Source organism: Sminthopsis crassicaudata, chromosome 4 (assembly GCF_048593235.1).
Source record: "Sminthopsis crassicaudata isolate SCR6 chromosome 4, ASM4859323v1, whole genome shotgun sequence".
Classification (NCBI taxonomy): Eukaryota; Metazoa; Chordata; class Mammalia; order Dasyuromorphia; family Dasyuridae; genus Sminthopsis; species Sminthopsis crassicaudata.
The window spans coordinates 152733356-153185937 of NC_133620.1; the positions used below are offsets into that span (position 1 = coordinate 152733356).

Here is a 452582-nt window from a genome sequence, read left to right on the forward strand (position 1 = left end):
TACCAATATGATCTTATTGTCTACTGTTAGGTCAAAAATTCTTCACTGGAAGCCTTTGGTGTTGTGAATTAAAACAACTTCACTTGACAAAAAAAAAAAAAAAAAAAAAAAAAAAAAAAAGATTTCTCTTCTTCAAGATTGGCCTTTATGTTCATTTTAATTTCTCTCATAAAATAAATTTTAAGGCTGATGAGGTGGCAACTAAGATCTTGCCAGCAGATGGCAGCTGCTTAAAAACCAACTTCATGAAGTACCAATTGGAGCCACAACAAAAGATTGTTGTATGAAAAAATGCCCACTACCATATCCTGGCTATAGTCTCTTGAAGGTGACCTGACAGGATAATGGGGAGGTTGCATAGGATGTAGGTTTTTGCTTAAAGAGTAAACTAATCTACTGGTAAACAACAACATATGCTATGCCCCTGAAAATATTTTTTGTTCATTCATTTTTCAAATATGTCTGCCTCTTTGTGATTCATTTAGGATTTCTTGGCAGAGTTACTGGATTGGTTTGCCATTCCTTTTTCCAGCTCATTTTGCACATGAAGAAACTGAGGCACACAGGATTAAGCAGCTTGCTTGGGTTACACAGCTAGTAAGGGTCTGGGGCCAGATTTGAACTCAGGATGATGAGTATTTTTGCCCAGAACTCTATCCACTAAACCATCTAGTTTGTTCTTTTTCCCAGATGGACAGGGTAAGCTGTTTCTCAGTCTCATTAAGTCATGTTCAAGTTAATTTGAATGACAGCACTAAATTTGTCATTTGTCATTATGCTAAGGAAATAAGTTGGCAGTTCATAGCTTGATTCATTCTTTTCAGTATGCTAATGACTTACTGCACAACCATATTTGACTTCTATTTAGAGGAAATGGGTGAAAGATGAGCTGGGAAAATATGGGGAAAACGTACACATTGCATGAGTGTAGAGGATGAACAATATTAGAATTCAAAAGGTGTTGATTGTCTATGAGATATAGGAGCATATACACCCCATATAAGTGGAAATATAAGACAGTGCAGATAGATGAGAAGACAGAAGGTGTACAATCTAGACTAAACATTCATTGAATCTCTGGTATCTTTCAAAGTAAACAGTTCATGCTTCTATAATTTGTAAGTATTAATAACAGGTGATATATTTGTATTATACCATACCTCTAACATTTATATATAGATATAGATATATTACAAACAACCCTATGAGGAAAGTATCCCCATTTGAAAAATAAAAAAGCAGAAGCTGAGAAAGATCAAATAATTAGCATTTGGTCACCCAAGTTCCCAAAACAGTAGTTCAACATAAATGTCTTCCAACTTGGGTGGGAGTCAAAGGTAGTGCTCTCTTTACTTCAAGTAGTGCTTTCTTTCTACTCTAACAAACTGTTTGGAAATTTTTAAACAAAGACATAAAAAATGTACAGATAACTTGCACTGGAAATAGGCACCTTTCCCAGATATGAACTTTCAGATGCATAATATTATGCTTGAGGCAGAACCATGTATGCCACATTTATACACTAAGAAACAAACACCATACACACCTAGGCAGATGCAGATTTGAATACAAATTCCTCAGCTAATATGTAGCATTTATTGGACAACAGAATATTTCACATTTTTAAGTGACAATAATGAGGGAAAGGAAAGGGGGAACCCCATTTCTTGGAGTATAGATAGTAAGATAATCCCATGAGGTGCAATGTCCCCTGTAAATGAATTTACAGGCTCAAAAACCTAGATTGATAAAAAAAGGTTTATTGTAGGAATTTGGAAGTAAAGTTCAGTTAGAAAGACGCCAGGGCCAGAGGTGCCCGCTGGGCAGGTAGAAACCCTTACATGGCTGGAAGGATACCATGTGTTGGTGGGAGGTACTCCTGCAAAGAGAGCGCATTGGCTCATTTCTTTTATTCCTAGAAGATGATGAGCCATACCCCCCAAGATCTTGGCCGGCTTTTCAGTTAGTTCAGATCAGGTGAGGGCTGGGGGAAGCTGAGCTGATGGTGGGGCTGGGCCTGGATATCAAAAGGTGCTTTGACCAGGATTTGTGAATCAAGGTCAGCCATGGTTTGGGCAATTAGAAAGGAATCTTAAAGGAACCTCAACCCCCATCAACAACAGAAACTTGGGTTTGAATACAAAACTATATGACAGGGCACCCAACCAATTTGACAGATCAGGAAGTCCTCTACCTACTGAAAGTGTTTTGGAAGCAAGGGATAAGTTCATTGTGTATGAAATGGATACTGATCTCCAGAATCTGTGATAATTTAGTCTTAAACTGATTAATTTTCAAATAAGTATAAATTGTGTGCTAAAATGAATATTTGAGATATCTCATTCAACCCTTTTTTATGAATGAAAAAAGAAGCTCAGAGATCATATGCTAAATTATGTCACCATCTTGTTCAATTTGTATCCAGAAAGAACCACCTTCCACTATAGCAAATGTTATAAGAGAAACGATTATTAATAACCAATGATTTAGGGAGATTCAGATTTCCCCCTTTTTCTTTTATCATCATTTCAAGACCAGCCTCTGAAGGTTGAGCTAATTTTCTCCTTTCTCCAGACCCCATCAAGATGGAACAAAGGCGTGTTCCACTCAGGTTTGGGAGGGGATAATTTTTTAAAAAACAGATTGCTCAAGGCTAGGGGTAACTTAAGAAGGAAATGACATAATCAAAATACAAGTCCAACCTCTTATTGTAGTATTCATTCTCTTATTAATTGTTAACCAATCAGAATTGATTGCCATCCCAGGGAACACACCTCCTTTAAAAAATAAACATAAACCATGAGCCCACAAACATAATTGTCTTTGTTGTCTTTGTTTTGAGAGATAGAGAGATTGTCTTTGGCCAATTATCATCCTTTTATTGAAATGCTGGCATTATTAATAAAATAATTAAATTACCCAGAAATTATATTTCTCAAAGCTTTTTAAATGCCACACTCTGATTGAAGCCCTCCAGTGACAGAACCCAATACTTCCCAAGATATCCCATTCCATTTAGGAATACCTTAGTGGTTAAGTAAACTATTAGGGTTTAAGCTTAAATTTGCCTCATTAAAACTCCTACACATCACTTCTGTTTCAGTTCTCTAGGTTTAATTACTCTTCTCTATAATATTCCTTAAATAAGTTGAAGTTATCATGTTCACCTCTGAACCTTCTGTTCTACATGCTAAACTGCCACAGTTCCTCAACCAATCCTCTTATTTCATGGATTCAAATCAACTTCACCATTACGGTTTCTTTCTTCTGAACAATTTCCAGTTAATCAATATCCTTCCTAAACTGTAACACCCCAAACTGAACTCAATATTCTTGGTGTAGTCAAAGTATAAAGTATACAGGGAGTTCTATCATTTTCCTCCTGGAAGTTATGCCCCTCTTAATCTAGCCCAAAACTCATATATGAGTTTCTCTGGTTGCCATATCATATTACTGGTTCTAATTGAGCACATAGCTTTCTTAAACCCCTTGATCTTTTTCACATAAACAAAAATCATATCTTCCCCAAGTTGTACTTGTGAAATTGATGTTTGAACCCATTTGTAAAACTAATTGTATCCTAAATTAAATTTCATTTTATTAGAGTCAATCCAATGCTTTAGTTTATCAAAATCCTCTTGGATGTTATCTTTCTCATCCCATGCATTGGCTACCCATTCCAATATTGTGTTATTAAATGATCTGATGAGCATTCCCTCTATGCTTTTACCCAAATTAAAGAATAAAAATATTAAACAGCACAAATCTGTTTGTTTCTTCGAGTCTCCATCGAAAGGCTCTTTCCAAGGATCAATTAAGATAATATTTGCTTAGTACAGTGCCTGGCAGAGAGCAGGCACTTCAATGCTTTTTATCTTTTTTCTCCAGGTAGATTTCCAACCCTTAAAAACCATTCTTTGAATATTATTCAAACAGATCTGGATTCATCTCAAACTACTACCCACCAATCCATATTTTTTTTACCTCTTCCATGATAATAGAATGAGATAATTTATCTGCTGCTGCTATTACTACTCCTACTAAAATCTAGGCAAACTATATGGTCAGCATTTCCCTGATCAAGACAGGTAGGATATTAGGCTATTGGACCTGGAGGAAGATCTGAGTTCAGATCTGATTTAGACACATATTCTACGACTGGGCAAATCACTTAATCTATGTTTCAGTTTCCTCAACTGCAAAACTGGAATCACAACATTGTTTACTTGCTAGAGTTGTGAGTATCATATGACATAATTGTAAAGCAATGAGCACAGTGCCTGGCACATGATAAGCGCTTAATAAATACTTATTCCTTCCCTCTTAGAGGAACTGGGTGGTATAATGGATAGAGTCTGGAAAACTTATATTCCTCAGTTTAAATCTGATCTCCAACACTTATTAACTGTATGACTCTGGGAAAAACACTTAATTCTGTTTGCCTCAGTTTCCTCATCTGTAAAAATGAATTGAAGAGTTAATTACAAGCCATCTTTGCCAAGAAAACCTCAACATGATGAAAACAACTGAACAAAAATAACAAGAGCAATCTTTCCTTTTCTGTTTGTAATATTTGTGTGTGTGCATATATCTATGTATGTACTTATATGTGTATGTATGCAAACACATGTTTATACATGTTTCATATGTATTTATACACATATGAAATAGATTTATCTGTCATGACCCAATCTTGATGAAGTAATGCCAGCTCTTTTTGATCACTGCTTTCTTTTCTAATTATTCACTCAACATTTCTTTAATAAAGCATTCTAGAATCATGCCAGGAATTGATAAGCTCACTGGGCTATTTTATTTTCATTTACTTAGGAAAATTGAAAATTTCCTTCCATTGTTCTAACATTCTCTATGATCTTTCAAATACCACTAACACTGGCTCAGCAACTATATGAAAGAAAAAAATATTAAGTCCTTATTACATTCTAGATGATATTCAAAACACATGGATACAAATACAAAAGTATGAACAATTCCTGATCTCAACTACATATAATATTAATGTATTTATAAGTATGCATATATGGGAGATTCATATGTATGTATGCTCATATATGCATATGTGTATTCATATATAAATGCACAACTCCTTACATACATACACACTATCTCCTTAAGAAAATTATAATTTAGCCATAGTTATTGACATTTTTAGCTCATAAGGATCTCATCACAAGGTAGTAAAAAAGACATACAGAAATAAATTTGCATGTATGCTTGTAGTATATAACTAGAAACTAATGACATGCCACTAAAGAACAGAAGTTCAGGTTGACATTGAATCAATAACCAGCAACATTTATATAGGATTGGTTAACCAGATAAATCCATCTAACACTACTAGTATCCTATTCATAGAAATTTTATCAAATGCCTTCCTGAATTCAAGAGTTTATTATCATTATGCCATTCCTCTGACAACGTATAAATTACTTACTTCAACGACCTATGATTACATCTATATGGGCATTCCTTCATTAATAAAGGTTTTACTCCTCTATGATTTTGGCAAAGAAGTCTATCTGAAAAAGTCATCATTCTGTGACCAATTTGGTAGTGAGTGAAACTTTCTGACTATAGCTAGTCTGGTCCATGGACAAGAAATATAGAAATAATTAGTGGGATAGGGATTGGATCTGTGACTTCAAGGTAATGGAAACACCCTTACTTTCTCTTGACAATACCAGTGGAAGACTCAGGTTATCTAACTGTCATCAATCACTTTTGTCACATTCATCCTATTTACTTTTTTTATTCAAGATTTATCTGATGGCATTTTCCAGTTTGGTTCTTCTAGGTTCTTCATTTGTTACATGATTCATTCTGCTCATACCCTTTGCTCACCTCTATTGCCTTCTATTATGATATTCATTTTCAGTTCTTCAGAATACCCTAATTGAATGAAGTTTAATGCCTTCTCTGCAACTTAAAAGCATTAAAGTGTTGACTAGAGCACTAAGAAACTAAATGATTTCTGCGGGTCTAGAAAATCAAGATATTTCAGAGGTGGCACAAAACCAAGTTTTCCTGGTTCCCAAGCATTCATTCTCTCTGTCTCTTCTCTGTCTCTGTCTCTGTCTCTGTCTCTGTCTCTGTCTCTGTCTCTCTCTCTCTGTCTCTCTCTCTCTGTCTCTGTCTCTCTCTCTCTCTCTGTCTCTGTCTCTGTCTCTGTCTCTCTGTCTGACTCTCTCTCTCTCTCTCTCTCTCTCTCTCTCTCTCTCTCTCTCTCTCTCTCTCTCTCTCTCTCTCTCTCTTTCTGTCTCTTTTCCTTCCTCCCTCCTTCTTTACCTTTTTCCCTAGTTCCCCTCTCTCCAGAACTAGATTTAATCTATATTGTTACATTAAGCTATCACAAGCTGATCAAAAAGCAAAATTGCCATGAAACATGTCATAATTTCATGGCAAGCAAACTACTGGGATTTCCATCTTCTAGAGCCAAATAAACACAGTGATTTAAATCTAATGTGAGTGGGGAATGTGTTTCTTAGGCATTTAAAATTGTTTTATTTCTGCTATCTACCTTGGATTGTGTTTTTAGAAAATGCCAAGTCCCAATAACTCTTCCATACTCTATTCCAAGTTCCATTTAATTTAAAGCAACCCTCAATAAAAATCCTAAAGTCAAAACATTAAAAATGTGTTTTAGTGAAACTTTTTAAAAGAGAGAGATCATTGTAAGAGTAGGGAGAAAAGAAACATTTCAGTTAGTATTTGTTGAACACCATTTGAAAGAACGTTTTTTTTTTTTGAAAGAAAGCTATATTAAGCTTCCCATGATTTACCACCAAGCAGAAGCATACCCTTTATATTCAAAAAGTGCTCAATGAGAGTTTTTCCCCTATGATTTTATGTAACATAGAAGGTGAGACTACCATTGAGCTCGAAGTTTAATTAAGAGAAATCTGCATAGTTATACATATCCTTTCCAACTTACAGAGATTTCAATTATATTTTCACTCTAACAGCATCTAACACCGGGAGTGCTCTCAGTCCCTGTAGCCTCTCCCTTTGATTGACCAATTCCTCTCAGTTGAACTTCTTTTTTTAAGGAGGAAGCTGAAGCCAGATATTTTCTCTTCTCTTCAGGCTATAATCCTGACTTTTCCAGACTTTCCTGAATACCTTCAATTTTCTTTCCTCCCCACCTTTGAGCTCCCTTTAATGATATTGTTTTCCACCATTAGAATATAAGTTTATTGAAGGCAGGAACTTTCTTTCTGCTTGTATTTGTTATTATGCCATTCCTCTGGCAACGTATATACACTCCTTACTTCAAAGATCTATGATTACATCTATGTGGGTACTTATGTCACTTAGCACTTTGATTGACACAAAATAAGTCCTTAAGTAATATGTGTTGATTTGATTTGTTAAATATAAAATTAAAGGACAAGACACTTGAAGTAGTAGAATAAGCAAAGGATTTAGTATCAGGGTATTTGAGTTTGAATTGCATCTCTGAAGTCAATAAGCATTTTAAAGTATTTACTATGGATCAATTATTGTACTAGGTTCTTGAGATACAAATAAAAAAGCAAGAACAGCCCCTGTTTTCTAGAGCAGCTACTAGAGGAGACCACATATACCTAAATTGAACATTTTAAGATAGAGAATAGATACAAGGTAACTTGAATGAGGGAGATATTTGTGACTTTGGGCAAGTCATTTAATCTTTTTAGGTCTCATTTTCCAGTTCTCTAAAATAGAGAATTGAATTTGATGAGCTACCCTGTTGTCTTGATTTATATTAGCCACAGGACCTAGATGACTCTGGAGGGGAAAATGAGGCAGGTGCTCTTGCACAGCCCTCCCTCACTTAAGTCCAATTCACTTGGATGTCATGGCATCACCTCCCTGACACATGATCTTTTTTGAGAAAGAAAAACAAACAACAACCAATTGTAATCCTGATTCTAGGAATACTTGGACTGGATTCAAATTGTACTTCAGCTTCTTATTTATTGAAAAATGCACTAAAATTCAGAATCTTCATTTTACAGTTAGAAAAATAGGGAGAGTTAACATCATACAGAGAGTTGTTTGACAATTAAATAAAATAATTTATGAAAAGGAATTTTTAATTGCAACACATCATAAAATATCAACTATTTTTATTATTATTTTATTTTTATATTTTTGATCTTTTTCAGCTGGGTTAAGACATTATCCTGTTATTATCCTTACACATTTAACATTTTGCAAAACATTGCACACAAGTGAACAAAAAGTCTTTATTCTGTAACTGAATTAAAGTATTGGGATTTAAGTATATCCCTGTAGTCTCACTGAAATGTATCTTTGGGACAATTCCAGTAGTAAGCGGGTTAATGAGAATTTATGTATCTCATGTTCCCACTAGGGTTTGATTTCTCCCACTAGGCCTCTATATTTTATAAATTCTTCATTCCAAAGAGCTTGGAAATTATGAGTATTTGGTAGGGTGACATCTATCTAAAACGTACTTGAATTTTTATTAGTTAACGTTATGTTTAAGTAATTGTTGACAACAGTTCTATGATAATGCTACAACTCTTGCACAGCTTATTTGTTGAATTCACAAGAATATTTTGGGGTCAATATTTTTCATCATTTTGTCATCATCTCAGTTTACTGGCAAGGGGAGTAAGTACTGATGAATATTTCTAGCTTCTGAGCATATATTTCTACATATTTAGTAAGTGATCAAGTTTTGCAAACTGTAGTGACATTATTGGAAAGATTCTACCCTTTTCTCATATATTTTACTTTGATCATTAAATATAGGCTCCTTAAGTATAAACTTCTGATATGATTGTTGACAATAACTTGATCCTGAATCACTATCATAAATTCCTCTATTTCTATAAACAAATCCCTATAGACAATCCATTAATCTGATAATTCAATATTATTGGTCAAATTCATATAGATGTCACCCTTGCAGTGCCTTTTGATTCGTGCATTAGTCACTTCATAGACTATCTAGATCTAAAGCATTTTCAGTTGAATTTGAAAAATCCAGTACTAATTATGGTAATAAATGTGAAACAGTGGAAAAAGAATTATATTTAGAGTCAGAGAATCTGGGTTCAAATTTCAGGTTTGCTATTAACCTGTGTGATCAGATACTCTCTGAGATCTCTTCCAATTCTAGATATGTGAAACTATAAAAATACCTACTATTCATCTTTCCTATTACTTAGTGATATGTAATTCTTCCAAAAGAATTTCAGAAACTGCTTAATGTGTTTTTTATAAATGGTAAGACTATCTATCAACTTTCTTCCTAGTATCATTATTTTATAAGTTTGTTAATAATCATTATCTTCAGGAATCAATAGAAAAATGGCCATTCAAACAACTGAGTCATTTAGTCTCAGTGTTTAAATGTGATAAAAATAGCATTTAGTCTAGCCATAATGTTAAAAGAATACCAATTTCATCCTGATATAAAGAAAAAATCCATGACAATTAATGGGGTTCACAATAAAATAAGTCACCTCTCAAGATAATAGATTTTTTTTCTTACCAGAGATCTTCTCAAAAAAGTGAGCTTGAAACTTGTTATAGAGGGGATTATTATTCAGGATATCTGAAATCACTTCCCATGCTAAGAATCTGTGATCAGTATGAAACCATATGTTCATATAACTATATCCAGGCATATATAATATACATATAAGCATACATAAACATATGCATTGCTAAAAAATGGAAAATATATTGAAATACTGATATGTTTTGTGCTTCATTACCTGTAATAAGTATGATTTACTTGTAAGATTTTTAAAAAATATATTTTCTCCACTTCAAAAAGAAGCCTCAGAAAGGATTTTCCATGGTTTGCATCAGACACAAATGTGTTTGGAATACATTTTTAGCAGAAGCAACAAATGAAGAAAAAAAATTGAGAGGAGACTACAGACTATTATAAAATTGTGGCTGTTTCATTTAAAATTAATGTAGCATGTTGTATGCTTAAAGGAAGATCAAGACTTTTTATTCTTTTAATTATTGCTTTAGGTCTGAAAATGTGAAACAGATGATGAGTTCCCCCCCAAAAAAAAATCTTGAAGACAGTATGAAATCTTGTAGCCAGTGATTCAGAAGACCTTACTATTTCTTCATTGCATTTATTATTCATAAATTGTGGACTAAATAGCAATGTATAGCCAGCATGGATTAGTAGTTGGAAAATCAGCTTTCTAATCAGGAAAGTATGGATTTAAAATAATAGTTATAAAAAGCTTTGCAAATTCTAAGATGTTATGTAAAAGGTATTATTATGATCATCTTGCACAACTTAACATTTCAATGTCCTGGACAGCTCTTTACAATTCTAAGTTGTAAAGAAGGTGCCTATTTATAGTTCCCTCTGAAGCAATTAGATCATAACTTCTAGAATTTTTTTAAAAAGAAAATAAAAGGATTAATAATGAGTCTGATATTGAGATTGTGGATATAATCTTGACTGCAAGAGCCCACTGGGGAACATGATTGATCATACAAGCAAAACTTATTTTCCACTCATGCTTATCTTCCAACTTTGTCTAGAACTTCTTAATATGTTTCCTCAATAAGTATCAAGCTCTTAACTATCTAGAAATAAAGTAATGGGGAAGATATTAGTCACTCTCCTAATTAAACCAGGAATGATAATGAAATCAATTGGAAAGTAACTGAAGTGTGGTACATTAATGTAATAGAATATTTACTGTATGGTCTCTAATAACAAATGTAAAAAATAAGGAGAAGCTTACAAGAAGACATATGAACTGATGCAAAGTGAAGGAGAACCAGAAAAATAGTATCACACTCATTTCAATGTAAATGGAAAGAACAGCATAAAGTAACTGAGCTATGTAATTATGATGAATTAGGTTAGCTTTAAAAAGTAGTAGGAAAATGTAGCTAGAAGGAAGGAACAACAGGTAGAATTCTGTGTTTAGAGTCAGAAGTTGAAATCTAACCTCAGATCTTAGTTGTATGACCTGGAGCAAATCACTTAACTTTTATCTGTCTTAATTCTTCAACCATAAAATGGGGATCATTATAACACCTACTTTCTTTGATTGTTTTGAGGCTCAAATGAGATATTTTTATATATTGCTTGACACATATTAGGTAATTAATAAATGCTTTTATCCTTCCCCTTCTCTTCTTTTTTTTTTGATAAAAGTAGTGAATTATGAATGTACAGCACTGTGTGTAATATTAGGCTTAACATTCCTGAACTGTTTGTTTTGTTTTTATTTTTTGTCCTAAGGGAACATTTTGAGGACAAATGGGAGGGAATATTGGTAAATTAACATGATATATATATATATATATATATATATATACACACACACATATATATATACATATATATATATACATATATATATATATATATATATATAAAATTTGAAAAAGAAATTAGAATGTAGATAGGTAGTAGTTTCATACGGGATACAGTATGAAGGTCACAAGTGATAGGATTTGTCATAAATTAGATGTGTGAAATTAAGAACAGGGATGAATAAAATTTATTTAGGAGTTTGGGGATGTAATGTAATGTTTGCAGGGTTAAAATACCATTCTCCAGAGGAATAAAAAGCACTGCTTTCATCATCTTTGATCTAAAAAAAAATAATGTTAATAAAGATTAAATTACTTCTCACATGTTCACGTAGCTAGTATGAGAATTAACCCCAAAGCTCTCTAGCTTCCAACTTTATTGATTTTTGATGATTGTCTAAACTAAGATAGTTCCTATACAAATGAAAAGCAAAGATGAATTCAAGAGACCTAAGAAAAGGGAAAAAATTACAAGATATTGTTTCTATCCAATACTTTACCCAGCTACATTTCCAAATATGTGAGCAATTGTCTTTGGGTAACTAAAGCATCTATAAGTATACTAGTTGCTTATTTTTTATCTGAATATTGCATGAGACAAATCAAGAAGTTAAATTAAATTTCAGACATGGAAAGAATTTATATTTAGGTCATCTCAAGTTTAATTTATATTTATAGAAATAAGCAATAGTTTCTTCTTGGGGGAGGTGGTTCATGTTATTCATGTTATATTGGTAATGACAAATTATATCAATGCAAACCATCATTTTTGTTTTGAAATTTTCAGTGTCTTAAGGAGGTGATTCTATACATTTTTTCCATGAGCCATTTTTGAAATCAAAGGAAAAGAACCATCCAAGCATTTAGCAGAAAACAGAAATAGTTGTATGTGTGGGAGTGGGGAGAAATCACAATTCTCATGGGATGGTTATTGAACTGGAGTAAGAGTGAAAAATTCATGGAATTCAAACCAAATATATTTTATACGGAGACCCTTAGCCCAGAAATAAAGATAATTCTTCTATAATTGAAATAATTGTAAATTGTTTTTTAAAAAGATTCAAATGCTGATGTAGGAAAATAATATAAAGTCTCTCTTGAACTACATATTTAGTACAATGTAACATAAAATGTATTGATAGGAATGAACAATGAACTTGAGGTATCAAACACATTTGTCCATATATAAAGAAAAAGGAATTGTGGAATGGGAATCCATATAAATGTTAATTCAAATTGATGAAATAGTTAGTATCCAATCATTTTGGTAGAATGACTGTGAAGCTGAGAGATCAGAAGGATGGTCTATCCTAGTGAGACTGTTAAACCTACTGCTACATGAATGCAGGATTTTCAAATTATTTAACACTGTTAGGCTTATTTCTTCTTCCTGCCCCAACCATCTTATTGTTTATCTATGGGATAGACAAAAAAACAGTAAAATAGTATAAAATATTCATTTGTCATAAATCTGTAAGTCCTCTTTATTTGCTCACATTACTTCTTTTGTCGAATTAAATGCATTATTTATTTATTTTAACCTTATTTTAAAAAAAGTTTGAGTTCCAAATCCTTTCCTTTCTTTACTCTGGGAAGGTAAGAAATGTAATAACATCAATTATACATGTGAAATCATGCAAAACACATTTCCTTATTTACTAAGTCACAAAAAAGGAAAGAAAGGAAGGAAAGAAAGGAAGGAAAGAAAGGAAGGAAAGAAAGGAAAGAAAGGAAGGAAAGAAAGGAAGGAAAGAAAGGAAAGAAAGGAAAGAAAGGAAAGAAAGGAAAGAAAGGAAAGAAAGGAAAGAAAGAAAGGAAAGAAAGGAAAGAAAGGAAAGGAAGGAAGGAAGGAAGGAAGGAAGGAAGGAAGGAAGGAAGGAAGGAAGGAAGGAAGGAAGGAAGGAAGGAAGGAAGGAAGAAAGGAAGGAAGGAAGGAAGGAAGAAAGGAAGGAAGGAAGGAAGGAAGGAAGGAAGAAAGAAAGGAAGAAAGAAAGAAAGAAAGAAAGAAAGAAAGAAAGAAAGAAAGAAAGAAAGAAAGAAAGAAAGAAAGAAAGAAAGAAAGAAAGAAAGAAAGAAAGAAAGAAAGAAAGAAAGAAAGAAAGAAAGAAAGAAAGAAAGAAAGAAAGAAAGAAAGAAAGAAAGAAAGAAAGAAAGAAAGAAAGAAAGAGGAAGGAAGGAAGGAAGGAAGGAAGGAAGGAAGGAAGGAAGGAAGAAAGAAGGAAGGGAGGAAAGAAGAAAATCAACAATTATGCTTCAGTTTGCATTTAGAGTTTATCAGTTTTCCCTTTGGGCATGTGTAGAACTTTTCATCATGGGTCTTTGGTAATTGTCTTGGGTCATTGTATTGATCAGAATAACTACTAAGTCTTTCACAGTTATCAGGCTTACACTATTGCTGTGTACAATATTCTGGTTCTGCTCACTTTCTTTGCATCAATTAATGTAAAACTTTCCAGATTTTCTGAAACCATTCTGCTTGTCATTTTTTATAGCACAATAATATCTATCACAATCACATACTACAATTTACTAAGCCATTCCCCAATTTATGGTTATCCCTTTACTTTTCAATTTTTCACCACTACAAAAAGAGCTACTGTAAATATTTTTGCACAAATAGGTCCTTTTTTTCTTTCTTTGATTTCTTTGGAATAAAAACTTAGTAGTGGTGTTGCTGGATCAACAGTTTAATAGCCTTTTGGATATATTCTTCAGAATCTTTGGATCAGTTCAAAACTTCCCCAACAGTGCATTAATGTCCCATTCCCCCCCACCCCCCATTTTCCCTCCTTTCATTTCCTCTCTCTCTGTCACTTTCCTTTTCTGGGATGTTAGTGAATCTTATACATTGAGGGTAAATTCTCTTTGAATTTCTATCATCTAAAGTGATTTAGAATATTTTTCATGTAATGGAATATTATTGTTCTATAAAAAATTACAAGACAATGGTTATCCAGAAAGCTAGCTGAGCCCTAGGCAAGGAGATAGACCATGAAGGAGACAATAAGGAATTTGGACTTTATCACCTAGCTATTCTTGTGGTGATTACTCAGCTGAAATGAAGGTTGAGCCAAAGACCTCCAGAAAGCTAACCAGACTATTACAAATATCTTTTGAGAACCAATTTTCTATATATCTCACATAGCATATCTTTTACAGAGAAACTTGCTATAAGCTCTCCCCTGCCCAGTCAACATTCTTTTCTTATTTTACTACATTGATTTTGTTTGTTCAAAAGTTTATCAATTTTATGTAATCAAAATTTCTCATGTTACTTACTCTGTCTCTTGCTCTCTATTTTTGTCTCTTCCTTGACCAAAAGCTTTCCTTATCAAGAATTGTAAAAGATCTTCAAAGGAAGGTTAAATTCCACCTGATACTCCTCTCCACATGCATGATTTTAGTCCCTCATACCTTTTTACTAAAAAGTTTTCATTCATCATCAACCTCAGCTACTCACATTTTTTCCTTCATTCACATTTTCCAATCTGGAATCCTTTCCCATCTCCTTACTATTCTGATCCTGCCAGTGAAACTGTCTCACTGAAAATTTCATGTTTAAATTTGGGAATGGTTATGTGGAGATGACATAGGTCATGTGATCCCCAATTCTTTCACCTGAGAAATTCAAAGGAATAAATCTTGTTTAAGTGGTAAGGGTGATGTTCCTCATGGAAAATTATTAAGGAAAAAAAAGACTTATCTGATCCTTTTAATAAATCATAGCCTGGGTATATTTCTTGGAGGCCAATTGCCATTGTTCTAATAAATTGTTCTAAAACACTTTAACTATTGAAGGATAAATGTCCCTCCATGAAAAAAGTGTTCTAGCCTTTTAGTAAGTTAGTCTTAGTGATAATGATCATCCTTGGTGGTAATTCATGATAGCTTCCATGGTCTGATTGCTGCATAAGAATTTATAGTTGAATAATGAGCAAATAGTGTAGCTTTATCTACAGCCTCCCAAAGAGTATGAAGACATACTTTGCAGTTTCTTTTTTTTATGAATAGATGTCCCTATGTAGACTTTTCTCCCCTTAAATCACTTTTTTATCCAGGGATCCAAGACAAATACACAATTACAAATTCACTGACCTGTAGCTTACTTGGTTACTTAAACTTCCCCATATCAACATGTCATCCAGGATATTATTTAATCTGGCCTACCACCCTTATTTTTCTGTCTGCCCACATACAAACTAAGTTTTAAGTACTTCTCTATTTTCCCTTTCGTATTCTATTAGCAACTGATAGATCTGTGACGTGACCAGCAAAATCATAGAAAATAATTCCTTCCTTTATCCAATGTCTGAATGATAGTATTCTACAATAGTTAGCATACTCCAAACTTGAATTTACCTATAATCTCATGAGTCTTTTAATCTATATTATAAAATAATAAATAAAAATATAATTGATGAAGTTTCTCTTTTCTCACTCTTGTCAGAATTTCATTGCAATTAGTAAACCAATCTTCAAATTAATGGTAAATAAACCAAAATCTGGATGTTGAGCTTATAAAACTTATGGCAAGAAGACTTTTGGGATATTATATAATATGAGAAGGTAACTTTGAAGGAGATAAAAGTAGCATCTATTCTCAGGAATCTCATTAAAACTTAATGAATTAGTACACTGAGTTATTTGTCACATTATTAGCACATACAAAAAGTTTGAACTTCCAAATTCAACTTGTTTCTTAAACAAATTCAGTCAGGACTTTTGTGTTTGTAGATGTAACTGTTTTGTATTAACCCTGAGATCATTATTCTGTAAATACTGAATCTATGTGATAAACAATTTATTCTTCAGATAATTTATGGTAATAAAAAATCTGAGGCTTATGTAGCACTTTGTAGTTTACAAAGCATCATATATATTCAGAAAGGAGAATTAACTTGTCATTTAACTAGTAAATGACAGAGCCAGGATTCAAATCAAGTTTTTTCACTTCAACTGTACTATTCTTTCCTCTATACTATATTGATGTTGATTACCACCCTGAATTATTTGTTAGTATATTTTGGTAGTTTCTCTCATAATGTTTGCATAAGGCTTATGTTGCCAGAGGTAAAGCATTACAATAGGATATCTGAAGTAGTTCGCAAAGACTGCCATCAGAAATTATCACTGTTAGCATTCTATCCATATTGAACTTTGATGTGAACCATAACAGTATCTATAACTATATCAAAGTTGACATTTCATATTTCTCACAATAAAATGTGTAAGCTGGGTAACACAAGTATTATCATCCTTATTTTAAAGTTAAGGAAATAAGCAGATAGAAGTAGAAGATTATAGAATTATAGAAGAAAGAATTTGTGGCAAATAATAAATATAAGGATATTTATTTTATTCAAGCTATATTTCATTAAGAAATATGAGTCCATGAAGTCAGATCCAAGATGGCAGAGAGGAGATATGTCTTTATCTGAGCTTTCCCTGATGTCCCTGAGAACAAATATCAAATCAAATCTATGAACTGGTTTTGGAGTAACAGAACTAAGAAATATTTGGAGTGTAACAAATTTCCAGCAGAAGAAATTTTGGAAGAATTTTAGAAAAAGGTCTATTTCAATCAGGGCTGGAGGGAGGTGGCCGAGTGCAGACACAGGGCAGAGACCCAAGATGGTGTGAGTTCTGTGTGCTGGAGAATATAATGGGAGTAACCTACAGCAATGTTGGCTATGCTGTCCTGGTTGCAAGCCAGTAGATCAGCAGATTAGCTGTAAGATATCCAATACAAATATAAAAGGCAAATAATGAACCCCTGAACCCCAAAATAATGTACCTGATCACATCTACCCAGCATAGTAAAGTTAGTCAGCTCTGATACAGGGCAGCCACAGTTACCTGTAGAGGAACCTTGGGACAATTTTGTAAAGGGCTGAAACTCTGTGTTGGTGCACTGGAATCAGACAACCGAGCACTTAAGGTTAATTACCAATTGGACAATACTCTGTTAACATATGCTTGGAAAATGGCTCTTGTCACTATTCTGTACTGGCTTGATCTTTTGCTGTATACAGATAATTGTAGGAAGGATTAGGGGGTGGAGTAAGACAAACCAGAGTCATTTTGGCTGTGGATGAGAAGGACTTTTCCTGGCTCCAGCTGATTCTAAGGCCTCTGCTAATCCAGACTTCACACAATTTCTCCTTTGCCCTAAAAGCAGACTTCAACCTTTAAAAAAAATGAGCAAAAAAGCAAAAAGAACTCTGAGTATAGATAGTTTTTGTGGAGAAAGATCTCAAATCCTGAGGACATTAAAAGCAAATCATCTCCAGATGAAGCCACAAAGGTTGATATGAACTAGTTCCCATCTCACAAGGTACTCTTAGAAGAATTCAAATAGGTTCTTAAAAGAGAGTTAGAAGAAAAATGTGGGAAGGAAATGAAACCATGAAGGAGAATTTGGAAAAGGAAACAAATTATCTGAAGAAAACTCCTTACAAAATTGATTAAGTGAAATAGAAAAAGCATATAACTCCTTACAAAATAGGTTTGACAAAATAGAAAAAGAAAACAACTGGAAAAACAGAATTTGTGAAATGGAAAAAAATTTCATTGAACAAAACAACTCATTTAAAAATTCAATTGGCCAAATGGAAAAGAAACTAAAAAAAACTAACTGAAGAAAACAATTCACTAAAAATTAAAATGGGACAAATGGAAATGAAGGATTCAACAAGACATCAAGAAAAAGTCAAAAAAACTAAGAAAAGTGAAAAAATAGAAGAAAATGTAAAATACATCATTGGAAAAACAACTGACCAGGAAAATAGAACAAGAAGAGACAATCTAAAAATTATTGGACTTCCTGAAAACCATGATTAAAAAAAGAGCCTAGACTTCATCTTTCAGGAAATCATCAAGGAAAATTTGAGGGTAAAATAACCATTGAAAGAATTCATCAATCGCCTACTGGAAGAGATCTCAAAATGAAAATCCCAAGGAATATTGTAACTAAATTTCACAATGAGAGGACTAAGGATAAAATATTTCAAGCATCCATAAAGAAACAATTCAAATATTGAGGAGTCCCAATCAGAATTACCCAGGACCTAGCAGCTTCCATCTTAAAGGATTGAAGGGCCTAGAATCTGATATTCTAAAAGGCGAAAACAAATTTGGATTATAGACAAAAATCAATTATCCAGCAAAATTGAGCCTTGTTTTTCAGGGAAGAAGATGGATATTCAATGATGAATTTCATTTCATTTACTTCTGAGAAAAGACAAGAGCTGAACAGAAAATCTGATCTCCAAACATAGAATTCAAGAGATGCATAAAAAGATAAAAAGGAAAAAAAAACTCTTGAGAACGATATCTCTGTTATGGATATACTTAGAGGGTGCAGGTATAATTTGATTTTATTGTGATAATATAAAAAGGAAACTAGAATTGGAAAGGGGATTGAACTGGAAGAAGAGGAAAATGGAAGTAAAATGAGGTAAATTATATTTCATGAAGAAGCAAAGAAGACCTAATATAATTGATGGAATAAAGGGAGGAGAATGAACATTGTGGGAATCTTACTCTCATCAGATCTGGCTCAAAGAGAGAATATTAGGTATATTTGGCTTCACAAAGAAACTTCTCTCACCTTATAGAGAAGTGAGAGGGGAAAGAAAAAGGGAAGGCTAATAGAACAGAAACCAGAAATAGTAGGGGAAAGGTATAAGAGAGAAGGAGGGGCTGTAAAGGGGAAGAGCTGTTTGAGAGAGATTGTAGTTAGAAGCAAAATACTGGGGAGGAGGAAAAGGGGAAAAGGAAAGAGAAAAGCCTAACAGGAAAAATAAGATGTCAGGAAATACAGAATTAGTTTGTGAATGTGAATGGGATGGCCTCTTCCATAAAATGAAAGCAGATAGCAGACTGGATAAAAAGCCAGAATCCCATAATATGTTATTTACAAGAAACACATTTAAAGCAGAATGATACATATAGACTAACGGTAAAAGATTTGAGCAGAATCTATTTTACTTCAGTTGAAGTTAAAAATCAGAGGTAGAGATCCTGATCTCAGATCAAGCAAAAACAAAAATACATCTAATTAAAAGAGATAAGGAAAGAAACTATATATATATATATACATATATATATATGTATATAGTGCCATAGATAATGAAGTAATATCAATACTAAACATATATGCACCAAGTGGTATAACATCCAAATTCCTAGAGGAGAAGTTGAGAGCTGCAAGAAGCAAAATGGTGGAATTAAAAAAAACAAAAAAAAAGCTGATTATAGAAAGACCTGGAAAGATTTACGTGAACCAATGCTAAGTGAAACAAGCAGAATCAGGAATACATTGTATGCAATAAAATAAGAATGTATGATGATCATCTAGAAAGGCTTAGTTCTTCTCTGTGGTTCAGTGATCCAAAGCAGTCCCAATAGACTTGGGATAGAAAATGCCATCTGCATCCAGAAAAAGATCTAAGGAGATTGAATGTAAATCAACACATGTTATGCTCACTTCTTTTTTTCTGGGGGTTTTTTTTTATTTCTCCCATGGTTTTTCCCTTTTGCTCTGATTTTTCTCTCCTAACATGATTCATAAATCAATATGCATTAAAAATAAATAACTTACTATAATCAAAAAAGGAAAGAAACTAGCTCAAATAACTAAGAAAATATTTTCTGAGCATATAATGTAGGAAGAAGAATGCATGGTCAGGTAGAAATAGAAAAGATGATTGTCCTAGAGTTTTACAATGAAATAAATACCTTGTGAGAAAGAATATAATTCAACAGGTAAAAATGGTGCATCTTTAATGGAATAAGGAACTTTTGAGAATTCCTCATAAAAATGCCAGAGCTAGGTAGAAATTTTGAAAAACAATACAAGAGTCAATAGAAATCCAGGTAAAAACATTCATTTAAGCAACTGGAAAGGGTTAAATGGAAATGAAGTAATTAATTTGAATAGGAAATAACTAACAAGTTTCTTTTCAAAATTCTAATGTTTTCAAGGGAATCAAGTAAACAAAAGATTTTGTAATGGCTTTATTTTGTTTTATTAGTTTTAAGAAAAAAAGTGAGGAATCATGGGTGGAAGAAATAGACTAGAAAAGAAATGAAAAATAAGGGGTAGAACTTATAATTAATATTGCTGAAGGTTCATGGATAACTATTGTTTGTCCTTCTTTCTTGAAGAGGACCATGATATCTGGAAGGACATTCCATTATATAAAAGTGAATTAAATTTAAGTGAGAGAGGACTGGCAAGTCACCAGCTCCACTTTTTTCTCCAGAACCAACTGGATCCAGTGACAAGATATTGATCAGGATGACCGGAGGCTCCTGGATGCAGTGGGAGACTTTGGCCTTTTAAGGTTCATGGAAGAAGAGATAAGAAAGAGCAGACATAATATGAACCTTATGTTATCTGACTCAGACAAAGGATGATTGAAAGCACACATAGATTTTAGTATAGAGAGAAAGGAGAGGAGGTTTTTTTTTTTTTTTTATAATATTATCCCTTGTATTCATTTTTCCAAATTATCCCCCCTTCCCTCTACTCCCTCCCCCCATGACAGGCAATCCCTTACATTTTACATGTGTTACAATATAACCTAGATACAATACATGTGTGTAAATACCATTTTCCTGTTGCACATTAAGTATTAGATTCCGAAAGTATAAGTAACCTGGGCAGACAGACATTAGTGCTAACAATTTTTACATTCACTTCCCAGTGTTCCTTCTCTGGGTGTAGCTACCTCTGTCCATCATTGATCAACTGGAAGTGAGTTGGATCTTCTTTATGTTGAAGATTTCCACTTCCATCAGAATACATCCTCATACAGTATTGAAGTGTACAGCGATCTTCTGGTTCTGCTCATTTCACTCAGCATCAGTTGATGTAAGTCTCTCCAAGCCTCTCTGTATTCCTCCTGCTGGTCATTTCTTACAGAGCAATAATATTCCATAATCTTCATATACCATAATTTACCCAACTATTAGGAGAGGAGGTTTTAAGAAAAAGGGTGGAATTGGAGAGGGAAAAGTTAACAAGCAAAAATTTCTACTTTAAAGAGTGTTCACAAAGGAGGTGTTAAAAGAAAAGAAAGAAACTATTAAGAACCAATGACTAGGATCTGGGTTAGGGTAAAGGGAAAATTGTGATTGAATTAAAGCAGTTAGCTTTAATTAGGGATCCAAGTTTTGATAGAGACAGAAAAGATAGATGTTTAAAAAAATTTTAAAAGATGGGCTTTATTTCAAAATTTTTTAAAATGTTTTTTTCCAAATTTCTTCACTCTAGCATTTAACTCACCCATTGAAAAAGCAAGCAACATGATATCAATTATATATATATATACATATATATATATGAAGTCATACAAAACATATATCCTTTTTCAGAGTTGTTCATCAACCTTTGGATTTTTACCTGACACTCAACTCTCACCCGTGGTTCCAAAAGCTATAGGATGTATAGCAAGCATACTCTAATAAATCATCTCAGCAGATGAAGGTATGGAAGAGTAACCAACAGGCCTAAAACTCTCTGTAAGTTGGGTAACTATTCCAACCATATGAAGACTTTTCCCAGTAGGGGAAAAGTTCAGTAGACTGGGCAGATGAGAACAGTATGTTCCAACAGCAAGTAAGGCAGTTGAAGCAGATTCTGTGGATTGCTTAGAGTTTGGTCTGACTTCAAAGACACTAAGGATATCCAGCACATCCTGGGCCATTGCAGTTGCCTTGACTTGTCTTTCTGAACTTCAATGACTCTGGAACAGAGTGAAACTGACAAGTTTGTGCAACTCTGTCTCAAGTCAATTCACATGTGAGTTAAGATAACACTCCATGATTTCATTGATCCTCTTCAAAACAAAGAATAAACAACAATTTCTGTATTAGCAACGTTGCAGAAAAATAATAAAAGTAAAAAAAAAAAAAGAAAGTGAGAAAAATATGCTTCACTCTATACTGAGTTCATCAGTTCTCTTGAGTTGGATGATATTTTTCATTCTAAGTCCTTAGTGTCTTCAAAATACTGTTCTTGAGAAGTTCCCACTTATTCTTAATCTGATTTATTTTATATAAATTTAATCTATGGGATCCTATTTATCTTTAATTTGAAAGATTCGTATTCTTCCCAGATCTAAAGTACAAGTCATACTGTGATCCATCCCCCCATTTATCACTAACTATAAAAGATAATAGTCACTTTCCCCCAGAATTCCCATCACTTCCACTCCAGTAATAAATTCCTGTTGATGAGAATCAGATTCAGAACAGAGTATCCTTTTATTGGCTTCCCACCTTCTTAAAAGTGAAATGATTTATAAAAAAAAAAAGTGAGTTAGAAATAAAAAGACTTCAGCCATGATGGATAATATATTTTTCAGTAAAAGAAACTGAAAATGGCATTAAAAACATTTCAGAAGGAAATAGTGATCTGTCACAAGGTATGTAAAGTAATTAATAATTTAAATTAGAAAAAAATATGACAAATATAAAGATTGGATTAAAATCAATGAAGGAAAAGTAAAAAAAAAAAAGCATGTTTTCACTTTGGGGCTAGTCAATTTGGGAATTTTTCCATAAGAGCATAGATGTAGAACATCTTTATATGTCATTTATATGGCCTTTATGTGTCATTTAATTCAGCCCCTCAATTTGCAAATAAGAAAAACCAAAGCCAGGAGACCTTTATTAATTAGTCAAATATCATTCAATAAGTGACAGGGTCAGATAGAAATTTTTAATAAAATGGAAAGATCTATGAATAACTGAATGGCCCTTTTCAAAAAAAATGGGCAGAAATAACCAAATATTTTGTTAAATACAACAACAAAAATACTATATTGAAGAACTGAAGGCATTAAAATGAAAATAATAAATAGAAGAGAAAACTTAGAGAGACAACTTGAGAAATTGATCTCCTAAAAAAAGTGAAGAAACAATGAGCTCAAATTCCATATTTCAGGAAGTCCCAAAAGAAAACTTTATAGTTTACTCAAAAACAAACTCAAAATTCAGTTCACCCACAAATATCAACATGAACTTAGAGGTTCAGTGACCTCACCCCAACTCCCCCAAAACATTTTATACAGATCCAGGAAGAAGAAAATTTACATCTTAAAAAATGTCAATTGGTATCACATTAGTATTAAGCTAGAATTGAAAGTAGATGGGGATACAATATTTTGAAATGAAAAGAAATTATCCTATTACCTAAAATTATGTAGTAAAACTAAGCATTTCTTTTCATGAAGAAAGATATTTTTTAAACCCACCTAAAGTCTTCCAGACATTCCTGAGGTTGAAGACAGATTTAGCTCTGGGCATTGATATGTATTGACCACAAAATTAAACCTTAACAAAGCAAAGTGACATTTAAACAATGGATAAATGTGGAGTCTTTAGAGTCTGTAAGCAGCAAAACTAGGTAATCTCTTTGACTTCAAGTCTCAGCTTGAAGAAGGACCATAAAAGAAATTATTAGTGGGAATCAATTGGCAAAACCCCAAAGAAAATGAAAAGTAAATAAATATCTGAAGAATCATGAAGGAAAAAGAAGAGAAGAATTGTTTTACCTTGAGATTATGCATCAGAGATGAAGTCCAAGCTAAAAAAAAAAAAAAAAAAAAAGATTTAAGTGAGGAGTAAAGTAGGTAATTATTAAAGCAAATATATTTGCAATAGGAAGGAAGAGGGAGTCTTTAAAAGACTTATCTCAATAAAACTAATCACCTGTGCTTAGGGAGGGAAGTTGAGTGTGTGTGTGTTTTCAAAATACAATCACCCTTGCAAAACCTTGTGTTTCAAATTTTTCTCCCTTCCTTCTCCACCCCCTTCTCTGGAAAGCAAATAATCCAACATAGATTAAATGTGTGCAGTTCTTCTAAACATATTTCCATATTTATCATGCTACACAAGAAAAAACTGATCAAATTGGCCTGAACATCTCATTGTTGAAAAGAGGCAAGTTCTTTACAATTGATCATCACATAATCTTCTTGTTGCTATGTACAATGTTCTCTTGATTTTAGTCATTTCACTTAGCATCAGTTCATGCAAGTCTCTCTGTCTTTCTGAAATGTAATCATAATTTTTGATAAAGTAAAAGTATAAATGCAAAATATGAACAGATTAATAATGGGGAAACTATATCATAGAGATAGTATAGACAATATATATTGCCTAGTGTTAAATATATATGTGCACCAAATGTCATGACTTTTAACTCTTTTTTTTTGTTAGATAAAATGCAAAAAGACAAAGAAGGAAAACATTAATAGATTTTTAATCTCTAAACTAGATAAGTCCATCAGAAAGATAAATAATAAATAAAGAATAAGTGGAATGTTCAGAGAGAAAAAAATCCCTGAATTTAAGAACTGGAAATGTTAAACAGTTTACTTTCTTGTCAATGAAAAACTGTCAAAATTAATTATACCATAGAGGCCAGCTTTTTACATTGGGGGTCACAAAATTATGATTTATTATCAGTAAATATTTGATTTTTATACTTATTTCATATTCCTTTATATCTGAACAAATAAACATTTCTGAGGCAAAAAGGTGTTGCAAATGGAAAAAAAAGTTTAAAAACAGTTCTTGTAGATCATAAAAACTCATGAATTTTTAAATATTTAAAATTTCCTTAAAAGACAATAACACAGCAAAGCAGTAATTTGTAGGGAAAATAAATATAAGCAAAGGAAAGAGGCAGGAGGTTAAAAATGTTTTAAAAAATAACGATTGGGTCAAGGATTAAATCATAGAAGCTATAAAAACTATGTAATAAAATTAATAAATAGAGATCTATCTTAAAAGCAATAAAATTAATAGATCATTAGACCATTATACAGAGGAAACCCAATTACCAAAATTAAAAGAGAAAAATAGATGATTATAATAAATGGAGAGTAAATGAAGAAAATTATAAAATGATTATACATAATTATTTGGTAATAAAATTGTGAATTTAAATAAATGACTATGAAAATTTTAAATATCAAATGGACAAAACATGAAACAGAATAAATGAAATTGAAATAAGAATAAATCAGTAGTCATAAGAACCAAATATTAGAAACTGATTCATAAGTATATTGTATCAGAGATTTAAATAACAAATAATTATTTATAGTGAACATTTTTCAAAAATATAGAAATTAATAATTCTAACTAGTTCTGGCATCCTAGAGATAAAACGGGACAAAAGAACTACAGAACATTATTGGTAAAGTATATTGATGCAAAAAGATTATTTTAAAATTGCCAAATTTATCATAACAAAGTATTTAAATTTCTCCATTATTAACATAATATTTTTAAAATATTATTTATTAATATTTTTAAAATAAATGCAAGAATATTTGGATGGTTGATACCATTGATAATAATATTAGAAAAAATACAATTGGCACAATACATAATTATAATAAGGAAAACAAAATATGTTTGCATTTGTGGATGAAAAAGTGAGTTTTTGGCAAAATAAGATATTCACTTGTGAGAAAACCATAGAAGTGGTAATAAGTATTATATGTATGAAGCGGGGTAGGAACTTCTAAACACAGTTGCACTTGGAGTCTTTTATGTGAGAGTATTGTTGCTATTCCTTTTCTTCCACCTTCCCAAATTGAACTGCTGTCTTTTCCTAAATGCAGTCTTCTACTTCCCCACTTCAATTCAATTTGAATTTATTAAGCATCTATTTCATACTAGGGACTTTTCTAAATGGTAGGGATATAAAGATTAAAAACAAAACAGTCTTTGCTCTCAAAGAGCTTATATTCTACTGAGAAAAAAAGCATATATGCTCACATTTTCATAAAATATATTTTTAAAAAGCAATTTTTTTCAGGATTGGCAATAATAATTAGAACAATCAGGAAAATTTCTTGCAAGAAGTGACAATTAAATTGAAGTTAGGAAAGAGTAAGGAGAGCCAAAAGGTAGAAGTGATTAGGGAGAGCACTTCAGACAGCTGGGATGGCCCATATAAAAGGAGAGAGAAGACATATGGAACATCCTGTATGGATCAGTTTGTGGGAGATAGGGGAAATGTTATGAAAGCTGGATAAATCTAGAGAAATAGATAGAACTAATAATCACTTTGTAAAAGACTGGATTTACCAATATTGTGAAGGATTTTATGTGGTCGAAGTAATGTCATAAGACCTTACCCAATGCAAATTATACACATTTCCCCTTAAATATATATTGAAATCATATTTCAAAACAGACCCAAGAGACTAAGGCTTGAATCATTGATGTAGCTTTCTGATAGTCTAAGTTTAAAAACTAGCACATATGAATTCATTGGTTCCTCTTATAGGTTTCTGACCAATAAAACAATAGGTTCAATAGAGAGTCAAGGAAGCTGCATCCAACAACTTTTATACATCAAAACAATTAATCAAATTAATCAAATAAAGTCAATTAATTAAAAGGAAATAATAAAACATTAAATAATCTGATTTCTAGTTGGAAGAATTATTAGACACTTTCCAAGTTGGGGGGGGAGGTAAATAGTTTCCATTCCCTGAAATTAGAAAAGGAGGTATCCCACTCTTCTGGAAGTATCTGTGAATAATCAAGAAACCATAATTGATTGATAAATTGTAGGGCCAGTTTTCAGATAAAACATAGATTACTTGAGATGTACAACTGTGAGAAAATGCTTTGCATTAATGTTTGAATCTGATTCACATCTACAGTATGTGAACACACATACTATATATGGCTAATACCCTTATACTTATAAGTCCTAAAGTTCTATTTAAATATTAGATGATGTGATTTATTATAATTTTGTACTATAAAAAGCAAAAAAAAAAAAACAGATATAAGTTTTGCCTTTTTTTCTTTAAAGTCTTCAAGAAGGAGAATAGTCACAATGCACTGGAGTCAAATTTCTTCCCCATAATAGGATGAGTTTGTGTCACAAACAGCTTTATGTTTTACCTTAGGTTGCAGCTTGTAGAGTTGGGACGCTGGCATCCAGGCTCATAGTAACAAGAATAGCACATAGGATTGTTACTTTTCAGATAAATCGTTATTTCCAATAGATTGGAGCACAATCATAATGACACTACACTATACTGTGTGTATGTGTGTGTGTGTGTGTGTGTTTGTGTAGCAAAAAATCCATATTAATTAGAGGGGAAATAACAGTACCTCTTTTTCTAACTCCATATCAATTCAGATGGCTTTTAATATTTTGGGGTGGACATGTGCAAAAATCTTTGGGGCAACCCTTTTTGTAGTGACAAAAAAACTGGAAATCGATGGCTGCCCATCAGTTGGAGAATGGCTGATTAAGTTGTGATATATGAATGTTATGAAATATTATTGTTTTGTAAGAAACTTCCAATGGGATGATTTCAGAGAGGCCTGGAAAAACTTACATGAACTGATGCTAAGTGAAATGATCAGAACCAGGAGATCATTGTACATGGCAACAAGAAGATTATATGATGATCAATTGTTATGGAGATGGCTCTTTTTCAACAATGAGGTGATTCAGGCCAGTTCCAATGATCTTGTGATGAAGAGACATCTGCAACCAGAGAGAGGATTGTAGGAACTGAGGGTAGATCATAACATAGCATTTTTACTCTTTTTGTAAATATGTATACATATATTGGATTGAACACATATTTTTACTATGTTTAACATATATCGTATTACTTGTTATCTAGTGGAGGGAGTGAGGGGAATGAGGGAAATTTGGAACACAAGGTTTTGCAAGGGTTAATGTTGAAAAATTATCCATGCATATCTTTTGAAAATTAAAAATCTTTAATAAAAAAAATAAAATTTTGGGGTGAGAGTGATGGAAATTAATTGGAAAGTTTACAAAACTACCTGATAAGTTAAAGGGATGTGTGAGAGAAAGCCAAACTCTGTAGTGTAACTCATAAGAAATGCTCATTTCCAATGAAAATTGCTACTCTTTGTTATTGGAAGAATATATTTTGCAAGTCACAGAATGGATAATTGTGTTTTATAAATAGCAGTGAAATTAGAGGAGACAAGGAGGAGGTGCCTGCAGTGGAAGCTGAAGTTGACAATGGTCTTTGAAGAAGTAAAATTTCTTTAATCTTGAAATGAAATAAAAAACAATCCTCCCTTTATTCTCTCTCAGACAGCTGCTAATACTTACGTAGTTTCTATATATGTGTAATTGGAAAAAATATTTTGACAGGGAATATTCTAAAGCAGTTGCATGTGCAAATTGAGGAGGTTGGAATAGTTAAATCTCTATGGTCTCTTTCAGCTCTAACATGCTATGAATCTATAACTATGTATTTGGCCAGAAGTTTTAACATCTGAATTGGTTTGGCCAAAAATGGTTCTTAAGATGAGAGAAAAACAATTAACTAAGGGAAACCAAGAAATGAAATGTAAAAGGAATTGGAATTGCCCAACCTAAAGAGATGTTTAAAATTAATTCAATCAACAAACATTTATTAAATATCCATTATGTGACAAACTAGGTTCTACTTTCATTCTTTGTATTATGAAACAATTCCTATTCTGAAGGATCTTGTATTTTTTCAAGAAAGACAACATGAACATATAAATGCAAAAAATAAGTAACTCCAGTTCCTTGTTTTAAAAAAAAGATATACAAGTAATGGAGAATAGTACAGGAAGGAGGTCATTTGTTACTGGGGGAATCAGGACAAACTTTTTGTAAAAGATAATGCTTAAGCTGCATCTTGAAGGAAAAAAAAAAGGACTCTTTAAGGTAGATATTAAGAGAGAGTTCATTCCTAGAATGATGGATGATAATTTTAAAGGAAATGAGGAATGGAACACTTTGTGTGAGGGACAGAGAGAGAGTGCCTGTCTGCCTGGTCCGTCTGCAAAACGAATAATAATGAGGCTAGAAAGACATGTTGAGAGAAAGTTATGGGAAAATGTTAGGATAGGTCAGAAAATTCCAAGGTCTCCAGATTTCTCCCACAAACAAGACAAAACTACCTTAGAGCAAACATAAAATGATTGAAAACAAACAGTTGTGGGGTCGGGGGTAGAACAAGTAGTCCTCCAGGGACAATGGGAGAAGATCTGAAAAAAGAAAGATACCTCCAGGCTAGTTCTGCTGAAACTACAAGTGGTGAGCCCTGGGATTAGCTGGGTTGTGAGGTAGTCTCAGCCCCAACCACTTCCCGACTGTGGTGAATCAGGTGTCTGAGTCAGGAAAACTGAGGGAACCTCTGCTGATAAGGATAGCTCTGCTATGAATATGCAGCCTTGGTGAGAAGGAACTAGCATATGCCTAGTGAGGACATAAACCAGGGAAACTAATAGCTGTGGGCACTTACAAGAAAGTTTTGGGTTCCAGGATAGAGGGGAGAACTGATGGAAGGACAGAAGCACATATATACCCCCCACCACAGGACTAGAGTGGATTATAGTAACAAGATCTTATTTAAAAAAAAATTTTTTTAAATGAGTAGGAGAGGGAGAAAGGGAGAAAGAATGCAATAAAGCAAAGTTATTATGGGAACGAGGAAGAACATAATTCATCTTCAGAAGATAATATTGAAATTTTAAAAAAAAAGCTTCTCCTGCCTCAAGAACTAATATTAAATGGTTACCTGCCTAAAAAGTTTTTCATAGAAAAACTCTAAAAAGACTTTTAAAATGAAATGAGAGAGATTGGGAGAAAATTACCAAAAAAAAAAAAGCCCAATCCAAGACAAACAAGAAGATTCTGAAAAGAAAATTAACCAACTAGAAAAAGGAAATGCAGAGTCTCAAGGTAGAAAATTGTTAGGATTACTAGGTGAGAACTCAGGTTGTCTGGACAGTGACAAGGTGAGAATTCAGGTTGTCTGGACAATTACAAGGTGAGAACTCAGGTTGATTTGATAGAAGGAGCAAGCTCATTGGCTGAAGTGGTTCTTCCCAGAAGCCCTTGCATTATCCCACGCCCATTCTCTGGAAGGATAAAAGAGGACTGCACTCCAGAAATAGAAGAAGTCTCTGCATTACATCAGCCCTGACGGGGCTCTCTGCAGGAAGGGAAGTCACTTCTAAGGACAAGAGTTAACAGCAACTGCCTGGACACAACGGTTCACTACAGGAAGAAGAATCTGTCCAAGAGATTTGAGTTGACACAGCAGATCTCTTCCCAGAGAGCGATCAGGCAGCTTCTGGAGACGACAGCTCGCTACAGAAAATATATGCAAATTAGGCAAGGGGGAGGCAGTGAAGTTATAAGAAACCAAAAAAAATATTTTAAATGAAAACAATAAAAGAAAATAAGACATTTCATAAGAAAAGCAAGATATTTGAAGACTAAATGAAAAAAACAAGAATAATTAAATCAACTGAAAGCTATGACCAAAAACAAGAATTTTGATACAATAACACAAGAAACAAAGAAAACTGTCCTGAAGTGTTAGAAAAGGGAAAGCAGAAATAAAAAAAAAAAACATAGATAATCACCTGAAAGAGATTTTATGAGGAAAACCTACAGGAATATCATTACTAATTTCAAAAGCTCAGATTAAAGACAAAATTTTTGTAAGCAACAACAACAATAACAACAAACCCCTCCAAAACAATTCAGCCATGCTGGAGCCACAATTAGTATTACACAAAACTGCAAGTTTTGAAATAATATATGTTGAAGATCAAAAGGACTAGGATTGTGATTGAAAATATTATATCCAGCAAAATTAACCATTAATACTGAACAAAAAGAAATAGATATGTGATGAATCATCAGACTTTCAGGATTCTGTTGCAAAAAAACAAACAAACAAACAAAAAATCTCTGATCTTCATTTAAAAAAATGATGTATAGAAGCCAAGACAAATAGATGGTAAACTTCAAAGATTAATTTCAAGGACATATAAGAACAAACTCTTTATGCTATATATGTAGAGATATAACTCATGTATCTAAGTTTGTCATTAGTTACTGGGTAGGTCAAAAGACAGGTTGGGGTAGAGCTAAGTGTGTTGTGATTTTAAAAAGCAAATATGTGTAGGAAAAGGTAAAAAGAAAAACTATATTTTATGAATGAGTTGTGAGAATTGATATAGAGGAATTAGATAAGGGAGGAGGAATGATAATTCTGAAATATATATGTATGTATGTATATATATAATATATGTATATATATATGTAAGTATATGTACATATAACATTATATATATATATATATATATATATATATATATATATATATATATATAGGCATTGCAATACTCTAAAGTGATAGAGGGTGAGGGTCAGAACTAAGGTGTTACTGTGAGAAGGGAAGGAGTCAGATAAAAGAGATCTTTAGAAGTAGAAATGAAAATATATGGTATTAAGCTGAAAGAATAGGAGAGTTATGATGATTGGGAGAATTGAGAAAGTACTTTGAAGGGGAAAAGATAATGTTTGGGCATGTTCAGTTTGAGATTTCTTTAGCACATGCATTTGAAATGTCCAATAGGCTATTAGTGATATTTAGTCTCTCAACTTATCTTCAGTTCAGGCAAAGATCAAGTAAGAGACTAGAAATTAAATATATACTGTACTTTTGGAGTCATCTGCATGCATAACATGTGGGAGATGATGAGGTTATCGAATGAGAAAGAGTATAAAGAGAGAAGAAAAACTAGCCTAGAAAAGAACCTTGGAAAATGTCCAGAATTAAGGGATATAAATGGATGATGACAAAAGAGAAGAGCTTCAGAAGAGAGTTGTGTCCCAGAAATCCAAAAAGAAAAGAGTATTCTAGGAGAAAGGTATTATTCAACATTGACAAATGAAGTAGAGGAGTCAAGAAGAATGAGGACTGAGAAGATCATAACATTTGACATTTAAAAGATTACTGACAACTTTAGAAAGACCATTTTCAGTTGAGTAGGCCAGATAACAGTACAATCAGAGGAATTCAGAAAGAGCTGAATGACCATGTTCAAAGAATGTTTGATATTCCATGTTAGTGATTAAGAAAAGAGTGAGAAGAAAGGAAGTGGCAGTACTAATTGTAGACAACCTACTCAAAGATTTTAATCAAGAAAGGAAAATGATTTAGGAAGAATGTGCTAGTAGGTATGAAAAAAGTAAGTGAGGGCAACTATAAACACACCACAAATATATATACACACATACATATAAAATTCTGACTGCTTTTTCTTTATTCATTTCTCATGTTTTAGTTTCTTTAGTTTAGGTGGGAGAGTAAATGATATTTTATTTTCTCTTTGGATTTCTTGATGGTTGTTTGATCTTGTGCAAATTAAGGTTTTTATAGGAATAAAAAATGTGGTAATTGAGTAGTCTATATCCATTTAGGCAATCATTATGGCCAGAAGTCAAATACATTTTTTTTTCTTTTCTCAGTGTGCTTATCTTGATCTACCAAGTGTTGGGCTTTCTGGACTTTTTTCTCTTTGCACTTCAAATTAATTTTGCAGCAAGACTCTTAGGCATGCTGTATCATCTGATTACACACAAGGGAAAAGTTTTGGTAGCAATTAACTTCTGCTATATTGATATGTTAAGTTCATAAATTTCATTTGCTGCCACAGACAAATGAAACAAAGAAAGCAATTTGAAATTTCCTTCATCTGGCTCTCATAAGTAGTACATTTTTCTCAAACAATTCCAGTGTCATATTCTATTAGCCATTATATAAAATTACAAAGGAAATAAAAGTCATGTCCATAAGGATTTCATTCATTCATCCATTCATTCATCTATTTAATAACTCTAAGAAGCAAACTACTTTTTAAATTAATGCTTTTTATTTTCAAAACATATGCATAGATAATTTTTCTACATTAATCCTTGCAAAAACCTTGGGTTCCAAATTGTGCCCCTTTCCCCCCACCTCCTCCCCTGGATGGCAAGTAATCCAACATATGTTAAGCTTGGAACATTCAAACAAGCATGTAGATTGTACTGTCAGGAAAGCAAAGCCCTTGGGAAGCAGGGGGAAAACAGCAATCTCTTCTCTCAAGGAGCATCCAGTTTATGGGAGCTGGATGGGAACTTTGATGTGAAGCTTTCCACCTGTATGATCATAGGCAAATAGATTCCCTTCTCTGGGTCTCAGTTTCTCCATCAGCAAAATGGGGAACATAATAATGACTATAGTATCTAGCTCATAGGATTGTTAATAGATCAGTAACAATAATGATGATGATGTTATAAACATTTTTAAGGTTAGCAAAGTTTTTTACAAAGATTGCATTTCATCCTCACAACAATCCTGTAAGAAAGGTTCTTTATTATCACCATTTTACAGATAAGGAAATCAAAACAAATAAAGAGGTAATGATTTATTCTGTATCAAATAGCTAGTAATTGTCTGAGGCCAAATTTGAACTTGGGTTTTCTTATTCCCAGGTCTATTGCTCTGTCCATTAAGTAACTAAGAGCTTATTTAATTCTTTAAGAGGAATGTAAGGTGTTTTGTAAACCCACAAGCATTATATAAATGTAAGCTATTTTTATTAGTAAGTAATTCATAAAAGCTTGACTCACTTCTTCCCTCCCTCTATCCTCCTTTCCCTGTCTCCCGACCCTTCCCCTTCTTTCTCTCTTTTTTTCTTTTTTAAACATATTAAAATATATATGTTTAAATCCAATATATATAGTATACATAAATATGTATACACCTTTATACAATTATCATACCACACAAGAAAAATCAGATGAAAAAGGGAAAAAATGAGAAAGAAGACAAAATGCAATCAAACAAACAAACAAAAAAAACCATTGAAAATGCTGAGTGGTTCATATGAAAGAGTGTTCCAAATCACTACTGATCAGAGAAATGCAAATTAAGACAACTCTGAGATACCACTACACACCTGTCAGATTGGCTAAGATGACAGGAACAAATAATGATGAATGTTGGAGGGGATGTGGAAAAACTGGGACACTAATACATTGCTGGTGGAGTTGTGAAAGAATCCAGCCATTCTGGAGAGCAATCTGGAATTATGCCCAGAAAGTTATCAAACTGTGCATACCCTTTGATCCAGCATTGCTGCTATTGGGCTTATATCCCAAAGAAATACTGAGGAGGGGAAAGGGACCTGTATGTGCCAAAATGTTTGTGGCAGCTCTTTTCATAGTGGCTAGAAACTGGAAGATGAATGGATGTCCATCAATCAGAGAATGGTTGGGTAGATTATGGTGTATGAAGGTTATGGAGTGTTGTTGCTCTGTAAGAAATGACCAGCAGGAGGAATACAGAGAGGCTTGGAGAGACTTACATCAACTGATGCTGAGTGAAATGAGCAGAACCAGAAGATCACTGTACACTTCAACAACAATACTGTAAGAGGATGTATTCTGATGGAAGTGGAAATCTTCAACATAAAGAAGATCCAACTCACTTCCAGTTGATCAATGATGCACGGAAGCAACTACCACCAGAGAAGGAACACTGGGAAGTGAATGTAAATTGTTAGCACTACTGTCTATCTACCCAGGTTCCTTACACCTTCAGAATCTAATACTTAATGTGCAACAAGAAAATGGGATTTACACACATATATTATATCTAGGTTATATTGTAACACATGTAAAATGTATGGGATTGCCTGTCATCTAGGGGAGGGAGTAGAGAGAGGGAGGGGATAATCTGGAAAAATGAATACAAGGGATAATGTTATAAAAAAATTACTCATGCATATATACTGTCAAAAATTTATAATTAAATAAAAAAAAAGAAAGAAAATGCTGAGTGGTGATCCACACTCAGTTCCCACAGTCCTCTCTTTGGGTGTAGAAGACTTTCTTCTTTACAAGATCATTGGAACTGGCCTTCATCATCAAATTGTTGAAAAGAACCATGTCCATAAGAATTGATCTTTGTATAATCTTGTTGCCGTGTACAATGGTCTTCTGGTTCTGCTCATTTCACTCAGCATCAGCTCATATAACTCCAGGCCTCTTTACAATCATCTTGCTGATCATTTCTTATAGAATAATAATATTCCATAACATTCATATACCATAACTTATTCAGCCATTCTCCAACTAATGGGCATCCATTCAGTTTCCAGTTTCTAAGCAAACTACTTTTACAAGAGAAATGATAGCTAATTCTCTAATTTAAGAATTGATAATCTAATATATATGTATATATATATATCTAATATTCTTATTTTTATTACTTGATATATCCAATGATATACTACTGCAAATAATACTAATTCTTCCACTCTACGAAAAAAAAACTAGTTATCTTACTTTGTATAATATTACAAATTCTAAAGAATTTTAAACTTATATACATGAATTGTTCATTTTTTTCTTTGAAGTCTTTATTTTAGAGAGATGTTGTGGTATAACTGAATGAATGCTTTGCTTGGAATTAGGAGGAACCTAAATTCAAATTCCCTAGGATCCTTGCTAGCTGTGTAAACTTGAGAAAGTAACAATCTCCAAGATTTCAGTGTTCTTGTTTGTAAAATGGGGTTGAATAATCCCAGTGAAGCCTTACTTCACAGGGTTGTTGAAAGGATCAAGCAATGTGCTATATATTAAAAATTATTTGTAACACTTAAAACCTTGCTTAAATATCAATTATTATTATATATAGATAATTGTAAAAGGACAGGAACAACTCTAGGCAAAATCCTGGAGTCAGTGAAGTTTGTCTGTCACTTATTCATTCCTTTAACATATAGTTCTTTGGACTACTTGGTGATGCTGTGGATAAGTAAGTGGGTAAGACTCATCTTCTTAAGTTCAAATCTGGCCCAAATGCTTACTAACTGTGTGATCCTAGGCAGTCACTTAACCCTGTTTGCTTGACTTTCCTCCTCTGTAAAATGATCTGAAGAAGGAAAGGACAAACCACTCTAGTGTCTTTGCCAAGAAAACTTTAAATGGGATCATGAAAAATCAGACATGAAACAGAAAAAAAGAAAAAAGCCACACACAAAAAACATGACAATGCTATGCTTTGGTTTGTAACCAGACTCCATAATTCTTTCTCCATATGTGTATAACATTTTCCATCATGAGTCTTTTGGAATTGTCTTAGATCCTTGTATTGCAGAGAAGAGATAAGTCAATCATAGTTGATCATTGTACAATATTGCTGTTACAGTACACAATGTTCTCTTGGTTCTGAAATTTCATCATCAATTCACATAAATATTTCCAGATTTTTCTGAAAATCACCTACTTGTCATTTCTTATGGCACAATAATATTTTATTATATTCATACATAACTACTTGTGCAACCATTCCCCAACTGATAGGCATTCCTCAATTTCCAGTTCTTTATGACCACAAGAAAAGTCTTATAAATAATGTTGTACACATTGCTCCTTTTAAAGACCTTTTAAGGTATTGTTGGATCAAAGGTTATATAGTTTAGTTGTCCTTTGCACATAGTTCCAAATTGTTTTCCAGAATGGTTGGATCAGTTCGCAACTTCATCAACAATGCAATTAAGTATCCCAATCTTCCTATATCTTTGTCATCATGGATCATTTACCTTTTCTGTCATATTGGTCAATTTGATAGGTGTGAGGTGGTACCTCAAAGTCAGTGATGATTGAGCATTTTATGACATAAATACCTTTAATTTCTTCATCTGAAAACTGCCTACTCATATCCTTTGACCAATGAGAAATGAGGCATTTATTAGAAACACTTTGCTGTAAAAATTGTTTCCCTTTTTTCTGATTTCTCTTGGTTGCATTGGTGTTGTTTGTGTAAACCTTTTTAATTTAATGTATTTGAAATTATCCACTTTTCATTTTATAATATCCCCTATCTCTTTTTGGTCATAAATTTTTCCCTTCACCATAAATCTGACTATTGCTCTCTTAATCTGGTTATGGTATCACCTATTATGTCTAAATCATATATGCATTTTGGCCTTATCTTGGTAAAGAGCATGAGATGTTGGTCTATGCCTTGTGTATGCCATACTGTTTTCAAGTTTTCCCAGTGTCTTTTAACAAATTATGAGTTTTTAGTATTAGAATATAGTATTTGGGTTTATCAAACAATAGATTAGTGTAATCATTTACTACTGTAAGTTATCACACTGTGCATACCTTTTGATCCAGCAGTGTTACTACTGGGCTTATATCCCAAAGAGATCTTAAAGAAGGGAAAGGGACCAGTATGTACAAGAATGTTTGTGGCAGCACTCTTTGTTTTCCAGAAACTGGAAACTGAGTGGATGCCCATCAATTGAATAATTATGGTATATGAATATTATGGAATATTATTGTTCTATAAGAAACGATAACAGGATGATTTAAGAAAGGCCTGATGCTGAGTGAAATGAGCAGGACAGGAGATCATTATATATTTCAACAACAATACTATATGATGATCAATTCTGATGGACGTGGCCATCTTCAACAATGAGATGAACCAAATCAGTTCCAATAGAGCAGTAATGAACTAAACCAGGTATGCCCAGCTAAAGAACTCTGGGAGATGACTATGAACCACTACATAGAATTCCCAATACCCCTATTTTTGTCTGCCTGCATTTTTGATTTTCTTCACAGGCTAATTGTACACTATTTCAAAGTCCAATTCGTTTTGTACAGCAAAATAACTGTTTGGATATGTATACATATATTGCATTTAATTTATATTTTAACATATGTAACATATATTGTTCAACCTTCCATCTGGGAGAGGGGGTGGGGGGAATGAGGGGAAAAATTGGAACAAAAGGTTTAAAGCAATTGTCAGTGCTATAAAATTACCCATGCATATATCTTGTAAATAAAAAGCTATAAAAAAATCCTACTTAAAAAAATCATTTACTACTGTGTGTTGTGCACCTAATCTATTCTGCTAATCCTCCACTCTATTTCTTAGCCAGTACCAGATGTTTTCCGTGACTTATGCTTTATAATTTTAGATCTATTACACTTAGGCCACCTTCCTTTGCATTTTTTCATTAATTCCCTTGATATTCTTCACTTTTTCTTCTTCAAGATGAATTATGTTATTTTTTTCTCCCTCTAAAAATAATTTTGTCGTAGTTTGATTAATATGGCACTGAATCAGTAAATTAATTTGGTGGAACTGTCATTTTTATTATATTAGCTCAGTATACCCATGAGCAATTAATATTTTTCAATTGTTTAGATATGATTTCATTTGTGAAGAGTGATTTGCAATTGTGTTCATGTAGTTCCTAAATTGTCTTGTTAAGTAGACTCCAAAATATTGTATATTGTCTATAATTATTTTAAAATAAAATTTTCTTTCTACATTTTATTGCTGAGCTTTGTTGGTAATTTATCACAATGCTGGTGTTTTATGTGGGTTTATTTTATATACTGAAACTTTGCTAAAATTGTTAATTATTTCTAGTAGTTTTTAAGTTTATTCTCTAATATGTCACCATATCATTTGCAAAGAGTAATAGTTTTGTTTCCTCATTGCCTGCTCTTCCTCTTTCAATTTCCTTTTCTTTTCTTATTGCTAAAACTACTAGAAATGTCTAGTGCAATATTGAATAATAGTGGTGATAATGGGCATTCTTTTTACCCCTGATCATATTGGGAATGCTTCTAGTTTATCCCTATTACATATAATATTTGGTGATAGTTTTAAATAGATGTTACTTATCAGTTTAAGAAAAACTACATTTATTCCTATGTTCCTTAGTGTTTTTAATTAGTAAAGCATTTTATAAAGTGCTTTTTCTTCATTTCTTATAATGAGATAACCATGAGATGTTAGTTTTGTTATTGATATGTTCAATTATATTGATAGTTTTCCTGACAGTAAATTAGTTCTTCATTCACAGTATAAACTCAACTTGATCTATATTATCTTGATAATAAATTGCTGTAACCTTTTTGCTAACATTTTATTTTAAAAATTTGATCTATATTCTTAGGAAAATAGGTCTATAATTTTGGTTCCTCCTGGTTTAAGTGTCAGCACCATATTTGTATAATAAAAAATTTTTGTCAGAACTCCATCTTTACCTGTTTTTCTAAATAGTTTATATAATGTGGAATTGTTTTTTAAATTTTTGGTAAAATTTGCTTGAAAATCCATCTGGCACTGAAGATTGTTTTTTCCTTAGGAAATTCATTGATGGCTTGCTCAATGACTTTTTTCATTTGACCTGTTCTATTTTTAAAGGTGCTTTTTTTTTTTTTTTTTTTTCTTCAGTCGATGTTTTCCCATTTGGAAAGCTCTATTTTTTAGGAGTTGTGTTCTTCAATCAATTTTTATGCTTCCTTTTCCAAGCTGTTAATTCATTTATCATAATTCTCTTGTATAATTCTAATTTCTTTCCCATCTTTACTTTTATCTCTTTTACTTGATTTTTTAAATCCTTTCTGAGCTTTTTCAAAAGTACTTTTTTGGCCTGAGGCCAGTTCATATTCTTCACATGCTCTTCTGTGTTTGTGTTTTGATCTTTCTTGGTGCCTTAGTAACTTTCTATGGCCAGAACACTTTGTTTTTTCCATTTTCTAAATGGAAAACTCTCCTCCTGGGATATTGGGGGCACTATTACAAGTTTCTTTCACTCGAGACCAAGGGGCCTGATAACTTGCTTTCTGCACTGGGGCTTCTGGGGATGATGGCTTGCCTACTATACTATGGTGGCCTAACATACTCTTTTCTGTTGTGTTCTGAGTTCAGGAGCTGGCAGTTTGTCTATTGTGCTAGGACTGGAAGCATCAGAGGTGTCTTGTTGTGACACTAGCCTGCTGAGCCAGGGCCTCAGTTGTACTGTGATTAAGCAAATCACTTGTGCTGTGATTAAGAGCCTTTCACTGTCTTTCACTGACTTGCCTAAATATCGCAACACTGAGCTGCCCTCCCCTTTTACTCAGTGAGATAGACCTTTCCTAAAGTTAACTTGGTTTAGAAAATTCTTTCACTCCATCATTTTGAGAATTCTTCTATTCCACTTTTCTTTTATAGGCTTGATTTAATGTTGTTACCAAAGAAAACTGGGGAAAGGTCAGACAACTTCCTGGCTTCCCACTACTACCTTGGTTCCACCTCATAATAAATATTTCTTTTGATTTTGTCGTCTTTATATATAAATGAGACCTTTCAATAGACTTAATGAGTTTGTATTCTGAGTATTTCCCTTACATTTCAAATAAAAAATTGTCTTGACTATCAATTGTATCTGGAAACCTTGGAAAAAATCATTTCACTTTCTTGGGGCTCAGATTTTTCATCTGTTAATTGAGAATGTTGTATGGGGTGATCCCCAAAGGCTCCTTTAACTCGAAATCCTATCATTCCATAGATCTGTACTGTCTACTTTTCTTTTTCTTTCTTTATAGAATAATGAAATCAGTTGCCAAGATCTCTGAACTTCAGGGAATCAATAATATTTGAGAAATGATCATTACCCTTAAAAAATTCTCAATCTCATAGGATAGATTAGATATTATTGAGTTATAGTTATTTTCAATAACATAAATTTTGACAATGACTTTTATATAAAGAAGGCAGAAAAAATTATGAAAATTGGAAATATGGTGTCATTAATAAATGAAAGATGTTAGAATTATAAAACCTCTTCCCATTTAAATAAACTTTGAAAATGATTTGTCAACATTTTTTTTTACAAAATTTTAACTATTACAAAATATTTACCATTATGAATAGCCAAAAGACTTGAGAAAATAGATCAGTCAACAAATACTTAATCTGATAGCCAATTGGTAAGACATTATAGACTAGCACTGGTGTAAAATATAACCCTATTTGCCAGATATATATATATATATACATATATGTATATGTATATATATATAATGACAAAGAAGTAGTTGTGTATCACAAAATAACAAAGATTAGTAGAGCAAAAAGTGAGCCTTCAGAAAACTTGGCCTAAGATCCAAATAAGTCAAATCTTCCCAAGAATATTTATAGATGAAAATTAAGCATGGAAAATATCAAGATAGAAAATTAAATGTATTTACACCCAATCTTAGGATCAATGGCTATGGATCCAACAACATACCTGCATTCTACCATTTCAGCAGACAATTAGCATATGAGTCAAAAGATGAAATTGGCAAAAATTGGACCTTCTCAAGGAAATACAGAAGACATTTGCATTGAACATGAAACAATTTATAAAAACCTTAATTGTTAGTATTGCTTAAAAAGGGAAGATATCAAAATGATGAGGAAAAAATTAGTAGCTTACACATTTACAAATATACACAATAAGAAAGAAAAAAGACAGTAGATTCCACTACTCATACTTAAGTCTTTTCATTTGCATGAAATTCTTATAAGAATTGTCCATATATATCAAGGCTATCTTTTTAGAATATTAAAAAGGAAGAGTTGGTTATCAGAGATTGTTTTCCAGGGCACACCCTATCTTAATAGTCACATGACTGACTGAAAAAAATGTTGAGAACATAATATTTTGCAGTGTATATTGCTTGTTGATTACCCAATAAATAGGCAGACAAATACAAATAAATAAATTAGTAAATAAAATCACCAATATTTGACTTGATAAAGCAAATTTTACCATTAAAAGTTTTCTTCCAACAGGGTGCTCTCCTACCTATCTAAAAATCATGAAAAATCTTGAGCAAAGCAATCCTAGAAACAACTATATTCAAGACCTCTGAGTATCAATATTATGTACGGCAGAGATTTATATCTAAAAGAAATATGAGCAGTGTTGTGGAGGGTAGTCTGTGTAAAGTCTGAATGGAAGACTATAAATGAGGAAACCAGAGCATCTAGTAGCTCTTAAATATGATGAATAACATGATGATGATTTCATTAAGCCCCAAGGTTCTATAGAACCTTGTTTCAGTGAGTTAATAATCATTGGAAAGTTTGACCCAACAATTCACACAGGAAAAAATAAGCTGTAAAACATAATAAATAGTACACACATACACACACACACACACACACACACACACACACACAGAGAGAGAGAGAGAGAGAGAGAGAGAGAGAGAGAGAGAGAGAGAGATACACAAACACACAAACAAAACAGACAAACACATGAAATTATGGTGAGGGGAGAAGATTGAAAGGAAGGGAAGAAAAAAGTTGGAAAAAACTTTAGAGTTCTGGAGTCTGGATTTCAGCATAATGAGTGATAAGTGGCAAAATTACACACACACATTTGGTATAGGGCTACACTACACTCCATAAAAATATAGATGGAGGAAAGGAAAGGGAGAGTGTTTGAAAGGGAAAGGAGTACAGGTGAGGGAGAATTCACAAGCAAAAAAAAATTCAAAGTAAAACACAAATAAGAATTTAAAAGGCAATGGAGAAATAAATAAAAACGTGTTCAGATTCTGAGTAAGGGGAAAATAGAAAGAATGGTACAAAAATAGATTGTTTCAATTATAGATCAATCACAAATGGTCAGTGAACTATTTAAATTTTACTACCTTCTTTGTAAAAAGGGGGGAAAGAAAGAACAAGAGGATGGAAGTAAGTATTCAATTAACAATCATAACTGTGAACATGGATAGGATGAACTCACTTGTAAAACAGAATATAGTGGAATGGATTAGAAAGCAAAATCCACCAATATGTTTACCAAAAAAAAAAACAAAAAAAAAACATATTTGAAACAAAAAAAGAGTTATACAGTTAAAATAAATACTCTGAAACATTAATAATTAGGGGGATGCAAATTAAAGCAATGCTGACTTTCTTTCTCACATTCATCAAATTCATATAGATGACAAACCAAAAAAATACAGTTGTTGGAGGGATTTGGGGGAAATAAGCATATTAATGCACAATTGATAGAGTATGATGAATTGGAACAACTTTTCTGGAAAACAATTTCAAATCATGTCCCCCAAATTATTAATTTTACATACTCTTTTGACCTAGTAATACCTTATGCATATATCTCCAAAGAAATCAAATAAAGAGGAAAAAGACTCATATGCATAAAAATATTTATAATAGTGGCTCTCTTTATTATAACAAGGAATTAAAAGCTAAGGGTATATGTGTGCATACATATGTGTACATATAAAAACACATTATAAAAACAACTTTGAAAAACTTAGAATTTTGATAAATACAATAATCCAGCACAATTACATAGGATTGATGATGAAGCATGCCATGCACTTCTTGACAAAGAGGAGATGGTTTCATGTTATAGAATTGGGCAGACATTTTCAGACACAGCCAATGGGCTATCTTATTTTCCTTGACTATTCATTATTCTAGGTTATCATCCTTATACTCCATATTTATTGTGATTGTGCCTAATCATCTATATGTTGTTAATTAGTATGCACATTCCTCAAAGGCTGAGACTATTTTTGTGTTTTTGCTTTCCTTGTATATCTATAGTCACTGACAAATTGTAAACACTTAATAAAGGTTAATTGATTCATTGATTGCAAGTCCTGACTCCAGAAGAAATTTTATCAACCCTCTTGAAGTCCTCTAGATCTGTCTAGATTTCTCTAAATTCTCAAACTAATGAGGGTAGCTAGAATACATGAGTTTTAAATTTGTTATGTAGTAGAAGCATGGGACTGTGTGGATTACTGTGTCTTAAATTCCACTCTCAATTTCTGAGGCAGCTAGATGGAGCAGTACATACAACAAAAGACACGAAGTCATGAAGATCTGAGTTGAAATTTAGCCTCAGATACTGCTACTGAAGGCAGTGGACAAGACATCTAAATTTCTTTATGCCTCAGTTTCCTGTGAATAATAGCACCTATTATGATTTAGGCCAGTTTGAATGGACTGGTGATGGAGAGAGCCATCTGTACCCAAAGAGAGAACTGTGGGGACTAAATGTGAATCACAACATATTATTTTCACATTTTTTTTGTTGTTGCTTGCTTGCTCTTTGTTTTATTTCTCATTTTTCCCTTTTGATCTGATTTTTCTTGTATAGCATAATCATTGTGGAAATGTGTATAAAAGAATTGCACATGTTTTAGATATATTGGATTACTTGTCATCTGAGGGAGGGGATGGAAAAAGGAGAAAAAAATCTGGAACAGAAGATTTTACAAGGGTGAATGTTGAAAACTATGCATATATTTTGAAAATAAAAAGCTTTTAAAAATAATAGCACCTATCTCAAAGGGTTGTTACTTTAATAAAGTGAGATAATACATGAAATAAAATGCTTTGTAAATCTTAAAATGCTATATAAATTATTAAAGCAATCAATGAATCAGTTAAACAATAGGTATCTATAATGAAGCAAGCACTATGCTAACAGTACAATAATAGAAATGAAATAAACCCTGTCCTCAAGGAGCTTACTTTCTTAAAGGCAGGCATGATGCATATATAAAATATGTATATAATAAATAAACATTAGGCTATTGTTTGTTTTATAAGGGGCAACCTTAGCAGTTTTGGGAGGGGGTAATTAGGAAAGATTTCATGAAGAAGGTGATGTCCTAATCCAAATAGGATTTCTTTTTTCTTGTTGAACTTCTCTGTATTTGCCACAATATTTCGCACACAAAATGCAATCCAAGAAAAAAAGCTAAATTCAATGAAACAAGGCATATTCATTGAGCTTTTTCTACGTCCACAGAGCAACATGCTAGGTATCAGGACACAAATTAGGGTTGATTAATACATTTGGCATAAGAATACTCCAAAGTAAAACAATCTGGTCTGTCAAGAGCACAACTTCAGACTGTTCTTTGATTTATAGTTTACAAAGTAGTTGCTACATGAGTACCCCTCCCCACCTGTGGCTGACATTCTGACCATCTGGAATTCCTCTCCTTCCTCCATGGAATGTTTCTGCTCATCATATGGAAATGCTGGTGTCTGTGTCTTGATTCCTTCCACCCCACTTAGTAGATGTCTCTTTAGGTTTTAGTTTTTCAGAATAGACATTTGGGATTTTTTAACTAAGTGAAATCACTGTTACACCCACTCAAACTTGCCAACATGTTTAGAAAGAGAAAAGCATTCATATTTAGTGCTTTGGTCCTTAATAGGGGAACCATATTGTTTCTGGGAAATGTGCTTTCCAGAAGCATCTGACATATTTTTCAATACATTTGGCCAGAAGCTTGTATAATTTGAGAAGAAGAAAGAAGAAGATTCATTATTAAAGAGGATCAAAGTTATTTCCAAATCTAAATATTTTGACTCAAATCAATATTGGCTATTTATTAAGCTTCTTTGATCAGGCTCTAGAATATAAAGGCAAAAATGAGGTATTCCTTTGTCCCTAAAGTACATGGTAAAATATAGGTACAATATATATTCAGAATGAATATGAATATAAGATAATTTAGGGAGGGAGATATACACAAGCAGTGAAATGGAATGGAGATGAGAGACAGAACATCAAATGCATGGAATAGCAATATCTGAATCCCAGAGTAAGCGAAGAAGAATAATACGTAGAAAGACTGGAAAAGAAGAAAGAGACCAATTTGTGAAGAGTTTTATATGCCAAAAAGAAAAATTCTTATTTGATCCTAAAGGAACCAATGGATTTTATTTAATAGGTGAGTGACAGAATCTGTTTTATGTGTTAGGAAAATTGCTTTGGTGGCAGTAAATAGGATGAAATGGAGAGAGAGGAGGTAGAGGCAAGGATACCAGTGGGAGAACAATGAAGTAGTCTAGGTAATAAGACTGGATAAAGGTGTGGATCATGTGAGAGAGATTGAAAAGACATATTATAGAATGATGTGGCAGTAGAAATAGCAAAATCTGGCAACCAATTTTATAAATAGGTTTAGTAAAAATAAGAAACATAGGAGGATAATGAGATTGAAATTTGGGTGCCTAGAAGAATGATGATTCATTAACAGTAAGAGGGAAATTTGAAAGTGAGGTGAGTTGGGAGGGTGGAGGAGATGAGTTCTGTTTTGTATATAATGAATTTGAGATGCCTGCTGAAGAACCAGTTAGAAATGTCTAATAAAAAGTCATGTGAGACTTTTTTTAAATTAAAGTGTTTTATTTTCAAAACATATGCATGAGTTAAAACATTTATCCCCATACCTATGTTACCAGAAGGCATCTTTAAGCAAATCCCATTGCTTACATTTGGAGTCAAATGCCTGACCTGAATATTTAACTTTCTCATTCTGTGCCCTGGGTATAAGACTCAACTGGCTATTTGAATATCAGTATAGTTGATACTGATTAACCTGTTTCTCTTAATGTTGAGGATCAAGTGTGTCACTATGTCACAGTCTTTATTTCTCATCAATTTAGTTAGTCATCCTCAGGTGAATATGATAGCATCATCCAGGTGCTTGAATCTATCATGCCCCTATAATAGTTAAAACAAATAAAACCTGAAACAGTTATATATTTTTAATATTACATATAGGAGTGAAATACTTAAATACTATTGCTATCTTTTTTTCCCCATCCCTCTAGTTTCCTTCTCTTGATTCCAAATATTCTATTTTTGGCTTCCCATTTTAGACTTCATTATTGAATAAATGGATAAGATTAATTTTTACATTACTAATCTGTCATTGGAAAAGGTCATCTCTAATAAAGGTTTATTATTTTCATATAAAAATAAGGATGGATAATTTTTCAATACTGACTCTTACAAAATCTTGTGTTCCAAATTTTCCTCCCCTCCCCACCCCCTCTCCTAGATGGCAAGTGAACAAATATATGTTAAATATGTTAAAGTATATGTTAAATTCTATATGTGTATACATATTTATACAATAATCTTGCTGAACAAGAAAAATAAAATCAAAAAGAAAAAAAAAGAGAAAGCAAACAAAATGCAAGCTAAGAACAAAAAGAAATGAAAATGCTATGTTGTGGTATGCACTCAGTTTCCACAGTCCTCTCTCTGGGTGCAGATGGCTCTCTTCATCACAAGATTGTTAGAACTAGCCTCAATCATTTCATTATTGGAAAGAGTCACGTCCACCAGAATTGATCATCATATAATCTTCTTGTTGCCATGTATAATGATCTTCTGATTGTGCTCATTTCACTTAGCATTAGTTCATATAAGTCTCTCCAGGCTTCTCTAAAATCATCTTGCTGATCATTTCATATAGAACAATAATATTCCATTACATTCATATACCATAACTTAGTTATTCTCTAACTAATGGGCATCCACTTAGTTTCCAGTTTCTTGCCACTACAAAAAGAGCTGCACTAATATTTTTTGCACACATGGATCCCTTTCTCTCCCTTAAGAACTCTTTGGGATATAAACCCAATAGAAACACTGCTGGATCAAAGAGTATGCACATTTTGTAAGACATTTGGCAATAGTTCCAAATTTCTCTCCAGAATGGCTGGATCAGTTCACAATTCCACAATTCCATGTATTAGTGTCCCAATTTTTCCTACATTCCCTCCAACATTTATCATTATCTTTTCCTGTCATCTTAGCCAATATGAGAGGTATATAGTGGTATCTCAGACTTGTCTTAATTTGCATTTCTCTGATCAATAGTGATTTAGAGCACGTTTTCATATGACTAGAAATGACTTTAATTTCTTCATCTGAAAATTGCCTGTTCATGTCCTTTGACCATTTATCAGTTGGAGAATGGCTTGAATTCTTATAAATTTGAGTCAGCTCTCTATATACTTTAGAAATGAGGCTTTTAGCAGAATCCTTAAATGTAAAAAAAAATTTCCCTATTTATTGTTTCCCTTCTAATCTTATCTGTATTAGTTTTATTTGTACAAAAACTTTTTAACTTAAAATAATCAAAATGATCTATTTTGTGATCAATGATGAGTTCCAGTTCTTTGGTCACAAATTCTTCACAGATCTAAGCAGTAAACTATTTTATGTTCTTCTAATTTGCTTGTAATATCACTGTTTATGTCTAAGTCATGGACCCATCTCAACCTTATCTTGGTATATGGTATTAAGTGTGGGTCAATGCCTAGTTTCTGCCATATTAGTTTCCAAATATTTTAGATGTTTTTGTCAGACAGTTCTTATCCCAAAACCTGGGGTCTTTGGGTTTGTCAAACACTAGATTGTAAAGGGCTAGAACTGAGCAATGCACTTGGATAATGAAGCACATGAGACTAATTGCCAATTGGACAGTTCCCTATTAACTTGTTTGAAGGTTGATCCTCCCCCGCTGTTCTGTGTTGACTAGATTGGTGGGACAAAGAGAGAGAAGCCCACATCAACTCCACCTTCAGGGACAGAGGGAAGAGGAGGAGTGGGAGGGGCAGTGATATCATCAGCACCTCCCCCCCCAGAAATCACCAACCCCTATAACTAGATTACAAAAAGGGCTTATTGAAGCCATTGAAAATGGAAAAGAAATAGATAATGATTTCAAACTTCAAATTTTTCCCGTGATTCAACAGCATAATTCTGCAGGCCAAGAAAGCAAAAGATATGCTCCTTTTAATATGGATGTCCTTAAAGGCCTGAAAAAAGCTTGCACTCTCTTTGGGGCTACATCAGATTATGTTAAGATGTTAATACACAATTTGGCTTATGAAATCTTAACTCCTAGTGACTGGAAAATCATTGCAAAGGTGTGCTTAGAACCTAGACAAAACTTGTTGTGGTTTTCTGAATATAGTGAGCTCTGTAGGATTTAAGGCCAACAAAATAGTCAAAGTGGAGTTAGTACTTCAATCACCTGTGACCTACTGACAGGTGTAGGTTCTTATGCAGATGCTTCAGTACAGACTAATTACTCCATAACAGCATTTGAGCAAATTGCTGCTGCTGCTAACAAAGCATGGGCTTCTCTCCCCAGTAAAAACTACAAGGGTGAGACCTTCACAAAAATTGTACAAGGATCAAATGAACCTTTTGCTGATTTTGTGGCACGTTTGCAGACAGCTGTCACACAGACTAATGGTGAAAATGAAGTAACAGACGCTTTGGTGAGGCAACTTGCTAGAGACAATGCCAATGAGGTTTGTAGAAGGATTATACTAGGACTACGTAAGGATGCTCCTTTAGAGGAGATCATAAGACGCTGTGCTGTGCCACAGTGGGCACAAATACCTTTTAGAGCCAGGTTATGGTGCAGAATTCCCAAGATCCCAACATGAGAAGACAGGGTCCCTTTTGGCAAGGGACTTCCAGAGAGACTCGTCAATGCTTTCAATGTGGTAAAGTAGGCCATCTGAAAGCTTAACGTTGGCATAGAGACAGAGTGAGAAAACAGGGTGGGAGAACAAGACCCAAAACCCCATGTTCAAAATGCAACAGAGGAATCCATTGGGCCTCAGAGTGTAGACTGATTCAGGGAAACAGGATGAGGGGCCCAGCTCCAGGGCCCCAGGCAAAAAACACTTGGGGCATGATGGCAGTTGATGCCACACCCAGAGAATCCTTAGAAGTCCAATACCCAGACATGACCAATCAGCCCGGAAGCAACATGATAGGAGAAAGGGACTACAATTAGGGAGGATAGAGTTGTATGCAGCTGGGACAATTGAGATACCCCCTGGAGAGGTGAAATCTGTTCCTCTCCAACCTATGGATCCCTTGCCTCCAGGCACAGTAGGCTTGACCATTTCACCTCATGAGAGTACTTACAAAACAGTGTTCATTCATACACTGATGTGGGAAACTGGGGAATGTGTAGATAATATCCCAGTCACTAACACAGGTAGACAATGTGTGACTTATCAACCAGGGGAAGTAGTAGCATGGGGTTTATTGACCACTAATAAGCAATCTGGTGACAGTCACCCATTTTCTGACTCCAAGCAACAAAACCCAGGAATATACTGGACAGCAGCTGTGACAGCTGACCAACCTATGCTCACCATCTATATAAATGGCATACTATTAGAAGGACTGATGGACACAGGTGCAGATCGCACAGTCATTAGAGGTGCCAACTAGCCCAGTCACTGGCCAAAGAGTAAGGCAGACACCTACATGTCTGTGGTAGGAGGATCAATAGCAGCTGAAGTTAGTGCTACCCCTTTAAGATGGATATTTGAAGGTGAAACAGGAATTTTTACTCCTTTTATAGTTGAAAAAATCCCCATCAATCTGTGAGGAAGAGACATTTTACAACAATTAGGGTTAAAAATGAGTACTTCGGTTTTTTAGGCAGGGCTGCAGTTGAAGGCCTGCCAACACTTTCACCTTGTTCCTATCCAATGGAAAACTGATACACCAATGTGGATAGAACAGTGGCTCTTAGGTAGCGATAAAATTCAGGCCTTAATAGATATAGTACAGGAACAACTTGACCAAGGACACTTACAACCTTCTCTAAGTCCTTGGAATTCCCCAGTATTTGTTGTAAAAAAGAAATGTGGAAAATGGAGGATGTTGACTGATTTAAGATAGGTAAATGAACAGATGGAAACTATGGGAACTCTTCAACCTGGACTTCCATCTCCTGCTCAGTTGCCTAGAGAATGGCCTCTGTGGGTTATAGACATTAAGGATTGTTTCTATTCTATCCCTCTAGATAAGGAGGATATGAAAAGATTTGCCTTTTCAGTGCCCAGCGTTAACTTAGCTGAGCCTTATAAAAGATATGAATGGACAATTTTGCCACAGGGAATGAAAAACAGCCCTACTATGTGTCAAATGTATGTTGCTTCTGCTCTTACTCCAGTGAGAAAAGCATTTCCAAAAGTAATGTTATTATATTACATGGATGATATATTGGGATGTGCACCTGAGGAACAAGTGTTAGAAGCATGTCTACAAAAAACCATGGAAACACTAAGGAATTATAAATTGCACATAGCTTCAGAAAAGATTCAAATACATGCTCCTTTTCAATATTTAGGATATGAAGTATATCCTAAGGTGTTTATAGTACAAAAACTCTCCTTAAGAACGGAGAAGCTAAACACCTTAAATGACTTCCAGAAATTGATAGGAGATATCCAATGGATGCATCCCATGTTGGGCTTGACTACCTGTCAATTGCAACCATTATATGACATTTTAAGGGGAGACAGTGCTTTAAATTCACTATGCCAACTTACAAAAGAAGCTCAAGAGGCTTTGAGACAAGTTGAACTGGCTTTATCCAATGTGGTTGAAAGAGTCACTCAAAAACCTTTGGAAATATCAGTTTTTGCTACACAAGAGGCACCCACAGCAGTCCTTCATCAAGGAGACAGTGTGATAGAGTGGGTGAACCTCCAAGCACAACCAGAACAAAGACTTATTCCTTACCCAGTGCTTGTGGCTAGAATTTTATTAAAGGCCATTAAACAAGCAGTACAATTATCTGGGATAAGACCTGACAAGATATACACCTTTTATACTAACGCACAAGTTAATGTGTGCTGTGAAACCATCCCAGAGTGGCAAATTTTATTAGCCATGGCTCCAAATTTTACACACAGGTCTCCATTAAAGATAATCAGACTGTTACATAATTGGCGATGGATTCTTGAAGAAAAAGTTTCCAAAGTTCCTCTTAAAGGACCAACTATCTTTACAGATGCATCCAAACATAGTATTTGCACTGTATACTCTCGTGACTTAACTATAAAGAGAGTAATCAGAACTCCTATTCAGTCCACTCAGCAGAATGAATTGTATGCAATAATTCTAGCTCTTGCTTATTATCTGGGAAACATAAATATAATATTTGATTCGGCCTATTCAGTAGGTATGGTATAAAGAATTGCCACAGCCCAAATAAAATTTGTAGCCTCCAATATATATCAGCTCTTTAAGGAACTTCAAGAGCAAGTGAGAAAGCATCTAGGTAAGATTTATATTTTGCATGTTCACTCCCATAGTGGACTTCCAGGTCCTATTTTTGATAGTAATTCAAAGGCAGATAGCCTTCTAACCATGTGGCCAATACTCCTTTATTTCAAGAAGCACAAGAATCTCATTCTAAATATCATCAGGCTGCCCAAGCTTTATGTTTACAATTTGGAATAACAAGAGAAGAAGCTAAGAGCATAGTAAAAGCCTGTACAGCTTGCCTTCCTTTTCATGCTCCTACACTCCCTCCAGGGAAGAACCTTCATGGTTTGAGACCTAATGAAATTTGGCAAATGGATGTGACCCATTATAAATCTTTTGGTCATCTATCTTTTATGCACCTTGTGGTAGCCACCTTTTCAGGATTCACCTTTGCAATGCCAGCAGCAAAAGAGACAGCCTGAGTGGTCACTGAATTCTTTATACAAGCATTTGCAATTATGGGTGGGCCACAAGCAATAAAAACAGACAATGGACCTGCATATATGTCTAAACATTTTGCACACTTTTGTGCACAGTATAAGATTTTACATACCATGGTCATACCCTTTAATCCTCAAGGGCAGGCAATAGTAGAGAGATGAAACAGAGATATTAAGACACTCCTCCAAAAATAAAAGAAAGGAGGAGCCACGGGTAACCCTAGAGAACTTCTAAATTTAGTTCTCTATACCATTAATTTTTAAATTTTTGACAAAGATGCACTGGCTCCGGCAGACAGGTTTTATAACCCATTGGAAGGGCAACGTCCACTGTCTTTAGATAATTGCCAGGTGATGTGGAGAGACCCAGAAAGTGGTGAATGGAAGGGATCAGATAGGTTAACTGCTTGGGGGAGAGGGTTTGCTTATATTTCCACAGATGGAGAAGGAATCAGATGGGTGCCAACGAACCGTATTTGCCTTGTCCATTGGAGAGGGACGGAGTAGACCCTTGAAACAAAGGAGAAGACCCAAGAAACATCTGGTGGTTCTGTTGCTGACTGTGCCCATCACTGAAAGAACTTGGCAGTTATGTATTTGACTCATGGACATCAAAAACTGTTGGACTTGAAAATCCTCAGAAATCACTGGATTCTCTGAGACATCATAAGACTATTGTAGGACTTGAAAGTCTTCAGGAATCATTGGATTCTCTGAGGCATCATAAGACTGTTGCAGGACTTCAAAAACTTGTGGGGATAATTGGATTCCTTAACACATGAAACAATGGACAATAGATTGGTTTTGGACTATCTCTTGGTTGCTGAAGAAGGCATATGTGTGACTGATGTTTGCATACCCTCCTTCTTTAGGACTTCTGAAAATCTTTTACAAAACCCTGTTGATTTATATTTTTTGTTATATCACTACTTGCATGTACAATTTCTGTTTGTTACACAACATCGAGTCTGCACTGAAGACACAATGTGGGGAGAGTCATCACTAATAGCCTCTGAGTAATTGCTATGTGTTTGTGTAATAACTCCCATGCTGATGGGTTTGTGTATACTTGTCTCTAATAAGGCCCTTCAACCCAGAAACCCACTAGCAATCCCCACTTCTCTTTGGTGCTTTTCATCTTCCTTCCTGAGATGTGGGGGAGGGGGGGGCATGATCACCTCCTTTTTGGGATTTCCACCTCCCTGAAAAATCAGGGATGGCACGACCACTTGTGGTCTAAAACAAAAGAAAGCAGGAGATGTAAAGGACTAGAACTGAGCAATGAACTTGGATAATGAAGCACGTGAGACTAATTGCCAATTGGACAGTTCCCTATTAACTTGTTTGAAGGTTGACCCTCCCCAGCTGTTCTGTGCTGACTTGATTGGTGGGACAAAGAGGGAGAAGTGATGTATGTGGGAGGAGTAGGAGGAGGAAGAGGAAATTGAGATACTGACGCTGAATCAGTCTCTCCTGGCGTTTGAGGGAGGAATGTGTGTGTGTGTGAGTGAGATTGCTAGACCTAACCCCCTGACCTTGACCATAAAAGATCAAGAATAAAACGTTTAGTGATCCTGACTTCAGCTGATTTCTTGGAAGACAGAGTTCCAGCACTAGATTGCTATAGTCATTGACTATTTTGTCCTTGAACCTAACCAATTCCACTAATCAACTACTCTATTTCTTAGCAACCAAATGGTTTTGATGACTACTGCTTTATAATATAGTTTTAGTTCTGGCACAACTAGGCCACCTTCGTTTGATTTTTTTTTTCATTAATGCCCTTGGAATTCTTGAATTTTTGTTCTTCCAGATGAACTTTGTTATTATTTTTTCTAGCTCTGTAAAATAATTTCTTGGGAGTTTGATTGGAATGGCACTAAATAAGTATATTAATTTAGGTAGTATTGTCATTTTTATTATATTAGATCACCCTACCCATGAGCACTTGATATTTTCCCGATTAGATCTGACTGTATTTGTGTGGAAAGTATTTTGTAGTTATTTATGTTCATATAATTCCTGACTTTCCCTTGGTCGATAGACTCCCAAATATTTTATACTATCAGCAGTTACTTTAAATGGAATTTCTCTTTGTATCTCTTGTTACTAGACTTTGTTGGTAATATATAAAAAATGCTGGTGATTTCCTGCAATTTTGCTAAAATTGTGAATTATTTCTAGTAGTTTTTTAGTTGATTCTCTAGGATTCTCTAAGAATACTATCATATCATCTTCAAAGAGTGATAATTTGGTTTCCTCATTACCTACTCGATTCCTTTAATCTCTCTTTTTTTCTCTTATTGCCAAAGCTAACATTTTTAATACAATATTGAATAATAATGGTGATAGTGGGCAACCTTGTTTCACTCCTAATCTTACTGGGAATGGTTCTAGTCTGTCCTTATTACATATGATGCTTGCTGATGGTTTTAAATAGATGCTACTAATCATTTTAAGGAAAAAATCCATTTATTCCTATACTTTCTAGTGTTTTTAATAGGATCGGGTGTTGGATTTTATTAAATGCTTTTTCTGCATCTATTGAGATAATCATATGATTTTTGTTAGTTTGTTTATAGATATAGTCAATTATGCTAATAGTTTTCCTAATACTGAACCAGCCCTGAATTCCTGGTATAAATCCTATTTGGTCATAGTGTATTATCCTGGGAATGACTTTCTGTAATCTCTTTGTTGATATTATATTTAATATTTTTGCATCAATATTTATTATGGAAATTGGTCTACATTAATTTTCTTTCTCTGTTTTCACCCTCTAGTTTAGGTATCAGCACCATAACTGTGTCATAAAAGGAATTTGGTAGGAGTCCTTCTATCTACTTTTTCTAGTGGTTTAGATAGCATTGGAATTAATTGTTCTTTAAATGTTTATTCATGTGATTCTTTGATTAAGAAATTGTTGATAAATTTGGAAAGTCCAATTTCAGTTCAGTGATGAGAAAAGTCAGAGATTGTAGTGGGTTTAGAAGAGAATGAAATGTAAACAATAAATATGGATTGCTTTTTGTTTTAAAAAATAGTGAATATATGTTATGGGATAATTTTGCATGATTGATGTTCAGAATAGATTTTTTTATTAAAGCATTTTATTTTCAAAACATATGCATGAATAATTTTCAATCTTCACCCTTGTAAAACCTTGTGTTCCAATTTTTTTCCTCCCTTTCCTTCAACCCCTCCCTTAGACAGCAAGTAATCCAATATATGTTAAACATGTATAATTCTTCTATACATATTTCCACAATTAGCATGGCTACACAAAGGAAACAAAAGATAACAAAGAAAGAAGAAGAAACAAAAGAAAACAAAATGAAAGCAAACAACAAAAAGAGTGAAAATACTATGTTGCGATCCATACTCGGTACTCACAGTCCTCCCTCTGGGTGCAAATGACTTGCTTCATCACAAGACCATTGAAACTGGCCTAAATCATATCATTGTTGAAAAGAGCCATGTCCATCAGAATTGATTATAATATAATCTTTCAATATAGATCTTAATGAGGATAAAGGAAAATTATGTAAAAGCTGGCTTTAAGCTTACGGTCATAAGATCTTGGCAACTGGTTCCATTGCATCCTGGCAAATAGAGGGAAGAAAGAAAGAAAAATATCAGATTTTATATTCTTGGGCTCAAAGATCACTGAAAATAGCAACTGTAACCATGAAATTAAAAGATCCTTACACCTATGAATCTTGATATCATATTAAAAAGCAGAGACATCATCTTGCTGACAAAGATCCATACAAAGCTAAGCTTTTCCCAAGAGGAATGTATGTCTGTGAGAGCTGGACTATAAGGAGAGTATTATTAGGTGAGCTACTTAGCAGAGAGAAGCTATTGGAAGCTTGATGAAGGAAGAGAAATTTTGAAATATTCATTTTTTAAAGATTGGATAGAGGATCAATTAGGAAGGAATAAATAGACTGCCTTACTGCATTGAGTGCTCACTAGCATAAGTTAATATGGTTACAAGATTTTTCTTCAGTTCTATGTGATGGCTAGAAAGCAAAGGTGTAATGAAAATAGAGGGTACTGTGGAGGGAACTAGTTCACTAAGAGATCAGTGGGTAGGGAGGAGAATCTAGCCAAAGCAGTAATAATGGCCTGGCAATTTATTGAAAACATAGAGAAATTGCAGGTTTAGATATGTATATATGAAAGATAGGTTTTAGAGGAGTCCAGCAAGGGAAAGATAGAATGATAAATAAGCATCGTCAGATGAAAGAATTTCAGAGTTTTTTGATCATAGAAATTGAAGATTTTGCACAATGGTGCAAAAGTGTAAAAGCTCTTTGTATGTATTGAAGGAAATGTATTGAAGAAGATTTGGTCAGATTGAGGAAGTGAGAAATCAGGATACTTGAGGAAACTTCAACATACATATTAAAATCCTCTAGAATAAAAGCAGGAATTGGGATGAAGAGGAATACTGTGAACTAAGAATTAGATTGTTAGAGAAAGGAGAAACAATATTCTGGAGATTGAAATGTAACAGCCACAAGTATCTGGATAGGGTGATACATTTGTCTAAAGCCAATCTCAAAGAAAGAAAAGATTTTGAATGATGGTGGCAAAGGTAGATTCTAGTAATAGCAATTCTGACTTCCTCATCTTGACCAATAAGTTGAGGATATGGGGGTCAGATGACAAAAAGTCTAGCCAATTCTATAAATGGTAAACAGGGAGTGAATTCTTCGCACTCATGTATATTTTAACTTCTTTCTCTAGGACTAGAGTGACTGAGAATGTGAATACTGAAGAAAAGAAAGATCTGAGTTACTTAGTTTCTCCAAGTCCTCATTTGTAAAAGCTAGATGATAATATTTGAATTACTTACCTCACATGTTTTTTAGAGAGGGAAGCTTTATGAAAATCTTAAGATACTGATATAGTTGTGAATAATTTCACAACCAGAGGAAAGAAAGATAAAATTGGATCAGGTGGAAAAAACAAAACTACACTCCTTTGGTATCATAGTTTACATGCTTTCCTTTTTCTTCTACCACTCTCAACATTAAGGAACCATTGTAAATAATTCAGTACTTCTTTTGCCTGTCTCTGCTTGAAAAGGCATGGGCCATTTGTGATTAAAAGGTTAGTCAATCAGAACAATACATACATGTATATTGCAGAAACACAGAATGTGAGAGAAGCGGTCCAACTCATTCTGGTAATAATGAAGTATAAACATAAAAAAAGCAAAAGAAAAAAGTAAAATTGTACCAAGACTGACCTATAAAGAAGGAAGACAAAGGAAACTGTATTTCTGCAGTTCCTTTATATTCCAAGCCAACACTAACAACTGTCTGGCAAAGCAGGAGATGTGAGTCAAGCTACTCTCAACCAATGCCATGAAAATGCTATAAAAATTGGAAAAGAAGTACAAAATCACTAACTATGCAGACTGTATATAGTTATCCAAGAACATCAAGACAAAAGGCAGTATAGCACAATGAAGAGAATGCTGGGTGTGGTGTCAGTAAGACCCAGATTTAAATTCCACCTTTTGACATACAACTTCTCTAAAGAGACCTCAGATCTTTCCTATATTCATGAAACAAAGGAAAACAAATGAGAAGTCATTCAAGAATATTGAGAGAATAGTAGAGAAAAAACTTGAATAAAATAACATATGACAGCTAAAATTTGACAGTGCAATTAGTGCAAAATTAATTTGGAGAAGATTCAAGCAAATGCAATGTTATATTCCCACCAAAATACAACTTTCTTTATACTTTTGCCTGTTGAGCTAGCTAGATTGCAAAGCAGTCGACCAGATCACATCTGGGTCACCAATTAAACAGTAGTTGTAGGTGTTAACTGACTTAATAAGACAGCATTGTTATATTCTGGCCACAAAGATAATGTGATTTTGTTCTGTATTAAGATTTGTTCCATATTAAGGAATTACTTCCAGAAATTGTCATAATTTCCTTGTATCATGTTAGACCACATCTGGAGTATTTTGCTCATTTCTTAATATTATAGTATAAAAGGAACAGTAATAGGCTTGAGATCCTTTAGAAAAGAATAATGAGGATGGTATAAGGCCTTGATTACATACCATACAACTATCATTTGAAGATATCAGAAATGTTTAGCCTGAAGACGAAAAGATTAAGAGGGGAATAAATGTCCTCAAGTATTTGAAGAGCTCTCATGTGAAAGAAAAATTCAACTTTCTCGGTTAGATTCCAGAGAGGAGAATCATGAGTATTAGAGAGATACCTGTTACAATAAGACAATTTAAGGCTTGATGTCTGGGAATATTTCCTAACAATTAGAGCAATCTGAAAGTAGAACTGACTGCCTCAGAAAATACTGGGTTTACCTTCATTGAATTTCTTTAAACAGAATGTGGGTAACTATAAGAGCAAGGGTTCCTTCTGGAGAAAGGAATTGTTCTAATTAATTATTGACAATGCTTTAAAAAATTTAGAATTCTATAATTCTGTAATCTTAAATAAAGAGAAAAATTATCTATATTCATAATTATACAGTAAATTAGTATTTGAAGGTGAACAAAAAGGCTATTTCTGATAAAAATCGATATATGATTAAGAATCCAGTCTGTAAATAGTTATTTACTTGAAGACCATCAATGAAGGAGGAACTTACTGCTTTCCTAAGACAATCCATCTCATTTTTTTCACAGTTCTACTTGTTAGTTTCTTTTTTGCTTATTAAAAAAAAATCTAAATTTGCCTCTTAGCAATTTATACCAATGTCTCTGCTAAGGTCAAAAAGGGAAAAAAGTATAATTTCTTTTCTATGTAACAACTCTTAAAGTCCCTTAAAAATAGCTTTTATGACCTACCAAAGAGTTCTCTTCTACAGCTTATGCATTTTTAATTCCTTCACTTCATCTTCAATATCATGGTCTCAAGGTCTTTTACCAACTAGTCACTATATTGGGTGCTCAGCAGTTCTTCAGTGGCTTGTCTAAAATATAATACTCAGAATTAAATACAAGATTTTACAAAATAGTCTGAAAGGGCAAGGTACAGTGGGACTGATAATATTCTAAATACTGAGCCTTTATTATTGCAACCTAAGATCAAATTAATTGGTTTTGTTTTTATTTACCACATTATAACTGTTGACCTCTTGCATTTAAAGTCTTCCACAGATAACCTTCTGCCTAATGACACTTCCCACATCTTTTATTTTGTAGTAGATGTTTTGTTATTATTGTTTTGTTTTATTTTGAATATAGATGCAGAAACTTTTATTTATCCCAAATTAACTCTCATCCTATTAAATAGAATTCAGAATTTCAGTCTACCAAGACCATTTTAGATGCTGCCTTTATTATCCAATATATTAGCTATTTTTCTTAATTTTTATTATTTGTAAACTTTATAAGTATGTCATCAGTTCAGTTCATCAGTTAAACATATTAGAGCAGTGATTAGCCTTCAATTCTCAAGATTAATTGCTATTAAAATATTCTTATATGCCAAAGATATTCAAACACGTGTTAATATATTGAAGGTTTCTAATTAGAACAATATTATGTTAGAAGAATATTTACCTTGACATAATTTATAAATTTCTTGATTTTATTTGGATGTCCAATTTCTTGGGGATTTTATAACTTCCCCCCTCACAGCTTATGAATCCACATTTATTTTTATGAAACTTTCCATGATGTTGTTGGTCCAGTTCAAAAATGAAGGACAAATATGACTACTCATTTGCTCTCATCTCCTTCAGCCTCCTCCCTTCTCTGGTTGGAGGGCTGGAAAGTAGAGTATCAACTCTTTCCAATGCCTTCCTTTATAGAAATGGGCTTTTGATTCTCTTTTCTTTATCTGTTGCTCTTCTGAGCCCCATGAAATGAGGTCCCCTGATCTCTTTACCGCCTGTCCCCATTCTTTTATGTGTTGTCTCCCTCCATCAGATTATAAACTCCTTGAGAACAGGGACCATTCTTATTTTATTAGTATCCCTCGTACTCAGCATAGTGCCTGGCATATATTATTTTTCATTGGATTGAATGATGCTCTATACTCCACTCAGTCTTTGGGGAGAAAAAGGGGATTAGGGACATACTTTAACTCAGTTCCTATATAGCATGAGTCCCAACAAATTCAAAGTCCAAAGTGGCTTCATATCCCAGAACCATGGACTCTAAGGGGCTGCTGACAACATTTAATTTGAAATCCTAGTTTCAAAGTTACTATGTCTCAAGCTCTTCAACTTTAAGGACTCAACTTCTTTCACTTTGACCTGAAAAAGAAAAAGAGACATCAAAATCCCAATCTTTTTTTCTAGGAGCTATAGAATCTAAGGGAAAAGTGAAGAAGGCCCTTCCCCTAATCTCTCAGTTTTAGTGCGTGGTGGGAGGTTATGCTGTGGGGGAGCAATTCCGCCACTAGAAAGAGGAAGGAAACTGTTTCAATCTTGTAGTTTTAAAGATGCAAACAATTCTTTCTACATAGTCAGTAAAAAAAAAAAGCCTATGCCTACTAACATGGTTGGGGAATGTAGATTTTCTTCTCCCAGAAACTGGTCCCTGGGATCTTCCATAAGGACTGGGATCTAGGCATCTACCAAATCATAGTTATATTCATATGGCTTAACAATGATGAAGAATTTGAGTATCATTTATTGTTCTCTTTTTTAAATTTGAAACTTAAGAAAACAACTATAATTTTGTCATGTAGATTTTTTTTTAGTATAAGCCATTGGAGATGATTTTGAAAGAAAAATATTAAATTCTCCCCAGGAATTCAGAGATATTTCTACTCATCACAGGGAAGCAGTGACAGTGCAGGCAACCAGAACATATGTCATCATTATATATCATTCAGCCTTACAACAGAAATGACAAAGTGATAAAGTGGATAGAGTGCTGGACCTAGAGTCAGAAAGATTTGAGTTAAAATTCAACCTTAGATACTTACTGGCTGGGAAAATTACTTCTCTTCTACTCATCTCAGTTTCTCCAATTGTAAAACGAGAATAATAATAGCTCCAAAGGTTGTTGTGGGAATCAAATAACATAATATTTGTAAAAACACTTTTGAAAGCATTTGATATGTGATAGTTGCTTAATAAGTCATCTAAGCTACACAGTTGATAAAGCACTGGCACTGGAGTCATGAGGACTTGACTTCAAATCTGGCCCCAAACTCTCTTAACAGCTAAATGATCCTGGGCAAATTATTTAAGCCTGTTTGCCTCAGTTCCTCCTCTGTAAATGAACTGGAGAAGGAAATGGCAAGCTACTCTAGAATCTTTGCCAAGAAAACTCTAAATGAGGTCATGGACAGTTGGATACAACTAGAATGATTAAACCACAATAGGTGCTTAATAAATTATTTCCTTCTTTCACAACAGCCCTCTGATTCATAGCAATAAAAGATAAGTGTTAACCTTGTGTTAGAGGAGAAGCTCAGTCTCAGAAAGCTTAGGTCAATCAGAGGCACACATAGGACCCAATTCCTGATCACTTACTTGACTCTCAAACTTTTTCCTGCTACATTGCCTCATCTCTTCACGTTTGAATGTATTGATTTAGCTATGTTAGACAAGACAAAACTGCCTTTAATAGGACACTTCTGAACAAAGCATTTCAAGTCCCATTGCCAGGTAAATATAATTTTTTGTGTGATGGGAAAATTTATTCCACCAAATAAATAGTACTTCTAACAATTTTCTTTTAATGGAATCTTACTCTACTCTTATCAGAAAAAAAACATTTATTTTATCAGGGAATGGCTTGTCTCTTCTGACTCTCATATTCCATTCCATTTTAAGAAGTATTTATTAAACACTTTCTGTGTGCAGTGAGCTATGCTATAGTAGAAAAGAAGTATACATCAGACAGTGCCTAAACTAATGGATATTAAGGTTTTTTTCACTCTTAGAAATACAGGAGACATTAACATTTTTGTTATTATCATTACCTTACAAAGGAAACCAGAGAATAGTGTGAATAAGAAGAAAACAGGAAAGAAGACAAAATAATACTAGTACATAGATAGATACTGTCATTTTAAAAAAGATGAGCTACTAAATTTCAGTAAACATAGAGTATCTGGGTTTTCAAACAGTCTTAGTAAATTTTATAATATTATTTTATTCCACTTTAGACAAAATGGAAATATGTGATATGAAAAAGAGTACATTATAATTTCCTGAACAACTTATTAATTGCTAACAACGTGAAGAAATATTTTAAATAGCGTGGTTGGTCATATTATCAATTATTTGAATGAAAACATAGAAGATATGCTTATGAAATAGTTGGATGGCATGACTGTTGGATAATAGTCATAATTTAAAAGGTAGGCAACAGAATTAGACTCTGAAAAGACTTTGGTAGGCTAGAATATTAGAATGAATCTAACAAGATTAAATTTAATAAAGATGTGTAAAGTTCTGAACTCATTTTTAAAGAATTAGATGAATGAAGGAGACATGAATGAAAATGATTTATGAGGTTTAGTTGATTGCCAGCTCAATATGAGTTGTCATCTATCTGATATAATTACCACAAAAGCTAATGCAATTTAGGCCTATTTTTTGTTAGCAGAGAACTAGAAAGTGTCCATTGATTAGAGAATGGCTAAACAAATTGTGATACATGAATCTAATGATAGATAATTGGCACTTAATACATGCTTGTATATTGATTAATTACTGTGCTACAAGAAAAAAAATCAAGATGAATTTAGAAAAGCCTAGGAATACTTATTTGAACTGCAGAATGAAGTAAAATGGTAACCACAAATGGACAAAATACATAAAAATTTATAACAATATAAACAGAACAAAAAAATAAAAACACTGAATGCTAATTCTACCAATCAATTAATTGAACAATAAGAATCTATTAAGTACTTACATGTTCTAGGCATTGTATAAACCACTGAGGATTCAAAGACAGGAAAAACAAAGCCTGACCTCAAGAGATTTTCATTTTAATTAAGGAAAAAACATATATATAGAGAGACAAGACATATGCAAACCAAACATAAAGTAGCCTTGTGTTTGCCAGCATGGGGATGAAAGGAGGTGAGAACCAAGAAAAGCCTCCTACATAAAGTACTACTTAAGCTGAATCTTGAAGGAAATCAGGGAGTCTTAAGAGTCATCGGTGATTTAGGAGTGCAGTGTAGGTATGGGGCATAATAAAAGCACAGAGATGATAGATGCAGTATTTTATATACAGAACAGTAAGTAAACCAATAGAGCTAAATTGTTGAGGACACAGAGGGGAGCTGTAAGAATGTCATATGCCTATTCACATTGGGAATGGATTCAATAGGCAATGATACATATATATCATAAAGGATATAGCACCTTCCAAAATCTGTAAAGAAAAAAGGGGCGAGAGATGTGGAAGCAAAGAGTAAGGGAAGAAGACAAGAGAGGGGTCCTTGGATGGAGAGAGGTTAAGTAATAGCAAGGCAAGTTATAGAGCAAAATTTATTAAAGAATCAGCAGGCATAGGAAAGATACGTGTGTGTGTGAGTGTATGTGTGTTATATGATACACACATACATATATCACATACATATCACATATAAATATATCTTTTCTTAACTGTAGCTTACTTGGTGGGGAGGGGAGAATGAAATGGAGAAAAAAAAATAAAGTAAATAAAGTGCACAGCAGAGAACCAAAGAACAATTTCCAAACAAGTAAAGAAAAAATGGACATTCATGAATATAACTTCTTCTACTAATACTTTCTTGATCTGGTAATTTGTTGTTATATATTTTGAATCCTCCCTCATGTTCTGCTGGGCACCTGACAATGTTCTCTTTTGTTTTGTATTCCTTTTTTGTTTTTATTTTTTTTTCTTAGTCTATTTAAAAAATATATTACAAATATATTTTCCACTGAGTCAATTGGGGTTAAATGACTTCCCCAGGGTCACACAGATAGGAAGTGTTAAGTGTCTGAGGTCACATTTGAACTCAGGTCCTCCTGACTTCAGAGCTGATGCTCTATTCACTGTACTACCTAGCTGTCCCTATAAACATAATTTTACAACATCTGCAAATACTAAAGGAAAAATGGATTTTTCAGAAAGCAAAAGATAAAAGTGAAATAAAAACTGGAGATAAAAATTCAAGGAAGAATAAATACTTGTTTTATAGCTAAAAAAAAAAGAATATTATATTTAAAAAAGCATTAAACCAGGAATGTTGTGGTAGAGAAGAAAAGACTTAGGAGAGATGGTAGAAATCTTGAATGATTTAAAAGTCATATGGCAGAAGAATTCAATGTATTTAATGTCTCTCTAGGGAACAGAATTTAGACTCATGAATGCAAGTTCTAGGGAAGTAAATTTCAGCTTGACAAAAGAAGAAACTTCAATTAGAACTATTTGAAAACAAATTTTTTGAGATTTTGAGTAGTATTTTGTAACAATGAGTTATTTGAACAGAGGCTAGATAACCAATAATTCATAATGTAGGGCTGCATTAAGTAGAAGGCTAGACTACATCCTTTCAAACTCAAAAATTTATGATTCTATTAAGTTATATCACATTCTTAAGTCACATTCTCTGCATATATAAAGGGCTATCAAGATTTCTGGAGACTTATGGTACTCCCCACAGCAGCAACACCACCCCACTTGGCTTTTGCAACATCCCAAAGAACAATACCACACCCTTTCTATCAACACAACAGTACACTATAGATACAGTCTCACAAACATTCATTGAAAATATGGCAACAGAGGGGTTATTATTATTCTAAGCAATGTCAGCCCTAAATAGAGTTTCTACATGAATATATTTGGCAAGTGACCTAGACTTTCCTAGGGTATTTTTGTCCTGATGTGCTGACCATGATATTTTGCTTTTTAAAGAACATGAAATTCCTATAGGAATATTCTCTAAAGTATTTAAGAACAGAAATGAAGAACATGGTCACTGAAGGACCACAGGGACAGAAATTACCTGGAATTGGCTGAGAGGGTCTCCTTTGGTTTTCTCCATTGAGGCGTTAATCATAACAATAGTAAAGTACCTCTATACATACATATGCAAGTGTTAAATACATATGTCTATTATTAGGTGTGTATATATTATTCTGTACATATGTGCACTACAAATATGTATCATGCATGTACATATGTATGCATGTATATATGTGTACTCTAAGATCAAAATTGCTTTCCATACAACTCCGTGAGGTAAATTGTGTATTATTATTCCTGTTTTACAGACAATGAAATAGACTTGAAAGTGTTACTCATGATCATACTGCAAAGGTCAGAACCATAATTCAAACTCAACTTTTCCTGTTTTAATTTTAAAATCCTGTTTTAAAATATAGGTTGGAAGCAGAAGTATGATATGAGTGCACATACGTGTTAAAATGTATTAATATGTTAATATGGCACAGAAGTGATAAAATATAGGAAAGGTTTGGTTGGAAGGAAAACAAGGTAACAATCATATTGGAAGAGGCCAGAGAGCATGCACATCCAAGAAGGATGAGCCAGTAAGTAAATATTCTGTGCCTTAATTATTCCCAGGTCAGTATGAGGACACCAGAATAGAAAGGAAAAGTTACAGCAGTTGATGAGGATGATAACAGGTAACCTATAAAGGGTAATCCAAAAGTCTTACTGCAGTTTTAAGCTAATCAAGATGATACTTCAAAATTTGAAACTGAAAAATGACTTTTGGGATATCGTCTATACATTGTTTCATAAAATATGTTACTGGCAGCTAGGTGGCTCAGTGGATAGAGTGCCAGGCCTGAAGTTGTAAAGACCTGAATTCAAATTTGCTATGTGATCCTGGGCAAGGTATCTAATCTTTTTTGCTTCAGTTTTCTCATCTATAAAATGAGCTGCAAAAGAAAACGATAGACCATTCCAGTATCTTTGCCAAAAAAACTCAAACAGGGTAGGAAGAGTTGGACAGAGTGAAAAACAACTAGACAACAAAAAGCACATTGAATACTAGTTATTATATTCATATTTTATAGAAGAGGAAAAAGACTTAGAGACATGAGGTCACTTGGTTAGAATCCTGCAGCAAATAATTGTTGGAGGCAGAATTAAAACTCAGGTTTTTGATGATTCAGATCCAGGAGAGAGGAGGAGAAAAGAGACAAAAGATAAACTTCACCTGTTTTTCTATTTGACCTAAAACCAGCCTTGATTTAATTTTTCTGTAGCTTGTAATTTAGTTTTTGTTCTCTTCATTCTATTGCTATCATGATTCATAATTCAAAAGCCAGGAAAATATTCCTACCCCATTCTTCTCTTGGATCATGTATTTTTGAGACACACTTCAGAGGCAGCCTTAGGCAAGAGCACAGAAAAAAAGCTATCAGCATCAATATATTTTCAATTTGCATGTTAATGAAAGACAATGACCTAACTGAAAAATAGCATTGAAAATTGTACAGTCTTGATAATATATGTAATCTCTGCAAAACATTTTTGTCAATATGGCTCTTTGATCTAAAGCAAACATTTGGGGGAGGGAGGTGGTGAAGAAGGTATGTTTTTTAAACTGTGATTTAATTGGGAACTCCTGGAGAGGAAATTCCCTTCAACATTTCAAAACTCCACAAATGAATATTAAAGAACTGTTTGGCAGAGAGGGGGAAAGGGTTTGAGGGGAATGTGAAGGGAGAGAAGAGAAGGGAGGAAAGGGGAGAAATTGACCAAGTTGAGTGGGATTTGAACTGAATTCTTATTACTCCAAGTTCATTGTAGCATGATGACTTTTTATCAAAACCATAGTTTTACAAATGTTTTGATTTCAATTTTTTGCTCATATTTAATCTATATCAGATTACTTGCAGGTTGGGGAGGGGGGAGATAAAGAAGGGACGGAGAAAAATTTATAACACAATCTTACAAAAATGAATTTTGAAAATGATCTTTACATGTATTTGGACAAATAAAAACTATGGAAAGTTTAAAAATACTTATTGAATAGCTGTCAAATTTTATTAATATTTTATTTCCTTTGGAAAAGAAACTGATATAGCACTTGCAAAGTGTTATACATTTGTTATATTATTTGATCTGTGCAACAATCCTATAAGTCAAGTGCCATTATTATTCCTGTTTTATATATGAGGCGAAGAGACGTTAGATTAAATGCCCAAAATCAGCTAGTTAGTTCCTCAAGTATGCTTTTAATAATTTTCCTAGGGGATACAGTGGATATTTAATTTTAACATTTAATAGCTGTGTGATTCTAGGCAAGTAACTTAACCTTGTTTGTCTTCTCATCTGTAAAAAGAACTGGAGGAGGAAATGGCAAACCACTCCACTGTCTTGCTGAGAAATTAAATGTGATCATGAAGAGCTGGACAAGACTGAAACAATAAAATGATTTGAATTCAGATCTTCCTCACTCCAGTCAGTTCTGGATTCCTTCTTTCTGGTGGCTCTGATGGGATGTGGAGATGCAGAAGCTCCAAACCCCCAAAATATATGGGTATTAGCATTTGGCATAGGTGTTGCAAAGTGTCTCAAAAGAAACTGTAGGCTTAGACCTTTAAATCAAGAGGCAAAGATTTTATTATTACACCACTGATTGGCAGTCTAAGTTCAAAAAGGCAATTTTAGTTATTAAGAAGGGGAAAAACTCAGGCTAAGTTCTGCTGGAGAACTCTCAATTAACATGGAGAAAGATACCATAAATTGGGGCTAAATTCCTAAGGAATTAGCTATACCATAAGGTCCTAAAGCTATACCATAAAGTCCTAAAGAAGTTAGCAGGGGATTATGGCATTGATTAGTGAGCTATCATTAAAATGAGTTAGTGAAGAATTGGGATACCAGTGGACTCTTTAATAGGGGAAAAATGATCTCAAGGTTTGATATCATAGCTTGGCCTTCTGGTTGGATGCAATAGTTGTATGGTCATGATAATTTTGACAGTGCAAAGAATTCAAGACACACACTATCAGTGCTTTTTCCTACTTACTTTTCCTCCTATGTACAGTGGGATGATCAAAGCACCCTCCTCAGAGAGTTATGAAAATCAAATGACATAACATAAGTAAAGCACTTTGTAAGCTTTAAAGAACTATATAAATGTTAACTATTGTGATTATGTTGAAGATGGTGTTCTTAATTCCTGTTTTTCTTAGGACCCTCTTCTCAGTTGAGTTGATAAGCCTATGAAAAATTTTTGACTGACCAGCTTTAATATTATTTCTGAGCAACTTCAGCTTTAATATTATTTTCAAATTCTTCTTTGTAATATGATTGCCTTCTATGTTGACAATTGATAATTCTCCAAAATGTTTGTCAAGATAAAATTCTACTCAGATTGCTTACTGAGACAATGGTTTCTTCTAGTCAGTTGAATCAAAGAAAGTACATCTTTTGAATTTTAGGAATAACTCAGCCTATGATAACAATGGAAGAATAATGATCTCTGTAGTCGTTGAACCAGAGAGAATGCTAAAGAAAAAAGTGGAGCCAAGTTTAGGGCTCCAGAAAGTTTGCATAGTTGCACCTTAAAGCCATACATTTCTGGCAACCAAACTTGAAAGCTAAGAGACTATCCCATTTACTTGGGAAGATACAAACAAGAAATTAACTATAGATATGCCTCTGTTTTTAATGAAGACTTTGTAATCAGCTTTATGGGTGTGAATTGGTAATCCTGGAAATAGATAAAACAGCCCTTAGTTAATTGAACTTAAAAATGAACTAACAATTTATATAGCCATTAAATAGCATTCCAAATCAAGTTCTAATATGAAAAGGTGAAATTCAGATTAGCAACTTCCTACCCACGGTCATAGAGATGTGAATTTCTTTTTTCTTTCTTTCTTTTCCTTTTTTTTTTTTTTAAATCAAATATGTTCAAATAACTGGGCAGCTAGTTGGTGCAATAGATAGAGCATCAGAAAGATCTGAATTATGGCCTCAGATATTTACTAGCCATGTGACTCTGTTTACACTTAACCCTGTTTGTCTCAGTTTTCTCATTTTTAAAATGAGGTGGATAAAGAAATGGCAAACTACTCTAGTATCTTTGATAAGAAAATCTCAAATGGAGTCATGAAGAGTTGGACACAACTAAAATGATTAAGAAAAACATCCAAATAACTGCCTGGTATTATTTGGTTAATATATACTGTAAAATCTGTTGAATTATATTCCTAAAATTTCATTTTAATGCATAGCATCTAATCTTGTATTCACTCTTTCCATCACTTTTTCTAATAAAATATATTCATGTATTATCTGCTTACATACCCCTGGGTGGTTCCACAATAAAAACTAAATTTGAAAGGTCTGAGATAAGGACTATAAATAAATAAAATAACCCCTAACCAACTCTATAGTCCTGGGAAGTAATTTATTACCTTACCTGTATCTCAATTTACTCATCTGTGAGACAAGTAGGTTATATTAGATCAATAGATCAATACATTTTTTCTGAGAGACTTTTAAGGCCCTTTCCAATTCTAGCATCATATGTGTTTGCTATTTACCACTTTTTCCTCATCTTGAAAATCTGAAAAAAGTTCTCTTTGCCCTAATGCAGTAATAGTTTCTATTGACCTAGGATTTTTCTCCAGGATTTATTTCCCTGTGCTTTTTTGGCTACAGAACACCTACATTTCTCATTTTGACTTTACTTTCTACTTCTTTTCACAAGTTTCCATTGGATTAACCCTATCAAGAATTCTGCATTTGGCTCCCTAATTTTTTTTTATTATTCCCTTACCATTTCCTGATTTATTAAAAGCTTGTGGATGTGAAAGTGGTCTGATTCTCTGGAGAATATCAGAGTCATTCCTAGGTCGGAATGTTCCCTTTCTAGTTATACAGTCACACTTCTGAAAAACCACATCCCTATACTGAATTTCTGCATTTGACTTAAAATAACCCTGGCTACTCATAACACATGAAGACACAGAGACACTGACCCTACAAATTCATTCACTAAAACAACCTTCTTCCTCTGGGGTTTCATTTGTTGAAACATTTTGTCGGAAATGTTTTATTTTCTTCTTTGTTTATTTTATATTTCCAGAACATTCCTACTCTAATTTCCCATTATAACATAGAGGTGACCTTAAGTTCTCAAAGGCTATAGGACCAAAGCACAAGCTCTGGCAAGTTTTCTCAAGCTGAAAAGGAGCATTGAATCATAGAGATAGAACTAAAATCAAGCTCAATGATCATGTAGCCTACTCCTCTTATATCAACAATAAGAAAATTGAGGCTCAGGACAGTTTAAGTAATTTCTTAAGATCTCAATGGAAAGCCTAAGAGATAGGATTTAAAATCAGATGCTTTTGACTTCAATAGCAACACACTTTTCTTTGTACCTTTGTATCTTTCCAAAGATTTTTAAATACAAGGCCTAATGATAGACTGTCTAGAATCATCACTGCTAAATCAGCCAGAAACATATTTGTTACCCTAATGATTAATGAAATCTACCAAAATACAAAATGGCACTGAATTCTCTATGGCTTCCATAAGTTTCCTTGGTGATAAAGTAGAAAAAATACTGAGAATCACATATTTCTTAGACTGTCTGTATACAGTAATTTACTTCTTGATGTTCTTAACTTGCTATCTTTTCCCAATAATCAAGAAACTGACATACTAGGAAAACTGAACAACTCTTTATGTTTTTGTAAAGCCTCACGGGACATGCACCCACTTGCCATGAGCTACATAGTTGAGGGAATACTTTAAATAGTCATTTGCCTCCCTCTCTCTCCAATCAATTCTATTGATGCTGCAATGATGAGCATACTTCCACCTCTTTATATTAATTCCATTCCAATGTTTCTGAACATTGTTTTTTCTATTTTAAGTGAAATTTGTAATACTAAGAAATAATTTTTAAAAAGGCATTAACAATTAGATTTTTGATTAGCATAAGGCAAGGCAAGTCCAGTCAAGTCAAATCAATAAGCATTTAAGAGCTTCTTATATATTAGGCACTATGCTAGCCCTTGGATTACAAATATAAATAGAAAGAAAATAGTATCTACTCACAAGAAATTTAAGTTCCACCTGCCAAGACAAACCAGGGACTATATGAATACAATTACCAAACATTTTTCATTCAGCAGACTGAAGAGAAATAAAATAAACCTATTGAGTCATTGCTCTACAAATCCCTAATACCTGAAGATACTGAATAAAAGTAAGGTTATTTAAAAGACTAAAATGTTTTAGTATGTATATTTTATATGAAAACAGATTGAAAATTTGACCTGGCAGAGGAAAAAGGCAATTCTCTCAAACACTGCAGCAAAAATTCCATTTTAGTGTAATGTTCCATCCTTTCCATTTCCATACCTATGTTAATGTACAAAATTGATTAGGAGGAATTCAAGTTTGATAACTCTTGTCTATGTTTGAGAAAATAATATAGAAAATGTTAATAATACAGATTAAGCTTTAAAAGGTGTCCTGGTTTTTGGACAGTTGATTAATAAGCTGTCTGGCTTCCTTATAATGGCACTGCTTCTCTCTTCTTTTGTCTTGTACCCTTTACAATCTTGACTGTACTTATTGTCTTTTTCATGAAGGGAGAGTTAAAGTACTCCTTGCTCACAAATAATATTTCCAAACTATCATTAACACTCAAGGACTATTTCTTTGAGATCTAAACTATCCTAATTTATTATCCAATTAATATTTTAATGGCTTTTATCCACTTATACTATTGCCTTTTCCCCTAACACTCCACAGTATCTGACTCAATGATATTTTCTTCTCCCAAATTCCTGGCCTCAAATGGGGAAACTTCACAATATCTATGATTATTGTCTCAAATGTCCTAATATTCTAATTCTTCAATTCAATTTTCTCCAATAATTTTTCATTGACATATTTTGGTTTTGTATTACCTAATTTCTTCCATATTCTCTCCTTTCTTGATTTTCATGATATTACACTTTTATGGTTTTCCTCCTCTCTGTATGATCTCTTCTCAGTCTTCTTTGCTGGGCTCTTCATCATTGTCACACCAACCTACCCTGATTGGTACACAAGCCTCTGTTCTAGGCCCTTTTTTCATATTATACTATTTTACTTGAGTGATCTCACTGGCTACTAAGAGTCTTTTACTAACTATATGCAGACTGCCCAGAGATCTATTAATCTATCTATGTTTATCTAACTCTAATCATTTTTCTGAGCTCCAGATCATCTCCAACTGACTTTTGTACTTCTCAAAATGGTTGTTCTGAAGGCATCTTTAAGGCATTATATTCAAAACAAAATTATCTCTTCTGCTAAAACCTCTCTTCTTTGATATTTACCTATTACTATGAAATTTATTGCCATCCTCCCAAGCACACAAACTCCCAATTTCAGTGTCATCCTTGATTCATTACTCTTAATCACCCCATTTTAGTTTGTTGCCAAATAATGTCAATGTCTAGCTACATACTTGTTATAAACATATCTGGCTTTGTTTATTTTCTTAGCCACTCCACTAATTCAGATTCTTATCACTTCTCATCTATACTACTGTAATAGTTTTCTAACTAATCTCCCTGACTCAGCTCCTACTCCAATTCATCCTTCATCAAAGTGATTTTTCTTAAGTATACCTCTATGTGGATCCAACAATTTCCTAAGACTCTTTTTTACCTAGAGAATCAAATACATTGTCCTCTTTGCATTTAAATTTTTTCACAATCTAGTCCCTACCTACTTTTATTATTCCCTCACCTTTTCCTCCCCTCCATGATTTATGAGTTAGCTACAATGGCCTATATGTTGTTCTTCCTTCAAGGTACTCCAACTCCTGTTTTCAGGACTTTGCAATGGATATCCTCCATGCCTGGAATGCTTCCACTATTGTAGTTTAGTTTTCCTGGATTACTTTCAGACCAAATTCAAATCTCGCCTTCTATGGGAAGCCTTTCCTTAGGGCTTCATTCCTCTCCACCCCTACTTGCAAGTATTTTTCTCTCTGTGATCATCTATTTATTTAGATGTTGTCTCCTTCATTGGAATGTCCTCTAGGCCCCATATTCCAATCTTCAACAAAGGCAATGAACACAGAGCTCCAAACAGGTAGCAATTTATTAGTGAGACTAATGGTCCCTAAGCAACTAGATCCAACATATTTCTCATGGTTAAGGATTCCTCTGCTGGGATTCTGGCCCATTTTTATTGACACTGAGATGTTATTAAAAATAGAATGTAGTGGCACAATTAATGATGGATTAATTCCAAAAATGGGGAAATCTTGTGATTGGTCAAAAGAGATATTTATTAACCACCAGTGCTTCATCAGTCTTAGTCACTGAGACTCAGGCCTTTCCACTAGAATTATGAATATTAACTATGAAAGAACAGAGAGGCATAGAGAAACTGTTTTTTGAGCATTGTTTTTTGAGTACGATAGTACTAATGCAGTACCTCTCTATCTCTATTTATGTTTCATTTACAAAATATAAATCTATAAAATGCATATTTAGTTATATTATAACTCAATATAAGTGCTATATTCATCAATACATAGCATTGTTAATTAACTATTAAATAAATTATAAACTATGATATATAAAAATATATGAATATATTTTATATAATATTAATTGATTATTAATTCAATCTGATAGTTGCCCAGATTCTGACTCCAAGCAACAAAATACAGAAATATACTAGACAGCAGCTGTGACAGCTGACCGATCATGCTCACTATCTATATAAATGGCATATCATTAGAAGGATTGGTAGACACTGGTGCAGATTGTACAGTCATTAGAGGTGCCAACTGCCCCAGTCACTGGCCAAAAATTAAAGCAGACACATGTCTGGCGTAGGAGGATCAATAGCAGCTGAAGTTAGTGCTATCCCTTTGAGATGGATGTTTGAAGATGAAACAGGAGTTTTTACTCCTTTTATAGTTGAAAAAATTCCTACCAATCTGTGGGGAAGAGACATTTTACAATAATTAGGATTAAAAATGAGTACTTCGGTTTTTTAGGCAGAGCTACTGGTGAAAGGCCTGCCAACACTTTCACTTGTTCCTATCCAATGGAAAACTGATACACCAGTGTGGATAGACAGTGGTCCTTAGACAGCGATAACATTCAGTCCTTATTAGATATAGTACAGGAGCAACTTGACCAAGTCCACTTATAACCTTCTCTATGTCCTCGGAATTCCCCAGTATTTATTGTAAGAAAGAAATCTGGAAAATGGAGGATGTTGACTGATTTAAGAAAGATAAATGAACAGATGGAAACTATGGAAACTCTTCAACCTGGACTTCCATCTCCTACTCAGTTACCTAAAGAATGGCCTCTTTGCATCACAGATATTAAGGATTGTTTCTATTTTATCCCTCTAGATAAAGAGGATGTGAAAAGATTTGCCTTTTCAGTGCCCAGTGTTAACTTAGCTTACCTTATAAAAGACATGAATGGACAATTTTGCCACAGGGAATGAAAAACTTCCCTACTATGTGTCAAATGTATTTTGCTTCTGCTCTTACTCCAGTGAGAAAAGCATTTCCAAAAGTAATGTTATTACATTATATGGATGATATATTGGGATATGCACCTGAGGAACAAATGTTAGAAACATGTCTACAAAAGACCATGAAACACTAAGGAACTACAAATTGCACAAAGACATGCTCCTTTTCAATATTTAGGATATGAAGTATACCCTAAGGTGCTTATAGTACAAAAACTTTCCTTAAGAACAGAGAAGCTAAACACTTTAAATGACTTTCAGAAATTGATAAGAGATATCCAATCCAATGTGTCCGGTGTTAGGTTTGATTACCTATCAATTGCAACCATTATATGACATTTTAAGGGGAGACAGAGCTTTAAACTCACCACGCCAGCTTACAAAAAAAACTCAAGAGGCTTTAAGAGAAGTTGAACTGGCTTTATCCAATGTGATTGAAAGAGTCACTCAAAATCCTTTGGAAATATCACTTTTTGCTACACAAGAGGCACCCACAGCAGTCCTTTATCAAGGAGACAGTGTGATAGAGTGGGTGAACCTCCCAGCACAACCAGAACAAAGCCTTACTCCTTACCAAGTGCTTGTAGCTAGAATTTTATTAAAGGCCGTTAAGTGAGTAGTACAATTATCTAGGATAAGACCTGAGAAGATATACACCTTTTATGCCAATGCACAAATTAATGTATGCTGTGAAACCATCCCAGAGTACCAAATTTTATTAGCCATGGCTCCAAATTTTACCACATGGGTCTCCATAAAAGATAACCAGAGTATTAAATAATTGGCAATGGATTCTTGAAGAAAAGATTTCTAAAGTTGCTCTTAAAGGACCAACTGTCTTTACAGATGCATCCAAACATAATATTTGTGCTGTATATTCTCATGACTTAACTATAAAAACAAGTGGTCAGAACTCCTTTTCAGTCCACTCAGCAGAAAGAATTGTATGCAATCATTCTACCTCTTACTTATTATCCAGGAGATATAAATATAATATCTGATTCGGCCTATTCAGTAGCTATAGTACAAAGAATTGCCACAGCCTAGAAAAAATTTGTAGCCTTTAATATATATCAGCTCTTTAAGGAACTTCAAGAGCAAGTGAGAAAGCATCCAGGTAAGATTTATGTCTTTCATGTCCACTCTCATAATGGACTTCCAGCTCCTATTTTTGATGGTAATTCAAAGGCAGATAGCCTTCTAACCATGTGGCCAATCCTCCTTTTTTTCAAGAAGCCCAAGAATCTCATTTTAAATATCATCAGGCTGTTCAAGCTTTACATTTACAATGTGGAATAACAAGAGAGCAAGCTAGGAGCATAGTAAAAGCCTGTACAGCTTGCCTTCCTTTCCATGTTCCTACACTCCCTCCAGGGAAGAACCTTGTGGTTTGAGGCCTAATGAAATTTGGCAAATGGATGTGACCCATTATAAATCTTTTGGTCATTTTTGTCCATGTTGTGGTAGACACCTTTTCAGGATTCACTTTTGCAATACCATCAGCAAAAGAGACAGCCCAAGTGGTCATTGAATTACTTATACAAGCATTTGCAATTATGGATGTGCCAAAAACAATAAAAACAGATAATGGACTTGCATATACTTCTAAACATTTCTCACACTTTTGTGCACAGTATAAGATTTTACACACCACTGGCATACCTTTTAATCCTCAAAGACAGGCAATAGTATAGAGGAGAAACAGATATTAAGACACTCCTCCAAAAACAAAAGAAAGGGGGAGCCACAGGTAATCCTAGATAACTTCTAAATCTAGCTCTTTATACAATTAACTTTTTGATCTTTGACAAAGATGCACTGGCTCTGGCAGACAGGTTTTATGAAAGGAAGGGCAGTGTCCAGTGCGAGTAGCTCCACTATCTTTAGATAATCACCAGGTGATGTGGAGAGATCCAGAAAGTGGTGAATGCAAGGGACCAGATAGGTTAACTGCTTGGGGGAGAGGATTTGCTTGTATCTCCACAGATGGAGAAGGAATCAGATGGGTGCCAACGAGCCATATTTGCCTTGTCCATTGGAGAGAGATGGAGCAGACCCTTGAAACAAAGGAGAAGACCCAAGAAACATCGGGTGGTTCTGTCGCTGACTGTGCCCACCACTGAAAGAACATGGCAGTTATGGCATTTGACTCATGGACATCAAAAATTGTTGGACTTCAAAATCCTCAGGAATCATTGGATTTTCTAAGAAATGATAAAACTGTTTCAGGACTTCAAAATCTGCAGGAATCATTGGATTCCCTAACACGTAAAAAGACTGTTGCAGGACTTCAAAAACTTGTGGGGATCATTGGATTCCCTGACACATGAAGCAATGGGCAACAGATCGGTTTTGGACTATCTCTTAGCTGCTGAAGAAGGCGTATGTGTGACTGATGTTTACATACCCTCCTTCTAGGACTTCAGGAAATCTTTTAAAAGACCATGTTGATTTATGTTGTTTATTATATCACTACTTGCATGTACAATTCATGTTTGTTTATACCACATCATCTTTCTGAAAAATCAGGGGGATGTGGTCACCTCCTTTTCTGTGTTTTTGCCTCCTTTCCTGAGAAGTCAGGGATGGTGTGACCACCTGTGGTCTAAAACAAAAGAAAGCAGGAGATTTGAAAGGCTGAAACTCTTGAGTCAATGCACTGAGGTGGGACAATTGAGCACTTGAGGCTAATTACTGATTGGACAACATAAAAATAAATATGCTTGGAAAATTGCCCTTCCCACTATCCTGTGCTGGCCCAATTGTTTGGTGTATACAGAGTATTGTGGGAGGGACTAGGAGGTGCAGGGAGACTAGCCAGGATCACTTCTGGGAGAGAGCCGAGGAAGTGAGGTCACAGAGATCCTTCATGTCCACTGTCTTCACTTCTAGCTCTAAAGACCTAGAATGAAGATTTTTGGTTATCCTAATTCCATCTGATTCTAAGGTATCCAGGGTGCTAACGTGGTTGCCACAACAGAGCTAGGAAGTATTAAGTGTCTGAGATCAGATGTGAACTCAGGTCCTCCTGACTTCAGGGCTGGTATACTATCCATTGTGCCACTTAGCTGCTCCTTCTCTACCATATTCTTTAAGATCTCAGTATCATAGTCCTACTCTGATGAAACACTAGAGTAGGATTTTGTTGGAGTGAAATGTAAATATGCATAAAACCAGTTAATAAAAAAATTAATTGAAAATATGATTAGAGGAGGCAACCTATAGAAGCAAATAAAGGAGCTGACACTCTTGATTTCATTTTATACTCAAAAAAAGTTATTTTTAGGCCTCTCAACTTGTAATGTTCATGTTAAATATAAGCAAGTACAACACCATTAAGATAATTATAGCTTATGTATTCACATCTATTGCAAAGTATAAAAAAGTAGAGAAATTCTAAGAAGACACTAATTGGATCCTTCCAACTAAGTCAATATACACTTCAACATTCAGTGACTTCCAAGTGAATGTGGGCACAGAAGAGGATCATGAAAACTAATTATATATTGGAAAATAAAGTTGGGAATCAAGAAATGAAAACATCCAAAGTTTGTTGACTATTCTGAAGACTTACATGTACACCATGAATAATTATTTTTCCTAAAAAAGTCAGAAGGTGTTAACCATGGCAAGAGCTGAATAACATCATTAAAATGAAATTGACTAGATTTTAAAAGCCAAGAAACAGACATAAAGTCATTTCAGAAACAATGTGTACATTCATTTTATGCACTCATTTGAGCAAAGATCCAAGTAGAACATATAATGAAAATGTCTCAAGGAAAGAATAAAACAGAAAAACATTAGGGGGAACTTCTTCAAATTCTATTAACAGATGTGATTGTATTAATTTCAGACTATTGAAGGATAATGACAAATTCTGTTTTATAAAAATACTAAACTTAAAGAACATCAAGTCTCCCAAATTTAAACATATAGACTACAATTACAAAATTTACAAAATTACATAAAATTATAAATTCCTAATTATTAAATATTTAATTTAAATAAAATAACAAAATTTATCTTATGTGTCCTTTTGAACTTTTTTGGTCTGTGTGTTTTTTCTAGGTATTGCACTCATGGTCTAACAGGCAAGAAAAGGTCCTACTAAATTGGTCATAGTAGGAGATAGACAGAACTGTTAAAGGGTGTTCACTGAAGTTTGATCCAACTATGCTTGTATCTCTTATGCTGGTGTGTTAGACATGCTGCTTTTCTGTGGACAGAAGTTTAAGGAAGTTATTGGAGCTCTTTATGACCCAATTGTTTTTGTATCTAGGTCAGAGGGAAAAGCTGAAGTGAAACAAGAAGCACTAAGCCCTTCTACCCCAGAATTAGAAATGTTTACACTAACAGTTCTCAGTTTTAAAAAAATGAACTGACAAAGAATAAAGAACCCAAAAATAAAAATTTTATTATGGGAATAGGAAAGATGAGGGTTCATCTTCAAAGAACAGTAAAGTTAAAAAAAAAAAAGTCTTTTCCTCAAAGATTAAAATTAAATGGCTAACTAGCCTTCAAAAATCAAATGAGAAAAATTGAGGAAAAATGGGGAGGGGGAAGAACCACCCCAAAAAAGAAAGATTATAAGGGAAAAAATGTTAACTAGAAAAAGTGATACAGAGTTTTAAAGAAGAAAATAAAATTAGGATTGTGCAAGGGAAAGCCAGTGAAGCTATAAGAGTCCAAGAAGTAACAAAACAAAACAAAGAATGGAAAAAATATAACAGAATGTGAACACATTTCTAGAATCTATATCTAGATGTACATCTAGAGAACAGATCAAGAAGAGAAAATATAAGAATAATTGAAAGTTATGACCAAAAAAAGAACTTTGACACAATAATGCAAAAAATAAAGAAAATTTCCCTGCAGTGGTAGAATAAGAGGGGAAAGTAGAAATAGAAAAAAAAAAAAATTCTTCTGATCACTACCTCAAAGAAATCCTTCAAGAAAATTACATAGAAATATTATTGCCTACCTTCTGAATCCAATTCTTCCTGTGCAACAAGAAATTTGGTTCTACACACATATATTGTATCTAGAATATATTGTAATATATTTAACATGTATAAGACTGCCTGCCATCTGGGGGAGGGGGTTGGGGGAGGAAGGGAAAAAATCTGAACAGAAGTAAGTGCAAGAGATAATGTTATAAAAAATTACCCATGCATATGTACTGTCAAAAAAAGTTATAATTATAAAATAAAATAAAAATTAAATTAAAAAAAAGAAATATTATTGCCAAATTTTGAAACCCCCCCATCAAAGAGAAAATTTTACAAGAAACCAATATATACATATATATCTTGACAAGCAGTAGAACTACACTTGTGACCACGATATCATATCCAGCAAAATTAACTGTAATATTGAATTTTTTAAAGAAAGACATTCAATGAGCTTGCAGAATTTCAGGGTTTGTCTCAATTTTCAAATGAGGTGTAGAGGAAGATTAGACAAAGACATTAGAGAGGGGGGAAGGCTGGTAGTTCTGAAAAACACCTTATATTGGGGATAGGGTAAATAGGGAACAATACATACATACACACACACACACAAATATCATGAAGAATATATATATATATATATATATATATATATATATATATATATATATATGTATTCATACCCATTTACCCACCCACTCACAGACATATATATATATATATATATATATATATATATATATATATATATATATATATATATATATATATATATATATATATATATATATATATATATATATATATGGGGGTGGGTGGGTGTGGAGGTGTGGGTGTGTATGTATCCATGCTTGAGGGAAGTGGGGAAGGGGTGAAAGAAGAAAAAAAGAATAAAGTAAAAGTACATCACAGAGAACAAAAGAATAATCTACAGGGAAACAAAGAAAAGATAAAGTCATGAATGCAACTCTTCTATTATCATATATGCTTTCTTGAAATGGAAATTTATTGTTACATATTTTGAATCCTCCTTGATGTTCTGCTGGACACTTGACAATGTTTTGTTTTTTATTTTTATTTTTTTACTTTTTTTTTTCTATTTTGTTTTTTCTTATTTTGTATTTTGTTTTAAATGCATAAATTTTTTAGTCAGGCATTTATTAAACATCTACTATGTATCAGACACTATTAAATACAGGGGATATAAAGAAAAGAAAAGTACTGTTCCATCTCTGTTTTTTTTTTTCTACTTTCTTTTAAAAAAATAAAAAAATTAATTACAGCAACTTCCTTCATCCACTTATTTCATTTTTATTTAGGACATTTGAAATACTTTTTTGTTGTGAAAAATCTCTTAACTTTTAGATAATGAAATCTGCAAGGGCAATACTGAACAGTGGAAAAGGTTCTGATTTTGAGGTCAAGGAACCTGTTATGATCCTGATTTTATCCTTTGCTATCTGTTTGGTATTAACTGAGACATCTAATTTCTTGATCTAGGTGACTTTTAAGGTCTGTTGGAGCTCTAGATCTATACATTTATTCTATTTGTTGAATAAATAATTTTTTTTCTCCACAATAGCTAAATCATTGCATTTTCTTATCTTTTAAAATAAAAAAATATTAAATCATCCCAATTTGACTTTACTTGGTGTGAGATGGATTTAATATCATTTTCAGTATCTTGTTATTCAATTTTTTCCAAGTTTTTAATTAATATAAATTTAAAAAATTAAATTATGAATATTATTTCTGATATTTATTGATCTTGGATTTATCAAACAATAATGGAATTGTAGGCCTTTGATTACAATTTTGATCTATGATTCTCATTTTTGATAAGCACTGTTCAATGTACAAATGAAAATTGGACACTGCAAGTTATTGCTCCTTTTTTCCCTCATTTATACTTCACATTGATATTCTTATCTATTGGGGTAGCTAGGTGGTGCAGTAGATAGAGTACCAATCCTGAAATCAGGTGGACTGAGTTTAAATCTGGTCTCAGATACTTAATACTTCCCAACTGTCTGAGCCTGGGCAACTCACTTTACCCCAATTGCCTCAGGGGAAAAATATATTCTTGTCTATTTTTTAAAGTAAATATGTTATCACTTTGATCATAGAGCTTATTGGAAATGTGATTACTATGGCATTATATCTATAAATTGCTTTAGCTACCATTGCCATCTTTATCATCTTGACTTGTTATTGTTAAAATTATTCCAGTTACCTCTCTCTCTGAATATATGGCATATGTATATGTATGTATATATGTATATGATATATGTATATATATATGTACATATACAAATATAAGTATACATAAAGGTTGTTGTTCAGTTGTTTCAGTCATGTCTGATTCTTTGTGACCCCACTTGGAGATTTCTTAACCAAAACACTGGAATGGTTTGCCATTTCCTTCTCCAAGTCATTTTACAGATGAGAAAACTTAGGCAAACAATATTAAGTGATTTACCCAAGTCACACAACTAGTAAGTATTTAAAGCCAAATGTGAACTCAGATCTTCTTGATTCCAGATTTTGCACTGTGTCACCTAATAGATGACAGACAGACAAATAGGTCTATATAGTCTTCACAGATTAATGGCAAGTATTTAAAACATTTCATTGTCATTGAAAATTATATCATTTTCTTGATTAATTATCATCTAATTTTTGTAAATGCTCTATGGAAATTTTACCATCAAGTAAAGATTTCAGGATTTAGAAACAGAGTGCCTGGGTTCATTTGAATTTCTTTTACTGTTCTTCCCCTTGGTAAGTCATATAAGTTCTTTAGCATCCATTGAAGTCAGAAAGCTATGGTTTAAATCATTGATAAATTAAATTAAAACAATTATGAGGTTTTGTTTCACATTTAGCAAATTGGTAAATATGATGAAAGATGAAAATAGGGGGCAGCTAGGTGGTCCAATGGATAGAGCACCAGCTCTGAAGTCAGGAGGACCTGAGCTCAAATCTGGTCTCAGACACTTAAGACTTCCTAGCTGTGTGACCCTGGGCAAATCACTTAACTTCAATTGCCTTAGCCAAAAAAAAAAATGAAAATAGTTAATGTTGGAGTTGTTATAAAACCTACATGTTAATGTAATACTAGTAAAGTTGTGAATGTGTCCAAAACAATTTGGAATATTATGAAACATTTACTACATTGTTTGTACCCTTTGACTTAATGATCTTTATTGGTCATCTATTCCAGGGATGTTGAAGACAGAAAGGAATCATAAAAAAAAAAAAAAAAAAAAAAAAAAAAAAAAAAAAAAAAAACAAGACTTTCATAACAATTTTTTTTTTTTTTTTTTTTTTTTTTTTTTGTGGTAAGGAAAACTTTGTTACAAAGTAAGTGTCATTATCTGTGGAGGAAAATTAGGGATATTACATTGTAATGCTGGAAGAACTGAGGTAAGAGAGAGATTAGAGAGTTTTTAATATTTTATTTGAAAAGGAGAGATTGTGCTGGGGGCATGTTGCCCCCAGGGCTGATGTCTCAAATTATCCAGCAGTAAATGTGAGTTCTCAATGACATATATATGGCTCTAAGCTCTGGTAGATAGACAAAGGTGGGGGTGGGTGGTGGAGTCCAAACTCTGATAAGTGGGAATCTTCAAGAAGGGATCATAAATCCGGTTCTGATAGGTTGGGGGAAGGACAAATTCTTACAAACTAGGAGTAAAGGAGATAGTCTAACTAGAGCCAGGAAGTCTGAAGAGATAGAGGTAGACAATACTAATTAGATATCTGAGATAGACATCTGGAGTTTTATCTTTTGGAATGCCAGAATGGCTACAGCCCTAGTTATCTCATTCCTAATGAGCAGAAGGGGGAGGTGTTGTAACCAGGGAGATTTAGGCAGAACAATAAAAGGAACTGAGGCAGAATAGTTCAGGAAAACTGAGGTAGAACAATTTAGGGAAACCAAAGCAGGACAATTAGGGAAACTGAGGCAGGACAATAAAAAGGGAACTGTGGCACAACAACATAATAGAATGGTATTTTTGCCAAAATAAATAATGAACATAAAGGATTCAGAAATGAATAAATGAATGAGAAAAGAGTTTATTAAACACTGTGTTCCAAACACTGTTTCAGGCACTGAGAATACAAATAGAAAAGCAATACAATTTCTGTTTTTAAGGCACTCATGTCTTAATATGGGGGAGACAACCTAAATAGGAAATTTCAGCTGTTGAACATATGGAAAAGTCCAGTGATCGTTAGGGTGCAATAACAAGGCAAAATGATAGTGCACATTTCAATTGGAAGAAAAATAATTTGTTTCTGATGTCATTTAACAGAAACTTGGGGATAAAAATTTTCTGAGTTTTCACTTTCTGTGTTTGCTCTTGTTTTTCCTTTATTCTGGAGGAGGACCATGACATCAGGGTAATGATGTAAAGACAAGCAAATGAATTCCATCAAACTGAGGGTGGGCTGTGCAAAATAACCAGCCTGTTTGTTCTCCAGAACTATCAGGATCCAATGGCAAGATCAGAATATCTGGAGAAGGCCCTCTTTGCAATAGGAGACCTTGGCCTTGTTAAGGATCTGTCTTAATTTGACTGAAGCAACACACCTTCAGTAATTAAAGCTAGATAAGAATTGAAATAAAGAATGGTATCTTTTATGTAGTCAAAAAATAGATTTATGAGAGGAAGATCCACATGGTTTATGACCAAAAATTGGAAGCAGTGGAAACATATCTGCAGGGAAGTTGTCCGATATAGTATCCATAGGGACTTATTCTCTGGACAAAGGCTTGGGAGCAAGGTTAGTGATGTGGAGAGCATAGCTAAATCTAAGGGTTTGGGACAAGAGCTCCTCAGCTGTCACCACTTGAGGACAGATTACTTTTGTAGTTTGGCCCATGCTCCCTCCTCTTATTCCCCTTGGATGTATTGCAATCAAATATTTCTGTGAAAAATAAAGAGAAGAAGCAGGAAAACCAAAGATACAATGACAAAAAACAGCACTGAAAAGTGAATGAAATCTGATTCCAATTGCAATAATCAATCTTGTTTCAAGAAAACAGATGGCAAACAGATTGACCTCCCTTCTGCAGACAGGTAGAGGGATTACAGGTATACATTGTCAAATGTATTTGCTGTGTAATTTGGTTTTGTTTAAACATTTTTCTTCATTCCAAGTGAAAATTCACTGTGTGGAGATGAAAATATTAGAAAATGATTGTCTTATGAAAAGCAAAGGTGCTAATAAAACTTAAAGATATTTTGGAAAAAAAATAAAATGAGGAAGCCATTCTAAATTAGTTCAAAGTCACCTTCTAGTTTTGATTTTCTAAAATGCTAATGATTTTTATATGTCTTGATTAACTCTATTGGAAGGTCTTGGATATATTTATTTCATTTTTCCTTGACATTGCTAAAACTAGAATTTCTAAAATTATACCAAATGATGACAATTAGCTTATGCAGCTCTCTTTCAAAATTGGCAAAGCTTTGAATATTTCTGTATTATATGTATTTCTGGCTTTCAGTTTTAAATTGATGATTCTTATAATGTTAAGGAAAAAAGCATTTTTTAAAAGAAATTGATGTTATACTTTATCACAGGCATTTTCTGAATATATAATTTTGTATTTTTATTCATGTTATTTATTATACCTATTATTTCACTAGAAGTGGACAATACCAACATTAATAAAATGAATCATATTTGATTATAAGGAATAATTCATTTAATACTGCAGCTTTGTGGCCTCTGGTATTTTATTGACTATTTCTGCATTGATGAGCAAGAAAGATATTTCTTTGCCAGCTTTAGAAATCACAATAAGATTTGTCTCAGAAAATATTAAATAAACTATTATCTTTCTAGTTTTCAACAAATTTGCATAACACAGGTTGTTCCCTGATCCTTATTTATTTATAGGGAATAAACTTAAATGAAATAGTAAGTTTCAAAAATAAATATATATGTATAAGTATATATGTGTGTATGTGTGTATTTATATTCCCTCTCTTCAGTATTCCAATTTTTTGATATGATATTGCCCATGAAAAGAAACTTTGCTTCATCACAATGGTTAGTGTCTGCTTTGTTTTTATTTTTTTTAATCCTCTTTCCCTTTTTATTTCAGTGAAACTGTTTCTATTTTGTTATGGGTTTGGATGATTCTTAAAAATCTTGATTTTACTTTGCCTGTAAATAAATTCTGCAATATCTCTAATTGTCATTGATATGACTTCTTGAATAATGAAATAGTCACTGATATAACTTCTTAAATAATGAAATTTAACCATTTATGTATTTTTTCAAGGAATTTTTGTCCTGATGATAATCTATGGATTTGAACAATTACTATTTTGTCATCTATAATCAAAAGTTCTGTGCTATTTTATTTTTCTTGCAGTATAGAGTTCAAGTTTTATATCTTATCATATTTTTATTGGAGACCTACAGTCTGTGTTAGCCATGAGAATTTTGTTTTAAAGGTCAATTGTTTTGGTTTCTCTATAATTTATGTATTCTTTTAAAGAAGTGATCTTTTGCTTCTCTTCTGCCAAATTGTCATACTTTTTCAATTTTTGAGGTTCCAATCAGGCAGTGAATCACTCAATCAAAAATATTTATTATGTACCCATTACATGTTAGTCATTGTACTAAACAACAGTTTCTGCTCTCAAGGAGCTTACAATCTAATAGGAAAAACAAGCAAACCAATATGTATTAGCAGGCTACAAAAAAGGTAAGTAGAAAACACATGAGAGGGAAGGCACTGGGGTTAGTAAAGATTCCAAGTAGAAGATGTAACCAAAGTTGTTACTTAAAGGAAGCCAGTGAAGCCAATAAGTGGAGATGAAGAATGATAATATTACCGATATGGAGGACTGCAGAGAAAAAGCCCAGAGACAATACTTGGCATGTCTTATTCATGGAACAGCAAGTGGTACAGTGTCATTGGATCAAAGGGCACATGATGAGGAATTAGGTGTAAAAGGACTGATGCAGTAGGAGGGGGTTGAGTTCAAAATGGCTTTGAATGCCAGAGAATTTTTTTTTTTTTTGCTAGTAAGGCAATAGGGAACCTCTGAGGTTTCTCTAAGAGGAGAGTGACAATCTGTAATTCTCTTTCTTTGAGAGTCTTAAATACTTTGAAGAGATTTTCCCATTATTTGTGCTAAGTTGTCTTATTTACCTTAATTCTTTTGCCTTGAAAATTCACATTTCTGATCAAATTCTAATATTTTCTCTTAAAAGTCTTTTGCTGTTGCTGTTATTTGTTGTGAACTCTTTTTAAATTTCTTACTGAATTTCTTTGAATTTCAGCTGAATCCATTGTTTGGATGCTTCATTTTTCTCCTGCACAGACCCCCTAAGTTTGTGCTTCCTCCCATTGGAATGTGTGTGTGTGTGTGACTGGGGAGGGAAGGAGAGAGGTTTGGTGAGGTTTGATGAAGTTTAATATTATTCTTCATTCACAATAAATCTCATGGGAAGAGAACTGATTCCAAGTAAGTTTCTACCTGGATACAGGATATTCTGCCAACAATGCTGAGCTGCTACAACCTTTCTAGTCCAATTCTCATCAGCTCCCCTTAACACATGTAATTATTTTCCTCCAAATGGCTGGAAAATCACCCTACTTCTTCAATAGCCATAGCCATGAAAGCCTCAGGACACAACAGCAAAAGTTATCACCATCAAAATCATTGGAACTATCAAATGATTCAACATCAGAAATGAATGAGGGTTTATCAATGGAAATCAGTAAAAAAATAATAAAAATTCATGATTTTTGCCTACAGAAATGTCCTCAGGTGTTCTATGCTTTTCTATTTTCCTAGAGTTCAACTCTCCTTTGTATGTATGTATATATATTTATATTAGATTGTGAGCATCTTATTAGCAAAGATAGTCTTGTTTTTTTTTCCTGCTGTATCCATAGTTCTTAGTGCTCAGAACATAAGGACTTAAATTTATTTTTATATTCATTCATCAATTCAAAATTGTAGTTTGGGAACATGATATAGAAGATATAAGCTTCTTTTCCTCTTATTCTCTTAAGACTTCAGTTAGTGAAACGACTTCCCAAAGCTAAACATCCTTTTGAAAAACAAAAGACACTATATAAGAACAAGATGATTGAGCAATAATCCATTCTTAAGATGTCAGTAAAAATGGAGAGAAAAGTAATGAAATCTCTTTTTCTAACTCCATTTGGAAAGTAATTGTACACAGTAGGCTCATTTTGACTCCTTAAATAAGTCAAGGTTGTGAGATTTCAGGTTGTGAGATTTCTTTCATTATATACAAAATATAGCCAATCTTATTGCTTTCATATCTGTAGCGCTATTAACAAAAAAAAAAAATACTCTGGGGATATTGTAGAGGGAATTTTTACACAATCGTGGATTCTACTAAATAACTCCCTAGATCTTTTCTATCTCAGACTATCTGATTTCAAGACTTGAAATGTGAAATAAGAACAATCCACATAATTTTCTTGGATTATTGCATCATTGCTGCTTGCATTCACCTCATTCAATGAGGTTTGTGTATTTATGACCTACCTCTTCTAAAGCCTTCTAGGGGCTATTCATTTTTGATTGATCTCTTTTTTCTTGTAAAAAACATGTCCATTGCCAAGTCTCTCTCTTCCCTGTTAGAGAGAATTGATTTGTAGAGTTGGTCTGTAGTGTTTGAAAGACCAAATTTTCTAGCATATGAAGTCCTTCTGCACCTGGGCTAATGCATTATGAAAAGAATACAAATCCCAGCTCTGCTGATTTTTATTGCTATCACTATCACTTTTGATTCTGTAGCCACATTTAACCATCAAAGGTCAGATGGAAACAATTCACTTCCTACTGAAGTATTACACTTCTGTTAGTTTCCTGAGAATAAAGAAGTATCCCAAGTACTTCTACAGCCACATCTTCATAATTTTTCTTATCTCAAGCCTTATCAGACTGTTTTCTGGTTGTCAGTCTAAAGCCATATGCACAATACAAGAGCCTTTAACTCAATGCATACAATTACATGCTTTTTTATAATAATAATTAGTATTTATATAATGCTTTATAAATATTATGTCAGTTGATCCTAATAATCTTGTGGAAAAGGCACTATTATTATCTTGATTTTAAGTGAAGAAATTAAGACTGGCATTGGTTAAGTGACTTGCTCAATGCTGTACAACTAGTAAGTAGAATTTTAACTTCCTAAATTCCAAGACTAATACTCTATCCAATGTGCCACTGGCTATCTTTTCTCTTGCCCTATATAGGCCAGTTTTTGGCTAACTGGATTGTTTTGTTGTTTTAAGACTTTTTAGACCCACCCTAGAAGTTTGATTTTGAGATTCCAGATTGATCCATGTCTCATAGTGGTTGTAGAAGTAGTGGCTCAAAGAGCAATTGTTCCAGGAATTCAATACATTGATAACCTGTCAACATGAGCTATCTGCTTATAAAGAATTCCTTTATGTAGTAATTTACTATTACATAAGGTGGCCATTGCATTATTTTGGTCATACTACAAGCAGCACATCTAGGAAATGTTTATATGAAAGCTTGGCTAATCTTGGTGGCCTGGAATTGATTCTGATATTGAAAAAGCTACAAGAAGAATAGAATGTATTGTGCCATATAGCATAACTCAAAGGCACCCACTTTTTCATGGGAAGGTACTCAATTTTGTTGAGTCCAAATTAATATTTCAGGGCCATTCTAACTTCTGGGTTAGATTATACTCCTCACAAATGACTTGAAATGCTCTTGAATATATCGTAAACTTCAGTTACAACAATCAAAGCTACATAACAGCTATTAGTAACAAAATTATCAGAAGCTATCGTTTTTTCTCAGTACTCTATTGATTTAGTTAAGCAATTTGCATTTGTGAATAGGAAGCATATCCAATCTGTCATTATTATGCTTTCTAACTTAAAAGTACTTTGTGAAAAGTAGAATGCTACAAAGTTTATTGTGGGTGAAGGAAAAGGAGGTGGGGGGGTATAGGAAATAGCTTGTAAGGCTTTGTGATAAATGAGAGTGTATATATTAGCTTCTAAGTGTTCAATGATAGTATATTATGTATATGATTTAATTATAGATGTAGCGCTTCTGATTAGTAGGATGAATAGAGTACTAGGCCTAGAGTTAGGAATACTCACCTCCCTGAATACAAATCTGACCTAAAACACACATTAGCTATGTAATCCTGGGCAAGTAACTTAACCCTATTTGCCTTAGTTTCCTCATCAAATGAGCTGGGAATGAAAATAGCAAACCATTTCAGTATCTTTGCCAACAAAACCCAAATGAGATTACAAAGAGTTTGGACATAACTGAACAATGACAAACAATAATAATAGGTAACATGGAATAATGTATAGAAAGCTGATTTTGGAATGAAATAAAACAAATTTGAGTTCAAATTATACTGGATGAATGATCCTGAGTTAATGGGTTAACCTCTCACAGCTCTCAGGCAATCTTTGAGTGTCCTTTCTGCAAAGGGATTGATTGTCTTCAATGGGATTTCACCATATCAGAAATCATAGGTTTGTTTTCATTCCATATTAAGTTCATAAAGGAAGGTGAAATCATTTTTGCTTTTTGAAATTTATAAATCTTTGGCTTCTATATCAGATGTGTGAGCTACCACATTTGGGCACAGAAGAAATGGGAAGTTTCTAAATTTTTGTATCTAACTGAAGCCAATGGGAGAGAGGCAGAGATCCATAGTCTGAAATTTGGCACATTGAAACTCTTTTGCTGACCCTTCTTTATAATTAAAATTTCTTTTGAAGATGGTTTATTGTAGGTAGTTTTACTCTGACTATTCTTAGAACTCATTAGTTGTCATAAACTCTTGCCAGTTTGCAAAATCCTTTGTAACTTTTTCCACTATCAGGAATGCCTATTTGTAGTTTATTTTTAATAGACTCATTGCCTTTCCCCACTGGAAAACTTTTATAATGGAACTTGTAGCTACTTAATTACTTTTGGTTGTTGTTGTTTTCTGAGGTCTTTTGGGAATGATACATTGCTACATAACCTTTGTTTGGAATGGGATTATTTCCTTTATTCTTGCAAAGCTTTTTCTCAATCTACCCTATGATAAATTTCACCTCTACCTCTTATTGTTTCTGTGATTACCAAATCAAATGATAATTGAAATTAAAATAAATAAATGCATTTCCCCTTTGAAATGAAGTTTTTGCCTTCATTCAATTCTTCACTTCCACTATATCTCTGCAGCAGATTGTTATAAAAAGAAGTAAAACAAATTGAAACCATGAGGTCGTTCCTGGAAATTCATCCTTTTTTTTTTTTTTTTTTTTTTTTTTTTAAAGACCAAAAGGAACATTTTTCAGGGACATTTGATTTTTTTATATCAAAATTATGGATTTGTAATCACCACCTTTCTCCTCTCTTCAATCAAGTTTTAACTTCATCTTACCCAGAAAATATGGTAGATTTTAAAAATATAATAGAACAAATAAATAAAGTTTTTTTCAAAGTTTAAGAAAATTTTTTTGTAAAGAATCCAGCTGTCCCAGGATGAAAATCCCTTTGAATATGTGTTTCATAGCTCTTCCAAGAACTGGACCTTTTCTTCCTAATATTTTATATCTGTGGGAAGCTACAGATTTGATTTTTTTTCTATTGACCTGATATTTAAGAACTGAGAATGAATAATTTTACTTAGAATAATTTTAAAAAGACATTACCCATAAATGAAAGATTAACATAGAAAAATAGAAAATACTGGTATAATCATAATATTAAATTCTAACACTATTAACTTATAACTATTTAACAGGGCTTTGAGTTATACTTGGTTAATGGCACTAATGTGAGAGATTCCAGAGACCTCATATTGGGAAAAGATAATCTCTGTTCCCCTACCACTGTTGTGGGAGAAACCTTTTCTAAAATTAGCAGACTGGGAGAGTCTCTCTCTTTCTCTGTCTCTCTCTGTCTCTTTCTCTCTCTGTCTCTTGTCTGTCTCTTACTGTGGTGTCCAGTGGGGTGGATATCCTATATATTCATTAGTTGAGTAGGAAAAATGGCTATCCTTTTCCACATCCTTTGTATTCATGACCCAGAGAATGATATAATTAAATACTTTGCATTCATATCATTCCCACTTAATTTTTACTAATACAGTAAAACTACAGAGAAATTGTTCTATAGCAGAAAAGATAACTTGAAGTCACTTAAAAAAAAATAATTGAAAGACAATGACATGAACCAAATCAGTTCCATTTGTTCAATAATGAATAGAACCAGCTATACCCAGCAAAAGAACTCTAGGAAATGAGTATGAAATTCTACATAGCATTTCCAATCCCTCTATTGATTTCCTTCACAGGTTAAGTGTACATTATTTTAAAGTCCAATTCTTGTGCAGCAAAATAACTGTATGCATATGTAAATTGTATTTAACATGTATTTAACATATACTTTAACATATTTAATATGTACTGGTCTACCTGGGGGAGGGGGTTAGGGGAAGAAGGGGAAAAATTGGAACAAAAGGTCAATGCTGAAAAATTACCCATGCATATATCTTATAAATAAAAAGCTATAATAAAAAAAAAATCACCCAGAAGTCACAAAAAAAAGTTGAAAGTTATACCATTATAACAAAACCTTTGCTGTGGCAAATATATCTAAAGGGTCTATCTACTTAAAATTTATTAACAAGGAACTAGAATGAATCTTGAATGAAGATTTATAGGCACTAAGGGAAGGACACTTTATAGTTTTGAATGTATAATTAAAAAACATTAATAACCTACATTTTTTAAAAACTAAGGTTCTGTACTCTGCACAAGACTTTTGGACAATTTCTATATACATGTAAGCAGCTGCTATTTCTCTCTGGATTGTATCTCCAAAGAGCTTTTAAGACAAAGGGTTTTCTGAAAGGAAGTTTTGAAAATGATTTTCAAAAGATCTTTGCACCAGACACATGGGTGTATTATTTTAGCCAAGAGTTTTGAAAGATACACAGAAAGACAGGAAGACATAGCATCAAAAGGAGATTTTCCTCCCCTCACTATTCCTGTGCCTATACTACCAGACAGATATGAAGTAGACACTGACATGGGTATCACAGGCAAAGGGAAGAACTGGTCACAAGTTGGAGGCATCAAATAGTGGAGAAGAAATTAACTGACTATGCATCTTTTGTAGTGATCAATATAAACTAAACTCCCCATTAAAAATAAAAAAAAAAAACTTTATCAGATTGATTCTGTGTTAACTGGAATAATGACTTTTCTAATTTCCCACTTTTAGTATGTGGTGAAAAGAGTTAAAACAATTTTTATGCAAGAAAATATTCTGATTCTTTTGCTTTCTCTAGTAGTTCAGGAAAAATGAAAAAAAAAGGAGAAGAGGCTTGAAATATGAGAGGCTAAGGGAGGGAATGGTTTGGGCATGCAGCTGAAAAGTGATTAGAATGTTGTATAATATGATGCTAATGGTTATAGTGCTTCTGATTTATTAACTTGAAGTTAGAGTGACTGAAACCACATGCTGATCCTGGAAGGAAAAGGAGTAACTGGTTAGTGGTGTTTGAGTTGATGAACTGAATGATATTACTGGATCTAGAGCCTTAGATGTAATAGTGAGGGGAAGAATTACAAATGATGTGCAATAAAATTCCCCAAATCATGGAGTGGACAGAGGGAAACATAACCCTATAAATACTTTGCATAGGGACCTCTATTAATTTGTTAATAACCAACTTAATTTTAGTATTTTTTAACTATTTTGTTCTTTACTTGATTTATTTTTATCTGATATTAGCTTTATTTTAAAATTAATTTTTTTTCTTTTTTAAATAGTATTTTATTTTTCTGATTACATGTAAAAATAGTTTTCAACATTCATTTTTGTAAGCTTTTGAAAATCAAATTTTTTCTCCCTCCCTTCTTCATCTCTCCCTTTTCTAAGTCAGCAAACAATTTTATATATGTTATACATGCACAACCATTTTGAGCACATCAAAAGAAAAAAAAAAAAACCACAAGAATGGAAAAACAAACAATTAAAAAAGGGTAAAAAAAAGCATGCTTCAATCTGCATTCATCCTCCATAGTTCTTCCTCTGGGCACAGATGACATTTTTTCATCCCAAATCTATTGGAATTCTCTTGGATCAATGTTTTGCTGAGAACAACTAAGTCTATCATAGTTATTAATCATATAGTCTTGCTGTTACTGTGTAAAATGTTCTTCTGGTTCTTCTCACTTTACTCAGAATCATGTAAGTTTTTCAGACTTTTCTGAAGTCAGCCCTATAGAATAATATTATTCCACTACATTCACATACCATAAGTTATTCTGCCATTCTCCAAATGACAGATATCCACTCAATTTCCAGTTTCTTGCCACTACAAAAAGGGCTGCTACAAACATTTTTGCACATGTGAATCATTTTTCCTCTTTTATGATCTCTCTAGGATACAGACCCCAAAAGTGATAATTCTGGGTCAAAAGGTATGCACAGTTTTATAGCCTTTGGGGCATAAATTCTGATTGCTCTCCAAAAGATTTAGATCAGTTCATAAAACTTTCAACAATGCATTAGTATACGAATTTTCCTATATCCCTTCCAATAGTTATCATTTTTTTTGTCATCTTAGTCAATCTGATAGATATGAAGTGGTTTAAGTTGGTTTAATTTACATTTTTCTAATCAATTGTAATTTAGATAGATTGGATAGATTTAATTTCTTCTGAAAATTATCAGTTTTGATCATTTATCAATTGGGGAATGACTTATATTATTATAAATCTGACTCAATTCTCTGTATATTTCAGAAATGAGAATTTTATTAGGAACATTGGTCATTTTCCAGCTTTCTGCTTCCTTTCTAATCTTGATTGCATTGATTTTGTTTGTGCAAAACCTTTTTTAATTTAATGTAATCAAAATTATCCATTTTACATTTTATAATGTTCTCTAGTTCTTCCTTGGCTACAAATTTCTCTCTTCTGCCATACTATTTTTGAATAGCAATTTTTATCAAATAGTTATTCTTATCCCAGAAGTTAGAATCTTGATTATAAAACAGCACATTACTATAGTCATTAAATATTGTGTCTTGTTTACCTAACCTAGTCCATTGATCCACTAGCCAGTAACAAATGGTTTTGATGACTGCCCCACTTTATAATATAATTTTAGGTCTGGTATGGCTAAGCCTGTTTGCTTAGCATTTTTATTAGTTTCCTTGATATTCTTGACCTTTTGTTTTTTCAAACAAGTTTTGTTATTATTTCTCTAGATCTGCAAAACAATTTTTGGCAATTTCATTAGTATAGCATTGAATAAGTAGAATAATTTAGGTAGAATTGTCATTTTTATTACATTATCTTGTTCTACTCATGAGCAATTGATATTTTTCCAGTTGTTTAATTCCTGGGCTTCTCTTGGCAGGTAGACTTCCAAACAGTTATTTTAAATGGGATTTCTCTTTCTCTTTCTTGCTGCTGTTTTTTGTTTTTCTTCTCTTAGTGCTAAAGCTAGCATTTCTAATACAATATTAAAAATAGTGGTGATAATGAGTATCCTTGTTTTATCTCTGATCAGATTGATAATGCTTCTAGCTTATCCCCATTATATATATATAATATTTGCTGATGATTTCAGATAGATACAATTGTTATTTTAAGGAAAATTCCATTTATTCCTATGTTCTCCAGTGTTTTTATTAGAAATGGGTGCTATATTTTTTTCAAATGCTTTTTCTGTATCTATTGAGATAATCATATTATTTCTTTTAGTTCTGTTGTTGATATGGTCAAATATGCTAATAATTTTTGAGACACTGAAGCAGCCCTGTATTCCTGGTATAAATATCACTTTGTCATAGTATGTTATACTGGTGATGAATTACTGTAATCCCTTAGCTAATATTTTATTTAAGATTTTTGCTTCAATATCCATTAGGGAGATTGGTCTATAATTTTATTTCTATGTTTTGTCTCTTCCTGGTTTAGATATCAGTACCATATGTGTGTCATAAAAGGAGTTTTGTAGGACTCCTTCTTTACCTGTTTTTCCAAATAGTTTATATAGCATTGAAATTAATTGTTCTTTAAATGTTTGGCAGAATTCACTAACAGTATTTTTCCTATGAAGTTCATTGATGGCTTTTTCAATTTCTTTTTTTTAAATGGGTTTATTTAAATAGTTTATGTCCTCTATTATTAATCTGGACAATTTAAATTTTATATATATATTTATCCATTTCAATTAGATTGTCATAGTTATTGCCATACATTTGGGTGAAATAGCTTCTAATTATTTTTTAACTTTCACTTCATAGGTGGTAAGATCAACCTCATTTTTGATACTGGTAACTTGGTTTTCTTTTTTTCTTTTTCTAAACACATTAATGAAAGTTTTATTCATTTTATCAGTTTTTTCATAAAACTAATCCTTAGTTTTATTTATTAGTTCAACAGTTTTTTTACTTTCAGTTTGATCTCTTTTTTGATTTTCAGAATTTCTAATTTGTTATCTAATTGTGGGTTTTTAATTTATTATTTTTCTAGTTTTTTTTTTAGTTGCATGCCCAATTTATTGATTTTTCCCCCTATTTTATTCATGTAAGCATCTAGAGAGATAAAATTTCCCCTAAGAACTGCTTTGGATGGATCCAATAAATTTTGCTGAGATGTTTCATTCTTGTCCTTCTCTTGTATGAAATTACTTTCTTTTTATACGATTTGTTGTTTGGCCTTCCCATTCTTTAGGAAAAGATCATTTAGTTTCCAATGAAATTTTAGCCTATTTTTCCAGGCTCCTTTAATACATGTTACTTTTATTGCAAAATTATCTGTAAAGAATGGATTTAGTGTTTCTCCTTTTCTGCATTTGGTTGTGAGGTTTTTATGCCCTAATAAATGGTCAATTTTTGTATAAGTTCCCTGTATTGCTAAGAAAAGGAGATATTCTTTTCTATCCCCATTCAGTTTTCTATATAGGTCTATTATATCTATCTTTTCTAAAATTCTATTGACCTCTTTAATTTCTTTCTTGTTTATTTTATGATTAAATTTATATAGTTCTGAGAAAGGGAGGTTGAGATCCCACTTGGTGCATATTTATTTGGTTTTATTATTAATTCATTATCTATGGTACCCTTTAGCAAGATGTAATTTCTTTACTTATCTCTTTTAATTAAATCTATTTTTGCTTTTCCTTTGTCTATGATCAAAATTGCTACCCTTGCTTTTTTTTTTTAACTGCAAACTAAAGCATAGTACATTCTGCTCTAGTCTTTTACCTTTATTATGTGTGTATTTCTCTGTTTCAAATGTGCTTATTGTAAACAACATATTTTAGGATTCTGCTTTTAATTCACTCTGCTATCCACTTCTTTTTTTATAGGAGAGTTCATCCCTTTCACATTCACAGTTATAATTACCAGTTGTGTATTTCCTCCATCCTATTACAGGGGCCTCTGGTTGGAGGTGCTGCTTGCTCTCCCACTGTACTGGATTGGCCTGGCCTAATCCTGCCTGTTGAGCTGGGGTTCCAGGGCTCTTAGTTTCCTTGGATTGTGCTTGGATTGGAGGTCTCATAACTGCCCTGCTGAGCCAATGGTGCCTAATGGAAAGGCCTCTATTCCTGATTTATAGTTTGGCTAAGAACCTTCCACTTGATTCCTCACACCACACCTGCACTAGACTGTGTTCCCTTTTTGTTCAAGCGAGACAGACCTTTTCTGAAGTTTTTTTCAAGGTATCTTAAACTAGAAAATTTTTGTTTCACTTTGAATTTTTATGGGTGCTGTCACTCCAGAATCCATCTAAAGGTTAGATTTTGCATTGTTCCTGAGGGAAACTGGGAAGAGTTCAGGCAACTTCTTTACTTCTCTCTGGCTCTGCCCTTTAATATATTTATTTTAAACATTTTAAAAAATATATGAATTCTAAATTCTTCTTTTACCCATTGAGAAGACAAGTAAAATGATGTCAGTTATAAATTTGAAGTCATGTGAAAATATTCCCATAGTAGCATTAAAAAGGTAGAAACAAAGAATGTTTAAAAATATGCTTCAATTTGCAGTCTCCCTGGAGATGAATTACATTTTTCAGCATGAGTCCTTTAAATTTTCTTGGATCATTACATTGATCAAAATAGCTTAATCATTCACAGTTGATCATCATACAAGATTGCTATTCCTGAGTACAATATTCTGCTGGTTCTGCTCACTTGACTTTATATCACTCCATGTAAGTCCTTCCTAAGTTTTTCTGATACCATTCTATTGGTCATTTTACATAACACAATAACATTTCATTAGAAATGTATAACATATATATGAATGTTATGGAATATTATTGTTCGGTAAGAAATGACCAACAGGAGGAATACAGAGAGGCTTGGAGAGACTTACATCAATTGATGCTGAGTGAAATGAGCAGAACTAGGAGATCATTATACACTTTAACAATGATACTGTATGAGGATGTATTCTGATGGAAGTGGATATCTTCAACATAGAGAAGAGCTAATCCAATTCCAATTGATCAATGATGGACAGAATCAGCTACACCCAGAAAATGGGAAATGAGTGTAAACTGTGAGCATTTTGTTTGTTTGTTTTTTTGTTTTTCTTCCCAGATTATTTTTACCTTCCGAATACAATTCTTCCTTTGCAACAACAACAACAACAAAATTCTGTTCTGCACATATATATTGTACCTAGGATATACTATAAGATATTTAATATGTATGGGAATGCCTGCCATCTAGGGGAGGGGGTGGAGGGAAGGAGGGGAAAAATTCGGAACAGAAGGGAGTACAAGGGATAATGTAAAAAAAAAAAATTACCTATGCATATGTACTGTCAAAAAAATGTTATAATTATAATAATTAATTAAAAAAGAAAAAAAAGAAAGAAATGTATACCATAACTTGTTTAGCTTTTCCCCAATTCTTTTCCACCACAAAAAGAGCTTCCATAACTATTTTTGAGCACATATGTCCTTTTCCCTTTTCTTTTTTCAAAACTTTATTTTCAATAGTATTTTATTCTTTTAAATACATGTAAAAATAATTTTCAATATTCATTTTTTATATATTTTTTTAGTTCTATGTTCTCTCCCTTATTCCCACCCACAATTAAGAAACCAATTGTGAAGTTATGCAAAACATTTCCATAAAAGTCAAGTTGTGAAAAAAAATAGATTTCCCACCCTAATGAAAATAAAACACTCAAGAAAAATTAACTGGAGAGAGAGAGAGAGAGAGAGAGAGAGAGAGAGAGAGAGAGAGAGAGAGAGAGAGAGAGCTTCAAATTATATTCAGAGACAATCAATACCTTCTCTGGGTATGGATAGAATTTTTTCATCATAAGTCCTTCAGAGTAGTCATGGATGATTGTACTACTAGGAATAACAAAGTCATTCACAAATGGTTATCTCAGAACATTGCAATTACTTTGTATACAGTACAATTGACTTTGTTTGAGTTCATGGAGGACTTTCCAGGGTTTTTTTTTTCTTAAGAGCATTCTGTTCATCATCTCCCAAAGAATAATGATATTCCATCATAAACATACAGCACAGCTTATTGAGCTGTTTCCCAATTGATGGGCATCTTTTCAATTTCCAATTTTTCGTCCTGAGAAGAGGGTTGCTTTGAATGTTTTGTACATATAATCATTTTTTCCCCAATGTCTTTTATTATTCATGTCAAGTAGTGATATTATTAGGTCAAAGGATATACATGAATTTATAGCCCTTTGGACATAGATCATGCCCTTTGATCATTTAACAATTAAGGCATGGCTCTTATTTTTTTTTTATTATAAATTTGACTGTTTCCTCTGTTTAAGAAATGAGACCTTATCAGAGAAACCTGCTTTGAAATTCTCTTTACAATTACTATTACTAAATGTATTTACCCTCATTTATTCTCTCTCCTTTCATTCTAGCTCTCCTCAAAAATGTTTTGCTATTAACCAGGAGATCATTATACATGGCAACAAAAGACTACAGGACGATCAAGTCTGATGGACGTGGCTTTCTTCAACAATGAGATGATTCAAACTAGCTCCACTTGTTCAGTGATGAAGAGAGTCAGCAACACCCAAAGAGAGGATTGTGGGAACTGAGTGTGAACCACAACATAGCATTCTCACTCTCTCTGTTGTTGTTTGCTTGCATTTTGTTTTCTTTCTCAGTTTTTCTTTTTTTTCCTTCTTGATTTTATTTTTCTTGTGCAACAAGATAACTGTACATATATATGTATATATATGTCTGTACATATATACACATATATATATATTGGATCTAACATATATTTTCAAAATAATATTTAATATGTATTGGACTATCTGCCAACTAGGGGGGAAAGGGGAAAATTTAGAACAAAAGGTTTTGCAAGGATCAATATTGGAAAAATTAACCATACATATGCTTTGTAAATAAAAAGCTTTAATAAAAATAAATCAATTAATTAATTTAAAAATGGTTTGCTATTGACCATTCCCTCCCCCAATATGCCTTCTCTTTTCCATATCCTATTCCCCTCCTATTTTCCTACAGGTAACCTAAATTTCTATACTACCCATTGAGTATGTACATTATTTCCCTTTTAAGCCAATTTTGATGAGAGTAAAAACTTTCCCCTCTTCCCCTCCAATGTAAAAGATTTTTCTTGCCAGATTTTATGCATTTATACTATTCCACTTCTCCCTTTCCTTTTCTCCTAGTATATTCCTCTTTCATCCCTTAATATAATCATCTTAAAAAAAGATATTATCCCTTCATATTCAATTCACATCTATGCCCTCTGTCTATATATACTCCTTCTAACAGCCATAATAATAAGTTCTAATGGGATACAAGTATCTTCCTCCCATGTAGGAATATAAACAGATAAACCCTAATAAGTCCCTTACGATATCACTTTCCTGATTACCTCTTTTTGTTCTTCTGAGTTCTGTATTTGAAAATCAAAATTTCCATTCTTTTCATCGTAAATGTTTGAAAATTCTCTATTTCATTGAATGACCACCTTTTCCGCTGAAGGATTAAATTTAGTTTTGCTGGGTAGATGATTCTTGGTTGTAATCCTAGCTCCATTGCTCTCTGGAATATCATATTCTAAATTCTCTGGTCCTTTAATGCCAAAGCTGCGAAATCTTGTCTTATGCTGAATATGACTCCACTATACTTAAATTGTTTCTTTCTGAATGTTTGCAATATTTTCTTCTTGACCTGGAAATTCCAGAATTTGGCTATAATCTTCCTGGGAGTTTTCATTTTGGGATCTCTTTCAGGAGATGATCAGTAGATTCTTTCAGGTTCTATTTTACTTTCTGGTTCTAGAATATTAGAATAGGTTTCCTTGATAATTTCTTGAAAAATGATGTCCAGGGTCCTCTTTTGATCATGAATTTTAGGGAGACTAATAATTTTTAAATTATTTCTCCAGAATCTGTGTTCCAGGTGAGTTGTTTTGCAAATGAGATGTTTCATTTTTTCTGTTGTTTTTTTTTTCCATTTTTTTGTTTTACTTTTTTGTATCTTGATTTCTCAAAAGTCATTAGCTTCCATTTGTTCAATTCTATTTTTTAAAAAGAATTATTTTCCTCAGTGACCTTTTGTACCTTCCTTCCCACTTGGCCAATTTTGCTTTTTAAGGCATTCTTCTCCTCAGTAGTTTTTGCATTTCCTTTTGTACCACTCTCAACTGCTTTCTTAATTTCTCCTCTGTCTCTTTTACTTGATTTTTAAAATTCCTTTTGAGCTCTTCCATAGCCTGAATCCAATTCTTATTTTTCTTAGAGTCTTTGGATGTAGGAGCTTTGACTTTGTTATCATCTTCTGAGTATGTGTTTTGATCTTCCTGTCACCATAATAGCTTTGTAGTCAGAACTTTTTTTGTTATCTGCTCATTTTCCTAGTCTATTACTTGGCTTTTAACTTTTTGCTAAAGTAGGCCTCTGTTTCCAGAGTGGAGGGCACATTGACAGGAGTTTTGTGCAGCTATTTTCAGAGATCTTTTTAGGAATAAGACCATGAACACTCTTTTCTGCCCTGGAGCTTTTAGGTGTATCTCATCCCATTGTAGCTGTAAGATCTAATATGCTAAATCAACAGTTTTACTTTTCTGACACTCCAAACTGAAGTTGGGGTCCAGGGCTATACTGAGACTGCACACCAGATTCCACCCCATCCTCTTTACTGATTTTCTGAATACATCCTGGTATTCCTGGGCTGAAAGGTCCTAGAAGCCTTTAGCATTATTACTGATTCAGGGGTCCCACTTTGCTAATGCTGGGGTCTGGGCTGCAGCTAAGGTTAGGGCCAGGCTGGAGCCTTTTCTTTGAATTCTTTGGGATTGGTCATGTTGCATTGAGGGATTTGCACATCATGGAATGAGAAGTTCTTATTTCAAAATTTTAAATCTTTGAGTTTATCAAAAACTAGATTACTATAGCCATTTTCTATTTTTTTTTTAATCTAATCTATTCCACAGCTTCACCATTCTATTGCTTAGTACTAGATTATTTTCATTATTTTTGCTTTATAATATAGTTTAACATCTAGTACTATTATACTTCTTTCCCTTACACTTTTCCCTCATGGTTCATTTGAAATTGGTTCCCTTTGGGCATAGTTCCAAATTGTTATCCAGAATGTTTGAACCAGTTCACAATTCAACCGATATGTATGAGTGCACCTATTTTTCTACATCCCCTCCACCTCCTTTGATTTTTGCTTTTCTTTTAGTCAATCTAATGTGTGAGATGGTATCTCAGAGTTGTTTAACTTTACATTTTACATTACATTTTAATTGATACTGATTTAAAGCATTTTTATGCCACTATCCATAGCTTTGATTATTTTTTTCTGAAAACTGTCTTTTCATATCTTCTGACCATTGTTAATTGGAAAATGGCTCTTATTTTTGTAAATTCAGTTCAATTTCCTGTATATTTGAGAAATGAGGAATTTTTTTATTATAGTAAGCTTATTTATTTTTAATACACAGTATTTTATGAATCATGTTGGGAGAGAAAAATCAGAGCAAAAGGAAAAACCATGGGAGAGAGGAAAAGAAAAACAGGAAAAAAATGAACGTAGCATGTTGATTTACATTCAGTCTCCTTAGTTTTTTATTTTGTTTTGTTTTGTTTTTCTGGATGCAGATGGCATTTTCTGCCCAAAGTCCATTGAGATTGCTTTGAATCACTGAATAGCTGAGAAGAAACAAGACTTTCATAGTTGATCCTAGCATATTTTTGCTTTTATCATGTACAGTGTGTTCCTGGTTCTGCTTGTTTCACTCAATATCAGTGCATGTAAATATTTCCAATTTTCCCAATTGTTTAGATATCATATATTTTGAATGTGAGAAGTGCTTTATAATTGTGTTCATATAGTTCTTGGGTTTGTTTTGGCAGGTAGACCCCCAAGTATTTTATTTTTGTCTACCATAATTTTAAATTAAATTTTTCTTTCTATCTCTTGATGCTGGGCTTTATCAGTAATTTATAGAAATACTGATGATTTGTGTGTGGTTTTTGTATATCCTGTAACTTTGATAAAACTTTGAATTGTTTCCAGTAAGTTTTTGCATGATGTTCTCTAAGTATATCATCATATCATCTGCAAAGAGTAATAGTTTTATTTCCTCATTGCCTATTCTAATTCCTTTAATTTCTTTTTCTTTTCTTATTGCTAAAGCCAACATTTCTAGTATAATGTTGAATAATAATTGTGATAATGGGCATCTTTGTTTCACCCCGATTTTACTGGGAATGAGTCCAGGCTCTCTACATTACAATAATTTTGCTGTAAGTTTTAGATAGATACTGCTTATTATTTTAAGGAAAGCTCCTTTTACCCCTATGCTCTCTAGTGTTTTGTTTTTTTTTTAATAGGAATGTATAAGGGGCCTTTAAATGGGTGCCACAGCTCTCAACGTGGACGCATCAGAAATTATCAGGTTTTGAAAATATTTAATATTCAGAATTAAGATTCTGAAAGATCCGGTAGAAACGCCACTTAAGAGGGAAGACAGAGAAGCAATATGGACCCAGGTAAATCTGGGATCAGACTCAAGGACACAGCTGAACATAATGCTTATTATATAAAGAGGTTAAAGAACCAGATGGAAGATCTTTTAACAAAGATCACCACTGAAGAGCAGCAGGAAGCTAGTAATCAAGCTCCGAGAAGGCTATCCCTACACCCAGTAAATATAGCTCGGAGAGGGAGCAACCTAGAGCTAGTGCGTATGTATGACAGTATAGAGTATAAAATGCCACAGCAAGAGTTGCTGGAATTGCAGGTTAAACTACAGGTGGAGATAGAGAAAGAAGAAAAATCTAGGTTACTACAGATAGAACAGGAAGAGTTCAAACCAGTGGCTGAAACTAAGGAAGGAAATAAACGAACCACACGGACTTCAGTTGTAGAAATTCTTCTTAGCATTTTGTTGGTTTACCTCCTGCATTGTTGTTTTAAGGAATTTATCCTTTACTCTTCCATTGAGAAGAAGTTTAGTTCTTTTTATGTGCAAAGCTCAGGTTTGATTTTGAATCAGCCTTTGAGGGATTTTCCAATTCTTCTTCCCTCTGCCTCACCTTCTTGGGCCCCGGGAGAAGGGGGAGGAGGAAGAGGAAGGGAGATAATACTATCAGCACTGCCCATTAATCCATTTAAAACTCCTGTGTCTTCATTTCAAAGGACAGGAGTAGGCTTTATGCCCCAAGGCAAAAAGGAATTGTGGGGTATTGAGTATAATCAGAAAAATTTTAAAAATACAGTTCAGTTAATTTCTAAGAAACCTTACAGGGATAAGACCTTGCAGTTAGAGAGAGTGGAGTTTTATACTTTTAAAACTGCTAGGATCGTCTTTGGAGAGTTGGAACTCCTCTTTTCTTACCTCGTGGATTTTTCACTTCCACAGGTGGGCTTGATTTCCCAACCCCCTATGGGTACTTATAAAACAGTGTTTATGTTTAGAATGGGTTGGAAAATTGCTGTTTTAATCACTAGAATAAATAGACAGTGTGTGATCTTTGACCCAGGAGGAAAAGTAATATCAGATTTATTGATTCACAGTCCTGGAGTACAATTCGGTATCAGAAACTCAAACTTTGATTTTTAGGCAAAAGAATTCAGGGATATAGCCGATTGTTCTTTTTTCATAAAGTCATTACTGCACAGACTATCCCCAAGATCTTCTCTTCTAAACAAGAGAAGGGAATTTTGGGATATGTGATTGCTTACAATTTTTAAATTTTGATTTTACATTTTTAAACACTTTTGATTTTACATCTTCAAAGTATTTTGATTTTACATTTTAAAGTTATTTTGGTTTTACATTTTTAATCTATTTTGGTTTTACACTTTTAAATTATTTTGGTTTTACATTTTTAAATTCTTTGCCTTTTACCTTAGCAATGCACTTCGGGCATACACAGAAAGTGCAGCTAAGTGACAAACTGACTAACTTTTGTCTGACTTTTGATCTTTTTGACAACAACTTTGTTTCCACTGTGATGTGGAAAGGCCTGGATGGCATTTGGAAAGGCCCAAGTTGGGCCCCGGGGACATTCCTTCCTAGGTGCAGATCCAGCAGTAGAGTTCATCCCCACCAGAGACTTTTGTAACCTGGGGATCCAAGAGAAGGACCAGACAACAGTCCAGAGAGACCAGCCAGATGTCCGCAGCCCTTCAGACGTTGATGGCAGCGATGCCTCTCCTGACCGTGACACCAGAAACACCAGACACAGTTCCAGTGTTGCAGCTGAAATGGACTGTTTCGGGTGATATGCAATATAAAGACTGTAAATGGACAATGGGCCTGCTTGCTTCTCCCGTGGCTACTTGCCACATGGTGGCCTGGGGAGAGGCTTTGCCCTATGCTTTCTATTGAAGGACTATGCTTTTAAATTAGTGGGTGAAAAACCAACACACCCACCTGCCGTTGTTATTGAGACAATGTTACTGGACATGACTTTGCTTATGTGCACCTGTGAAACTAGAATTGCTCTAGGATTGTGAAAAGTGCAATAGAGAATTGTGATAAGCTAGAATTGTTCTAGGATTGTGAAAAGTGCAATAGAGAATTGTGATAAGCTAGAATTGTTCTAGGATTGTGAAAAGTGCAATAGAGAATTGTGATAAGCTAGAATTGTTCTAGGATTGTGACAAGTGCAATTGAGAATTGTGATAAGCTAGAATTGTTCTAGGATTGTGACAAGTGCAACAGAAAATTGTAAGAAACTAGAATTGGTCTAGAATTGTGATAAATGTAACTAGAATTGTGACAACCTACCTCACTGATATTTGTTAACTAGAATTGTGATGTTTTACCTTGTTGACTTCCCACCTCAGTGTTGGCATCCAACCTCTTTGGCATATTATCGAGTATAACTTTGAATGAGTTGAACACTTGGGCCACTGTTGAGCCTGGTTCTTATTGTCATACTTCTGTTTACTGATCTGCTGCTTTGTACCTCCTTGGGCATAACACTCTGTCATCTCATGGATCAAGTGAACTACAGCTGGTGCTAAAAGTTTAGCTTGGTGAGATGTGCGGTTCCCGCAAAACAAGAGAAAGGGAATTGTAAGGGGCCTTTAAATGGGTGCCACAGCGCATCGGGAGATTGAGGCCCGGAAGTAATTTCTGTGGATATTAGGACTGCCCTTGGGCGGGATCCTGGCCATATTGAGATAGCTTCGTAATGGGTGACTCTCTCGCTGATTGGCTGTGTGTGTGACCTCACAGGCCCTATATAAGCCCACTGCAGGCAGCAAGCGCCCTCTTTAATCTGGCGCTCTTCACCCTGGCTCCTTAGCCTGGGTGGCCAACCAAGATGGGTAGCCAAAAGAGGTAAGGGTTTTGGTAGTGAACACATGGGTCTTCTGACCAGGTGTTCACTCGGGAACCAACAAGTCAGGGTATCAAGTCAGGGCATTATGTGAGTAGGTATAATAAAGGCTTTTAAGATTACACGTGGCTGTTCTTGAGTGTGCTACTGGTTATTAAGCTATAGATTCAAGAGATTGTGGCCAGAGACCTTAGAAGGCCTCAGAGGAGGTGAGCCGGGTAGAGTTCACACTGCAAAGGACAGTGGTCAAAGGTGCTCTGGTGGGTCTAGGACAGACTAGTAATTGTAACTGCCAGGAGAGCACGTTACAGGAATGGGTGCTATATATTATTAAAAACTTTTTCTGCATCTAGTGACATTATCATATGAATTTAGTGATTTTGTTATTGATATGGTAAAATATGATAATAGTTTTCCTAATATTGAACCAGCCCTGCCTTCCTGGTTTAAATTCCACTTGGTCATAGTGTATTATCCTGCTGTTAAATTATTGTAATCTCTTTGCTAATATTGCTAATGTTTTATTTAAAAATTTTACATCAATATTAGGGAGATGTTCTGTAATTGTCTTTCTCTATTTTGATCCTTCCTGTTTAGGTATCAGTGCCATATTTGTGTCATAGAAGGACATAACTTTATTTTGACAGTACATATGCATGGGTAATTTTTTTTACAACATTATCCCTTGCACTCACTTCTGTTCTGATTTTTCCCTTCCTTCCCTCCACCACTTCCCCTAGATGGCAGGCAGTCTTATACATGTTAAATATGTCATAATATATCCTAGATACAATATATGTATGCAGAACCTAACAGTTCTCTTGTTGCATAGGAAGAATTGGATTCAGAAGGTTAAAAATAATCTGGGAAGAAAAACAAAAACATAAACAGTTTATACTCATTTCCCCGTGTTCCTTCTCTGGGTATAGCTGATTCTGTCCATCATTGATCAATTGGAACTGAATTAGATGTTTTCTTTGTCAAAGATATCCACTTCCATCAGAATACATCCTCATACAGTGTAAGGATGTGGTTCCCGCAAAACAAGAGAAGGAAATTGTAAGGGCCCTTTAAATGGGCGGCACCACAGTGCAACAGGAGATTGAGTTCTCCAGGAAGTATTCTCTGTGGATATTAGGACTGCTTTGTAGGTGGGATCTTGGCCATATTGAGATAGCTTTGTAATGGGTGACTCTCTCGCTGACTGGCTGTGTGTGTGACCTCACAGGCCCTTTATAAGCCCACTGCAGACAGCAGTTGCTCTCTTTAACCTGGCGCTCTTTAACCTGGCTCCCTAGCCTGGGTGGCCAAGCCGAGATGGATAGCCGATGGTAGTGAACACGTGGGTCTTCTGACCAGGTGTTCACTCGGGAACCAACAAGTCAGGGTATCAAGTCAGGGCATTATGTGAGTAGGTATAATAAAGGCTTTTAAGATTACACGTGGCTGTTCTTGAGCGTGCTACTGGTTATTAAGCTATAGATTCAAGAGATTGTGGCCAGAGACCTTAGAAGGCCTCAGAGGAGGTGAGCCGGGTAGAGTTCACACTGCAAAGGACAGTGGTCAAAGGTGCTCTGGTGGGTCTAGGACAGACTAGTAATTGTAACTGCCAGGAGAGCACGTTACAGGAATGGGTGCTATATATTATTAAAAACTTTTTCTGCATCTAGTGACATTATCATATGAATTTAGTGATTTTGTTATTGATATGGTAAAATATGATAATAGTTTTCCTAATATTGAACCAGCCCTGCCTTCCTGGTTTAAATTCCACTTGGTCATAGTGTATTATCCTGCTGTTAAATTATTGTAATCTCTTTGCTAATATTGCTAATGTTTTATTTAAAAATTTTACATCAATATTAGGGAGATGTTCTGTAATTGTCTTTCTCTATTTTGATCCTTCCTGTTTAGGTATCAGTGCCATATTTGTGTCATAGAAGGACATAACTTTATTTTGACAGTACATATGCATGGGTAATTTTTTTTACAACATTATCCCTTGCACTCACTTCTGTTCTGATTTTTCCCTTCCTTCCCTCCACCACTTCCCCTAGATGGCAGGCAGTCTTATACATGTTAAATATGTCATAATATATCCTAGATACAATATATGTATGCAGAACCTAACAGTTCTCTTGTTGCATAGGAAGAATTGGATTCAGAAGGTTAAAAATAATCTGGGAAGAAAAACAAAAACATAAACAGTTTATACTCATTTCCCCGTGTTCCTTCTCTGGGTATAGCTGATTCTGTCCATCATTGATCAATTGGAACTGAATTAGATGTTTTCTTTGTCAAAGATATCCACTTCCATCAGAATACATCCTCATACAGTGTAAGGATGTGGTTCCCGCAAAACAAGAGAAGGAAATTGTAAGGGCCCTTTAAATGGGCGGCACCACAGTGCAACAGGAGATTGAGTTCTCCAGGAAGTATTCTCTGTGGATATTAGGACTGCTTTGTAGGTGGGATCTTGGCCATATTGAGATAGCTTTGTAATGGGTGACTCTCTCGCTGACTGGCTGTGTGTGTGACCTCACAGGCCCTTTATAAGCCCACTGCAGACAGCAGTTGCTCTCTTTAACCTGGCGCTCTTTAACCTGGCTCCCTAGCCTGGGTGGCCAAGCCGAGATGGATAGCCGATGGTAGTGAACACGTGGGTCTTCTGACCAGGTGTTCACTAGGGAACCAAATCAGGGTATCAAGTCAGGACATTATGTGAGTAGGTATAATAAAGGCTTTTAAGATTACACATAGATGTTCTTGAGCATGCTACTGGTTATTAAACTATAGATTCAAGAGATCGTGGCCAGAGACCTTTGAAGGCCTCAGAGGAGGCGAGCCGGGTAGAGTTAACACTGCAAAGGTCAGTGGTCAAAGGTGCTCTGTTGGGCCTAGGACAGACTGGTAATTGTAACTGCCAAGAGGGCATGTTACAATACAGTATTGTTGTTGAAGTGTATAATGATCTCCTGGTTCTGCTCATTTCACTCAGCATCAGTTCATGTAAGTCTCTCCAATCCTCTCTGTATTCATCCTGCTGGTCATTTCTTACAGAACAATAATATTCTATAACATTCATAAACTACAATTTACCCAACCATTCATTTTCCAGTTTCTAGCCACCACAAAAAGGGCTGCCACAAACATTTTTGCACATGTGGGTCCCTTTCCCTCCTTTAAAATCTCTTTGGGATATAAACCCAGTAGAAACATTGCTGCATCAAAGGGTATGCAAAATTTGATAACTTTTTGGGCATAATTCCAGATTGCTCTCCAGAATGGTTGGATTTGTTCACAACTCCACCAACAATGCATCAGTGTCCCAGTTTTCCCACATCCCCTTCAACATTCATCATTATTTTTTCCTGTCATCTTAGCAATCTGACAGGTGTGTAGTGGTATCTCAGAGTAGTCTTAATTTGCATTGCTCTGATCAATAGTGATTTGGAACACTCTTTCATATGAGTGGAAATAGTTTTAATTTCATCATCTGAAAATTGTCTGTTCATATCCTTTGACCAAATGGAGAATGCTTGATTTCTTATAAATTAGAGTTAGTTTTCTATATATTTTGGAAATGAGGCCTTTATATGAACCGTTAACTGTAAAAATGTTTTCCCAGTTTGTTGCTTCCCTTCTAATCTTGTTTGCATTAGTTTTGTTTGTACAAAGGCTTTTTAATTTAATGTAATCAAAATTTTCTATTTTGTGATCAATAATGATCACTAGTTCTTCTTTGGTCACAAATTCCTTCCCCTTCCACAAGTCTGAGAGGTAAACTATCCTATGTTCCTCTAATTTATTCATGATCTCGTTCTTTATGCCTAAATCATGGACCCATTTTGATCTTATCTTGGTATATGGGGTTAAGTGTGGGTTCATGCCTAATTTCTGCCATACTAATTTCCAGTTTTCCCAGCAGTTTTTGTCAAATAATGAATTCTTATCCCCAAAGTTGGGATCTTTGGGTTTGTCAAACATTAGATTGCTATAATTATTGACTATTTTGTCCTAACCTATTCCACTGATCAACTCATATATCTCTTAGTCAATATCAAATGATTTTGGTGACTGCTGCTTTATAATATAGTTTTAGATCAGGTACAGCTAGGTCACCTTCATTTGATTTTTTTTTTTCATTAATTCCCTTGAAATTCTCAACCTTTTGTTCTTCCATATGAATTTTGTTGTTATTTTTTTAGGTCATTGAGACAGTTTCTTGGAAATGAATGGATGTCCATCAATTGGAGAATGGTTGGGTAAATTATGGTATATGAATGTTATGGAATATTATTGTTCTGTAAGAAATGACCAACAGGATGAATACAGAGAGGCTTGGAGAGACTTACATCAACTGATGCTGAGTGAAATGAGCAGAACTAGGAGATCATTATACACTTCAACAACAATACTATATGAGGATGTATTCTGATGGAAGTGGATATCTTCAACATAGAGAAGAGCTAATCCAATTCCACTTGATCCATCAGAATACATCCTCAATTACAGAACAATGATACTGTATGAGGATGTATTCTGATGGAAGTGGATATCTTCAACATAGAGAAGAGCTAATCCAATTCCAATTGATCAATGATGGACAGAATCAGCTACATCCAGAAAAGGAACACTGGGAAATAAGTGTAAACTGTTAGCATCTTTTGTTTTTCTCCCCAGGTTATTTATACCTTCCGAATCCAATTCTTTCTTTGCAACAACAATACCAACAACAAAATTCTATTCTGCACATATGTATTGTACCTAGGATATACTATAACATATTTAATATGTATGGGAATGTCTGCCATCTAGGGGAAGGGGTGGAGGGAAGGAGGGGAAAAATTCGGAAAAGAAATGAGTACAAGGGATAATGTCGTAAAAAAAATTACCTATGCATATATACTGTCAAAAAATGTTATAATTATAAAATTAATTTAAACAAAGATAATTTCTTGGAAGTCTGACTAGTATAACACTAAATAAATAGATTAGTTTAGGCAGTATTGTCATCTTTTCAATTTCTTTTTCTAAAATGCACTATTTAAGTAATTTATTTTCTCTTCTATTAATCTGGGCAATTTACATTTTTGTAAATATTCATCCATTTCAATTAGATTCTCAGACTTGCTGCCATAGAGTCATGCAAAATAGCACCTAATTATTGCTTAATTTCTTTTTCATTGGTAATAAAATTCACTTTTTATGCTGGTGATTTGATTTTTTTCTCTCCCTTTTTCTGATCAATTAACCAAATATTTATCTATTTTGTTATTTTTTTCATAAAACCAACTCTTAGTTTTATTTATTAGTTCAATAGTTTTCTTAGTTTCTATTTTATTAATCTCTCCTTTGAGTTTCAAAATTTCTAATTTGGTATTTAATTTGGGTTTTAATGTATTCTTTTTCTAGCTTTTTAAGTTGAATGCCTAATTCATTGAAAAATGAGGGTTTTATCAAAGAAAACTTGCAGAAAAATAAATTTTTTTTCTCAGCCTGCTGATTTCCTTTTAATTTTGATTGTGTTAGTTTTGTTTGTGCAAAATCTTTTTAATTTCATGTAGTAATAATTGACCATTTAACTCATGATCCTCTCTATATCTTCTTTGGTCATTAACTTTTCCTCTTATACACTTGATAGATAAATTTTTCCTCTGCTCCCCCTACTTTACTTCACTTTTTTATCTTAATTTAATATATGGTGTTAAATGTTGATCTCTATTTAGATTCTTCCAAGGTGGTTTCCAGTTTTGTTAGTTGTAAGGGTCCTAGAAAGGTCAGGAAAGCTCAATTGAGCTGTAAGTGTGCCAATGGTCTTTGAGGTTCCCAGATGTCATTGGAGGGACTTTTGTGTGTCCTTCCCTCCCTCCCTCTTTCTTTCTTTTTTCCTTCCTTCCTTTATATATTCCCTCCTTCCCTCTTTCTCTTTCTTTCTTTCTTTCTTTCTTTCTTCTCTTCTTTCTTTCTTTCTTTCTTTCTTTCTTTCTTTCTTTCTTTCTTTCTTTCTTTCTTTCTTTCTTTCTTTCTTTCTTTCTTTCTTTCTTTCTTTCTTTCTTTCTTTCTTCCTTCCTTCCTTCCTTCCTTCCCTTCCTTCCTTCCTTCCTTCCTTCCTTCCTTCCTTCCTTCCTTCTTCCTTCCTTCCTTCCTTCCTTCCTTCCTTCCTTCCTTCCTTCCTTCCTTCCTTCCTTCTTTCTTTCTTTCTTTCTTTCTTTCTTTCTTTCTTTCTTTCTTTCTTTCTTTCTTTCTTTCTTTCTTTCTTTCTTTCTTTCTTTCTTTCTTTCTTTCTTTCTTTCTTTCTTTCTTTCTTTCTTTCTTTCTTTCTTTCTTTCTTTCTTTCTTTTTTCCTTCCTTCCTACCTTTCTTTCTTTCTTTCTTTTTCCTTCCTTCCTTTCTTTCTTTCTCTTTCTTTCTTTTTTCTTTCTTTCTCTCTCTCTCTCTCTTTCTCTCTCTCTCTCTCTTCTTTTTCTTTCTTTCTTTCTTTCTTTCTTTCTTTCTTCTTTCTTTCTTTCTTTCTTTCTTTCTTTCTTTCTTTCTTTCTTTCTTTCTTTCTTTCTTTCTTTCTTTCTTTCTTTCTTTCTTTCTTTCTTTCTTTCTTTCTTTCTTTCTTTCTTTCTTTCTTTCTTTCTTTCCCTTATTAATTCAGTCAAGCCACTTTTTTATGGTCTCTCCTCTCTTCGAGTTTAGATTGGAAGGGAATTCATTCCTTACCTGACTAATCCTTGTGTCAGTATTGACACTGGAACAGTGATGAGATCCTTGATGAAGACTTCCATTCTATTACCCCTTTCATTTTTGTTTGCCTCCTGCATCAATTAGTCACACACACACACACACACACACACACACACACACACACACACACACACACACACACACTTATGTTTCCTCTTTTTTTGTTTACTTTGTCTTTAAATTATAAGTCCTCAAAAGCCAAAGCTATTTGGCCTGCTTTATTTCAATAAAGGGAGCAGCTAAAAGATACAACTGAGCCACTAAAAGTGCTCTCTGTATATGTGATTTCCTGTGGGATTATTTTCTTATTGAATCATGATGAACCTAGAAGCTAAGCCTGTGTTTATTTTAGACAGATATTAGGAACAAATTTTTCTTAACACTACACATTGTTTATTTTTAATAGTAGAATTTTCCTACAAGGGAAGGTCATATATTATTAATACCTTGCACTGCTTTTTGTTTATTTTTGAGATTTTTACTATGCAAATTTTAAATAATATTATCTATAGCTCTTCCTCTCAATTTAGTTAAATAAAAATGGCTTACACTGCTGGATAAAATCTATTCAAACAGGAGAAGAAAGAAAGGCAAATATTTCTGCTAAGGATCTGACATCAAAGATATTTAGAGAATTAAAACAAATAGATAATACTAAAAGGTATTCCTTAATGGTTAAGTGTCATGGACCAGAACTCTGAAACAAGGATTCTTACAAGGTGCTAACTCAGTGGAATTGATAAAGATAATAGTTGTCTAGTTTAGCATGGTGATTAATAGTTCTCTAAATTAAGTATGATTGATCTAATCCTACAGCAAATAATGGTTTCCTAGTGATATAATGATTGATTTATACTCAGTGTAGAGCATATAAGCTAGGAGCTTCAGTCAGATTCAGAGCTAGAGAAGACAAAAGGAATCCTGGCAGGAACTCAAGCTCTTGAAGATAAGGAGAGAGATTCATTTCCATCTTCATCTGCATTGTGGTGGTAGGCCTGTCCTCCTTAGCTTCTCCAATTAACCCAAAACTCTGGAAGGGCTCTAAGAAAGCTCACTGAAGCCCAAGGCAAGGAGATAAGACTTTGAAGAAGATAATAAAGGATTTGGCCTTTCACACCTGGCCATTCTTGTGGTGATTAATCTGCTGAAAGGAAAGCTGCCCCAAAGACCTCCAGAAAACTGAACTAAGAACATTACAGATAAGCTGTCAAAGGATATGAAAAGTTCCTCAAAGATGAGTAACCATATTCTTCACTTGCCCCTTTACTTTTAAGTCCCAGGTAAAATCTCACCTTCTATAAAAGGTTTTCCTGATCCTCCTTAACATTAGGCCTTCTCTCTATTGAATAACCCCCATTTATATAGTTGCTTGCATATTTTCTATAATATTATTCAATGAGTTTCTTGAAAGTAGGGACTTTTTCCCCCCCTTCCTCCATCTTTCTTTACATTCCTTTCTTTCTCTCTTTATCCTTCCAGTTTTCTCTCCCTCCCTTTTTTACTTAATGTTTTTTTTTTTCTTTTTGTTTTTCCCCCAGTTTAGTCCAATTTCTGACTCAGTGCATGTTTATTGACCTGGCTTAACTTGATGAATAAATGGGTGAATGAACAAATGACTATATCTATCAGTTCTAACCTGTGCCTTTCACACTTCAGGAGCTAAATATTTTGTCAGATTCATACATGCATCTACACTACTTTCTCCCCTCTTTCCTCCTCTTCTCCACCTCACCACTCATCTCTCCCTAAGATAAAACTTCATTGTTTTCTAGGTAAATTCATGTTCAAACTATTCTTATTTATTTTGGATGACAATGTACACAGGTCCAAATCAAATCCAGAGGAGGCATATGCACATATTGACGTCAATGGAAGATGTATCCAGTATAGAATTTGATCTGATACATCTTACTTCCTTTAGTAAAAACGATATTTCATTAGGGAAAAAAATAACATCCTGGAATTAAAATCTCAAGTATATATTTTGATTGAAATGGTTATGAATCTTAGAACAAATACCTATGAGCTTTCAAACTTTAGAGAGTTATTTAAATAAAGTATCCTGTGTCATTTCCTCACAACCTATGAATCTGCTTTTAAGAGAAAAGCAAGGAAGAAGCTTATAAAGACACAGAGCATAACAGTTTCCACATCTTTGAGAATCATTCAACTCACATTTGATATGCTTCTGTTTTCTATTTCCCTCAGATAATAACCACAGAAGGATAATACAAATTGCTTGGAACTATATTTAAACAGTATATGGAAATCTAATATGCTATATTTTATATGATATCCACTTAAAATAATAAGAATTATCTGGATGAAAAACATATATGATAAAGCACTAAAATGCTATATGTAAATGCAAGAAATTATTTTTATTGATGGGCAGCGTGCCATAATGAATGGAGTATTGACCTGGAGTTAGAAGAACTCCAGTACTTCTGACATATAATAGTTGTGTGATCATGAGCAAAACTCTCCCTCCCAAGGAATTATTGACTAAGGTAGAATTGGGGTGTGACCAGTGGAGAAAATTATTACATTTAGAATTTTCCTTATATCAATTGGGGAATGATTAAACAAACTGTGATATAGGAGAATGATTAAATAGTTTTGCACTATTAAAAAATGACAAGCAGGATAGGTTCAGAAAAAAAAACTGATATTTATAAAAATGAATACAAAGTAAAGTGAGCAGAACCAGCAGAACATTAAATATTAACAATATTGCAAGATGATCAATTGTGAATGACTTAGCTACTTTGAGCAATACAGTGATCCAAGAAAATTCTGAAGAATTTATGATGAAATATGCTATCCACTTTCAGTAAAAGAGCTGGTGGAGTCTGAATGAAAATCAAAGCATAGTTTTAAATTTTTCTTTATTTTTCTTGTTTTTTGTTTCTGTTTTCTTTTGAACATAGCAAGATGGAAAAATGTTTTTCATGACTTCACATGTATAATTTATGTCCAATTGCTTGCCTTCTTAAGGCTGGATAAAGAGAAGAGTAAATTTGAAAATTAAAAATTTCAAAAATTAATGCAAAAATTTTGTGCATAATTGATAAATATAAAAGAAAAAAATAGCTAGCATTAAAAAAATTACATTAGTATAAATAAATAAATTATGCACAGAAGAGTACTGGAGGAAGACCCCCCAAAAGACAACTTTGAAAGTCACATATTGAATTTGTTACATATTTAAAAGAAAAAGTAAGCTTTACATAATAGAGACTGACAGTTTTATGTACTAACTTCTTTTTCTGTTTTACTTGTATATGGAAATGATGATTTTGTTTGATGTTTATTAAGTTCAGAAAAAATTATGAAAGAAAAAAAATGCCTTGCTTGTAAAAACAACATTGATCTTTTATGCATGTATATGTTACTGTATAAGGTTTATCTTGATCTCTTCATGCTAAAAACAAACAAACAAAAAAAAAAACACAAAACCCCATGAAATCAAATTATTATAAAGGCATTTGTGTGCGTGTGTGTGTGTGTGTGTGTGTGTGTGTGTGTGTGTAAATAATTCTAGGACCAGCTTTTATTTAACTCTGCAAACTAAGGATGTTTTTTGCATTTTAAAATAAAGTTTTATTACATTTAACATAAAAAAACCATGCTTATTAGCTTCCTGCCTGAACAAAAATAGCCTGCCAACTTCATTTCAAATAGAATGAGGTGAAGTTGCTTGAAACTTGAGTTAAGGAAAATGCTTTCTGAAACAGTGAAATTTTACCACTCTGTTGAAGTTCTAGCTCTACCACTAATTACTTGATTAATTACTTAATGTCTGAATCAGTTTTATCAATTAAAAAGCAAGTTGTTATTTGAATGGTATTCTACACCTGTGACTTATCTTGTTTTGGGACCTGTGCTCTAATCAGCATAAGAAGCTCTCTGGTATCTGATTCTCCCTACCAATTAGGATCAATCACTAAACATTCATTATGTGCCCACTATGTATCAGGTACTGTAAGCATTGGGTACAAAGAAAGCCAAAAGACAATGTTCTGTTCTTAAGGAAATCAGTCTAATGAGGGAGGTAATATGTAAACAATTACATACAAACAAGTCATTGTCAGAATAAACTGAAAATAACCGAGACAAGGCCGTAGAATCAAATATTACAAAGAATTCCTTTAAATAGAAAGTAGAATTTTATCTAGAACTTGGAAAAAGCCAGGGAAGTTTGGAGTTGGAAATGAAGAGGGACAATATTTCAAGTGTGGGGGATAGCTAATGAAAATACCTACATCTAGGAGATAGTCTTGCCAGAGGAAACAGAAAGCCTCTGTCAATGAATTGCAGAGTATAAGAGGAGAATAAGGTTTAAGAAGACTAAAAAGGTGTGTGGGTATGGATAAGTGGGGGGTTGGTTAGAGGGGAATAGGTTATGAAGGACTTTGAAAACCAAACAAGGAAAATGATAGGAACCTTAGTGGTTTATTAAGTAGGGGACAACATGATCAAATCTGTGCTTTAGACCAATTTGATAGCTGAAGGATAGGCTAGAATGAGGAAAGACTTGTGACTAACAAGCCAAATGCAAATTATTACAATAGTCTAAGCTGAGGGCTGTGCCAGTGTAATGATAAGAACTGTTCCCTAATTTACAGTAATAAAGGGTTGCCTGGGATTCTGAAAGGTTAAGTGATTTGCCTAAAGGAAGGAATTTTGCTGATCCATTGAAGAGGGCAATTGTTTATTTTTTAAAAATCTTGACATCTTAGGTAAAGCATATTTTTCTCATGTGGAAGAAATAGCAAGAGGCTGAGACAAGTTTCATAGTTTCATAGAGATTTGCTGAACTTATACATGAATGAAAATGCATAATTGGTTTGAAGAATTACAATTTTACAAAGCTATTTAGGAATTTGTTTTTGCATAAAGCAAGACAACCTTTATATTATATGTAGTCTTGAAGTCAAGGTTGGTTCATTAAGAAGGTCATCATATTTGCATTTTGCAGAGGCTATTTCTGTAGTGTACCAGAACTAGTGGTTAAATCTAATGAAAACAAATCAAATTTATTGACTAATATTTTTTACAATGTGTATCTCTATGTTGACTTCATTAGAAGTTCCATTGTTAGAAAGACACAGCCATTCTTTTATAGAATGATTTTTCCAAAATAATTTTGGTACCTAACTTTATTTTTGCTGCTACTTGGTAGGTCAACAAATATTACCATTTAAAAATGAATTAATAACAAGAGCTATTAGTCCACAGATAAGTGATCAAAGGAATGAACAGTTTTTAAAAAAGCAATTAGAATTTGTCAATTACAAAATTAAAATATATTCCAAATCTCTAATGTAAAAGAAACATATATTAAAATAACTCCCCAGGATAGAGGAAATCATTTGGTAAAGATAAAGGAATTTCTAAACCTAAAAAAGAACTACTTAGTAGCACCAGCATTGACTGCATTTTGTTCATCCTCACAGATAAGATTTCTAAAATCTTGTCTTTCTAGCAAGGGGAAAGGATTTCCTGAGTTTTGCCAGCCTCTTCTACCCAAAAGGAAATCTTTTTTAGATTGTGTAAATCTTTTGGGAAAGAGGATATTTTTCTAACAAGCACAAATATGTGTCTCTTATGGGGAAATTCAAGGCCTTTTGGATAATACCATAAGGCTGGGTGATTGTATGGCCTTTGAGGACAGGTTAAATTGAAGATACTGTTCAAGAAGAGAAGAGGACATGATAGATATCTTCGAGGATTTGCAGGTCTGTCACATGGAAGATGGTTTAAAATATTTTGTCTGAACTCAGAAGGCTAAATTAGGAGAGGTAGTTGGAAGTTGGGAAGTCACATTTAATTTTTCGTGAGTAAAAACTTGTAAATCGTTAGACTATTCTCAAGTGAAATGTTTTGTTTTTTTTTTTCCCAGAAGCAGTGGGTTTCCTCTCATAGGAAGTCTTTAGGTAAAGATTGGATATCCATTTGTTGGGTATACTGTGGAGTGTATTATTTTTCAGGTAGTGGTTGTATTGGATGGTTGACTCTAAAATGATTCTGGAAACATTTAACATTCAAGTGAAAAATTTTCAAAATGAGTCAAAGGTTTTGTTCAACTTCATTTTGTGTTCAGGAGCTCATGAATGACTGTGAGACTTTAAAACATATGAAATATAGATCTGGCTATCTTTATAAACATGTTGAGATTAAGAAAATGTGGAAAGCAGATTTATCTACTAAATTAGACTCTACACAGTGGAAAGCTGGCAACACATGAGCTCTGGCATTGTCTTTTGTCTCTGGTCCAGATATCATACTTTATTATACACTGTATATTCTAGAGCCTGGTAAAACTAACATGTCTGTATTTCATTAGTCAGTGGGACTGGTTCTGTGAAAAACAATTGCATGGTTTAATGTACTTGTTTTCCAAATGCAAATTGGCTAGTTGTTTATAATTTTATAGCTTTTGGATTCAGGGTTTAGGCTTTCATCTTTGTGTAGTCAGCTGCACACATTTGACAGGCCTCTGGTGTGGAAAAGAAATCAGGTGGATGTCTTGCTAACCAGCATGCTAAGGGAAGCATATGCCAACTTTTCTCACAGTCCATGATGATCTAATCAAGATTGCTTACTTCACACCTCTGACTGTTCATGAAAACAGACATATCTTCTCCTACTTCCTTCTCCTTTGGGATTTTAAGACAAGATGAATTTGTTTTCTCAATAACTCACCATATAATGGACCAAAAAAAAAACCCCACCATAATACAGTAAGAAGAAATAGTTTCATGAAATGAAATCTCATTTTAAAAGTATATACATGTAACAGACACCTAATAAATGTGATGCTGTTTCCATTTAACAGTTAAGAAAATTGAGACAAATTAAATGACTGAATTATGATCATAGATCTAATTAGTTTTGGGATTCTGAATGGATACTGGGAACTATAATATGCTTATGTGTGACCTTACTACTGGGTCACTCCAACACTCAGAATGGAGAACAGCTCACCCATTTGGCACTAATATCCTTCTTGGGGCACACCTGCCTAACTTTTCTCAAAGGAATCCTCGCCTATGGCCCTAAAATAACATTTGGAAACTGCCTGATTCTGTTAGATAATTATGAAATAATAACTCTGATTACAAGGATTAAAATCACTCTTGCCTTGGCTCTAATATTCACATGAGTGGGACTTTATGTGTCAGTGTAATCCAAATTGGGAAATAGCTTAAGCCAGTAAAAATAAGAATGACTGAAAAAGAAAAGGAAGAAAGAAAGAGAGAAAAGAACTGTCGTTTGTATTCAGAAATATACTTGTGGTTGCTTTACTGGGAAATCTCCTGGAACATTTGGAATTAGTATGAAGAGAAACCATTTTCCATAAAGAGCTGTGCTCTACATTAGCTAAGTTTGATGGCTCTCTAGCTAAAAGAGAATGATCAGATGCTCTATTTTTCACTGCAGTTAGGTGAAACCTTGGATAAAGCACTGGAGTCAAGAAGACCTAAGTTAAAATGTGACCTCAAACACTTACAACTTGTGTGACCTTGGGTCAGTAACTTAACCCTGTTTGCCTCAGTTTTCTCATCAGTAAAATGAACTAGAGAAAGAAATGGAAAACCATTCCAGTATCTTTGCCAAGAAAAGCTCCAAATGGGATTACAGAGTTAGACCCAAGTGAAATTGAAGAGGATTGAAGGTACCTAAGAAGAGGTGAGGCAGGAATGGGTGAGGGTCAGCTGCCAAGGCCCATTAGCTGTGAAGGAATTTCGCTAAACCCAAAGGCTATAGTAAAAAGTTTATTGTTAAAGAAACACCCAGAGGGCTTCTCTTGGAGGCCATATCATTCTCAAGAGAGAAGTGATCTGCAAAGGGTCATTTTCTGCATGGGTCTAAAAGAATTCTCAAGTGAATATGAAATCTTGCCTGGAGTGACTTCCTTCAAGAAGGCTTATCTTGCTCCAGAGGATACAAGACCATTTGGGATTGTAGATCAAAGGAGACATTTTGTTGGTGATTTTACATAATTTTACAGGACTGACTCAGATCAAGCAGAGTTTTATTCTCATAAAAATGACTGAGCTGCAACAGTTGGATGCTGGATTTAAACTTTGCATATTTCACTTACTGCTTGTGTGACTTTCTCTGAACATCAATATATTAAATGAGAGAGTTGGACTCCATCATTTCTCAGATTTATTGTAACTCTGACATTAATGAGGGGAAAGGAAAGGGGGAACCCCATTTCTCGGCACATAGATAATCCCATGAGGCGCAGTGTCCCCCCTGTAAAATGAATTTACAGGCCCGAAAACCTAGATTGAGAAATAAAAGGTTTATTGTAGGAATTTGGAAGTAAAGTTCAGTTAGAAAGACACCAGGGCCTGAGGTGGCTGCTGGGCTGGCAGGGACCCTTACATGGCTGGAAGGATACCATGGGAAGGCTCCTGCAAAGAGGGCGTTCTGGCTCATTTCTTTTATACCTAGAAAATGATGGGCCCTAAATTCTTAGCGGGCTTTTCAGTTAGCTCAGATCAGGTGAGGGCTGGGGGAAGCTGAGCTGATAGTGAGGCTGGGCCTGGATATTCAAAGGGTGTCTTTGACCAGGATTTGTGAATCAAGGTCAGCCATGGGTTGGGCAATTAGAAAGGAATCTTAAAGGGACCTTAACCCCCATCAATATGCTATGAACATTGTGTCCTGGGGTGCCAAAGATAGGAGAAAGACCTTTACTGTTACCCAGGCTAAGTGTAGAGAACACAAAGAAAGGCAAGACAGGAACTCATAATCTAATGGGAAAATCATTCTTCCCAAAGAAGCTGATGGAGGAGGGGTAATGGTAAAAGAAGCATGATGAAATCCAAGGGAATGCAGGCAGAATGAGAAGGGTGCCCCCAGCATTCTTCTTAAAAGTATTCTTTCGTATCCACCTAGTCCAGTGGGGTTGGGAAGGCAGAGAACGGGGCTTTGAGCTCCAGAACTGATATCATCTTGAAGAATGATGAATTTCTTGAGACCATGATGTATTTCAGGAATGAAAACAATTGGGAAATGACATTTTTTTGGAATTTTTGTGCACTGAAAGGCCTAAAAGAAAACAGAAAGAAGAAGGTAAGTAGAAATTTCAATTTAAAAAAAAAGGGAAAAAAAAGTCATTCTATATTAAATATCATTTTGTTCCAAAGGGTAGCTCAAATGTTACTTTAATAAAAACTCACATTTATATCACACTTTAGGAATCACCAAATGTCCCAATGGTGGCCCCACCTTATGGAATGGCTCTTTGCCAAAACCTCTATTGAAGGAGAGAGTACTTAGCCTAGGCTTGGCTTCTTTTCTCACCAGGACTTCTCTCCACACCCTTTTCAGCTTCCTTTTGTTTGTTGTTTTTTTCCCATTAGTGTAAGTTCTTAGAGGGCAGGGAGAGTCTTTTTGTTTGTATTTGTATTCCTAGCACTTAGCTGGACTTTGGCTCTTAAGTAAGGAAACAGACTTCCAAGGATTAAATGACTTGCCAAAGATTGCACACCTAAGAAGTTTTGGGTTTGCAATTATGACACAGTTCTTCTCTTTGAAAATCTTGCGATCTCCACCAGGATGCCTCTTGTTTTCTGTGAAGTCTCCATTTCTATACTGCTCTCTCTCTCATACCAAGTGCTCTCTCTTCTGAATTTCCATAGTTTTATTTATTCATCTTTTCAATCATTTGTCCATTATCATATATTGATTTCTATTTGTTATCTTTCATGTGGTAAATTATGTGAATCCTAAAATCAGCTTATTTCTCTCCCTTTCTCAGAAAATGCTAATAAAAACTTTTCCTGGGAACTTAGTTTCCCAAACTGTCTTATTACCATAGTTAAGATAACCAGAAGGTGCCCAGACTGCCATGCTTAGCATAGATCCAGGGCCATTTCCAGTCACCTTGATCTATATCTTGCCATTGAACACAGATGGCTTTAGAGGAAAAAGTGAGGCAGGCAACCTTACACAGCCCTCCCCCACTTAAATCCAATTCACTTGCATGTTATAGCATCACCTTCCTAATATCATGGTCCTCTTGGAGAACAAAGGACAAGCAACAAGGTTGGAACCCAGGCTTTCAAAGACTGTCTTTCTTAGTATCTTCAAGGCAGTGTCAACATCTCAGCATCCTTGTTCCCACCTTTATTTCCTCTCCTTCCCTGAGAAATCCCCAAGATTATATTTCCCTTATGAAAGAAGTGCTTTTGATGAAGATCTTTGCTAAGTCTTTTTCAGGACTAAGCCTGGAATAAGGTACTCTATCTTCGTCTGTGAAGGAACATATAATACTGTTGTCAATTTGAATATTTTATATTCTACCAGTATGATCCATGAGAAGTATCAGCCTCACAAAAGTTGCTGAAAGTGGATTGCTAGTAAAAGTGAGTAGTAGGTTTAAAATCACTCTTGCCTTTAAGGTATCTTTCTCTTTACAATAGCTAATTCTGGTTAGTCTGCTAAACTCCTCTATGGATTTAGCCTGCTAGTCAATGGCATACTCACATTTCATGGCATTTTCCTTTAATGACTTCTTCCAACTCCTTTTCTTGGTAACCCTATTACTCTCCCAAATCTAGTTTGTATTTACAGCTCCTGGTGCCTATATTGTCTCTTCATTTTGTCTGTAACCTCTTCTAAATAAATTTACCTTTTGGCCAAGAGAAAGTAAATTTGTCACCAGTATTTCAAATTAGGAATTGCTATTTTGACCTCATAGGAACATGTTGTAAGCTGGAAGTGGGGAGGCCACTGAAATAATGCCCCTGAAGCATTTAGCTCAATATCTTGTATATACTAAGCAATCTATACACAGAGGAAGCAATCCTTGTTGTTCAGCTGTTTTTCAGTCTTTGTGACCTTTCTTGACAAAAAATACAGGAATAGTTTGCTACTACCTTCTCCAGCTCATTTTACAGATGACAAAACTAAGATAAACAGGGTTAAGTGACTTACCTAGGATCACACAGCTAGTAAGATTAGAACTCAGCAAGATGAATTTTCCTAACTCCAAACCTGGCACTTTATTGATACACTGTACCATCTAGCTGCTCCTGAGAAGCAATATGATATTGTAAATAGATTAATCTGTACACTGAAGTCTTAGGTTCAAATTTTAGTTCTTTAAGGATATTGCACTTATGTGACCTTATGCAAAAAATAAAAGCTAACATTGATATAGAGCAATTCTATGAGTCAGTACTACAAATAAAGAAACAGACCTAGATGGTAAATAGTGGTCCTATAATTAATAATGCTAGAATCAAGATGAATTCAGGTCTCTCCTGAATCTATGACTAACATACTTTCAATATATTCTGTTACCTTTCACTAATAATATCTTGTTTAATAGGTATAGTGATTTATGAATTTTAGATTTTAGAATTATGATTTTAGAAAACGTGGTATGGATTAGAAACATGGCTAACACTGCAGGACACTACAGACACTATAATGAAGTATATAAGGAGTTTTGGGGATTTGTAGTTCAGAGGCACAAGTATTAAGTCAGTCAATGACTGCATTGTGTCAACAATCAAGATACAAGGAAAGCAAAAACTCAAACTTCCTTGTATTCCTGAAAATTATTTAGATTAGTGAAGTATTTGAGCAAAAAAAAAAAAAAAAGTCATACAGGAATGTTTTAAAGGAGACACACACAGCCTTGAGAGCAAATTGAGAGGAAGGTTGTTTCAGAGACAAGATGCTTCCTCTCTGCTCTGAACATTTTTTCTGGCTGCTGGTGAGCATTCCCAGGCCTGGAATGCTCACCCTCCTCAACTCTGTCTCCTGAGATCCTGACTCCTTTTAAGTTTTAACTAAAATTGCATCTTTTACAGGAATCCTTTCCTAACTCCTCTCAATTCTAGTGCCTTTCTGGTATTGATTATTTTCTATGTATCCTGTATGTAGCTTGTTTGTATATACTTGTTTGAATGTTGTCTTTTCTATTGGATTGTGAACTCCTTGAAAGTAATAACGGTCTCTTATTTCCTTTTGTATCTCTAGTCTGTAAGGTAGGCAATTAAGAAATATTTATTGATTGATCAAATGATTGCTTTACATATAGTTATATAACTGATAGGTGCCAGATCAAATATTACAATCCAGATCTCTCCTGCTTTCAATTTTAGTTCTCTTTCTGGATACCATTGCAAACTTTAAGGGAAGGTGGAGTATCAGGGGATCTTTCCAAGTAGTACTACTAAAAAGACAGAATTGATAAATATTTTTGGTTATGTTTATTCATGTAGCTGGAGAATATATAGATAGAAGTTTATAAATATATTTATTTATTAATGCAGAATATATTCTTATACATTTATATTATATATTTATTCAATATATAATGTATTTATGATATATATTTATTTATTTTATATTAATATAAATTAATATATATTTATATTTTTTATGGGTAGGAGGTGGCAATTCATTAAAAGAAAATCACTTTTCTCAGCTTGCAAACTTTACACATGCAAAGAATTATTAAAACCTAATGTTTGGAGACTTAAGATTGAGTTTTGTCAGGTTATAAAATTATATAGCAAGATTTTGATATCTGAACATCATTATTTATTACAGATTCAGTATGATGCCCTCCCCCATTGTCCTGTCACATTGCAGACACAGTACACAGTGTGAAAGACAATTCAAACGGTAGTCCAATAGTAATGATTGTTGTTTATTCTGTTTGATGAGTTATGATCCCATTTGGAGTTTTCTTAGTAAAGATGCTAGAGTGGTTTGCCATTTCCTTTTCTTATTTTACAGATGAAAAAAATCAAGATAAACTGGCTAAGTGGCCTGCCCAGTGTTACACAGCTAGTAAGTGAAAGAGATAGATTTGAACTCATGAAGTTGAGCCTTTCTGACTTCAGGCCTAGCTTTCTATCCACCTAGCTGCCCCAAATTAAAAATAGATTATTTAGCATAAAATATAGCAGATGAGACCAGGCCACGAGTTTATGAGGTATTTGGAACAAAGACAATGTCTTTTTTTTTTTTTTTTTTTTTCCAAAGACAATGTCTTAAAGCTGACAAATCACATTTCAGATTTTGGATCCATGAGTAAGATGATTAGCAACAATCAATAAGTCTGCATTTATTGAGCACTTTGTCTGTCTTAGGAATCATGGAAGATGCATATAAGTAGAATATTCCACAGATGTCCTTGAAGACAATACAATCCCACAGAAGGGAAAGTGAAATATAAGAACCAGAAAAAAAAAAAACCCAAACCTTTAGAGATCATATCAGAGTTTTGATTTTGTATTCCAGAACCTAGAACATTACTTGGCATATAATAGATGCTTTAAAATATTTCTTTGATTAAATCTTTGCAACACCCTCATTTTATAGAAATTCTAGAGATATGATCACTTGCTCATGGTTAAATAGCCAGTTTATGGCAGACTTGGATTTTCTCAGTTCTTATGATTTGTCTAGTACTTTATGAGTGAACTCTAATGAACCCCACCAGTGAACTCCAAATTCCTAAACTCCAAAACAGGGAAAGGACTGTGTCAATGTATAATGGACTCACAAGAAATATAAGGAAAAGGATGCCCATTTATTCAACTTCCTCTTCTGAAGTTAAGCTGAATAAACATGACAAGAAAAAAAAAAATGAGAATTCTTCAGGTAGAGTATAAAGGTCTGATTTTAAATGACATAATGAAAACATCATGCTTTGATTTCCGCATGATTTCTCCCCACTAACAATCACATTACCAAGAAAACAGATTTCAGACTTGTTGGATAGAAGATTGTTTGTTCCTTAGTTCTTGATCTCCTATTTGTTCGAAGGAATTTACTTAATGTTTAGCATATTGATCAAAAATGCTTGAGGATATTATTCATTAAATAGAATGAATGACAGGATTTAAACTGTGAAAGCTTAGTGTGAAGTGTCTGACTCTGAAGGATTAAAAACCTACTGCTCACTTTTACTAGCAATCCACAAGATGTATGTATGTAGAAGGAACTCTGATTATAACAACCTTTGTGAAGTTGATGTTTCTTCTCATGGATCATACTGATAGAATATAAAATGTTCAAATTGGCAACAGTATTAAATATTCCTTTACAAGAGATAGATTATTTTAATAAAATTTCTTTTAACAAATTATGCTGCAAAGGAAGTTCAGATTTAAAATGATGAACTTCTTGTCAGTGTTATTTTGTTACTGATTATTTCAAACAGAAACACCTGTAAGGTTAACTGGCTTATGACTGGAGTTAAAATTTTATATCCTGTCTGATAAAACTGGGGTCCACTTGTAGTAGAACAATGATATGATTATGTTCGTGAAGATTAAAAACTTATAATCTTCAAATTAAGTATTTTATTTTCCCTAAATGTGGAAAGGTGGAAAATTTGAAGACACCACAAAATATCTAGTCACAAAATACTAAAGGAAACAATGCCACACTGTCCTAGTTAAATGTGTACTTTGCTCTATGGTACTTAATGCTACCTCAGGGTCCAGTTGTGATTAATCTCTTCCTTTTTATAGTTAAAGAAATAGGATTTAGGTGTATTACCCTGAGTCATTTAGCATCTGGTGGCAGAAGTCCAGGTCTCCTGTCTGTAGTGAAGGGATTATTTGATTACATAGCCTGCCTCTGATTTTGTACTCCATATTTTTTCAGAACTGATCTTAGCATTTTTGGGAAACAGAATATAAACTGAAACATGTTAGAGGCAACTGGTGGTGAAATGAACAGAATGCAATGCCTCTAGTTGGAAAGACCTGAGTGCAGACGGGCAATTTCTAAATTGTAACTTCCTCATTTTATGTAGAAGGGGAAATTTTTGTCACACCTTTCCAAACACATTACTAGAAATAGATTTAAGCATCCATTTTGATCTAAGAAACTACTGCACTCCCTCTCTCCACTGCTTTCTAATGGTGATTAGCTTGGCGAATTATGAGGTTATGTTTACTAAAATTGAAGGTTCTGTGAGAGAAAGGTGATATTCAAAACATCCTAGTGGATCTGTGGTCTCATTGACTTGAGTTCCCTCCTACAATGCAGAAAGCAGCCTATCCATGCTTACTAATGCTTGGAAATTCTTGTTTTTTCCTTCCATAAGTTCAGCACAGAGTGGTTGACTCAATGGCTGGAGGCCTTCCTTGCTTTCATCTGACCCTGCAAGGATATTAGTGAGGCATCTGGTTGTCCTCAGCCTTTCTTCTCTGTTCTATTAAATTATTCCTTGATGATGTTTTTTTACTCTTGTTCTTTTAAAATTCCTCATTAGTTTTACATTTCAGCTCATATCCATCTTTGCCCTCTGTGATATATTTATTTTTATTTAGTAGCAGCTATATTCTATGTCTTGCTGTCATCTAGAAAGACCCATAGGATATTGGTATTGAAAAGATAGGTCTTAACTTTCATGGGAAGTTTGAAATTGGTAAAGGAGCTTTGTATTTTAAAAAAAGGAATCCAGTTCCTCCTGTTCAAATCTGGGGAACTCACTGTCCTTCTATAATTTTAATTATAGAAAGACAACACACACACACATTCCATATATATATACATATATATGTATTATATACACATATACATATACACTATTGTATGTATGGATGTGTGTTTATCTATAGGTGCCCATTCAAATGTTGAACTATTGTGGGACTGAGGCAATACATTCCTCTTCTATGGTGTGAATGAAACCCTTATATTGTACAACTTCCTTATAGGGAGAAAGACTGATAAGAAACACAAGAATTACTTTCTTAGAAAGAAAATGACAATTCTTATATATTAAGACAGGGATGTTTATTGCCCACCCTATGAACTTCAATAAATAGCCATATATTCTAGCTAGTAAGCCAAGCAAGCAGTATTTATTACACATCTATGTGAGTATTATAGTCTTTGTACAGGTCAGAAAAGGCCTCAGTTCCCCAATGTTTAAGAACTCAATTACCAACCATAACCGTGGAATGAAAGTTTCTGGGCAATTAAAGATCAGCCTTTTCAGCATGTGCACTTTTATTTCAACCCTTTTGGGTGAGAAGTTTTCTAAAATCTTTACACAAATTCCTGTGAATAAGTAAAGTGTACAAACATAATTAACTTTTATTTGATAAATCTGTGTCATCAGTATAAATTACCATAGTGTACTAAAGATACAGATGGCACAGACCATTGGGTGTTCACTACACAAAATCACAGAATTTGAGAATTGCTCCAACCCATACCTGAAGGGTATTCCTATTATGTAACATGTAATTATCAAACATTAAGGGTTTATTGTGTTCAGAATACTATGTTAGGCATTAGATGAATATAAACTCTTTATACACAAATAATAATAATAGATTAAATTTAGTTTTGAATAATGGTTGAAACTGCCCTCTAAGTTTTCTTGCCCTGCATAAAGCGGGAGAGTGGTTGGGCTGATTCAGAGGGTTATTTTACAGGGAACATTTAGCAAATTAGATTAAGTGAAGCCTAATGGAAAGTTAAAATGAGATTGGTTTAAGGTGAACTGAATAGCAAAACACAGGTGTTTGTGCTAGGTAAGAGACAGAGTATCATTTTTGAGACTGTTTAATCCTCAATTGTAATAAAACTATTGTGCTATTTTTTTATGGTTGGGAAAAAAAGTACATTATAATCTGTGAGACAATTATATGAATAAGGGCCATCTTTGATCACCCTACATTACTCAAATATCCCAATGCTTTTGTGATCAATTTGGAAATTCCTTCTTAATAACCCATCTATGTCTGTGCATTGTGTCATTCTGATCCTTATCTTCCCATAAGTTTCCTACAGGGATCCACCCAATATGCTGGAGATCTTCTTCAGTTATTCCTTGATACTAATTTAACCAATATGCTCAGTATGTAGGGGATTGGCAGCATTTTTACAAATTGTGTTCTGAAAATCTGTAAGTTGCCTTAAGCTTATTTCATATACATAAGTGTAAATATTGTCACACTTGATGCTAGGGCCCTGCCATGGTATAGGCTGAGCCAAGTTTTCCCAAGATCTATGTAGGCTAAACTGGTTATTAAAAGGTAATATTCTTTCCTTGTGACTTGATTAAAAAGACTGGATAATGGGGCTTCCTCTTCATCAGAATATAAAAAAAACATAAGGAGCTCTAGCCCCTAAAGTTTTTGAATGAGAATTAGTATGGCCAACACTGGGAAGATATATGTTCTCATTGATTATTCTTCCTTTGATTTGTTTGTTTAGATAAAACGGACTCATTTTATTCTAACATCAAACCTAAATATGAGGGGGTAATTCTGAGTCAAGTCTGACAACTATATCAAGTTATCATCATCACCACTCATGTTCACAACTTTGGGAAGTAGTGTAGTAGTAGAGGATCTTCAGAGAGGGGTTGGTCTATACATCTAAGTTCTTTTCCAATTCAAAAAACGATGGTCTTTTAACCTGGAGTCTTCAGCTTTTCCCACATTCTGCATAGCTGATAAAAATAGTTCTAAAATTAATCCCATTGTCCATAGTTTAAGATCTCATTATCTGGATGGTTTCCTAATTTGTCTCCTTAGCTCTAATCTCTCCTTTAGCCAATCCATCTTCCAGTTTCTGAGAGTCTGTCGCACCTAAAGCACAGACAAGTTTGGTCATATCACTTCTCTACTCAATTTGCTCTGGTGGCTTCCTATTACTCTAGTGTAAGTTACAACCTGCTCTGTTTAGCATTTGAAGCCACCTTCACAACCTGTCACCATCTTACCTTTTCAGGGTTATGTTATGCAGTCCCTTTGTTGTCATTGCTATTCCTCATATGTAATACTTTATCTCTCATTTCTATGACTCTGAATAGGTCTTCTACCAAGTCTGGCATATATTCCTTGCTCCTCTCAACTTAGAATTTCAAGCTTTCTTAAAAGTTTAGTTCAGGAACCACTTCTTCACAAAACTTTTGACTGCTTCCCTAATTTGGCCCACATGTGTGTGTATATACATACACATTTTTGTTACATGTATTTAGTTATCCATCACTTCCTCCAAAAGAATGTAAGCTCCTTGAGGATAAGGACTGCTACTTTTGTCTTTGGATCCTGAGTACTTCAAACACACTATTTAATAAATGTTTGATTGATGTACTCCCTTTAATGATGCAGATAGTAACCTATGCATGTTTGCCTTTCCTGTGTGACTCTCATCCATGTACTCCTAGAAATATACAGGAGTCCATTGGATGTACTGGAGTCTTCCTTCTATTCTGAACATGTTGCATGGTTACCACTGGTTCATGTGAGCTATCCATTGATTTCTCTTGTTCTATATAACCAATTCATTTTTTTTTTCCTGGTTACAGATCTCACAGATGAGATCTGTGTAAGTCATTTGTAATGTGTTACAGACTAATGATTGTTATATGCTTCTGTAGTGTCCTTTGAATGATTTCTAACTTCAATTATTTGGAGACTGTCCCATAATTCATAACCATGCAATAATGGCACTGAAAATATAGATCTCTATTTCAAGGAGAAATTTGGTTTCATTAGGGAACTGCAATTTCTTCAGACTCTTTCCTCATATTTCGTTTTAGGCCCTATTTATTGTCTATTTTCCACATCTAACATATGTATTGATAAAAGTGTTATATGGTTTGTCTGTGCAAATACCTATAGGCATTTTTTATTCTTTTGGTATTTCATCTATGTCTTAAATAGACACACATCTTATTTAAGGCTCTGAAAAACCTATTTGTTCTGAAACATAAGAGATGGGGATGCTGGGTGAAAATCACAATTAAGTTTTCTACTATGCCTTGGAATAGTTTATTCTGAGGTACAAATGTATACTAAACAGACAAACCCTCTTAGTTTATAGATGGCTATCCAAACAAAGATAAGCATCAATTAAAAAAAAATAGATGTACTCATGAAAATACAATTGGTGGCTATTATTCAGATATGGTGTCAAATTAGCAGAACTTGTGAGATGAATAGGACTTATTAAATATATACATGCTAAATTTGTTCATTTGACAAATAAATCATATAACATGTTTTGTCACTTTGATTATATTGTTTGTATCTTCATCATCTCTCTCTCTCTTTTTTTTTGGGGGGTGGGGGGGCAAGGCAATTAGGGTTAAGCAACTTGCCCAAGGTCACACAGCTAGGAAGTCTGAAGTGTGTGAGGCTGGAGTTCAACTCAGGTCCTCCTGATTCCAGGTTGGTATTCTAGCCACTGTGCCATCTAGCCGTCCTTATTAAATCTCAACTGAAAATATCTTCTCTTAAACATATCTATTGCAATATGTGGTATAAAACAAACATTGGGCTCATTTAATAAGTTATGCTAGTTAAAAGAATCTTTTTTTTTTTTTATTTCTTACATAATATGGATGCAGGCATAACACATAACACCATAATCCCCAAAATAAAGTTTACACACTAAACAGTTCCAAACTCCAAAATCATAGTTATAAAATCTACAGGCTCCACTAGTAGTAGTTCAGTATCTTAATTGAAAGGGCCAAATTCTGAGACATTAACATTAATGCGTTTTCATTCTGAGGAAAATATAAAATTAAATTGCCTATGTGAAAGTCATTCTTATTTGTTCCAAAAGTCAACATATAAAACCAAGCAGTTTTGAAACCTGCATTGTTTAAATTAGACAAATATTCACTGAGCACTTATTGTGCTTGAGTCCTTTTTACCTTTTTACTCTATTTCCTGTCAAAAAAATTTACCTATCTTTAATTTAGTAGCATTTAATATGAACATAAACTGAGTTTTCAAAATGATCTTTCACTGATTATCTAACAATTTTTACCAAAAAATTCTTGAGGTAAAATTCAAATATGATCTAGAATTTTTTTTTTTGAATACTTTAAGTTAAATTTAAATTCAGATTAATATAGTAAAACAGCATTATGGCTGCACATAATCTGTAGATATTTTTCTTTTCTTTAATAATATATGTAAATTGAATTACTAAAGTTATTCCCAGTATAAATAGATTTTATTGAAATTTCTGTTTTCATTGTTTTCAACAGTCCCTTGTGCATTTTTCATTATCTTGCTAACACCAGCCCACTGGCCCCAAACACAACTGGTTCCATGAAGTAGGAAATAAAAGCTGGTTGAGGCTGCTGATGAAAGCTACAGCAGGAACCAGATACATAAACACAGGTTTTATTGTCGTATTCAATGGAACTGGAGCCTTTCTTATTATTGTGCTCCTGGTGGGCTGAAGATGGAGTAATGGATAGTTCTTTAGGCCAAAAATACATGAATGTTTTGGACAAAGGCTTCATTCTCTGCCTGTAGTCAGCAACTTGAGGGCTTTCTGTAGATTCTGCACAGCAGTGCTTACATCTTCATATTGTAAAGCACTGCCTGCATACTTGCAGTATTTCTGAGCTCTGGCAAAGTCCTCTGGTGTCAGACGGATATCCCCTGCAAAAAACGAGTAATTAAAGAATTAACAATCAACAAAAAGTGGATGCAAGCTACCCAATTAGGTTAAATCAATGTTTATTTCAGGTACTTAATGTAATATCACTTTCAAGTTATTTTATTTTCACTTCTATTTTAATGCAATTTCATTTATGACATTTGACAGAAATTTAAAGAATAAAGCTAAACATACGTTCATTGCATGATATAAATATAGAATAAAATTTCCTTTTCAGAAACAAGAAAAAAGCTTTTATACTCCAACAAGTTAACTGCAAGAGTGTTACATCCTGGATGAAATCAGGACAGTGGTTTCTGTGTTTATGCTGGAATCACTGAAGTCTTTTCATGGAATAATACACACAGACTAAAGCTTCAGCCTCCATTTGAACTAGAATACAATTCTATCACTCTAAACAAAAATAAAGGAATCCACTTCATATTAAAGTTTATGTTTTTTTTTTTAATGGAATTTTTCTCAATATGAACTATGTTACTGCTTTTTTTGAGGGAAAAACAAAGATTATAATGTTTACTCATATTTTTTTAAATCTAGGAATGATCATTCCATATTTATTTTTATTAATCTGTACAATTTTTAAAAGAGATCTATCAAGCATGAGCTAGCATTTCCAAAGTCTTATCAAACTGTTATGACTTTTGTGGCTATATTTTTGTGTATCTGAAATTACAGAGATTACAGTGTAGATTATAATGAGAAATGTTTTTTTTTTTTTCCTTTTCATGTATCTAAGGTCTCTAGATAACAACAGGACAATAAATGTTCACAACTCTAAAATCCTTGTACAACAACACAACAGATGATAATCTGTTTAGAAGAGTCTTTTCATTTCTTATAAGAATTTCCTGTATTTCAATAAGATTAAAAAAACTCTGGGGTGAGAATAAAGCTAATTTATAACACTATAGTAAGTTGCAATCAATTAAGGTTTTTTAAAAGTAAAAGTAGTAGAATTTTAAAATATGACAAATTATAAGACCTTCTAAAAGTTAAGTATTTAATGTTAAGTAGAACTTTTAAGTTTTTCAAAAGTAACTTTCCTGATTAACTCTTGAAATCAAAATGCCTTGGGGAAAAAGTTTGCTTAGATTACTATTTAGAGATTATTGATTGGAAAAAAAAATCTGTGTGTGTGTGAGAGAGACAGAGAAAGACAGAGAAAGAAAAGAATTTACTTTTTGTACAAAATGAAGAAAATACTAGGATAATGAAAAACAATAAGTTATAGTCAGATCGGTAACATATTTTAAAATATGAATTTTTAATTACTTTAAAGTTCTATTTATGATGAATTTTAGATCTGCCTGGTAATTACTGTGGAATGAAACAAACAAAAAACCCCAAATTCTATCATTAATTAATTTACCCCTGTGAAATAGGTGATTAATATTTATTTTCTTGATAATTTATGAAAATACTAATAAAAACAAAGGATCAAAGAAGGGTAAATTAATGAATCTTGATTAGTGGCAAATGAGAAGCTGTGGCAATTATATGTTTCATGTCATCGAAGTAGAAAGCAAATCCAGATATTCAGAACTTAAAGTGAAATTAAAGAAATAGAAAAGCCATTATGTCAAACAGTTGCACTTTTTTTATATGGGAAAACAAAATAACATGTCATTAGAAAAATAATAAAATCAAAACCTGATTTTTAAAAATAATTCAACTTTGCTCTTCAGTCAGCATCTATGAACCAATTATAGGAAAAAAATTTACAGACAATTTCTAGACAACTGAGTAAAATTTATAACAATATGAATCATTCTCCAACAGATAAATGTCAAGGATATGAATAGGCAACTTTCAGATCAAGAAATTAAAGCCAACTATCTCATATAAAAAATGCTTATTGCTTAGAGAAATGCAAATTAAAAACAATAAATAACTATTTCCTTCAACAGCTAGATCTTCATATAGTATGGACTCAACGTCCTTCACTATCCTAGTCATTAATCTGTTAAGTGATCACAGGGCTTCAGGTAGAGTCTGGCCAGTTTATAGGACTACAGATTTAGAGACAGAAGAGGCTTTTGAGGTTACAGATCCAAAATCCTTCATATTACAAGTGAGGCCGTTGAGGACCAGAGAGGTTAAGTCACAAAGAGTAAGCCCAGATTTTCAAGGGACAGTAGAGAGAGCACTGGCTCTAGAATCTAGTAAGTTAAGATCTACTGCTCAAGACTGTTGTTTATTTACTTGCATAGCCCTGGTTAAGTCACTTTACCTCCTTCTGGTATAGGTTATCTCCTCTACTCAAACAGCCACTAAACAAGTTAAGTCATAGACATTTCTTGAGTCTGTGCTTGTCTTCTCTTGCAGCTCCCATACAAAGCACTGTTCTGACCATTTCATCCTTTATTAAATAAATGCCAATTGCTCCCTATTACTATTTGGATATCTGCACAAAAATACCTGAAGCGTAAAGCTTGGAATAGCCCCTCTATTTAGGAAGCAGAGATAAAAGTTTAAAGTCAAGAAATAGGTTGGAAAATATATAAACAACAAGAAAAAAAAATTCTGACTAGACAATATGGTTTCAAAGAAGAAAAAAAATAAAGTTAAAAACTCCTGCATCCAAAGCCTCAAAGCAAAATATGGATTAATCTCAGACCATGAAAGAACTCAAAAAGAATTTTAAAATCAAGTAAAAGACATAGAGGAAAAATTGGGGGGAAAAAAGAGAGATGCAAAAACAAAACAAAACAAAAAAACATGAAAAAAGAATCAAAAGCTACCAAGCTTTACCTTTACCAAAAGGAGACATAAAAAATGTAGGAAAAACCAGTATCCTTTTGTTTTTGGTGAGGCAACTGAGGTTAAGTGACTTGCTCAGGGTCACATAGCTAGGAAGTATTGTGGTTGAGGTTGGATTTGAACTCATATCCTCTTGACTTCAGGGCTGGTGTTCTATTCACTGTGCCACCTAACTGCCCCCCAAAAAACCAGTATCTTAAAAAAAAAAACAACATAATAGCCAAATAGTAAAAGAGGCACAAAAATCCAATAAAGAGAAGAATGCCATCAAAAGCAGAATTGGTGAAATGGGAAAAGATATAAAAATTCACTGAAGAGAATTTATTAAAAAGTAGAAATGACCGAATGGAAAGGAAATACAAAAGCTCACTGAAGAAAATAAATTCCTTAAAAGTTAGAATTGACCAAATGGAAGATAATGATTTTTATGACATTAACAAACAAAACCAAAAAATGAAAAAAAAATAGAAGGAAATGTGAAACATTTCATTAGAAAACAACTTATTTGAAAAATAGATCTAAGAAATGATTTAAGAATTATTGGACTACCTGGAAGTCATGATTAAAAAAAAAAAAAAAAAAGCTTAGACATCATATTTCAACAAATTATCAAGGAAAAAAAAAATCCCTGATATTCCAGAACCAGAGGGGTAAAACAGAAATTGAAAGAATCCATCATTCAACTCCTGAAAGGGATCTCAAAATCAAAACTCCCCGGAATATTACAGCTAAATCCCAGATCACCCAGACCAAAGAGAAAAATATTGCAAACAGTCAAAAAGAAACAATTCAAAGATCATGGAGTCAAAGCCAAGATAACATAAGATTTGGCAGCTTTACATTAAAGAATCAGAGGACTTGGAATATAATAATCCAAAGGGCAAAAGAGCTAGGATTACAAATAAGAATCACCTACCCAATAAAAGTGAGCATAATCCTTTAGGAGAAAACATGAACATATACTTTTGAGAATGAACAACATAAAAAGGGAGAGAGAAGGAAAAAGAGAGAAATAAAGATGAAGGAGACAGAGAGAGGCCGAGATACAGAGGGATAAAAGATATGAACAAGCATTTTTCAAAGTCATCAAAGTTACCTATAGACATATGAACAAATGCTCTAAATCATTACTGAATGTAGCAAACTATAGTAGAAATGTAAATTCAAACAACTCAGAGCTATTATCTCACAACTGTCAGTCTGGCTAACATGACAGAAAAAGAAAATGACAAATGTTGGAAAATACATGGGAAAAGTAAAACACTAATCTACTATTCTGGACAGGAATTTGGAACTATAGCTAAAGAGCTATAAAACTGTACATACCCTTTAATCAAGCAATACAACTACTACCCAAAGAGGTAAAAGACAAAAAAAGAAAAAGAAAAAAAAAAAAAAAAAAAAAAAAAAAAGAAAAGAACCAATATGTGTAAAAATATTTATACAGCTCTTTTATGGTGGCAAGGAATTGGAAATCGAGAGGATGTCCATCAACTGAAGAATGGCTGAACAAGTTGTTTCATATGAGTGTTATGGAATATTATTATGCTTTAAGAAATGATGAGCAGAATGGAGGAAACAAGCAAGCAAACACATTTCAAAAAACTGGAAATGAGAAAAAATGTAGGCAAAACCTTACATCCTCTAGACTACTAGTCATGTTTTCAGCCCAGTCCCAAGCAGTCACTATCTGGGGTAAGCTTCTCCAATACCATTCAACCTCACTAACTGCTTGTATTGACAAACAATCTAGCAAGTCATGCTGGGAGACAGAGAGGAGTCAGTGTGTGCTAGGAGAATCAAACCACTGCCACCTCTTCTTTTCTTTAGATCCTGGAAAATGCCCAAGATCCTAAGCCCAAGAGCCAGGAGTATAACAATGCTTACCAGAATACCAGTCCTATTTCCAGCCCCGTTTCTGTAGCCCTCCTCACCCATGAAAGAAACATCTACAATATAACATAGCAACTAACTGCCCTTACAATCTTTACTTCTCCAGAAATTATAGCTAGTGAAAAGAAGGTTCTTGCCATTCAAATCCTCAGCATTGTCAAATGGTTCAACAATAGGAATGTATATGATCTTCTCAATGGAAATATGATTGAAGAGGATGCATCATCTATTTAACTGCTGAACTGTAAGAATGATGAAATAATTCCATCTGCCTTGTTTCTAAAGTCTCTTATATTATTATTATGTACACTATCAGAATTTTAGCTCATTGGAAAAAACTTATTTGAAAAATAGATCTAAGAAATGATTTTAAGAATTATTGGACTACCTGGGAGTCATGATTAAAAAAAAAAAAAAAAGCTTAGACATCATATTTCAATAAATTATCAAGGAAAAAAAAATACCTGATATTCCAGAACCAGAGGGGTAAAACAGTACTTAGTACTTAGCAAACAGTGACCACTTAATGTTTTTTTAAAAATTCATTCATATACTCGGGTCAAAAAAAAAATCATTCAGATGAACAAAAACACAAAGTAGTTTTAATGCAATAGACTCTTAGTACAATTAGTGTGAGATGCGAACTGATAAATGTTATGTGATATTAGAGTAAAAGGATAGGTCTAATGACCAGGATGAGAAAAAATAAAAATTTCATTGTATTTTTTCTTGGTTAGATTATATATGTAATAATGTAACTAGTCTCAGCAATCATATAATAGAAAGGTAAATGACAATCTGGAAAATGTCAAATGAAGGACATTATCAATAAGGCAATGTTTTCAAAGGTCTTAGAAAACCTCATAATTTTTATTTGAGTCAAATGGAAACTTACCCAAAAGACTATTTTACAGAAAATTCCCATAAGGTAAGCTTTTACATGGTGATCATAAGAAGTGGTATAAAGATACTCTCATGGTATCTCTGAAGAACTTTAGCAGTGACTGTGAGACATGGGGAACATTGACATAGGGCTGTCCATCATGAACACATTTGCTTATATCAAAGAAGGTGCTATATTCCATGAACAAAATGAAATCATAGAAGCATAATGGAAAGCTGAGCTGCAAAAATCCAGAGCCACCTCCATCCTAAATATCCTAATGATCCATCTAGGCTGGATCTATGGCTGTGCTTTCCAAACTCATACTGCACTAAAAAGCCATAGTAAAATATACCATACCCTGACCTCAACAGTGTGATATCATTAGTATTCTTTGAAAATGAAGTATGAACAACAATAATATTGGTTACACCTAACAATATTTACCACGCTAGAATTAAAACCTCTTGATATTATAATAAAAATACTTTTGACTTTGTGGACTCCCTGAAAGGGTCTCAATAGTGTTAAAGTACACTTTAACTCCTGTAATAAGAAGTCTACAAACTATTTCATATGAAAATTGACTCAAGAAATTGGGACTAGGAAAGTTAAGACTAGGGGAAAAAACTATTTTAGAATAGCATACTAAAGAGTTTTGAATATTTAACAAGATGTCACAAGTAAGAATTGATCTGAAGGTCAGACCTAGAATAAATATATGTGTGGAAATTACAGGGATGCATATTTTAAATGAATATAATGGAAATCTTATTATTATTGGGTAGTTTCAAACCCCATTTAGGGTTTGCTTGGCAAAGATATTGGAATGGTTTGCCATTTCTTTCTCCAGATCATTCTACATATGAGAAAACTGTGGCAAATGGTGATAAGTGCAAACTTGCTCAGGTTCACACAGCTACTGTGTTTGAACTCAAGTCTTCCTGATTCCAGGCTTGACAATCTATCAAGCTGCCCCCAATACATTCAACTATCTAAGAATGGAATATGTTTCTTGGGAGATAAGCAGTATTTTCTGTCACTGGAGCTTTTGAATAATAATTTAACTGGGAGATATTATATAGGAGTTCATGCTTGAGTAGAGGGTCCTATCATATGATCTCTGAGTTGATTTCCAACTTTTACTTTTATGATTTTTGGGACTATAGAAGGGATCAAATAAACCAGGCCTAATAGTAGAATGGAAACAAAAAGTCCCTAAACAAATAAATGTGAAGACAAACTTTCTTTGCTAATTTATCTTAATTTCTGTGCCTTCCCTCTGTTAATTATTTCCAATTTATCCTGTACAGAGCTTACTTTGTATAAATTTGTTTGCATATTGTCTTCCCTACTAAACTATAAGGTCCTTGGATCAGGAACTATCTTTTATTTCTTTTATAACCCACAGTATCTGGAACAAAACAGGTTCTAAACATAAATGTTTACTGGTTGATTAATAAATGGTTTAGTACAACCTCAGGCAATATCCAGCTTTCTCCTTTTTTTTTTTTTTTTTTTTAAACTTCCCCTACCCAGCTTCTAAGAGGTTCAAATGCCACTTAACTCTCAGTCTTTTGCTTCCTTTGCTTATCAGATTCGGATAAAACTTGGAAAGCTAGAATAAACAAACTAGAACTCCAAGCCTTTAATATTCACTAGCTAAGATTATAGTTTCTACCAGGAATGTACATTGCCTGGAGACCTTTATCACTTAACAGGAACAAAGAATGCATAGTGCAATCTATACTCTGGGGTTAGACTAATAGAATCAATTTCAAATAAACCTGTCCAGATGTTACATTGAGCCAAGTGACTCAGTTCTCACAGACTTAATGAAAATGTATAGGAGTGTGTGTGTGTGTGTGTGTGTGTGTGTGTGTGTGTGTGAGAGATGTGCTTAATAATGCAAATTACCTCCATCAAAAGGTTTGGTTTAGATGGCTTAGATTTAGCCAAATATTGATCTGAAAAATCGTTAAGTAGAATGTAAGAATAAAATAATAGTTTTTGTTACTTTCTGAAAAGATCATAAATAAGCCCCAAAACTCTTTCTTAATTTAGGTTCCACCTAAGAGGTGAAGAAACTTACTTAAACTGCATATGGATATACATAGTTTTGCAGCCTATAATTCCTACTATTGGGGGACCTGAGACTTTTGGCTGACTTGAGCTTGGGAACAAAAATGCATTCAATGCTCCCATGATCATCCTGTATTAGATATTGGAGATTCAGTGTCAAAAATAAATGAATAAGCTTCATGAAGCTAAGTAACTGATGAGGAACATTTTGCTAAGTTCTTTAAGATACATTTTTTTGATACTAATGAAAACATACTTGAAAAAAATCAGTAACAAAAAATCTTCACAAAACTTTGAAACTTTCAAGGAAAAAATAATTGTACCTAATGAATGTGTCCAAAGCTCGTTCTTTTCACATAATTCTGAAAATCTACTTTAGTCATATTAGGCAAAAGCAGTTTTCCCTATCTTGGATTTCTGCCAAATAGGTTGAATTGACAAGCAATTTCACTATATTTCCTGTTTGAATGGAAAAAACAAAATGCAAGTAACAGATATGGTCATTATCCAGTTAAATAATTAAAACATAAACAAGCTCCTTGGATAATTTTAAAATCCAAATTACATAATAATTTGTACTATATATAACATTCCTGGATTTCATCAGAATCTCATCATTTTTCAAAATCATATCAACCCTTAAACTCAGCCCTTCTTAGCATATTTTACTCCTTTTTCCCAGAGGGCCCTTAGGACAGATAGGGCATCATTTCTTATCCAAGTGTGCGGCTTTCCTTCCACCCCTTTTTCATCTTTTTAAATATTGTCTTTCTCATTAGAGAAATGAGTCTCCTTAAAGGCAGGGGCTGTCTTTTGCCCTTCTTTGAGTTCCTAGCATTTAATATAGTACCTGAAACATAGTTAAAGACTTAATAAAATGCTCACTGATTATTGACTAATAACTTTACAATTTTTATTTCACTTGAAACAATGTTTTTAAATATAGCATGTTGGCCATTTGTCACCAGGTGAACTCTTGAATGCAGATCCATGGCCCCCTTCTACTTGCTCTTTTTCTGCTGCCTTTTGTATGCTGCCAACTCCTTGAGTGAAGAGACTATATTTCATTTTCTTATTTGTATCTTCAGTACTTAGAATGGTGTCTAGCTCACAGCATGCATTTAATGAATGTTTATTGAATTGATGATACTGTGCTTTTAAAAAACATAATAAGGTTTCCTTCACTGAGATTCACAATGATTTTTTAAAAATAGGCTGACAGTTCATATAGGAAAAAAACGAAACTAAAAAAATGTCAATTGTACAGAATACAATAAGCAAGTGGATAGCCACTAAAGTGAGCCTAAATTTGTATAAAAGAAAGAGAGCAAACTAGATGGCATCTGAGAAATTATATGATATTTTTAAAAATCCAAAGCTAATTCCCAGTGCAAACTGCCTACTTTTTCAAACAAATAGTCTCATGATATTTTTTATAGTTGCAAATGTTGGGATACCACAATTTCTGAAGTATCAAAATCATAGATGACCCAAAGTACATTGAAAAGTTACACAAATATACTGCATTTTAAAATTCAAAATTGTAAAAAATGGTACAAAGGTTATCACTGAGGAAATGTATAATCAAAAAAGAAGATGGATCTCCTCTGATGAGAGGGAAATAACAGATGGACAGATCAAGTACATCATTGATATTTATAAAATATTAAAAAAAAAGATCAAGAGTGGCCTCTAGAAATTTAGATGAATCTTGAAGGAAAAAACAAGAACAATAATCACAAAGAAAGATAAGTCATATATGGACTATAACATGTAATGATGGAGAAATTGTTCATTTACTATTATCTTTAAAAATAAAGTGCAAAATAAAATAAATATCTCATAAAATACACCCAAATCAAATAAATACAGACTTACCTATCGACATAGTACTGAAAAGGGCTGGATCAACAGCTGGTATATTCTGTGGAGTGGGTTGGATGGTACTACCTGTTACACCTGCAAATCAGTAAAGTACAAATAGATATGAAAGTGTCAAACCCTTGATTATAAACTCAGAAAGCCTGCTAGAAATCACATAGATGTTTTTCTCCATTACTTGCTGGCCCATAATAGATTTTGATTTGATATATTTGATAAGGAAGGTATAAAAGGATAAAGTAAACTTTCAGAATTTATATGTATTTTTGATAGAAAGTTCCCAATGGTGTATTTTTTTTGGTCATATATATCTAATTATTCCAAACTGCTTTTTAATTATAACTGAAGATAGAAATAAAGTCCTCTTAATTTCTTGCCTGTACTGTTATCACTTTGCATTTACATGTTCCAAAGTACTCTCCGTTTTGTGAATAAACCTATCTCATTTATTTCATATACAGATGATCTTAGTAACTACCAATTTTGATTAATGGGAGGGTTAATTAGGGTTAAAAACATTCAAGGAAAAGAAAGGTAATCATTTCTCTGTGTAAATATAGTTCAAGCTACATTAAAAACAAAAGGAGCCTTCCCCTCCCAACACCAATAACATGATCAAATGAAATAATGTACATTGTACATTTGAGTATACATAAATGTAAACTATTATTAATGAAAACTATTAAAACTCTATTTCCTTTCAAAATACAGATTGCCATAAACCCCCATTACTGGATTAAATACCAATTTAGGATTGGATTGTGAAGCGAGAGGTGGCTGGTAGGAGGTAATAACTTGGTGACACAGAGGAACTAAGAAAATAGATTAAGGAGAGAATTCAAATTGGGCAATTTGCGAAAATATAGAAATGTCCCAGGAAAATAGTTTTAGATTCATGATTTCAGGTAGGATTGTTAAAATTCTAGAAAAATGGCTCCACATAGGTTGTGGCTAGAAGTTCTTGGCATATATTATATCATGAAACTTATCCAACTTTTAATGACATATAATCTAGAACAACATTTGAAGAATGATAAAGTTCAAGAAATGAAGACTGCAAGAAATTATGTGGCTTAATAACTTGAAGTTGATGGTCATATAAAGTAGATATTTGTATATATTCTTTAGAGATAACCTTCTACATACAGCCTTATCTATTACTTAACAACACTGTAAAAAAAAAAATTATATACATTTAAACTAAATCCCTCACTATTACTTAAGCCCATTAACATTTCCCTAAAAGGTTCATAAAGGTAACTCATTCTAGACTCCTTTGGTTTATGCTGATGAAACTTTGAAATCATCTTATTTTCTGAATGTTTACTGTAGGATAAAACTCAATGAGACAAAAGATCAGAAAGTTGCAGAACTTGATGAATATTTATGAGAAGTATGAAGAAAGAAAGATCCCAAAGATTCTTATTGACAAACTTGTTTCCCTTACAGTCATTTCAGGAGTTGTAAGATACAAAATGTTAAAATTTAACTATAATGGAAAACAAAATTATATTCATCTCAAAAATTTATTTTTTAAAAAACAAAATCACAAGGTAGTTAAGTTTCTTTGAACATTTTCAGGTTCTTATACTCTTGATAAAGTTTTTATTTAAATTAACATGAACATGAACATTGCATTTGTGTGTACATATAACACACACACACACATATACATATATAAACTTATAAACAGAATCTGTTATCATCACTTAGTAATCCAATCTAAAGAACTTTGGATTTGAAGTTGGAAGATCTGGAATTTGAGTCACAAGGTCGCGAATGTGAAGCTAGAAAGACCTGAGAGGTCCAGCCCAATTCACTCATTTTATGGATGAAGAAACTGGAACCCAGAAATATTAAATGATATGCAAGTGTCTAAGATGGAACTTGAATTCAGGTACTCCTAACTCACACTGCCTCTGCCTCTCTCAAATCTTTTTTTTTTTTTTAATTAATTTTATAATTATATATATTTGACAGTACATATGCATGGGTAATTTTTTTTTTTTTTTACACATTATCTCTTGTATTCACTTTTCCAAATTTTCCCCTCCCTCACTCTATTCCCTCCCCTAGATGACAGGCAATCCCATACATGTTAAATGTGTTACAGTATATCCTAGATACACTATATGTGTGTAAAACCAAATTTCTTGTTGCACAATAAGAATTGGATTCCGAAGGCATAAGTAACCTGGGTAGAAAGACAATAGTGCAAACAGTTTACACTCAATTCCGAGTGTTCCTTCTCTGGGTGTGGTTATTTCTGTCCATCATTGATCAACTGGAACTGAATTAGATTTTCTCTATGTTGAAGATATCCACTTCAATCAGAATATATCCTCATACAATATCATTGTTGAAGTGTATAGTGATCTCCTGGTTTTGCTCATTTCACTCAGCATCAGTTGATATAAGTCTCTCCAAACCTCTCTAAATTCATCCTGCTGGTCATTTCTTATAGAGCAATAATATTCCATAACATTCATATACCATAATTTACTTAACCATTCTCCAATTGATGGGCATCCATTCATTTTCCAGTTTCTAGCCACTACAAAAAGGGCTGCCACAAACATTTTGGCACATACAGGTCCCTTTCCCTTCTTTAATATTTCTTTGGGATATAAAAGCCCAGTAGTAGCACTGCTGGATCAAAGTGCATGCACAGTTTGATAACTTTTTGGGCATAGTTCCAAATTGCTCTCCAGAATGGCTGGATTCTTTTACAACTCCACCAACAATGCATCAGTGTCCCAGTTTTCCCACATCCCCTCCAACATTCATCATTACTTGTTCCTGTCATCTTAGCCAATCTGACAGGTGTGTAGTGGTATCTCAGAGTTGTTTTAATTTACATTTCTCTGATCAGTAGTGATTTGGAACTCTTTCATATGAGAGGAAATAGTTTCAATTTCATCATCTGAAAATTATCTGTTCATATCCTTTGACCATTTATCAATTGGAGAATAGTTTGATTTCTTATAAATTAGAGTCAGTTCTCAATATATTTTGGAAATGTGCCTCTCTCAAATCTTATTGATGTGGTTTGAATGGTCTTAATCTCTGGTGGTCTAGAATTTAGTGACAATAAGAGAGTTGTTAAGAATCCTCTTTAAATTGGCTGCAGGTTTTAGGAGAGAAAGAATTCACTTGTTCCCGAATTATTAGTTGCAAAATGAAAGTTTATTGTTAGATAGAAATCAGTTTACCAAGAGACTGACTTCTATAGTGGCAAATCTATTGGAAAATGGAGTTTTGTACTAAGAGAATGCTTTCTCAATGGACAGAAGGTCCTGGCAGCTAAGTGAGCTACTTACATCCATCTGCAAAGGCTTTGGTGGAGGGAAGCTATTATATTGGATATCTTTAGTGGGAGCTGGGACAGCCCAAGAAGATCAGACCAGGTGGGAGGGCTGGGACAGATCAGATCAGGATTCCTCAAATGAATGAGAATTTAGAATTTCTATGGGAGTTGATTCTCTTATCCTGAAAGGTTTGGGTTCTGTCTGGACTCTTGGAGGCCCGGGGGGGGGGGGGGGGGGGGGGAAGGGGGTCTTGATCAAAAGAGATACAATCTTAGAGTGATAATCTTTTTTTTTTTTTTTTTTTTTTTAAATAGTTTTTTATTTACAAGATATATGCATGGGTAATTTTTCAGCACTGACAATTGCAAAACCTTTTGCTCCAGTTTTCCCCTCCTTCCCCCCACCCCCTCCCCCAGATGGCAGGTAGACTAATACATGTTAAATATGTATACATATCCATAGTTATTGTGCCACACAAGAATCGGACTTTGAAATAATGTACAATTAACCTGTGAAGGAAATCAAAAATACAAGCGGACAAAAAACAGAGGGATTGAAAATGGTATGTAATGGTTCACACTCATTTCCCAGGATTCTTTCACTGGGTGTGGCTGGTTCTATTCATTATTGAACAAATGGAAGTGATTTGGCTCATCTTATGGTTGAAGAGAGGCATGTCCAACAGAATTATCATCATATAGGATTGTTGTTGAAGTATATAATGATCTCCTGGCCCTGCTCAGAGTGAAAATCTTAAAGGGAACAAGTTCCCCCTTCATTATGGGTGACTTTAGGTAGGTCACTTGCCCTCTCTTAGATTCAATTTCCTCATCTACAAATTATTGGATTTGATCCCACCTATAGATCCCTTCTAGCTCTAAGTCTATAATCTTATGGTTTTGTACTGTGTGAAAATGGCAAGCTACTAGTTGACATAATGCAACAAGTATTTGTTAGTAAACATCTATTATATGCAAGGCACAAAGAAATCCTGGTAATCAAGGGAACAAAGTTACTCTTTTCTAGTTTGTCAGAAGAAGTGTACTTTGCAGGGATTCCTCTTTCTTCAAAGGTATTAATATTATAAATGTTTTATAATTTCATCAGCAAGCAAACCACTTCCACTGATGAAGACTGCAACCTCCATTATATTTTAGCAGATAGTCTTCAAGAGTTATTGGGTCCAAAAAATTCATTATCCAAGGCCAACCTGGTGATGAGTTTCTCCAAATTTAGCAGGACTTAGTAGATAATATATATATGCATATCTATATGCAAACTTCAATATAGACTAAAGTAGTTAGAGAAAACTTCATAAAGTCAATGGAATTTGATCTGAGTCTTTAAAGAGCAGCATAATTTGAATAATCAAAATCATGGAATAGTTGTTTAATCTGGAAAGGATATGTTGTTGAGGAAGAGGGAAGGGAGAAACAACATAAGCAAAATAAGGATGGGGTACCTATGTTGAAGTCTTGACATAAAATTAAGGGAGTAGAGGAAATAAATCTGGATAAATTAGGTTGTGTCAGGAGTCAGAGGGTTCTGAAAAAGCTGGGCAGAAGTTTGTGAGTCATAATATAGTATGATAATTCTTAAAGACAGTAATAAACCTGACACTATTTTCATATGGGATGGTAATTTTATTTGTAATTTAAGAAAAAAACACTAATTACAGAAGTCATCTCAGTCATTTGTATTTGGACTTATCACTACAATCTTTCATAAATAGGATCAGAAGCAATTTGTTTCAAAAGAGAAGAAAATATGTCCTCTGTATTTTATATGCATTTACTGCTTTGAATACAGAAGGAAAATGCTTTATTTGTTTAAAAAGTCTATCTTTTCTCCCTGCCCCTTCTCTCCCTTTAACCCGGCTCTGCCTCCAACTTTGGTGTTAGAAGTAGAAATTGTAATAGCACATACTATTCTTTTCAGATATCTTAAGGATTTCCCTTTGATAAAAGTGCATCCTGAACCTTTATATGGGGAAAAACAAATCATTCTTAAAATTAGAAAGAGGGGAAACATCTGTTATATTTATAAAATTTTAAATGTTTCATATTTATATCAAGCAATTATGACCAACAATTCTTTAATATCTAAAATATAACTGAAAAGTTGAAGAGTAAGAGAAGGGATTAGTGTTTGAATAGAATAGAATTTAAAATCACCCACTCTCTTTAGAGGAAAATTACATTTTCATGTTTTGGTTTATAACTAAGTTTGGATCTTAAGTTCTGAAAAAAAGAGTTGAAACAAATATGTCACAAAAGTATTTCTCCCAAAATTAAAAAGTACCCATATAATTTTTCTAAAGAACTGAGTACACAAAGAAAGAAGACAAAGTCCACATAGCAGAAAACTGCTTAGGAATATTCAAATAAACTGGTTGCCAAATTATCTGATTTCTAAGAATCAGCTCTTTATATGCATTACATTTTTTCTGAGACAAGCATTTTGATTGTCACCTGCTCTGACACTTCTGGAGCTATCTAACTCCCACTCTCTAGTAAGAGATACGAGAATGAGTTACCACAGAAAGGAAAAGAAAAAAAAATAATCAAGAAAAATCCTAATCTAAGAACTCTTTAAATTTGCCCAATAATATCATTCTGATATTTTTCTTTTGGTTTACTCAAAATATTATCTACATATTCAATTGAAATCATTCTCTTCAGAATTTCCAATGATTTTTTAATTAATGATGATGATAAACTTTTCTCAATCCTTTTTGGACTTCATTGTTGATCACCTCTATTTTTGGATTCCCTTCAGGGGTTCTCAAACTACAACCAGCTGGACAGATGCGTCCTGCTGAGGACGTTTATGAGGCCCTCTGGGTTATGGCAAATGGGCTGAGGGGTGAGACAGTGAGTTTTTGTTTTTACTATAGTCCGGCCCTCCAACAGTCTGAGGGACAGTGAACTGGCCCCCTATTTAAAAAGTTTGAGGACCACTGCAGTATATGAACGACTGGTTCTTAGTGCCATTTCCTTGTTCTTCTTTTGTATCATCATCACTAACTATGGGGAGAAGGGGAGAAGGGGTTCTATCTTGAAATCTCTTCTTTTTTTTTCATTCTGTATTATCTCATTTAGTAATCTCATCAGCTTCTATGAGTTCAATGATCATCCCTATGTAGATGATTCCCAGATTTATATTTCTAGTCCTACCTCTCAAGTTCTGGTCCTGCATCATATACTGCCTTTCAGATAAGTCAACAATTTATTATTATTACTGTTATTTAATCCATCAAGTAAACATTTTTATTAAGCACTTACTTTAAGACAGACACTCTGTTACTACTGGGAACACAAAGACAATAAGGAACAAGCTTTTGTACTCAAGGACTTTACTTTCTATCAATCTAGGATGGCCTTGAAAGCTCTGCCAAGCATTTTAATACATTATCCTAACTAAATCACACATTGTGATTTAAGTAGAACAGGGTTCTCTGATATGAGCTCCTTTTATACTACAGCATACAAGGGCTTTTTCTGTAATTTGTAGTCGAGTTGCTTGGGATACTGACAAATTAAATGAAGGTTGCAAAGCCAATATTCTTCAGTGCTGTACTTAAACGTAGGTCTTCCTGACTCTGAGGCCAGCTCTCCAGCCTGACTTACCTCCATTTTACAGATGAAGTACCTCAGAGAGTCTAAGCAACTTGCTCAGGGCAGCAAGGCCAGACAGTGTCAGAAGAAGGGCTTGAACCCAGTTTTTGAGGCGTCTTATTTTTGGTATGATCCACTGGCTCCCATTACCAGGCTGCCTGTATTTTTAGGGATTTAGATCTTAAACAAGGGAAAACCTGTCCTTGGAACAAGAAAGAACTGCGCCCTCCCCAAACAAGATATGGGATGAGTTGTGCTATACCTGAAGTGAGGCTAAAGATGAGAAATATCTAGGCTTTGACAGTTGCCAGAAATCTTTCCCCCCTTGGTTTTTGGAAGTTCAAAAAGTTCAACAAATATAGGTTTCTGGGTACTTCAATTTATTAATAAAAGGGTCAGTGACACTCTCCAGTGCCAAAGGTGAATGAATTATTGGTGAATGAATTATTGTTGAGGACTCTGTTTATAAGTTCTTGAGTTTATATGCTCTTGGAAGAGTGGGTGTTCCTGAAATCAGCAATCAATTATGATTGGTTCACAATGAAAGAGAATGAACATTTCAATTCTAATGAGGTGGTGCTGTAACTTGATTATGTCATTTACTTCCAAATATTCTCTGGGAAATCTAGACACAGAATCTAGAACCACCTCTTGTTTCCCCCAGTCTGAATAGAACACAATTTAGATCAAATTCTTTGTAAGGTTGGATGGGGTATCAATATCTGGATTGAGGAGAATGTTAATGCTACCACTAATGTCAGTCCTATTCTAGAGGCTGAGCTTCAAGATGAGAACTTTAGAAAAAGCAGAAACTCTTTGTGTCTCCCCAAATCATTGGTTATTAATAATTATTTCTTTCATTGTATAACTTTCTGTAGGTCATTCTCTCTTTGATTCCCGCCTGTGCTTTCTATAGACCAAAGTCAAATGGTGTCTTCTTGCTTTCTATGGTTAATTTAATAACTGTGAACTCCTGTGATAAAAAATAGCTAGAAAAACCAGCAAAGTAATTAGGCATGTATGATATTTCTTTGGATGGGTGAGGGAAGCAACTTAGAAAGCCACATTAGCTTTTCATTTTTCTCTTAACTTCTATGTTTGAACTTCAAAATTTCTAGGAAGCTCTGATCTTTTCATCAGGAATGCTTGGAAGTACTCATTAAGTATTTCATTAAACCCCATCTCCCCCATCTCAAAAGATCACACTATTTTGCTGGTAAAGTTCTTGGCTTTAACCCAAACTTTCTGCTCCTTCTAAATGATGTGTGAATCTGACTTTCTTTCTGGTTGCCTGAAGTCTTTTTTCTGGACTGCGGAGTTCTGGATTTTGGCTCTAATGGTCTTGGGAGTATTTATATTGAGGCTCCTTTCAGGAGATGACTTTTGAATTTATGTATGTATTTTCACTTTCTTGAAATTTTTTAGTCACAGTGGTTAGGTTGTCTAATGAATATTAAATTTCTCTTTCTTAAAGCTGTTTTCCTGGTTAGTTCCCTTAAAAACTTTATTTTTTTTCATTTTACTTCCAGTATTTTGATTTCTCAGCATCATTGGCTTCTACTTTCAGGGAGTTTGTTGCCTAGGCAAGGTTTTGTACCTCTTTTGCCAAGATGGTTAATTCCTTTTCCAATTCTTTCTTCTCTAGAAGAAAGCTGTAAGCTCTAATCCCCCTCCCCAATTTCCTTTAGAGCTCTCATTTCATTTATTAAAAAAACAAAACAAAAACAAAAACCTCTTACTTTAGCTTTTTTAAGAATTTTAATTGACTTTGCATCTAAACTATGTTTTTCTCTGAGTATTTGCTTATAAATGTTTTGACTTCATTTTCTACTCCTGGGTTGTCTTGAAAGTCTCTATTACCATCACAACTTTTAATGGTGGGATTTTATTTTTTTATTATTGCTTATTCTTCCTGATTCTAGGCTCAAAATGGAGCCAGGCTCTGTATTCTTCTAGAGATAATGCAGGACTGGTCTTGCTGTAGCTTTTCTGAGATATCCCCATATGTCAACACAGGCTGGGAACTAGCAACCTTTCAATGATCCAAAGTGGTCTGATCAAAGATAAAGTCTGGCATTTACTTGTATCAGTGCACAGCAGGATGCTGACTTAAGCTAGAAAAATAGCTCACAGAGATTTTTTTTCCTTCTTGAATTTCCCAGGCAGGATTTGTCTTTTTTTTTTTTTTTTTTTTTTTTTTTTTTTTTTCTTCTCGATTTCTAGATTTTTCTAGATCTCTTTGAAGGAGTTTTTAATTGGAGGGAAAGGAAAGGAATCAAACAGGTGAAAGACAGAGCTCACTGTATTTTGTGCAAGCATTATAAGTGCTTACTATGTCTCAGGCATGGTGTTCAGAACTGGGAATACAAATGAAATAAAAATAGAGGGGTGTAGGTGATGGAGTGGAGGTGGCAGGAATAAAGAAAGGCTGGGAATTGAAAGTGTAGTAGTGTAGTTTGGAGAGAAATGAAAATATGACAGACTTGGATCTCCTTAAATCAAGTTTTTGAAAAGAACTTGTGAACTAGAGGGAGCAGACATAGGATGGGCTGAAGCCTAAGTCCAGAGCAACAGTGAACTTCCAGAATGAATGCGTTTCTGGAGCAAGGTAGAAAAACACTATGAAACTGAGGAGCATAACCTAGAAATGATTTTCTGTGAGCGCCTCAAATTTTATAAATTCCAGCAAACTTATATTCCATCCCAAACTTTATCCTCTGTCTATATATTACTACTGCAGAAAGCTCTTATATTTGTGTCTTCTGTGTCTTCCTTAACTTTTTAGCGATACATTGCTATCTCGTAACATAAACCTAGAGTGGACCTAATCTGCAGTTATGTGATATTCTTTGGTTTCTTTCAGCATGCTGCATGTGAATAGGAAGACAAATGCAAAAAATGGGAGTAGGATAAAGAAGCAAGGAACTCTGTAGAGTTGAATAGGTTCATTAAGGGGACAAGATGAGGAAGGGAGAAGAGCATGGCTGATGCAGGGATGATGGCTTGGAAAAGAATTGAGGGGTCAAGGGTTTGGAGGCCACAGGGACGACAGGGTTTAAAGGTTGTGATGTGGAAGAAGGGGGGGGAACAGATTGTGATGTAAAAATTAATTTCTGAGTCTATGAACATGAAAGTAGAGCTTTTGTAGATGATCAATAAATTGCTTTGTGACTCCTACTTCTCTCTTCAACTACCCAATCCGAAGAAAATTTTATTAGTCATCATACCATTACACAAATCTGCCCTTTTTTGAAGGAGTGGGGGAAAAGAGAGAACAAAGATTAGAAAGCAAACTTTTGTGTGGGCAAGTCTTTAAGAATATAAAGGGGTAATCTTTTCCAAATTTTTGGTTAAGAAGTAAAACAAAAAACAAAATTGTTTGAAGCTGAAATTCATTCCCTTCTCCCTCTAATTGTGCTACCTTTAATTGTGTCTGAGGCTTCTGCTCTTCATTTAACCAAGTACCATTCAAATTATATTTAATATTGAGCAACTGCACTCGAGACTAATTTTACTTACACTGTTGTTTTTTAGTCTATCAATGTTTCTAAAGACCTTAACTTTTTGGTGATTTATGGATATTTTATAATTAGGACACATGCCTACCTATTCTTTGTAAGACTCAATGTTATTTAATTTATAAATATTCTTAGTGCCATTTTTAATAAGCCTATTTTGAACTTATTCTGATTAATATAGTCTTAAAAACTCATTAGTAAACCAAAAATTTCATTATACATTTTTCTTACCCTTATTCTCTAACTTGTTTTTCTAAAACATTATGGATCACTAAGGAGCCATGTATCTTGTTCCTATTAAATACATTTGCTATAAATCCAAATCTAGCACCAAGAAAGGTAAAATATATAACTAAGCATAATAAGTGCAGAAATTATTACATTAAATATTTTCTTAATTATTATATTATTTATTATGCTATTATTAAAATATAAAAAGAAAACTCATGAAATAATATGATTAATGTTATAGAAGAAAACTGAATTCACTAAAGAATAATACATTTCTACACACACACACAGACACACATACACATACACACACTTACATGTTGAAAAACTCAAGATTATCAAAAAACCATAAGACAACACAGTTGGCACTAAGACGTGTATATATTTGCTACTCAAACATATACAAACTGGAATGAATATGCATTAAGTGATAGTCAATATGCAAAAAGACAAATTGGACTTATGGCATTAGTAAATAGCTGAAATAGTGACATTTTTAATAGAGAATTAAAACTTCGTAATGTATCTTCTTCACTTATCCTTTGCTTTAGTCTGTGAAGAATGGTTTTTCTCCTACCAAACCTAAACTTTCAACTTATGTTCTTGATCTCATCCCCACTTAATTTCTCTTATGATCAATCTTTTCCTTTCTCCTACTAGTTTCTTCTCTTCTGCCGAAAGTCCTCTTCCTTTTCAATATCTATCATTCATTGCATTGTCCTATTATAGACCTCTCCTTTCTTATGTCTGAGTATCCCTTAAAATTCTATCTCCACCCTCTTCTTCCTCTGAAATTTCTCCTGGTGATCTTATCTACCCCACTAGGTTCAATTTCTACTTGTAGGTAGGTGATACACAAATCTGTAAATCTAATGTTAATTTCTCTCCTATATTCCAGTACTGAATAAATGCATATGTTGAATGTTACCATATTGATTGATGATCTAACAAACTCAACATGTCTATAACTGAACATACATCGTTCTTTCTTCCTAAACTGATCCAACCTATAAATTTCCTTATTTCTGCCAAGGATACTAACATCCTCTTAGTCAATTTTTTTGAAATTTCAATGTCTTTAACAATTAATTCAGAATGCCTAACATTATAGTATATTCATTACACTGAAACTATAACGAACACAATTGAATCTTTTAGTTGGTCATAGAGGACTTCCTGTTTTTTATGATCATTCTTATTATTATCAATATTATCAATTACTGTATTTTTATAAAATCAGAAATGCCAAATAAGCAACTTTGTTTAGCAGCATCAGAGTTCATGACAAATATTTTAGATATTTTAAATTTCATACCTGTGCTATGAGGAACTTCTGCTGGTGTATTAGCAGGTGCATGAGCACCTGGAGGAATCTGTATTCCTGTATAGCTGCTTGATGGTATGTTGCTTGGGTCATATGCTGAAGATGACCTTTGAGGTGGGTGAATAGGTAGAGGAGAAGTCCCAGCTTCTTCATTTTCTTCACCTGTTATGAAATATAAATGTAAACAGAATAAACATTTAAAGATAGCAATAAAAAAATCTACTATATAAGTCAACTGTTTGCTTACAAATTATAAATAAATTATAATGATGGCAGCATGATATATCTGCTTCTCCATTCCATATAAGGCTGTAGAAAAAGACTGTTAAAACCCCATAGAAACCCAAAATAAGAAAGGCAGGTATACAGTATGGCACAAAGGAGATCTGGGACAATGGAACAAAGGTTCTGAGAGTCCTGGAAAGGAACGCTGGAACCCCATAGGGGGAAAAACCACTCAGGCAGATGGAGGAGATATAAATTAAAGGCTCTGGGAATAGTGGGAAGTGGGGACAAATTGTCTGGGATCCCCATGGCAAAACAAAGAGAAGGAGGACTAGTGAAGAAGAAAGCTAAACTTAAAAAGTGGAGATGGGCACATCCAAAGAGAGAGAGGAATATGAAGACTGAATATGCACCACATTCATAGTATTTTCACTTTTGTTATTTGTTTACTTGTTTTTATTTCCTCATTTTTCCCCTTTTGATCTGATTTTTATTGCAAGATGAATATGGAAATATGTTTAGAAGAACTGCACATAGTTAACCTATATTAGATTGCTTGTACTCTAGAGGCGGGAGGGAAAAAAAAATTTGGAACATCCAATTTCGCAAGGATGAATCTTGAGAACTATCTTTGCACGTATTTAGAAAAAAAAAAAAACACTTATTATAAAAAAATAAAATCAAAAGAGGGGATGGGGAGAAATAAGGGATGGGTAAAAGAGGTAGGAAAAGACAGATATGAGTCTTAGGCAAAACAAACTCCAATGTTGTGGGCAGATGGAATTAAGGGGTGAACTAAAAGATAAGAAAGAAAGAGTAAAAACATAGATGGGGAAGAGGAAGAGAAGGGGGAAAGTAGAAAAATGACTCATTTATAGATCACAAGTGTTAATTTAGGTGTATTGTCTATCTTTTACCATCTTTTTATTTATAAAGGTGGGGGTTGAGAGGGCAAAGGGAGAAAAATGCAAGAAGCAAGTATGAGGAGGAATACAGAGAGGCTTGGAGAGACTTACATCAACTGATGCTGAGTGAAACGAGTAGAACTAGGGAATCATTATACACTTCAACAATGATACTATATGAGGACGTATTCTGATGGAAGTGGATATCTTCAATCTAGAGAAGAGCTAATCCAATTCCAATTGATCAATGATGGACAGAATCAGCTACATCCAGAAAAGGAACACTGGGAAATGAGTGTAAACTGTGAGCATTGTTTTTTTGTTTTGTTTTGTTTTGTTTCTCTTCTCAGATTATTTTTACCTTCCGAATACAATCCTTCCTTTGCAACAACAACAACAACAAAATTCGGTTCTGCACATATACATTGTATCTAGGATATACTATAAGATATTTAATATGTATGGGAATGCCTGTCATCTAGGGGAGGGGGTGGAGGGAAGGAGGGGAAAAATTCGGAACAGAAGGGAGTATAAGGGATAATGTTGTAAAAAAAAAAAATTACCTATGCATATGTACTGTCAAAGAAAATATTATAATTATAAAAATTAAAAAAAAAAAAAAGAAGCAAGTATGGAGGGAAACTGGCAATTAACAATCAAAACTGAACATGATGAATAGGATTTCATCCACAAAAAATAAAAGGATAGTAGAATGGATTAGAAAGGATAAAGCAAGGACATACTGTTTACAAGAATATATTTTAAACATCTCACATGCAAGATATAAAATTTAGTGATTCAAATTTATCAGACTAATAAGCATTCCCCAATAGAGAAAAGATAAAAGGATTTATATGTAATCATGTAACTTTTTTTTTTTTTTTTTTTTTTCTGAGACCAGATTTGAACTCAGGTTCTCCTGACTTCAGGGCTGGTGTTCTATCCACTGTACCACCTAGCTTCCCAAAAGCCAATTTTCAAAAGAAGGAATCAAAACTATCAACAAGTATATGAAAAAAAATGCCATAAGGCACTATTAATCAGAGAAACATGAATTACAATTTCCTTATTTGGAAAGTGGGGATAATAACAATACCTACCTCCCAGACCATGAAGATAAAATTAAATAGTATTTGTAAAAAAATTTTTAAGCATAAAGTACTATATATATGTGAGTAATCTTGGGCAGAACAGTTTAAGTTAAATGTTTCTTAGTATTAGAACCCAGATTGAAAGGAGTTGAGAAATTAATGGGTGATGAAGAAGTAAAAGCAACAACTATACATGATGTTTTTTCTAGCACTTTGGCAATTAGAAAAGGAACAAGAAGAATATGATTGGAGGGCCAAATAAAAGTTTAAGGAGGTAACAGGCCTGAACATGTTTATAAGCAGAGAGGACCATTAGGAAGAGACTAAAAATGTGTGGGAAAATATGAATGTGATGACCCAAGGTCCTAAAAAAGATGGGAGAGATTATGATGAATTGGCAAAGATTTGGTTTAATCTAAGTATATATATTCATTTGTCATATACTAATCATCTGGTAATTTAAAAGTGTAAGACAAATTTTAATTAAGTTGGATTTTTAAAAATCAGGTAACATGGCTGAATGCCATTTTTGAATGATTTTCTGGTAGCAAAACAACCCCATAATTGTATATTGAAACTGGAAAAACAAAAACAAACAACACAGTTTACAAGCAAACACCATTCTCTGCTTTTAATAGAAAATGGTTCATGTCATGTATCCATAAAAGTAATTTTTAGAAATTCTGTTATTTTAAAAAGTTTTATTTAAAGTTACCAGTATTACTTAATAGCTATCTACTAAGCTAGAGAAGAATAATCACCAAAAGAACATAATCCTATGTGTGCCCATACTGTACTCGCTTGCTCACACTCTCATGCTCACCTGCTCTCTTTTTTTCACTCTTTTCTTCCTTCCTTCCCTCCTTCTCTCTTTTGCCCCTGCAAAAATTTCAATTTTTCTTCCTCTCATTTATCAATCACTTTTTTACAACTAATCATAATCAAATACATTTTTCTCTCATATTACCACATAGGCTAAAAGTTTATGATTTGCAAATATTTTTCTTAAAAAGCATCTAGTTATTTTTAAAAGACATAGAAGCACTGAGTCTATGAAGTTTGTCAACAGTTATTTTTAACCCCAACATGATTTTCTACACTGAGTTTCATTCCTCTTGCTCTCCTTTACCTCTGCTCCTAACACATGCTCTTGTTTCTGCTGCATGTTAATCAATTATTACTATTATTATTATTACTGGAGGTTCCAAGTACATAAAAAATTTTGCACAGGTCTTCTCCCATAGCATAAATATTTTTCTCACCTTACTTCCACCTTTGAAAATCCATAGTTATGATCAATGTTCTGCTCAAAATTATTTTCTGACTAATCTTTGCCTGATGTCCTTAAGTTATTCTTAGCTTTCTCCTTCCCATCCCCAAATTACGTTGTCCTGACCTTGTATATATTTTAAAATTACCTATGTAAATATAAAAATTATTTGCCCACAGCAAGCTCCATAAAGATAGGGATGGTCATTTTTGTCTTTACTTCTCTAAATCTGAAATATAAATATGTGCTTAATAAATGTTTGTTGGATTGAACTGAACTGGACTATCAACTCTATATTGGTATTTATTTGGATGACTTGGTGGTATCTGGCCAGCATCACTTTGGACAAGCATGCAATTAAAGATATAATTTTCTGAATAGCAAAATAAATTCAGGTAGTAACACTTTTTTTTCCCTCCAGAACATTTCCTTATACGAACCAGATACAAACTTCCAAAAAGTCTATTATTCCTAGAACTACAGTATACCATCTTCTATTCTTAAAAATAGATGAATTGTGTATAGCATTTCTATTTTTTACAGAATATATCAAATATATAAATCCATCCTTTAATACACATGTGATCACTCTCTGATTTGCATTTCAAGTACAATGAAGCCTTCAATCTTCAAGTACCTGGAAGTCAAGCATTTACTAAGGCCAGAAGTATTAGAGAGGGATTCTATAACTTATACTCTTAGAAAATTGTTGAGGGGTTAATTGACCTGTTCACAGTTACCCAGCCAGAAATTTGCCACCTGATGCAGGCCTTAAACTCAGTCAAAGGCTTGAAAAGCCAAGTTTTTTACCCACTTACATTATGCTGCTTCTTAAGGCCACAAGTAAATGATGAAAAGGCAGAACCCAAAGAGTAAAGACAAGGTCTTATTTATGCCTGATTTGAATGAACTATAGAGGCAAACTGGCATTATCCATGAAGGACAATGTGGTAATCAAAGTTTTTTTTTTTTTTTTTTTTTTTTTTTTTGAGGCTGGGGTTAAGTGACTTGCCCAGGGTCACACAGCTAGGAAGTGTTAAGTGTCTGAGACCAGATTCGAACTCCGGTCCTCCTGAATTCAAGGCTGGTGCTCTATCCACTGCGCCACCTAGCTGCCCCAATCAAAGTATTTTCTACTAGAAAATAGTTCCTGTGCCTGGAACAAAGGATGTACTTAGTTGTTAAAGCTTTCACTGAACTGAAAATAAATTTAAAACAAGTTAATTAAAAAAGTTCTTGTCTTTAAAACATGTTTTGAACCCAGTTCACAACTATACTGCATTTTGTAGCAAAACACACTTTAACCAGTTTGAAAATAAAAAGCAAACAATACAAAACAACCCCCTCCAAAAAAACAAAAAAGAAAAAACCCAAACCATACAAAGAAATCCAAAATCAGATTATTTTAGAATAAGGAATACAACAATGCAAATTGCTAAATGAATATATAGCATGACTGGGTATGCTTGGTAGTTTTAAAATCTATTTTATTTAAAATCTAAATACCAAAATAGATCTACAAATGTAATCATTTCTTTTAAAAAAATCACATCTTCAAATGTTTGGAAAAACTAAAATCTAAATTTAATATATATACATGTGCATGCGTGTACTGCTTCCTGCTCCTCCCCTATTTGATGTGTCAAATTTAACTGCATGGTTATAGATTAAAGGAATCAAACTTTTAAAATAGTCACATATTTATACATTATTAAGCATTAGATTAATAACTTTAATTTCAATTTGTAGCTTGTTCATGTCTTAAAAATCTGTTTCCTATTAGTATAATTCTAAATACTCTTTTTTAAACTGCACTATCTTATTAAATGAAATATATCATTTTAGCATCCTGAAGACCATAATGAGATTCATGGACAGAATTATACCCAGAATAGTTATATTACTAAGATGCTATCTAATATAGAGCATGATTTTGAAAGTGAAGGACATAAAATGCTGGAAAACTTGTCAATTTATAAAGTTACATAGAGCTAGTTTCATCCCATTTACAAATTGGCTTTTTTTCCTTTTGTTAGTGAAGGAATAAAATGAGTAAGCAGAAAGGAATGGAGAAAAATCCAGCAGTGTATTTTTAACAATGTTTTCTTTCTTTCAAAGAAGCAGAGTAGGAATTGTGATGAGTTCTTTTTCTAGAGTATTCGGCAATCAAAGTATTTGCATATAACCTTTGGCTCCAAAAGACTCTAAAATGTTATGGCCTGTGTATGCCATACATGGCATGATGGTAGCAACTTTATTCAGACAATATTCCATATTTTAACCACCAAATGTAAAAGAGTGCCTTATACTAGTTAATAAAATTGCATCAAAAAGAAAAAAAAAAACATATTGTGATAAAAAATCTCAAATTTAATTAATAAAACTTGTTCTTTAATTCATACCATATATTTAATAACAGTTTGGGGAAAATTCTTAATATTTCCCATGGATAGCTACCCAATATATGACCAAAAGCTAGGAAGAGGACAGGAGCTGATCTGTAATCTCACGGATACAGGGAACTTCCTTTATCAATGTAGGTCAATGACTAGAGGGCTGAGGCTAAGTTACATATACAGGGTTGCATTGCAAGAGTATGTCATAGGTAAGATTTGAACCCACTTCCTAGTTTCAAGGCCAGCTCTCTACATACTAGGCAAGAGTTACTTTATAAAATCCTAATGTCAACATATATTTTTCTATTTGGTTTAGCAATTTGGTGACTCAAGAAAATTATATAAGGATATATTTTCACATCCTGTGCCTAATTAGCACTTCATTATTTTTCAAATACTAAGCCAAACTATTTATAAAACATTGCTGCTGACATAAAGTTGTATAAATTCAGTGCAAAGTTGGACTAAGAGAATAATTAATAGGTGGTTTACAGAGTATACCTAACTGATCTGGCTTAGGATGATCAGGTTTAAAATAAACAAATTTATAAACGGAACAAATGATAACCAAAGTCTGGAGAGAACCATAGACCAGTGTGGGACATGACAGCTGAGTCCAATATAACACTTTAACAAGAAACTCCTCCAGAACAAAATTTCTTAAACTGTGGGTTGAAACCCCATATGAGGTGGTGTAACTGAATGTGGGAGTCATGCAATTATGATTTATTATTAATAAATGTCTGACTTGTATACCTATTTTATATATTTATATACTTGCAGTCATGTAAAAATTTCTTGGTGAAAAAGTCATGAGTGGAAAAAGTTTAAGTCCTGCTTTAGGACGTACTTGACAAATGTATATCAAGCTTTTTATTCTAAAATCTTCAAAGATGGTCTACTACTATTTGAAGTGGCTTATCTTATTTCTTTTACCTGTGGATAGGCATTAACTGAGACAACATTTTTCATTACATAAAGGCTAAATTTATCTTTTTGCAACTTTTGCTCATTACTTCTAAGCCTGCTCTTTGAGAGCAAATAATATATGGAGTTAGGAGACCTGAGTATACATCTCAGAATTGTAACTTTAGTACCTATGTAACTTTGTCAACCTATCTGGGCCTCAGTTTCCTTGTCTGTAAAATGAGAAGGCTATATTAGATTAGTTCAAAGGCTTCAACTAAATCTTAAATGCTGATTTCTATTTCTTTTCTCTTATGTTACCAATTTGACTGTACTTAGTCACAGCCTCAGTACTGGTTTTTTTTGTTTTTGTTTTTTTTTTTTTTGGTTAAGGTTCCTTGTATACTTATCTCTTTCTTTAGAGTTCATGATTTCTACCACCCATATCATTTTGTTTTGTCTTCTGGCCCTGACAAAGGATGTAAAACTAGAATGGGCTCTGAATAAACTCTAAATAAAATAGAGCTTGAATAACTTGAATTTTGTTGATTGATCTACTTAGAACAAAATAATACACACCATTACTTTCTTCGTCCATTCCAATAGGTCCAGCTTGTGGAGTTTCTCCATTTTTAAGACAGTTATGGATATAGGTTGCCTTCCATCTGGCATATTTTCTGTGTTTCATGTTCTGAAAAAATATAATTTAATATTTTAGAGTTATCACTACTTCATTTAAAAAATACTAGTTAGACAAGGAAGAAAACTATTTGCTATGCTGAAAATATATAATGTCTCAACTAAAGTACTGCTGAATTCAAATAAGTTCCCTAAACAGAGAATGTATGGTGCTTAGTTGAAAGGGGATGACAAATGGTTCCAGTTTAAGTAATCCTTCTATTGGGTTGGAAGATAAATATGCTAGTTTTGAAGGTTTTTTTTTTTTTTTTTTAATCAACCTCAATCTATATCTACCCTATTATGACAAGTACTTTACTCAGGGTGGGTCTATTCAAGGAATATTCATATATCCATTTGGATACAAATTTCCAGCAAAGGAAGGAGAAAACCTGAGTAAATGAAGTCATAAAATTTAACTAGACTAAGTGAAATTTAAATATTATTTCATTAAAACAACTCCCAACCTTACTATAGACAACAACAAAACACACACACAAAAACCAAAACTAACTCTCTTTAAATCTCTGTAGGAAAAAAAAAAAAGATACCAAAAAAAAATAGTCTATAGAACCGATTTTTTTGTGTTGTGTGACTTTCAAAATGTTTAATTTTTAATTTCATCATACAATTCTTAGATACCACAAAAGAGTTGCTACAAATATTTTTGTACAAATAGATCGTTTCCCCTTTTGATATCTTTGGGAAAGCAGTAGCATTGTCCAATCAAAAAGTATACTCGACTTTACAGCTCTTTGGGAATAATTCCAAATCACTCTCCAGAATGAATTAGCATATCTTTTAAAACTTCTTTTGCTAGTAGCAGTTTTTTTTTTTAATAGTCTAACCATATAGATTCATAAAATTATAGGATATTGGTCATAGAATGGATCTTGGAGATTACTGAGTCCAATTTCATTTGCAGATAGTAAACTAAACATTCTATTATTAGTGGCAGAGCCAAATCAGAAGTCAGATCTTCATTTCCCATCTAATGTTTATTTTATTTTAACATGTTGCCATCTAGTAACTTTTTTTTTTTAATTAAAGCCTTTTATTTACAGAGCATATGCATGGGTTATTTATCCAACACTGACCCTTGAATAACCTTTTGTTGCAAATTTTCCCCTTCTTCCCCCCCACCCCCTCCCCTATCTGGCAGATAGTCCAATACATGTTAATTATGTTGAAATACCATGTTATGTATATACATATTTATACAGTTATCCGGTTACATAAGAAAAATCAGATCAAGAAAGAAGAAAAAGAAAAACTGAGAAAAAACAATAACAAAAAAAAAAACAAACAAAATGCAAGCAAATAACAGCAGAGTGAAAATGTTATGTTAGATTTCACCCTCTGTTCCCATGGTTCTCTCTCTGGGTGTAGATGGTTCTCTTTATCACTGTACAATTGGAACTGGTTTAAATCATCTCAATCATCTAAGAGAGCCACGTCCATCAGAAATGATCATCATATAGTATTGTTGTTGCCGTGTATAATGATCTCCTGATTCTGCTCATTTCACTTTGCATCACTTCGTGTAAATCTCTCCAAGCCTCTTTATATTCATCCTCCTGATCATTTCTCATAGAACAACAGTATTCTATGGCATTTATATACAATAACTTATTCATCCATTCTCCTATTGATGGGCATCCACTTGGTATCCAGTTTCTTGCCACTACAAAGAGGGCTGACACAAACCTTTTTTTACATTTGGTCGCTTTATCTCTTTTAAGATCTCTTTGGGATATAATCCCAGTAGAAACACTGCTGGATCAAAGGATATGCACAGTTTGATTACTTTTTGAGCATAGTTCCAAATGGGTCTCCAGAATGGCTGGATCCATTCACAACTCCACCAACAATGTATCAGTGTCCCAGTTTTTCCCACACCCCCTCCAATATTTGTCATTATCTTTTAGTAATCTGACAGGTATGTAATGGTTTCTCAGAGTTATCTTAATTTGCATTTCAATGATCAACAGTGATTTGGAGCACCTTTTCATATGATTAGAAATAGTTTCAATTTCTTCATCTGAAAATTGTCCATTCATATCCTTTGACCATTTATCAATTGGAGAATGGTTTGAACTATTATAAATTTGAGTCAATTCTCTATATATTTTAGAAATAAGGTCTTTATCAGATCCTTTGGATGTAAAAATGTTGTTCATTGCTTCCCTTCTAATCTTGTCTGTATTAGTTTTGTTTGAACAAAAATTTTTTTTTAACTTAATATAATCAAAATTATAATCTTTAGTTCTTCTTTGGTCACAAATTCCTTCCTCCTCCACAAATGTGAGAGATGAACTATCCTATGTTCTTGTAATTTGTTTATAGAATCATTCATTATATCTAGATCATAAACCCATATTGACCTTATCTTATACAGTATTAGGTGTGGGTCTAAGCCTACTTTCTGCCATACTAGTTTCCAATTTTCCCAGCAGTTTTTGTTAGATAGTGAATTCTTATCCCAAAAGGTGGGGCTTTTTGGTTTGTCAAATACTAGATTGTTATAGTCAGGTGCTGTTTTGTTTGGTGAGCCTAACCTATTCCACTGATCAACCAGTCTATTTCTTAGACAGTACAAAATGGCTTTGATAATTGCTGCTTTAGTTTTAGATCTGATACAGCTAGGCCACGTTCATTTGCTTTTTTTCTTCATTAATTCCTTTGAAATTCTTGACCTTTTGTTCTTCCAGATGAATTTTATTATTTTTTCTAGTTCAGTAAAATAGATTCTTGAGAGTTTGATTGGTATAGCATTAAATAAATAGATTAGGTTAGGGAGTATTGTCATTTTTATTACATTTGCTCAACCTATCCAGAAGCACTTGATATTTTCACAAATGGTTAGATCTGAATTTATTTGTGTGGAAAGTATTTTGTAGTTTTTGTAGGTCCTGACTTTCCCTTGGCAGATTAATCCCCAAATATTTTATATTATTGACAGTTATTTTAAATGGAATTTCTGTTTGTATCTCTTGCTGTTGGATTTTGTTTGTGATGTACAAGAATGTTGATGATTTATGTGGGTTTATTTTGTATCCTGCAACTTTGCTAAAGTTGTGGATTTTTTCTAATAGCTTTTTAGTTGATTCTCTGGGGTTCTCTAAGTACACTATATCATCTGCAAAGAGTGATAATTTGGTTTCCTCATTATCTATACTGAACCATTTTCAGACAGAACTTTAGACTGTCACTAAGTTGAATGATATTGAGCAAGTCATTTCACTTTTATAAGGCCTCAGTTTTGTCATTTCTATGGGTTCCACTATAAATCTAAAAAGACATAACTGAAATGAGAAATACTCTCTCACCAATTACAATTATATTCTCTCTCAGAATATAAGATGAGCTAGTTTTCTTTTCAAATTTGCAACTGAATATGAGCACATAGTCTTGATTATCTGATATAAGTCCCAAGGAAACTTAAAACAGCAATCTATATAAAAACTATATTTAGTTTTGTTCCTTTTCATCCTAAAGTAGATCAGTATGAAAAATGAATCTATAGGCAAAAAGAAGCAATTCCTTTATCACTCAGAAGAACATAATGTTTAAGGATACTGATCTAGATACAGGATCTTATATGAAATAGCATCCTTTCTCTTATTTATGGGCTTCTTTCTTTTTATTTTAATTTCACTATTTTATTTGGTTCCCAATTACATGTAAAAACAATTTCAACACTCCTTTCCCTGCAAATTTTGAGTTTCAAATTCTCTCTCTTCCCATGAAAAGGTAAACAATTTGACACAAGTTATACATGTGCAGTCATGAAAAATACATTTCCATTTAAGTCATTCTGTGAAAGAAAACAAACAAAAAAAGAAAAAGTGAAGAAAAAGTATCTTTGCTCTTCAATCATGTTCCATCAGGTCTTTCTCTGGAGATAAACAGCACATTTCATCTAGTTTCAGATCACTGAACTGGTGAGAATAGCTAAGTTATTGCTCTTACTGGATACCATTCAATTTGCATTTCTCTAATCAATAATGATTTAGAACATTTTTATATGTTTATAGATATAGGTAGCCTTAATTATTTTGTCTGAAAACTACATAGATAAAATATTCAGACTAGAAAACTGCTAGGAAGTAGTTTAGTCTGATTGAATCACATAGTATATAAATGGTAATAGGAAATAATATTGGAAAGACAGGTTTTTCATCCTGTGAACAGCAGAATCAATTTAGTTCCCTAAGCAAGGGAGTGAAATATGGCCAGATTTGGGATTTAGGAGTTTTATTTTGGTAGCTATGTAGCAGGTGGTCTGGAGGGGAAATAAAACTTATAAGGAGGTCATGATAATAGTCTAGTTGAATAAGAGGAGACAAGGGCTTGAACTAGGATGGAAAGTATTTAAGGACAGAGAAGGGGATATGGGAAATGTTGTAGAGGTAAACTACAGAATGATTGGAGATAAAGTATGTGTGAGAGAAGGAAGAGTCCAGAAATTAAGATTGCAAGCCTAGGTGATTTGGAGATAGTGGTACCTTACTCTTAATCTAATGATGAAAAAAGTGTAAAAGTGATTACTTGATTTAGCTAAAAGAGTCCAAAAAGATATCAGTTTTGCTGGGAAGGCTTCAAGGGAGATGTAACAACAAGAATTAGTTCAAAGTAGTGGGGGAAAAGAAAAGTTCAATAGTAGAAGAAATAATAATTGTCTTCAAATATTTTTTTTAAAAATACCTTATGAAACAGAGGTCAAACTTGTTCTGCTTGGCTTCATCTGAATAATAGGAAATTGGAGATACATTTTTCAGTCAGGTAAAATTAACTATTTCTTGTCTAAAGTAGAATGACTCTGTTTTAGTAGAAGAGTGAGTTCTCCAAGGCAAGAAGTCTCCAAGTACAGCTTAAATGTTTCTTATTGAGGATGGATATATATATATATATATATATATATATATATATATATATATATATATATACACACACATATATATATATGAATACATGATCTCTTAAATTCCTTCAAATTATATATGATAATTCAATTAATTTCTGGGTCTATTAGTAACATTTTGAGATTCAATTAGTCACTAACTTTTTTTGGTAAACTACTCTCAGTTTTGCTATTTACAAATGGATTAGCTATCAAGACTATAAAGAAGGTAAAATATAACTAAAGAAATAACCAAGTTTTGAAAAATTAAGATTAGGAGCATTCTTTAGGCAAATATTTGACTGTAGTCATTGCCTAAATAATGGATCTTATGATTTGGAGCAAAAAGAGATCCTAGAGATAATCCCTCTAGTCTGGTAGTTATTAAGGTTTTGTTTCAGGTTCTCCCAGCACAACTTTTAAAAATTATTGAGGACCCCTAAGAGTTTAGGTCTTAGAGGGTACATATCTACTAAATTTCTATATTAAAAATTAAAAACCTTAGTATTAACATGAAAATAGTTTTGACCTCAAAGATCCCCCCCATCAAGAGGATCTTAGGGATCTCTGGAGCATATTTTGAGAACTGCTGTTATAGTGCAGGGTTTCTTAAACTTTTTCCATTTGTGACTCCTTTTTGAGTAAGAAATTTATGTGATCTCAAGTATGTAGTTACATAAAATAGATGTACAAATTACTAATCAAAAAATCATAATTTCATGATCCCCAACATGGGGTTGCAAAACACAATTTAAGAAGCTGGGTTCTAATACTTTAATTTTTACAAATCAAGAAACTAGGTCCAGAGAGATTAAATAACACAGCCAAAGTAACATGGAATATACCTGCCAGGGACAGATTTCAAAAACTCAATCTTTGATTCCAAATCTAGTAATTATTTTACTTTTGGTACACCATGTTGACTCATACTACTTCTTAATTCGGTAGTCCCTGCTTTACACAGTGTATAACAATATGCATGCAATCTATCTTTGCAACTTTAATTCCCAAGCCAAACTAGGCTAATAAGTACTTGTTAAATAAATACTGCATTTTTCCATTTCTATGTCTACTTACACCTCTCCTAATACCTTAATGCCTTCTTTTCCATCTTCCACTGAAATTACATCCTAATATATTTTTTAGGATGAAACACAAATGCCACCTATTCCATGAAACATTTCCTACTCTTTCCTATAAAATTTATCTTGATTCCTACTTTGTCAAACCTTTCAAAAGGATACTTAACTGAATTCTGCTCTATATTATAGCTATAGGGAAGATAATAATATGTGTCTGAAGGAAGAAATTGTGTTATTCACGTTTGAATTTTCATAGTACTTAGCATAGTACCTCAGACATAAAGGGCACATGCTAGGTATTTGATATATGGATGAATGGACAACTTTTAAATACGCTAAAAATCAAACAAAAGGAATTTTAGATAGAAAAAAAAAATAATTTCTTGAGATTAAACAATGGAATTAAGAGTTACTGAAGCAATAAACTATTTTCTTCTCTTAAAAATGTCTGAAAACAGGAGTTTTCCTGTTTTGGGATAATCCTATCTTTAGGCTAAAGAGAAAGAATAGACAATGAACTTTCAAAAAGTTCTTTCCAAACTTATGATTCTATGCTGCCCCCTCTAGGGAAGAATATACAAATGAAGCAGTTTTAGTTCATAAAAATAAACAGTTAACAAAAATTATAACATTATATAAAATTATAACATTAAATTTGCCACAACTATAATAAATGTACCTTGATGTTTAAAAAAAAAAAAAGGAATCAACTAAAATATTAAACTTTTTTCAATTTTAAAATTATAATCCTATTATTCCCTAGGTAATTCTAATTCCTGTCAGGAATCCACCATTTTGCTTTCTAATTCTCTCTCTAAAGCAAAAAGATGTGAAATATAACAAAAAGTGGTTAAGTGGAAAATTTTAAGACATCAATATTTTTGAAACCCTTACCTTCCTTTGGATGATCTGACATCCTTTCTGGGAAACAGGAATTACAAAAATTGCTTCAATTCTTACTCATGGCCTTTAAGTTCCTGTTTTCACAGAAATGATAATTGGATAATTGAAAATAACTGACATTTTTTCCTGCAAAGCATGACCACTAAAAGTCAGCAGTGAAAATTAAGAAGCTATAGGTAAGCACTTCTGAATACCCACCTTCAAATCTTTTTGCTGCCTATCAGTCAAGATTTTTTTTAATAAAACAGCAGCAATAAATTAGAGAATAAGACTTTCTGCTAAAGAATATAGGTCATTAATAAACCTAAGAAGCAGTATAATCTAGTGTAGAGGACTAGGCTTGAAGCCAGAACACTCAAATCTTAGTTTCTGTTCTGCCACTATTAATAAACTATGACCTACAACAAATAATTCAAAGTCCAAATTGCTCAGTGTTGCTATGTGTAAAATAAGAATAATAATAGATGAATTATCTACATCATAGGAATGATGGGTTGAAATAATATAATAACTCGATAGAACTTTGAAAAAAGTGAGTTCTCACTCAACCAAGAGCTTTTAGTGCTTATTATATACTAGGTATTATATTAAGAAAAAAGAAACCACAGACTATCCCTGCCCTCAACCTCACATTCTTATTTTTATTACTATACAAATGAAGCATTATTATACTGAATTTTCATGAATGACCTCCACTTATTCATGATGGTCATTTATGATGAAGTTCTATATAAATAATCTTTATTTTTTAGAAAAGAAAGTAAATTTTTTAGGATGAGTACCAAAATTCCCTAATATTCAGGGTGAAAAAAATTTAGGAATGGGTATTTCTTTATCACTTAATCCTTAAATTAATAAGATTTCTTTCTTAATACTATGAATGGACATTCCTTTTAATTGGTGTTACTTATTCTTTCTCTCTCAAAAAAAAAAAAAGGAAAAAAAATCTAAAATTGGATTATTAGTGAGTCAATATTTGATCATCTTTAAGAAACAAAAATTAATCCAGAAAGTTTTAAAACAAATCACCAAAAGCTCAATTTAACAAGATAATTCATTCTTCAAAATAAACTGATTTCTAAGTAATTTTAATCAGCATTTTAATAAATTATTTAGAATACTTATAATAGTCAAAATATAGATAGTTTTCAGGTCTTGTTTCCCAATCTAAAGAGAACCCTATTTTAAAATAGTTTATTTTTGGACACAAGGATCAAGGAACAATAGTCTAACATTAGGAGCATATCATTTCAGTTTTCTTGGTCTTGGTTTCCATATCTTTAAAATAATGGTTAGGATACAGTTTCTCTTCCAGCTCTAACATTTAATGAGTGAATTCCATGAACTCTCTAAAAATGCTCTTTTCTCATTTCCCCAAACTTGGCACTCCACCTTCCTTTTTTCTGACTTTGTAGAGTCCATGCCCAGAATTCACTACTTTCTCCTATCTAACTTTTAAACTCTCTCTCTCCTTTCAAGTTTTCATTCAAATAAAACTACCTGGCACAATGCCTTCTCTTATTTCTTTCCCCTAACCATATTGACAGTGCGTTCATTCTCCTCATGTTAGTCATATTGACTATGTTATGGTAGCCAATCAATTAATCAATCAAGAAGTATTTATTAAGAATTTATTATATGTCAGGTATTGTGCTGGGGATTTAAAGATAAAACAAATAGAGAACCAATTTCAGTTCTTCAGGAGCTTCCATTCTATTTTGGAGAAACAATAGAGGTACCTAAGTTTTTAAAAAAAAAATACATAATCATATATAAGGTAAATAAAGGGCATTTTGGAGGAATGGTGGACACCAGCAGCTGGGGGAGATGAGGAGATCAAGAAATATCTAATCATTTGAGGTGAGCTTTGAAGGAAGCAAAGGATTCTAAGAGCTGCAGAGGAAGAAAGAGCACATTCCATTGACAAGGGATACCTTGTGGAAAGGCATGGAAAGGGAAAAGGCATGGAACTGGATTGTTTTGTGAGAGACAGAGAGGATGATCAATTTGGCTGGACAGTAAAGCATGAGGAGAATAACATAAAATAAGGCTGGAAAGTTTGGAGGGAATCAGGTTGTTTAAAGCTTTAAATTCCAGGTAATATGGAGACACAGGAATTTATTGAATAGGAGTGAGATGAAAATATTTGGCAATGAAAAAAATCAATTAAGAAGTATTGCAATAGATTAAGCAAGAGTAGATGAAGGTCTGGATGGTGGTAGTGGCCATATCAAGAAAGGTGTCAGCTATAGAAATTGTGCAGAGATAGACTCTGTAATATTTGATAAATGGTATTTTGGGTGCTTCCTTAGCATATGAAACATCTATTAATTAATTTATTTATTTTCTTTAAACAGGCTGAGGTTACATGGCAAGTATCAATATTTGTTACAGAATATGACTAAAAATTATTAAGAGGAACAGAATAAAGCCAAGATGGTTGCCCAAAATGCAGGTAGATCATCTATTTCCCATATACTTACTCCAACAAAACCTTTAGGGTTTCATCACACTGAATAAATATGAAGAAATCCAATAAGAAACTGAATCAAGTGTCTTCTATACCTCCAGAATTGCACACAGACCAGTCAGCAGCCTGAAGACAATAGAAATGGGAGTTGGCAGCAAAGCTGGTGTCCCAGAAAAACCAGAGGCAAGCTAAAGAAATCTGCAGCCTACAAAAATCTGTCTAGTGAAGCAAGTGTGGAGGATTTCCCCAAGAATACTTTAGGGTGGGCAAAAAGCTTCAGGGTGAAGATCTGATAAGTTCCAAGAAAAGTTAATATAATAGATGGCATTCAGACAGTACAACCCCAGGTTCAGGGGCTGAAGTTTCTAACACTATTCTGAGATGCCAAAGCTCATGGCACTTTAAGATCTAAATCCCAGAAAGAACCTAATTACAGGGTAAAAGATTAATATGGGGTCTTTGGGCAAGACTATATTTAATGTCAAAGATTTTTGAGATTTCTATCCTGGGAGGTTGGAAGAATGCCTGGATAAATGATAGAGAAATTAGAAAAGAGAAGCAACTGAAGAGGATTGGGAGAGAAATCAAAAGATAATAGTTTCTGACAGTTAATTTTAATTGACTGCAGGATATCCTATAGGTAACTGAAAAATGGAATTTAAGTAGTCTGTATCAAAAATTTAGAATGAGACATTTTTAGCATAGAGGTAATATAAATCATTAGAAAAATAAAGTCTCATCCCAGTAAATCTGATTTTTATTAACTTGGATCAATGCATGAATGAAATTGTCAATATAATGTAAGAAATTTGAGTCAATTTATAATACAAATTACAAGGCTTTAGAGCCCCACATCTAGAGTATGCTATGTATGCTTATAACTAAGGTAATATAGATGTTGAACACCATAGGACTAAGGCTGAGGCCAAGACAAGGCAGGAAATGTTTTCAAGAATGGCTTTACTGAAGAGGTGAAGAATGCAGGTCAAAATGTTGTATGTGCTGCTAGATGAAGTTGGTAAGTGGGTGGGTTTTGCTTAACTTTTTTTTCTCCCTTTGGTGCAAAGGAAAGATCACTGAGTAGAGAAAGAAGGAGTAGTTTAATAGCAGAAGTGGAACAGGGAACAGTTATATAAACTGATTAATAGTAACTCAGTGGGAATAAGTGGATTTGCAAAACTTGTGTTATTTGGTGGGAAAGGGAAACATTCAGGAAATAATTGTTACAGAAATGAATCTAAGAGCTTTGCCTTTTCATGGGAGTAATTATGTCAGTCTTATGTATGAGGCATGGATCAAAGTATATACAGTATTGAGGAAAACTTGTGCTGCTTAAAGATAATTTTATAAAAAGGGGGGAGCACCTCCACTTCTTTTTGCTCCCTTACTGTTAATGTTTAAAATGTTTTTCTGTTAATTTCCAGATTTCTGAGTCATTCTGCACAGCTGATGACTTTAGGTATCTCTGACCATATAATAACTATAGTATAAGAAAAAAAAAATTCATGTTTAAAAAAATCTTACATTTAGTAGTAAAAATGTCAAGCTTTAAAACTATAAGTGATAAGAAACATGAATCATCTATTGGGATGATTTTCTGAGATTTTAGATACTTAAATTTTAATGCTGTTCTTAACATATAGAAACAGGAGTGTGAATAGCATTAATAGCTTTTAAAAGAAGTGTCTGCCCAAAAGTTGGGGAATGGCTGAGTTAGTTATGATATATGAATGTAATGGAATATCATTATTCTATAAGAAATGATGAGCAGGCTGAATTCAGAAAAGCCTAGAAAAACTTAACAAGAATTGATTCTAAGTAAAATGAATAGAACCAAGAGAACACTGTAAAGTAAGAAGATTATGTGATGATCATTTGTGATGGATTTGGCCCTTTTCAACAAAGAACTGATTCAAGGTAATTACAATAGACTTGTGATAGAAAGAGCCATTCATATCCAGAGAAAAAAATCATAAGAGATTGAATGTGGTTCAAAAAAAGTTTTTTTTAGTAAGATATTTTTTTTTTCCTATTTCTACTTTGTGGTGGTTGTTTGTTTTTCCTTTCTCATATTTTTCCCTTTTGATTTTTTTCTCTTTTTCCCCCAACTTTGATTTTTTTTTTTTTTTTTTTTTGTGCAGCATGCTAAATATGGACATATGTTTAGAATTGCGCATGTTTAACCTATGCTAGATTTCTTGCTGTCTACGGGATGGGGGAGTTGGGGGAGAGAAAAAAATTTTGGAACACAAAAGTTTTGCCAGAATGAATGTTGAAAACTACTTTTACATGTATTTTGAAAAATGAAGGCTATTATTATTTTAAAAATCAAATCATATCAAAGAAAAAATGTGTCAGTTCTAAGAAAGAGACACAGATCTACCACAAAGCTAGGATAAAAAAGATAAAGAAAATACTATCCTGGCATTCTCTCTCTCAATAACACAGTATGTAGCACTGCAATATGTCTGAAACTATAAATATAGTAAAGTATGGAAAATGTGCATACCTAAAACCCCTTTTTCCAAACTATCTGATTTCTGTTTCTGTCCCTGCTAGTGATTCCAAAGTACAAGATGAGATTGGATTAGAAATGAGAAGGTAAAGGAGGAAATGAGTCAATCTAGATTTTCAATGCTCTGAAGTGATCAGATTTTATCCACGGATTTCAAAGTACTTAATACTTCTGATAGCATTGTAAGTTTGGATGTCATTTGTTTGAGATGCATCCTAGTACTATAGCATTGCTAGAAAAATAAAAACTGGAAACTATTTCCTCTATTAGTTTTACTATAACAAGGCAACCTTAATTCTCCAGGGAAAGAGGCAGGTGATAGCTGATACTCAACTTTCTGATTTATATGTATATGTGTATGTTTACATTTATACATGTATAGGTATATACACACATATAATATGTATCTATATGTGTAACATACATATATGTATATGTAATAGCTGTAAAAATAAGCAAAAAATCAGATTTCTGACATGTTATTCTGACTTCTGGTCAATTTGATTACAGAAAAACTTACTGGAGATCACTTAATTCAATCCACTCGTATAACAAAGAAATTTGGTCTCAGAGAGGTTAAATAACTTGTCTAAGGTCACACAGCTAGTTAATGGCAGAGCCTGGACAAGAATCTAGGTTTCCCAACTTCCAGTCCTGTGTTCTTTGAATTATATAACAGTTAGTCGTTAAAGCTATTTAGATTTTTCTTTTATTATTTTTGACAATTCAGATGTCAGTAATATCTATGTGTTTTCTACAAACTATATATGAACCAATGAATGAATAAGGCATTTATTTCATTATAAGCTCTTAGTTAAGAGCTATTGCATGTATGTACATTTTTACATATTTCTAAAGTCCAGACTAGCAATTTCATCACTCATCCTATGATCAAAACATGATAAACCCTTCCTTGATGTAAAATGAAATGTTATCTATAAATTAGATGACACAGAATTGTCTGGGGAACCATCTTGTCCATCGCTGGACAGTTCTTTCTGACTGCAAGGCGGCCCTGTATGCACTATACAATACTCAAAATTTAAAGATTGAATATAAACAAATCTTGGAAATGATAGGATATGTACCAAGCTCTACAACAAAATGCATGCCAAAAAAAAAAAAAATGATCATTCTAATTTCTTGAAGGAACAACTTTATAACACAGAGGCAGAAATATCAATGTTTCCAGTTATTTGCTGAGTGCTTCAGTTATATAAATATGGCAATAAATTAAGCCAACTCTGCTTTATAGTTTCAACAAAAATGCAGTAGTAGTTAAAAATGAATGGATGGAAATTAAATGTATGATAAAGTTAGCCAGAAAAACTAATAACTCACATATCAAGTTGTAATTTTGATCACACAGAGCAAATAAAGTAATTCTAAAATGAATTCAATAGGAACTTAGGTTTTATGAATATTATTACAATAATTTTTGAAGAGTATTAGAAATAGGAAAGTTCAGGGGCAGCTAGGTGGCACAGTGGATAGAGCACCAGCCCTGAAGTCAGGAGAACATGAGTTCAAATCTGGTCTCAGACACTTAACACTTCCAGCTGTGTGACCCTGGGCAAGTCACTTAACCCCAGCCTCAGGGAAAAAAAAAGAAAAAGAAAAAGAAAAGAAATAGTAAAGTTCATATTGTTTTAGGAACAGAGTTTTGCTGTGGGAGTCAAGAGGCCTGAATTCTAGTAGTAACTTACAAGATCACATGGTTAGTTAGTACTAGAATTAGAATGACATCATGATACCTATAAGTAGGTGTTTAAGAGAACCGCATACTAAAACTAGAAGGGATCTTCTTGCTTAATACAGCCCTTTTATAAAGTTGATGAGAATATTGAGAACTCAAGTAGTAAAGTATTTCTCTTAAACACCTACTTATAGGTATTATAATTTGTACATACCCCACAAATGTTTATTCCCAGAATTACAAAAAGTCAGTTAAAAGGGAATTGAAGATGTCATTTATTATAACACATACTTGGAAAAGAATTCCCTCTACAACATATTCAACCCACAGGTAGATGATCACAAGGATCCTTCTTAACAACTCACTGTTTAACTAGGGACCAAATTGCTCCTTCTCTTTCCTTGTTACATGTGCTGCCTTGAACACTTGTGTAGTTTCAACATGAATCCAGCTTCTCACCTATCCAGTGTCACTGTGAAGAATGGTCTGAGCAGCAAAGATATGGATAGGGAAGAGAAGAGAAAAGAAAAGGCGAAGTTTCAAGATAGCTACTCTTCCCACCTAATTGCTGTGAATATCTTGGCAGAGACTCTATCCCACTACCTCTTCCCTTCACTTATATGAAAAGCCTGTCCTTTCCCTCACTCCAAAGTCAAAACCTCAGTATTTACAATGAAAGACACAGACTAATTTTTTTCAAAATGTATAATTATTTTTAAAAGCATTTAGGTAAGATTACAAAATGCACATTTATTTTTTTATATACAAAGACCCATCAGTATTATCCATATTGCTTGTATTTCTCCCTATAAGCAGAGTAATTTTAAATAAGCAAATCCCTGATTGCTTAAAATTCTGTTAAGTTTCCTCTCAACTGTTCTTTTTACCTTTTCTGAGTCCATATTGTTAACATGGAAATTTCAGAAAAGTCATTTTCTTGTTTCTAGAATAAAAGAATAGGTGGGAAATAGTGTAATCAAATTCTCTTTTAAAGTAGCCAAGTAAAAGGGAACGTGTTAGCTACCAGATGGTAGTAATGAAAAAGTTAACATTAAGGTCCCTCCTAAGAGATCTTAAAAGAGAAACAAGATATGGAATTGGTGGACCCAGCTTGTAAAAACGTTACTGAGGAGAAGGCAGATCCTGGTCTCCCTCCTTTGTAGTTCCGAACCTATATAATCTAGCTTCACCAAGATGGTACCACCACCATCACCATCACCCACCATATCAATGCCAACAACAACAACAACAAAAATCAAAAGCATTGTTGTTTGTTTGGAGAAATGTTAAAAATACTTTTTTAACAATTGATCGACAAATGAACTTCTACTACGCAGCCTATTCACAAGGTCTGTACTGTTCACCATCCACAAACTGATAGGGGTGTGTGTGTATTTCTTGGATTCATTTCTTTCACCTGAAGGCAAATGCAAAAGTATGTACTTGATTACTACCAGTGAAATAAAACATACTAAAATAACTGGCTTAAATAATATTTTTAGACAGAAATGAAAATTGAGAGTAATGCACTTCAAGAAAGCCTTTTCCTTCCATCCAGAAAAATCATACCACTTAAGAAAATTTAATGCTATGTAGTGAATGATTATTTATAGTAATTGTCAATTACATTGTCTATTCAATAAATCAAGATATTAAACTATGAATCAAGTATAATATAAATAAAAATAGATAAGATTGATGGAAAAAAAGCACTATTGACAAACAGCTAGTTTTTTTTAAAGCATTCAAAAACAATGTACACTCACTTCATCAGTGAGTTCTCCAAATACTGTTAAGACATCTATCAGAAGACTTGCAGTATAGAAGGACTTGATCATGTTTCTGCAAGAGAAAAACATTTGTTCTGTTTTTTACTGGGTATATTAAATGCAGTTAGAAGCACATATTAGGAAAGCAAAAATTACAAAAATATAAATTTAAAAAATTCAAAATTAATACATTTTAGAGATAAAGGAGAGAAACAATCTGGAGAATATGCATAACCTTTTATAATTCAGGATCAAGCTAGAGAAGTAAGATACACTTTTAGCTTACATTAGCATAATAAACATTCTACTTGCTACATTTGCAAAACATACCTGTGGCAATAAGGTATCTTAGAAAAAACATTCAATCATTTAAAATATCTATTTGAGGTAATTTTCTAATATAATTCATCAAAAATCTTTATAAAAGTAAAAAGCAGATTTTTATTATGGAAAAAATGCTAAACATAGGATGATTTGTGAACAAAAGGCTAGAGCCATATTAACAGTTCATCAATTTTGCCCCAAGTCGAAGTACCATTGTAAATTTTTTTTCCCCCTGATAATGACTTTGTAGCTAAGAATGCAGTAGATTTAAAATTGGACCTGGAGTCAGAAAGACTTGAATTCAAATACTGCTACAAATACTTACTAGCTGTGTGAATCTGGGCAAGTTATATAACCTCTGTCTGCCTCAGTTGCTTTATCTGTAAAAAAGGAATATAAAAGCACCTACTTCCCAGAGTTGATATGAAGATAAAATATTTGTAAAGCACTTTGCAAACCACAAAGTACTATGTAAGTGCCATTATTTTAAGGTCCATATATAATTTTTTGCAAGACACTTAAATCCTAAAAAAATTGAAAGCTAAATATAAAATTAGTTAAATGTATGGGAGAAAACATCTCCAAAAATATATATAAAACTAGCAAGATCATGTTTTCTTCGTTTTTTGCTTACTTGTGAAATCTCCCAGCACGATCTTCATTGTCAGCATAAAGGAACATTTTCAAAGCATAATTCTCCACATGGGCACAACCAACTATTTCTTGAGTAATAGCTTCATTATCACCCAATTGTTTTTTAAGCTGAAATAAAATCAGAAATTATTCTTTTAAGGGGAGGTCCCTTAAAATAACTACTTTAGTGATTAAATCTAAAAATAAGTAGGGAAAGAAAAATATTTGCATATGTAGCACCCCACAATTACTTTAAAACACGATTAAGTAATGCCTAAAACACAATATAGAAATTCATTTAAATGTTTTAACTTCTCTCCTTAAAAAAGAAAAAAATCAAACCCATTAATTTTTGGTGATAAAATATATATCATTATGCAATATAAGATATTTTCATTAAATAATAGTATATAATACAAAAAGACTGTTTACAATTAACCAAAAAAGAACTAAACTTAGAATCTTAAATAGAAGACATGAAGTCATTGTAGTTTTATGTATCTTTGTACTTTTCTTATGTAAAGCACTTTGTGCAGTACTTTATAAAAACACAATTTAATGAAAAAGGTGCCTCTATCTTCCTATTTTGACTATTTAAAAAAAAAGTCTAAAGATTTAAAAGCATAAATGATCTGAGTACTGTACTCTGATTCAAAGGCTTCTTTTCAAAGATGTTTAGAGTATAAGAAGCTTCAGGTTTCCAATAAAGTCAGCAAAGCAAATGATGCAGTTATAGTTAAACAGGTGAATTTACAGCTCCTGAATAGACTAACTGTCTGGATTTAAGGAAATCTTGGGTTTTTGGTAGAACAAAAACAGAAATAACCACAAGACAGTAACTTACAGTTTCTGTACTGCCAAAAGATTTTTCAAAGAAGCTTTGAAATCTAGACTGCTGTTTTTTTAGAGGGAATATGCAATCCTGTAAGGTAGTCATCTATAACTAGAAAGTGTAGCAGAAATGTAAGTAACTCATAAAAATATAGTAAACTTGAAGTTTTAATGCAAATAAGCATTATAACATAAAAGTACCTTTACTTTGTCTAAAGAATAAACTTTTCCCCTTTGCTCATTATCTGGATAGCATTAAATTGACATTTCTTTTTCCCTTCAGTTTTACAAATTAAATATATATATATACATATATGTATGTATGTATATATATATACATACATACATACATATATGTATTTATATATATGGAATTACTACCAACACAAAGACTCCAATGTAAAAAGAAAAACAAGATTGTAGAAAATATGGTAAATTTCTTAGAGATTTAAATATACTAAAATATAATTTAATAAAATAAACAAAATTGCTTCATTTATGAACCCTCTTTTTGTTTTCTTCCAAGAACGAAAAAAAATTTACTGATGCTTTTTTGTCTATTAATATCTACTAGTCTATACCCTCTGAATAGAAACTGTGTGCATGTGTGTGTCTATGTGTGTGTGAGTATGTAAAGCAAAACTAGCCAATACAATTTTCAAATATCTCATAAACCAACTGGCAAGCCAGCCTGTTTACAGTAGTAGCAAGGCACTTTGTCATGGAGAAAGGATATGGCAGGTGTCAGGTAGGTCAATAACTAACATGGGCTCAACAGCACTTTCACTAAGACTTCAGTGGAGAGATCCCAGAAAACTACACTCAAGAGCCCCAGAAATGATATTATTTCCCAGACTATTGGTCTGCTTCCAATCTAGCCCCCACAGAAATCACTGAAAGTTCTTCTGGAGAATGGGTTAGGAAATATTCCAGCCAGACACTGGAGCATACAAGGATGAAAAATGACACAGTTCTTAGAGTTTAAGTGTTGTCAATTACTTTATTTTGTATATTCTGTTTTGTGCAACATGCTATACATAAACCCTATTCAGTTAGTAACAACTAGATTAAAAATTTAAAACTGCAGGTAATAATTTTTAAGCCTTATTTTACTTTAAATGTGTAATCATAAATGTACATGTTTTTCAAAATGCAACAAGTTATTCTAAAGCAAACTCTTAAATCACCTTGCATACATATCAAAAAAACTTAAGAAAATGGAAACTTAATTTACAAAGAAAATATACAATGAGAAGATAACCTACTTTCTAAAATATGTAAAAGAAAATTCTTTAAAATATTCTTCACTAGTGCAAAGTAAGACACTGTAACTTTTGTCATCTTTGTATTCCCTAGTATTTAATACAGTGCCTGGGACAGAGAAGGTATTCAACAAATGTTGATTCAATTTATTTTTTCAGTATTTTAAGAGATCCTTTTCATTGGTGTGGGTATGAGTAAAATAAGATAGATGAGGGCAGTAATGCTTGTTACTATTTGGTTTTATAAGTATATATTCCTAAGAGTGTGAATTTTAAAATATGTAGCCTTTCCTCTTAAATACTATACGTACTAGAACTGTTGACTAGTGAGGCAAAGGAAACATGACAACTAACAAAAGTTCTAAGACTTATTTTAACATGTTCAAACATTAATTATGAAATGAATTACTAATTGTTACTTACAGCTTCTAGCTGATCCATAAGCTTTGATAAAAACTTTCGGCATTCGGGAGTTTTACTGTCAATTTTCATTCCAGTTTGCATTGCATATAAACGACCTTTAAAGGAAAGGAAAAATAAAATGAGCAATACCTAAGCAAATCAAAGCAACAGGGCAAAAATGTTTTAAATAATAGTTCAATTTATCTATTGCACTGAGAATTTGAAATAAGTTATAAAATTTTCTGCATGAAAAACCAACATATTGTTGACAGAAATATTTTTGCACACTTGTTTATTTTTGGCACTATGCCAAATAATGATCAGTCAGTTACTATCCATTCTCGAAGAGGACCAAAATGACATCACTAGGTGGCTCAGAGGATTGAGCCCTGGACTTTGAATCATGAAGACACATTTTCATGAGTTTATGTCCAGCTTCAACACTTACTAGTTGTGAGATCTTGGGCAAATCACCATCAGCCTCAGTTTCCTTAACTGTAAAATGAGTTGGAGAAGAAAATGGGAAACTGTTCCAGTATCTTTGCCTTGGAAACCTTAAAAGCTGGTTACAAAATGAGGATACAGTGGAATAAAAGATACAGTCCCTGCTGCTAAGGGGATATAGATCTATAAAGAAATAGCAGTAAATACAGAAGGAATATGGATAAGAATACTGCTAAGACAAGGTTTGGAAGGAAGGGCAGGGCCATTTGAAACATTCAATTCAGCACATATTTGTTTAGCATGTTCTCCACAAAAGGCACCCTGGATACAAAGACAAAGACAAAAATAAAAGCAGCCCTGACTTCAAAGAGCCCACAGTCTACTGAAAAGTCAATCTATATAGAGATAAATTCAAGGAATAAGACCACTAATAACTGCAGACAACATGGGAGATTTCATGTAAAAATTGCAAAGGGGTAGAAATAATGTCAATTAGTCCATTTTGGCAGAAGCATAAGGAGTGTGTAGACATATAGCAGGCAAAAAAAGATTATAAAACTGTGAAAGTCATTAAATGTGAGGTTGAGGAATTTTCATTATTTATTCACTAATAGGAAGCACTGAATGTTTTTAAACACAGGAATGCCACAAGAAAAACTACATTTCAGGATGATGTCAAAAGAATAGAAGGATTGACTGGAAAAAGAAACTGGAGGGAGGGAAGTAAAGGAGGTGTTTATGATAATCCTGGTGTGAGCTAGCAAGGGCCTGAACAAGTCTAACAGATATAGAAATGGAAGGCTAGTTCGTAATAAAGTTACCTATAAAAAAATCCAATAAAGATGTCTCCAGTAGCAATATTTGGAATAAGAGTATTCTTGAAATTCAGGAAAAAAACAAAACAAAAAAACCCACTATCCTCTTTAAGAAAAAGTATGAGGGGCAGCGAGGTAGTGCAGTGGATAGAGCACCAGCCCTGAATTCAGGAGGACCTGAGTTCAAATCTGATCTCAGACACTTAACACTTCCTAGCTGTGTGACCCTGGGCAAGTCACTTAACCTCAGCCTCAGGAAAGAAAAAAAAAAAAAGAAAAAAAAAAGAAAAAGTGTGAGCAAGTAAGGTACTAATGTCTAACCACACTTAAAGCTCAAGAATCACTGATATTTGGAAAAAGTCAGCTAAAAACTTGCATTTAAAACTATCTAATCACTTACATGTGAAAGATTATTTTTACTTTAATTAATTAATGATATTACCTTAATTAATTGCCTCAGGCAATTGCTAAGAGTTCAAGTCCAAGGCTACTTCTCTCATAGGCAAAAACCAAACCAAACCAAACTAAACTCTAAACACCAATTAGTACTACAATTTTTAATATAATAAAATCTGAGAATAATAACAAATTGTTGGGGAAAAATAGAGATTACTTCTATAAAAAAGAATTATTTTCAAGTATATATAAGCCAAAAACCAATACCTTACAAAATGTTGTTTAAGAAGGGTCTTTCAGATACTTTTAAGGAAGAGATTAGAATTTGTGAGAGTATATATATTTTTGTGTCAAATGTATACTGATAAAGATATTTTAAGAATGCTTGAAAACTTACTTTCTTAACTGATTCTCCTGAAACTTAAAAAAAGTTAATCTTAAAAAGTTAACCAACACCGAAATTCCAAACTTGTCTTATTTAGATGATTAAATATCAGGTCAACAGAACCCAAATTAGGGAGGTTTTCCTTTAAGTCAGAACAACATGGAATTATCTAGTCTACCCTTGGTGCAAATGATCAGGAAACTGAGACCCAGAAACATAAAGTAAATTATTCAAGGTCACACATTCAATTAAAAGAAATTATGGAATTTAAATTAAGGTATTTAAACTCAAATTCAGAATTTCTTCTTTTACAGAAAAAAAAATCACAAACTAAATATTACTGAAAAAATTTTCATAAAATTAATTTTGTTTTACAATAGTGGCAAAAGGTTTATATAAATTGAAATGTTACACTACACTAAGACAAACAAGAAACATGTAGCAATTTATATGCAAAGAACTTCATGAGAAAGTTTATGTAAAAGTTAAGACAGATAACTGATGTTTAGACAAATTATGTTTCCTCAGCAATACCAACAAAGGTGACATAACTTGGCAAACATTTTTAAAAGTGTCCAGAAATAAATGTTATCTGTACTTCTAAATGAATATTTTTTCTTAAAATCAATTGGTTTTCTAGGGCCACAAGATGATGTACTTTTAAAATGGTATCCTGGAGATCTGATAGTTTACCTCTCAATACTTTGAAGTTTTTTTGAGAGGATATATTTGAGATCTGGATTAAAATGAGATATCAATGGTCATGTAACTAATTAGTTGTAGTCAGTATGAATCCAGTTGTGTTCCTGGATGTTCCCAATATAGTAGCAGATCTAATTCAATTTTCATTTATTTTAAATCTAAAATTCACTATTAGATGGTTAATTGACACATTAAATGAGCACACTGATTTTTCTAATTCAATTATGGGAATTTTAATATTAAAAATGTTCAACTGTGCAAACTAATGTGTGATTACTGGCACTGCTATACCTTTATAACATATTTTATGCCATTTGCAAACCTTTTGGAAATTTGACAGATAACATAAATATAAATATGACATATAAATAATATGCAATTTTAACTTACATATGGATGAGTAGTTGCTGATTCTTTTTGGCTTACCTTTTTACATAGTAATAATATCCAAGACACTCCCCTTATCTTTTCTATCTTCCATCATCTTCAAAAAAGACAGTGATTGTTTTTGAGACTCTCTCAATCGCACTGCCTCTGCATGAATCTCTTCTATGTATATTTGGTTTAGTCCAACTGTTTTCTTCATCATTGTTTCACTTCTACTTCCTCCAAAATCAGAGGTGGGTCTGTGATATTTTATTATCAGAAAAGAATTCTGAAATTTACTGTGGATTCATCTCATAGACGCAAAAAGTTCTAACATATAAAGTACTGAGTCACAAATCCTGAATGAATATTAATCTTTTTAATACAATCATAGACTACTTTAGAATCATAGGAAACTTGAGCTATATCAAAATTCAGGTCAAAAATAAACTTAACCACTTTTGTTTGTTTTGCCACGAGCTCATTTGATAATTTAATCTGTGTTTCTTCACCAATTACTGTCTCTGAATTTCTAGGAAGTGAATAAAACTGGTGAAACATCACTGACATAAGACAATGATAGAACCTTTCCTGTATAGAGTTGGGAAGTTATTTTTGCTGGCTTTGTCCAATATCTTATGACTTCCGGCCTTCCACACAATCCTATTGTTGCCTTGGTTGGTAATAAAAGCTAAGATTATTCTTCATTAAATCTCACCTGAATACGCAATTTTTGCATGAGGATTTTTTTTTTTAACATGACCACAGTTGATCACAAAATCACTAATTTAGATTCACATTTGCCAATAAACATAGGAATCAAAAAAGGGCAGCACAATTTGATTATTTTTCCTCTTCATTTTAAGAGAAATCCTAACTGATCCAGAAAATAATATCAATCTAAATGCTAGGGTCCAAAACTGGTGGGCTTTACTCTTCTTGATGGTAAAAAGAAGTTTATGACAAAAACTTCTGGCATGTTTTTTAATACTTCCTTCTTCATCTTTAAATGCTATTAGGTGGACTTTGCACACTTGAGTTTCTTGTCAAGATTTTTCTAATCGTGACTTTTTTTAATTAAAATTTTTCTTTACAAAGCATATGTATGGTTAATTTTTCCACTACTGACCTTGCAAAACCTTTTGTTTCAAATTTTCCCCTCCTAATAGAGGACCATAAATATTGGGGAACTCCGAGAAAAGTATACTTGAAGCAAAAATACTTATAACAGGGTGTTAACTAAGTGTGATTAATGAGATGATGGTTCTCTAGTTCACATATACTTAGTACTTAGTATGGTGATGTGTAATGGTTCTCTAGTTCACATATACATAGTATACTATAATGATGTAATCATACTGAATTATTTAAGGGCTGAGAGTACTGGAAATGAGACATTCCATCTGTAACCATCCTCCTGGTGGCTCTCCTGCCTCCTGTACTCCTCCATTAAGATCAAGGCCTAGCCCAAGACCTTCCAGAGAGCTAGCCCGAACATTATATTTTGGCACCCAATGTGGGGCACTGAAACATACTACATTTTGAGGCTCTGGACATAAGGACCTACATTCAGCAGTTCAACTGATGAGATCACAAGTTCAGTAGAGAAGTCCCTGTGACCTAGAAATAGGGTGAGTAAACTAGTCACTTTCATTTTTCAGCTGAAATGGGGCAAATACTAAGAAAAGAGCCTTCCCCACCCCAAGGGAAGTATGAGGAAGCATAGATAGGTTAATAAAGGAACAAGATTTATTGGTAACTTGGGAGCAGATTACTGACCTCTTAGAAATATTAGAGTGCATGTCTCCTTGGTTCTCTAAGGAGGAAAAATTAGAGCCAGATAAGTGGAAACTAGTGGGAGAGAAACTAATTGAATATTACAATGATAATGGTCCTGATTCAATTCCTAAGGAAACATTCTATATAACAACATAATTCAATTGGCTTTAAGGAATTCCACAAGTTTTAAAATAAGGAAAAAGGAGAAACAGCAGGAGGGGGATGGTACTGACAGAGCAGCTGAAAAGCATGAAGAATTGGACAAAAAGGATTTAAGTACAGTGCTGATGAACTTAAGGAGTGTGGTGCTTCTCAGCAGGAACTCTTAGGACATTCTCCATCATCTGACCCTCCCCCCTCAATTTTGCCTTCTTGAGTGGAGGGAGGAGGAGTGGAAGGGGCAGTGACATCATCAGCACCATGCAACAGCTTTATCCATAACCTATGACACGATTACAAAAGGCATTAGTTAAAGCTAAAGAGGAAGGACAGGATACATCTGACTTGAGAATAGAAGCATATCCTGTGATTGAAGAGTTTGACTCTTCAAGTAAAGAAAGAAGAACACACACTCCTTTTAATATGGAAATTATCAAAGATCAGAAAAAGGCTTGCACTCTTTATGGGTCTACATCATCTTATGCTGAGATGGTATTAAGAGAATTTGGCTTATGACATTTTAAGCCCTTGTGATTGGAAATCTATAGCAAAGACATGTTTAGAACCTGGACAAAACTCGTGGCTTTCTGAGTACAGTGAACTGTAGAATACAAACTCAATGAAACAAGCAACCTGGAGTTAATATACCAGTCACTTTTGAACAATTAGAAGGGTTAGGTCCTTATATAGACACTTTAGAGCAGATTAATTACCTTGTAGCAGCATATGAGCAAATTGCTTCTGCTGCTATCAAAGCATGGAGCACCTCCCAGGAAGACAAGATAGAGGGGAAACCTTCACGAAAATAGCTCAAGGTCCAAATGAACCCTTTGCTGATTTCGTGGGATGTCTGAAGATGTCTGTCATATGAACTAATGGTGAAAATACAGCAACAGAAATTATTATTTTTTTCTTTCTTTTTTTTCTTTATAATTTTTTTTCACAGTATATATACATGAGTAATTTTTTAAAATAATATTATCCCTTGTATTCATTTTTCCAAATTATCCCCTCCCTCCCTTTACTCCTTCCCCTTGATGACAGGCAATCCCATACATTTTACATATGTTACAATATAACCTAGATATAATATATGTGTGTAAATACCATTTTCTAGCAACAGAAATTATAAGACAACTTGCTAGAGAAAACGCTAATAAGGTTTGTAGATGAATTATACTAGGACTACACAAGAATGCTCCTTTAAAGATTATAAGACATTGTGCTACCATGAGCAGAAATACCTTTTATACTCAGGCTATGATGCAGACTTTTCAAGATTGGAACATGGGAAGACAGGATCCTTTTGGCAAAGGACTACCAGACAGACTCATCAATGCTTTCAATGTGGTAAAGTAGGGCATCTGAAAGCATAGTGTTGGCATAAAAAACAGGGTGGGAGAACAAAACCCAAACCCCATGTGCAAAATGCAACAAAGGCTTCCATGGGGCATGAGAATGTAGATTGACTCAGGGAATCGGGAAGTGGGACTTGGATCCAGGATCCTAGCTAAAAACACTTAGGGCATGATGTAGAAGTTCAGTATTCCAACATGATCAATCAGCAGAGAAGGAATCTGAGGAGGGAAAGGGATTACAATTGGAGAGAATAGAGTTGTATGCACCTGGAACTACTGAGATATCCCCTGGAGAGGTGAAATTTGTCCTTGTTCGGCCTATGGATCCTTGCCTCCAGGCACAGTAGGCGTGACCATTTCACTTTCTGAGAGTGCTTACAAAACAGTGTCCATCCATACACTGCTTTGGGAAACTGGAGAATATGTAGCTAATATCCCAGTCACTAATACAGGAAGACAATGTGTGACATCAACCAGAAGTAGTAGCATCAGGGTTACTGATACACACTCCTGATAGGCAATCTAGTGATATTTACTCAGATTTTGACTCCCAACCACAGAATCCAGGAATATTCTAGACTGCAGCTATTACAGCTGACTGTCTTATGCTCACTATCTATGTAAACCCCATTAAAAGGGTTGGTAGACACAGGTGCAGATTGTACAGTCTGGCCCAGTCACAGGCCAAAGATTAAAGCAGACACCTATATGTCTGGTGTAGGAAGATCAACAGCAGTTGAAGTTAGTGCTATCTCTTTGAGATGGATATTGGAAGGTGAAACAGGAGTTTTTACTTCCTTTGTAGTTGAAAAAATCCCCACCAATTTATGGGGAAGAGACATTTTACAACAGTTAGAATTACCATTGAGTACTTCAGCTTTTTAGGTAGAACTGCTATTGAAGGCCTGCCTGCACTGTCACTTGTTCCCATTCAATGGAAAATTGATACACCAGTGTGGGTAGAAAAGTGGCCCTTAGCAAGTGATAGAATTCAGGCCTTATTATAGTACAGGAGCAACTTGACCAAAGACACTTACAACCTTTTCTAAGTCCTTGGAATTCTGAATTTGTTGTAAAAAGAAATCTGGAAAATGAAGGAGGGCAGGCAATAGTAGAGAGGATAAACAGAGACATTATGGAGATGCTCCTCCAAAAATAAAAGACACTGGCTCTGGCAGACAGGTTTTATAACCCACCAGAAGGGCAGGGTCCAGTGAGAGCAGCTCCATTATCTTTAGATAATTGCCAAGTAAAGTGTGGAGAGATCCAGAAAGTGATAAATGGAAGGGACCAGATAGGTTAACTGCTTGGCTGAAACTCTTGAGTCAATGCACTGGGGTCGGACAATCGAGCACTTGAGGCTAATTACTAGTACAATACTCTATAAGAATATGCTTGAATATGCTTGGAAAATGGCCCTTCCCACTATCCTGTGCTGGCCCAATCATTTGGTGTATACAGAGAATTGTGGAAGGGACTAGGAAGTGCAGGGAGACTAGCAGGGTCATTTCTGTGAGAGAGACGAGGCCGTGAGGTTGCAGAGATCCTACGCATCCACTCTCTTCACTTCTACCTCTAAAGACCTAGAATAAAAACTTTTGCTTATCCTGCCTCCAGATAATTCTAAAGTATTGAGGGTGCTAATGCAGTCGCCACACTTTTAGGAGAGGGTTTGTTTGTATCTCTACAGATGAAGAAGGAATCAGATGAGTGACAACAAGCTATATTCGCCCTGTCCATCAGAAATAGAAAAAGAGAAGATGCTCAAAACAAAGGAAAAGACCCAAGAAACATCAGGTTCGTACCTCCATGTTAAATACAATATATTTCTGTAACCAACTAAATATGTGGATAAGTGTGTATTCTCTCTCCTTAACTACTTCAGATAAATGATATTGAAGTGTCAGCTTCTTTTTCCCTTTTTTTTTTTCTATGTCTACTTGAATGTCATACCAATGTGAGGTAATTTTCCTAATTTTCTTTTCTATTCTTTTCTCTTCCCATTCTTCTCCTAACTTCAAGATGTAACAGAATCATTTCTATATCTTGTTTAATAAAGACTCTATGTGAACCCTGATGATTGAGCTCAAAGGGTATACATGTTTCATTTTTGTATTTTAGAATGTAAGCAGTTTGTCAGTTTCAGCTATTATTATTATTTTTTTTAATATATTTACTTTCTTACATTTCTCTAAACTCCTATGTTGGAAATTCAAAATTTCTACACAGCTTCAATCTTTTCAATAGGGAATGCTTGGAAGTCCTCTATTTCATTAAAGATCCATTTTTTCCATCTGAAGCATTCTACTCATTTTGCTGGGTAAGTCATTCTTGGCTATAAGTCTAGACATATCCTTTGTTTTTCAGAATACTGTATTCCAAGTGGTCTGCTTCTCTATGATGGCTGCTAAATAGAGAATTCTTCTGACTGGCTCCTTAGTATTGGAATTCTTATAGGTTGTTGGGTGTTTTGTTTTGTTTTTTGTTTTGTTTTGTTTGTCTTGAAAGCTCTGGATTTTGGCTACCATGTTCCTGGGAGTTTTCATTTTGGGGTTTCTTTTAGGAGAAAAATGGATTCATTCCATTTTAATATGCCATATGATTCTAAATGATCTGGATAGTTTTCTTTGCTCAGTCATTGAAATATAATGTCTCAATCCTTTTTTGGCTAGAGTTCAGGTAATATAATAATCCTTGATTTCTTTCTTTTTTTTTTTTTTTTTTAAACTCAATCTATTTTCTAGGTCAGATTTTTTACTATGAGATATCTTGCATTTTCTTCTCTCCCCCCCCCTCCCGCCCCCACCAGCTTTTTGGCTTCTGTTCAATCCATTTGAATTTTCAAGGAGTTTGTTGCTGGGGTAACATTTTTATATCTCTTGTGACAAATTGTTAATTCTCTTTTCAATTGTCCTTTAGATCTCTCTCTCTCTCTCTCTCTTTTTTTTTTTTTTACAATTTTTTCCTTAAGTGATATTTTTATTTAATAAAAAAATTAACTCTTAAAAACAAACAAATAAACCTCTTGTTTCATTTCTTCTAGGAATTCTAGTTGAATCTGTGCCTACACAATGTTTTTGTTTTTGTTTTTCCCCCTCGAAGACTTGACCATGTTTTGGAGTTACAATTTTCTTATGCATTTCAATCTTAAGCATTCCTGCCACCATAACAATTCATTATGGTGTTTTTTTTTGTTTTTTTTTAAATCTCTTTTCCCATTCTTCCAGTCTACTTCTGGCTTCAATCTTGATATTAGGAATGGGTTCTGCTACATTTGGGGATGGGAAGGGAAAAGATCTGGGTCCTGTTGCTGCTTTTTTTAGGGAAACTGAATATTGTGTCTCAGGGACAGGCTAGGTACTATATACTTTTGGTGCTCCAAAAATGATCTGTCCAAGGGCAAAGTGTGACAGCTGTTTCCTTGGTCTGAGCTCTATGTAATTTCCTAATCTTTGTTTTGGTCAAAGCAACAACAAGTGAATGCTGCTAAACTCAGATTCTATGGGTTAACAAGTTACTGCTCATTTAAAGTGACAGAACTGCAGGTTCCATTTTGATCTTGGATTCTTGCCCTAGTTATGCCTTTATAAATGGAGATAAAAGCTAGAAATGACATCCCATTTTATATCAAATGACTTTCTATATTTGTTCATGGATTTCCTTTCTCAGTCTGTATAGAGTTTCACTCTGCCACCCCTTAGTATAGGTTCTCTTCTCAATTCAACTTGGATCTATGATACACAAGGTGGTGCTAGTTGGTACTTGTCTGTACTGCAGTGCCCTGATATATAGGTCTGGGATCTCTTACTCTTTATGCACAGGCATTCTGAAGGTACCAGAATGCTCCTGTGTGCTGCTCTTCAGATCCAGTCCCCAGTCTCAGCATGTCTCTCTGTATGTCCTCTAGCCTGAGCCAAAGGACTTACTACAATGTTTTCAGGACTTCCCTATCAGAATTTAATGTGGTACATCTTTTCGATCTGTTTAGAGGAGTTTTGTAGATGGGAACTCACTTCACTGCTTCTAGCTACACTGTCATTCTGGTTTTTTAAAAATCATTCATTCTCGGCAGGATGATTTCAGAGAGGCCCAGCCTGGAAAGACTTACATGAACTGAAACTGAGTGAAGTGAGTGGAACCAAGGGAACACTGTACATGGCAACAAGACTATACAATGATCAATTCTGATGGATATGTCTCTTTTTAACACTGAGGTGATTCAAGCCAATTCCAATGGACTTAGGGTGGCGAGAGCTATTTCTACCCAGAGAGAGGACTGTGGAGACTGAATATAGATTACAACATAGTATTTTCACTCTTTTTATTGTTGTTTACACTTTGTTTTCTTTCTCTTTTTTTTTTTTTCCTTTTTGATCTGATTTTTCTTGTGCAGCATGATAATTATGGAAATATGTATAGTAGAACTGCACATGTTTTAACATATATTGCCATCAAGGGAAGGTGATGGGAGAAGGGAAGGAAAAAGTTTGGAATACAAGGTTTTGCAAGGGTCATTGTTGAAAATTATCCATGCATGTGTTTTTGAAAAAAAGCTTTAATTAAAGAAAAAATTACTCATTCATGATCTAGTTTCTAAGGTGAACTCTGTTCTGTTTGTGACTCCCTTGAAATTTTTTTGTCCTTGCATACCCTTTGATCCAGTAGTGCTTACTACTGGGCTTATATCCCAAAGAAATACTAAAGATGAGAAAGGGACCTGTATGTGCCAAAATGTTTGTGGCAGCCCTTTTTGTAGTGGCTAGAAACTGGAAAATGAATGGATGTCCATCAATTGGAGAATGGTTGGGTAAATTATGGTATATGAATGTTATGGAATATTATTGCTCTGTAAGAAATGACCAACAGGATGAATATAGAGAGGTTTGGAGAGACTTACATGAACTGATGCTGAGTGAAATGAGCAGAAGCAGAAGATCACTATACATTTCAACAACAATACTGTATGAAGATATATTCTGATGGAAGTGGATATCTTCAACATAAAGAAGATCCAACTCACTTCCAGTTGATCAATGATGGACAGAAACAGCTACACCCAGAGACGGAACACTGGGAATTGAATGTAAACTGTTAGCACTACTGTCTTTCTACCCAGGTTACTTATACCTTCAGAATCCAATTCTTAACTTACAACAAGAAAATTGGATTTACACACATATATTGTACTTAGGTTATACTGTAACACATTTAATATCTATAGGATTGCCTGTCATCTAGGGGAGGGAGTAGAGGGAAGGAGGGGAAAATTTGGAAAAATGAATAAAAGGGATAATGTTATATAAAAAAAAAATTACTCATGCATATGTACTGTCAAAAAATTTATAATTATAAAATTAATTTTAAAAAAAGAAAATTTTTTGTCCTTTCCCTTGTTCTAGCTTATTTCTCAGCTGAGTTTAATGTATTTCTATATCAAACTTTCTGTGTGTGTATGTATTATCAATCTTTGGTTCAGCTAAGAATGAGGTCCAGATACTGCCTGCACTTCTATCTCTTGTTTTATCTTTATTTATTCTTCTTCCCACATGTTATGCTAAATATTAAGTTCTATCCCCTTGTTTTTTTCTTCTCTGGTTTATTCTTTTTGCTCTCCCTTTCTTCTCTTAGAAACATCAAAACAGAACAAAATCAACCCTCCTTCCCATCTTTGTCTTATTTAATTCCCTGTGACTCTTGAAGATAATGAGATTATAAAAGGAAATTTGTCTCTACTACTATTAGCATTTAAGCATTCCATTTATTGACTTCTCTAGTTTCCAACTGACTCTTCAGTTTGCATTTTAAGTTTATATTCAATGCTGATCTTACTGATCAATATATATTTTTTAATTATAGCTTTTTATTTACAAAATATATGCATGGGTAATTTTTCAGCATTGACAATTGCAAAACCTTTTGTTCCAACTTTTCCCCTACTTCCCCCCACCCCTTCCCCCAGATGGCAGATTGACCAATATAGATCAATATTGTTTTTAAGTAATCCAAAAGAATATTATACTTAATTTCATAGGTAATAATATTCTTAGTTGAAAATCTTTATCTTTTGCTCTCTTGGAATATCATATTCCAAGGTTTTTCTCCTTTACATAAATTGCTGTCATGTTTGTACATGAGCCTGATTCTGTGATGATTGATGATTACTTGATATTTGAACTTTTTCTTTCTTAATGCTTGCGATATTTTTTCTTTTACCTGAAAGTTCTGGGACTTGGTTAAAATATTTCAGATGTTTTATACAGGATGTGACCATTGAATTCTTTTTAATTTTTATTTTACTCTTTTGTTCTAAGACAACAAGGCAGTTTTCATTTATGATTTCTTGAATTATGGCAGCCAAGGTTTATGTTTGACTGGTTTTCTGGGAGTCTTAAATTGTCTTGATCTATTTTACAAGTGAGCTAGTTTTGACAGAAGACAATTTATATTTCTTTCTTTAATCTTTTGTATTTTAGTATTTCTTTATATCTCAAGAAGTCATTGAGTGTTTTAGGCTCCATTCTCATTTTTGGGTAGTATACTACGTGGATAAGATTTTCTACTTTCTGTTGTAAGCTATTAATTCTCTTTCAATTTTTTTTCCTCTAAATTTTTCACTTTTTACTTAAAATACAGGGTATCCCAAAGATCTTAATATAGTTTCAAGATACTACAGCTTAAAATTGAAAAGACCACTAACTAAACTATTAAAGCTTTTTTGAACACAATCATATTTCCAATTAAGTATGATAGAAAAACATGGCCCCAAAATACAGGTTTTGAGGCTTTAAAAACTTTTTTTTGGCATTGTAATTTAACAATTCAAATAGGTAAATAGAAACAAACATTTAATTTCAAGGTACATTTATAGAAAAGCTTTCTTTTGGTATTCTTAATATTTAAACTGTTGTGCCACAGTCTCCTTGAGCTGTTCTACCTCAGTTTCCCTGCACTAGTTTCCCTCACTGTCCTGACTGAGTTTCCATGAATTGTTCTATCTCAGTTTCCTTAACTGTTCTGCCTCAGTCCCCTAAGTCATAAAACCCCCCTGGTTCCTTAAGACTGAGGACCATTTGCTCTAAAGTTATAAATTGTCAATGGGAGATGAGGAGCAGATCAGACTTCCTGACTCCTAGCTCCTTCTGCCCCCAAGAATTTATGACACTGCCCCTCTAAGATATTCCAAAAGATAAGACTATCACAGATACTTCACTGACATCTTGACTTCTGTTATTTAAACATCTTGACTCTGGCTTTTAGTAAAAGTTTATAACTTCCCCCCATCCTGATTTTCCCACTTTTTCCTTCCCTTTGTCTGAAGAGCTATAAAAGTGTTCATGGTTCCCCCATTCATTACTGGATACTTTGAGACGAGAGTCCTGTCCAGTCAATTAAACTCTCCAATTAATAAAATATTAAAGAAAACTCTCTAATCTCTATCTTGCCTCAGTTTCTCCGGCATTACATTTTGGAGGTCCCACCGAGATAATAGAGACTGAGACGGGATTAGAGATTAGAGATTACAGACCTCTTGGTCATCAAGGCCTGGGACGGCTCAGGATCTGAGTCTATTCCTAGAAAATCAACCCTCTGGATTTCTCCAGAGTCTCCGGGAAAAGAAGCAGCTCAAGGAGACTGTGGCACAACAAAACAATTTTTTTAATTTTCAGAAATTAGCATTTTAGAAATTTTTTTAAAAGTGTTTTACCATTACCCCCACAATAAGTTCAAAATGGTTTTCTAACTTGAATATGAAAGTTCATGTTATTTTTAAAAATAGGTAAGAATTAGAGAAAATACATTTCATAGTAATAGTTAAGAGAATTCTTAATCAAAAGAGGAAATAAGAAAGGATATGAGATAAAAACTGAATTTCAATTCCATAAAAGTCTGTAAGATAATTGATAATTTAGAAAATAATTAATTAAGAAGATAAAGTTTTCAAGAAAACATTCTATAAAATATCACTGATAAAAAAGTTTGATATGCAAACTACATGGGGAGCTATTTCAAGTATCTAAAACAATTAAGTATCTAAACAAGTATCTAAAACAAAAGAACATTTAAAGGAAAAGAATAGAGAATTCCAATGAACAATTACAAACTACAAATTGTTAAATGCAAATATGCTCCAATTAACTAGTAAAAGAAATACAAGATTAAAATAACTCCATTTCACTTAAGCTCTTAAGCTGGGAAATAGAACCCAAAAAAGAAAACTGTCAATATTAGTGAGGATATAGAAAAGTAGGTACAGTGGTAAAACTGTAAATTACTCCATCTGTTTTGGGTACCAACTTGTAATTATGTTTTAAAAAAAAAAAAACAATACATTTTTTGCAGTACCACTTTTTATAGTAGTAAATACCTAAGAACAAGGTAGGTGTTCACCAATTGGAGAATGTCTGGAAAAATTGTAGTATATGAGTACAATTGTGCAGTTAATCATAATACATTAAGGCCACCAAGACTAGGAGAATGGTGGTACCCTGGAGTGTGATTAATTAGTTCTATTTTGTTGCATAAGATAACTTCAGAACAAGGATTTCAATATCCAAGAGGCAGTTAGTGATGAATGACTTTAGCAATGCACCAAGAATAACACTGGACATTAATCATCCTGCATGAAAATCACTGAATATGAGGGAGCAGATAAAATCACCAAGAAAGACATAAAAGTAAAAAAAAATTTCAGAATAGGGCCTTGGAAGATACTCAGTGGGTGTGACATGGATAAAAAAATAGCAAGAGATTAAGGAGCAGTCAGAAGACAAACAGGATAGACATTTCAGTAAAAAAAAAGTAGAGCGGAAAGAATACTTGGACAAGAAGTTCAGGGATCAAATAGATCATTGCCAAAGGTGTCAGCAGAGCAAGAAGGATTAGAATTAAGGAAAAGCCATTATTTTGCAATTAAGAGATTACTAGAACTAAGGAGAGGACAATATTAGTTGAATGATGAGATCAGGAATAGGGATATGGAGTGTATAGAAAGAGCAAGGAAAAATAGAGGGAATGAATATACAAAGCTTTCCCAAAGAATTTAACCAAAAAGGGGAGACATGATAAGGGATCATGGTAGCAGGGGTATTGAAAAAGATGAAAAAGATATAGACTTTTTAACAGGAAGCAGATAATGAGCCAGAGTTCTCTATAGGAGAGCAATTTTTCAGAAAGGAGAGTTGGAATGACAGGAAAGTATTATTCTGTGGAAAAAGGGAAGGGATGAAATTGAGTACACAGAGAGAAATTTGCTTTAACAAGGGGAAGGCTTATCTCTTCTTTGAGACCAAAGTATGGGAACAGACAAGGTTGAAAAATGTTCAAAGAAGGAGAAAAGGATGAGTTCTCAGCAAATGGTAGAAATTTATTTGGTGAAATATGAGACAAGGTGTCCTCAGCTGAAAGCATTTCATTTTTAATTTTTTGAAGGTGACATGACAAAATGTTCTTTAGAATCAATTATAGGCTCAAGATATTAAGTGACCTGATCTAGTATGATTCTTAAATTCTTACATACTTTAACCAGAAAATTTTAAAGGATGTCCCAAACACTTTAGTGCAGTTTTAAGCTTTACTAATTTGAACATTTTCAGATCCCACTTCAAGTTCTCTTCCCCAAATGAAATAATACTTTGGGGGGGGGCACTCATTCCTTGAACTTCTTGTCCTTCCCCCATGGATCCCTCCCTTGCCTTCTCCTCTGCCTTTCCTTCCTTCTTTATCCCATTCCCACTAATTTGTACATTCTATTAATCTCCCATTAATTTAAAGTTTCTGTACTTGATTTTATCTTATGTTACCCTTTCCCTCCTTCTTTATTCCATTCTCATTAATCCATATACCTGTCCTACTGCCAAAAATCTTATACATTCTTCTATGCCCCATCTTATCCTATTCCCTCTCTCCTTATTTCTTTATAGATTTTGGAGGGAGCTATATCTTTCATGGTATATATATATATATATATATATACCGTGTTTCCCCGATAATAAGACCTATCCTGAAAATAAGACACCCACATACTCTTTAATATTCAGCTAAAATAAGCCCTCCCCCGAAAATAAGCCCTATCGAACTTACTATGAAAACGGTCATCATGGTGATCCCCTGCGCTATATGCTGCGTAGCGGTACCTTCAGTAAGCAGCGCCGCCCTCCCCCTCCCGGGTGAAACGCACGTCGCGCTCCGAGCTGCATCCAATCAGAGCTGCAGCAGTGAGCGCGTCATCCTCTTCTTCCCTGGTGATTTGCTTACTGGCGCTACTGAGAGCAGCGCCGCGGAGTAGAGCTGAGACAGGACCATCTAAAAAACTCGGTAAGTTCAGTAAGCGATGGAGAATAAAATAAGCACTCAGGGGGCATGATGGAGGCTAAAAGGGGCATGATGGAGGCTAAAATGGGCATGATGGAGGATAAAAGGGGCATGATGGAGGCTAAAATGGGCATGATGGAGGATAAAAGGGGCATGATGGAGGATAAAATAAGCCCTCCCCTGAAAATAAGCCCTCTGGTGTTTTTTAGTCCCAAAAAAAATAATAAGACAGTGTCTTATTATCGGGGAAACACGGTACATATATACATATATATTGTTCCCTATTTAACCCATTCCAGATGAGAGTAGGTTTCCAAAACTACCAGCCCTCCTCCTCCTTCTAATGCCTGTATCTGTTCTTCTTCTACACCTCATTCGTATAGCATAATTACTATTTTTACCTTTTTCTAAGCAATTTTGCTTTTTAGAGTCAGTACTCAGCTCTACCCCAATTATTCTTTTGAACTACACAATTACTACTGTCAATCTTAAACATATGGTTTATGTTTCTATTAAAAAAAACACAAACAATTCTTGTGGAGTCCCTTGAAACTGATCTTTGATACTGGCTTTTACATGTTAAATTTTCTACTGGGTTCAGGTTTGATTAAGACAAAATCCTTAAAATCTGGCAGTTTGGTGAATTCCATTTTTCATTCAATATTATTCGTTTTTGCTGGTTATGATATTTTTGGTCAATGGTGTGTATCGTTTAAATTGTTGATATTTGTAGTTTTTATTGTAGCTGCTGATAAATCTTGTACAATTTAATTGTAAATCTAGCATATTTGAATTTTTGTTTGTTTCTTCTAGAATTTTCTCTTTGATTTTGGGGCTTCAAAATTTAGCTATAATATTCCTGTGTTTTTCTTTGTTGGATCTATCAGAGGTGGTGATTGATGGATTTTTTTTTTCTATTTCTACTTTCCCCTCTTGTTCTATCATTCCAGGAAAATTTTCTTTTTGATTATTTCTTGTCTTGTTATATCAGGGTTCTTTTATTGGTCATAGCTTTCAGACAGTCCAATTATTATGTTTTTTTCTTTTTGATCATTCTCTTGATCTGTTGTTTTTCTTGTTTCAAGTTCTGTTCTATTTTTCTTTTCTTTTTTCTCCTGAGAATAGTGATACTCTATCTTTATTTATTCTTTTTAATTAAAGTTTTTTATTTTTAAAAGTATGGATCATTTTTTAACATTAATCCTTGCAAAACCTTGTGTTCCAATTTTCTCCCCTGTTTCCCCTCCCCTAAATGGCAAGTAATCCAATATATGTTAAACATGGTAGATTGGTTTTACTTTTTCATTTTTTATATTTTGTTTTGTCTCATAGCTTCACTAGCTTTCTCTTCCCCAATTCTAACTTTCAAAGAATTATTTTCTTCTTTAAGACTCTATCTCCTTTTTGGTTGGTTAACCCTTTTCTCTTAATCTTCCTGTTTTTCTTGGATTTTTTCCCCCCTTCCTCAGACTTTCATTTTATTTTAAAAATCTTTTTTGAGTTCTTCTACAATTTTTTTCTGGGCATATGATTATTGCATAACATTACTCTTTGGGGTAGAAGAGGCTTTTTTTTTTTTTTTTAACTTCAATGTTCTCTGAAGATGAACCCCAGTATTCCCTATTCCCATAGTAAATTTCTATGATTGGGCTTTTTCTTTGTTTTTGTTTTTAAATGAGAACCATTAGTGTAAATATCTCAAATCCTGAGATGGAAATCCCCCAAATCCAAAACTCCACCCTCTTGCAATTGCCTGTAGCCAGCAGCATCCCTGCCCCACTGCTTCTCCACTCACCAAGCATGCTGATTTATTTTCACCCAGGGCAGAGTCTCTGCAGCATAGCTAGGCCTGGCATTCCCAATCAGTAGTGGTTTGGGCTGAGACTCTCTTCAACTCAGTTAGTGCCAGGACTTTCCACTTGCCAGGGTAACAGAGCTACCCTGGAGGTATTTATATTTCATAGGGGCCAAACCTCTGTCCTGGGAGTATTTCTGGGTTTACTTTATCCCTAGACTCCTGTTCTGCCCCAAGTAATATTTGTTTTGCATAGGTGTATATTCACTCTAAGGCACAATTTTGATTTGTTTGTTGGGGAAAACTGGAAAGCTTGGAATTTTCTGACCTAATCCGACATCATCTTACAATTCTCCCTGACTTTCTTTACAGAAAAGCTCATGCCACTTTCTAGAGAAAATCTCTTCTCATATCCAGCCCCATCACCAGTTGTTCTTACACAAAGTTTATATTACAATAATCTTAGGAGGAAGAGAGCACTAATAATTGGGATGAGGTAGGGGAAGAGGTCAAGAAAGACCTCATTTGCTATAGGCTTCACTTGAACTACAAAATATAAATGAGGCAAAGCAGCAGCATCTAAAACATTTCAAAGCAGGATCAGACAGTAAACTACAATAGAGTTCTTGAGTAGGATAATAAGAAATAAGACTGGAAAGGTAACTGGGTTATAAGTACTAGGATGAGAGTTTTATAAAAATTAAAAATAAAAAGAATTTAAAAAATTAATTTTCAGTTTTTCAAGTCCTTATGATATAGGAAAAAAAAAGTTCTAATGAATTTTGTTAATTCCTTAGAATTCTTTGAGAATAGCTTTTTTCAAATGTTTGTTGCTGTTCAGAATCAGATCTTCATGACCCCATTTAGAATTTCTTGGCAGAGATACTGGAATGGCTAGCCCTTTTTCTTCTCCAGCTCATTTACAGAAGAGGAAACAGAGGGTCACAGAGCAAAGTCAGTGTCTAAGGCCGAATCTGAACTGAGAAAGATGAATGTCTTCCTGATTGTGGGATTGGCACTCTTCTACACCACCCTTAAGCAGTCTTTCCAAGTAAGAATAGTAGTTTGTTTTGTTGTTTTTTTTTTTTGTTTTTTTTTTTTCTAGTTCACCATTCCTAACCCTCTGTATAATTTCCCCAACTTACTAAATGGGAAACATATTAGGATATATTATCTCATCCACAGAAACTCTAAATCAGTTATTCTAATCTTATTGCAAGGTTCTTTGCAGAGGAAGACAGACAAATAGATACTTGGCTATTTGCTCTCAGAACACTCTGTGAATCAGTTCTTCAGATAGAATCCTGTTATAGTTTGTCAAATGTCAAGTTATAGTTAGTCAAATGACTGACCTGTTTTCTGACCAAGGAAAATTGTACACATTTCCCCTTAGATACACAACATATAAAACAAAGTTTTTATTAATTCAGTTTATCTGAATTACATCAACAAAATATGAAGAGGTAAATACAAAGAAAGCATCTGCACAGATAGATGTGCCTAGTGTTAACAAGTGAATGAGTTTATCTCCTGCCTTTTATCACCTTGGGAGATCATCATGATATACTATAACTTCAGGAACAATAATTGTATTGCATTTACCCACCGTGTTCTACAACAGAGGAAAGCTTTGCTTATTTTCCACTCCCTAGGTGAAATCTCAAAAGAAAAGGGACACAAATAAAATTATAATATACTTGAAAAGGTCATTTAGTCCAGCCCATATCTGAAACATTAATCTTCTCTTCAACATACTTGAAAAATAACCAGATGATCTCGTTCCTTTAAAAAAAAAATGCTTTCTATTTTAGTGCAGTCTCAAGAATATTATTGCCACCAATGTTTTTTCCTGGCTGACCTAACCTAGCAGTGGGGCTAATGTGGAGCCCATGAATTAATTTTTTAAACAGCTTTATTTCAATTTGTTTTCTTTGTAATCCTACACATTTCATTTTGTGCATTAAAATAAAATCTGAGAAAGGATCTGGAATGTTAGAGGAGTCCATCTCTCTCTCTCTCTCTCTCTCTCTCTCTCTCTCTCTCTCTCTCTCTCTCTCTCTCTCTCTCACTCACACACACACACACACACACACACACACACACACACACACGCTCTCTTAAGAACCCCTAAGAATTAACAATACTCACTGAAAATGTATTCAACAACTGCTATGTCCCAGTATTGGGCTAAATTCTGGGGATACAAAAAGAGACAAAAGATAGTCTCTGCCCTCAAGGAGCTTACATTTTAATGGGAAAAGAAACAAGCAAATACATATATACATATATATATATATATATATAAATATAAAAGCTATGTACAATGGCAGCTAGGTGGCCTGGAAACAAGATGACTCATCTTTGTGAGTTCAAATCTAGCTTCAGACACTTATTAGTTGTGTATTTCTGGATAAATCACTTAACTCTGTTAACTTTAGTTTCCTCATCTGTAAAAGAACTGGAAAAGGAAATAACAAATCACTCTATCTCTGCCAAGAAAACTCCAAATGGAGCCACAAAAAGTCTATTGAACAATAACAAAACTACAAAACTACATACAAGATAAAAAGGAAATAATTAACAGAGAAAGAACTAGAAGAGTAACATAATTTATCATCATGGCATTGGAGATAGGAGAAATTAAAAAAAATTTTTTAACAGCAACCAAAAACCAACCTAAAAATTTCATCTAATTTTAAAATTTCTGAAATTTTGTTGAATAACAAAAATTCTATTTTGTTACAAAAATATACTTGGAGATGTATCTTATATTATAACACTGCCAAATTGGATAAACTATGGTTAATCCTCTGACAAATGTAAAAATGTAAAATAGAAACTACACCTTGTTAATTTGGATGTTTAACAAAATTTTTAAAACCAAAGTTCTTTACTGTATACTGCTGCCCTCTAGAGGATTTTTTTCCAAGCAAAAGAATAATAAATCAAGATTTTACATTTATACAGAGCAGTGATGATCTCTAACAAATTTAAAAGGAATATAAATAAATCTCAGAAATAATTTTAAGTTGGTGGAGGAAACCTGGTAGTGTTTTTTCTTTCCCCCCCAAAAAAAACCAAAGAACTCCTCTGTCCAATAATTAGAACAACAAATCCATTACTCAATCTCTGCTTCCAGTTCAGTTCCCAGAGAAGCATCCCCTATGAAGTAGACAGCCAACCTCAACATCCATTCCTACTCCTCTGATTCTCCAGGAAATTTCAAGTCATGTATATCTGCTTTCAGTATTTATAAATTGACAGCATCATTATAATAATTATAATTACAAAGATTTAAATTAGTTCTGTTTCTAAATGAGGAAACTGAGGACCTGAGTTTTAAGTTACATGGATAGTAAGAAACAGAAAAGGTATTTTAAGTCAATCTCATCAACTCCTTACACTTCAAAGAGGATGTCAAATTATAGCTTTACATGGAAGTTTATACATTACACACATATATATATGTATACACACACACTATCTGTGGAAAAAGCATAGTGGCAGATTAGATTGAGAATATTTAGGCTACAATACTAGGTATGTCATTTATCATCAGTTTATCAAAATTGGAAGATGAAAGAATGAAAAAAAATTAGAAGGAATAATAACAACAAAAGACAATCTTACCTACCATTGTAGTACAGTGGAAAAATAATGGATTTGAAGCCAAAAAGTTATGTTTGAATTCTAGTTCTAGTTGAATTTTAGAATTCTACTTACTAGTTGGGTGACCTCAGGCAAGTTATTTTTCCTTCCTGGATCTCAGTTTCCTTGTCTATAAAATAAGGGGGTTTTGGACAAGATGATCTCTAGCTCTAAAAATCATAGGATCATAAAAACTAAGATCATAGGATCTTCTCTCTCATATATGTATATGTATAAACACATATATATACATGTATATCCACATATACACCCATATATGTATGAGCTTACATATGAAACTGCTCAGTCACTTAACTTCTTCATGTCCCCCCCCAAACAAATTCTCATCCTCTCTCTTCCTCTTTTCCCACAAGGAGTTATAATATGACATGAACAAGAACAGCACAATATAACAAGGTAGACATGGAGAGAGAATTCACACTGATAAATCAAAGGTTCATTAAAGAATATAAAAAGAAGGAACAAATGTCAAAGCATCCAACAATAAACCCTATAAAGCACTGTAAGCCCTGGGGATACAAAGACAAAAGTGAAATGCAAGTAGTTTAAATTCAATTCGGGTAATATGTATTCCTATAAGCATATGCAATAAATGTAAAAATAAATGCAAAATGATTTGGGGGGAATCATTAGGTGGTTGGTGGTGGGTTAGCAAAATGGCTTTTTGTAAAAGGTAGCTAAGCACTAAAGAAATTAGGAATTCTTATTAAATGGAGGTAACGGAGTATGTTCTAGGTAATGGGCAAAACCAGTACAAGGGTATTAAAATGGGAGATAAAGTGCATGTGTGGGGAACAGGAAGAAGTGAAATCTGACCAAATCATTTAAGGTAAAAAGGGCCATATAGCATAACAAAGCTGTCAAGGTAGGCTGAGATCAGGTTTTGAATATTCTAAATGTGATATTGTATATTACTCTCATGGGAGTGATAAAAAAAATCATCAGAGTTTAATGAATAGAGAAATGATATTAGATCTGTGCTTTAGATCATTTTGAAAGTTATGTGGAAGACAGATTAGAGTAGAAAAACTTGAAATAAGATGACTGAATAAGCTATAATAATTCATGTATGAAGGGATAAGCAGCTCAACTAGGGTGTGGTCTTTGAATAAAAAAAAAGTGATGAAGTAAGGAATGTTGTAGAGGTATAAATGATAAGATATGGTAACTAACAGGATATGAGAGGTTAAGAGTTGAAGATGATACTTAGGTTGCAAGTCATAGTGATTGGAAAGAGATAGTATTCTCAACAGTACCTGTGGAGTTCAGGGGGAAAAAAAAAAAAAAAGATGGTTTTAGGCTGAGTTTGAGATGCCCATGTGACATTCAGTTTGAAAGATTAAAAAACAGTTGGCAATGTGATAGTGGACCAGAGCTCTGGAAACACTCTTAAGATTCACCATATAAAACTGGGAATCACTTGCATAGAAATAGTAACTAAAACCCAAGGATGCTGCTAATGTCACCAATAAGAACACACAGAGGGAAGAACCTAGGAGAGAATCTTGCAGTACGCTAATAGTTAGGAGGCATAATTTGGATGATCTGGCAAAGGAAAAAAAATTATGTAAGAGATGAGTGTTAAAAAGCCCCAAAAATGAAGAGGAGGAGGAAGTAGACAGAAGAAGGTGATCAACATTGTTAAATGCCATAGAGGATAAGAAGAACAAAGACTGAGAAAAGACAACTAGATTTGACAATTAAAAGATCACTTTTTTGAGAGTACAATTTTATTTGAATGAAGTTAGAAGCCAGATTACACGTGTCTTAAAATGGCAGAAGAAAAAGAAAAGAAGAAATTGTTTCTCTTAGGAGTTTGGCTGTGAAATGGAAGAGAAATTTAGGATGACAGGATGGTACAATTTAAGTACTGTATGAAGCAGGGAAGGAATTAGTATATAGTGAGAGAGTGAAAAAAGCATCTGACAATATTCTGAAACTTTGCAAACTTTGAGGTGTAAAAAAAATCTTCAAAATCACCTCGAAGTAGTTGTTTAGTCTTCTTTTCCTTCAAGATTATCAGAGAAACGCTTATTTGGATTTAGTTAGTATAAAAGTAACACAAAATGTATTGATGTAAACTTATTTCTTGCCATATATACTTACCACACAGCACAATACTTATCAGAAAAATCATTAAATTTTTAAATTAAACAATTTAATTTAAAATTAAATTAAAAAATTTTAAATTAGTTTACTTTTGCTTTATTATCTACAATTCAGGAGTTAGACTAGATGACTCCTATGGTCCCTTTCAGCTTTGATAGTCTATGAGTGTGATACTGAGTTTGTGGCTTGATAGATTCTATATTGGTACAAAGGAAGAGTCTTAATTTCTGTAGAGTAAAACTTATTTGTAACCTAATGGGCAATGGAAAGATACATGGTGAGTATAAGTAGGATACAAAATATTTATAACAATGATTTATACACAAGAAATGATATAAAGTATACCATCAAAGAACTATATGATTAGGAAATGAAAAACATGCTTTATTAGAACTAGTGAAATGTTAAAGATTTAGAGAAAGACCATGCTTTCTTCCAGGAATGTAGATTCTCTATAAAAAGTTTATAGGAAAATATTTCCAACAAGATATTTTTGATATTAAGATAAAATTATATATTCAATGAAATTAAAGATATATTTGTATATTGTCAAGGGAAATAGATTAGAGGAAGCTGAAATAAGAAATTATTAAATTAGCATAGGTTGAAATTATTGTTGGTCACAAAACTATTTAATATGGTGATTTGACTAAAAGAAAACAAGAGATACTAAAATGAATGATGAACCTGTTTTAAGCTTGGAGGACTGGGGAATATAAAAATAGGGGAAATAAAAAAATGAAGTTTTTTTTTTTTTGAAACAGGGAAAAGGAGCAAGATAGTAATTGAGCCAAATTGAACTTAAGGTAAAAGTGAGGAACTTATATAAGAGAGAGGCTTGTGTTCCAGTAGGAAAACACCTGGAATAGAAAAGGAACAGTACTGGATCTGTAATTAAAAAATCTATCTCATACCTGCCTCTCTGTCACTAGCTGCTAACTATGTAACTTTGGAAAAGTCATTTCACATCTCCTGAGCTCAGTTTCCTCATCTATAAAATAGAAGACATAGCCATGGTCTCCAAAGTTTCTTTTAACTCTTATGGCTATACTCTTTATCCCATAGGCAATAATCAGTCAGTAGATAATATATTCAGTACAGAATATGAGTAAGATAGTAAGGGAAATAAAAATAAAACTCCTAAATCCCTTCTTTCCTTTATTAGTTTTTCACTCTAGATAGAAAGATGCATATACATACTTAAAGATAATGAATAATAATGTAGTTCATGAATGAGAATGCTTTATGAGTGGTAAAATAAGGGCTACAGGAATTAAGAGTAAAAATAAACTTCATATGGGATGAAGTGGTAAGGAAACATCTTATGGCAGAGTGGAGACTTGAATAATGTCCTAAAGAATGGACAGAGTGAAATAAGAAAGGGCATTTGCAATAGAGGGAACATGATGAACAAAAATGTAGAGATGAATGAACCCAATCAACTCAATAAATATGTATTAAATGTAACTTAGAACATTGTACTGAGCCCCAGGAAAGATCAAGTTTAGATAAAAATACTACTTTCCATTTTCATTGAGTTCACAGTTTATCAAGGGGATATGAAATTTACATAGGTCCACATAACACAAAATACTAACAGATTAAAAAAATCAAAACTGAAACAAAGTGGTTTTATAAGCCTTAAGAAACAAAGATTACTGCTAACTAGTGGAAAGGGAAGTTCAGGGAAGGCTTCATGGATGTAACAGGATTTAGGTTCTAAGAGAATAATAAATACAGGAAATTAATCATTGGGGGAAAAAAAGGGGATGGGGAATGGCATAATGGGCAGTTTGATCATAGTGAACACTGTTAGCAAGACAAATTTGAAGACAAACATGCAAGAAATTTTAAGGGACAGAGAGAAGTTAAGGTTGACAGAAGTACAGATTACATAGGAAAGTTGTAAAGACAGTACAATCAGATTGAAGATGGTCTTCAGAGCTAGGCAAAGATATTTAAACTTCATTCATTAGGCAACAGGAATACATTTAAGATTTCTGAGAAGAGAAGATGCTCAGAAGGAAGGAAGGAACAAACAGAAGGAAAATTAAAGTTATTATATTAGGAAGAACATTTTGAGTAGGGAGAGTGTAGAGGCAAAAAATAATTGTTAGAATTGTTAAAAATAATTAGAGTAGTCCAAGATGTAGTGATGAGAACACATGTTGAGATAATAACAAATTTTTTAAAAGTAGAGGCAATTGCAAGAGATATTGCAGAATTAGAATCAAAAGACTTTAGGAACAGATAAGAAAGAAAAGAAATGAGAGAGAAAGAAGAACTAAAATTTAACATTACAGTTTCAATCAAGGAAGAGTAGGTTGTTTGGAAAAGGTAGAATACACACTTATTATTTAATGGCTACTGTGTCAGGCACCATAAGAATCACTTTATAAATATAATTTCATTTGATCCTCGTAACAAACTTGGGAAGTAAGTGTTATTTTAATCTCCATTTTACATATGGGGAAACTGAGGCAGGAAGCTTAAGTGATTTGCTCAGGGTAACACAGCTAATAAATTCTTGAGGCTGGATCTGAACTCAGATCTTTCTAAATCCAGGCCCAGGATTCTACTACTATCTACTGTACCATCAAGCTGCCTCTAAGGAATAGATATTAATTTTGATGAGGAACTGTTGACACTATTGATAAAAACAATGGAGTCAAATAAAGAGGCAATCTTTTAGGAAAAGATATAACTGGAAGGTAAGCAGTTGGAATTGCTGGTCTTGAATGTGAAAGAAAGAGGTAGAGACAAATATTACTATAGAAACAGAACTGGAAGGGACCTGAGAAGTCATCTATTCCATTTCATGTAGGTAAAGAGAAACTCAAAGCGGATTGAAATGGCTTGCCTAAAATCACACAGAGAGTAACTATCAGAGGGTGGAATATGAAGCCAGGATATTTAGTCCAACCAACTCATTATGCAGATAGGGAATCTAAGGCTCTAGGATGTTAAATGAGGTCACACAAGGGCACACAGATAATAACTATTAACGAGAGAGGAAAATGAAGGAAATGTCAATATGTAGGGGAAAGAAGGAAGTCAGGTCCTGTGATCCCAAAGCTCTTTTTACTGTACCACAATGTCCACTATCTAAAGGATGTACAGGCAAAGCTATTTGAATCTGAATACCAAGGAAAACTATGTTAAGATAAAAGACCAAGGGAATAAGGGTGAAAAACAGAAAAGTTTATGGGGAACCAGCAATGTAAACGGAAAAGTCCTATGTTATCACTAGGAAGTGATATCAGTAACATCAAAAGAATTGACAATATTCAAAAAAAAGATTATTAATTGTTAAAAGCTGCAGAAAGGTTAAGAAAGATGGACAAAGAATAGTTTTGACAGGTCAGGGGAGAAGTCTTATTACAAAGAATTATGGGAAAAATAACTTAGAAAAAGTAGACAATAGAGATTATGTAATCCAAATGCTTATTAGTAAAAAGAAAAAAAGGCAATTAAAACAGTTTGACAAAGTGAAGGTATTTGTAATTTTTTGGTCCCCAAATAGAAGAGACTAAAGCATTTTTACTCAAGAAGACACTAATAAAGTCCATCAATAAGCACCTTACTATGCACCAGGCACTGTGCTAAGCAGTGAGAATTCAAAAAAGGCAAAAGACAACACCTGCCCTCAAAGATTTCACACTATAAGGGAGATAACAGCAAATAAATGTGTACAAAAAAGCTATGTACAAGATAACAGGAAATAATTAAGACAGAAGACACTAAAATCAAGAAGGATTAAGAAAGACTTCTTGTAAAAGATAGCTCAGCCAGGACGAAAGTTACAGAATCCAGGAGAGAGAGTATTCTAGACAAGAGGGACAGCAGAAAAAAATGCCCGAATCTGAGAGTCGGAGAATTTTACTTGTGAAATAGCCTCAAGAAGTAATTCCAAATATATGGTAGGAAGTAGGCTAGAAAGATGTAAATCTGATCTCTGAATGGAGTTTGGAGTAGAATGGCGAACAATTTAAAGTATCAGAATCATCAACAGATAGTGACTATAGTTCAGGTGTGAGTTGATGAAGGCCTGTATCAGAGTGGTTGCACCCCTGAAAACAACCAGTCCTGGTAACTCACTTGTAATCCTCAACTCCTCACTATTTCTCATTTTCCCACATCCAGTCTGTTATTTGAGGGGCTGAGAAAATGACAGAACCCTTTACAGTTAACCAGAACTCTGAAAGGGCAGACATAGTTTAGGGGGAAAACACTGTGAATTCTAATTTGGATATGTTGAATTTAAGATGTCTATTGGACATAATGTTCAAAAAATAGTGGGGAATGCCAGACTGTGGGTCAGCAGAAAGCTAGGAAAAGTATATCGAGAATCATTAGTATAGAGATCATAATTAAATCCATGGAAATTGATGAGATGATCAAATGAAGTGATATAGAGAGAAGAGGGCCCAAGGACAGAGAGAGCACTGTGAAACATTTAAGATTATAGAGAGAATGACCTGGACTAGATTCCTACAAAGGAGATGGAGAAGGAGAAGTCTGATTAAGATGATTCAACAAAGAGTGATATTTCCAAAACCTAGACAAAACAAGAGTATCAAGGAGAGGAGAATGAAGGAAGCATCAATGTTTATAGTCAATAGGGAAGAAGCAAGCAGACAGAAAGAGTTTGAAGATAATGTTGCCTCCTTTGTCATAGCACAAATAGCATCAAAAGGCTGCAAAGAGATAGGCAAAAAAGGGAAAATGGGAATAGGTTACTGGATTTAACAATTATGAGATCATCTGGTAACTCTAGAGAGAGTAATTTTGGTAAAATAATTAGGCGTAATGCTTTAATCTAAAGAGGAGAGGAAAGAGTGTGAGGAGAAAGGGTAGAAAAGATATATGATGGGGGCAGCTAGGTGGCACAGTGGATGAGAGGACTGACTTAGAAGTCGGGAGGATCTGAGTTCAAATTCAGCCTCAGACCCTTAACACTTCCTAGCTATGTGACTCTGGATAAGTCACTTAACCCCAATTACCTCAGCCAAAAAAAAAAAAAGATATATGATGATAGGATGGAAAGATCAAGTGAGGGTTTTTGAGGATATGCTGGAAGAGATAAGCTATGAAACATTAATCTGCAGTGAATTCTGTCACAACAGTTTGAGTCCTTTTCTCCACTTTCACTTAGTACCACTTCTGTAGTACAGAAGGAGATAGATATGGAAGCTATCCAAGGCTGAGGAATGATGGAGTATAACTAGTCAAATAAGGGAATTTGGGACTTAAGTAGAGGACAGCACAAAGCTGAAATGATTAACTAAGGGGTCAAGATGAGAAAAACAGCAGAAAATGGTTTGTGCAGAGTTGGACCTAAGAAAAGAACCAAGGGAAGGGCTAAAGATAAGAAGTCATGGTTTGGAAGAAGTGTAGAGTTTGGTAAGGAAGAAGTGGAGAGCCAATAGATTAAGGTCAGTTTAGAGGATTTTGGAATTCTTGAATATAGTGTGGTTCCTTTGTGGGTGATACCAAGATCAAGGGCATGATTATTTGTGAGTATAGCTGAAGTGCTTTGGGGTGGGAAGCCAGTAAGTTGAAGAATTGAATGGTAAAGGAGAAAATGAAAGTAAGAAAAAAATAATGTTCTGAAATAGAACTAATGTTCTGAAAGAAGTCTGAAAATCTCAGGGTGAGCAAGCTGCCTCTTCTGGGAGTGAGCAGGAGTATACAAAAAGAACAGTCATTTTGGATGACTTCAAAAAGATTCCCTAATAAAACTGAAGAGTGGGACTGGATTTGGGATTGATAAAAATGAAGGCCATTTGCATGGCAGATAGCAGAATCTGTATGGTCTTGGTAAAGGTAGTATATTAACTAAAAGCAGAAACAGAAAAAGTAAATAATGAAAGGGCTGGATTTCATCTCTGAGAAAGTCAGAAGAATAAAGTCTGAAATTTTATTAAAGACAATGATGAAATGGTTGACCAATCCCATTTTTACGAATAAGGGTAAGGAATGAGGTAAAATGAGAGGAATCAATATTAATAAGGGTCAATATTGAGTAGAAAGAGAGATTAGAAAATGGTGTTTGGAGGTGGATAAGTGCTAAATGATAGTGAGGTCTGGGTTACAGGCAGCTGGCTGATACAGGGGGTAGAAGGAGCTGAGTTCAACAAGGAATCTGTTAGGGTGCTGATAGCTCTTTAACAAAGATGTGGAAGTTAACAATAACCAGATGACAAGTGAGAGAGAAAAACTGAGTGAGGTACTGAAGATATCAAGAAAAGTGGAAATGAAAAACACCAAGTAGATAATATATGCTGATAATTTGGATTTCAAATGCAAGGACCTAAAATCTAGCAGAGTACTGGAATTTAGAAGGCACTCAAATAGTTTTCTTGGTACTGCTCCACCCTGCAACTTTGTGAGGATACTACCTGCACACAGAGTATTAGAGATTTGCAGATTTCACAAGTTCCAAATTTACCATCCTAATTAGAATCAGAGGAAAAGATAATATGTAATACAGATTGTTTCAAAATAACTTTAGGAAACCACGGTAAAGGTAAATTCTTGAGCATATCTTTTTTATCCTTTTATCCTTTAATCTCTTACATGTAAGAAGCAGTCAGTTGATATTTTTTTTGGCCTTAAGTTTTTTAAGCTAAGTTCATTAAAAAAATTATATACCTCTACTAAGTGGACACTACTTGTATCATGTCACAATTCCATACTTTTGCCTTTTAAAATCTCCTCTTTACCAAAGATTTACACACACCTTTTTATATTAAATCACAACTCTCCCTTTCTATTTCAGTTTTCCCTTGAAGGAAATGTAATTAGGAAAGTGTAAAAATTCAATGAAGATTTTGTTAAATGTTTTGATAAAATAAGCACCTGAGAATCTATGGTAGTTTTAGCAAGTCTTTCCAGCTGGTAAGTTTTTTCTAGTTTGAGCAAACAATACATTTAAGTTTATCACTTTTGTCAGAAAAAGCAGACAGTATAGAACTCTTACTAATTGCTTATAAAATGCTTCTCTTCTTTTAAGTTTTACAGGTTCTTTTATGAAAAATAAAATACTTTCACACAACTCATGGGAGTCATCTCATTCATTACAATAGTTCCAAATTAATAAATGTAATCTTTTTGTAAACATTCAGTGATGTATATTGCAAAGATTAGTTTTATTTGGGATAACCACATAGTGAGTGATCAACATAAATAAACTTAATTATTGCATGTGAATTATCCACATGTAGATTATCCAAATTGTGGATTATCTGCTGTCAAATTTTTAAATGATGAGTATAATGAAGATTTGAATATATTCGTGAATACACACACATATATATATATGAAATGACAGAAACACACATACATGTGTACATATTAATATCTATTCATATGAATATTCATATGTATATATGTATGTTTATATATACATATATATATATAAACATATACATAAACACATATGTGTGTTTCTCTTTTGCAGAAATGTTCAAAGAGAACTGGGGGAAGGGTATAGGTGTTCGATAACTGCTCATGTCTACAGAGGTATAAACAAGGAAGAGATGGCCCAGGTCGGAAGAGGTAGTAATCAGGTTTGGTACGGTCTCCCGTCCCGACGCAGGGGCCTGGCTATTGACAGGAGTCACAGGGCTTCAGTCAAGGTCAGGTTTCTGGGTGCGGGAGGGGGCTCGGGGTGAGGGGCCAGATCGCACAGGAGGTACCATTTATCCGGGACTGGGAGGCTCGGAGGGGGGAGGTGTGTCCAGGCACAGAGCAGTGTAACACAGGCAAGGAAGTAACAGACGAGAGGGACTCACAGTAGTAGGCCACCACGGGGTCCCGCTTGTCATGCTCTTGCGCCGTCCTCAGATGATGCTGAAGGCTCTTAAACTGCGGGGGCAGAGGGGGCAATGGGGCCAAAGCAGCCATCTCTCTTCCCGGCACAGCGGCTTCCTTACTCACACACAGCCACCTTAGTCACCGGGGACTTCCACTTCCGCCTGAAAGGTCGCTCGAGCGAGAGGGTTGGGAGACGTGCGCGTTCGCGTGGGGGCACGCCTGCGGAAGACTTGAAAGCCTCGCTCCCGGAGTACATTAATGAAAAGACCAGAACGAGGGAACGAGAGCGCGCGCGCACGTACGTGCGCATGCGCACTCACTCCTTGCAGAGAGTACCTGAAAGAGGCGTGACCCACCTTACTGCTAGTTTTATTGTTAATACGGAACATTTTGAGATAAGACTGCGGATGTGAGGGAGAAAATGTGGAAGTTGGAAGTATCATTCACTAATTGTTCTGACCCTCGTTTTCGTTTGCTTCCCTCTCCCCTCCCCCCCTTTTGGTTTATTTTTGAATGTATTTTAAATTGATCTGTGTACATGATGGGGACTGTTTTGTTTGCTTGCTTGCTTTGCAGCTCGCAGGAAACGCTTAAGCTGTTTCCCTTCATCTTCCATTTAGATATACATTTAATGTAATGCATATGGATTGGAAAGTGAAACGCTGAATGTGGAAACATTCCTTATAAGATTATTTGTAATTGTGACTATTGATCTATCTATCCTATTTCAGTGGAAATCCTTGAGATCCAATGATTATCATTAAAAGTAAGCTTTAGTATCAATAGAAATTTAGAAAATGAGGATTATAAGGATTTAGATTTCCTGGGAAGATAACCCAGTTAATAAAGATAACAGTTAATAAAGCTCTGGACTTGGGTGTGATAAGATTTTACTTGGAGACCCAGAAGGGACTACAGAGGCCATCTAGTCCAACCCTTTTCTTTATGCCTTCTCTAATGTATCCTAAGATCGAATTAGTTTTATTTGGCTGACAAATCAGCTTCACTAAACTTCCATATCTTTTTTCAGAAATGTAAATATATCCTCCCCGCTCCTCACTCCCTTGGGATAGTCGTAAAACGTTCTGTGGTCTCTAGAATTATAATCCTTTTCTGGGAGGAGGTTTCTTTTCTGTCAATCCTTTTCTCTGGGAGCAGGTTTCTTTGGGAGGCTTCTAGAGCCTCCAGCCAGAGCAAAGGTAGTAGTGGGAATGAATCAGACTCTGCCTCCAAGAGTGTGGGATTGTGGGTTTCCCAGAAGTCAATCCTAGTGGTGAATCTTCGTGAGCAGGCTTTTCCTTTAGTTCTTGTGAATCTGTTCTTGTCCACGTGTCCCCAATTAGCACCACAGTAGAATCTGGAATCCCCTTCTTCCTGAATCCTGGCTCCTTAAATCCTCCCAGAAAATGGGTTTGTGGGCAATCCATGGGCTTGTGGGAACTCCTTACAGACCATTGAGCAAGCTCCTTTTAAAGGTGTTAATTCCTTCAAAGGCTAAACTGCTTTCAGAAGTCTAAAGGTGTAAACTCCTTTTAAAGGTGTGAACTTTGAACTGATTAAGTACTGATTTAGCACCTAGTAAGGATTCTAACAGATTGTGAAGTTGATTTTCACATTTATCCTTATTAAACAGCATTTTACTTGATTAGGCTCAACATTCTAGGCTCCAGAAACTTTAAAAATCTTGATGTGATTATCCTTTGTGTTAGATGGTCCAGCTTTGTATCATTTGTGAACCTGACTAGTGTATCTCTATTTGTATCCAAGTTATTAATAAAATGACAAGCCTCTGGATTCCAAGATACTTATTCATTCCACTGTTTCCAAATTAACCTAATGATATTATCAATGTAGTCTTCACCTTTCCATATCTTTCATGTGATTTTTATGACATCATTAGTCAAACACTTTGGTAAAGTCTATGGAAGCTCTATGCAAAAGCAGTCTCCTATTTTACCAATCAAGTATCTTTGTCAAAAAAAGGAAATACTGTTGATTTCCTTTATCTTTCTTTGATGAAGTTATGCTGATTCTTTGCAATTATTATTAGTTCATTTTTCTAGATGTTCATTATGAAAACTTTTTCTAAAATTTTAACAGGAATCACAGTCAAGCTTATTGACCTATTATTTACAGATTCCATCATGTTAAAGTTTTTTCGTTTTGTTTTGAAATTTTGGATATGCCCTTCACTAATTCTGAACTCTCTTGCTCACTATCTTTCAAAAATCACTGACTAGAGTTTATATCACATCTATGTGTTCTATCAGAGTCTGAGAATATAGTTTATCTAAGGCAGGTGACAAACTCATCCTGGATGGTTAAATGCTCTCTTATTTACCTCTCATTTATCTTGGGTATTAATTTCTTCCTAGGTATTTTCATTCTGATTTTTACAATCCAAAGATAAATTTTCTTAGCAGAGGAATAGAAGCAAAATAAGAATTGAACAAATCTTCCTTCTCTCTTTTGTTGGTTGTCATCATTCCAGTAGAAATCTCTTTCAACAGTAGATATCTCTATTTTGGTCCTCTGCTTCCCCCCCCCCCCCCCCCCAACATATCTAAAAGCAACGCAAAACTCTTTGGTTATCCATACCTTTTCTTGAGAACTTCAGCTCATTCTGATCTTTTGCACTTCCAAAATTATACTGCAAGGACTACTTGTTTTTGTATTTATCTTCTATTATGTGACCTTGTTTCCATCTTCAGTATAAGTGCATTCACAATGGTTTTCTTTGACTCCTCTCTCTGTCTTCTTCTAAGCAATATTATCTTTCTGTGTGTCTCCAGAATTTTATTCTAATTTTTGTAGAAACATATTCTAAACTTCCAACCTTGATTTTTTGCTATGACTCTCGTGGACTATTTCTCAAATATATTTCTTCTTATCTATATCATGTTTCTCTTTGACTGTTGCCTTCTTCCTGTTTTAAAACCTGCACAGATCTCCCAAACCTTGAAAAACCTTTCATTTGTCACTTAATAGTATTTTATTTTATCAGTTACATGTGAAGAGAGTATTCAACATGCACTTTTGTAAAATTTTGAGTTACAATTTTTTTTTTCTCTCTTCCTTCATTTCCTCCCTGCTCCCTAAGACAGAAAGCAATCTGATATAGGTTACACATGTAACCATTTTAAACATATTTCCATATTGGTTATGTTTTGAAAGAAAAATCAAAACAGAAATAAAAAACCTTATGAAAGAAACAAAAAGATGAAAACAGCAAGCTTTGATTCACATTCACTCTTCATAGTTCTTTTTATGGATGTGGATGGCATTTTCCATCCAAAGTCTATTGGAATTGTCTTGGATCATTCTAGTGCTGAGAAGAGCTAAATATGTCATAGTTGATAATATAAAATATTGGTATTATTGTGTACAATCTTTCCTGGTCCGGCTCACTTCACTTGATATCAGTTCATATAAAACTTTATGGGCTTTTTTGATATCAGCATGCTCATCATTTCTTATAGAACAATAGAATTCCATTACATTCATGTACTATATACAACTTATTTAGCCATTCCCCAATGGATGGACATTCCCACAATTTCCAAATCCTTGGTGCCATAAAAAGAACTTCAATGAACATTTTTGCACATGTGGATCCTTTTCTCTTTTTAATGATCATTTTGGGATACCAGCCCAGTAGTGTTACTGCTGAATCAAATGGCATATACAGTTTTATAGCTTTGGGGGTACATCTCCAAACTGTCCCCAAAATGTCTGTATCAGTTCACAACTCTACCACAATATATTAGTGTCAGTTTTTCCATATGCCCTCCAACATTTATCAATTTCTTTTCCTGTGGTCTTGGCAGATCTGATGGGTGTGAGGTGGTATCTTGGAATTGTTTAATTTGCATTTCTCTAATCAATAGTGATTTAGAGCTTTTTTTTTTTTTTAATATGATTATAGAAGCCTTTAATTTTTTCATCTGAAAATTTGACCATTTATCAATTGGGGAATTATTTGTATTCTAACAAATTTGACTCATGTTTTAATGATTTTTAATGATGCTTTAAAAATGAGGTCCTTATTGTAAACACTGTAAAAATTGTTTCCCAGATTTCTGCTTCCCTTTTAATCTTGGCTACTTCTAAAACCTTCACTTTTTTCTCTATTCACTCCAACCAGACATGTCTTTTTGTCCTGCCAAACTGATAAAAGTTTATTCTCTAACTTGTGTTGCAGTTTATTTACCACACAGTCACTGTCTGAATTCTTATAATCTGGCTTTTATTACCACAACTTTGCTGACCCTATTGGATTTTAAACATCATTAAAGACAACTGATTGCCAAATTCAAAAACTGGCTTTTTATTTCTCCTTAGGGACCTTGCTACATTTTCATATTTAGAGTAGCATTTGCAGGAGAGTGGGTCCCTTCAAATGATCTGTATGATTTGAACCATTTTCACAAAACTGATGTTATTTGCCTTTTCTTACTCTTTCTCTCACAAATTTACATGTGTTCCTTTGTGAAAATAAATTTAGCCACAAACACAAAAAACTATATCTAAAATTATATCAGCGAATTTTTCATACTCTGCTATTTTAAAATCTTTTGGTCTATCTGGCACTTGATGAAAATTTGCTGAAATGATTTCAGATTCCACATTGTGACTAATCTTTAAAAAACTATGACTTGTAGAAGAGTATAAAAAGGATATAATTTGATGGAGGATCAAAGAGTAAAAAGAGTTTATGGGCACATCTTCAAATTGTGCTCCAGAATAGCTGAATCAGTTCACAACTCCACCATATTATATGTGTCAGGTTTTTTTTTTTTTTTTAATTTGGTGTAATATCAAAGAAGAATATATTTATCTGAAAAGGTTATTAAAAGTTCTTTTTCCTTTTTCAACCACATATCTATATAGGATTGGATTTTCTTAATATGCCTTAATCAAAACAAAATATTACAACAAATAGAATTCAGGAATATAAATAAGAATCCAGCTTATGTTCTATTAAGCCAGACATCAAATTTGCAAAAATGTTTGGCAATGCCACTCTTTTCACTATTTTGGTTATAGAAATATTATTTTTATAACATGTTTATTATTTATTGTAATTTTTAATGTGTTAAATATTTCAAAATTTTAATTTTAATTTTCATTATGATATATGTTTGTGGATATAACTCATGTAAACAAAAGCTTTTTGGGGTCTTCAATAATTTTTAAGAGCATAAAGAAATCTTGATTACAAAAATTTTGAGAACTTCTTCCATAAACCCTCCTTCTTAAAACTCTCCTCTCCTATGACTTTTGAGATATTCCATTATATTGGTTTTTCTGTCTTCTCTCTGTTTCATTCATGATTATTTCCACTCCCTCCCTTGCCCTACAGTAATTTAACAATGTACTCTGCAAAATTCATTTCTTAGCACTTTGCTCTTTTCCATTTATATTCTTGGGTGTTCATTTTTATGATCTTGGCTATCATGTTTTTGTTGAAAGAAACCAAATCTTTCTTTCCTGTTCACTCATCCTATCTCCAATTCTGTATCTTAAATGGCCTAATTTTAATGTACTCCCATCATCTCCTTAAATTAGACATATGCAAAAATGAATTCCTAATCTTACCAACTTCCCCTCACAATTGCTCTTTTTCTCTCAGTTGATCCCATAATTTCCTCAATTTTATATATATATATATATATATAATCTCTCCCACCTGATTCCCATTGGCACCATCTTGGTTCAGTTTTATAATTTCATATTCTGCATCATCTTTCTGATTTAAATCTTCACTTCCCTCCAGACTAACTCTTGTACAATTCCCATTAAAATCTTTCTTAAATATCATGTTCAATATGCCAATCTTGTTCTCAAAAGCTCATTATGACAATTTCCTATTCTTTTGAGTCTAAATTCCTCTTCCTAATTCTTAAGGTCTCACAACCTTCTTTTCTATTATTTACCAGTACTTACTTTTCTTCTTTTCAAGTCTGAGAAGCAAGCCATGTTTTCATCCAAACCTTTATGTGTTTGTGTATGTTGTTCTCATTTTAGGGAGAGATGTCCTTTCCTTTTTCTCAATCTTGCAATCTTTTTTCAGGTACATTTCAAATCCTATTGCTCCATGAAGACTTCTCTTACTACTGAAGCCATTACTGATCTCTTTGAATTCCTACATTTTTAATCTCTGTCTTACAATTTAGCAGATTTGTTTAGATATTCTCACAATTTGCACTTTTGTGACATGTATTTTACTTCTCTTAGTCTCAGGTTTTAAAGTCCTGATGTTATAAAGTTGTAAAGTTGAGAAATTTAGCTCCATATCTGACCTCCTGCAGCACTTAGCACAGTGTTTAACACAAAACAAAACCTTAATTCAAAATTTTGGTCAACTGATTGTGCAGTGGAATCCTAATTTTAGTATTCAGAGACAGAACTATTTTCTACTTTGTAATTTTCCCATTTTTTTCAGATTTTAACTTTATGTCAATACTATGCAATAAAAAAGCAGTCACAGCATAATTAGCATAGTGGAAATGACAGGAACTAAGGACTGGAAATGACTTCTAGTCTTATCTGGTTCTCCTGCTAAGTAGACCTATGAATTTGTTCAAGTTCAATTCTCTCTGAATTGCCCATCTTATTTTTAAAGTAAAAGGGTTGGTTGGACTAATGGATATCTAAAACTCGTTATAGCTCTGAAATTGTGTTTTGAAAAGGTGCATCTGAAAAATTATTAATTAATAAAGCATTAGATTAATATAAGTCTAACATAAATTTGTCTAAATGATCTATTAACAATGTATATTAATAATTACTTGAAGCATTCATTTAACTAATTTGGAATATATATGCATTGAAATCATGAACAACTTCTTCTCCCCTTGTATTTTGCCACTATTTGAATAGCTCCTGAAATCCTACCTGTTTTTGTGAAACCTTTTTGGGTTAGCCAAACAAACCTTTTACAAGTAGCACATCAAGAAAATAAGTAATTATAAAAAAAAAAGTCAATGATGATATTCTGTCTAGGACATTTCCAAACCATGCCACCTGCATTTTCAGTCATCCTTCTCATCTCCTTCCCCCGGGACCTTAAAAAAGGTCTGGGACATTGGTCTCTGATAAATGATCGAATTTCACCTTATCTTATTCTGAATCTGATTTCAACAATATTTCTAGTCCATTTCTAGTTCATATTGCATTACATCAGTGACTTCCCTTTTACTAGCTCTTCTTTGCACATTATTTTTCCTAATTAGAATATAAGTTCCTTGACAGGATTATTTTGCTTGCTTTTTTCTTTTTTTATCCTCAGTACTTATCACAATGCCTAGCACATCTTAAATACTTGGTAAATGCTTTATTTATTCATGATGGAAAGCATACAGGATTAAAGTAAAGTAACTTTTAGGAGCTCTTCATCATGGAGAGTTGATAAATGTTTTAAATTAGGAGATATATATATATATATTATATTTTGTTATGTTATATATACATATAGATATAGATATATATATCTATATGTATATATAACATAACAAAATATAATATATAAATAATATATAACATAATGCATGTTAGATATGGAGAACAAATATACTACATATATGTACACACACACACACACACATATATATGTGGAAAGAAAGAGAAAGAGACAGAGACAGAAAGAGAAAGAGAGAGAGTCATAGTTCTTAGAATGTCTTTGCATGAGAGGGAGCATAGAATAAATGAAGATCAAATAAGGAGCTGTAGCTACTCTACAGCCAGTAGAGTAGAGTAATAACTTGTTGAGAAGTGGGCAAATTTAGGAAGTGGTAGAGAAGCCAGCATTTTTATCTTTATAAATGAGTTCTGAATTAGTGATCTAATAAAATAGTTTTGCCAACTAAACCTTAGCTAAATTCTAAGTAATAGTGTTGGACTAATTCTATAAAAGAGATTGTATAGATTCCCAGTAAAACCACTTAGAAATTTCTTTTACCCTTAAAGAACAGGTGTATTCAGCACAAATGAAATTTTGGCAACTTCACCAGAAATGGTTACTGTTCCATTAGAAGTAGTTCAATTTCTGGGAGAGATTATGTTTTAAGTAGTAAGTTTCAAAAATATAATGGATGATGCTGTGATGAAAGTAAAATAAGAATTAATATATGTGTACTTATAAATGAAGAATAGTAAAATGGACAAAATGATAATGAGCATTTTAATTTTTCTAAAATACCTAAATGAACTCTATAGTCCTCTCCAGATATATTTTATCATTTTATATAAATAATATTAAACTAATAACTTAGCCTATCTATATAAGTAAACATTTATGTTTGCTTCCAACAGAATTAAAAACATTTTGTGTTTTTAATAACTGAAATATAAAAGATACAATTCATATAAGTTAAAAGAATTGGATGAGTATTTTATATCTCAATTAATAATTTATATCTGAGTAAAATTCTTCATATTTGTTTTGAGATTTATACTATCAAAGATGTTTCATAGTTATTATCTCATTTGAAACTTACAGCTCTGTGTGATAGGTACTATTATCCTCAATTTACAGATTAGGAAACAAATTTGAAAAAAGTTAGGTGATTTGGAAAAGGTCACAAAGTGAGCCAAAAATCAAATTAAGATTTCATATTCAGATAAAGAAATCTATTGTTATCTTGAAAGATGTGAAGTTATCAAACAAATGATCAATCTAAATAGTGTGTCTAAAAAGTTGCAATCTTTTCAAAATATTAAAAGATTGACATGTTTAAAAGTCAAAGTAGTTATTTGAAAGTATTTTAATCAGATAATGTTATTAATTAATTCAAATATTTTAGGTTGAAGTAATTTGAACAAAATAGGTCAGGATGAAAGGAAGTTTAAGAATCTTAGATAACTTGAACAAAATCACAGTGTCCCAGAAGCAGAGTTAGTTTGAATTCAGGTAAAGAAATCAGATAAATTTCCTTTTAAGATATACAAGTTACCAAATAAATAATGAAGCTCTATAGCATTTGGCAACAGAATCTTTTCACAATTTTTTCAATCTTTTCAAAATTTATAAAGATTAGCATGCCTGGAAAAAATAATCACATAAATATTTTAAGAAGATAATTCAAATTCAAATATTCTAAATTGAAATACCTTTTAAAAGCTTAAAAATTGACTAGTATTTTCCTCATTTTTTCATCTTGAGCCAAAATTGAAGTTATTTTAATTGAATTCAACAGTTATTGTGCACATCATATACATGGCAGATGATGTACTTTTTTCATTTTAATTTGGCTAATGCAGGATTTTGTTATATAGAGTTAAATCTAAACAAAATTTGATATATTACATTTTTTTTACTAGCAAATTTATTGTTTTGATCATTAACACTAGTAAATGTTTTTATCTTCAGCACTACAAATTAAGTTTGTGTTGTCAGTATGCTTTTACTTTATTATAAAAGATTCAGGACATGAAGATATGTCATCATTTTATACTTCTGTAGATATTTCTATTTAGGAGCATTCTGTAGTAATATATATTGCCTATTTGTGGTATGTCTTTTAAAACATTCATTTACATCCAATATTCTTGAAGAAATTTTGTTTAAAATCAAGATTTTATTTAAATTCAAATTTAAATGCCATTGGGCAATTTGATTTACTAATTACATCAAATTTAAAATTTGCTATAGCTACGTTATGCATATTAGCAGGCAATATTATATTGTGCTTAGCCACTTTAATATATCATCAAAGCAGTAGTTCCTGGATGTTGTCATCTGCCACTAACTTCTTTTAATTTGATCTGAGTTCATAAATACTAAATCTTCAGTGTAGAATAAATAGTATGATCTAATAAGTATTTTGGTAATCAACATTGTCATAGATTTATATAATTTTAGAGTTGGTAAGAACCTTTAAAATCAAATAGTCCAACTTCCTCATTTTATAGATGAGTTAATTGAGGCCAAGAGAAATAAAGTAACTGAACAAGGTCAATGGGAAATCTAAAACTACAATCTTTTGCTTTCTATCTCACCTCACTTTTTAAAGTTTCTCCCTCCTTCTTCCTCTTTGCTTCTTCCTCTCCCTTTCTCTCTTCCCCTCACCTCTCTCTTTTCCCCTCTTCCTTCCTTTTTCTCTCCTTCCCTTCCTCCTTCTCTTCTTCCCTCCCTCTCTCCCTCCCTTCCTTCTCCTTTTTTCTCTGTTTCTCTCTCTTTCTTTCTCTATTTCTCTCTCTTTCTTTCTCTGTTTCTCTCTCTCTCTCTCTCTCTCTCTCTCTCTCTCTCTCTCTCTCTCTCTCTCTCTCTCTCTCTCTCTCTCTCTCTCTCTCTCTTCCTCTCCCTCTTCCTCTCCCTCTCCCTCTCCCTCTCCCTCTCCTTCTTTTCTACTTTCCTTTTCCCTGTCTGACTCTTTGTTCTTCTCTGTCTCTATCTTTTGTCTGTCTCTGTCTCAGTCTCTCAATTTCTTTGTCTCTGTGTCTGTCTTTATCTGTCTCTTTCTTCTTTATCTCTCTCTCACCCTTTCTCTTTATCTTTTCTTGTGAAATATACCTTACTTTAATCATGACTTTCTCCCAAATCCAGGAAATAATGTTGTAAAATGATAAATTATTGTATAGAGCTCAGAAACATTATTTATGTAAGTATGTGTCTGTTCTTTCCCCTTTGATTCAGAACTTTTCCTTACTAAACAAAATAATGTTAAAAAATTAATACATCATCATTGTATTCATCATTATAGTCTGAAAAAATATAGGCAGATATGCTACTACAGTAGACAAAGGTGCATTAAAAACTTCCATTCAGTGGAAATCATCTCATAAGGATATTTCTCCATCTTGTGATTAAGGTTCTCTATCTTGTACTCATTAGATATCAGTGTGCAATGATAGGAATGAGTACATGCATCTAAATTACTAGCTTCCTTTCTTCAACTCTCTAATGAAACTGGAGAATATCATATTTATTAATTGATTCATGGTTGATATTTGTTACAGAAATTAAGTTTTACTTGGCTGTTCTGATTTGGACTGATATAGAAGATGGTGAATTCACTTGAATGGATGCAGTTAATTGAGTTGATCTAATTTCCTTTAGAACTATACCAGCAGTAACTTTTAAATGATAGGCATCTAAAGAGAACTCCACAGAATATAGTCTGTACTTTAAGAACAAATCACAACAAAACTAAAACCTTTTGAATTTAAGCTTTCATTGAATGCAATCAAAAATAAAAGAAATGGATGAACCCCTATAGTAGTAGATAAACCATAGCTATTAGCCACTTAAAAAGCTTAACCTTCTACATAAGATCTCAAAAACTTCAGCAGCTCCCAGTGCTACTGTGACTGCTGTAAATGTGTACATAGCAATGAGAAATATGGTCTTTTCAAAATGTTCTGGAACAAGACACCTTATGATACCCAATCTTTTTTCAAGCAAACTGGCATCACAATGATAAAGAGATTTTACTTGGAAACCAAAAAGATGACTTTGAAGCCAAAAGGCTATCACCTCAAGGATTATTCTTAGTAAGGCAGAGAGGATATAAAAGACAGTATAGATGGGCCTCTGAAGTATGCTTTCTTGATCAATGCTTTTACATGCAGCATAAAGATGGAAAACAGCTCCAGGAACCAGTACAGTCACTAGCTGTAATGCCCAGAATACCTAAAGAATGGCAGAAACATTAGTCAAATCATTTCATCCATATGTCTGTTAAAAAAAAAAACAACCAACTCAAACAAATATGCATTGGTTCTCTAGGGAGTTTAACTTTAGCTTTTGTTTCAAAACTTATATTGTAAATATATATTTAATTGAAGAGAGCTGGACCTGGGATTTTATCAGCATAGGAAACATCTATTGAGCAAAGTTCTACTAATATAGATTTGTACTAAGTCTGGAACATTTTAAGATTTTATTTATATTAATGAAACAAACCTATTTTCAATTTATTCTTAAATAAAAAAGTATTTAAATCTTGTTAAAATTTTAAGAAATAGAGTATTTACAAATTTTTCCTCACTTATTTTATCCCAATTTGCTAATAATGGTGAATAGTATTCTTTTAAGTAGCTATTTTATTTTCTCTTTATTAATATAACCCAGATGTCCAAATTAAAGTTGAGAAATGGATGTTACCTAAATAATTAAGTTTTTCTCAACTCATCATTATGTGAAACATGAATATTCTAAGATCCAAACGATATAGAGCTAAAATGCAACACGAATAGCCAATCCCCTCATTTTAGAAATAATTTAAGTTAAAAAATATTTTTTTCTGTAATTATTTAGACAATATCACCAATTCTCCAATTTTTTGGACACTTCACAGCTCTAAATAAGATGACCTTCCTACCTTCTTTTTTCCTCCCTTCCTTCCTTTCTATTCTTTCTCATTCTTCCTTCTTTCCTTCTTTTTCCTCCTTCCATCCCTTTCTCCTCTCCTCTCTTTCTCTGTCTCTATGTTTATCTGTCTTTCTGTCTCTATCTGTTTTTATGTCTATTTCTATCTGTGTCTCTGTTTCTATCTGTGTCTGTTTCTATCTCTGTATCTCTGTCTTTCTATCTCTCTCTCTGTCTCCCTCCCTCCTTCCATTTCTTTCCCCTTTTTCTTTCTCCTGATTTCCTTTTTTTTTTTTTTTTTTTTTTTTTTTTTTTTTTTTTTTTTCACATATTTACCTGTGGAGTTATTGGCCTGAATTGGTTGTAACAGAAGAGATTTATTTCCTTCTTGTCTGGATCACAGCTAAAATGCAAGGCTTCATTCCCATAGACTGCAAAGCCCAATACACCAAGGAAGAACATTCGAACTGAGCCAAAGAAAAGGGTGTGGAATTGACCGATCACTGTAGGAGGTCTGAGCTGTGACAGTTATAATGAAATATCATTTTTAGGCAAAAAGGAAAACTTGCATAATACTTCTATGAGTAAATTTGTGGGAAGTGATCTCAAATCAATGAATAATAAACTGATAGAACTAGAAATAACCTGAGAATCCATCATCCCCAAGGTATATTGTTCAAAGATTTTTTTATTCTCCTCTTTATCCTTGAAATGTTTTATACTAACAATAACTCAAGAATACTTTCTTTTTAATTGTACAATTGAAAAATTATTTTAAAAGCTTTGATTTAACATGATATTAACTACCTTTATAGTCTTTTTTTGTAGGAATAGTGTATTTGTTCATCTAGAATATATTGAACTAATGAAAATAAACCTATGTGCTTTTTTTAATCTTCTTTAAACTCATGAGTATATATGTTGCCAATTATAAATAACAATAATAATTGATATTTATATAGTACTTTAAGGTTTCCTATCTAAATGGCTAAATAATATGCAGCTAATATTACCTGGTACTAGTTACTAATTTTGCACCTTTTAGTTTTTAATATTTTTTTCCAATTCTACATAAAAAATTAAAGATTTGCTTTAAAAAATGTTTCATTTCCAAATTTTCTTCTGGCTTCTTTCCCTCCCCCTCATTGAGAAGGCAAGAAATTTTATGTGAGTTATACATGTGCAGTCATGATAAACATATTTACATATTATTTATGTTGTGAAAGACAAAATAATACAAGAACCATAAAAAGCTAAAAAAGTAAGCTTTGATTTGCATTTAGATACTCAGTTCTTCCTCTGGAAGAGAATAGCATTTTTTTAAATCATATGTTTTTTTGGAATTGTCTTAAATCATTATATTACTGAGAATAATTAAGTCATTCACAGTTGGTCACCATAATTTTGTACTTTGTAATAAAATGATTAAGTAATTGGACTAGGCTTATGGACCAATAGCCAAATAATTTCATGGATTCATTTTAGTTTTCAATTAGGAATGATTATGATCATACTATAGTTTAAAAGGAAGTATTAATTGAATTTTCAGAGAGCCATCTAACAGTATACAGATCATAAAAATAACCTTACTCTGCATCAAACCTCTTATTATTGGGAATATATCATCAGAACATCATTATAAAGAAAAAATGAGATCTACAGCATTATTTTCAATTTCAAAGAACTAGAAACAACCTAAATATCAAAAAGTTGGCAATTGGCTGAATAAGCTGGATATTTGTATTATGAAATACTACCTTTGAATATAATAAATAGGACACTGTAAGACATCCAGAAAGACTTTTAGGTATTTATACAAAGTGAAAAAATATATATACTGTATGACTATATATATATATGAGTATATATGTATATATGCACACATATATATGCTTTATGTGTGTGTTTATATTTGTACATATGTGTATATATATATATATATATATCTAAGTTTATATACATATAATAGAGATGAATAAATTATAGTGGATGCTGAAGAAATATTGTATATAGAAATTAATCTTTATGTGTGAATAGTTGAGTATATATTTATTTGGTTTTGTTGTTTAAAGTTGAGTGCATAATAAATTAATTTAAAAAGCATAATTAATACTATCTACTATTTTTAGAATATAATATCTGTCTTTATTTATGAAAATAATCTAAAAACAAATGAACTTGTCCAAGTCATTTGATTTCATTTTATGTTTAATACTCACACATCCTTCATAGAAGTTCTTGATGTAATTTAGAGACATATCTTGGTAGATGTTATCCTGGCACCACTGTGGGGGTAATTTCTTGTCCTACATTGCCATCTTGTTCCTCCTCACCTCAAACTCAAATTGTTATATTTTCCTATGACTCTTAACAAGCAGAAACCACTCATCACTGCACATTTGTCTCTCTTTATTTTCTCTATACCCTCACCTCCCTCTAACCCCACAGACCTCCTTTCATCTCTGGGGCCCCAGCCAACTTCCCTATCTCTGGACAAAAAACCATTAAAACAAAAGCAGAATGCATGTGGTTGATCTAATAATCCCTGAACAATCTCATTCAGGCAGTCAAAGGTGCCAACACAGCATGAGCCAATGACATAAGAGGAGAGCTTGTTATGGGCAGCGAGCTCTGAAAATATTTGTGATAACCTGAAACCAACTCACACAGATACAAAAAAATATCCTTTCAACTTTAAAGGTAATTCTAGAGAAGCTTTGGAAGAAGCTTATCTCTGTCCTTGAACTCAAGATGGGGCTGGGTGAGCCCTTCCTAAATCCTTCTAAGGAATGTGTATAACCTGGGTAAAGTAGATAGACTTAGCTTAGTCAGAAATGGCATAATTCTAAGTGATTTGCTATAAATGCTAACTTTGGTGGACAAAATATTCCCCTTTGAGTACAATCTCATCAATTCTCTAACATGATCCTGTTTTTGCCCTTACCTTGTCTTTTCTTAGGAATGGAAAAATAAAGCACACCCTGAAATTTCTATCCCTACCCCTGGAGGATCAAGCTGGGCATAAAAAGAATATTTTCTTTCTCTTTTCCTTGATATAATAGAGTTTGCTTCCAAGCCCTTAAAATTTTCAAAATTACATAAAGAAATACCTACAAGTTCAAATGTAATGTTGAAATGGCGACCACAACTATGTATTTCTTTGGCATACCCACCAGCTGAAACCATGGAGCTTGATTTGGACATCCCATTCATTTAGCTTCTGGGTTGAATTTCTATGATGTGCTATCTGCAAAAATCTAGGAAGAGAGAGAGAGAGAAACTGTCAATTTTTTACTTTCTCCTCCTAATACACTCAGACACAAAACTGCATTCCAGTAATTCTTCCCTAGTCAAAACAATGGATCTTCTCTTCCCTCCCTGCTTTTGTGTGTGATTGTAACTTTTTACCCACTGTATTTAAAGTATCCTTATTCAGAATAAATCAAGTATATTCTCAAGGTCCTAAAATTCACAAATACAAGTCTTACATACGCAAATTAAATTGATGTAGCAAAAAAAGTTACATTTATGAAATGTTCTTTCATTCAAAAAAACTTTTCTTTTTAAAATTTTATACAACTTCTGCTCACATCCTATTCTAATATCTCAAGAAGGAGAATGAATCAGGACTCTATAAAATAAGATTGGAACTTGAGCTCCAGTACTAAGCTTCAGAAACTCTGAATATTAATTTAGTTTGGAGACAAATATAGGAGACTTACTAGTGATTCATTGGTTGGTACAGGTAAATACCCCTACCAGTGCAAGTCACTACCTTTTCTTCAGTTATAGTCTTAGAGAGCTGATTAGAACATTTAAAGATTAAGTAGCTTATCTAGAATCACATGACCAACATGTGTCAAAGGTAGAACTTGAACACAGAGACTCTTGGTTTTAGTTCTGCTCTTTATCAATGTTACCTTGCTGTATCTTGTAGTTTGGAGAAATTCATCAAAGCATTCGTCGCTTGGTGATTTTTTCCCCCCATAGAAACATGGAAAATCATTCTTAATGCATAGAGGAGTTATGATTTATAACGATGGAAGAGTTAATCAAATAGATTAAATCATGAACATGTTATATGATCTGATAAATATCAGATGATAAGAATATGAAAAAAACCACAGCTCATGCTTTCAGAACCATAGAGTTTAATAGATTGAAGAAGTATTTTATACATAAGTAATTGAATCATTACAGTTGTTAAGTATTATGCATTTTTAATTATATGACATTCAGTGGTTATGCATAGAAGTGTGTATCTCTGTGAATGAACACACATATGTATGCATGTGTTATAATGTATGCCTTATTGAGAACTTGCTTCATATAAGGTGAGCTTCCTTCCTATTATTCTTTCATTGCAAAATATTAGAAGACAATTGTAGTAGTAGTTGGAGATTTCTAGCTTGAAGTATGACCCCAAGAAAATCACTTCACTGAGACTGTTTCATTTGTACAATTAGGGAACTAAATTAGATTACCTCTGAGGTTCTTCACAATTTTCATTTTTTATGATTTTGAAATGTATCACAGATATCACTTAATGAAGAGTGCTGTAATATGGAATTAGAAGAATTGAATTCAAATCCCAACTCTGCTACTTGGTGCTTCTGTGACTTTAGGCAAGTCATGAATCACTCTAAACCTCAGTTTAATCTATAAAATAAAGACATTGGATCAAATGCCCTCTAAAATTCCTTGCAACTCTAAATCAATTATTCTAGAATCTAATTAAAATCACATAATGTCAGAATCAGAAGAAACCTTAGAGATCATTAGTCTAACAACTTCATTTAACAAATAGAGAAACTGAGGCCCAGAATTATTTAGGATTTTAAATTTTATTGTAATGATTCAATGTAAAGTCCATTGACTCCAAAGTAATGTAGAATAGAAGTTAATTTGATTCCCATATGCCATATTCCTGGAAAGAATGATTGAAAGAAAAAATTATGCCTCTGGAATAAAATAATCTAGATCTAAAATTTCTAAATCACTTGTATGCTAAATAAAATGAAGTTTCCATAGGGTAAAGTCTTGAGAATATTGGATTATTTTTAAGGCCATTTAGAAATATAGTTATCCATTTTGTAAACTTTTATCTAGTGATAAATCTACCTTTAGTAGATTCATTTCTTCCCTTATAGAAGTTGCTTTATTTTACTAATAAGATGCTGAATTTCATACAGATATCACATCTATTTATCCTCTACTTTTTCAGTGCCTGGAGAGAAAATATGTTCTGATCTAGCTTCAAATGTATAAGTGTGGACTAGAACAAATCTGGAAAAATACATACTAGGTGAGAACGGCCCAAAGCATGTACTTGAATTCTAGGCTTGGCTTGTACTATTAAGTCCTTGACTGGTTAGGAGAAAGGGTATACCTTTAGCTTATCTAAGAAAGGATTATAAGCCTTGGAATTCATCAGAAACAAGCCAATTTCTTCTAGACTGGGTATCCCAGAACTTACAAAAATGTCTCTTGGAGTCTTATCTTTGTAAGATACAAAGATAAGATTCAACTGAATTAAAACAGGCTCTAATGGGGTATGGATAACAGATCTTCAGCTGGAGGTTCTTACAGCTTTCATAATTCTGTTTTTTTTTGTTTTTTTTTTTTAATCTTTCTAGTTTTTAGGAGCTATTACTGGATGTTATTGTCCATGTGTATATGTTCCTTGTTACCTGAACAACATATACTTTAAAAAAAGCATCTCTAAACTGCTCTTTTATAGATTCTCAAATTCTCTACTTATCTAACATTATGTGAATATTGACTTTGCTTATAGTTCCATCTAATAAAAAGTTTAGCTGGGAATCAATAGAAGTATCATTACAGACAAATTCTCTCCATTCTTATTCTTACACAGACATCTCAGAAGGGTTTCCAGCTACACAATAATCTAAGATTTATTTTATATCTGGCAACTGTACTAAATTGATCATTTTTCAACTAGTTTTTTATTTGATTCTCTAGGGTCCTCTAAATATACCATTATATTATTCACAAAGAAAAATAGCTTTGTTTCCTCATTGCCTATTCTTATTCCTTCAGTTTCTTTTTCTTTTTTAGCCCCAACTCCAATGACTCAAACTTCTCCTTCTAACTTCAAAAATTGTCTTGAACTGGAAAAATGTCTTACCCTGACTATTGGTTGACTCTGCAACTCCTGAATTTGATTTGAGGCATTGTTTTAAAGTTGTTTGAGGGAAAATGTTGAGCTGGACTGGAGTGCTTTTGCTACTCCACTGTCTTGGTTCTGTCACCTTATTATGCTATTTCAAGGCCTTTGATTTATGGTATCTGAGTTACAAAAAAAAAAGACAAGTCATTGGAAGGGGCTTTTGAATTATTTTAAATATTTTGAACTTTGGGTAACTTTGTTGGTAGAATCCTCTGCATTAGTTTCCCAACTATGTTAAAGACAGTTGAGGTTGTTGGATAAGTGACTGTGATCTCTAGATAAATGAAGTCTTACTATGACAAGATATGAAATGTAAGAAATTTTATAGAAGATGTAAACATGAATTTTAATTCAAATTCAGTTTCAAGCTTACCTTTTCTGCAGAAAAAAAAATTGATTTTTGTTTGTATGCCAGTGGAAAATTATGTCAAATAAAAAAAGCCAAGAATGGAAACTCTACTCCAGAATTTTTAGGAATGTGGGTTATTTTCCCCTCACTAGATAGTTGCTGGAGTTAAAGAGCAATACAAATAATCTTTAAAGTCCCTTCTGGTTTTAAATCCCATGATCTTGTAGTATACTATGTGTGAAAAGAAGGGTAATATTGAAGGTCAGCCAGCTAGTTCCCTTGTGATCTCATTAAAGAACTCTGGGTACCTGATGTTTTAGTATTTGATGTAATGGAAGATTGGAATAATATTTCTTTTCCCTGAAATTCATACAAGCTGCTCAAAAGCTTCAAGGCTTCCTGAAATTTTTATTAAGAATTCAGATATTCAAACAATAATTTTCAAGTACTAGCACTTTTACTAACAGTTAATTTTAAGTGAATCTGAAGGGCATATTAAGATAGCTCCTCAATTCAGAGGTTGTGTCAACATTAGAAAATTTGCACCATATAAACATGACCTTAGCATGTTTTTATCTGCAACTATCACAGAGTATAATTAGCAAACTGGTAGCTCAAGGATTAGGGTTTACTACATGGACATGATAGATTCTTTTAGTTTCTTTCCCTTGGTGAAAGGGAAATAGGCATGTTAAAGAATCGTAGTTTGTTTGTTTGTTTTAATCAAATAGTTCTCCAGACTTGAATGGTCATGTTATCTAAAACTCCAGAGACACAGAAGTTATGTTTGGTCTTGCTACAGCATAGCTGGATCTATTAAGATGAATATCTGGATTACACATGATTGGTAAAAAGTTTTATTTAATTTTATTCATAAAATTCTTAATGAATTAATGATTTGTGCTTGACCTTCGGAGAATTTTGAGGAGTAACAGATTGTGAGACGAGGAGATCAGAAAGATTAAGCTCAATAATTCCCACATATCCCCTTTCCTTTTATTTTTTTCTAGATATAATGAGAAGCTATGAATAAATTTTGCTCCCATGCTTTTTATAGAGAAATGGAATGTTATTTCACACTGAGCAATGCAGCTTCAGGATATTTTAAATGCCTATGAAATCCTGGAGGTGCTGGGCTCTATTCCACTAATTACAAAATAGATAGCCCATTACTGAAATACGCAGCATAACCCTTGTTCAAAAATGCTTGTAGAATTGGACCTCTGCACATAACTGAGCGTATGTGAATAAATTCTAGATTATTGAATTCAAGTAGCATGCTAAATTGGTAGTCTTTCATTAGTACTTTCATTTCTTATTCCCTTTGAGTGCATGATACCAGGGAAAATCCACTGCTTAGAATAGTAATGAACTTTAAACAAACTTAGTTTGTGAATGCTGATTAATGCTTTCCCTTGAAATGAATAACAAAAAGGCTAGTATATATCTAATTTATTAACTGAGCCTTTGCTCCTTAATTTAAAGAAAGTTTATTTAATGTCCATTTTTCTTCTGTGAATTTAGATATTACCACTCAGTAAGCATTAGGATTACTAATTTATCTTTTTAATATAAATATAGTTCTCAAGATGTTTTGTTGGCAAAAATATGAAAAATATGAAACCATATGCTGGTTGATTGCATCAGTTTGCTATATAATATAATTATATATCTGATATCTGTACAAGTCTTGTAAGTTAAAAACAAGCAATTCTCTAGTAGGTATAATATGACTATACATTTATAGTCATATCTGTTTGGTTTTTTAAAGAGTGATATGCATAAGTATGTAATATTCATAAGTGTAGTTATAAATGTAATAGATGTTGAAAATGGTCCCCATGCATTTACAAATGTGATATAGCCCTGATAAAGCAAACATTTATAACTTCATGAGGACTATTTTCTAGATTTATTATAACTTAGAGGTAGTGGTGTACCCTATATAGTTAGGAAGACATGAATTCAAATTCAGCTTCTGATACATATTGGTCAGGTGATCTTGGGCAAGTCCCTTAACCTCTCAGACCTTGAGGCAATTCTATAAGACTACCACCTTCAGAGAGAGAGAGTGTTAAATTACTTTGGTAGAGGAAATTCCTAATTGGAGAGTTCCTTCTACAATGAAATTCACCTTTATGCTCCATATTCTTATTGTTATTATAAATTGAGTAAAGATAATAAGTATGTTTGTTTGACTTCTATGCATATGTTCTCTGAACATACTTTATATCTATGGCAAATGCCTAAGAGGACTTTTTGAATCATATAAATAAGAGTTATACATAGGAATTAAACAGCTCTCCCCCCTCCTTTTTTTCCCCAATGGAATGGAAGAGCACTTAGACAATTAAAGCATTATTACTATTTCTCCCTTTTTATTTCTAGCTCAGTTTTTTAGCTCAAGACCTTATAACTTTATGATTAAATTATTTCATTAACCTTTTAAATCATTTCTGTCTCCAATCTTTCTACTTTCCATTTCATTCAGTATATTAGTATAGTGTCCTGTTGTCTCTCAATTGTAATCCTTCTCTGGGAGGAATCCTTTTCTCTGTGAGCAGGTTTCTTGGGAGGCTTCTGGAGCCTTCTGGAGCAAGGGTAGAATCTCAAATCCCCTTCTTCCTGAATCCTGGCTCCGAATCTCCTCAAGCTTCCCTGAAGTTCTCCAGGGAAGTCTTGTCCTTAACCGAATCCAAACTGTTGTTCAGACTCAATGTTGCCTCTTTTTATCCTTCCAGAGAATGGGCTTGTGGGTACTCCCAGGGGCTTATGGGAACTCCTACAACCAATGAACTTGGTCCTTTTTAAAGGTGTAAACTCCTTTAAATGTGTAAACTCCTTTTAAAGATATGAACTAAAGATGTGAATTTTGAGCTAGAGAATTGCCAAGTACCAACTTACCACCTAGTAAGAACCTAACATCTCCCCCTTTCTTTTGATTTAGAACATAGGGTGGTCATCACCTTGAAACAGGTATACATAAATCCATCAATATGGGAGATATTACACATAATTACATAAATTATATAAATACATAATAACATAACACATGCTAGGAGTGATATAACAAATAACATAATCAAATAATCATAAATAGAGAACTTTTACATGTCCATAAGTCCATTGTCCATTAGTTCATGTGCCAGAAATCCAATAATTCCTACAAGTTTTAAAGTTCTGCAATAGTCTCATCTTGTGTTAGGGAATCTATAACAGTCTTCTTATCAGCCATGCTCTTTCACACAGCTGTGTGGGCTCTCACCTGCCCCTTCACACTTAGGCATGATCCTTAACAAAAGTCAACTGTAAATTTGTCAGAAACTGTCAATGTCCTTATACATACTTCATTTAATCCATACAAAATCTGTTGTCTCTCAATTGTAATCCTTTTCTGGGAGGAATTCTTTTCTCTGTGAGCAGGCTTCTTGGGAGGCTGATAATTACAACAATGGTTGATCTACAATGACATTAACATCTTATATCTTCAGATCTAACGTTTTCAGATCTAAAGAAGTTTATGGTCAAGGTATTGTAGGTCCTGATTTAAGCATTGAGTAAATTTTTCTTCTCAGCAAAAGGTCTGAATTCTCAGTCATGCAGGGTTGTGACCACAGAATGTTATTAGGATTTCCCAAAAATATCATTCTTCTTTCAAGATTCTATCATGGCCTCAAGTTCCTCACACCCAGTTATATAAGTGGCATATCTCTCTCCAGAGGAGCTAGAGCTACTGGAGCCATGATGCATCTCTTTTTATCTTCAGACAAGCTATAGAAATAAAAGTGTTCTGGTGACTTTAAATTTTTGAAATATTGCAAAAATTGAGTTGCCACAGTATAATAATAAGAACCAAAACTTAAAGTGTAAGGTTCTGTAATCTGTTGGTCATAAACCCTTTGATAATTCCTATGTAAAGTCCCATAGACATCCTGGAGTAGTTTGATATTTGGCTTCTGGAGCTTTTCTTTCCACTTTTGGATTACATCTGTTAGAAGTCTGCTTTGTCTGGTTATCAGAGCTTCCCACTTATTTTCTTCCATTATTTTACATTGCAGGGTAGCCTCCAACTCCTTCAGCATCTGATAGAGCTCTCTGAATGTCTCATTCATCTGCTCGACAATAAGTTCTTCATGTTGCGCTATCTCAGTTTCATTCTTCTTATCCAATAGGTGTTCTTGTATTTCAAAATTTTCTTTCTCAAACATTCTCCAATATGCAACTTTTTAGCCAGTGTCCTGCACAGCCCATGCCATCGTTTTTTCTTCCTCTTCTATTATAAGTTCTTGAGTATCTTCCATAAACTCTTTCAAAAGCTTCCAATATTTCAAGATATACATCCTACTAAGGAGAGCAGCCACTTCAATGGGCCAATGTATGTGGTTCTCATGATTCTCTGATTTAGAACAGGTCACACAGAGTAGCGCTTTGTTGGTATCACAGAAAAACTTCAGGTCTTCCCTGTGCATCTCACAAAAGCCTTCTCTCCTTCAGGGAACACGTCAATATCAACTTGAAGATTTCTGAGCTGGGAGAATTCCTAGCGTATAGTGCAACATGAAGATGCAAAAAGTTTTTTCTGGAGATAATACTTACTCACAGTGTGTCCACATTCAAGAGTGATTTGCTTAGATGTCTCTAAGAGACAGCCATAACAGATAGTATTAATCTCTTGTAGCTCTTCAAATTCACCTTCTCTCAGCCTTTCATCTCTTTGGAAGCATCTGTCTCTCTGGAAAACATTTAGTGGAAGCATTTTAGTTCAAAGAAAGCACTCAACTGTTCTGGTGCCAAAATGTGAAGTCTGAGCTAGGAATAAGTCCTTGCCCCATGTTGGGCGCCAAAATGTAGCGTCCTGTTGTCTCTCAATTGTAATCCTTCTCTGGGAGGAATCCTTTTCTCTGTGAACAGGTTTCTTGGGAGGCTTCTGGAGCCTTCTGGAGCAAAGATAGAATCTCAAATCCCCTTCTTCCTGATTCCTGGCTCTGAATCTCCTTGAGCTTCCCTGAAGTTCTCCAGGGAAGTCTTGTCCTTAACTGAATCCAAACGGTTGTTCAGACTCAATGTTGCCTCTTTTTATCCTTCCAGAGAATGGGCTTGTGGGTACTCCCAGGGGCTTATGGGAACTCCTACAACCAATGAACTTGGTCCTTTTTAAAGGTGTAAACTCCTTTAAATGTGTAAACTCCTTTTAAAGATATGAACTAAAGGTGTGAATTTTGAGCTAGAGAATTGCCAAGTACCAACTTACCACCTAATAAGAACCTAACATATTAGCACCAGATAGACAATTTGATTGTTAATTCCATCTTGAAAACATTCAATGGCTTCACATTACCTATTAAATAAAATTCAACACCTTTGGCACAATATGTGCATCCTTTCCTGACTTTTTTTCGCTGTTTGTAGTAATTACATAATTTATTTTTGGTAAATTTAGTGTTATGTATGTGTAGATGGTACAAAAATCCCAGGCTCACCATTTTCTCTATTGACTCCTGATGAGCATCTGTTTTACTGAAATTCATAGATATGTTTTTCAGAAAACCTGCTGCATAGCCTATATCTTCCACCCTGAACTTGGGAAGCTAGTTGTTTGTTTGCTGTTTTTTTTTTAACTTGTTTAAGATTTCAAATTTATCTCAATTAAATTCATATTTATTCAAATTGATCAATGCTCATTGTGTCAATAATATCATTCATTGTGTTAGTTGTCCCTCCCAGATCTTTATCCTTATCCATACCTTTATCTTGGACATTGATAAAAATCTTAAACAGCAGAGGGCCAAACACTGATAGCTGGAACCCCTATTGGAGACCTTCTTCAGAGTTAATATCAAACTATTAAAGAGCTACCTTTTAGGACTGCATTCAAATAGTTTTGAACTCACCCAACTGTACTATTATCTCATTCCTCTAACTTTTATTTCTTAAAGGAGAGACTTTATCAAGTGCTTTGCTAAAAGGCAGCTAAACCTTTTCTATATCACTGTAGTGACCCAGTTCAAAAAATATAATGGGATCAATCTGGTTTTTGATGAAGCCGTACTAACATTTAATGTTCATTAGCCATCTTTTTAATATTTTTAATTGACTTTAATTTTTTTTTCTGAAATGCAAGTTTGTTCCTTTAAAAAAATGGAATATTTGCCCTTTTCCATTATTGAGTTACTTTCCCTCATCTCATACTTTGCTTTAATAATATTTACTAATGATTCTAATCAGGTTAGAGCTGATTTGATTCAATTATTAGCCTTGATTATGGAATTATAAACAGAACTTCTTGAATTTGCTAATTATATTATTTGATGCTGGTTATTATATAACATTAGCTAACAGTAAAACATGCCCCTTCATTCCCTTGAAAGAGAAGCAAAGATTGCATTCTTTATTATTTTTGCAATTTTGATTTCAAGTTACTGCCTTATTATTTAAAATATGATAAATTTTTGAAAAGGGTAGTTCCATGTGAAATGATAATAATTTCCATTCTTTTGCAGCAATATCTTGAGAAATAAATTAGAATATTGTACAAAAAAGTCAAAAACAAAACAAAACACCTAACTGAATAATCTTAAAAAAAAAAAAAGAGAGAAAGAGTCCTTCATGCTATTTTCCAGAAAAGGCTCTTAGCTCTAACCCCTAGAAATTATCTTGAAAAGTGAAAAAAGTAACTTGCTTTGTCAACCTAGACACATTCAAGTTTTTGTCCTCTGCTGAGATTGCTGCAGGTGGAGCAAATTTACATCAAACTCTTAACTTCTTTAGAGTCGTTTAACATTGCTTGTATCAGCTTTGAATAAACTCTATTTACTAATGGATGACTTCATGCAGAAAAAACATCTTAGCAATGTGGAGAATGAGCTTCAAAAATTTGGATGCATAAAAAATGTGGATGCATACAAACTGAATTAAAAAATATTTCAAATGTGAAGATCATGCATTGATTTACTGAATTAAAACAACTCATTTTTAACACATTTATCAGGTTTCAAAGCTTCAAAAATTCAGATAAAAAGTGCCAAACAGTTTTTATTTTTAAGCAAATTTCTATATGTTTTCAGATAAATCATTACTTCCAAATTAATGGAAGCTAAACTACTTTTTCTGTTCTGAATTCATTTAGGTTAGAGATAATATCACATGAATTTTTTAAATTTTGTATTATAATGTATTATATTGTTCTTTTCTCTTTGTTTTGAAGAATGATTTCACAGGGATATGTCTTGATTTTTGAGTGAATTAGATTTAAATGATGCAGAGTTGCACAAAATTGTCTTCCAAAATCATCAAAGTCTAATCAAGAAGTCAAGAAGATTCAATGCCCTGGGATGCAGTGGATAACTTTGGCATCTTCAATGTTTGATCAAGCTCTAAGTGCTAAATGGTGCCTGCCTATTTCATCTGTTCTCAAGGACATTCCAACAAATTGTTCTAATTTGCTGGTTCTGCCTGGGGAAGTCTTCACATACTTGAAATAGAAATTCCTCTAACTGATAGACATATTTGAGGCTCATTAGTTTTCTTTAAAATGGTTTAGCCTGTCTATCAAGACAGTTTTACTGGAGTGGGGCCACTGCACTACCACATCTTGGAGCTGTAGGTGAGAGTTGAGTAAAGGTGGACATCAAAGGTAGATGAGTAGCCATCAAATGAACTTGGCAAGTCCTAATACTAGAGATGCTTGTTTCCTTCAAACATTCCATATACCTCATATATCTAACCCATGAACATTGCACTGCCTCCCAAATGTCTTGCTATTGGTTTTTTGATGACTGGAAGACAGAGTGAGTCTGATGATCTTGTGCAGCTTAACTTCAATTCACTTGCAAGTTAAGACATCATACCATGATGTCACTGGTCCTCTTTGGAAATGAAGAACGAACAACATTTGTATGTTATATTGTATATAGCATACAAATATACATTATAGAATATAATGATGTTTTATATATACAATAATATATATGATGTAGCAATTATGTACACAACAAAATATAGCATATTACATAATATCATCTTACTAAATAGGTAATATCCTCTTGTAATACTAAAAGGATAGTAGAGTTCTACTGAATTTAGATGTATAAAGTGCTTTATATATATTACAGTACTTTATAAATGTTATTTATTATTATTTTACCCAGGCAATTGATTTTAGTCATGTTTAATTTCAAATAAATAGTCATAATGATGATCAAATAAACAGTAATAATTATAGACATAGTTATAGTATTTGCTATTGGTCATATGAGCCACATCACTGGCTTAGGGATTTTCTTGATGAGTCACATCTGTAGAAAATGAAATTTGAGATTTATTCATATTATTTTAATCTGTGTTTTTTTTTCCAGATAATAACTCAATAGCTAAAGTAAAACAAACAAACAAACAGTTTCTTTAACATAATACTTAGACTTGGATGTTATAAGTTTTTAGAGGAAATACTTCACATTCACACAGAATTAGATTGACAGCAAATTCTTCCTCTTGGATTCTCCTTTGTAATTAATATTATTCTTCTAGTTATATAAGTGAAACACCTCCCCTGCCTTTGTCACATCAATAAACTCTGCTCTATGAGTGAAGATAGAGAAAAGGATGGTCATTTCTCTTCATTTGAGAAATGCCCGATCCTTTGTTTGGAGGAAAGAACCAAGAAGAACCAAAATCTCATCTCATTAGTTTCTCTGTCATAGTCCTTCAGTCTTATAAAACATGGGGCAGAATTTTTGGAAAGGTTAAATAAGTTTTAGCTTTGGTGGACCAAGGCAGGCAGTATTATTGATATATATCCTTTTTTGAATACTGTCTATATTAAGTAAAATTTCTTCTGTAAAGTAATTCTATCAATTTGTCAATATGATTTTTTTGTGATTTCTTCCTATGACTCCTTTGTTCTTTATATACAAAACAGCTGGATTGTGGTAAATTGATGAAATGCAACCAAATTTCAGTAGGTGGCGCTTATGAGCCATGCAATGCTGAGTTGTCAAATCCTTTTCCTAGGCAGATTTTTATTCTACAGCTCTGTAATAAGGATGTCAATGTAATGACTGGGCAATCTAACACAGTCCCTCAATTGAGGAATCGTAGAGTCACATTAAATGATTTTAGAGATTTATTTCATCCCTCCTCTACAATGAATTTGAAGTTTGTGTGTCTATTCTTTCCATCACAAATACAGAAATACTGAAAAATGAATTCTGTGCATTCCCAAATGGTCAATTCTTGTTTCTCCTTCAAAATTTGAAAACTTGCTTCATTTTCTATTGCTGAAAACCAGCAATAGTTTGTTCATATAGCTGCTGTGCCAGTTTTCTACTCGAAAAGCAAACAAACAAGCCAATAAACAAACCTGGAGCAAATTGAAGCGATTCTTTGGTTAAGCAGGATATACTGAATTCATATGAGATTCTTGGCAGCTACTGCCTCCCAAGAAATTATAACCTTGCTTATCTTTTACACACACCAAGCAGGTTATCCACCAGTTTTCCATTCAATCTAAGTGTTAAGAAATACCGTCAAGCACTAAGCAAATTGCTTTTTTTATTTGCTCTACTGAGCTTTCAAAATATAAACCAGATGTACTTTTTGAGCTAAACAGACATTTTAGAAAGAAAAAACACAATTTAATTAAAAAGGACCAGAGTTCTTGCTTACCTTGTCATTTTGAGAATAAAGCTACTCTGTAAAAAGTTCCCTATAGATTGCCATGGAAGCTAGTAGTCATAGGGCAAAAATTGTTTTGGAATTATCCAACTAAAAATAGAAGAAACACCTTCATTATGTATAGTGAATTCAAGAGAGTATATTAAAATAATGTGACATCTTCTTAGTCTTATTTCTATACTTTTTGTATCCTCATTGACATTGTTTTGTTTTCAAAGTAGCTCACTGGTTCTGCTTCCAAGTAAAATCAGTCTTAGTTGATGTCCATATATAAACATTTACAGAGAAAATTAAATGTCAAATAAGGCAGTATAGTATAGTTGGTAGAGTTTGGCATTTGAAATTGGAAAGTCTTGAGTTGAAATTTTGTTCTGTGATGCTGAGAGGATGATTCTAGGTAAATCACAATTTCTGTTTGTCTCAGAAAATAGCCATTAAGTCATATATTGGTTGACAATTACATAAGCAGAAAAAAGTAATTTATGCAGACAAAATTCTGGTACTTAAGACTATCAAAAATAAATCAAAATTATTATCAAAGATAAAAGAAATTAATTAATTAATTACAGTTCATCAGAAAAAGAATTTAAAGACATGTATGATTGAGACAATAAAAATCTAAGCTACTTAAATATGCCATTTTATATAAAAATAATAAATAAGCTTTCTTCATATATTTTTATTGTTTCCTAACCAATGTAAATCAATCATCACATCAGAGATAAAGAGCCTAGAAAATGAGTCAGCTGGAAAATCGTTTATGTCCTTGCCAAAGGAGAGATATGTCAGGCAAGGGCACTATCAAATATTATGGAGGACGTAGTGGAACATAATGAGCAGTATAGATACCTCATAAAAAGTATGTAAGCAATAGGGAAAATAAGTTTAAAGAAAGCTTGATTAGAAACACAACTAAAGTCAAATGATTCTGATGGCATTTAAAGATGAAACTGGAATGACAACAACAAATAGACAAAAACCAGAAAAGATCTGTAAAGCTTTCTTTTAAAAACATATTGGTATTTTTTTTACTTTATTTATATTTCTAACTATATTAATCCCTCTACACTCAAAGAACTATTTGTTGTTATAAAGAATAAAAAAGAGAATAAAGAGTCAAACAAAACTAATAAATACTTCAAATAAGTCTGACACTGCAGTATTCCAAAGCCATAGTCCCTTGTCTCTCTCTACAAAAGAGAGGAAGAAACCTTTTTGTTTTTTTCTTTCTTCTTTAGAGCTTTATCATTATACTTATCTTGCATTCAATTTGTTGAGAGGTTGTTGTTATTGCTATTGTTCCTTTCATTTATGTGGTTAAGGCCTTATACTGTTTTCCTGATTTTCTTACTTTTTGATTAACATGTCTTCTCATGTTTCTCAGTGTCCTTCATCATCATAGTTTCTTAAAAATTCGTTAAATTCTTTCTGTCTCCAATGATGCCTCAACTATCATCAATTTTTGTTTTCAGTTCTTTGATAGAAAAAAATTTCCACTATCAATATTTTAATATATATTAAATCTTTTCTATCTTTGACTTTATTGTATACTGAGCCATAAGATTTTTGGATCAAAGGGTATGATATTTTTAGTTACTTTTACCTGAATTCTGAATTGCTTTTAAGAATGATTGGACCAATTCACAGTTCTACTAATAATAGATAGATTAGTACCTGTCAAGATTTTTGTAATAAGTGTTTTTCTATTAATGACAATGATAACATTTTTACTGTAATGACATAATTCTTGTTGTGATGCATGAAGTAGAAATGATACTAAAGAAAACAAAGAAAGAATATATAAATGAAGCAGACTATATTGGACATAAAATTTTGAGGCTGTTAAAAATGAGTTCTTCAGACAATTGAAAGAAGGAAAAATGAGAAATGTTTTTGGAAAAAAATCACAAATTTTATTATTGTTGTAAAAAGGTAACCAAATAATGGCAATTACTGATCCATGTACTTAATATTATGCCCTTACAAAGTCTTTATGAAATAATCCATTTTTTTTTGGTGAGGAGGCACGTAGGTGATAAAATATAGGGAGTCCAGAGACTGGAATCAGGAAGACCTGAGTTCCAGCTTCAGATAGTTACTAGCCATGTGATCGTGAGCAAATCAATTAAGCCCTGTTTAGTTTTCTCATCTCTAAAGCTAACTGAAGGAAATGACAAATCACTCCATTATTTTTGCCAAAAAAAATAATAAATTTTAAATGGGGTCATGAGGAGTCAAACACTACTGAACAACAACCATATTCTTGATGAATCTGTGAAAAGTAAACACACAGCTTTCCTAAATATGCCGTAGCAAAACACACATACATATACACACATATAAGTGTTTGAATCAGTATAGTCCTCATTACTCTCTTCAATGCATAAGTTATTACACAAGATTCCTTGAAAGATATATCAATTGAAATAACTTTTCCCATTAACTCTCATATAATATCAAGCAAGGCATAAAACAGAAAGAATGCTTGCTAAAAATGTTTCCCAATTTTATGAAGGATGTTAACAACAGAGTCTAACTGAAGGATTATTCTCTAGATAGTGAAGACTTCCAGATGCTCCTCTTTCTACATGTTATTGTACTGAGCTTATTAATTCTTGTACTATTGCACAATTTCATTCTAAATGATATCTGTAATCCATTAAATATTTGTTTTTTTCCTGTCAGTACAGGAAAATCAAGTAGAGGAAAAATATATATTATATAGACTGTGATTTACAATTGGATGGACAACCCATAGAACTTCTCCATGAGCACATGAATCTTGGAAAAAATATTGAATATGAATCATATTTTGGATTGGGAATTGAACAAGAAAATGGTAGTAGTCTAGATCATTTTTTTTTTTTTGAGGCTGAGGTTAAGTGACTTGCCCAGGGTCACACAGTTAGGAAGTGTTAAGTATCTGAGACTAGTCCTCCTGAATTCAAGGCTGGTGCTCTATCCACTGCACCACCCAGCTGCCCCTAGATCATCTTTTAAAAATTATTCATTAATTTCTATAAGATCCAGCTTCTTTCTAAGACATAGCTTCATCTTTTTAATATCAATATCCTTTTGCTAATGTTTTTATAAATACAAGACATAGAATAGAAGTTTCTCAAATATGAAAGTTTTGGGTAGCTTAAAAGGTAATGGAGAGGTACACAATAGTTTTGAATAGATGGCAAAATATCAAAGAAGAATTGTGAAGGAGACATAGAATAAATAATGTTACATTGGAAAAGAAAATGAACTTATCATCCCTAGTGTGGTGGTTAAAGATACATAATTTCTGAATAAGTTAATCATTTTATTAATAAGGCCAACATGCTTATTAATAAAAGAATGATCATTTGGTTATCTCTCTCTTTTAGACCAAAGACCCCTCATGGTGATGGGCTCATAGTTTACATGCCCTTGGAAGAGCAGTTGTTCATGAGAATAGCAGTTACCATGAGAGGATGGGTTATATTACTGTGAAAATTTTGGGATATATGAGTGAGATCACCCAAATTTTGGGCAGAGACATCAATTTTCATATCTTTTGTCTGACAAAAAGGATCTATGTTTTCCCAGATCTGTTTGACCCAACATAATGAGTAGGAATACACCCACTAGCTCAAACTTAGAATTTCTTTAACTTTCTTTATTGAATTTCAGCCATCTTGGCTGGATATGAATTTTAGCAAGATTCCTTACACTGGTTGATTTTTGGATAAGGAGTAGAAAAGGAGAAAAAACTTTGTCTTGATATGAAAATTAGTTATTAATATAAGAGAGAAATAATCATTTCTCATAATTGAGAATGAGAAGTAATATATGAATAATCATGTATTCTGTTGCTACTCCTGTAATATTAAAATGTATAGAAGAAGGTATTGAATAGTTTGGGTAGATCTAGTTGGATAGAATAATTGGGTAGATAAGAGGCAAACAAGTTGAGAAAACTTTTTCATAGATTGTAATATGCAGTACTGAAGAGATTACCCATATAAATAAGATCAAAGATAATCAAAATACTGTATCAAAATAATTTGGGGATATTATTTTTATTTTACCTTTGCTTTACCTAAGGACAATGCTTTGGACAAAGTTGGTGCTTAATAATATTCAATTGAATTACCAGGAGTCTTGCTTTGGATACTTCCTAGTTATCTGATCCTTGGAAAGTCATTTAATGTCTGTTTGCCTTAGTTTCTTCATCTGTAAAATAGGCGTATAAGTAGTACATATCTCTAAGGATTGTGAAGAAGATCACACAAAATATTTGTAAAGTTCTTACCAGTGCCTGGCACAAAGTAAGGACTATATAAATGTTAGCTATCATCATCATCTTCATTATTATTTATTTCAGAGTTTATAGTGCATTAAACAAAATAGTGCATTCCAACTGGAAAGTTTTCTTCAGGAGGGACTAGATACTTATCTAGCATTTTCTACCTGCTTAACTTTTGTGTTCTACCTCATGGAAAGTATGCACAATAATACAAAATCTCACTTAACCTGAGCAATCTTCATTCTATGATCCACAATTTTCTTAGTCATTTTGTGGGAAGTCATTATTTCTGGCATTTTTAATGGTGGAATTTAAATATTTTTATATCTTAGAAACTTCCATTTTGGCTGTGTAATGAATTATACTTAGATAAAGATTTGTTTTGAATAATCCTAAATATGCTTGTTTGTTTTCAGATTTCAGAGAACTGACCGAATTTACATTAATAACAGTTGAAATAAATAAGTAAACAATAACTTAGAAAGCAATTTAATACACTAGGATACTCCTCTACTCTGGATATTAAATTACCAAAATCTCATCCTCAAAGCAGAAATGAGCCCCAGTAGTCACAAAATGTATAGATTTTATTTCATAAAGGACTTAGTATTTCCTTTCTAAGACATAACAAACATAGAATTTTAAATACAAATTATTAGTTACTGAATTTCCTCTAATAATTTTTGGTTCTGTCCAAAGTTACAATCAGAGTGGTCAGACCAAAAACAGGTAGTGGGACAACATTTTGTTAAATAAGAGTAGAAGCACAAGAAACATTCATTGATAGTAAGAAGTAAAAGAAAAAAAACTGAGGCAACCAGAAAGAAGAGAAGAGAAAAAGTGCCACTAAAAATAGCATGGGTATCTGGAAATATTTAATGAAGCAGGTAATAGCATCATATAAGTTCATAAACATGGAGGGTATTACTTTAGGGGAAAGATAGTAGTATCAACTACAAAAGTTCAGTGTCCTGGGAGAAATCAGTAAAAAAAGCAAATTAAATTCTTTCTATCTCAAGAACTCCTTGAGAATGACATTAAGATAGTATATACAGTAGTTGATATTCATAACAATGACCTTTGATACATTGAGAATTATAAATTATGGTCTGTATAGCCTAATAATAAATTTATAATAGGTGTTATAAAATTTACTATTGAAATTTGTTAAAATAAAAATAATGCCTAATATATTAAGCTTCAGTTATTGGGGAAATATTTATTGGAATTATTTAATGCTGCACAAATGAGGCTATACTGTATAAATATATATTTATATACATACACATATGTTTCTGTGACAGCACAAACTGAAAGGGGCATTAAAGAACATCAAATTCAATCCCAAATGTTGAATTTTTGAAACCAAATTTCTAATTTCAATGCTATTAAAATTTCCTAATGAAAAAACTCCCCATACCATCTCAGAGCTTCATCAATTCTGAAACTTTATAATGTGATAGAATATCCTAGGGTGCTGAAAAATTAAGTAATTTGACCTGAACTATGTAGCCTGTATTTATTGGAGGCAGAATTTTAATACAGGTCTTCTGAAATCAGAGGCCAATTATCTGTCTATGCCATACTGCTTCCCCATTTACAGATGAGAAAATTGTGTAATGACTTTTCTAAAGACTCATCTGTTAGACTTAAATCTAGAGTCCTTCTCTTCTAACAATTCAGTATGTTTTCTATTTCTGCATACCATATATAAAGTTGGTCCTTGCTTGTGTAAGCTTCAAATTGTATTAGTAATTGTGAAAATACTTTTAGTGATTGCCATTTTAATAGTCAGTCACATTGAATAATGAACAGATGTCTGGATTTAAGGGCAGGAGAGACCTAAATTATTAGAGTTGCCTCTTGCTCTTGATGTTTCCTAATCTATAAAACAGAGATAATAATATCTACCTTACAAAATTTCTATGAGAATGAAATTAAATAATGTTGTAAAGGATTTTATAAATCTTAATGTACTCACTATTCATTTATTTAAATGTTTCTGTCATCTCACCAGGTCTAAAAATTCTTTGTAATCACAATCTATCCAATCCAATATTGTCTGTGTGACTCTTGTTCATGTGTCTTTCTAAGATTTTTCCTGATATTGTCAGGGGTAGGAGTGGGGTGGGTGTAACATTGAAGCATTCTGGCTATTGACCTCTCATTCATCACTCGAACCACATGGCCAACTCATACTCTGTTTCTGTTATATAATTTTTTTGATGGCCACCCATGATTGTTGTTCCTTGGAGTATCTCATATGTTCTATATTGCAATCATTTACAAGCTTTTCCATTGCCCTTTATGTGACACTCATTTTAAATTCTTTGCAGGGAACATGTTTCAAGTTTTGATGTTATACAATATCAGTGGTAAAATGTTTGTATTGAAAAGATGAATGCTCCATATGGTGACACATAGCTATAGTTCCTCTACTTGGATGGAGGGGGTGAAGCTGTTTTTTTTTTTTCATTTAAAATTCAAAATTTCTGAGTTGTAGAAGGGCTAAATTTGATTTTGTAAAAATAACTAAGTCTGTCAGACATACTTGAGCCCTCAGGCATCAATATTGGGTTCTGGTCCATGAGTGATTTTTGCATTTCCAATTGTAATAAAGGAGGAGACATATTAAAACAAAACTTCAAAAATGAGGTTTTGTTGTTATGGGAAGCTTGTGATTCAGTAAAAAAAGCTACATAATTTCCTAAAGGGAATCTAGTTTATTCTTCTCTGTCTTTTCAGCACTAAGTCCAATATTACCCATCTCAGATATAGGTATTTTTGAAAATATCTATACAGGGTCCATTAAGATGCATGTTGATTTCTGGGCAATAGACATTCTTGATGGACTTGGATTTTCCTGTGTACATGAACATGTTACAGTACTTTGAATGATTAGAGATCTCTTTCAGGAAGTTTTCTGTGGGGCTTTCAGCTTGAATTAAGTTTGATATTAACAAAATGTCATCTATAAACAGAATATCTCAAAGACTCCACCATTCATTAGGAAGATTTCCTTGACCTGGACTCTATATTGGATTTCCTCTATGGCAGTGACAAGTACTTTTGGCAAATATATATGTTCCTTTTTATTAAGAGCCATCAAACTGGGTTATTTTGTCATTATATATAAGAAGGATTTTTTAGTTATTTTATTATATGGTAGGGAGACAATAAATAACCTGTATATTGTTAATAAATAACCTGTAATTCAGCATTTTGTTCTACCAACTGCCTTATTTTCTCTACATTTTCCAGTCAATTGTGAAATTTTAAATGTGGTTCACTTTGAACAAATGATGATAATTATGTATTTTTCAACTATTATACTAATAATATAGATTTATAGATTTATAGATTAAGAAACATCAAGAGCAAGAGGCAACTCTAATAATTTAGGTCTCTCCTGCCCTTAAATCCAGACATCTGTTCATTATTCAATGTGACTGACTATTAAAATGGCAATCACTAAAAATATTTTCACAATTACTAATACAATTTGAAGCTTACATAAACTAATAGAAAGTTTCTAACATCATTTACATCATTCAAAGTATTAAGAACCATAATAGTCATGGTCTTGCCACTGTATATAATCTTTTATTTTAGTGGATGTTACTTAAGAATGCTCAGAAAACAATATATTTTATGTAGAACAAAATCCATGAAAACATATAGGATAGGTTTGATCAATACAATCAGATAGTAATATTTTCATTAATTTCCAAGTTTTATGAATAGATAAATAACCTTGTAAATATTGTAAATAACAGGTATGCTAAAAATCATGCACATGTAATAATATGCAACCCATGTTCCTAGTTATGCCTGAATCCTAGGCCAAATCTTGGACTGTTTCCTATCCCCACCCCCCAATCATTGTTTTCGCACATATCTAGATTATGCTCTGAGAAACATTAAGAAATCATGAGCAAAGGGTTATTCCCATATTCCTATATCATAAGTATTTAATATAAAGAATATCTATGTTTTACTATTAAACTTTATTTCATTCCATAGGTAATATAGAAAATCCAAAGGATTCAGCGTATAGCCTCTCTAACATCCTGCTCCAACATGAAGGACTCATTACAACCTATATATAAATAATGCAATTTTTTTTGGTTATTCCCAGGGCATTATAATCTCAGTGCCATCTGATGATTTGGATCTTTAGCAAGGGAACTAAACATAGGGATGCCAATAGAACAACTATAGACATCCTGGATAGTCTCTTTGCAAAGAATCATCCAGTACCCAGATTTATAGCACCCCTTTGTGGTTTAGGCTCCTCTAAAAGGGAACTGAATTTAGGATTGCTAGATAGATAGATAGCTAGACAAAAGGTCATTGCTCTAGTAAGCCCTCCTTTTATTCCCCTGTGATTTATACTCATATTCAATTTTATGATGCTACTCTGATATCTTGGACTATCTCAAGAGGTAAATGTGCTTAGGATTATTATATAGGTAATCCTACATCCCATGAGGTTCATACTTTCTAAATAATAATAAAGGACAAAACCTTTGATTTCTTGCTCTTCTATGCTATAGTTTAGTCCTTTGATTGCTGATCTCTTCAGCACCCAGAGCCATGTGTGTAATCCTCTTCTGTTTCTCAAAGGCACATTGTTTTAATACTTTCGCTTCACCTTGGAGTTACTTGTGAGACAATCTGCAAGAATGGTATCTCCCTGAAATTTCTCACTTCCTTTCTAGAAGGAAGAACTAGTATTATGATTAATAATGAATTCTCTTTTTCTGGCTTTAAGGACAGAGAATGTGACTATTGGACTTAATTACTACTATCTAGGTAACCCCGAATCATTTACCATTTAGATTTCTATTTTTCTTTTCCATGACTGACATGTCTGCAAGGCTTTTCACTGTCTTCCCAAAGCTGAGACTAAGAAGTCAATACTATTTAGGGTTTAGTCTTATCTTGGATTAAGTAGGCCTGAATATAAGACATTTTTCCCATGTGCTGTCTTTTATGTGCCAGAATAAAGGAGGTGTCTACTCCAATATTAGAATCCTACTCAACAAATTCATCTTGAGAGTAACCTTTATCTATGAAACTCATCTTTTAGAGTTGTCAAAGAGCACTCTCCTAAGGAGATGCAATAAAAAAAACCCCAACAAGGACCACCACCCCTCCCAACCCTATAAGCAAGTTTTTTGAGAAGTCTTGATTCTTATACATGGAATTTCAGAACTGGAAGAGACCTTAGAGATAATCTAATTGAATTCATAACTGAATAGAAATTCATTCTACAACATCCGATAAGAAACAACCTAACCTATGCTTAAAGAATACTTATGATGGCCCAACATCCCTACTTCATGAAACAACTTATTCTATTTAGTTATAGTTTTTGCAATTTTTTTCTTTATTTTGAATAATAATTTGATTCTCTTCTATTTGACCTTTTGTTTCTAGTAATGCTTTTTTGGGATAGGATCCTCAAATACCTTTAGATAGCTATTATATTCCCTCTAAATTTTATGTTCTGACTAATCATTAATATGCAATCCCTGTATAACATCGTATTTTATAATTTATCCACCTATGGGTGGGTATATAGATAGGTATCACACATATACATATATACTATGTATGTCTCTCTCTCTCTCTCTCTCTCTCTCTCTCTCTCTCTCTCTCTCTCTCTCTCTATATATATATATATATATATATATATATATATAAGAAAAGTATTCATAAAAATAATTTTCCTATCTTTCTCTCTCTCTCTCTTATATATTCATAAAAATAATTTTCCTATCTTTCTCTCTCTCTCTCTCTCTCTCTCTCTCTCTCTCTCTCTCTCGAGAGAGAAAGATAGGAAAATTATTTTTATGAAGAAAAAGAAAAATATTCAATTTACTTTAAAATACATAATAATATGTTTTTCAGTTTTCTATCATAAACTTTAAAAGGAGGCAAAAAGGGGTAAAGACTCAAAGACAGAGGTGGGCAGAGAAAAGGAAGGGATGGAACTAGAGACTGAAATAAGTTGAACAACACGAAAAAAATTGATAATCCTCACAAACCTTAAACATGCTTCTCTAAATTCCATTTTGATGTTTTGATTATATTTAGTTCCTCTTTTCTGGTTCATCACAATGACTGTGTCAAGTCATGCTACCAATTTCTCATTTCTTAAAATCACCATGACTCCTTTCCTGTTGTTTTAACTGGCCCAGTTCTTTCAAACCCCTAAAAAGTAAACACTGTGTTTGTCCTTTGTCACTGCAAAAAATAACAATCAATATTATTCCCTTTTTGTTCACCCATAGGCAATATTATTCATCTGGCCAATATATAGCATTTGGGAATCTTCACTTTAACTGCTGAAAAGAGTTTAGAAGTTTCATTTTCTCATTTGACTTCCTGTTTGGTCAAATCTTTTACTTATTCACATCCATACCTAATATGCAGGGGGATTATTGTCCCTGTAGTGCCCTTGGTATGTAGTTTAAGGGAATGGTATCTAACTCAAATAGAAAATGGGGGCCATTAAAATATACATTGGGATCTCTGCAGACATAGTTTTAACATTAATATTATTTATGCTTTAATGGATTTTTATTTATTTTGTTAATTATTTCCTAATTTTATTTTAATCTGATTTGGCCTTACTATGGAGTGTTGTAGGCATGTTGTCCATGTGCTACATATTTTACACCTTTGGTGCAAATAATAATGGACTTGTTGTTAAAACATAAATTTAAATCTAAACTTACATCCTTAACAAATGGTCTAATTGAAAAATTTATTTAACTTTTCAGAATCTTGGTTTCCCCATTTATAAAATGAGAAACTAGATATGTTCTTATATATCTTACTTCTTAGGAATGGTAGGAAAATATTCATAAACTTTAAAATGATATATAAAAATAAATTTTTATTGAGCTTTGTTATCTTTGTCACCACTTTCCAATTATTATTATTGCCAAAATTATCATGTTATTGCCAAATAACAGATGTTTTTCCTCAAATATGACTAACATTGAGTTTTTAAAAATCTCTCAAAGTGCCATTTCAGAGCAAAAACTGGGGCAAGAATGAAAGCTCTCTACCTGGGAGAAACCTTAGGGGTCATTTGACCTAATCTCTTATTTGAGAGATGAAGAAATTTAGATCTAGAAAGGTGAAATGACCTGAAACTATTAGGATTTGTATTTGAATATGAGTCTTCCAGTAACCAAGGTCCTCTCTATGCTTCACTGAAACATTGGAATGAGAACTTTGTGGCTATGTGTAAGTTAATGAATCAATTCAAAATAATTTATTATGTGTTACTATGGGCCAGTCACTGTGCTACTTGCTGGGAATACAAAGACAAAAGTGGATCATTTCTTCAACGAATGTATATTTTGATTAGGAAGATAACATGTATATTTCTAAGTATATACATAATACATATGAAATAAATACAGGATGATTGTGAGAAAGAGGACACTAGTCATGGAGGTGGAGGAAGGCATCAGGAAAAGCTTCATGTTGAGGAAATCACTTGAGTTGAACCATGAATGAAATCAAGTATTTCATGGAGGACTGTGTTATAGGTAAGGAGTAGAGTATGAAAACGCAAGGAGAAGGGAGACAGAGTATAGTTTCTATAGAAAGTAAGTTACAATATATGTATTGAATAATACAAGGAGGAAAATAATATGTAAAAATGATTTGAACAATCTGAAAAAATTTAAATGCCAAATGAAAGAGTTTAGAATTGACTCTAGTGGCAATAGGGAATTATTTAGGTTTGTTGGTCAGGAGACTGACAGACTGATACCTGTTCCAGTAAAATTATTGTGGAGATTGTGTAGAGAAGGTGAAATAATGAGGTCTTGAACTACAGTGGTGGCTATAAAAGGGTATAAGTAATAATAATAATAATAATATTCCTATATCTACATAATATGTGTATGCATAATTATGTATTATGTAATTATGTTATGAAAATGAGAGTTGGCTAATAAAGATACTAGATCAGAAGTGTAGCAACATCCTATGTTCCTACTAACATATTTATGTTTGGTCTGTTAGCAAGCACAAACAACTTAAAGCATGCTTATTTTAGTGCTTGAAATTTTGAAATTTTTGGAGTTAGTTTTTTATTTAAGAAGCCAAATATTCAAATTATGTTTCTAATACAAGCTCTGATTGTATGACATAGGAAAAGTATTTAACCTTTCAATACTTCAGGCATCTTTCTATGAGAATAAGCTTCAAAATGGTACTAACTTTCACTTAATGATAATAAAATCTCAGGTCTTAACCCAAAAATGTTAAGTCTAAGGAATTTCAGGGCTTATGTAAATTAAAAAAAATATTAATGATGTGGTTTTAAGTTCAATTCATGTGTGTATGTGAATATGTATGTATTGTAGAGTTTCTGTATGTAAGTGTATGAATAAATCCTCATATGCCTGTACATATATACATGGGTAGGGGAGTGAATAAACATACTGAATTCATTCTTTGAATGAATTTTAATTCATCCTTAAAAAGAAAAGTAATTTTTAAATATATATGGAAAATTGGGCCATTTTTCTTTAAGATTAGGAGTAGAGACAATTCTATTAGTTTTATTGTGTTTAATCTTCTAAAAATGGTTTTCTGAATATTTTATTAATCAAACCTAATTGATACTATTAAATAAAAGCTGATATTGATGGGAAATAGAAAATCTTTGCACTTATGAATTCCATTAAAAGAAATATTTACAAAAAATTTTAAGATATGCTTATAATACCAATCTTAATGTGCATGATCACAATTGATTCAATAATCTGTGAGGTATGTAGGTACTGCAAGTGTTATTATCTCATTTTTACAATGAGAAAATTGATTCTCAAGTGAAATTAAGTGACTTGCTCACAAACAGAAGGTCAAGATAGGATTTCAAACCTGTGTCTCTTGATTGTCCTTTAAACAATGCTACTGCTCTAAATTCAAATGTAACAAAATATAGCTACAACTTTTACCAAGTACTCAGAAATTTGCTCCATTAAGCTTGTTATGATATTAAACTTCTTTGTGAAGCCTTGAAAAATTTAACCAACATGCTTTTATGTAATGCTGAATATGGAGGCTTATAAAACTGAAATTTTAAGCTGAATATTTAGGTTTTCATCTGAATTTTAAGTATCATATAAGTGCTAACAAAGGAAAATAGAGACAACTAGAAAGCATATAAATAATTTAGTCCAAAATACATTTTTACTAATATATATATATAGATATATATATATATAGATATATATAGATTTATATCTATATCTATCTATCTATCTATCTATCTATATATATATATATATATATATAAAATGGAGATAAAAGTGCTTTGATTAGTTGTGGAGATAGAGATGTGTGTGTGTGTGTGTGTGTGTGTTAGTCCAAAATACACTTTTACTAAAAATATATATAAATAATGGAGATAAAAGTGCTTTGAGTGGTTGTGGAGGTAGAGATGTGTGTGTGTGTGTGTGTGTGTGTGTGTGTGTGTGTGTGTGTGTGTGTGTTGGAAGATAGATTGCCTACACAATTGATTCTATTTGTTAGTTTGCTTTGCAAGTGTAATGATAGCAGATATTTTTATAGTAGTACTTTAGCATATATATCATTATATCATCAAAATAACTCTGTGAAGTAGATACAGAGGCTTTATTTATTCATTTTAAAATTTATCTATCTACCAATCTATTCATCCATCTACCCCCTCCCCCCTCTCTCTCTTTGTATATGTATATATGTATATATATATACACACATATATACATATATGTATATATATATACATACATATATATGTGTGTATATATATATATAGATAGATAGATAGATAGATAGATAGATAGATAGATAGATAGATAGATAGGTAAAGGAGTAAGCATGCTCAGAGAATTTGAATGACTTGCTCATGATCCCACAGATAGAAAGTGTCTGAAGACAAACATTCTCAGAATTTGGTTTATTCAATTTGAGTAATCTTTCCACTGTCTCTCATATATACAGAACATAGGCTAACCTTTAAAATTTTAAAGGACTAAAGTCAGTCAATAAATATTTATTAATCATTCTACTATGTGCCAGGAACTATGCTAAGCTTTGGGAGGTACAAATACTAATAAACAAAGACAATTCCTATCCTAAAGTGTTTATACGCTAATCAGGGGAGATGTCACACAAAAGAAAGCCAAACCATGAAGAGGTGAGGGAGAAAATATAAGGAAAGGGGAAGGTTGAGATTTTTTGGAGGGAAGGTATGTTAGAGAGTTTCAGAGAAGTCCAAATGTTGTATAGCTGTTGGGAGAAGGAGGAAAACATGCTTGATCTCTTTTTTTTTTTTTTTTTTTTTTTTTTTTTTTTTTTTTTTTAAATAGAAGTCCTGCAGTCATTGTCTTGCTTTCCAGACATAGAGTTCAATTAGGGGATACCAATGAGATGTGAGCATAGAGCATCTTGCAGTATAATGAGATTTCAATGTCATTTGGATAATTTTTTTAGATATTTATTTCTATTTGCATGCAATTTTTGTCTTGTTTGATGGTTTTCATTGCACTATAGCCACCTTTCTTTATAACATTTAAAGGCTTCATTTTTACCACTTCTACAGTTATCATATTTTCATTTAAGAGGAACACTTGTTTTAAGTAAGTGGAAGACTTTAAAGAAGGAAAATTAAAAGTGCAAAATCACAATGGGTTAAAATAAATATCAGAAATCACATCTAGGTGATTTTAAAAATCTGATTTAATTCTACTAAAATACTCTTGCTTGATTTTTAGGACAGTTCAGCAAATATTGTACTGAATTATATAGGTAAAATTATTCACTTCACTTTTGTGTATACACATAACATTGACCAGAAACCATATGATTTCATTCTTTCAAACAATTCAGCCATATGATTTGATTCTTTCAAACTCCTTTTATTATCTTCTTGGATAGCCATTTTCCTTTACTAAGTAAGCTATAGACTAATACATTAGTTTAAAACTAAACAGTAATTTCCTATTACCAAGAAATATTAGCTGACTACTGGGCATATATCCCAAAGAAATACTAAAGAAGGGAAAGGGACCTGTATGTGCTAAATGCTTGTGGCAGCTCTTTTTATAGTGGCTAGAAACTGGAAGATGAATGGATGTCCATCAATTGGAGAATGGTTGGGTAAATTATGATATATGAATGTTATAGGAATATTATTGTTCTGAAGAAATGACCAGCAGGATGAATACAGAGAGGCTTGGAGAGACTTACATCAACTGATGCTGAGTGAAATGAGCAGAACCAGGAGATCATTATACACTTCAACAATGATACTGTATGAGGATGTATTCTGATGGAAGTGGATATCTTCAACAAAGAGAAAATCTATTTCAGTTCTAATTGATCAATGATGGACAGATTCAGCTACACCCAGAGAAGGAACACTGGGAAATGAGTGTAAACTGTTTGCATTTTTGATTTCTTCCCAGGTTATTTTTACCTTCTGAATCCAATTCTTCCTGTGCAACAAGAAATTCGTTCTGCACACATATCTTGTATCTAGGATATACTATAACACATTTAACTTGTATGGGACTGCCTGCATCTAGGGGAGGAGGTGGAGGGAAGGAGGGAAAATTCGGAATAGAAGTAAGTGCAAGGGATAATGTTTTAAAATTAGCCCATGTATATGTACTGTCAAAAAAAATAGTTATAATTATATAAATTAATAAAAATGTAAAAAAAAAAGTATTAGCTGGCCAATGTATAGACATCCAGAGTTTTCTCAGTCCATTCCTAATGGAGCCCTCACATTCTATCATAATGTAAGTATTGGATGTGGATTTTTACATATGCTGTACATATGGGAAATGATAGATAAAATGGAATATTGTGGATCTTATTCCATGAGTCTCTGAATCCTTGCTTCCCTCAAACCCAATTAGTTTTTTGGCATCTTGGTATTTTAATTTCAGTCCAAACCCAAAGAAGCTAGCAACTTCTAGCCTATGTTTTCTTAGAGTTGAGAAGCTCCTCCCTGGAGGAGGCAGTCGGTATGGATTGTATATAGACGTAGTGTGTAAGGGAGGATCCTGGTCCCCTGTGCTCTCACACATGCTGGAAGAACTGCTGGGGGGAAAAAAAAAAAAAAAAAGGTGGGGTGAGGTGGGGAAATCAGCAGAGCTAAGATGTTGGTGAGACTTGCACTGCTAGTCCCTTCTGATTATCCTAACTGGCTTTCAGCAGAATCCCGCTGGATAGCTCCAAGAGACATTCCCACAGGTTCGTTCCTATTCATCTGTTGAGTCTCTCTTTCTCTCCTCTCTCTCTCTCTCTCCCTCTCTCTCTCTCTCTCTCTCTCTCTCTCTCTCTCTCTCTCTCTCTCTCTCTCTCTCTCTCTCGACAGAGCAGTTTGAGGAAGAAATTAAAGCACCTAGAACGCATGGATCAACTTTTCAAGTGTTTTTGTTTTGTTTTAGGACACTTTCTCTGGGGTGGCAGAAACTTGGCGAGGAAGGAGAACACCGATTAATCTAGCTCATCAATCTTTTAATATTTTTCATTTCTCCGTATTATCGAACGCATGAAAAACTACAGTGAATTTTTCAGTACTTAAGGACTATGGTTACAAAATCTTTTTCAAAATCTTTCCCTACAAACCGACGAAAATGAGAGCAGCTTGATTCCGGAGGTCTTAGAGGCAGATTCCTTGCCTCCTCAGAACAGGGGCACCATTGAATTCGTTATCCGCTGCGTGATCCCGTCGCTGTACCTGCTTATTATCACAGTGGTTTGCTGGGCAATATTACCCTAATGAAGATCTTCATCACTAATAGTTCCATGAGAAGCGTCCTAACATCTTTATCTCTAGCCTAGCAGCTGGGATCTGCTGCTTCTGGTGACCTGCGTGCCGGTGGACGCCTCTCGCTACTTCTTTGAAGAATGGATGTTTGGGAAAGTGGGCTGCAAACTTATTCCCGCCATACAGCTTACCTCAGTGGGAGTTTCGGTGTTCACTCTAACCGCGCTTAGTGCAGACAGGTAGAATACTTTTTGGTGGTTTTTTTTTGTTTTTTGTTTTTTTTTCTTTTGGAATGGAAAATGGGGGAAAGGAAATGGATGTGGGGGTGGGGATAGGAATAGAGGGGTAGTGAGAAGAGGAGGTGAAGAGAAAAAAAGGAGCAAAAAGGGAGAAGAAGACTAAGGAAAATGGGAGAGGGAAAGAGTAAGGATGAAAGGAAAAGACAAGGAGGGGAGAGAGAAAGAGTCAGAGAAAATGGATAAACTGAATTAAAACGTAATTTAAAAGTGAGATTTGAAAACAATTCAAGAAATTTATTTAAGAAAGATTAAAGTACCTGAAATCATTTCTAAAAATGCATTTATTGGTACATCATTGCTAGGAGACTTATAGTTAATTTGACCACTCTGTAAAAATTCAATTTCAGGTGTCTTGTGAAGGGAGGAGAAATCTTCAAAGTGAGACTATATTTTATCTTTTAATCATTAGACTCGCTTCATAGTTCAGAATATCTTTTTAAAGTAACTCTCTCAAATATTGTCAGTATTTTGCCTCTAAAGTTTTTATTGGCCAAGGGGGAAAACTTTGGCATTAATAATGCACTGCTATTCTGAAGCAATAGCATCTACTATTATGCAGTGTCCTAAGGCCCAGTATTTTGGACATTTTATACTTGTTTAGTACTAGCAATTTAGAAATGCATGCTTTCCTTGTAATTGGGATATACTGTTTTATTATTTATAGATAATGGAATAAATTAAAATTCAACCTCATGCAAGATGATTTCAACATATTTTACAAAAATAAAATAAGTTGCAAAGCAGGTGCTTCAGTAATAGAAGGAATTATTTACTGAGGATTTTCCTATGTAAATAAAATCATAAGTCTAGTCACCCTCCCAAATCCACACACTTTCTGTTAAGTTTCATTCATACATACGAATGCGTGTATGAATTCTATATACGCATATAAATATGTATATGTTACTATCCTATATATAACCTACAGAGCTATATAGACTAGAATGTATTACTCCAATTGTTTACTTTTACTAATGAGAAAGAAGATCCAGGAATGTCATGTGATTTATAACTTATGGTATGGCATGATATGGACCTAGGATGAGAACACAAATCTGTTTAATTCCTGTCCAGGGATATTCCCACTATATCTTGCTCTCATTCTTCCAAACCCTAAGTAGATAGCTAAAGGAAAAGCTTCTTTCTTTCTTTCTTTCTTTCTTTCTTTCTTCTTCTTTCTTTCTTTCTTTCTTTCTTTCTTTCTTTCTTTCTTTCTTTCTTTCTTTCTTTCTTTCTTTCTTTCTTTCTTTCTTTCTTTCTTCTTTCTTTCTTTCTTTCTTTCTTTCTTTTCTTTCTTTCTTCTCCTTCCTTCCTTCCTTCCCTTCCTTCCTTCCTTCCTTCCTTCCTTCCTTCTTCCTTCCTTCCTTCTTTCTTCTTTCTTTCTTTCTTTCTTTCTTTTCTTTCTTTCTTTCTTTCTTCTTTCTTTCTTTCTTTCTTTCTTTCTTTCTTCTTTCTTCTTTTTTGTCAGGAAGATAAGTAATATCTACTTAGCTGAGTAGAAGCAGGGACTTGGAGATCTGTATATGTCTTAAAAAAATGAGTGTACTAATTTGATAGTTTATACTTCCAGGAACTCACTTGTACCATCTAAAAATTTGAATGTTATATTGTCTAGGAAAGATGAAGTAAAGTGAATGTAAAAATAAGTGTATGAAAAATTGAGGTTCTTTAATTTCTTATCCAAGTTGTTAATGAAAAACAAAGTTTGGATTACTGAATTATTCAGATCATTGTAATAATTCCTTATGCTACTTTGTCAGTAGAAAGTTGATCAGAAATAGCACAAGGATAAAGTGAAGTAGATAATTGAATAATTATTGTTAAGTTGAAGATTATAGAATATGATTCCAAAATTTTAGATTTCAATACATATCCCATAGAGGATAGTTGTTACTATGAGTTATCTAGAAACTTTATTCAATTATATACATATATATATATGTATATATGTATATATAAAACTTTACTTACATGGACACAATTCTTATTGTACTTTTTAATATGCATTCCTGAAGTGTGTGAAACTTAAGATATTCCTTTTTGGATTAACTTTTATGAAAAATCCATTTTATGTTTTAAATTAAAATGATACTATGATGATTTTGGACAAGCCTCATGTATGGCTCTTACTATGGAAGTTCTAATAATTTTTTAAAAATAATTTTTTATTTTTTTCCAGACATGAATCTTAGTATTCTGGTAGGACAATCCTGAGTTTATCAAGTTGGTTTTCAAAACTGCCAGGGAAACATAAGTAAAATGATCCTGTCTAGGGTCAGGCACTGACTTCTGAAATATTTCTCTGTGTATTGAAGTGTGCTTAGGGAATAAAAACATGAATCTTAGGAGCAATCCAATATAATTCAAGACCAAAATGATTTTCAATTTATTTGCTATTTTTATCTCTATTTTGATAGCATTTTAAAATGAATCCTCATATTTAATTGTAACTATGGTTGGTTCTATTGTATGGATCAAGTTCCAAAGTCCTTCAAAGTTTGTCTTTACAGTATCATTGTTATTCTATGATTAATTTTCCAGATTCTTCTCATTTCATTTTACATTAGGCATTTTTTAGTACTACTTCTCATTCCCAATGTAATGTTGGTGATATGTTTCACATTTGCGTCATTTTCAAAAAACTCTTTTATACTTTGGTTGTCTGAAGCTTGAAACAAAATTTCTTTCTTTTATTAAATTCTGGGTATAGCAATAATTAACAAAAACAGAGATTTCATTATACAAGGAACAATGAAGAGAATTCTTTAGAATATATTAGATCTTTCCATTGCCCTTTGGCAACCTATAATTTTTATTTTGTTGAAATTATGGTGTCATATGATTTGGAGCCATATAGTATTACTGGAAAACTATTGTTAAAATATGCACTTTTGCAACAGTGAACAGCTTGAAATTTTTGAAGGCATTGTGCAACTTTCCAAATTTGATTTAGCCCTAATCCTCCTACTCCTGTTCAGTCTTCCATCTTCATAGTCAGTCCAAGTTATCTGTACTGATGGTTTAATTCAACTTGTGGCTTATTTAGTGATAAGAACTTACATTTAAATAGGATTTCATGGTTCATAAAGTACTTTAAATGCATTGTTTCATTCACTCATCATTACATTCCTATAAATAGGTTGTTACAGATAATATCTTTGTTTTTCAGTAGAGACAATAGTGCATAGTAATAGAGAGCTGTCTTTGGAGCCTTGAGGATGTGGGTTCAATCTCTGTTTCTGATATATACTAATTATGTGATGCTCCTGGGCAAGTCACTTAACTTCTCAATTATATAGACTATTCATAAAACTTAGTTGCAGAAAAGGTGCTGACCTGCATTGGTAGAGGAATGTCCTTATATAGGTTTAATTTTTATCCTTATTTTACATATAAGGACACTGAGAAACAGATATATTAAGTAATTTATCTGATGTTACACAGCTAGTACCAAATTGTTGAGATTCATTATAGATTTCTGCTTTCAAATATAGTTCGTTTCCATTACATCCAGAGATCTTTGTAAGTATACATTGTTTTGAAGCCTTAATTTTAATACCTATTCTATCTTTTGTTAAATATTATATATGTATATACTATGTGTAAACACAGCAATAACAGAATAAATAAAAGAGAAAGGAAATTGTTATTGATTTATTTCACAGCAGACCAAAAAATGACATGCTGAACAATCCAAAAATATTAAACATTGATCTCATTAACTAGCCTCGGTGACAAAATAACACATATTTGAATATAAATTAAAATTGAAATAATTTTTTGGCTAATTCATACAAATTCCCTGATACTGAATCAAGAGGAAATTGGGCTTTTTTTTATCAACAAGATTCAGATATTTGAAATTTTCATAATCATTGAATCACAGAAGATCCATCTGATAAAGTTTAATCTTCTTCTACTTGCCTTTTCCTGAGACAACAGAGAGGCCATCAACACAACAGGTTGCAAAAAAGAAAGCTGATTATAGAAAAGCACAAAAGTACATAAACTCAGTGCAAAGCTTAGTAGACTTGTCAAAATTAAATCAGTGTAGACAATAAGACCACATTACTGAGGTATCAAATTTTGACCAAATCATTCTGATCCAAACACTCATTTGGAGGTCTATGCACACAATAGACTATTTAAAATGCTTGTAAATTAATTAAACTATAGTTGTCCTTTGAAGAGAGTCATTCCTTGAAAAGATGCATTTCGATCCAATTTTTATGACTAGGGTTAATCTTAGGGGGGAAATATTGGGGAATTTCTACATGTGATTTGCAGAATATTGGCAAAACTCATCACTCTCAACTATTTCTCTTATTACCTGTTATAATTCCTGAAACCCCACTATTAGACTTCCCTTCTTTTTCTTCTTAAAGTCTTTTTGATCTTTATTATTATTATTTTTTTTGTTAAAACTCACTAGCCTTTGAAATAAGTAACATTTTAGAAAGAGATCTAACTATGTCAACACCTTGCTCAAGTAGCTTCAGTGGCTTTTCATTTTTCTTTTCTTTTCTTTCTTTCTTCTTTCTTTCTCTTTCCTTCTCTCCCTCCCCCCTCCCTCCTTCCCTTCCTTCCTTCCTTCCTTCCCTTTCTTCCTTCCCTTCCTTCCTTCCTTCCTTCCTTCCTTCCTTCCTTCCTTCCTTCCTTCCTTCCTTCCTTCCTTCCTTCCTTCCTTCCTTCCTTCCTTCCTTCCTTCCTTCCTTCCTTCTTCTCTTCTTTTTATAAAAAACAAATTACTATGTTTGGTATTCAAGCTTTTCACAACCAGGTTCCCTCCTGTTTTTTCTATGCTGAATAATTATACATTGCCACTCTTCATGTACTTTCTACTACAGACAAACTTTTGGTTTACTTGGCGCTCCCATACATGGCATTCTATTTTTCATTACTGTGTTTTTGCAGTCTGTTATCCATGCTTGGAAGATACTACACCTTCACCTTCTTAGAATCTCTGGTTCCATTCAAGAATCAGCTCTTTGAGGAGCTCTTTAGCCTTTAAGCTATGAATAACTTCTCCCTAAAGAAAAATAATCTACAATTATTTTTATGTATCCTGGATTATCTATGAATGCATTATATCTTTTCCCTTAGTAGAATGCACTTTCACTTCAATTATATTCATATCTCCAGTATCACACAGAAGATATTTTAAAATTTTATTGATGTGATACAAATGAATGCTTTGATATTTGGTCATTAAGTAAAACAACAGCAACAATAAAACAGACATAGTGAGGTAGATTATCAAAAATAAAGATGCAGTATATGATGGGGAAAGAAGGAAAAGAGAGATACTTAAAAAGGAGATTTGAGGACATTAACCACAAACTGTCAACATCACAATTTTACCTAGAATTAACTCCCTCAAAAATGCCAAAAGCTGACATTTATATAATATTTATAGTGTCAATAACTTTTTGAGTTAAGAGAATCATATGATTATGTCCAGAGATGAAAGGGATCTTATAGGTCATCTGGTTTGATCCCCTTCTTTAGCAGATGAGAAATTGAGGTTTAAAAGTTTAAATAAATTCCTCAGGGTCACAAAGTTATAAATAGATTTCAATCCAGATCCTTTAGCCATAGAATCCAGTATTCTTTCCACTTTACCATCCTATATTATCAGTTGATTTAGTCAATTCAGTTAAATAATGGATCTATTCAAGAGATCATAAAGCAAGGAACTGCTCAAACTCTCAAAACAATTAAGCTCAGTTAAAGAATTGGTTTGGTTAGTGCCATACATCTGGTTGACTTCTTGTAGACCAAGTCCTATGAACTATAATAACATGTATTTAGCTATAGATGTTCTTTGAAAAGAGTCATATATCCCATGATTAGAATAAACCTTATAGGTAAACATTGGAGAATATCTACACATACTTTACAGAATATTGGCAAAAACTCTTTCCTCCAAAATATCTCTCTCAATACCTGTCATAATTCCTGAAACCCCACTATTAGACATCATTTGCTTCTTAAAGTTTTTTTTTTTTTTTTATCTTTAACATTTTTTGTTAAAATTCATTCAGTAGGAGTGTTATGCTTCAGTGCAGCAATGTGTCTATTGGGTAGAAATGAAGAATGACTATAGAAATCTTGACTCAGAAGTGACTTGGACATCATTTATTATACCACATCAGTTTATAAATGGATAAAATGAAGGCCAGATTGACTAAGCGGACCAAGGTCATATATGTAATTAGTGATAAGTTTATGATAAAAGTCAAAGTCTTCTAAACTCAAAAGCAGTAGTCTTTCCAGTATTTCGCACCTTGTCATTCCTTGACTGATTTTTTGAGTTCTTACTTCTACTCTCAGATCCAGTTTCTCAGTGTCAACCCCATGCATAAGACTTGAATATATGTAAGTACTACCTAAAATTACATATTGATTGCTTTATTGTACTCTTTATATATGTACTTCCATTTAGACCTTTTCACTATGAACTAAGTTCCTTTTTCTCCTCTTATTTCAACTTTGACTTTTTTTCACTAATGATTCTCTGGATTGCTATTTCCTGTTTTTCCTGTATTTCAGATGTGGACAATTTTTTTCTTGCCACTTACCTATATCTAACAACAACAATAATAGGATGTCCTTCTTGCAGAAGATTATTGCATCATGAGTGTGCAGAGTAGGGAAGGGCATAAATAAATGATGATCTCATTATTGGGTGGAGTACTGATGGAGTTAAGGTCAGATCTCTCTCCAAATATTGAAGTATCTTTTCTTATTATTCCTAGTTAAATAATCAGTGTAGTCAATCAGATTTGTCTCACTTGTCCTTGATAAACTGAGTTTTAGTCATCATAGTTTCCTTTTCTAAGTTGTTTACAAAGTTCTTTTCTCCCAGCAGTTTTAAGAGGAACATAGCACGAGTATCACCATCATCATCATCATCATGATTATATGAAAAGAGTACTCTATATATGGCAGCAGTGTTCATTTCAGTGTTTTAAAACAGAAACAAAAAGAACTTCCAGAAAAATAAGGCCATTTAAAAAAAACAAAAAAACAAAAAAACCAAAAAAAACAACAACACTTTTTCTGGTGATCCTTTATGACTGTGAAGCAAGGAATACCACAGTCAGAAGAATTAAATTTGTGGGTCATACAAAGGAAAACAGAGAGATACAAGATGGACATGGAAGACACTTTGCAAATGCCAAATCACACTGGGCATATAGCAGAAAAGTTATCATTAGAGAATTGTAGGACCACTAAAAAGAAAGATAGGTAGATTATAGTGAAAACAACTGATAGCTTGTTTACCTGGTGCATAAAGTCATGAGAACTAGAGGAAAGCTTCTACCACAGCATGTTGGATAACCTTCCTATAAAAGATTAATAAGAGCATGAGAAAGTGTCAAGTATAGAGGGATATAAATAAGTAGTTGTCTTACCATTGGATGGAGTACTCATAGAAGGTTGTATCTTTTTCCAAAAACTGAATATCTTTTCTAATTTTTAGTTAAATATAATCAATGTAGACATTCAGATTTGTCTCATATGACCTGATCTTTATCAATCTATCTTGTTGTTTTTTTTTTTTCAGTAATCATGGTTTTTATTTCTAAGTGTTCACCAATGATTTCTTTTCTCAGAATAGAAGACAAGCACCCTGTCTTATAGTATAGGTAGATTCTACTATCTTCCTCCTTTTTATAAATTATCAAAACATTGTTCTTCATTATCATTTTCCAGGAACCTTTAAAAATCACTGATCTGTGACTTTTCACTTACTTGTGCCAGTGGCAATTCTTTCAGTACCTTAGGAGCTATTTAAAGAAACTTCATTCATTAGGTCTTAGAAATGAATTCATTGAAGACAAGAAAGTAATACCTGAATATCCCTTCAATTTCTTGGGAATGCCATTCTCAGCTGATTATTCTATCTTCTCTACTTCAAAAAGTTTTCTCTATGGGAGATAAAACATAAGCCAACTATATTTTCTTATTCTCACTGGCCCGAGTAGTTGTTCTTTTCTTTCCTTTGATCTTTTTCATCTCCAGCATTAATAAAATATGCTTAAATTTTTTTTATTTATTGTTTCAACTCATTCTGACATAATTCTTACAGGGATATGCTATTCTTTAATACTCATCTTAATTATTTGCCTTTGTTTCTGTCTTTAGTAAATATTACTAAAAAAAATCTGAGCTTATTCATGATTTCCCTTACATCCACACCAATTTCTTTAGGTACATATACTTTTCTCTCCTTGTCGAAATAATTTCTTCATTTGTCTTCGGAATTTCAGTGAGATTTCTAGTCTGTTTAGAATGACTTCTTCAACATAATTGTTATTGTAACCTATTTTTTCTCTCAATCTAGTAAAATCTATTCTTCTTCCATCTAGAGTGAATGGCAAATAGTGCTCATATTTCATTTCCTTTTCTTTTAATATCTATATAATAGAGTGATCACAACCCTGTCATTTCTACCTTAGTCAGCAGTTCTTGTTTAAATCAAACATATGTACCAGTCAAGGACATTTGTTGCCTTTATCATTTATTCAACTTTTTGAGTGATTAAATCATTATTAAGATAAGTCACAAATTTATCAATTCTTTTGCTTTTGAGAAAGACAGAGACATAAAGAGACAGGCAAGAGAGAAAGAGAGAGAAAAAGAGGGAGAAAGATATTCAACAGATGAATATGCAGTTAATTCTCCATTATGATAATGTCATGTCCTGTGCCAGATTTGTGATCTGTTTTACAAGCTCATAGAATTCATTTGTCTGTGAAAATGATCTGTAATGAATTTCTACCTTATTTCTATCTACTTTGATTTTCACTAAAATGTTTTCCACTGTATTTTTCCTAGATATTAGAAGTATTTTTTCTCATGAATATATTCTTGAGCCTCTTGATTTCTACCTACCCTATTCCTTTTGAATAAGGTATGCATTCCAGCTAAATTTTCAGCCATATGTCTTGTCTCAATGATTTTCAGGGATGATTTTTAGGTTATCTGTTATTTAGTATATCTAACCTCATTCACTGGCTAGGTTTTGTGCTCTCATATATAATAATCTAAATCCAGGAGTTTTCTTGCTGACACTTCATATGTATTATTTTTAGTTCTGTTGTACCTGTTACTCTCTGTGATATCAGGTTCATTATATACACACACACATATATATGTAAGTCTAGATTCCCACAAGTATATGACGTGTGTGCCTGTGTCTGTGTAGTTAGTTAGATTTTCTCCCTACATTCTTTCTCTTCCCTTTGCAATGTAGTGTCTTTGTGGTGCAATGACTAGAGTATAAAACTTGGAATTAGAAGAACTGAGTTCAAATTCTAAGATAGACTTAACTTTCTGTGCAAAAGAACAAGTTACTTAACCTCTCTCAGCCTCAGTTTTTTCATTTGTGAAATGGAAAATACTAAGGGAAATTACCTCAAAGGGTTGTTGTATCACATGAGGAAACATATATACATAACTTTTAAAATCTCAAATTATTATATAAATATAAGCTATTGCTAGTATTTAAAATGTATTTTGCAAACAATGGTCCTTCATAGGTATTCTCTCTTCCATAATAAAAGTTATAGATTCCTGTGTTTTAATTTCTGATGTTAAGATTCAGGTTTTAGACACTATATTTTTTATTATAGCTTTTTATTTACAAGATATATGCATGGGTAATTTTTCAGCATTGACAATTGCAAAACCTTTTGATTCAATTTTTCCCTCCTCCCCCCTCCCCCCTCCCCCAGATGACAGGTTGACCAATACATGTTAAATATGTTAAAGTATATATTAAATACAATATATGTATACATGTCCATACAGTTATTTTGCTGCACAAAAAGAATCAGACTTTGAAATAGTGTACAATTAAACCTGTGAAGGAAATCAAAAATTCAGGTGAACAAAAATAGAGGGATTGGGAATTCTATGTGGTGGTTCATACTCATTTCCCAGAGTTCTTTTACTGGGTGTAGCTGGTTCAATTCATTACTGCTCTATTGGAACTGAGTTGGTTCATCTCATTGTTGAAGAGGGCCATGTCCATCAGAATTGATCATCATATAATATTGTTGGTGAAGTATATAATGGTGTTCTGGTTCTGGTCATTTCACTCAGCATCAGTTCATGCAAGTCTCTCCAGGCCTTTCTGAAATCATCCGTAGGTCATTTCTTACAGAACAATAATTTTCTGTAACATTCATATACCATAATTTATTCAGCCATTCTCCAATTGATGGGCATCCACTCAGTTTCCAGTTTCTGGACACTACAAAGAAGGCTGACACAAACATTCTTGCACATACAGGTACCTTACCCTTCTTTAAGATCTCTTTGGGATATAAGCCCAGTAGTAACACTGCTAGATCAAAAGGTATGCACAGTTTGATAACTTTTTGAGCATAGTTCCAAATCTCTCTCCAGAATGGCTGGATGTATTCACAATTCCACCAACAATGTATCACTGTCTCGGTTTTCCCACATCTCCTCCAACATCCCACATTATCTTTCCCTGTTATTCTAGCCAATCTGACAGATGTATAGTAGTATCTCAGAGTTGTCTTAATTTGCATTTCTCTGATTAATAATGACTTGGAGCATCTTTTCATATGGCTAGAAATAGTTTTAATTTCTTCATCTGAGAATTGTCTGTTCATATCCTTTGACCATTTATCAATTGGTGAATGGCTTGATATCTTATAAATTAGAGTCAATTCTCTATATATTTTGTAAATGAGGCCTTTATCAGAATCTTTGACCATAAAAATGTTTTCCCAATTTATTTCTTCCCTTCTAATCTTGTCTGCATTAGTTTTGTTTGTACAAAAACTTTTCAATTTGATATAATCAAAATTTTTTATTTTGTGATCAATAATGACCTCTAATTCTTCTTTAGTCATAAATTCCTTCCTCTTCCACAGAAAACTATCCCATGTTCTTCTAATTTATTTATAATCTCATTCTTTATGTCTAGGTCATGAACCCATTTTAACCTTCTCTTGGTGTACAGTGTTAAATGTGAGTTAATGCCTAGTTTCTGCCATACTAATTTCCAATTTTCCTAACAGCTTTTGTCAAACAGTGAGTTCTTAACTCAAACCTGGGATCTTTTGGTTTAGACACTATTTTCTTAGCTATTTATTCCTTAAATTTACTTTTCTTTTCTAAATCCTCTACTCTTAATTCAAAGTAACAATGAAAATACCATGTTTCCCTGTTTAGGATTTTCTTAGAATTATTAGCAATGATTTTTAGATCTTTTATAATAATATAATTTGTCATCAAATGAAATGCCAGAGGTAGAGGTTCACAGGCTTAATAATTTTTGAGAAACTCTCCTTCAAGTCCCAGGAAAGCAGACCCACCTGTTATTTTTACTAGGTTAACAAATACTTCAAATTAAAACTCATGCACTTATTAGCTTTGTGACACTGGGCAAATCATATCCTCTGCTTCAGTTTTTTCAACAGTAAATGGGAATAGCACCTATATCCCAGGGTTGTTGTGATGTTAAAATGAAATAATATTTCTAAAGAAGTTTTCAAAGGTTAAAAAGCCATATAAATTCTAGCTATTATTAGTTATTACTATCATATTAACAATCACATTTCCATTTCCTATGAGAACATTTATTTAGAACGTTTCACTTAATTCCTTTCTTCAAAAGAATTAGCATATTATCCATAGGAATCACAGAATTTAGAGCTGAGAGGGACCTTAGAAAGCAACTACTCAAACTCATTTTAAAAATGAATAAAATCAGGCCTGGAATATTTGTGGCTAGGATCTTGCTGTTATTTAACAGTATAGAAAAACCTGCTGATCCAATCAACAAAGAATTATCCTTCAAAATAAAATAAAAAGAATGAACAAAATAACTTGAAAAGAATCCAAAAGTGAAAAGAGAATATGATTACATTACTATCATAAATGTCTCCTTATAATTGATTTTTCATAGAAAAAAATAGAAATAAAATTGTTATATTTGATGGGGTTTTAACTGAGGTCTTCCTGACTCCAGGTTCAGCTGTGCTAGGGACTATGTCACCTCACTTCCTCTAATAAAGAAATGCTAGTATATTATTGCATTCATTGTGAGTTGCATAGGAAACAATTTCTATGTTGTAAAAGTCATCATAAAGGATATGTATGACCAGAAAAGTTAGTGGGCTGATTATGTATGCAAAGTGAAGAGTGGAAAGGGGAAAGAAAAATATCTAAAAAAGGATTGGACTGCTGCTTAGAGTGAAGAAAGGGATGGTAAGAATGAATGATATCGAAAAGAATAAACTAAGAGCTCTTAATCTTAATCTTAAACAGGATTAAAAAAAAAGTTCAATGGGCATTAAAATTTAAGGGAGGAGATATTAAGAGGACAATTAAATCTTAATAAGTTGAATTTACTCTCTTGGATGATCTATCTATCAGGCTATAAAAGAACTGTGTAATGTGTTTTTAAAATTTCTGTCAGTAATCTTAGAATATAAGAAAAGTGTCACAGGATTGGTGAAAATATCCCAATTTTCAATTAAAAAAAAAAAAAGGAAAATGATAAAAGCTTCAAATGAAATTTTTTTTTTTTTTTAAATCTCGACTTTAATTCAAATGTATTATTCAGGAGATAGTTTATGAACTTTTTAGAAGGAAAGTGTTGCTCACCAGAATGAGTATGGCTTCTTCAAGTCTAACCTCAATTTCTTTCATTTTTTGGACAATTTACTCCTTATTAGAAGAAGCTAGGTGACACAATCCCTAGCAGATTGATGTGTTATGAGGCTCTTCTAGACACTGTATACTTGATTTTTGCCAAGATTTAATAAAGTATTGATGAGAACTAGATAAGGGTACCTAAATGAAATTAGGTTTAATTGAGGTCTAGTAGCAGGTTCGGGGTACAGGGAGTCAAATAGAGCTCCCCTGCAACCCCTTTGGATTTGGTGTAACATACAGAGTTAAATGAGATCTAGTAGTGGGGCAAAAATCCCTTGTAAAGGAATTTACAGACCCAAAAATCTAGATTGATAAAAGAGGTTTATTATGGGTTTTAGAAGTAAAGTGTAGTTAGTAAAGTTGAGGATAGAGATAAAGGGCATCAGAACCAGAGTTCCAGTGAGCAGAAATCCTTTGACATGGTAGGCGTAAAGCTGCCATGTTTGGGAAGATTCCAGTGTGGCTCTTTTATACTAAGGGCCTTTGGACAAGCTGAAGGGGTTCATGGGTGGAGTCCCAGGTTGGCTTCAGGCTTGTTTCACCCAGGGTTAGAATTTGAATAGAATTCAATGGGTTTTGGGATTGAGCCAGATAAGGATGAAACTGTTTGTGCTTGGGGTGGAGTCCCTTTCCTGAGGCAGAATCCAAGGAGGTTTTAAGAGTTTTGGGTTTCCTTATCAGTATCATGTGGTCTTTATAAACAACTTGGAGAAATGTTGGCTATATGGGAATATAGTTAATATATAATTAACATTGTTATAGTAAATTTAGAACTAGTTTAATGACTTGGCATTAGAAGGAATTATTATTGATTTGCTGTTAACTTAAAGGAAAACCCTTTGGTAGCATGTTTCATGGATATGACTTTGACCTTTGTTGCTCATTTTTATTAATGACTTGCATAAACTTAAAAAAATTTCACTTTGTTAAATTTTGAGATGATGTGACACTACTAGTGGGTAGCTAAAGTGTTAGATGAGAGGATGAGAACTCAAAAAGCTTTCAATAGGTTAAAGTATTCTAAAAAGATGAAATTAATAAAGGGGTTTAAAATTCTATATTAGTTTTCAAAATACAGCAGAGTTGAAGAAGCAATGCCTAAATAACAATTTGTATGGAAAGGTTTTTTAATGTTTTAGTGACATATAAACTCAATATTAGTTTTCAATGTGGCAAAGTTTCCAAAAACAAACACTCAAACAAACAACACCCCCCCCCCCACCTAAACAAATTCTAGTCTGCAGTGACACATTCTTTTTTCTCAGGGAGCTTATATGCCCAGTAGAGAAGGCAATATATAAAATAAAACTGGAAAGGGGGTGAATAAAAATTTTAAAGTATGGTTCAGAAATTTTTGGGAAATGGTGTGGAAGCTAATTCCCAAAAAAACAAGGTGAAAATTCACCTGTCAGGTTGGAAGACTTAGTGACAGTGTTTAAGGTTTTGGTGGGGGTTTAAAGATGATGGTTAGAATGTGCAGAGGGCTGAAACTCCAAAAAGATAAGCTTGAATCAAATAAAGGAGCACTTAAGGCTAATTACCTATTTGATATGAGACAATGACTCTTTTAGCATATGTTTGGATAAATGACTCTTCTCACAGAGGGTTCTTATTGAATGTTTGGTGTTAAAATAGGCAAAGATTTGAGGGCAGGGTGAGAGAGGCCAGAATCACTTGGCCACAGGACAAGGAGAAGAGAGGCTGGACTCAGACTCCAGGAGAGATGTTTGGCAAGCCTCGTGGCAGTTTGTCGGCTTCCTTCACTTCTACCCCTAAAGATCAAGGACTTTAATTTATCCTGACTCTGACTGACCCTGAAGCCTTCCAAGAAGCTAGCCTATACTTTACAAGAATGTATAAAACACAGCGGGGAGGTGATTAGAAAGTGGTGTGGAGGCTTAGTTTCAAGTAAAATAAAATAAAATCCCATTAGTTGGATCAGATATTTTACTTTTTGGTCCAGATCAGAGCCCCTGAAAGTACTGAAATCAGTTCTAGGTCTGACATTTTATGAATCACTTAAAAAAAATAGATCCATGGGGAAGGATCAAGAATGGTTAGAGAAACATATTTAACATGTATTGGTTAACCTGCCATCTGGGGGGGAGGGGGAAGGAGGGGAAAAATTAGAACGAAAGGTTTGGCAATTGTCAATGTTGTAAAATTACCCATGCATATATCTGGTAAATAAAAACTATTAAAATATTTAAAAAAAAGAATGGTTAGAGAGACTTGAGAATAGGCTGTATTAGAACTGGCTGAAATATTTGATATTATTTAATTGCATAGGTTACTATAAATATTTAACAATGAAAGATATTAAAAAATAAAGTGGGCTGTCTTGAAAGAAAATAATGTAATATTAACTGACATTTATGTTTGGAAAGCCCTTTACATATATCAGCTTTCCATTGGTCGAAATCTTTGTATGAGAGCTAGATTATCAATTTTCAGGACTATTGCACAAATTTCTATTCAAGTACTAGTTATAGTAGATGACCAGTGAAGTACCTTCCAAATCCAAGGTAATGTGGTTCTAAGGTCCTATGAGGCTCTATTAATCTATGAAGTCTTATGAAGCTCTGATTGCATGGCAGAAGCTACCAAGAGAAAAGAAAGAATTGAGAAAAGAGGTCCTGTTCATTTTGACCAGTCTGATTATGAACAATTTTTCAGTTTAAAAATAAGTTTGGCATGTCATTTAGGTAATTTTTCTACCCTTGGATATTATCACACTTAAATAACCACAATCAGAGGGACCAAAGAAAAAAGATCCAAAGAAAGAAGTACCACTTTTCTTTCTCTAATTCAGTTCTTATTTTCAGGAAATTCATCTGACTATAAAATGAAAAGTTCTTAGGTTACAGTTTAATCTTCCTCTCTCTTACTAGGTCCTCCAGAAGGAGGAAAAATATTTTGTAACTAGCAAATACTAAATGAAGTATAAACAAGTTGTATATTCCTTACATTAGAGAACTTTTGTGAGACTTCAAAGCAAAAAATTGTAAGAAATGTAAAATTTAAAGTCATATATATTCAGATTTGTACATATTATTTAGTTTGTCAAAATTGAGGCAAAGATGATTTCAATATTTCAACTCTAATGCCCATGTCAAACTTACTAACCTGCACTGTCAAAAGTGAAGGAGGACTTGAAGTCAGATGGTGGTATGACAGTATGTTAATGGTGATATTTTTAGACACATGAAATTTTTTGATTTCTCTCAAATTATATTGACTATACATGAGAGTGGTCCAGTGTTAGATTATATTATTATAATTTTATCAACAAACATTTATTAAATAGCCATAATGTGTGAAGCCCTAAGGATATAAAGTTTAAAAATGAAACATTCCTTGCTCTATAGGAATTATGTCAATAAAGAATACATATGCACATAAAGGTATATAGAAAAAACACATACAAAAAGAATGAAAATTAATTTTTGGGGAGAGGTAGTAGCATCTCGGAGGATTAGGGAAAGCCATATGTAGGAAGTGACATTTGAACCAAGTTTTGAAGGAAACTAGAGATTTTAACTGGCAGATATAAAAAGGGAGGCTTGAGTGACAGGCAGCTTGTGAAACACTAAGGAGATGGAATACTTAGAATGAGAAACAGGGGAATATTATGTAGGAAGGGATTTTATGCAAGAGCATTCAATGGAATGGATGAGAATATGTCAGTGATTACTTGTGGATAGTAGAAAATATCATATAGATTCCAGGCTAGGTATAGCATACCTAGAACACAGGAGATGAGCTGAGTGTGAGGGCTAGTGGGTTATCAAGGCAGCTTTTGCCTGCTTCATACTTTGCTCAAATTTAACCATGATCTAATTGGTTATTAAGGTAAATAAATGAGGATTTGACATACAGAGACAATGCAGCAGCCTATGAGAAACTCCTAAAAACAGAGGTTATTCAGTTCTGTTGTTTTAAGATTCTGAAAGAGAATAGAAGAAAAATAAAATAAAAATCTTTTTTATTGTTATTTAAGACATTACTATGTATTAATATTTTAATATATTAGATTAAAACTAAAAGTGTTTATATATAGATTATCATATGGCAAGTTAAAAGCAGAATAATTATTTTTAAATTAAAGGATATTTTATATTTTAAAAAATCTGAATAGATTGAGATCTTTTTGTAAGTTGATGAACTCTATTATTACTTAAAGAAAAATAAGCATTGGCTTATTGAACTGCCCTGTGAGGAATATCACCATTCAAGAATCTCACATTCTTTAAGTAAAAAATGGCATCTTTGATTTCTTGCCTTCATAAATAAATATAACCAATTTCAGTAATCAAAGTCAACAGGCATGAAATTCACTCAAAACTAATTCTTTCTTCAGAATCCCTATTTCTATGAAGCATTTTTCAGGTACAGAAGTGCCCTCAGGAGCATTTTCATAGATGAGCCATTCAAACAATTCCAAATAACTGTCAGGAACTGTCAGTTCTACTCCCTTTAGTAAATAAAAATAACCTTTCAGAATCCAATTATTTGCTTAGTCCATGTTTTGCACTCAACATGTGACAGTTTTAAGGCTCTATTTTTTATGCCAGTGAAATTTGTTGGAATATCCCAATGCGATTTCTTTCACAATGAACATTTCTTTGGGAGGGAAGTTTTGGAGGTGTTTCTCTAATCCTGAAAACTACTAATCAAATTTAAAGAAAAACCTAAATCCATTGGCTTCCTGAAGTTAACACACAAATTGATTTCACTGTATCTGTCAGACTGATGTCAAATATTTTGTGGGGAAACAGCTAGTCCCAATAACAGAAAATTAAAATGAATGGAGCATTAGACAATTGATTGAAATTGAGAGTTTTCCCATTTCATGAATGACTTATCATTTCTATGTAAATGACGATTCATGTTGAACTTGGGGCAGGTATCTAAATAAGGATAATAAAGAGCCACATGTTCAGCATTAGGTCTTAAATATTTCAGCTTTAAAGATAATAATAAATAATGATGTTGATGAAAACAATTGTGTTTATAGAGTCTTTGGTGAAAATATACTTTATAAATCATGTCATTTGATCACAAAAGGCATACAGTAATTCTTATTTTACACATCAGGAATGTGAGGCTCAGAGTATGTCAAATCTGAAAGAATATAGAACTTGGGAGTGCAAAGATTAGAATCCAAATCTTGATTTTTTCTGTTCTTACTAGCTGAGTGACCTTGTTTACTTGTATCTTTTTTTTTTTTTTTTTTTTTTTTTTTTTTTTTTTTGTCTATTGGGGAAGTAGAGAATACATTGAAAAGGAATCAGCAGTTGTGGTTGGTCTTACAATTTGTGCTGAGTTCTTTTTGGATTTGTTTCCTAATCTGAAAGATTGCATATTTCCTAATCTGAAAGACTGAAAGAATGGTTTATACGAAATCCAGGATCCCTATCAGTGCAAATTTTCTGTGAGCACTGTGCTCCAAGTATAAAATAAATATCACATTCCTAGCTTGAGCCTTTTCTTCAAAGCTACAGAGAGCAGGTATCTGATTTATTTGAAGTAAATTTATGGGCAGCTGATTTCAAATAAGGATGTTTCAAGTCAAAATAAAATAGGTCCACCTTTCCACCCTGAAATCTACTACAATTGTAATAATATTGCTCATACTATTCTGCACTATGAATTATTTGTTCCAGACAAACAGACTGGTGGCTGGGGTTAAGTGACTTGCCCAGGGTCACACAGCTAGGAAGTCTTAAGTGTCTGAGATCAGATTTGAACCCAGGTCCTCCTGAATTCAGGGCTGGTACTCTAATCACAATGCCACCTAGCAAGACACTTAAAAGAAGATCTTTCTGGCTTTCAAGGCTGGCTCTATCCACTACACCAAGATGTTTTTCCAAAACATTCCACTGTCCCTTATTGCATCTGACAGGTGAAACTGTATATACTAAAAGGACCGTCATCTATTATCTATTTTGTGTAGCTAATGACATCCATTCTCCTAAATAAACACTTTTTTTTCCTTTGTATAACTACCATAGTATAATGAGCATTTATCTTTTTGTATGTCTGTTTGGTGCAAAATTATAGGTCAATTGGGACAGTTCCTCACTAATGAATTCATAGATGTAGAACAATGTCCTTCCTCACCCTGACTAAAACTTCAAACAATAACTTTTGTATTATCTACTGGTGTGGAGTGGACAGTGGAATGAATGTTTTGGAGAAACATCTTGGTGTAGTGGATAGAGCCAGCCTTGAAGCCAGAAAGATCTTCTTTTAAGTGTCTTGCTGATTTTTTCAGTCCCCTGGGCAAGTCTCTAGGCCTCTTAGTTTCTGGAAAGTACCAATCAACATTAGTAGCAGGAGTTTTCCCACTCCTAAATTCCTAATCAAGATAAAATTACTAGTCCCATCTCTCTCTCTCAGTGTCCTCTGAGGAACTACATAAAATATAGTTTTGTGGAACAAGTTAACTTTAGGAGATCTGATTGTGATTTGTTTGGAAGCTGAAACTTCCTCTTCTAAAATAGAAGTGGGCAATTACTCTGCCACTTAGGAATTTTAAAATACTAATATTTACTATAATTCCAATATCTAAAAACTTTTAAATTGCTAAAAATGCCTTGATGTGCTCTTCCTTTTTGAAAGATTTATTGAAAGGTGTTGTACTTTAATGTAACAGAAAAGGACTGATGGTGCATCAATATCTAGAGTAGAAAATAATTATGATCTTTCCCAGAATTTTAGAAGATCAATGGAAGTCAGAAGCATGTGATATATGTATAATCAAAGATAAAAAATGGCAAGTTTGAATTCAGGGGAATGTGAATTTCATGAGATGATGTTTTGATGTAGTTGTATCAAACAAAGATGGCAGGAGAGATTCAATGAAATGTTTATTAAAATTTCAATACATAGATTGCATTTCCATTTTCCTTTTTAATTTTTTTGTTTTTCATTTGTTAAAATTGGCACTATTTTACTGGGTTTATTTGTACAAGTGAGAACAGCCCTCTGCATGTATCAAACTATGTTATTACCTACATATGAAATAGTTTGGGGAACCTCATTATTTTTTTACTTTTTTCATCAGTGCTTGAAGGATTATATCTGTTTTTATTTGTATTCTTCTTCTTATTATTATTTTGCTGAGACAATTGGGATTAAGTGATTTGTCAAAGGTCATCAAACAGCTAGGAAGTGTTAAGTGTCTGAGGTCAGATTTGAACTCAGGTCCTTTTGACTTCAGGTCTGGTGCTCTATCCATTATACCACCTAGATGTTCCTGTATTATATTATTTATGTTAACACACACACACACACACACACACACACACACACACACACACACACACTTTCATAGAGACAAATCCTTTAAAACTAAAAGATAAATAGGTTAAAAACCCTCCAGTTTATAAAATAAGGTTGCAGAGCCATCCTGGGATTAAGCCTCTGATAAATTGTGTGTTTCCAGATTTGCCTTCTGAATGAGATGAGGTGAGATCTTTCAAGACAGTTGTAAAAATTGAGTAAGGCTTCATCTACTTCAGAGTTTGAGTAGGCCTAAGGATGTTGAGCATTGATTCAAGGGCATAATTGAGTCCCCTTCCTGCTATCCTCCCATGACACAATTTCCTCCCTATTTCAGTCAAATATGGGCAACTATGTACTTATTGGTCAAATTCAATTTCATGGGTGGATCTGGAGTTTAGAATGTAAGACTCTCAGCCAATGAAGATGAGGGTCAGTGGTGGGAGGGGGTGTTTTGCTTTAGGGATTAAAGGTGCTGATCCTGCCCACAGGAGGCACATTTAGGGTTAGCAATTCTTAAAGCTGTAATTTTTGATTATCTGCACTATTCTGCTCCTCCATTCAATGTGCTTAATTAACAACTGAATCTAAAACTTGTAATTCATGCCTACCTTACTAACAAATAGTCATGGTAAAATGAATAATGAAAGACCTAGACAATTCATGAATCTGTGCCTGAATAGTGGAGTGTTGTCTTCATTTGTCTTCTTTTACATATGTTAGAAGAAACTTGAAAAATAAAATAAAAAATTTGTTTTCTTTCTAGATATAAAGCCATTGTGAATCCTATGGATATCCAGACATCAGGGGCAGTCCTATGGACCTGTGTGAAAGCGATTGGCATATGGATAATTTCAGTGTTGTTAGCAGTTCCTGAAGCAGTGTTCTCTGAAGTGACCCATATTAGTAGTATGGATAACGGCAGCTTTATAGCATGTATGCCATACCCACAAACTAATGAGTTACATCCAAAGATCCACTCAGTGATGATTTTCTTGGTTTATTTCCTTATACCTCTTGTTATCATAAGTATTTATTATTATCACATTGCAAAAACATTAATCAAAAGTGCACACAACATACCTGGAGAGTACAATGAACATTCTAAAAAGCAGGTAAGAAATGGGTGGGAGTAAGTATCTTATACCACTAATTGTTTTTCATTTTACCTAGTAAGCTCAGAAAACTGTGATTAAATGAATGGATGAAAAATAATCTATTAAGTACTTACTATGTGTAAATCACTGTGCTAAGCACTAGAGATATAAAAAGAAAAACAGAGAGATTCTCTGTTCTCCTAGAGCTCACATTCCAAAGCTGAGTGAGAGTAGAAAGAGGTAGAATATATTTTAGAGATTTTAGTCACAACTCAGATGTAAGGATTTGATTGTTCTTAGAATGAATTAAAAGAAAAGTATTATAGCTTTCTTTATAGTCAGAACTAGTCTGATACATAGATGGATCATATATTTACACAATCTGGTGGAATTTAAAGTGCTCTTAGAAGATCTTAGCTGGATACCCTTTCCTCCCCTCCCATTATGTGGATCACAATACTATCATAAGATTTTAAATTCTACTATTAGAAATCAATTTCTCAAGGTTAGTGTATTTTAAAAAAATTGTAAACATCTTGGTGAACAGGGAGTGGTATATAACATTGTTAGTCATAGTTATTCTGCTTTTCCTTCAGAGCAGCTAACAAATTCAGATAGGAAATTGGAGTTTTGTTGAAAAATAAGGAATGAAACAAGAGAGTTAATTTCAGGAGATGGATGCTGCCTGGGAAAGGAGACATAAGTCTGATGATATTATGTGAGTTGCTAAGCAGCCTGAAGGTAATATGAAAATGCAGAACCATCAAGGAGAAGTAAGTGCCAGGAGGTGGAAAGGGGCTGAAGTTGAACTTTGACTACTACACAATTTTGCTTAGAGTTGGCCCTGAATTTCCGTAGTAAAAAAAATTTAAGTCCAGATCACTTCATCATTAAGAGCATTACCAATAGGAACAAATCATATTGATTTTTTTCATTAAAAAAAAAGAGGGAACCAAAATATTACTACTGGAGATCAGGGGAAGGCATCCTTATGTGTAAATCAGGAGAGAGAAATCCTCTATTGTTTTCCATAGTGGGGAAAATTATCTCTGTCCCTTGTGGAGGGAAGAATTAAATTAATTTAGATTATAAGATAATGTTTTATAAATTCCTTTGAATTAAGTACAATACATGTAAATGAAAGGAAATATAGATGAGGATTTAGGTACTACTACTAAAATAGTATATCCAAATTTGGTTTTTCAAGTAAGGGTTTTGATCATAACCTTTTTTTAATGCTGGGTCTCAATGATATTAATTTTCTGATTGAAAAGTGAATATTTTATTTCATACAATCACATAATGCTTTTCAACATATAGGTATTTGGTACTATATAAACAAAGTATCCATTTGAATTATATTTTTCCAACCCGATCTGGCATAAAGGGAAAACTATCATTAATTAACTTTTTACTCTATTATCCTAAATAACATTATTATGATTTTTAAAATAATAACTTTGATGTGGGCAATACAAATATTGTTATTTTCACTTTAAAGAGGAGACTGAGAGCTAAGATTCAAACCCTGTACTCTTTCTTCTTTACTATATTGTCTCTTTTTTCTGCCTTATGTTTGCCTAGTAGAGGAACTTGTCTCTTTTATACAACGACAAGTTAGATGAGCAGTTTGCAAATTCTTGCCAACAAAACTCACAACTCATTGACTTCAAATTGTATATCCCCCGAATAGGGTATTCTATATGGAGATCCCTTGTTTATAGAACTTCTTTCCTAATTTAGGCAATTCTTCTTTTTGGTGCCCAAGAAGATATACAACTAGTTGTCTCAAAGTCATAGACCGTGTATTTGCCAACCAAATCAGCTGACTAGTAAGAAAATTTTTCTTGAGAGTCTACTACGAGTGAAGGCATCATAATAGAGTCTGAGAAATACAACGAAATTGGAGGCATGATTTCTTTCCAAAGAATATTACAATATACCTGGGAAGATAAGATACTGATGTTAAGATTGCCCATCAACAATTAAGAGTGCTCAATTCAATCATTTCTATATGTCAATTCCCCTCCTATTATTCTATATTATTACTTTATTCTGAAGACAATGAAAACACAAGGGAAGGACAGAGTAATATGGGAGAGGAGGGCATTATTAACACCAGAGCAAGCACTATGAGCATGCAGGTTTCCCTGTTTTCTTCTTCTCTATTAGATCATTAGACCTCTTGGGAGAAAGTAGATTTTACATGTGATAGATCTTGAGTACTCTTCCAGAGAAGTAGTGTGGAATGAATGTTAGGCATCACTCCACCATCAGGAATAGTTGTATCAGTCCAGAACTCATGAAGCTTCTGGTCATTTTGAATGACATGTTAGATATGACTGGAGTGGGTGGTAATAATGTTCTTCCTTCCTTCCTTCCTTCCTTCCTTCCTTCCTTCCTTCCTTCCTTCCTTCCTTCCTTCCTTTCCTTCCTTTCCTTCCTTCCTTCCTTCCTTCCTTCCTTCCTTTCCTTCCTTTCCTTCCTTCCTTCCTTCCTTCCTTCCTTCCTTTCTTCCTTCCTTCCTTCCTTCCTTCCTTCCTTCCTTCCTTCCTTCCTTCCTTCCTTCCTTCCTTCCTTCCTTCCTTCCTTCCTTCCTTCCTTCCTTCCTTCCTTCCTTCCTTCCTTCCTTCCTTCCTTCCTTCCTTTCCTTCCTTCCTTCCTTCCTTCCTTCCTTCCTTCCTTCCTTCCTTCCTTCCTTCCTTCCTTCCTTCCTTCCTTCCTTCCTTCCTTCCTTCCTTCCTTCCTTCCTTCCTTCCTTCCTTCCTTCCTTCCTTCCTTCCTTCCTTCCTTCCTTCCTTCCTTCCTTCCTTCCTTTCTTTTTCTTTTTTCTTTTTGTCTAAGCAGAACTACCAGATAGTTCTAGTAACTTTACCATCAAATTTTAAATCAAAGAAGTCAGAGAGATAGGGATTGAAATTGAAGTAATAATTTCTGAGCAAAAGATTTGTGAGACAGAGTTGGTATTTTTGAAATATTTACTTGGATCAGAGGTGCTGATGTCTCCAAATTTTGATGTAATTTGTAATTGAAATAGGCAACAAAAGCACAATTTTGAAATTGGCATCTTCAACTGGAAGGAAACATGATATTGAGAATAGTAAACTGGTCTCAGAGTCAGGAAAGTGTATTCAAATACTCCTTCTGACAAAGATTGGTTGTCGGCAAGTCACTTTGACCTTTCAGTGCTATAGATAACTCTCTAAGATAATGTAAGGAGTAGTTGCCAAAATGAAAAGGGCAATATCATTCCTGAATTTCCCTACACCAATAAAATCACAGATCTGAACATATTCCACATATTCCACTAGTAACTCAAGGGAAAATCTTGATACTAGTATCTTTTTTTTCAATTTGCTACATAGCAATTATGTTAAAAACACATTTCAAAATTCTAAAGCAGATATAATTGAGGTGTCAGAAACTTGGTGGTAGAAAATGATTTAGAAGTAAAACAAAAGAAACAATCAATCTCTGTCTCTCCCCTGCTCCCTGCCCCAACAGGGAATAATCAATTACCTTCAAAATGCATATTAGAGAAAAATGAAAGGAAGATCATTTTGAATTTTTGAAATTAAAAAAATAAACTTGTAGGATACTTTACAATTTTCACAGGTCAAATACACACACATATACATCTATCTATTTATCTACAAATGTATATTTAGTTATTTGTGGGAAGCAAGGTAGACTTTGAATAAAGAGATCATAAATCATAGACTTATGCTAGAAGAGACTTTAGAGGTCATTTAGTTCAGCACCTTCATTTTGCTTATGAGGAGACCTAGAAAGATTATTGGTGAATTACCTAAATTTACTGAGCCATGAAGTGGTGGAACCTGGATTTGTCCTCTTGTTCTGTGGCCCTAAATTCAGCATTCTTTATACTGCATCATGCCATGTAACTATAGGCAAATCACTTAAACTCTTTGAGATTCAGATTTCTTATCTCTAAAATAGAGAAATAATACTATCATTTCAAAAGTTCTTGAGAGGAAAGAGCTTTGAAACTCTAAAAGGTTCCATCAATGTATAGTATTTTTAGAGGTCTGTTTGGGAGGGGAAGGGTTAAAAAAAAAGGGTTTAAAAAATCATTCCTATTTTAAAAGCCTTTTCTATTTTTTCTGTTCAGACTACTATTGCATCTAAAAAATGCCCAAGTTTGTTTTGTTTTCATGTTTCATTAATTGGGTAGATTTAACATAAACAGAGATAATTTGTGCTAATAGTTGAAGGCTCAAGAAAAAGAAAAACAGTTAAACACAAGGGAGCTTTGAAAGATTGTGGGTTGGAAATGTAAAGGTTTAGGCATTTACTTGTGATTTATCATCTCAGTGTATGTAAACTGTCAAATATAAGTGGTAAAGGCAATGCTGAATGTGATTAAACTAAGAGATTTCACAGCAATGCCAGGCACCACTTTGATGAAAAATTATTGTTTGGCTGTTGTAATTGGGATGTATTGTCACACTGAGGTCTACCTCACTCATTTCGATGATTATTAGGTAAGATGCGATGATTTGATTCTGTTCAACTGAATGATTATTTCTGTTCTATTTTCAGATGGAAACACGAAAACGCCTGGCTAAAATTGTCCTGGTCTTTGTAGGCTGCTTTGTGCTCTGTTGGTTTCCAAATCATGTGCTCTACATGTATCGATCTTTTAACTACAAAGAGATTGATCCATCCCTTGGCCACATGATCATCACCTTAGTGGCCCGGGTGTTGAGCTTCTGCAACTCTTGTGTCAACCCATTTGCTCTTTACCTGCTCAGCGAGACCTTCAGGAGACATTTCAATAGTCAGCTTTGTTGTGGGAGGAGGGCCTACCAGGAGAGATCTACCAGCTACCTGCTTAGCTCCTCTGCTGTGCGAATGACTTCTCTGAAAAGCAATGCTAAGAACACAGTGACCAATTCTGCCTTCCTGAATGGGCACAGCATGAAGCAGGAAATGAATCTGTGATTCCAGTCATTTGATTCACTATCTTGAAAGAACCCACTCTCTCTATATCTTTGCTGAGCTGAGCAGAACTAAACAATTCCTTTCTATGTTCTTTCAGCTAGTTCATTAGAGGATCACTGTTGACTCAGAAAAGGCAAGACAAACAAGACAAGTATTTTCTTTTGAATGAGTCCTTTAATTACATTCGACACATGAATTGTCCCCAAAAAGACTGAAAAGCAGTCTAAAATATCTTCTGTGCTCTCAACCAGCATCTCCCCACACAAAGAATGCCCTAGCTTAATATATTGCAAATTACAAATCATAGGATTTAAGCTGTTACAACTGACTGCAGAATATTTTTCTTAGAAATGTGACCTGAATTTCTATATTGCTTAAGATATTCCACAGAGATTACATGATACTGAGATTTTTTTTTCAGAGACTTGCCATTTTTAGCAGAAGATACATTTACAGATGCTTACTTTGTGACCTTCTTCAAATGGTGACTATATATATATATATATATATATATATATATATATATTTAAAATGAAAGTCATTTCAAAATTTGGAACCAACTTCTAAGTTGTGATAATAGCTATTGAAAATTCAGTGAACGCATCAGCATAAGATGCATCCTTGAATTTTAGAATGTCAGCTTCTAAGATGATATGAGTTTTTTTTTTTTAAACACTGTGAACAACAATAACAACAATTCATTATTAAACAATGAAATAACATGATGGTTAGTACCATTTATCCTAAACAATAGAATTCTTTGGTGATGATTTGTTCCCATGAGTAAGATCAAATCAATATACTTTGTTCTCTGAGAACTATAGTTATGGGGGCTCTGCAATTCATGTCACTTTCTGAACAAGAACAATAACAACAGCAACAAGAAAGATTTAAAAAAAATTTAATTTGTTTTATGATTCACATCTCATAGGATCCTAGATTTAGAGGTAGAAAGGATTTTAGAGGCCATCTAGTACAATTTCTGAGGCCCAGAGAGATTAAATGACTTTATACAAGGCCACATAAATATTTCAAACTAATATTCCATATTGAGAATGCTATCCACTATATCATATTCTCATAATATGCTTGGGAATTGGCCTTATTTTTCCCCTAAATTTAAAAACAGATCTAGTTTTAATTAAATGATCCAGTCTCCAATTATGAATCAGAAAACCTTGCCTTTGAGTCAACCCATTTTAAATCATTGCTGTTTTGATATCACAGAAGTGAAATAGATTATTTAGGCAGTAAATATGACAATACCAAGGGTGGTAGGGCAAATGATAACACCTAGTGATTCTAGAGATCAGATGAAATGCAATTGACTTTTATTTTATTCAAACATTTCAAATGAGGAACTACTATATTTGACTTCTATACCAGTTCTGTGGTATTTATCAATAATTTACTGAACATTTTTTCCAGTATCAGGGTGGTCTAGATTATATTTCCATGAAATAATTTGTTTTTCTTTTTTTATATTGTTATCTAAATGTTAAGTCCCTGTCAATTTAGAAAGATATAAACTTTGAACAACAATGCTGCTCTACTACCTTTTAAATTGGATCTATTGTTTAAAAAATTCAATCCAAAAATTATTAATTAAGTAGTGACTGGTACATAACAAACACTTTCCTAAGCAGTGGAATGCAAAGACAAAAACGAAATTATCCCTGAAATTGACATATTACTATCCTGACTTCTTTCCCATCAAGGCTCAATAATACATATGAGAATATTTATTATTTATTTATCTGCTTAAATTCCAATATACTTTATTTATTGTTTATTTTTAGGTTGTTAAACATTTAAAAATATCAGCTTTTTCCTGTCCTTCTTACTGATTATTTTCTTCTAAGAAAAATGAAAAATCTCAACTATGTTACACAAATCCCCCCCCCCTTTTTTTGGTTATATTTTGTATTCCCTGTAAGAACAAGTTTATAATTTATCTAAGGTTTTTTTTTTCTTTTCTTTTCCTTCTTTCATTTTTCATTTTCAAATTTGCTTGATCAGACCAGCAAGCTTCTGGTCACATATAGTTTTCTCAGTCATCATTAAATGTCCTTCATTCTTACTAAAGAATTTTTCATTCCAGTATTTTAAGCTATGATGTGAAACATTAAGTCTTGCTTCTTGACAACATCATCATTTTATAGCCATCTGTTGACTTTACATAACCTCCTTTCTCTTCCAAATTCACATCATTCAATTCACATATGTTATGGCTTATATCCAAAATCCTGTTAAGTTAAAAGTATCTGAATAATTTTTCCTATTTAATCTGACAACTAGCCAATGTTAAATTTTGAAAAAGATAGAAAGAATCTACTTAATAAGACAGCTTGCATGTTAAGTTCATGTTAAGTATTTGACATTCACCATTGTTAGTTATCAATAGTTCTAATTTAATAATAGCAGCATTATAGGTTTATGTTTAATAGTATAGAAGAACCTGGCTAATATTAAAATTACATATTTCTTCTTTTGCACTTGATTGTCTTTCAGTCTATTCAGTTATTGATCTGTCTTTTCAGTTGGTTTCTTTGTTGGCATGTTTGTTTTCAATATATTTAAAGCTAAAAATTGACTGTGTTTTGAGGATTTTAAAGAAAAATAATGAATCAAGTTTTGTGATATAGAACTGGGTCATAACCTTGATTATACTCTTCCTAAAGGCTTCCCTTTATGGGAAAATGTGATTTTTTCCATTAATTTCCTCTAGTTTTCCCTTCTTAGAAATATAGGTAAATGAGAATTTGGTATATTGTAAAAACATATTTGGCACTTGAGATTTTATTTGAAAACATTAAAACAGAAAAAAATTACTTGTGCTTAAAGGAGCAGGTCAATATTAAATTGATATCTAAAAGTTTGATATTTCCTGGATTTGATGGAATATTTTAGGACAAATTTATATCTATCCTCTAGATACTCTTTCTTCTTGATCTTTGTTTTAAAGACAAAAAGTGAGAATAAGTTCATAGAGTTCATCCACATAATAGTATCATAGAAACAAACCCTGTGGGTCTATAAATAAAAGGGAAAAAATCTGTAAAATGATATATCAGGCTATGTCTGTATATCACCAAACACATTAGAAATGGAATAGAGGCATATTCTATATATAGCTACACTTTTGTCAAGAGATAGAACTAAAGAAATTGTTTTGGAATATGTTTATTATAGTGTGCTATAGATTTGAAGGTTATTTTGATAGTACATTTACCACTAAATTCTTTTCCATGCCATACCAATTGTAGAAATGACATATTGTGTTTCTGTCTCATAGACAGATATGGAAAGAGAGCCAATTCATTTGCCCATGGAGAATGGGAATATATCAAAAGTATAAGTACTTCTAGTTGTAGCTTATATTTATTAAATTGGAAGTTATGAGATAATGCTTTCTATCTGGCCATGTAGCCTTAATATTTCTGTGTTTAACAGTGCTTGGCACATAGTAAACACTTAAATGCTTGTTGACAGACTGATAAGCCTGGGAAGTGAAAACCTCCAGAGCAACTATTAAATCAAGGTCTTATTGATAATCAAATCATTTATATCCTTCTGAACTCCCAAATTCATAGATCTGGCTTTACTCGCAAAGAGGGATAATAATAATAACTAGCATTTTTATAGTGTTTACTATGTGATTGGCACTGCTAAATATTTTGCCAATATCTCACTTGATCCTCACAACTATTTTGGGTGGTAAATGCTTTTTTTATTATTATCCTCATTTTACAATTAAGGAAATAAGGCAAATAAAAATTTGATGACTTATCCAAGATTTCACAGCAGTTTAGATTTGAACTTGTTTTCCTAATTCTAGGCCTATATAGACTAAAGTATAACATTTCTGCTTTACTACTACCCATCTAGACAATTATCTGTGCAATTCTCTGGCTTTTATGATGATTTATTTTTGTCATTATGTCAGCCCAAAGAAAGAGACCTTACAGTTTAATTTTCATAATACAAATAACTAGCATTTATGGAGTGTTATAATGTTTGTAAAGTGATGAAAATATATTGTCTCATTTCATCTTCACAACAACCTCACAAAAATAGATGCTATGATCCCTATTTTACAGATGAGGAAACTGAGGCAGGCAGAAGTTAAGTGACTTGACCACTATCATACAACTAAGAAGGATCCAAGAAGATTGGGAACTGAAAACAAATCTTCCTGAAGCCATATATAGCTGCTCCTATAACATTCACCATTTTTGGAATATAGTTGAAGAAAGAAGAGAGATAGGGCACAATGTTCAAAAATGATCCCAATATGAACCTATTGTCACAATTAAATCTAACAACACTTATAAGTTCTCTTTATGTCTAAAGGGTACCATGTCTTCATGGTTTCTAAAGAACTTGGTTAAAACCTAAGAAATTAGGTGAAACCACTGTCTGACATCATGTAGCTCAAACTCTAATTCAAATGATTGATTAATTTCACTGTTGTTTGTTTTGTTTAATTTACTCAATTCAATGGTTAGGCAGTTATCAAATAAATATTTCCAGTTGATTGCAGAAATTATCCAAACAATGATTTACCAATAGTAGCATCATTTTTCTTCATATTGTCAACTAAATAAGCTCTGGCTGTGAAGTTAATGGGGGATATTTTAAGGCAATGCTTTGGATTTTAGTCATGCAAAGTCTATTAATGTTAGTGGTGCAGTGTTGCGTGGGTGTCTGTATATCAGTTTGAGATTTTAGCTTTAATCTTAATGAGTTATCTAGAACATTTAAAAATTAGAACTATTTCAGATCCTTAGATAGTTTTTCAGAGAGCACATTAATGTAAAATGGTAATAATTATATTGAAATTATCTTGCATTTCCTGTTACCTAGTACAGAAGGATGTGTTTTCTCTCAGACTTTAAATGAATAAGTTAAGAAACATGAAACAAAAATGAATACTTGTAACAGTGGCCTGTTTTTTTTTCCTGTGATACATCATCTTTTCCCAACCATGCACACAAAATTTTATATCCCCTATTTTTCAATTCATTTAAATTTACCAAACACTTATTAAGCTCTTACTCTATGCAAGGCACTGAACTGGATGCTAAGGAGTTAAAAATTAAAAACTACATTCTTCTTGACCTGAGAAAGCTTATGTACAAATAATGAATATAATTATTTTAAATCAGTGTAGTGGGAATAGGGGCAGTAACTACACCAATTAAAAGCAAAATCTTTCAAATTTGAAGTTTACTCAAGGCACAGTGAGAAAACTAACAAAATTAGTATTTTCAAGCAAAGCTGCTTAAGTCATTTTATAATAATGTCCTTTTCCTTTTGAAAAACTCCCTAAAGATACTGTATATCCTAACTATCTTTGCTAACATAATTTACTATTAGACAGTTATTTGGTTTTGAGCCAAAATAGAATTCTATTGACCTTTGGCTTTATAAATTCCATCCTTTGGGTACCTTAAATCTTTCTACTATTACTGTGATTAGAATTCTATTAAATTTCAAGATACTCTTGTTTTTAATCTCTTATTTTCATATTAAAAACAATCCCATTTAAAAAATTTAAAATAAAAAAAAATTCTTGAAGTCAATCACCCCTAAATTTTCTGGCTGTAGACTGGAGTTAATACTATGTTTTATAAATGATTAATCTTACCTCTTCTTCCTATAACATGTTGAAATAGCTTGGCTAATTTTTGTTACTATTTAATTAGTTTAATCCTGCCCATCTCAGAGACTTTTAGTTTTCTGAAGATTATGTCTTTTTACATTTTAGTTACACTAGCTTTATGCTCCCTTGAAATGATATATGGCAAAATAAAATGTCTACTACAGAGAATTTTTGGGAGGGTCCACAAGATTAAAGTGTTCATCACAAGAAGAGACAGCTTAACATAATGAACTTTTTTTGAATGTTAGAATTTAAAGAAGCTAGCTAAGTAAAAAAAAAAAAAAAAAAAAAAAAAAAAGAATTTAAAGACCTTTTCAGATTCAACATGAATCCTTTAATTAGCCATTTAAGTGGCACAGTAGGTATGTCACCAAATTGGATTTAGGAACACCTGAGGTCACTTATGTCAGACACTAGATTTGTGACCTTACCTAAGTCTTTTTGCCTGCCTCATATTGCCTTTTGTATAATAAGAATAATAATAGCATCTATTTCTCATGGGTGTGAGAATAAAATGACAATAATTAAAAAAAACTTTGCAAACTTTAAAGTATTAATGAAGGCTAGCTATTATTTTTGTAAGAAATCATAGCTTCAAAATTCATAAGAATTAGTATTCTGGTATATTGGAATAAATTTGAAATTTCTGTGGTTAAAATTTGATAATCTTTGGTAATCTAGGCAAGAATTGGTCAGAATCAGAATTGATATTAATTCAAAATGAATTAAATACAAATATTAGCTCATTCTTTATCATCCATTTCAGAATCTGTAATGTCCCAGAATCATTATTTCTGAGTTTATTTCACGTTTGAAGGCTATGTGATTTTATTACTGAGAAAAATGTTCACCAATATCATAATTGAAGTTCTGCCACTTGACTGTCTGAGTCTCCTTAGAAGTATTTTGTGATTCATTTGTGGCTTTTTTAGTCCTTTGATACATTATGGCTTTAACAATGGTATATGTGTTGACATGAATTGTTTGGTTTAAGAGGAGTGGACTGGCCAGGACCATTTTTCTGAACATGGACTTTGTGCAACTGATGAAATATCTACATGGTCATTGGCATGTGAGTAGATCTTCTCAACTGATTCCAAGTTTTTGAATTGACTGCAGAGTCAGAACCAGAATTCATCCAGAAGACGAAGCATTTCCTTCCCCCACTTAAAGTGATTCATCTTTGAAATATCATACTTCCTTCAAGTTTGGGCATAGTTCTGGCCTTTGACTCACCTGATAGTTTATAGACCATCCTAAGAGTATGAATGCATTTCCCCAGCTAATTCATGATTCCTATGTAATCATTGCAATTTCAAGGACTTTTATATATTTAAAGTCCATAATTGATGGATTAAAACTTAAGTCTATGAGTGTGATTTATAATTTTCACTTTAAGGCATTGAATTTATTTATTCATTCAACCAAATCCCAATCTTACAGGAGAAAACAAACAAACAAAAAGGACAATAACCACAAAATGTATTTAAAGAACAACAACTTGAGTAACAGAATGTATTGCTAATGAAGAAGAAAATAACAAAATTCAATAATATTAAACTAGTATGCTTCAAAGGGGAATTAAAAAATTGAACTCCTTACTTATTTTCAAACACAATTGATTTCATTGAATAAAACTTAGATATAGCAGGCAATATTTTCTAAGAAAAGAATGCAACTACTTCTATACTTTGAGTTAGTTTTTGCTTGCATGCAAAGAACTATCATGGAATTTAGCATTCAGTTTCTTCTGTTTTAAGTATTTACTTGGAATTTATCTCTTGAAATAATTTAGCCATTTTTCTTAGCAGACTTTATGAATATGTAAAGTGATTGCATGCAAATAAGTCATTGTAGCTTTATGTTTTAAGCATTGAAATTATTGTGGGAGTACATAGTTTTCAGAATTGCACTTCTTAGCACAACACAATCCTAATTGTGGAGCCCTAACTCATTACCACTGGATTTCTGGGAACTAAGTTGATTTATAAGTGAATATGTGCTTTAAACTCATAGGTGAGATACTTGTGGTTAATCCACGGAGAGACAAATGGGTCTGGAATTTTGAAATAAAAGTTCTGAGCTTTCATCATTATCAGAAAAGAACCAATGGATTCCCCTTCCCCCCTGTTTAACATGTACTCTCTGGCTGGGCATAATCTTGACCTCTAAGATTTTACTCCATTGTATAAACAATGATAAATATCTGAATAAAAAATTCACTTCATTATTTAAATTTAGATGACTTTTACTTTAAAATACATATTAGAGCATTTATATAAACATAGTCATAACATTTGCACTAATCTAAAAAGGTGTCTTATTAATGGTATTCCCAAATATACAGATTTAGAGTTGGGAAAAGAACTTAGAGAACAATGAGTCCAACATTTTCATTCATTTTTACAGAAAAATAAACTAAGATTCTGGAAGGTTAATTGAGTCTGAGGAAGGATTCAACATAGGTCTTGCTAATGCCAGTTCCAGGACTTTAATTACTAAACTGTATGGACTCTCTTATTCAATTTTTAGGCTGTCATTATTAGCTCCAAATCTGTGAAATGAATGATATCTCTGAACACTGCCCATTTCATGCCTTTTATATTTATTAATAAATAACAGTGAAATGAAAGTAGACCTTTATATGTAAAAAAAGACATGTCCCTTTAGTATCATTATTAATATTTTAAATTTGTATAATGCTTTTCCAATTCACAAAACAGTCTTTAACAAATAGTCACATTAAAAGCTCACAGGTCCTGGGATAATATATATCACCAATCAAAAAAATTAGGTCTGCAACCAAAAGTATTATATCCAGCAAAACAAACGGTAACATTAAACAAACAAGAAAAGGAATTCAATAAATTTGCAGATTTTCAGACTTTGTTTCAACCTAATATGAACTTAAGAGAAAATTTAGCATATAAGAGCCAACATCAAAGATTAATTTCAAGGGACTCAACAAATTGTGTTTGCTACTTAAAAATGTATATCATCTGTTTAAGATTGATATTAGTAATTGGATAGCTCAAAAGCAATATTGGGGCAGAGCTGAGTCTGATCTGACTCAAAAATTAAATTTGTCTAGGAAAAACTAAAAATAATAATGCTATATGAGTGAGGTACAGAGAAAGAAGAGATGCAGAGGTATTATAGGGGGAAGGAGGACTTATTTTTCTGAAAACCTATACACATATGGAACGGGTTAAGTAAGAAACACTACATATATACTGTGAAGGGTATCATACCCTCCAAAACCTGTAAAGAAATAGGGAAGGGAATAGGATATGGTGGATTATAGAAGAGTGTGTAGATTTAAGGTAAAGGGAGAAAATGTATAGAATAATGAGAAAAGGATAAAAATAGAGGGGACACTGTGACATAAGATAAGGTGGGGTGGAGAAGAGTTTTTAGATTAAGGGGAGGGGTAAGGTATGTAGACTAATGGGAATGAGATAAAGGGAGAGGGAAAAGATGGGGGAAGAAGATAAGGGAGGGATACATGGATGGGGGGAGGTTAAATATTATCAAGGCAAGTTAAGGAGTAGAATTAAAGTAAAAAAGTTATCATGGATAGGAAATAAGAGATAAACACAAACACTATAATAAGGATCAGGAATATAATTCATTGGAAAAAAACTAGGATATAATCATTGATCTCAAAATCATACTTAAAGACTCAATCAAGAGAGAAATCTTCATTATATATCAGCTGCATTAACATTGTTTTAGATTCAGATCTATATATAGATAAATGTTTATGTATATGTATGTGTCTTGATATATGTGGGTATATATGCATGTAGGTATATGTATGTGTGCATATAAATATATGTGTGTGGAGGGTGAGTTAGAATATATAATTATACATATATGTATTTATACACACATACACACAAACACACATATACATACATACACACACTCATGTTTTGCTTGAGGAAGATGTGGGGGATGAGAGGGGAAATAGAGAATAAAGTGAATATACTCACATAAACAAGACAGAGAAAGGACAACTTGGAGATAATTAATTATGAGAAGACAACTAACAATCAAGGATATCAAAATAGGCTTCTTGTACAAGGCTGGAATTTATCTAGAACTAGAAAGAAATTAAGGAGGCCAAGAGAAATAAAGGAAATTCCTGATATGAAAGATAAAGATAAAAATATATAGAGAAAACTATATCTCCAGATTTGGAGAAAATTTCCAGAGTTGATACATATATTATCTTATTTAAGGAATTTCAAGGAGTCCAATGTCACTGGATTTTATCCATTCTATTTATTTTACTACATGAGATCACTGAAGAAGTTGGAGTTTAACCTGGGCCTTGAGGGATGGAAAAACAAAATAGTCAGCATGATGAATGCTGTATTTGCAATTAGGAAGATTTGAGTTTAAATTCTTCTCAAATTAGCAATAAAACTCTGAGCAAATAATCTAACCTTTTTGAGCTTCTGTTGCTTTTTATATAAAATGAGGGAAGTAATTGTTCCTACCTTATAGTCTTTTTTTTTTTTTTTTTTTTTTTTTTTTTTTTTTTTACGGATTGAAAGTGATATGTAAGTAAAACAGTTTTTAAAGTTCAAAACACTATATAATTATTTCTTCTTGTTCTGTTCCTTCTCTTTTCCCTCCTCCTTTCTGTCATGGGCCAGAACTTGAAACAAGGTATTAAGTGGATTTGAGGAGACAATATGATTAAATCTAGTTTAGCATTGATTTAATTCTACAACAATTAGGTTGTGATATAATATAATCCTAGTGATATAATAATTGATGTATACTCAGTATGGAGCATATAAACTAGGAGCCTTAGACAGGATTGTGACATTTGGAGAGAAGGCAAGGGACTGGTGGCAGGAGCTTAAGCTCCCAGAATTAAGAAGAGATAGGCTTCTAAGAAAGCTAACCAGGCCCCGGGAAAGGATTCAAGACTCTGAAAGAGATAATAAAGGATTTGGATTTTAACACCTGGCTATATTTGTGGTGATTACTGAATTGAAACAAAGGCTGCCTCCAGAGACCCCAAGAAAACTTCTTTTTTTTTTCTTTTTTTTTTTTTGTCATTTCCTTGTAGGAAGAGATCTGGGATTAGAACATGAGTAAAGTCTACAGGAATGGAAATGGAATCATCTGGAGATAGGGATGTCATTGAAATGACTAGAGTAAAGAGTTCAATTTGAAAAGTAGTGGGAACTAAGGTTGTATAGATGAGATAAATAGATTATGAAGAAACTTAAAAACCACTTAGGAAAAGGAGTTTACACTTTATATAAAAAGCAATAAAATTGCTGATTTTTTTTTAACAGAGAGATGACCTAATGAATACAGTAGTTTAAAAAACAGTCTGATACATTTATTAGAAAGCCTTTGTCAATTATTTCAGGGTACACTAATCTCTCCTATTCTTAACTACTAAAGCAGTAATAGTTGCAAAAAAAAATTAGCATCTAATTATATTTTATTGCTTTATTTTTTCATTGTTTGATGTGTTAATCATATCTACCTGCCTAGATTGTAAATCCTTGAGGTAGAGTTTACATAATGTATTGCTCCTGGAAGGTGTTCAATTAATTCTTGCTGATTTTTTGATTGATTGACAAGCCTATTTTTTTTCATGGCCTCATTTTCCAGGTCAAATATTCTTTATGAGGGAGTAGAATAATGCAGCTAAAATGTGTTCATTGATTCTTATTACATATAACAACTTTATTTTTTTTCTGAGTTACTTAATTGATAGTGATTAAATTTTATTTTGCCTTTTAATATTTGAAGATATTTCTATGCAGATTAGTCAAGTGCCCTAGGGTACTTTTGTGAGAGAGAATGAAGACATGTTTACATTGCTATTTCAAATCAGTGCTTAGCTACTGCAAATCTTTCAGATAAATATTTTCTGAACCCAGAGTGAAGCCAGGAAAAAAAAAAAATTCAACAAACTTATCAAATGGTTTCCAAACAGTGATAATGGCTAGATAAGCTTGATTGATTTGAACACAAATGGCTCTAGAGGTTCACACTGTGAAACTCTGGGAATTGCCTCTTTGAGTATTTGGTTATCTGATTTAGTTTCTGAGTTGAAAAGGCTTAAATATGGAAAACATTACCTTTCTTGCTTAATGCATACCTGAGGTAGTTTTCAAAGATTTTGTCCTATACAAATTACTAGGCATTTTGGTGAAAATGTCTGATGATTTAGTACAATGGAAGAAACTATTTTTCAATTTTTACTTGTGTTTCTAGTTGTATGCTGGCTGTTATTCTTTCCTTTAAATTATGCATCAAAACACAGAAATCTTGGACAAAGATAGACCTTTGGTGTTTGCTTTGACATTTAAATACAACAGTGAAAATAGGAGAGAGATTTCATATCAGCTAGATATGTGATTCAGTGGAGAGAGTAATGGACTTGGAGTCATGATAAGCACAGTTCAAACTGTGTCTCAGGCACATACTGGGTGTATGACCCAGAGCATCGCAATCTCTCTTAGCCTCTGTTTTTTTTTTTTTTTTCTTCTATTGTTTATTATTTTTATTGCACCTATATCACAAGATTGTTGTAAGGATAAAATGAGATAATATAGTTAAAGTATTTTGCAGTTTTAAAGAACTACATAAATGTTAGCTAATATTGTTATTGTGATGATAATGATGATGATGATGAAGAAACCGAGGCTCAGAAAATGAAATTTACCTAAGAATCCATAGGTAGTATTTAATAGTCAGATGATTTAATGCCAGGTTATCTTACAGCTCTTATAGCTCAGTTCCCAAAGAATCACCGAAACTTAAATTGGGAAGATACCTACAAAAACATCTACTCCAATTTGAGCCTAAACAAAAACTTTCCATATGATATATTTGTCTTTCCTTTAAAAATTACAGTGACAAATATTTGCTACATCTTAAGTTGAATTCTAATTCTCAGCAACTTCCATTAAACTCTCTGAATTCTGTTCTGAGGCCAAGCATGTCAGATCAAAAAACAAAATAAAACAAAAGAAAAACTTATGAAACTAAATAAAACAGATCTAATTCTTCCATGTGACTACTTCTTTCACATGGCAAATTTTCAAATGTTTTAATTCATATTTTGCCACCACTCTCAATTCAATCAATAATCTGTTAATAAATATTTGCATTTGCTATGTGCTATCGTGATTGAAATTTAATAAAAAGATAAAATGAAGCAATTCTCTGAACACTATTCTCTAAATCATTGAACCTATAAATAAATGATGGGTCAATAGCACTGACTCTAGCCAAAGACCTGTAATTGAACATACAACTCACTTTTATAAGTATAGAACAACAAACAGAACAAAAATTGAATCATTAGTTGTAAAATTGGCAAGATCAGGGGAGTAGAGGATCATGATTGGTTACATTAAGGAAGAAGCATACATAAGGAAGAACATAAGGACCAAGCCTACCTCTTTTTGTGTCTTAGGAAGGCTTTTGTGAGTTTATGTGGGTCAACAGCATCTTGAGGCCATTGATGTTGAACAGGAGCAGAAAACATAAAGGCACCTGAATTTAAGATAAGGCCACTTAAAATTTACAAGAATAGGGCTTTAAGATAGGATGAGGTCAACTGATTCAGAATGATGGGATACATTTATCATTCAGTTTCTTTAATGCAAAAGTTATGTAAAATGACAAGAATGATTTGCAGATGAAGTTGAGATAAAAATTTTAATAAAATTAGAATGTTTTATGAGAAAATCTAAAGCCAAGATCAAAGTTTCTCTTTAATGAATAGTGTGATTATGATAAAGCTTAATCCTTTGGCATCTAATTCTAAGGGAAAAAAAATTAAACTCATGAGCTTCTTCATTTAGAGAAAAAGAAAAGGCTTGGATTTCTGCATCAAATGCAGAATAGAATTACAGAATTGAATATAAAATATATACTCAATATTTGAATTTCATAGTGCCAAGTGCTATGTTAGGGACAAAGAAATAAACAAAAAAAAGAAGCAAAAGACAATCCTCACAGAGATTATGGTTCAATGAAGTAGGCAATTTTTTTTTCTTTTAGCAAATATTGGGGAACATCCAGGAAAAAATACCCAGATCTGAAAAATGGAGTGTCTTGTTCATTGAACAGTAAGGAAGTCAGTGTCAGTAAAAAACACTTGAAAAAAATTTAAGAAAAAGAAAAAGAATGTAATGGTAGAGTAGTTTGGAGGAAAGGGAGAATGTCAGTAAAGATATTACAGGGCAATTTATGCTTATATTAGAGTGTAATAAAAACCTAATTGCATTTAATCCTGCCTCTTAGAGATATATTCATTCAGCCATGAGGATTCAGCCATGTCCCCAACTGAAACTGAAGTGATCAAACATTGTGGATCTTTCTAGTACCCAACACAGTAGTATAAAAATGAAGAAAGCCAGAAATTGAAATGTCAGAAAAATGAAGGAAGCTATTGTGATGAGATTAGGTTCAGGGAACCAAAATGATGAGATTAGGGTTCCTGGTGGTCAGGGAGTTAAATGAAGAGATTAGTGGCAGGTTTGGGGTTCAGAGAACAAAATGAAGAGGTTTTGCTCTCCTAAACCCCCTTAGGATTCGGTGCAGTGGTAGGGAGCTGTGGGAATCCCTTTTGGTGGTACAGAGGTGCTTTGTAATTTATGAACCCCAAAAGCTAGACAGATAAAAGCAAGTTTATTATTGACACTGGGAAGTTAGCCTTTGCTATGCATGAATAGAAAGACTGAATTCCTTAGTGGCAAGGTCCTGGCAGAGAAGTAAAATTTCTAGTAGAGAGATCCCAACAGAGAGCTATAAAGTCTCGTTAGGGAAATAGGTGAGAATAACGAGAGGGTAGCACTGAAAGAGATTATCATTCCAGCTGGCAGAGGCTTGCTGCTATGTCAGGGAGAGAGAGAGAGTTTCCTTGACATGGCATATTAGGTCCTCTGCAAGGAGTGAGTTTAAACTTGGCTCTTTTTATAATAGAAGCCTTAGCTATAAACCCAGGCATGTTCCAGATTAGGGATGGTCAGGTTGAGCTGGAATTTGAATAGAATTGAATAAGTCTTTCTAGGCTTGATCTTTAATTCAAAGGGAAGCTTAATCAGTAGTGAGTGTTATCAATGGGAGTGGTGCCCATCTCTCAGGAAAACAGAATGAAGCTATTGAATGTTTCCCTTGAGCGGCATCCCCTACAGAGGCCGGATTCAAGGTCACTTTCTCCTTGAAGAAGTTTTGGAGAGTTTCAGGGCTCCCCCGTTCACTGGAAACAACCAAAAAATGTTTAAAAGAAAAAAAACAGTCCAAGAGAATTAGTGTAGGCATATCCTTAGACCCTACATTGATAAACCAATAACAATATTATCATAAAGACAGAAGAAAAAATAAGCAATAATTTATAACAAAAAGAACACAGAAAAACATTAAAGGAAAATGAAACAAAAACTACCAAATGATACAAATCTGCATATTCCTCAGAGATTATAAAACAGCAAAGAACTCTTTCAGAATAGTTCAAAAGAGAAAAAAAAAAAAACTTTTAAAAGGAAGTATTAAGATGGAAAATCAGATAACCAAAAATAAAAATTAAAGAAAAATTGTAACAGACTATTTGTAAAATATGATGGAAAATTTTTCTAAAGTGCTAACCTGAGAGAGAGTGAGTGAGAGACAGAGATAGACAGAGACAGAAAGAGAGAGAGACAGAGACAGAGAGAGAGAGAGAGAGAGAGAGAGAGAGAGATGCTTAAATGCTTAATGGTCTCCTTACCACTAACTTCCTGCCTTGAATTTATCTTATATACCCTGCTCACTTTTCTAAAGCTTTATTTTATATATTCAATATCTCTATTTTCACCCATGGATCTCAACTTCTCCTACACTGAGAAATCAACTTTTCATTGTTGGTCTCTGGATCATGAAATTTTTTAGGTGACTAGGTCCAGTTGGATTCTAAACCCATTACCTTCAGGATCAGCATAGAAACCTATCTTGACTTCTTACCCCAGTTTTGTCTATTCTTAAGTTCTCTGGCTGGGTTGGATCAGAAACTGACACTTTCTGTGAGGTTTGGAGGAAGGTAGTGTAAGTGATCTGGTCAAAAGCTCCACCACTTAGGAGTTCCTTAATTTGCAATTTGCTTTAAGCTCCAGAAAACATTATTTCCTGTCCTCTTTCTCCATATTTGCCTTCTTATCTCACAGATTTATGCAGAGTTGATAGAATACAAGGTGAAAGGCAAGGCTGAGGTCCATCAGGAGAGAATATGCCACAGGAAATCCCTTATGTCTTCCAAAATACCGTAAGCTTGTTTCTGAGCCATACAGATACATGAAGGTTGAGAGAGAAGAGTAGAGTGAGAGCATGATGATTTCATGTTCTTCACTATTAATTCTTTGATTTCTTTTTTTCTTTTTTTTTTTCCCCCTGAGGCTGGGGTTAAGTGACTTGCCCAGGGTCACACAGCTAGGAAGTGTTAAGTGTCTGATTGAACTCGAGTCCTTCTGAATTCAGGGCTGGTGCTCTATCCACTGCGCCACCTACCTGCCCCTGTTTGTTCTTTGATTTCTTTTTTTTGTTCACTATTAATTCATAACAACTTCTTGTTTTCTTGTTCAGCTTTAATTGCTTTTCCTCTACCATATTCTTCTTTTGGTGGTTTTTTTTTTTTTTTTTTGAGCTAATAGGGCTGGAAAAATTGTAATTGTTTTGTAGGTCATGAAAAATGGAAATAAAGTTTTAATTCTTTTTTTCTCTTTTTATTGATTCTTTTTGTTCATTTATTACATTTGTTTATGAATATATCTTATCACTCTTCTTCACTAAGCCATATGATAGTTTTTTAAGAGAAAAAGTTCAGCATAATTTATCAATGTATCATGTCTGACAATATATGCACCATTCTGCATCCCTAATCTTTCACCAGCTCTTTTCTGGTATTAAGATTGTAGATATATTTTCTTTTCTTTTTTAAGAAAAATTCTACTTATTATTATGCTGTCTTGCATTTTCCCTAGTAACTTTATTTCCATTTTTCATGACCTACAAAACTCTATTTCTTAGTCAGTATGAAATGGTTGTGATGACTGCTGCTTTATAATATAGTTTTAGATTTGGTAGTGCTAAGTTACCATCCTTTTTTTCCATTATTTCCTTGATATTTTTGACCTTTTGTTCTTCCAGATGAATTTTGTTATTATTTTTCTAGTTCTATAAAATAATGTTTTAGCAATTTGATTGATATGGCACTGAACAAATGGGTTTATTAAGGAAGAATTGTCATTTTTATTATTTTTTTGGCCTATCTGTGAGCAATTGATATTTTTCCAATTGTTTAGATCTGACTTTATTAGTATGAGAAGTATATTTGTAATTGTGTTCATATAATTCTTGGGTTTGTGTTGGTAGGTTGACCCCCAAGTATTTTATTTTGTCTATAGTAATTTAAAATGGAATTTCTCTTTCTATCTCTTGCTGATGGTTTTTGTTAGTAATATATAGAAATGCTGATTATTTGTGTGGATTTATTTTATATCCTGAAACTTTTCTAAAGGTGTGAATTTTGAGTAGGTTTTTAGGTGATTTTTTTAGGATTCTTTAAGTATATAATTTAAAAAATATTACTTTGTACAAGAAAAGTTCCATATTTCCTGAATGCACAAAGATTAGAATTTAATAGTGAGCAGTACATGTCCATAAATAATAGCACTGGACTTAAGAATTAGAGGACTTAAGTTGAAAATCCTTAATTTGATACCACTTGTGAAATTTAGGCAAGTCAGAAAGGCCTCAGTTTCATTAGTTAAAAAATTAAGCTATTAGTTTAGATGATGTAAGGCAACATCTAACTTTAAAGCCTATGATCTTAAGTGTGCTTCAGTACTTTAAGGATCAACTCATTTGTTCTGGGCTCTCTCTCTACCAACTCAGATAACAAATAATTAATAGGTAGCCCCAAATTTGATCACTTTGTGGCCATTTGATGATGAATGAACTTCTCTTAATTTAGCTAATAATAATTATGGCATTTATATAATGCTTTAAGTTTTGTAAGTGCTTCATAAATCATCTCTTATCTTCACATCAACTCTAGGAAGATATTTATATTATTATCTCCATTTTACTTATGAAGAAACTGAGGCAGGTAAAGGTTAAGTGACTTCCATTGAAAATATAGTTGCTAGGTTGTTCCTTGATCAACAGACAACTGCCGATCTCAGCTTTTCAAATCTTTTCCCCCTTGAAAGCATGTATTCAGAGGATGCACTCTGTTAGCAAAGCCTTTGAGTATCTAGGGTGTCATTTTAACATCAGACCTTCTTAAAATTCTAGGCAAAATGAGTTATAGATAATGGAAAAGCCTAGATATAGTGTTTCAAGAGGATGTGACAAGAGAGTATCTCTTTAAGCTAGCGAAATAAAATAAAGCTTCAAGGAGGAGGTAGTACTTTAGTTGGGCATAAAATAAAGAGAAAGTTTCCAAATGTCAGAGAGATGTGGCAGAAGAGATTTCTAAACATCAAAAGCATATAGTTTTTATTCTTGTTTCAGTTGACAACCCTGTTGAGAACTAATGTCACAGGGATTGATGTTTTTTTTTTTTACTTTGCTCACCTCACTGGGACTTAAACTTCTAGGAAAATTAGATTTCAGTCCTATTAAAATATTTTCCTTTATGAAAGTGGCCTCTTTGTCTTCATTAGAATGAGTAAATTATTTCTTCAACTTGAGTCTGATTATATAGCAGATTGATTTAAGTGATTTCAGCTATATGATAGTCTGGCAGGATAAATATATGCTTTATAGCATTTAAAGTTCAATTCAGTGCCATCCCTGAGTAATGCTAAAAGTCAATGTGGAAATACATATTAATTTTAATTAGGCCATCTCTTTCTCCTCTTTACTTTTTGATTTCGCTGCTGGCTTAATGTCTTAGATGTATTATCAATTGCAACTGATACCCAGCACTTAATTTAAATGACTTTATTAACCATGCATACATTTTAATCAGATTTTGTCCCTTACTGGAGTAGCAGCTAACTCTATTAAATTATTCATTGCTACCATGAAATTCACCACTCATTGGTGTTGCCTTTTAAATGTGCCATATTGAAGAAAATCCACATTGCTGAACATCCACTGGTGACATGAGTTATCTCCAAAAGCCAGTGAGGAGTTTCCATGCCATAAGTTATCTGGACATTTCTTACAGTAACTGTTTTACTTTGTAGCAGCTCATAACTCATGACTGTCAGCTGAGAAGAGTGGGAGGAAGAAAATTAGTGGATTCTGGAAGTCTCCTTCATTCAGGTCACACATAATTCTTTCCTAAGGCAGAGAAACTCTAGGCCAGAACTCACAGCAAGATCATCTCTCTGAGCCTTATGGTCTAGATTCTGAGATGTTTTGATTCAGACTTTCCAAAGTGCTTTCTTATAATGAATCACAACTATCTCTATAGCTCCCTTCAAGGACAAGAATTTTTTGGGAGCTTAATGAAGTCAAATGATAACTTCTGGGGAGGTAGTGGAAGTGACTGTTCCTTATGGTCCTGATGCATGACAGTGACTGAAACAATGGAGGTAGAAAATCTCACAGATCAGATGTGGAATTATGATAAAATTATTTGTCATTCAGGACAAATGCCAGAAGATGGCAGTCCTATTTGTTCAGGACTTTATGAATTTTTCAAGGCCCATGAGTCCTCTTTGCTTTCAACATGATCGTAGCTCATGAAGTTGCTCGGAAATTAGTTTGTGTTGCTATAGAAACCAAAGGGAAAGGCTCTGACTTTCTCTCCCCTTTAAAGACTTGAAATCTTAGAAAAAAATAGCATAAGATGAGAGAGTGAAGAAAAAAAGAACTAGGACAACCCGAAGACACTACATCTTTTTTGCTCAAGGCAGTTTTTTGAAAGCTTACTGAGTGTTAAGCATTTGGGGGGATAGGCAAGATATAAATGGAAATCAATTAAAGAAGCATTGTGGAAACTACTGACACTAGTATTCTTGATAAAATGGAACATCTTAGTATTTATTAACTTAACTATACTAATTTGCATGATGTACTATCAAATTTAAGTGATGTTATAAACTATATACATAAGAATCTGGGAAATTATTTATTTTAGAGCAGAACAGAATATTTTTCATAGTTTTCCATTGAGAAATATAAGAAATAATAGTGTACATGGGCCAGGTAGGTGACACATAGAGTGGCAAATAGGCATCAACAAAATGCAGGCCCAGAGTTAGGAAGACTCAAGCTTCCTGAATTCAAATCTGGGCTCAGAAATCCTACATAAGTTGGTTCACCCTGATTGCCTCAGTTTCCTCACCTATAAAATGAACTGCAAAAGGAAAGGCAAACCACTCTGATATCTTCGCCCAGAAAACACCAAATGAGGTCACAGAGAGTCGTATATGATTGAAAACAGTTGAATAATAGCAGCATTGTACCATAGGACAGATAATTTTTTTTAGTCTCTTTTCTTCTTTAGATTCAGAATGATAGTAGCTGTCACTTGCATAACTAATACTTTAAGGTCAACAAATATTTTATATACATTATCTCATTTTAAAACCCAGTAATTGTATGAGACAGATGCTATTGCTATACTTATTTTACTAATAAGAACAATGGGGACTTAAATAATTCACCCTGGCTCACATAGCTAATTAGCATCTGAAGCAAAATTTGGACTCAGGTCTTCCTCTCTTCTAGGCACACTGAATATAGTGAATTAAATCCAATTCTCTCTTTGTTTATCTGACTTGATGTGTATTATGCCTTCAAGTCATTAAATTTTTATTCAGAAGATCTTGCTTTGAATCTTATACCTATTCATTACTTCCCATGTGATATTGAACAAGTTATTTAAAACCTGTAAGTCTCATTTCTCATGTGAAATATGAAGCATGGGAATAGATAATCTATATGATCCTTTCAATCTATCTCATAAGATCATGAGATCACAGATTTATAACTGAAAGGGCATAAGTAATATGTTTTTGTCAAGAAATGAATAAAAAGAACCTTTTTTTTTTTTTTTTTTTTTTGCCATCATGGCGATGAGGTAAGAATTGGAAACTTAAAGAGGGAATTCATTCCTTTGTACTCACTGAAGTAGATGTCATGTTGTGCCTGTCAAACTTACAATTTTTGCTGCTTGTGACAAAAGTAGGTTTAAGGAAAACCTCACGAAATGTGTTCTTAAGCCAACTTTGTGATTCATGATGGGAAAATAACAAAGTAAATAAAATAAATTCAGTTGAATGGCAATAGGCATTATTTTCCATAGTTCCTTCTTGTTTCTGAAGGATTACATTTTATTTTTTCTTCTCTAATTTTGTTGCCTTCAGGAAATACCCAATCACATTTTCCTAGTTCTGCTACAGATGTGTGCTTGTATTATGGGGAAGAAATAGAGACCAAAGCAGAGGAAATTCATATAACCGAGGGAGACAGTTTTTCCCTATTAGAAAGGGAAAAGCAAATAAAAAAGAAGCTTAGTAAGAGAAATGACTAATAAAGTCATTCTTAATAACTGACTGACTGAGATGACAGAGTAGATCTCTTTAGGAAGAGAGAAGTGGTCAATTTTAAGCATACCCAAGTGACCAAAATTAATATTCAGTCAAGGTGGTTGCCTAGGCAACATTACTCAGCAAACAATAATTATCTTTTGATTATGGACATAACTAAACTTCCAAGAAATAAATGATGTTGAACATAACTTATTCAAGCTGACTATGAAAGAATAGGAACAAAGCTGATTTAATTATATTTAACCTCATTTTTATTTGCCCCTATACCTTGGTCACACCTTACATTACATTTTAATTACTACATACTTTAGGTAAATTTTTCAATTCACAGTTTAGAATAAAGCAAAATTCTGAATTTTAAAAAACTTGATAAAATAGTATTTCAAAGAGTAAAATCCACAGTCAGCCAAAATTCACCAGTTTTGAATCTTCCTTTTCCCCCATCCTCATTTGACTTCATTGTGAGCTTAGATGGAAGTCTATTCCATTCCTTTCCACAGATATTAGTGATTAATATGTGCAATATATATTGTGTTAGATGCCAGGCTATTCCCCCCCCCAAAAAAAATGGCAGCTCCAAAGTCTCCTGGGAGATATTACATCTTTACAAATAAGTACAAATAACAAGATTTGTTATAGATTAAATAGTTTTAACTTTAAAAAAAGTTTCAGATTCTATCTTTTAGAAAAAGACAAACCATACTTGCCATGGGAGAAGATAAGACACTTTGTGTTGGAACAAAAGGCACATTTTTCCTCTTATCTTGGTGGAAAATTTTATATTATAAGCCTTATTTCCAGCAACACTGTATTGTCCTGCTGAATCCATTACTTATTTCTGTTCTGTGAGAGGAAAACACACTCCACCTTGCCTCAAAATGTACAAATATAAGTCCTCTGGAAGAGAATTCAATAGGCTGCAACAGACAAAAGCTAGCTCTTTTACCCATCAGAATTTTCTCAACTCAGTAAACATTCAACTAACAGCTGCAGGCACAGAACAAAGGAACAATAGTCGTAGCAATTCCTTCAAAAGTGAAGATGTCACTAAATGTCATTGAAGGTTCATGGCATGAAACATCTTTTTTTTTTTCTCATTTTTTTTGACTTGTAAGGCTGAGCTTTTTGAAATACTTTCAACTCTGATAGAATTTGAAGATGTACTGCACCCACCACCAATGTCTATTAAAAGCTGGATTGGGGTACAACCAAGACCAGGAAAGTGAATTGCAAGGAAAGAAAGAAGAAAAAAAAATCTCACTTTCTTATAATTCTAAATTAGTTTTGAAATAATATTTTGATAAAAAGCATTGTTATTGAATTTGATTGACCTTTCTTCCTCACTTTGATGCTAATAATCATACTTCTAATTATTATTCACTTCTCTTAAATACCCGACCACCTGGATCATTTCTATGGAATCCTGTATCTTCTGTTTGCAGAGAATCCCTGAGTACTCAAAATAAACTGGAACTACATGGAAAGAAAAAAAGAACAGCTGTGCAAATTTACTGTTCTCATTATTTTGGAAAGATTGCTAAGACACACAGAATTCTATTCTTCTTATTGCCTAAGTTGCTTCCAACTTGTTTTTAACTCTTTCAGATCTGGAAAAATACTACTTGTAAATAAAATGTTCTAAGCATTTAGGTGGGGTTCATTCACCTTTCTATCCAAAAAATCATAACCTGCTAACTATGTAACAAGGTCTATCATTTACATAGCACTTTATTTGCAAATATATTACTTCATTTGATCCTTATGATAGTAATATGGTAGCAAGTAGTACTTTAAGAACTTTGCATATGTTACTTCATGTGATCTTCACAACAAACCTAGGAGGTAAATGCTGTTAGTATCTTCATTCTGCAGATAAGCAGACTGGAGCAGAGGCTAAAGGATTTGCTCAGACTCACATAGATAAAATACATCAGAGAAAAGATTTGAATAGGTCTTTTTGAGTCTAACTGGCAACCTGTATTCCCTCACATCTAGCTGATGTAAATGCTTCCAAGTATGGTTCTGGCTTCTGGAGTCATTTGGAAATGGTGATTAGGGAAGATAGGATAATTTCCATGCATGATGTGACAAAGTTCTCGACTGGTCCAATACTAAATCATTCTTTAGGGATCTGCCTTGGAACTCATATAGCCAAGAAGTCACAGCATAGAAACTGCAACTAAAATTTGACTATGGATAATTCCCTCTTATAACCCCCACAATTGACATCTGGAGATAGGCAGGGCAAGTAAGTGAGAACCCAGTGAATGAAGAGAGAGGTAACTTTTTCAAATCCAGAAACCCAGGAGTTGAGGAAGAAGATTTAAGAAGAAAAAACAATAGTGCTAATTTGAAAGCCAAGACCCAATTACAGCTGCTAAAATAATCTCTTAAAGCACATATAGTATTTTTATAATTCCTCTACTCTACTCCACTCTACTGCTTTCGACTTATTCCAGAATAAAATATAAAAGCATGAGCCCATCATTGAGAGTCCTACACAATCTGACTTTGGCCTACATTTTATTCATATTTATTTTGCACATTTCTATATTTTAATTTCAATTGAGTAGAAAATAATGGAGCACAGAAGTAGAATTAAAATCGTAGTATAGAAGGAAACAATTGATCTTTCTTGCCCAATATTCCTTCTTTGCAACAATATAGACTATAACTAAGACTGAATTTTGTTTATAAAAGCTAAAAAAAAAAAAAACATCTTACACAGTGAGTCATTCATCCAGTATAAGGTGTAAGATAATTTAGAAAAACAGACTATTGGTTTGCAGACATTGAGGATAGAGTCTGTCAGGCTTATACATCATGGTGAAGAACATTCTCAGTGTCCAGGAAGACAAATAAAACTGACACAGGGGAATAGGCAGGAAGCTCAGATTAGATATCCTTCTGACCCTTTCTTCCCCCAAAAGATGCAAAGCCCAATACTAACATGAGGTTCAAAGTCAAGGAGTAGGCTGGAAGCACAAAAAAACAAGCAAACAAACAAAATGAACTTAGTCATTAAAAAATATAAAACTATTATAGTCACTGAGAAGCTCAAACCACAAGCAGAGAAAAAGAGACTGCAGCTTGGATACAAGTCCAACAAAAATTGTTAGAAAAGTTAAGAGGTAAAAGTAATTTTTAAAAATCGTAAATGAGAAAAGAAGTGAGAACTAAGGAAGAAAGATATGAAAAGAGAATTAATAACTTGGGAAAAGAGTTATAAAATTTGCTGAAAAATGCTTTTGCAAAAAATAGAAAACCTAATAACTCTATGAAGCATCAGGAAACAATGCAAAGTCAAAAGTGTGAAAAATTGAAGAAAATTTGAAATATCTCATAGGGAAAAAACCAACCTAGAAAACAGATTGAGGAAAGATCATTTAAGAATCAAAGTACTACCTGAAAACTATAAACATAAAAGAGCCTAGATATCATAAATCAAGATATCATAAAACTTACCTGATTATCTTAAAATCTTAGTGAAAAGTAGAAATTTAAGAATCTATCACTTGCTGAACTGCATAAGAACAAAACCACCAAATAAAAAGAAAAAAGAAAAAAGGGGGCAGCTAGGTGGCGCAGTGGATAGAGAGCACCAGCCCTGAATTCAGGAGGACCCGAGTTCAAATCTGGCCTCAGACACTTAACAGTTCCTAGCTGTGTGACCTTGGGCATTCTTTGTATTCTCAGTGCTGAGCAACAAGTACTTAGCACATAATTTAATAAAAGCTTGTTGACTGATTGACTGACTATATATATATATATATATATATACACACACACATATACACAGTCCTATATGTATATAGATGTTATAGCATATTGGTGTGTATATACACATATGTATTGTATAATGTAAGTATAAACATGTGTATATATGAATGCAGATATACATACATGCTGACTTTGCTAGAATATGTGTCTTTTATTTTTGTTTTTGTACCTATAGTAACTAGAACTGTGCCTGGCATATAGTAAATGCTTATTAAGTACTGAGTGATTCTTTCTCTCTCTCTCAATCTGTATATATATATATATATATATATATATATATATATATATATATATATATATATATATATATACACATATATATGCATTCACACATGCATACATACAACTTAGGTGTTGCACAAATACACAATACACATCTATATTATAAACATGAACATATACATAGATACAGACAACACAATATATGTGTTGTCTTAGATAAGATGTAAGGAATGATTTCAATTTTGTCTTTTATTCAATAGTGCCTGGAATAAATTAAGTGTTTAATAAATGCTTGTTGACTTTCTGTTCATATATATTTTAGGTATATATCTACATGTATGTGTTTGTGTGAGTATATATGTATACAAACACACCTGCACAGGTACATGCATATATGTCACATGTGTGCATGTTATCTTGGGCTGTAAAGTACTGTTTTGTTGTTATCTATATCCATGGTGCCTAGCAGTATGTGATAATGAATACTTATTGATTGAGCAATTGATTTATGTGAATATAGAAAAAGTTTCATTTTTAGTTCACTTATTTTTAGAAGAAAACTTTTCACACCAGTGATTTTTTGATGGTCAATGAATTTAATTTGTCTTTTCTTGGAGGAGACACTTAATTTTTCTTTTGATCCATTTGGTGACTGTATATTGGAGTTCATACTTTGCATTTCTTCTTTTATTACTACATATAATGAAGTAAAAGCTTCATTTAGAAATTTAACCTATTGGTTAAAGATTACTAGTTTTTAGTCTATCAAAGAGCTATTTTTCTGGAGTTAAGATTAGATCATTCTTGAGATAAGTTCATTATTGCAACAGATAACTGTGTTTAAAGACTCTGTTTTAGTTTGAATAGCTTAACAGAACCTGATGAATAGGCTGTAAAATTCTTTTTCCAAAATGTTCAACCATTAACTGAAAACCACTAACTTGAAAAAAAAAAGCATAATGTCTTGATTATAAAAGCAGCTCACAGATGACACATATTAGATTGAAAGCACATTAACTTGTCAAAATTTAGATACGATTAATATTTCTTTAGGAAACTATCACTGTCTGTAATGCATACTAGGATTGTGCACTCTTTCTGATCTTTCTGAAACATTAATTCCCTAGATGACTTCTCAAAATACAGGATGATATCCACTAATGAGTGGTAGATTATCATCAAATACTCATGATTGGAAATAGGACTTGAAGATGATAAGATCTAGGCTGACCTAGTGGAAAGATACAGAAGTAAAAATGTATATCTATCTTAATATAGTTGAGATGGCATCTGTAGCTACAAAACCCTATTAGCATTAAATCCCTCTATGAAATGTATATAATACTTATTGGCTAGTGCTAGAATGTTGTTCAAAAAAGAATAGAAGTCAGATTTAGAAATGTCATACTTTTGTTACCTTTCTCTAGAGTCTGGAATTTTTTGCTAGTGACACTAGGTGTGTTGCACAGCTTTTCAAATGGATGCTATTCCATTCAACTGTGCACAAGCCTTCTAAACCAAGCTGTTTTGCTTTTATGTATAGAAACAAATCCTTATCCATTTACCTACAATCTCTTATGGATATAGTAGCCACTGACTGACTGAAAAGACATTTTGGGAGATATAAATCACCTACATAAAATAGGAGACACGACTTCAAAGAACTTATGATATAGTTAGGGAGATAACTCAAAAAGAGAGAGTACATAATAAGGAGAGAGGAATCCTTTTTTGGTAGTAAGGGGATCTGATTTTGCATTCTACCCCTAACACTAGCTTTATTAAGGGGGCAAGAGGTATAATAGATCACATAGCTTTATAGGTTTTTTATTTCCTTATTCATAAATGAGAATAGTGAGATTTCCATTGCTGTTGTCAGAGAATTTTTGTGTTTTCAGAGAGTAGACAAAAATATGTGTTGCTATGTGCAAATGGAAACAATGCCATGGTATTTTAAGTGTTGAAATTGTTTAACTTAAAATGTGGTCATTAAGTTAATTTAATTGCTTATATTTATATTTAATGTTTCTAATAAAATGTATAATTAAAACATTTAAATAACATTTTTGACAACAATAGAAGAGATGTGATAGAGCTATATCAAGTATGTAGTGAAATGAAGATAGTAATTTTTAAAGCAATTCAAAAGAAGAAATCACTTTAGACTGGAGCAGTCATTTAAGACCACTACGATATGAAATAGATTTAGAAAGAAAGTTTGGATAAGATGGTATAGAGAGATTGGGTTTTTTTACCCTCTTTTAAACTTATTTGTCATTCTAAAGTCAGTGATTTTTTGTTTTTGTTTTATTTATTTATTTTTAATATAATGTAGCTTTTAAATTTTTTTTCTTTTTTTTTTTCTGGCTATACATGTACATTCATTAAAAACAAAACAAAACAAAACAAAACACTTTTCCAGAGGCATAGCCAACATAGCAGAACATAGGCAGGAACTCATCCAACCTCTTCCCCAAACCTCTCTAAATTTCTTAAAATAAGGATTCAAAACAAATTTTAGAGCATGAGAACACCCAAAAAGACAGAATAGAACATTTTCCAGCTGAAGGAAACTTAGAAACTCAGCAGAAAAAGTCTGTGTCACCAGAGTGGAAATATAGCATGTAGTCCTGAAAAAGGCCATTCTTGCTCAGCCCTGACCTACCCTCAGCCCCAGACTGGCTCCAGCCCTGGACCCAGATCCAGCCCCAAGCCAGACCTCTGAATCAGCAATAATAGGTGGCTTCCAGACTTCTTATCTCAGAGAGACCAAAATGGACTTTGAAGGTCAGCAGAAAAGGTTCATGGAATCAGGTGGGAGCCTATCGTGTAGTTCTAGCACAGGCTGGACCAGTGCGGATCCCCAGCCCCAACTTCAGGCTGGACCCCAGCTTCAGTGTGGCATGACCTCTGAATCAGCAGTAATGGTGGAGGCTTCTGGACCTCTCGAAAAGAGAACTTTAGGGAAGGCTTGGAAGGTCAGTGGAAAGGGTCATAATATATATATATATATATATAGTCATTTCTTACAGAACTATATATATACATATATATATATATATATATATATATATATATATATATATATATATATATATATATATATATAGTAGGGTTTTTTTTCATATCTTTATTCTGTGAATTTGGGCCTGTTAAAAAAACTCAACATATACTTATTTCTTTGGTCCTTCCATTATTTATAAGGAATAAAAAAAGATGACCCATGTGAATAAAATAAGATATGTATATATATATAGTTCTGTAAGAAATGGACAGCAGGATGAATAAAATGAGCAGAACCAGGAGATCATTATACACTTCAACAACAATACTATATGAGGATCGATTCTGATGGAAGTGCTATCTTCAGCAATGAGAGGATACAAATCAGTTCCAATTGATCTGTAATGAACAGAACCAATTACACCCAGTGAAAGAACACTGAGAAATGAGTGGGGATAGCATTTGTACTCTTTCTGTTGTTTGCTTTTTCATTTTTGTTTTTCTTCCCAGTTTATTTTTACCTTCTTTCTAAATCCGATTTTTCTTGTGCAACAAGATAACTGCATAAATATGTACACATATGTAATATTTAACATATACTTTAACATGTTTAACATTGTGGGACTGCCTGCCATCTAGGGAAAGGGTGGAGGGAAGGAGGGGAGAAGTTAGAATAGAAGTTTTTGCAAGGGTCAATGCTGAAAAATTGCTTGTGCATATGTTTTGTCAATAAAAATCTATAATAATAAAAATTGCTCAGTAGAAAAACTGTAATCACTCTAAATGTTTACATAGTTTCTCATTTCTTGTTTTTACCTTCTTTAGTTATAAAACATGTATATGCAAATTAAATGATGCAAATTAGATATGCATTATGCCATGCTCTGAAGCTTTAATGGTTCTCTAATTTCATTGGTGTCCTTGAAAGTATTTCTTTATAAGCACAGTTCTCTATTTTTTAATGAGTAAAAGATATTTCTCTAAATTCTAATAACATTAAATTATTATTAGGCAAATGATGCATCACTCCAGCTTGTTAACAAGAAGTTCTTAATCTTCCTTTCAACTTTATAAATTATTTTCTCTCAAAAACTGGCCAAAAAAATCCGCATGAAAGCTATTTCTTCATACACATATTTTAGCAATTTATGTTAAAAACAAATTTCTTTTTCTGCTCATGCTATGTACCAAAATGGTTATGCATAACTTATTTTACACTCTTTGTCATTAAAAATACAATTTCTTAAAAAACATGGTATATTTTAAAGCTATTGGGAATCCAATATGTCATTTCCTTCATACAAACATGATTATTGCCCTTTTCATCATCATCTATTTATTAGGAAAATGGCCTTAAAAAATGACAGTTTCACATTACAAGCTTATTCTTTTTTCTAGAAGCACAGTTGTTATTGCTTACTAGGTCTTTCTTTCTTCTACTTTTGTCGAGTACCCTCAATAAAACCACAAAATATTCTTATAAAGATTTTTGAGAGATGGAAAGGATCATGGGCTAGGAGTTTCTGGTTCTAGTGATTTGTTTTTTGTTTTTTTTCCATATCTTTATTCTGTGAATTTGGGCCTGTTAAAAAACTCAACATATACTTATTTCTTTGGTCCTTCCATTATTTATAGGGAATCAAAAAAGATGACCCATGCGAATAAAATAAAATGTTAATGTGAAATGGAACATTAGCTATCTCCTAGCCTGTCTTTGTTATTTCATGAGTAAGAAAACTAAGCTTTAGAGAAATGAAATAATAATTTTTCTAAAGGTCACACATATGATTAATGGCAGAGTTCAGGTCAGAACTTAAATCTCAACTTTTGATTCAAGCTTTTAAAACTAAGGTAGGTTATATTTAGTTAAAAATTTGAATACAAAAATATTTACTAATATTTATGATTGGAAATTGTGGCTAGATTTGCATGATTCCATATATTTATTATAAATTTCAGTCAAATTACATAAAGATGGTTATTGGTTATTGTAATAGATATAATACATAAACCTCCTAGAAGGAGGGATTGTTTTATTTTTTATACTTGTTTTGTAAGTACATACTTTTTACTTATTCTTAACACAGTACTTTAAAATACTTGATTGATGAGCCTAGTTTCTTAACTAATCAACTTGGATAGATAGTCAAGGGCCAAACTGCTAAAGATAAATACTTCTTGTTGAACATTGTAACCATGACAAAAATTAATTGTAACAAAGGTTCTTTTTTTGAGGTACTCTTTCCCAACAAAAAACAGAATCTTCCTCATTAGCTAATTGGAATCACAAAATCAGAGTAATGGAATCACAGAATGAGAAAGTCTTTCAAATTGCAGTCAACCAATACTTTGAAACAGTGTTACTATCTATAATGTCACTGTCAGGTATTCAGGCAGCCTTCATTTGAAGATTTACAGTGATGGGGATTTCTAGAAGTATCCCATTACATTTTACATATAGCTAAAATTAATTTGAATTTTAAAAATATTGAATTATAATCTGTCTTACTTTAATCGTCATACATTGTATTTTTGGCATCTTGCATTAACCAAAACAAATCTTTCTTTCATATAACAGTCTTTGATATAAAATTTTCATGGGATATTGTATGCTATGGAAAAACATTTTAAAAACAAGGGGAAAAGCATACAATCCCTTGCATCTAACAATAACATGTCTAAGAATTATTATAAGTCCCCCCAACTGTGTTGGACATTCCAGTGAGATCAAAGGATCTGTGATATTTTTTCTTTCATTATAAAATAGATCAGAACTTATCAGGAAATTCAGTCTTGTGAATTCTACTGGTAAGTACTAATCCCCTAGAAGAATAATCCTCAAATGTTTTTTCTCTCACAGTAAAAGACTTATATGCTCTGTCTATAAACAAAAGCAAAACTCAAATACATGACAACACTTTGACAGAACTCTCTGTACTACTGAAAAGGAAAAAGTGTTTTGAAAATGTTTTTTTCTTTCAATGGAAGAACTAAGGTGATGAGGGAGGAGAGAACAAATGTCAAAGATGATATGATATTATAGGAAAAAGAGTGGGAAAATGCCTTGATTGATTTTGGATGAGTATGTGGAGAGAAAATATGATATTTCACATTTTCAATTCTTATATTTCCATGAGAGGATTGAAGAAGTATTTCTGTGGTGTGGTGAATTTCATTTTTTTTCCTTCACATCATAAATTTTATCTACAATTTTTGTAAATTTAGAAATAACTTTTCCTGGCTTAAAAAAGTTATGAGGACATTTTGGACAAAATTTCAATATGGTTAATGTGTATTTCATAAAATTATACAACTTTAGTCAACCTTCCTCATATGTTAAACATGACTAATTATAATTTGTTAATATTTTAATGTCAGAAAACTAAGGAATCCAGGTAATATAACTATTATTGAAATAATAAAAGCTTAACTTACCATTTTAATAATCTATTTGTACTCCATGGCACAGGGACACTCCAAAATAAGACTAGGTTCTATAATCTAGATTTAATTTTGAGGGATTTGAGCCTTGAACCCAAGAAAAAGGTCCCAAGAAAAAAAGTCATTTTTTTTTTCCCCCTCTATGCCTCTGTCTTTTCCACAGCATAAATCCAAGGACATGTCTAAATTAAAACTTAATCATGCTCATATTGTGTAAATGGAGTGCTGGACTTCAAAAAATCCATTTATAGTCATTATACTCCCCATAGAAAATTTTGTATGTGTGTGGGTGGCACAGAGTCAAGATGGAGGAAAGCAGACATAACTTTCTCTGATATTTTCTCAAACCAACAATAGATTAAATCTCTATACTGGTTTTGGAGTCAAAGAACCCACAAATATTTGGAGTACAAATCATTTACAGAAGAAGATACCTTGGAAGAATTTCAGAATAGGTCTATTTCAAACAGCCAGGGGAACAGTTTGCTGAGCCTAGACTGCAACACAGATAGACCAGGGGAAAGAGCTGGGGCAGGGAGTCAGTGTTGCAGCTTCCATGTACCTGGAACATTCTGTGAGCTTCTTAGGCTACTCTGTCCTGGTTGCAAGTAGGTAGTTAGGCAGATTTCCTACAAAAGGCAAATTGTAAACTACTGAGCCTCAGAAGAACACAAAATCTAGCCAGGATTATCCAGTACCAGAAGTCAATTAGCAGAACTACCCCAAGGCAAATTAAAGCAGTTTCTCCTTTTAGTTACGAGCAGACCTCAAGCCTTAAAAAATGAGCAAAACACCAAAAAGAACTCTCACCATAGACAGCTTTAATGGAGAGAGAGAACATCCCTCAAATTCTGAGATTCCTGAAGGCAAATCAACTCCAGATGAAGCCCCAAAGAGAGATATAAGTTAGTCCTATTTCACAAGGCTTTCTTGGACGATTTCATAAAGGATCTTTAAAGAGAGTTAGAAGAAAAATGGGGAAAGGAAATGAGATTTTTGCAAGAAGGGATGGGAAAAGCATATAACTCCCTACAAAATAGATTTAATGAAGTGAAAAAAGCATACCACTTCTTACAAAATAAATATGAAAAAGACAGCAATTTGTTGAAAAACAAAATTTGTGAAATGGAAAAAAATGCAATAATGTTAAAAAAGATAACAAGAAAATAATACACTGAAAATTAGAATTGAACAAATGGAAGTGAATGACTCAATAAGACTTCAAGAATCAGTCAAACAAAATTAAAAAAAAAATGAAAAAAAATAGAAGAAAATATGATATACCTCCTAGGAAAAAAAGCTGACCTGGAAGACAGATCTAGGAAAGACAATCTAAGGGTTACTGGACTTCTGAAAGCTATGATGAAAAAAAAAAAGAACCTAGACATTGTATTATAGGAAATCATAAAGGAAAACTGCACTGATATCATAGAACCAGAAGGAAAAATAGCCATTAAAAGAATTCACCAATCACCTCCTGAAAAAGACTCCAAAATTAAAACCCCAAGGAATATTGTGGCTAAATTTCAGAACTATCACACCAAGGAAAAGATATTGCAAACCCCAGAAAAAGAAAAAAAAAAACAAACTTAAATACCAAGGAGCCACAATTAGGTTTACCCAGGACTTAGCAGCTTCCACTTTAAAGGACTGAAGGGCCTAGAATTCTGAAAGGTAAAGGAACTTGGAATGCAGCCAAGAATAAACTACTCTGCTAAACTGAGCATTTTCTTTCAAAGAGGAAGGTGGACATTCAATGAAAAGGTGAATTCCATTTATTTCTGATGAAAAGACCAGAGCTAAACAAAAATATTGACCTCCAAATATAGAACTCAAGAGAAGCATAAAAAGGTAAAAAGAAAAGAACTCGAGAACAATATTTTTGTTATGAGTATACACAGAGAGTGCATATATTACTTGATTTTACTGTTATAATATAAAAAAGAAACTAGAGGTAGAAAAGGGATTGCACCAGAAAAAAAGAGGAAAGTAGAGGTAAAATGAGGGAAATTACATTTCACAAAGAGGCAAAGAAAACCTATTATAATTGAGGGAAAGAAGGAAGGGGAATAAATATTGTATGAATCTTACTTTCATCAGAGTTGACTCAAAGAGAAAATATAAGACATATTTGGTTTCACTGAGAAATGTCTCTCACCTTATAGAAAAGTGGGAGGAGAAAGGGGAAAAAGGAAGGAGTAGGCTAAATAGAAGGCAAAATAGAAATAGGAGAAGTAGGGGAAAGGTATAAGAAAGGGGGAGGGCTGCTTGAGGCAAGTGATGCTCATAAGTAAAATACTAGGGAGGAGGAAAAGGGGAAAAAGAAAGAGAAAAGTATAATTTGGGGTTAATAAGATGGCAGGAAATAAAGAGTTAGAAGTTTTAACAGCAAATGTAAATGGAGTGAACTCTTCCATAAAGCAGAAGCAGATAGCAGACTGGATTAAAAGCCAGAATCCTACAATATGTTGTTCACAAGAAACACATTTAAAGCAGAGTGATACATACAGAGTAAAGGAGTAAAGATAAAAGACTGGAGCAGAATCTATTATGCTTCAGTGAAGTAAAAAAAAAAAAAAAAGGGGGGGGGTAGCCATTTTGATCTCAGATCAAGCAAAAGCAAAAATTGATCTAATTAAAAGAGATAAGGAAGGAAACTATATCTTGATAATGGGTACCATAGATAATGAAGCAATATCAATACTAAACATATATGTACCAAGTGGTATAGCATGAAAATTCATAAAGGAGAATTTAAGAGTGCTGCAAAAAGAAATAGACGGCAAAACCATAATAGTGGGATTTCTCAACATTGCTCTCTCAGAACTAGATAAATCAAACCACAAAATAAATAAGAATGAAGTTAAAGAGGTAAATAGAATACTAGAAAAGTTAGGTATGATAGATCTTTGGAGAAAATTGAATGGTGACAGAAAGGAGTACACTTTCTTTTCAGCAGTTCATGGAACCTATGTAAAAATTGACCATATATTAGGACATAAAGACCTCAAAATCAAATATAGAAAGGAAGAAATAGTAAATGCAATAAAAATCAAGATCAGGATGCAATAAAAATTACATTCAATAAAAGACCAGGGGAAATAGACCAAAAAGTAATTGGAAACTAAATAATCTCATCCTAAAAAGTGAATGGGTGAAACAGCAAATCATACATTAATTAATTCCATCCAAGAGAATACCAATAATGAGAAAACATATGAAATTTGTGGGATGCAGCCAAAGCGGTAATAAGGGGAACTTTTATATCTCTAGATGCTTAATTGCATAAAATAGAGAAAAAGAAGATCAATGAATTGGGCTTACAGATAAAAAAGTTAGAAAAAGAATAAATTAAAAACCCCAATCAAATACTAAACTTGAAATTCTAAAAATAAAAAGAGAGATTAATAAAGTTGAAAGTAAAAAAAAAACTATTGAATTAATAAATTCAATAGTATGGGAACTGAATGTGGTTCTCACTCTTTTCGTTGTTTGCTTGCATTTTGTTTTCCTACTCATTTTCTTCCCTTTTTGATCTGATTTTTCTTGTTCAACAAGAGAATTGTATAAATATGTTTACACATATTGGATTTAACAAATATTTTAACATGTACAATATACATTAGATTGCTTGCCATCTAGGGGAGAGATTGGGGGGAAGGAGGGGAAATCTGAAAACACAAGGCTATGCAAAGGTCAATGTTGAAAAATTATCTGTGCATATGTTTTGAAAATAAAAAAGCAAAAATAATGAAGACTTCTAAACTATCTGTATTTATCTTGGACACTGAGAAACATATAAAATACAAATTTCCCCATTAGCCAGAATATGACTTGGTTGGTTTCTGTAGTTGATATTAGTCATCTTCTCCAAGATGCATCTTATTGAGGAAACTTTCCTCTCTCTGATTTACTGATACCTAAATACAGTTAGAAATGGCCATTTCTTAGAACTGCTAGTTGTTGTCCTGTGTTCAGGGAAACAAGCAGAAAGTCAAAAAAGGTAGCTAAAAATGAGATATGGTTTCAAGTCCATCTAGTCAAGTATATGTCTAGACTATGTTCACCCAGACTCTTACTGGTAAGAGAGGGGAGAAAAATCTCCTTCTTCCAACCTTTTTTGAAAGTCCAAGAGAAAGAAGGAATGCTATGAATCCAAAAAATAGAAAAGGTGAAATTATTTTTCTTCTGCTTCTTTTATATACTTCAGAGGGCTGGTTAGGGAAGTTCTTTGACAAGAATCTATTCCTCTGACTCTCAATATCCAACCATCTTTACTGTAACCCTGGTCACTTAGGATTAATATCCAGTTTTCTGATCATCCTAGAAAACTATATGTCTTTAAAGAAACCACAGTACATGTATATTTCAATGGAAAGTACCTTAAGTAAATCAGAGATTTACCTGACCACCCCTATGTGTTCAATGTTAAAACTGGAATGCAAAATTTCTATGAATTCAAATCTAGAACAGAAAACCATTTTAGCAACCATCCTCTTTCTTTGTAGTTCCAAATCAAGTCTTTATGCTACTCTGATTTTCTGCATTAAAAAAAAAATCCATGACATACAAATTTTCTCACCTTGATAAGAATTAAAAAAAATAACTTTTTCTTGAAATATTCTGCATCATTTTAATGTGATGGTATTTTTTTGTATTAAAATATCTCTGTGTCAAGAACAGCTTGATGTACTCTCATTATTATTTCATCATGAAAAGCCATAATCCTAAGTGACATTAAACAATAGCATCATTGAGAAGCTATGATAACAGTAAGTATTATCTCCTGGTGTGAGAGAGCAAAAGGCAGTGTGAAAAACAAAATAAAACCCATTTTTTATTGGCTGGTTTACATTATATTCAGGAAAGCCATAATTATTCAACTTAAGCCAGCACATTTCTCTGGTTCATAACATTTTAGTCAACTGACTGTTCAAGTGAGAGAGCTATTACTAAATATGCATATTGAGAAAGAGGAAACCAGCAGTTTATAAAAAAGAAAATTAGTAATCAAGATGACAGAGTGGAAATCTATTCTTGTGCTGCTCATTCAACCCATTTATGTAGTAACTTTTACATAATTTATGAAGGAATTTAATTCTTGAATATTCTCATAATTATGGCTTAAAGCAAAAATAATATCCATAATAATTGTAAGGACAACTTTTAGTTTTATACTCACATATAAGAAAGTTCTTTACAACCTAGCTCCCACTTACCTTTGTAAACCAATTATACATTAACCCCTTTATTGAACTCCATAGTGTAGACAAATTTGTCTCAAGGATTTAGTTCTAGAGCAGAAATAGGTTTAATCTTGTCAAACACTAGAATTTTACAAATGTGGAAACTGAGGACCAAGAAGAACAAATAAATTGCCCAACTTAAGAGTTAAAGGCAGGATTTGAATCTAGATTGTCTGACTCCATAACCAGTACTTTTTCCATGGCAAGCTATAATCTCTTGATCTTCCTTAAATATAGCATTTTGTTATTTAACTATCTTCTATTCCGAAAATGCACATACTCCTCATTTCTGCCTCTTACAATCTCTAGCTTCCTTCAAATATTTTCCTTATCCCAATCCTCCTAACCACTAATGCTTTCCTATTATTTTGAATGACATATGTTGTTCAATTGTTTCAGTTATATCTGTCTCTTAGTAACCTTATTTAGGGTTCTCTCAAAAAAGATTAGTACATGATCTTGGTGATATATTGCTATATTTTCTTGCTAATAATATATTTCAAATTTGTGCATCAGTATTTATTAGTGAAATTGTTCCAAAGTTTTCTTTCTGTTTTGGCTATTCCTGGTTTAAATTTTAGCATAATGTTTGTGTCATAAACGAAATTTAGTAGGACTTTACCTCTTTCCCAAATAGTTTATATAGCATTGGAATTAATTTTTCTTTGGTAGAATTCCCTAGTAACTTCTTAAAACTTTAAGTCACAGACAAGATACCAGTCTGATGTTGCAGCTTTCTCATCTGTGAGTTCCTTATATCAGAAAAATCATTCATTTAGGCTATGCCATTATTTGTATTTACATATCTAGTACTGAGGAACCATTGCTGGGCTCAAAGGGCTTTCTTCGCTACTTTCTCCTTCTTGTTATGAACTGTAGCATGTGGTTAGATTCAATTTCAGGCATGAATTACCTAGATTGTAATTAGAGGGATTGGGCCCTTTTTTCATATATTATTTAACTTAGTATGTCCCTAAATGTCAAGCTACCAAGGAAAAATTATGCTTTATGGCTCATGACTAGGTTTCTCTAACAGATTATTAAGAGAGGTAGTCAATGCACTCTCTCTCAGCATATATACATATATACCAATATTCTCTCCCTTTTTTTCTCTCTCTCTCCCTCTCTTCTCTCCTTTTCTCTTCTCTCTCTTTATTTATTAGGGGCTTGAGAATCAACGGGCATTCTGGAATTTTTGGTTAAAATGGGTAAATTTTATTCTTCCACCAGCATTTTTATTGTAGGTGACCATCCTTTCTATAAATTTTGGGGTAAATTCTAGGAACTCTCCTCTCTTCCACTTTTTCCATATGCTACATGTAGTTTCTGATGGTACTTCTGGACCTTTTGAATTGACTTCATCTCTAATTCTGGGCAGATCCACCTCAATATACTCATTTGCTTGAGATCAGGAAAAAACCCACACAAAAATAAAAAAAAAATGGGGGAAAAAAAGCAAAGGCAAACAGGGCCACAGTTAGGAAGTTTACTTAGCTGCAATCCTCTGAACTAGTTAAGATATAGGTAAAATTACTAAGATACTGGCATAAGAATGGACTCATTCTTCCTCATCCTACAGGAGAATTACCCCACCATCTGGAGATTCAGAACCAGGGAAGAGTTATCATCATGTCCTTAAAGGATCTAGAAATCTAGGGAGATTCTGTAATCACAGGCTTCCTAGGATGGGCCCATAGGCAAATTAAGCCTCTCTTGCATTTTTATGTTTTGATACTGGCTTATAGTACAGGAATATAACTTCCTTGAAGGCAAGAACTATTTTATTTTTATTTTTGAATTCCTTAAACCTTAGAGTTTGGCATATAAGTAACAGAACTTTTTGACAGATTGACTTGGATAATGTTTGCCTATAAAGATATAGAAAGAAGGAGGAATCAAACAGGAGTTCAAGGTTCTGAACATGTATAAATGTAGAAATGATCACACAGATTGAAAAATATTTAATTCAGATTCAGGATGTTAATTTTCAAAAATGATGCATTATTTAGTATTTGTTCAGCTAAAGTGATGCTAAGCTACCAAGTGGACATATCTGGCAGGTAATCAGGAATGTATAGAGATTTTTTTTTTAATTTTTATTATATATATATATATATATATATATATATATATATATATATATATATATTTATAATATTATCCCTTGTATTCATTTTTCCAAATTACCCCCCCTCCCTCTATTCTCTCCCCCCGATGACAGGCAATCCCATACATTTTACATGTGTTACAATATAGTCTAGGTACAATACATGTGTGTGAATATCATTTTCTTGTTGCACAATAAACATTAGAATCCGAAGGTACATGCAACCTGGGCAGACAGATATTAGTGCTAACAATTTACATTCACTTCCCAGTGTTTCTTCTCTGGGTGTAGCTACCTCTGTCCATCATTGATCAACTGGAAGTGAGTTGGATCTTCTTTATGTTGAAGATTTCCACTTCCATCAGAATACATCCTCATACAGTATTGTTGTTGAAGTGTACAGTGATCTTCTGGTTCTGCTCATTTCACTCAGCATCAGTTGATTTAAGTCTCTCCAGGCCTCTCTGTATTCCTCCTGCTGGTCATTTCTTACAGAGCAATAATATTCCATAACCTTCATATACCACAATTTACCCAACCATTCTCCAACTGATGGACATCCATTCATCTTCCAGTTTCTAGCTACAACAAAAAGAGCTGCCACAAACATTTTGGCACATATAGGTCTCTTTCCGCTCTTTAGTATTTCTTTGGGATATAATCCCAGTAGTAGCGCTGCTGGGTCAAAGGGTATGCACAGTTTGATAACTTTTTGGGCATAATTCCAGATTGCTCTCCAGAATGGCTGGATTCTTTCGCAACTCCACCAGCAATGTATTAGTGTCCCAATTTCCCCACATCCCCTCCAACATTTATCATTATTTGTTCCTGTCATCTTAGCCAATCTGACAGGTGTGTAGTGGTATCTCAGAGTGGTCTTAATTTGCATTTCTCTGATCAGTAGTGATTTGGAACACTCTTTCATGTGAGTGGATATAGTTTCAATTTCTTCCTCTGAGAATTGTCTGTTCATATCCTTTGACCATTTATCAATTGGAGAATGGTTCGGTTTCTTATAAATTATGGTCAGTTCTCTATATATTTTGGAAATGAGACCTTTGTCAGAACCTTTGTTTTTAAAAATATTTTCCCAATTTGTTACTTCCCTTCTAATCTTGTTTGCATTAGTATTATTTGTACAGAAACTTTTTAGTTTGATGTAATCAAAATCTTCTATTTTGTGATCAATAATCTAGTTCTCCTCTGGTCATAAATTCCTTCCTCCTCCACAAGTCTGAGAGGTTGATTATCCTCTGTTCCTCTAATCTATTTATTATCTCCCTCTTTATGCCTAAATATGGATCCATTTTGATCTTATCTTGTATATGGGTTAAGTGTGGATCCATATCTAATTTCTGCCATACTAATTTCCAGTTTTCCCAGAATGTATAGAGATTTGAAGAAAATCAGAACTGGAGATCTAAAGTGTTGATGGATAAGATCTGTGGGTAATGACATGTATCAAAATGTTAAAAAACAAACAAACAAAAAACCTCTGCAGTGTAGAGGGATGGCGGTAGAGGTAATGTCACAAGTGTAAATATATAATTGTGGCATTTCAAGGAGTAAGATATGTTGGTGAAAAAAGATTCTTTTGGTCAGGGAGGATTTTCGAGGTTTGAACACTGAAATAACATAGATGGTCATCTTTTCTATTATTCATCAAGCCAGTTCTATTTATAAGAGAAATTACTGGGAGAAACAACAGTCAGGAGGAAAATGGTTGTTATCCTTTTTCCTGCTGACACTTTCAGAGTCTATTTAATTTCCTGGAGCCAAAAGGACAGTAAGGGCTCATCTAGTTACTGAGCTTGCCTCTAAGCAATACAACAATAAAATAGCTCACTTTAAAAAACAAAACCTAGATTATTTTAGGAGATAGGTAAAATAATATAGATAGTAGAAAGTTAGAGGGTGTGGGTGATGGCCTCCTTCCCTACAGAATATTAGACAATATTATAATAACTATATGTGTCCTTCCTAAGCTTTAGGATAAATATCAAATCAAAAAATTTTTAAAGAGAGGTTTATTAGAGCACACTGTTGAGTAATCCAATTTGCCAAATGGATAGAATATTTTTCTGGATATCTTATTACAATTAGTTTAATTGGTATTATTTATAGCAGATTAAAATGATTATTTTTATTTTTAAATTTTTTCCTCAATATTTTATTTTTCCAAATACTTGTAATTATAATTTTCAACATTGATTTTTATAAGATTTTGTGCTCCAAAATTTTTTTCCCTCCCTCCTTTACTTCTCCCCTCCCTAAGACATTAAGAAATCTGATATGTTATACTTGTACAATGCTTTAAAACATATTTCCAAGGTGGAGCCAAGATAGCAAAGCAAAGACAGGAACTTGCCATATTTTCTTCCAAATCATTCCAAATTCCTTTAAATAATGACTCTAAGCAAATTTTAGAGCATCAGAACATGCAAAAAGATAGAATAAAACAATTTTACATCTGAAGATAGCTTAGAAAGTCAACAAAATAAGTCTGTGGCAGCAGGGTGGGAGTCCAGTGTGCAGTCTCAGGTCAGGCTGTGCCACCACAGCCCCTTCCCTAGCCCCAGCAAACCAGGAATAGGCATAGGGATGTTTAAATCAGCTGCAGCACTGGCAGTTTCTAGACCTTTCAGCCCAGAGACACCAAAGATGACTTGGAAGGTCAATAGGAAAAGTTTGTCAATTGGGTGAGAGGGTCTTGGGGGAAAAAAGAAAAAAGGATACCAGGAGTGGTTATGGGCAGTGGTGATGATGGCAGCATCCAGAGGCTTCAATTCATAGGAAGCCTCTTTACTCTCACTTAGGAAGGAATCTCTTACTCTGTTGCTTTAGAAAACTACAGAGGGAGGAAAACACTCCTAATATTTTCAGGACAGAAAATAATGTCTATGGTCTGATCTATAGAAGGATCTTTGAAAAAAAAACCTGAAGCTTGGGACAGTGCACCCTCTATCCTGCAAACAGAGCCCTACTTTAACAATGAATTAAAATTTGATTTTGACCATAGAAAGTTACAATGGTGATAAGTAAGATGGGAGTGGGGATAAGGGAGAAAATCTGGAACTCAAAGTTTAAAAAAAAAATGTAAAAAAAAAAAATTCAATATAACTAAGGAAAAAATTAAAATATTAAAAAATTTAAAATAAACATTTCAATATTTGTTAAATTGTACAAGAAATAATGTACTCATTATTTCCTAGAGATCAGTAGTATTCCATTACAATCATATCCAGCCATTTCTTAACAAGTGGGCATCCACTTTCCAGTTCTAGACACTATAACCAGAGCTGCTACAAACATTTTTGCAGATGTGGGTCCTCTTCTCTCTTTCATAATAATGTTTTTACTATCTACTTTTCAGGGATTACTTGGATAATTGCCAAGATAACATGTAAAAAGGCACAGCACTTTGAGTCTATAACTATTGCTCTTCTTTTCTTGGAGTACTTTAATATGAAAAATGCTAGTGAAGAAATACAAAATAGCAAAGTAATGAATAAAAACCATTATTTTTATGTTTAATAAGTTTACTTAAATTACATTGTATTAGCTTTGTTAGAAAATAGTCAATGTTTTTCAAAATGTTAGATATATGAATTTTTAAAAATGTATTTAAAGTCATATACCTGAAAGGTAATCATATTATGATTTTTCTCATTTAAAAAAACTTAGGGGGGCAGCTAGGTGGCATAGTGGATAGAGCACCAGCCTTGAATTCAGGAGGACCCGAGTTCAAATCTGGATTCAGACACTTAACACTTCCTAGCTTTGTGACCCTGGGCAAGTCACCTAACCCTAGCCTCAAAAACGAAAACAAACAAACAAACAAAAAAAAACATAAACAAAAAATTAGGTAAGAGGGAAGTTCAACTCAACAACAAATATTTACTAAGTATTTGCAACATGCCAGACACTATGCCAGACTCTGACAATAAAAAAATATAAGAAGAAAAAAGAGAACCCTTGCCCTCAAGGAGATTACATTTTAAATGGAAAAAGACATATGTAACAGGAAGCTGAAAAGGGGGAGGAGAAATGACTAACAAATGTAGATACATAGAAGAGAAAGTTCAGAATGTTAGAAGTTAAGCTCTATATTTTTTAAGAATTTTAAGTTAAATTCAAATTTAAATTGTAAGTAGCTTAAATTATTCTGTTAATCAACTCTTTAATTTATAATATTATTTAAAACTTAAAGATTTTCTTTTCTTTTGGTTCCCTCAAACCTTGCCAATATTTAAGAGAAAGTTTTGAATCTGAGAACATTCTTGGTAAGGCAACTTAAAATCCATGAACATTAAAAAATGAATTAAATAGACACATGGAAAGAAAATGAAGGTTGGTTAAATATTCCTGAAAGGATACAGAGAAAAAACTTTCAGATGAGGAAATTCTATCTCCAATACAACTTTAAGAGTTACTAAAGTTAACTGATTTGTCTACTTCATGTCAACAGTATGTGTCAGATATGGTAGTGGATTCTTGAGAAAGCAAGCAGTATGATATCAATTATACATGTGAAGTCTCACACAAAACATTTCCATGTTAGTCATATTGTTAAAAACAAACCAAAAAAAAGTGAAAAAAAGCATGGTTCAATTCGTACTCAAAGTTCATCAGGTCTCTTTCTGGAGGTGGTTAATTTTTCATCATGGGTCCTATGGAATTCTCTTGGATCATTGTATTGCTAAGAGCGGCTAATTCTTTCACAGTTGATCATCAATATGATATTTCTACTATTATACACAAAGTTCTCTTGCTTCTCTTCACTTCATTTTGCATCATTTGATATAAGACTTCCTATATCTGTCTGAAACTATCCTATTTGTCATTTATTATAACAATAGTATTCCATCACAATTGTATACAACTTGTTCAATCATTCCCTAATGCATGGTCTTCTATTTTTTTCAGTTTTCAATTATTTTTCCAACACAAAAAGAGTTGCTATAAATTTTTGTACATCTTTGATCTTTTTGAAATAGAAAACAAGCAGAGATATTACTGCATCAAAGGGTCTAGTTAAAGGATTTGGCTCTTTGGGCATAGTACCATATTAATCTCTAGAATGGATGGATTAGTATACAATCTTAATCATATATTGGTGTCCCACAGTTTTCACATACCCTCTGGTATTTGTCATTTTTTCTTTTGCTGTATTAGTCAACCCATTAGGTATGTGATGAGGAATAACCAAATGGTGAGGTCTAGTGGCAGGTTAGGGGTACAGGGAGTCAACCCCTTTGGATTCGGCGCAAGGATACAAAGTTAAATGAGTTCTAGTGACGGCACGAGAGTCCCCTGTAAATGAATTTACAGGCCCGAAAACCTAGATTGATTAAAAAAAAGTTTATTGTAGGGTTTGGAAATAAGGTCAAAGTCTGGTTAGTAAAAGGTATTAGATAGAGAAAGAAATACACCAAAAGTGATGGACAGAGATTCTGTGATGCAAAGCATGGTGCTTGCATGTTTTGACCCTCTGCAAAGAGATGATTCCAGCTTGTCTCTGTTATTTGCTTGAAGGGGCCTATGGGTATAGTCCCATGTTGATTTCTCAATGGCCAAAAGCCACCAGGTTGGGATTGGGAAACCTGAGTAGATCATTAGAATGGGGGCTGGTTACAGCCCAAATTAGCTCAGATACGGATCTCTCCCCTTGGAATACAAAAGGGTCATTTTGACCAGATCTTGTAAATCAAAGGTCAGTCCCAAAGGGGGGTTGGAGATTAGAAAGGAATCTTAAAGGGGTCACCGCCCATATCAGTATGAGGTGATACCTCAGAATTGTTTTAATTTATGTTTCTTTACTCAGTATGATTTAGAGCATATTTTCATGGATTATTGATGATGTTATTTTTCTTCTGACTATTTCCTGTTCATATCATTTGACTATTTCTCAATTGGAGAATCGCTATTACTTTTACAATTCTGATTCACTTTCTTATATATTTGAAAAATAGGGCCTTTATCAAAGAAACTTGCTGGCAAATTTTCTACTAGTTTTCTGCTTTCCTTTTAATTTCAGTTTATAAATCTAGTATTTTATAATGAAAATATGAAGGTTTTTAAAGTGCTTTTTAATACATATAAGAGCTAGAAAAGCTTCTCTAAAGAAATGTAAATATACCAATTCCATTAAAATACCTTAATGCCAAAATATTATTGCAATATTATTATATTTTATACATAAAAGATTTTTAAAGATCTCTGAACTGACACAAGTTTTCTCCCTACTGATTATGGGTTTCAAGTGCTTTGTACTTCTGTAATAATAATAATAATAATATATGATATATAATGATAATAGCTCTTTAGCATTTAGTTTACATTTCAAAGTTCATAAAAAACGTTATATATGCTTTGTCATTTGATCCTTTCAAAAATTGTTGGTATGACAAAACTGAAACTAAGGGATGTTAAATTCCTTACAAATCCGGTGCTCCAGCTACCATGGCACATAGCTGCCAATAATATTGAGTTAACATAAACACAGAATTCTAAAGTTTTTTAAGTGCTTTATAAATATATTATTTCATGTAGATGAATTCATAAATTACCATGGTCAAAAATTCTTTGCCTCAGGCCAATGTTTTGGGGAGATGATTCTCTAAATGTAAGATCATACTTCCTATGATAGTCATATATAATATTCAGTTATTGGTGGACTTTGATAACTTAGAACTTTTCCATTTTGGTGGGACATGCCAGTGCTTTCCCTAAATAGTTATAGCCTTGGGAATTTAGAGTCACCTCATTCCAATCATCCTTAATTTTTCTATCTTTGAACTAAACATATTTTCCTTGTATTAAAATTATTTTCCCATATTATTTTTCTTTCCTTTCTTCCACATATCATTTCATTGCTGTGTATTAATCCTTCTAATAAATTATCTTCTCTAATTTATTTTGTGAGCTTTTCTCACCATGGATTCAAGATTTTCTTTTCTCCTTATTATTTCTGCTTTTCAGCTTATAAATTTTGTTTTCACAATTGTTATTTCTCTCTTGAATGATTTGGGATTATCCATTTCTTCTTTGGAATTTATAGGGTCCTTAGACTCATCAGTTGGATTCATTTCTTCTGATTTGCAATATTTACTTGGAGATTGGTTTTGATATCATGGAAGGCATATTCCATTTTGTTATTAATATCTCCCTTGTTGGTTTATTATTTTTTTGTGTGTGTTCAGTCTTATTTAGTTTTCTTCTGAAAACTGGCAATATCAATATTTCTCCATTCTATCCTTTATATTTACTTCCTACCTCTCTCTTCTTTGATGGTGGATACTCTAAGGTTAGACCACAAAGTTGTCTTAGCCTTCTTCAGTGCTGGAAAATTCACTTTTCACTATTTTACCCTTTATGATTTCTGGAGGAATAGAACTGGCCTCAGGTTGATACCAGATCCCTCTCTTTCCAGCCCAGTGGAATTTTCCCCCATATCCTGCTCCATTTTCTCATTTCCTCAGTTCTCTGGCTAAGTGTTCCTACAGTACTGAACACTATCAGCCTGCTGCTCCAGGAAAACCTCTTTTGAGCTTACTCGCATTTAGGATTGCAGTTCGATAAAGAAGAGTTGAATTCCTGTTTCCAGCTTGTAGTTTCTTTTCTGTATCTCTGATAGAATGTCTGGCTGATGAGGATGATGGTACTGAGTGATCACATTAGGGATTAGAGATTAACCTTTTAGATCATTGGATTTTATCTCCTTCATGATTAAAACTGTGGAAGAAGGAGTGATTGCTTTATTTTTACTTTGGAGAGGATTGAAAGATTTAAGGATCAAATAAAATATCTAGTCTTCCATTTTGTTGCTCTTGCAACCTAAAAATCTTTCTGTCAAAAATTGTTTTTTAAATGAAAGAATAGTCATAAGTCACTAGCTAATAGTTTTTTTTTTTGATAATTTTTCTATAGCAAGAAAATCTATGATTTTCCCTAAGTATTTGATTTCCTTTCCTTTTTTAGTTATCTTAAGAATCCTTCACTATTCTTAAAAATGGTTTCATTTCTAATTCTAATTTCTATTCATTCAATTTCTAATTCAATTCAAATTCAATTTCTAATTCATCAATCTAATAAAGGAAAAATCCTTCATTTTTGCTTGGTCTAATATACACATATATGCTTTTCATCTTTAACAAAATTTACATATTTGTAAAATGTGAACATTTACTTATTTATGCTTAAAGGCTAGAGCTTATTTTGCAGAAGACCTGGTTTCTTTTGCAAATGTCTGTATGTAGAAATATATCTTAGGAGAGATTACTAACTAATACTGCCTGTTGGAAAGCTGTTATCTGACATTTCATTTTCATCACACAAAAAGGCCTTATTATCTCCCCTAAACACTACAGATATGGTCAGAACAGAAAAAGGGAGTCATAGGTTTTTAAGAATTCTTTCTTACAAGAGTCTTTTTTTTATCCTTCTTTACAAAATATGAAACAGAGTGACCCTATTACAGCATTTTATGATTCTGTAATGCCTTCAATAGAAGGATCTAAGTACTACTTAGCACTAATTTTTTCTAGAGAAATGTTTATGATCATCCTTCTAAATGTTCTCAATAGAAAGGAAAAATTACTCTTTGTTTTTTGAAGATAATGGGAAGATTCTGCTGCATATTTATTAATAGTGCAGACAGATAACTGTCATTTTTCTTCTCTATGCAGCTAAAGGTTTATCTCAAAAGTTTTTGAAATACAGAAATAAAAGAAGACACTCATGGTTTTCTGTACATTTTAGTAAATAAAGATTAGTGGCTTAAGTTTTAAGCAAATTCATTATTTTGTGAAATTATCCGGTAAAGTTTGTCTCACTGAATATGGTTGAAACATCACTTCCAAGGGATTTTTAAAGGTAATAATTTGCTCAATATTTCTTTTCTTATCTGACCAGATTTATGGTTCATAGAGTTTCATGACAAAGGTGGGAATTAATTTCTAAAATGAGTATTTTTTAACTTGTAAAAAATTAGTCAACAAATATTTATAAAGAGCCTATATATAATGCATCAGATATTGTGTTAGGTGCTGAAGATTTATGTACAAAGCATAAAATGACTGATCAAAAAGATCTTATCTTCTAATGGTTGCTCAAGAAACACACACACAATATATAGAGCACAAATATAAAATTAATAAATACAAATGTAGTTGATACATTTGTAGATAAATACATATTAATATAGTTATATGATATATATAATACATATAAAACAAAGTAGCTAATAGAAGATTGTTGTATTAATAGTGGGGGAGGAGGGGAGGAGGAGGGAGAAGAATCAAAAATAGGCTCTATGAAGAATAACATACTTGAGTTCCTACTTTTTGTAAAGAAAAAGAGGCTTCTATTTGGTGGAGGCACGTAGATAAGAGTATTCCAGAAAAGAAAAGATACAGACTCAACAACTAAAAATAATAAAGTAAAACTGATTGTAATCCATATAGAGAATAAAATATTTTACCTTCTATGAAATGTCAGATTTCCAAGTATTCCTAAGGAAAAGAGGAAAGCAGTGTAGGATCTTTGAAGTGCAAATATAGGTGTTAAGAAAAACACAAACAAGAAAACTTGGGACAAAGCAAGGGTATGTTCAAATATGGGGAGATTATATTTGTGAACTTTTAAACCATTACCATCTTCAGGGGTCACAGAGAAAGTAAATTTAAGCATAGTCGCAGACTGATTCTTATGTCCTGATGATATTTTATAAATAATGTAGATACAGAGGAAATGGAATATACTAATTGGGGGAGAGGTGGTGAGAATAAAAAAAAGTTAGGGAAAATTTCTTCACTTCAGGCACCTAATACCCTCCTGTTTTCCTGTGTAGTTTCACAAAAAAAACATCTCCTCTTTGCAGATTGTTTTGAGGTTCAGCCACAGGATTTCAGACCTGTTCTTCAAACATAAGTTCTTTTATTTAAGTATTACTTTCACTTTTGTCTCTTTTCACAATTTTAGAATGAAATATTAAAAAAAAAAGAATGAAATCTCTTAATAGTTACTTTGTTATTATTTGTTGTCAATATTTTTAAATCCATAAGCAGAGTTACACTGGAAAATATTTAATTAAAAATTCGGTGGGGAGTGGGAGAGTGAGAGAATACATTCCCAATATACTTTTAAATTTAATCTGCATCATTTATATTTTTCATCACTTTTTTTCTCAACAAAATAATAAATGAGGCTCCAATTTATAACATTTACTAATTTCTGAACTGTCAAAACTCATACTGAAAATTCAGGTCACTTACTGTTAGTAAAAGTTAACAACAGTATATCTTTAAATGTGAGTGCTTTTCTCTTTCTAGTTTTTTCCTCTCATTTTTCCTGAGAATAATTTATTTCATTTATTATGCCTTTCTTGGTTGCTGTATAAGCTTACCTTACTTGTGATTCTATCATCTTGAGTTTTCAAATACTAACTTTCACCACCATGTGTCTTGGAATTTGCAATATATTTATGGGGGCTTTGTTATGTTTTCTATGATCAGAAATTTTAAATAGTTTTTTTTCTATTTTTTTCTTGCATTACGATACTCAAGATTTTGTTTTTGCCTTGTGATCTTCTTAAATATTTCTCATCTTCAATTTGACTCCAGGCATCCTGTCTTTGAGGTGAATATGCTTTACTTGTATAGAGATCATGTATTTTCTTTCCATTACTGCTTTTTTTTTGGGGGGGGGTTATGGTATCACATGTGAGATATGACCTTAGGCTATGTGCTGCTGTTTTCCCATAACTCCAAAACTTTTGCAGGGAGTTGGGGCTGTGGACTATGTTCAATTTTGTGATCTTTTGTCACAGTGTGAAGGGAAGAGGTTTGATCAGGAGTTTTGGGATGTGCTGTTAAGAGCCTGTGGTAGCCAGGGATTTGCTAAGCAGATTTATGAACACAAGACTGTGGGTCTAGTTGTGCAGCCCTGTAAGCATGTAGGTTCTGGAGGTAGAGGCAATGAATTCTGAGTGAGTACAATCAGTACAGGTTAATTTTCTTTGCTAGTAAATCATCAGATTGTTAATCTTTAAGGTTCTTGCTATCTTAATCTGCAGAGCTGCATTTCCTTGTGCATAGTACCCATTTTGAAGAGTTTTGAGAGATTGTGAGGATCTAGTCCTGTTTTGATCATGTGATCAGGAATTCATACATATAAAAATTAAATCCATTCCACTTTCTAAATTTATTTAAATGAACAACAACAACAACAACAAAATATTGGCTATCTGTGGGAATTATTTTTGAAATACCTGTTTCATAAATAATCTTACTTAAGTTATTAACCAAAGATAAAAATCAATGGCAAACTAAAAGAAATAGTGTAAATGAGGTTAGAGTCAGGATCAATCAAAGTCCTTGGTTGTTAGGGGGAGAAGTGAAGGAGGCAGGCAAGCTGCCACAGGTCTTGCCAAAGATGTATCCTGAACTCTGTAGTCTGGACCCTGAAATCTCTCTCCTCCTCATCCTGTTGCAGAGTTACTCTGACCTCTCTCCTTCAGCCCTCCAATCCTTGCTTATGATTACCTCACCACCACACATTCAGCAAGCACCAATAGTGAGGAGAGCCATCACATTATTATCTCATCTAAATATATATATATATATATATATAACCATTATCTCACATCAAATAGGCAATTAACCTTAAGTGCTCTGCTGTCTCAGATTCAAGTATATCTTTTCAGAGTTTCAGCCCTCTACACTAAGTGAACCTGGATAGATTATTGATCTTTGTTAGATCCTTTGCTCCACATTGCTGCCTTTACTGTATATACCTGCAGAAACAAAATGAATGACATTTGTTTCACTTTCTAGCTAATTCCAATCTTTTCCTACAGCTCAGTCTAAGAAAAAGAAACAGGTTGCATGCATGTCTTTATTCCTTGTCAAGTAAGTAGATATGCAAAGGATCTAAAGTGAAAAATGAGCTCAATGCAGGCTCAGTTAGCAGGGGTTATAAAGACAAAACCCATAAGTCAAAGATGGGTGGTAGTAAGGTAACTGTGAAATGATCTAAACAGTTTGACCATTGGTTCCTGGATTGGGCTGTTCTCAGAACAGCCTATCATGGCCTAATCAGGATTAGTCACTGGGCTGGGCTACTTTTAGAGATCACAGGACATTCTCTGGGTAGAGGGAAGGGGGTTAGAGTGGAAGTTTCCCAGGATCCACTTAATTCATTGGAGATAGACATGAGTCAATTGGAGTTGGTTCGGTAACTGTTCGCACAACTATGGGAGTTCTGGGCTCAACAAGTGAACACTGCAAAGGATTTCTGATATGTCCAGTTTACGGGATGCTCAATTTATTTCTTACTTGACTGATTGTCACTTCCAGGTTAATCTAATCTTTTCTGGATAGTAGGGGAGCTTGAGCAAATTAACATTCTTAGTTAAAAATCATTAATTTCCTCTATTACACATTAACAACAAACCTCTCTCTACATGAAGAAAAGTAGACTGAAAAAATGGAATTTCAAATTGTTTTTCACATTTTAAAGCAGATGAGTAACAATGAAGGAAAAAGAAAAATTTTCAATAAAGATGTGTTTGACATGTAAGGGAGGCAGTATTTATTTATCAACCAGGTATATTTCATTAGGAAATCATTAGCATAAGTAAAATTCTCTATTACCATTCACCACCCAGGTAGCTGTTTCCCAATATACCAATATTTAGTTTATTGGATGAGCTCTACAAAATAAACTCAAGAGTTTACAGTAGTATAACTCTTATGTAGGATTTACAAAAGAACATAAAGAGAGTTGTACTAGATGAGAAGGTATGGATGAATTGTGAGCTGCATTTTTTTTTTTTTGGAAGGGTAGTATACTCTGAAAAAATCATGCATTTTTGGTATATATGTTGTTTCAAGACAAATATTGAAGATATTTTCTGCCATCAAGGAGTTTGGGTATCAACAGAAGTGATAGCACATCTATAGAAATAAATACAATATAATGTAATATAGGAAATATGTAAAGGAGTACAAATTGTGATGACACCAAATTAGAAAGAAATGACTTCCAACTTAGATAAACCTTCATGAAAGAGGGGGCATTTATATTGAATCTTGCAGCCTTATAAAATTAATCAATCAGCAAACATGGCAGCATGAAAATTTTGTAAAATTATAAGTATGTAGATCACAGCATAGTGAGTTCCATGGACAGGTTAAGACAAGTTGATATTGGTTTGAGTGTGAGTGGAGTAAAATAGAATACATAATAGCTGCATTGTTTAAGATTACTTTTGTCAATAAAGTCATTCTGTGTGTGGAAATACATCAAATAGGGAAGAGTAGGTAAGAGAGTGAGTGAGACAGAATAGTTGCTTATAGGTCCGTTGGTCAATTATTTCCTCCATCTAAATACATGAAATTGGAATTATAGAGTTCTTTGAAAGCAAGGCAATTTGAATTACTTTTAAATACAAAGGACAATTCAGATTTAGAAGGTGCTATTTAAATAAGAATGATTTGAAATTGAACACCATTGGTTTGTATGTAAATGAATACTTTTGAATTGGTTGAAAAATCAATTATTTTCTTAAGAAGGTTCAAGTCTCATGTCCAAAACTGTTGATGTTATTCAATGACTTGGAAAACCCTTTTATCACAAATAAGGCAAAGGCAAAATTCATTCCACTTCCTGTCTGAATGATTGGCTATAACTGAGTGGAGTCCAAATTACTGAAATTTACTAAACATCAAATAGGAACAGAAAAAAACCAATAAATAGTAAGAGTGAACTCTTGAGTTTATTTTAAAGAATTAATACAACAAATTAATTTTATAGTATTTATAATTATACTATTCATAATTATATTTGTTATATTTATATCATATTTTTATAATTGTATTATTTATAATATTTTTTTGGGAAACAATTGCCTGAGTAGTAGATGATAATGGAAATTTTTACTTTTCTTCCTATAGGGAGATCAATAAGATTTATTGTTAGCTAAAAAGTGAAACAAATGTCACTTATATTGTTTCTGGGCAGAGAGGCATTGTAATGGTCTGAACATAGAGTGAAGGATCTAACAGAGATCAAAAATCTCTCTGGATTCATTTAGCTCTTTTTCTTCCCCCCAACTTTATTTGCATGCCAAAGAGAAGCATTTGGGGAAGATGGGCTGACTGCTATCTGCCTTAGAGAAATCCTCTGTAGTTTTTTGAATGTAACACCCCAAAAGGATATGTAGACCCACAGAGATTTGACTGGAGTTAAAAGTAATCTTCTAATCTACAATTAATTAGTTGACTGTGCTAAGAATTTTGAGAACATCTGAGGATCAGTCTAATTGTAGACAATCTTGTCCTAAGGGTATGTATTGGCTTCTATTGGCTATCTGGTTTAGTATAAGTCCTTAGATTCTTTGCTGTCTAGAAGAATTTTAGTCTTTCCTTGCAAATGAAATGCTAACTGCTTTACCATTGCAGATTTTTATAAACATTCTTAGGATAAGAATCTTGTCTTTAAACAAAACCTTTGTGATTTTTCACTCAAAGTCTATCTTTCATTGCTACTTGGCTTGGGTTTAAAAAACTCTTTTAATTCCCATAGACTCCCTGAATATTTGTCTGTATTCTTATGGGACTCAGGTGACAAGGCTTTACCTAGTCTTCATAATACTTGTAGTTCATATGTAAATAAACTTGGATGTAAGGACATGGAAGAAGCTGGTTGGCTTCTAGATTTAGACTCCTTCTTTTAACTTTATTATTTATGGCTGCCAGAAAAAAAAAAGAAAAAAAAAGCACTGGCTTAAATTCAGTAATCCTGATAATGTCAAAGCTTACTGGCCATCTTCACTGTTATATCTTCCATATTCTTTACATATTATAGCAAATGAATATCAGCTGATTAATTAAAGTAAGCTTTAATTCACCTAAGTCTGGTGGCTGTTAAACATAATATGATGCATTTATAGTCAGGAAAACTCATCTTCCTGAGTTAAAATCTGGCCTTAGACACTTATTAACTATATTACCCTGGGCAAATCACTTAACCCTGTTTGCCTGAGTTTCCTCATCTATAAAATGAGCTAAAGAAGGAAGTGACAAACCACTATATTATTTTTGCCAAGAAAATCCTGTGGATTTCACAAAGAGTAGAGGATGACTGAAGTGACTGAACAATGTGGAACAGAGTTAGTTAATGATTTTTAATAACTATCTTGATTTGCTCAAGTTTCCTTACTCTGCAGAAGAGGCTGGACTGACTTGGCAAACATAATCAGCCAAGCTGGAGGCAGACTGAGCTTCCTCAGACTTAACATACTAGAGATCCTTTTCAATACCTGCTGAATAGGAACTTTTACTGTTGTGTCAGTAACTACACAACCAATTCAGACTGGCTCATGTTGATCCCCAATGAACAAAGGAGTTCATGTGGACCTTCCATTCTAATCCACTTCTCTGTATCTTGAAGGTGTTTTGTAATCTGTAAGAACATCCTAGTCCAGTGACTGAACATGAGAATAAGATACAATTTCTCTCAGCCCAGGGGATCAATGGCCAAATGTGACTAGATTACTATGTGATTATCCCCACTCATTGAATCATGGTTTTTGTCTTTATAATTCCTGCTTCCTGAGCCTACTCTCAGCTCTGTTCTCTCTGTAGCTCTCATATATGTTTGCCTGCTTAAAGAAGAATAAAAACACACATACAGCCTACTTGTCTTTGTTAGAATGGGAAAAGATTAACAAGAAGAAGGAGAAGAAGTTTTCTATTACTATATCTATGGCCTTGGTTATTCATTATGGTTAAACTACTTCAGTATTCTTTTTAGTTTCTTCTTTTTTCTGTATTTTTTTTTCTGGAATCTTTGCTTTTACCCTTTATATTCCTCTTTAGATTTGACTTTTCTTTTCCCCTTAATAAGTCTTCTATCCCACCTTGATTTGCCTGGTTTTATTTGTCAATCAGAGCCATGATTTGAGAAGATGCCCATCTATTCTCTCCTTAGAGTGATCTACTTTTCTCTATAGAATCTTGTTGCCAATCCAGAGGCTAGAAATGGAGAAGAAAAAGAAAATGTTTTTATCCAACTTTTCAAGAATAATTTAATGCAACTTTAAGAGCCTTTGCTCTGACATGATTTAACATTATTTTAAAAAGAAAGTCTTATAATGGACCCTTCTGGTACTTCCAGAAACAAACTTTATCCATGATGTGCCTTTCACATAATAAAACATACTAAAGCAGGATTAGAATGGAATATACGATATTTGACATTATTACTATTAATGGGTGGAGCCAAGGTTATGGAGAGTAGCTAGGACTTTGCCTGAGCTCTTTTTGGCTTCCCTTAGGACAACACTATATCTAGCCTCTGATTTTGGAGTGACAGAAGCCACAAATATTTGGATTATAATAATTTTCCAGCATAAGGTATCTTGGAAGGACTTCAAGAAAGGTCTGGGTCTGTCTCAGTTGGGCAGGAGGAATGTGGCCCAGAGCAGATATGGGGTGGGGAGGCCCAGGGCTGGAAAGCCCAGTAAAATACAGCAGTGTAGTTTATTCTGTCTTGGTTCAGAAGGTCAGTGGATTGGCACACTAGCTTTGAGTACTCCCACACAAGTATGGAAGGGATATAGTAAGCCTGTGAACCTTAGCATAACAGGTGGGTCTTGGCCAGTCCTCCCAGGGCAGAGAGGAAGCATGAAGCACCACAGCTACATGGAAAAGATCAACACAATGAAATGGGGGGTATTTCAATAATTTTTGATGAAAATATAAGAGCTGAACAGAAAACTTCATTTCCAAATAAAAGACTCAAGATAAACATAAAAAGATATAAAGGGAAGAAAAAACAACTATTTTTAAAAATTAATATGCTTACATCACTACATGGGAAAATGATATGTGTAATTCTTGAGAACTGTGTCTTTTGTTAAGGATATACTTAGAGAGTTTAGGTGTAAATTGACTTTAAAGTGATAATATTAAAAAAAAAACTAGGGTGGAACAGGTCTTGTAATGAGAGAGGAAGTAAAGTGGGGTAAATTACGTATGAAAAAGGCAAAAAACCCTATTACAGTTGAGGGGAAAAGGGAAGGGGGATGAACATTGTTTGAACCTCAATTTCATTGCATTTGGCTCAAAGGATTATAATACATATTTATTTTGGTATAGAAACTTGTCTCATACTACTAGAGAGTAGGAGGAAAAGGGGGAAGCTAACAGAAAGGAGAACAGGAGCAGAAGAGAAAAGATTTGAGAAACAAGGGAAGGGGCTGAAAAAATGGAGGAAAGTTTGAGGAAAGTGGGAGGAAAAGAGGAAAGGAGAAAGAAAAGAATAACTTGAGAAAAATAAAATATCAGGAAATACAGAGTTAGTAATTTTAACTGTAAATATGATTAGGATGAACTCTTCTATAAAATGAAAACAAATAGGGTGGATTAAAAATCAGAATCTTATAATATGTGGTTTATAAGAAACACATTTCAGTTAGAGAGATACATACAAACATACATATATTCATACATAAATATATACATACAAAAGCTGCAGCAGAATTTGTTATGCTTCAGCTGAAATAAAAAAGGCAGGGGTAGTAATCATGATTCCAGATCAAGCAATATCAAAAATAGATGTAATTAAAAGAAATAAAGAAGGAAATTACATCTTGCTAAAGGGTATCACAGATGATGAAGTAATGCCAATACTAAACATATGCACCAAGTGAACATCCACATTCTTAGAGAAGATATATGAGTTGAAGTAACAGACAGAAAAACTATACTAATGGGGGATCTCAACTTTCCTTTATCATAACTAGATAATTCTAACAACAAAATAAACAAGAAGGAAGTTAAAGAAATCAATAGCATTTTAGAAAATTTAGATATGATAGACTTTAAGAGAAATGAAATAGAAAGGAATATACATTTTTCTCGGTGGTACATGGCACCTACACAAAAATTGATCATGTATTAGGGCATAAAAACCTCACAATCAAATGCAGCAAGGCAGAAATAGTTAATGAATTCTTTTCATATCATGATGTAATAACAATTACATGTTACAAAGTATATGGAAAAAGAGATCAACACTTATATGGAAAGATTAGAAGGGAAGCAGAATGCTGAGAAAAAAAATTGCATCCAAGATTTTTATAAAGGCCAGATTTCTAAAATATATAGAGAATTGACTCAAATATTTGAGAATTAAAGCCATTCCCCAATTGATAAATGGTTTTATAAACACAAGATGAAGAAATTAAAGCCATTTCCAGTCATTTAAAAAAAATGCTATAAATCACTATTAAAGAAATGCACATTAAGATAATTCTGGGGGCCCACTTCATATTTCTCAGATTGACTAAGATGACAGGAAAAGATAATGATAATTAATGGAGGAGATGTGGGAAAACTGGGGCACTAATACATCATCAGTAGAATTGTGAATTGATCTAACCATTTTGTGCATACCCTTTAATCCAGTAGTATCTCTACTGGGTCTGTATTTCAAAGAGATCATAAAAAAGGAAAAGAACTCACATATGAAAAAGGTTTGTAGCAGCCCTTATTGTAGAAGTAAGGAATTGGAAACTGAATGGATGTCCATTATTTGGGTAATGGCTGAATACGTTATGGTATATGAATGTAATGGAATATTATTGTTCTATAAGAAATGATGAGCAGGCTGATTTCAGAAAAGCCTGGAAAGACTTACTTTAACTAATGCTAAGTAAAGTGACTAGAACCAAGAGAACATTGTACACAATAAGAACAAGATTATGTGATGATTAACTGTGATGGACTCTAAATAAGCTTCAGATGGAAAGTGCCATCCATATCCAGAGTAAAACTATGGAGACAATTCATAGTATTTTCACCTTTGTTATTTCTGGTTATTGTTTGTTTGCTTGCTTTTTCTTTCTCATTTTTTCCCTTTTGATCTTATTTTTCCTAAACCACATGATAAATGTGGAAATATGTTTAGAAGAATTTTACATGCTTAACCTGTATTGTATTACTTGCTATCTATGATAGGCATGAGGAGGGAAAGGAAAAAAAAAAAAAAAACTTGGCAAGAGTACTGTTTCAAGAGTGAATGTTAAAAACTATCTTTGCATGTATTTTGAAAAAATAAAAGGCTATTATTGTTAAAATATTACTATATATTATTTTAATTGGTCATAATGTATAAATAGGATAGATTCAGATGTGTTTGCCTTTAAGTGAATTTACATTTTAGTAAAATTTTTTAACTACATGGAAAATATGATAGAAACAGCATGACAATATTTACCCAACTAACCCAATTAACACATAAAAAACATCCTCTCCTCAGATATTATGAGCAGGTGTTGCAATTAAAATACAGTCAAGATATTATCAAATATACTGGTTTAATGGACAGATTCCCAGTTGTGTGACTTTGTTCTACTTACCTAAAGCCACCTGCTTTTGAAACCAGATAAGTGTTTTTCTTCATTAAAATTCTAAAATATCAACACAGTTTATGGAATACATTACCTTCAAAACTGTGTACAATGCATTCTATAGATGTGGTTACTTTTTCCTGGTGGGTTTAGTAATTTGTGTTATTTGGGAGCCAGGAAAGGAATTAAGAAAATATGTTTCTAAAGATTAAAATACTGAATTAGCTTAACCTTCCTCATCCTCTTTCCCCAAATTTATCTGTGGGACTTAGTTATATTACTATGACTAGAACTCAGTATGTAGCAACATTGGCTGTATTGGTGAAAGTAAAGACATAAAGTCAGATAAACTATAAAGAATAATAAAGGGATAAGACAGCTACAAGGAATTAGGAATAAGAAGAATTATATACAACTACATATTTATGTATATATGTGTGTGTTGAAAAAATAAAACCTGTCTTTAGGTGTAGCTTCAGATGTATCCTTTGCTATGGGCTAGGGACTGAGCAGGAAAGCTGATGATGTTCCTTAGAAGAAATGAGAAAATAAACCAGATTTCTGCCTGCCAAGTGAATAACTTACATTTGATCTATATCCTCAAAGTATAATATTGTCTCCTGGCATCATTTTCTGATCTATAATTTGCTCTTAATTGTAGTTTTTATTTACATCTGTGGAAATCATGTGGAGACCCAGAAATTAACTGTATTATAACTGTCTGCTAACATTCCCTGGTTAATGAAATCTGCAGTTGCTGAGACTTGTTTTTGTTATAATTTCCAGAATAATATATTTACCTAGGTCATGAAAAAAAGGAAAAAAAAAGCTTTCCCAAAGATAAAACAAAAGCTAGAGCAAAACAAAACAAAAAATAACAAAAAATATCCCCCCCAAAAAACAACTATATTTTAAATGAAGAAGTTATAGGGAAATTACTTAGGAAAGATTTTATGGAGTAAATTCAGAGCAGACATTAACAGGAAAAGTGTCTCTTGTAGGAGAGGAAGTAGGTGAAGGGAAATGATTTAATGGAAGTGATACACTTATAATTATGTTTCCTATCTGGACAAATAGGTTTCTTTGAACAGAATAGAGAATTCAGATTCACATTAAAGGATAGTGCATTCAGTGACATAAATATATTCTCCTCATTCTTAGCAGCCTTCATTGATTAGAGATTATTAAAAAGCTACAAAAATTAAATAGTAATTAATATGTAATTGAGAATTTCTATGCCCCAAGAATATAAATTTCTCGCCTCCATTCCTTTGCTCATACTGTTCCTATGAATTTTCTCCTTTTTTTCCTGTTGAGAAATCTTGCGCCATTCATTTTCAAATATGTGATTTCTATTCATCTTTTAACACAACTCAAAAGCCAGACTTTATATGAAGCTTTCTCTAATTCCCCTTTCAATAAAAATCTTTTTTCCATGAAAGAAACAAACCTCCTCCCCATATATTGATATGAATTCTTGGCTGCCACAAGCTAGCTAATTATCATGTGGTAATTTTCCTGAGGTCAAATGTCAGAACTATCAGGAGACCCAACTTTCATGGCATATATTCATAATGAAAACTAAGATCAAGTAAGTGCTTACCAATTTGTTACACCCAAGGTTTTTATCTCCCTTAGAAGGGTGTTTGATATGGGAAAGCCACTCAAATTCTCCAGAATTGAAGAATTCAGAACTCTACCAACAGTGCATTAGTATGTCAATTTTTCCTTTTATGTTATGTTAGCCAATCTAACAAGTGTGAGGTGGTACCTTAGAGTTATTTTAATGTGAATTCATTTAATCAGTAGTACTTTGAAGAATATTTCATTGGTCATTGATAGTCTTGCTTTCTTCTAAAAACTTTCTATTCATAACCTTTGACCACTTATCAATTAGAGAATGGTTCTTATTTAAATAAATTTGTTTCAGTTGCCTATATATTTGAAACATGAGAACTTTATCAAAGAATCTTACTATAAAATTTCCTTCAGTTTCCTGTTTTCCTTCTGTTTTGGCTACATTAGTTTTGTTTGTACAAACTGTTTTAATTTCGTGTAATCAAAATTGCCTATTTTACTTCCTATAATTCTTTCTCTTTTTTGGTCATATACTCTTATTCATACAGCTAAAAAGTACATTTTCCCATGCTCCCCTACTTTATTTATGATATCATTTTTTGCATCAGGATCTTCTTTTCATTTTAATTTTATTTTAGTATAGCGTGAGATGTTCTGTATCCAGTTTCTGCCAAATTGTTTTCCAGTGTTTTGGGGAATTTTTTTTTCAAATAGTGTGTTTTTGTTACCCAAACTTGGATCTCTGGGTTTATCAAACACTAGAGTATTGTGGACATTAACTACTTGGTATGGTACACCTAAAAGGATAAATGCCTCAATAGATAGAGGACTGGACCTGATGTTTGGAAGACCTGATTTCACAACCATCCTCAGACATTTATTAGCTGTGTTTACTGGGTAAGCCCATAACCACTGTTTGCCTTAATCCACTAAAGAAGGTGGTAGGCAACTTCAACTTTCCTTTTTCAAAGTTAGAAATGTCTAACCATAAAACAAATAGGAAAGAAATAAAAGACATGAAATGAATTTTAGGAGGTCCAGAGGTCACAAGGGAATGGGAATGTAAAGGAGTACATATTTTCTTAGCTGCAACTGACATCTTTACAAAAACTGACCATATGTTAGGGTTATAAAATCCTCACAACTGAATGCAGAAAAACAAATATATTAAACACACTCTTTCCAGACCACAGTACAACAAATACTACATTTAATAAGAGTAAAAATTAATTGGAAACTAAATAATTCTAAAGAATGATTGTATCAAAGAACAAATCATAGTAAACCACCAATAATTTCATTAAAGAGAATGACAACAAGACAACATTCCAAAATTTGTGAGATACAGACAAAGTAGTACTTAAGGGAAATTTTATGTCTCAAAATGTATTCATTAATAAAACAGGAAGAGTGTGAAAATAAAAAAAAATTCAGAAAAATTTAAATAAAAATACCCCCCCAAAACACCAAAATAGAAATCCTGAAAAATCAAAGTAGAAATTTGTGTAATTGAAAATTTAAATAAAATTAGTACTTGGTTTTATGAAACAACATATAAAATGAATAAACAGTTAATTTGATGTAAATAAAGAAAAAAGCCAAATTTCTTGTATCAAAAATGAAAAGTGTGATTTTACAAAGAAGATGAAATTAAAGGAGGTTTTTTCCTAACTATATGACAATAATAATCTGAAGTAGATGGATATTTACAAAAACTTTAAATTGATCAGATCAACAAAAGAAGAAATACAATACTTAAATAATTCTATTTTAGGAAAAAAAAAAAAAAGAATTTGAACAAGAATTTCCTAAGAAAAATCCTTAGGACTAGATGAATTTACAAGTCAATTATACCAAACATTTTAAAAAATAATTAATTCTAATATTATGTTAACTATTTGAAAAGATTGGTTTTAAAAGTGTTCCTACCAAATTCCTTTTATGATACAAATAAAATTTGGATAACTATATAGTGCTGGTTCCTTTAGGTACTGGGTGGTCATGGCCAGGTCCAGCATTATCTTGGTTTTCAGAGGCTCACTATTTGTCTTTTGCATTTGTGTTGGATGTTTCGTAGATAATTTGCTGTTTCACTGGCTTGTAAGCAGGACATAGTAGTCAACATTGCTATATTAGGGCTAAGAGCCTTCCAGTGAATTCTCCAGCACAGGGATGCCACATTATCCTGGGTTCCAATGCTGCACCTGCACTTGCCTTCCTCCCCCCATTCCTGATTGAAACAGATCTTTTATGAAGTTCTTCCAAAATATCTTCTGCTGAAAATTTGTTAAACTTCAAATATATGTGGATTCTGTCACTCCAAAAGCAATGCAGAGGCTTGATGTGGTAGTGATCTGAGGGAGGCCAGGAGGAACCCAGATAAAGACTTGTCTACTCTCCACCATTTTGGCTTTTCTGCTCTACAATGACTTTTGCAAACTTGGATATTGTATTAGCTATATTAAATCAATCAACATAAATTAATCAAGATCAAGTATCTGTTTTGCACCAGTCACTATTGTAGGCCCTGGGGATACATAGGCAAAAATAAATAAATAAAATTTTTAAAAAATGAAGCAGTTACTACTATCAAGGAATTTATATTTTATTGGGAAAGATTTCAGATTATATATTAAATATGTACAAAGTAGAACCAAAGTAATTATTGGTAGGAAGATACTACTAGTTAAGGAGATGTAAGAAAACAATATAAAAGGATTAAAGACAGAGTTCATCCATGCATAGGAAACAATCATGGCAAAAAAAAAAAAAAATGGAGAAGGAAAATCAAATAGTTTGTGAAAGGAATAGCGAAAGCCCAATTTGGCAGGGTAAATAACTATGTAAAAAGGATTAATGCAAAATCAGGTTGGAAAGGTAAATTTGGATAAGGTTTTGTAAAGAACATTAAATGTGAAGAGTCTAATAGGGAGATATTGCTGTTTATTGAATAAGGCATGCTGTGGTCATTTTAGGAAAACACCATAGCATTTTTCTGGAGGATGAAAAAGGGTGGAGGAGAGATTTGAGGCATGGAGCGCAACTAGATTATTGCTGTAATTGAGGTGATAGTCAAATCAAATCAGCAAGCAGTTATTAAAATTCCACACTGTGCCAGGTACTGTGTTATTCACTGGATATTATGGTAGGTGATGAGGGTCTGAATTAGAGTGATTTATTGTGAGTGGAGATAGGGGACCAAATGGAAGAGATGTGGATGTAGAAACTATTAATTAGCAACTGATTGGATATGAGATGTGGAATGGTAAGAACTCAATGGTGAATCTGCTGTTGTGAATCTAGAAATTGGAAAAAAAAAAAAAAAAGCAACGATAATGCTGTCCATGATAGAAATAGAAAAGCTCAGTAGCAATTTCAGTTTGAGACAAAAATAATGAGCTGCTCTTATGGACTTCATGGTTTCTGGAAATTATTATCCTGCAAGATAAATCAATAAACTCATGCCCCCTCAGTACCCCTTGTCTCTGAGTTCCCTTCTTTTGACTAGAGAAATGGAGGGTAAAGATCATATCCTCTATCTGAAGAGAATTCTTAGCCTAGTCATCTCAACATTTCCTACCTGGTGTGTACATCATCATGTGATAGTGCTATGCCTACTATTAATAACCTCTCCCTTTTCAACTTTTTTTTTGTTGTTGTTCTGTATTCCTTTATTAGATTATATACAATTTGTCATAATATCTGATATCACAGTACTAATATAAACAGAGTAGATGGTTAATATCAATTCCCTGACTGTTTTGAACATTTTGAGTTTGATACATAGGTACAATATACAGTCTGAAATGTCACTAGTGAAGTAATATTAGAGTTCAGGAGAGAATGGCCTTTGAGTCATCTGTACAGTTAAACTTATTACGCCTGATGAGATCCCTAAAAGGAAGAGTAAGGATTCAGGGCAATATGTCCCTTATTAAATAATGAAATACACATATCTCTATATAAATGTGTATATTACACACACACATATCTGTATGTATATATCTATCCATTCATCCATCCATCTATCCATATACCGTGTTTCCCCGATAATAAGACCTATCCTGAAAATAAGACACCCACATACTCTTTAATATTCCACTAAAATAAGCCCTCCCCCGAAAATAAGCCCTATCGAACTTACTATGAAAACGGTCATCATGGTGATCCCCTGCGCTATATGCTGCGTAGCGGTACCTTCAGTAAGCAGCGCCGCCCTCCCCTCCCGGGTGAAACGCACGTCGCGCTCCGAGCTGCATCCAATCAGAGCTGCAGCAGTGAGCGCGTCATCCTCTTCTTCCCTGGTGATTTGCTTGCTGGCGCTACTGAGAGCAGCGCCGCGGAGTAGAGCTGAGACAGGACCATCTAAAAACTCGGTAAGTTCAGTAAGCGATGGAGAATAAAATAAGCACTCAGGGGGCATGATGGAGGCTAAAAGGGGCAGATGGAGGCTAAAATGGGCATGATGGAGGATAAAAGGGGCATGATGGAGGATAAAATAAGCCCTCCCCTGAAAATAAGCCCTCTGGTGTTTTTTAGTCCCAAAAAAATAATAAGACAGTGTCTTATTATCGGGGAAACACGGTAGTACTTAAAAGATATATGAGCTAGTTCAGTGTGTCTTTCAGCAATCTTAGTTAGGAACTTCCAGACTAGAGAAGTGGTGGGATTTCCTAGGTTTAAAAATTTAAGGAAGGGGAATCTTGGGAAGAGAGAGTTATGTTCTAGACTCTAAGGAAAGTAGATGTTTAAGAGATTTTTATTTATTGATTGAAATATCATTAGTTTTTTAAGCCTCCATATCACACTGTAGATTACTATTAAGCTTGTTTCCTATTTAAACCTTTCCAGCTATTTTTCAGAGAAACTAGTTATAACCAATGACTAATCTTTTTTTGGGGGGGGAGTCATCTTAGATTCTGTGATCGAATCAAAAGGTGTTCCCTCTGACCTTTAAGCAATATCCTAGAGTACTTGTCCATCTCAATTTTTGTTGTTGTTTGGTCATTTCAATCATATCTAATTTTGTGATCCCATTTGGAATTTTCTTGGTGAAGATACTGAAGTGATTTGCCATTCATTTCTCCAGTTTAATTTGACAGATGAAGGAACTGAGGCAAACAGGGTAGGTGACTTGCCCAGAGTCACAGAACTAATGTTTGAAACCAATTTGAAATTACAAAAATGAGTCTTCCTAACTCCAAGTCTGACTGTCTAACCACTGCACCACCTACCTCTATAGGACATGTCTTTAAGACCAATATCTATCTATACTCTTTAATCTTATTAAGGTGATTATGTATTCTACAAAAGAATCAAAGGGCTGCCCAATCAACATTATCTTATATTACCAGATCTATAAAACATTCAGATTTGCTAAATAATGAACTTGTGATCAACATGGAAACATTTATTTAGTTAATTTTATCATAAGCTAGTTAGAAGTGTTTTAATTAAAATGATTTCTGTTAATTATAATTAATTAAACAATCCCTCTTTTATTATATACTTAGACTAAGTAGATTGAATTATAAAATGACCCCATTATTCTAGCACATTCTGCAGTTCTGTTTGTTATAATTATTTTTATCAAGAATAAAAATAATTTTAAAATGTGAAAACAAAAGTAATTGAATTGAGAGGTTTACTCAGTTGAGGTAGAGAGATAAAATTAAAATTTCATTTTTTACATGGAAAAAAATCTATGTGATTACAAAACTTAGGGACTAACACATAATAATTTCTTAGAATCTTTTCATCTATTTTTGTGTGAATATTATACTTGGGGTTTGATATGGAGGAGGGACAAGAAGGCTTTCAAAAATGATCTTTTTATGGCTATCAATATTATTCTAGGATGTTTCAACAACTCATTGTTGAAAAGAGTAATCACAGTTGGTTATCACATAATCTTGTTATTGCTGTGTACAATGTTCACTTGGTTCTACTCACTTCACTTAGCATCAGTTTATGAAAATCTTTCAAGACCTTTCTGAAATCAGTTTCCTAATCATTTCTTGTAGAACAACAATATTTCATTCCATTCATATACCATAAGTTATTCAGTCATTTTCCAATTGATGGGCTTACTTTCCATTTCCTTGCCAGTACAAAAAAATTCTGCATATGTGGGTCTTTTTCCCTTTTATATTATCTATTTGGGATGCAGACTCAGTAGAGACACTGCTGAATCAAAGGGTATACAGAGTTTGACAGTACTTTTGGACATAGTCCTAAATTGCGCTCCACAATGGTTGGATCATATATAACTCCGTCAACAATGTATTTGTGTTCCAGTTTTCCCACATTCCCTCCTACATTGATCATTACCTTTTGCTGTCATCTTAGCTAGTTTGAAAGGTGTGAAGTGGTGACTCAGAGATGTATTAATTTGCTTTGCTCTAACCAATAGTGATTTAAGGTATTTTTGTATGACTAGACATGGTTTTCATTTCTTCATCTGAAAGTTATCTTTTTATATCCTTTGTCCATTTATCAATTGGGGAATGGCTTGCATTCTTATAAATTTGAATGAATTTTCTATATATTTTAGGAATGAGGACTTTATCAGAAACCTTGGATGTAAATCTCCCCCTCCCCCCCAGTTCTCTAATTCTTCTTTGGCCATAAATTCTTTCCTTCTTTACAGATCTGAGAGATCCTTCTCCATCATTAGTTTAAAGCTTTCTTGTTCAGATAAAAAGTGTCTAGGTAAATATACTGATACTAGACTTGAAAAAATGTACTTTGTCCTTGACTTAGAGGTTATTATTTCTTTATCTTAAGTTATGGGTCAGACATCTAAGTTTCATTCTCTATAATCACTTTAACTGATTATTCAATTCCAGTTGCCTTCTTAATTATATAATAACCCAACAGTATATAGCACTCTAATTTCATGATACTTTATATGCATCATTCCTACTGTATTTTATAACAACTTGAAGTAGGTGACTTTACAAATCTTTTTTTTTTTTTTTAATCAAAGCTTTTTATTTTCAAAACATATACTCGGATAATTTTTCAACATTGACCCTTGCATAGCCTTGTGTTTCAAATTTTCCCCTCCTTCCCCCCCACGCCCTCCCTAGGTGGCAAGCAATCCAATACTTGTTATTCATGTTAAAATATATGTTGAATCCAATATATGTAAATATATTTATACAATTATCTTGCTGCACAAGAAAAATCAGAGCAAAAAAAAAAAAAAAAGAAAATTAATAAGAAAACAAAATGCAAGTGAACAACAACAAAAAGAGTGAGAATGTTATGTTGTGATCCACACTTATTTCCCACAGTCCTCTCTTTGGATGTAGGTGGCTCTCTTCATCACAAGATCACTGAAAATGGACTTAATTGTTTCATTGTTGGAAAGTATGACTCTACATCTGTTTTACAAAAGAACAAATAACTCTCTCATTTACCTCTTTCAAACAGGTTAATTGCTCATTGTCATATTGCCAATTAGTGTTAAGGTAGGATTTTGACATACCTCTTTCTCTCTCCACCTTCATTATTGTTCTATAGTAAAGTTTTCTGTCAAAGATTCCATCATTCTAAATGGAAGTCTTTTTGGATTTCTTCAGATGGTATCCTTTTGTCCTACATGAATAATCAGAAGTGTGTGTTGATTATCAGTTTTCACAAGTTTTAGGATTTCCCCTGTCTTTCCTGGGTACATGACGATAAACTAATCTCCTAAATGGCAGGTTTGAATGTAAGGGTTATTGATCACTACAGTAAATTTCTTCTTCCTATTGTCAATAACAGATGCTCTTATTTCCAGTACTATTTGTGTCTACTTTTTATTAAAATTTAGTGCTTGAGAAGGTCTTTCTGCATTTGAAGATCCAAATATAATCTCTATAAGAAAATGTCTACTGACTGTACAACTCAACTTTTTTTTTTAGAAATCCTTATTTTTTTTTTTTTTTTGTTGGTTAAATGAGAAATCTGAGTGTCATCCAGACAAGTGATTTATTTAGTTGTACATGAAGTTGCAACTTCAGGACTCTTGGTTTAACCAGAACTTTTCTTTTTACCCAGGAAATAATACAGTTTGGAAGCAATGAAAAACAGGAAAACTAGGCTAATTGGGTTCCTAATTGGAGGAGGAGATCGGGAGACAATGAAGTGAGGGTAAAAGTTGGCTAGAATGCATTGGGGGACAATTAGGAGACACTGAGAAGAGAAGAAAAAGGGATAGTTTTATGACATTATTTAAGTCGGGTGACCCCTGGAGCAGGGAAATAATTTTGTGACTTCTCTAAATTCAGGTGATTTTGAGACAACTTTACAAAATGGTGGATAAAGGTAAAATGAAGTCACTAATGCTATTTCAATATTATACTTTTTGTATTACATTTATTATTCATTAATTAAACAAAGAATTTCAAATGCACATATTACACTAGAGGACACAATTGACTTCTAGATAAGTTATGATAAAATATATGCAAAGAAAATTCAAAATAATTTGGAATTTTGGAACATTTTGGAATTTGGAACGTTTGGGACAGAGAAAGGAAACAACAAATGTTATAAAATACCTGACATAAGAGATAGGAGCACTAGTAAACTTTGAAACAAACTAGTATTATAAGAGGTAAACATAAGGTGAAAAATGTATTTCATGGACAGGAGTAAACCCATGCAAAGGCTCAGAGATGTGAAATAGTGTTTTGGAAGACTGAATATTACTGATGTGATCTCAACCTCTGACTTTTTCAGAACTATTTTTGGGTTTTTCTTCTATATCATTAGTCTTTTTCTTCTCTGTTTACCACTTGCATCATTTCTCTTAGGTTCCTTGAGAACAAAGATAGGTTCACTTCTGTCTCTGCCTTTTGACTTCTTAATATGATATCAGCTTAATAATATTAATAATAATGATAAAATTAATATTTATATAACACTTATTATGTCCCAGGCACTGTGCTGCAATACTTTATAATTATACTATATAATAATATAACTATATAATATATACTATATAAGAATACTATATAATTATATATATTATATAGGAGGAAAGGGTGCTATTATTATTCCCATTTTACAGATGGGAAACTGAGGTAAAAAACATTTAAATGGCTTGCCTAGGGTTATACAAATAGCAAGTGTCTGAGGCCAAATTTGAAACTAAGTATTTTTAACTCCTTAGTAAATTCTTTTGATTGATCTTGCCAAGGAAAATTTTATTTTTACTAATAAAATAAGCAGTGATGAATAATCCTCCATTTATTTTGGCTTTGCTTCTAGTACAGAAGCTGACTCAGAGCTATTTAGGTCCTATGGAAGATGCCGAACTATATGACTTCTCTATACCTTCTGCAGAGGCAGAGAGCCCTTCAGGTACTGACTACTTCCACTGATAACAATCCTGGCAATCAGTTTGTTATGCTAACTCACTGAATAGAGGTATGGAAGAAAGAGTGAGAGAGCCTTTGGTATTGGACTTCTCAGTTTCTTCAGTTTTTATTTATTATATTACTAGTAGTTGTCTTGCCCAGGTGCCAAATCATCATTAATTAGCAAGTTTCTGCTAATTATTGCCAAAGCCAAATTTAATACCAGCTGTACACTGCAATTATCTGCAACATAGTCTAATAAGAATTCAAACTTTCTGCCTAACTTTTTTCCTCTCTCTTTCATCCCCACTGACTAATCACTGGCTGCCAGATCTTTCCTTGTTCCCATAGTTTCTACCCTAAGTTTTAATCATTTCCTAAGCATAATTTTAAAATATTTTTAATAAAAGAATTCCTAATCTTTTCTATTCCATTAACTAGCATCTTCCTTATTAGATTTTATGCTCTTTTAATATAGAGATCATATTTTGTAATTTTTTGGGCCTTCATAGCTCTTAACTGTTAGTCTATTGAAGTTAATGAATATGTATTGAATTACAGATGAATAATTATGATCTTTCCTTTCCTAATATCTTAGCAATATTGTAGTAAGATCCTTTCATAGTGTTAATTTGACTTTTTAAAGACATGGTTGTAAGGGCTTCTTTGAGAACAATTAACACTGGATTAAAATGGGAATTACATTCAGTGATATGAAGCCTTCTGTCTATAGAAAGGTAAAGGATACTATTAGAAAGGGTGATGTGACTTGCCAGGCATTTTTGGAGCTACAATTGGTCAATTATATTACTAATGATTATATTTAATGCTTCTACAAACTTTAAGTTTATTTACCTAAAAGCAACTGCATTAATTTGAAACCTCAAATAAATATTTCAATTTGATCCTTAAGATATCAACTGATTGGTAAGGAGCAAGGGGCAAACATATTAGCATAAGAATTGCTTTTGAAAATAGAATTTGATTCCTAGAGAGAATCATTATTACAAGTGGCAATTAATCTAAATTTCACTGTATCAAGAATGACATTTAATAGTTTGCTAGGAAGTAAAAGAGTTAGTATAATCTAATGTGACTCTCTTTATTTCTGAGCAACAACCTCAGGGGGGCAGGCAGCACTTATGTCTCAATGGATTCATTTTGCTCCTTCACATATAGGTTGGCATTGTAGAACTCACTTGGCTGACACTGACAGCTGAACTTCCAATTACACAGCAAAGGGACAGGAGTTCAACTCTGTAAGTTATGCCCTCTTTTTTTATACACAAGATGGCACCACTGGTTCACTATTAGTAGAGTTCATATTTTGAGTTCTTTTTTTCAAGAAGTGGTGATGACATTTCACCAATCCAGTAATATCCTTTCCAGGTTATAATACCATTTTACAGATTGAGTCTGGTTCACTTTATGACCAGTAGGGGAGGCTAATGGGGAATATATATTTAGTGGCAAGTAACCTTTATGACAACTCTTAAATTGGATCAGATGAGTAGCTATCTATTTTGATTGTGAATCCTTGACTCTGTGGCATCCCAAGCAAGCCCAGTTAAATTGCTGTAATCTTTACTAAATTTATCTTGCTTCCTCTTGCCTGATCTCTTTAGAAAACCTTCCATTTCTATTATAAACAGACATAAAAATTTTTTAAAATACTACATATAGAAAATTATATAAGCAGCTTCAGGGCCAATAATCATTTGGGGCAATGCTCAAATTGTTGATGAAGTAGAACAATATAAATATCTGATAATGTTGACTTTCACTCTGACATTTATATTGTGACAGAATATACTTTATATCTATATATTGCTACCAGAAATTTCTTGTTTAATTGCACCATTGGACAGAAGGTAAAGGAGTTTATGTCCTCCCTTTCATTAGCTAAGTTGTTATATCAGTCTATCTTTAATGTTCTAAAAACCAAAAAAAATCAAGAATAAATACCCTGATGCCCATATACTACTCATTTGATTTTTTTTTTTTTTTTTTTTTTTTTTTTTGAGGGAGAACTAGTTGAGTATCTTCACTCATCAGTAAAGACAGGATAGACATTATGCTAAATGGATTATTTCCCTCAGGGATGGCGATAAACAACATGACAAAGAGGAAGAAAGTGAATTTAAGTGTATAACATGGGAAGAGTAGTTACCTATTTTACGAATTCCCAGATAACTATAAATGTAAGCCACAATACCACTTTTAATTTCCAATTATTTTGGCAAATAATTCTGGAACCGGAAGAAAGTTTGAACAATGATCTATTCCAAGATTTTCATGAACTAAATTGAAAAGGAGATACACTGTATTCATTTGATGAGGTTAGTGGCAGTACAGAGAGTTGTGGGGTGAGAATCCCCTTCTGGTTGGCTCAGGTCCTTTGTGAAAGAATTCACAAACCTGAAAAGTTTGAATGGCAAATAGGAAGTTTTATTCTGTTGGCACTGAGAAGTCAATCTTGCTAGGAAGACCAACCTCTCCTGACAAAGAAATCCTAGCAGAGAATAATCAAAAGGTTTAACACTGAGAAGAGAATGTCTTCGCAGCGGGCAGGAGTTCTGGCAGGCAGCTATCCAAGCAAAGGCCTCGTGACATAGCATAACCCTGCTTCGTACATTCTGCAAAAAATGTGGAGTTTAGAATTGCCCTTTATAGGAGTCTGAGGCTCAAGTTGAAAGAAAAAGCCAAAGTCCTCAGGCCTAGATACTTATCAATATCAGGCTCAGATCTCCAAATTGAATGAAAATCACTTTGAAGACCTGAAAGAATTCAGAATTTCCTGAAAAGGGTGGGCATCCCCAAAAGATCAATGGGGGTGTGCGATTTGCCTTAGAAAAGCCCAGCAGAATGATGCCACTTAACTTGGGTGGGGAGATATGCTTCCCAGGAAGGCTTAAGACTCTGAATCTACTTTCTTTATAGATCCAAATAGACACAATTTCAGAATGATAATTTTACAGATTAAAGGGAACCCAGTTTCACCCCCATCACATTATTATAGAAGCAATGAATTATCTGTCATGAGACTCTACTGTACTTTTGTGTATACCTAAAAATACTAAAAAATTAAATCTGTGATTATATAGCTGTAGAATATTTTCATAATGCTTAATAAGGCAGTGATTTACAAATGTCTAGTATCCCCAAGATGGATAAATTCAAATTCAAGGCTTTCTATTGATATTGGCTTCTCTATATTCCCTCAATCTCATTCAAACACATCAATTGCCTTTCTTCCAATAATTATCCTCTTTTTCACTGCCTTCTTCTTTCCTGGCTGTCAATTTATCTCCTTTAAGGTCTGTCTTACCGAATCTAGCTAGCTTTCTAGAAGAACACCACTTCACTTTGATGACTTTTAAAATGTCTTCTTAGCACATAGAATACAATGAAAGTCCTTGAGGATTGAAAGGTGCCTCAGAAGTCATTTAATGTAACAGGAAGTAGAACAAAAATTGTCTTTATAATACCCATCTTCTTCTTACTCAAATGTGGGGCAGCTAGGTGCCATTGTGATTAGAGCACCAGACCTGAAGTCAAGGGCACTTGAGTTCAAATCTGACCTTAGACACTTAACACTTCCTAGCTGTGTGACCATGGGCAAGTCACTTAACCCCAATTGCTCAGAGAAAAATTCTCAAATGATAGAAACCTTGTTATCTCTTAATTATATTTTCCAACAGTTCTATTTTTAGGGAAGTTTTCCTATTATTAAGCTGTCTCTAACCTTATACTGTTTAATTAAAAAAAAAAAAGATTTACTATGGTGAAATGCTTTTTGGTTTACATTATGCACAAATATAGAAATCATAAATAACAACTTAGAAGGCAAAACTTTTTTTATTTTATAATTATAAAATTTTTTTGACAGTATATATGCATGAGTAATTTTTTAAAATAACATTATCCCTTGTATTTATTTTTCCAAATTTTCCTCTCTCTCCCACTACTCCCTCCCCTAGATGATAGGCAATCCCATACATTTTACATGTGTTACAGTATAACCTGGATACAACATATGTGTGTAAATCCAATTTTCTTGTTGCATGTTAAGTATTCGATTCCGAAGGTATAAGTAACCTGGGTAGATAGACAGTAGTGCTAACAATTTACATTCACTTCCCAGTGTTCCTTCTCTGGGTGTAGTTGTTTCTGTCCATCATTGATCAACTGGAAGTGAGTTGGATCTTCTTTATGTTGAAGATATCCACTTCCATCAGAATATCTCTTCATACAGCATTGAAGTGTACAGCAATCTTCTGGTTCTATTCATTTCACTCAGCATCAGTTCATCTTAGTCTCTCCAAACCTCTCTGTATTCGTCCTGCTGGTCATTTCTTACAGAGCAATAATATTCCATAACAGAAGGCAAAATATTAAAGTTAATTATATTTGACTATATATGAGAACCCATGAGCTATTTTTCCTATTTTTCCACTTGCTTCTATCTTTTGGTTTCATTTATAGTGAAAATGTATCAGGAATGACATGAATCTCTTCTTTCAATAATATATTACCTAATCATTAGACAAGGGTCTCACATTAAGAGTATCAACACCTAGAGTAACATTTATAGATTATTTAACTGTGCCATTTTTAAAACAACATGACCTTATCACATTGTTTACAATGTATTGAAGATCATTTTGTTTTTCTTTGTTTGTGAGTTGCCTAAAATGAACATTAAGTATATTTTTTTCTTGACCATCATACAGCCAATCTACTGGTGATAATCCTATTCAAATTTAGAGAGTCTTAGCCTCAAAAAAACAAATCTGGTCTATTTCCAAGGACATGTTTAAAGCCTTTTCCTGCTTTACAGGAAGTTTAGACTAGAAGTTTAACTCTACTAATAGCTTTCAAGGTTTATTTCTATGCTATTGGGAAGTATGATAACAAGGATTTAAGAAAAGATAGTTTATCATTTCATAGGGTAACTGGTATTCTGATATCTTAGTAGTGAGCATGAAATATATCTTTAAATGAATTTATTTATACCTTTCCAGACATATCCTTTCTCTCATTCTCATTTTTTTAAACCTTCCCTTTACCCCTTAATTGTTCCTTGTAACACTGAAAATCAATTAAGCAAACCACCTAATACTGTCACTCCAACTTACCACAACATTCTATCCTTATTGACTCCCACTTTTTTCCCATAAGGAGGGAGTTGTCTCATTATCTGCTCTTTGATACCTTTTTTGGGCTTTTAATTACCCATAACTTAGGTTCTTTTTGGTGATTTTAAAAAATAGATCTTGTTATAGTTATTGTGTATATTGTTATTTTGGTTCTATCTAATGTACTTTATATCAATTTCATTTAATTCCTCTAATTCGTGAGATCATGTTATAAAGAATAACTTTAGAATTAGGAGGGATCTTGGAGGTCAATGAGTCTAACCTTTCCTTTTATAAATTTAGAAAATAAGATCCAAAGAATTAAATTTCTTCTTTAGTTTCCCACAGCTAGCAAATACACAATGAAGGTTTTTGTTATTCTTGTTGTTGCTTATTGAAATAGTTAGTTTTACCATGACAAACACTTACAGTTTAACTTCCTGTTTACAAGGGGTATTTTGTAATAAAACAAATCAGTGAGGTTAAATTTATAATATAATGAATTCATCTGAAAGTGCATAAAACTTCTCATATGTAGCAACTCTAACCTCTCCATATTTTACATGAATGGAAATCTATTTTCTTTTTCCAATCTCACACCTGATTGAAAAAAAGAAAAAGTTTTTATAATAAACCCCAAGTAAAATGTATCAAAAATATTGCCAAAATCTATAGGTTCTAGACAAAAGAAAAAAATAACATAAGCAAAGAATAAACTCTTTCAAACATTCAAACAAATGCCCAAGATTTAGCAGTATTCACAAAAAATAGCAGAGAAAATGGAATAAAATAGACCCAAAACCAGAAGTTTACAATATAACTTGTCAATTAAAATTGTGTATAATCCTGAAAAGCAAAATGGATTGCAAATGAAATGAACTCTTTCAAATATTCTTGATGAAAAAACTGGATTCCAAAAGAAAATTTGAAATAAACATGGAAGTAAAAATAATTAAAAGGTAATTAAAATGAAAGGTCATAAAAGACCTTATAAAGATGAACTGCTAATAGGGAAGAATGTCAAAAGGATTCTTTCAAAATTCTGTCATAAAGGGGTTGTAAAAATAGTTAATTGAGACTTATGAAGATTGGGACTGAGGTCTAGAATCTAGTCACTATATCATGCTCCTTCTCATTCCTTACATATGCTATAATTTTTTCATTCATTTCCAATTGAAAGGCATCCATACTTTAATTTCAGTTCTTTATTACTACAAATTGTACTACTATTAACATTTTTAGTAAAAATAAGATCTTTGTTTTTTTTTTATCTTCAGGCATATTTCTTCTAGTACTTAGACACCTGGGTCAAAAAGTATGAAAAATGTAATCGTTTTTTTCTTGTACTGTTGCAAATTAATATTCAATAAGGATTCATTAAGCATCCATTATGTTCTACACATTATCAATACAAAGAGAAAAATAAACAGTTCCTGACCTTGAGCAGCTTACATTTCAATGGAAAGATAGAATTTCTCTAAAGTATATATGACATATACAAAGCATAAGCAATGTTATTTTGGTTAGGAAGTCATTAGTAGACAGGGGAAGGAGGAAAAGCAGGGAATATTTTAGTTAGAATACTTAAGCTGAATCTTAAATAATGATAGATTCCAAGACATTGGAGTATAGTGTTCTTTTTGGTTTTCTGGAGGTCTTGGAGCAGCCTTCCTTTCAGCAGATTAATCACCACAAGAATAGCCAGGTGTTAAAGTCCAAATCCTTTATTATTTCCTTCACAGTCTAATTTCCGGGGCAGCTAGGTGGTGCAGTGGATAGAGAGCCAACCTTGAAGTCAGGAGGACATGAGTTCAAATGTGACCTCAGACATTGAACACTTCCTAGCTGTGTGACCCTGGACAAGTCGCTTAACCCCAATGGCCTCAGCAAAACAAAACAAAACAAAACAAAACAAACACAGTCTAATTTCCTTGCCTGGAGCCTGGGTTAGTTTTCTTAGAGGCCTTCTGGAGTCTTGGTTTCAGTGGAGAAGGAAGAGAGTCCTGCCACCATGGTGGTATGAGATGGGATGAATGAATCTCTATGAATCTGAGGGCTTGTGCTTTAGCCTCCAGCCACCACAAAGGTGGACAATGGAATGAATTTGTCTCTGGGTCCCTTCCAAGTCTGTGTCTGGCTCTTCTGAGTCTCTCTCTGAGCCCTTCTAAGTCTGTCTCTAGCTTTCCTTGGCTCCAAGAGCTTGAGCTCCTGCCTCCAGTCTGCTTGTCTTCTCTGGCTCTGAGTCTGAATCCCAGCTTATATGCTCTACACTGAATATAAACTAATCATTATATCACTAGGAAACCATTATTTGTTGTAAGATTAAATCAATCATACTGAACTTAGAGAACTATTAAGCACCATGCTAAACTAGATAACCATCGGCTTTTTCAATTCCACTGACTTAACACTTTGTAAGAATACTTGTTTTAGAGTTCTGGCACATAACATTGGAGAGTATTACAAGTGCAAAAATAAAGAAATAGAATTGGAATGTTAAGTGAGGAACATCAAATAGATCAGAATGGCTGGACTATAAAATGTGAAAATGAAGAGTAATGTGGAAAAAGACTGGAAAAATAAGAAGGGGACTGATTGTAAAATAACTTTTAATTACAAACAGAAGAGCTAATGTTTGATCTAAAAAATAATAACGATCATTGGGAGTCATTTAAATGGGAAAGTGTTGTGGTTAAAGCTGTCTTTTTGGAAAATTACCTTGGTGGAGGTGCAGAAGATGAATTAAAGTAGAGAGAGACATAAGGCAAGAAGTTTATTAGGAAGACCTTGAAATGGTCTTGTTGAGACAAAAGAAAGGACTGAACCAGGACAGTGGCTGTGAGTGGAAAGAAATATTTATATATACAAGAATTGTAGAGATAGAAACAAAAGTTGACACTTCATTGGATTTATGAGATAAGGGATAGGTAGAGAGTAAAAGATTGTCACAAGAGAGGTGAGCTGACTTACAAGAAGAATGATAGTGTCCTTGACATATATATATATATATATATATATACATAAGTTTGGAAGATGAAGTTTGTTTTAGAAAAGAAATAGGAACTTCTTGGACATGTTAATTTTGAGATGGTTATAAGTTTAAACTATCCATTAAGAAGTTGGAGAACTAGATATGTAGATTTAGGAATCATCAGTATAATAATCACAATTGAACTCAGAGAAACTGATGAAGACAACAAATAAGTGTGTGTTGAGAAAACAGAGGAAAAAAAGAACTTTCAAAATAGATTCTGAGAGTATACTCAAAGGTCATTCTATGTTTAATGAACTAGTCGTAAATAAGACAAGAAAAATTCTGAGATTTCAATAAAAAGGTATCAAATAGAAGAAGGAAAACAAGAACATTACTACCTGAAGAAGAAAATATTCAGAAGAGAGAAATCACTTGTATGATTACACTTTCAAAATTTGACCATTACTGTATTTTCTTGTATAAGAAACAAAAATGTCTTACCAAGAGTTTCACTGACAAATCCAGGAAAAATTTTATTTTACATTCGTGCAAGAATGATTGTCTAAGCTAGTAGGCACATTCTAGAAATGCCAAGGAAGGCTTTTATTTCTTATTCTGGAGCACAAGTCCCTCCCAGATTCCCTATTCATTGGTTTGCAAAGGTATGACTTTCCAACCCTTATTATATCTATTCCTCCCCCAGGTGAATCTTCTGCCTAGGTGAATCTTCTCCCTTAATTACATCTTAACAAACTTTCTTCTATTTAAGTCTCCACTTTACTTTTTTCCCCTTTTAATTCTTATTCCTTAATCCTCCACCCCATTGTATTTTTCTTTCTTTCTTTTTTTTTTTTTTTTTAAATTTCCTGTTCCATGTGTTGGTTTCTCATTTCTTTGGTTTCAATTTTCTTCCCAACATTTGGTGCTTTGCTTTCTTGCTCTCTTTATCAGTTTCCTTAAAATCTTAAGAGTTTAAAGAATTTGTATATATTTTCATCAATCATTCATATATCTGTAACATAAGAATTATTTTGGTAATTTTATTTATTTATTTATGTACAAAGCATATGCATGGGTAATTTTTCCAATATTGAATGGTAATTTTTGATACAAGTATTTTCCCACACTTAATGGCTTTTCTTCTAGTTCAATCTTTTTCTCCATTTGATTCTTGATAAAAGTTTTTAATTTCAAATAACTAAATATTTATATCTTGTTTTTAATGATTATCTTTAAGTCTTATTTAGTTAAGAATGCTTTCCTTAGCTGCAGTGGTGAATCTTTCTCAATAGATACATAAACACACACATACATACATATACACATATAAACACATATAGATGAGTTTAGTGGCAATTAAAGAGTTGTTAAAATCCCCTTTTGGTTTTGTGAAGAGGTTCAACTTGAAAGAATTCCTGAAGCCCAAAATGTTAATCGGCAAAAATGAAAGCTTATTGTTGGATAGGAAGCCAGTTTTGGTAAAAGACTAACTTCCTTAGTGTTAAAGTCTTATTAGGGAAATGGAGGCTGGTACTGAAAAGAGAATGCTGGCAGGGACCTAGCCACTATGCCAAAGAGGCAGAGCAAACTACTTTGGACCTTATGCAATTTTATTTGCAGAATTTTATGTGCATCTGTTGCAGGGGAGGGGCTGGGGCAGCCTGAGCTGATCAGACCAGGATCTCCCAAATGAAATTTCTTTGAAGACTTCTTTAGCCTGAATTTGAATAGAGATTCTATTTGCCCTTGAATAATGTTGCTTGTCTCTTCCTGGGAGGATGTATCCTCTAGACTCCTTGGAGCTTGGAAGATCCTGATCTCTTAGATCAAAAGGGGATACAATTTCAGAGTGATAATTTTAAAGGGAACACAGTTTCACTCCCCCTTCACACATACACATATACACACACACATAAACATGTATATATATATATATATATACACACACATATATATGTATACATATATATATATGTGTGTGTATGTATATGCATTTAATACATATATATGTGTACATATATATATGTGTACATATATATATATATGTGTGTAACTTTGTGTTTTTAAAAAGGATATGATTATCCACAGCTCATGTTCATTTATCTTATTTGGGCACATGATATATTTTTCTCAGGCACAACTTTAGTCAAACTGTTGAGATTGAGAAAAGGGTATCCCAAAAGTCCTAGACCGGTGTTGTGAGGTCTCTCAAAAGAATTTGCAGGCTTGAACCCATCTCCTTGTTAAGGGACAAAGTTTATTAAAAGCAATGTGACTTACTGAGCCGACTGAATTCTATGAGAATCCAGTAAAGAGATAGAAAACCAAGGATAGACATTTTATCTAGCTTCTACCATAGATATGCTAATTATATGGCTCAAGGGTAGGGCTGGGGAATAATCTCCAGATGAATTGAGGGTGGTCTCTGAAATTTAATTATCTCTGACCAGAACATCAGTCATTGATGAACAGAGAAGTAATCTATTCAGAATCAGACTGGGCATAGGAGTTTTCTAATGAGGAGTTTTTCTGTGATCAGAATCAGATAGATTAGGCTTTTCCTGAGGCAGACTGCAAAGCTAAAAGATTTAAGGCTACTGATTTATTATCCCCCCAAGGTCTAGAGACCTCTTATTACACCAAAACTATTTATGAGTTTTCCCTGAAGTTCTTGGCCTTTTCCCTAGCAATTATTTAATCAGCTAATAAACTGTTTGGGATTAAATTTTATTTTTTTCAATGAACACAAAGCTGGAATGGAATGGAAAATGGAAAAAGAAAAAAAAAAATCTCCTGTGACAAATATGTTTAGTCAAAGTGTTGAGGGCGGTAGCCCCTTTGGTATTCTTTGTTTGATCTCCAACTTCCTTTGGGACTTGGATCTTTGATACAAGATCTGGTCAAACTAGTTTGGGCTATCTGAGGTGGTCAGGGTTTTACAGCCCCCATTCTAAATCTGCTCAGATAGACCAAATGGCATCAGAAAATTCCTTTTTGGGAAGAGACTTCTGTCTGTCCCCAAAAGATAACAAGAGAGTCCTTATCTTAATTTACATCACTCTCAGGAACCTCCCTACATCACTGCATAAAAGAGAGAACGGGAATCTTCTCTTTGCAAATGGCCTTGTACCATGCAGCCATTTTGCCCACCAGCTCTCCGGTGTTTCCATTCTAATCAATAAAGACTATGTTTCCATACAGCATTAAGTAGCAAATTCCTTTGCTGCCGAACCCGCCATTGGTTACTTTGGGGAAGGAAGGAGAGAGAGAAAAGGAACAGAACCATCTCGGTTTAGACCACAATTTACTCATCATTTACTCCTCAATTTACTACTCATCATTTAATACTCATCAAAGGAAAACAAATTCCCATATTGACCATGTTTAAAAAAAGTCTCAAAATGCACTCTGAGTCTATCCCTCCTTCAAGTCTCAGCTAAAACCTCACTTTCTACAGGAAGCTTTTCCCAATTTTTCTTAGTTCTAATGCCTTCCTATTATTGATTATCAATAGGTTATCCTGTATTATATTATGTTTATACATAATTATTTGCATGTGTCTCCCCAGTATCTTCAGTAGTCCCAGAGCTCCTGGAGAAAGAAACTATTTTTTGCTTTTTCTTTGCATCTCTAGGGTAAACCCTAGCACTTAGCATAGCACTTAGGTAATTAATGAATGTTTATTGATTGATTGTCTAACATTTCTGGCAGGAAGTAGATAGCATCTTCTATCAGGGATTTTCTGTAATCATCCTCCAATAATTTATATTCTTATTTTTCTCAAACACTAGGATGCTATTTTTTTGTTCTGGTTTTTGCTTTACTAATATGTCTCAGAGATGCTCTTTTCTGTTTTGTTTTGTTTTTTTTCCACAAAATACTTTTAAAAATAATAATTTTTTTTTCAAAATACATGCAAAGAGATTGTTTTTAACATTCACCCTCGCAAAACCTTGTGTTCCAGATTTTCTCCCTCCTCCCTCTAGGCAGCAAGAAATCCAATTTCCTTAAACAAGTGCGATTCTTCTAGACATATTTCTTCATTTATCATGCTGTGCAACAAAAATCAAGCCAAAAGGGAAAAAATGAGAAAGAAAAAAAAAAAGCAATTTTTTCCAAAACTATGTATACCAAATAGTTTCAATGATTATGGATTTATAATATTATTTAAGAACTGGTTTTGCTGTGTCTGCTTTATTTATATTTGCTTTTTCTTTACATTGACTTCCAGACTCATCTCTCCAAGTGATTTTTGTTTTTGGGTGTCTAGTAAAATATCCTTTGGGGTATTTGATTAGAATAACACTAACTCTATAAATTCAATTTGGTAGAATTGTTATGAGATTATTGAGAAAGACTTTTTGGGTAATTAACAACCAATTTATTAATTAAGCTAATTCTTAATCAACAAATTGATGGTGAGTGGTTTCTCTCAGCAGCCAAAGATACAACCTCAGACAGCACTGGATGCTTCAGTACTTTTGGAAAAAAGGTATCTGACAGGTGAAAATCAACTCTGATTGGTGAACAATTAATGAGGTGGTAAATATATTAATGAGGAGGTGACTAAAAGTCTTCCATTCCTCCTGCTGAGAATATAACTTTTTGAGGAGACTCAGTCCTTTCCAGCAATCTAGATAAAGGAATCCATCTCTACTCACACTACTCTGGTTGGTTTTCTTCTTCATAAACTGGGTTATCATAAACTCTCAAAGGGCTGAAAAAAAAAAATCAACCCAGAAGAAGAACATTAGGGTTTCTGGTCCAAATGGAAGCAATCACTATTTACATTTATATTTACTCAACTGAGGCAACTGGGGCCCAAATAATGCCCAAGTGAGACTTGGCCTGGGACTTATTGTTGGTCAATCTATGAGAGCCAAATCTATGATTTGGACTTAATTCGTGGTCCTAGCAGGTTAAACCCCAAAATATCTTGAAAGGTTTCTGGATTGTTTTTAGGTTCAAATGAGATAATATTTGTAAAGTGGTTAGTACAGTGGTTAGCATATATTAAGCACTTAATACATTCTTGCTTGCTTCCCTTTTTTCATTATTAAACATCACATTAGTCCTTTGTCATATAACTGAACTTTTTTATTTATTAATATCTCTATGGGTTAACTAGTACCAAATGATTTTGAGAATTACTATTTCATTATACAGTTTTGTTTGTACTTCTTTTCATAATATCCCTTGAGATGCTTGAAAATTTTTTTCTTTCAGATGAATTTTATTGTTTTTTCCAATCCCTATAAAATAATCTTTGTGTAATTTGATTGTAATGGCATTTAATAAACAAGTTCATTTAGGTAGTATTATCATTTTAAAATTATACTGCTATGACAACCATAAACAATTAATGTTTCTCTATTTAGGATTAGTTATTATGGATTATTTTCTATGTGTGTTGGTAGGTGCACTCCAATAAACTGTATAAATTCTGTAGCTATTTTGAATGATTTTTTTTCTTGCTGTTTAATTTCTGTAATTTCTGTAAAACTACTGGTTATTTAGGTGTATTAATTTCACGTTTTTTAACTTGCTAAAATTATTGCTTCAAGTTTTAGTTAACACTTAAAATTATTTAAACAAACTATTAATTATAAAATGTGATACTATTTTTTCATCTTTGCTTATATTTATTTTAATTTTTCTTGTTCTTTTAGTATTTCTGGTATTATTTCAAGTATTAATGGTAATTTAATATATATCCTTCCTTTAAACTTTTTTTAGTGGAAAGGCCCATCCTCCAACTTTTTTCCATTACATTACAGAACTGATTCTAGCTTTTAAAAAGATAGTATTTTTCATTTTCAAAAATATTATTTCTATGGTTTGTATTTTATAAAACTAAAATCATTATTGAATTTAGTTAAAGGCTTTTTTCTGTGTCTTGATAAAATCAGGAATTTTTATTATATTTGTTATGAATAGCTTCTATTATGTTTATCATTTTTCTATCACACTTCATTGGAGGTTATTTCGTTCTAACATGTTTTAGACTATTTTATAATTTTTAATTTATTTTTTGTGTCAATTTTCATTAAGGATAGTAGTCTATGGTTTTATTTCTCTTCTTTGTCTCTTTAGCTTAGGTATCAGGATGATATTTGTATCACATAAAGAGACCAGAATGGTCTTTTTTTTTTTTAATTTGTGTTTTTTCCCCCAATAGTTTACCACATGATATTTTTACAAGAATTAACTATGTATTAGAAAATAGTGTATTTGCAAATACATTTTAAAGTGTAGAAATACTAAATACATCTTTTATACCCATAATTCAATAAAATAGTAGAAAGTAACATAAGCAAAAGCAGAAAAAAAAAGAGCAGAGATCTAAAGGGAGACTCAATAAAAATTCTTAAATAATGAGTAATTCAAAGAATAAGTCACAGAAGCTAATTATGTGAAGGACACTGATAATTATGAAATAACATGCCAAATTTCTTTCCATTATAAATAAGTTAGTTTCATCTTAGTGATGAATGGTGGTTAAATATCAGGAAAACAATAATTATAATCATATTAATAACAAAGACATCTAAAGCTACGTGATTATTTTTATAGATGCAAAAAGTCTTCACCAAGTACAAAGTTCACTTTTTCTAAGAATCCTAGAAAACATGAATATAGACTTGAGGTATCTTTTTTAATATCATAAAAAGTATGTATCTAAAACCAAAGGAATGTATGACATGCAGTAGGAAACTGAGGCAGGAAGAGGTTAAATAATTTGACCCGTGTTAAACTAATCATCAGCATCTGGGGCCACAATTGAATCCAGACCTTTTTGACTCTAGGCTTAGTGCACTGTACTAGTTTTCCTGAAAAATTAAGAAATGTCTTCCATCATATTTTCTTTTCCCTTTTATTGAATATAGACATCAAAAAGGGACTACCAGACTTTGATTTCAACTGAAACCATATTGAAATAGATCTAAACCAGTTTAGCCTTCTATACCTGGAATAAATCCTGATATTCTATTGAGATATTACACTTCCTTTCCTCCCCTCTCTCCAGCCTTCTCTACATTCTTTCAGTTATTATGTTATTTATATTGTTCATTATGTTATTCAGTTATTATGCAAAATAACTTACAAAATAGTTTCTGGACGTTGTACTTACCATCCCTTTCAGTTGAAAGGTATCTAAAATTGTCCCACCCTGCCCTTCTAAGCTATTCTAGTACTTGTCATTGTGCTGGGTTCCAAACTGCATTTCCCTTGTCTCAATTAAAAAATGCTACTTTCCTGCTGTTTTGATAATCTTTTTTTTTAATTTTTAATTTTTTTAAAATTTTAGGTCAATATCTTTTCCTTTAACCTGAATTTTTTTTTTTTTTTTTTTTTTTTTGAGATGTATCTATTATTTAGCTCTGGGACAACCACAAGTATAATATATATAAAAAACAAAACAAAAAAAAACACTTAAAATTTCTCTTGCCCTTCAGTCTTCCAATTATTCCATGTAATTCTTGTGACTTGTTTACATGGCAAATTTCTGTAACTAAATTCCTATTGGTTGCTTCATATTGAGAAATAATGTCTGAGGTGAGATTTTTCTGTATTAAGATATAGTGCTGTGATAATCAACAAGCTCAGCTGCATTTGATCTGTAATGAACAGAATACTGTCAAAGCTTTAATGCAAATGAGAATTTCCCTAAACTGTCTCAGTAATGTCTCATATAAAAATATAATTTCCAGTTTTTTCCCCTATTTTTTCTTTTGTCTTTTTTTTTTTCCTCCCTTTGCTCCCAATATTTTAAAGACCCATCTTGCCTTGGAGCTGCCTCAGCAGTTTTGTGTGTCCTTCCCATTCCCCATAAAGCATGGATAACATTATTTTGTGTTTAAAAAGCTGTTTTGTAATTGATCTCAAGCCATTTCATAATAAGAATGTTTTGGGATCCTTACTTGGACTTCTTTTTTTATTTCCTCAAGATACCTTATCAAGCATTTTTGTTAAATAGAGAAACAATTTATTTGTTGCAAAATAATCAGTCATAGGGATTTCCGGAATTATAAATGGGCCATGAGAGACATCCTGAGAATAAAACTTATTTGCTCTTCCAAAGTTCTCTGAAGGAGTAAGACAAAGTACATATTTCTTTCTTTTATAATAATTAAAAATGAGCTCCAATGATTATAAAGAAGTAGGTTGTTTGTTTGTTTTGTTGTTGTTGTTCTAAAATCTACTTTGAGATTTAAAGTGATTTGTAAATACTGTGCAGATGGCATTTAGTCAGATAATAGCCTGGGTCATTTTTCATTATCTTTCCAACTAGCTCTCATCTCAAAATTTTAATTAGCAAAGCTAATTCCCTATCCAATGCATATTTGTTGGAGATGCTTTGGAAAAGATTTTTATCACAATAGCTAAGAACAACAACAAAAAAGAAATACCATAGATAAATATTAACATATAGAGCAATCTAATCTCAGAAAGAAGGGATTAGAAAGAGTAACAAACATTCTTCAATTACTCTAGGGATTCTTCAGACTCTTATGGATATTACATTGCATTTCAGAAAAATGAGTAGTTACTAGAACAGCTACATCATCATAATAAATGTGCAGCCCTGGCACACAGTTATAGGACTTTATTTTCCTGGAAGTGGTAATTCACAATTGCCTGCTGCACCTAGATAACATTTTCTTGTTCATGGAAATAAAATTCTTCAGGTAATTTACTGATGTGGTAATTGCCATTTCTCATAATAAACAGAAGAACACAGGGTTGTCTCAAGCTGAACTTCCAATAACATTATCTATTATAGCATTAAAAAAAAACAAAAACAAAAACAAAAAAAACTTGCCATAGATGAGAATGACATTAGTGTGGTGGAATATTGCCAAACTGATAAATAATATATTCATGTCTGAAAATAAGCTGTTACACATGAGAAACATGTTGATAATTTTTCAAGCATTCTTTACACTTTTTCAGTGAAAGAAATGCCTTGACAAGCTTAGTTAGAGATTTGTTAAGTAGCAATATAGTGGTATATCCCACTTTAAAAAATCAATATATGTGTGGGAGAGTGACCCTTACCCACCTTAAAATCAGAGACTCTCAAGGAAAAAAGCACATAGGATTTATTATGAATTAGTGAGAAAAGACAATTCCTAACCTACAAGGTGTCATCAGAATAGAAGTGCAAAGTGCAAGCTGCAAAACATAGTATTATATAGACTCTACTGCAAAATCCCACCCTCCCTCCTGGCCCTTCTTCCCAATGACTGGGAGTCCAGACTTACATTCTAATCTATACACAGACAAAGAATACTAGCCAAAGACATACTCATTGCCATATCAAGAAGTTAATGCTAATGAAAAGATAGAAGGAGGGAAACTGAAAGGAAATGAATGTCTATATAAGATAATCAAACCTGTGGCTTTGGACTATTGCACAATTTGTTATTGCAAAGTCCCAAGTTATAATTAGGGCATATTTTTATGAGAGGTCTTCACCCAGTTCATCCTATTCATATATGTTCCAAGATCAATAAACAAAATTATATTTCTATCTATAATTAAATAGGTTTTTCCTCTGTATTTCTGATTTGTCTTTTATTGGTACATGATTAGGCATTCAATAAATATTTATTAATTAATTCAAAATAAATCTCTTTTGAGGGTAAGGAAATCTTTTATAACAGTTCCAGGCAGTCACAGGGTGTTTGATCAGCCATTGTCAGATTGTATTGTCAGATACAATTGAAAATTTCACTATCTTTAATGCATAATAAAATAAATTAAGTCAGTTTTGAAGAGTGATTTTAGATACTTTAATCTGATTCCTGTGTAATATTTAGAGCTTCTGCTATTGAGGTTGTGAATTTCATATTCTTCTTGCACATATTGCCTTATATATTTCATCTCTAATATCATTATCTTGTTATTCTGGACCAACATAATCCAGATGTTGGGTTTTTTTTTTTTAAACTCTTCAAATTACTGAAGAATCAAATCCCTTTTTCACGTGGAAAGAGATATCTGCCTAGTAATTGGCATCTATTTGTTTTCATTGTTTTAGTTATTAGAACATATTAGGAGTTCCAATTCACTTATTATCATGAAAGAGTAATTAGTATTCTAAGCATTTCTTTTTTTCATGGACTTAGGAAAATAAATATTAGAGATAAGATGATAGTATTTTAATATTGAGAGTACCTAATATCCTTTGATATATTCTTTATGATACCTAGTAACCATTTTCACTTTCTAAGGAGTTTGTGCTTTAAGCATATCAAATTTAAAATCATAACAACTTATTCTTTGAGTTGTGACTCATATTTGAGTCATTTTTTTCTTATGTATTTCTTATGAAATTCTTTTTTATTATTATAGCTTTTTATTTACAAGACATATGGTCTTGTAGGCATTCACTGAACCTTGCAAAACCTTCTGTTACAACTTTTCCCCTCCTTCTCCCCACCGTCTCCCCTAGATCTGTATTCATCCTGTAGGTCATTTCTTATAGAACAATAATATTCTATAACATTCATATACCACAATTTATTCAGCCATTCTCCAATTGATGGGCATCCATTCAATTTCCAGTTTCTAGCCACTTTTGCCTTTCAGAATATCAGATTCCAGACCCTTTGATCCTTTAATGTGAAAAGTGCTAGATCCTGAGTAATCCTTATTGTGGCTCCTTGGTATTTGAATTGCTTTTTTTCTGGTTGCTTGTAATATTTTTTCCTTAGTTTGATAGTTCTGAAATTTAGCTCCAATATTCCTTGGGGTTTTTATTTTATTTTATTTTATTTTGGGGTCTCTTTTACAAGGTGTTTGATTAATTCTTTCAATGCCTATTTTACCTTCTGATTCTATTATATCTGGGCAGTTCTCTTTGATAATAGTGTCTAGGCTCTTTTTTTCATCATGATTTTTTTTCATCATGATTTTCAGGGAGCCCAATAATACTTAGATTATCTCTCCTAGATCTATTTTCCAGGTTAGTTGTTTTTCCAAGTAGATATTTAACTTTTTTTTCTAGTTTTGTCATTTTTTTTTTTTGTTTTGCTTGACTGATTCTTGATGTCTCAATGAATCATTCATTTATATTTGTTCAGTTCTGATTTTTAATGAGTTATTTATTTATTTATTTTTTACTTCTTTTTTTCTTACTACTTTACTTCTTTTTGTAAATGTCCAATTGAGGTTTTAAATGAATTGTTTTGTTCTATGGAAACTTTTCTTAGTTTGCTGTAATTCTCAGGTCTTTTAATAAGTACTGTTGCATCACAGGATGTTGTCATTTTGCAGTCATAGCCAGAGGAAACTCTTGTTTTTAGTTTTCAAGTGAGAGAGAAAAAGAATAACTGAGTTGTGTTGGCAGTTTGCTTGTGCAGTCCTGCCAGAACTGAGCATTACAGGAGAGAGTACTAAATGACTGGATTAGGGATTATTTAGATCTGCTATTAGTTGATTAGATTGTTGCCTCTTTAGGATTCTTTGTGACTTAGATTGTGGAAACAGCTGAAATTGCCTTTTTGTTTGCATATATAATTAATATTTTTGATAGGTCAGAGAAGTCTTGAGATTGGAAAAAATATTTAGTCCTTCCTTGACCTTGATTGTTTAGCTAGAAATTGACTTCTTCTTCAGTGAGGCTGAGATAAAATGAATCCTAAGACTAATTGCTATCCTGCTATTACTCCTTTATATTCTATGTTCAATGGACAATCACAGATGGTAAAACTATTGCTTTTGTAGTTGAACAAAATTATTAGAATATAAACTCTGTAGACTTATTGTAAGTATCTTTAATATGAATTTAAAAGTAAGCAGGACAGTTGATAAATTATGTACCTCATCCTGTTCCAAAATGATCTTGCTTGCCCTATTTCTCACTTAGAAAATTTAAAATTCTTTTTAGTTTACAGATTAGTAATACTATGTAGTAATATTATAATATTATGTAAGAGCCAGAATTCTGAAAAGGTATACTTGAATCAAGGGCAACATGATGCTTATAGTTAACTCCTCAGTGTGAGATAATGGTTCCCTATATGGTGATATAATGGTTCTCCTAACAATTGGCCTGTGCTTGGTGTGCTGTAGTGATGTAATCGAACTGAGGTATTTAAGGGAGTCTCAGACGCAGAAGTCTCTCTCAGCCACTGACACAGAAGAATCTCTCAGCCAGAGACAGAGAAGACTCCAGGCTCCAGACTCCAGATTCCAGAATCCATCTTTGACCAGCCTTGTGGTAGCCCTCCTGCCTCCTTCACTCCTCCACTAAGATCAAGAACTTGGGCTTATCCTGAGGTCCTCTAGAGAGCTAGTCCAGACATTACAATATTAGCCTATATGAAAACTATTATGGAATAAGTGATTCAATGGATAGAATGCTAGAAAATAATTCAAATCATATTTTAGACATTTATTAGCTGGATAAATCATTTAGCCTTTATTGATTTTATTTTTTGTCATCTGTAAAATTGGGGTAATAAAAGCACTTACTTTTCAGGATCGTTATGAAGATAAAATAAGATGATATATTTTTCTTTTTTTTAAATTTATTAAATTATTAATTTAATTTATTAAAGCTTTTTATTTACAAAACATATGAATAGGTAATTTTTCCAACATTGATCTTTGCAAAACCTTTTGTTCCAAATTTTTCCCTCTTCCCCCCATCCCTTGCCCTGCTGGCAGGTAGTCCAATACATGTTAACTATGTTAAAATATATGTTAAATCCAATATGTGTATACATACATATATATATATATATATATATATATATATATATATATATATATATATATATAGTTATTTTGCTGCACAAGAAAAATCAGATCAAGAAGAAAGAAAAAGAAAAACTGAGGAAAAAAAAATGCAAGCAAATAACAACAGAGAATGAGAATGCTATGTTGTATTCCACACTCTATTCCCACAGTTCTCTCTTTGGGTGTAGCTGGCTCTCTCCATTACTGAACAAGTGGAACTGGTTTGAATCATCTCATTGTTGAAGAGAACCATGTCCAATGAAATTATATTTTTAGGGCATTTCCAAAATTTGTTTTGCTCCATGAATACTCTTTGTTGTTAAGTTTTTACTCTCTTCTTTAAGCTTTTTGTTCTCTTTGTTCTGAAGTTTTTACAAACCAATGTTACATATGGATTATTATGAGCAAATTTGGTCACTAATAATGCTATTATTCCAGTTCAGTATATTAATTAGGTTCTTCAGGATATTTTGGAGTCTTAATTTGTAATATTAGTAGTTTTTTTTAAATCTCCTAGTTCATGAAAAATAGTGAACATCTGACATTTGATTTTTACAAACAGGTCATATAACTTAAATATTCAATAGATGATAAATTTTTAGTATCTCTGTTAATGTTTTGCTCTATTTTTGTTATTTCATGGAATCTTTAATATTTATCATTAAATCTAGATTTCTATTGAAAACCTCCTCTGTAGTTTCTGGTATTAATGGCCTGATCTTGAATCGTCATCATAAACTCCTCCTACAAACAAATTTGTATCATTAAGTGTTCATTGCTTCTTTGCCAACATATTGTTGGCTGAACTCAGATATCATTTATGGAAGGCTTTTGGATTCCTCTTTTGGATTTTTTTTTACACTCCACAAATCCAATGACATATAACAGGTATTAGCATTTACTATTGTATAGTGAAATGATGCCTACTTGTTCCATAACTATTTCTGTAGTTTTAGCACTAAATTTTTTTGTAATGTGCTCTATGAATAGTATTAATTCTCTTTCTTATTTTTGAACACGGGAGTATAAATCTTTCTATAAATGCCTTAGGGTTTTGGTATCTATGTTTTATTAATATTGCATACATTTTTGTTAAAGTAATTAGTAAATTGTTATGGTATATTTTATTATTCTGAAAGTATATATTAATCTGGCATGGTCTAGAAGTTATTTTCATTCAACTGTGATTTTAGAACTGTAGCAAGTCTTTTTAATTTTTCAGTTCAACTACAGCCTTCACTGAATATCTTCATGTTCAACTTGTTTTATTTAGAGAAAACCAAATTATTTGTAACTGTCACTTTCATCTATTAGTTCAATGCAACTACTACATTTATGCTCATTGCTTTCACTTTATAATAATTCTACCAGATAAAATCAAATCAAAAGTAAAATATAGAACTAATTTTCAAAGTAGACTACATAGTATTTAAATTACCTAAAAAACCCAGGGAATAAAAACTAACTGAAACTAAATCACCAACTGACATTTAAAATATTTTATTCAATTCTGTGAGCTCCTTTTTTAGAAAGAGCATGGTAAACTGGAACATATCAAACAGGACCACCAGAATGTAGGTATTGAAATCTATTCCTTATGAAAATTAGCTTATGGAGCTAGAAATGTTTAATTCCAAGAAGAGAAGACTGTAGAGGGAAATAAATTGACTTCAAGGATTCTGAAGGCTGTGAAATAAAAGTTAAATTTGTTCTGTTTAATTCCAGAAGATAGATAGCAGCAATGGGTATACTATAAAAATAGGGATATTATACTTGATATAAAAACAACAACAACAAAACAAAAAACCCCACATCTTTCTAATAATTATATACCTGTACAAAACATGAAAGAGCTGCCATTCCATTTTACTGAAACAGTTTTTCTTAAACCTTTTCCACTAATGACCCCTTTTTTTTTTTCTGAGAAATTTTTACAGATATATCGATAACCAAATTAAACATTTACCACATTCGGTTATAAGACTCTATCTTGGATTCTGACCCACAGTTTCAGATAGAAGATTATTAGATTAGAAGATGATATTAGAAGATTGATTATTACATTAGAAGATGATATACTAATCTATCTCTTGATACCTCTTAAATTTTTCTTTATTCCATTCCACTCTATACACTAAATTGTTGTCTTTTAATTATTTCAGTCATGTCTAATTTCTCTTGACTCCATTTGGAATTTTCTGTACTAGGATATCAGAAAAGTTTGACATTTTCTTCTCAGTCCATTTTACAGATGATGAATTGAGGCAAACTAGGTTAAGTGACATCCAAAGTCATATAGAAAGTGAATGGCTGAGGCCAGATTTGAACTCAAGAAATGAGTCTTCATGAATTTAGATCTAGTGCTATATCCACTACACTACCTAGCTATTGAAAAAGTAATTTTTTTTTAAAGATTAGATTTGATTATGTAACTTCCCTGCAATGCTTTCTGTCCTAACTTTTTCCTTTAAAATTCAGCTTTTGCTTTGTCTTCTACAAGAAACTTTTCTTGATCATCTCCAACTGCTCTTCCCCCCCAAGCAATATTATATTTCACTGCTTTGTATATATTTGTATTTATTTATTTTATGTTTATGATACTCATTTTATTTTTTCTTGCTATCTCTCCTATTAAACTATAATGGCTTTGTAAGAAGGGATTAGTTTATTCCTAGCAGAGTACCTAGCATATAGTAGGTACTTAATAGTTCTTCATATAATAATGGATTGTTTATATAGAGGTCAGATTAAATGGGTATATGATTTATGATATCTTTTCTAACTCTGATATTCTAAAATTCTGTGAAATATATACATTTGTTGCTTATAATAGAATGTTCATACTTCTTTGCTTGCTGTTCAAGACCCTGTACTATTCAACTTAAGCAATTCTTTCTAAACTTATTCTGCATTACATTTCAGCATAAACATTCTGCTCTTGCCACCTGTTTTATTCATTGCTTTCCAAGCATACCATGCAAAATTTTACCTCTACATCTTTTTTTAAAAATATCGATTCCTTGAACTAAAATACTCTACCTACTCCTTTTCATATATTTACATCCTACTTACCCTTTAAAGACCAATTCAAATCCCATCCCCTTAGTCCACTTTCCTCTCTTTACTCTTTGTTCCTATAGAGTTTATTGTCACTACAGTCATTTGGTGACATAGCAGATACTTGGGTGATATAACATGTACTGTCTTACTCTATTAATATTTCTAGTATATGGTATATGGCCAAGAATATGTCAAAGTTATACTGGAGGCAATGTGCCAAGAACACTACAACCTTAGAACTAGCTAACTGACCATGAGTTAAGGGTAAGGCAATTGCTAGGGACTTGGTCTCCATCTGCTTAGATAAATTTTCAAAATGGCAAATTTTTATGAATATTATGTGGACTGAATTGGGGGAAAATTGAATAATCTATGATCAGACACTAAGGCGAGAATCTGTTTTTTGTTTTTTTTTTTTTTTTACTGTTCCTTGAAATTTTCTTCATACCTCCTAGATTTGATTGAGTCCTCAAAGAAATAAAATCTTGCAGCTTTCTGGAATTCTTCATGATTCCTCCAAATTTCATTTCATCTTGATTACTTCTGGAAAATCCTATTTCTTTAATCAATATTCTGTAGGGTATAGTATATATTTGCCAATTCTGAAATAGCATAATCTCAGAAAAATGAGTAGAAATGATAATGAAAAGAAATATAGTGGTAGGCGTAATCAAGATTTAGCATGTTGCTGAAATAACCTATTTTAAGAAAGTAGTATTCAGAAAATGAGAAGAGCTGGTCATGGATTAGAAATGAGGCAACCCATGAGCATCCTATGTCATACATTAGTTTTTCTGAAATTGTAAGACAATAAGGGAAAAGTTTACTGTACATGGGCTAAATAATGCTCTATGGAAAAATTATTGGAAAATATGGGCTTGGCTAGTAAAACCAATTGGTGATTTTTGCCCATATTTTCCATAGAGCATTTATAAAATATTTATAGATATATTTTGAATGAATTGTTCAAAGTTCAAAGTAAGTCATGCTACCCTGTTGGTTTTATTAAAAGCCAAGCATTAAACTGAAATGAAGATGAGTTCAATTAAACCCGAAAGCTATCCCTGTCTGTTGCTGGGCTGAGTTGTTTCCAGTGCAGGAAAACTCAACAGTTATATGCAGATGAATCTCATGCAGAATATGATGGTGTGTAGATTTGGCTCTTAATAAGGTGACTCAAAAGACTGGTTTCAAAGCTATTAGGCCATAGGATTCATATTTGGAAATATATCACATATATAAATCCCAACTCATAGTTTATCTAGTTCTTTAGACTTGACTAGTTTTTCTTTTCCTTCTCCCCTTGGTTCTGGTATCTTCATATTGCTTTATCAATCTATTTGATGTCTATTTTAATTATATTCCATCTCTCATCAATGTGACTTTTTAATGCTACTCTTTTATGCTTGGAATGCCATTCTTGCTCACCTCCATCTCATGTAATCATTTCAAATACTATTCTCTAAAAGGAACCTTTTTTAGTTCTCTCTAGTTGGGGGGGGGGGATATTCCACTTCCAACATTACTTTGTATTTATTTTGTATACAGTCTGTATTCTGTGCACATATGATTTGTTTCCAGTAAAATGTAAACTTCTAGAGGAAAGGGGTTACTTCTAATCCCAAAGCCTAGGATGCCTCTGGGGAAGTGCAGTAATTGACATTTAATAAATGTATATCGAATTGGATTGATTTGAGGAATAAAACTATTAAAAGAGGATTAGCTATGGAATCAAACCAACTTCAGTTTACAACTTGCCTCTGATGCTTCTTATAAGTGATAACCTAGATAAGTAAGTCAATCTCCTCAGATTAAATTTTTCTATCTAGTCAGCCAAGATGATTTAATAGAAATGTTTTCTTAAAAACAAATAAACAAACCCTGGAAGTTCTAAAGAGAAATTGGACAAGTAGTTTTTAGAGTCTATGACAAAATGATTGTTGATTATGAATTATAAGATAGATTTTTGTCTTCAGAAAGAAAAGAAAGGGTTCTTATGACTAGTAAGCATTAATATTCTGATAAAAATAATGATAAATAATCATCATAAAGCAACAATAGGAAAATATAAGGAAGATACATGTAGTATTTTACATGTGAAAGTCAAATACTTAGGTGTCATTTTGGGATGAAGAATGGACAGAACATAGTATTCTATCTTTATATATAAATTTAAAAAAGCTTGAATAGTCTGCTAAATGAAAGATTAATTTAGAGCTTCCTCTATATGACTAAGGATAGTTCAGCTCACATCATGGAAATTTTTGGTTGTGTTCATATCAAAAATATTTTATATAAAAGTGGATATTTGGGCTGGTTGATGATATGATTTCTTTTGATCTTTAACAGAAGTAATCAAAATCCTTTCAGGCACATGCTTCTGGGGGTTTGGGTAATCAAGTCAATTAGTTGTATGTCTAAATATGTCTGAATTTTCACATGCTCATGAGAAGATACTTCAGCAGATCTAGGCATATTTAATTTTGGAGGTAGATGTCAGAGCTTTATTTATTGGAATAAATATTTGTAATTTCTATGATAGAACAGAATAGTCTCATCTAAATTTTGTATACTAATATCTTCATACCAACTACCATCTATGTAATGCTTTAAATTTTCCAAAGGAATTTATATATGTTACTCCCATTTGACCTTTACAACAAGTCTATGAAGTGGATACTAAAGGTGTTATCCTCATTTACAGAAATATAAAATAACTTCCCCTGGATCATGCAACTAGAAAGTGTTAGAAAGATTTGAAGCTGGTATTCCTAACTATTAAGTCTTGTGTTCTATATTGCCATAGTTGATTAGTAAGTGTTGTTGAGTATGTTGAACTACAAATGAAATAGATCTCTCATCTTGACATATTTATGTACTTTTCACTAATGAAATGTCAAAAAATAGGATACTGAGAATAGAATGCCCTATACAGTAAGCATACTCAATGCAAGTAGTTTAAGTTGTGAGTACTTCAAGAAATTCCCCCAATGCATATTTTATAATGAATCATGAAGGTTTATAAAATATGCCAAAAATGAAAAATGTCCCTCTTAGAAAATGTTTCACAACTTAAAGGAGTCATTGATCCCACTATGTAAAACATACTCTATACCTATTTTTCATTCTGACATGACTCAAGTAATTCAATTTATGATTATTAATAATGCTGTGTGCTTTTAAAGAGGCACAGGTGAATACTTCTAATATTGTCTAATCCATTAATAAACACACTCATATTGACAGAAAAAAAACTAGCAAACTTTTTTCTCTTTTGAATTCTGTCAATCTTCAATATTTAGACTTAGAATAGATCAACATTTAAGAAGTATTAATCCAATCAAATTAGTGAGTCTAGCCTCTGAAGTAGTTTAAAAAAAATGAAATCATAAAAAGTCACCATGAAATCTGAGAAAGTCATCTTGAAATGCAATTATTATGAGATGGGTTAAACCAGAGTAATTATGAAGACTGAGAAAATGGTAAGGAAGTGATATCCTTTTTTAACTTAGAAATAACTTTTCTGTGGTTTTTGACATACTCTGAAATAAAACAAAACTCACTAGAAATATTTATTCCATTATTATTTGGATTCACATTTGAAGGGGATTTGCTATTGACCAATATATTACTTTTAAGCAGATAGCATGTATTTTTTTTTCTTTATGTACTTTAAAACTTCTAATAATTACTATTAACTTTATGTTTGTTACTTTATGTCATTCATTCCTTCATTCTCCCCTCTATGAGAATGACAAAGAAAATAACAGCACAAAGCACCAAGTGTCTTAGTTTTCTTTATGTCTCTTTCTTTTTCTCTGCCTGTGTATTCCTGGCAGTAATATAAAAGGGAAAAAGTCACATTGGTGGTAGCTGGTTGGAAAAGGAATTCTTCAACTCACTAGCACCATATAGGAATTTAGATGTAATGCATTGCATTAAGGAAAAAAAAAATTGGATTTGGAGATAACTTTGTTCACATTGTACTTTTCTTATTACCTGTGTGATTTTGTTATAGTCATTTTACCTTTATGTTTATCATTTGTAAAATTAAGAAAGTTGGACTAGATAAACTATAACATCTCTTCTAGCTCTACATTATACAATTCTATGAACTCTGCATCTCTACTTAAAGATTTCTTAAAATCTGGGGATCAGTTGAGGCTCAACTTGAGAAATAATGTTTTAGAGAAAGAAGTTCAGATTTTCTAGACTGCTCCTAAGGCAGAATTCTTCTTGTTAAGCTTATAACTTTTGATTTTATGATGGTTCCTGGGTTAACTTGCTATCCACAATTGAACTATAACATTCCACATAAAATCTGATAATTTAATGTCAATCAATTAAAGAGCATTTAGCTATTCAAAAAATCCTTTGTCTTTGTGGGAAAGAGGTACATTATAGTCCATACCTGTTGCAGTTTTGCTAACTCTATAACTCATTTAAATTTTCCTTTAAGAATTTAGATGCTGAACTGTGCATATCCTTTGATCCAGCAGTATCTCTACTGGGCCTATATCCCAAAAATGATAATAAAAAAGGGAAAAGAAATGACATATGCAAAAAATATTTGAAACAGTCCTTTTTGTAGCAGCAAAGAACTGGAAACTGAGTCAATACCCATCAGTTGGAGAATGGCTAAATAAGTTATGGTATTGGAATGTTATAAAATATTATTATTTTATAAGAAATAATCAGCAGATGATTTCAGAAAGGCCTGGAGAGGCTTATAATAACTGATGCCAATGGAGTGAGTAGAACCAAGAAAACATTGCACATAGCAACAAGATTATGCAATGAACAATTCTGATGGAAAAGACTCTTTTCAACAATGAGGTGATTGACACCATTTTCAATAGACTTGTAATTGAGAGACCATCTGCGTCCAGAAAGAAGACTGTGGGAACTGATTGTGGATCACAGCACAATATTTTTTTGTTGTTGTTTGCTTGCATTTTGTTTTCTTTCCTATTTTTTTCCTTTTCAAGTTCATTTTTCTTGTGCAGCATGATAATTGTGGAAATATGTATAGAAGAATTGCACGTTTGACATATTCAATTATTTATCTAAGGGAGGGAGTGGAGGGAAAGGAGAGAGAAAAAAATTTGGAGCAAAAGGTTTTGCAAGGATGAATGTTGAAAAGTATGCATTTTCCTTCATTCTAATTTCTTTAATTTTTTTTTTTTCACTTTTTTCTTTCTCAGCCTGTCTTTATAAAGCTCTGAAAAGGTGTACTTAAATCTAGGTCAGCAAGGTACTTATAATTAAGTATGTGCTTAGTACTTAGTATGATGATGTAAGGCTCAGTGTGTTTTTGTGATGTAATCATAATGAAGTATTTAAGGGCTGGGACAACTGGGAACACTCTCTCAGCAGCAGCTCTCAGCCACAGACACAAGAGAAGATGACAGATTCCAGACTCCATCTTTGACCAGCCACATGGCAGCTCTCTTGCCTTCTTCACTCCTCTACTAAGACCAAGGACTGATCCTGAGATCTTTCAGAGAGCTAGTCCAGACTTTATAAGAGCTAAGTAAAAAAAATTGAAATATAAACCAAGGAGTTAAGAGGAAAAGGTAAATATGAATGAATTTTACAAAGATCAAGTGTTTTTATTCTAATAGGTCAAAATTATATAAATGACTTCTCAGAACCTTAAGACTTTCAAAGAATGGGGCAGCTAGGTAGCACAGTGGATAGAGCACCTGCCTTGAAGTCAGGAGGACCTCAGTTCAAATCTGGCCTCAGGCACTTAACACTTCCTGGCTGTGTGACCCTGGGCAAGTCACTTAAACCCAATTGTCTCAACCAAAAAAGAAAAAAAAAAGATAGATTTTCAAAGAACATAGAAGCAGCTACACACATTCACACAAAGAGGGTATAGAATTATTTTAATGATCTTAGTGTTTAATGATCTTTGAAAAAAAGAAAAAAGCAATACAAATATCTTATATATGTATGCTACTAGAAGACTATGAGAATGACATGGGGAATCACAATAATTTAATATTCATCTGCACTGGTGAAAGGAGGATGGAACACATTTATACAGTTTGTTTTAGAAATAGCATGGGATTGGGGAGAAGGGCTGAATAAAAGAAAGAATACATTTAAAAAAGGATTAGTAATAAATGAAATAGATTCTAATCTTTAAGGGATCTTGAATAAGAGTTCAAAAGGGAAAAAAACAAAGAGTAGGAACTTGTGTGAGAGGAAGAAAAGAGGGGCTAAGGAATGGAAGTTCAGTTCATTAGCATATTCCAAACTCTCTTCTTTTTAAAGACAGACAGTGAAAGGAAAAAAAGTGAAAAAAAATTAAAGATATTAGGATGAAAGAAAATACATATTAATTATAACTGTACATGTGAGTAGGATTATGGTCCATTAGGTATTAGAATGCAAAAAGAATCACATAACGGTCAAATAAGATAGTAGAGCAAAATCTATTAAGTTTCAGCTAAAACTTTTTAAAAGGAGAGGTAGAAATCAGCATCTCAGAGAAGAGAACAGGAAAAAAATGATTGAAAGAGAGAAACAAGGAAAGCATTTAAATTCTTTTTTAAAATTTTCAAAATTTTATCTTAATATATTAATAAAATATTAGAGCTTTAATATTTTCAGTTACTTAAATATGATTAACTTGTTAATTTTACTTTTTTTTTTTTTTTTTTTTTTTCTTGAGGCTGGGGTTAAATGACTTGCCCTCGGTCACATAGCTAGGAAGTGTTATGTGTATGAGATCAGATTTGAACTTGGGTCCTCCTGAATTCAAGGCTGGTGCTCTATCCACTGCGCCACCTAGCTGCCCCCATTAATTTTCCTTTTAAGTCATTTTCTACACAGTTCTCATTTCTTTCCCAAACATTCCTCTAGACCTCTCATTTTACTTAAAATATCAATTTTGTAATTCTTGCTCAATCCTTTAAAATTTTTAGTTGACAATATGACCAAGTTGTGTTTTTCTTTGAGATTTTGTTTGTAGATTTTGTGACATTATTTGTTCTTCTTAATTTGTGTCTTGGGTACCTTTGGTTCTGCAATTTCTCTTTACTCTTGGTATTTTTTTTTTTTTCTCCTCTCTCCAGCTTTGCTTCACAAACTAGTACTTTGAACTGTGGCATTTCTGGAGAGAATCTTGAAGTCTCTTATTGTTTTAAAATTTGTATTAACTAGGTATTGCTGAATGATGTGAGTTTCAAAGTTGGCTTAATATATGAAAATTTAAACTTTACTTTGGCCTTATGCATGTTCTTGCACGTAGTTTAATTGTTGCCTTCTTGGCCTGAGATTTTCAAACTGCCAACAATGTTGTGGATGGGGGCTATATAATTATAGGATTGCTCTGGTGTGAATTTCATTGAAAAGTTTCTGTCTTAGTCCCTGTTAACTAAGTGGAAGTCTGTAGATTCAAAGAAACATATGGTATGTTCACCTTTCTGACTTGGTTACTCAATTTCTGGTCCTAATCAAGGTGTGAGGGTTGAATTTGTGATCTCATTCCAGGGTCACAGCATATTTATACACCCACATGTGGTCAATAAATGCCTGTCCTGGTTAATCAGCTGTAGATTTAATCTTCATTTCATACTGAGAACATGATGCTAATCAAAAAATATAAAATGAAATAAAAATACAGCACCTGGATCAATTCCCTTCCATTTAGCAGATATAGGCCCCAGACAATTTTATAAAGGCTTACATGACTAAAATTCCTCTTCAGTGGCCTTGGATACCTGGTTCTCTTTCTCTTTAACCTGGCTGGAAAAATGATTCACTGAGATTTCTCAAATTTTCTTTCTTTATTATTTTTTTAATGCTATTCTTCAGTTTTTGTTGGAATAATCATTGAAAAAAGCTGGACTTTATTGTTTACTCTCTATTCCATTATCCTGACTAGTATCCCTAAATAGTTTTTCCATGCTTTGTTAAATATATGCTCTTTTGTTAAAGAAGCCTTGACCTGTGAGTGTCTCATTTTATTCTAATTCTGAACCTGAACCACTGAAGTTCTTTGACTCAAGCCTAATTTAGAACACAGGCATTAGATTTAGAGGATTAAGGTACTCAGAATATCTGCAATAGATATAACTATTTGAGAATTGGATCATTTCTGCAGAATATAATAATATAAAATATAATCAGTAGCACTCTTAAAAATGAATCTTTCCTCAGAATCAATTGCATATGATGCTGTAATTAGACTATCAGACTAAAGCAATATGTCTACTGTACTTTGGGATAACACAATAAAACACAGCCCTCAACTAACTGTGGTTGAAAATAATTTCTGAGTCATTGCATTTCATTAACTTGCTATTTATTATTTTTTAGCAACATTTTCCCAATTTTGAGAAATGGCTTCTTTCTTCAGTGTTCAAATTTTAGCATAAGATTTCTTATGAAGACATTTTTGCTGGCCAAGTTGAGAGATTATTTGGTGGCTCTCAGACTTCCTGGAAAAAATTTAATTTTATCAGAGTTTAGGATAAATTCTCTCTTTTGAAAGTGCAGAGGAAATAGCTTTTTCAGATTGTTTTTCATTTGAATGAAGCCATTATAAATAATGTTTTATTTCTTGGCCAAAATGTGTGCATCCTTAAAACATTCATAATATTCAGCAAATGTTCAAGATTGTCAACTTACTTCTGGCTCTGATGCTAGTAATATACATACACTAAGAGTTGGTTTAACGATGCAATAATTATTATTGCTCCAAGAATTAAAAATTCTTTCTATTCTTTTCTCTCAAACACTTTTTGATTTCTGTAAAAAAGACATTTAAAGGTAAACTCATTAAGGGGTAAAGGTACTACCATCTTATCCATTTCATAGACAAAAGACATAATATTTGATAGCACAGGGAGAAGTATTAGTTTCAAAAAGACGACATCAATATTGAAGGTTTTAAAATCAATTGAATAAAATATTTAAAAAATTTCCTTCTCCTTTTGGAAAGGGAGAAATCTAATCTTTAAGTCATAGTTGTCACACACATATGTGTAATAACTATATTCACATACCACACATACATATGTATATGTTACAACACACATACATATGTAATAAATGTGTATAACACCCTATATATATACACACACACACACACACATATACACACAGACATCCAGACAGAAACAGGAACAGAGAAACACAGAAATACAGGGAGACAAACAGACAGACAGATAGAAAGAGACAAAGAAACAGAGAGAATGAGAGTGAGAGAAAGACAGAGAAGAGACAGAATTTTAAGCTTTTTAATATATTTTGAATATATTATTTAACTTGATCATTGCACTGAAGTAACTTTCATAGTCTTTATTATCAAACATTTTACATGCTTAGAAACTAACTTTAAGTGATTTTCTCACAGTCACAAAGCTAGGAAATGTTGAAGTTGAAATTTTGTTCCGAAATTGTAATCTTTTTTTTTTTTTTTTTTTTTTTTTTTTTTATTCATTCTCTCATTCTTTCAGCCTTAATGTAGTGCGGGCTTGTGTTACAGAATCTCTGTGTGATGATACCAAAGTAGTTTACTATCTCATTAAAAAAAATCCTAGATCATTCTGTTACCTATACCCTGTACTTTTGCTTATAGCCCATTGAAACCATGGTTACACTTCTTCCCCTGCCTCCACTATTTCTGTCCTTATCTTCACAAATCACCAAATGTCTCTATTGATTTTCTTCTTTCTATTCACAATTGCTGCCTTCTACAATACTTGGTTTAGCTGTTGTATCTGAATATCTACTTTTAGTTTAAAGCTTGTGTGAGATTAGTCAATCTCCAGTTTAAAAAAAAGCAACATTATTTCTGACCTCCCTTAAGTATTCTCTAGTCTTGACCAAGATTCAGTCTTATTTTTTTTATTTAGTCTTATGCCCTGATAAGCAATCTAAATCTAATTTTCTTGACATTTTTTTCCAGGTTAGCGGTTTATTTTCCACATCCTATTTTCTTATCTAAGGCCTTTACTACTAGTTGACAGCAATGATGGAAAACTCTACCCAGGACTTTCAGAATATCTAGATATATTTTTCAGGTTCTTTCAGGCAGTATAATTTATTGTTGAGCAGATCACTATTTGTGGGAAACAAGCCAGAGATTTCATGATTCTTAAGAGATTGTCAACAAGACAAGACACTTCCTAACTCTAAATGACAGGTCATCATGTGATCATCTTTGTACTTGTCAGCAGGTGCAGTCTACCAGTATGACATTAGCTTCCTTTCTGAAGCCAGTCATAATGATCCTTGCTGTTGGTGTCATCTAGGATAGATAAGGAGGATAACACTGATAAGTAAGGAGAAAGATGGGCTATATCTGATGAATACTCCAGGTTTTAAGACAGCATATTTCAAACACTAATATTCTGGTGACACAGTCATAATTGATTGTGTTGAAGATGTAAAGAAGGAGGTATTTAAAGAGATGGATGTAGCTGCATAAAGCTAATCAATCAACTCAGATTTTAAAAGTACATGAATAAGATTCAATCAAGAGCCAGTAACTGAGAATGAATATGAAAAAAAAATTAGAAAGGTCCTTGAGGAGAGTGTTAGCAAGGTAAAATTCTTAGAGTGAGTTAAGGCTTTTGATAAATGCTTACATTAAAGGATTCATAATTTAATCAGTGTACGTATTCATGATCATACCTCTAAACCTTCTAATCTCATGCAATTAATAGAGATCATAAAGTCAAAGCAAAAGATATTTTTCTAGTGCTGACAATGTGCCAAGTGCTATGCTAAACATTGGGGATATAAAGGGGAAAAAAAGTTCTTGCTCTTAAGAAACATGCATTCTAGTTGGGGTAAACAAAATTCAATGTATTTTCAAGGTATCTATCTATCTTTATGTCTATCTATCTATACCTATCTATCTATCATCTATGGCTAATTGGAGGAAAGTTTAGAAGAAAGGCACTACTTTTGACAAGGATGAGAAAAAGCTTCTTACAGATGGTGTGATTTAATTAGGAAATGAAGAAAAACAGGAAAGCCTGAAAGATGACGAAACAAGAAGAGCGCATTTTGGGCATGGGGAAGAACCAATGAAAAAACAGTGTGTTGAGAAGTAGTCTGTATTACAGAAGGAATAGAGAGTCCAGTGTTGCAGGGTCTCTGAGTTTATTTGCTAGTCAACAAACATTTTTTTATAATGACAATACTAAACATTGTATTAAGCTCTGGGAATACAAATACAAGAGAAAGAGATTGAAGTCTTAATGAGGAAAAAGAGAAACTACCCCAAAGAAAGCTAAAAAGAGAGGAGGGAAAATATTTGATATATGAAATCCAGGGTAGTGAAGTCTAGAAAAAAAGTTTGGGGAGAAAAAAATAATGGAAATGTAGGAAGGAACCAGAATGTTTAGAACTTTAAAAATCAAACAGAATATTGCATAAAAATAATTTAATTTATTTTCAGGTTTAATCTTTTCTCTTCCATTAACAAATGAGGAAATCAAGGTCTATGAATATTGTATGAATTGCCTAAAACTACATAAGTAGTCAATAGAAGAGCCAAATTTTGAGTTACAGTACTGATTCTAAACCTAGGGCTCTTTCTATTATACCATATTGCCTGAACAAATACACATCCTCACACCCACACCTCCCAACCACATGTATATGTATATACATAGTATTTATGTATATCTGTATTTAAGTATATATGTGTAGATGTATACACACCTGTGTTATTTATTGGTATATATATGTGGATATGCATTTACACACATATATATATCCTGCATAGTAGAATCTTCTCAACACAATGGAGAGCTTCCTCTTTAAAAAAAAAAAAAAAATCTTAGTTGCATCGCCCTCTCACTTGACTCCACATGATAGGTACATCCTCTTTCCCAGTTATAGGTTAGATGCTATCTTTTATATCATTTATTGTGGTCAAATCAATGTTGGCAATGTATTGAAGCCTACTTATGCTAATTATGTGTTTTCCAAAGGCTTTTGAGTGTACTTGTATTTTTATTCTTTTGAATAGCGGTGCCTTATAGTTCATAAATATTAATTATTACTAAGAAAATACTTGTGGTTAAGAGATGTAGTTTTGAAGCAATAAGCAATTTGGATTCACTGAAAAGCCTCACAATACCCATATAAAATTCAACTAAATATCTTTGTATACTGATTGACTCATTAATTAATAAATGCAAAAGCTAATAAGGAACTTTAAAATATTTTCTGGCTAAGAGAAAGATTAAGGAAAATCTATGCACAAAACCAAGTTTGGCATGGAATAAAAGAAGATAAACAATTAGAGACAAAACAGAATCACTCCTGTTTTTTGAATGAATGAATAAAAGAAGGAATAAATCATTTAATAAGCTTTTACCATGTACATAGTATTGTGATGATCATTGTGATGAACAAATAAGACATGAACAAGAAAGTAGTATGATCTGTATTCTTGAGAAGCTTATATTCTATTTTTTTTTTTCTTTTCTGAGGCTGGGGTTAAGTGACTTGCCCAGGGTCACACAGCTAGGAAGTGTTAAGTGTCTGAGACTAGATTTGAACTCTGGTCCTCCTGAATTCAAGGCTGGTGCTCTATCCACTGCGCCACCTAGCTGCCCCCAGAAGCTCATATTCTAAAGAAGAAGGTGGCACATAAGGAAGATTTTAGTTGCAAATCAGATGGTGTGAATTGATCTCTAGAGCACAATAGCAAAATAGATAAAAATGCCTCTTGAATTTCATTTCCCCTGAAAAATGATATCTTTCTGATGTTATACAATTTGATAGGCCCAAGGACTCCAGTGGCAAGAAATTTAAATTGATATAGATATAGATGTACTTGTAGGCTGTATTTGTACTTGTAGGTACAGTTGCTGTGCAATATTAGGATATGGGCCCTGGGATAACAGCATGTTATTTCTAAGGTTATTGGGTTCAAGTAATCAGTTGTGTTCATAAGAATCTGAAGAAAGATGTGGTCAAGATAAAAACAGTGGCTTATCTTGACTAGAACATAGACTCTTCTTTGAGATACTTTGCTGATTTGGTAGTTTGTGGGGGCAGCTGGCCTCTTTTCCACAGGAGTTGTTTCCTTGAATGATGGTTATCAGGACTGGATTGAAAGCAGGTACAATAGTCTGAGAGGTGCTGTCACTCTCAAAAATCCTGTGCTTATTAGACCTCTTATACAGAATTGTTTCTTCATTCAGTGATGTCTGGACTAGAAGGAAGTCTGATGGTTTGGATATCAATATTATTCCAGGATCCTTTGGTTCAGGATTCTGAGATAGGTACAAGACACTAATTGTGCTTGTCTGACTTATCTGGCAATGAGAGGAAAGCACACATAAAGGCAGACAGAGAGACAGAGACAGAGACAAAGATAGAGACAGAGATGGAGACAGAGATAGAGAGATAGAGAGACTGAGAGAGTCAGAGAGAGTTTGAGTGGGTTATAACTTTATTCTTTTAGTTAAAATAGTCACAATAGGGTCTTCTATAGTTTGATGCAAAAGTCCACACAAATATATACAGACCTGGAGAGTCCAGTCTAGTTAAATAAATGTATTACTTGAAAAATTATACATTTCTTCTATTTTATACCAATATTATCAAAGTAAATCCTCAAAGTCTTTTCAACTTAGAATTGTAAAGAGATGTCATGGCACTAAAAGTTTAGGTGACTTACTGGTGATCACTCAAATAGAGTATTTTAGGTGCTTTTCTTATATTCAGGTCATCCTGACTCCAGGATGTGTGATTTAGCCACTGTATATGATGATAGAAAAGAAATCACCCACTCATTAGCTAGAAAGAGGCTAGGTTAATGTTTGTAAATGAAGAAACTTTCTATTTTCAGAAACTTTATATGTTTCAGTGATAAAATTACTTTTTGAAAATGAGTAAATTTTTCATATTTCTTACATTTTAGTCTTATTTTTGAAGGTAAAGAAACAAAATTTTAATAGGTCTACAATCACTTTGATACCATTAATATGTTGTGGCAAATTATTCCTTATTATATGCTCATTATTTAATAGTATTCATGATTAAAAGCATGATCTCTCTCTTCTTTGAATTAATACTTTCATCCTCCTAAATTAAAGGATGGTATTGTAGAAAGTATTCTGGATTTGAAGTCAAAATAATTCAATTCAAATCCCACCTCTGCTATTTGCTACCTGAGAGGGAAATTATTTCACCTCTCAGGGTTTTAGTCTCTCTTTTCTAAAATAAAGGAGTTGAACTTTATGGTCTCTGATATCTTGTAGCCCCAACTTCATGATTCCAAGCCTTAAAGTACATAATTAAAGCAAAAGCAGCTCCTCTGAAGCAATATCAAAGAATTGTGCTGATCACATAATGAGTACTCATTGCGGGCTTACTGAGTTGAATCAAAGATTGAACATTTTAGCAAATATTTCCATATTGACAAACTTCAATAAGAAATAAGTGAATTTCCAGTAGAATATAAGTTCCTTGAGGACAGATAATTTTGTTCATTTTCTATTTCCCTTGTATCTAAAAAGTACCTTGTACATAGAAGCTGCTTAAAACATGCTTATTGAATTGATACCATGAAAGGAACAAATTAGGGAAAGAAAGACATTGAATAAAATACTGGTTATAATCTAGATATATTCAGAGTTTCTTTGCTCAAGTATAAAGTAAGACATATTTTGTAAAAGACCAATTTTCCTCAGGCGGCCAAACAAACATGTTTCTTCATAAAAGTTCTTAATCTGAATTTGTAAAATCAAATATGCACCCGGCCAGCCTGAGATAAAATTTTGTGAAGCAAAGGAATACTCAGAGAATTTCTAATTTTGTCATCTGTCCTTGTTTTGGGGTATGACTAGACAATCAATAGACCTTGTCAGATGACATTTAAGTCATAGCTTGACCACTGGCACATTAGTAAGTTGAGAATACAAAATAAAAAGTAACTAAAAGAAGCATTAAAACTCAATGGGAGTTATTTTAAATGATTTGTTATATTTATTCAATATCATTTATTAAATGCTTGACCTCATTCTGTATAAACATGCATAAGTAACTGAGGTCTTCATGATGATGATGATAACTCATTGATGGAGTGCTTTAATCTTTTTAAAGCATTTTACATATATATCTTGTTCCTCAAAACATTTTTTTATATTTATGTTTTATTATTATTCTCATTTTATAGTTGAAAGGTTAAATGATATGCCCAAATTCACACAGGTCAGATATTTACCAAGCTAGCATTTGAATTCATGTTTTTTGAACTCAAGATCAGAACTCTTTTTGCTATATCTTCTAGACATAAATATAAATGAACATTTTAAACCATCAAATGATTGTTATCTAATCCTTACTGAAAATCTACTAATTTGCTTTTTACCTTAGATGGGTAGATATATGAGGCTTATTTAAAAAGTTTTTTTATTTTATTTTATTAATAACATTTTATTAATTTGGGGAATTTCTGATGGGGAACTTCTTTCTACAAATGTAGATGGTCACCTGGGCTGTCATTTCTAATCTTAGGGATTTTCCTGTGGCAATGATAAATTAAGTGATTCACTTATAATCACAGAAGCATTATATCTCTGAGAACATACTTTAATCCAGGTTTTCCTCACTCTATGAGTGACTGTCTATGGAATTTACCTTCCTTTCTCTCAACATTGGCATAGCTTGCCTTGAGAAGTAATGAGATTACTTGAGATTTTCAGGCAGAATCTAATAAGTGCCTTGTTGGGGAAATTATAAAGAAGATATTTGGTCAAGTACAGCTTTGACTGGATTCAGAGATCTTACAAATTCAAAAAATATATTAAGTGCTTCCTATCTATAATGTGCTGTGATAATGCTAAGGATGCCCAAATCAAGTCAAACAGTCTTTTCTTTTAAAAAGTTGTTTTTTAGATTACTGATTTCATGGTCACTTTATCAAATTCCATAGAGGGTGAGGTAACACAATGACTGATATCCCTAATTGTCCATTTCAGGGAGTTTTATTACAGTGATTATATGAAGCTGAAGGAAGCAAGTCACCTAAATTTATGCAATCAACTCCAAGGTCCACAAAATGTTCTTTATAGATTTTGTCTTTCCCAACTAGATTTAGCTCCCATTGCAACCTTTCTACTCTTGTAACAGCTAGTTCACAATAGATGGTTTCAATTTTTATTCTTTTCCTGCCTGTAACATAACAATTGTGAGAGACCTGGGCTAAAAATATTTTGAAGTTTGGGGATGGGTATACTTCTTAACAATAATTGTCTCCATATCTTACCTCAGTGTCTTCCACTAGCATTAGCCAGCACATTGCTCAATATCCCTTGAAGCATCACTTCACCTTATCTTTTCTACCCAGATAGATTTAATAACAAGACTCTTTAGGTACTAAAAAACAACCACTCATAGTAGGATCTTTATTCATGATCTGGCTATCTTTTGTGCTTTTATTACTACACCCCATTATGAATTAGTTCCAGGCTTGAAAATTCCCAAGTTGTGGCTTGGTCTAAGAGATGGCTTCAGTAAAACCCGTTGCTGCTGCAGAGACCCCTTAAAAGATTCAATAACTGTCTAATTGAAATGAAGCTTTACCACTAATTACATATTTGGGACAAAGTAGATAACCTTCCTGGACCTCACTTTCCTCATCTGAAAAATGAGCAAGTAAGACGAAGTGATTTTTAACATCTTGTTCAGCTCTAGATTTCTGATCCTGATATTTCATCTTTTCTATGGACACATATATTCCATGAGAACAGATATATCCCATTTTCCCAATTCTTGTCCCACTAAGAGTACATGTGTATGTGTGTGAATATTTGTTAGTTTAATACATCATAAACACTAGCTAGACACACAGACAGTAGCTAAATACAACCAAATGCAGAAATATTAATTTAGCATAAAACATATCCTCAACATTAGAACAGAGAGATGTTGCAATCATAATATTCCCTAAACAAAACTCAAACAAATCTCAACCCTTACTTAGCTCAGTAAGTTTTCTTGGTTACTTGACATAAGGACAGCACATGGTAATCAATGTATGACACAATATCTGTAAAGATCTTTTACTACTCACAACTTACAAAGGCATAAGTTTGAGCTCCAGGGAGACAAAACATTCTGTGAGGAGGAAGGAGGACTGAATCTTCCTCACCAACACACCCTCCCATTGTAACAATAATATTTAAGGCACTTTACTTTATTTTTCATGTTACTTGATAAGAATTGATAAAATCTTATTTTAGACACTAATGTCTAGTGATGCAACTCTGAACAAGTCACAGCCTCTGAAACCTGCTGTTTCTTACTCTGTGAAATGCTGATAAAAATAGTACCTATTTTTTGAGGTTTTTAAAGATCAAATAGATAGTATTTAAAAGTGTTTTATAAATCTTAAAGAGCTGTTATTAATAATTAATAATTATTATTAGTAGTATTAGTGTTATAGTTATCCACAAAAATGACCTTGGATAGTTATCCACAAAAATGAGCTGGATAAACTCACCAATAATCCCTGTTTCTTCCAGTTGTCTTATATGATTTTTTACTATATTCTGTAAATTTACATATTTAGAATTCATCTTTGTACTCTTTGGACAACCTCATTATGCACTATATTTCTATTTCTCTGAGTGACATAGTAATTTTTTCAGGAACTCCTCTCTTATTAAATAAAACTAATGGCTTATCTTGATCTTGTCTCGATAGCTCATATTTTCTAAATTTTTAGTGTGCCAATGATTAATTACATGAACGAAATGAAAATTTAGTAGGTCAGAAGAAGCAAAGCTTTTTCAGAGATTTATAATCTAGGAGATCTATTTCTTGAGAGAAAGCCAAGGCAGCAGCTGATAACCTTTAAGTACATTGGTTTCAATGCTCTGAACTGATGATCAGTAAAGATTGTAAGCAAAAATCATTAATAATGGCTTCCTTGGAGTCACAGTAACTCTTTTTCTTTCTAAGAGTTTGCTAACTTACAGTGCTGCCATAGCAACAACTCTATTTATACCCACATATGCCATGGTACGATGTCTTGCTACCTGACAGGACTATATGATCCTTCTAGGTAAGTTTTAAAATTACCACCTTCAAGAAGTGTGATAAATGCAAAATTTTTACCTCTTTATAAATGTCAAGGTATCTAGCTGCTCTCTGCAAAGACAGAGTGGTAATTGTTTGTAATTGTCTAGGCATAAAGTAACTTATACAGTGCCTTTACACATGCAGATGTTTAATAAATGAAAATGAAAATCTTTAAATACATTTATACTTGCTTCCTGAGTTTTATATCGAGGTGGGTTTTCAGTTCTGTTCAATAGTATAGAAAAGTAAGTTTAGGAGAAATGAGGGAGAAAAATAAACATTAAAGTTTTTAGACATCTTCTAGTCTAATTTCCATCTTGACAAAGGCTTTAGTGTATAGGCCTTAATAAGAAAAAAATCAATCGTATGTACATTAAACCTAGGAATTAATGTTGACTATGTATATTTATAGACTTCAGTTCCTTCTTTAGTAGTATAAACAGCCACCACACACTGGTAAAATCATCTTGGCAAACGGACTAAACTAGGTTGGCAGTAGTCAACAGACCTCAAATACATTGGTGAGTTTGGGGAATGTCTACCCCAAGCATGTGAAGATTCCCTTCTTCCCCCCACGGAATGGGCAGATGAGAACAATTTTAGTTACCATGACCATAAAGTAGGTACTGTGGAGCACTCAAAGCTTCATTAGAAACTGAAGATGTTAGGTCATCCATTGTATCTTGGCCTATTGTCAGTTGTCTTAACTTTTGTCTTGCCACTGAACTTCAATTATCCTGAAAAGAGAATAAGATTAACCACTTTGCCCACCTCTGACTCTCCTAAATCTAATTCATGTACTCTGTGATATCATTTGTTCTCTTCAAAAATGAGCAATAGGTTTGAGTTAAGTACAAGTAGAGTTTAAGGTCCTTGAAAGAACTGTTTAACTCCTGCCTTTGTATTCTCCATATTACTGTTCTTCACTTCAGAAATGTTGGTTGAATTAAACTGAATTTCTATCTCTTCAGAATAGGAGAAATGTTATTTCAGGACTTGTGTTAAGGGAGGGGGAAAAGAAGGAAGATTAGAAAGAATCAGTTTGCAAATTATGAGAAATCATTATGGCATTTAAAATTGAAAAGGACTTTTCAGTCATCTATTACAATTCAAATAAAAGTTCTGCCTTAGTATGACAAATGTTGGAGTGAGAAATTGAGACATCAATGGCCTGTTGGTGGAATTGGGAACTGATTCAACCATTATGTATAGTAATTTGGAAATTTGCCTAAATATTTATAGCAACCCTGCTCTGTTGGCAAAGAATTGGAAATTGAGGGGATGTCCATCAGTTGGGGAATGGTTGAACAATTTGTTGCTTATGATTATGATGGAATTCTGTTATATAAGAAATGATGGGCTAGATTCTCAGAAAACCTGGGAACTCACATGAACTAATGCAATGTGAAATGAATAGGGTATCATAACATTGTATACAATAACAGCAACATTGTAAGATGATCAACTATGAATGACAGCTATTTTCTAATTAGCTTAGATCAACAATGATCTAAGACAATTCTGAAAGACTTACGATGAGATATGCTATCCATTCCTAGAAGGAAAAATGTTGGACTCTAAATACAGGTTGAAGAACAGTTTTTTATATTTTATTTTTCTTAGGTTTTTATTTTGGTCTGTGTTTCCTTTTGGAATATGACTAATGTGGAAATATGTTTTTCAAGACCATATATGTATAAACATAAAATGAAGTGGGTGGAGAGTGAGAGAATTTGGAATTCAGTTTAAAAATGAATGTTGAAAATTGTTTTTACATGTAATTGGGGAAAATGTAATGGTATTTTTTAAAAAGAAATTTCTCTTCTTAAAGTTTACAATCATTTCAAGTGCTAAGTTTAAAACATCTTTATCATTATCCACGTTTTCCTTGAATTCTGTACTTTTTGGCATGATTGAACACCCACTTCTATTGCATACCTTCTCCTTTTTAGTTCTAGGAAAGTGATCTATCTAGGTTTTCCTTCTATCTGTGTAGTAAATGTCCTTAAAAGTGTTTTTTTTTGTTGTTGTACTCATTTCTCTGTCTTTCTCTCTGTCTCTCTATTTCATTGTCTCTGGCTGCCTATGTCTCTATCCACCTTTCTGTTTGTCTTTCCCCCCATTTTCTCCCTTAGAATATGATATATTCTATTCCCTTGGATTTAATTATCATTTCTATGCAGATGTTGCCAAAATCTATCTAATTAATTCTAAAGTCTCTTCTAAACTGAAGTCCTGAATCACTAATTGTGTGCTGACCATCTCTACTGTGCATTCCTTCTTTGGGCATTTAAGTTCATTATATCTGAAATGGACCTTACTATATTATCCCAGAACTCTAATGCTCTTCTGCTGAGGAATCCATCAACTTTTTCCTAATCACCTAGATTTATAAACTCAGAGAGTTGACTGATTTCTTCCTTCATCCTTACATCCACTGTCACCTCTATATTTATAGAGTCACCACTATCACTTGTCACACAAAACATAGAGTCACCACTGTAACTTAAGGGTTTTAATAGCTCTTAATTGGTTATTTAAGGTCTATTACAATCTAACTTCAATCCATCTCTTCAGAAACCATCTCTTACATACTTTTCAACTTCATAAACTCTGTGCTACAACTAGACTTGACAATCCTTGTGCCCCCATGTATTCAAACTAGGCATTGCCTTTATTTAGAAAGTAGTTTTTTTCCTTCTTTTTTTTTTTTTTTTTTTTTTTTTGGATCATAATTTTCTTTGTCAGATTGAGTAAACTTATGGACCTTTTCTTAGGATAAAGTTTTCGAATTCACAAAATAAATCACATAGGATTAAAGAGAAACTAATTGTTTTGAAATACAGTTTGTTCTATCATTTATCTGTCTATCTGATATGCTATAAATTCCAAAATGCAGGTGGAAAAAAAGAGAAGGATTAAGAATTCTATGTAGTGGTTCATAGTCATCTCCCAGAGTTCTTTCACTGGGTGTAACTGGTTCAGTTCATTACTGCTCTATTGGAACTGGTTTGATTCATCTCATTGTTAAAAAGGGCCACGTCCATCAGAATTGATCATCATATAGTATTGTTGTTGAAGTATTTAATGATCTTCTGGTTCTGCTCATTTCACTCAGCCTCAGTTGATATAAATCTCTCCTGGCCTTTCTGAAATCATCCTGCTGGTCATTTCTTATAGAACAATAATTTATCAATTGGAGAATGGCTTGATTTCTTATAAATTAGAGTCAATTCTCTACATATCTTAGAAATAAGGCCTTTATCAAAACCTTTGAATAGTCACTATTTTTTTACTCTATCTTGCTATCATCTATAACAGTTCCTTGAACATGGTCAAAAATTAATCAATGTTTATCAAAATCTCCAAATGATGGGCATCCACTTAGTTTCCAGTTTCTGGCCACTACAAAGAGGGCTGCCACAAACATTATTGCACATACAGGTCCCTTTCCCTTCTTTAAGATCTCTTTGGGATATAGGACCAGTAGAAACACTGCTGTATCAAAAGGTATGCACAGTTTGATAACTTTTTGAGCATAGTTCCAAATTGCTTTCCAGAATGACTGGATGTATTCACAATTCCACCAATAATGTATCAGTGTCCCAGTTTTTTCATATCCCCTCCAACATTTCGCATTATCTTTCCCTGTCATTCTAGCCAATCTGACAGGTGTGTAGTGGTATCTCAGAGTTGTTTTAATTTGCATTTCTTTGATTAATAATGACTTGGAGCATCTTTTCATATGGCTAGAAATAGTTTCAATTTCTTCATCTGAGAATTGTCTGTTCATATTCTTTGACCATTTATCAATTGGAGAATGGCTTGATTTCTTATAAATTAGAGTCAGTTCTCTACATATCTTAGAAATAAGGCCTTTATCAAAACCTTTGAATAGTCACTATTTTTTTTACTCTATCTTGCTATCATCTAGAACAGTTCCTTGAACATAGTCAAAAATTAATCAATGTTTATCAAATTATTGCATGAATTGGACCGTCTTATTTTATAAAGAAAGAAATTGAGATCCTGAGAAATGATTGACCTAACGACATACATCTTCTTTTTCATCTCTTAAGTCATGAGGTTGGGCTTGATGAGCTGGAAGGTCTAATTCTGGTAAGTTGAACCCTGCAGCAAAGGACTGGAAGTACTGAGTTCAGTACTAAAGTAAGCCTTCTTGGAGTAAAATAAGACACTTCTATCAATCCTTCCCATCCCATACAAAAAAATATAACTGCCATTGTGATCAGCAACAGACAGAATATAGATAGCATTAAAGTTATAAAAATATTAATCCTTGTGCATGCATTTTTAAAAAGAATAAAATGAGCTTGTCCCTATCCTATTTTTACTTTGTAATCTTTGATTATGCAATGTACTTCATAAAAAGAACAAACCAAGGAAATCTTCCATTTCCCAAAACAGACATTGGAAATGTTAGCTTAAAATAATCTGCAAGTATGCGCAATACCATATGTTGACTTCTAATTAAGTAGTTTAAAATATTAGAATACATGATCAGTCAAAATTCCAATAAAGCACATCATGTACATAGAATATGTTGTACCAAATCTAATTCTACTTGTTATAAGTATTTTATTCAAAAAAGGAAGATATCTGAAATTCCCTCTCAATGTTTAAATTGGCATTAATGAAACATTATTGCAGTAATAAAGAAGCAAGAACTGAAATTACTAAAAGGAGCATGATATAGCGGGGAGTGTTAAATTTAGTCAGAAAAATTTGGATTTAAGTCTTACTTCTTATACTAATTAGCATCATGAGTGTGATAAAATATAAGGTTCTTAATTTTTTTTCCTTTAGTGAGGCTTTATTAACCCTAATTAACCCTTTGTGAGGGTTAATTAACTTGCCCAGGATCAGACAGCTAGGAAGTGTTAAGTGTCTGGGACTGTATTCAAACTCAGGTCCTTTTTACTCTTTGGTCAGTATTCTATCCATTGCATCATCTAGCTGCCCCTTATCTTAAGTTTCTTCATAGGGTCTTTTTCAACTCTAAATTGCTGAGTCTGTGAGCAGGAATGAGAGCTGGGTAGTACAAACTCTTTAGCATGATAATTGTTAAACATTAAGTCCAGGATTCTAGTCTCCATGACTTAATTTGCAGCTATGTATATTCTTATTTGAATCTTGTTTTTTGTTAAAATAATTTGCTTTTATGTTATCTTCATTTTGAAATTCTTTCTTTTTTCCATCCAGAAAGCAATTCCTCAAAATAAAAATTTAAAAACAATCAAAAGAAAATTAGCTGAGCAAAAGCAAACAAAATATCAATTTTGTTTGACTATTTACAATATTCTACATCATAAGTTTCCCATCTCTTGAAGGAACAGAGGAAGAATTTTTCATCACTTTTCTCCAGGGCTAATCTTGATCATTATAATTACACAAGATTCAATTTCTTTCTATGTTTTTGTTCTTTCAGTTTACATTATTGAAGTAATTATGCATATTGTTCTCTTTTGCTGCTTACTTTACTTTGCCTCCTTCTATCTCTTCTTATGCCTTTCTTAATTCTTCATGTTGACCATTACTTAAGGTAAAGAACTATCATATTGGGATCCTCCATTTTTTTAATTAAAAAAAATCATCTTTCAGGTAAAAAGAGAATCATTTCTTTAGTGTTAATGGGAGAAAGCAAAAGGGAAGAAACAGTAGAATGAGTTAGGATTTAAGTGGAAAGCGAGTTATCTGCCTGCCAACTTTCATCTCTCTCTCAAGAAACATTTCTTTTCACCAGGTACTTGGATATTACCATCAATATATGTCTTATAGGAATCTCAAATTCAGCATCCCAAAATAGGTCTTCTTATCTTTCCCCCATTCCAACATTCTCTTAATTTTCTATTTTATTGAGGACATCATTCAAGTTATTCAGTTTCCCTATTTTAAAGTTATCCTCAACTTTTTCAAGCTACCATTTTCAATTAGTTGCCAAATCCAATTATTTCTACCTCCATAACATCTTATAACTGTCAGCTTTTATCTACTCCTATGAGCATAAGCATAGTTTAGTCTTTGGTTACTTCTCACCTGAAGTATTGCTATTATCTGCTAAGCTTTCTTTCTTTCTTTATTTTTTAGCTCTCCAACATATCATCCATATAACTAACAAATTGATATCCCTAAACCACATACCCTACTAAATCACTCCCTTGTTCTATAATCTTCAGAGATTTCTAGTTGCCTCTAGGGTAGGATCAAGCTCTTCTATATGTTTTTTTGTTTTGTTTTTTTTCCAGGTAGATTGTACTTTATTCCTCTCACCCTCTCTGAATTCAAAAAACTTTCTCTACTTGATGTTTGTAGCACAGGAAATCCTGCCTTCTGCCTCCAGGCACATAGAACACAGGAATTTTCTATTCCTGAGATGCATTTCTTTACTTTCCTAACTTCTTTCAAAGATGCATTTAGGTGTTATCTTCTTCATGAGGTCTTTTCTAATTCTACCAATTATTAGTCTCTTATTCCTAAACTCATCCCATGTTATTTGATTTTTATTTATTCATTTAACAGAGACAGTTTGGTTAATGAGAAGCCAGCTGTGAGAGCATATCTCATGCTCTAATTTTTTCAAATATCAAATTATCAAAATAAATAAATCAAATAACTTTGGCAGCCAAAGTGGATGCTTGGTATGTATTTTTGGGAATAAAAAATTTAAAAATCTTAAAATGTAAATTTTTTTAAAATTTCATTTTTTCAAGCGTCAAAAATATCTTACTCCCTGGGATGACTTAACCTCTATCTAAAATCTAAAAGAAACCCAAAACAAAACAAAAACTATAAAGGAGGATACTTCAAAATTATCCAGGCTCTGATTTTAGTTTCATGAATTCTAGAGAAAGTTGGAATGGTATAAGAAATTGCATTTAAAAAAAAATGATAACCACTTAAAAAGGTGGTGGCACACAAAAATCAAATCATACTAGAAGACATATACATTTTTCATTTTTCTTTTTGTATGTAGCACAATATTTTGTATATAAGAGAAACTCAACAAATGTGTATTGAATTGAATTGAAAAGGCTTATAAAAGCAGTTAAACTATATAGAAATAAGTTGAAAGAGTAGAAACAATGATCTTTCTTTACTCTGAGACATAATTTTGACCAAAGATATTCTGGGTGGGGTGGATGATTTAAAGATACTGTAATAATGTACAGCAAAAAAAGTAGACACAAAGGGCTTGAGACAATAATATGAGATTGTTGGATCCAGGAAAGTGACGAGGAAACCCCCAAAACGCTGAAAAATCCTTAATGGAGAAAACCTCCTTGGACTCTGCCTCAGGGAGGGGACCCCACCCTAAGCACAAACAGTTTCATCTTTGTTATCTGGCTCAGTCCAGAAACATATTGAATTCAAGTAAAATTCTAACCCTGGTGAAACTCAGCCTGGAGCCAACCTGGGACTCCACCTACAAGTCCCCTTCAGCCTGTAGCCAAAGCCCCCTATTATAAAAGAGCCAAGCTGGAGTCTTCTCTTTGCAGAGGTCCCAAATATGGCAGCCAAAGGATCTCTGTCCACTGGAACCCTGGTTCTGGTGTCTTTTATCTCTACCTTCAACTTTACTAACTAGACTTTACTTCCAAATCCCATAATAAACCTCTTTTATCAATCTAGGTTTTCAGATCTGTAAATTCCTTTACAGAGGACTCTTGCGCTGCTACTAGACCTCATTTAACTCTGTATCCTTGTGCCAAATCCAAAAGGGTTGCAGGGGAGCTCTATTTGACTCCCTGTACCCCGAACCTGCCACTAGACCTCAATTAACCCTAATTTCATTTACGTATCCCCAATTCTAAACCTCATCAAAAGGACATTGTTTATTCTCATTTTTTAATATTCACCTACTTTACATCTTATGCCAAAATTGAGTACTATCCCAAGGATCAAGAAACAACTATTATTTACAGTTATATTTTATTTGCTTAATTTAAATAAAAACAAAGTAAACACTATTTTCTACATGCTTATGGCAAAAACTCTTTCCATTTTAAAAGAATTCATTTTTGACAGAACTTTTAAAAAAATCCTCTCTTCATGTTTATTGAGATGCATTTGGCTATATTTGGATCCTGTGGTACTTATGTGATTGCATTACATGAAAAGAAAAAAATAGTTTTATTTATTGCAGAGAATCCTCATTATAGCTTTTTCTCCATCATTCATTCTGCAGGGTCAGTATAGAAGTTAACTTATATAATTTGAATTTTTGGTATAGTCTAAAGCTAAACCACAGGATATTGAAATTTATCATGTAAATAGGTTTTGTTATAATGTGGTTCTAATATTTCCTACGTAAAAATTGTGATTTGTAGTACTTAATAAGATACAACAAATTAACATCAAATATTGACTTACCCATTAAAAAAGAGTAAATGCTTTAGCAATAAATCATATATGTTAGGGATTATAGAATCTTTCATATTAAGCAATTTAGAGGTTGTCTAGCTAAATTTTCTATCTGAAACTTCTGCTTGTACATATCAGGAGGAGCACAGTACTGCAGAAGTAAGGGCAATGTGTTTTCAGACATCTTTAATTGTTTAGAAGTTTCTCTTGATTATATTTCCATATAGTTTCTATACATTTGGTCTGAGTTTCTTTTATGGAATCACATAGAAAAACAGTATCTTTTTTAGATGACAATTTAAATAATGAATACATTAAGATACTCTTAAGTAGTATGTTCAATAGCAAATGGTAGAAGTAATAAACATATTAATGATGATATTAATGAGACAATATAAAACAATTTATGGGATTTAATTAAAATAGCAAAAAAAAAATTTAATCCTTAAATACATAGAAATAGAAGAAGGAATTAATGAATTCAGCATGCATTTAAGAGAAAGAAATGATCCATAAGCAAATAGTTTTGAAAATTAAAGTTGAGATGATAGAATAGTGGAGAGGGAGAGAGAGATGGAGAGACACACACAGACAGATCAAATTAACAAATAAGAAGGATATCATAACTAGAGGTAAAATTAAAATTCAGAATTTGATATACTGAGCTAAATGGATATATATCTAAAAAACCAAGATGGATCAAACTTCAAAAATCTAAAATGCCAAAAGTTAACAAAACAAAATAGATTACATAAATATTCCAGAAACTGACCAAACCATAAAAATCTAAATACTTAAACATCAGTATTTTATGTGGCTTTACATCATTGAGTACTACAACTTTTGAAGAATAGAAATTCTAGGTCAACCAAAAGTTAACAGAAAGTCCCATCATGGATATAGGCACACTAAGTTTATTGACTGTAGTCAATTGACAAAAATAAATTATGCATAAGGAGGCAACGAATATATTATTTAGAAAATACTTTAATAGAAATGGGGAAGTCACTTTACATCCTAAAAGTAAGAAATAACTGATGAGCAGCCTGAATATTCTTTACAATGTATAAAAATCAGAAGCAAACCCTTTATTTTAGTGTATGGCTTTTTTATGGAAAGTAATATAGACATTGGATGAATACATCTAAATGGGTGCAATGATTGCCCTTGGGAACTTGACCATATAAAGATCAATTAAAAGATTAAACAATTCAAGAAAAGAATTTAAGAATTTAAGGTATCCTTTGTTTCTGAAACAGTTTCAGTTTCAGGAAACAGTCAATAAATGGAAGAAGCATTAAGAAAACAACTTCCTTATTTTTTATTGCTTAATTTTTTATTGATCCTTATTTGGCTCATCATCAATTAGAATTTATGATACCTATATATGCTTTGCCTATACAAAAGACTTATCCTTTCTATAGCCAATATAAGATAAGATATACAAGAATATTCATAAAGTTTGATTTTGCTAGATGGCCCAATGAATAGAGTGTAAGGCCTAGAGAGAAAAAGACCTGAGTTCAAATATGGAAACCTACTAGCTTTGTGACTCAGCCAAATCAATTCACTTCTGTTTGCTTTCATCTGTTAAATGGAGATAATCTTGTAGGGTGTATTAGGATCAAATGAGATAGAATTTGTAAAGCATTTAGCACAGGGATTGGTATACATTAGTCACTTAATAAATGTTTGTTGCCTTCCCACTCTCCATAATAATAATGAAGATGTACAAATAGATTGTTTTCAACATGATAGTGAAGATTGGGGATAGAAGGTATTGTATGTCATGTAGTATAGTGGTATGGAAACCAAGGAAGAGACTTGTTAAAAGAAACAACCCATAATCAGTGTTGAGAAATTTCCAAAGAGCCATGAGGATGAGGATTAAGAAGAGTCTTATTAACTGGTCTGTAGGATTTCATTGGTAGAAACTTTATTGGTTTGCATCCTCCCATAATATAATTTTACTGTTATCATTTATTATGACTCAAATAATTATAATGCAGTTGAAATCAATCTAGATGACTCTTTGTTAATTTATCACCAAGGTGCATTGATATATAAGCCATTAAAGGTTAATAAAAATGGCTGTTTAATATAAATTCAGAGTCAATCAGTAGAATATGTTTGAGTAAAAACTGGTTTCCAAGACGTTTCATAGCACCATTTATAAACAACATTTATAAAATGGCAATAAACTTTTTGGTTTCTTTCTACCAAGAGTAAAGAACTGTTTTTGTAGCAAATGCCTCAAGAGAGAAACAGGAAAAGTATTGACCAGCATTTTATTAGCAATAAAGACATTAAAAAAATAAAACACATAAAGGGCTAGTGATAAGGAAGAAAAAAAAAGCCAAAAAGTTAAAAATAGTACTTCTCTTACTGCATTTGATGTATTGCTCCTGTAGTGGCCTGAGACCTAATCATTTCTCGTCAGGAACAACATTATTACAAAACCCATAGGGAAGAAGAAAAAGTATATTGCTTTCTTTTTGCAATCAAAACAGTGGTCAGAAATACATGAACTTCAACTCAATAGGGGCAACACAGGCTAGGGCACTGAGGGAATAAATAATAAACACATAGAGAAAAAACAACTACTATGTATCAAAGTGAAAGAATGCTAAAAGTTTGGGAGAACATTCTAAGTATTTATCTAATATCTGCTATGTTCCAGGCACTATATTAAATTACATACATACATATTATATATATATATAATATCATAATAACCCTGTTTGATAGGTGCTATTATTATTCCCATTTTTCAGTTGAGAAACCAGAGGCAAACAGAGATTAAATGATTTGCCAGTATCACACTGTATATGAAGCTGAATTTGAACTCTAGTTTTTCTGTCCTCATGTTCAGTGTGTTAGTCACTGAATTTAATTGGGGTTATCACAAATGAAATATTTAGGACTATTCCTACACAAAATTATCCAGCAGGCAATTATTCAACACTGTTCCAACTCTTTTCTGCTTTTCCATGTTCTTTCCTGACACATCTATAATCTCAGTACTGATGAAGATCCCTGCTTCTTCCATATATATTACAGATACTTAATCTGTTTTCTATAGATTTGAAGAAGAGATCACCATTGCACGTTAGCTTTCTCTTCTCAAAAATAAAAAATCCCACAACTTCTCACTGTTATATATAGGTATTCATTTCTAATGCTTTTGTTTATAGACTTCACTATGTGCTAAAATAAGGCTGCTTCAAAAATATAGTTGACAGTGTTGAGGAATTAAAACTTAGGGCCTCATACAGGAGCAAATAAGCTTTTTATATTTTATAGTTTAGAATTCTTCTTTTGGTGTCATTTACATGTAATATAAATTATATCATTCCATTTGTTCATATCAAGTTCATGGCAAAATACTAGGCATATTATATCTTTTGAGTGAAGATACTTTCTATGAAGATATGTTTACAAAGTAATTCTTAACCCTCTGATTCTTGAGGAAAATTGTGGCATAAAAGCTTAGCCAACATCTCATGAACAAAATGACTGTGCAACTCTAAAGATATGGGAAGGATAGGAGAAATCTTAAATATATACCACTTGGATCTAGAATGGTGCTGTTCAATGGTTTTATAATTACAAACTTTTCTCTATCTTGTTTCCTTCTCTCCTCTCTTTTTCCATCTCATCTTCTCTCTCACCCTCTTTCTTTTCCTTACTCTGTCTCTGTGTCTGTGTCTGTCTCTGTCTCTGTCTCTATCTGTCTGTCTTTCTCACCTTCATAGGAACATACCATTTTCATTATTTAGGGATAGTTAGGCCCTGATGAATCGAATGTGATTAATGGTATCCTTAATTTGTCTTAATTTTTGATGGAATACTTAGTAAATTCTGCAAAAAGACCTTGTTTATTTGCCAATGTTTATCAAAATATAAAGCATGTGGGGACGTAAATTAATGCAGAAAATTTCAGAATTTATATATATTTACATATATATATATATATATACTCTGAGATCTCTTTATCTCTCTATCTCCATTTTTTCCTGCTCGACCCAATTTTCCTTTTCTCTTTTCTTGTTCTCCCTTTTCTTTTTAAATTCTTGCCTTACTCTCTTGGGGAGTATTGCCTCTATTTAGGAGAAAAGTCTGCAGAGTACTTCACCCCTACCCCAAGTAAATGCCCAAATAAATGTCTTTGCTTGGAAACAAACAAACAAACTTTAGTGGCCATTTATTTCAATCTATACCTGAAAAAAGAATTCATTCTTTACAATATTCAGGAAGAGTAGTCATTCAGAAATTACTCAGTCTTTCAGAAGGGGAGAATTCACTATTTCCAAAGGCTTTCCTTTTCCTTTTGAATAAATGTAATTACCAAGCACTCTTTTTTGGTATTAAACTTACATTTATTTCTTTTCAACTGCTATCCATTGCTCTTTTGAATTCTAGGCATACATATAAATTGATTCTCTCCTTTACAAGATAGCCCTTCAAATTTTGAAAAGAGCCAATGTTCCTTCTCTTCTTTCTAGGTGTAATAATCCCAGTTCCTTCAACCAATCTTCATATGAAATGAATTAGGCATTCTTTCCCATTCTGATTGCTTACTTCTGCATACTTTTTAGCTAATCATCCTTATTTGGGTCTGCTATCCATCAATACAGATTTTAAGCTCTTCATAACTTTGTATCTTTGAAAATTGCTATTTACAAACAAACAAACAAACAAACAAACAAATTTGCTTCAAGGTGATGAATGTCTAAAATTTAGCAAAGCTGGATTTGGATAATAATAGATTCTTCTCTAGCCTTTTACCTTTACTCCTTTTGTATCACTTGCTTTATATGTATTTCTTGTAAAAACATGTTGTCTTTTAATCCAGTATGCTATTCATTTCCCATTTATGGGAGGATTCATCCCATTCACATTCACAGTTAAAACTGCCAAGTCTGTATTTCCCACCATCTTATTTTCCCCAGGTTATAATCTTCTCTTTCCTTTCCCTCTTTCTCTCCTCCCCAGTGCATTGCTTTTCATTACCACCTCTCTCAAACAGCCCTCCCCTTTTACAGTTGCTCTCCCTTTATTATCTCTTTCACCTTCTACTTCTGTTCTCCTTTTTTTTAACTTCTCCCTTTCCTTTCCTGTTTCCTCTTCTACCTCCCTAGAGGAAGTTTCTCTGTGAACTAAATAAGTCTGGTATTCGCTCTGTGAGTGAAATCCAATGAGAGTAAGGTTCACATATTGCTCAACTCCCTTCCTTATTTCCCTCAATTGTAATAGATCTTTTTTGCCTCTTCGTGAGATGTAAATTACTTCATTTTGCCTCCCTTTTTGTCTTTTTCCAATACAATCCCCTTTCCAGCTTTAGTTTTTTTTTTATGTCATCACAACAAAATCAAATTATACTTGCAGCCTCTAAGAATACTCATAACAGAGTTACATATTTCAAAAGTTTAGTATATCATCTTCCCATACAGTAATGTAAACTTTTTAACTTTTAAAAGAAAGTTTTTTTCCCTTTTACCTTTCTTTGCTTCTCTTGAGTTCAATATTTGAAGTCACATTCTCTCTTCAGAAATGGCCTTTTAATAAAAAATAAAATGAAATTTGCCTGTTTGTTTGAATGCCAATCTTTTCCTCTGAAAGATAATGTTTAATTTTGCTAAATAGTTGATTCTTCACTACCAACCAAGTTCCTCTGTCCTTTGTAATATCATATTCCAGGCTCTTTGATCCTTTAAAAAGGAAGCTGCTAGGTTCTGGGTACTCTTGATTGTGTTCCTTGATATTTGGATTGTTTCTTTCAATCTGATTTCACTATTTTCTCCTTATTCTAATAATTCTGAAATTTAGCTAAAATATTCCTTCTAGTTTTCATTTTTTTTTTTTTAACAAGGTTATCAGTGAATTCTTTCAATGGCTATTTTACCCTCTGGTTCTAGAACATCAATTTTCCTTGAGGATTTCCTGAAAAAATGTTGTCTAGGCTTTTTTTTCACTAGGGTTTTAGGAAACCCATTAATTATTATATTGTCTCTCCTAGGTCTGTTTTCCAGATCAATTGTTTTTTCAATGAGGTGTTTTACAGTTTCTTTTCCTTTTTCATTTTAAAAAAAAATTTTCTTTGATTGATTCTTGATGTCTCATTTTGTCATTCACTTCCATTTGTTCAATTCTAATTTTTAATGAATTATTTCCTCCAATTAGATTTTTTTTAATTCTTTTACATTTGGCCAATTGAACTTTTAAATGGATTGTTTTGTTCATTGGATTTTTTTTTTTTCATTTCACAAATTTTGTTTTTCAGTGAGTTGGTTTCTTTTTATATTTTGTCAAATCTATTTTGTAAGTAGTTATATGTTTTTTCCATTTCACTAAATCTATTTTTAAGGAGATATCTTCAGATAATTTCTGTGTTTCCTTTTCTAGACTCTCCTGTGGAGTTCTCAATTCCTTTCCTCATTTTTCTTCTAACTCTTTTAAGATCCTTTTTGAATTCTTCCAAGACAGCATTGTGAGATGTAGACCAACTTATATAACTCTTAAGAGACTTCATTGGGATATGCTTTGCCTTTAGTGTCTTCAGAGTTTGAGGTCTGTTCTTCCTTGTTTCTATAAAAACTCTCTATGGTCAGAGCTTTCTTTTGTTCATTTTAAAAGGTGATGTCAGCTCTTAGGGTAAAGGGGAGATTGTCCCAAGCTTCCTTTACAGGCAAAATCGGCTTCACTCTGATCTGGGGTCAGTTATGCTGATTTCCTTCCTGTACTGGGTAGATGTGGCCCACTTCTGAGTTATTTTGGTGTTCAGGAACTCACTATTTGTCTTTTGTATTTGTATTGAATGTTTCACACCTAGTTTGCTGATTTAATGGCTTCTGAACCAGGATAGACTAGATAAAGCTGCTGTATTTTGACTAATAGGCTCCTAGTAGATTGCTCCTTCCCCATGCCTGGATGTCACACTGTCCTGAGTCCTTGTGTTGTGTCTGGGCTGAGCTACCTCTTCCCTTCCCCTAAACCCTATTGAAACGACCTTTATATAATAATAGCATGAGGAAATTTAACAAATGTTTAACCTGTCCTTATAACTGTGATGGGAGAAGTAGAACAAAAGATAAGAGACATTTTGTGGTTTTAATCCATGTTATGGGTCATCATGGTTAAAAAATTAATTACCTAGTGGTAGTCCTTTTGCTGATGAGCCTCTCTGAAATTAGGTAGGTTGGACATTAGACTACAAATCGAAGTTTCATTTGGACTATGCTCACAATCTTCTCAGTTTAATGGAAATTGCTACACTTTTGTTCTATTGGATTACAAGAGCCTAGAATCACTGCCATAATAACAAATCACAGTGAGGAAGGTGATAATTGATAACAGATTATTCAGTGGCTCCCTATGGTTTCCTGGATAAAACATGTTTTTCAGTTTGACAATTAATATATAATATTTTACACTTTGGCTTCAGTCTATGTTTCCAGATTTATTTTATAATCCTTCTTTTTATGCACTTCATATTTTCCTAAACTAGCTTATTTTCTATTGTCATGACATTAATCTGTTTCAGTGCCTTTGCACAGATGGTACACCATGCTTAGAATTTCCATCCTGATCACCTTTATCTTTTACAATCCCTGGTTCTTGTAGGACTCAAATTAGATTATCTCTCCCAAATGAGGCCTTTTTCTGATCCTCTCAGTTCTAATTGTCCCCTTCCTTTCTTCCCTTCCACACACATTGTATTTACTTGGCATATATTTCATATTTGCTTATCTATATACATATTATGTCTTTTCAAGAAAATATAAGCTTTTTGAAGGAAGGGACAGTTTCTGGTTTGTCTTTATACAGTAAATTATCTTGCTCATACTGAATATGTAGCAAACACTTGTTAAGTGGAATAATAAAGATTCCTCTGTATACCATTTAGTGTTTTTCAGAAAACTTAGACATATAGACACACATAATTTTATTTTATTTGCACAGTCCTATGAGATAATTGGAGCAAATATCATTGTCCTTATTTGTCAGATGAAGACACTATCCAAGGTCACATAGCTACTAAATGGAAGAGCTGGAATGAAGATTTTGTTTACTTACTGTTCTAGCACACTCCATAGTATAACATGCTATCTCAAAAAGAGTTAAATAAGGGCTTTCATGTTTATAAGCAATATCTAATTTCCTCAAATTCTCTATCAGCAGTTAAGAAATAGGTAAATTATTTTTAACAACCTGTCCTTTTCTCTGACATGTCAAAATTTGCCTCTCAAAAGTTTTTGCTTTTTTTTTTTTGTCTATGTTTTTAACCTGTTTTAAATTTTATATGTATATGCATATACATATAAATATATATGACTATATATTAACATATGACTATATATTAACATATGACTATATGTTAATGTACATATGCTTTAATATAACTTTGTATGGTTATTGGGAATCTTGCTAGAAAATTTTGAGTGCACAGAAAGGAAATGTCTAATAGTCATATCCTTACTTCAAGGGGAACTAAATAAAAGACTATATTGACCAGCACAGTTCTAAAATTACTACTAGCAAACCAATTCAAAATCATTCTTATCATTTTACAAAGGACAGTGTATATTCCAGATTTACTTGAATATGCACATTTGAAATGAAAATTGGTATATTTTATGTTTTTATGTGTATAAGGTGAATGTTTATTGAATCTATTATGGTTTAAGGTTTTAGATAATAGCAATAGCCCTTAAGGCATGTCAACAAACCATCCTTAATATTAAGTATCAGGGATTCTGCTAAATGCTAGGAATGTAGCTAAAAAAGAAAGAAAAACAGCCTCAATCATCAATCAGCTTACATTCTCATGTGAAAAGAACAAATAAAAGGGACTTGAAAATGGAAGGACGTGGGGTAGATGGAGCAGGAAGGGAATAAAGGTACTTGGTGTTAGGACAAATCTCTAACATTGGAAGAATCAGAAATGCAGTCAAAGAGGAATAAAGTAATATTTAGCTTGGGTCTTCTTAAAATAAGCTTTTGGAAGAATCCAGGTAACTAGAGGGAGAAGTTGCAGGAGCACAGGGCACTTGAAATGTGAGAAGTCTTGGAACTGAATAATCTTCTGGGATGAAGATATTTTTATGATGTGATAGTGAAAGATTGTAGAAATGATTCTGGACTATATTCTGGAGAGGAAAATCAATGAAGATTAAGCTCTTCTCTAGTATATGTATTCCTTTTTTGAAGGTGTAAATGAAATTATCTCTTAGGCAGGAGATAATTCACTATTCCACGTCTGTATCTCTCTATCTCTTTTTCTGTCTCTGAGTGTCTTTTATGCATTCATCTGTGCATTCATCTCATTCATTGTCTCTTTGTGCATTCATCTCATTCATTGTCTCTTTGTGTAAGCATGTAATCTCATCAGGTGCTTTTCTTGGTTCTAAATTTTAAAGGCATCTCTTGATACAGAATAAGAAGTTTTGACTCTATTTGCTTTGGGGGAACAAATTACTTTCTCAGTGTTGGAAGTTCTAGTTTATTGTCACATACTGTAGAAGACATGTAAAGAAGGATTAAAGACTTGCTTTGACATTTTGACAAATGAAAACCTGCATGTTAATTTCTCGTAGCAGGCACATATGAAGGATTATTTCATCAGAAAATTCTTGATGTAAAATGATAAGGAGTGCCAAACTAAAATTAATCAGCAGAATAAGCATCTGGCAGGTTGTTACATGTCTAAGGCTCCTGTCATATAGCTTTGTAAGCTATAAATGTTAAATCTCTAAATAGTAGAAGTGTTAAATGAAATGAAAAGAGGGGATTTTTTCCCTTTTACATGGGTTTTGTTACTTTGATTAAAATGTAATTTCCAGTTCATAAAAATATTTTAAAAAATAACATCAAAATGCCATCTACACTTGAAGGTATTTGAAAGAAAAACAAACAGACATTTCATCCTGATATTTCTTTAGAAATACATTAGTTTTAGATACTCTCTTCTTCCTATTTATCTCTAGAGCTAGTTCATCTATTTTTACAAATATGTATATTGAGGACCAGTTATATGGACTGTCCATTCAGCTACAAGCCACAGTGTGGATAATTAGTTTGAATTATTTTGTTATTATTTATATCATTTGGGAAGCCTTGCAGTACTCATAAGTTATTTACAATAAACACAATGCTACCAACAAAAAGACATATCTATATGAAAACAATCTTTAATTTGGACTCTATGATGGTTGTACTCTACCACTATGGCAAATTCCTTTGGCACCCATACATTCCCCAATTATGCCTTATTAGGTATTTATTATCAACAGGACCATAAATTTAACACTGTTGTACATCACCCAGATGCAAAGGACAGATATTTATTAGGTGGGGATAGGTTATAGCATTAGTATAAATATATTATATGGAGTAATATCACTAGGATTAGACAGATAGATTCTATGTACTTGCCTTAAAGATACATTTCTAAGGCACATGGGAACATTTCTATTAAGATAATTTATTAGATCTTCCTATTGGAGTTTGAACAAGTAACTTGTGGTAGGAATCAAGAATATTGTATAACAAAAATATTTTGGTCAATTTAAAAAGGTTTAAAAGCGGAGACCCTTTAATTTGCCATGAAAATCATTTTCCTATGAAATATATAGCTAGATTCACTAGCAGAATGTTGAAATAATTGGTGACATCTCTTTGATAATATGTGAGAAGTACCTTTCACCTGTCTATTTGTTAGTGAAGTCACATCTCAGTACTTGTTGTTGACTGAGTTACTCAGTCAATAAACATTTATTAAAAACTTAGTAGGTGTCACAATCTGCTTAGATCCAGAGATACAAATCTATATACGATTGTCTCTTCTATCAAAGATCTTAAAATCTAACAGAGGAAATAACACATAGAAGGAAGCTGAAGCAGAAGAGAAGACAAGGAGGAGAAGGCAATTGGGGAAGGTATCATTGAAAACTCCAAAGAAAATCAGATTTTTGGGAAATTGAGGCAAGACAGTAACTGGTCTACAGTTACATAATTAGATAATATATTTAAATGAATGTCTTGAATTCAAGAATGCTCATGATTACAGGACTAGTTCTCTATTCACTAAGCTACCATTCAACCTCAATGTAGAAAAATCTAGACACCCTACTTGATGTGTGTACTACATTTCATAAGGGCACTTTCTTCACAGGGTTGTTGTAATTTGTAAAACATTTAGCACGGTGATGATCACATACTTGGCACTTAATAAATACTTCATATTTTACCCTTGAGAAGACATTTTTGAAGTTCCAAAAAATTATAAACTAAAGTTTGAAAATGCAGTATGGATTAGGAGCTATTTCTGCCAAGGAGAAGTGATCTGTTATATAATGACTTTGGTTAAAATAATTTAAATATTACAAATATTAAAATCTTCCTCCTATTTAAAATTGTAAACATATTTTTGATATTAAAAGAGAAAATGAATGATGTCTTTTTGACTAGTAGCATTCAACTTAGAGACAGCTGTCATTTAATAAGGTGTCATGCTATGAAAGAGTAATCAAAATAAATATGTTTTGTGCTATCTAGAGGTAATTTTGTATTCCATTTCATATTTAAGATGTAAGACCTAAGTTTCCCCCAAATCTAACTATTTAAGTAAGTCATTATCAAGTGAATAACAACAGAAATCACTCGGATTTTCTTTGTGGCATATATTCCAAGTTCAAAGTATGAAAAAGATACTATAGTAGATAGATATCAATGTCATAAAACAAAAAATGAAACCAGAACTATTATTTTAAAAAAAATGGAGGATGGATGAACTATACAATTTTATCTTTTAAAAAATAACACAAAATAAAGGCAACAATGTTAATATCCACTTGTGCTCAATTCTAACTTTTATGATAGCTTAATAGATAAGATGCACATTGATAAGACACAACACTTGCAAAATTTATTTATTCCAGCTACTCCATTCATTCATTCACCTAGTCAAGACATATTCTAAAAGATTTATTATGTTAATGGTACATATTCAAAGAGAGATATAAGGAAAAGCAAGATACATATATACTAGTAATAGCAATTGACATTTAAATAGCTCTTTTATGGTTTATGATTTTGTCGTTTTATGAAACAGCTTCATAAAGAAATTAAGACATTTTTAAGACATCTCCTTAAGGCAATTCTTAGAAATAAATGCTTATCTCCAATTTCAAAATGAGAAAACTGTGTTTTAAGGTGATCAAATGACTTTCCCAAGAATTCATTTCTAGTAAGTGTTAAGTAGCTTCAAACTCAGATTTTTTTCCAGTTCCAAGGACAATGCTTTTCCCATTAATCCACATAGTCTGTATAGGAGAACACCACATATACATAAGTATAACACAAATACAAGTATTTTAGTGCCACAGAAGCTTACACAACTCTATATTTGAAAGCAAGTTTTTACTTTAATATTTCTAATTTAGCATTCAATATTACATTAACATTAAATATACACTAATAATAAAACAAATTATTGACCCATATTTTAGAGATTCAAAGAAGATCAAAATGTGGGATCTAGAAAGAAACTTTGATAGAATCTAATCCCATCATTTTTATAAATCACAAAGCTTGATTTGGATGGGACAATTCAAATGAATTTTGTCTCCAAAAAGTTGACCCCTCCAGAGATAGACTAGATACTGTGTCCTGGGGAAGCTTATTCAATTTCTAGATAGTCTTTGAGAAATAGACTAGATACTGTGTCCTGGGGAAGCTTATTCAATTTCTAGATAGTCTTTGAGAAGTTTTTTTCCCCATTTAGCCAATTTTAAAGCTACTTTTACTGGATTCTAGTTCCTATTGCTGCTGATTCTATTGATTAAAGCCAAGTAGAACAAGTCTAGAATCTTTGTTATATAGTAGTTATATAGTAGTCTTTCAACTACTTGAAAATAATCATTATACCCTCCCATCCATTTTTTTCTCTAGATAATTATCACCAATTTCTTCATGTGATTGTCACATGGACAATCTCCAGTCTTATTATCCTATTTTCCTTTCTATCCACATAGCTGTTAAAATAATTTTTCTAAAGCATGTATATGACTATGTCATTCCTCTGTTGAATAAACTTCACTGGTACTTTATTACCTACAGGATCAGATAAAAACTCCTTTGTTCTGCTGTTAAAGCTTTTTATTACTTGTGTCTAACCTACCTTTCCAGTTTTATCTTATATCTTTCCCCTTCAACTATTTTACATGCTCTGTGTTCTAGCCAAACTGGCCCCTTTGCTGGTCCTTACGTAGGACACTCTATCCTAGTTTCAATCCGTTACATAGACTGCCCATATGCATGAAATTCTCTCTCTTATCATCTTTTCTATCTTTTAAAATTCTTATCATCTTTCAAAGATCAATTCAGGTGCCACCTTCTTTGTATCCTGATCTCCCTAAACATTAGTGTTTTTTATCCTTCAAATTATCTTGTATATGTTGTCTCCTTGGATAGAATGCAAACTTCTTAAGCACTGTCATTGTTTTCTTTTGCTCTTTATATCCTGAGACAATACTGCAGCATCTGGAACATAGTAGTATCCTAAGAAACAATTGCTTATTATTTGACACACAATAGTTACTTAATGTGAATTAAACATTATGAAACATAAAATTGAATAAAATGCCTCAAAGCAGGGCAAAATTTCAGAAAATCAGCTCTAATTTAGAAAGAACATTTCCTTTCTTCACATTATTGTGCTTTTTTCAATGCAAGACTAAATTATATAAGTTTTCTTAATTATTCTGTCATATTCTTGATTCATAGTGAGGTTTGAGCAGTCACTAAAACAGTTCAAATTAGCTCTTGTGAATTGTCATTTAACTTTGTCTTTCCCATGCTCCATTTGGCTTAAATATGATCAACTGAAAAACCAACTGACCATGAGTAGGACTTCAAATTTGTCTCATCATTCTAGATTGAAGTGATCTTTGAATTATGATATTGTCATTCAAAATCTTATCTCTTCCATCTTTCTGTTTTCTGATTGACCATTTAATCTATAAATTTTTTCTAACCACTGGGTGGCACTGCAAGACCCTGTCAAGAATCTCTTTACCAAGCCCTTCAGCTGGCCATTACCCATACTCTCCTTGGGTGACCACATCAGTAAAGAGCCCTGCTTTTTGATTTGTCTAGTTCATCCTCCTGGAACAGGGCAAATAAAACCAATGACCTGCCCTGGCAAGAAGTCTGCTTCTGTCACGTTTTCCCGTCCCCTCTCTTAGAAACTTTGTGCCACTTCTAGCAAGAAAAGTTGTCTTCTCTTACCCCCTCCTTCAAAGTCTTGTGGGAACAGATAAGACATTATTCCTGGAGTTAGGAAGAGAAAGGTTCAAACTTACTAGTTTAGTGATCTTGGGCGAATCAATCAAATATTTATTTTAACATTTGCTCTGTGCTTGGCACTGAGGATACAAATACAATAAATCAAATGATCCCTATTTTCATTGAGCTTATATTTCACAGGGGGAAACTACAATAATAGTTATACCATAAAATAAAATTTAATGCATCTATATCACAGTGCCTAAGACATTGTGCTCAATTTTTACTCTATGAAAATATAAGGTATGAGGCTGGGAAAGGCCCTAGTAATTGGGAGATGATCAGAAAGTTTTCATGCATAAAATTATATCTGAGCTATTTCAATAGAAATGAATTATCTTCACTGATTTTCATAGAAGTCTCCCCCTCTATGTTTTCTTCTACTGATTGATAGATTCCCCATAGGCATGTATTTTGGTCATATTCAATGCAATTCTACTATCTCTTTTAGCTAAGCTTATACTTTTGAAATGTTATATTATTTTACTTCTTTTTATAGTCACGATTTACAAGATTAAATGTATCTTTTCAAGCTGAAATTTGCTGTAAACTTTTTTTTGTGCATAGAGGTTAGAAAGTGGGTGCTATCATTGTATCTCTTCACAGATAATGTTTCTTGAGTTTTTTATTTTGGGGGGGGATGCAGGAAGCTTTCCTCTAATGATCTTTCAGTGACAATTCTAGTATCCTTATGGTCTCTAACTTAAAAGATATAGTAGATATAAACTATTTAGAAAGGATTAATAATTAATCATTACTAATATGTTTAAATGGGATGGAATCTATCTTTACCTGCATGCTATGTCCACCTATGATATTAAGACAGCTTCTCCCAGTTATCAGGTTGATATTTTTGCAGAGATATCTTGTTACATCAGTGTTTGATTCTTTTTTTCAGTTGTGTGGGGGCTTTGTAGGATTACTATATCTACTTTTTTGTTCCTATTATTTTGGTAGTTGAGAAGAATATAAAGAAGTCAAGATATGAAAAAGTAGCCTCAATGGCCTATACTCACATTTCCCAAGAGACAATGAAGCTTATACTAATCATTTTGGAATATTTCTGATGACAATGGGGAAACATTCAATTCAATCCACTGACATCCAGAAAAGAGGAAAAGATCAATATGGCAGAATAAATTAAAGTAATTCATGGGAATATTTGGTCAAATTGCTTAGAAGAATTTTTAATTATTTTGTAATGTTTTTCCTAAAACATAAATAAATAAGCAATTGCTATTTAAAATACATGCTTCAAGTACTTGCTACTTTTAGTAGGAATAGACAAATTTTCTTTTATTTTCAAAGACTGAGCTATAACTTTTTATTCAAGTAACTTTGTATAACATTTACCTAATTCCCAAATCTCCTCCTTATAAGAAATGAGTTATGATTTTGAAAAGAAAATTTCTTTACTCTTAGTAAGAAGTGCCTCAGAACATAGACTTTTATATTTGGAGCCAAAGTCCTAGATCACCAAGATGTTCAGTTTTAACCTACTAAAGTTCAGAGGTCTGATTAGAGATAACCATATGAACTTTAACCCTAAGATAAATAGTTAGAGAGATCTGAAGTAGTGATTTTATTACTTTCTCCAGGAAGTCATAGTATTCTAAGAGGCAAGAGACTATAAAACATCTGGGAAGGAAATAGAGAGCCTAATTTCTTTGTTAAAAGGTATAACTAATTCTTTAGCTTTAAATCACTCCATGTAGATGAATGTTATTAAAAATAACAGAAGAATTGGATACTACAACTTCTCAGTAATCAAAGACACTCAGTCTGTATTTAGCAATGTTAACTTAATAGTCTTATTCACCATGGTTAAAATATACTTCAATCTCCCTTTTCCTTTTTAGAATCTTTTGTTTTCCTGAAAAACATTTAACATTCTACATGAAGTCTTTGTTGCTTCCCTCTGTTTTTAATACCTTTTTTGACTAAAATTGATCCTTTATGTATTTTGTGTATATCCACACACACACATACATGTATTTGTATATTTTGTATATATACGTATTTGTATGCATTGTGTATACATACACAATATACACATACAGGAATTTTATAGGTATGTTATTATGTATATATATATATATGTATGTATGTACATATATATGTGTTATATATATATATATATATATATATATATATATATATATATATGTGTGTGTGTGTGTGTGTGTGTGTGTGTGTGTGTATCATTGTCCCTTCATAGTATAAAAGTTCCTTGGAGACAAAGAGTATTTCATTTTAGTTTTGTATCCCCAGTGCCTGACTGGAACATAGTAGGTGAGTGTTTGTTGATTGATTGTCAAACAAAATTCAGAGAATAGAAAGATTGACATAGGAAAATTATGTAATGGATACACACATACAGGCACATGCACATGCACATGCCATCATGGATTAATGGATAGATAGCTGATATCAAAATTAGAATTGGATTTTAGATGCAGCTATGATATATACACTAGGAATTTCATGTCCTATCTATTGTCTATTGTCCAGTGTTAATTGCATCGATAAAATTAATCACTAGGACGCCCTTCTTTTTATGAATTAAAAGAATAAATATACATAGAGAGAAAAACAAAACTGTTCCTTCCTCATCAGATTCATGTCACCAGGAAACAAATATTTATTAGCTCTTATTAGTTGTATTCCATCTCTAAAGAAGAACTTACCATTTTTATTATCCCAAAAGAAAACTAAAAAAAAAGTTCTCAGATCCCAACTTATTGTTAGCTGTATCTTCCCAAAATTCACTTTTGTCTACTTCAATAAAAAAAAAAAAAATGATGAAAATAAAACTTGTGCCCTATTTTTTGCTTAGATTTTTCTAATTTCTAAAATAATTTCTATATATCTCTGAGTAGTATCTTATATGTCACCATAAGGAAAAAAAATTGAAATGGATAGGGGTTATAAGATTTGACAAGTCTTTGGAGAGTCTCAGTCACATGATAAATGCAGGATCTGGAAAGACATCATATCATGCTATGGTCCTTGCCAAATAGACATAGAGTCTAGGGGAGTGTTGCAGATGGTCTCTAACCCTTGGCACACAATTTGCAGATCATTCTAAACTCCTTGTCTTTTATTCTTGCTGCAACTGAGATATTCAATTCTGTGCCCACTTTGCAGCTGAGTCTTGTGGCTAACTCATTGCCATCTGTCATGATTGTTTATTTGCTCACTGGCCAGATCTGTCACTATGCATTCCTGAGGGAGGTTTTATCTATAGGAAAATTTCTTGCCCTTTTCTAGGATTCTTTCAACCTTTTCCCACAATTTGACAATATTTGTTTCTTTGTTCAGCTGTGTTTAATGAACAATTGGCAGATTCTTTCCAAAGAATTGGTATAAAAATGAAAGTTGCCTTAGTTGTTTCTGAGAGATCTTATGTAGATTCCAGATATACTTCCATGTATATTTCTTTCCACTCTCTCTTTTTGTTTCCTTTTTGTTCCTTTTCTTCCTTCTTCCTTTCCCACCTTCCTCCCTCTCTTCCTTCTTCTATCACTCCCTTCCTTCATTCTTTCCCTCCTTCCTTCTTTTTAAAATTTAATTCTCATTGTCTTTTATGTCTTCTCTGACTCTTGGAATCTCCTCTGGTAATCCCATATGCGAAATGATGAATAAGTTGAGGTTTACAGAGGTTAATTGAATTTTCCAGGATCACAAAATTACTAATTAACCTAACCATAACTTGAATTCAAGCCTTGTAACTCTGTATTTATTCCCCTATGTCCCTTCCCTACCTTTTTTTTTTTTTAAAATATCAAGTTATCTTCTCTGAAATTATAACAAAAATATATGATTGACTAGAAAGATTACTTTTAACTAAGTTGCATTCAACAAATATTTATTTTATATGACTCATATTTGGCTTATCTTTCAAAAGCATATTTGTGAATGAGTTGGAACAAAAAGATAACATATAAAGAATATAAATTAAAACATTATTATACTTCACTGAATAAATATATGATATTTTCATTTCATATTTGGATTCAATGGTTTTATTTATCCAAGAGCTGTCAAAATGAGTATACGTGTTCCTTCTTTTTTATTCACATTCCATAGTCTGAACTTTAAATATACCTGAGTAAAAAGTATATTTAAAAAATGAAGTTTTGTATGAAATCATTTAAGTACATATATATATATATATATATGTATATATATATTTTTTTTTTTTTGCCGAGGCAATTGGATTTAAGTGACTTGCCCAAGGTCACACAGCTATGAAGTATTAAGTCTCTGAGATCAAATTTGAACTCAGGTCCTCCTGACTTCAGAGCTGATGCTATATCCACTGCACCACCTAGCTGCCCCATATATTTTCATTTTTATAGATCAAAATGTTTGCATTTTACAAATAAATTATTTTCCTTTTTCAGCAGTTATGGATTATGTCTTCCAGCTATGCTCTCTTTCCTATTGTTAACCTTAAGGATTTTCATAATTATAGATTGATTTGCATTGTATGAATCTAGTAAAAAGTGTTTTATGATGCTTCTTTATTTTTGTTACAAAAGACTTCTTTATGCTCATATGAAAAATCATGTTTAAACTTTAAGTAAAAGCTAGTAAAGTTGATTTAATATGTCCTTTTTTTTGAACTTGATAAATCTTTTGTTTCATTAATAGAGAAAGAAACAGGGAATCTCATAAGCTTTATAAGACTGCTGTTGCTGCTCCTGCTGCTTTTATTTTATTTCCACCATTACTACCACTACTACTACTACTTTACTGATATCACTACTACTTCCACTACTATTACTACTGTTATTGATGCTACTTTTTTCCTACTATTATCACCACTACCATTAATCATACTCTTATTGCTACTGCTGCTGCTCCTACTGCTGTTGCTGCTTAAAACTAGCATTTATATAACATTTTGAAGTTTACAAAGTATTTTAGAATAATATCACACTTTATCTTCAAAATAACCATAGAAGGTATGTGCTATTATTGTACCCATTTTTTACCTTAGGAAACTAAAGAAGATAGAGATTAAGTGATTTGCCCAAAGACACATAGTTGGGAAGTGGTTGAATTTGAATTTAGTTTTTCAGGATCTTTATCCTACTTGAGATTAGTGTCTACTGCCAGTTGAGTGAAATTAAAAATTAAGAAAAATCTTATAAGGAAATATCTTATTACTTCATCTATCTAATTTATAGCATTTTTGTACTGAATTAAATCATCTGTTTAAAGGTATAAAATAATGAAAATGTGTTTTTGTGATGCTTTCATCATGTATTTTAAAATGTTTATCTGCTTTCTTAACCACAACACATAAACTCACAAAAATATATTTTGCTTTCATAATCCACTTCAAATATTTCCTTCAGTCTTGTGAGCTTTTATTTGGTATTTGTGTGTGTGTTGTGTGTGTGTGTGTGTATATCAAAATATATTATGACATATGTGTATATAATATATATGTACACATACATGCATACATGTATCTACATATATGTCTATGAGGACACATTTCTATGACTCTTATGTTAATTTCTTTAGGCTTTATTTTATATAAAATTAATTAGTGGAACTGGATAATGTGTAAGACTGTTTCTCACTGTTTACAGATTTATGATAGGGTTGTGATGTTGAGTTGATTGTTCATCTATCATTTCTTAAAAGTTTGCTTTTTATTTCTATTGAATTGTTGCTGGTTCTTGATTAGGGTAGTGTATACTTATAGGCTGCATTTAGTTTATTCATTATGTAAATGAAAATAAGAAGGTATGTAGCATTCATTATTTCACCTTCATGCTTTTTCCAAAAATAAATTCCTTTTTCCTCTGAGAAACAAAAATACAAACTAGAAATTGGTTATGTCCACTCTGAAAAATCTACAGGACATATTTTCTCATCTAACTGAAGTGGTGATAAATTCCAGTTTCTAGTAATTTCATGAATGAGAATGTCTGTTTGCATGATTTTGGACTTGTGTTTTTTCCAAATTATCATAATTTTTTAAATAATTAGGATTCAGGTATTTTGTACTCAGGATATTTTATCATGCTATTTCCTACAAGTATCAATATCTTACCCTATTGTGTGACCTAATTGATTTTCAGCAAGATGATGGATTCTGATGATTTTCTAAATCTCTTCCACCTCTCACCATTTTTTTCCATTTTTCCTACTCCTGTTGATGAAAACAGCCAATCCCTGTAGATATATCTTAACTGTTTCTCCACATCCTCTTAAATAACATTCTTATTCCTATCTCCTATGTCACTTAGTCTTGATCTCTCAGTGGGACATAGAAATTTTACAATCTGAGTTCAGGTCTTGAATTCTTTATTTTTAGTAAATATTATTCTACAACTCTTGTAGCCGCTAAACTCTCTTTTAGGGACTATATGCTCTTCTTTTACTCCCAGAGGTGTTCTGGTCCTTGTCATTTGACTCAATACTTTCCATACTGCCTGATTTTTCCATCTGCCATGAATTGAACATGATCATGTATAAATCCTTTTATATTTTGTTTCCTAGAATTAGAAGGTAAATTTATTGAAGGTAGATATTACCTCAATTTTCTTTTTATATTCTCATTGCTTACCTCTAAATGCTTAAAAATACTTCTCCATACCAGTTTCTTCTGAACATAAGCAAAAAAATTAGAATTTGCATCCTCAAGCAAAACCTGTGTTATCTGAAGTCTGGACACATTTAAAGAGGCTTCTTCTCAAACTATATGATGGATGTGTCAAAGAAAGAGAGGGGGAAAATGTAACTGTCATTCTTTATTTTTGTTTATTGTAGTCATGAAGGTGCTAGAGAATAATTATCAACCATTTTATGCAGCATTAATCGCCCTAGGCTGTTATTGAGTCAAACCATATTGTGTGAGCAGTGACATTTATTGATGACTATTCCTGGGAAAATTAAATCTGCTGCCATATGTGCAGCATGTGCCTTAGTCCAGGGTTTGTCTCTCAGAAAAATGCTTCAATATGGATATCAGCTAGAGAGAGATTAGCTACTACTAAGTTGGTCATCAACTTAAAAAGTGAATGAAAATTGAATAGTGGTCAATGTCAAAACTGTCTCCTGATTGAAAATTCTCTTCCTAGCGACCAATAAGCGTTTATTAAGCATCTACTATGATATACGCATTAGAAATGCAGAGGCATAAGTCAAAGTCTCTTCTCTTAAAGAGTCTACTTTCTAATACAATGGAAAAATGCTATTTTTGGGATCAGAGGAAGATTTATAATCTATCTCAAATGTCTTGTAAAATTATTGGGTTGGATTAGATATATGAAATCTCTTACAGTTTTAGGTCTATAGTCCTGCCTCCAAGTCAATGTAAATATATACAAGTTAATTTTGTCAGAAGCAAAGGACATTAGTGTGTTCTTAAAACTTTTTAATTTTCATTTGTGTTTGTTGACACATTTCCCTCTAAATATATAATTTTAGTTGTTTTATATTTTTTCTTATTCTTTCACTAAAGTTTAAGATATCCAAGAGTTCTCTCATTCCTTTTTTTGTCTATCCCCAGTACTCTGCTTTGTTCAAAGCAGACTTCTTAAATGTTATCAATTGGATAGCAGAATAGAAGTTTGTAATAAATCATAATAATCCATGAAAACTTTATTTTATGCAATCAGAAATATTAATTGTATAAGTTTTCATTCAGTGTATCTTGGTAATTGCTCTTTATATTAATGACTTGTGGAAAAAAATATGAATTAGACTATCAAACTCTTACCTGGTTTCTTCTAGCTCAAGGGACTGAATAGTCAGTTGCCAAAACAATATATTATACCTAATGAGGGATATCTTTTTCCTTTATCAATTCTCTTAGTTCCCAATTGGAATAATTTCCTGGATACATCTCATTCTCTAGAGGGCATCTTATTCTTGAGACAATGGCAGAATTGGAAACTATATAATAAAAGTACTACTTCAGACTAAAATGATTCCATATATGGCACAAGGAAGAAGTTGATTTTCAAAGAATGTCATTCTATTGCCATGACAACATTACCCAATGGCTTTATATATTTGGGTTAAACAAGAAAGCATTAAATTAGTAAGAAACAGAAAGGCTGCCAGTATTTATAAGAAGAGAAAGGCATATATATGATATTAACTTGGGAAAATGATACCAACTTGTACTTTATATGAGGATAGTATAAGTACTTGAAAGCTTTGGAATCTAGACACATCAGTCTCTTTTCATTGCTGAGGAAAATAGGAAGTCTATAACCAATATCCTCTTGGTGAAATATCATTTTACTGGACATGATAAGCATACAAAACAGGGAATTGTAAGTTTCTTTGTCCAACAAAGTATTATAGGAACAGTATTTCTTCATGAGAGACTGCTCTCTCAGAACCTTCTCTGACAAATGTAGACACTTAGAAAATCAAGTACCTTACAAAGTAGTGGGCTTGGCAGCAATGAAGAAATCATGAACCACATTTTTTGTACCTCATGGAGACCTATAGTCTGAATATTGTTAACTGTACACTATTGAACATTCTAGGGACACAAGCCTAGAAAGAAATAGTTAATATGTGGCCTTTGCAAAGGCATGCATCTAATACTACTTGGAAAGATGCCCTAGACTTTATATTATACTGTCAATATTTGAGTGAAAGTCAACTTGTCCATTGATTTTTGTGCTTTGTGGTTAAGAAAATGGACATAATCAAGTCTCAGTGGAGACACAGACTTGAATAGGTCTTCTCCCTAGTTACAGTGTCAACTCACAATAGGATAAAAAAGGATTCAATTTAATTTTCAATTCAACAAGTATTTGGCATGTATTAGACATGGAGAATAAAGGACAAAACCAAAAAATTGTCCATTCTTTCGTGAAACTTATGTTATACAGGGGAAAGTATGTGCATAAATAATTCCCTTTACTTAAATTTCCTACAATGATGAAATCACAGGTTTAGATTCTTGCTCCCATCCCCCAATACAAAAACACAATGGCCTAGTAATAACTTTTGTGCTGCCAAAACTATAAATTTAATCATCCTGGCTGTAGTTTGAATTAGGATCTTGAGTAGTTAACTTAAAACTGCATGATCTGTTATACCTATGCTAAGGGCGTATAGCCCCGTTATGGAAGTATCTGGAGGAAAGATCTCATGAGTGAAAGAATTAAGGCTTGATAGATAACTCAAGAATATAGTACCAACTATGTGACAGGCACTAAGCTAAGCATTTTACAAATATTTTTTTTCTTTTGATCTTCACAAAAACCCTGGGAGTAGGAACTTATTACCTGCATTTTACAGTTGAGGAAACTGAGCCAGATGGAGCCAGGATCATAAGCACAGTAATTTTCTGAAGCTGAGTTTTGAAGTCAGATCTTCTAGACTCTAGCCCTGGCACTCTGTAACAACAAGGTATTATTTTACCTGATTAGAATTCTTCCATAGATAACATTTCACACCATATATTCCTCTCCTATATCATGCTTAAAAACCAGAACACATAAAGGCAAATAAAAATAATAAACATTTGACTTCTAGGAGTTGCTTCCTTCACTTCTTTTCACCTTATGGTTAGACAATCTTTCTACTTATGCTTATTGTATAATGAACTAAGCTAATGGCCATTATTATCCTTTTGAATCATTAGAAAACACAATTATTAATATTAATTAATATTATTATGTTAATATTATTCATATTATATTAACATTATTATTAACAATAATATATTATTATATTAATATTATTTAAAACACAATTATGCAGCAGGCAGAGTAAAGAGGAGAGAGGAATATAAGTAGGGGTTAAAATGGTCTGAAGGTGATAGAGAAAGGTAATGGCATCTTTGAGTTTTTAATAGCAGCATTTATACTAGATAACTGTTCCTTTTTGTCATATACCTGAAAGTGCTTCAGGGATTTTTTGATGACAAATGGGACTGGAACAAAGCTATGTTTAGGGGTTTCAGAGCATTTAGAAGTGGGAAAGAAATTTAGAGCTCATCTGATATAACCTTCTTTTTCTGTAGATGATTGATGGTAAGTAAAGAAAAGACCAAGGTTATATAACAAATAAATACTTGAACCTAAGTCTTGACACTAGATTTTTTTTTTTAATTTCACATTTAAGATTAAAACAAATATGTTAGTACTTATTCTTTAAAAGAAAACTCACAAGGGGAAAGTAATACATATTAAATTATTTTATTAATTTATATTTTAAACTTTTCTTGAGTTTATGGCAAGGTATTATTTCCTGATTTTAAAAAAAATGAAATGAAGAGCTTTATGCGACTCTTACTGTAGAACATTTAAAAATTAATTCCAATTAAATCTAACTATTTTAAAACTCCTCTTATAGTAAGGAAGAGTTGTGAAAATGCAACTTAAATGATTTCTCTTGGGGATGAAATAAAGCTTCTTGGTAGCCTCTTGTATTGCTAAATTGTAAAATATCATTTTATTGCTTAACCCTGGGCAGTCACTTCATCTGTGAATACCCTAGCATTACCTAATATTTCACATTGCCAGTCTCTCCTAATTCCCAGGGCATCAGTATCTCTGGCCACTGACCTTTTCAGTGTGACTAATTCTTCCCACCTCACCTCCTCTGAGGCCTTCAGAAATTTGGCTATGATTTCTTGAATCGTAGTTTAATAACTGATAGCATGCTCGAGAACCATCATGTGCAAACTTAAAGTCTTTATTATACATGTTCACATAATGCCCTGACTTGTTAACTCCCGAGTGAACACCTGGTCTGAAGACCCACGTGTTCATTATCAAGCTCTTTACCTCTCTTGGCTACCCATCCATTCAGCTCAGCTACCCCAGGATAAAGAAAGCAACCTGCTGCTTGCAGTGGGCTTAAAAAGGGTCTGTGAGGTAACAAACACAAAACCAATCAGAAGCTATTTTGAAGCTATCTTGATATGGTCAGGATCCCGCCCATGGGGCAGTCCCTAGCCACAGAAATTACTTCTAGGCCACTCAAACCTTCTGTTGCAGTGTGCTGGTCCATTTAAAGAACCCTTACACTAAATCTACAAACTTAAACCTCCTAGTTGTTGTTTGAATTAGGATCGCCAGTACTTCACTTATTTCGGCATGATGTGTTATCACTATGATAACTTATGGGCTCTCTTATGAAAGTACCTGGAGGAAAGATCTCAGAGCTAAAATAATTAAGGATTGATAGGTAACTCTCAAATTTTCTTTATTTTTTTTTAAGATAGGGGAAACTTCAAGTGTTGAAATACAATGCTGTATCTCTAGGGCCTAGCATTTTCTCTTCTCTTATGTCTCTAAATCAAGAAGGATGACTTAATCTTGTCTTGGAAAAGTTGAAGATGACCGATTTTTATCTATTTATTTATCTATTATGTCAAATCAACTACAGAAGTCTGTCAGGAGGATAAGACCTAAAAGTAAGCCTGAAAAAAAAAAATGAACTAGTTTCTCTTTTCAACATAGATGTAAAAATTAATGTAAAACTGATTATTGAGGAAGGACAGCAAAAAAAAATCCTGGTGGATGAAGTTTTTTTCAGTTTTAGTGTTTATAAATCAATTGTACTTAAGTGTTATTTTCTTCCATATTCTCAGTGATTAGACCCAACTTCTGGAGAAACTGCTAAGTCTGTGTATACTTTGTGAAGGAAACTTTAAACAGATCCTTTAAGATGCAGTACATATGTTTGATTAGTAAGTTGTTTTAAGTGGTTTCTAGAGTAATGATTTTTGTTCACTGTGGCTCTGTGTAGGCCAGTTATCTGAGATGGTTCTATAACCAAAATGATTCTTCCTCTGACATTAATAAAATCTTGGGGCATGCTTGTTGGATTGGGTGAGAGAATGTATAATATATATATATATATATATATATATATATATATATATATATATATATATATATATATATATATATATATATATATATATATATATATATATATATATATATATATATGTGTGTGTGTGTGTGTGTGTGTGTGTTAGTGTAAAAAACATTTCCATTATTGCTGAAACTACTCAACATGGTGCCTTAGCAGAAATATTTATTTTGCATACTGGATAATGTGTATATACTTGACAACAGGATTATCAGTTTCTTATATAGTAAACATGTGATATTCCTCCTGCAAGTAGGTTTTTTTTTTTTTTTTTTTTTTTTTTTTTGTTGTTGTTGTTGTTGTTTGTTTGTTTGTTTGTTTTTGTTGTTCTTGTATTGCCAGGGCAAAGTACAATGCAACTCTGAGATACCAGTACACACCTGCCAGATTGGTTAGAATGACAGGGAAAGATAATGCAAAATGTTGGAGGGTTTATGGGAAGACTGGGATACTGATACATTGCTGGTGGAATTGTGAATATTCATCCAGCCATTCTGGAGAGCAATTTGGAACTATGCTCAAAAAGTTATCAAACTCTGCAAATCCTTTGATCCAGCAGTATTACTACTGGGCTTATATCCCAAAGAGATTTTAAAGAAGGGAAAGTAACCTCTATATGCAGAAATGTTTGTGGCAGCCCTCTTTGTAGTGGCCAGAAACTAGAAACTGAGTGTATGCCCCTCAATTGGAGAATAGCTGAATAAATTGTGGTATATTAATATTATGGGATATTATTGTTCTGTAAGAAAAGACCAGCAGGATGATTTCAGAAAGGCTTGGAGAGACTTACATGATCTGAAACTGAGTGAAATGAGCAGGACCAGGAGATCATTAAATACTTCAACAATAATACTATATGATGATCAATTCTGATGGACATGGCCCTCTTCAACAATGAGATGAACCAAATCAGTTCCAATAGAGCAGTAATAATTGAACCAGCTACACCCAGCCAAAGAACTCTGGGAGATGACTATGAACCACTACATAGAATTCCCAATCCCTCTATTTTTGTCCATCTGCATTTTTTATTTCTTTCACAGGCTAATTGTACACTATTTCAAAGTCCGATTCTTTTTGTATAGCAAAATAACTGTTTGGGCATGTATATATATATTGTATTTAACTTATACTTTAACATATTTAACATGTATTGGTCAACTTGCAATCGGGGGGGGGGGAGGGGATGGAAGAGAAAAGTTGGAATAAAAGGTTTTGCAATTGTCAATACTGAAAAATTACCCATGCATATATCTTATAAATAAAAAGCTATAAAAAAGAATACACTCCTTTCTCATCTCTGTCTCAAAGCCTTTTTTTTTTTTAAACTTCCTTCAAATTCAGTTTAAATGGAACCTCCTATGTGAATACTTTTCTGATGCAATGAGTTGTCAGTGCTGTGTCCTTTTTTAAAATTATTTTTATTAACATTTGCTTGGAGGTTGCTTCTTAATTAAATTCCTCAAGTTCAAGCACTACTTTGAGGTTCTGTGCCTAGGACTGTGCTTTCCCCACAAATGTTTTGTAAATATTTGTCTTCTTGCAGCATATTGTTCATGGTCTATACCTGTAATCTCAAAATAACTGATAGAAAAAGTACTCTTCAGAGACTTTTTATTTGCACTCCTTTTGTTTATAAAGTTTGTATAGATATATGCTTTTATTTCTTTAAATTACTGTCACATGAGCTCATTTTATTCTCAGGACTACCTAATGAAGCAAGTAGGTCAATATTGTTAGTTTCATTCTAGAGATCATAATATTGCATTTAGAGCTGGAAGGGAGCCTAGAAGAGGAAACTAAGGCCCAGAGAACTGAAGTGAGTGACTTTCTCAGGTCACAGTTAGCTGATAGAACTTGGACCACATCCCATATCTATGACCCCTATCACATTGCCTTTTCTTTCCTCGCTATCTAATTTTCCAGTTGGATAATTAGAGTAAAACTAAGTTATCTGAGGAGTTGCTGATTCTTTCCTGCAAACTAGGACAGAGCCAACTGGCTGACCAGTCACACCATGCCTGGTATTCAAAGCCTTAAACAGCCCCACAGAGAAATTTAATTGAAGCTAATCAAGAAATAGTTTCTATTATATTTCAGACAATGTCTGTGGGAGTCCCTTTGAGACAATTTTCAAAGCATTCAATGACCTTATTTTGAAGATTTGGAAGAACTGGTTTCATACTTATTATAAAATGTCAATAAAACTGTCCTTAAACCCAAATGAGACAATAAGAGTTGAATGTAAGAACAATTTTACAAAAAGCAATCTCTTCTATGAAATGCCTGGAATTATGATTCATCAGAAAGAGGAGAGCATTTCCTTTTTATCATATATCTATATGTATGTATGTATCTATATCTATCATACATATAGATACATATGTATGTATCTATATATCTTGTATTCACTAGCTTTTCTCTGTAATATTTGTTTCTTCTTTCACAATCAGTTCAATGATATCACTTATATATATGAGTATATATGTGTATATATGGGCATATATTTGTGTGTGTGTGTGTGTGTGTGTGTGTGTGTGTGTGTCTGTGATTTAGCAGCAAGCATTTATTTCATCTACTCAAACACATTAGGTGAAAAAGTTTGAATTTCCTTGTTTAGTAAGGAAATGATATATTTCATTCTTGCAAATTTTCTTGCAGATTTTTAGTCTAAATGGAGTACAACATGCTTATATTATTTCTTACCCTCTTCTCTCTTAGTGATCCCTTCCATCATGGCATAACTTCTAGGAATAAAGAAGTAATATCAGTACTATGATTAGAAGGGAATCCAGTCTCAACCATTTAGTATCTATGTGACCCTGGGCAAGTTACTTAAGCCTATTTGCCTTATCTATTTCCTCATCGATAAATTGAACTTGAAAAGAAAATGACAAAACACTTCATTATCTTTGCCAAGCAAACCCCAAATGGGATCACAAAGATATGGCAGAAATGATTGAATCATAACAACATTACCATTAGACCCTAAGCTATTCAGATAACATCTGAAGAACTGTGTTGTATATATTCCACTTTAGGAAGAATGGTATTAAGTTGGAGAATGTCAGAGATGACTTACTAGTAGGGTTAAATTCCTTGGCAATATTCCAAATGAAGATCCGTTTAGGGATTTAGGGATATTTAACTTGTGGTAGAGAAGATTAGAGACAAAAGTGGACATGATAGCTCTCTCTAAATATTTGAAAGACTGGAGAAGGGATTAAGCTTGTTTTAATGGTTCCAGAGTTAAGTACCAGAAGTAGAAGGTGGAAATCTTAAAGAAAACAAACAAAGGCTTAATCTCAGGGTAAACTTGCTAATAATTACAAGAATTTGAAATGTAGGAGGTATTGGAGTATGTAGTACAAGAAATCTTCAAGCTGATGCATGCTTTCATATGACTTCTTCAGGGATATGTGATTAGAATAAGTTACTCCCTGGGCAGCTAGAATGCACAGTGGATAGAGCACCAGCCTTGAACTCAGGAGGACCCAAGTTCAAATCTGGTCTCAGACATTTAACACTTCCTAGCTGTGTGACCCTGGGCAAGTCATTTAACCCCAGCCTCAGGGAAAAAAAAAAAAAAAAAAAAAAGAATAAGTTACTACTGAGGTCCTTTCTGGGATACTGAAATTTTATGGTTTTGTATACTCTTCTGTTTCTTCGCTACTCTCTGGCAATGCTACAAGATACTTTGCATGATAATGTTATTTTTGGCCATATCTTGTTAAAATTATGATTATTAAGATTACAAGCTCCTAGAGAAGAAACCCAGAATTATAAATTTTAAAAATTCTTTATTGTGCTTTGTTTGGTGCCTTGAAGATAATAGTTGCTTGGAAAACAACCAACAATAAGAACAAGAAACTTGCTGACGAATGGAATGAGAACCAGAGTAATTTATATGTCAACCACATTTTAAACAACTTTGTGAGAGAAATGAGTCCCCCTCCCCCTTTTTCTAAAGATCTGAGTATGAAAATTCAGTCTTTTGAAGAACATTGCTGATAAGACAGGACTAACGTTCTTGATCAGACCCCATCCAGATGCCATAACTACTGTGTGCTACTTAAGTTTGTTTCAAAATGAATTTGAATAGATTTGCTAAAGGTTAGTAATAACTTAATTAGTAACAATATAATCAAAGTTCAGATCCAGTTTCTCATTTCTAATATTCATTCTCTCATTAATTGCTAATTAGTCAGAATTGATACTGTGGAGAACACAATTCTTCCAAAAGGCCATAGAAGCTGGAAGTCCACCATCATGATTTTATTTGGTCTGAGGCGTCCAAAGACCTGGCATTATTAAATATGATTACTTATTATGTTTTTTGTACCTTTTTTTAAATGCCACATCTAAAAACCATCATGAATGATCAATACAATGATCAGTGAGGAAACAATGCTATTCACCTCCTGATAGATGGAATTAAGCTATGGAATAAGGGAATTTGTTTTGTCTATGTACATTTATTACAAAGAATTCTTTCTTTCCCCCCAGAATATGGTAGCAGTGAAAAGTGGGCAAAAAGATTTGTTTCTGTTAACTAAAAAGTACTTAAAAATCCAAGTTGGGAAACTATAATTTTGGAATGTTATATTCATTCTGAGATGAGATCACTGTACTGTTAATTTTGCTGGCTTGTTAGACTTTGTTACAAGAGAGCTTTCACAGGATGGCAATATTTTTAATATAAAAATACAAATATTTTACATACTAGCTTCATATAGTAATAGATAAAAGTTTTAAAATATTCAACATTAGTGGTTTTAGTGAGACTTACCATGATACATTCTGATATCTCCCTATGATGTCATTGCAAGCAAAATATCATGTTACAAGAAAGAAAAAAAGTTCAATGGAGAAGCCCAAACTACTCCAAAGGACTGCTGGCACTGAAAGAGCTTGACTTGAGGAAAGTGTTTGTTGGCTGTTTAAAAGTAGGTGGGAAATCGAATTTCTGTGTTGTTTTAATTTTCTGCCAATTCTTTCAGGCTCTTCAGGGCTTTTCAATTTTGTGGTCTCTATCAAAAACTAATGTCCTCAGGAGTTGCTGGATCTTGGTGAAGAATATGATGAATGCTTTGTCAAATGCTTTGAATTTATTTTTTATTTTTATATGTGTACTTTAAAACCCCTTATTTTTATACAGGTATTTTAAAAACTATATTTTCATATGAGTCATGTTGCTAGAGAAAAATCAGGACAAAAAGAAAAACCATGAGAAAAAAAATAGAAGGAAAAAAAAAAAGGTGAAAACAGGATGTTTTGATCTGCATTTAGGCTCCCTAGTTCTCTCTCTGGATACACATGGCATTTTCCACCCAAATTTTTCTGGAATTGTCTTGGATTACTGAATTGTTGAAAAGAGTTGGGTCTATCATAATTGATCATCAAACAGTCTTACTAATGCTGTGTACAATGTTTCCCTGGTTCTATTCACATCACTCAGCATCAGTTTATATAATTCTTTCCAGGTTTTTCTAAAATCAGCCTGCTCATCATTTCTTATAGAACAATAATATTCTATTACTTTCATATACCACAACTTATTCAACCATTCCCCAATTGATGGACATTCACTCAATTTCCAGTTTCTTGACACTGCAAAAGGATTGTTACAAACATTTTGAAAATGTGGGTTCTTTCCCCTCTTTTATGATCTCTGTGAGATATAGACCTAGTAGCAGCATTGCTGAATCAAAGGATATGGACAGTTTTATAGCCCATCAGATAGTTTCTAATGGCTGGATCAGTTCACAATTCCATTAAGAATGCATCAGGATCCCAGTTTTCCCACATCCCTTCCAACATTTATCATTATTTTTTCCTGTGAAGTTAGTCAATCTGAGAGGAATGAGATATTACCTGAAGGTTATTTTTATTTGCATTTTTTTAATCAATAGTGATTTAAAGCATTTTTTCAAATGACTTGTTTGCTTAATTTCTTCATATGAAAATTGTTCATATCCTTTGACTATTTATCAATTGTGGAAAAAGCTATAAATTTATGTAATAGAAACTTGCACATGCTCAGAGCTTCTCTGGTCCCATACCTTTAGATTGAAAGGCTGGGAATCCTGCTTCCAGAAGAATAGTGATGATGTGCAATTGGGAGTACTTTGGAGTACTCCCAACACAACAAAACAGACGTTTTGTAAGTAGTTTTTGTATAATAATCATGTCATTAGGAGAAACCTCTTTTATTTAGCTGTTCAATCCAGAATTAGGGATTTCATCAAATATCTTAATTGGCCTTATCCATTCTCTTTGTCCTTGTTTTCATGGTATCATTCCCTTGAGAGAAAATAAGTGAAGTCATAAGAAGTGATAATATGAAATCATCTTAGGGAAATTTTACTCTCTCTGATTCTAATCATGACAAACTGTTCACAAAGAAGGAAAAAAAAATAAAAATCAAAGAAAGAAATTCTTTCAATTACAGTATGATACCAATGATGCCATATAAGTATGAATCATGAAAAAAATCTTTAACAAAATCAAGGGTGCTGGAACTCTGTTCTCCCAGAAATCAGCAGGAGTCAGGATCACCAAAAATCTTTATTCTTGGTCTTTTGAGGTCACTATCAGGGGATTAGATCTAGTAATCTCCACACCACCTTCCTCTCTCAGCCGCCAGGAGAGAATGCCTCAATTTCCTCCTCCTACTCTCCCCAAACCCGTCACTTCTCCCTCTTTGTCTCACCAATCAAGTCAGCACAGAACAGGTGGGGAGGGTCAACCTTCAAACAAGTTAATAGAGAATCGTCCAATTGGCAATTAGTCTCACATGCTCCATTATCCAAGTGCATTTGCTCAGTTCTAGCCCTTTCACAAGGGAATTGTATATGATATAAAATTTAATTTGCTAATTCAATACCATAACAATCAATCTACCAAAATAGTTTATTGAGATAGAAAATATCATAACAAAGTTAATCTGAAGGAACAAAAAGTTAAGAATATCAAGGAAATTAATGAAAAATATGTGAAGGAGGATAGGCTAGCCATACCATAATTTGAATTTTAATACAAAGTAGTAATCACCAAAACAATTAGATACTGTCCAAGGAATAGGTCAGTGAATCATCAGAATAAATTAAGTATACAAGCCATGGTATTAAATGATGAAATTATAATGCTTAATGAACCTAAAAGCATTCAACTTCTGGGACAAACAAAACAAAAACAAAAACAAAAACAAAACCTCACTATTTGACAAAAATTATGGGAAAACTGGAAAATATTATGGCAGCAATTAGATATAGATAAACACCTTATTCTATAACCAAAAGAAAGTCAAAATAACTACATGATTTAGAAACAAGGGCTGATACCATAATCAAATTTGAAGAGGAAGCAATCTATGTCAGTTGCATTGAGAAGGGAAGATTTATAACTAAAGAAAAGGTAAAGAGCAAGGCAGAAAAATTCTTTTAGCAATCACTATAAAATATTACAATGATAACTATTATGAAGTGAATCATAGCCTTGTATAATCTTAGTCTAGTCACAGTCTTTTGCATGTTTTTCTAGATTCTTTTTTCTGCTATATGTTGCACCTGGTATGCCAGTTGCCAATGGATATGATAATGCAATAATGTCTGATGGTGATTAAGTGTCTGAGAAAAGTGTGAACAGAAATCAGGGTGACTGTATCATAGAAATATCTGTTAAATTAAAATTGTAGTTGTCAAAAGATATAAAATGTGGTGTTTTTTTAAATTTAGCATAGCTACTCTAGCAGAAGCTATTTTCCATTAGCAGAAACATCAGGCATGATGACTAAAGAATTAAAAGTATATCAATTTCACTTAAATCTTCTTTATTTGCTTTTAATAAGCAGGCTAATTCAACTCTTAAATTCAGAGAGAGAAAGATGGATTTTGTAATCTTTTCAGGTTGATGTTATTTATGTGTAATAATTTCCTTGTTTGCAGAAGCCAACAGACCCAGACCATCTCTGAGATGATACATCTGTATTTTATAAATGTGTAAACAGATGCTATCTTTTCAATAATTATTCCATTCAGCATTAAATAACAGAGGGAAAATGAGTCAGATCATTTGTATGAGCAAATTATAGGAGAGAGTTAGTGCTTTCAAAGGCAAATATACAAACCAAAACATGTTACAAGACCAATAAAGAGCTGTTAATTTATTAACATATTGAAATAGGTTATATAGAGTGTTGTACTAAAGATAGCAGGTCAAAAGGTTTGGATCTTTACGTTATCTTGACTCCAAGTTCTATTTCCTTCTTCCCACCCTCAGTTATAATCCACTGCCTGAAAATGAGCAGAGAATTTTATACAGATATCTGATAGAGTTGTAAATCTATATTCAGAGCAAATCATATCCATAGAAAAGATTACTTAAATTATAATTGTAACAAATATGCTCAGTGGAAAGAGTTTCATTAAAGAAGGGGAAAAAAAAGAATCCTAAGGAATGCCTTCCTTCAGTGAGTTGATGGGAGATGCATAAAATTAGCAGGAAAAAGAAACTGCTATACATAACAGGAGGAATGGTCACAGAAGTAGATGATACAATTTCAAAGGAAAGAGTGCCAAGAAGTGGAAAGTGGTAAAGATATTCAATGATTCAGAATTTAGCAATGATGAATGAGGAACAGCTTTCAAATTATAATTAAGAGATTACTTTTGAGAACATCCTTGGAGAGGATACTCTAGTAACATGTTAAGGCAAAAGCCAGATTTGAAGGAGTTAAAAAGTGAATAGGTAAGCAGTGGCACTAAATGCAAGTTATTATTTTGAAAATATTTGCCAGTAAAAGGATGGGCAAAAAGGATGAAAATTTCAAGGATTAGCAGGGTTAAGGGAAGGCTTTTGTTTTTAATGGGGAAAATTTGAACATGCAAAAGGAGTCAATGGAAGAAGAAAAAGAACATATATTGAAAAAAAAAAAAAAAAAAAAAACAACTTAATTATGTGAACAAGTTCCAGGAAGGTAGGGGAAGGATTGAGAATTAAAATATCTCCAAGAAGTTAGATTTGAAAAGAAGGAATTTACATATAGGCCCTTAATATCCTTTACCTTCTTCCAGTATTCCCCCACTTCTTGATGAGGAAAGAAATACTATATACACATGAAGTCAAGAAAAACATTTGTCTGAATTAGCCATATTCCAACAAACAAAAACAAGAACAAAAATAGAAAAAATGTCTATAATTTCACAATCAGGAGATTGATAGCATTTTTATCATGAACCCATTGTGATGGATCATTGTATTAATGAGAGTTAATGTCTGAGTTGATAATCTTTATCAACTCTACTGGTTTTGCACTTTAGGTCAGTTTATATAAGCCTTTCCAGCTATTTCTGAAACCATTCCCTTCATCATTTCATATTTTTATATAATAAATTTCTTAGGAAAATTGATCTATTTTTTTTTTTTTTTGTTTGTTTGTTTTGACTTTCCATGGTTTAGATATCAAGAAAGTTATTTGTGTCATAAAAAATATTTGGTAGGGCTCCTTCATTACCTATTTTAAAAATCAGTCCATGTAGTAGTATAATTAATTGTCTTTTTTAACTGTTTGTTCCTTTTCATTTTTTAAAAATATGTATTATGTACCAATATGTATTATGTACCAATATGTATTATGACTTAAAAATTAGGGAAGACAAAGAAAAAGAAAAAGATAGATTGCCTACTTTGAAGGAAATCACACTCTAATTGGAAGAGAAAATATATAAAATAAAGTTTAACTGCAAGCCAAATGGAAAGACTCAGAAGTCTTAAATGTGGATTAGTATGGGATGTCAAGTCCCTAGTGCCCTTGGGTTACAGTAGATTGGATGATAGTGTTAGAATGCTTTTTTTGCATCTAGTAAATTAATTTATTTTTAATACACATTACCTTATGAATCATGTTGGGAGAGAAAAATCAGAGCAAAAGGAAAAAAATGGGAGAGATAAAAATGAATAGAAAAAAGAAATTAACATAGTATATGTTGATTTACATTCAATCTCCTTCATTCTTTTTCTGGTTGCAGCCTATTTATTTTTTAAGAGCCCATTTGTGGATATTTCAATTTTCTCCTCTATAACAATTTAATTTAAATATTGGATTTTTATTTTTCTGAGAAAGTTGAATTTTAAATATTTAACAATTTTATTTAGTTTTATCATCATATTTTGGGACAAAAAAGCCTTATTTTTATTTTCCCTTTATTAGTCTAGAATTTAACTTATAAAATTTTCATGCTAGTAATTTTTTCTTCTTTCTTTAAAAAAAATTATCAAATTACTGGCAGCTGGTGGTACAATGGATACAACACTAGGCCTGGAGTCAGAAGGACCTGAGTTCAGCCTCAGATATTTGACACTTCCTAGCTGTGACATCCTGAGCAAGTCACTTATCCCAATTGCCTCACCAAAAAAAAAAAAAAAAAAAAAAAAAAAAAAAAAAAAAAAAATCAAACAATGTCGTTTTGATTTTGTTAAAAAAACAATTTGCTTCTAGTGTTATTTATTGATTTCAGTTTTAAGCTTTGAATATCATTAATTTCTCCTTTTATTTTCAAATTTTCTATTTTGGTTTGATTGAGGGTTTTTAACATTGTTTTTTTCATTTTTTAAAAAAGTATGCTTTATTCATTATCTGTTCTTTCTCCTTTTTATTGATGTATACATTTAGATATAAACACTTTTCCCTAAGTATTACTCTTTTTGTATTTCATGAATTTTGGTATATTGCCTCAATTTTTTTATCTGTCATAAAATTAATGAATATTTCTATGATTTGTTCTCTAGGATTACCTTATTTAGTTTATAATTAATTTTTAATCTATGATTCAAATCTTATTTGAATGTATTTTTTTTTGCTTTGCAGTCAGAAAAAGATGTATTTGATATTCCTGCTTTTCTGCGTTTAATTGTGTTTTTTTATGTCTGAATAGGTAGCTATATTTTGCAAATGTTTCATTAACTGAGAAATAGGAACATTTCTCTTTGGTATATTTATTTCTTTTCCCAAATAGTATTCTCCAGTGGTGTGTAAAATATAACTTTTCTAAAATTCTGTTCAGCCTCTTAACTTGTTTATTTTAAAGCTAGGTTTATCGTGATCAAAAATGTCTAATTTGAGATCCCCCAGTAATATAGTTACTGTCTATTATCTACTATAACATTTCATTTTTCCCTACAGAATTTGAATGCTGTGCCATTTGATTATATAAGCTTAATATTAATTCATTGTATAGTGTATCTTTTTGCAAAATGTAGTTTCCTTATCTCTTTTAATTGAATCTTTATTTTTGCTTTATGTGAGATTATGATTATCACCATTTTCACTTCAATGAAAGTAAAGTAGATCCTCACCAATTTCTTTTTTTAACTCAATTTATGTCTTTCTATTTAAATGTACTTCCTGAAAATAATACAATATTGAATTCTGATTTCCTACAATTCTGCTATTCTATTCAATTTTATAATTTTCATTTCAATTTTCTATTCAATTTTATAATTTATAATATAAAATTAATAGCATTACTTTTATTTTTCTTTTTGAGGCAATCAAGGTTAAATGACTTGTTCAGAATTATACTGCTAGTCTGAAGCCAAATTTGAACTCAGAGTGATGAGTTTTCCTGACTCAAGGAACTTTAACTATCTGCAAATGTTAGTTTAACTGTTGCATTATAGGTATCCCTTTTCCCTTGTTAAGGTCTTTATGTTTGAAATCTGCTCTCTTTCAGTATGGAAGCTCTTTATAGTTAGTGCCTGTTTTGCTTTTTCACTCATTTTGAAAAAACAAAACAAAACAATAAAAACCAAAAAACCCAAAAACTGCAGTCTGCTTTTGGGGCAGTGTGGTATTACCAAGCTTCCTCTACAGACAACAGGAAGTAGCAGGGAAGTAGTAGCGGGAAAGCAATGGCTGTGTTTGGATCAGCATCTGCACTGGGAGTAGCATCTACACTGTGGTCAGAGTCTGTACAGGGATCAGCAGTTGCACACTGTGATTGAGCTGAGTCCCTCTCAGTGCTAGGTGGGTGTGTCTAGGTCCCAAGAGACTCTAGTGTTTGGGGGTTTATATTCTTTACCTCCTGTGTTTATAGCTTCTTTACTGATCTACTAGCTTGCTGCCAAAGCAGAATATCTGACACTGTGGTAAAGTTCTTCCCACAAATTTTGAACTGGTGAAGACCACATCCGCCCTCCCCCCCCCCTCCACCTCTGATCTGCTCAGCATGAGCTGTTTCCCGTGTTCTCACTGCCTATTTGATTCTGTGCCTGGTCCAGCTGTCCCACCTTGAGCAAAAACGACCTTTTCTGGGGAATTTCAAGATTTTCTTCTGTTGGTAATATGTAGTACTCCCAATATTCTTGGTTTTGGCAGACAAGCACTAATTCTGGCACTGAGTTTCATAAAAAATAGTTTGAGGGAAAAGGAGAGCTTAGACATGTACACGTGTCCTGTCTACCATCTTGGCTCCACCCCCTAAGGCAAGGATTCTTACAACAAGGTGTTAACTCAGTGGAATTGATAAGATGATTATTATCTAGTTTCGCATGATGATTAGTAGTTCTCTAGTTCAGTATGATTGATTTAATCTTACAACAAATAGTGATATAAGTGATATAATTATTGGCTTATACTCAGAATGATATATTGATTTAATTGTAATAGAGTATATAAACTGAGCACAAATGCAGCCACAGAAGAGAAGACTAGACCAGCATGATGGTGGCTCTCTTGCCTTCATCACTTCTTCACCAAGACCAAGAACTCAGGTTGGTCCTGAGATCCTCCAGAGAACTAGTCTCCACACTATATTTTACTTCAGCCCAGTGTGGGAGCTCTAGAAAGCAATGGTACATTTTGTCATCCCAACTTGGGGGCTCTAGAAAGCAGACATTACATTTGGATGTGCAGATTGCTGACTGGCTGACTGAGCAGAGACTGACTGAGATTGCTGGCACAGACTGAGAGACTGAAGGAGACAATAAAGACTTTGGACTTTATCCCTTTTTATTCTTGTGATAATTATTCTGCTGAGACCAAGGAAGGTGTGAAGACCTTCCGGAAAGCTCGTCAGAACATTACATTTGTTGCCCAAACAGGGATATAAGGACCTAGACTCAGCAGTTCAACTGACAGGATCATAAGTTCAGTGGATAAGTCCCTATAACCCAGAAATCAGGTAAGTACAAAAATAGACAAGCAGGAAACTTTGGTAAGGGCTAAACTAGTGTTTCAGCTGAAATGGGACAAATGCTTAGAAAATGACCTTCCCCACCCCAAAGGAAGTATGTAGAGTGCATAGTTAAGTTAATTAAACAAAAAACAAAAAAACAAACAAAAAAAAACAACAACAAGGTATGCTTATATATAGGAAGCAGATCATTGGACTCTTAGAAACATTATTGTGCATGTCTCCTTGGTTCTCTAAGGAAGGAAATTAAAGCCAGATAAGTAGAAACTAGTGAGAGAGCAACTAATTGAATATTACAATGATAATGGTCTTGATTAAATTTCTGAAGAAGCATTCTGTATATATAGCATAATACATTTGGCCTTAAGAAATTACATAAATATTAGAATAAGGAAAAAGGAGAAAGAGCAGGAGGGGGATGGTATTGACAAAATAGCTGAAAAGCATGAAAAAATTAGACAAGAAAGGAGTTAAGTACAGTGCTGATGAAATTAAGGAATGTGGTGCTTCACAGCAAGAGACATTAGGGCATTCCCTATCTCATGACCCTCTCCCCTCAATTTTCCCTTCATGGGTGAAGGGAGGAAGAGGAGGGGGAAGGGCAGTGACACAATCAACATCACCCATGCAACAGCTTTGTCCACTTCCTATGACAAGATTAGAAAAGGCATTAATTAAAGCTACAAAAGAAGGACAGGATATATCTGATTTAAGAATAAAAGAATACCCTGTGATGAAGAATTTGATTCTTCAGGTCAAGCCAGGAGAAGATACACTCCTTTTGATTTAGAAATTATCAAAGATCTGAAAAAGGGTTGCACTCTTTATGGGGCTACATCATCTTATGTTAAGATGGTATTAGAGAATTTGGCTTTTGAAATTTTAACCCCTAGTGATTGGAAATCTTTAGCAAGGACATGTTTAGAACCTGGACAAAACTTGTTGTGGCTTTCAAAGTATGGTATATTCTATAGAATACAAGACCAAGAAATGGGCAACCTGGAGTTAATATTCCAGTCACCTTTGACCAATCAGCAGGTATAGATCAGCATGGAGACACTTTAGTGCAGATTAATTGCCCTTTGATAGCATATGAGCACATTGCTGCTTCTGCTATCAAAGCATGGGGTACCCACCCAGGAAAACAAGATATAGGGGAAGCCTTCATGAAAATATAGCAAAGTCCAAATGAACTCTTTGCTGAATTTGTGGGCTGTCTGCAGACAGCTATCATACAAACTATTGGTGAAAATGCAGCAATAGGAATACTGATAAGACAACTTGCTAGAAAAATGCTAATGAAGTTTATAGAATAATTATACTAGGATTACACAAGGGTGCTCCTTTAGTGGAGATCATAAGACACTGTACCACAGTGGGCACAAATCACTTTTATACCCAGACTATGATGCAGAACATGAGAAGACAGGGTCCCTTTTGGCAAGGGATTTCCAGAGAGACTTGTTGATGCTTTCAATGTGGTAAAGTAGGGCATCTGAAAGCTCAATGTTGGTATAGAAATAGAGTGAGAAGATAAGGTGACCCAAAACCCCATGTCCAAAATGTAATGGAGGCTTCCATTGGGCATCAGAATGTATATTGACTCAAGGAAATGGAAAATAAGGCCGAGCTCCAAGGCCCCAGGCAAAAAGCAGGTTGGACATGATGACAGCTGAGGTTATACTCAGAAAGTCTTTAGAAGTTCAGTATTTAGACACAATCAGCCAAAAAGCAATCTGATAGAAGAAATGGATTACAACTGGGGAGAATACAGGTTTTATAACCTGACAGAAGAACAGTGTCCAGTGCAAGCTGCTCCAATATAATCCTCAGGTGATGAGGAGAGATCCAGAAAGTGGTGAATAGAGAGGACCAGGTAGGTTAACTGCTTGTATCTCTATAGATGAAGAAGGAATCAGATGGGACCCAACAAGCCATATTCGCCTTGTCCATCAGAGAGAGATAGAAAAAGAGAAAAACCTCAAAACAAAAGTAGAAAACTCAAGAAATATTGGGTGGTTCCATTTCTGACTACACGTGCCACTGAAAAAGTATGACTGTAAACCCAATGTGTATGACAATTGACTTACAAACATCAAAAATTATTGTTAAGATTGCCATAGAACTTCAAATCTTATAGGAATTATTGAATTCCCTGAGATGAAAAAATTGTTCATAAAACTGTTGCAAAACCCTCAGGAATCATTGGATTTTCTGAGACATGATAATATTGTTGCAATACTTGAAAATAATCAGGAATCATTGGATTCCCTAACACATAATAAGTGTTTCAGGACTTCAAAATTTGCAGGAATCATTGAATTCCCTGATATGTGAAGTAATGAACAATAGATTGGTTTAAAATTATCTCTTGGTTGCTGAAGGAGATGTGTGTGTGTGTGTGTGTGATTGTTATTTATGTACCTTCCTTCTAGGAGTTATGGACATGTATAATTCCTCATGTTATTTGTTACATTCCTGCTAACCTGTGTTATATTACTATGTGCTTATGTAATACTTCCCATGCTGATGGATTTATGCATACCTGTTTCAAGTGAGACCCTTCAGAAACCGACTAACAAAATCTGGTCCCCTCTGTCTTCTGTCTCGTTAAACTGGGATATTGCATGTCTGTCTTTAGCTGCTGCATGTGACCTACTTCTCTCCTGTTTGTGTCCAGTCCCTACTGTCTCCTGTGTGTTCTTTTTCTCAGTTCCTTCCAGGCCCTCATGTGGCTGGCCTTGACCCTTCCATGTTCCTTCTCTTCTTTTGTTTTTCTGTGCCTGGGACCCATGTGTCCTTGGAACTGTGTGCTGATCCCTTCCCTGTACAGTTATGGGATCCCCTTCTCTTCCTTCTCCATATCTTGGGGAAAAGTTTCATTATGTAAAAATTGCTTTGTATAGAGGTCTGAAGAATGTTCAATTAAATAAACTAAGAACAGTCTGTATTAGTTGTAACTCTTCTCTTCTCCCTTAGATGACTTCTACTTCTCTTTTGTCCCTGTCTCACATAGCAAAGGAGGTCTTAATTCTTTATGAAGGATAATCCTACCTGCACAAGTGATTCTAATTCATCTAATCTTCAACAACTTACCCTTTGTATCAAACTTTGCCAAATCACTTTTTTTTTCAGTCTCCCCTTTTCTATTGGCTCCTTTCCTATTACCTATTAACATACCTTTTTAACTTTTTAAACATCTCTTGAATATTCTCCCTTTTCTCTGATCTGGCCAGCTAATTTTAGTGCAGGCCTTCATCACTTCACACCTTGATAATTGAAATAGCCTACTGGAGGGTCTGCCTGCCTCAAGGTCCTTCCCATTCCAGTCTATTCTTTTATCTGCCACTCAGATGACTTTCTTTTATGTAAAGATCTGATCATACACATTACTAAATAAACTTCATTGGCTGTAAAGTACAGGCTAGCTCCCTGGAGGGCCTCAGGGTCAGCCAGAGTAAGGATAAATCAAAGTCTTTGGTCTTTAGGGGGAGAAGTTAAGGAGGCAGGCAAACTACCATTCGGCTTGCAAAGATATATCCTGGATTCTGGAGTCTTGAGTCTCCAGCTTCTCTCCTCCTAGTCCTAAGTGCCTCTCACTTCTTTCCCTCTGCCCTCCAATCCTTGCCTACTATTATCTTACTACTAAACATTCAGCAAGCACCAAAGGTGAGGAGAGCCATCATCCAAATAAATGCTAATAGAGCCATTGTCTCATATGGAATAGGTAGCTTTAAGTGCTCTCTTTTCTGATTCAGAGTTTCAGCCCTCTACAACTGTCTCCCTATTGCCTCCAGAAGCAAATGCAAAATACTCTGTTTAGTATTAAAAATCTTTTAAAACTTAGGCACCTCCTACCTTCCCAGTCTTCTTACACCTTACTCCCTGCCTGACGTGTGCTTTTCCATCTTGTGACATTAGCCTCCTGGCTGTTCCATGAACAAGATACTCTATATATCTGCTCTGGTCATTTATTTCTGGCTGTCCTGTGGGCCTGCAATGCTTTCTCTTCTTTGTTTTGTTGACCTTTCTGACTTTTAAATCCTAACTAAAATCCCACCTTCTACACAAAGCTTTCCCCTACTTCTCCTTCATATAGCCAAACCAAAACAACATGTTTGTTACATATTGAGTATAGAAGTAGATATTGGAACCATCTAGTTGTCTTCTATTCAGCCAGTCATTAAAAATATTTTTAAAAATATGTAAAACATTGACTCTACTCTCACTATGTTTTGGGCATAAATGACATAAATATGATATTTATGTTAATATGGAATGGGCTTTTTAAAATTAAATACATATTTTAAAATGTACTATCTTAATTTCTAATATGATAAATATTAATTAATAAATAAAAACACATAAACAACAACAAAAAAAATCCAACAACTGAAAGTGGTGAATGGAAGGGACCAGACATTAGGGGAGGTGGGGTGGGCATAGTAAGGCAAAGATCTTCTTTCTTTCTTGGTACAGTACTCAAGCCAAATCCCCAATCTAGACTGGCAGAGGTGGCCTCTCTACATTGCTGATTCTAATTTCAAAAATAAAACAAAACAAAACAGAACATTGTCAAATGCTTAACAAAACTTTAGGGAGGGTTCAAAGTATATAACAATAAATGACCAATTCAAGAAAAAATATATAATTGCAGAAAAATTATATTCATGGATATTCATCTTTTTTGTTTCCTTATAGGTTATTTGCTGTGTACTTTATAAACCTTTTTATTTTTCCCCCTTTCATCCACCCCACCACCTCCAAGTAGATTACACACACACACACACACACACACACACACACACACACACACACAAGTACATATGTACAGACACTCATATACATTCCACATACAAATACATATGCATTCACACCAACTCACAGACCCACTCACACATAACACATCTATACATGCATCCATAGATCAATACGCATACATATCTATACATATACACATATCTACATATGCTAACACACATATATAATTTAGGTTTCTGTCTTAGTTGAATCTTTAATTTTGACTTATTTTTTCCCTGTCTCTGCTAACTCTTCTGTTTTAATTCTGCTTCTTAACTTGCCTTGCGATTACTTAATTTTCCCCCACCCATGGAGCCTTCCCTTGTTTTCCTCCTCAACTTTTTGCTTCCTCCCATCCATCCCTCTCCCTTTATATCTATATAGACTTTGGAAGGGGTTATAACTTTGACGTTATTTTTTTAGTGTTGTCTATTTAACCCATTCCCAATGTGAACAGATTTTCAGAATTACAAGTCTTCCACCACATCCCCCCCCCCCAATGCCTGTCTATCTCTTGTTCCTCTTTTGTTTCTTTTATTTCTAAAGTTATCTTATGAAATCATATCTGAGACTCACTTCTCTCATATACAAAATTGGGGAAATTATTATGTAAAGCACCTATATTCCAAAATTGTTATGAGTAAACTGCTTTATAAATTTTAATGTGTCATATAATTATGAATCTTTATTGTTATTAAGCAACAACAACATATTTGCTCCTTCTTTCCCAAACCAAAAAAGAATTTCTTAATTTTATTTTCAGCATTTTTCAATTAATAGTTTTGTCAAGGCCAGAAGTTTATACAGAAATAATGCTGCTTACTATGAGAATTTTTAAAAATGAAGTTAAATCTTTCAATTTCCTAACCCTTTCCTTGAGCTTTTTCACTTTAACTTTCTATTGATGACCTGGTAAATCACAGGATTACATTGTGATGAATTTAGGCTACTTTCCTGGAAGGAAGTATCATACATCATTTTTCCTCAATAACCTGCTGGGGAACTATTTGTCTAGAAAACATGTTGAGCAATGTCATGTTGTGATAGAAGCTATATTCTTCTTTCTTTCATTAGAGGTGACTTCATTGAGTATGTTATCATTCCTCAAATTTCAACTTTTCAAGGTAATAAGATTAATGTCTAGGAATTTTGATCAGCATACTAAATAGTAGAAATATGATATTTTCTAAAACTCAAACCAAATATAAACACTGTTCTAATGTTCTAATTCCAAGTTGACATTGACTGCAAGGGGGAATTGACATAGTGACCAAGACCAAATGTTGATAAAAATATTATATAAACATAATTTATTATTATATCTCATACCTTAAAAATTCCTATAAATCACTAAGGTATACTTTTGTTAGCTAAATTCTTTCAGTTCAAGCCAAATCCTCTTTCTATGGCCTTCAAAAGTTTTTTAGGAAAGTTAAGATGACACAGAGTCATTACCAGATGATTCCTATAGGAAATTAATCCAAAGAGTGGGATGATATGACTGAATTCCACATCCACAACCCCAATCTTTATGTACCTTAACAAGTTAATAATGAAAATTAGAACACAATTTTATATTATTGTTTTAGATTACAATTTTTTCCTTATTAAAAATCTGATGATGTATATAGATGGTACAATTATTATTTCTATTTTGCATATGAGAAAACTCAGCCTCAAATAAGAGTTAAAACATTTGTATCAAGTCACATAGCAACTACATATTATAGTTCAGACTTGATGTTTTTAATTTCCAGTCTAGTGCTCTTTACTACACCACACTGTGTTATGGTTTCAAATGAGAAGTAATGGAAGAGCAGGCTAACAGGAGGAAAGGCAAAAGGGTGGTATTTAGAAAATCACAGTGAGAGCAAATAATGATCAAAAAGATATATAATTATATTCTTAGAGTGCATGATTCTCTGCTTCATGCTAACCAGCAATGACTTGTATAATTTGACCTGAACATTGTAAGATCCTGTCAATGCTTTCCTCACTAGAAATCCTAGAAACTCCTATTAGTTGCCAACTCACTAAGCATTCTTGACATATTTTGTGACAGGAGAATAACTCCCAACATCAGAGGACTTGTCAGCTTGTCCTATATCATTATTCTAAATGATTTAGCTCAAGGCTATTAATGCTTTTTGGTAGTTAAGAAAGTGATTCAGAATAATAATTGGTTTCCATCTTTATCCTCATAATCATTTTCAAATAAAGTCCAGTTATATTGTTTCACCAGTCACTCAGGTTGATAACCCTAGCACCATCATTGATTCATCCTTCCTTGGTCCCTTCTATTTCTCCCCATTCCCATCTTATAGATGATCAAGACTTGCTGATTCTTCTTCAGTAATATCTTGAGCATTTATTTCTGCTTTTCTATTCTCTACCACCCTATTCCAGACACTAATTACTACAGGCTTGTACTGCGTCTGATCATCATAGTTTACAATGCCTTCCAATCTGATTATCACTGTTAGGTTTTTGTTTTTGTTACTGGGTGTCTCTCTGAACCAGTCTGAAAGTGTAGCAGTGGTTCACAGCAGATCTCTTTGCCATTCAGAAAGGAAACAACCCACCCCATTTCTAAATTGACTTATTTGCTTCTACTCAGGCAGCCTGAAGGTTCCCATTCCTGGGCAAGATATTGTAGGACCAATCTTATTTGTATATGACTAAACAAAAAGATTGGATTCCCTTTAACTCTACTGTAACAGGGATTATAGTTCTGTAATACCAAACTATACTGGGCTAATCTTCCAGATCATGTCAATTCCTCCTTAACCCTATTATCCTGCTTCACACCTTGTTCATAATTGGAGATTCACCATTATCCACCAAACATAACTCCTTAACTTGCTATTTAGTACCTACATTCTGTATCAAACCTCTATCTTCCAGTTTATTTCAAAACCTTCCAATCATGGAGCCTGAATTTTTATCAGATTACACTATTCACAAGACATGAAGCCAACTCACTATGCT

The 452582-nt window shown here is 33.0% G+C and overlaps 3 protein-coding genes across 4 annotated transcripts; 1 reads left to right on the plus strand and 2 right to left on the minus strand.

The window, feature by feature from the left end:
* Positions 1 to 133323: 133323 nt before the first annotated feature.
* Positions 133324 to 213939, minus strand: VTA1 (vesicle trafficking 1). Its single transcript, XM_074309674.1, has 8 exons — positions 213687 to 213939; positions 181624 to 181718; positions 179109 to 179236; positions 178148 to 178223; positions 162714 to 162825; positions 155333 to 155503; positions 143341 to 143421; positions 133324 to 133825 (listed from the first exon to the last, which is right to left on the minus strand). The coding sequence occupies exons 1-8, from the start codon at positions 213796 to 213798 to the stop codon at positions 133680 to 133682; spliced, it is 921 nt and encodes a 306-aa protein (XP_074165775.1). The 5' UTR covers positions 213799 to 213939; the 3' UTR covers positions 133324 to 133679.
* On the plus strand, positions 147347 to 285826 carry NMBR (neuromedin B receptor). Its single transcript, XM_074309677.1, has 5 exons — positions 147347 to 147445; positions 189697 to 189803; positions 258985 to 259546; positions 280365 to 280713; positions 285259 to 285826. The coding sequence occupies exons 3-5, from the start codon at positions 259452 to 259454 to the stop codon at positions 285658 to 285660; spliced, it is 846 nt and encodes a 281-aa protein (XP_074165778.1). The 5' UTR covers positions 147347 to 147445; positions 189697 to 189803; positions 258985 to 259451; the 3' UTR covers positions 285661 to 285826.
* GJE1 (gap junction protein epsilon 1) lies at positions 224866 to 427689 on the minus strand. Of its 2 annotated transcripts, XM_074309679.1 has the most exons (5): positions 427469 to 427689; positions 410879 to 410936; positions 229192 to 229275; positions 226355 to 226537; positions 224866 to 225340 (listed from the first exon to the last, which is right to left on the minus strand). In XM_074309679.1, the coding sequence occupies exons 3-5, from the start codon at positions 229225 to 229227 to the stop codon at positions 224948 to 224950; spliced, it is 612 nt and encodes a 203-aa protein (XP_074165780.1). In that variant the 5' UTR covers positions 229228 to 229275; positions 410879 to 410936; positions 427469 to 427689; the 3' UTR covers positions 224866 to 224947. The 2 variants fall into 2 exon arrangements, with proteins under 2 accessions (XP_074165780.1, XP_074165779.1); XM_074309678.1 differs by lacking the exons at positions 229192 to 229275; positions 410879 to 410936; positions 427469 to 427689 and adding an exon at positions 228238 to 228362.
* Positions 427690 to 452582: the final 24893 nt, after the last annotated feature.

Excerpts from the sequence above, each read along its gene's own strand:
- VTA1 (XM_074309674.1), bottom strand. The coding sequence starts at position 213,798 with ATGGCTGCTTTGGCCCCATTGCCCCCTCTGCCCCCGCAGTTTAAGAGC. Across the intron at positions 178,224-179,108 it reads CGTGCTGGGAGATTTCACAA|AAACATGATCAAGTCCTTCT; the intron begins GTAAGCAAAAAA and ends TTTCTCTTGCAG. Across the intron at positions 155,504-162,713 it reads AATGGACGAAGAAAGTAATG|GTGAAGAAAATGAAGAAGCT; the intron begins GTGTGTATTATT and ends ATTTCATAACAG.
- GJE1 (XM_074309678.1), bottom strand. The coding sequence starts at position 228,276 with ATGTCTCTAAATTACATCAAGAACTTCTATGAAGGATGT. Across the intron at positions 226,538-228,237 it reads AGAACTTCTATGAAGGATGT|CTCAGACCTCCTACAGTGAT; the intron begins GTGAGTATTAAA and ends TAACTGTCACAG. Across the intron at positions 225,341-226,354 it reads TCAGGCCAATAACTCCACAG|GTATTCTGGGCATTACAGCT; the intron begins GTAAATATGTGA and ends GCCATTCTTTAG.
- NMBR (XM_074309677.1), top strand. The coding sequence starts at position 259,452 with ATGTTTGGGAAAGTGGGCTGCAAACTTATTCCCGCCATACAGCTTACC. Across the intron at positions 259,547-280,364 it reads ACCGCGCTTAGTGCAGACAG|ATATAAAGCCATTGTGAATC; the intron begins GTAGAATACTTT and ends TTTTCTTTCTAG. Across the intron at positions 280,714-285,258 it reads ATGAACATTCTAAAAAGCAG|ATGGAAACACGAAAACGCCT; the intron begins GTAAGAAATGGG and ends TTCTATTTTCAG.